General features: G+C 41.8%; 2 protein-coding genes, 2 long non-coding RNA genes, 2 other non-coding genes and 1 pseudogene across 20 annotated transcripts; 3 read left to right on the top strand and 4 right to left on the bottom strand.

Moving 5' to 3' along the window:
• Positions 1-907: 907 nt before the first annotated feature.
• Positions 908-979, bottom strand: TRNAC-GCA (transfer RNA cysteine (anticodon GCA)). The gene has a single exon. It is a non-coding gene; the product is annotated as a tRNA-Cys (tRNA).
• A 2,019-nt stretch (positions 980-2,998) lies between these two features.
• On the bottom strand, positions 2,999-3,070 carry TRNAC-GCA (transfer RNA cysteine (anticodon GCA)). The gene has a single exon. It is a non-coding gene; the product is annotated as a tRNA-Cys (tRNA).
• Positions 3,071-58,585: 55,515 nt separating this feature from the next.
• Positions 58,586-117,463, top strand: ACP3 (acid phosphatase 3). The gene is made up of 11 exons (XM_002722062.6): positions 58,586-58,755; positions 71,851-71,946; positions 74,915-75,001; positions 75,771-75,923; positions 80,492-80,590; positions 84,428-84,520; positions 86,982-87,114; positions 91,687-91,769; positions 95,431-95,534; positions 102,495-102,664; positions 113,427-117,463. The coding sequence occupies exons 1-11, from the start codon at positions 58,636-58,638 to the stop codon at positions 113,543-113,545; spliced, it is 1,257 nt and encodes a 418-aa protein (XP_002722108.4). The 5' UTR covers positions 58,586-58,635; the 3' UTR covers positions 113,546-117,463.
• Positions 61,943-155,350, bottom strand: LOC149127167 (uncharacterized). Of its 6 annotated transcripts, XR_016233297.1 has the most exons (4): positions 155,065-155,224; positions 126,886-126,983; positions 65,856-65,989; positions 61,943-62,279 (listed from the first exon to the last, which is right to left on the bottom strand). It is a non-coding gene; the product is annotated as an uncharacterized LOC149127167 (long non-coding RNA). The 6 variants fall into 6 exon arrangements; XR_016233301.1 differs by lacking the exons at positions 61,943-62,279; positions 65,856-65,989 and adding an exon at positions 101,101-101,423 and having other exon boundaries at positions 155,065-155,204; XR_016233300.1 differs by lacking the exons at positions 61,943-62,279; positions 65,856-65,989; positions 126,886-126,983 and adding exons at positions 133,709-134,188; positions 137,009-137,166 and having other exon boundaries at positions 155,065-155,225.
• Positions 155,351-155,479: 129 nt separating this feature from the next.
• Positions 155,480-291,476, top strand: DNAJC13 (DnaJ heat shock protein family (Hsp40) member C13). 9 transcript variants are annotated; one of them, XR_016233295.1, is made up of 57 exons: positions 155,480-155,844; positions 169,666-169,746; positions 188,010-188,085; positions 189,176-189,325; positions 189,727-189,768; positions 192,638-192,838; positions 196,253-196,459; positions 196,549-196,644; positions 196,987-197,078; positions 198,734-198,900; positions 199,006-199,085; positions 199,169-199,338; positions 199,778-199,877; positions 201,584-201,691; positions 202,365-202,520; positions 203,974-204,030; positions 206,620-206,741; positions 209,339-209,414; positions 209,676-209,771; positions 210,514-210,657; positions 214,704-214,786; positions 216,178-216,331; positions 219,786-219,889; positions 219,976-220,135; positions 221,121-221,183; positions 223,336-223,437; positions 225,740-225,844; positions 226,921-227,123; positions 228,149-228,233; positions 231,539-231,693; positions 232,208-232,253; positions 234,352-234,506; positions 237,439-237,640; positions 240,045-240,160; positions 241,126-241,204; positions 242,590-242,725; positions 245,165-245,349; positions 245,716-245,790; positions 248,315-248,434; positions 249,751-249,930; positions 252,371-252,538; positions 254,350-254,463; positions 255,510-255,626; positions 256,739-256,916; positions 259,491-259,582; positions 261,871-261,970; positions 263,555-263,629; positions 264,239-264,351; positions 271,553-271,722; positions 271,881-271,923; positions 272,279-272,452; positions 275,215-275,394; positions 275,660-275,800; positions 277,836-277,979; positions 282,212-282,311; positions 288,046-288,154; positions 288,999-289,134. XR_016233295.1 is itself a non-coding variant. In XM_008249241.5 (56 exons), exons 2-56 carry the CDS (start codon positions 169,679-169,681, stop codon positions 289,103-289,105), a joined length of 6,732 nt encoding a protein of 2,243 aa, XP_008247463.4. In that variant the 5' UTR covers positions 155,480-155,844; positions 169,666-169,678; the 3' UTR covers positions 289,106-291,476. The 9 variants fall into 9 exon arrangements, 8 of the variants coding, with proteins under 8 accessions (XP_008247463.4, XP_089188377.1, XP_008247466.4 ...); XM_008249241.5 differs by lacking the exon at positions 288,046-288,154 and having other exon boundaries at positions 288,999-291,476; XM_008249244.5 differs by lacking the exon at positions 288,046-288,154 and having other exon boundaries at positions 155,501-155,635; positions 288,999-291,476.
• LOC100352719 (ribosome production factor 1 pseudogene) lies at positions 246,779-248,061 on the bottom strand (annotated as a pseudogene). Its single transcript, XR_016233296.1, has one exon. The product of XR_016233296.1 is annotated as a ribosome production factor 1 pseudogene (transcript).
• A 199-nt stretch (positions 291,477-291,675) lies between the features above and the next one.
• LOC149127166 (uncharacterized) lies at positions 291,676-292,622 on the top strand. Its single transcript, XR_016233303.1, has 2 exons — positions 291,676-291,761; positions 292,379-292,622. It is a non-coding gene; the product is annotated as an uncharacterized LOC149127166 (long non-coding RNA).
• The last annotated feature ends 242,585 nt before the right edge of the window (positions 292,623-535,207 follow it).

The following is a 535,207-nucleotide window of genomic DNA, read 5'->3' as shown; positions in this document are numbered from 1 at the left end:
GTACCTTCTTCTGTGTCATGGGCAGTGCAAACTGCAGCCAGATGTCCTCACTCTTGAAGGCACATCCTGACACTGGGCTCCTAAGAGTCTGACAATGCTTGCAGTATTTATCTCCTACCCATGTTATGACACCGCTAAAGGGGATATCATTGTTGTAATAGTTTTCCTGAAAATCCATACACACTACCAGTCTAATAACAAGAAAATGCCAAGCAGATTCTGCAAAAATACTTTCTTAGGACTTCAAAAGTGTCAAGGTTGCAAAAAAGATGAACAAACAAAACCATAAGGAAACACTGAGAAATTGTCATAGTTTGAAGAAGACCGAAGAGACTAGAAAACTAATGTAATGCAGGTTTTGATCTTGGGACAGAAAAAAATGGATATCAATGGGGAAAATTGGTGAAATCTGAATACTGTATGGTTTGGTTGGTAGTGTTGCATCAATGTTTATTTCATGGTTTTGATAAATATACCGTGGTTGTGTAAAATAGTAATTCACATTAGGAGAAGGTGGGGAGGGAAGGTATATGGGACCTCTCTACTATCTTTATAACTCTCTATGAATCTAAAATTTACAGAATTAATAAACTATTCTGTAAAAACTAATTTTTTTAAAAAAGCTTGAAGAAAAGGAGATAGAAAGGGTCTGATTAATAAAATTAAGCATACAGGAAAGGAGAAGCAAAGGTGCCTGCTGTGTGTGCATTTGTATGTGTATATATGTGTGTGTTAGATGAAGGCTGAGCGTATGTGAGTCCTGTAGCTATACTGTGAGGTAAATAATGAGCAAAAGTGCTTGAGTGAACCTCAAAAGAAACATCTCTTTAAATTTTGAGCACTAATCACCTTGCTTGCCTTGCCTTTGTCCTGGATGAAGCTTCTTTCAGGAGAAAAAGTACACTACAGGGGGCACCTGGATTTGAACCAGGGACCTCTTGATCTGCAGTCAAATGCTCTACCACTGAGCTATACCCCCACGCCGATGACATGCTTCACATAAACACTTATTCCATTTTTTATTGCCTACATCATACCTCATAAATCTTTTGTGAGTGAGGTTCCTTATGGTTTAAAATTCACATCCAGGTCCCTTGCGGCTACATCACCTGCTGCCTTTCCCAGAATAACCTCAGTGCTGTATCCTCAATCTGACACTCAGCCTTTAAGATATACCACCAACTGCCCAGAGATGTCTGAGTACAGTGATGAATGCTTCAAGCATTAGGGGCCACCACCAAGTATAGGACATGGAGGACTGTGTATTCACAAATGGACTACAGAGGTTCATGTTCAACTGCGAAATCATGGGCAAATACCATGCATGTGCATGTATTGTACATTGTGTATTTTGCATACTTCCAACATATTTTCAAACAGAACCTCCAACTGTCTCATTTTATAATCAAAAGCAAGAAAACAAACAAAAAAAAAATCGCTGGATATTCCAGAGTCCAATATTCACCTTTGAGCACCTGTGACTCCTATTCCTTGAACTGCAATCTGGGGATAGTAATCCTGTGTATTGCTGCTGTCAGGCCAGGGAGCAAACAGCAGCTGCAGTTCCTGTTTGCACACTCACGGGGGCCTGAGATATCCACTTCCAGCCTTTCCACTCTAATACCAACAGTAACCAGGTTTCAAACTCAGTGTGCCCAAAAGTAAAAGTGTCATCTTCTTGCCCAAGCCCTCATATCCAGCTATTTAGCTTGGTTGTAGTAACAACAGCTCATATGCACTGGGCATGTACAACAGGGCAGGCACAGCATTTAATGCCTACCTAGGGAGAAGAGGCACCACACTGGATGAGAACAAGGCTTGAATCTTTCTGGGTATGAGCCAGAAGAGCAAAAGCCCCTGATCCCTCTCCTTCCCCAGGACCTCTGTGACCTCTGGGCCATGGAAGTCCAACCAGGAGAAGGACCTGGGGAAGACCCCTGACTGCCCTTTCAATCCAGCCATGGATTTTCTGCCTCCCCCATCCCCATACCCTCATCTCATACACACACAGCCCAAGTACAAAAACGAGTCTCTGCCATCACTGAAGGAGAGGGTTTCAGGGAAAGAGAATTTGCCTTCCCCAGCAGCCACCGCCTGGGGCTGATTCTGTCCCCTCTGCGTGAGGACAACAGTTCCACTCCCGTTTTCCTTGTCCCCCTAGAGGAGAGGCCCGAGGCTGGCCAGCCTGGCTGGGGGATGCCCTAGACCTAAGGGGTATCTAGGAAGAACAGCTGAGGATGGGGAAGGGACTGTAGGGGCAACCACGCAAGACCCAGGCCCTCTGCTTCTCCTCCAGGACATGAACAAGCTGATTGGAGGCAGCAAGAGCAGGATTCAGTTGAAGGTGGGCCAGCTGCGGTGGGTAAGGAGTGGACCTGACATGGGAGCTTTACCAATAAGTCCAGGGGGACTGGCCGCATCCAATCCAAAGGCTACAGTCATGCAATCTGGGGCTTCCTACTTGGTTCAGTATGTGGGCTATGTGGAGGTTCTGCAGACAATGCATGTCCTGGACTTCAACATCCAGACACCAGGGAGACCACCCATCTGCTCTAAAGCTGCACCAGGTGCTAAGGGGGCATACATATCCAATGTATGTGAGCACATACATTGGCCAGCTGTGGTCCTGCACACAGTATAAATTGCTGGATTTTTCCTGGCCTCCAAAGGATTCTAAAACATAGCTATGACATTGCTCTCTGGGATTCTGCCCCAAAACTTTCAACACTGGGAGAACAGTCTGGGTGGGCAATGTACTGAAGACTTGACCATGAGTCTATTACCGAACATCTCTGAGTCTCAATCTCCTGATGTCAGATGGGAATGCTGGTAATGTCTTGTGAAATGTTGGTGAGAGATGGAGGTAATTATAAACAGCCTAGGCAGGTGCCTGCCTGCCCGTATTCTAGGAACACAGAGCAATTTGTTATTATCCAATCAACCATGAGTACAGAAGGTCAGAGTAAAATCCATCTAGAGCAAGAAAATAGAAGCACACAGGGGGCACCTGGATTTGAACCAGGGACCTCTTGATCTGCAGTCAAATGCTCTACCCCTGAGCTATACCCCCTTGCTGAAATAAGCTTGTTTTATAGCGTATCTATCTCTCAATGTTCTGGCCCTACAACTCTCCAATGACTCAGGGGAGCTATAATTAGACAGAGGCTGCCTGGAGAGAGTCAGGGCATTACAAGTATTAGAAAAGGTTGATAATCAAAAGAGACAGGACTCTTTTAAAAACTATGTTTGCAGAGCCAAGAAATTCTTGTTCGGCTTGCCAGTATCCCAAGCCTCTTTCCTATCCACCATATTTCACCTAAAGTAGACCTCAGTTCCAGCTGAAGATCATCAAGTTCCCCAAGAATGGCAGCACCGATATGAAGTGGATGATCAGATTCCTGTCATGCCTCCCTTGGCCAAGGTTCCCAGCAATGGAGGCTCACGTTCCTCTTCCTGACTTCCATCAGCTGAGTTCATCACTGGCATTTGATAGATTCATATTGCATTAAACTGACTCTGGGAAAATAAGTATAAATAACAATTGTATGAGACAGCTTTCCTAAGCCATAACTGTGAGATGATTTTCAGTCACACAAAAGCAGATGGTCTTATGTGACTTAGCTTGCCTGAAACTTGGAACACTGTCAACTTTGAAAGGTCATGTGATGATGAGGAACAAGGCTCCAGACAAGAGCCTCTTAATCAACCAAGTAAACTACTTATTCTGGTCCCACCTCCAAAGATTCCTTTTAACTTCTGAACACAACTGTAATTACAGCTGCTCATATTTCTTGACCTCATAAACATCTCCTTTCGCCTGGTAAATTCAGTAGGTGTGTCACTTGCATGTTGGGCCTATTGGGAAATCTCTTTTCTGCCCATTTTCCAGACTGTGCACATTCTTTAGGTATTTCTAAAGGATCCTCAGTCTGGAATGGTCATTTTGTGTCAGGATGGTTGGGAGCATAGGGGAGGGGAGAGACTTCATGCCATTCCTCCACTTCCCTGCTCAGGTTGGAATTGAGAGCTAAAGGGGAAGAGTCACAGTGCATGTTTTTGCTCATTGCTCTGTCTCGCTCTGGACATCAGTGAGGGTAGAGATTTTAGCAGTAATGATATGCTCTGTGTTTCATGTCATTGAATGCCAGTACTGGAAGGGATTTAGAGATTCTCTTTTGCAGACTAAGAAACAGAGATCAGGAGAAGCTGGGCAGCCTTGCTTAAAGTAACAGGAACACGAATGGCAGGATCCCAACCAGGGTCAGAATCTCCCATTGCCTGGAAAGACACAGATGCTTAAAGAAATGTTTGTGAGAGCCAAAAGTTGTGACACAGATGATTAAGCTGCTGCTTGCATCACCTGCGTCCCCATCAGAGTGCTGGTACAAATTGCAGCTACTCTGTTTCTAATCCAGCTTCCTGCTAATGCACCTGGGAGGCAGCAGATGATGGTCTAAGTACTTGGGCCCGTGCCACTCATGTAGGAGACACAGACGGAATTCCAGGCTCCTGGCTCTGGCCTCCCCACCTCACCCCACCCCCCGCCCACTGAGTTATAGCCATCTGGGTAGTGAATCAGCAGCTGAAGATCTCTCTTTCTCTCTCTCTCTCATTCTGCCTTTCAAATAAGCACACCTCTTTTTTTCTAAGAAAAGAAAACTTGTGTAATAAATATCATATTGTGATTATGCAGAGTGTGATAATGGTCTTGGTTTGCTTGAGACTCAGTTTTATTAGTGCATCCCAGAAAGCTCCTCAGAAAACTGGCTTAGTAGCCAGCCCCAATACTGCTTTACTTTTTCACACAGTGTTCCCCACCCCTAACCACCCACTTTACAATTTTGCCATTTCAGACCTCCCATGCTCAGAATACTATTTACTTAAAATTTGTCTTGAAATCAAACCACTATTTTTACTTAGTCTTATCCTAAGCAAAAATATCTTTGAGACCATGCCAGTTGTATTTCTTTCTACTACACATCAAAATAAGTACATAACTATTGAAATGTGTTAAAATTGTATTTAACATAGGCTACACTTACAAAGTGTTGTGCATGTTTGTAAACACTTTACAAATACTCTGCAATACTATTTATTTCATGTTCAACAATCCAATGAAGGAAGAATTATCTCTTTTATTTTACAAATTATGTACCAAGAAGCACAATGAAATTAAATAACTTGCTCAAGGTCACACAGTTGATAAGTCTGTCCCTGTGTCCCAGTGCCATGTCAGGAAACCCTCAGGGATATCTACTATGTTCAACTTGACTGGGCCACCAGGTGCCTAGACATGTGGGTAAACACAATTCTGGGTGAGTCTATGAGGGTTTTCCTGGATGAGACTGACATTTCAGTCAGCAGATGACCCTCCCTCCTGGGGGTACAGCTTATCCAATCAAGTTAAGGCCCAAACAGAACAAATGCTAAGTAGGAGAGAACTCCTGTCTGACTACTCTGAGCTGGACATCAGTCTTTCCTGGCCTCCAAACTTGACAGGAAGCATCCTGGGTCCTGAGCCTGTTCCATCAGACTGGACCTGCCACATCAGTTCTCCCAGGTCCCCTGCTTGTGACTACAGATCCAGTAACCTCTCAGCCCACAGAACCCTAGGAGCCAGCTCCTCACAACAAACATCTCTATACAATCATGGATGCACACATGTAAGTACAGGAGAGGTCTTCAGGCATATTATGAAATACATGTATGAATTGCACAATTTTTTCCACCATTATTCCATTTTCCATAACTTTTTGAAGTATCCTTATATACAAATATGTATGTGAATACATATATAATATGTATATATGCATGTTACATATATATTGTATGAGCATGTATATATCTTTCCTATTGCTTCTGTTCCTTGTAGTACCCTGGCTCACACACACAGCACATTCAATAAAGAACAGTCAGGCCTGCCATACATTTGAGGATTCTGTTTGCTCCATGAGGCCAGGACAGCACCTACAGCAAGAAAGGGGTTCAACTAATCTGCTCGAAATTCCTAACCTTCCACCATCATGAATGAGGTCACCTGGCAGTAGCAAGTTACTCATTATGTTAATGTTGTTGGGAAGAATTCAGCTTTCAAATGGCCTTGATTTACTTCTGCGGAATTAAGTCCAAAGTTTTTATAGATTTGACCAGTCTCCTGTGAGTGAAAAAGTTTCACTTTATAGAAAACTGCAGCTTATAGAACACACCCTTGTCTATCTGGGTTCCTCACCCTCCCTGAGCTAATGAATATCCAGGCCTGGGCCCCCACTTTATATGAGGAGTATGAGACACTAATGTCTGTCTAGCTCTCTTACAAGGAGCAGAGCTGTGTATCTCGTATCACCAATCTTTCTGCCCAGGGACTGCCCCAGAACCAAACCTAGGAGCTAGAGCTCTGCTCTCTATGGATGGTTGGACCAGATACTGGCTGCTTCCCTTCCCAAACCTCTTGGCGCTACCTGTAAGTTAATTTCTTAAGAACAAAGGAGAATAATTCAAGGGAAAATACTAGTGCTCAGAGGGCAGAGTGAAAACCTTGGAAAAAGCACTGGCTACATGTGTCTTGCTGGATTTCAGAACAGCTATGGTCCAGTGGCTGCTATGTACCTCCTGATGTCCCTCTTTTGAAAGGGTGTATCTGTTGCAGTCATCCTGTGCCTGACCTACCATTGTGGGACAGATAATATGTCTCTTAGTTCCCAGGTCTTCAACTGAGAAGGCTGATACAAAAGGATCAATTTCAGTTCACAATTGATCATAATGAAAGGACTAAGAGTCAAAGGGAGCACATAAACAAGTCTAGTATCTGCTAACACCAACCGATAGAATAAATAAAGGGGAGAGTGATCCAACATGGGAAGTGAGATACTCAGCAGACTCATAGAATGGCGGATGTCCTAAATAGCACTCTGGCCTCAGAATCAGCCCTAAAGGCACTCGGATCTGGCTGAAAAGCCCATGAGAGTATTTCTGGCATGGAAAGCCAAGACACTCTGGCAAAAAGATCTCTGTGAGTGAGATCCCAGTGGAAAGAACAGGTCTTCAAAGAGGGAGGTGCCTTTCTCTGAAGGGAGGAGAGAACCTCCACTTTGACTATGACCGTGTCTAAACAAGATAAGAGTCGGAGAACTCAAGGGGCTTCCATAGCCTTGGAAACTCATAACTGGTGCATAGGGAGATTACTGATGCCATAAACAGGAGTGTCAATTGGTAAAGTCAACAACAGGAGTCACTGTGCACTTACTCCTCATGTAGGATCTCTGTCCTTAACGTGCTGTACACTGAGGCTTAATGCTATAACGAGTACTCAAACAGTATATTTCACTTTGTGTTTCTATGGGGGTGCAAACGACTGAAATCTTTACTTAATGTACACTAAACTGATCTTCTGTAAAAAAAAAAAAAAAAAAGAAAGAAAGAAATTATCAATTCCCAACTTGACTCTCACTGGGATTAAACATGACAATAGGTCTGATCTGATTTCATCATCATTTAAAAAAAATCATCTATTATTTTTCACTTTATGTTTCTGTGTGGGAGCAAACTGTTGAAATACTTACTTAAGGTATACTAAGCTGATCTTCTGTATATTAAGATAATCGAAAATGAATCTTGATGTGAATGGAAGGGGAGAGGGAGTGGGAAAGGGGAGGGTTGTGGGTGGGAGGGACGGTATGGGGGGGGAAGCCATTGTAACACATGAGTCGTACTTTGGAAATTTATATTCATTAAATAAAAGATAAAAAAAAAAAAAAAAAAAAAAAAAGGACATGGAGTTGAGGAATCACACTCAAGGAGCCTCGTTTCTACCTGGACTTCAATTCTGAGCCTAATTGCATAATAGAATGAGATTTTTGTAAAACCCTGGGAGGAGTGAATATATTTTGCCTATGGGAACTGGGGTCAGAGGACAAAATGTGTTTTAAAACATGTGCCCTAGTTTCCTTAACACTGCTGTCACTGAAAAGCAATGTCTCCATCCCGTGCACTTGATTCTGGCTAAGTTTTGGACTTTCACACCAGTGGAGTATGGCAGAAGTAATGCTGTCTGACTTCTGAGCCTAGGTCAGAAAGGGAGATGCAGCTTCCACTAGCTTCTCTTGGTTCCCAGCTTGCTCTAAGGAAGCCAAGCTGCCACATGGAAAGGCCATGATTCCTGTGGTATTCAGAATGCCTGAGGCCATAGGTATCAACACATGTGGGAAGTGTTGGGCGCTCTAACACTTCGTGCTTTAGCCAGCCCTGGAAACTGCAATGCTGTGGGTCCCGTCCCTTGTCTGTCTTGCTGACTATCCCTCCCCAACACCACCAAAACATATAAGACTAACATCTAGACTCTATCCCTCCCTTCACCTACTCTGATCGGCAATGATAAACAGCACCGTCTTGTGGAGGACCCCCAAAGAGTATGTATGACCATGACCAGGAGTAAATCACAGTCCAGTACATGATCTGGTGAGCCATGCAGGAGGCTTCAGAAATGGTCACTTGTATTTGCTGGCACCACCTGCCAGCAAGTTGCTCTACACCTGCAGCTTCCTGTTGATCTGGGGTGAGGGCCAGAGGCCAGTGGTTGCCAAGCTTCTGGCAGATCTTCAGTTTCATTTGGTAAGAACTCCAAGCTGGACACTGTGGCTCAGACTCCTCCTCCGTGGGCATGCCAGGATTCCCCATAAGGTGGAGGTGTAGTCAGCAAGGACACCTCCCACCCACCCCAACTTCCTGGTCAGCTCCTGCCACTCTTCCCACACTCAGTCTGGTAGCTCTAAACTAAAGAAATAAGACATTCTCCTTCTCCCCAGATGGCATCCAGCACACAGTTCCTGTGTCTTTATTCTGTGCCTCCTTCTGCCAGCCAATGCTGTCAATCGTCCTCTTACTGAAAAGCTGTGTGTTACCCAGCACTGCAATAGTCCTCAAAGTATCTCCAAGTTGAAGGCCATGGGTCTGCAAGGGCTGTAGGGCCAGATGAAATCCATTGCCTGCCAGCTGACAGCCATGGCAGCCTCCTTTCACTGACTGGAGAGCCTGGCTGTCACACTGTTACCCAGAAAGCTTGGTCCCTGTTCCCAGTGCCACATCAAAGTAACAAAGCTAAGACTTGAGGGTGAAGGAATGATCAAGTTTAATCTGAGGGCAATAGAAGATTAGCAATCTCAGGCACTGTTGTCTAGTTTAGTGTCTCTGCGGTTTGTATTGAAGCTACAGGGAAGGGGGAATTGGTCTCACAGGTGATACAAGAGGAGTAGCACACCTCCGGGGTAGCTGTGATAAAGGCCAAAACTTGTCATCCAGTTGCCATTGCAGCTGAGTCCTTGAGAAGGCCTGCCAGTGGAGAGATTAAGCCTGTCTCAACTGGGGTTGCTCTGGCTACCTGTAAGAGAAATTGGGATAAAATTTAAAGCATTCCCAGGTTAGGAAGGAAGAGAAAGCCAATGATTTAGCCTTGAAGCATAACAGAGTGTTTCAGAACCACTGCCTGAAAAACATCACTGAGCTAGAATTATGGAGAAAAAAGCTGTGCACTGTGGGAACATTTTTTTTCTGTCAAGGACCATTTGGATATTTGTAACATCCCTTGCAGGCCATAAAAAATTATTAACTTAAAAATTAGCATGCTATAGATTGGTTGAATTTAGAGTCCCACTTGTGGTTGCCTTGGCAGGGCCGGATCAAATGATTTTGCTGGCCTTGTAAGACCTGCAGACTGAACATCCCCCACCCCCAGATTATGGCAAGAACCAACTGCTGTGATTTTACGTCACCCTGTTCCCCACTATGCCATCTTACAGTCTGGCAACAGAACCTCTGTGTAGGGCAGTGTGGCAACCAGGCCAGGTGGTGAGTTCAGGGAGAGAAAGCAGAAATGCAGAGAGCTGAGAATGTGTTCTTCAGAGTGACACGTTGGCATTCATATTTTATGTGGAGCTTGGTGAAGGTCAAGTTCTTTGGCCATGGACCAAACCCTTGGCCCATGGAAAATCTTTCATTTTCATCTTCTTTGGTTTCAGTCATGTTTCCTTATTTTCTAGGAACTTAAGAAAAATAGGGTAATAGGGGGCATGGAGAGAGGCAAGTGACAGATCAAAGAGAGTTCAAATCCTAGTTCTGGACTTTTAAGTCCCCAAAATTGTCAGTTGTAAAAAGATGCCCCGTTTTCAGAACTCCTTTTTTGAAAGAGCTTTCAGAATTCAGGGGGCGTGTGGAGATTTACTTTGCCTGAGAAAAGTCTCACTGGCCTCTCCCACATTGCCTCAGGCACCCTCTGTGGCTTTCAGTAGCTCCAATTCTAAGAGAACTGTGTGCTGGCTCTTCCGCCAACACAGTCACAGCTGCCCTGCAGCACCCAGTTGCAATCCGAAACCAAACACAAAGCCAGCTCTTACTGATGTAGGCAGGCAGATAGGATAAAATTCAATTAGGTTTGTAAACTGGAAGACCACGCCTTCACCACACCCCCTGTGTGATCTCATGCCCCTACCTGACCACACCTGTATGCCCACCTGCCAATCAGGCTACATAACCACTCCCCCTTTGCAAGTGGGTAAAAGGCCTATTTTGGACCTCCTTTGCTCTGTTGCCTTTGTTGTCCGGTGCCTTCAGGGCATGTGGCCTTCACTCTTTGCCTTCGAATTGCTGCTAGTGATAAGCTGCTCATAACCAAACACTTGCTGCACATGGCTTTTGGCCTGTTTTCTACTTGGTATGGATTTCAACTTAATTTCAGGACTTTACTTTCATCCCTTAGATAAGGGATGCCCTCATTCCCTTATGCATTTCTCTCACTAAATAAAAAGCTTAAAATTACCACGCTGCCTGGTTTATCTGTGCCAGTATTCAGAATTCTTCTCTGAATTCATGGCAAGAATCCACATGGCTTATTAATACGGAAATATTAATAGGCAAATCAGTATCATTATCAGCTGCCCGACACACTCCCCTTTCCCACCCCCTCTTCTCCCAATCTAATGTCATAATTCAACAGCCAGTATACACAATAGAAAACACACACAACTCCATTTGCTCTGTAATGGCTCAAACAGCCCCAACTTTTCATCAAGATAGAAATAACAGCAGCAGAAATTATGTGAACAAATACTCCAGCCGCAGCAATCTCCTAATGAGACCTTTCCCCGGGGCGGGGCGGCGGGCTCTGGGCCTTGATGGTCACTGGGTCTCCCTGACTTGGCTCGAGCTCTAGGCAGCATTGTTTGGAAATGTAAATATATGCTGCATGTGTCATTTTAAGTTTTCCAGTGGCCACATTCATACAGGAAAAAGAAGCAGGTTAAATTAATTATAATACTACTTTTAACCCAGTATATCTGACATCATCTCAGCATGAAACCGATATGTGAAGAGTGATTAATGAGATACTTTACAATTCCTTCTTCACCCTTAGTCTAGGCTCACTTCAGCTGCTCAGTAGCAACACGTGGCTGGTGGCTACTCTAACAGACCCTACACAGCTGTTCTTCTGTACAGAGAAGCTGTTATTTTTATGGCTAATTTGTTTCTTTTTGAAAAAGTGCCTCTCCTGGGTTATGTAACTGAAATGGGAATCCTTATTCCTAAAAGTAAGCTGCCGGCATAATACACAAGACACCTAGTTAGGCTTGAATTACAAAAAGATAATAAAATTTTTTTAGTATAACAACATACTAGTTTTGCATGAGGCTTACTTATATTATCCAAATTACTCATTGTTTATCTGAAATTCAAATTTGACCAGACTTCCTCTATTTTTGTTTTGTAAATCCAGCAACCCTGCATGATGTCAACTAAACAGAATTGAGCCCTCAGTTGATAGGGAAGAATAGATGGCGAGTAAGTGTGGCCTTCTCCCGCCAGGAATTCAGATGGTGGAGGGAGAGACTCACCAGGTGGCCAAGAGAGTAAGAGTCATGATGTGATCCACCTTGGTCTAGCAGAGACAGCAGTGTATGGGCAACCCCTGCAAAGGGAAGAATCAGGAAACACGAGGGCAAGGAGAAAATATGGGCATGTGCTTGAGGCAACAAAGATGATAGTGCACCAGGAGGCCAGAGGCAGGCCTGCTGGGAGCACCAGGGGGCTCAGCCTTACCGCTGAGCAAGGACAGCCCCTCAGGGAAGGCAACAGGCGGTGCCCACTCCTTGGAGCTGGTGCCTGTCGGCCCTGTTTTCTTTTTCCCAAAGATACCTAAACATCCTCTAAGTGCATGATTTTACAAGACCTCAGACTTTAATGTGATATCTGCAGCTTTACAGTTTGCTGTGTATTTTCTACACTAACATAGTTTTTTTGGTTGTTTTTGTTTTTGTTTTGTTTTTGTTTTTTAGTTTTTGCACTAAGAGCTCTTATAAAGGATGAAGAGAGAGAAGCATTGAGTCTGCGTAATTTACCAGATAGTCCTTTGTGTGCTGCAAGTGTGAGGCGGGGAGGTTTGCCAAAAATCCTCCCTAAAGTTCCTGAAATGCAAAAACAGCAACCTGGTTAGAGCCAAGAGAAAAGGTGTAATAGGGATTACAGAATTTGGGACTAAATGTTTTTTTTTTTTTTTTTCAGATGCCTAAGACTCTGAGGTGAGATCCAGAAAGTCTGATCCAGTGGATCTGAGATAGGGCCCAAGAATCTGCGTTTCTAATCACTTCCTGGGGAAGCTGCTGGTTTAGGGACTACACTTTGAGAAGCACTGCCTTGGATAAGGAAAGCATCTCCACAGGGACATGAGTAGCACCTGTTCCACAGGGAGTCTTCTTGGGTTACAAATGCCAACAGCACATGCTGCATCGCAGCATCTGCAGGTGGGCATGCACAAATGAGTGGTGTGAGTTCTTAGGGTTCTTACAAATTGCTCATTTGCAACTCTGGAGGCTGAGGGGAGAAGTGGCGCAAAGGTGATGCTTTGAGAACAGGTACCCCAAGCTAGAGTCCCCACTCCACCCTCACTGCCTACCCCTGCCAGCTCTGTCCACTGCAGCCTCCATCCACTGTGCTTTCTTCTTCTGCCTCTCCCTCAGACATTTCTAGATGGGATCACAGGAGGGCCACCTCCCCTAGAGAAGCCTCAAGGTTATCATCACCCAAGATGTCCACTTCCTGTCCTCTCATGTCTTTTCCTGACCTGCTTGGTGGCAGTTGGAAAACCTACTTGTCAGCCATGTCTGAAGATTCACTGGCTGACTGGGTGGGACTTTCCTGTCCAGGGGGAGCACTCAGACCTACTGGCCCAAGCCCACGAGAAAGACAGGGCTCTCCCTCAGAGCATTAGCAACAGGGCTAGGTGAATGAGGCTGTTGGCAGTCATTGACGGCACCCCGCCTTCGGCCCCTCCTGGGGTTGCCCTTTCCACGAGGTTACCTTCCAAAAGGTTTCTGGGAACTGCAGCCCCTGAAAGTTTCCCTGTGGTTTCTATTCCCCCACAGGGCCAGACAAGGATTCACAAAAGTAAATAGAGTTAGAGGGATGTCCAAGGCCAAATATAAGGAAGCCCCAAGAGTCCCATGCACCTACATGTCCTCTGTGGCATTTTCTCTGTTCTGTCCCAGACACCCTCTCTGCTCTCAGCAAGCCACACCTGCCATCTGTCTCAGAGGCCCCTTCTTCCAGGAAGATCCATTACTACAGATGCCTTCATTCCGGTCGGAAGGTTCAGCACAGCCCAGTAATGGTAAACTTGGAGGACCCTGTGCTCTCTCTTTGTCTAGGTGGAAATGTTACCAGAGGGAGTAGCAAACAGTCTTTGTAGCTTTCTGCAACAAAGCTGGATTTCCTCCTAGGCTTCTCCTAGAGCTATGGCAAGACAGGTCTTACTTTGTGCCCAACTGATAGATTGTTGATTCACATAGATTACAAATTACATCAATTTGCCTCAGGCAAGCTGTTTGATCTCTCTGAGACTGGCTTGCTTACCCAAGATGTACATGTTACCAACTACCGCCCAGACCTGTGAATAGTGAATATAAATGAGTAGAACTGTAAGTTGCTATTACAGCCAATGTTTACATTTCTTCATGCATTCTTCTTTTGTAAAGATTTTTTTTATTTGTTTGAAAGGCAGAGTTACAGAGAGACAGAAGGAGAGACAGAGATCTTCCATGTGTTGATTTACTTCCCAAATGGCCACAATGACCGGGGCTAGGTAGGCTGAAGCCAGGAACTAGGAGCCTCTTCCAGGTCTTCCATGTGGGCACAGTGATCCCAGGACTTGGGCCATCTTCTGTTGATTTCTCAGGCACATTAGCAGGGAGCTGAATCACAAATGGAGCAGCCAGGACTTGAACTGGCATCCAAATTGGATGTCAGTGCAGCAAGCCATGGCTTAACCCACTGTGCCATAGTGCCAGCCCCTTTGCATGCATGCTAATGGGCTTTGAAAAGAGAGGACAGGTGAACAGCTATGCTCTGTCAGCCATCCTGAACAAGAAGTTTCATTATTTATAATATTACAGACAGGTAAGAAACAATTTCCTGAACCCAAGAAGATTGGCAGTGAGATGGAAGCCTCCTATTTTGGGTTGCCCTGAGATGCAAATTATCACTGGGAATCTTGTGAACCCCTCTATCCCCCAGGATTCATCAGCACTAAAACCTCAGGAAGGGGCTGACCCCAGACACCTTCCTGGAGAAGCAGATTGGGGGGAGATGGAGTGATGGAGAGAGCAAGGGGGCATGAGGGGGATGATGGATGGCTTATCTGCAGGATGTGAGTGGAAAATAGGAAGGCTGGAGGCACCTGGAGAGCCAGCTAAGAGAGATGGTCCACACACCAGCAGGGAGTCAGGACAAGCAGATTACTGCTTCCTGTGTGCATTGGCATTACTGGATCAAATTCTCTGGAGAAACGAGCAGTCCAAGCCATCATCATTGTTGAAGGTAAGCTGGTAAGGCTGAATTAGCCACTGGAATCCAGACCTCATGAACTTTGCAAAATGACTCATTTATTTCATTATTTTTTTAGATTTTATTGGGGCCGGCTCTGTGGCATAGGGAGTAGAGCTGCTGCCTGCAGTGCAGGCATCCCATATGGGTGCCGGTTCGAGTCCCGGCTGCTCCACTTCCTATTCAGCTCTATGCTATGGCCTGGGAAAGCAGTAGAAGATGGCCCAAGTCCTTGAGACCCTGGACCCACATGGGAGACCCGGAGGAGGTTCCTGACTCCTGGCTTCGGATCGATGCAGCTCCAGTCATAGTGGCCATTTGGGGAGTGAACCAGCAGATAGAAGACCTCTCTCTCCTCTCTCTCTTTCTCTCTCTCTCTGCCTCTATGTGTAATTCTGACTTTCAAATAAATAAATAATTTTTAAAAAATAATAACCATTCTGTTCAAAAAAGATTTTATTTATTTATTTGAGAGGTAGAGTTACTGACTGAGAGAAGGAGAGAGAGGTCTTCCACTGCTTCACTCTCAAAACGGCCACAATGGCTGGAGCTTAGCTGATCCAAAGCCAGGAGTCAGGAGCTTCTTCCAGGTCTCCCACACAGGTACAGGTGCCCAAGCCCTTGGGCTATCTTCCACTGCTTTCACAGGCCATAGCAGAGAGCTGTATCAGAAGAGCAGCCATTGGGACATGAACTTGCGCCCATATTGGATGTGGGCATCACAGGTGGAAGCTTAGCCCACTATGCCACAGTGCTGACCCCAATGACTCATTTCTTCAAACTTTATTTTGTTATCCAGGGAATCATTCATTCATTCATTCATGAGCATTGAGAGTACCAACAGCAGCCCTGATCATGTGCTAAACTGTGTCTATGAACCAACATGGAATGTTCATATTTCAGGCTCTACCCAACCCTCTGGCTCCAAAAGTAGGAGCAGGCCCCTCAACTGTCCATCAAAGTCACTGAATAACCAGGCGTCTCACTTTCCTGGGCAGCATGTTTGTAGCCTCCCTTCAAGTTCAGCTCCCAGGGATGACCCATAGATGGCACTAGGTGGCTACAAAAAAAAAAATGAAATTTCTTTTAGAATTTTTTTCAACTTTATGCTACAGAAAATTTCGAACAAATTTTACAGAACTAGAGAAAATATAATGATGAGCCCCCATGTGCCTATCACCCCATGTCAATGATTATCAACAAGTGGTCAATCTTGTCTGTTTTCCTCACCTGCTTATCTCACCCACTGCATAGTTTTGAATGAAATCCCAGACATCACATCATGTCATCTATCAATATAAAAGATAAATGGTGGCCAGCACCGCGGCTCAATAGGCTAATCTTCCACCTTGCGGAGCCGGCACACCAGGTTCTAGTCCTGGTCAGGGCGCCGGATTCTGACCCGGTTGCCCCTCTTCCAGTCCAGCTCTCTGCTGTGGCCCGGGAGTGCAGTGGAGGATGGCCCAAGTACTTGGGCCCTGCACCCTATGGAAGACCAGGATAAGTACCTGGCTCCTGCCATCGGATCAGCGCGGTGCGCTGGCTGCAGTGTGGTGGCTGTGGCAGCCATTGGAGGGTGAACCAACGGCAAAGGAAGACCTTTCTCTCTGTGTCTCTCTCTCTCACGGTCCACTCTGCCTGTCAAAAAAAAAAAAAAAAAAAAAAAGATAAATGGTAACAGCAGGATGAGTACCTTGATCAGGCCTCTTTAAGTCAAGAATTTTATTTAACGGAGATTCCAAGATGGCAGAATAGGGAGAGAGCTTACTACTCTAGTCTAGGAGATGATAGTTAAGAAAGAGTATAGAAAGTGCAATCTTAGGGAAGAATTATAGAGAAAACTGCAGGGGAAACTCCAAGCAAATTAGAGGGACACTGTGGATATACGTGGAGGGTGTGTGCACAACTCAGGATCCCAGCAGCTGAGAGTCTCAGCACCAGCTTTGGAGAATGAGGTGAGACCAGATTGCAGCAGCTGAAGCTGCTGGCCATAAAGCTGCATGAAGAGCCTGGCATGAGTCTGGCTTGGAGTCATGTCGGGGACAGTGTACCTGCCAACCTAGATGAGAAAAAAAGGGGGCATGTTTCTCTCTCTCTGACCCCCTAGCACCAGTGTCCTGTAACGAGCTGAGAGGGTAGGCACCATCTTGGACATATGTAATAGCTGTGCCACCTTGTGTCCACATGCCCAGCAACCAGCTGAGAGGAGACACCTGAGACTGGCTGGGAGAATTGACTGGGGGCTGGGAGCTCATGACTGTGGGAACCTTGTGTACTGGGACTGTGAAAACATTGTGGCTGTGTAGAAGGGTGCAGGGTGTGGCTGGGTCTCTGAGTAGTCACTGTGGGCAGCTCCACAAGCTCAGGGTTCCCTGTTCGCATGGTGAGGGTCATTGCTGAGGGATCCATGCTCACACTGAAATCTCACAGATCCTCTGTGTGGTTCTTATGGCAGGGCTAGCACCCAGGCATTGGTCTCCTTGGAGGAGAGAAGGTAAACATGAGACTATGCTAACAGAACTGATCAAACTCTCCCCTCTGATAAAAAAAAAAAAAAGGTATTTACGATGCCCAACTCGGGTGTCACCTTGGACACATCCCTCAACCTTGAACACTGAACAGAGCTCCCTGACCACACCCAGCACACACTTCTGGATATTCACTGAAAGGGCAGACACTCCACTAAGCCTGAGATGCATAGTCTAAAGATAAAAGCTATCACAGGGAAAAACAAAAACAAGGAAGACAACATAATGCTCCCAAAGAAACAGAACACTTCAATACTATGACGATGAAGAGATTGAAGATGCTAGAAATGGAATTCAAAAAATTGATCATAGGATTACTTAATAATAATCAGAAGCAAATCCATTAATTAAGGAAATCCATACATGACATGAATGAAAATTTTTCCCATGAAATTGAGATTTTAAAGAGAAATCAAAATGAAATATTGGAAATGAAGGAATCAATATAGCAAATAAAAAATGTGGTGAAGAACCTTAACAACAGACTCAGTGAGGCAGAAGAAAGAATATTTGAGTTAGAAGACAAATCTCTGGAAGTTTTATAGCCAGACCAAAAAAAAAAAAAAAGAAGAGGAAATTAAAAAACTAAAAAACACTGTTGGAGATTCTTGAGATACTATCAACCAACATATAGGTCTTAGGAGTTCCTGAAGGCATGGAAAGAGAATAGATTATAAGGCCTTTTTAGGGGGCTGGCACTGTGGCATAGCGGGTTATGCCACTGCCTGCAGTGCTGGAATCCAATAGGGCACCAGTACGAGTACTGGATGCTCCACTTATGATCCAGCTCTCTGCTATGGCTTGGGAAAGCAGTAGAAGATGGCCTAAGTCCTTAGGCCCCTGCACCCAAGTGGGGGACCTTTAAAACTCCAGGTTCCTGGCTGCAGATTAGCCAATCTCCTGCCACTGAAGCCATTTGGAGAGTGACCCAGCAGATGCAAGACCCTCCTCTCTCTCTCTCTCTCTCTCTCTCTCTCTCTCTCTCTCTGCCTCTAACTCTTTGTAACTCTGTTTTTCAAATAAATAAATAAATCTTTTTTAAAAAAACACTTTTTTAGTAAAATAATTACTGAAAACTTCCCTAATTTGGAAAAAGAAAGGGACGAACAAGTACAGGAAGCACATAGAACTCCTGATAGACATAACCAGAAAAGATCATCACCATGATATATTGTAGTCAAACTCTCCACAGTAAAACATTAAAAAAGATTCTAAAATGAGCATGAGAGAAACACCAGAGTACTTTCAGAGGATCTCCAATTAGATTCACAGCTGACTTCTTATCAGAAACCCCACAGGTTAGAAGAAAATGGCATAAGATATTCCAAGTATTAAGAGAAAAAAACTGTCAACAGAATACTGTATGTACCCTGCAAAGTTCTCATTTATGAATGACAGTGAAATAAAGACCTTCCATAACAAGCAGAAATTGAAAGAATTTGTCACCACTCATCCAGCCCTACAAAAGATGCTTAAGGATGTGCTACACACAGAAACATGCTCATCACTATGAAAGAAGGTGAAGGCAGAAAATCTTCCAGTAAAAATACAAAGGAAATCCAAAGTAAATAATATCAATATTTATGGGAAAATGGCAGAGCCAAGTCATTACTTATCAATAGTCACCTTTAGCCGGCGCCGTGGCTCAATAGGCTAATCCTCCACCTTGCGGAGCCGGCACACCGGGTTCTAGTCCCGGTCGGGGCGCCGGATTCTGTCCCGGTTGCCCCTCTTCCAGGCCAGCTCTCTGCTATGGCCAGGGAGTGCAGTGGAGGATGGCCCAGGTGCTTGGGCCCTGCACCCCATGGGAGACCAGGAAAAGCACCTGGATCCTGGCTCCTGCCATCGGATCAGCGTGGTGCGCCGGCTGCAGCGGCGGCCATTGGAGGGTGAACCAACGGCAAAGGAAGACCTTTCTCTCTCTGTCTCTCTCTCTCACTGTCCACTCTGCCTGTCAATAAAAAAAAAAAAAAAAAAAAAGTCACCTTGGACATAAATGGCCTCAACTTTCCAGTTAAAAGATATAGACTGGCTGACTGGATTAAAAAATAAGACCCATCTATTTGCTACCTACAAGAAACGCATCTCACCAACAAAGAAACACACAGACTGAGAGTAAAAGAATGGAAAAAAATACTCTATGTTAACAGAAACCAAAAAAAGAGCTGATGTAGCCATTCTAATATTAGACAAGATAGACTTTAACACAAAAACTTTTAAAAGAGACAAAGAAGGATACCAAGTATACAAAGGGATCAATTCAACAGGAAGATGTGACTATAATAAAATTTCATGCACCAAATTATGGGGCACCTGGCTATTTAAAAGAAATGCTGATGGATCTAAAGGGTGACATAGACTCCAATACAATAGTAATGGGGGATTTCAATACACAATTTTCAGTAATGGGCAGATCAACCAGACAGAAAATCACCAAGGAAATAACAGAGGTAATCAGCACTATAGATCAGAGGGATCTAACAGATATCTACAGAATTTTTCATACTACAAATGCACAATATATATTATTCTCACCAGTACATGAAACTTTCTCTAGGAGAGACCACATGCAACACCATAAAGCAAGTCTCAACAAATTCAAAAGAATCAAAATCATACGACACATCTTCTCAGAACACAATGGAATGAAGTTGGAAATCAACAACTCAAGAATCCCTAGAACATATGCAAACACATGGAGACTGATTAACATACTCCTGAATGAACAGTGAGTCATAGAAGAAATCAAAAGAGAAATTAAAAAATTTCTGGAAATGAATGAAGAGCACAATACACCATATCAAACTTATGGAATATAACAAAAGCAGTGTTAAAGATGAAAATTAAAGTAATTGGTGTCTAGAGCAAGAAATTGGAAAGGCACCGAATAAAGAAGCTATCAATGCATCTCAAGGACCTAGAAAAGCAACAGCAAACCAAACCCAAAATTAGAAGGAGGAAAACATTAATAAAATTAGTGAATAAACGAAATTGAAAAAAAATACAAAATATCAGCAAAATGAAAGGCTGGTTTTTGGAAAAAATAAAATTGACACACCTTTGGCCCAATTAACCAAAAAATAAGAATTGAATTAATGAAATTAGAGATTAAAAAGAAATATAACAACAGATACCACAGAAATAAAAAAATCAGAAATTATTACAAAGAGCTGTATGCCAACAAATCAGGGAACCCGTAAGTAATGGATAGATACATGGACATATACAACCTACATAAATTGAGCCATGAAGGTACAGAAAACCTAAACAGACAATAACTAAGATAGAAATTGAATCAATAGTAAAGACCCTCTCAAAAGAAAAGTCCAGGACTGGATGGCTTCACTGCTGAATTCTACCATTTGAAGAACAACTAACTCCAATTCTTCTCAAGCTATTCAAAACAATTGAAAGGGAAGGAATCCTCCCAAACTCTTTCTATGAAGCCAGCATCACTTTAATTCCTAAACCTGAAAAAGATACAACAGAAAAAGAGAGCTACAGATCAAGTTCCCTGATGAACAAAGATGCAAAAATCCTTAACAAAATACTAGTCAATCGAATGCAACAACACATCAGAAAGATCATTCACCTGGATCAAGTGGGATTTATCCCTGGTATGCAGGGATGGTTCAACATCCACAAATTAATAAATATGATACATCACATTAATAAACTGAAGAACAAAAACCATGTGGTTATCTCAATAGCTGCAGAGAAAGCATTTGATAAAATACAACCTCATTTCATAATGAAAACTCCAAGAAAATCGGGTATAGAAGGAACATTCCTCAACACAATCAAGGCAATTTATGATCAACCCATAGCCAGCATCCTATTGAATGCGAGAAAATTGGAAGCATTCCCACTAAGACCCCAAACAAGACAAGGATGCCCACTCTCACTATTGCCATTCAATATAGTTCTGGAAGTTTTAGTCAGGGCCATTAGGCAAGAAAAAGAAATCAAAGGGGTACAAATGGAAAAGAGAAAGTCAAACTACCCCTATGTATTGGTTACGTGAATATATATATATATATATATTCCAAAAGACTCCACTAAGATACAATTGGAACTCATAAAAGTGTTTGAAAAACTGGCAGGATATAAAATCAACACACAATCAATAACCTTTGTATACACAGACAATGCCATGGCTGAGAAGGAACTTCTAAGATCAATCCCATTCACAATAGCTACAAAAAAATACCTTGGAATAAATTTAGCCAATGACATCAAAGATCTCTATAATGAGAATTATAAAATATTAATGAAAGAAATAGAAAAGAACACAAAAAATGGAAAAATCTATCATGTTCATGGAGTGGAAGAATCAATATTATCAAAATATCCACACTATTAAAAGTGATTTACCAATTAATTGTGATACCAAACAAAATACCAAGAACATTCTTATCAGACATAAAAAAAAATGCTGAAATTCATATGAAACACAGGAGACCTTGAATAGCTAAGCAATCTTATACAACAAAAACATAGCCAGAGGCATCATAATACCAGATTTCAAGACATACTACTGGGCAGTTATAATAAAAACAACCTGGTACTGGCACAAAACCAGATGGATAGACCAATGGAGCAGAATAAAAAATGCCAGAAATCAACCCATGCATCTACAATCAACTTGTCTTTGACAAAGTAGCTAAAACCAATCCTGGAGCAAGGAGAGTCTCTTCAACAAATTGTGCTGGGAAAACTGGATCTCCACATTCAGATGTATGACACAAGATTCCTACCTTACACCTTACACAAAAGTCCACTCAAAATTGGTTAAAGACCTAAATATACAACATGATACCACCAAATTATTGGAGAACTTTGGGGAAACCCTGCAAGACATTGGCATAGGCAAAGAGTTCTTGGAAAAAATCTCAGAGGCACAGGCAATCAAAGCCAAAATTGACATATGGGATTACGTAAAATTGAGAAGCTTCTGTATTGCAAAAGAAACACTCAGGAAAGTGAAGAGGCAACTGACAGAATGGGAGAAATTATTTGCAAACTATGTAACTGATAAAGGATTAATAATCAGAATATATAAAGAGAGCAAGAAATCCAACAACAAAACAAACAACCCAGTTGGGCAAAGGACTTAAATAGGCATTTCTCAAAAGAGGAAACCCAAATGGTCAACAGACACATGAAAAATGCTCAGGATCACTAGTTGTCAGGGAAATGCAAATCAAAACTACAATGAAGTTTTACCTCACACCAATTAGAATGGCTTTTATACAGAAATCAACAAAGAACAAATGCTCATGAGGATATGGGGAAAAAGGTACTGATGGTTGGAATGTAAACTGGTACAACCACTGTGAAAGATAGTATGGAGATACCTCGTACTGGAAGGTGAGATATCTCATACTGTGGAAGATAGGTCACATAGACCTACCATATGACCCAGCTATCCCATTTCTGGGAATTTACCCAAGGGAAATGAAATCAGCATATGAAAGAGTTATCTGTACTTCCATGTTTATTGCAGCTCAATTCATGATAGCTAAGATATGAAGTCAACCCAAATGCCTGTCAACTGAAGACTGGATAAAGAAATTATGGGGTATTTACACAATGGAATACTACACAGCAGTTAAAAAGTGAAATCCTGTCATTTACAACAAAATGGATGAAAGTGAAAAACATCATACTTAGTGAAATAAGCCAGTTCTTTTCTTTTTTAACTTTTATTTAATGAATATAAATTTCCAAAGTACAGCTTATAGATTACAATGGCTTTCCCCCCACAATGACTTCCCTCCTACCCACAACCCTCCCCTTTCCTGCTCTCTCTCCCCTTCCATTCATATCAAGATTCATTTTCAATTCTCTTTATATACAGAAGATCAGTTTAGTATACATTAAGCATGTCCCAAATTGTACATTTCCATTGTTCTTGTTTTCCTCTGACTTCCACTCTTAATATTCTTTTTTTTTTTTTTTTTTTGACAGGCAGAGTGGACAGTGAGAGAGAGAGAGAGGACAGAGAGAAAGGTCTTCCTTTGCCGTTGGTTCACCCTCCAATGGCCACCGCGGCCAGTGCGCTGCGGCCAGCGCACCGCGCTGATCCGAAAGCAGGAGCCAGGTACCTATCCTGGTCTCCCATGGGGTGCAGGGCCCAAGCACTTGGGCCATCCTCCACTGCACTCCCTGGCCACAGCAGAGAGCTGGCCTGGAAGAGGGGCAACCGGGACAGAATCCGGCGCCTCGACCGGGACTAGAACCCGGTGTGCCGGTGCCGCAAGGCGGAGGATTAGCCTGGTGAGCCGCGGCGCCGGCCCCACTCTTAATATTCTAATATAGGCTAGTTGACACTTTTTCAATGATGATTTTCTCTATTAAACCTTTTATCTATTAAGGCAGGACTTCTGGAGGCTTTTCCCTACTGCAGTTTTTTTGAATCACAGAGGTTTGTCATTGGCTAGCTGATTTATTTAGGGTTAAGCCAACAAAGGGATTTCATTTCTTTCTGCATGAAAAAACATATGAGCCCCCAAGAATAGAAGGAACAGACATACACCAAAAACAAATGTTCCTGTAATACAATTAGATTCAACGTTGTTAAACCCTGCCCTTATACCATCTTCCTGTTTTCATCTCTTAAAAGGACAACTTGTGAATCTGATTTTCACAAGTATAATACAAAACATATGTATACATAATTATATATATATGTTATAATATCAAAAATAAGTGTAAAACTAATGTATCACTCTCAAAAAAGATTTGTATTTTTATCTATTTTATTTTAAACCTGTAATGTTTAATTCTCAAGGACGTACTTAACAGTTCATACTACTATCCACCCCAGTGGCCCTTAAATCCGAGCACAGTGATTGCTTTTGCTTTCTCCCCTTCGTGGAACAGTCCCCACTCCCCAGCCCTGGCTTCTCTCATCTCCAACTTTTGCACATCCTTGGGCTCTCCCCGTGAGGGTCCCAAAGTGAAAATGACTCATTTTATTTAGGCAACTTACAGTTTTGTCGATTTTATCAAATCTGTTTAGTATTCCTAAAGAGGGACATTAAGAAGCAAGTCAGTGGAACAATTCTGTTTTCAAATTAAACTAAAGCTATCAGTTTTGTTTATGGAAGATTTTTAGGTGAGTCTTGTGGGTATTTGCACAGTGTTTAAGCCTTTTCTTGGGATACCCACATCCCATATGGAGAGCCTGGAATAGGCACTGCTTCTGATCCAGCTTCCTGCTAATGTGCACCCTGAAAGACATCAGGTGATGGCTCAAATACCTGGGTCCCTGCCATCCACATAGGAGCCCCAGATTGAGTTCCAGGCTCTTGGCTTTGCCGTGACTGCTGTAGATATTTGGGGAGTAAACCAGTAGATGGCAGGTATCTTTCTCTCTCTCTCTCTTCCTCTTTCTCTCACTAGTTTACACATAGTCTCTCTCTCTCTCTCTCTCTCGCTTTTCTCTCTCTCTCTTTCTCAAATACGTGGAAATTTAAAAGTTCAAGTTTGATAATAATAATTTCCCATCCTATGCACTTTGCAAGGTACCCTGCCTAATTAACCCAGTTGTGACTATGTGTCCAGCATGGAGAAGAAGCAGGGACTGAAACAGAGCAGTTTGTGTATGAGCAGAAGCTGAGATCATGTGGATCAGAGCCCTGACTCTGTCACTTATTGCTAGAGGACCTGGGACATGTCACTCAACTACTCTGTGCCTCAGTTTCCTTTTCTGCACTGGGGGATTGACCAGATGTATTGAACCCATTTATCACAATTACAGCAGAGGTGGAGGGAGATAAACACCAAAGGGCATTTCCATTCATAAATTGCTACACACACGCATGAAGTTAGGTGGTTCCAAACAATGGGTCAGGTGTCAGATCTGAGTGCGAATCCTAGCCATGTGTGAGTTGGGTTGATGGCTTTACTGTCCTGAACCTCAGTTCCAACATCAATAAAATCAGGAAAGTTATAAAACCCACTTCCTAGGGCTGCTGTACAGACTGAAAATTGTACCCATGCTGTGTCCCCGGTTGGCCTGATTACAGTCATCTTGGATGTAGCTGCCACTTCACCCCTTAGGTGACCCTAGCAGTCATCCCAAAATCTAGGGAGAACAACAAGTCATTAAAAAGAACGTCTCTTCTCTGAGACCTGGAATGCCAGGAGCTGCCGTGGTCTGTAAGTCCTTTTCTCTGCCTCATGGTTAGGGGTCCTCTTTTCTGTCTTGATGAACTCTTCTGTCTGTGAGTCCCCCTAAAAAAATGCACCCTGTGTAATCCTGGGTGTGTCTGCCTCTGTCTTGGGGCAGGCTTTCATTTCTGGGATTTTCTGAAACACAAGTGAAGTGCTTCAGAGTCCTTAGCATGTTTCTGGGCTGGAGGACTCCAAAGTCCTGGAAACCAAAGGAACCCTGGAGAGCACTTCTGAAGAGAACACCTTAGGGCTCATTCTAGTTCTCATCTTTGTTATGGCGTCAAATTCATCCCAGCACTGGCCCGCCAGTCCTGCGTGGCTTTTCCAGGGCCCAGGCGGCAAGGCCTCACCCATTTGGAGGATGTTCTAGTCAGAACTATGCTTCCAGACCTTAAACAGAAGCTAACAGACTAGGCGAAGGTCGGAGAATTCGTGTCCTTGCCTTGGCCTTCTCATTGTCCCAGGGGCAACAGCAAACAGTGTGTCCAGGTGTGGCTTGGCTTTGCCACTGACAGCCACGAGTTTGGATGCCCCAGTGCAGTGACTCACCTGCTTCTGGCAACACTCACCTGCCTGTTGCTCCACCCACATCCAGGAAGGCTGGAGCTGCCTGGTCGGGGCTTTCCCCAGGCAATTGGCCTCCTTCCTCTGAGGTGGGAGGGATGTGGGTCAGAGCAGCTGCCATGGAGGAAGTCTGGTCTCTTTTCTCACGAATGTGTGGGGGATCAGCAGATGGGAACTAGCATAGATCTGGTCTTACTCTCTCATCTGTCACTTTAAAATCATACAGGTATGAGGCTTTATGCAGTTGATGCTTGTAAACTTAGGACCCTAACAGAGAAAACCTTGCAACAGATGCATGACTACTGCTCAAATCATCCCTGAGGCACTCTGAGAACCGGAAAAGATCTTGTGTTTGTTTGGTGGTGTTTCTAAGAGCAGCGGAATGAAGGCAGGTTTTTTAACAAATCTCCTGTAAACAAAGTTACAGCAATAGGTACAGCCACCTTCTCCTCAGCTGCCAAAACTATTAGCCACAACCAGGACCTTTGCCATTTACGCAAAGCTCACATGTGACAGTCTAAACATTTATGGAATACACAGAGAGGGAAAGAGAGATAACCACTCACCTGTAACACGGAGAGGAGGGATGGAAAGGTAGTCACCTTAGCCGGCACTGCGGCTCACTAGGCTAATCCTCCGCCTTGCGGCGCTGGCACACTGGGTTCTAGTCCCAGTCGGGGCGCCGGATTCTGTCCCGGTTGCCCCTCTTCCAGGCCAGCCCTCTGCTGTGGCCAGGGAGTTCAGTGGAGGATGGCCCAAGTGCTTGGGCCCTGCACCCCATGGGAGACCAGGATAAGTACCTGGCTCCTGCCATCAGATCAGCGCTGTGCGCCGGCCCCAGCACGCTGGCCGTGGCGGCCATTGGAGGGTGAACCAACGGCAAAGGAAGACCTTTCTCTCTGTGTCTCTCTCTCTCACGGTCCACTCTGCCTGTCCAAAAAAAAAAAAAAAAAAAGGTAGTCACCAGGAATGGTGCCTCTTTCCAAGTCTCAGAAGAAACCCCAGTGTCTCCCAAATCACCTGAGCCAATGATTCAGCTAATAAATAAATTATAAAATAAGTGACAAAGACCCAGGAGATTAATACGTTGCTATACAAGAAAAGAGGAACCTCCTTGGTAAAAAATAAATAAATAAATTCTCTGTGTGGCAGAGGCCTCTTTTAATTAGACTTGTTTCTAATTGACATGATTAAAGTTGTGGTAGAGGCCTTCCCAAGGTTAGAAAAAGAGAAAAGGAGGCATCTGTCCTGGGAATGAAATGTGGTTGTTATCTGCTTGCCTGTGTAGTCCCTATCTCGTTATATGTAGCCATTTCAGGTTCTGCTTGTTTGTACAGAGCAATGATGTTAACCCTAGCCAGACAGGTTACAAAAAAATATTCAGTAACTGAATTTGCAATGTGCAGTACTGTATTAATCCATGTAATATTAGAATATCCAATCAAATGTATGTAGGTAACCATATAAGGGAGACAAAGAGGCTAAAACCAGACATAAGGGGAAACTCTTTGTTCAGGGGTGGCTCTCTCCCAATGTGCAGGGATCCCAGTCCTAGAAGCACAATGGAACCCAGTGGGCACAGGAGCTGGTCTCAGGAGCAATGCCCAGTGGAACAGGTAAGAATCTGGGTTCGATTGGTTTGGAGGACCTGCCAGGGATGGCAGAAGGGGAACCTGACCATTTTCCGGAGCTGCCTTAGTAATCTTGTAAGATGCCAGAGCGGAGCTCTGAGACAAAACCGCAACTCTTTTGGGCTGGTGACTTTCTCCAGGGCCCCCAGCTCTGACTGGCAGAGCAGAGCTTGGCAAGCAGACATGTGGATAGCGGGTGGTCTGAGAGCCACAATGTGGCCAGGGGCTTGTGAAGGGCAGGGCATGAGCAGGGCAGGCTCTGTGTATTCATGGGATCTGTAAAGAGAAATCCCACCAGCTGCTTCCATTGAGTGCCCTGATGTCACGGGCATGGTGTGCAGTGGCAGGTTGGAGGGCAGATGCAGAAATCAGGGGGAGGCAGAGTCTTCCCTGCGTGGGGCTTCTTCGGGGTGCCCATCTGTCTTGGTGCTGAGTTTTCACAGGTACTCATTGATTTCATTGATTGTCTTGGCCTCCTGTGTGGAGTCAGGTTGATCTTGCAGAGCTAAAAGCTGGTGCTCAAAGAGCCTTGGTGATGTGGTACTGTTAGTAGAGATGGTGGAATAGGTTCTTGTCTCCATGCAAAAAAGTTCTGAGGTAAGACAGAAAACAGTGGTAAAGGAGAAAAATACCCTGGCAGGCCAGGTAAAATAGGTTCTTGTCTCTGTGAGAAAAGGTGTTCTGATGTCAGACAGAGAACTGTGATAAACGAAGTTACATGGTTTAATGGAAAGAAATACGCTGACAGGCCAGGTAGACAGCCCAAAAGGCTGAGAGCTGAGCACACAATGTATTCAAAATGGGCTTATAAGGGAATGAGGTCCGGTTCTTCCCATTGTTTTTTCTTCCCTTTTCTCTAAGACAAAGAGTTTACTAAGTATAAATTAAGTACAATTACCTATAAAATATTAAAGGGACTATCTTGGCAACTGAGTCTCTGACCTTGAGACTTCCAGTTGGATCCATAAAACTGTCAAATAGTAAACATGGTATAAAATTGACATCATTTTTTTTTCATAACCTAGAAGCCATCATCACATTATAAAACCAAACGTCTGTTGTACTTGTATAAGGGCCTAAAATGTTAAACTCCATTCCCCTCCCCTCTGGCTATAGTTTCTTTGAAAAAAAAAAAAAAAAAAAAGGAAAGAAGCAGAGGAAGTTTAGATTTTTTTTTCTCTCTTTGATTTGTAGTATGTAAACTCCACCCCTGTGCTGAGAGTGCAAGAACAAGGCCATCTGTCTGTCAGCACGGGGCAGTGATACTTGAAAGTCTCCTAATTCAAGTTAACAATCGCCAGTGAGCTTCCCCTCCCCCGCCCCATGACACCCCAGCCCCTGGCCCACAGTCACCCCTGGGACCTGCCTTACAGCTGCCTGAACACATGTTTGTTTCAGGTCCCAAGTATCTGACTGTTGACTAGGGGTCAGCCTAAGGTGTTTGATAGGTGAAAAACTAGGCTCAAATTCAATCTAAAATCGAAAGAAACATACTCGTAACAATCTCACACACAAAAATGTCAGGGTAATGACTCTTGTGCTAATTTGGTTCAGCTGTAACTAGATATTATAAATCTAAAACTGCCTTAAGAAAAGGGGGTGGTGTTTTATAGCAACACCACCTGTCTTCCTGAGACTAAATAAAAAACAGCCATTCAATAGAGCTCATGTTGGTATCACTGATTTCCAGTTAGAGCTGTTTTTTTTTTAAATAAAATTCCATGTAAATGTAATTTTAGCCTTAATTCAGAGAGGTAATATCTGATACTACATGATATCATGTAATATCAGCATCTTAAGTCATCTGTGAATAATTGCTAAATGTAAATTGGATAAAGGTAAATAAGATACTTGTGTCTAACTGTAAATTTAAGTACTTTTAATACTTTATATTCAGTAAAAAGCTTTGGATTTGTTGACAAATATGTTTTCATAAACTGCCTATATATAGAATAATTCAAAACTGCTTAAAATAACTAAGTGGCCGGCGCCGCGGCTCACTAGGCTAATCCTCCACCTTGCGGCGCCGGCACACCAGGTTCTAGTCCTGGTCGGGGCGCCGGATTCTGTCCCCGTTGCCCCTCTTCCAGGCCGGCTCTCTGCTGTGGCCCGGAAAGGCAGTGGAGGATGGCCCAGGTGCTTGGGCCCTGCACCCCATGGGAGACCAGGGTAAGTACCTGGCTCCTGCCATCAGATCAGCGCAGTGCGCCGGCTGCGGCGGCCATTGGAGGGTGAACCAACGGCAAAGGAAGACTTTCTCTCTGTCTCTCTCTCTCACTGTCCACTCTGCCTGTCAAAAAATAAATAAATAAATAAATAAAGTAAGTAACTAAGGTTCTTTTATCTTAAAACTTCTTAATTTAGAGATTTTTAAAGGATCATTTCAATGTAAATCAAGAAAACCAACAGGTAAAAAAGGTCAAAATGATAATGTGTTTCTTAGTTAAAAAAAAAAGTTGAGAGATTTTTAAAAAAATAATAATAAAGACATGCCTCGTAAAAATTACTTTGTCTTAATGGCTACTTTAGACTAAAAAAAAAGATGAAAAGTTTTAAATAAGTTATAAAAAGTGTAAAAAAGTCATAAAAGGTTATAAAAAGATTTTTGGATACAAAAGTTACCAATCTTTTTCTTTGATGTAAAATTAAAATCTGATCCTCTGTTAAAGCAATGAGGTTTTCTAAAATGCATTGATGTTAGTAGATATTTGAAAATAGGTCTTTTTTATCTTCTTAAGATCATCTTTTTATTCTCTGTCTCATAAGATCTAATTATTTAAAAACAGCTTAGTTGGGGCCGGCGCTGTGGTGCGGTGGGTTAATGCCCTGGCCTGAAACACCAGCATTCCATATGGGTACCGGTTCGAGTCCCGGCTGCTCCTCTTCCAATCCAGCTCTCTGCTATGGCCTGGGAAGGCAGTGGAAGATGGCCCAAGTCCTTGGGCCCCCGCACCGGCATGGGAGACCAGGAAGAGGCTCCTGGCTCCTGGCTTTGGATCGGCACGGTGCCATCCATTGCAGTCAATTGGGGAGTGAACCATCAGATGGAAGATCTCTTTCTCTCTCTCTCTCTCTCTCTCTCTCTCTCTGCTTCTCCTCTCTCTGTGTAACTCTGACTTTCAGATAAATAAATAAATCTTTAAAAAAAAGCTTAGTTTAAAAAGACCTAAAATCTGACATATATTATGTCATGATGTTAAGGGATCCTGTTTCAATCAAATATTTTAAGCCTTGACATCCTTTACATTCAAAAACTCAAAGTTCCAAATTCTTTGAATTTTGATATTTTCAGCTGGGCCCCTGGAACTGTCAAAGGATGTATTGCTCATCTTGTAGAGATGAGAGATTATCGCTAATCTAATTAGGCTTTTTAGATTGTATTACGAGCACTGTCAAGATGTAAAATGGTACTAAACTTTAAGCTATGCTAATATAAAATGTACTGATACAAATGTTCAAAGTTACAAAAGTTTAATGATTGTGTTATTTTGTTATCAGTCATAAAGTTTATCTGAATAAAAAGGCCTAAAGGCCTGAAAGAGGTAAATATTTTATAAAATCCTAAAGGTGCCTTCTAAAATACTATGTGGAGTAAACAGATGCCTCTTGTCAATTACATTCTCTTAATAAGAGGTTTCAAGCCACCAAAACAAAACCAGACTGCTCATAAAAGTTAAAGCATTGTTGGTTCTGTGTTTAAATATTTCCTCTTGTAGGTCTCCTCAAAACAAACCAAAACTTTTTTCTATGACTTCTATTGTACTCAGTACTTTGGGACAGATAAAAGCTAAAGTTTAAGAATAAACTACACTTTCCAACTAAACGATATGGTTAATTCAGGTTACTAAAAACCAAAAGTGATTCTAATCAATAAATGGTGATTTTAAAAACAGTTTACAAAAAGTTTACTATAACTGCTTTATTATTGTCTTATAATGTATGTTATATATATTATACATACATTATATACATATGTGTGTACAGATTACATGTATATGTAAAAAATATGAAAGACTGTTTTGATTGGTTTATGGATTTTTTTTTTTTTTTTTTTTTACAGGCAGAGTGGACAGTGAGAGAGAGAGACAGAGAGAAAAGTCTTCCTTTTGCCGTTGGTTCACCCTCCAATGGCAGCCACGGCCGGCGCCCCGCGCTGATCCGATGGCAGGAGCCAGGTGCTTATCCTGGTCTCCCTTGGGGTGCAGGGCCCAAGCACTTGGGCCATCCTCCACTGCATTCCCTGGCCACAGCAGAGAGCTGGCCTGGAAGAGGGGCAACGGGGACAGAATCCGGAGCCCCGAACCGGGACTAGAACCCGGTGTGCCGGCGCCGCAAGGCAGAGGATTAGCCTAGTGAGCCACGGCGCCGGCTGGTTTATGGATTTTTAAAAAGTACTCATAAGACTGCTAAATTAACACAAATTATCTTTTTAGTACACGTGACTTAAATAAATCTGATAAATAATCTATTCTAAATTTGTTGATAGAAAAAAACTGAAAAGTTTTTAAGTCATTGACATGTTTGTGTTTGGGTTTGCTGACCACGCAAGTTGCACTTGTGTTAGGTATTTCCAATCATAAAGGTATAATATTGATCTAAAAATAATATAGGCAAAGTATAATACAGCGCTCATTGCTCACTCTAAAGTCCAATTTAAAGTTATTCTTTGACAAATCAATGACACCAAAATTTGTACAGATTAGGCAAACTGATCATCATGTTCTGATCTTATCTAAAAGACATAAATCTCCTCATGGGCATTGTGTTGTCTCACAAAAAAACTCTGTTGAAACTTGCCTATGACTACAGACTTCTAGCTCAGGCCACCAAAGATTAAGGATAGCACTGAAAACCCCCTTGACTGACATCCTAGCGGATGCCTCTGCAGTCTACTTTAACAGAGAACAAGGGAGGAAGTAAAGGAGCTGAGCTCATTACTGCTTCTAAGTAATTCGTCTCTTGTTGGTTTCCTCAACCTTGACACATTTATGCAAACGCTACATCTAACTCTCTTAACCCTTCATTTGAGTATGCCACCTTTTCCTGGCTGATAGAGCATCTGACCTAAGGAGTTAAGAAAAGACTAACAAAATAAACTCAGAGAAAATAGATGAAAGACAAAATAAAGATGAATGTATATCCAGTGGAGAGGACCAACAAAGACATAAGCTGGCAAACTACTAGCATGATTGATCAAGGAAAAATAAAGCTCTCTCCAATACTGTTAAGAATGAGAAGCACACTGCCAATTACGATATAGAGGTTAACAATACCAAAAGGATAGTACAAATTTATGTTAATAGGTTTGAGAAAGAGATGAAATGGACAAATCTATTTTAAAAGTACACAATTCATTTCCAATTTTAAAATCTCACAAGATACACCTCTATAAATGGGTGCCCTGACACCACCCAGGCTAGAATCAGAAATTTTGAGAGATAAGTATTAAACTGCTGGTAGCTTTGTAATGGTCCTAGTAGGACTATTTTTTTTAATATTTTATTTATTTGTTTGACAGAGTTACAGACAGTGAGAAAGAGAGACAGAGAGAAAGGTCTTCCTTCTGTTGGTTCACTCCCCAAATGGCCACTACGGCCAGAGCTGCATCGATCCGAAGCCAGGAGCCAGGTGCTTCTTCCTGGTCTCCCATGCGGGTGCAGGGGCCCAAGGACTTGGGCCATTTCTACTGCTTTCCCAGGCCACAGCAGAGAGCTAGATTGCAAGAAGAGCAGCCAGGACTAGAACGCGACGCCCATATGGGATGCCAGCGCCACAAGCAGAGGATTAGCCTAATGTACCATGGCACCAACCCCAGGACTATTTTTTTAAGATTTATTTATTCTAAAGTCATAGTTACACAGAGAGAAGGAGAGACAAGGAGAGTGGGAGAGAGGGAGAATGGAAGAGAGAGAGAAAGAGATTGATTCCATCTGCTGATTCACTCTCCAGATGGCCATAACAGCCAGGGCTGGTTCAAGCTGAAGCCAGGAGCTCCATCTGATCTCACATGGGTAGCAGGGTCCCCAGCACTTGGGCCATCTGCTGCTGGTTTTCCAAGGCCATCACCAGGGAGCTAGATAGGAAGTGGAACAGCCAGAACCCAAACCAGCACCCACATGGAATGCCGGCATCATAGCCAGCAGCTTTACCCACAATGCCAAAACACCAGCCCCAATAGTAGGACTATTTACACCACAGAAACCAATGCCCACTATACCATTATTGAATTTGAGTCATTAGTTAGTAGTCCACCAATTAAAAAAAAAAAAAAAAAAAAAAAAAAAAAAAGCCCTCAGGCTCCAAGCATTTAATCAGACTATCAAACATGCATGAAGCAAGTAAATCCAGTCTTAAATAAGCAGAGAATAAACTCCTTGACATTAGCAGAGATTCATTTAATGAGTTTAGCACAACTTTGATGACCAGTCTGATAAAGTATGAATTAGAGAAACCACAGGTTCATCTCACTCAGTACTAGAGAGAAGCAAAATTGCAGAACAGCAAATTAGCAAAGCAAAAACCAGTAATGTGTAGAAAATATAACAGGAGAGAATGGGTTTTCAAAAAAAAAAAAAAAAAAAAAAAAAAAAAAACTAAGGCTGGCTTAACAGCAGAAAATCCTTTAATGTAATCTCGAACCTTGATAAACTGATCTCAATAGACAAAAGGAAACCTTGATGAACCTCAGTAATACTCATAGCATTAAAAAAGAAGAAAGTCCTAACATGTCAGTAATAGAGGGCGTTTCCTTAACCTAATAAAGAGTAACCCCCACCTCCTACCCTCACCACCTGCCCCCAAAAAGAAAGCAAACATGAGGCCACACTGACTGCTTTCCTATAAAGTCAGAAACAACCCAATGGCACTCCATCACTGCACTGCTTCAGTGCAGGTTGCACAGGGGCTTCTTGCTAGCACTTTACACAGACAGCATGGAAAAAAAATAACATGTATGAAATAACAAGGCTTGTTGCAAAATACAGCGTGGGAGAAGGCAGCCGGCGCCATTCTCAGGGGCGTAATTTCCAGCCAGTATCTATCTTAAACAAACCTTGAAGGCAGGAAGACAAAACTTCCAGGGAAAGAGCCAAGAAGCTAGGACAGCAGTTTCCCTCCTTTCTCTTCTGACTCACAGGTGAAGCCACCACCAGCTCCACAATCTTAGGGAGCCCTGGGACCTCCCCAGGTACAGCAGAGTCTGGAGGCACAGAGCAGGAACTCTTATCCCATCAGGTCACTCCAGCTTCCTGCAGCCAGCAGCATAGGATAACATGATTGCTCCTTCTCTCCCTGGTCCCCGAATCCCCATGGGTCACAGCTGCCGACTTCAGATTCCCACATCCTCTGGTGCTGCTCAGAATGTGGTCCAAGGGCTGCCACAGTTCAATTGATTGTTACTGGTCACTATCAAGAAAATTACAGAAATAGGAGCTGGCATTGTGGTATAGCAGGTTAACTGGCATGTGCAATGCTAGCATTCCATATGGTCCCTGGTTTGAGTCCTGGCTGCTCCACTTCCTATCCAGCTCCCTGGTAATATACCTGGAAAAGAAGAAGGTGGTCCAAAGTCCTTGGGCCCTTGCCAACCACATGAGAAACCCAGATGGAGTTCCAGGCTCCTGGCTTTGGCCTGGCCCAGTGCTGGTCATTGTGGCCACTTGGAGAGTGAACCAGCAGATGGAAGATCTCCCGCTCTCTGTGTCTCTCCTCTCTCTGTGACTCTGCCTTTCAAATAAATACATCTTTAAATAAAAAAAGAAGAAACAGGAGTAAGCAAATAAACCTGTCTTGCAACTGACATAGTTATTCCATGTCAGTTGAACCTGAATAATAGTATTTTTTAGAAATTGGGGCTTTTGGGCCGGCGCCGCGGCTCACTAGGCTAATCCTCCGCCTAGCGGCGCCGGCACACCGGGTTCTAGTCCCGGTCGGGGCGCCGGATTCTGTCCCGGTTGCCCCTCTTCCAGGCCAGCCCTCTGCTGTGGCCAGGGAGTGCAGTGGAGGATGGCCCAGGTGCTTGGGCCCTGCACCCCATGGGAGACCAGGAAAAGCACCTGGATCCTGGCTCCTGCCATCGGATCAGCGCGGTGCGCCGGCCGCAGCGCGCCGGCCGCGGCGGCCATTGGAGGGTGAACCAACGGCAAAGGAAGACCTTTCTCTCTGTCTCTCTCTCTCACTGTCCACTCTGCCTGTCAAAAAAAAAAAAAAAAAAAAAAAAAGAAATTGGGGCTTTTGGGGCCATGACTCACTTGGTTAATCCTCCACCTGCAGCGCCGGCATCCCATATGGGCACCGGTTCTAGTCCCGGCTGCTCCTCTTCCAGTCCAGCTCTCTGCTGTGGCCCGGGAGGGCAGTGGAGGATGGCCCAAGTGCTTGGGCTCCTGCACCTGCATGAGAGACCAGGAGGAAGCACCTGGCTCCTGGCTTCGGATCGGCGCAGTTCCAATCATAGTGGTCATTTTGGGGGTGAACCAACAGAAGGAAGACCTTTCTCTCTGTCTCTCTCTCACTGTCTGTAACTATCAAATAAAAAAAAAGAAATTTGGGCTTTTATTTGCATGTCTATTTTTTCTTCAATTTTATTTTTCTACTAATGTATTTTTAAAGGGATTGGAAATTTTAAAGCAAAGCAAACAGAAATATCTGATCCTCTAACCGGGGCACTTTTAGGGATCTCAGTGTCCTGGCCATGCCCAACACAAGCATCTGGTACCTCAGAACCTGCAGGGCAGCTCAAGGCAGTAATATAATTTTTTAAACTCCAGCTGTTTCAGCATGCAAACAAGTTGGAGTCTTGCCCCTCAAAATGTGTCTGTGGATCAGTACCTGGGCACCACCCCCAACCAGACCTACGGAATCATCATTCTCATTTCAAGATGGAGATTGCTGTGTCCGGTCAAATATGAAAAGGACAAATTTAGAGGAATGGTCTGCAGACGTTGGACTATCTATTGAGGTCCCAAGACCACAGAAATCTCTCTGGGGAGGCCAGTTGAGCTGCACTATTATAAGCACTGATGTTGCTACAGGGCCTTCCTGCTTAGCCGGTGTTCTCACCCCCAGCACAGTGACTCCTAAATCCCAAGTGACTACTGCCCTCCAATTGCCAAAGTGAAGCCCAAATTCCTGGTTACGGGTATACTCACCTCCTGTGACCCTGGTTCCCAGCATTTTATCTCCTTCTTGTCTGTCCTCTCCCAACACATACATATCCCCCATGGATACACACCATGAACCATACACACACTCATTCCATGCACACACACACGTATGAGCACTCAGAGTGCATACATACACACACCCTGTACTCACTCAAACACTTCAGATTTAGTCATGCCTCTGCTCATTTCCCACCCTTTGCCTGGAATTCAACACCTTCTCGGGCCCCAGAGAACCCCAGGAGGGAGGAAGCCTGCCTTGAGAACTCCTTTCCATACTTCAAGTCTCAGCTCAAAAATCTTCTCCTGGAAAACCTCCTGGAAGTCAGTCATTTCTTCCTGCACTTCTCACAGCAACTCCAGACAGTTCAAACACACTTGTGACCACAGAGTGAGAATCATTGTTTACATGCTTGTCTTGCCCATGGATTTGTACTCTTAAGGGCAGGGACCATGGTCTCGCTGTCACTGACTACCTCTGGCATCTCACACCCACTCGGTAGCAAAAAGAATCATGAATAATGAACTTTCCCAGGGCCATTGTCCAGGACTCTCACTAGATCCCAATCCCTCCCCACAACTTCATTACTGGCTCATGTTGAAGATGCACATGAATTGCCCCAACCCCACAACCACCTACAGGAAACATTTAGTAAGTGCTTCCTTGGAAGTACAAAGATGAAGACAGATGCACCATGAATGTATCTCTGCAACACTTGACTGCCCACCCTCGCCTCCCTTCCAGCTAGTGAGTTTTTTAACGGAGTCACAATCCAAAGGGAAAGTGGGGTGATCAGCAAATCTTTGGAGAGTAAAGAATCTCAACAGAGGATTGTAAACCACACCAGGGGAGTAGCATTCTAAATACAGACCATTGTCATTACTCACAGTTGTTATGGTTTATAAATTTACTCTGGACTCTGAATTAGCAAATAGTCAACTATTACTCCTGGGGAAATTAGAAGCTTGGGCTGCCACAAGCCTCTGGTCACAATTTTGTCATCACTGGGGAGTTAATAAGTTGCTCTCTGTTAGGTTAAAGGATTTCCCACTGTCTTTGATCTGTTAGGAGTTTTCATGCTTTTTTAAAATTATGAGCATTACTGGGGTACATCAAAGGTTCTGTTTTATCTATAGAGATGGATAGCACTCATTCATTAAAGTGGAGGACTACCCAAAAGTTGGTCTAATGTTAAACCATTCTTACACTTCTGGGAAAAATCCATTATGTTTCTGTTGGATTTTATACACATTACCTAATTTGCTTTGCTTTCTGTTTAGCAATTTTGCTGCTGTAGTAATGAATGACATTGTGGTCTTGTGGTTCTTTTCTTCATACTTTATCAGACTGAACATCAAAGTCATGCTAAATTCATTACAGGAATCTCTCTTTAGCTGAAACAGCTTATTTAGAACTGGAATTTGTTGCGTATGTGTTTGATAGGGCCTGCTGGTTAAATGCTTTGTGTCTTGACCACAGGTGTTGGACAAACCGAATGTTTCTCTACCCTGTACCTGTCCACAAATGACTAGAAAGCTCCAAGAGTATTGATTTGGAGCTTATAATAATATTGTTATTAAGTAATAGTATTCAAAAATGTGGAATCGGAGCTGGCACTGTGGCTCAATGGGTTAAAGCCCCAGCCTGCAGCGCCAGCATCCCATATGGACACCGGTTCTAGTCCTATCCAGCTCTCTGCTAATGGCCTGGGAAAGCAGTAGATGTCCCAAGTCCTTGGGCCCCTGCACCCGCATGGGAGACCTGGAAGAAGCTCTTGGCTCCTGGCTTCAGATTAGCTCAGCTCTGGATGTTGCAGTCATGTGGGGGAGTGAACCAGAGGAATGGAAGATCTCTCTCTCTCTCTCTCTCTCTCTCTCTCTCTCTCTCTGGCACTATCTCTCTCTGTAACTCTGTCTTTCAAATAAATAAAATAATTCTTTTTAAAAATGTGGAATCTGCAACTAATAAGGATTGACAGGCATAGAGCAGAACATTACCAAATAAAAGAGGCCGGCGCCGCGGCTCAATAGGCTAATCCTCCACCTAGCGGCGCCGGCACACCAGGTTCTAGTCCCGGTCGGGGCGCCGGATTCTGTCCCAGTTGCCCCTCTTCCAGTCCAGCTCTCTGCTGTGGCCAGGGAGTGCAGTGGAGGATGGCCCAAGTGCTTGGGCCCTGCACCCGCATGGGAGACCAGGAGAAGCACCTGGCTCCTGCCTTCGGATCAGCGTGAAATGCCAATCATATTATTTAAGGCTGGGAATGGCTGATGCATCAAGCAAGAACACTTTGATTGCTAGGTACTGGGTCATGGGGAGATCCCCAAAGAAGAACTGCACAGCTGGGGTGGCATGGGGACAATAGCTATTTACAGCCTCATTAGGAAAACATTGCAATATCTCATTAATCATTTCAGCCTCACTGGCCCTTCCTGATTCCAAGATAATACCAGACTGGGAAAGCCCAAATTTCTCCCATTACTCATTATTATGTAAGTCTGTTTGACCCACTTACATTGGAAATTTTATTATCCCTTCCCTCGGCAGAAAATTTAATTATGTCTAAAGAAAAGGGGAAGCTTCTGACACTAACCCCATTTTCATAATAATCTGCAAGTTCCTGACTGTGGATTGTGTTTCAAGAGTAATTGCAAGGGTGTTTCAAATGACCACCCCAGTCACGATGGAGAAGGGCACAGCCCAGTCTGCAAGAAACCTTGGTGCTCTCAAAGTTTGCAAAATGTGATCCTCAGAAGTGTCACCCAAGAACACAGGCAAGTGGAACGGAGCTGTCCATCGGCGTGCATCAGTGCAGTGAAGACCCAGATGGGAAGAGTCTGCGACTGCTGCTGACCCAGTGCTTTGCAAGGTAGGAGGTGGTCTGGAGCAGCACTTCACAAATTGTCAGCTCAGTGCAGGATCTTGACTCAGCACGTCTAGGGTAGGGTCTGGGACTCCACGTTTCTAACAGGCTCCCAAGGGCTGCTGCTGCTCCTGCTGGCCCGATAACCACACTGTGTCTGGACTGGATCAGTGATTTTCAGTCATGCTTAGGGGTTCGGAACCATAGAGAGCCTGGTAATGCTATAGACTGCTGCACACCCCACCTGCAGAGTTTCAGGTTCAGTCTCCCTGTTAGGCAAAAAGAATTTGCTTCTTTGACAAGTTCCCAAGTGATGATAATGCTGTGAGTCTGGGATCAAACCATGAGATTACTGGTATAGATGAGCAAATCACACTCAGGGTCTCCTGTCCTCCAGCACACCTGTGGACACAAGAATGCTGGTCTTTTATTATGTTGGCAAGAAGCTTAGATTCCCATTTAAAAAGATAGCTTTAATGATGGCATTTCTAAGAGCCAGGGCTACCTCTCTATTCATTTGATACACTATGAATATAGTAAACGCAATTAACATTATTTAGATCTATGGCAATTAAATCATGAATTTCACTATCTGATGGGAACTTTCACCCTTCTAAGTGCTTTCAGTCTCAGCTGGCACACAGGTAATCAGCAGCTGCCAACTTTTGCTGTCTACTCAGCTTTACCAGATTTTAACTTTCTCTCTTCTGTCTTTCTCTTTTTGCAAAAGAAAATCCCTAGGAAAAAAGCAACTGGGGCCGCGAGTAACAGCTCCTTTACTCTGTAGGAGGGGACTGACTGCAAAAAGTTCACGGACAAATGGAATTAAAAGCTGTTTATTTTGATGCAAAAAGTTTTAAAATTCACACAATTTTTTTTCAGCATATACAATTTTCACAAACATTTTTGAAGACTCCTCGTATCTTCTACTTCAAAACAGGACCTGTCAAAATGTTCAGTGCTCAGTGAATAGTTGAAGAACAAGGGAGGAAGGAAAAGGAAGGAGGAAGAAACATGAGGCCTCAGTGCGATGTGTGGTTTGCTACTGGCATGTTGTCAAAGGGACTAAACTGAAACCTTTCTAGAGGCAAATTTTAACTCACATTTAGTTGGGTCTTTAATCCAAATGAGGTCTTCCTAGTAACAAAAATGTGAATGATTTCTTTTTTTCAAGATTTATTTATTTATTTGAAAGTCAGAGTTACACAGAGAGAGGAGAGGGAGAGAGAGAGGGAGACAGAGAGAGAGAGAAAGTCTTCCATCCGCTGGTTCACTCCCCAGTTGGCTGCAATGGCCGGAGCTGTGCTGATCCGAAGTCAGGAGCCAGGAGCCTCCTCCGGGTCTCCCATGTGGGTCCAGGGTCTCAAGGACTTGGGCCAACTTTTACTGCTTTCCCAGGCCATAGTAGAAAGCTGGATGGGAAGAGGGGCAGCTGGGACTGGAACCAGCACCCATATGGAATGCCAGCACTTCAGGCCAGGGCATTAACCTGCTGCACCACAGCACCAGCCCTGAATAATTTCTTAATAATACTAATGATACCAAAATGTAAAAGCCAGTATGTTACAATATTCTTAGTCTACACAGAGTATTTGGCACCTAGATCTTTGGAGGGTGCATAACTATGGCCCTGTTCATTGAGAAACAAGAATATTATCATTCTTTGGAACAGGCCAATTTATCACAAGATCCATCTCGTCTGTACAAAGACAGGAGCTACCATGCAGAGACAAGCATGCTCTGTTCAGCCATCCAGCCAGCCAATGAAGGCCACAGCAAGCCCATTCAGCTCAGAGGGGTAGTTCCTGGTGATGAGACTCAGGTCAGCAAACATCTGCAGGTGCCTGCTGTGGGGCCAGCAACTTCTGGAAATGGGAGAGATTAAAGGAGACTCAGAAGCAGTCTACCCCTAACATAGGTTACAGTTTACTTAGAGAGATGAGTAGCTAAATAGGGGCTTTATGTTCTAACTGAGGATAGTACAAGGGTGTGGGACAGAGGCAGTAGTAACAGCAAAGTCACTCCTTGGGAGAGGCAGTAAAGACAGTGACATTCACCCTGGCTCTAAAAGAGTGTATAAAGGTGAAGCTAGCATTGGAAGGCAGGACACCGTGCTTTGCAGGCAGAGAAGGGCATGCACAAACCTGTTGTGCTGGGCCATCTGAGAGAAAAACAAACATTGTTAAACCAGAGGAGTATGTGTGCATCTGCCCATGCCAGCTTTGAGCACCTGTCTCCGGGGTCCAGCTGAGCCACATAGCTCTTTATAGCAGTACTCATAGGTATGAGCTGAGGGCTGGAAGACCACAGCAAACACCTCATCGACAAGAGTGGCACCCAAACTTGGCATGAGAACCACATTCACTACACAACTTCAATAGCGCAAGCAACTCCTTCTCTGCCAAGAGGAGAGAGTTCTCAACTTCCCATCACAAAGGAACTGGCCAAAGTCTTCTGCTGCCGGAACCCTGGAACTCCAGATGTCAAAGTTCCTTTCATCATTCAGAATCTGCTGACCTACTTCTCTGAGTTTTATGCCAGTTCATCCCAACACGATCTGCCCTGCTCTCCTGGAACAGAACCTAGACTTTCACAGCCTATTTCAGCACGTGTCCCTGAGGCCATTTCAGAACAGAGACTGTGCCAGTAGTTTTCCATCAAGAGTTCTCTGGCTCGTGGTGTGAATGATGGGCCCACACTGGCTTTTTGGTTTGGTGACAAAACCCTGCAGCTTGCTCACTCTCTCTCACTCTCACTCTCTCTCACTCTTACTCACTCTCACTCTTGCTCTCTTATTTTCTTTCCATACAGCTGCCTGTACAAGAAGGCAGGTGTGGTGTACCCCATTTCTTTAAGTAGAAAGAGTACCTCCCCGAATGGATTTGAGTGAAAATTGGTTCTCCTTTTGGGGTGGAGTTTCCTACTGGAGAAAAAAAAAGTACTGGGCTTCATTTCTGTGAGTCTGGGACACCTGCTGTGAGCCAGGTCCTATCCTAGCTGCTTGGTTATGGTGGTGAGAAGAGCAGACAGACATCCTTGCCTTTCTAGACCCTGTGATGCCCCCTTGGATAGTTTTGGAGGAGTTTACACCTCCACCTTTAAACCACGCCAAGGTGACCACCATGTAGGCTACACAAAGACATGTAGAAATATGAGCAAGATACATTCCAGGAACCGGGGAAAATCATACCTGCTGTTTATGTACTTCTCAAACCTAACATAAGCACCTCATATTTTTTTAAAATTTTATTTAATTTGAGAAGCAGAGAGACAGACAGAGAAAGAACTCCTATCTGCTAGGTCATTTCCCAAATGCCCCCTAGCAGCTAGCCGTGGACTAGGCTGAATCCAGGAGCTGGAAACCCAATGCAGGTTTCTATGTGGTGGCAAGAACCCAGCTATTCCATCCATCACTGCCACCTCCTACACTCTACAGTAGCAGGAAGCTGGAGTTAGCAGTCAAAGCCAGGATCAAATTCAGCCATATGGGATGCAAGCATTCTAACTACTAAGCCAAATCCCTGCTCTGTGGCATTTATTAATTTATTTCATAAATATTTATTGAGCACCTAGTATTTACTCAGCATTTGTGTTCCAGAATAGTTCCTCTGAAACAATGTATTTATCAATCTCTTGGGGATTTTTGTGTAAATGCAGATTCTGATTCATTGCTGGGGCAGCAGGGAGGGAATAGGCTCGGTATTTCTGATAGGCTCCCAGATGACAAATGTTGTCCATGGACCACATTTTGACACAATCAGTTACTTTCTGGTGGAAGACCTGTACGTCAACAATTAGAAAATGGTGAGTTAACATGGAAACCCAGGGTACTGGATGAAGAAAGAGGGCCCAGAGTAGAACTGAAGATGAGAAAAATGTGGTGAGACGGGTCTCATGAACATAGAGCTCTTAGTCCAGAGGGTGTCTAAGCCGCAAGCTACCAACACACCTTATTACTCACATTCACTACTTATGGTGTACCAAGCACTGCCCAAAGGGCCCTCTAGGCTTGTCTCACTGAATTCTCTCAAGAGCTCTATCAAATAAGTACTGGGGGTAGGCAACATGATGCCCCTGAAGACACCCTGAACCCTGTAATCTGAGTATAGCAAAGGGGAATTAAACTCACAGGTGGAATTAAAGCTGCTGACCATCTGGCCTAACATTAGGGAAAGTATACTGGGTGATCCAGATATGCCCAGTGTTAATCACAAGACTGCTTAGAGTGGGAGAGAAAAGCAAAAGAATCAATGTGAGAATGATGCACCTGAGAAAGACTCAGCTCTGCTGCTGGCTTTGAAGATGGATGGGGCCATAAGCCAAGGTATTCAGGCAAGGAAAATGCAGTTTCTTTTAGAATCTCCAGAAGGAAACAAGCCCTACCAACACCTGCTTCAATCTGCTAACCTCCAGAAACCTGCAACAGTAAATTTGCATTGTTCTAAGTCACTAAGTTTGTGCTAATTGTTATAGCAGCTGAGAGGAACTCATCCTTTGAAGATGAGAAAATAGATGCACAAAGTTCTTAGCTTGCTAGGAAGTGCATAGTTTGAGGTCTAAACTCCAGACTCCTATTAATTATACTATTCTAGGTTAAAGAAATAATACTTGAAAGACTTGGTGACTAATATACAAGGACTCAGGGGATGGAGAAATTAGGACAGCACCAGTTTCCAGTCAAAGGCACTGCTGGAGAAGGAATACCAGCAGGTGGGGGATGAGAATACAGAATCAAAGGAATGATTCTGGGAGAGGCCTAAACGTATTTGGATTTAACATGCATATTCAAAGTCAAATTCTGCCAATAACCTATAACAGTTCTGCTGAGGAATAATATCCTCAAGATGACCTTCTCTAACCCCCTCATTCAAGGTCAAGGAATGCAGAGCTGGGATGCTGGGCAGTGGTGGAAAAACAACGTAGTGAGGTCTTGTCTCAGAACAGTCTTTCCATTTCAAACAGGACTTCTCTGTGGTCTCAGAATCATGGTTGGATTGGCACTTCTCACTGCCATGAACTTCCCTCAAGGTCAGTGTATAAAATAGCTGCCTATTCCTCATTCTCTTTTCTTCAATCCACAATGAAGACCTGAGAACTGTTCCTGGAAGAATTTGTTATCTCAGGCCTGATGGGGTGAAACTCCCCACCTAAGGCAGGCAGCATTGGGTACGTGGAGCTCCAGGAATCTGAGTTTCAGCACTGGTTCTGCTGCCGACTGTCTGTATGGTCCTGGGCAAGCTGTTTAACCTCTCTGAGCCCCCTTTCCCATCTGTTGGGGTTATTATGAGGATTAAATGACACACCCACGGAAAGTACCAGGCACTTAACAATTTCTTTAACTTTTCAATAAGTGCAGTAAAAAAAGACAGGGCAAACAGTTTGTTTACACTGCATCCTCACCTATTGTGAGAAGCGACCATCAGACAAGATGTTTTCACCTCTGAGACGTGGATTGGTCTGGCAGCTACTCACCCAGTACAAAGGGGATCTCTGACATCCACCATCTCACTCAACCGATTCCCCACCCCAGTCACACTCTGAGCTCTCAAGCTCCACGTGGGCTGCTTCAGTGGCAACTCCACTTACACAGGAGAGCAGGGATCCATTTCCACCACTCTCCTAGGGTCATCAACAAGCAGAACATCTGTGAGGTCCTGTCTCACACCACCCTGTACCCAATGAAAATATGCTATGGAAGATCAAATCCTTTCCTCTTTCCTAGATCATCTTCCCTCCCCTACCACTCAGGAGCTGAATGCCTCTCAGAAGGCCATGTGTTCCACTCTGCTGCTTTAAGCCAGGATCACGTGTTCAGAGGGCTCCCTGATGTCTTCAGCCAGGGCACCTCCTGTTCTTTCTCCTATCTTCTTAGAGTTTCCTCATGGAACTTATTATTATCTGAAACTATGTGGTGACTTCTGTTTATTTGAACAGTGTCTGTTTCTTCCACTCTCACATAAGCTGCCCTGTTCTGTTATGATTGTTAATTATCTTAATTCACTGCTGTAGACCTAGCATTAAAAACTGGTCTGGGCACATCACAGATGCTAAAGACATCTTTTTCCTTAAATGAATGTCAAAAAGTCTGTTTTCTAGGACTACAATACGTATTATCTATATAATTTTTGAGTTGAGTACCTCAAAATGCTATGAATCAAGCACTATTATCATCATCCCCACTCTGTGAGGAAGCTAAGTGCTCACAGCTCAGCCACTCGCCCTGAGACACACAAGCTGCCTGTGGTGAGATCTCAAAGCAAACCTGCACCTGTGCCCTCAATCCATATACTACATCCCTCTGGGGAGAGCTGAGGGGATACGTGATCAGATCAAAGGAACTTTGAGGTCATTTACAAATCTATGGTGTCATTAATTGCTATTAAAGCTCTCTGCTCAAACAAGCTTAAAAGTAGAACATCTTAGCTCTTAGGAAGTCAGTTTGTCAGCCTCTTGCTGAGCTACAGAAGTAGATGCAATTTAAGCAAGGGGTGAAGAGCAAACCCATTCTGAATGTTTTGAACTTGACCATTGCAGCCCATGTAGACTGACCTTGGAAGCGTCCATCTGGGAACCCCAGAAACATCATGCACTCCAAACAACTGTCCAAAAACCACACAGTGGATAACTGTTTGGAAAAGTGAGCTCATATGAAGAGTAGACAACGTTTATTTGAAGGTAAGAAGCAAGGGGCTGGGAGTGCACAGAGGCTCCTGGTCATGTGAGGAAGGTCACCTCAAGTCCTGGGACAGTCTGTTCAGAAGTGACACAGGTTTTCAGAAAATAAGGGAAGAATGTCGATGAAGTTCATGGCTAGACATAAACACAGAGCCACTTCACTTGCACCTACCACAGTGCTTAGTATATTCCATGTTTCAATAAATACTTGTTAATAAGTGCATGTTGGGAACCAGGTTATTTTTTATCATTTAAATACCAAAATATTTTTAAAATTATCATTATTTAAACTTGTAACCCACACATGCTTTTTAGCAGAGTTGTGGAAGAATGGTTACAAAATACCAGCTTAATATTCAGAAAATCCTAGGTCTAAGCCTGGCCCATAACATGCAGTGGGAATTTGACTTCCCTCACCTGTACACTGGAGATAACCCTTTGCGTTCCATGAGGCTGTGTGAAGCCTTGTCATGATGTCTGACTACAGATGTCAGGAAACTGGCGAAGTTTTAGCCAGGTGGCTGCATGGCCCAGCTACCTGAGCCAGGCTCCACCCCCATCCTAATGGGATTCGCTGCTCCTGCTTCCCTGCCCACCCTCAGGCAAAGTTTTAAAAGGGCCTGTTCCTGAATACATGCCCTCTTGGCCCTTCTCTCCTGCGCTCTCTCGGTTCCTCTCTCTAGCCTCCTCCTCTGGTCTCTTGACTCTTCTCTCTTGGTTCTGCTCTCTAGTCTCCTCCTCTCGTCTCTCTTCTACCTCCTCTCTGTCTCTCTCTCTTATAGTCTCCTTCTCTTTTTCCTTCGCCACCCCTTCACTCCGGTCTGTTGGGTGTTCCCCAATAAACCCTTTCCCTTACTCCGGTGTCTGGTGTGTTTTGCAACGGCTAACGTTAATATATAACAACAGAGAGCTTTCAATAACTTCTACTTATCTCTTCAGAAAATGATTTCACCTAGTAGTCTTAGTTTAACCTCTTCCATTAAGCCTTATTGGGGTTCTATTCAATAACTGACTTGTCAATGTCCAAAGTTAAACATGTTGAAATCAAAAACTAAAAAACTCAGATAGAAGGGTGAGCATTGTGGTACAGTGAGTTGAGCTGCAGCTTGGCATCCACATCCCATTCTCGAGTGCCTGGTTCAAGCCACAGTTATTTCACTTCTGACCATCTTCCTGCTAATGCACATCCTGAGAAGCAGCAGGTGATGGCTCAAGTACTTGAGTCTCTGCCACTCATGTGGGAGACCTGGATGGAGTTTGGGGCTCTTGACTTTGGGCTGACTCAACCCCAGCTGTTTCAAGCACTTGGGGATTGAACCAGTGGATGGAAGAGCTCTCTCTCTCTGTTTCTGTCTCTCTCTCTCTCTAACTCTCTGTTGCTCTGCCTTTCAGATAGACAAAAACAAACAAACATTTTATAATTTTTTTTTATTATACAGATAGAGTTACAGACAGTGAGAGAGAGAGAGAGAGAAAGGTCTTCCTTCCGTTGGTTCACTTCCCAAATGGCCACCACGGCCAGTGCTGTGCTGATCCGAAGCCAGGAGCCAGGTGCTTCTTCCTGGTCTCCCATGTGGGTGCAGGGGCCCAAGCACTTGGGCCATCCTCCACTGCCTTCCTGGGCCACAGCAGAGAGCTGGACTGGAAGAGGAGCAGCCGGGACTAGAACCCGGTGCCCATATGGGATGCCGGAGCTGCAGGCGGAGGATTAGCCATGTGAGCCACGGTGCCAGCCCCACAAATAAACATTTTAAAAATAGATATTATGATGATGGATGAATTTAATACTTTAGGATGTCAAGAGTACTATCAACAAAATTGAAATGAATACCAAACTAAGAAAAGTACTTGCAATAAATAAAATAAAGACTTAATATTTAGAGAGGTCAGTCAATATGTAAGTTATCAAAACTCTTTTTAAAATGGTAAATAATATTAGTAGAGAATTCACCAAAGAAGGAATTTAAATGGCTGAGGAAAACAGAAATTCAAAATGAGGCTTTCATATTTGTCAAATTTTGTCAATATTTGACAAATACCTAATGAAACAATGACCATTTTTTGTATAACAAATTAACAAGAGAAGGAGAGAAGAAAAAGAAGAAAGAAGAAGGATAAGAGAAAGAAAAAATTAGTGTAGAAAATATATACTTTTAATTTGGGTTTTCTATATGGCCAATAGGAGCACAATTGAAAGAATTTTCCTAAGAAATAATTTGGCAATATTATGAAGAGCATTTTAAAAAATTAAACCATTGATTCAGTAGCTATACTATAGAATCTATCCTAGGGAAAAAATGCAGGATTACATAAAATTTATGTAAAATTATGTCCATTTCAAGTTCAAAATAGGAAAAAGACAAAAAACCACAAATGTTAAATTATTACTCTGTAAGAAATTCTGTTACTACACATGCTTTTAAAAATACATGAACATTTGGCATAATGGTTAACACGCCTCTTGGAAGAGTACATGAGTTTGAGTCCTAGTTCCACTTGCAATTTCATTTTCCTGTTAATGCAGACCCAGGAAGGCAGCAGAGATGGCTCAAGTACTTAGGTCCCCACATTCATATGGGAGACCTATATTAAGTTCTGGACTACTGGCTTTGGCCTGGCCCAACCAGATATTTTGGGGAGTGAACTTGTGGATTAGAAACTCTCTCTCATTCTCTCTCTCTCTCTCTACCTTCGAATAAGTAAAATAAGTAAAAGTTCTAAAAATACACATAATATCATTGGAAATTATTTAAGCTAATTTTCAGAAAAATAGTAGGAATACAAAACAATTGTGTTTTTGGAATCTGAGATGTTTTCATGGAATTTTGTTCTGAAATTGAGTTGTGGTGATGAATGCCCAACTCTAAGTTTGCTAAAAAAAAAATCATTGCATTGTACACTTAACATTGGTGAATTTTATCATATGTAAATTATTTTAAAATAACTCAGAAAATAAAAAGAAATAAGAACAGAGCCCTATGGCACTCTAGTATTTAGGATTCAAACAGAGGAGGACAGGTAAGGAGGACATGGAAAGGAAGCAGGTGAGTGGAATATTTTGGAAGCTGAGTGGAGTGAGTATGTGAAGGAGGAGTTGGTCCTCTGTTGTGAAAGCTCTGGGCGTTTTCAAGAGAAAGATGAAGACAGAGCAGGGACCCTGGATCTAGCAATATGAGGTCATGTGGACTTGGATGAAGTAGTGCAGACAGGGTGAAATCAGAACTAACTGGAAAAGAGTGGGAGTTGAGACTGTAGAAGCATCAACCAGCAAGAACTTAGGAAAAACTTGGTCATGAGAGAGCTGAATGTGGGGAAGTTGATAGAGGAGATGTGAAACTGTGTGCTAAACAGTGATGCAATTAAGAGCCCAAAGGAAGTCCTTGGATGGGGCGATAGAATGGGACCCAGAACATGGGGACGAGTTGGCCTTGGAAAGGAAATAAACGAGGCATACTCATTAATAGGAAGGAAAGCAGAGGTATGGAGGAGCATCAGGTACTATTCAGAGAACATTTGTTTTCTTAAAAAAAAAATAAACAAAAAAGAAACAGTGTCATTTGGAAAATGGAAGACAGGAGGGTAGAGAATGTTTTAACAGTTCTAGGATGGAGGAGTTAGGACAGTGGGGACATGAACTTGCAATGGAAATAAACGCTATTCCCAGGTCCAACCAAGGGCACACTGAGGACTCAGCTGCCACATGGCAGGATCCCTCTGTGCAGTTGCTTTATCTGCTCACCTTTTACCCAGCACAAGATGGTTAGGAGTACAATTTCCACATTATACATCTTATTTCTCTGCTTTAACTGTATCCATCCTTAAATCATGGTTATGATCCAGGGACATTTTTAGTCCATTTATGACTTTAAGAAAATATTGCCAGTGTCTGATTGTGAAGGGTAGTACTTATTCAACACACACATGCAGATACAGGCATATTCACACTCACACATGCTTAGAATTAAAAACATCCCTGTATTCCTGCTTCAGTAAGGGGTCTTAGAAAACTTAAAAAGTACGGTGAGTAAGTATTGCAAGTTTTACAAATTCCTTTTTCATCTCTATGGCAATAATTGCATGTTTTTGCTCCTTTTATATTTTAATAGTATGTTGAATTTTAAATTTCTTCAATGAATCCCTCTTGATCATGTTGTATTTTTCTTCTAATACATTAGTAGGTTCTGTTTTTATCATTTTATTTTGGATTTTAAATGGTATTCCTAAAATATTTGTCTTTAGTTTTCTGTGTTTTTGTTTTCAGATTTTGATATCAAAGTAATGCTGAGTCTGTTTGAATGTCCTTTGTCTTCATGTTTTTGGACTATTTTAATGGTGTTTTGGGGAGTTATGAGCCAGGAATCACAGACAAAAACTTTACACACATACCTCATGTCATAGAGTATCAGAATTGAATTGAATTGAATGAATTGAAGGGCAATTGTAGGACACTTAGCTGATGTTCACCTGGAAATATGTTGTTGGTGGGAGAGATGCCTACACATTGTGGTAGCCATGGGTGAAGTATTCTGTATTATGCCAAGTGTGCAAAGTAAGGAAAACAGTTTGGTTTTTCCTATCTCTTAGAGTTTGAAGGTTTGTTTCACGGACAAAATCAGCCACATAAAAGAAGACATTCTCCTTGTTGTGCATCTGTCTGCAAAGCCACTCTATGGCCATGAGGCCATAATGGAAGTGATCTAGAGGAGAAAGAGAAGCTGAAACACACAGCTGGAGTTCTTGGTGACAACACTGAGCCCTAGAGTAACTGACCTTCTAATGTTCCAGTCCTGGGCTACTCATTGTATGGAAATTGAGGTGGTTCTCCAACTTCTCATGGCCGGAAGCCACTTGACTCAGGACCTCAGAAACAGCACAGCCATTCCTGTGAGTCCTCACCTGGCAGGGCTCCTCCATTCTTCCTCCCCCTCACATCTCATCTGCATGCCACTCAGCTCCTTCTCCCAGTCGCAGGCTTTTCTATCCATCCACTTCCGTCTGCCCGGGCTATGGTATCATCTCTGTCTCCTGGGCCATAGCAACAGCCTCCTGGCTGTTCTTGACCACGCTTTTGCTGCTCCATAATCCACTCTCCACAAGGAGCTACATACCGCTCCCCTGACCAAAATCCACATGTCACTTCCTATTTCACTTAGAATCAACACAAACTCTTTGCCACAGCAAATATGACACTGCGATTTGGAACCTGCCTGGCTCTCTGAGCTCCTCTCCCTCACTCTTCCCCATGTTCACAACTCCCTGCCACACAAACCTCCTTTTCTTGCCTCTGCCATAACAACCCTGCTCAGTCTCAGGTCTTTTCACTTGTTGTTCGCTCCAGTGTGGGACACAGGCATCTTAACCATCAGGCTAAATACCACCTCTCCTGTGCTCCTGTGCCATTTTTGTTCCAAGTCCCCAGTAATCTTTCCCTTCCATTTGTTCAGCTGCGTGAGGAAAAAAAAAAATTCTCTTCCTTGCCTAAGATGAATCAGTCACTTACCATCAAAAGAATCCTGAATACAGTGGGTAACAGGCTTCAAAGGAAGTTCCAGATATTCAGAATGGGAAACTGGAGCTGTAGTATAGTAGGGTAAGCCCCAGCCTGTGGCACTGGCATCCCAGCTGCTCCTCTTCCGATCCAGCTCTCTGCTAATAGCCTGGGAAAAGCAATAGGAGATGGCCCAAGTGCTTGGGCCCCTCACCCATGTGGGAGACCTGGAAGAAGCTGCTGGCTTCTGGCTTTGGATCAGCTCAACTCCAGTCATTGTGGCCATTTGGGGAGTGAACCAGTGGATGGAAGACCTTTCTGTCTATCTCTCCCTCTCTCTGTCTGCAACCCCACCTTTCAAAGAAATAAAATCTTAAAAAAATAGAATGGGGGACCCTGATCAGGAGTCAGTCACCTGGATTGAGACTCCATCACTCCTCCTACCAATGCCAATTGTATAGGAAACTCCCTCTGTTCTCTGGAAACAGCAGTAGCAGTTGTGGAGGTGTGATGCTCAGTTTGCCTTCAAAAAACAAACTTGCCCAAAAATCCCAAGGAAAGCAGTTAGCCCACAACCTCTAGCTGTGTGCCCTTGAGATCATAGCAGCCACTGAACCAGGGCTACAGTCTTCTACAGCAGCCCCAGACAAGCACTGAGTCCGGCAGGAGTGCTGGGCCTGGGCATTTCTGCCCAGATCAGGGTTCTCTGTTGCACTGGAGCCCCTGTTTGGCAGGTTGACTTTTTCAGGCTTGCACCACAATCTCAGGCTCTTCCCGTGCAACTTTTCCTTCCACCTCTTTTTCCCCAGGTATTAGACACAAGCACAGTCTGAAGACAGTGTGATGGCAACAGCATGTGATGCTATATAGTGATATGATTGTGGGGAGCAACTCGGACTAGACTGTTACTGGAATTAAGACTTATTCTATGCATCTGCTCTCCCACAATATGGCACTGAGAAGGGAGAAACAGCTTCTACACAGCTGCCTCCAGTTCGACCAGTAACCTGCAGGAGCTGATCCTGATTGGAGGAGAGCAGCGTACCCGGCGTGTGGGTAGCAGAGTTGGGATTGGTGGAAGAGGACTATAAAGGAGGAGAGAGACAACATGCACCAGGAACATCTATCTGAAGGAACACCTGAGCAGCTCCCGAGAGAGCCGGCCAGCGGTGTGCTGCTCCCCCGCAGAAGTGGGGAAAGTGGCAGGGGGAACCGCCCTTCCACGGAGGTGGAAGGGACGGTAGCCAACCTGGGAAGAACCAGCAGCAAACCCGGGGAGGGCCGAGCAGACAAAAGAACAGCGCAGGGTCCTCTGTCGTCCGTTCCTCCGCGAAGAGGGGGAGCGACATATGATCATCTCTTATCAATTCTATGTAAAGTGACAGCATGTCAGGCAACAGCTTGACAGCAACTATGGTGAGAATATTTCAACATGGACATTGACAAATACTACAAGCCAGAACTTTTTTTTCTTCCAGCATAGCCAGTTGTTAAACATTTACAACAGAACGTTCAATGGTTCCTTTTGAATATGCTCCACTAACAATAACAGAAGTTGCCAAAGTAGCTAAAGATAGCTAAACAGAATTTTATTCAAGTTATTCACACGGAAGATATTCCAGTTGAACTGCTTGCAGTTGCTTAGATGACACCATGTTCTCCCATTCCTTCATATCTTTTCCATTGATCTAAATTCTACATTAATAAGTAGTTACACGCAGGTTCCTCTTCTGGACAAACGTTATATTCTGTGCTTGTTTCAAGACATTGAGGCTGTTTCTCTTTCCCCACAAGATAGTTCCTTGAGGCTGGGACTTTGTCTCTCAAATTTAGTGTTCCTGAGCACTGCTCCTGGTAGAAAATCAATGCATTTTTGTGTTGAAAGAATGAAATAACTTAATGATTTACATCATTATCTTACCTTCAGCAATAGTTCTCAAATATTTGGCTTCAGAAGCTCTTTACATTGTTAAAAATTATTGCATATCCTTAAGAGCTTTTGCTTATGCAGGCTATATCTATTGATATCTACTGAATTCAAAATTAAAACTGAAGGAACAGGCATTTGGCTTAGTGGTTGTGTCCCATATCAGAGTGCCTGGGTTCTGTTCCTAGCTCTGGCTCTTGATTCCAGCTTCCTGTATACATACATATACCCTGTATAAATACAGACCTGGGAGATAGTAGGTAATGGTCTGAGTGACTGGGTTCCTGCAACCCAACTAGGAGATCTGGTCTGTGATCCTGGCTCCTGGCTCTAGTCCTGGCCATTGTAGGCATTTGGGGAATGAACCAGAAGATGGGAGCTCTTAGGGTCTTGTGGCTAAGAGATTTTGTGCTCCTGCTAGCATTATGAAAAAGTAAAGTAAAATATTATGGAAAAGTAACATCTGTGTGTCTATCTGTCTCTCTCTGCCTCTCAAATAAAAATAATTTTAATAAAAAAAAACACTAAGATGGAGAAAATTTTAAAACACAAGAATACATAAGCACATGTTCAACTTGCCAAGAGGGCAATGATGCATCTCACATCATGTGTCCTCTAGAAAACTCCAGTGAACACTCATGAGAGAATGAGAATGAAAAGCAAAATAATGTTTCAGTATTGTTATGAAAATAGCCGTAATCCTATAGACTCTCTGAATATAATTCAGGAATCTCCTAAAAGAGTCTAAGGGACCCTCTGAAGGGTCTTGGGGACCCCAAGCCACACTTGGGGAATCTCTGCCTTACAGAAATTCTTCATTCAAAAGACTGACCCATGGCCGGCACCGCGGCTCAATAAGCTAATCCTCCGCCTTGCGGCGCCGGCACAACGGGTTCTAGTCCCAGTCGGGGCACCGGATTCTGTCCCGGTTGCTCCTCTTCCAGGCCAGCTCTCTGCTGTGGCCCAGGAGTGCAGTGGAGGATGGCCCAGGTGCTTGGGCCCTGCACCTGCATGGGAGACCAGGAGAAGCACCTGGCTCCCAGCTTCGGATCAGCGCGGTGTGCCGGCCACAGTGCGCTGGCCGCGGAGACCATTGGAGGGTGAACCAACGGTAAAGGAAGACCTTTCTCTCTTTCTCTCTCTCCCACTGTCCACTCTGCCTGTCAAAAAAAAAAAAAAAAAAAAAAAAAAAAAAAAAAAAAAAAAGACTGACCCAGAAAAATTGCCCTGACCTGGGTTAGATAGTGAGTTTATCGTAAGGGATGACAATTTAGGATTGAGCATAACAATTTGGTTCCAGTTGCTGCTTGAAACACTTGCATGCTATACTGGAATGTGTGCCTTCAAATTCTGGTTTTACTTCCAATTTCAGTTTCACACTAATGTGCACACTGGGAAGCAACAAGTGATGGCTTCAGTAGTTGGGTCTCTGCACCTATGGGAGAGACTTAGACTGAGTTCCAGGCTTCTGTCTTCAGTCTGGCCCATCCCTGGCTTTTACCAGTATTTGGGAAATGAACCAGCAAAGAGAAAATCAATTCTCTTTCTGTGTGTCTTTCAAATAAAAAAATAAATAAATAAAATTTTAAGATTTCCTTGAAAGTGGAAAAAAAACTATTTCTGTTCATAGTCAAATAATATTCCACTTTAAAATAATACATTGTAAAATAAAATTCTACAATAAAGCATTTTTTTTCTACTTTAGGTAAAAGAAAAAAGAAAGTCCTAATACCTTCTTTTCACTTTGAAAGCGTTAGCCCATTTCATGAGTCTCCTGGAGTATATACCTTCCTTTGTTAACATCCCAGTGATAGCTCTTGGCTACATGAGAAAATATTTGTCTAAATATTAAACAATAAAATGGTTATTCCATACCAAGGGAAAAATGCCATACAAAATAATGGATTGATGGGGCCAGCACTGTGGTGCAGCAGACTATGCTGTTGCCTGTGATATCAGCATCCCATTTGAGTACCAGTTCAATTCCTGGCTGCTCCAGTTCTGATCCAGCTCCCTGCTGATGTGCCTGGGAGAGCAGCAGCAGATGGCCTAAGTGCTTGGGCCCATGAACTTACGTAGGAGATCTGGATGAAGCTCCTGACTCCTGGCTCTTGGTTTCTGCCCAGCACCAGCTATTGTTATTTAGGGAGTGAACCAGTGGGTGGAAGACCTCTCTCTCTGTACCTCTCTCTCTCTCTTTCTTTATATATATATATGTATATATATACATATATATATAAATCTGCCTTTCAGATAAATAAATAAATAAATCTTTTAAAAATAAATGATGGGTTGAGGGGGAGAACTTTTATTCTAAACCCATGTTATATTAAATTTTGTGTCAAAGCAGCTCACAAGTGACAAGGTTCTGATGCAGTAATTTGCCTTTGTATTGGCAGTTGATCAGCCAATATTATTGAGTACCCAGTAGGCCACACAGCACTGAGAGCCAATTAATATAATTGTGAAGGCCACAGGAAGCCAAACAGATTAAAAACAGCCTTCCTACCTGGCCAACAGCTTCATATCCAATTGGTCAATCTCAGCTCTAACCCAGACTCTCATCATCAGAGGTACATGTAATGCTCTCATAGCTCTAGACCTATTAAGGATCATGATTTTTCCCCCATAAATATGTATTCATTGTCATGGATATAAGACCCCTTGTGAACTGAAGGATTAATTCCCCCAGCTCTTAGAAACGTGCTATTTGAAGAATTAGTGCTGTGGTGTAGCGGGTAAAGCTGCTGCCTGCATTGCCAGTATCCCACATGGGTGCCGGTTCGAGTCCTGGCTGCTCCACTTCTGATCCAGCCTGCTATGGCCTGGGAAAGCAGTGGAAGATGGCGCAAGTGCTTGGGGCCCTATTCCTGCATGGGAGACCTGGATAAAGCTCCTGGTTCTGGCTCCTGGCTTCGGATCAGTGCAGCTCCGGCCATTGCAGCCATTTGGGGAGTGAACCAGTGGATGGAAGACCTCTCTCTCTCTCTCTTTCTCTCTCTCTGTCTCTCTGTAACTCTGCCATTTCAAATGGATAAATAACTCTTTAAAAAAAAAAAAAGAAAAAAATGTGCTATTTGAGATCACTCAGCTGGCATCCCGAGTTAGAGAGCCACTGTCAATGTCAGGAAGGTCTAAGGTGAGGCCAGCGCCGTGGCTCAGTAGGCTAATCCTCTGCTTTGCGGCGCCGGCACACTGGGTTCTCGTCCCGGTCCCGGTTGCCCCTCTTCCAGGCCAGCTCTCTGCTGTGGCCAGGGAGTGCAGTGGAGGATGGCCCAAGTGCTTGGGCCCTGCACCCTATGGAAGACCAGGAGAAGCACCTGGCTCCTGGCTTCGGATCAGTGTGATGCGCCGGCCGCCGCACGCCGCACGCCAGCTGCGGCGGCCATTGGAGGGTGAGCCAACAGCAAGGGAAGACCTTTCTCTCTGTCTCTCTCTCTCACTGTCCACTCTGCCTGTCAAAAAAAAAAATAATAATAAAAAAATTTAAAAAAAGGAAAAAAGAAAAAGGAAGGTCTAAGGCGAAAGCTAAAACAGTCCCAGGCATCAACCCAACGTGAAACAAGGAAAGACACAGGTAGCCTGATGCACACAGCAAGGGTCAGTGTGACAAGTTCGTGTCTATCCTGGACCAGACAGCTTCTCAGTCTTCATTCTCTGTCTCTTGCAACCATCTCCTCAAAATCTTACCTACTACAACAAATGAGCATTGAGGACTTACAGGTAAAGGTGATGGCAAAAAGAAGGTCACAGTCCCTCTAAATGTCTAATCCTAACCACACAGGTATCAGGACTTTGCTCACACTTCCCCATACCAGAGGAAGCAGGAGCTCTCCCACAGGGCACATTCCACACCTGGTGATGACAACCTTCCTGCCACTGGGGAGTGCAACATATCAGAGAACAAGCTGTAGGAATCCCATTGTTCTCCTGCCACTGCCAGGAAAGCATCACAGGCAGCTCAGCCCCAAGTCTTGCAAAATCTCCATATGCAGTGTGAGTCTGCATTGTTTCAGGCTATGATGGGACCCACAGGATGGGGAAAATAGAAAGCTGAGGTCCATGGATCTGGACATCTTCTGCAGCATCCCCAGTGAGATCCCCAGTGAAGCAGCAAGGGTGTGATTCACCCAGAACGGAAACCTATGGTCAGAGTTGATGACTGACACTGTAGAGTTGTTGGTTCATTTATTTTTTTACTATGTCATCTTTGGAAAGTGACTCTAATCCTAATATTGAGATGTCACAGGTTCTTAGTTTTCTTCAACTCGTTCTTAGTTTTCTTCAGTTCCAAAACACCTCTGTAATTTACATGACAGTGTAAGAGAAGGACGCCACCTTTGTCCCGGGAAAGGCCCATGGAGCTCCTTCTGTGTCTCCCAACAATTCTGGATTCCCAAAAGATTCCCTACAGTGGATCCCTTTCAGACAGCGACAGCCATAGAGCCAGTGCGGAAATACCCCTGTCCCCCCATCTAAAGGAAAGATGCAGGTGAACTTACAACAGAAAAGAAACATGCTCTGTGGTCTTGAGCAAGAGCCCTCCTACCTCTGGGCCTCCTCAGGCTAAGGAGCTGGCGATCTAACGCCCAGCTCCAAAATTACATACCAAACCCCGCCCAAACTTCCTGGAAATTTTACTATTTATGAGGGTGGCTCCTCCCTCCCACTCAATCCCTTGATTAAATAGCTTCCCCTCTTAAAGCCTTTGAAGTGGAAGCAGCACCTCCGGATCTTCAGCTGGACACCCTGTTCCCAGCATGAAAGCCACGACGCTTCTAGGGGCCGGGGCAGCGAGCCCCCACCTGGGATTCTCGCTCCTGCTTTCCTTCTGGCTAGCCCGCGGCGTGCTGGCCAAGGAGTTGAAGTTTGTGGCGCTGGTGAGTAGATTTATCTCCCTGCTTTTCTCTTTCTTTTTTTTTTTTTTGTTTTCCTTAAAACTGTGTTACCATCAGGGTCTGAAAGCCGAGTTTCAGGTTTCATTTTAGCCTTGTGTTGACCAGGCTCTGTTCAAACTCAGAAAGTGAATAATCAAGTTTTACAAGTTCCTCCTAATGAAAACCTAACGTGTCCTGACAAAAAGGATTGGTATCCATCTATCTCTCTCTATTTATTTATTTAGGCTTGGCTGATGCTATTAATTTATTGACTGACTTTATAGCTGCCTTGAATTTAGATTCCTTTTTGTGTGCCACATCAGCTCCAGCTGGGTGCTGTTTACATACCTGGAGCCAACCTGGCTTCATTCAATTTCATGATCATTCGTTTGCAAACCAAAGAGAAAAGAAGGAAAACTCGGTTGTTTTCTTAATGAAGTAGTGCCTTTCCAGTTTGTTTATCAGGGAGCAGGAACATTAATAGCAGCCTTTGAAGCATAAAAGTGAAACTAAAACTCCGAATTTTAGGTTGATTTCCTGATTTATAGGCGAGTTGTTTTCCCCACCTGTGGTGTATTTGACAGGTTCTGGAAAAGGGGGATGGGAAGCTAATGCATGATATCAGGGTAAGAAAATACACTACTGGCATTATTTAAAAACAGATCCAGAAAGGGTTTACAAAGTCAGTGGGGTTTACCAGGTACCTAAGAGTCTTTGACCTCTGTCTCTGGGACTCTGTTTCTGTTTTTTTTCTGTATTTCACTCTATTTCTCTCTGCCTCTAAGTCTCCTTGAATTTCACGGTCTTTCTCCTTCTCTCTCTTCCCTGTACCTTTTAATTGAGGAAGTGAATGTGGGCTGATAAATAAGTAAATATTCTTTTCATAAGAATTTTAAGTTGTTTTATGATTTGGAGGAAGAGTATCATCTTGTACTTAAAGATTAAATTTCCTACAGAAAATCTGATAACCATGTGTTTCCATAAAGAATAATTCTTTGTCCAGTACATTTTTACTAGGTCATGGATCATTGATGATAGAAAACAAGAGAGACATGTCATCGGTTTATTTACAAATGGTTTGCCAGCTGTCAGACTAATGTGCTGACATGATTGTGTACCTTGTATAAGGAAATGCATGCAAGCAAGACTTGTCTGTATTCAGTGTGCATTAGATAAGTGCCAGGTGTCTAGAAATTGTATTGCATTCTTCTGTCCCTGGTACACTGCAAATCTGGGACCAGGCAGCTGGTTGAGTACAATCTTCATTGAGATGTGTAATGAACTCCTAACTGCCAGCAGGTAGGAGAGTCACCCTGCCCTTTCTTACCCACAGCCCAGGCTAACTTCTCTGTGTGGGCTTCCTCTCCACTTCTCCACCTTGAGTAATGCACATCCAGGGGTCATAAGTTAATTCTTCCTCTAAAGAAAACCACAATATGAAAGTAAAAATTCACAAACATCATACAAGGCTAACGTTAACTACATTTCCTGCATGTCTTTTTCTAATTAATGATAGATGACAATCAACTTAATACATCTTTCTTGAGCTTCATAGAATAACTCTAAGGACTTAAACCAAAAGATATCAGTGTCTTCTTTATATTCATTGTAGAAAATATGACTAGAAGTGATTAAATCATATACTTAAGGCAATCTTTGGAAAATTATTAGAAGGACCAGAATAAAGAAAGGTGCTAATATTAATGATGATGATGACCAGTAGTGAATTGAGTGCCTATTAGATACCAGGCATGGTTCTGAGACTTCAGTCTGGATCATGTCACATATTCTATCACCACCGCATGAGGTAGAGTTATCAGATAAAACACAGAGGAGCAGTGGAATTTGAATTTCACATAAACAATAATTGTTTAGTATAAGTATGTCCTATGTAATATTTGGGCATCCTATATTTTATTTGCTAAATTTGACAAGCATTCTATGGAGGTGTGTAAAACTTATTTTCCCTATTTTATGGATGAAGAAACTGAGGCACAAGGTGGCTCAGCAGCTTGCCCATGATCAAACACCTGGAGTGGTGGATAGAATTCCAGAGGCTGTGCCTTTCATCTCTGGATGTGGTCTGCTCCTTCTGTGTGCATGGATCTATCACATGGGACCTGAGATCCCACTGTCAGGGCTGCTGTGGTAGCTTCATTCTGAATCAGCAGGCAGTTTCCTTGCTTTTCCTTGTCCAAGAAAAATAAATCTTCCCGCTTCTGAAAAGGTGTTCTTGGCAGAAAGATCAGGAAACTGTCCTTGGTTCCTGTTCTGGCCCTCCCCGCCAGGAACAGAATCACAACACAATCTTTTGAAACAGATTTCGCCACAGTGTGTCCCATGAAATGCTGATTTGATGACTTGTTAACAGATATTGCATGAGGAAAAATGGGTTTGGAATGTCAAGTCAGCTTTGGGAAGAAAATGTGGGTTAAACCATGTTAAAAGATCTCTTTAGTGCAGGGCTCCTCAGAATCTTTAATTTGTGGCTTTCCAGGAAAGGAGTCAGTGACGTTGTTCCCTAAAGTGGCGATAGCATCCACCAGCACTGATTCACCTCTTTTCCCCCAGAATGTCCTTAAAGAATTGGTATTTTTAGCAAAATATATATGAGTAAGTATGATGAGTTCCACTGTGCCCATCAGCAAGCTTCAGTAATTATCACTTATGGTGAATCTTGCTCATTACTATACCTACTAATGTCCCCCACACCCACTTGGCTTTTTTTGAAGTAATCTCATGCATCATATTGTTCCATCCAGAATTAGGGAAATGCCATTTCAAAGCATTCTCTCTCCTCAGAGCTGGGGAAAACCACAGTGCAGGTGATCTCAGCCAGAACAATGCCGTCTCATTCCACTGAGGTTTTACAAAGAAAAGGGATGAGTCACAAGGTGCACACTCTCATGGTGCTTTCATGGTTGACTTCTTGTAGATTCTTATTCAAGTCATAGGCTTTACTTGATGGGACTCCCCTCCAAATCTTAACTAAGCTCATCAGCTGCACATGGGGGTGGCTAACTTCTGTCCTGTGATTGCACAACTTAGCATGATTCCATCTCTGTTCCTCATGATCACAGAAAAGTTTTCCTCACTCCTACTCCAGGCTTGTAGTCCAATCCTGTTATTAATTCCCTAATGTTCTTTTCTGGAAGACAAGTTGAAAGCCCCACCTAGGAAAATGTTGAACTTTCTTTTGTTTTTAAGATTTATTTTATTTATTTGAAAGAGTTACAGAGAGAGGTAGAGATAGAGAGAGAGGTCTTCTATCCACTGGTTCACTCCCCAGTTGGCTGCAACAGCCAGAGCTGTACCGATCCGAAGCCAGGAGCCAGAAACTTCCTCTGGGTCTCCCACATGGGTGCAGGGGCCCAAGGACTTGGGCCATCTTCTGCTTTCCCAGGCCATAGCAGAGAGCTGGACTGGAAGAGGAGCAGCCAGGACTAGAACCTGCGTCCATATGGGATGCCAGTGCTTCAGGCCAGGGCTTTAACCTGCTGCGCCACAGCGGCAGCCACTGAACTTTCCTGAAATCAAATTAAATCACAACATCATCGATGAGGTTTGGGATCATTGACAGGTCACTTGATCCATCTTCAAATTCCCCAAACTTAATGTTTAGGATAATGATCACAGTGATCCTCCTACATCACAGAGTTGTCTTTAGGATCAAAGAATATGACACTCAGAGGAAAATGTGAACCATGATACAAATGTAAGGTGCTGCTGGGAGCCATTCATCTAAAATGGACGTGTTCCAATCTTTTGGATAAAATCTAAATGACACTTAATTGTTGTTTTCTTTAATTGTGGTGAAACGTGCATAACATAAAATTCATCATCTTAACCATTTTTAAGTGTGCAGTTCCATGGTGTTAAGTGCTTTCACATAATTGGGCAACACCTCCCAACTATTTGCATCTTGCAAAACTGAAACTCCTCATCCATTGAACAATAGCTCCCCATTCTCTCACAGTCTCTCCCCACTCCCCCGGACTATAGCCCCTGTCAATAACCATTCTGCTTCTGTCTCTGAACTTGACTACTCTAGGACTTCATGTAAGTGGAATGATGTGGTCCTTCTGTGGCTGGCTTCTTTCACTTGGTTACCCCTTCACTATTCTTGAGCTTTTGAATTGATTATGGGCATGTGTGCAATTTGAAGGAGCAAAGAAAAAAGAAGTATTACATAGCTATCACCTCTATTAAAACCCAAGACTAAGTACTCAGCTTGTGTGTCCTTAAGTCTCCCCTACCAGTGAATTCTAACTTGCTCTGCCTTGGGGGAAACACACAATGTGTGTTAAGTCTGGCTGGAGGGGGGAGTGGCTGGAGGTGAGAACGGAGGAGGGGCTCCTACCACACTTAAGGCAAAGCATCATGATGTCCTGTGTTGGATCCAAAAGCAGTAGAGTAAGAAAACAAAGGGTGCTTCAAAAAAATGTGAAGGCAACCTCTATATTCCTAAAGCTGTACCTATGAAATTTGTATTTATTAAATAAAAGCTTTCTTAAAATAAATGTGAAGGTAGAACCCCATATTAAAGAAGAGAGAGAAACCAAAATGATCCTGAGTTTTCTCACTGGATTCCTGGGAAGACAATGATGCCATGGTGATAAGACACATAAGAGGCCTTGAAACCCTTGAAAAGGAGCATGAGGTATAAACATCAAGGAAGTGACATGGCACAGGCTCAAGAGTCAGATGGCCTGAGTTTGCATGCCAGCTCAGCCCCTTCCTAGCTGTGTGATTTTGGAGGAATGCCTGCATTTCCTTATCAGTAAAGTGGCAGTAATAGTGCATTCTGGGGTTGCTGTGATGCTTAATTGAGTTCCTATATAGAAAGCACAGTCATACATACTGTAATGACGGGGCCGTGCTCTGAGAAATGCATCATTAGGCAACCTCACCACTGTGTGAACACTGGATGGTAACTCCTGGCAATGCAGGTGCTCTGACATTGCTAGGTGACATCGTTGCAAGGGAGTGTGGTGGGCTGTGTGGTCGGTTGTACAGACCATGACTATACTTCTAGGCCTGGCTGGCAAATGCCCTGAATACCGTAACTATTATTAACATACAAATGCTACCCTAAGTTCCCCATGCGTGTGTTTTACAGCAGTCACAGAACCAGTTAATTAAAATGTCTGGTGTTTTTATTCTCACAAAGATGCAGCACTTACACATCTCTTAAGTTGGATCAGCTTTCTTCCCCGTGCTGGGGGCCCATGAAAACTGGAGAAATATAACTTGAATATTGTGACTCCAAGTTAAACAGATCTTATGCACTGACACACTGGGCTTCTCCTCTTGGCTGGAATAGACCACTGACACCACCCTCTAATTTGTTCTTGAACTTCTCAGGACCTATAAGCCTTTTTTACTTTGATTAAAGATTTATAATTGTAGCTACTAGATAACGAACACCTACCAGGTGCCAAGCTCTCTGTGTATTTCAAATGTCCCAAATCACCCATAAGGCATTAATACTATCTTAGTATTACGTAAGAGTAATAAAAAGGGAGTTGGTGCTTATCTCTGGTGTAGTAGGTCCTGGGGACTCAAGATATAACTGTTCAGGGAGGGTGGGGGAGGGCAGAGGCAGGATTTGACACAGTGGCTAAGACGCTCCTTGGTATGCCTGCATCCCATGTCAGAGTGCCTGGGTTTGAGTCCCCGTTCCAGCTTCCTGCTAATGTACACTGGAAGGCAGCAGGCAATCGTTCAAGTATTTGGTCCCCGCCACTCATGGGGGAGACAGGGATGGAGTTCTCTACTCCTGGCTTTGGTCTTGCCCAGCTCTCTCATCCTCTCTCTGACTTTCAAGTAAACAAATAATGTTTTAAAAGCAGGAACTGCTCTGGTGGCACTTCTAGAGTTTATGAAACAACGTGCCAGCTAAAACTCTCTGCTAGAAAACAAAAGCTAGGTCTCCTGCCTCAGTTCACCAACAGCTCTACAATTGCTCTCCTTCCCTCTGTGGCTCCCTAATCCCCGAGTCAAGAGCAGCCAAGCAGCCCCTGGAGTCCTGCAGGTTCTTCAGCGTCAGTTGTGGGAAGACCACTGTGCAGCCAGTGCTGGTCCTGGGCCAGGTAGGAGGGCAGTTTGGTTTGCTGACAGAGACTGTTGCCCAGTTTTATGGGCGTGCATCTTGCAAAACTTGCAGGGTGGGGAACTGATCAGGGAAATTGCATTTGGCAACCCAGCAGGTGGCTGCTCTGGGTGCTTGGAGATTTCAAGGTGTCCTAAATGCAAAGGGATAATGAAGTATTCCTCTCGGTCAGGGAGATGGGAGCAGAAGAGAGATGAAGGGAGTGAGTGAGGTGTTTCTGGCAAGAGAGGGTGTGTTTCCCTTTGTTCAGCAGGTAGTGCTCATTTGCTGTGTGTGCTGCAAACTATTGCCTTAGGAAAGGACTAAATTTGAGGGTATTTCAGAAAGCTCATGGAAACTGGAATAGAAAGATGTTCATTTGGGTGGAAAAAATTTTGAAATTCATAGAGTTTTTGTACAACATGCATTTTTCATGAATTTTCAAAAATCCCTGGAGGCTTGGGTTCCAAAAATTTTTTTGCACTAAAATAAATTTATCTTTTAATTCTACTCTTCACAAACATTTTGTAGTACCTTTGTACATAGGGTAGCTAAGTTATATGTCCAAATAATACAACATCAACATCAAAAATAATTATAGCAAACATAATAAATCGTGTATACAGAATGCATCCTGTGGACTCAGCATTATGGTGATAAGGCAGTTTGAGCCCAGGACTAAGCGACTAGAAAGCCAGAGCTTTCCTGATGGATCACACAATGTAATGCACAGTTTGTTCCACTTCCCTTTCCTGCAGGCCTCCCTCTTCTTCCTGGGCCCTGGATGAAGTTTTGTTAGTCTTGTCCTGCCATCCCCTGGCGAGTTTAGTGTGAATACTCCCACCAATTCCTCCTATGGTCAGGCAGCTTTCCTTCATCCCTCTGAAGTGCCATTCATGTAAAAGGCCTTCATTTCCACCCAAACTGTTTTACTTTTTAATTCTCTTTGCCAGTGGATTTCTGTCTCAGTTCCTAAAAGAAGAGAAGGAAATCGACTTTTATTCCTGGTCACCTTTGTACATCCAGAGTATCCTGACTCGGAGCACTCCTTCAGAAAACAGGGAGAAGAGCCAGTGTCCAGAGCCAAGGTCCCGTCAGGAGTCCAAGAATCATCCCAAAGGTTCTGATGTGTCTTGAATTCCAAACCTGAAAGGAGAATGCGCTGTTTTATGAGGCTCCAGTCTGATCCAGAAGCTCAGAACTTTGTTCTAAGCTCTCTGTTCTAATAGCAAAGATACACAGGAAGCAGACAGATGGGCAAGATGAGGGAATGAAAGAAAGGAGAAAAAAGGGGCACCATCATCTCATTTTCTGATATATGGGTGTGAAAATCCAAAGCCCCTGTGAAATTGGAAACTGGAAAGGAAGCCATACTGTGTCTGGAGGAACTATATGCAATCCAGTTTGACTCATTCATCTCAATGTCCTGTCTCCTTATGCCCCAGGCACCATTTGAGAGTATACCAGGGCCCATGACAGCAGGAATTCTGCAGTCCAGGGCTTTATGGAGAGAGGAAGACCCAGATTTTTTTTTAAATGTTTTTAAGAAATAATAAGAAAATGTCCGTGATAAACAATAAAGCAATGAGATGTGACAGAGATTGCAGGATTCACTGTATGACAGATAGTCAAGGGAGGCCCTTCTGTGGAGGTCACGTTTCTCAGAACAGACATGGACTGAGTGGATGGGTGTGAGGAGATGCAGCAGAAGTAGGACACTCCAAGCAGATAGAACCTCAAAGGCAAAGGCCCTGAGGCTGGAGGCACAGGAAGGCCCATGTAGCTAGGCATGTTTAGCAAGGATGTAAGGTTCATACAGTGTGGTGGGGAGGGTTTGGTGGGCCCTTGGAAGAACTCTTAATTTTCAGTAAAGAGCAGTGGAACATGGTGTAGTATCTGACAGTGAAGAGGGTACCCATGAAACAAGACCAGCTACACAAAAGTTGATAGTTGTCTCATCCAGTAGTGGGCTCACAGGGTCTCATTATAAAAAAAGCTCTGCTTTTGCATTTCTTTAACATTTTCTGCAAATGTTGCAATACAATGGGAGGGCATTAGAGGTTCCTAAGCAAGCAAGTGATGTATTCTGATTGACATTTTGTAAAGGAGCACATCAAAGGGGCCGGTGCTAGCAGTGCAGGCATCCCAGTGGGCACCCGTTTGGGTCCTGACGGTTCCACTTCTGATCTGGCACTCTGCTATGGTCTGGGAGGGCAATGGAGGATGGCCCAATTCCTTGGGCCCCTGCACCTGTGTGGGAGGCCCAGGGGAGGATCCTGGTTCCAGGCTTCAAATTGGCCTGGCTCTAGCCATTGCAGCCATTTGGGGAGTGAGCCAGTGGATGGAGGATCTCTCTCTCTCTTTCTCTCTCTTTCTCTCTCTTTCTCCAGCTCTGCCTTTCAAATAAATAAATAAAATCTTGAAAGAAAAAGTAAGAGAGAGCACATCACTGTTGTGTGTAGAAAGACGGGACGTGTCCTCAAGTCTATGCACCAGGGTGTCTACATCCAAAGCCTTGTGCCAATCTATTTAGCAGACTTGATGGAACAGGGTTCCTTACAGGGGCACCATGCCATGGTTCTTAAAAAAAGAGTGGCCTGCCGTGTGATTCCAAGGGTGAAGTAAATGCAATAGGGCAGGGATTAGCAAGTGGTGAGTTAGCAGTTATGAGAATTCGGAGATCCGCTCGGCTTCCTCGGTCTCTTGGAGCTTCAGTTTTCCCACTGGCTCGGTGAAGCAGTAGTGCCGACCTGTCCTTGTGGCAGGGTTGAAGGGATAGCAGGAGAAAGGATTCTGCAGACCATGGAGGATTGTGCAAACCAAAGGGGTTGCAGTTATCTCCAGTACTGCCAATAATCCTAACTGCTAATAATGCACTTTTAGGTTTCCAAAAGATTCCATAGAGTGTGATTGCTGGACTGAGAACAGAGGTAATGACTTTGATAGAGCAGCAGTTAAGAAAATTGTCCTACCACAGATTTTAAAATGTGCCCAGGCATACTCCAAAGCTCCAGCTGAACTGAGAAACTCCAGTAACCCAAGGAGAGCACCCTTGAAGTACATACACACAAACAGACTCAGACACACATGCACACGGTGATACCCATATATGCATGTACATACACACACTGAACTCCATCCCTTGAGGCAGGGGATGGTTACTGAGTATTTCTGTGGGCATCCCTTCCAAACACTCCATAGCATGCTTGAACCACAGCCTCAGAGATACTGAAAATCCACTGGAACACAGGGGAATACAATTATTTCTGAATATGAGGGGTCTTCAGAAGTTAAGAAAAATGCATGGTATTAAAAAAAAAGTATGCATGGATTTTCTGAACATTATTTCACCAAAATAAACTGAACTCCATTTTCCACAAGCTTTTTCAAGTGCCTTGTGTGGGTCAGAGTGAGAAGTACCAAGTCTCATGATCATGTCCAGTGCTCTGCTCTTTTTTTTTTTTAATTTATGTATTTATTTGAAAAGCAGAGATATAGAGAGAAGGAGAGACAGAGAGATTTCCATCTGCTTATTCACTCCCCAAATGGCCACAATGGTCTGGGCTGGGCCACACTGAAGCCAGAAGCCAGGAGCTTTCTTCACAGTCTCCCATGTGGGTACAGCGGCCTAGGTCCTTGAGTCATCTGCTGCTTTCCCAGGTGTATTAGCAGGGAGCTGGATTGGAAGTGGAATAGATAGGACTTGAACTGACACCCACATGGGATGCCAACACTGCAGGCAGAAGTGTAATCTACTGTACCACAATGCCAACCCCTAGTGCTCTGCTCCTTAGAACACATCCCACCAAGTTCATTGCACTTGTCTTCTCCTTGGGCCATTTTGTCCACTAGTTGCATAACATCAGTTTTATTTTTTAAATGATGCACATGATTCATTGTGCTTTGGGGATTACTTTTCTATTAAGGTTTTGGTTTCTTCTGATGCAACACACGTATATACACATTTCTTCCAATTGCAGAGGAAACAAGTACTTCGGGTCATGGTTATAAAGAAGCCCAGGTGCCAGATCATGTAGACTTAGCTGGCATACTGGGAGAGTGTGTATGGAGAAATACCCCTCTCCTGGGTATGCTGGCATCAGGGACACTATCTTGGATATCTGGGAAGACTGATATTGGGGACACACAGCTGTGGTGACAATCCCAGCCCTACCACTTACCTGCTGTGTGAGTTTGGGCAAATCACTTAGCTAATGTCATATTCCTCTGTGTGGAATGAAAATAGTTATAGTAACTGTAGAACTGAAGAGAGGATTAAATATGTGAGAAGCAGTTCCTAGGACAAAGGAAGATTTATTGTTGTGGTTATATGGTGAGAAAAAGCATTGTAAATTATTTTACCACAATGTCCCTGATCTGACTTCTCTGACTCAGCAGCACTCAACTGGGGGTGATTTTTCCCTCTAGGGGACATTTGGCTCTTTCAGTTATCAGGACTGGGAAATGCTACTGACATTGAGTGGGAAGGGGTCAGGATTGCCGCTGTGCATCCCATAATGTGCACAATGGCCCTCACAGCAGAGGATTATCCAGCCCCAAATGTCAAAACCTGAGATTGAGAAACTCTGGAAACTAAGCAATGTGAAGTTTGTAATCTATTGAAACCAGATTATACCTTCAGTTATTCAGGTTTGGAAAAGTATTTTGCACAATAACTTGGTGCTAAGAAGCCCAATAAATGTTTCAATTCTGGAAAGAGAGGCATGAATGGTTAAATTTGACAATTTCTAAACATGACCAAGTCACCCCTAGAGACAATAACTGCAGGTATGCGAGAGAAAGCACAGCTATTCTTATAGCCAGGAGGAACCATGCACGACAGCAGTTCCTTACCTGACCAAAACTATCTCTGAATTCCTACTGCACTGTCATCCCTCTGTCTTCTGCTGCCTTTTCTACTGAGGTTTTCATTTCTTATGGGTGGGGAACTGAAGGATTGGATTTCTTCAGACACTGAAGACACACCCCAAGTCGTAGGAGCCTGCTATACCCACTTACCTGGAATCCCTTTTCAGAGAGCTGAAGCTGGAGATTGATCCTTATTCAGTCTGTTGACTGCTTTATAAGATTTCAAATGAGTAGCCCCTTTGGCCCTCTTTTCAAAGGAACATATTAGTCAGGTAGTATATATGGCAGATATAGGTAATCTCAGATAAAGCACGGTGTTATACAGCCTTTCTCTGTATTAAAAAAGTTGCTGAGTATCCAGCATTGTGGCATGGCAGGTAAAGCCAACCCCTGCAAAGCCAACATCCATTAAGGATGCCAGTATGTGTACTAGCTGCTCCACTTCCAATCCAGGAACCTGCTAATGCACCTAGGGAGACAGCAGAAGATGGCCCCAGTGCTTGGTCTCCTGAATCCACGTGGGAGACATGGATAAAGCTCCTGGCTCAGCCTTGGTCATTGCAGCCAATTAAAAAGCAAACCAGAGGATGGAAGATTTCTGTCTCTCTTCCTCTCTCACTGTAACTCTGACTTTAAAAAAAATAAACCTTCAAAAAAAGTTACTGATATCAATGTCAAGTTCACGTCATACTCAGAGATGTGAGTATGTTATTCTTTCCTTATTTTTTGCTTACATTATAGTTTTGGCAGAAAGCATATTAGGATCAAAGTACCAAGGTTTCCAAAGTCCTGATTACTCTCTCCAATGAAAAATGTGTAATCAAAATAGCACTGAATGCTTACAGATCCAGAATCGTGTTCTTAAAGTATTCAGATTAGCTTTCCTAATCTCCCTGCCCATGATTCCTTCCCCAAAGTCCTAAACACAAATAAATCACTGGCTCAGAATGGTCACAAATTGAAGGTGGCATTTAAAAACCACCATTTTTATTATAGGTAAAATGTTTAATGCCATTATTACTGAAATTGTAATCAAAGGAGTAATCCTTCTCTTAGAAGTATCAGAGTCCATCTGCAATAAAAGTGACATGGTAAGCTTTCTGTTCCTTCCTGCCCTTATACATGAACCCATCACCATGCATGTGTCTGCTGCCTTCTGAAGGCTGACCACCTGGATTCCTACATTACCTGAGACCAGCGAAAGTGCTAGTGGGCATGAATAGCGCTCCTTTACCTGAAACTTCTCTAGAGATTTTTTTTAAAGGTTTATTTATTTTTATTTGAAAGTCAGAGTTACATAGAGAGGAGAGCCAGAGAGAGAGAGAGGTCATCCATCCGATGGTTCACTCCCCAATTGGCCTCAACAGCCAGAGCTGCACCGATCCGAAGCCAGGAGCCAGGAGCCTCTTCCGGGTCTCCCACATGGGTGCAGGGGCCCAAGGACTTGGGCCATCTTCTGCTGCTTTCCCAGGCCACAGCAGAGAGCTGGATCAGAAGAGGAGCAACTGGGACTAGAGCCGGTGCCCATATAGGATGTGGCACTTCAGGCCAGGGCGTTAACCCGCTGTGCCACAGTGCTGGCCCCTAGGGAGATTTTTTAAATCTTCATGTCCTAGTTGCACCCCAGACTCATTTAAAAAAAGAATCAGTAGGAGTGGGACTCAGTCCTCAGAATTTTTTTTTTTTTTTTTTTTTTATTTGACAGGTAGAGTTATAGACAGTGAGAGAGAGAGAGAAAGGTCTTGCTTCTGTTGGTTCACTCCCCTAATGGCCACTATGGCCAGTGCTGGGCTGATCTGAAGCCAGGAGCCAGGTGCTTCCTCCCGGTCTCCCATGTAGGTATAGGGACCCAAGCATCTGGGCCATCCTCCGCTGCCCTCCCGGGCCATAGTAGAGAGCTGGACTGGAAGAGGAGCAACCGGGACTAGAATCTGGGGTGCCAGCACCGCAGGCGGAGGATTAGCCAAGTGAGCCATGGTGCTGGCCCAGTCCTCAGAATTTTTTTTAAGACTCCCAAAATTATTTCAGTGGGCAGTCAAGGTTGAAAACCAGCTGTTGTTTAGAAGAAAATTATTATGCTAGAGAGAACCAAAACACAACTGAAATATGTAACACTACCATCTCTTCTCCACTTTCAGGTATTTCGGCATGGAGATCGAAGCCCCATTGAAACCTTTCCCAATGACCCCATCAAGGAATCTTCATGGCCACAAGGATTTGGCCAACTCACTCAGGTTGGCTGGATTTACAGTTAGAAATTGTTGATGAGTCTTGAGGGGAAATGGATATAGAACCATCTGCTGGGATTTTTTTTTTTACCTTGTTGGCTTTGAATATGTATAAGAGATGTGTGTGGGCAACAGAAGAATATAGAGAAACTTAGAAATGCTGAAAAGAGCCAAGAAGTAAACTTAAAATCCAGCCCTTGAGTTTCTTAGGCTGAACCATGGAAAGCCAAAACATAGTTTTGTATTCAATAAGCTGAGTTGGAAAAACATGACTCTGAAAGTGCGTATGCCAGGATTGTACTTTTCAGCTGGGCATATTGGGATTGAGACTCCCTTGTAAGGGGTTAAACACAGGGAACACTGCTTTCAAAAGGACACCTGTAGAAAAGGTACACTGAGGAGCAGTGGCATTCATAGTTGCTTTTCCGGAACCCCATTCCCACTCACTATAAAGAGTGGCTGTTTCTTCTCTTTGGAGTCCCCCAAGCCCAGGTGCATTGCTCTTGTCCTGACCAAAGCACTATTTAAATATATTGTGAAATGTCACAGAACGTTTAGAATGGAATGCTCCCAAAACTAATAGGCGGAATGTGGCTTGAGCACTGGAATTTTTAGAAGCTCCTTAATTGACCAGCTTAATATGCAACCGGAGTTGAAACACTGCTCTGACTAAACTATGTTTCATGGAGGAGAAATTTCAGAAAGACTATTTGAGGCCATTTTCTTTTGGGTCCCAAGTCAGAGCTCTTCCAACCTTCTTAGGATTAGAGAAGATTCACAAAATTTCAGGTTTGCTTCTTAATACCTATGGCTCTGTAGAGACTTAGGTCCCTTACTATGCTTTTTTAGTAAGACCACGGGTTCTTCTGGGAGTCCCTTCCATCAGATAGACTCTCCCGGAGCAATGTTGCTGTGGTTCCTTGTGCAAATGAACCATTTGAGGATCTTTTTAAAATGCAGATTTAAATTCAGCAGCCCTGAGGTTCTGCATAGCTAATGTGCTCCCAGGTGATTCCAATTGTACGTACATGAGCCACTGTTGAAGAACCAAGTTCTGGAGTGCCAATGCCTGCCTCTGGGCCAGGCACTTCTTATCAGCATGATGCGGAGGCATGAGCTTTCCAAATCAGCAGCTTTCAGCTGCTGGTCCACCCCTGGACGCAAGACATTACCGTCAGCTGTGTTCTCATCAGAAATGTAAATTCTGTGGCCTCACCCTATGCCCATGAACCAGAAACTCTGAAAGTAAAGCCTAGACATCAGCACCGCGCTGATCCGATGGCAGGAGCCAGGTGCTTCTCCTGGTCTTCCATGGGGTGCAGGGCCCAAGGACTTGGGCCATCCTCCACTGCACTCCCTGGCCACAGCAGAGAGCTGGCCTGGAAGAGGGGCAACCGGGACAGAATCCGGCGCCCGACTGGGACTAGAACCCGGTGTGCTGGCACCGCAAGGTGGAGGATTAGCCTAGTGAGCTGCGGCACCAGCCTTAGACATCTGTGTTTTAATGACTGTTCGCGGTCCTTCTGTGCACTCTACAGATTGAAAACAACTGTTCTATATATAGATGCCCATTTCTTCAAAGTCAGCTGTAAGTTAAAACACAGACCCAAAGCACCTGCTTCTTTAACTCCCCAGGGCATTGCTCCTTTTCCCACTTCATCCCTATCGTAGGTGGGACATGATGACAGTGGTGGCCAAGACCGACAAGCAAACCAGCAAGTGAGATCAAGAAGTGGTCAAGGTGACTGCATCCTTTCTAACTCCTTGAGCTCTCACAAGGCTCTGGATTAAAGTTAAACTGGAATATAATGTTTCTCAAATCATGGTGATCTACTACCTGCATCTGAATCATTGGGGAGGGGAGAAGTACTTGCTAAAATGCAATTTCTGGGATCCCACTCAGGAACTGATGAGCCAGAGTCTCTGGGAGAGAGGCCAAGGAATCCGCATTTCAAGAAGCACCTCAGGGGCCGGCACTGTGGCTCACTGGGTTAAAGCCCTGGCCTGAAGCACCGGCATCCCATATGGACACCAGTTCTAGTCCTGGCTGCTCCTCTTCCAATCCAGCTCTCTGTTATGGCCTGGGATAGCAGTGGAGGATGGCCCAGGCCCCTGCACACCCGTGGGAGGCCCGGAAGAAGTTCCTAGCTCCTGGCTTCAGATTGGTGCAGCTCCAGCCGTTGCTACCATCTGGGGAGTGAACCAGCAGATGGAAGACTTCTCTCTGTCTGTACCTCTCTCTGTTACTCTTTCAAATAAATTTAAAAAAAAAATTAAAAATCTTTAAAAAAAAGAAGCACCTCAAATAATTTACTACTGAGCCAATGCAGTCTCTGACTTACTGCCCATCAGGAGCTTATAAACAACAGATTCCTGAGCACCACCCTTAAAGATTCTGGTTCAACAAGTCACAGGTAAAACCCAAGAATTTGCTTTCTAACATGCTCTCAAGTGATGCCAATACTGCCAATCCACAGACCACACTCTAAGTAACAGGTGCTAACTTTTTATGGACCAGGCAAAAACCAACTGTGAAGATTATTGTACCCTGAAGTTAAAAGAGACCTCCAAATTCATCTAGCCCCACCTCATTAGATTGTTGAACTTCTGCTACAAAATCCCCAGCAAGTGGTCATCCCATCCTTTTGAATGTTCTTACAGACAGGATCCCATTGTTACCCATAGAGGTGAACAATTTACTTAAATGAGAGCAGTATCATTGGTATCAACTAGGCACCTTTTGTGTGCAAGGCTAAATATTAAGTGCTAATAAAAATGAACAAGTTTCCTTAAGGAATAGTGGCTCAAAATAACACCTCTCTTCTTGTTTCCATTTAAGTATGTGTTAGTATTATGGAATTATTAAGCACACTGTTCACCCTACACATATAACGAGGAGAGAGGAGACAGCTTTTTATGATTCTGTTTCATAAAAGTTGCTTTCAGTAACTTTTGTTTCTATTTCTTCCTATAGCTTGGTATGGAGCAGCATTATGAACTTGGAGAGCATATAAGGAAAAGATATGGAAGATTCTTGAATGAGTCCTATAATCACGAACAGGCAAGTAGTGAAACCTTGACCGTGAGAAAACAAAAACAATTCTGCATATATAAAAGCACTTATTTTACTTTCTTTGTTTTTTTTTTTAAAGATTTATTTATTTGAAAGGCAGAAAGAAAGAGATAGAGAGAGAAATATATCTTCCATCTGCTGCTTCACTCCCCAAATGGCCTCCACAGCCATAGCTGAAACGATCCAAAGCCAGGAGCCAGGAGCTTCTTCTGGATCTCCCACATGGGTGCAGGGGCCCAAGGACTTGGGCCATCTTCTACTGCTTTCCCAGGCCATAGCAGAGAGCTAGATTGGAAGAGCAGCAGCCAGAACTTAAACCGGCACCCATATGGAATGTTGGCACTGCAGGTGGCAGCTTTACCTACTATGCCACAGTGTCAGCCCTTTGCTTATTTTCTAAGGAACTTACACAAGTCAGAGATCTTATTTACAAATGTACCTCTCTTTATACAATTATACTGTTCCTAAAATGTTATGAATATGAACCAGTTCAAAGATACCTATGTAACTACTTTGGCTTGGCAAGTAGCCTACACTTAACGGTCTCATTCGTCAGTGCAACCATTGCCTGCTGGGTTACTTTGTACCATGATATACTCATAATATTGTTCATTTCATAAAGAGTATTATTATGATATTACCACATATGTGCTAATATTTTAGTGTGGGTGTCTGCTTTTTTCTCTAATACCCTGACAGCTCCACAGGAAAGCAAATTTCCTTTAAGTTGGCTTCTGTTTTGGTTTTCCCACTCTAGGTTTATGTTCGTAGCACAGACGTTGACCGGACTTTGATGAGTGCTATGACAAATCTTGCAGCCCTGTTTCCCCCAGAGGGCCCCAGAATCTGGAATCCCAGCCTACTCTGGCAACCCATCCCAGTGCACACAGTCCCCCTGTCTGAAGATCGGGTCAGTATACTGAGAGACTAATTCTTTCTTTTAAAAAGATGCAAAAGACAATGTAAAACAAGGAGAGCCCTAGTCAAGAGCAAGTAGAAACTGAATTTCTCCTCAGATCATCATACACTTTGGTCAGCTACTCTGTCGACTTTTGGCAAAATCCGCCAGTGTAGACCCAATAACTATTTAACCCATAATCCTGAAAGATCCCAATTTAGTTACACAGGAAAGAGAATACAGGTGCTATTAGAAGAGGAAGAGAGAAACAGAACAAGGGAGAGAGAAAGAGAAGCAAGCAAGATTATCTACCTATGGCTTCCAACTACCTACTCACTAAGGTGGAAAAATCCTCTGTGAACTCAATTAAGAATAACTAGATCAGTCAGTACCAGATTACTTCCAGAGCTATGCTGAACTGCTGAATGTTGTAGAGAAATACAGGCACTGTGAGGCCAAGTTTCTTCTCTAATTTGTAGTCTGTCTGAAGAAAGATTTGCATATGTGAGACTTGTGGAACACAGCACTAAAGAGCGGACAATGATTTCAAATGCAAACCATATGTGCTGGAGGAATTGAGAGAGCAAGACCCACATGGATATGGAGCTTCAAGAGGGCAATGATTTTTTTAAAAAAAATTTATTTATTTATTTATTTGAAGGTTAGAGTTACACAGAGAGAGAAGGAGAGGGAGATAGAGAGGTCCCCCATCTGGTAGTTCACAGCAGCTGGAGCTGCGCCGATCCGAAGCCAGGAGCCAAGAACTTCTGGTTATCCCATTCGGGTGCAGAGCCCAAGGACTTGGGCCATCTTCTACTGCCTTCTTTTAATGGAGAGCTGGATCAGAAGTGGAGCAGCTGGGACACAAACCGGTGGCCATATGGGATGCCTGCATTGCAGGCAGCGGCTTTTACCTGCTACATCACAGCACCAGCCCCCAGAAGGAAATCTTGAGACTGAAAGAAGGCCAGTGTGATGTTAGAAGATGGGCTGATTTTAAGCTGGAGGACCTAGGTCTGAGCCAACTAGCAGTTTGAGACGCACCCAGATAACCTTGAGTAACCTCCCCACCTTTCCCTCAGCTTCCTTTTCTGCTAAATGGCAACAGCAGACCCCACAGATCCTCCCTGGGATCTGTGAAAGCCAAGTTAGTTGAAGGATGGAAAAGATGTTGTAAACAGCAAAACTCTGGACAGATATTTAGGTTATTGTTTGTGTGTGTGTGTGTGTGTGTGTGTGTTTTTAGATTTTTTCACTTACTTATTTGGGAGGCAGAATTACAGACAGAGGAAGGGAGAGACAGAGAGAGAGGTCTTCCATCTGCTGTTCACTCCTCAACTGGCCACAATGGCCAGAGCTGGGCTGATCTGAAGCCAGGAACCAGGAGCTTCTTCCAGGTCTCCCACGTGGGTGCAGAGGCCCAAGGAATTGGGCCATTTTCTGCTCCCTTCCCAGGCCACCAGCAGGGAGCTGGATCGAAAGTGGAACAGCTGGGACACAAACCGGTGCCCATAGGTGATGCTGACGCTGCAGGCTGAGGCTTAACCTACTATAGCACAGCTCCAGCCCCCTAGGTTATTATTCTTTTGATTTGCAACCTGATTCAGTTTGTGGGTGGGTGGGAAAACACAGTTTGAAAGGTTAAGTCACTACATAGAAGCACAGCCTTTTAATGAACAGCCATCTGCTTATTCCCTCAACAATATAATTTCTCCTGGGGAAAAACCTGAAAGCAATGCAGGGAAATTTGGACTGAAGGCAGTGCACATGAGTGGACCCTTCATGAATGTCTGTGTTCTTCAGCATCACACACACCAGGGAGTGGTGCTTTGAGGCATCTGCCAGACAATGGCTTAGCAGGAAGACATGCTGGGGCCTCAGAGAGTAACTGTTTACACAGTTCAGGAATGAGGAAAAGAAGCCTGAAATTCCATGGTCAAAGGTATTAGAGGAAGGAATGCAAGGTGACACCCCAAATCAGAAATGAGGATGGACATTGTGGTACAGTGGGTTAAGCCGTGTCTGGATTCAAGTCCTGCCTCTGCTTCTGATCCAGCTTCCTGCTGATGCATACTCTGGGAGACAGAAGAAGGCAGCTTAAGTACTTTGGTCCCTGACACCCATGTGGGAGACCCAAGTGGAGTTCTTGGCTTCTGGCTTCTGGCTTCTGGCTTCAGCCCAGCCCTGGGTATTGTAGGGTCTTTGGGGAGTGAGCCAGTGAATAGAAGATTCTCTCTCCTCTCCTCCTTCTCCTCCCCCTCGTCTTCCTTCTCCTCACTCTGCCTTTCAAATAAATTAAATAAGCAAACTTTAAACAAAAATCTGAAGTGACAAGAAGGAACTTTAAAAAAATCAATCTTTTCTGAGTACCTACTAATAAGCCTAGTCCTGTTCTAGGTGTTAATGAGACAGCAGATGAGCAATATAGCATCCTGGCTCTCATTGACTTTATTTTTATGGGGAATGGATAATAAAGAGATAAATAAATAAAGTGATTTTAGAGGATGTTGACTTCCTTGAAGGAAATAAATCAAGTTAATATGATAGTGACAGGCATGATGGCTGAAGAGCAGGTCTGGGGGTTAGTGGTGGGGGTACTCCAGGCTGGGGCCCTGAAAATCGTGTGTAAGGGGCAGAGAACAAGAATGCCCTCAGTGCTGCTGGGGAGGGTTGGGTGCAGGTTCGATGGCAGGAGAAGACACCAAGATTTCTCAGGGTCACATCATGTAAGCTGTGGAACCTCTCAGAGGCCACACTAGTGAGTTTAGATTTTACTCCAAGAAAAATGGAAAAACAATGATGATTGTGAACCACCAACTGACATGTTCTTATTGATGCTTTAAAAAAGGTTAGTGTTTAAAAAATAAAGATGGGGGACCAGCACTGTGGTATAGTGGGTAGGCTGCCACCTGCAGTGCCAACATCCCTTATGGGCACCAGTACGAGTCCCAGCTGCTCCATTTCCTGTCTGGCTCTGTGCTAATGTGCCTGGGAAAGCAGCAAAAGATGGCCCAAGTGCCTGGGGCCCTGCAGCCATGGGGGAAATCCAGAAGAAGCTCCTGGCTCCTGGCTTTGGATCAGCCCAGCTCCAGCAATTACAGTCATTTGGGGAGTGGACCCGTAGATGGAAGAGCTCTCTGCCTCTGCCTTTCTGTGACTCTGCCTTTAAATAAATAAATAAACAAAAAAACTTTAAATAAATAAAAAATAGAAAAGATTAGTGTAGCTGCTGTGTGGAGAATGAGTTGTGAAGGCAGAAAGAGTAGACCAAGATTGAACAGATAGGCGCTCTGACAGTAGTTGACACAGAGGTTATGATGGCTTGGCAGGGAGGGGACAAGCAGGATGAAGAATATCTGGATACTTAGAAAGCAAACAAAAGAAAGTGATTGCCCTAGTTAGCAGGTTGATAAATTTAGCCACTGGCGAAAGTAGAGAATTGGTTAAAAATGAAGAAGTTGAGTTCAGCTGTGTAAATGTTACATTTGAGGAAGAAAAGAAACTTCCAAATAGTGATGTCCACCAAGGACTGGAAATGCAGCACAGATAGAAATTAAGAGCAGCAAAATAAGCTTGGGATCACAGTAAAACTTCAAGAGATGGTCAAATTTAAACTTGTTTTACGGTGATCACTTTGTCTTCATATTAAGTTGTAGGCTTGTTTCCCATTTTTTTATGTATTTATTATTTTATATTTGAAAGGCAGAGAGATAGAAAGAGATCTTTCATTTGCTAGTTCACTCTCCAGAGAGAAACAATGGCTGGAGCTAGGTCAGGAACCAGGAATTCACTGGATTCTCCCACATGGGTGGCAAGCCCCAGCTGATTGAGTCATTACCTTTGCCTCCCAGGGCTGCAGACCAAAGCCAGGAGCCAGGAACTCCATCTGGGTTTCCCATGTGGCGGCAGGGCCCAAATACTTGAGCCATCATACACTGCCTCCTGGGGCGCTCATTAGCAGGAAGCTGGATTGGAAGCAGAGGTGGAACTCAATCCCAGACAGTGCCATATGGAATATAGGTATCTCCAGCAGCATCTCAACCATGTGCCAAATGCCTGCCTCTCGTATTAATTAAGGGTATTTTTCAGCACTGTTAATATGTACCCCTTTTTTAACAGTCAGCAAACTTGTCATCACTGAAACAATGAGGGGTCAATGGATCTCCTAAGATTCCTTCTGGAGCCTCCTACATATTTCTCCATAGTCAGGGGGCTGGGGGTGGGGCTGAATGTGTGCACAGCTGCACACTTAGTGCTAGAAATGAAAGGAGTTGGGGACAGGCAAGAAAAGTTATCCACCTGGAAAACCAGGAAGTGTGAGCATTCACCAACAGCACAGCCCTGTGCACACGAGTTCGAGAGAGGGGAAAAAAAAATAATAAAAGATTTCAGTTCTGCACACCATTTGTCTCTCCCCAGCCCCTCCTCCCCTAATTGTAGAATTTTCATTCAGTTCAAAACCCATTTTAATCTTTTGTTAAGGCCACTTTGGACCTAATGAGGCCTCACATTTCACTGCAGCTTATTTAGCCAAGTGCTGCTGACTAACAAAGCTTTTACGGTTTTCCTGTCATCCTCAGTTGCTGTACCTGCCTTTCAGAAACTGCCCTCGTTTTCAAGAACTTCAAAGCGAGACTTTGCAATCGGAGGAATTCCAGAAGAGGCTGCAACCTTACAAGGTTGGTGATGTAAAGAGCATGAGGGCCAAGACCAGGACTAAGGCTTTCATTTATTAAAAAGCGTGGGATGAGTATGACTGGTTATAGCAATGTGCTAGAACCTTTCATGAGAGATCACCACTGATCCATATCCTTATACAGGGCTACAGACCAATAGAGAAACCAATCCTTTGCAAACACTGAACTCCCTGGCAGGAGCCACACATAAATAATTGGCTGGATAAAAATAAATGCAAGTCTGAAATCACCTGCCTTATTGAGGCTGAGAGCTGGGACTATGGACTTCGTATACTAAAGATAATGTTTTTTGTTTCTATGTTTCTTTGTGAAATAGCCCTTTTCAAGACTGTATATAAGATAGAATGTGCATTAAAAATAATCTTTTGAATCAGTAATACATTTCTACAGTCTAACCATTGAAAAATATCAAAGGAAATATAATGGAAAGTCTCTCCATGACCCCACACATCCCCCCTGGCATGATTTTCTTGGATAGTCTTCCAGTTTCTTTATGTCTATTCAGACAAGCACAATGCATGATGATAGTTTCCCTTTGTGTCACACAGAGGTGTGTCACACAGAGTTGGGCACGTTGTGTTTTTCATATAGTAAAATATTTTTAAGTATTTCTATAACTATGCATAAAAGAATTCCTCATTCATTCTTTTCTTTCTTCTTTTTTTTTTTTTTTTTTTTTACAAATTATAGCACAATTTATTTAACCAGCCCCTATTGATGGAGATGTGATTTCCAATCTTTTGTTTCTTGACACAAGTCTATGCGAACCCCTGTGCATCTAAATAATTTCACAAGGAAGTCTTTGGGATAACATCCAAGAAATAAAAATTCTAGGTCCATCTGAAATATTACCAAATTACCCTCCAAAGAGGTTAGACCAATTTCCACTTCTAGCAGGCCTAAACAAGGGTGCCTACTAGTCTACAGTCCTGCCAGCAGTGCATGGATAACTTTGGGCTCTTTGCCACTCTGCTAAGTGAAAAACATCACCACAGGTGTCCCCTCTGAAACAAGGAATCAGACAAGAAGACCACTGCTGTACTATAGAACTTTATGAGTCAGCTTGAGTACCTTCACCTACTTAAATGCCATTGCATTTCCTAGACTGTTTTTCTTTTGGATTCTTGGTTTTCTTTTTCCTATAAATTTTTATTTAAAGTTTAGTTATTATTTTTTTAATTTATTTGAAAGAACAAGAAGGTGAGATCTTCCATCTTCTGGCTCACTCCCCAAATGCCTGCAACAGCAGAGGCTGTGCCAGGCTGAAGCCAGGAACTGGAAATTACATCTGGGTCTCCTACATGGGTGGCAGGGGATCAAGTACTTGAGCCATCATCTGCTGCCTTCCAGGGTGCATATTAGCAGGAAGCTGGATCAGAAGCAGAAGCAGGACTCGATCCCAGGCATTCGGATATGAGATGCAGGTATCCTGAGCAATGTTTTAACCACTGCACCAAAAGCTCACCCCTGGACTTTTTATTCTATATTTAATTGTTCTTATTATTTCAAACCATAGTTTTTATTACCAAGACTTCGTATCATGCTTTACTATCTAAAGGACTAGCAATACCTCAGTGCTCTATTTTTTCTGAGTTTTCATTTCTATACTTTAGATTTGTAAGTAAGCTCATCTAACTCCAAAAGTACTTTTTAAAATTTTTAGTACTTTCATTGGCATTTTAACTTTATAAAATCATCCTGGAAGAATTTACAGCTTTTCAATGTTGTGTCTTTCTTTCCAAGAATATATTATGTTTCCCTACTTGTTCTTGACTCAAAGAGTATTTAGGGTTTTCTTCTTAAATGTCTTTATATTTTTATTGTTTGTTCCAGGTTTACAATATCTGCAAATAATAATGGTTCATCTCTAGTTTTCCAATTTCTGATTTCTTTCTTGGTTGGTTGGCATTGATTATTACACATAGTACACTGTTATACTTGGCTTCCTTCTCTCATTCCTCATTTCAGACATTTTTCTTTATTAAGCATGCTGGCATTTAAACCCAAAGAAATACATTTTCATTGAATTCTTTAATAGGATGTCTAATTCTCTTTTGTTTGTTTCTTTTAAAAAAATTCATTTATTTGAAAGAGTTGCAGAGTGAGAGGGAGAGACAAAGAGGAAGAGAGAGATATCTTCCATCAGCTGGTTCACTCCCTAAATCGCTACAACTGCCAGTACTGGGTCAAGAGCTTGGAACTCCATCCAGGTTACACATGGGTGCAGGGTTCCAAGTCCCTGGGCCATCTTCCACTGCTTTCCCAGGCACATTAACAGGGCACTAGATCAAAAGTAAAGCAGCTGGGACTCCAACCAGTACACATGTGGGATGCTAGCAATGCAGGTGGCAGCTAACCAACTGTGCCACAATGCTGCTCTTGAGTGTTTCTTTAAATCAATATGGGTTGTTAAAATATTAAAAAAGAACTTTTAAAAGATTAAATATTCTAGTTATTTCTTTCCTTGGGCCAATTACTATTACTAATTATCTTCATAGATTTGCTAACATTGAATCATTATATTTCTCAAATCAAGCTCCTCATTTTTAAAGATTTATTCATTTATTCGAAAGAGTTACAGAGAGAGGAAGAGAGAGAGAGAGAGAGAGAGATCTTTCACCAACTGGTTCACTCCCCAGATGGTCGCAATGGCAGCACTGGGCCTGGTCAAAGCCAGGAGCCCGGAGCCTCTTCTAGGTCTCCCACAAGGGTAGCAGGGGTTCCAGTACTTGGGCCATCTTCTGCCCTTCCCAGGCCATCAGCAGAGAGCTGGGCCAGAAGTGGAGCAGCTGGGACACAAACTGGTAGCCTAATAGGATGCTGGCATCTAAAGTGGTTACCTTACCTGCTACGCCACAACGCTGGCCCCTCAAGCTCCCAATTTTGAAATAACTTTATTTTTCACTTATTTGGGAGGCAGAGAGACATACAGACATAGAGCTCTCATCCACTGATTCACTTCCTGAATGTCCACAATAGTCGGAACTGAGCCAGGTCAAAGCCAGAAGCCAGGAACTCAGTCCAGGTTTCCCACATGGGTGGCAAGAACCTAACTACTTGGACCATCACCTACTGCCTCCAGGGTGTGCATTGCAGTCAGAGAACCCTGAGTGTCACTATCCTGATGGTCAAGAATAAGAGAACATAGTGAGAGGCCTGGCACTGTGACATAGCGGGTAAAGCCGCCACCTGCAGTGCTGGCATCCCATGTGGATGCCGGTTTGAGTCCTGGCCGCTCCACTTCTGATCCAGCTCTCTGCTATGGCCTGGGAAAGCAGTAGAAGGTGGCCCAAGTCCTTAGGCTCCTGTACCCACGTGAGAGACTTGAAAGAAGCTCCTGGCTCCTGACTTCAGATCAGCCAGCTCCAGCTGTTGCAGCCATTTGGGCACTGAACCACTTCAGTTACAGCTCACCTACTTCTAGGACTGCCCTTCAGAATGATTTCAGCACAAACCAGGAACATGTGGTACTAAGCAGCAGTTATCTGCATTTTAATGTAATCAAGGGAGATGATCATGTAGTGTGTGTGGCATTGTCTGGTTGGCATCAATATCACTGATGCACTTTTCCCTGAGGAACACAGGTTCTCAACAGGGCTGGCTGGGCCTCCCAAAGAGCATTTAGCGAAGACTGGGCCATCACAACTGTGAGAATAGGAGTGCTGCTAACATCTGTCAGAGGAGGCCAAAAGACAGATAAACACCCTGCAATGCACAGGGCAGCCAAAGACAAAGAATTACCTAGCCCAAAACGTCAAGAGTGCCCAACCTGAGAAGCCTTGAAGTAGAAAGTTTTTTTTTTTTCTGTTTGTATTTCAGGATTTTATAGAAACTTTGCCAACACTTTCAGGATTTCATGGCCAAGACCTTTTTGGAATATGGAGTAGAGTCTATGACCCTCTATTTTGTGAGGTAAGTAGGAAAAAATTTTAAAGATTTTATGAATGATTCTAACAGATGAATGCTTTTCCTTTTGCTTTTTTACAGATGTTAAACTTTCTTAGACATTGAAACATAGTTCAAGGCTTCCTTATATAAACTTGAAAATCCTGACTTCTTCTCTTTCCATTATTTTTATTTTCATCCTTTAGAAAATTGTGAGCAAAGTAGTTTTTCTTCTATATAGGGCCACTCATTTATTTTGCAGTCACTCAGGAATGCTGAACTCATGTCATGGATTTTAATGGAAAAGTCAATGTAATTACACAGAAAATTAACTGATTTCTGGATATAGAAATATTCAATCCAACTGCAGACAGGCTGTTGCAATTGATTGCATGATGCTTCTAAGTACCCTTGGTAGAAGAATTCGATAGAATTACTACTGTGGTTGCTTTTTAGCCACCCTGCTCCACCTTCTGGGTAAAAGAACTTTTCTCTACCCGAATTTTCCAAAGCACTTCACTGGTGCTGGGGCAAAATTCTGGCCCCACACCTCTGACTGTGTCTACTTCTGATTCCAAGATCATCACTAGTGTCAGGGGAAGCAGGTACCTTAGTTGCTATTTCTTTCTCAATTGCCACGGGAGAGGTAATTGTCCAAACCACACAGCATCCTCCCAGCATTTTCCCTTTATCATCAGCCTCTGCTTCAGTAAAGATTTGCAAGCCTTGTTAGGGCCACTGAGTGGCAACAAGTGCCCACATTTTAGTTCTCCCTTTGGTATTTTTTCTTCATTCCTACACTTTGGTCTGAGCTACTCCATAATATGACAACCTTTCCATGTCTCTCCCTTATTTCCTCTGTAAGTCATTTCCTTTTTTTTTTTTTTTTTTTTTAAACAGGCAGAGTGGACAGTGAGAGAGAGACACAGAGAGAAAGGTCTTCCTTTACTGTTGGTTCACCCTCCAATGGCCGCCGCGGCCGGCATGCTGCGGCCGGTGCACCGCGCTGATCCAAAGCCAGGAGCCAGGTGCTTCTCCTGGTCTCCCATGGGGTGCAGGGCCCAAGCACTTGGGCCATCCTCCACTGCACTCCTGGGCCACAGCAGAGAGCTGGCCTGGAAGAGGGGCAACCGGGACAGGATCCAGTGCCCCGACTGGGACTAGAACCCGGTGTGCCGGCGCCGCTAGGCAGAGGATTAGCTTATTGAGCTGTGGCGCCGGCGTAAGTCATTTCACTGTGGTTCTTTCCCTCTTCTTCTCTCCCACTGCCTCCATAACAGGGAAAAAATATTGGCAGGTCTCTAGCTGCCCTGCTGGTAATTTATTCAACTATTTAATAAATGTTTACCAAGTACTTACTGGGTGCACGGTGCAGCCATTCCCAGAAGTCAGTGAGCTAGAAGGTGAGGGGGTGGGTGTATATTATTAAATGCCCCAGAAATGCACTGCCTGTCCTAACTGGCCTCCCATGTGGCTCACCCAGCTTTTGATGAAATATCTTTTTTTAAAAAAAAATATGTATTTAATTTTGAAAGGCAGAGTGACATAGAAATCTTCCATCCACTAGTTTACTCCCCAGGTGATTATAACAGCCAGGATTGGGCCAGGCTAAAGTCAGGAGCCTGGAACTCCATCCAGGTCTCATACGAAGGTGGCAGGGGCCCAAGTACTTGGGCCATCTCCTGCTGCTTTCCCAGGTGCATTAGCAGAGAGCTAGATCAGAAATGGAGCAGCCAGGATTTGAACCAGTACTCTGATATGGGAGGCCATCTTTGCCAACATCTTCTTAACCTGCGGCACCACAACGCTGGCTGAGAAAGTATCTCCTAGCCCTGTCAACCTTCAGCTTCTCCACAGGCACAGGGAGAGATTTCTAAAGCTTTCATGAAAGAAGGAGGTACATCCTTGCCCTACTGTATCCTTGCTCTGCAAAATATAATCACTCACTGACCTGGAGTTCAGCCAAAAACTACAGACTTGGTGGGAAAGGGCAATTCATTTTTGTAATTTTTTCTTCTGAAAATCAACAACACAATAGAAAGCATTCCCTTTTTAAAAATGGTATGTCTTTATTTATTTGAGAGACCAGTCTTTCATTTGCCAATTAATTCCCCAAATTTCTGTTGTAACTAAGAGTAGGCCAGCCCAAAGCCAGGGGCTGGGAATTCTATCTGAGTCTCCCACATGAAAGGCAGGGACCCAAGTACTTGAGCCACCACTACTGCCACAGTGTGCATTAGCAAGATGCTGGAATTGAAAGCCAGGCCAGGGCTTTAACTCAGGTACTCTAATATGCTGTGGGAATATCCAATGCAGCATCTTAACCCTGCACCAAATGCCCAACCCACAGTAAGGAGTTTTCTTGGACAGCTATGGCAGAACAAGAAAGACTGTCCCTAGTAGCTCTTATGAGGTGAAAGAGGATTTCAAAAGTCAACAGAGAGAACAGCCTTGAATAAAAATGCATGTGTTTTTCCTTCTTTACTAGAGTGTTCACAATTTCACTTTACCTTCCTGGGCCACGAAGGAGACCATGACCAAGTTGAGAGAATTATCTGAATTGTCCCTGCTGTCCCTCTATGGAATTCACAAACAGAAGGAGAAATCTAGGCTCCAGGGTGGTAAGTACCAAAGAGATGTGAGGAACTTTCTGGACTTGTGGTTGGCTGATCTGGGGCTGAGTCCTGGTCCTGTACCTCAGCCATGTGACCTCAGACAGGCCATTTAATGACTCTGCAGCAGTTTTCATTCTACAAAACAGGAGTGAGGATAATGCCTACTTCATAGACAGAAAGAGGTACAGTGCCTCCGTGTATTCAAAAGGCGCCAAACAAGCAGCACCTGGGACAAAATACAAGCACTTGGGCCTCATTTTTACCTACTCTGAGCCTTAGTTTTCCATTCTGGAAAAAGGAAAGCTGTGGAACAAAGCTAAGTGATCCTTCCCATACTTTTTAGATAAAAAATGTTAAGCATTGTTGTTCAAGCCCCATGAAAACCAGCTGTGTCTTGTGGCCTACAGGATGAATGTATCAAGTAGGAGGTATGACAGAAATGGCCCATTTCCCTAAAACCCTGAGTAGTGGCCACTGTTCAAGTTGATAAAATATAGGGTAATTATGCATTGTAAATTGATATATGTTGAAAATGACAAATTTATGAAAAGGTTTGAATTTTCCTGTTGGAATTGTAAAAGGGCTGAGATTTATTTCCCAGTGAGGTCTCTTCCTTGAAAATGGCCTCTTGTACCATAGGACACCCTGCAATAATGAAGACAGAATCAGGCAAGGGGATGCTGGATGCTTGTACTCAGGAGAGGTGAGTGGAGGAAAGAAGCCAGGACCTGACAGAATAGGGACAGATGGTGGAGCCTGCGAGGGTAGTTGGGTGGGCACTGCATCTAGGGATGGGGTGTCAGCACAGAGGATGAAGAGCAGAGGAGGGTCTACTATGTCAGATTGACATAATTATGAAAGTTCAAACCACAGGAGACATTTCAGGTCAGATGGATTCATATATTCTAGACGTTTTAAGAAGGCTAGAACAATTGCATCAGGAATTGAGCCTTTCCCAGATGCTGCTTACTCCAAGACCAGGACAAGTCCATCAGAACCCCAAGAGAATAGACAGGCAAAGTATTCTGGGACCTAGACCAGTTTTCTTTCTTTTTTAAATTTACCTGTTTGTGAGGCAAATAGACAGAGATGTTCACTCAGGGCTGCATAAAGAGTTCAAATCATCAAATCATCAACCAAAAGAGAAATCAGTTCTAGTTGGAAAAGCAGGGTGGCACATCAGGCATAAGATTGAGGCAGGTTGTAACCAAGAGAGCCACTCATGAGGTATAAAACCAAGATGCTCAGGAGCAAATTCATGTGAGATGAGCAGATTCGGCTGGGGCTGACAGTTAAGGAGAGTGGTCAGTAGTGGACGTGAGGATGTTGCACCTGCTGTGCAGAAGTCCTGCTTGCACAGCACAGAGGCAGCCCCGATTGAAACACCCAAGTCCATACTCCACATTAGGGCATGAGCAGCAAGACTCAGCTTCTCAGAAAGGAAGTACATCTGGAGAGCAGTCTTAGACAGAACCTAGTGTGTTGGAGGAACTACCAGAATGGATCCAAACTATATATACAGCAGTACCCAGGGAAGAAGTTCAGTCTTAGGTGCTTAAATGCAAAGTATGCCAAGGGTGTTGTGTTGGCGACATAAGTCACAAGCCTCATTCTTGCCCACCAAGCCAGCAGCATGCCCCAGTCCCAAGCTGGGTGAGACTCTTGATTTCTTTTCCAGCCCCTCACTACTCAAAATACAGCCCATTGCCCAGCAACATCAGCATCACCTAGCAACTGGCTGGAAATGAAAAAAAAAAAAAATCCTCAAGCAATGCAAAAAAAAATCCTTGTTTGGTTTAATGGGTTAAGAAAGCAGTTGGGAGTCTGACATTCATATCAAAGTGCCTGGGTTCAAATCTTCATTCTAACTTCTGAAACCAATTTCCTGCTAATGGGCACCTTGGGAAGCAGTGGTGATGACTGGCTCAAATTTGGGAACCTGACACATACAAAGGAGACCTGGATTGAGTTCCCTGCTCCTGGCCTCAGACTGCGCTCACCCACAGCTGATGAGAGCATTTGGAAGTGAACCAGTAAATGGGAGATATCTCTTTCTCTCTCTCTCCCTCTCAAATAGATTAATTAATAATAATAATAATAATAACAACAATAATAATCAAAGAAATATCAGGCCCTGCCAACCTGCATCATACTAGAATTCCAATATGCTCCATACCAATCAGTAATTGACCATAATCTAATATTAGATGCAGGGTGTTTACACATGAATAAGAAACATGTTTTATCCTAGAAGTTTGTTCTTATTTCCCCTCCTAGCCCCTTTACTACTAGAAGATTCCTTATGGGGGAAGCTGAGTCTCAGTTTGCTCTCAGATGAGGGTAGTAAGCTAGATTCTGTCTACAGGAGCCCTTTCCTGAGACATTCCAGGCTGGCAACCGTGTGGACTTACCTCCACTGCTTTTTGGAGGAAGTTCAGTGCCTCTAATGAGCCAGTTGATTGCTTCTTGCACGGTTCTGCCAAAACACAAGCTCAGTCCATTGTTCAGTTCTGGCTAGGCAAGGGAGCTGTGTCAGCTACATGCTTGTTAAATGATGAAACATCTGCACATGATCCTGCCCAGAAACATGCTTTGTCCGGGTGACAGAGTAACATGGGAACAGCAGGACTGTGGCCAGCATTTTCCAACCTTTGGCAGAACTTTTATTCCTTCTTTAGTGTCAAGAGTGGCACTATTCTGAAAGATACACACACTAAAAATAATATCCCTGAGGCCAATTTAGGGATAAAGGGCCAGTCATGTCAGTTAATGAAGACTTCTTGCTCCAGACCAGGGTTGGCAAACTACTGCTTGTAGACTCAATCCAGCCCATGGTCTGGTTTTGTAAATAAAGTTTTATTGAAACACAGCCACACTCATTCATTTACAGATGTCTACAGATTCTTTCATGCTGTCATAAAACATGGAGCTGAGTGGTGGCAGCAGATCCTGGTCCACAAAGCCTAACTCTTTAGGCTCTGGCCTTTCACGCCTAACACTTTAGGCTCTGGCCTTTCACGGAAAAACTTGGCCAACCTTTGCTAGGGTCCAGCTGTGAAGGAATGATGTTTACATCTCCATATCAGTGGTTTTGTCTGAGTGGTACATATCAATAAAAGATTCAGCAGGGAACTTAGACACTCTCTGCTACAATGGGGTCTAATGATTATGAACAAAGGCTTGAAGTTCAATGTGCTGGGTTCAAAACCCGATTCTGCTTACAAGTTGTATAATCTTGGACTTATTGCTAGCCTTCCTGAGCCTTAGTTCCCCCACCTATAAAACAATATTGATATACCTGAACCTGGGGATAATCGTCACCCCCTGGTTACTTCAGAAACAAGAACACATATATTCATTAGTGCAGCTGACCATCCAGAAACAAGAACACATTTTCACTAGTAACCCTGCAGCTGACCAAAAAGCACCTGTTGACCATAGGCAGGTTGCTGATTGCAGATAGCTATTATAACTCCCAGAAACTTGGCCACAGAGTTTAGTTCCAATGTTGGCTGAAGATCAAGTCAAATTCCCTAAAAAGCTTTCCAGGACAGAGAGATTTAAACTTGTTAGAGATGCAACATCCAGCTCTTTCCATTCACAGCCAAGGAAATGCCTGATCTAAAGAATAGACCACCTACATCTCTAATCAACCCTTTGCTGTACTAGTTATTGATGTATAGACCTATCTTTTGTCACTATTTTATGAGCTTGGGGGGAGGGGCATTCAGATGTTGCACCTATGTACCTATCACAGTAACTCGGTGCTATGATGCTCTGAGCCCACCATAGCTGCATGGACCATAGTATCTGGGATTATGGTCAGTCTCTTAACATCAATGCTCATCACCAAAAACAAACATAGCCAAACCACTGGCCATTCCCATGCCAGGAGAGCTCACGTATAGTAAAACACATAGCCTTCAGTGCCCACAGATAGAAGGGAGACTGTGAGTTGTGCATTTGCCTTTCACCACTCAGCGGCAACAAGTTAGGCCTTCACATATGAAGGGCAAAAGTGTTCCTCCATCAGAGACAAGCAGATACCTCAGGTGAAAGCTGTTGATGCTGGCTACCCCCAAACAGTGATACCTGGTTGGGATCCCCTGGAGACCTGGCCTACACAAAACAGCCCATGGCCTGCACAGGTCTGACTGTCAGAGAGCAGAAGCAAGGGAAGGAATAGAGAAGCCACCTGCTGTTCTGCTATTTCCAGTCATCTCTGGACAAGATCACTGGCTAACACTTGTCTTTTATGATATAAAATTCATTCCAAATTGGCCACCCTCATACCTCAAGCCATAACAAAATCTGACATGGTATGGCATGGGTAGGGTACAGGCACACAGCCTGGCTCTCCTTACCGGGCTGTGAGTCACTGAATGCCTCTAGCCTTCAGCTTTCCTTAGCTAGGCATGGACTTGAGAATCAGTGAAAAATAATGTATGTTCACCATGCTGCCTAACACATAGCAGATGCCTTCTTGAGTCAGGGTGGGGATAGTCTCCAGCTTTACTCACAAACTAAAGTGTAAGCCCAGATTTGGTTCAGCTCCATTGTTGATCTGTCTCCTTTAAGGTGTCCTGGTCAGTGAAATCCTCAATCACATGAAGAGTGTCACCCATTCACCGAGCTACAGAAAACTTATCATATATTCTGCAGTAAGTATCTCTGTCTTCATTGAACATCCGCTTGTTCAAATGTGTGATCTCTGGAGGATGGAGCCTCCTCTTCATCTTCATTCCCCACTGCCCAGTAAGTGATAGACCCTTGCACAAAACTCTTAGAATTAAACCCAGCCTTCCAGCCCTTGAGGAATTGATGTAGAAATATATAAACAGTGTGTAAAGCATTATGGGAATTCCATACAAGCAAGTGCTTTGGTGCCTCAGAAGAAGCAGTCATTCCCTCTGCCCCAGGAGGGTGGGAATGAGGAACAGGAAGGCCTCCTGGACTAGGTGACACATCATGCAGGTCCAGCATGTGGTTTCTCACCAGTGTGTAGGGCACATGAAGGGAGTGATTTGGATAGCAGTAGAAGGCCAGGAACATTATGTGGAGGAGTTAGTACCCAGTTAGTAGAGGTTAATTGTGCTGCCCAGTAAGTAACCCAATGGCTGCATGCAACTATTGTGATTTAAATAAATTATAATGAAAGAGAATGAAAACCTAAGCGACTCATTTGCACTAACCACATTTCAAGGCCCAAGAGCCACAGATGGCAGTGGTTACTGAGTTGGCCAGGCAGATATGGAACGTCTCTATCATTATAAACGGTCCTACCACAGGCTCAGGATGTCTGAGTGGGAAGGCGGCTTAAAGGCCCTCATGTCTGATGTGCTTCCTGATATGAGAGTAGCAAAGCAAAGAATGACTTGAAGGTGTTTGTGTAGGGAAGGTGGGCAGGAGTGACAGGACAGGAACCGTATTTCCAAAATTAACCCTCTTGTAGAATGAAAACAGAATATAGTGCTCAAAGCTTTTCTAATAGTCTAGAAAAATGGGGATGAGGTCTAAAACTAGGTGAGGAACAAAAGAGGGGAAAAATAACTAGGTTGCTGGGAAGACTGAGTGTACGTATCTCAGTGATGAACTGGAATGTGAGTGGAGGGTGGTGGTGTGGTAGGTGAAGCCACAGATGAAGGCAGGTGGTCAGGTCTCAATGTTGGGAAGAAGGGAGGAGTCATAAGGGAAGTGGTCTGGGGCCAGGTGAAAGCACTGCTTCCATAATGGGTCTGGGAAGCCACAGGGGTGTTCCTACCAAGAACTCCAGAGAGTAAAGAGGCTGAAAGAGAAAGAGAACTGAAACTCAAAGTTGGAGCTACATTTCGGGGTAGAAAGAAAACAGAAACCTGGAGAAGACTTACATCCGAGGGCAGAGTCAGGGGAAGACACTGCTGGGGGAGAATCTGAGAATGTGATATGTATTAAAAGAGCCCCCACGGGTGCAAACTGTTGAAAGCTTTACTTAATGTATACTAAACTGATCTTCTGTAAAAAAAAAAAAAAGAAGAAGAAATTATCAATTCCCAACTTGACTCTCACTGGGATTAAACATGACAATAGGTCTGATCTGATTTCATCATCATTTAAAAAATCATCTATTATTTTTCACTTTATGTTTCTGTGTGGGAGCAAACTGTTGAAATCTTTACTTAATGTATGCTAAACTGATCTTCTGTAGATAAAGAGAATCGAAAATGAATCTTGATGTGAATGGAAGGGGAGAGGGAGTGGGAGAGGGGAGGGTTGCGGGTGGGAGGGACGTTATGGGGGGGAAGCCATTGTAATCCATAAGCCGTACTTTGGAAATTTATATTCATTAAATAAAAGTTAAAAAAAAAAAAAAAGAAGAAGTAGCTAAGCTTCAGAGAGGTGAATGGTGTAGGTAGGCATCAGGTAACCACAACTAGGGACTTCAATGTCCCTAGTTTACATTACATTTACATTACATTACATTTACAGCAATGTCTCTTTGCTGTAAATCCTGCCGGACGATACCTCCTGACTTACACTGTACAGGCTCTTCCAGCAGAAAAGGCAAATGACTCTTTCAGATCCCAGCTCAGAATTTCTGTCGCAGAATCTGTACAACCACAGACCAACTCAGCTGATTCCCAGTGGCACAACACACAGAGCAGGCATCTGGAGGTGAGGAAGGAACACAGGTGTCTGTGTGCTCCGTGCAGTATCCTTGTCCCACCAGCCCAGTGCTGATTTCATCACTTCACAAGCCTCCAAGAGAAGGCCTCGTTCAATGGTTTTCAAACATGGCTGCACATTAAGAGCATCGGAGGAGCCCTTCACAAATGTGATTCCTGTACTCCACTACGGACCAATTAAACCAGGATCCCAGGGCATGACGCCTGAATCAGGGTCTTCTAAATGCTGCCAGATGATATAACTCTGAAGCCAGTGCTGTGAACCACTGGGCAGGATGAAAAATTTAAATTTAATGGAAGGAAAACAAGAAAACCACCATTGTAAGTCCAGTTTAAGAAAAGGTAGTCTATGCAGAAGCCCTAAGTGAACTTAGACATTTGTATTTAGTTATAATTTTTTCCAATAGCTGATTCCCAAGAAATTAAAGTATATTTTGTCTGGAAAAAAAAAAAAGCCCCTACGGAGTATGGAATGGGCAAGGAAACAGACCCCTGCACGCTGACCCTTCTCCCCTCACTGTCTCATGGCAAAGGCTTTCTCAGCAGTAGTTATTCTGGAGAAAAGTCATATGGGTACAAGGGCCCAAAGACTTGGGCCATCCTCTACTGCTTTCCCAAGCACATTAGCAGGGAGCTGAATCAGAAGTGGAGCTGCCAATACTCAAACCGGCACACATATGGGATATCAGCCCTACAAGCTGGGCCTTACACCTACTGCATCACTGCACCGGCCCCAGAATGCCTATTTTTGAATATGGAAGTCAGATGATTCAAATTATATAATCAGTGGTAAGACTGGAGCTGAAAACAATTCTACATATACCTTCTAGCCACTCTGAGGCAAACATTTAACTTTACAATTATTTATATGCTATACTCTCTACTTCTTTACATTTTATCCTTCTTGAATATAACTTCATGTGCCCCCCACAACTTTAAGATCACAGATGATACTCTTTTATAGGAAAATATAATCTAGCATTAATATATTCCAAAATATTTTAAAATTTGATGAAAATCAATGAAACAAACTGAAAAGATGCTATAATGAGAAAAGCCACAGTATTTAAAATCATAAGATTGATTCAAATTCATGTTCTTCCATTTGAGATTTATATGACAACAAGAACATTACTTAATATCTCTGGGTATCAAGGCAGGGGTGGGGGTGAGAGAGAATCTCCCATCCACTGGTCATACCTCTAATGCCCATAACATTCAGGGCTGGGTGAAGCTGAAGCCAAAACCTCCTAACTCCACCCAAGTCTCCCACGTAGATGGCAGGGACCCAAGTACTTGGCCATCATCTGGTGTCTCCCAGGCACATTAACAGGAAGCTGGTTGGAAAATAGAATAACCAGGACTCATACTAGCACTCTGATATGGGATGTGGGCATCCTAAGTGGTAGTGTTAACTGCTGCACCACAGTGCCTGCCCCCTTCATCTTTTAAATGTGAAAAATGATGTGCATGTAACTCTCGTTGCCTAGCACACAGCAGATGCTTAACCAAAATTAGTTCTTTCACTCTCTACTCATGAACTCACTGAGTGTATGGGAAAATTAATTGAGTCAGAAGCTGCTTTACAAGTGCTTAATATTTGTTGAATGGGAAGCTGAACCAGAGGTAAAAGATAATAATTTGCTTCAAATCTCTGCAGCATGACACTACTGTGAGTGGCCTACAGATGGCGCTAGATGTCTACAATGGCCGACTTCCTCCCTATGCTTCTTGCCACTTCATGGAGCTACACCTTGATAATGGGTACGTGTCTGAGAAATGCTTTTCCAAATCTGCATCCCTGGACCTTGCGTTATGAGTTACTGTTGTTATCTTGGCTTAAGGGCTGGGGTGACTGTTTGGTTTTCTTATCAGAGGGAAGATGGTGGTAGCAGCATCTTAGCTAGTCAAGGCTCTTTTTCCTTTGTTGTCCCGAGGACTCTTATTAGGAAACAGTGTACTTGAGAGTATACAAAGTGACAGCAATTACACTGCTTAGAAACACCATGGATTCTGGGAAGTATGCAGACATTTTATTGTTCTTTGGAAAACACAGTTTGATAGAAGTCACCAAGAGAAAAACAAATTATCTTGATGGTAGCCTCATAACCATATTCTTCCAATTAAAGACTTCTAACATATCTCTGTAGCTCTGGTGATCCATATCCACCAGTGAAGATTCTTAAAGCACAATTTCTGACCCATGTTTGCCTCTCTGCCACCTGATGTCAGCCTCCTGGCTGACCAGGGCTTAGGTAGACCTGACTGAAACATTAAAATCCATTCATAGTTTTCTCATAAAATGCATTTCTCACTAATTTTTTGAAGGCCCATTGTATGCATGAATTTCAACACGTTTGGCACAAAAATGAACTTATCTTTTCATTCCAAATTCTGTGAACTTTTTAAAGTGCTCTGGTCTTTTGCTTTCCACTCCAGGTGTTCACAGCAGCTGTGAACAGGACCAGCCTGATGGGGCCATCAAACTGGGCCTGATGCTCAAAGTAGCTCAGGCTTGTTTTAAAGATCCATTGCCACCATTTTCAATTTCTAAATACTTTTTTATCAAGGGGCCCTGTACTTCATTTTGCACATCTTGTAGTCCTGAATGTAAGTTTCTGGTCCCTGAGTTTGTTGAGACCTCATTGATTATAAGGAGAGGGAGTCATGTATAGTTATAGAAGGGTAGAGATTTCTTGAGCCTCTCATGGGATGCCAGGCATAGTGAAGTAGAATAAAAATTTCGCCCTGGCTCACCTTGCTGTTAGGTAGCTACAGGTGGGAGAGTCAGCACCCACAAAATGGAGACCAGCCAACATGGCAGAAAATGGGGATGAGACACAAAATCCTCCCCAAATAACAAGCCCTGCACAAGTCTGCCCTTTGGAAGGCCAGCTCTGGGTGCACAGTTGGCAAATCCAGCCTGAATCCCAAAGGCAAGAGAATCCCCTGACAATTTGGACCTCTCTCCTGTCTGGTGTCTGTACCCTAGTGGTCCTGAATAGACTGCATCTTCTCCCACTTTATCACCTTCTCTGACTGCCTTGAGTAAAGCCATGTCATGAATCAAGTGTAAGGTATCTTGTTCAACCAAGTGATGTTGACATGCAGAAAAAATTTAACCAAGGGTCATGCACAGGTCCAGCTTGCTGTGGTACTAGGAATTTTTAATTGGCACTCCAGAGAAATATCAAAGGTTAAAGTTTATTGCTTTTACATTAGGAACAAGAAGGAAGCAAGTTAATAAATACTGTGTATGTCTGCTTATTAGGTCACCTTGACATTTAAAGTGATCTCGAATTTTCCTTATGAGAAAATAAGGAGAGGGAGAGAAATTTTAGATTTTCAACTATCTCAAATATATAAACTAATAAGACTGCAGATACAGCAACTCAATATGTTTAAAAGATTTAAGCTTTAGCCAAGTATAGAAATTTAGAATCATATTCTACATAAAATAATTCAATAAGGTGAAAGAGCTTTTTTACTATTTTTACATTTTATTAAACTATTTTTCTAAACTCTTGGTATGCATCTTTAACTTGTGTCTTCACTATGGGATCTAGTCTTGAGTTCTGTAAAACTAATAAGGAAATGATAAGGGAAAATTTGGTTTCTGGACAAACAAATCTTAAATTCTCAGAGGTTTAACCCAATAGAACTTAATTTATCACTTGTCTAAGAATCCAGTGCAGCATTTCCAGTAACATTCAGGGCAGCATTCCTGAGCAACAGGCAGTGCGGTGTTCCTGGGCTGTAGTCAGTGCAAGTGTCCCATGGTGCGGTGGTTCAGGGCACCTCGGGTTCCCTGTCTTAGAGTTACAGTTTCATGACTGCTGTGCTCACCTGCAGCAGCTTATAGAATGGAATGAGAGGGTGGAGAAAACAACTGCTCATTAACCACCTCAACCCAAAAGGGCCAGATGTCATCTCTGTACTTAGCAGGGATGGGGACCATCTAGTCCATGGCCGATATAAGATCTGCAGAATCATTTGTCTGGCCCTACCAAGGCAACCACAGATGGGACTTGAAATTCAGTAAGTCTATAGCAGGCCGATTTTTAAGTTGATAATTGTGTGTGGCCTGTGAATGATGTTATAAATATTCAAATGGCCCTTGGTAAATAGAAAAGGTCCCCCACCCCTGCATGGGCTGAAATTAGTCCCTTGGTCTTACTCAGGTGCAAGGGTGTTTGAGAAATGTAGTCACTTCTGAGCCATAATTCTATTCTATGGAAAGAGAATCCTGAGTTTTGATGGATTACTGTCATTTAGGTTCTATCATCTTGAGATAAAAGATACTGCCACTAGTAAAGTTATCCCAAGATATAAATACTCATCTATATAGTATCAGGGAAGTTCTTAAAAGCGTATCTTTTTTAAAAAAAATTTTTATTTATTTATTTGAGAGGTAGAGTTACAGACAGTGAGAGGGAGAAACAGAGAAAGGTCTTCCATCTGTCGGTTCACTCCCCAAATGGCTACAACAGCTGATCCGAAGCCAGGAGCCAGGTGCCTCCTCCCAGTCTCCCACGTGGGTGCAGGGACCCAAGCAACTGGGCCATCTTCTACTGCTTTCCCAGGCCACAGCAGAGAGCTGGATTGGAAAAGGAGCAGCTGGGACTAGAACCAGGGCCCACATGGGATGCTGGCGCAGCAGGTGGAGGATTAACCTACTGTGCCACAGTGCCGTCCCCAGAAGCATATCTTATAAGTGAGCATATGCAGTTACTATGCTTATATGTATTTTTAAAGTGAAGTTTTAAAAGGCTTGTTTAGATTCAGGACATGGGAGTGGGCAAGCATTTTTTGCATCAGACCCCCAAAGCATAGAAAACAAAAGCAAAAATGGGATTTCATCAAATTTTTTTTTTCATTTTCAATTCTCTTTATATACAGAAGATCAGTTTAGCATACATTAAGTAAAGATTTCAACAGTTTGCTCCCACACAGAAACATAAAGTGAAAAATAATAGATGATTTTTTAAATGATGATGAAATCAGATCAGATCAGACCTATTGTCATGTTTAATCCCAGTGAGAGTCAAGTTGGGAATTGATAATTTCTTCGTCTTCTTCTTCTTCTTTTTTTTTTTTTACAGAAGATCAGTTTAGTATACATTAAGTAAAGCTTTCAACAGTTTGCACCCCCATAGAAACACAAAGTGAAATATACTGTTTGAGTACTCGTTATAGCATTAAGTCTCAATGTACAGCACATTAAGGACAGAGATCCTACATGAGGAGTAAGTGCACAGTGACTCCTGTTGTTGACTTTACAAATTGACACTCCTGTCTATGGCCTCAGTAATCTCCCCATGCTCCAGTCATGAGTTTCCAAGGCTATGGAAGCCCCTTGAGTTCTCCGACTCTTATCTTGTTTAGACAAGGTCATAGTCAAAGTGGAGGTTCTCTCCTCCCTTCAGAGAAAGGTACCTCCTTCTTTGAAGACCTGTTCTTTCCACTGGGATCTCGCTCACAGAGATCTTTCATTTAGATGTTTGTTTGTTTGTTTGTTTTGCCAGAGTGTCTTGGCTTTCCATGCCTGAAATACTCTCAGGATTTCATCAAATTAAAGAGCTTCTGCACAGCTCAGGAAACAAGCAACAGGGTAAAGAAGCAACCTAAAGAACTGGAGAAAATATTTAGAAACTAAATATCTGATAAGGGATTAATATCCAGAACATATAAGAAACTCAAACAGCTAATTAACAACAAAAATCCAATTAAAAATGGGCAGTAGATGTAAACAGATATTTCTCAAAGGAAGACACATAAATGCCCAACAGGTACATGAAAAAAATGATCAACATACTGTCAGGGAAATACAAATCCAAACCATAATGGGATATCACCCCTCTCCAGTTAGAAGGTTATTATCAAGAGACAAATACTGAGGCCCTCACCGTGGTGTAGTGGGTAAAGCCACTGCCTGCAGTGTTGGCATCCCAAATGGGCATTGGTTCCAGTCCTGGCTGCTCCACTTCCAATCTGGCTCCCTGCTGATGTGCCAGGAATGGACCAGCCCAGCTCCGGCCATTGTGGTCATTTGGGGAGTGAACCAGCAGGTAGAAGATTCTCTCTCTCTTTGTCTTCTCTCTCTCTCTCTCTCTCTCTCTCTCTCTCTCTCTCTCTGCCTCTCTGTAATTCTGCCTTTCAAATATACAAGTAAATCTTTAAAAAAAAAAAAAAGACAAAAGATAACAAAGGCTAGCGAGGATGTGGAAAAAAGGGAACCCTTTCACACTTTTGTAAGACAAGATTAGTATAGCCATTGCAGAAAACTGTATGGTGGTGCCTCAAAAAATGTATGACTCCCATATGATGCAGCAGTCCCACTACTTGATATATATATAAAATCAGTAGAAATGAAGTCAGTCCATTGAAGAGACATCCTCAATGTTTATTGCAGCAGTATTCATAGTAGCCAAAAAATGAACAACCTAAGTGTCCATCCATTGATGAATGGATTTTTAAAAATGTGGTACATATACAAAATGGAATACTACTCAGCCATAAAAGGAACAAAATCTTGTCATTCAAAACAACATGGATGGAACTAGAGGTGATTAGGTTACGTGAAATAAACCATGCACAGAAAGACAAGTATTGTGTAATCTATACGTGTGTGGAAACAAACAAAAAAAAAGGTGGTATCATGGGAGTTAAAAATATAATGGTAGTTACCAGAGGCTAGGGAGGGAGAGGGGAAGAACAGATGGAGAAAGATTGATTAACAGGTACTAAGAGTAAATTAGGGGCCAGCGCTGTGGCCCAGTGGGTTAATGCCCTGGACTGAGGCACTGGCATCCCATATGGGCGCTGGTTCTAGTCCTGGCTGCTCTACTTCCCGTCCAGCTTTCTGCTATGGCCTGGGAAAACAGTGCAGGATGGCCCAAGTCCTTGGGATCCTGCACCAGCGTAGGAGACCTGGAAGAAGCTCCTGGCTCCTGGCTTCGGATCAGCACATCTCCAACCGTTGTTGCCAGTTGGGGAGTGAACCAGCAGATGGAAGACCTCTCTCTCTCTGCCTCTCCTCTCTCTGTGTAACTCTGACTTTCAAATAAATAAATAAATCTTAAAAAAAGAGTAGATTACAGTTAGAAAAGATTAAGAAGTTCTGGATTCTGTGGTACAGTAGAATATCTACAGATAATGATAGTGAACTGTATATTTCTCTATTTAAAAAAGCAGAAATATATGGTTTTAGATGTTTTCAACATACATAAATGTTAAATGTTTGAGGAGGTAAATAATATTTACTATGATTGGCTATTACACATGTACACATGTAATGAAATATTGCATAGTACCCCATAACTATGTACAATTTTTATTTGTTAAAATGATTTTTTAATATTTATTTATTTACTCGGAAGACAGAATTAGAGAGAAGGGGTGGGGTATAGGGTGTCAGAGAGATATTCCATCTGCTAGTTCACTCTCCAAATGGCTGCAACAACCAGGGCTGGTCCAGAACTCCATCCAGATCTCTTCTGTGGGTGGTAGGGGCCCTGGACTTGGGCTGTCTTCCACTGCTTTCCCAGGCTTATTAGCAGGCAGCAAGATCAGAAGCAGAGCGGCCAGGATTCAAACTGAACCAGTGCTCATATGTGATGCCAGCTTCACAGGCAGTCGCTTAACTTGCTGGCCCTGTTAAAACAATTTTTAAATAAAATTGAAAAAAAAGTTAAAGGTGTATTTATAATATCCAAAAGTTGCAATTGTGAGATTACTACCCTAAGCTGGATCACTAAATCCTACTTAAATTTCTCTTCCTTAAAAAAAAAAGTTATTTGAAAGGCAGAGTTAGAGAGAGAGAGAGAGATCCTCCATCTGCCAGTTCACTTCCCAATGGCTGCAAAGTATAGAGCTGGGCTGGTCTGAAGTCAGGAGCCAGGAGCTTCCTACAGGTCTCCCACATGGGTAGCAGGGGCCCAAGCACTTGAGCCATCTACCACTGACCTCCCAGGCTACTAGCAGAGAGCTGGACTGCAAGGGGAGCTGCCAGGAAAACCGGTACCCATATGGGATGCCAGCATTGCAGGCAGCAGCCTAACCCACTATGCTACAATACTGGCCCAAAATTTCTCTCTTGCCTATTTGATTTGCAACTAACATCCATAAGCCACTCATACTACCGAGTTTGGTTTAAGCCGTTGGACCTTCTCCAAATATTACTTTTTTTTTTTTTAAATAAAGTATTGGGAAAGCCCTCCTTAATATTGTTGCCACCCCTTCCTTCCAAGAGATAATTTTTATAAAGCCTTGCATATATTCAAGCACACATGCTATACATTTTTTAATTCTATGGTTATGCCCTAGTTGAGGAGGGAGGGATACATTAGGGGAAAGACTGAAAGAGAATGGAAGAGAAGGAAGGAGAGGGCAATGAGGCACATGGAAGGGAGACAATAAGCTGAGGAAACCTACACTTTGTTTATCAGAGTCATGTCCAGAGTCCTATCCTGCTTCTTGCCTCCTCCTCTGATTAACATCCTAATCCCCACCTCATATGGCCCAGTTCATCAACATTTCCACCCTCCAGACTGCCCTGCTTGCCCACCTCTGATTCCCACACATAAACTGGCTAAAACCTCATCATCCCCAGATGTTCTTCCACTAGTCCTTCAACTGACATATTGCTGTTCAGGTGAAAAGCGATCCTTCAGAGTTCCACAACCCAGAACTCATGGAGCCCTCTCCTCTGCTTTCCCCTGCCAGGGAGTACCTGGTGGAGATGTACTATCGGAACGAGACACAGCACGAGCCTCATCCCCTCACGCTGCCAGGCTGTACTACAAGCTGCCCCCTGGAGAAATTTGCTGAGCTGGTTGCCCCTGTGATCCCTCAAGACTGGTCCGCGGAGTGTATGGTCACAAGCAGCCACCAAGGTACTGAGGACCTTTCGGATTAGTCTGCACACAGAGCTCTAGAGAAAGGGCACAGCATCTCATGCAGATGCTCGGGAATGCACTTTAGCCATTGCCTCCAGCTTAGAAGGAAATGGGTTTTAGGTGACAATTGTATGTTTCAAGAACCCCCAACCTCAGGCAACTACTACCTCTCCACCTGACCCTGCCTCCCACTTGCCATAAACCTTACTCAATTTTGGGATTTAGGTTATTTTTTTTTCAGTGTTCATGGAAAAGATCATCAGTGCCAAAATATAATGCAAAATTAAACTTAGGTCAAAGTTCATGGGGGCTATCAAGAGCTGTGATTGGTCCCACAGGACTTCTTGCTTAAGGATCTCCATATTTTACTTGAGCAAGATTAGATGAGGCTGTTCTTTAAAGGTCTGCAGTGGACCAGATTGCAAACAAAACCCACAATCTAGGGTAGGAGCAAGGGAAAAACTTTAAGCCTAGGCTAAAGGACAAAGGACGAACTCATTCATTATCTCCAGCCTTCTCTCAAGGTTGAGGTACAAAGGAGATTTGTGGAAAAGCTTTCTATGCTGGGAACCTGGTACTACCTGTTACTGTGTTTATTTTAAAACATATGAATATTGGGCATCACAGCTGAAAGAGAAAAGCCTCTTTGTATCCTTTGACCTGCAACATTCATATTCCCTTAAAGACACTAAAATCAAGCTTTTAGAAAGCTTTGATGTGTGTGATTTGGTCAGTTACCCTTGAAGACTACACATCATGGCAAATAAATAATCTGATTAGAGCAATATGTTCAGGCATAGCCCAGCAGAGAGGAGAGTCCTGCATGTTGGAATTTCTCTTAAAGCTCTGCTGGTAGGAGATGTTGAACCTGAAGTTGATTTCAGGGAGGAAGTACGATGTTGTATATTGAACCAGAAAAAAATTAGAAATATAAGAAGATTTTCTGTGCTTCCAAGTTCAAGACTCATTGAAATGTTGGGAATGTGGTTGTGAAAATCTGTTCAGAGGATAAAGAGAATCTAGGGAAGGCTTCAATGCTGGCATCTTCTGAGAACACTAGCTAACCCACAGGCCTGCTGCAGTGCTCACTGTCCAAGCAGAAATCATGCTCAAATGATACCCCTCAGAGTCCTGTAGGTTTTCAGGTGCAACACGTCTGAGAACACTGTGCTAACTCACCATCGTGGAAAAGAGATGTTTTCTAGAGATGCTGTCTCCTGGTTGCCAGAATCTAGAGCAAATCCATTGCCTCTTCGGGTTGCTTGCAGCATGACTGACCCAAGACATCAACTGATTTGCCTCTTTGTGTCCTTTCTTTCCCAAGTAAATGTTTGTCCTCAAGGTCCTTTTCTATGTGTGTAACCTTCTTCAACTGTCACATAGAGAATTAAAGCGTTACTAGGAAGTCCAAAATCATTATTTTTCACAACAAACTTTGAAAAGCGTGTGTGTGTGTTTAATTAGAATAAAAATCCTGCAGGCAGATTTCGGGGGCCCTGTTTTTGTTTTGTTTTTCTTTTAAAATAGTAATACAAAGGAAAATAATTGGGTTGGCTTCAACAGACATTCCTACATGAAAATGCAGTTTGGACTTGACTATTTCTGCTAAAAGACCAACTGTAGATGTGTCTGTCTGGTCTATTTAAAGATAGAACTTGGAAGCTCACAGTGTACTAGGGAAGTAAATGATATCTATTGCACAGAATGACAGGGGTTATGTCTGACCATGCCATGGTTTGCTGTGGGAGCAAAGGTTACTCTGATTGGAGATCAGGAAGATCAGGGGAGGTTTTCTGCAGGTTGACAATCCATTTGATTGGAGCTCTTGAGTTAATACCACAGGAACTAGAATGGCATCTGTCAGAAGCTTGAAGCCATTCATTAGAAAATTCAGGATCCAAAGACTTTGCCACAGTTTCATTCAAGGGGCCATTTCTAATTGGATAAAACGTCAGCTCCACAAGAGCAAGAATTATGTCTGTTTTGTTCTCTCTACTACCTGTCCTCAATTCCTGGGCTTCCTGTGCCAGGCCGGCATTGGTACTCCATCAATATTTGCTCGATTACTGCACATATTAATCACCTCTCCTCCCTGAACATTCTGCTCTATCTTCATTAGCACTAAAGTCCACTAACCCAGACTCTGTGTATCACCCCAGCTCTCCTTCATTCCCCACCATCAGCCACACCACCTCTTGTCAAATCTATCTGTAGTGTCTTAGCAGAATTCTTGTCCTCAAAACTCTATTATCAACAACTCAATATCCAAGTACAAGGGAAGTCTATGTAATCACCAAAATATGTAGGTAAGAAGAAAACGTAGACTTGATGCGCTGCAGCCACTCACATAGATCTCATAGTGGGAATTCAGCAACTTCACCTTGGAGTGTGACATTGGCAGGAGTCTTTTCACTATGGAAATCAGCAAATGCTACAGATCAGATCTTTTTTGATTCAGGTTTCCAGCACACTGCCCCTTTTAGCTCATGCAAAGTTTGTTAGGAGGGTAAAACACGTGGTAGCTTCCAACAAGGTGAGTTCAATATTTGAACTTCTTTAAGGAAAAGAAAACCTTCTAGAGTTGATCAGTGTTGTCCTAAAGAGTGATACCAGGGGCAACGGTGAAGTTTTCAGAATGCAGATTGTTGTTCAGCATTGAGAACGTGCTGAGACACAGAACGCCCTTTGGCCGGTCAGCTTCCTCCCTTAGCAGAGAGACTGCAGAGCAGACAGAGCTGGTGCCTTATAGGGGCCACCAAATTTCACAAACAAAAGGAAAGGATGTCCAGATAAATTTTACAAATAGCTCTTACGGCTGAATTTTTATATATAAGATATGCCCCATATGTACAGGATGCCTGGCAACCCTACTCGTTAGGGTATTTCCACCCATGAAATTCTATCCAAACCTATAAGCAATATTTTCAGTGAGTCTAGCAGACCCAGTAAGCCAGATCCAATCAATTAAATTAAACAGCCTTTGCAAGAAAATTCATGGTAAGTCTAAGTTCCAGGCTATACTACCTGAAAATAATAAAACTATTTTTTTAAATGTTTCTTTAATTCCAACACTTTACTAATAATCAGTTTCTTCACTAGTGCTTCCCGCTCTGCCTCAATGTTCACCTCCAGTTATTTTACAGGAAGCAAATTTAGTTGTGCAAAGCTCCAGCTTCCCACATTATATTGGTAAAGCTGAGAATCTATAGTACATATACATGTGATTCAAGATCCAACTATGAGTTCTTTAAAGGCAGGATTTATGCCTTTTTCGTCTTTGAATTTTTCAGCCAGTAGACAGTACCAAGAACCTGATGCTTTCAGTTAGTACTTGCTAATTGAATAAATGTTCAGCCCTCCATATCTAGCCTGACTTCCTCATGGCTTTGCCCAGATGTCAGAAGCCTGAATATCAGTTGGTCCATAAATGGGAGAGAAAAGCAATAAAGGAGCCTGAAAAGTGACTACATGGTGAAGATCAGTCACTGGCTGTGTACACATGCAAATCAAGCATGCCTGTGTTGTTTGGGCTCTGTTTTCTGTGTAGTAACCTGGACATTCTCTTGTTCCTTCTTGCTGTGAAGTGCCTGTTTGATAGTGTCTCTTCCATTATCCCTTCTCCCTCAGAGATGAGGCCATCTGTTTGATAAACTTTTTTTTTATCCTATTGCCATTATCTTTAGTTTCCTAAGTGCTAAATCCTTATTCATTAAAGACACTGGGGACTTGCTTTGTAATGTACCATGTCACTTCTCACTCCCATTCCTGTCCTCAACCTAGGCATTTCTGATCATCATAATGATGCCCTATCCCTTACCCTGCCCACCACACCAATAATCAACCCTCAATCAAATCAGTCATTTGCATTTTCCATTCTGATCTGCCAAGCAGAGCAGCAGATAACAGAAGTCCAAGCCTGTCATCTTCATTTCGAACTACAAATGTTAGAATTTCTATTCCAGCCCCAGCTATGGCTTTCAGCACAGCTTGTTAAAGGTATTTACCACTACTAAACTCTTTTCCTACTCTCCCTTGGAAGGCCATTTTATTTTTTCCCAAACTTCTGTTTCCATTTTGTCTTTTTATTCTTTTAGGCAAAATAATCATTGATAGCTCTTAGACACTGCCTCAAAATATTCTAGTAGCTTGAACCTTCCTTTGCTGCTGTTTCTCAGGAAATCGTGTCCCTCTTAAGTAGACTGATTCTTCTCACTGCACATGGGGTCCCATCCCCACTACTGCCTCAGAACTCCAGTAGATCTCATTAGCTTCCCTTTCTTCCTCTGCATCAACTCCTTCTTTCCTGTGAAAATACCTGAATATTCTCTCATCAAAAGACTTGCACATGCTTGTTCCATTTCACCCTCTTCAATCCTAATTTTCCACTAATGAGTTATACTCTATTTCCTCATCTCCTTCTCATCCCCTAACTATTCTATGAAATTACACCCACTTTTCCCTCATTTCTTTTGTTGCTCTTCCCTTTTGAAAATGATCAATTCAGTGGCCTCTTTTCCTTTCCTTGTGAAGCATTCCCCATTTTACAGGAAAGAAAACTAGAGCTCAGAGAACAATGTGCCACAAGTAACAGGGTCAGAATTCAAACTCTTCCAATAACACATTTCTACCATATCATAGACCCTTTCCATCCCACATTGACTTGTGAACCATTCCAGTAGGGCAAATCCAAAAGTACAATTGATGGCGCCAAGTTTGTGCATATTTAGTAAACACTGAATATTTATTGAGTGCCTGTTGTGTACTTAATGTGTGCCTCTGTAGCAGCCGCCAAATCTGCTGAAGAAACAGCAACAGACAAGATTGTCCCCAGCATCTTGTAGACATTGGGACAAGAAGGACAGAACAACCAATGAAGACAGGAGATAAACAATTAAACCCTGCCAGTAAACTATGCAGAGTACTATGTTGAAGGACACACAGATAATAAGAGGCATTAGCCTAAGTGAAGGAATCAGAGAAGGCTTTTTAGAAGAGGAATGTTAAAAACAAAACCTGAAAGAGAAAAAAAATGAGCTTGGTGAATAGGGATGAATGGAGAGGAGAATGTTATGGATGAAAAATATAAGTATAAATATATACTTATAAATATAATTATAAATATATAAATATATATTTATATATAAATGTAAGTATAAAGGCCAGGAGGCTAGAAATAGCCTGGAATAGCCTAGAGCATTTTAGAAATGGGAAAGTTCAGTGAGCATATGGAGGGCTGAGCCTGTGGGGAGGCATTGAATCTTCTGTTGACCAAGTTGAGTAGTTCTAGTCATTGAAAGATTTAGGCAGAGGATTGACACTGTCACTGGCTAGTTGTCTTAGGAAGTTCTTTCAGTTTCTTTTTTTTTTTAAGATTTATTTATTTATTTGAAAGTGAGAGTTACACAGAGAGAGGAGAGGCAGAGAGAGAGAGAAGTCTTCCATCCAATGCCTGGGGCCATCTTCCACTCCAGGCCATAGCAGAGAGCTGGATTGGAAGTGGAGCAGCCGGGTCTTGAACCTGCACCCATATGGAATGCCGGCACTTCAGGCCAGGACGTTAACCCACTGCGCCACCGCACCAGCCCCAGTCCTTCAGTTTCAATGGGGAGAATGGAATGGAGAGGAATGAGACTGAAGATAGGGAAAATAGGAGGCTGTGGCAAAAATCTAAGGATCAGGGTGAGGGAAAGAGAAAGCAAACTTATTCAAAAGGTAAAAGAAAGTAAGGTAGCTTTGGACTTGAGGGTTAATGACAAAAAGAATAGGCTTTTGGTACCTATCACCAGCATGGTTTTCAAAAAAGTAGCAACTTCTGTGTTCCCACATAGTGGAGCATCTTTGTACTCATTCCTTGCAGTAGACCTAAACTCAGTAAAATAGAATTGACCACTCTTGCTCAGCTTTTAGGTCACTATTCTATCTTTTGTAGTACCAGGAAGCATATAATTTAAAAATGGAGAGAGAGCATATATGCTCTAAGTCTTATTTGTTCCAGGTCTCCTTGGCCAGTTTCTCTTGGATGAATCCCTTCTACTAGCCCATAAATGATCATTCCCAGGGCCCTGTCCTTGGTTTCCTCCTTCCACACTCATCAGGAGTCAGGATACCAAGCCTCTGTCTTCTTCTGCAATCTCTCTTTCCACCTCTTAGTGTAGAATTCTAGACTTGATTTCTCCAGTTTCCTACTGATCATCTCTATCAGGATAAAAACTCATCTCAACCTCACATTTGAAACAAAATTTGTTCTCTCTTCTACTCCAAACTTGTCTTCTTTGTGTCTGAGTGTCAATTGTCTTCTCAGCCATTCAGTCAAGAACTGATAGGGTTGCCTGGACTGTAGCTCTCCTTTGCCAGCATATTTAGTCTGTCACAGAACCTCTCCATATCATGGCAGGAGTCTCTTGAATTCCCTCTCCTGCATTCCCAGGACAATAATTCTAGTTTTGATCCCTCCATAGATTATCCATGATATCTCAGTAGTTCTCTATCAGACCTATTATTATGCCACCATCCTATTTTTTCTAGTTAGTCTTTGTAAACTCAGATTAAGCATTGTCACTTCTGTGTTTAATAATTGTGATAATTTCTAGAAATCCAGAAACCTAAAAACCATGTCCCAGTTTCAGCATCTGTTCTCCCCTGCCTGAGTCTATGCACCAGGAAACATATTATTTCTCCTTATTTCCCAAACATGCCTTTGTGGACTCCTTCAGTCTCATGGCAAAATCCTACTCACCTCACGGCCAGCTCTAATCTCAGAAGATTTTCTGAACTCATTCCATTCCAAATAGAATGCATTCTGTTGACTGAAACTTTCACTCTGTTCTGACAGTATCTCTTTTATGCCTTCCTTAGGTATTTATCATATCATTGCATAATTTTCTGTCTGATTCTCCTATACTATACTTGGAGCTCCTCAAAAGCAGAGATCACAGAACCTCAGCAGTTAGCACAGCCTGCCTGGCACTGACATGTGCCCAGTGCATGTCTAGGAAGGAAAGCAGGAAGGGAAAGGTGGGAAGCAAATTCCATGGGACTAGAAGACAACATAGCCAATATAAACAACTGAAAATATGTTTATAAATGCAGAAAGCCAACCATGAAAGTAAGGGTTGGATAATCACTAGTATCTGCCTTCCTTGCTGATTCCCTTTTAGTCCTTGATTTCCTTCTTCACTCTGATTTAATTGATATTAACTCCATCTGCTATTCTAATGGCACTATCCAGGAAGGTCTAACTTTATTAGTATTCATCTTCTTGTGAATCAAAGAAGCATTCTGGCATCATGAGATAAAACATTAAACAAAGAATTGGGAACCTATGGTTTCTGAGTCATTATTTTTTTCTACAAATATTTATTAGTACTTGCTATGTGCCAGGTACTGTTTTGAGTGCCTGGAATACATTTATGAACAAAAGAAATAAGAGTTCCTGCCTTTATGAAGCTTACATTCTATTAGCAGTCAGGTAATAAATACGTGGTTTGGAAGATGAAGTCACAAAGGTTGGGTTGGGGTAGAAGGGAGGGGGTATGCAAGTTGTGTTTTTAAATGATGAGGATTCACTGCAAAGATGAGGTTTAAGCAAAGACAGGAAGGAAGGGACCTAATCCAGGGATCTAAGGGAAGACTATTCATGAAATGGCAATAGCCATAACAGCAAAAACACTAAAGGGAAGTATGCTGGTGCATTTGAAAAACAGCAGAAAGGACTTAAGGCCAGAGAGTAGGTGAAGAGAGAGTAGCCAGAGAGGAAATCCAAGTGGTGAATGGAGGCCAGATTATATGGAGTCTCATAAACTGTCATTATTAGGACTCCAGTGATTATTCTGATTGAGATGAGTATCTATTCTAGACTTTGCTTTAAGTGAAGGGATGGCATAATTTGACTTAAAATTATTTGGTTGCTGTGTTGAAAACAGATGGCAATGTAGAAAGGCTAGACATTTGTCTTGAACAAGGCAGAAGGCCATTGTCATGATCCTGGTTCACAGAAGGGTGGTGGCAGAGAAAAGAAGTCATTATTGTCTGGATATATTTTTGGTAGAACAAGCAGGAATTCCTTACAGAGCAGGTATAGGATGTCAAAGAAATAGTGAGTCAAGCAAGACTACAAGTTTTGTTTTGAGCTAGCAGAAAAAGGGAGTTTTCATTAACCGAGATGAGGAAGGCTGTGGGAAAAGCAAATATGGTGTGGGGAAGGAGGAAGGAGTGATAGAGACACCAGGTTTGGACTAGTTGAGTTGGAAATGTTCATTAGGTGTCGAGGGGAATACAGGAGTCCCCCCTTTTCTATGGAGGATATGATGGATGCCTAAAATCATGGATGTATTGAACTATATGTGTGTGTGTGTGTGTGTGTGTGTGTATACACATATATGTCTATACACACACTATGTTTTTCCTAATGCATACATACCAATTATAAAGTTTAATTTATAAAAGGGTACAGTAAAAGACAAACAACAATAACCAATAATAAAATAAAATAAAAAATTATGTGAATGGACTCTCCCCTGCTCTGTCTCAAAATCCTATTGTGCTTTCACCATTTTTACATAAAAGAACCAATTTATGAATTCTCTTTGCCATATCTAAATTGCTAGTGTCACTATTCTCATGCTTTGGAGCCATTATTAAATAAAACAAAGATTCCTTGAGCACAAACATATACCACAGCAATCAATCTGATAACCTAGATAATTACTAAATGAATAATGGGCATGTAGCATGTACAGCATGGATATGCTAAATGAAGTGATAATTAATATCCCAGATGGGATGGGAATGGGATGGCTCAAGATTTTACCATGCTATTCAGAGCAATTTAAAACTTATGAATTATTACTGGAAATTTCCATTTAATACTTTCAGGCAACAGTTGACCACAAATAACTAACTAAAACTATAGAAAATGAAACCAGAGATAAGAGAGGACCACCTTCTGTCAAGTACATAGATGGATATAAGAATTGTAAGCTTAGGAGAGAGTTAAGGGCTGAAAAATTAAATTTGGAAGTCATTAGTTAAAATATGGCTTTTAAAATCATAATATCCCAACTATCCAAGTCCATTACTATTGCTTTTCCTTAACTGCATTATCTGATCTCTTAGCTTCTTATTTTCCTCATGTCTACAATAAGATCAGACTACATCAGTGATTTCCAGCTGTGTTCTGTGGAGCACTAAGTTTCCATAGAAAGACCTGATGGGATTAGAATTGTTTGCTTTTTCATTTCTTAAGCCAAAAAGTAACCCCATATTTGTATGATGAGGAGACATATATTTAGAGATGGTATAAACACTTTGTGTATACTATAAGTTGTCTAGGGTGTGTGCATGTTGAGAGTAACTTTCCAAATGAAATAATGAATTAGTGTTTCAAACTAAATGACCACCAAGTTAGGATTCATCAAAAATTCATGGAAAATATGTACTATGATAAAACTATGAATGGATTTCAAAAATTTTTTTCTGCTTCAAAACAAACATCTTTTTTTAAGGATCTTTTTTTTTATTTATTTGAGAGGAAGAGTTACAGACAGAAAGAGGGAGAGACACAGAGAGAGGTCTTTCTTCTGCTGATTCATTCCCCAAATGGCTGCCAAAGCTGGAGCTGGGCAGATCCAAAGCCTGGAGTCAAGAGCTTCCTCCTGTGTGCTGGCGCCGCTAGGCGGAGGATTAGCCTGTTGAGCCGCGGTGCCGGCACACCAGGTTCTAGTCCCGGTCAGGGTGCCAGATTCTGTCCCGGTTGCCCCTCTTCCAGGCCAGCTCTCTGCTGTGGCCTGGGAAGGCAGTGGAGGATGGCCCAAGTGCTTGGGCCCTGCACCCGCATTGGGAGACCAGGATAAGTACCTGGCTCCTGCCATCGGATCAGCACGGTGTGCTGGCCGCAGCGCGCCAGCCACGGTGGCCATTGGAGGGTGAACCAACGGCAAAGGAAGACCTTTCTCTCTGTCTCTCTCACTGTCCACTCTGCCTGTCAAAAAAAAAAAAAAAAAAAGAAAAAGAAAAAGAAAAAAGGAAGAGCTTCTTCCTGGTCTCGCATGTGGGTATAGAGGTCCAAGCACTTGGGCCATTTTCTACTGCCTTCCCAGGCTATTAGCAGAGAGCTGGATTAGAAGAGGAGCAGCCAGGGCATGAACCAGTGCCCATATGGGTTGCTGGTGCCTCAGGAGGAGGCTTAGCCTACTACACCACAGCACCAGCCACAATAAACATCTTTTAATTCCATTTTTCTATAAATTTTTTGAAGTGCCCTTGTATCATCTTTTTATCTCACCAAGCATCAAGGATATGTGTAAATAAACATATATGTGTTCAAGATTTTCACTCTGAAACATATTCAGCTGAAAATCAAATTCAAAAGTACAAAGATTCCATTGCTTTTACATCCGGTTGATTACAGTTCAATATTCAGAATTTCCTTTGACCTGTGGGCATGGACAATTGGTAATTTAGCTATAGAAGAATGCATAAAGTTAGGGCTAGAAGAGGTCCTTAGAAATATTTCACTCAGTTATTTTCCCTTTATAGTGGGAGCTGAGGAAAAGGTTGAAAGGCACTTGGAACTGGAATCTAGATCATCTCCTCACTCCTAATCCTGAGTCCTTTTCACAGCCCTGTGCTGATTTCAAGGCTCCTTCAGAAATGCCTTTTATGTTTACAATGAAGGCAGAAGTCAACACTGATATGATATGAAATTCATATTTTCCTAATGCATTCATTTTACATTAATACATTTTCTGTTTTCCCACAGTTCTAAAGGTCATCCTTGCTGTTGCCTTTTGCGTGGTGTCTGGTATCCTAGTGGTGCTGCTGTTTATCCTCATCCGCCATGGGCCCTGCTGGCAGAGAGACTCCTATCGCAACATCTGAACAGAATGCCAAACAAGAGGGAAACCGGGTCAGTGCCCTGTGATACAGCCTTTCTCAGTGATGCAACTTTCAAAGGACAGTCTATTGCCATGTGGGCACCACCCTGCTCACACCCTTCCTTTTGGACCCTCCAATAGCAAGGTCTGAAATCAGCCACCCTGGGACAGTTGCTGGACTGACAGGTTACTTGAGTCCTCCCATCACTGAGTGGTGGTGCAGGCTTCTCATTTGGCCAGAAAGAAGCTCTTCTGCAAAGGACAGTTGTATTCTCTGGCACAGGTGACTGGAGAGAAATGAGAAGCCAAATTTCAATCATCCTTTTGCTTGCAAAGAGCAAAGGGTAAGAAGGTAGGAAAATACACAGATTAAACAAGACTGGATAAATGATAAAGTTGGACTAGAAGTAGTGTTATACTTATTTCTTATTAAGAAGTGAGACCCAATCAGAAATGATAAACTTTATCTTTAGCTATTAGGTAGGTTTAATACACACACACACACACACACACACACACACGCACACACCTGAGAAGCAATACCTATGCAGTTTTTGATGACTAACAGACTCCTATGGGTGTGCCTAACACTCACACATACATATATCTATATTTAAGATGCCTTCAAAGGCCGGCGCCGCGGCTCACTAGGCTAATCCTCCGCCTTGTGGCGCCAGCACACCGGGTTCTAGTCCCAGTTGGGGCGCCAGATTCTGTCCCGGTTGCCCCTCTTCCAGGCCAGCTCTCTGCTGTGGCCAGGGAGTGCAGTGGAGGATGGCCCAAGTGCTTGGGCCCTGCACCCCATGGGAGACCAGGATAAGCACCTGGCTCCTGCCATTGAATCAGCGTGGTGTACCAACTGCAGCGCGCCAGCCACGGCGGCCATTGGAGGGTGAACCAATGGCAAAGGAAGACCTTTCTCTCTGTCTCTCTCTCTCACTGTCCACTCTGCCTGTCAAAAAATAAAAAAAAAATTAAAAAAAGATGCCTTCAAAGAGCTTTGAATTCTCAGTAACTGTAATGTCAGCAGGTTTAGGTGCAGCTCAGGTCATCTTCCCCCAGTTTCTATAATGAAGAGTACTGGAAATCCATGGAGCCATGATTCCTTTTTGATGGTGGATTTTTATACAATCTAGTGTTTTTTTATTTTTTTAACTTTTTTATTTCATTTTAAAATTATAAGATTTTATTCTGATAGGTGAAATGTATGGCCATGATGAAATAATAATGTATTTTAACTTCCAAAAATATATCTGTGTTTTGTAAATGATGAGATAGAAAAGTGAACTGATGACCCACTGCCCCAGCTCCGCACTGGCTGTGATTCAACCACTCAGAACAAGTTTTTTTCTATCCTAAGCCTTGGTGTCCTAAGCTGAAAAAGAGGAGTCTGAACCAGATTAACATGGAAGTCACATCTAGTTCTTGTATTTTTTTATTTTTTTCATTTTATGCTATGGATGGGTCATTGCCCAAGCAAGTACTTTCATGAATGATGCCATTGCACTACAATGAAGTTTGCTCTGAAGAAATTTTATTCTGCTCTGAACTGTGAAACCATCTAGTTGGTGAGAAATTCATCTCACTTATTGGTAAGGTTCTCCGCTTCCTCAGGTTTTACTAAAGGTCCCATAAGGTACTTGGTGGGAGAATTCAGCCAAGTGCCCTACAGGTCTTTGTCCACACTGATCTCTAGTGAGCTCACTGTCCATGCTCATGTTGTCTTTTGAAGATAGGCAGAGGCCATGTCTGCCATATTCCTCAGTCCCTGCCTGAGGTGATGCTCACATGCAGTGTTGGGATCTGTGCCCAGCAAAATCTCCCTACCATCCAAACCCCACCCCATCTCTCAGTCTCAGGAATCTTCTTCTGCCTTTGAGTGTCACAGCTAACACCTGTTCAACTCCAAGCTCTTACCTCCTTTACTCTTACTTCCTGCAAAATTCTCACTGAGCCTTACCAATTGCAAACAAGTCACAAAGGACTTATTTTCTGCAGTCTGGTAACTTCTGCTTCTTGCTGCAGCACAAAAGCCATGTAGACAACAAAAAACAAAGCAAAACAGGAAAAACAAACAAACAAAAAAAACAACCTGCAAGCAGTGGCCACATTTTTGGCTTGGGAAAGGAAAGATCATCCATAGTGATCTATAGTGGCAAGAACAAAAGACAAAGGGCTGTCTTGATAAAATAGCCATAACACTTACACCACAGCATCTTATGCTAATAAATGATGTGGCTTTCAAATAGAAATATAGGTCATGAATTTTCTCATTTATTCAACAAACATTGATAGAGGATTTACTACTAGCTAATTACTGGTCCAGATGTTAAATTGTCTGTCCTTAATGTGATGATTAAGGTGTTTGGCTCTAACAATGGCCAAACACCTTAATCATTGGTAAAATATAAAAGTAGAAGCTTTCACAACCTTGTCCCAATACGACCTTTTGAAACTCTCAGTGACTAAAAGAACCTCTACTTTTTACTGATTCTGAGGGATTTTTTTACATTCCCATTCTTTTTCCTTCTGTCATCTATTCTGATTATTATAAAGAGAGTCTTCAGTCCCAACTTAGCTATTTCCTCTGCCTTCCACAGAGCTACTCTGTTGACAAATGCTATAATTGCTTTTCATACTTTGTGGCAGAATGAATAATCACAAGCAACAAATGATCTTTAGTGATAAGGGAGAAAGCACAAATGTACTATGTTTCCCAGGGAATAAGCTAATCACCCAACTTCAACAAGAGAATGTGTAACTTCTCTCTGCTAATAAAAGTGACTTTTTCATATGGATCAGTTAGGATCAGCCTGGTTGCTGTGATCATAAATATTATCTGAAAGATAACTTGGAGAGCTGAAATCACCTCTGCTCTGAAATGTATTCCTTGCATGTGAACCATCATGGAGACTCTTAAATGGGATTAGAATAAAGCAGTAATTATCACGTCAGTGGAGGGGCATTCCCTCATATAACAAATCAGCAATATTTATTCAGGGAAAACCAGCTAGGAGTTGCCAGTGGGATATACCTTGCTCAAAATGACATTGTATAAAGAATGTATTAAAACAATCTGTACAAAAAATAGTTCGTGCTTTAGAAGAGCGCAAACACTAAAAAATATTTTACTAGAAATCATTCAACCAGCAATTTCTTAATGTTGGACCTGGCATTTCTGCTCCCTGAATTCAGTGCTGTTCCCTATCCTCCCAACTTCCTTTTCTTACTGTGTTGCTCTAATGCTTTGAGGTGATTCTTTCTGCACAGCCAAGGAGGTTCTGGGTAAGTACAAGCCAAGTGTGAACCCTCTTTGAACAATGCCAGAAGAGTATGGCGTTTTGGTGCTCTAAAACAGGGCTGTCTAACAGAAACAAAACGTGAACGACAGATGGAAGCCATATGTGAAATCATCAAAGTGGTCATGGAAAATACATGTTGAAAATACTGTGTGTGCATTGCAAAGTTTTTTTGAACTAAAGTAAACTTCTCTTTTCACTCATTTTTCCATGAGCCTTTTCAAATCCCTTTGTATGTGATTTTAAAATTCTAACAGTCACATTTTTAAAAAGTAAATACATGAAATGAATTGTAATGAAAATTAACTAGCTTAATGCATCCAAAATATTGCTTCAATGTTTATTTCTTATTTAAAAATTGTTCGTGGGGTGTATCATGGGCTTTTTAATACTAAATATTTAAAATCTGATTGGCTTTTTACCCTAACAATACATCTCAATCACGGTGAGCCACACATTTGCAGTTTCCATAGTCATATATAGCTAGTGGCTACAATGTCCAACAGTTTGGCTTTAGACCAATAGACCTAGCAACCTTTCTGAAACAGAAAATGTATTTTTATTATAATTTGTAATGTCTGCTTTCAGATTGTTGTGAAGAAATAAAAATCATTGTTATTATATGCCTATATTATTATTTTTTGTGTAGCTGAATTGATACAAGATTTTCCTGAAATGTTTTATTTGTAAACCATCTTTTTTTTTTTTTTTTTTTTTAGATTTATTATTTTGAAAGGCAGAGAGAGAGAGAGAGAGAGATCTTCCATCCTCTGGTTCACTTCCCAAAAGGCTGTAATGGCTGGGGCTGGGCTGATCTGAAGCAAAGTAGGCACTAGTGGATAATGGCCCAAGTGCTTAGATTTCTGCCACCCGCATTGGAGACCTGGATGGAGTTTCTGGCTCATAGCTTTGATTTGGCCCAGCCCTGGTTGTTGCTATCATTTGGGGAATAAACCAGAGGATGGAATATCTCTGTTTTTCTGTCATTCTGCTTTTCAAATAAATAAATAAATCTTCCAAAAACTTTTAAAAAGAATGTAAACTTTAAATCAAAAGGTTTTTCTACCTACTTTCAATCACCTCAGATAATCTTGTTGACAATATCTGGTTTTAAATCTTCAAGTGAGCAGCATTAATTTTATGAGACATACTTAGGCTTTTATTTGATGATTTTTTCACATTGTTCTCTGCTCTCCCCCATAGTATCCTCTTTCTTATATATTGTTTTCATTTTTTCAACTAATTTCTTCAGAGGGCACGAGAATAGTAAGCTTTCTGATTCTGACACATCAAAATGTGTCTATACTTTGATATCCCACTTATCTCTCTTGAGTAAATTCAGGTTGGAAACAATTTTCCCCAAAAACTTTGAAGGCAATATTATGTTGTCTTCACACCTACAAAATTTCTGATGAGAAAATTTTGATATTGATGTAAGTAATTGTTCTTGCTTGGTTTTGCCTGTATCTTTGAAGATATTTTGTTTATACTTGGCATTCCAAAATTTTTTCCAAGATATATTTAGGCATGGGTACTTATTTGTTTTGTTTTGTTTTTCTGTCTAATCCTGCATGGCTTAACAATTTTTTTTTCTCCAAACTAAAAACACTTGTCTTTCTTTCAATTCAGAGAAATTGCATTCTGAAACTTGAATTTCCAGCATCTATTATTCTGCCTCAACTTTTCTCTCATGTTTTCTACTTTTTTATTTTACTACATGCTAGGAAATTTCGCCAACTTGGTCTCCAGCAAATTCATTATTTTTTTTTAATTTCCAAGAATTCTTTCTTACTCACAGTTTCTTTTTATAATGACCTATTATTATTTTATAATTACAGTCTTCTCATGAATATCCTGAAGGATTCTAAGAATTTTTTTAAGGTTTATTTTTACTTATTTAAAACACAGAGTTACAGAGAGAGGGAGAGACACAGAGATATCTTCCATCCACTGGTTCACTCCCCAAATGGCCACAACAATCAGGGATAGGCCAGGCCAAAGCCAAGAGGCTGGAACTCTATGCAGGTCTCTCATGTGGGTAGCAGGGCCCCAAGTATTCGACCTATCTTCTGCTGCTTTCCCAGGTGCATTAGCAGGAAGTTGGATCAGAAATGGAGCAGCTGGAACTCTAGTTGTCAATCACAGGGGATGCCCACATCACAGGTGTCAACTGGACCCACTTCACCACAGCTGAACCCTCTAAGAATTTTTCAAGTTTTTCCATGCTCCATATATCATCCCTGTTTTATCTGAGTTCATTAACCTTGGACCTTCTCTATTATGCTCTAGCTTTTTCTCAAATCTCTATGAGTTGTAATCCACAAGGATCTTTGAGGATTAGTAGAGATTGTTGGTTTTGGCTTCCCTTTTAGTCTGTATGTCTGTTTCCCCAACAGATGTCTTGTTGAATAGATGCTTTAAAAATCTTGTGTGCTAATTGCAACATCTTAGTCATTTGAGGACCAGTCTTCATCAATTGTCTTTTTTCCTGAACATAGATTATATTTTCTTGTTTTTTTTTCTTTTTTTGTGGAGTAAGTTTAGATTGTATCTTAGATATTGTGAATGATATCTTTTAGAAACTCTGGATTCTATTATGTTTCTCCAGAAAGCTAGTGTTTTACTTGTCTGTTTGCTTGATTGTTTTAAGCAGTCAGTTAATTTGGATAAAAACCTGAAAGTTGTCTCCCCTGCCATGGGAACAGCTCAAATTTCAGCTCAGTTTTTTCAGCCTACCTGTGGTGCCTGTGAATAATTAATTCAAGGTATGGGGGGTCAGCCACAGAGTCTGGGCAGAGTTTATAGACAGAGTTTGGAGTTCCCTGTCTCTGGCTTTAAATTGGGTAGAGGTCTTTTTCATTTCTCAGATGCCCTCAAACATTGTAATTTGTACTACAAGGCATTAAGACTATGGATTTTTTAAAAATCTGAGATGTAGTATCCACACCTTCCCTCTGCCCCTGCACACACAGACATGAGCCTCTCCTTATGCTAAAAGCCATAACGTGGCTAGAATTGTGGTGCAGCAAGTTAAGCCATTGCTGGCAACACCAGCATTCCATATCAGAACAAAAGTTTGTGTTCCAGATGCTCTGCTTCCAATTCATCTTCCTGCTAATAATGTGCCTGGGAAAGGAGAGAAAGATGGTCCAAGTATGTGGGCCCCTGCCATCTATGTGGGAGATCTGGATGGTGTTCTGGGCTCTTGGCTTCAGCTGAGCCTTTGCTGACATTTAGGGAATGAACCAATAAGATTTTCTCTCTCTCTCTCTCTCTCTCTCTCTCTCTCTCTCTGTCTCTTTCATCCTAGCTTTCAAATAAATAAACCTTTTTAAAATATTTTTTAAAGATTTATTTATTTACTTGAAAGAGTTACAAACACAAGAGAGGGAGAGTCAAAGAGAAAGGTCTTCCAACAGCTGGTTCACTGCCCAATTGGCTGCAATGGCCAAAGCTGCGCTGATGCAAAGCCAGGAGCCAGGAGCCCCCTCTGTGTCTTCTCATGTGGGTGCAGGGGTCCAAGGACTTGAGCCCTCTTTCACTGCTTTCCTAGGCCATAGCAGAGAGCTGGATTAGAAGTGGAGCAGCCAAGACTCATACTGGTGTCCATATGGGATGCAGACACTGTAGGCTGTAGCTTTACCTGCTACACCACAGTGCCAGCATCAGTAAATGGTTTTTAAAAATCTTTTAAAAATGGGGCCAGCTCTGTGGCCTCTGCCTGCAGTGCCAACATCCCATATGGGTGCCTGTTCAAGTCCCAACCTCACCACTTCTGTTCCAGCTCTCTGCTTATGGCCTGGGAAAGCAGTGGAGGATGGTCCAAGTGCTTGGGCCTCTGCACCCATTTGGGAGACCTGGAAGAAGCTCTTGGCTCCTTGCTTCGGATCAGCCAAGCTCCAGCCATTGCGGTCAATTGGGGAATGAATCAGCAGATGGAAGACCTCTCTCTCTGTCTCTTCCTCTCTGTTTGTAACTCTACCTCTCAAGTAAATAAAGAAAATCTTTTTTTTTTAAATCTATTCCCTTTTTTCAAGTATTGAATCCCTCTAATTGTCGCTCCCCGTCTTCGTGGAGGAACGACACAGGACCCTGCGCTGTTCTTTCATCTGCTCGGCCCTCCCCGGGTTTGCTGCTGGTTCTTCCCGGGTTGGCTACCATCCCTTCCACCTCCGTGGAAGGGCGGTTCCCCCTGCCACATTCCCCACTTCCGCAGGGGAGCGGCACACCGCCGGCCGGCTCTCTCGGGGCCTGCACAGGTGTTCCTTCAGATGTTCCCCTTAGATGTTCCTGGTGCATGCCGTCTCTCTCCTCCTTTATAGTCCTCCTCCGCCAATCCTAACTCGGCTGCCCACACACCGAGTACGCTGCTCTCCTCCAATCAGGAGCAGGATCAGCTCCTGGAGGTCATCACTCAAGTTGGCAAGAGGCAGCTGCGTAGAAGCTGTTTTCTCCTCTCGCAGTGCCATATTGTGGGAGAGCAGATGCATAGAATAAGTCTTAATTCCAGTAACTCAGTCCAGTCCGGGTTGCTCCCCACATCTAATATCTGCTTTCAGTTACTTCCAAGCACTTTTAATTAGTGATATTTTTGTATATTTCCAAACATTTATGGTTGTTACCCATGAAAGTACTAGTCCAAAGGAGATACAAACTCATCAGCTGAAGAGGATACTCACACTTAAAGGGGAAGGGCTGACTGGAGCTTCTGTATAAGGGTGGGAGGTGTGGCAGCAGGTGCCCAGTAGTGACCAGGGGCAGAAAAGTGGTATGTCATCTGGGTCACATCCAAATGGTCAAGGAATTGACTTGTGATTGGGCTGGATGGTTCTCTGTGCATGCCTCTTTCATGTTTATGATGTTCTTCTCTATCTACTTGGTTTCTCCCACAAGGTGCCACAGCCACACTCCCAAAAGAGCACCCCCATTCCACAGAGAGTGTGCCTCCAGATTTTGTCCTGTAGGCAGGAGTTGAGTGACCAGTGGACAGGGAACTCAGCTGTAATTACCCTGACAATGACTTCTTTGGGCTCCCCTAAGAAGAACGTCATTCATCTCTGGTAGGTTTGCCAAAAGTTCCTGTTTTGACTTTTTCATTGGTGCAGTCATCTCTGCTTCTCTTTGAAGAATTTCTCCAAGCATCTGACCTCCTGACACTACTCTCTCTAGCACTGTTGGGATTTCATTGTTATTTTTTACATATTTTCTATTTCAGTAAAATATTGGGAGGAAGGGAAATTAGGTGCAATGGGTCTTTATTTCTTAAAAGAAACCAATAGGTTCACTTTTTCTAGCAAAGGGTTCTATAATTATGTCTGTCAAAGGTAAGGAAAGTAGGGGCTGGCGTTTTGGTATAGTAAGCTAAGCCTCTGCCTATGATGCTGGCATCCCATATATGTAATGGTATGAGGCCCAGCTGCTCCACTTCTGATCCAGCTCCCTGCTAATGCACCTGGGAAAGCAGTGGAAGATAGCCAAATTCCTTGGGCCCCAGCACCCAGGTGGGAGACATTGATGAAGCTTTGGGCTCTTAGCTTTGATCTGGCCCAGCCCTGGCCATTGTGGCCATTTGGGAGAATAAACCAGCAGATGGAAGATCTGTCTCTCCTCTCTCTCTAATTCTGCCTTTCAAGTAAATAAAAAATAAATCTTAAGAAAAAAAGGTAAACAAAGTAGCCAAGCCACTCAATGAAGGGAAAAAACAGACACAACACTACGTAAACAATTCAACTTAATCTCACAAACAGGAAGTACTTGCTTCTAGCCTTCAGTAGAAAGAAACCACACCTTCCATCATATTTTTCAAAGAGAATCTTAAATCCAAAAAGGGCTAATATTTGGCATAAGGAGTGTAGCACTGAATTATCTTAGCCCCAGCCTTTATGAGTATCACAGCTAAATAATGTCTTTTAAAAATTATTTATTAGAGAGGAAGAGACAGAGATCTTTCGATCACTGGTTCACTCCCCCAAATGGCTCAACAGCTGGGGCTGGGCCAGACTGAAGGCAGGAGCCTGGAACTCTATCTGGGTCTCCAAGCACTTGGGCCATCTTCACTGCCTTCCCAACGCATTAGCAGGAAGCTGGATCAGAAGCAGAGCTCTGATATGGGTTGCCTGTGTTGCAAGTGGCAACTTCATCAACTGTGTCACAGCACTTGCCCCTAAATAATGTAACTAATGTTTTCATTTTTCACTAATTTACATTATTTTTATGTCAGGATGCTTCAAGAATTTGGCCCTTTCTCTCCACAGTTACCACCACGTTTTGTTCCTCAGTATACTTCTGTTTTTAAACTACGTGATCTCCCCTCCTTCTAGTTAATTTGGCTGAATATTAAGACTCATTTATGGTCTTTATTTATTTATTTTTTTTGATAGGCAGAGTGGACAGTGAAAGAGAGAGACAGAGAGAAAGGTCTTCCTTTACTTTTGGTTCATCCTCCAATGGCCGCTGCGGCTGGCGTACTGTGGCCGGCGTACCGTGCTGATCCGAAGCCAGGAGCCAGGTGCTTCTCCTGGTCTCCCATGTGAGTGCAGGGCCCAAGCACTTGGGCCATCCTCCACTGCACTCCCGGGCCACAGCAGAGAGCTGGACTGAAAGAGGGGCAACCGGGACAGAATCCGGTGCCCTGACCGGGACTAGAACCCTGGGGTGCCAGCGCTGCAGGCGGAGGATTAGCCTATTGAGCCATGGCGCAGGCCTATGGTCTTTATTGAAGAATACACTTGGGCTGAGTCAGATTAGGCTCTCCACAGGTACCTGTTGATTGACCTAAATTATATCACCCTGGTGCTAACCATACCAGCTCCATCATTCTAAAGCTGTAGTGTTTTCTTCATGAATCCCCACTTTAAACTCATGGGTTACAGAGATGCTGTGAGAAATCAAACTAAAGCAGTAGTCCTCAAACTTGAACATGCATAAGAATAGCCTGGGGTACTTCAAAAAGCTTCAGATTCCAGGGTCTCAAGCCCAGATATCCCGATTCGTTAAACAAGGCCCAGGGATATTTTTTAAACTTTATTTTCTTTCTTTAAAAATTTTAATTTATTTAATTGATACATTTGAAAGAGTTAAACAGAGAGAGAGATATCTTCCATCTGCTGGTTCACTCCCCAAATGGTTGCAATAGGTGGGATTCTGCCAGGCATAAGCCAGGAGCCAGAAGCTTCTCCCAGATCTCGCACATGGGTGGCAAGGACCCAAGTACTTCGATCATCTTCTGCTACTTTTCCCAGGCCATTAGCAGGGAGCTGGATCAGAATCAGAACAACAGGGACACACATCAGCTTTACCCATTACACCACAATGCTGGCCCCTATTTATTTTTATTTGAAAGGCCAAATGACAGATATTTTCCATCTACTGGTTGACTCCCCAAGTCCCCACAATAGCCAGGGCTGGGCCAGACCAAAGCCAGGAGCCTGGAACTCCATCCTGATCTCCCAGGATGGCAGGGACCCAGGTACTTGGGCTATCCTTGACTCACATCCCAGGAGCATTAGCAAGGAGCTGGATTGGAAGCAGAGCAGCGGGGATTCCAATTAGCATGATGCAAGCGGTGGCTTAGCTTGTTGCACCACTATGTCCGTCCAACATGTGCCTTTTTAGACACAACCCCTCTTGATCCTGTTGCAGGCATTTCCTGACTTTGCTTTGAGAAACTCTCCTATAATGATGCAATAGCCCCTCTGGTGAATAGAATATGCAGCTTTGTACACTTCCTTAAGGGTCTGTAAAACAAGTACAAGTTCTAAAGCCATCTCAATTATGTGGCATTAGCAATAAAAACTAGAAACTGATAACATGAAAAGCTTTGGAAACTATATAAATTATGTAGGCAATAGGATTTTTTGCTTAAATGAATCATAGGAGAGGTTGAGAGTGGAGCTCAGATTTTAAAATTGAATGCTTGACCAGAGGCACAGAGGGACTGCAAGGACTACCGGTGGCTGGGAGAAAAGTGAGGGCGTCTCAGCACCATTGAGTCTGGATCCTCACTCACTCACTTCATTATGAAATGAATGGAAGGACAGTCACTGCTGTCCTATTTTTCCAAGCCCAAATAACAAAAAGAATGAACTTATTGTGCAATAAAATATTTGAAACAATAACTGCCCTAAACATTCTAGGACAAACTGTAAATTCTGGTATCCACAGTTTAAAATCAAACAGGAGCATGCCACCCTTTGTTGTTACAGCTCTAATTGGCATGGCCACCTCTTCCTTCCTAGAATAGTCTACAAGTAGATCATGTTTGAAATCAACAAAATGGGTGGGGGCGGGAATAAAACTTGTGGGCCTGGTGTTTTGGCATAGAGGGTTAACCTGATTTGAGTCCCAGCTGCTCCACTTCCAATCCAACTCCCTGCTAATGCACTTGGAAAAGCAGTGAAAGATGGCCCAAGTACTCAGGCCCCTGCACCGATGTGGGAGACCCAAATGAATCTCCTGGCTCCTGGGTTCAGCCTGGCCCAGTCCCAGCTGTTGCAGCCATTTGGGGAATGAACCAGTGGATGGAAGATTGATCTCTCTCTCTCTCTCAACTCTGACTTCCAAATGAGTGAATGAATGAATGAATGAATAAATAAATAAATAAATATCTAAAAAAGTGACTATTAGTGAAGTGAGCAATGGGGAATTTTACTCAACATCATTACCCTTATGTTTGGGTTGTTAACCATTATGATACATAGAGAATTGAATAGGTAATGGAACAAACATGCTTGGGTTCAGTTCCCAACTCTGCTGCTTACAAGCCTGCAATCTTACGGCAAGTTATTTAACTTCTCTATGCCTCAGTTTCCTCACTTGGAAAATATGGATAGTAGTACCTACTTTGGTGGATTGTTCTAAGGAATAAATAAGCTAATAAAGTGCCATATTAAATAGTGTATATGTTTGTTAAATAAAATGTTGAATGATAAAAAAGACTGGATTTTATCACTTAAGCCAAAAACACTACTATTCTGAATGTACTGAAGTTAAAAGAAACAAACACGAGATGTCATTTTTCATTAGCTCTCTGCATAGTTTTGGAGATGTGGTTGTAATCCAATCTTCTTATGCCACATCTTGAGATGACAACTCTTATTAAAATGATGGAAGTTTAATTTGGTGGAAGAACCGGAGAACTTGAGACCTTATTAAAACTTGCTTTGATCAAGGATTTCTTTCTGAGAACCCAACATTCTCAATATAACCCAAAAGAAACAGCAACTTGATTTCAGACCAAGGTCAACTGTAATAGGATGCTTACAAAATAAACATTAAAATTTGAAGATAAATTCTACAGTGGAGCCAACTTAATTTAGTACCAATTTAATAAGAAGTTAAGTGTTGCAGAAAGAAAAAGAAACAGGCCAAGTGTTAATCTTACAAAAGTTTTTTGTTTTGTAAGTGATAAAATAGAATAATTTCAAGTAGTATAATATTGAGTGTGGGAGGTAGATATCTCCAACTTTATTTAGTATCTTGCTATAGCCCCATTTCTTTCCTATAATTAGAGAAGTAAAATACCACTCCTTTGTCCCTGACTCATTGATCTCACTGAGTCTAACCCAGGGGCCCACCTGGAAAAGCAGCAGATGCCCTAGGTTCTTGGGTCCTTGCCACTCACAAGGGAGATCCAGATGGAGTTCTTGGCTCCTGGCTTCAGCCTAGCCCAGCCCCAACCATCACAGCCATTTGGGACAGAACCAGAAGATGGGTGATCTCTCTTTTTGTTTCTCCCTCTCTCTGTCACTCTGCCTCTCACATAAATAAAAGAATCCTTTGAAAATTGAGGCTGACATGGCAATGGTTCCAGAACTGAACTGTCGGCAAATCATCAAGTGTCCTTCAGTAACTGGGTGATTTCAAGCAGGGTCTGGCCATCCCCGTGAAGTCCAGCTGTGAAGCAGGCTTTCCAGAGTAGGAAACATGTGTTTTCCCTCCCAGAAGCCAACAGAAAAGCATTAAGAGATCTTTCTAAAAGCACACAAATCCTTGGTACAGTAGGTTAGACAATTTTCTAAGTCTGTAAAACAGTCACTTTGTTCACCTCCTTTCTGCTTCCTATGCAGATTCTCTTCCTGATCTCTGGAGGATGACATTTGGTCCAGGTCATTCATCTTGCACACAATTATCTCCCTTTGTCTTCTGAAAGACAGAGATTGAGATAAGAAAGGAGTTTACAATGCTTCTGATGCAGTGCAGTTTCAAAGCAAAGAAGTATTAAAAACTACTTTAAAAACTATTAGTTTCTTTTTTAAAGATTTATTTATTTATTTTAAAGGCAGAGTTACAGTGGCATGGGCAGAGAGAGAGAGAGAGAGAGAGAGGTCTTTCACCCACTGGTTCACTCCCCAAATGGCTGCTATGGGTGGAGCTAGGCAGATCCAAAGCCAGGAGCCTAGAGTTTCTTCCAGATTGCTCACATGGGTGCAGGGGCCCAAGGACTTGGGCCATCTCCCACTGCTTTCTCAGGCACACTAGCAGAGAGCTGGATTGAAAGTGGAACAGCCAGGACTTGAACTGATGCCCATATGGGATGCCAGTGCTGTAGGCCGGGACTTTAACTCACTATACCAAAGCATTGGCCCTTATTACTTTCATAATATAAATGTTGCCTATAGATAATACCTAAGTCATTCTCCATTAAAATCTGAAAAAGTACCCACAGGGGTGGTAATTTGTGAACTTGGAATACCCGTATTTCAGAAAACATCCTGTGACCCACAAGTAAACTTTGCTTCTTTTGCTCGTTTACAGGCCTTTATATAGCACTGAGTAGTACTAATCCTGTGAGCCAGGAACTTAGAGTAACATCTGCTGGTTTTACAGATGCCAGGACTGAGGCTAACATAATTTACCTGTTGTCTCAGAGCTGGAAGGTAGAAGTATGGGATCCAACTCAAGCTTCTAGAGGTTGTAGTTTTCTTTTATTAAAGATTTATTTATTTATTTGGAAGAGTTACATAGAGAGAGGAGAGGCAGAGAGAAAGAGGTTGTACTTTTAAACCAATGAACCACTCTGCCTTCTTTTGAGGAAGAGCCTGATAAGATTCTCACAGAAAATTATACCTCATTCTTATTTCATTTTTTAAAAAATTTATTTATCTGTTTGAAACACAGAGTGACAGAGTGAGAATGAAAGACAGAGGGAGAGATAGAGATCTTCCATTCTCTGGTTCACTCCCCAAATGGCTACAATAACCAGGGCTGGGCCAGGTTGCGGCCAGGATCCTAGAGCTCCACCTAGGTCCCCCTTGAGTGGCAGGGGCCCGTGTACTCGGGCCATATTCCTTTGTTTTCCTGGGTGCATTCTCAGGGACCTGGATCAGAAACAGAGCAGCCAGGGCTCGAGCCAGCACTCTAATCAGTACTCTGTTGTGGGATGCCAGTATCAGAAGTTGCAGGTTGACTTGGGGCCCCTTTATTTTCTTTTGTCGTAATTTTTTCGCACTTTTGCAATGTTAGTGCCTTGAAAAAAAAATGACTTCTAAGATGAGTGAGTGCAATCCAAGTATAATATCATTGTATTTTGATGATATCAGGAGTGATGTTTCTTATTGAAAGTGAATCCTTTTTCTGTACTTTATTCAGGTAAACAGTATTCCTGTTTGGCCAAGTGTCTGGCACCTGGATGCTCCTTGGCTGCCTTTACTTTCCACATGGTGTTTCACAGTCCAGGGCCCTTCACATGGCTTGTTCTTTTCACAGAGCCATGGCATCAGGGTAATTGTCCTTTGTATGTGCTGTCTTGTTTCTATGAGGAAAGAAGCAGAGGCTGACAGATGAGGCAAGGGCCATCCTCAGAACCAGGGCAGTAACACATCCAGCACATTTTGCTGGTCACAGCCCGGCTAACTCAAGGGGTGGAGAGACAGACTTCCCCTCTCTAGGCTGGAGTGTCAGGGCCTTGAAGTGAAAGTGCATGTGGGGATGATGCCTCCGTCTTCAGAAGCCACAATCTGCCACCCCTTAAATTGCTCCCACCCCATGTCAGGGATACGGGTAAATTCAGGAGATGTAAGAACTCAGAAGGAAAAAAACTATTTTCATTTTCCCTAATCTCTAACTGAACTTTAGCATGTCTGATATAAATGTAGATGAAAACTATAGGAGTTTTAGCAACACTAGTGACTGTGCTACTCACAAATAACAGATACTGTCACAGCACATTGTGCTGCTATCTGTAACTTGAGATACACTCATCACAGCTTTGAAAGCAGAGAGGCTATCAACCCTCCACTGGATCTTGTTAAATAAAATGATAATAAAGAAGCAACATATTACTCCATCACAATTTTGGTACTTTTTAAAAAATTGGGGACTATTTCAATTTAATTGACTTTTTATAATCCTATAGATTTTATTTTCAACATTTTTAAACATTATTGTGGAAAGAGGTCTATACGCTGCATCAGAAAGCCCAGAGGGTTCCATGGCCCAAAAGAATTCTTGCTTTGGATGAAGATGAAAACATTAAACATACAAACTCATAAAACAACTAGGAAACTGTACATAATGGTGTAATCCAATTCTGAGTGCTAGACCACAGGTGTTAAGCCCTACAGAATTGCTTCCTAAATGTACAATTCAATTCACATGCCATATTTTTTAAAAATATTTATTTACTTGACAAGCAGAGAGAGAGAGAGAGAGAGAGGTCTTCCATCAGCTGGTTCACTCCCCAAATGGCCACAGTTGTCTTGGGCTGGGCCAAGCTAAACCAGGAACCTAGAATTCCATCTGAGTTTCTCACATGGTTGGCAGGGGTCCAAGTACTCAGCCCATCTTCCACAACTTTCCCAGATGTATTAGCAGGGAGCTGGAGGGGAAGTGGAATAGCCAAGACTTGAATGGGAACTCCTATGGGATGCCTGTGGTGGCTTAACCTGCTGGGTGCCACAATGCCAGACCCTCAACATGCTACACTTTTTATGACTTTTGATAGTTGTATACACTCATGTAACCATTACCAAAAGAGAAAATATGAAAAAATATAGACCAAAATAGTGAAAAATTCTCAACAAACTTCAGAACTGTTTGGGTGCGAATACCATCCTAAAAGATTCCAGAGCAGGGAAACTATGTCCCACAAAGGAGAAAGGATGTAATTTCTTGTTAGAATCCCTGGATGCCCTAACTTCAGCTTTCTGAGACAGTCATTAACCTAACATTCTATACTCAATAAAAAAGTGTCAATCAACAGAGAAGGAAACTACAGCCACTTTCAGACACGTGAAAATTCAGAAAGCTTATTTCTCATTCACTCTTTCAAGAAAATTACTTGAATATGTTCCCCAGTCAAAATAAGATTAAAATCCAAAACAGCCAGGACCAGGTTGAGAGGAACCCAGAATGACAAGCTGGCACCCAGCCCGGAGTGCAGCTGGTCCAGGTTGCAGTTGGAAAGACGTTTCTGAGAAATACATCTTTCATAACCACATCCTTACCACAGATGGGATATATTTAAAGAAGATAATGAGTTAATGAGGGCATATGACAAAAAAATACAAAATCATGGAATAGTGAACAATGTTAGCACAATTACAATAATGGAAATATTATGTGTTGATATATTTTATTATTTTATTTTATTTTGTGTATCAGAGAGAAAGAGAGAGAGGGAGGGAGTGCCCATTCACTGGATCACTCCCCAAATGCCCAAAAAGCTGGGACTAAATCCAGGTCTCCCACATGAGTGCCACAACTACCTACCCAGTTACTTGAGCCATCGCTGCTGCCTCTCAGAGTCCACATTAGCAGGGACACTACAACCAGAAGCCAGAGCCATATGTTGGGTCCAGACACTCTGATATAGGATGAGGGTATCTTAACTGGCATCTTAACCAGCAGGTTAAATGCCTGCCCCCATATCCTCAATTCTAAATTCAAATAATGTCCAAAGTATAAGGGGATTAATTGTAGTTATAGAGATGATAAAAGCTGACCAAAGGCTGTGAGCTGGGGAGACAGTGCAGATAGAAAAGAGGTAGAGGGAAGACAAGTGCTGGGCTTGGGTTGGGTTTGAGAGAGCCCAGAAGGTTCATGTGCTGGAAGCTTTGTCCCGAGTGTGGCCGCGCTGAGAGTTGGTGCATCCTTAAGAGGTGGAGCCTAGCAGAAGGTAATTAGCTCAGGGGCACCACCTTTGGAAAGGAGTGAGATAGTTAATTCAGAACCAGTTTCATTCTTGTGAGAGAGGATTGTTATAAACCAGACCACCTGCCTTGGTTCCTGCTGCTTCTTTGCCACATTGTGACGCAGCCCATGGGCTCTCAACAGATGCCAGCATCATGTGTTTGCACTTTCCAGCCACCAGAATCGTAAGTCAAAACAATCTTCTCTTTGTATGCTACTCAGTGTCAGGTAGTCTGTCAAAGGAAGACAAAGTGGATGAAGATGAAAGGAGCTCTAATTTAATTATCTTTTTAATAATAACTAACACCGGGCCGGCGCTGCGGCTCACTAGGCTAATCCTCTGCCTTGTGGCGCCGGCACACTGGGTTCTAGTCCTGGTCGGGGCGCCGGATTCTGTCCTGGTTGCCCCTCTTCCAGGCCAGCTCTCTGCTGTGGCCAGGGAGTGCAGTGGAGGATGGCCCAAATACTTGGGCCCTGCACCCCATGGGAGACCAGGATAAGTCCCTGGCTCCTGCCATCGGACCAGCGCGGTGCGCCGGCCGCAGCGCTCCGGCTGCGGTGGCCATTGGAGGGTGAACCAAAGGCAAAGGAAGACCTTTCTCTCTGTGTCTCTCTCTCACGGTCCACTCTGCCTGTCAAAAAAAATAATAAAAATAACTAACACTGAATACTTACCAGGAACTTATTCTAAGGGTTGAAAATGAATTAATTCATCTCTTTCCCCAAAATGGAGAAACTGAGGCAAGGGAAGTAACTAAGTTTTTATGACATGTTGTGTCATTTATGGAAACTTAAAAGAATACAAAAGATGTGCTACGATGGATCAAGAAAATAAGAGATTTATGTTTTTATTTCTGAAAATAATTATGTGTCTACCAAAGGCATAATGGTCTAAAAACAGTATGTATATTACACTGGTGATTTTTGTAAGTCCATGGGAATTATATGAGTTTTTTTTCAGGTCCAGGAATAAACAAACCAATGAAGGGAGAAGAATATAAATTTCAGAAATATACTTAAATGCGTTTATAAGACATATAGTAGTGAATATAGTATGTAATAAAGGTAGTATTTCAGTGAAGAAAAGACCAGGTTAAGGAACTAGCCAGTGATTTAGAAAGATTATCTCTATCTCTACCACAAAATAATTTTTTATATATTATACCAAGAAAATAGATAAGACAAATGACAAAGAAAAAATGGCAACATAAAGGAAAGGGCTTTTTTGCTTTCATTCACAGATAAGGAGCTACTGTAAATTAATTAGAAAAAGGTCAGCCATCCAATAGGAAGCCTGGAAAGGATACTCCACAGCAAAGAAAATATAAGATGGAACCCTTACTGAAAGTTCTGAAATGCAGCAGAGCCATCCAAGAAATGAAGGACTTTTGTGTGATTTAGGTTTGGGAGTTGGACCAACATCAGCAACCCTCCACAAAGCACTTTGAATGATTTGGAAGGATTAAGCAAGAATCAGTGTAGGGGCCAGCGCTATGGCGTAGCGGGTAAAGCTGCCACCTGCAGTGTCGCCATCCCATATGGGTGCCAGTTCAAGTCCGGCCGCTCCACTTCCGATCCAACTCTCTGCTATGGCCTGGGAAAGCAGTGGAAGATGGCCTAAGTCCTTGGACCCCTGCACCTGTGTGGGAGACCTGGAAGAAGCTCCTGGTTCCTGGCTTCGGATCGGTGCAGTTCCAGCCATTGCACCCAATTGGGGAGTGAACCAGCGGATGGAAGACCTCTTTCTCTCTCTGCCTCTCCTTCTCTCTTTGTGTAACTCTGACTTTCAAATAAATAAACAAATAAATCTTAAAAAAAGAGAAAGAATCAGTGTAATGACAAGCTAATGGAGCCTAAGAGTGTAAAAATAATTTCAGAGAAAGAAAGGGAGGGGACTGGACAGGACTAGATTCACTGGGTTTGGAGAATAAGCAGCTAACTCAAGAAAGACTCCAAGATAGAGCAAGGCAAGGCTGTTACTCAGAAGATCAGGTGATGAACTGTGAATGTCAAGCCAGCCAGGGTAAAAAGAGATGGGAGCACTGTGAAGCTGACACAAAAGGAAAAAATGGAAACGCAGAGGCAATCAGAAATTGTGCGAGATTAAATGGGATTGGGGCATGAATGAGCTAGAAGAATGGAATGTTGGATCTGTAACTGGAAGTTTAGACTTTGATTTCCAAGATACATCAAACTTCCAGCGGTAAAGTGTGTCCTAGTCAATGGGTAACTGGATAGGGGTGAAAATTTAGTCATTGATGGATTCTCTACAAGATCATTAAACATTTACAGGATAATGGCAGAAACTGGGCAGCATAGGAGACCGAAAACATCACTGCTGTTATCAGAGAGGCCAACAGATGATGCAGGAAAGCAGTTGTCAGCAAGTCAGGCTTCCTGGAAGCAAAGCAAGGGTGAGGACCTTGGGCTGTGCAATGTGCTGGCCAGGATGTCCAAGCTGGAACTGAACTGCAGAATTCCAAGTTTCTGGTAGTAGTGAACAGATCTACTCGTGACAGTTAATTCATAAGATTGTTGTGTCAATTCAGTGAGATGACATATACAAACCTAGTGCAGAGGTAGCTAGTATTGTAACTAGTATAATTCTCCTGGAGCAGAGAGGAAATAAATGCAATTAATCACAGTCCACACTGCCTTTTAGGGAACGTGAAGAAGGAATCTGCTGGGTCGTCCACCATTCAGTGTTAGGAGGTCTGGAGTCTAAAACTGGTTCCTTATTTTCCAACACTGAATTTATTTTTCATTTTGAACAATACAGATTGCATTTTAAAAGGAAAAAGAATCTCCCTAAATACATAATAACAAATAGAAATCTGCTTTCAGACATATGTGGGCAACAGAAAATCTCATATTCCCAAATACAATGAATAAAACAAAGTGAGTCCTTGAGGCTGGCGCCGCGGCTCAATAGGCTAATCCTCCACCTGCAGCGCCGGCACACAGGGTTCTAGTCCCGGTCGGGGTGCCGGATTCTGTCCGGGTTGCTCATCTTCCAGTCCAGCTCTCTGCTGTGGCCCGGGAGTGCAGTGGAGGATGCCCCAAGTGCTTGGGCCCTGCACCCCATGGGAGACCAGGAGAAGCACCTGGCTCCTGGCTTCAGATCAGCGCGGTGCGCCTGCTGCAGCGGCCATTGGAGGGTGAACCAATGGAAAAGGAGGACCTTTCTCTCTGTCTCTCTCTCTCACTGTCCACTCTGCCTGTCAAAAAAAAATTAAAAAAAAAAAGTGAGTCCTCGAGTAATTTTGTAGTAATATAGTGTACTACTATAAGACAGGAAGATACAACTCAAAATTATTATACTGGTTGATTTTATCATTTTGACACACACACACACACACACACACACAAAACTGGTGGAAGTTTAAAAAGAGGATGCCTTTTGAATTTTAATGTATTTCAGTGAAATTTGGTTACAGAATAGATAAATGGGCTAGTAAAATACACTCTATTTACTCATTACTGTATGTTCATTAATTAAACTGTCATTATTAAATAGCTACTTATTTTAGATTAATTGAAATTACATTTTTTCATTTTCATGAGACAAACCTAGTTTTGAGAACCAATTGTATATGACAGAAATGAATACCAACTCATTGTTCAACAACCGTCCTTTATTTTTTAAGGTATGATGCTGTATTGCCTAATTATATGCCTGTGGAAGATTTTTTAAAAAGATTTATTTAATTTGTTTGAAAGGCAGAATTACAGAGAGAGAGGTCTTTCATCTACTGGTTCACTCCCCAGATGACTGCAACTACCAGAGCTGTGCTGATCTGAAGAAGCCAGCAAATTCTTCCGGATCTCCCACGGTGGTTCAGAGGCCTAACGACGTGGGCCACATTCCACTGCTTTCCAAGACACATTAGCAGGGAGCAAGATCAGAAGTGGAACAGCCGGCACCCATAGGAGATGCCTGCACTGCAGGCAGCAGCTTTCCCCATTGCACCACAGTGCTAGTTCCGGAAGCCTTTTTTTTTTTTTTTTTCTTTGAGATTCACTTGATGGCTATCTTTTCGTTGGAATAAGGCAGAGAGCTGAGTGAAAGTTAATGGTCCTTTATTTAAAAAAAAAAAAAAAAAAAAACCAGCAGATGGAAGATACTGTATTTTCTCTCTCTCTCCCCCACTGTAACTCTGACTTTCAAATAAATATAAAATAAATCTTAAAAATTCAGGACGATTTTTGAAAGTGGGTACATGTGGCGGGGGAGAGGGGTGTTCCTTTAAGTCTAGAGTACTTTCTGGAGTGAAGGAACTGGTGCATTTACCTCTGTAGTAAGAATAGGCAGTAAAATCTTCAAAAAAAAAAAAAAAAAAGAGGGGGTGTGGTAAAAATCCTCAAAAAGTACCCTCCATTTTTGGGGTGGTTGTGGTGGTGTAGTGGTTAAGCTACTGCTTGGGATGCCTGCAATCCACATTGCAGTGTCTGGGTTTGGGTCCTGCCTCAATTTCCACCCAGCTTTCTGCTAATGCATTTACTGGTAGGTGGCAGGTGATGGCCCAAGTACCTGGGTCTCTGCCACCCACATGAGTGACATGGGTGGGGTTTCTAGCTCTTGGTTTCAACCTGGCCCAGGCCTGGCTATTATGGATATTTGGGGAGTGAATCAGCAGATGGAAGATCTCTCTCCTTCTCTCTTTTTTTTATCTCTTTGCCTTTCAAATAAATACAAATAAATAAAACTTTATATATATTTTTATAAATGGCATGACTTGGTGACATCAGTCATCTACCAGCCTAAAGATTCAGGCTAGTTTCCTTAGAATGACATCAAATTATCTTTTTTGGAAAATTATATTTTAATAAATCACACTATCTGATTTTAAGACCCAATATAAAGATACAGTAATCAAGAAAGTGTGCAGTGGGGCTGGCACTGTGGTTAGAGGGTTAGGCCTCCACCTGCAATGCCAGCATTCCATGTGGGTACTGGTTCAGGTCCCAGATGCTCTACTTCCAATCCAGCTCTCTGCAGATGCCCCTGGGAGAACAGCAGAGGATGGTCCATGTGCTTGGGCCCCTGCACCCACATGGGAGACTCCTTGGCTCCTGGCTTCGGCTTGGTCCAGCCCTGGCCATTGCAGCCATTTGAGGAGTGATCCAGTGGATCTCTCTCATCTCTCTGTACTTCTGAAAGATTTCCAGGGCTGGTGCTGTGGCATAACAGGTAAAGCTGCCGCCTACAGTGCCGGCATCCCATATGTGCACCTGTTTGAGTCCTGGCTGATCCACTTCTAATCCAGCTCTCTGCTAAGGCCTGGGAAGGCAGTAGAAGATGGCCCAAGTCCTTGGACCCCTGTACCCATGTGGAAAACCTTCCATCCACTGGTTCACTCCCCTAATGGCTGCAATGGCCAGGGCTGGGCCAGGCCAAAGCCAGGAGCCAGGAGATTTATCCAGGTGGGTGCAGGGGACCAAGCACTTGGGCCATCTTCTGCTGATTTCCCAGGCACATTAGCAGGAATCTGGATTGGAAGTAGAGCAACCAGGACTCGAACTGGCACTCATATGGGATACTAGCATTGCAGGAAGTGGCCTTATCTGCTAGGCTACAGCACTGGCCCTTCAAAAGTCTTAATCACAGACAAGTGTCAGTGGCTATAAGAACCACATAGGGTAATTTTCATCAAATGAGACTGAGTCTGGGGTATTTTAGTCACTAAAATAATATTTCACAGGACCCAGAACTTCAATGACCTGTTTTTGAGAGGCGGTGACTTCAGTCATTCCTTGGTATCCTCACCTCATGGATGCTCAAATCCCTTATATGAAGTAGCATAGTTTTTGCATATAACCTACACAGCCTTCCCCTGTACTTTAAATAGCAATGTAAATGATATGTAAATAGTTGATGAATGATATTGTTTAAGGAGTAATGACTAGAGGGAAAAGTCTGTTTCATGAGGCCCCAGTTATTTCCTCCTGAACATTTTCCATCCATGGCTGACTAATACCTGGCAATCAGGGTCTGACTGCATATCCAAACTTCCAACTGTTCCAAAAATTGCAAATACCTTTGTGGTGCTCTTCAGCAGGTCTAATCACTGTGGTGCAAGAACTTGGAGCCCATTTCTTTTCCCCAAATTCATGAGGTTTTACAGAGAGGTTGCCCACTAGTTGTGGGTGTGGTCTGCCATCTGTTGTCCACAAATAGTCTTTGCATGCAAGCTCTCTGCCGGTTTAAAAACATGATTCAGAATGTAAATATGCCCCGTTTCTTATGACTCGGTAGGACAGCAAATCTGGGTTTCTTTATCCCAGTCCCATGATCAACACCTTCTAAACATTATATCTGGTTAACATTCACTGAATCCTGAGCCAGAATGTGGACTTGTGCTGATCCACAGGAAAAAAAAAAAATGGGTTATGTCAGACTAACTCAAGAGAAATGGGTTATGTCAGACTAACTCAAGGGAGCTTACTACCTATGTACAGTTTGAACTTCGATTAAGGTCCCCAACTGCTGCAGGGAGAAATTTTCCTCACCTCGATTTAAACTCTGTGGTCAGAATTCAGAAGGGATGGTAGGAAGAGAGTAAACCAAGCCTTTGCATTTTTATTTCTGCTTTCCTAGAAACTTCTGCCTGCCGTCCTTTCCCCCACCATCCCAGAATTCTCTCATCAATATTCATGTATCAGTGTAAATGTCACCTCTGAGAGAGGCTTTTCCCAACCACCTGGGTAAAGTAACCATTCTGCCCTTCACTTTATAGCCCATTACCCTGCATGTTTACTTTCTCAAGAGACTGACAGAGAACTCCCATCCTCTGGGTCACTCCCCCAGATGTTCACAAGAGCAACAGAGAACATTATCCAGGTCTCCCACATGGGTGGCAGTGAGCCCAGTGCCCATAGGCCATCACCACTATCTCCTAAAGTCTGCATTAGCAGGAAGTTGGGAGTCAGGAACTGGAGCCAGATCTGATAAGGCACGAAGGAATCTTCACTTGTGATTTAACTGCTAGGCCAAACCCTTACCCTACCATTATCCTGTTTTATTTTCTTTCTTTTTAGAAGATTTTTATGTTTATTTATCTGATAGGCAGAGTGAAAGAGAGGCAGGAAGAAGGAAGGATGGGTGAAAGGAGGGATATAGAGGGGGCAAAGCAAGTGAGGGAGAGAGAGAGATCTCCCATCCTCCCAAAATGTACACAACAACAAAGCATAGGCCAGGCTGAAGCCAGGAGCCAGGAACTCCATCAGGGTCTCCCATGTGGGTGATAGGGACCCAAGTACTCGGACCATATGTCACCCCCAATCTTCTGATACAGGATGGTGTGGCTTTACCTGCCCTGTTTTTGTTTATTGGTAGCACTTGCCATTAACTGGAACTATCTCATTCATTTGTGCATGTGTTTATCATCTCCCTTCTTTGTCCCCTCATCCACTAAAGATAAGGGCCCTTTTCTTGCTCACTGATTCACCCGGAGTACCTACAGCAGGTCCATATTCACACAAAAAAACACTTTAAAAAGGTTTCTTGGGAAAGCGAATAGGTAAGGGACTTTGTTTCATTGCTTAAGGAAAATACTTATGTAAGTGTGTTGGATTAACAATGAATTTGAGACTCTGTGATCTGATAAGAACATTGATGTGATAGAAATGAGGACTCTGATCCCCAGACATAAGGGGAGCTCTAGCAATAATTATGCCCAGAGTTCCAGCTGCAGGTAAGACAGGATAAGCACACTGCATACTTTCTCTCCACTGAGCACACCCACAAATCCTGGGCAGAATGCAAGAACAGCCATGGCAAGACCCTGAAAAGTAAATAATAGCAAACAGATTGGAGAAGAACACCAGAATCTGAAGTAGTACCAATCTTTTTTTAACTAATTTATTTGAGGGCCAGAAAGAGATAGATAGAGAGAGACAAAGAGTTCCCCTCTGCTGCTCCACTCTCCAAATGCTGGGAGTCAGATCTCAGTCCAGGTTTCCCACGTGGGTGGCAGGAACACAGCTACTGGAGCCATCACCATTTCCTCCCAGGGTCCACATTATTAGGAAGCTGGAATCAGAAACTAGAAGCAGGAATTGAACCTGGCACTCTGATGTGGGATGTAGGAGTCTTACCACTAGGCTAAACACTTGCTCTGGAGTTGCATCAATCTAAATCAATCACAGAATTAATGTAACTTATTTGAAAACAAATTTTAAAATAAGAATTGTCCCGAAATTTACAGTTATATAGATTATATATAGTTTTTATATGTCAGTTGAACCTCAATAAAGCCCCTGATTAACTCACTCTTTAAAATGTCTTTTAAGATTACAAAATACCACCTTAAAATGTGAAGAGCACAACACCATCCCTTAAACTTGGTAGATGTTCAACAGATATTTGATGGATGCATGCTTTGATGAATGACGTGATACTTGTTTGATATGAAATATAGGTTTACTCTCCTAGGATTTGTATACTCTGGAAACATTAAGTAGGCGATGCTCCAGTCCATTGGAGGATAACAGGAAAGACTTTCAGAGCACTCACCCTCTGTCAGATACTGAGCTAAGTGCTTGACAAATATTAACTGGCTTAGTCTTAACAAACATGAAAAAAAAAAACAGCTTTATTTTTCCAATGAGGAAACTAAGACACAGAGTTTTAATCACTGCCTAAATCCAGCCTTTTTAAAAAAACTAGTAAATCAAACAGAAATGAGATGCAAATCTTTGAAGTCTGATTCCAGACTTTGCTCTCTGAGCTGCTACTGTGTTGTGCCCCAGTGCTTCTCAAGCCAAGTGCATTGGAATTGCCCGAGAAGCTTGTTAAAAGCACATGGCTGGGCCCCACCACAGAAACCAGCTTGGGGTGAGGTCCGGAGCTCCAGGAGGCTTCCAGGTGATGCTGATGGCTTTTGTCTGAGGTGTGAACATATGTTTGAAATGAAACACATTGCACCTGTGGTCATCGCTCTTCTGTACTGGCAGAACAGGGAGGCTCCTGATCCTGACTGGTTGTTGGGCAAACTTCTGCTGCAAACTTTGAGATGTGAGAGCCGGTGGGCTGGTGGTAAATGAAATCAGAATTCAGCATTCCTTCTCCCTACTCTTAAATCCTACAAAATGTTTTCCACTTTTCAATGATAACAAAGTCATGCTTAGATTCTTGTCCTTACCCCCAACCGAAATGGTACTGTCAGCTGATGACTCAGAACTTTCCATTTATTTCTTCCACCCTCTAATTTTGCCTGAGCAAAATTAACGGAGCAGAAACACTAGAAAGTGAGCAAGAAAAGGGCCCTTATCTTTAGTGGATGAGGGGACAAAGAAGGGAGATGATAAACACATGCACAAATGAATGAGATAATTCCAGTTGGTGGCAAGTGCTATCAAGAAATAACTAGAAACACTAGAAAATTAACTGAGCAAAAACACTAGAAAGTGACATTTCTGAAAACTATTTCTTGCTGTTTTATTTTATCAAGATCAAAACGTTTGAAAATATAGAAAATCTTAATGAAATTAAGAAAAAATTTCTTGTAATACTACCACCACCAAATATTAACCGAATGGTAAAGATTTCTAAAGTACTTCCTTCTAGTCATTTTCCATTCATGACTCGGACTATTAAAGTTCTCAGGAGGGGCTGGCGCTGTGGTGCAGCGGGTTAATGCCCTGGCCTGAAGCGCCAGCATCCCATATGGGCGCCAGTTGGAGACCTGGATGCTCCACTTCCGATCCAGCTCTCTGCTATGGCCTGGGGAAGCAGTGGAAGATGGCCCAACTCCTTGGACCCCTACACCTGCGTGGGAGACCCGGAAGAAGCTCCTGGCTCCTGGCTTCGGATCAGCACAGCTCTGGCATTTGCAGCCAATTGGGGAGTGAACCACTGGATGGAAGACCTCTCTCTCTTTCTGCCTCTCCTCTCTCTGTGTAACTCCGACTTTCAAATAAATAAATAAATCTTAAAAAAAAATTCTCAGGAGATTGTGCTTAAAAAGACTCACTGGAGATCAGAGTGAGCTGGCCCAAAGCTGCATGTGCCAGACTCAAATTCTTTTACAAATTTTCTCATTCAGTGTATGTGTGTGCAAACAGGCATATTTCCAGAAGATACTGAGTGCCTCTTCAGAAAAGTCCAGGCTTCCTTAATGTGACTTTATGAATTTGCTGCTTGTTAACAAGGTAAGAATTATGCTGATTATATTTACTTAGGCTTTTAGCCACAAAGACTTTCTACCATCCTCTGTGCTCAGATTACGCCACTAAACTAATGGGGGAAAAAACAAACAAACAAGGCACTTTAAATGGAGACATTCAGGTTCCTACTGAGATGTGTCTGATACCTAGGTTATTTTATTAATAGAAACACCCACGGGCCAGTGCTCTGGCGCAGCGGGTTAATGACCTGGCCTGAAGCACCGGCATCCCATATGGGAGCCAGTTCTAGTCCCAGCTGCTCCTCTTCCAATCCAGCTCTCTGCTATGGCCTGGGAAGGCAGTAGAAGATGGCCCAAGTCCTTGGGCCCCTGCACCCGCATGGGAGACCAGGAAGAAGCTCCTGGCTCCTGGCTTCAGATCGGCTCAGCTCCGGCCATTGCGGCCATCTGGGGAGTGAACCAGCGGAAGGAAGACCTCTCTCTCTGTCTCTACCTCTCTCTGTAACTCTTTCAAATAAATAAAAAAAAATAAATCTTTAAAAAAAATAGAAGCACCCAGACTGGGGTCTTGCTTTATCTGATTCAGCTGTCCATAGTGATTTAACTTAATCACCAACATGCAATTATGTGCTTAAACAAGTAGAAAGTATGAATTTTTCTGATTTGCTGACCAAGAACCTCATCCTTAAAGCTTTCTCACTGTTCTTGGTGTAGTTAATAAGAGTTATTTACTAGTTGTCAAAGCTTGGACAATCTCTAATCCCAGTTCTGTCATCTATAAAATGGGGATGAGAGTATTATCTATTACATAGAATTTTTTCAAGATTCAATGAGTTAATGCATGAAAAAGCCCCCATCACAGTGCTTGGCACATGGCAAATACTCTTAGGTAGTAACTAATATTCATCATTAACAATATGAATTACATAATAGAATTATAATGCAGTCTATGATTCTATGATTCTAGAATAAGACACATGCTACATGAGAGGCTTTCAAAAAGTCTGTGGAAATGTGTATTATGGAAAACCATGCATGGATTTTAAATTTTTTTGTACAAAAATAAACATGTTTTAATTCTATTTTTCCATAAACTTTTTTTGGAAGAGATATCTCCCATCATCTGGTTCACTTCCCGACAGCCCGCAATAGCAGGGGTGAGGCCAGGAACTCTGTCTAGGTCTCCCACGTGGGTGGCAGGGACATAATTGTTGGAGTGTCACTGCTGCATCCCAGGGTGCACATTATCAAGAAGCTAGAATGGGGAGCAGAACTGGGACTCAAACCCAGACATTCTGACATGGGATGTGGGTTTCCCAAGTGGTGTCTTAACCAAATGCCTGCCCTTCCTTGAACTGTTTGAAGTACCCTTGTATTACCATTTACCTAACTGGTAACAAGATTAAGTGCCTTTTCTCTTTGGATCTCATGAATTTTGAAAAACTTCCTAATTTCCCTTTTCAATTAAGTCTAAGGAAACTTCCAAAAGGGCAGCAGAGGTTCCAAATAGAGGACCTGCAGACAACAGCAATAACAGGAGCAGCTGAAGACACAGAAAAAGATGGCAAAAGGCATGATAACTCCACTCACAGGCAATGGGGAAAAATAATCTCTCCCAACCAAACTGTTTTATATTGCTCTTTAAATTTAGTCAAAGTTGGTTCAGAAAAGGCACAATTCTGAAAATGATAAAACTGGTAACAGAGATCTGGTGTCTTTTTTGGAAGATTGTCAAAACCTTTAAACCCCAAGAGAGCAAATTGGCAGCTCCTTATTCACTAGAGCCAATCTCTTGCCTGTACCTGGTAACACAAAGGTCCTTTGTGTCCAAAGGACCTCTGTCCTTTGATTTTGGCGACTAACTCTTTCCTAAAAACACCTGGGCCTACAGAACATGTAGCAGTAATACTTTACCAAAGCACAAGCAAGAAAACAGTAGGCTGTGTTGTGAGAGGTCCATGGGATATGCTCATGAGAGGCTCTGCACTGCAAACCCCAACCTTGCTATGGCAGAGCAGAGGTTACAGAGGGCTCAATCTTTCTCCTCCCTACACAGACCAGTTACAAAAAGAATAATTGTACTGAGCAGATACCAATGTGGAGCAGAGTGGGAAAAGAGGAGCCTGGAGAACTGGGCGGGAAGTGGCGGTCTGTGGGAAAGACTTACCTATTTGTTTATTTTTAAGGACTTTGGTGTTCCACCTTTGCTATTAGATAGGAACAGTTCTCAATGCAGTTGCTCAAGACTCCCTGTTGCTAGAAAAGGGTTGAAGAGAGAGAAAATGCCTCCTTTTCCTGATTGGAAACAGAAATGTCAGCAAAACGTACGTGTGTGTGTGTGTGTGCACATGCCAGGAGACTGCTGTTGTTTGCTGGCCTAACCAAAGTGAAGTGAAGGCCTCCGCTGAACAGTGTTCTGTTCTCCTGCCAAACGCTGACTCGACAGCCCCGCTTCTGCAACAGCTGCTGTAAAGATGCTGGGCAGTTTCCCTTCGGGTGTGCTGGGTCACGATGAGGAGAGAAAACAAGGCAGGAAGAGACTGAAGCTCCATCAGTGCTTTGGAGGGTAAATGGGCTGATCTTGATCAGTTCAAGGAGGCAGAAATGGAACTTCTTATTCTATATGCTCTGTAGTTGTTTCATATGCTATAGTAAAAAAAAATAATGTTTTGTAAAATCTCCACCCTTCTCATTCAGCAGAGTGCATTCAACTATTCTCAACAAATCCTTCTGTAATCTTCATAAGTTCTCTGCAAATTTTGACTTACTAATTCTTAAAACTGGTGCCCTCACCTGACCAGTGCTGTAAAGGTTTTTTTTTTTTTAAGATTTATTTATTTATTTATTTGAAAGTCAGAGTTACAGAGAGGCAGAGGCAGAGAGAAAGAATGAGAGAGAGAAATAGACCTTCCATCCGCTGGTTCACTCTCTAAATGGCTGCAACAGCCAGAGCTGGGTAGATCCGGAGCCAGGATTCAGGAGCTTCTTCTGGTCTCCCACATGGGTGCAGGGGCCCAAGGACTTGGGCCTTCTTCTACTGCTTTCCCAGGACACAGCAGAAAGCTAGATCAGAAGTGGAGCAGCTGGAACTTGAACCAGCACCCATTTGGGATGTCAGCACTGCAGGTGGTAGCTTTACCTGCTATGCCACTGCACCAGCCCCCGGTAAAGGTGTTAATTGCACTCTAGAGGCTTGGTAGGGTCTAGGGTGCTAATGGTTCCCTCTGACTCCCAATGGCAAAACTGAAGTTTAGCCTTCTTGATCCAAGTTGCTGAGACTTGACTGAATTCCAGGATTTGATTGAAGCAGTGAAAATCTTATATGAGTGTCATCTCCTGAGCTGGCCAGAGGTGAAACCTCCCATCTGGTTTGTAGCAAGGGTTCGCCACCTTCCAGGAAAATTGCAGTGGGACAGATGTTGAAGAGCATAATCTCAGAGGGTCAGCAGCAGAGCAGCAGGAATGGCTGCTTGCCTTTCTCAGTGAAGACCATTCTAATCATACGAAATCATGTAATCAGAACGCCACTGAAGCCAGAATATTAAGAACAACAACAATCAGGGTACTTTGTAATAAATGCCACCTGAGTGATGGGCTATCTAGGAGGCCTCTTTTTAAGATTTATTTACATATTTTTTGAAAAGTGGAATCACTTAGAGAGAGATAGAGAAAGTGAATGAGAGAGAGAGAGAGAGAGAGATCAAAAATGTTCTATCTACTGGTTCACTCCCTAAATGACTGCAACAGCTGGGGCTGGGCTAGGCCCAAGCCAGGAGACAGGAACTCTATCCAGGTCTCCCACATGGATAGAAGGGACTCAAGTAATTGAGCCATCATCTGCTGCTTCCCAGGCACGTTATCTGGGAACTGGATCAAAAGTGCAGAGAAGCCAGGACTCCAGCTAGTATGCTGATATGAGGTAACCCCATGTGTCTCTATGAGACCTCTAATTCTGGTGATGGCTGAAAGCCTTTCCTCATTTTCTATATAAGACCCCTTAGTGAGGTTGGTAGGGGGATAAAAGTAAGGCAAAAAAAGTATAAAGCTGGAAAGAGAAATCAATTTCACATTTTTTTTTATATAAAACTAGCAATTCTTGCCTAAATTTTGTATAGGTCACCACTACTATTAACTGTCATGTAGTAATGTATTCATCTATCCCCTTCTTAAAATACTAGAAGACTGTTCCCAGTATTGGACTAGATTTCCCCCTTTCCTTAAAGTATTTTTTAAAGTTTTTTTAAAATACAGAGGGGGATGGGCAGAAAGATATCTTCCCTCTGCTGGTTCACTCCCCAGATGGCCGCAACAGCCAGAGCTAGGCTAGGCTAAAGCCAGGAACCAGGAGCTTCATCTGGGTATGCCACAGGGGTGGTAGGGCTTCAAGCACTTGGGCCACCTTCCACTGTTTTTCCCAGGCCATTAGCAGGGAGCTGGATTGGAAGTGGAGCAGCTGGAACTTGAACTGGTGCCCACATGGGATGCCGGAATTGTAGGCAGTGTCTTTACCTGCTGTGCCATAATACTGGCCTCCTTAACACATCTCCTTTTTTTTTTTTTTTTTTTTTTTTTAAAGATTTTATTTGTTTATTTGTGAGGCAAAGTTATAGAAAGAGAGAGGGAGAGACAAATTTCTTCCAACTACAGGTTCACTCCCCAGATGGCTGCAATGGCTGGAGCTGAGCTGATCTGAAGCCAGGAGCCAGGAGCTTCTTCCAGGTTTCCCATGCAGGTACAGGGTCCAAGCACTTGGACCAACTTCCACTGCTTTCCCAGGCCATAGCAGAGAGCTGGATCAGAAGAGGAGCAGTCAGGACATGAACCAGCAACCATATGGTACGCTGGCACTGCAGGCAGAGGCTTAGCCTAGTATGCTACAGCGCTGGCCCCTCCTTAAGACATCTTTAACTAAATGGAAAAAAGAGGTGATTGAGTTGAAGGGTGGTGCTAAGGGAAACACAGAAGAGGGTCAGAAGCTTCCAGGACTTGATTTCTTAATCTATTTGATGCCACATAGACTTGGATTCTGAGTTCAAGTGGACTCATAATAAATTAACTCAAACAATAAGACACAACCCCTTCAAAAAAAAAAAAAAAGAGAGAAAATTCCTGTGTCAACCCATCAACTTCAACCCTATCTTCAACCCTATGCACTTTAATATCAGTTGATATTAGATTTTTCTACAGTTTCACTTCTCCCTTAGCATGTTTGATTTCAATAGTAACAGATTATTTACTTTTCATTTGTTTACTAATTTAGGCTGCAGATTGATAGGAACTGAGGAAGACTGAAAATGAGCATAAGTCTTGATTTTTTTTTTTAGAACAAAACAGGTATATTCCTGTTGGACTACTTGATACAGAAGATAGTGTGGTATGATTGATGGTATGAATAACAAAAAATACAAATATTTTTTATTTGAACTAAACAAAATGCTTACATTTCCAAGTGGGCCACTTGGAAACAAACTCTTGCTTGACTCTATTACTGAGTAAAAACAACACTGAAGCTCAAACCCCCCCCCCCTTTTTTTTTTTTTTACATTTGGAGACAGGTAGGAAGACACTATTTGGTTTCTTAAAAAACTGATCTTTCCTTAAGGCCTGGTCATAGAAATGTAAACAATGTAAATGAATCAACCATTTTTCTCTTGTCATATCATACCTAAGTCACCTGTGTATTCTGAAATCACACATATACCTGCCAATATATCCGGGAAGGGTTCCTAGATCATAGTTAACATTTGTGTTCTTGGCAAGCAGGACTGAGGAAAAGTAATTTGAAACAAGCATTATAACCTGTTTAGAAGAAATCACTACTATTCCCTTAAATAACAGGTACAATAGAAAGATATTCCCTGGAAGTTATCCTTTTCACTTTGGTTCATTTTCCATATTTGTGAACTACATAGTTGATTCATTTGCTTATAGTGTAATTCTGCCACAAAATATTAAAGCACAAGATAACTATTATGTCTTCAACATCTGCATTTTTCTAGTTTTATACTCTATTATATCCACAGTAGGTAAGCAGTTCTTGAATTAAAAAAATGGATAAAACTGTTTTTAAAATGCAGATGTCTATAACTACAATGGGACTAGGACTAGCTGGAAATGAGACAATGAGGGAAGGGAAAAAAGAAGAAACAAGTTCATGTGCAGGGAATGTGGTTCAAGTTTTGGGGTTTAAAAACAAGTCTCCCAGAGAAGCTGACTATAATGGAATTTCCAGAAAACCTCCTTTGCCCCTCCAAAAGGATCTGAAAAGTCCCAATTCACACTTGCAAGCTACCATTATGAGATGCTATAAATGATCAAAGCAGTCAGAAGGAGAGGAATGAATGTGTCTTCCCTTTAACTAGTTTGTAGCATAGCCTCTTTAGCTGTGGTGGATCAGTGAAAACCACTGAAGTACCAGAAGTGATCTGAAGGACAGGGGTAAAAAGTACTGAACACATTATCTGTCTAAGTCGGTAACAAGGCTTCATAGCTAAGAAAATTTTCTAAACAGTAAAATCACTTCAGGATAGATTTCCCTCTCCAATATTAAATGTAAGGGTCAAAAGATTTAGAAGTAGATATAATGATAACAGAAAATCACAAGGCAGAGAACACAAAAGAAATTAAGCTGCTATAGGTTCAACAGTACTTCAAAACCTGTTAACATTGAAAGTCCTAGCAAAATACCACTCTTGTTTATAAACCACTCATTTATCATATGATGACATATTGAATCCTTTTCGTTCCACATACTGAATAATCTACAGTCAGGCTTGAACCATTCTGCATTTCTTTGCCAATCTTGTAGCTGAGTTATCTTGTTTCAGTTGATTTTGGTGCTGGTAACTGGAAGTTCCCAGCACAAGGCCTTGAATGTGGTGTCTGACATGGTTTGGTAGTTTTCACTAATTGCTGTCTGATACCATTTTCTGCATTCTCTGTGATTTTAATAAACTCCTCAGTTTGTACTTCATTTGACACAGTTACGAGTCTTGTATATCTTTATGACCAACCAACAGAACATTGCCATTTTCATAATAGTGAACCTGAATCTTAAGCACTCCAAACACTTGGGCTGTAGGTGGTGTAATGTTGAATTTCCACTCTGATCTCCAATGACCAATCCAGAAGCTTTTAGGCTTTTAGTTTTAGCATACACAGTACAGAAGCAATGATCTTTCCCATAGGCTCTCTCTCTTTTTTTTTTTTTTTTTTTTTTTTTGACAGGTAGAGTTATAGACAGTGAGAGAGAGAGAGAGAGAGAGAGAGAGAGAGAGAGAATCTTTCTTCCGTTGGTTCACTCCCAAAATGGCCGCAACAGCCGAAACTACACTGATCCGAAGCCAGGAGCCAGATTCTTCTCCCTGGTCTCCCATACAGGTGCAGTGGCCCAAGCATTTGGGCCCTCCTCCACTGCCCTCCCGGGCCACAGCAGAGACCTGGACTGGAAAAGGAGCAACCGGGACTAGAACCAGTGTCCATATGGGATGGCAGCGCCACAGGCGAAGGATTAACCAAGTGAGCCACGGTGCTGGCCCCTCTCCCTGGTCCTGCGCGTGCGCAACTGCTAGACTGAGCCAGGCCAAAGCCACATGGGTGGCAGAGGCCCAAGCACTTGAATCACCATTCACTTCCTCTCAGGATGTACCAGTAGGAAACTGGATCTGAAGAGGAGATGCTAAGACTCAAAACAAAAGACCATTTTTTACTTCAAGTTTATGGTAGGTTGTCATGGCAGCCAAGTAGACTGAGATATATTTTTCCAGTAATCAATATTTATACACTGGCACACAAGCTAAATAAACCCGTGTGAAAGAAAATACATATCTTCTAAGATTATAAATAACAGAAAGGATAAAGTGGCCATTAAATTTAGTGATCTGGTGAAATTTTTAGAGCTCCTTAATATAAGCTACACATACATTTTTGAAAGATTCTGTTATCAGGCCATTAATGGGAAGCTGATACAACTAAGCAAGCCTTAAGAAATACAACTACACATTGGAAAATCTTTCTAATGGAAATACTAATGACCTTCAGGGAAAAAGTAAGTACAAAACTTCCATGTAGCTATTCAAATGCATCTTTTCTCACTCATGGAAATTCTGTCCATCATTTGTAGTTCCCCTACGATCATCTATGACCTCTAGATCTGTTTTACCTCCATCCACTGATAGTCACAGTGGTCACTACACAGTTTATGGCAGAAAATCACACCGTTTTCAGTTGAAAGACCAGAAGGATATCAAAGTCCATTTATTCCATTTATTCACAGTACCACGTCACTTACAACAAAAAATAACTGATTACTCTTGGAGAATCCTGGGCATGGAAACAAGGCAGATCTGAGTTCAAATTCTCACTCTGTCATGTACAAGGAGTCTTCAGAAAGTCTGTATTATGAAAAAACTATGTGTAAATTTCAAAATGTTTTCAATCAACATAAATTTATCTTTTAATTCCATTTCCCATGAACTTTTCTCAAATTTAACTGGGAGGCATTGGGAAAATCCTGAGTCCTCTGAGCCTTGGCACATGTCTCCATCTGCACAGATGGGTTAGTACCAGCTGACAGCAGGTTGTTCTAACAGGGTGGGATGCACAGTAGACTGCACACATAGTAACACCCACTAACAACTCTCCTTTCATCTCAGGCCTGTCTTCAAGTCCCATTGTCAGCAGAATTACATAATGCAATCTCTTCCATGAACACACATTCAGATATATTTAAAATCTCCCCAATTCAGAGCCAGATTTAGATCACTAGTGGTCCTCAATATAGACTCATGAAATAAGTGAAGAAAGTGCAACAAAGTTCTGATTTTTCCCATCATTTTTATTTTGATGCTTCTTTTAATAAGACATTAACTAGCAAATCCTTCTCAAGTTTCCTTCATCTTGGGGGCCCTTGCTTTCTTGGTGTTCTAAGCATTTGCTTAAACTACCTACTGTGTGGAGCAGGTGTTTAGCCTAGAAATTAAGACACTGGGTTAAGGCCTCTACTACCCACATCAGAGTGCCTGGGTTTGATTCCAAGTTCTGGCTCCTGATTCCAGCTTCCTGCTAATATAAACCCTGGGAGAGAGTGTGAAGGCTCAAGTAACTGAGTTCCTGCCACCCCTGAGAAAGAGATCAAGTCCCTTCTCCTGGCTCCTGCTCCAGTTCAGTCGAGGCCATTGTAGGCTTTTGGGGGAGTGAACCAGGGGACAGGAGTGTTCTCTGTGTCTCTCAAATAAATAAAGAAAACCCTATTGTGTAATACAGTACTGCCCCCATCATCTGCTTTTAGATAGAGAACAAAAGGTATACAGGAAGGTAGAAAGTTCAGACTTAAGGAAAATGAGTGGTACTACTTTCCTTCTCTCCTTTATTGTTCCTAAAATTTAGAAAGTATTAATCTACTCCCTATTGGGAAGGATGATTTGGCACATTTAAATTATCTCCCTATCCCTTATTCTATTTTTGAGAGTTTAATTGTATTATATATTTATAATATTAAATAACATTAATTAGTACCAATTTATCTTTATTATTTAATCCTCAAAGTAACTGAGTTGATATGTACTAGGGAGTCTTCAAAGTTGATGGAAAAAACTACACATGGATCTCAAAAAATTTTTCAACAAAATTATTATTATTATTTTTTAAGGATTTACTTGAAAGGCAGAGTTATAGAGAGAGAAGGGGGGAAGAGAGAGAGAATCTTTTATCTACTGGTTCACACCAAAATGGTTGCAACAGCTTAGGCTGTGCCAGGCCAAAGCCAGGAGCCAGGAGCTTCTCCTGGGTTCTTCTGGTCTCACATGTGGGTGGCAGAGGCTGAAGTACTTATGCCATCTTCTGCTGCTTTTCTAGGAGCAGTAGCAGGGAACTGGATTGGAAATGGAGCAGGCAGAATTTGAAGAGCCCTCATATGGGATGCCAGTATTGCACGCAGCAGCTTAACCTGCTGCACCATAGCACCAGCCCCAAATTTATCCTTTAATTCCATATTCCATTAACTTTTTGAAGTCCCCTCATATTACTACCTTCATTTCACTGATAAGGAAATTGAGGTTTAAAGGTTAAGTAGGTAGAACTGGAATTTGAACATTTACAAGATAAAGATTACAGAAAAAAATATGCCTCCAAGTAAGTGCATTGTCAGTAGTTACAACAAAGGAAAAAATATTATTTTATCTGGTATAAGTAAACCTTTTCTTTGTAGTATACTGTTTTTAACTCTCAAAGGTTGTCTAATATGTAGATCTGTAATAGTTCTAAAGTACCCATAACATTTTAAAAAATTCGGTAGTAGCAATGAGTATTACAGTACATGTTTCTTTTATATTAGTAAGATTTTGGAGGTCTTTATTTGGGTTTATATTGACTATTTCTTTTTTTCACAAAATCCACAGTATGAATTTTAGAACCAGTAACTATAAACTGACCTTGAAATACTATTTTCTTCAGTAGATTTTTAGTTCTCACCTCATTTACTAATGCACAAAAGAAAAACATTTCGATTTACCTTTGTAAAATGTTGATACCCTCACTATATGCTCAAAGCCAGTAAGAATTTGTATAATGAAGTTTTGTTCTCAGAAGGAACATGACTATTCTTATCCGAGATCAGTATATAGACATCCTTTCCCTCTAGCTGTGATGAACTTCAACAAAACACATGAGGAAAAAGTTTCTGCTGCACCCAGTTAACTCACCTTAATTTAGGTGTAAATGGGCCACTGGCACTCTAAGAACTTCTTCATGGTCAAGTCTGGGTTCAACATTTCTCAAATATTATATTATGACAGAACTATATTTTTGGGTCTTTATTGTATTATTCATAAATGAACTTAGCAATTCAACTTTCCATGTTCTCTAATCAGAAATAAAATGATGAGATGGTGAGGAACTTTTTTTTATTTTTCACAAGTATTTAGATACGGTTATCAAAGAATGTATATGTGAACTCCATACCTTTTGTTAATAACACAGTTAAGAACCACAACAAAGAAAACTCAAGCACAAGGATGATGCAAATAAGCTGGGTACCCTGTTATAACTAATGTGAGGAAATTAAGTTATTGAGTGCTTAGTAACCATGTGTTCTACAAGTTATTTAACTCTTTCCAATGTTTCTCAAGGTAGGTATCAACAGCCCAAGTTTAGAGAAAAGGAAACTTCCTGTGATGTTTTTAGCACATTATGGCTTCAAAAAGTTTGCAAAAAATGAAATTCAAGATTAATGTGCATTTTCCACTAACTTCCTGAAGACCTTCTCCATTTCCTTCAAGTGCTGATGACTAGCAAGTCTTAATTTCATAGCACCCTGGAAACTGTTCACTTGAAAACCCTTTATGTAAAAAAAAAAAAATAAGGCCTTAGATTTGTCTTCAATTTGGTAATTACTGTTAAGTGTTTGAATTAACTAGTAAGAATTAGAAAATCCTCAGCAATGAATACTGCAAAAGGGAATTTGGAGCTAATTTTAATAAGAGAAAATAACATAGATCTTTTTCTTAAACAGTTAAAACTTTAATAATGTTTTAAAACTGCCAAAACACAGAACAGGTATTTTACTTTTCTTCTTGATCAACCTCTGAAAATATGATTAGATCTAGCCAATTTCCTACAATTGAATGAAAACTTGTTTTTGCTAATACAACATATTGTAAGTTCAAAATCCTTTACATATGAGCATCATTCTTTTATTGGAAAAGATATTGTCTTTCACAGTTATAGTAAAATTATAGTTCCTGAGGCAGGATTAAAAGGGGGAAACCAGGCCATGATTTACCAAAAGGAAAAAAAAAGTAGAAACTATATATGCAAGACATATAGATTTATGTCAAGAAATCTTCATGCCTTTACTTGTCAGCCATTTCGAGACCTAAACCTTGAGAAAACCTACTAGTGGCAAACAAGAAACAGTTTTTGTGGGAGTTTAAAACTCATCAACTCAACCCAAGTGTTTTCTGACCCTGGATCTAGTAACAGCACTGTCCAAGAGGAATATAATGGGAGCGACATATGTAAATTCACCTTTTCTAGTAGTTACATTAAAAAAATAGAAACAAGTGAAATTAAGTTTAATGTCAAATTTTATTTAACCAAATATATATCCATTATTATTTCAACATGTGACAGAGATTCTTTGCTTGACTAAACCTTATGCTTCTGAACCTCTCTTAGGCCCTGATACTTGCTTCCAAAATCCAGTTTTAACAAAAGAACTCTGCAAAGTCAGTTTAGCCAGATGATATCTGATCATCCTGATATCTGATCAGATTACTCATCCTCTACCATCCCCTCACCCCCACAAGGTGCTATTTGTAAGATTCCTGTGAGGTGGGTTTAGCCAGACTCTCCCTTATCCCTGATGTTTCTTTTAGCAATTTTCTACTCCTTGACCTCACACTTTGCTCACTGGCTATAAATCCCCACTTAGGCTGTATCTGAACTTCAGCCCAATCTGTTCCCCACTGCAAAGGGGATGTACAGAATTCAACAGATTTCCTACCCCCTGATTCCTAGCATTTTAAGAAGGATACTGACAAACTTGTTCAAATCCAACTATGACCAACCAGGGAAGTGGTTAAAAAAGAAAGAAAAAGAGAGAGAGAGGTGGGGGGAGGGCAGGCAGGTTTGAAATCACATCTTGTGAATAGCAGTTGAAACACCAGGAATCTCTCTTCCTAAAATGGGAATCTGTGGCTTCCGTAGTCAGAGGGAAAAGTAGGGACAGAATGATTAACTGTATCAGTAAATAAGAATGTAACACAGAAGAGGAAAGGGGCAAAAAATCAGTCTCATGGGAGAGGACTAGTTGGCTGTATACAAGGAAAGTGATTTCCAAAAATGCAATGGAAAAAGATGTCTTGGGTGGCAGGGACTCTTCTGTAGGGGCAGTTCAGGAAGCCTAATGCTCTTTCCAACCCTGAGAACTGATATTACTAGTCTCAAATATTGAACAGAGAGGCAGTATGGAGGTGTAATATAGCTCTTTGGCCTTCGTGCTAGAAGTCCGGTGGCCAAATTTTGGCTCAACCTTTAGGAGTTAGGTCACCTTGAGACAGTCTCTGAGGTTCTTTGGGTCTACTTCCTCTGTACAAAAGTATAATAACAGAAACATGCCTCACATCTACTTGTGGCATTACTAGAAGGCTTTGTAACCAATAAAATGTCACATAATCACAAGTGTCTGTTTCTATGGGATAAACTAAAAAGGTCCCTTAACTCTGCTTTCCTGTTCCTTTTTTGTTTTCCCTCCTTCCTACTGTTATTCAGGTCTTGTCGTCACATACCCAGCTGTTTCTGATACCTCCCCTTTACATGCCTTATCCTATAGGTGCAGTACAAAAAGTTAGTCTAGGGATAAAGGTAAATATCCTTTTTTCTGCCCCAAGGTAGGACAAAGGGTCACTGGAATAAAGATTCAGTCTGTTGGACCCATCTTTCATATTTTTCACCCAGCAATCACTAGCTATAAAATGCACCAGCTGCTGAAGGGGACCCCCCCCCCCCCCGTCCACACCAAGAAAATCACAATTTCGGGACTGCTACGCAACTGACTATGAAATTCTTATCACAGCTCTTTAACCCTCATAAAATAATACATATATACACACAAGTTGCTCTACACGGCCTGTTTGGCGTTTGCAGCAGAATCATCACTTTTAAAACACTAATATTTAAAGTTGTATCTCCACAGTTCCAGTCTGGGAGTGATCACTGGCCCTCCTTAAACAAACCAGAGGCCCCAGATAACATCTGAACGTCCGCATAACACTACGAAGTCCCAACATTCCCTTTTCGCCACCCTGTCACTCCTCGCACGACTCCGGGACCCGACAGGATCACGGAGACGCCATCCAGAGAGCACAGGTTCTGGAATCACATTGCCGGTTGTGCAGCTGGGTAATTCCCCCTCCGAGTTGATAAGTTACTCCTAGAAGAGCTGTCAGCAGCATCTTCCCAGAACTCACACGAACTAAGCCTGAGGCATCTCCGAGGTGTTCCCGCCACTTCCCAGACCACCGCTCAGCCGTCCCGGGAGTCTCGATAGCAAGCGAAACCGCAGGATCCCAACGCAGTTAAGCTAGAGACAAGGCCGGGTTTAGGTCAGGAGATGCTTTATAACAGGACTTCCGGGCATAGAAATCGCACATCCGGGCCACACTCCTGCCACCGGATGTGCGCTGAGGGGCGTAGCCCTTCCCGTGCGTGCCGGGGGTGTGTCCGCCCCCAACACTGCCGGAGGGGCGGGGGGCGTGCCCTTTTCAGCACCGCCGCGCTGCGTGAACTCGATTCTTCCGCCGCCTTATCATTCTACGCACGTGTTCCTGCCGGGAACCGGGAACCGGCGGGGTGGGGGAACGCCGGCTTTCAGGGACCGGGGACAAATGGGACAGGGAGGGCAGGAGACGTAGGCAAAGGGGCGGGGCGGAAGGCGGAAGAGTAGGTCAGCTGACCATGTCTCGGGACTTCATGAGCAGAGGCGACGCAGGCGCGTTGAGTGAGGTCGGTCAAAGCCCAGTGAAGATGGCTGCCTCCAGAGTGAGTCTCTGAGAGGCGGAGGGAGGAGGCGGAGGGGCGGGGAGGCCGCACCCGGCGGCACCGAGAACCCGCGGTAGCGGAGCCACAGGGCCCCGGCGGGAAAGGGGAAGTGGTGAGAGGAGGAGGCCAGAGGGTGCCTCGTCGCACTGTGGACGCAGAGCCGGCGGCGGGAGGAGCTCGGGCCGGAGCCTCTCCAGCCTCCCGCGAAGGTAAAGCTGACCCTGGTACAGGACTAGGGCTCTGCCCTAAGCATTCTTCCGCTGAGCGTACTTTGCACTGGGCCTCGAACTTGCAGCTGCTGAAGGAATCGGGTTACCCTCCTCTCAGCTGCCTGTCTGGTTTCTTCCGCCAGAATCTCTACCCCTATTATGAGTGATACTTGCCTGGGGCACTGCCCTGTGTAGCCCACCCCTTTTGCCAAGTTCTTTCGATTTCTCTCCCACGCCCCTCCCACGCCCTTTAGCACATCTTTACCCCATACCCCTCTTCCCTGAGGGCTCCGTCTTGGGGATCCTCTCGGCCTTCTCGTCCTGGCACCATTAACGCTGGGCACCGGACACTCTTGGGATTCTCTGCTCAGTGGCCCATCAAGTGTCCCGCATTGACTCGGGTTTTGCCTAGTTTCGTTTTGTTGTGTTAGGAATTGAGCAGACCAGGCGTCTTACAGTCCCTCCCTTTCCCAGAAATCGAGTTTTCTCCCAAGGTTCTTTACTTTTTGCAAGGCAGCTTATTCACAATAGCTTTTCCTTTGCTACGCCGTGATGTTTTACCTCTCAATATGGGCTCGGAGTGGGTAAAGTAGGGCTTAGTCCCTGGGAAAAGTGTTTTTTAACGGATGTTTGAGACTACTACACTTTAAGAAGAGCCCCTTCCTTTAAATTGTCTCCTTTTTAAGAGTGTTGGCGTTAACCGCTTTGTCTTGAGATTGTTTCCTTTATCGTTGCTTAGGGATGGGGACGAGCAGTCATCTGCCCCGTAATACAGCGGTGATCTCCCAAAGTACTGATTTCTTGCTTCCCATCGAAGAGCAGGGCCTCCACTTGATGCTGTTGCATCCTCTGTGGAGCGCCTTGTGCTGTAGAGTTATTTTATGCCGTTTGGAGTTTTAGTGTTTTGGAAGAAAAGTAATATTCCAGAATTTTTCTTCAGGGCCTATCCCTAGTAATTTTTTTCTTGCTGATATGGTTTGAAAGTACTGCATGCAGAATTTGGGGAAATTACTCAAAGTGGTCAGGTTTTGTAGTATACCAGTTGGTCTATAAGATTATAAAACAGAACTTGCCTTTAAAGGCCAAAAAAGATAAAAAACGTTTTACAGAAACTATTTGTGAGAAATAACAGTATCCTGAATAGATTTCACAGTTCTTTGATTTCCAGAAAGCTCTTTATTATTTGACTTAATTTGGTATGTAACATAAAACTTTGTTAACATTAAGTGTAAATGTGAAACTGCTTAAGTGGCTACATCTCAAACTTGGACTGTGCTGTTAGTGTTACAGTGCTTTCAGGAAACATAAGTCCTTGTTCAGAAAATATTACATTATATTCATTTGAAAACAGGAAGTAGACCATTTTAAGGGAGGAAAAGAGGAGTCAGGGTTACTCAGAAAGCCAGAGTACAGTTCATGGAAAACAGCAGCATTTGTATTCCTCTGAGAGGCAATCTTTTTCTCAAGTAGCTGGAATAAGTAATGTAAGATATGTGAATGTCTTGCAGTGTTAACAAGCTTACTTGCAAACAAGCTAAGCTAAAAATTCAATAAAATTATGAATGTCAACAGTGGAAGAATTTATGGAATCAGGGAAAGCATGGCTTATTTATAATAATTTAGCTTTATTGACAAATTGAAGCTGGTTACCCAGGTCTACTGTAACAGTTCTTGCTTTACTAATAATTTGTAAAAAAGCTTGATAGTGGAGTCTGCTTCTTAGTAGACACCCTTTTAATTTCAACCCCAATTAAGTATCTTTTGATTACTTTGGTTCTAGTCATCAATCAGTTTTATTTATACAGGTAAATTTGAGGTTTCTGTTGCACATACCTTTCTCCTGTTTCTCTGATTAAGGATACTTAGTAGTCTTTAAAATTAGTGAAGTAGAAAACAAGGCTATGCAGTTAAACTGCAGCACAAATTTGATTGCTGCTAATAGATTTTGGCCTGAATGTTCCCTGTGATGTTTGGCAGTGGTTAAAGGTGAGTTGTTTTTGAGAGACTGAATCAGTGTTTCTCAGCTTTGTCAGACCCAATAAAAGATCCTGTTTATACCAAATAACTTATAACCCCTCCTTTACTATCCTGAATTAGTTTACAAATAATGTACCAACACCTGGCTTTGGCCTTGGTACTAAAAACGGCTTTCTCACCTTTACTAGAAAAAAAGAATTAGACTAACTTCAAATTTATGCCTTTTTGGAAGCTTATTAAAGAGTTGAGGCTGCAGAGCCAACTATTGGGCTACAATTGAAGGAGATAAAATGCTTACCGAGAGGGTATTCATGTATTCGCGTTTTCCTGGTCATGGGTAAAAGAGTTCAGCTAGAATAGCTGACAAGTTGATGAAGGTTGTAAGTACACCATCTTGATGCTCTTTATCCACAAACCACATTGGGAATTTTCCTAGAAAGAGTGGAAAGAGCATGTGGAGTTGTCTGTTCTGTAGACCTAGAGCAACAGAACTTTGAGGAGTATGAAGACACTCTTATTCTCCTCTGTGGAACAGAAGCTTTAATCTGGTCAGAAGAGCACCTTGGCTGGCCCTGTTGATGAACATTCATTGAGTCGGGAGAAGAGAGGAAGAATCTTATGCATAAGGGAGAGGCACTGAACTCAAAACTGCAGCCAGGGGAGGATGGGAGAACCAAGGAGGCCATAACCCTGAGATCAGGGACATAGTGCGTGACTTAGCATGTACCTTAATGAGAACGTTAGAGACTGCAAACCCCACCCCATGCCAGCAAGGGAAAAAGCTTTGAATAACTTACAATGGCAGAATACTAAGAGAGACATAAGATTATGCAAGGAGGCACAGCACAGATGATCAAATAGTCTGGTAAGTTACAGCAACAACTGTTCTGAAAATAGGTGAAGGCTATGGGATACTCTAGTAACATCATAATGCCATCTTGACCCATAACTAGATTTGCACAAACACTGCACTGAAACCCTTACAGGGGCCGGTGCTAGACTAAAACCTCCACCTGTGGCGCCGGCATCCCATATGGATGTCAGTTAGTCTCCTGGCTGCTTCCCTTCCAATCCAGCTCTCTGCTTATGGCCTGGGAAAGCAGTGGAAGATGTTCCAAGTGCTTGGGCCCTTGCACCCCCGTGGGAGACTCGGAGGAAGTTCCTGGCTTCGGATCGGCCATCTCCTGCCGTTGTGGCTATTTGGGAACTGAACCAGCAGATGGAAGATTCTCTCTCTCTCCCTCTCAAATATAATAATAATAATAATAATACCAAAGTAAGTGTATTTTCATTTCCAGTCATAAAACTTATTCATGTTTCTGATGTCCTGTACAACATGACCAGGTTTCAGTGAAAATTTACAAGACTCATGAAAAGATCAGAAGCAAACAGAAACCAAAACCCTAAAATTCTCAAGAGAAAGAGGTTATCAGAACTACATTCAGATTCATTGGAAGGACTATAATATGTTGAATGCTGTAATAGGAGTATGATAGTATGACGATCACATGGGTAATTTCAACAGAGAAGCTAAGAATCAAAAGGAAATTAAAGAAATGAAAAACAGTAAAGAGATGTAGAATGGCTTTGTTCTCAGTACATTTGACACAGCTGAGTAAAGCATCAGTGAACTTGTAGGTATGTCAGGAATTATGCAATTGCAACAAGTAATATTTTAAAAGAAGAGCTTGGTAGGTATTAACCATTTAAATATATGCATAACTAGAATCCTAGAAGAAGAGAGAATAGAGCAGAAGAAATATTTGTGGAAGTACTAGAGAATTTTCCAAAATTACTGTCCAATATCAAACCATAGATCCAAGAGAACATCAAGCAGATTAAATATCCCACCCTTGACTGTGCAGAAAACATATCATAAATTAAATCAAGACAAGGAGAAGATCTTGAAGGTAGCCAAAGAAAAGAGAAATGTTACAGAAGAGGGAATAAAGATGATAGGTAGCAGAGAACCCAAGTGTGCAAGAAGAAAATTGAGTGACAGCTTTAAAGTAGTGAAAGGAAAAACCTGTCAACCCAGAAATTTATGTACTGCAAAAGTCTTTCAAAATTGAAAGTGAAATAGACACCCTAAAGTAAAAGCCAAGCTTACTGCCAAATCTACTTTACAAGAAATATTAGTTCTTCATACAGACTGAAACTTGGATATACACAAATAAATGAGGAGTGCTGGAAATGAAAACAAAATAGAGCTCGTTATTTTCTTAGTTTTAATTGCTCTAAAAGACCATGGAAAAATAGCAGTAAATTGTGTATCATGTAAAGGTAGAAAGAAGGCATTAATACAAAGGCTAGGATGGAGATAGTGGTAATATACTGTTTTATTAGGTCTTTACACATAAAAGGGTATGTTATTTGAAGTAGACTCGTTAAATAAGGTAGGTATTGTCACTCTAAGATAAAAACAAAAAATATATAAAATAATATAGCTATAAAACTGTTAGACAATAGGAGAAAATCTGACTTTTGGTTTTTAAATATGATACCAAAAATAGGACCTAAAGAAAAAAGATTGATTTGGCAATCAAAATAAGTGATGTAGTCACTGTATACACTAGATTTTCAAAACCCATACCCCTCTTCCTACAAATAAAATTGAAAGAAATTTATGATAAAATACATCTGATGCTGCTGTAACATGGGACACTCGTTTTTAAAAACTGCTGTGCTATGCAAAATTGAAAAAACTAAAAACTAGGACTTACTGGAGAAATTGGTTAGGAGCATAGAATACAAAAACTAAATCATTGACACATTTTAAAAATATAGGAACCTAAAATTAGCACTATTTTGTTCATGTTAAATGTTTAATACTTTAATTCTGACTTTTAGTCTTGAAAACGTTTGTGGAAGTGAACATTGGAAGGAATCAGTTTGTGAGTAGGTACAGGAAGGAGGAAAGTTATGTGAGATCTAATGGAAAATTATAATGGTATACATATGTGAATGTGTGGTTCACTGTCCTTTTTTAAAAAAATATTTATTTATTTGAAAGAATTAGAGAAGGAGAGGCAGAGAGAGAGAGGGAGAGAGAGAGAGAGGTATCTTTCATCCACTGGTTCACTCCCTAGTTGGCTGCAACAGCTGGAGCTGTGCCAATCTGAAGCTAGAAGCAAGGAGCTTCCTCTGGGTTTTTCATGCAGGTGCTGGGGCCAAAGGACTTGGACCATCTTCCATTGGTTTCTCAGGCCATAGCAGAGAGCTGGATTGGAAGTGGAGCAGCTGGGATGCTGGCACTGCAGGTGCTGGCGTTACCCATTCTGCCATAGTGTCCTTATATGTGTGTGTGGGTGGGTGGGTGGGGGAGTGTTTTATAGATTCCCAAATTTCTGTGTGGCCTAGTTCAGCAGGGTACAGTTTTCTGCATTCATCTTAGTGTTTCTTGGTGATGAAATCACACATAATAAAATATGAAAATTTCTTCATGCTCAGATTGTTCAGTAATATGTCAGTCTTGTTGGGATAAATTCACATAAATAGCATTATAATAGAACTGACTGTATTGTAATGTGTATACTTGAGTATGATTATGCTAAAATATACAGTTAAATTGTCAGAGACTTGCTCTTGTACATAGAATCAGTTTGATTTTAACAGAAATGTTAAGGGGCTTAGATTTGTCATATTGGTGACTCATCACACAGGTGAGGTTATCATTAGCATTGTTTTCTTTCATGAATAAGGTAAATTAAGCATAATCTTTCAGATTGCATGATAGTTGCACCACTGGAAAATCTATATATTAAGCTCTGCAAAATGTACTTTGTACTTTGTGTTTTATATTTGAAGTAGAATTAGACCATCAGATTACTTAATTGTAAATAGATTTTTTTTAAAGATTTATTTGTTTATTTGAAAGAGTTACAGAGGGAGAGACAGAGAGATAGATCTTCCATCCTCTGGTTCACTGTCCATATCCCATATAGGGTAACCCATTTAGCCATGGTGCTGGCCCTGGAATTTTTTTTTTTTTTTTTTTAAGGTGATTTGGAAGTGTTTTGTAAATTGTATAGCACTGTGGGAGTGGTAGGAATAATAGGGATAGTTCAGAAAGAACCAAACTAGAAATCTGTATTGTATTGGGTAAAGGGGAAATTGTAACAACTTGTGGTTTGTTAATATAAAGAGAAAAGTTTGGGTGTTCAAGCGCCTAATGTATAAGTTTCTTCAAGTTGTATTAGTTACAGTTCTAGGAAGTTACCTCCCCATTATCCATTTCCTATGTGGAAAACAGCACCAAGTTAAGACAAGGCTGCTGAAAATCTCTTTTGCCCATATTTTACTATGTTTACTATGTTTGCCCATGTTTACTATATTATAGAGATATTGTTAACCACCTGTTTGTAATCTGGAGAATAGTTTATTCAACTAGTACACTTTGTTCTTACTAGGTCAAGTTATACTTGAAAGACAAAATGAAATAGAAATTAGGTTTAGAAAGTTTTAAGGATGTACAAACTAAATAGAATATATAAATGACCAATGATAATGATTTTTTTAAAAGCTGCTTAAGTGAGTGCATTTGTGAAAAAACTTTTCAGGTGAATATTTCAAGGAATTTTTAAGTATTGGTGAAGGAAGAGTCGCAAGAATCACAATATGTCTTTTATGGAAAAATGCTTTTTTTTTTTTTTAAACAGATATATATCTGTTTTGCCAGGAGTAAAACTAGTTCCTCAGATGAAGTACATATGAATAGGTAGGCCTATTTTGGTATTTATATTGCTGAATGGAAAAGGCCAGTGAAGTTAACTGCTATAGTGTTTGTAGCTTGCCCTCTCCTTCCAATAAGATAATACTGAAATTGTTTCTTTAATTTTAGGAGTTACTTTTGAATTTCTCTTACATTTTTATTTCCTGAGTATGCATATACAGACAGGTTTTAATTGAAAAGGAATCAATTTCTTTCCTTTTTTTCTTTTTTTTTTTTGACAGGCAGAGTGGACAGTGAGAGAGAGAGACAGAGAGAAAGGTCTTCCTTTGCCGTTGGTTCACCCTCCAATGGCCGTCACGGCCGGTGTGCTGCGGCCGGCATACCGCGCTGATCCGATGGCAGGAGCCAGGTGCTTCTCCTGGTCTCCCATGGGGTGCAGGGCCCAAGCACTTGGGCCATCCTCCACTGTACTCCCTGGCCACAGCAGAGAGCTGGCCTGGAAGAGGGGCAACCGGGACAGAATCCGGCGCCCCGACCGGGACTAGAACCCGGTGTGCCGGTGCCGCAGGCGGGGGATTAGCTTAGTGAGCCGCGGTGCCGGCCTCCTTTTTATTTTTTAAAGAATAGAAGAGAGCTCAGACTGTTTCACTTACCTTGAGATAGATAGTGGGAACATTTAAAGTGAATTTTGGGGTAGACTTGTGGTGCTCTGGGTTAAGCCATTTCTTGGGTTGCCCAAATCTCATATTGAAGTGTGGGTTTAAGTTCCAACTACTCTGCTTCCAACCCAGCTCCCTGCTAACGTGCTTGGGAGGCAGCAAGCAGGTGATGACTGTAGTACTTGAGTTCCTGTCCCCATGTGGGAAATCCAGCTGGAGCTCCTAGTTTTGGCCTGGTCCAGACCTGGCTGTTAAAGCCATTTGGAAAGTGAACCAGCAGATGGAAGATCTGTCTCCCCACAACCTCCCCCTGCCTGTCTCTCTGCCTTTCAAATACAAAAATATTTAAAAATAACTAAATGAAAGCTAATTTTGAGATGGCTGACAATGCAGATGCTTCAGTGTTATAACTTCTAGACAATTATTTGGTGATATGGTTGTCAGCTGAAGTTTATTAATACCACTGGCTTTCTTGTTCTCTAACAGCATTTATTTCTGGAGAAATTGGCTTCTTCAATAAATTAAAGAGCCTAAGATGGCATGCACTCTAAAACCTGAAATTTTGTGATCTATTTATGGCTGTCTTAAGATTCCTGTAGGTATTATACACATTTCACATACTGATTTGTTGTTCATTTGGATGAAGGATATGCTTTCACCTGTGCTTGAGTCATAATTTAAAACTAAAATTAAAAAAAAAGGTTAATGTTCATTTACCAGTTTCCTCCATACACAGCACATTCTAAGATGGTCTAGTAATGGCTTTTTAATATGGATAAAAATTAATGTTCTGTTAGCCATTTACATTTTGTACCTTTTATTTGAAACCATATTAGAGATGTGATTTACTCAGAGTTTGAATCTAGTTATGAGCAAAATTAGATGTTTGAGAAGCCAATATGGGAGATTGTCTTTACGTTAGTCTTTACCTTAGTAATGATACTCCTTCCCCTACATTTTTAATCAGATCTAGCTGTATAAGGATGTATTACTCTTATAAATTAGTTTTTTATGTCATGAATGTCTACCATATGTAGGTGTGGTTTTATAGTGTAGCAGGTAAACAGTATTTTCATTGTAGAAGATTTTGATCAGAAAGGCAAGGGAAACTAGGAAATTTCCACCAACATATTATAAAAACTTTAAAGCCAGGTTGGAAGAACTTTACTTTAGATACCCACATATTCACTTCCATTTTTTTCAGCAACATTTTACTGGGTTGGCTTTATCAGAGGTCTGTCCATCTTGTTGTCCAAACATTGATCCATCTTGCTTTTTTGATGCAATTCAAGACAAACTCTGTGATTTTAATACATTACTGGAGAGCAGAATAAATTAGCATCTTACCTACTGTCTTCAGGTTGTCATATTGTGTAAAAATTACTTCCAGTTGGTTTTGTGTAGTGTATGTTTTAAATAGGCAAATAGCCTTAACACTACTTCCTTCATTCACTAAGTGTATTATTTTTCAGAGTGTACTCATTCATCCCTGGCTAAATGAGTGCTCTGAGTTTCTGCTAAACACAAGACATGAATATGTACTTCATTTTGCCATGTGTACAAAATCTTTTGCTTATAGCTTGGCTATAATCTGCTTGGGTGCCTGTGGTATCCAGTCCCTTCATCCTGCTTTTGTTCTTACTGTCATTTTGATGTGGGCTTCTGCTGTGGACTCCTAAATCCTGTGATTTTGTGTTGAAATCATGTATATTTAAAAAAATCGTTCCTGCTTTGTCCATAAAAGATCTTTAAATGAATTACCAGCATTACTGCCAGTAATAAATTAGAGAATGCAAGAACATTGTGTTACTTGAAAGCATGGATCAGTGGAATTTATTGAAAAAGCTGAAACTAGCCAAAATGCCTGTCCTGAATTTGACATTTTAATCCTTGGTACAGTTCTATCAAAAGAACCAACTGAATTTGCAAAAAAGCTTTGGTGGTAATGCAAATCATAATACAGAATGAAAACAAATGAAGACTCGAAAAATTGGAGATCTTTTCAATGCAGCTTATTTGGAAAGAATATGTAAACTTGAATTTTTCATCATCATGAAGAGTGTTGGTCTTTGAAAATTTGAAATGGGATACTACTGCAGGAATGAAGGAGATGAAGTACAAACGATGACTGAACAGATAAGTTATTGCTAATTTGAGTAGCCTTGTAACTGGCAGAATGGCAAATGCTGATGATACAGCTGCTATGAAGACACCATTGAAAATTTACACATTTTTTTAGTTGAATAGTTTTTTATGACATGTGAATATAAAAGTTATTACCTGCTTAATTTATTAAGTGCTTGTGCCCGAGCTGTCATCCACTGGTTCGCTACACAGATATTCACAACAGCCAAGAGTGAGCCAAGAGCTTAATCCAGATCCTTCATGTCTGTGGTAGGAACCCAAATACTTGAGGTGTCATCTGCTGCCTCCTAGATTCTGCAGTAGTGGGAAGCTGGAATCAGAGTCAGGACTCAAACATAGGCACTCCACTGTGGGACACAGTCATTTTAACATTTTTTTTTTTTTCACAGGCAGAGTTAGAGAGAGAGACAGAGAGAAAGGTCTTCCTTCTGTTGATTCACCCCCCAAATGGCTGCCACAGCCGGCGCACTGCGCAGATCCAAAGCCAGGAGCCAGGTGCCTCCTCCTGGTCTCCCATGCGGGTGCAGGGCCCAAGCATTTGGGCCATCCTCCACTGCCTTCCTGGGCCACAGCAGAGAGCTGGACTGGAAGAGGAGCAATTGGGAAAGAACTGGTGCCCCACTGGGACTAGAACCCGGAGTACGGGCGCCGCAGGTGGAGGATTAACCTAGTGAGCTGCTGTGCTGGCCCATTTTAACATGTTTTTAACATGTGTTAACGTGGCCAAACACCCACTACTCCTTACCCTATTTTTATGCATTTTTCTAAGGTGAATCAACATTACTCTTTCATCCACTGGCTCACTCTCCAAATGGCCACAACAATTGGGGCTGGACCAGGCCAAAGCCAGGAGCTGGAACTCCATCCATTCTCCTACATGGATAGCAGGGCCCCAAGTACGAGGGCCATCTTCCACCGTTGGAGCTGGATCAGAAGCAGAGCAGCTGGGACTAGAACTGGAGCCCCAAAATGGGATTCTAGCATTGCAGGTGGCTGCTTAACCAACTACACCACAACACTCCTGACATTACTCTCTTTAATGAGTTTTTTTGTGTGTCTAGGAATATCCTCATGGTTTGAAAGAATGAAGTTTCCAGATCAGTTGTCATTTATTGGGTGAAGTTAGTCTGTCAAAGATTAGAAGTTTTCCTGAGACTATAGAATTTTGGTGAGGTTAATATTACACTACTGTTAATAGGTTTCAGCCTTAGATCTCACTAATGTTATTATTTTAAAACTCAGAAGTTAAAGTAATGTTTTTCTGGTGATGATCACTCTTTTTAAAGACTATCCATAAATCATATATTGGTAACAAATTTATGTTATGTTTGTTCTGAACACTTTGTTTAAAAGAAATTAAAGCCTATCCATGGATGGAAATATTAATAAGTTTACTTATAAACGGCATAGTAGTTCAACTTTGGAGTGGAGACCATTTTTTACGTCCTATGTTGAGTGTGGTCATTTGTTTCATGCCTAACGTGAGTTTACAAGTTTATAAGTTATTTCTAAGTTCTGAAGTTCTGAATTTATGTGCTGTCAAATGATGACTCTGTATTAAAGATGTTACAGATTAGGTTAAATACAAGGCATATGGAGTTAAGCTGATTGGTTCAAAGCCTAATCCAACCACTTAACTAGCTTGTGATCTTGGACAAGTGTTTTAATTTCTCTGACCACTCACTTTTCTTGTCAGTATCATGAGTCATCTTACCTGTCCCACAATGTTGTTACGGGCACAATATGACATACCATGCATGGCAAATGTCTAGCCCAGTAGCTGATACCTGATGACTATTCAATTAAAGTTATTGCATAATTTCAGGACATGTCATAACTTTTTAGATTAGGGTTATCTATTTCTATTAGGCCGTCACAAAACACACCAAACACTGGAGTAAGGGAAAGGGTTTATTGGGAAAACGCAGCAGATGGAGGGGAGGGACAAAGAAGGATAAGAGAGAAAGAGAGTATAAGGTTTTTTATTGGCATAATGAAATTGTTCTAAAAGTATTTGTGACGATTGCAGTACTTTGTGAATATACTGAAAATGACTGAATTGTATCATTTTATTTATTTTTTTAGATTTGTTTACTTATTTGAAAGGCAGATTAACAGGGAGGGAGGGATAGGATCTTCCACCTGCTGGTTCATTCTCCAGATGCCACCAACAGCCAGGTCTGGGCTAGGCCAAAGCCCAGAGGCAAGAACTCCATCCTGGTTCTCTATATGGGTGATAGGGGTTTGGGTATTTAGGTCATCATCTGCTGCCTTCCCAGGTACCTTAACAGGGAGCTGGGTCAGAATCAAGGTGCCCAGGGATAATGGTGTAAGTGGTACAAGTGGTGGTTCAACTCACTGCACCACAACACTGGCCCTGTACACATTTAAAAGAGTGAAGTTATGGTGTGTGAATCATATCTCAAAAAACTGTTAAAAAATGTTCTTGAATGGAATATGGCTGTATTCTAATTGTGAAAAGCATATTTGATGATAAAAATTACTAATATTTAAAGTTATACATAGCTGCTGAAGTGAATAGTTTCATTCATTCCATTTGAATTATTGGTGTTTGTATCCTACAAGACTTTTTAGAATGCATTTCTAATTTTTTAAAGATTTATTTATTTGAAAGAGTTACAGAGAGAGAAAAGTGCCTTCCATCTGCTGGTTCCTTCTCCAAATGGCTGTAATGGACATGTCTGAGCCTGGCCAAAACTAGGAGCTTCATCTGGGCCTCCCACTTAGGTGGAAGGGGCCCAGGCACTTGGGCCATCTTCTGCTTCTTTTCCTAGGCCATTAGCGGGGAGCTGGATAGGAAGTGGAGCAGCCAGGATTTGAACCAGTAACCAGTATGGTAGTCTGCCATTGCAGGTGACGACTTTACCCATTATGCTACAAAGCAGGCCATGTGCATCTAATTATTAAGGCTGGGAAGAAATAACCAAGTCACAAAAGAAGAAATAAATTACTATGTTCAGTTTTAATTTATTCAAATGAAGTAACTGCTATATTTTCAAATTTATCATCAGCCTTTCATTAGTACCTGTATGGGATGCTGGTGCCACAGGTGGCATCTTTACCCTCTATGTTACAACACTAGCCTCAACTTTGTTTTAAAAACAGCACTTTTCTAAATCTAAGAAGGGAGGCTGGGGGCTGGCATTGTGCAGCAGGTTAAGCTGTGTCTTGTGGCATCAACATCCCATATTGAAGTGCTGGTTTGAAGCCTCACTGCTCTGCTTCCCACCCAGCTCCCTGCTGATGCACCTAGGAAGGCAGCAGAAGATGGCCCAAGTGTTTCAGTCTTTGCCAGATGGAGCTCCAGACTATGGCTTTGTCCTGGCCCAGACCTGGCTGTTGCAGCCATTTGGGGAGGGGACATGTATCTCTCACTCTGTCTCTTCTTCTCTTTGTCCACTCTGTCTTTCAAATAAATCTTAAGAAAAAGGAGACTAGAACACTTTAGATTTCTTTCCATTGGCATGCATTATTTTTTAATGAGAAACTTGTTGTTTACAAAAGATCCCCTTTAAAGTTATAGTGCTTGGTGCTTAACTCAATAAAAGCTTTTTGGAATTGATTTGACACTTTACATTTTTAGGTGCCCATGATGTGCCAGGGCATTGTTTGGCAATATGAAATATAAATTTATTTTTAATTCTATTCCATAAACTCAGGATATTGATAGAGAGTGGCTCTTGTCCAGAATGGGGAGAGAAAGACAGTTGAGCAGACAGTCAAAACATGGTACTAAAAGCTATGGCAGAAAGCTGAGCAGACTGTTCCTTAGAAACTGCAATATTTAAACTATTCTGAATTGAGTGCTAAAAAAAAAAAAAATTATAGGGGCCAACATTGTGGTGCATTCACTTGAGACTCTGGGATTCCGTGAGCACTGATTCGAGTTCCAGCTGCTCAATTTCCCATCCAGCTCCTTGCTAATGGGCCTGGGAGAAAAGGGCTAGTGGAAGCTGACCCAAGTGCTTGGGCCCCTGTCACCCTCATGGGAGATTCTGATGGAATTCCAGGCTCCTGGCTACAGCCTTTTCCCAGCCCCAGTTGTTGTGGCCATTGAGGAATGAGCTAGTGGATGAAGAGATATCTCCCTGTTTTGTCTTTCTCTCTCTCCTCCTCACTCCCCTTCCCCTCCCCTGATCCTACTGTCTTTCTCCCTCCTTCTGTAACTCTGCATTTTAAATAAATAAAATATATCTTTAAAAAAATTATGGTCTTGTAGAGGACATATGGCAGATTATGAAAATGAGAGATCATACTTTGGGTGTGAGAAATTCAGGCTATGTAACACTGTACTAGAGTTATATAACACTATACTAAGTGTACCTATTTTTTTCTTATAATCTTCAGGTTTCAGCACAAAATGAACATAATTAGGGAAAATAAGGATTTGGCGTGCTTCTATACAACAAAGCATTCATGGAGGGGAAAGTAAGTATTCTTGGTGGTTTTACTTTTCTATCCTGCCTCTACAAAGTATCATTGTAAGCATTGCTCAGTTTCAGTATCTTGACTAATACAGAACAACTCCATAGTGCTGTTCAGTCCTTGTCTGAAACATATGTGAGTGTTTTAAATGGAAGTGCTACATTTAGAATAAATTATTGTTCTTTTTTCTTTTGACATTTCTGGTTTTCTATATCTGTCTGGAGAAGTTTGGTAAGAAATAAAAGTAACAGTTAAAGGGAAAGTAAAGGGGCTGGTGCTGTGGCATTGTCATTAAGCTTCTGCCTGCAGTGCTTGCATACCACATGGGTGCCAGTTCGAGTCCCTGTTGTTCCAGGTTCTATCCAACTCCCTGCTGATGTGCCTAGGAAAGCAGTGGGAGATGGCCTAAGTGCATGAGCCCCTGTGCCCACGTGGGAGACTTGGAGGAAGCTCCCAGCTCCTGGCTTCAGATCCGCCCATCTCTGGCAGTTTTGACCATTTGGGGAGTGAACCAGTGGATAGAAGACCTCTTTCTCTCTCTCTCTCTCTCTCTCTCTCTCTGCCTCTGCCTCTACCTCTACCTCTACCTCTCTGTAACTCTGCCTTTCAAATAAATAAGTAAAACTTAAGAAAAAAAAAAAAAAGGAAAGTAAACCAGTTACTGTCTTGGATGCTATCAGTATGAGGATTATGCAGTAGTAGTGTTAAATTTTCTTATTTAGAGTCTATTTTGTGTGTAGTCAGTGCATTTCGTATCTGTTTGTCAGAGGAAATATGCCATTAGTTCTAGTGAAGTTTGTGACCTTTTTTTAGGTCTGTAATGAAATCTAAAAATTGGATTTGATTTTTTTTTCTTCCCTTGGGATAGGATGATGTCATTTTTTCTGTTTTTGGGTAGCTTTCCCTAGCAGTCCAAGGTGTAAGTGCTTCTGTTTCCTCTAGGTAAGAAGGTGTGTTGTAATGATTAAATGAAGATTGTAAAATTAATGCTTTGAATACATCGGATATTCAGTAAATGGCTCCTGCTGACCATTACAAAAGGAGTTTGGTTCTTTAATTAGTAATGAGTAAAATGAGTATGCTACACTGACAAATAGGTCCTCATATTCTTCTAAATTATTATTCTAAAGGAGTACACAATATAAAGCATGACACATGCTCAAAGTCAGTGTTTTTTCATTTTTTGTCAGTAGACAGTGTGGTAACTTCTTAGGATGTTGCATCATTTGCACTTTTAGCATTTCTGGTTGCATTAACAAGCTGTCTATAAATTTGAAACATTTGACTTTGATTCTGTGTCTTTTTTTTTTTTTTAAGATTTATTTATTTATTTGAAAGAGTTACACAGAGAGAGGAGAGGTGGAGAGAAAGAGAGGTCTTGCATCCAATGGTTCACTCTCCAGTTGGCTGTAATGGCTGGAGCTCCGCTGATCCGAAGCTGGGAGCCAGGAGCTTCTCTGGGTCTCCCACGTGGGTATAGGGGCCCAAGGACTTGGGCCATCCTCTACCACCTTCCCAGGCCACAGCAGAGAGCTGGATAGGAAGAGGAGCAGCCTGGATTAGAACCGGCTCCCATATGGGATGCCGGTGCTTCAGGCCAGGGCGTTAACCCGCTGAGCCACAGCGCTGACCCCTCTGTTGTCTTTCAGTACCTGAATTTTATGAACTCCTAAGTTTGCATAATTATCCCTCTTGTAGAATATTTGTGTCTAATTTTTTTTCCCTATTTAGCTTCACTAAGCAAAGTTAGAGGGAAAATTAGCATTTCCAGGGTAGTTTGAAGGTTTTATTTTTTCTTTTTAGTTCTTTGAATCAGCCTTAAAGAAAATTGTATATTTAAATGATTTTACTTTTCCCTCAAGTGGTAGATTGCTCTGGTCATCATAATTTAACTTCTGTTTTTAATACAGTTATAGCATACTCATGCATTAATTCTAAAGAACAGACTTACTGTAATACTTTTTGCTTAGTGAACTTGTCCATAATTGAGATCATCTGCAAACTTTTTAATGTTCTTAGAGAATGGTGACTAATTTTTTTCTTTTTTTCTTTTTTTTTTTTTTTTTGACAGGCAGAGTGGACAGTGAGAGAGACAGATAGAAAGGTCTTCCTTTGCCGTTGGTTCACCCTCCAATGGCCGCAGTGGCCAGTGCGCTGCGGCCGGCGCACCGCGCTGATCCAATGGCAGGAGCCAGGTGCTTCTCCTGGTCTCCCATGGGGTGCAGGGCCCAAGGACTTGGGCCATCCTTCACTGCCTTCCCTGGCCACAGCAGAGAGCTGGCCTGGAAGAGGGCCGACCGGGACAGAATCCGGCGCCCCGACTGGGACTAGAACCTGGCGTGCCGGCGCCGCAAGGTGGAGGATTAGCCTATTGAGCCATGGCGCTGGCTTCTCTTTTTTAAAAGTTTGTAATAGAACTGTTCCTGTGCTCTCAGTACAGTTTTTACCTTCCATTTACATTTTAAAACCTTTTTGTTTTTATTGTAGCTTTAAGATATATTTTATTAAATATATGTCATATGATATTAAAATATGCTGATATATTTTGATATGATTTACATATCCTAAAATTTATCCTATAAGGCATATACTTTTGTTTAAGATTTATTTGTGTATTTGAAGGGTAGAGATACAGAGAGGCAGGGAGGGAGGGAGGGAGAGAGAGAAAGAGAATATCTATCTTCCATCTGCTGGTTTATTCCCCATATGGCTGCAGCAGCCAGGGCTGCTAAGGCAGGCCGAAGCCAGGAGTTACTTCCTGGTTTCTCCCATGTGGGTGCAGGAGCCCAAGTTCTTGGGCCATCTTCTGCTGTTTTCCCATTAGCAGGGAGCTGGATTGGCAGTGGAGCGGCTGGGTCTCAAACCAGTGTCCAAATGGGATGCTGGCACTGCAGGTGGTGGCTTTACCCCCCCCCCCCCCTTTTTTTTTTTTTTTTTTGGACAGGCAGAGTGGACAGTGAGAGAGAGAGACAGAGAGAAAGGTCTTCCTTTTGCCGTTGGTTCACCCTCCAATGGCCGCCGTGGCCGGCGTACCGCGCTGATCCAATGGCAGGAGCCAGGGACTTATCCTGGTCTCCCATGGGGTGCAGGGCCCAACCACTTGGGCCATCCTCCACTGCACTCCCTGGCCACAGCAGAGAGCTGGCCTGGAAGAGGGCCGACCGGGACAGAATCCGGCGCCCCGACCGGGACTAGAACCTGGTGTGCCGGCGCTGCAAGGCGGAGGATTAGCCTAGTGAGGTGTGGCACCGGCCGGTGGCTTTACCCTTTATGCCATAGCGCTGGTCCCTAAGGTAAACAATTTAGTGTGTTTTTGTTTGTTTTTTTGGTATATTCATAGATATGTGAGCCATCAGCAATATTGTTAGAACACATTCAAGATTCCTCTTAAAATACTTTCTCTAGAATCTGTTAAAACAACTTGATAACTCTTCTTCCTAGCATCTGGCAGGCAGTAATCTGTTTTTTGGACTTGCCTATTTGGAATATCAGAGATAAATATAATGCTAGAAAATGCAGTCTTTGTGGCTGACTGTGGGGAGCAACTCAGACTAGACTGTTACTCGAATTAAGATTTATTCTATGCATCTGCTCTCTCACAATATGGCGCTGGGAGAGGAGGAAACAGCTTCTACACAGCTGCCTCCAGTTCAACCAATAAACAGCAGGACCTGCTCCTGATTGGAGGAGAGCAGCGTGCTCAGCGTGTGGGTAGCAGAGTTGGGATTGGTGGAAGAGGACTATATAGGAGGAGAGAGACAACATGCACCAGGAACATCTATCTGAAGGAACACCTGAGCAGCCCCCGAGAGAGCCGGCCGGCGGTGTGCTGCTCCCCCGCGGAAGTGGGGAAAGTGGCAGGGGGAACCGCCCTTCCACGGAGGTGGAAGGGATGGTAGCCAACCCGGGAAGAACCAGCAGCAAACCCGGGAAGGGCCGAGCAGACGAAAGAACAAAGCAGGGTCCTGTGTCGTTCCTCCACGGAGAGGGGGAGCGACAGCTGACTTCTTTTACTTAACATACAATCAAGGTGTATCCTTGTTGTGTCATATCAGTACTTCATTTCTTTTTGTTATCAGATAACTTATTGTGTGGCTGTATTATATTTTGTCAGTCCCCTCATCAACTGATAGACACTTGTGTTGTTTCCACTTTTTTTTTTAAAGATTTATTTATTTGAAAGAGTTATACAGAGAGAGGAGAGGCAGAGAGAGAGAGAGAGAGAGGTCTTTCATCTGATGGTTCACTCCCCAGATGGTCGCAATGGATGGAGCTGCACTGATCTGAAGCCAGGAGATAGGGGCTTCTTCCGGGTCTCCCACATGGTTGCAGGGGCGCCCAACGACTTGGGCCACCTTGTACTGCTTTCTCAGGCCATAGCAGAGAGCTGGATTGGAAGTGGAGCAGCTGGGACTAGAACTGGCACCCATATGGGATGCCGACGCTCAGGTCAGGGTGTTAACCCACTGTGCAACAGCGATGGTACCTCCACTTTTCTTATTATGAATAATACCAGTCCTTTTTTCTTTTTTCCCTTTATTTTAGGTATGCTTCTGTGGTTTTGATTTTTGGTTCCCTAATGATGTTGAATGTTTTTCTATGTGTTTGTTGGCCATTAGTGTATATTCTTTAATGAAATGGCTTTTCAGGTATCTTAGCACTTTTTTAAAAAAAAGACTTTTTTTTTTCTTTAATTCTGTTTATTTGACAGGTAGAGTTACAGAGAGAGAGAGAGAGAGAGAGAGAGAGAGAGAGGGAGAGAGAAAGAGAGAAAGAGAGAAAGAAAGGTCTTCCTTCCATTGGTTCACTCCCCAAATGGCTGCCACGGCTGGAGCTACTCTGATCTGAAGCCAGGAGCCAGGAGCTTCTTTCCGGGTCTCCCATGTGGGTGCAGGGGCCCAAGCACTTGGGCCATCCTCCACTGCCCTCCTGGGCCACAGCAGAGAGTTGCACTGGAAAAGGAGCAACCAGGACTAGAACTGGCGCCCATATGGGATGCCGGTGCTGCAGGAGGAGGATTAACCTAGTGCGCATCACGCCGGCCCCGAGCACTTTTAAATTACTTGTCCTTTTATTGTTGAGTTGTTAAGTTTCTTTATATGTTCTGAATACAAGTTCTTTATCAAATACATGATTTGCAGATATTTTCTCCAGTTCTGAGTGTTGTCCTTTTTATTTTTTTGATAGTATTCTTTGAAACACAAAATTTTTTTGTTTTTGTTTTTTAGCTTAAGAACAAGGATTTAAACTTTATTAATTCAAAGTACAGTCATACCACACTCAAGTTTGTATGATTATTTGACAAATAAGGAATTAGTGCCCAAAAGGAGAATTGTCCCATTTGCTACCATGGAAAAGAGCCCAGCATTTAAAAACAACAACAACAACAAGCAACTCTCACACAAAGTCCAAGCCCATCTCAAGCACTGGCTCACAGATGCAGGGCAAGTCAGAGATGGGCCAACAATCACAGATCTGCCCCTTTGGTAAACACGAGGACTCCTTGCTTGTACACAAAAAGTTCTCTTGTAGAATTTTTTTTTTTTTTTATAAAAAATAGATTGTTGATGTAGAAGCACTGTGCACACAGTATGGGCCAAGAATTTCCTGTGCCATTAGCTCTCAGTCCTTAGAGGAAGTGGGTAATAGGATGTTGCTTTTTGACAGCTGGGAAGAACAGGTCGCAGAAGCCAAGTGACTAATTCCATCTTTCAGAGGTGGTGAACAGTAGTTATGACCTGGAGGCAGGGCTCCTATCTTGATAGGAAGCTGCCATTCAAGGGAGGTCATGTCAGAATCAATGCATGCCAGTAGGATTATCATTAGCAAACAGGGTTTGAAATACTAGCTTTTTAAAGATCTTCACTAGATCCTATATAGTAAATATTTCTTAACTTCACTTTCCTAATGGAACAGAGCATCCTAAGATCAAGAAAGAGGCAGAAGTTATTTAAACTTAAATCATAACCACCTTGACCTTAACAGAATACATTTTATAATTTCCACAAATGTCTTGCCCTTTAATAATTAATTACACAGCAATCATAAACTGGGTGATTCTGACTCCACACTAACGAGCCGCTTTACTGCACTTCATATAATTTTACTGATGCCTACAATTCTGTTTTATAATATTAACACTCTCCTTAAGAAAGCAGAGTGAAACACAAAATTTTTAATTTCTATGAAAACCACTCTTTTTTTCTTTTGCTACTTGTTTTTTTGATGTCATATCTAAGAAGCTAGTACCTAATCTCAGAGTCACAAAGATTTACTTGTGTTTTCTTTCAAGAGTTTAGAACCTTAGTTTTTTATATTACATGAAATGGAGATCCAGAGTCATTCCTTTGTATGAGGATATGCAGTTGTCCCATAATCATTTCTTGAAAAGATTTTTCTTTCCCCCATTGAATTGTTTGGATAGCATTGTCAAAAAATCAGTTGACCATAATTGTAAGGATTTATTAATTCTGTTCCATTGATCCTATTTGCCTATACTTATTATTCTAGGACCATGCTGTCTCATTGACTGTACTTTATAAACTGAAAAGCCTGAGTCACCAAGTTTCTTTTTCAAAATTATTTTGGATATTCCTGGTCTCTTTCGTATGAAACAATAGGAAATTTTTAATGTTGGCCATTTTGTTGTTCTATTAATACTGCTAAAGAGTACTTTAAACCTCACTTAGAATTGGCCATATAAAATAGATTAGAATAATAAAGGTTTATTTGCCACATGATAGTACATGAAACACAGTGTAATAACTATCATTTCCTGGAAAATGTAGAGACTTTTAGGGGGAAGTTAAAGGATTTGAGGTACGTATACTGAAAAGCAAAACACTGTTGAAAGGAATTTTAAAAGATCCCAATAAATGGAAATATCCCCAATTTGTGAGTTAAAAGACATAATCTTATTAAAACAGCCATAATCCCTAACTGGTTTACAGAGTTCATGCAAGCTCTATGAGAATCCCAGCTGTCCTTCTCCCCTTTTGTAAAATTGACAGCTAACCATACGTTTAGGATGCTGATTGCCTGTAATGTTATGTTTTTAGTTCCTGAATAAAAAGCAAGTGCAGTAGTTAAAATTAACACTGAATATTAAAATCTTCATTGGAAGAGAAAGATACTTTTCATCTTTTCTCATGTGGATCATCTGTCATACATTTCTTACATACTGTGTTTTCTTGTTTTTCTTTTGTAATTTAATTTTACTGGCTGTGTTTTTCTATTAACAATGCTAGCAACTGGTAATTTAGAGTTTCAAAGATACAGAAGACATGCCTCCCTGAATCCATATAATTTTTGTCTATTCTTTATGACTTAGGACACTGGTGAGTCACTAAAAGATGAAAAAAAGTCTTTTAGTTGCAAGTGTTATGATTAACATTCCTCACTTGTGAGACAGTTCTGATTTTTATCTCTAAATGTGTTATTCAAAAGAACTTTGTAGGTAATCTTGGACAGGTTAGGGCTGCTTATGTCGTAAATGACCTAGAACTACAACTTCAGAATGTTTGTGGAAAAGTTAAAAAATAAAATTCAAAAAGTGTTAACTTTATTTTTCAACATAAGGTCCAGCTAGGTCAAGACACCTTTATAATTGATAAAACCAGCCATTTAATCCATTGCTAAAGAACTTAGGGTCCTTTGGGGCTGGCGCTGTGGCGCAGCGGGTTAAAGCCCTGGCCTGAAGCGCTGGCATCCCATATGGGTGCCGGTTCTAGTCCTGGCTGCTCCTCTTTCAATCCAGCTCTCTGCTATGGCCTGGGAAGGTGGTAGCAGATGGCCCAAGTCGTTGGGCCTCTGCACCCATGTAGGAGACACGGAAGAAGCCCCTGTCTCCTGGCTTCTAGCCATTGTGGCTATCTGGGGAGCGAACCATTGGATGGAAGATCTCTCTCTCTCTCTCTCTACCTCTCTCTACCTCTCTCTGTAACTCTGTCTTTCAAATAAATAAAATAAATCTTTAAAAGAAAAAAAGAAAAGAACTTAGGGTCCTGGAAGTCACTGCAGTCTTTATTTATATTAGTAACTGAAGAAAAATGGGTACGCTTTAAAGATTTTTTTAAGATTAGGAAACAAAAGTTAGAAGAAGCCAAATTAGGACTATAAGACAGATGCCTAATGATTTCCGATCAAATCTCTGAGAAAATTGCCCTTGTTTGATGAGGGGGATGAGCAGAAACATGGTGTGATGGAGAAGGCCTCTGGTAAAGCTTTCCTGGGTGTTTCCTGAATAAAGCTTTGACTGACTTTCTCAAAACCCTCTTCTGATGAGCAAGCTATTGTCACTGCCTTTCACTCTTGAAAGTAAACAAGCAAAATTTCTTGAGCATCCCAAAGCATTATTGCCATGACCTTTGTTCTTGACTTGTCCACTTTTGCTTATTTATTTATCTGGGAGGCAGAGAGATAGAGATGTGCTCCCATCCATTGATTCACTCCCCAAATGCCTTTCAGTGACCAGAACCAGACCAGGCTGAAGCCAGGAGCCAGAAACTCAAGTTAGTCCTCCCACGTGGAATCCAACTGCTTGAGTTTTCACTGCTGCCTCTTTTTAGCAGGAAGCTAGGATTGGGTGTGGAGCTAGGACTTGAATTCAGGCACTACAGTACAGGATGCAGGCATTCTGGCATTCTTTTTATTTTTATTTAACAGATGATTTTATTGTTTTGAAAGGCAGAGTGACATAGATAAGGACAGAGAGATTTTCCATCCACTGATTGATTTTTGAAATGGCTGCAACAGCTATGGCTGGGCCAGACTGAAGCCAGGAGCTGGGAGCTGCTTCTGGGTCTTCCACTTGATTGCAAGGGCCCAAGCACTTGGACTGTCTCCTACTGCCTTCCCAGGTGCATTAGCAGGGAGCTGGATTGGAGGTGGAGCCAGCACCCATATGGGATGCCACGTCGCAGGTGACAGCTTTACTTGCAATGCCGGCCCCTCCAAGTGATGTCTTAACTGCTAGGCCAAACACCCACCCCGTTTTTGCTTTGACCACTTTCATCTCTTAGTATCTGATGTTTTGATTGTGCTTTGTCTTCAGTATTGGTTTATCATGTTTTATCTCCTTTTAAAATTATTGGAAGAAATGCTTCAGGATCTTTATTTCACTTGTTTAAAGTTGCTGTTTTAAGCTCTGCTCCTTTCTGCAACTCATTGGGAGCATAACCATTTTTACACCCATGAGCAAGAAGTTTGCCTCGCTTTAATTTTTCATTCAGAATTGTGTAAGCTGAACCAGTTGAGATATCTATGGTGTTGACTATTGTTTCTTCTGTAACGCATCAGTCCTCTTCAATGAAAGCATAAACAAGATTAATCCAAGCTTTTGAGCCATCATCTACTGCTCCCCAGGTGCATTAGAAGGGACTTGAACCTAGACAGTCTAGTATGGGATGCAGGTGTCACAAGTGGCAACTTAACTCTCTGCCCCACAATGCCTGCTCCTAAAACTCATGCTTTTTCCTCTCAGAATAAAGTAGGGATCTGTGTTTTGGAACAATGGCCATCCGAGATGCCAGCCTCTCATATTCGAGTGCCAGTTCCATTCCCAGCTGCTCCACTTTCTATCCAGCTCCCTGCTAAATGCACCTGGGAAAGTGGCAGAAGATGGCCCATGTGTTTGGGCCTCTGCCACCCATTCTGAAGACTCAGATGGAGTTCGAGGCTCCTGGCTTCAGCCTGACCCAACCCTGGCCATTGTGGGAAATGAAACAGCAGATCTTGATCTCTATCCCTGTATCTCCCACCCATGTCTTTCCATCTGTCTGTCACTCTGCCTTTCATAAAATAAAGTCTTTAAAAAGCAAATGATGTTGAGTATTTTCTCACATATATTTCACATATTTGTTGGCCATTTTTGTTTCTTCTTTTGAGAACTGTTTATTAAAGTTCTTTGCCCATTTCTCAACTGGATTTGTTGGCTTTTTGTTGTTGAGTTTTTTGTTTCTATTTGGGATGTTAATTCTTTGTCAGGTGGTCTATGAGTGTTTTTTCCCATTCTGTTGGATGTCTCTTTACTCTGTTGATCATTTCCTTCCCTGTGCAGAATCTTCTGAGTTTGATATAGTTTTGCTTTTGTGGCCTGAGCTTTGGGTGTCTTGTCCAAGAAGTTGTACCCTACACCAGTGTCTTAGAGTGCTTCCCCTTTTTGAGAATATAAACACAATAAATCTCTAGCCAGATAAATGAAGAAAAAAAGAGAAAAAACACAAAATTAGATGAAAAAGGAGACATTACAACCCACACCACTGAAATAAAAAGGATTTTGGTGTGTTTCTTCTAGCAACTTCATAGTCTCAGGTCTTAAATTTAAGTCATTGGTTCATCTTGAATTGATTGTAGAATATGGTGAGAGGTATGGATCTAATTTCATTAATATATATCCAGTTTTGCCAGTACCATATGTTGAAGAAATTAGTTTTATTCTACTGTATAGTCTTAGCACTTTTATCAAAAATCAGTTGACTGTGTATAGATGAGTTAATTTCTGGGCTCTATTCTGTTCCATTGATCTAAGTATTGGTATATTCCAGTACCAAGCTGTTTTAATTACTGTAGCTTTGTAGTGTGCTTTGAGATTAGGTATTGTGGTATCTCTAGTTTGGTTGTTCTTGCTCAAGATTGCTTTGGCTGTTGAGGTATTTTGTTGATTCCACATGAATTTTAGGATTGTTTTTCCTAACTTTGTGAAGAATGCCATTGGTATTTTCATAGGGAATGAATTGACTCTGAAAATTGCCTTAGGTACTATAAACATGTTAATGACATTGATTCTTCCGATCCATCAGCAAGGAGTACCTTTCTGTTTTTTGTGTCCTTGATTTCTTTCATCAATTTTTTAAAAAGGTTTATTTATTTGAAAGTCAGAGTTACACAGAGAAAGAAGGAGAGGCAGGGCCGAGGGGTCTTCCATTTGGTGGTTCACTCCCCAGTTGGCTGCAATGGCCAAAGCTGTGCTAATCCTAAGCCAAGAGCCAGAAGCTTCTTCTAGTTCTCCCACACGGATGCAGGGGCCCGAGGACTTGGGCCATCCTCCACTGCACTCCCTGGCCACAGCAGAGAGCTGGCCTGGAAGAGGGGCAACCAGGACAGAATTTGGCGCCCTGACAGGGACTAGAACCCGGTGTGCAGGTGCTGCAAGGTGGAGGATTAGCCTAGTGAGCCGCGGCGCCGGCCAGGTTTATCAATTCTTAACAGCTTTTTGGTGGAATGTTTAGGTTTTTCCATGTACAACATCATATCATTTGCAAACTTAGATAATTTGATTTCCTTTTTTTTTGAATTTTGATGCCCTTTTTTTCTTTCTCCTCCCTAATTGCTGTCACTAAAACTTCCAGTACTGTATTGAATAAGAGTGGTGAAAGTGGACATCCTTGTCCTGTTTCAGATCTGAGGGGAAATGCTTTCAGCTTTTCCCCATTCAATATGATATTGGATGTTGGTTTGTGATACATAGCCTTTATCATTGGGAGGAATATTTCTTCTGTACCTGATTTATGGAAGATTTTTATTATGAAAGGGTTTTGAATCTTATCTAGTGCTTTCTCTGCATGTATTGAGATGGCTATATGGCTTTTGTTCTTTATTCTATTGATATGAATTATGGTATTTATTAATTTGTGAATGTTGAACCACTTTTGCATTTCTGTGATAAATCCCACTTGATTGTGATGTATGATCTTTTTTATATGATTTTGGATTTGATTTGCTAGTATTTTGTTGATAACCTTTGTATGTTCATTAAGGATATAGGTCTGTAGTTTTCATTTTTTAAAAAATATTTATTTATTTATTTGAATGAGTTGCACAGAGAAAGGAGAGGCGGGGCAGGGGGAGGGCGGCTTCCATCCTCTGGTTCACTCTTCAGAAGGCTGCAATGGCAAGAGCTGCGCAGATTCAAAGCCAAGGGCCAGGAGCTTCCTCCGGGTCTCCCACATGGGTGCAGGGGCCCAAGGACTTGGGTAATATTCTACTGCTTTTCCAGAGAGCTGGATTGGAAATGGAGCAGCCAGGACTCGAACATGGCACCCATATGGGATGCTGGCACTGCAGGCAGCGGCTTTTACCCCTTATGCCACAGCGCCAGCCCTGTAGTTTTCTTTTTGTGTCATGTCTTTGATTTTGGTATCAAAGTAACGCTGCTGGCTGCATAAAAAGTTTGGCAGAATTCCATCCTATTTGATATTTTGGAATAGTTTGAAGAGTATTAGAGTTACTTCCTCCTGTTTTGTAGAATTCAGTAGTAAAGCCATCTAGTTCCAGACTTTTTGTTGATGAAAGACTTTTGATTACTGCTTTAATCTCATTGCTAGTTATGGGTTTGTTTAGATTGTCTATATCTTCTTGATTTATTCTTGGTAGTTTAATATGTATTGAGGAATTTATCCATTCTGTTGTGGTTTTCCAGTTTTTCAGCCTGTAGTTCTTCATAATAGTTTCTTATGATCCTTCGTATTTCAGTGGTGTGGGTTATAATGTCTCCTATTTCCATCTCTAATTTTAGTTATTTGAATTTTTCTCTTTTCTGTTAGTCTGACTAGATTTGATTTATGTTCTCAAAAAAAACCATTTTTTTTTTTAGTTTCAATTTCATTTATTTCCTCTCTGATCCTTAGTATTTCTTGCTTCCTATAAATGTCTGTTAGGTCCATTTGCTGGATGGTATGTTTTAACTCTGATGTATATTTATTGACTTTTCTCTCTGGATGACCTGTCCATTAATGAGAGTGGGGTGTTGAGGTTACCCACTATTTTTGTATTGGAGTCTATTTCTCCCTTTAGGCCTAATAATATTTTCTGTATGTATCTGGATGGTCTTGTGTTGGGTGCATGTATATATATGTTTCTTATATTTTCTTGCTGCACTGAACCTTTTATGCAAATGCAGTGTCCTTTATCTCTTTTTATAGTTTTCGATTCAGTCTGTTTTATTTGATATCAGGATAGCTATGCCTGTGTGCTTTTGATTCCATTTGCCTGGTGTATCTTTTTCCAACCCTTCACTTCTCAGTCTTTGTGTATCTTTGTGAAGTGATTTCCTTGAAGGCTGCATATAGTAGGATTGTATACTCCTTCCCCCCACTCTTTCTCCCCCTTAGGCAAACTAACTTTAGTCTTCTGGTTGAATAATTTAATCCATTTACATTCAAGGTTAGTATTGATAGATAAGAATTAAGGCTTGCAATTTTTGTTTGGATTGCAAATGTTGTTTGGATAATAATTCTACTTATTCTGTTAGTGAATTTGGTGGGATCATGTGTTTTCATGATGTTTACTTCTAATGCAAGATGCCCTTCAGAATTTCTTGTAAGATTAATCTGGAGGTGGTGTTTTTACTTTTTACTTGTCTGGAAAATAATTTATTTCTCCTTCACTTTTTTTTTTGGACAGGCAGAGTGGACAGTGAGAGAGACAGAGAGAAGGGTCTTCCTTTGCCGTTGGTTCACCCTCCAATGGCTGCCGCGGCCGGCGCACTGTGGCCAGCGTACCGTGCTGATCCAAAGCCAGGAGCCAGGTGCTTCTCCTGGTCTCCCATGGGGTGCAGGGCCCAAGTACTTAGGCCATCCTCCACTGCACTCCCTGGCCACAGCAGAGAGCTGGCCTGGAAGAGGGGCAACTGGGACAGAATCCAGCGCCCCGACCGGGACTAGAACCCGGTGTGCAGGCGCCGCAAGGTGGAGGACTAGCCTAGTGAGCCACGGCGCCGGCTGTCCTTCACTTTTAAAGGATGGCTTTGCTAGATATAATCTTGGTTGGAAGTTTTTTTCTTTTAAGATCTTGAATATATCATCCCATTCTCTTCTGACCTGTAGGGTTTCCTCTAAGAAGTCTGATGTTAATCTAATTGGTTTTTCTTTATATATAATAACTTGCAAGTTTTCTGTTATTAGCTGTAGGATTCTCTCCTTGTCTTTAACTTTTGACAATTTGATGACCATATGCCTTGGAGAAGACCTGTTTTGATTGAGTCTGCTTGTGGTTCTTTGCGCTTGTATCAAGATGTCCATGTCTTGTTCAAGACCTGGTGACTTCAACTGTTGTTTCACTTCGCAGGTTCTCAATGCCTTTTTCCTTTTCTTCTCTTTCCGAGACACCTATGATATGAATATTTCATCATTTAATGGTATCCAGTATTTCCTATAGCCTTTCCTCATTTGTTTTCTTTTTGTCTGATTGGGTTATTTCAAAATTCTTGTCCTCAAAGTCAGAAATTCTTTCCTCCTCTAGGGTTCTGCTGTAAAGCTCTCAATTTCATTTTATTTCACTGATTGATCATCTCAAATTCTGTTTTGCTTTTTTTAATGTAAGAGTTTATGGTTTAGCTGATATGCATGGTATCACTTGGCTTGTTGCTTTGGCTTTGGTTCTAGGTGAACCCAAGAGTATAGTATCAGTAATTTCTTTTGTGTTAATCATTGTCAGCTGTTGTCTGTAAGTGACACAGTAGTCTAGTTTGTTGCAGTTTGTAGGACTAGAAGAAGTTGGCTGTGAGAAGAGTAAGGGTTTCCTTGGAGGTGTATCTTTGGTCCACAGAGAGTTCAGTGTCAGTCTCTCTGGTTAATGTGATAACAAAAGCCTTGTTGTTGATGCTCACCAAGACAGGGGTGGCTGCCCCCCTCATTCTGCTGGTAAGCCTGAGTGATGCTGGAGCTTGTGGCACCAATTGCTGTGGCTCTAGGACTGTGTGATACAGATGAACCTTCCTCAGGTCAAGCTAGGAGAGTCTAACTGGGTGCTGTGGATTATTATACCAGTAGCCCTAGTCCTAGAATTAGGACTGTTCTAGTCCTACTAGATGACTACAAGGTATACAGGAGATTTTACTCTGGAGGATATGATTCCAGAAAGGTGGAATGCAGTAGGTTCTTCCCTATGTCCACCAGGTAGATTCCAGTGGCACCAAAAAAAATTAGAACAAATTGTTAAAGTCCTTGCATTGCAGAATGTAGTGGGGTCATTACCAAGATCTTGCAGGGTGGGGACAAATTTGTTTTTTATGGGCTGCTTTTGTAGCTCCTGGAAGCTAAGGTGAATCTTTCCTTGCTCATGTAGCTCTGGGGTTAATGCCCCAAAACTCCCTTAGTTGCAGGATGCAGGGGATCTATCCTGTCCTCCACAGGTTGCCCTGACTCTATGATGATGGTAGGAGGACAGAGGAGCACTGTAGGACTTTTTGCTGCTGAAGAGTGGTGCTTTGCAGGAATGGGGGAGGGGAAGGAATCAAGGTGGCTTCACTGCTCCAAGCCTGGCAGTTGATTAGACCCCAGTTAGCTCTCCAGACTGAAGTAAAAATCAGTGGGTGATTGTGGAATTTCCTCTCAGCTAAAAATGTGAGTGCTGGCATGTGTGGAGATTTCTTCCTACCTTGGTGTGGTAAGATGGCAGCTCACAGCTAGGAACTGGCTGTGCCATGCAACAGACTGCAGAGGTGTGTCTGTTTTCTCTCCTTTTGTCCCACAGAGACTTAGTTTATTTTGGCTTGTTTGTTTTCTCACTTTGCTGAAAATTTCCATCAGTCAGATCCCTGGAAACATAGTCCTTCCTCTGTTCTTTTCATATTCCAGAGCAGCTTAAGTTAGTGAGCTTAAGTTAGGGAGATCCATCTTGGATCTCCCTCATGCATGTACTTCAGAAATGAATAAAATTTATCATTTTATTTTTACCCAAATAGAAATAACTTTGTCACTTTTATTATAAAATGTATGATTGGAAAAAAATGGACAGTAGAAAACTGAAAATGTGAAAGGTCTTTTTTAATCTTAATGTGTTAAACTTTAGTCCAGTGGCTATTTATTTATGGTAATACCTGTCTTTTTAGTGTCTTAGTGATTCAAAGTGGAAAACATGATCTTCTCCATTGATGGCAAAAGGCAGTGGATTCAATTTAACAACTATTTTTGATAATGAAATCTCATACTAAAATACAACTATATATTTTTCAGTAACTATAATCAATTATATTAATAAATTTCTAATATTGTAGTCTACTTTCTCTTTTTTTTTTAACTTTTATTTAATGAATATAAATTTCCAAAGTACGGCTTATGGATTACAATGGCTTCCCTCCCACAACGTCCCTCCCACCCGCAACCCTCCCCTTTCCCACTCCCTCTCCCCTTCCATTCACATGAGGATTCATTTTCGATTCTCTTTATCTACAGAAGATCAGTTTAGCATACATTAAGTAAAGATTTCAACAGTTTGCTGCCACACAGAAACATAAAGTGAAAAATAATAGATGATTTTTTAAATGATGATGAAATCAGATCAGACCTATTGTCATGTTTAATCCCAGTGAGAGTCAAGTTGGGAATTGATAATTTCTTCTTCTTTTTTTTTTTTTTTTAACAGAAGATCAGTTTAATATACATTAAGTAAAGATTTCAACAGTTTGCACCCCCATAGAAACACAAAGTGAAATATACTGTTTGAGTACTCGTTATAGCATTAAGTCTCAATGTACAGCACATTAAGGACAGAGATCCTACATGAGGAGTAAGCGCACAGTGACTCCTGTTGTTGACTTTACAAATTGACACTCCTGTTTATGGCATCAGTAATCTCCCTATGCTCCAGTCATGAGTTTCCAAGGCTATGGAAGCCCCTTGAGTTCTCTGACTCTTATCTTGTTTAGACAAGGTCATAGTCAAAGTGGAGGTTCTCTCCTCCCTTCAGAGAAAGGTACCTCCTTCTTTGAAGACCTGTTCTTTCCACTGGGATCTCACTCACAGAGATCTTTCATTTAGGTGTTTGTTGTTGTTGTTGTTTGTATTTTTTTTTTTTTTTTTTTTTTTTTTTTTTGCCAGAGTGTCTTGACTTTCCATGCCTGAAATACTCTCATGGGCTTTTCAGCCAGATTGGAATGCCTTTAGGGCTGATTCTGAGGCCAGAGTGCTGTTTAGGACATCCGCCATTCTATGAGTCTGCTGAGTATCTCGCTTCCCATGTTGGATCACTCTCCCCTTTATTTATTCTATCTGTTAGTATTAGCAGGTACTAGACTTGTTTATGTGCTCCCTTTGACTCTTAGAACTTTCATTATGATCAATTGTGAACTGAAATTGATCACTTGGACTAGTGAGATGGCATTGGTACATGCCACCTTGATAGGATTAAATTGGAGTCCCCTGGTATGTTTGTAACTCTACCATTTGGGGCATTGTAGTCTACTTTCTTAAAATGGTCTGTTACTATTTTAATCTGCTTTTTAGTAGCTTTTAAATGGAAGGTTTTTTTAAGCTATTATCACATTTTAGTATCAGAAAAATTGTGTATCTATGTTGTCTAGAACAGTTTAAGAAGCATGGGGGTTACTTGGTTCTCTGAGGTTTCTTCTTGGAAACTGCTTGATATTAGTGCTTTTGGAGAGTGTAATTCTTCCCAGTTTCTTAAATTTTTATATAAAGGGGCTGGCAATCTTTATTTTCAAATTTATTAGCATAGGGTTTATGTAGCATTTTTTATTTATTTTGTGTCTAGAATTATGAATTCTTTTTGTTCTCAATTTTGTTTTTGTGTTTTCTTATAGTAGCTAATATTTTATCTGTTTTAATTTTTATATCCAAAGACCTAATTCTTCAGTTTTCAGCGTTTTTCTAATTGAATTTCCACTCTTATCATGAATTCCTCTCTCAAAAGATTACTAATAGTAAAGTTTTTTTTTTTTTTCATTTCTTCACATGTTACTTTGAGTAAAGGAAATAAAGTGAGAAGTGAAAATTGCTTATTTGTGATGTAGGCTTCCTATTTCTATAAAATTGCAACACTCAAATGTAATAGGTATTTGCTTAAGTGGAGATTATTAACATTTCAGGATATGGCTGTGACTGACTAATTGCAGGCCATAGCTTTTCCTTCCTTTCTATTGTGGTTTTGTTGAAAGAAGATTTTGAAAGAATTAGTGTGGAGTATCTTTTTCTTAAGTAAGGTTTTACTTTTTAGAATCTTTCAGCATCCTCAGATGGTGTTCTGTCAGCTTAAACTGAACTAGCATCCCAAACTTGCTTGTGTAAGTCATACTGTTCTACTTAGGAATCTCTATGGTTCACAGTAAAATGTTTGTAGATTTTGACACTAAATGCATTTTACAATGTTTAAAAGCAGGAGAATATAAAACTAAGCCATATTTAGTAAACATTAATCAACTAACATACTTCTATTTACCAAAAATTTTTTTTGGTTGACATCATATACATTTTCTTAAAACGGTCCCTTTTTTAAAAAAACTAAATTTAACCCTCTGTCTTCCTTTGTAGGTATAAGCGTGTCTTTTCAGTTGGGACCCATGCGATTACTACATATAATCCCAATACCTTAGAAGTAACAAATCAGGTAATCGTGAGAAATTGAATTGTTAGGTATTTGTATGAACTACCTTTGAATTAATTAAAAGCCAGGATGTGACCCATTATCCCCTGTCCTGATGTCAGTATTTTAGGATAGAAATGTCAAATCTGATAAGAGGTAATGTGCTTATAAATTGCTTAGTGCTCAGGTCCAAAACTAATAGGAAATGGAGGAGAATGTTCTGCTTTTCAGGCTCTCAAGGGCATAACTTTTTGTATGTTACTATTGATTATAGCCATCTCTCATATATATTTGTAATTAGCTCTTTATAGTTTTGTTTTTTTTTTTTTAATTTGACAGATAGAGTTAGACAGTGAGAGAGAGAGATAGAGAGAAAGGTGTTCCTTCTGTTGGTTCACTTCCCAAATGGATGTTACGGTCGGCCTTGCACCAATCCGAAGCCAGGAGCCAGGGGCTTCTTCCTGGTCTCCCATGCGGGGACAGGGGCCCAAGCACTTGAGCCGTCCTCCACTGCCCTCCCAGACCACAGCAGAGAGCTGGACTGGAAGAGGAGCGACCAGGACCAGAACCGGCACCTATTTGGGAAGCCGGCGCCATAGGTGGAGGATTAGCCAAGTGAGCCACAGCGCCGGCCCCAGCTGTTTATAGTTTTAAATATAGTTACTGAAACACAGGTTTACACATGTTAAGTCACAAAGCAGTTGATATAAAATACTTGCCAGGGAAGTAGGTCTGTAAAGGCAAGAATATCATGACCACAGAAAAGGGCACACATTTAAAGCTTATTTTTGACTTACATGAGGTATGAGGCATGTTTATAAATAATCACAAAATTTTATTCCCCAATTTTTTGTACTTTTATTATTATAGTAGCTTCAATGTCGTTAAACATTAAAATTGGAATACCAATAGGATTTTTGTTGTTTTCTCTGGTGCCTCAAAACCTTTAAAAGAATTTGTGTTATTAAATTTCCACAGCATCTAACTTCTTCTAGACCTCTATTTTGTAAGATTTTGCCCGTTTTAATCAGTGGGTATAAAATTAAAACAATGAAAATAAATTTTGGCATTTTTCTGTATTATAGTGTCAGTTGAATTCTTTTCTGTTTGTTAGTGGCCTTATGGAGACATTTGCAGCATTAGCCCTGTTGGAAAAGGGCAAGGAACAGAGTTCAACCTCACATTTCGTAAAGGCAGTGGGAAAAAGTCAGAAACTTTAAAATTTTCTACAGAGCACAGAACAGAACTTCTAACAGAAGCACTGGTAAGAAAAATTCAGTGTTCATAAACTAAGTATCTTTTAAGAATGAAAGTTTAGATTTAAGTAGATATTAATGTTCTCAGCCCCTGTATTCACTATGGCTATTTTTTTCTTATTAACCTTTAACTTGACAATGGGAAACTCACTTTTCTGTAATAGAGAGCTTATTAGTCTTTAAAATGCAAATAGAGGACAAAACATTTCATGTTAGTTCATCTATCTTGTTGTTCAGTAAAGTTCTGCAGTCTTCTTATTGACTATCCTTAATCTGTAACTTAAATGATGGTTTTTTTAGTTTCAAAGTTACCAAGTTGGGATTTTAACTTGTTTTAGGTAGAAGGATTGAACTATGTGTCTTCCTAACAATCTGTTGCCGTAAACTGTGGTTTTGTTTTCTCTTTCAGAGATTTAGAACTGATTTTTCAGAGGGGAAAATCACAGGAAGGGTAAATATTTAACATTTATTAAAGTGTATTTTATTTGTTCAAATGTTGCTCTTTATTGTAGAAATCATTCTATATCTGTGTATTCTTTTGTGGAAGACAGAGTGTATATGTGTGGTGGATGAATATACCTTAACTGGAAACTCAAATATGAAGAATTAGATTTAAGACTTTTAATACTGGTAGATGGGAAAAAAGTCATCAGGGAAAAAAAACAAAGACAACTGTTTTTATCATTCAAAACAATTCTGTAGCCACTCAGATAGTATTGAGTATTCTAAATAATAACGTAGTAAGTATCATATTGATAATAATGTTTGTGGGAACACACAATACTTGGCGAGTGGAGGAGTTTCTTGTTTCTGAAGTATTAAAGTTTTAAAAAGCTTAGGACATATGGAAACTGTCTTGGCTGAATCTTGGTGTAGTGTGGTACACTGACAGCTTTGGGGAAAGTCATCTTATTAAAATCTTGACATCCCCAGGCCCTCTTGTTATGCTACAGCAGCATTCACACTAAATCAGAAATTTCTGGAGAGAGTGGGAGTTTGTGCTTTTTTCACTCTCATAAAGTACTGTATTTCTTTCCATGGGCAAAACAGTGTCTTTTGACAAAAGGCAGGAACTGAATTCTGGCATCAGCTCTCCCCTCCATTTTTTAAGTCCTCATCCTTTCTATGGATATCCTACTGCTTATTTGATCATCCAGAGGCCTCTTTGATCTTAGTGCTGGTAATTTACTGCTTACCCAGAATCCATATGAAATAGTTTAATGGCAATTGGCGACTTGCTTGTTTCTTGTTCCTGATGAGCTGCAGATTTCTAGGAGTCACTACTTGATGTACTTATTTTACTTAGATGTTAGCAGGCAAAATTTCCCTCTATCTTATTAGTTTGGAAAATAACTGCTTCCAAAAGTATATCTAGGTATTTTGTTTATAAACTCCCTTTTACATCAGCTGACTTTTCAAACCTTCTGTGATAAAAGCAGTATCTCTAGGAGATGGCTTGAAATATAATTCATCTAATATTATGAGTAAGGGACTCAAAGTGACACCCTGGCCTCCCTAAGAAAAGTTTAGATTCTATTCCAAATGCTGTGCTAGCTAAACAGTACTCTTGGATAAGTTGAATTTGGCCCTAACCTAAGCCCTTCAGTTGCCTTAAATATAATCTAAGTTGGGGTCTCCTGAAGTCCTTGCCTGACCCCTGCCATCCTAAGAAATGATGATTTGTTCCCGTTAGCACTGCCCATTGATGGTGGTTGAATATCAGCTGAGAGGAATGGAGACTATCCAGTAGAGTGAGTTTGAGATATGTAAATAGGCATAGTTGGGAAAGCAACAACATTTTTTTTGGTGGCCTCCCTGCCACCCTGTTCATGAAGGAGAGGCATGGCATTGATCCATCCTTCACTTCAGAATCAAGGCTTTAACTATATTCTTAGGTTTATCTAGGCCCTTTTTTTCTTTTCTGCAGAATATTTTTTATGGAACTCTACTGTGCAGGACACATCAGTAATGCTGAGGGGACTTGATGTGATGTGATCTGATGAACATCATTGCTGAGTTTAGCGTTGGGATGTTAGTGGAGCTGTTCGTTACTTATTGCCTTACTCTCTTCTGAACACTACATGAGAAATTTTTTTTTTCCTTGTAGTACTCTTGAGCAGCTGGTTTATTTTTACAGGAAGAATTGTGTTATTGATCATGTATTCTTCATATTGATGGCTGAAGGCATTGTGGCATTTGAGTGAGGGAGGGGATATTGTTTCACATTTGTTCTTATTTTCTCTGCCTCATTTTTATTTATTTTAAATTCAGTTTCTTCTATATCACTCCATTTTGCTCATCAGCCTAGATTGTTTTTTTAAAGAATAAACTTAGATAATAAGTGGATGTTGACCATTGTAATAATTTCTGATTGTCAGGTGCCTTAATCTGCAAAGGAATGCTGTTGTCTAAGTGGAATTTCACTTGCTAATGAAATCAAAACTCTAAAAGATAACTTTCCAATAGTGTAGTTAGAAACACCTAATGTCAGATATAAACTTCGGCATTTTTTGTTTATACATAAATAAAATGTACATTAATATACCAAGCTGGGTTATTTAAATTGAATATTATGTTTCCTGAAATGTGACTTAGTTCTTTTTGGTATATGTATTTAACTTGAATTAACAGTCCATCAACACAAAATTGAAATCTTTTTCCCTAAAAAGAACTCTTTCAGAATACATTTCTATTTAGGATTTCCTTGTAAATTTACATAAGAGTGGCTTAAAATTGTTTCACAAAGTATAATAACTAAATCTTTGTTAATTAAGAAAGAACTTGTGTCATCATGTGGCACAGTGAGTTAAGCCACCTCGTTCAACTGTGGCATCCTATATGGGCGCTGGTTCAAGACTGCTGCTTTACTTCTGATCCAGCTCCCTGCTAATGCACCTGGGAAAGCAGCGGAAGATGGCCCCAATTCTTGGCCCCTGCACCTCTGTGGGAGGCCCAGAAGAAGCTCTAGGCTCCTGGCTTTGGCCTGGCACAGACCTAGTAGCCATTGTGACCATTTGGGGAGTGAACCAGCAGGTGGAAGATCTCTCTTGTTATCTCTGTCCCTCCTTCTGTAACTCTGCTTTTTGAATAAATAAAAACAAATCTTAAAGAAAAGAACTTTCTTCTGTTAGAATGAACATTCTTAAATAAGTGCATACCCTCCAATAACTAAAAGTAATATTTTTAACAGTTTGGGTAGTAGCTTTAAATATTTATAATGTTTAGAGTTTTGGTTGTTTCAGTACTTACTGATACATTAAATGTACTTTATTTAATGGTAAACTTAATGAATGTAAAAGTAATACTGTTTGTTTCTCTAGAGATATAACTGCTATAAACATCACTGGAGTGACACAAGAAAACCTGTAATTTTGGAAGTAACTTCTGGAGGCTTTGACCAAATTAATCCTGCAACCAACAGAGTACTCTGTTCCTATGACTACAGAAATATTGAAGGCTTTGTAGATCTATCTGATTATCAAGGAGGATTTTGCATTCTTTATGGTGGATTTAGTAGATTGGTAAGTACCATTTTTAAAGACATTGACCATTTGAGGCAAAGTGTGCTTTTTATACTTCATTTTCATTTTAAAATGTAATGTGAGTCATCTGAAAAGATGTATTAAGAGTGAAGACTTTGGTTTCAGAAGCACATGAGGTTTAATCCCAATTTGCTACTCTCTCAAATAATATGTAATAACATAGTTTTTTTTTTTAAATGAGAATTGGATGTTTTTTGTAAAATGCTTTGTATGGTAGATGAGTTAGTGTTCAATAAAGTTGATTACAGTTGGTTTTTTTCCTCTTAAAAAATACATACTTACTCATTAGAGAGGCAAACACACAGTGTGCTCCCCTGTAGTAGTTTATTCCTCAAATGCCTTCAATGGCTATGGACTGGGCCTGCAGGGATCCAAGTTCTTGAGCCATCACCTGCCTTCCAGGGTCTGCGTTAGTAGGAAGCTGTAATTGGAACAAATACAGGACTTAAACACAGACAATATGATATGGGATGCACACATCCCAAGCTGCATCTTAACCACTAAGCCAAATGCCCACCCTGGTTATTTTCATTGCTATTAATGGAATACATGAAAGTTTCTAAGTTTTCTTTTAAAAATTAATTTGAAATCTGATAGTCCTAGCTTTTCATAATCTGAAATCTGAGTATTCATTGCAACTTCAAATTTAGAATCCACTTCATGGTGGTTTTTTTTTTTTTTTTTTTTTTTTTGACAGGCAGAGTTAGACAGTGAGAGAGAGAGAGAGACAGAGAGAAAGGTCTTCCTTTTTCCTTTGGTTTACCCTCCAAGTGGCCGCTACGGCCAGTGCGTTGCGGCCGCCACGCTGCGCCGATCTGAAGCCGGGAGACAGGTGCTTCCTCCTAGTCTCCCATGCAGGTGCAGGGCTCAAAGACCTGGGCCATCCTCCACTGCACTCCCAGGCCACAGCAGAGAGCTGGACTGGAAGAGGAGCAACCGGGACATAATCCGGCCCCCCAACTGGGACTAGAACCCGGGGTGCTGGCGCCACAGGTGAAGGATTAGCCTAGTGAGCCGCGGCACCAGCCCATGTTTTTGTTTTAAAATTCTAAATTATTTATAAGTAAGTTATGGGAGCTAGAAGTAGTGACTTAAGTTTCTGGGGCATGTTAATCATTAATAAAAGCTGAACTATACATGGTGACCTTTTTAATCTTTAAAAATAATCCTGCCTTCCTTAATAAAATTTAACCTGTAGATCTCAAAGGTGAGCTACGAACGGTCTCCAGATGGAGAGGCACAGTTGAACCTCCATAATTAAGATTGTTTTCTCTTGAGTTTAATGTCTGTAGCTACTGTAGTGACCTGAGAATACTAATACAAGGTTTCGTGTTTTGTGGTTGAGGTATCCTTCCTTGAATAGCAGAGCCAAGGCAATCCTGGAACTTTGAGAGATGGTAGCAGATAAACAGAATAATGGGAAACTGGGTAATGTGAGTTACAAAATAAGTTACTTTTAAGAGTTTTAAGGCCTTTTTCCATCCTAGATTTCACTATTTCCCCATTTAGGGATACCATTGTTAGTCTCACCTGGGAACACACAATGAGATACTTTTTTGGCTATGAGTGTTTGTAAATAATGAAGGTCTGGCCCAAAGGAAAAATTGTGTTTTCTATCCCACCGTACTGCAGCCTATAGTCTGCTGTTGCAGTGCTGCCCAAAGGCCAACTGTCTTCTAGGCAATGGAAGTTTGAATTTTTAACTCCTTGATGGAAAACATGGTCAGTTACAGGAACATGGCCTTTTAGTTCAACTAAGCAATACAATGGAACAGTAAGGTGAATATTAGAGGAGAATTGTTTGATGCCCTTATTGCCAGCATTTCTTACTGCTTGAAGGCAGCAAGAAGGTTTATATGAGAGATTTGAACAAATGTTGATACTTGCAGAGGATTCTGGAACAAATTCCGCACAGATACTGGGGGACAACTGTATAGTCTTTGCCTTTTAAAAGACAATGGTTAGGGGCTGGTCTTTGATACAGTGGTTAAGATAGTGCTTGGGACATACACATTCGGAGTTTCTGCATTTGTGTTCTGGCTGTGCTTCTGATTCCAGCTTTCTGCTAATGTGTACCCTGGGAGGTGGCCTGATGACTCATTTGACTGGGTCCATGCCTCCCTTGTGGAAGACACAGATTGAGTCCAGGCTCATGACTTGAGTCTGGTATAGGCTGTTGCAGGCATTTAGAGAGTGAACCAGTGGATGGAAGACCTTTTTCTTTCTCTCCGTTTCACTGTCTATAACTCTACTTCTCACATAAATAAATAAAATCTTTTTTAAAAAAAAGTAAATAAAATTTTAAAAAAGAGGCACTTAAAAATAGGTTAATTAAATTTAGAGAGAGAGAGAAAAAAAAACTCAGTAGTTAAAATAAATCAGTTTACTACAAATAAGAACCACTACAGATTTATTCAGCCAGACTTTATCTCATACCTCCTGATATATGGTGACTTAATTTTCCAGAATTTTTTTTTTTTAGATTAGTTTTTTGAAAGGCCGAGTTACAGAAGGAGGGAGAGATGAAAAGAAATCTTCCGTACAGTGGTCCACTCTTCAAATGGCTGCGGTAACCAGGGCTGGCCCAGCTGAAGCCAGGAGCTTTGTTTGGATCTCCCACTTGGGCCAGCTTCCACTGCTTTTCCCAGGCACCTTAGCAGAAAACTGGATTGGAACTGGAGCAGCTAGCTGTGTGACTGGAAGCAGCCATAGAGGATGTTGGTGTCACAGGCTGCACTTAACTGCAGTTTAACTCACTGCGCCACAACCATTGGCCCCAAAATCAGGTTTTTAACATGGTCTGATCCAGTGTTTCTCAGCAGGAGCTATGGACATTCTGGCCAGGACACATCTTTTTGTGTGGGACACTTGTGTACTACACTTCCCAAGATATTAGCATTTCTGGTCTGTGGGCACTAAAGGCAAATAGCAACTCCTGCCTTATCCTTACCTTTCTAAATACAGCCATGGAAGTTGGTTTATAACATCAGTAGTTCAACCGCTGGTAAACATTTAAACATTCTTTAATACAATCTTGCAAGGAAACCCACAAGGTAAAATAGATTAAATCAAAGCTGCCTTGATTGAGTTGGGATAATTTTGCTCATGCAGTACCCACCCCTCTGTGCCTTGTCTGAGGTTCTGTGGGGTTCAAAATTAATAAGGTAGGTTCCATTAACTGAATTAGTTGCAAGGCTCTGTGTCCCAGACTTTGTGATTTTAATTTAGTAATAGTTTTTCAACTACAGCATTACTGCTTATTTACCTTTGGTAAATTCTCTTTCCTCTTTTTTTCTAGAATTGCTACTTTAATCTCTTTCCTATGAATTGATTTAATATGGTTGTATTTTAATTGTTTCAACCCTGACTTTTTTAATTTCAAAATTTGTGCAGCATTTATTTGCATCAGAGCAAAGAGAAGAGATAATCAAAAGTGCAATAGACCATGCTGGCAACTACATAGGTATTTCATTGCGGATTAGGAAAGAACCTTTAGAATTTGAGCAATTTTTGAATCTTCGCTTTGGAAAATACAGTACTGATGAATCCATCACATCTTTGGCAGAGTTTGTGGTCCAAAAAATATCACCTAGACATTCGGTAAGAGCCATATGTTCCAATGAAAATCTTCACCTGACTTGTTTTTGTTTAGTAATTTTTTGATAATGTCTCAATTTTGTTGTTTGAAGGAACCTGTAAAAAGAGTTCTAGCACTTACAGAAACATGTTTAGTAGAACGAGATCCAGCTACCTACAATATTGCAACGTTGAAGCCTTTAGGAGAAGTAAGTTTCAGCATTATTAGTTTAAATAAAATTTCTTCCTATTGATGAATTGATGTAATTTTCTGTACTAATATTTACTTATGCCTAAAGAATGGGGCGCAGGGAAAATGTTTATTAAATTTTTAATATTTGTATTTATTGGTATTAAAGAATGACAAAGTTTATTTTTTGAGTATGTAAAAAAAGGAACTTTTTATCAGTAATTGTAAAATTTGAGGCTTTAAGACACCTCTTAACTGATGTTATAAGCAAGTTACTTTATTTTTTGAAGTCAGTTTTTAAAAATGTATGTACAGTTTTTATAGTGAAACACCATGAAAGTAAACTTCTTGTTTTTATTAGGTATTTGCATTGGTTTGTGACTCAGAAAATCCACAGCTTTTTACCATTGAGTTCATAAAAGGGCAAGTTCGGAAATACTCTTCAACAGAAAGGTATTTTTAAAAAATTTTCCAACCTTTTGAGATCCTAGCCTGTGGAAGGTGAGGTGCTTGATCATAGAGGATAAACAAAGATTTTAAATTTAGATCTTCAAATTATTTAACTTGAGAAAAGATTTCATTGTACATTTAAAATGACTTCATTATTTTTCACATTTCTGAAGACAATGAAAATGTTGATTTCATTTAAAATGAAATTATGAAAATAAAGTATTTATGTAACTTTTTTTTTTAATTTATGTGAGAGACACATAAACCACCCATTGGTTTACTCCTAGTTGCCCACACTGGCCCCTGATTTGGGTCCATGCTGGGAGCTGGAAACTCCTCTGTGGGCAGAAGAGACCCAGTTACTTGCATTGTCATCATTACATCCCAGGGTCTGCATTAGCAGGAACTTGGAATCTAGGTATTGAATTCGGGCACTCAAGTATGAGACATGGATGTAATGTTTGTCTTCACCACCGTGCCAGATATCCACTACTATTTTATAATATTTCAAAATAGTACCTGTTACTGCTGTTGTTTCAGATAATAGCAGCAAGCTACTTTTCTATAACTACACTTGGAGTTAGATATTTATATAGTAATATTGTAAGCTAGTTACCAGTTTTCTAGTGGCATATGCTGGCACATTTTTATATTCCTGTCACCTGACTTTTCTTATGAGCTGCCACAACTCATATGTTGCTGTAAAATAGACTTGGTTGTAATGCTGTTCGGCTGTGAATGACTGGATTTCTCTTTATGTACTAAGCTTTTCTGATGAGATTGGTATTTGTTACATTCCAGGTAGTTCTTTCATGCTGTTATAAATAGATTAAGATTGAATCTGCTTTTTAAATTACTCCAAACAGTTCTGGTATATTTTGCCACTGTATACAATACAACTTTATTGAATTTTTTTTTGACATCCCATAGTATGACGCATAACTGTTTTCTTACTTTGGAAAGTTTTCTAAGATCAACAAGACTGAAATTTTAAACAAAAGAGTATTTTCTTTTTCTGTCACTAATTAAAGGGAACAAAATGATGTATCCATATATATGGGGATATCAGTAGATGGACACAATGTTGGAAATCATTGTAGTACCATTAAGCAACAGAAAGAGCTGAACTAATCACTGCATCAACTCGAACTTCAGAGCATATGACCAGTTAAAACAGGACACATAAGATACCTATTATATAATTAGGTTTTTACAGAATTTAATACTATTGAGACAGCAGATCAGTGGTTGCTGAGGGTTGGGGAACTTTTTGCAATTGGGCAAAAGGAAACTCTTGGTGGTTATGGAATTGTATCAGAACTGGATTGTGATAGTGATTGAACAGCTGTATAAATTTACTAAAAATTAGCATACTGTACGTTTCAATTGTGTGAATTTAATGATTTGAAAATTAGACCTGGATAAGGCTGTTAAAAATAGTCTTTGAAAAAGCAAAATAAACATAGTTACAATGCTTTTCTATCCCCAAGGTGAAGAGCTGGGACAAGCATTAGAGCTGTAGACTCTCTCTCTCTCTCTCTGTGATCCCATTATATCCACATTGTGTCCCTGTGCAAGCTATAGGCCTGTGTTACTTCTGAATCAAAATCCCCTTTAATTGTCAATCCCAAAACCTTCTTTCTTTTAACCTTGTGTAGAGATTCCTTATTAGCAAGTTTGCTGGATGGAGTACGAGCATCTGGTAACCGAGATGTTTGTGTAAAAATGACACCTACTCATAAAGGTCAGCGGTGGGGATTGTTCAGCATGCCTGTTGATGAGGAAGTAGAGAGCCTTCATCTCAGGTTCCTAGCCACACCTCCAAGTAAGTATTTCATTATTGCATGTCAGCCCATCTACTTATCGATAATTATAAATTAGGAATGCAAACTTCTGAATCTTCTTTTTGCACCTTTTTATTTTCTTACAGATGGCAACTTTGCAGATGCTGTATTCAGATTCAATGCTAACATTTCATACAGTGGAGTTCTACATGCAGTAACACAGGATGTAAGATAAATAGTGTCACAATTTGTTTATTGTTGTTAACTTTGGGTATGAGAACTTTTTTGAAGTGTTCTTTCTTCACCTAGGGTCTCTTCTCAGAAAACAAAGAAAAACTGATTAATAATGCCATTACAGCGTTGTTGTCCCAAGAAGGGGATGTTGTTGCTTCAAATGCAGAACTGGAGAGTCAGTTCCAGGCAGTGAGGAGGCTTGTAGCTTCCAAAGCTGGTTTTCTAGCCTTCACTCAGCTTCCCAAGTAAGTTGTCTTTTGAAACTTCACTTAGAGATTCTGAGCAATTCCAAGTTTTAAAGAGCAGTTTTCCTCTTTGACCAACCCTAGTACTTTTCATATGGTGATGAAAGTTTTTGATTTTGTTACAAAAAGTAGGAAAAGGAGATATGTGGAAGTGAGGGAATATGTTGGCCCCACACTCCAGTCATATTGCTGGCTTTTGTTTCACTGAGTTTGAATGGGAAATTATATGCCTTTTGGTTTGAGTTAGCCTTAAAAAATCTTCCCTTCTCAAAAGACACTTAAGAAAACTAGTAAGCTTCAGAGGTAGAATTCAGAATAACATAATTGCTACAGTAATATGCAGTAGAAACTTAGGATTACTGATTATGTTACATTTTAATAGTAAAATATTTAAGAAGTTCTGATGCTTTTTTTATGTGTTTGTTTTTTGTTCCAAAAGATTCCGGGAGCGTCTTGGAGTGAAGGTAGTGAAAGCACTCAAGAGGAGCAACAATGGAGTAGTCCATGCAGCAGTTGATATGCTTTGTGCCCTGATGTGTGTAAGTAAAATTTTTCTGAAGAAAACTTATTTTACTTAATTTGTCTGGTTATTTTATTTTCCACAAACCCCACTCTTCCTTTTACCAGTTAAGTCCCTATTTCTGTGTGTCCTAAGTTGTTCTCGTAGACATTTATTTATTCAGATACCATTTACTTAGCACAGGCTACATACCAGGCAGTGTTCTGTGTGGTAGAAATAAAAATGATTTAAAGCAAAGTTTTCTTTCCTTCAAATTTCTGACAGTAAAGTAAGACATATGAATGCAGTATAAAGTAGTAGGGGCCATGGGATACCTGAAAAGAAGCACTTTATTTTTGTTTGGTGGGAAGTGAGGAAGGTCAAAAATTCTGAGCTAGTCTTTCTGGAAGATGTTATATCGGATGAGGTAGGTATCTTCTCAGCTTTGGGAAGACTTTCCAGGAAGAGGAAACAACATACAAAAGCATGTTTAGGAAGCAACAAATAAGTAAAGTATGGTTGAAGTGCAAATTATACATTTGGGGGGGGGATGGTAATTAGAAGTTGGAGCTATAGTCACAAAAAACTTCCTGTATCAGACAGAGGAGTAGATTTTTAACCTTTTGTAAGGAATAATTGGAGTTTTTTTCATTAAGGGAGCAGTCACATGATTAGGTTTGATATTACACTTGATCTTAGCCAGAAGACCAAGAAACAATTGATTAAGTTTGATTTTAGAAGATCTTCTCTGGTGGTATGTGGAGAATAGTTGAGAGGTAAGGTTAGAGGCAGATAAAGCAAATAATGTAACATATGAGATGCTGAGCTTGGCCCATACAGAGACTGAAGAAGAGGCAGATTTAAAAGTTGTCTTGAGTGGGAAAAAATCTAATTTGATGACAGCTTTTATAGAGTGAGAGACTATTGTTTATTATAAGCTTGAAGGTTCTGATTTCTCTCAGTTTGTGTGCGTACTGTCTTGGGACTCTGCCTTAAAGTATTTTAAGCGAGCTTAGTGCAATAGAACAAATAGAGGTAACCACTTGTACTCATATAAAACTTTGCATTTATTCCCAGAAAGTGCATTACAGTTTACCTATTTTATTATCTTTATTGTCTCAAATAATTCAGTGAAAAGATTTAAATAGCTAGAACATAAAATAATAGTGTGAACAAGCATATTGAGTCTTTATTACATTTTCGATATACTGTGTATTTTATATGAGCTATCTCATTTAAACGTCATAATAATCCTATAAGTACTGTTAATCATATGTTATAGCTGAGGAAAATGTGGCCTAGAAAGGTAAAGTAATTTACCTTGCCTAAGACCTCCCAATCATAGTAATACACAGTTACTCCAACGGTCAAGAGAATTACTTTTAAACTAGGAGGGATTTGTTGCTAATTTTAGTGCTTGCTTCTAAATGTTCAGTTTTCTCATTGCAAATCTGACATATAAAATTAAGTGGTGAATTGTTTTTTAATAAGGAGGTCTGTGACTTTTGAGAGAGTATCTCATTTATTAGAATATTCAGCTTTTTGTTGAGCAAATTATCTGTGAAGTCTGATCAAACTGAAGGAAAATGCCATTTCTGCCTACTTGCCTTGAGTTTTCTTTCTGCCTTGTGCTTCAGAGGCTATGGTTTTAATGTTTCCAGTGTGTAACAGATATTCTATAAATGACTTGTGTGTGATGCTAGCACAAGGGACTACTTTTGAATTATTGCTGTTTTTAATCAATAGCCCATGCATGATGACTATGACTTAAGACAAGAACAGCTAAACAAAGCTTCTCTTCTCTCTTCAAAGAAGTTTCTGGAAAACTTACTGGAGAAATTTAATTCCCATGTGGTAAGTTATAATTGACTTGCCTTTGTGAGAAGTACTGTACCATTATTGGAAGAAATTCTTGAAGTACAACATGGGTTGTTCAATTGCAGGCTCCACATTTGGTCAGTATTGTTGGTTGCAGTTTAGTTTGATCACTAATAGTAAAATAATCTTTGAACTACATCTATTTATCCAAGAAGAATACATTGAAAAGCCTTTATATTTAATCAGTGATATTCCAGATTTTTGTTTTTTCTCATTCTTTAACAAATTTTTTATGTGAGACACTGCTCTAAAAAAATTAAGGCTTAGTAGTCTTCAGTCACTGGTAACCATTTTGGAGATGGTCATTATTATAACATCTAGAAGGAGCATGAACAAATTGCCAGTTTTGCATAGATTGTCAAAAGTTATTTGTACAGATACCTATTAACCTTAGTTATACACATTTGGAGAGTTTTAGTTACTGTCCTAATATTTGACTGAATTTTGATTATATTCCTTTTAAGGATGATGGACGGTTTATATTAGCAAAGCAAGTACTATTTATGAGTCATCAAACTTTGAACTTCATGTTGAGAAATTAAAGTCAGTTTTTGTGTCTGGCATACAGAATAGGAGAAAGGACCACTGCTAAATTTTACTGAAGAATCTTATCTCTGTGTCTTTAAGGCAATTTATTGCTTTGTTTTAGGATCATGGAACTGGTGCCCTAGTTATTAGTTCACTCTTGGACTTCCTTACGTTTGCCCTGTGTGCTCCATATAGTGAGACAAGTGAAGGGCAACAATTTGATATGCTCTTAGAGATGGTAGCATCCAATGGAAGAACCCTCTTTAAACTCTTTCAGGTGAGAGCTCGTATTTTTATCAGAGAAGAATTAATTTAAAATAACTGCTTTTTGAAACACAGTGTTTTTAAAAAATATTATATGCATGCTTCTATATTAATGACAACTGTGGCCTAATACCTTATCTTAGAACATTTTAGCCCACATATTCTGTCTGTGTGTGTGTGTGTGTGTGTGTGTGTCTGTGTGTGTTTACTCTCATTTATTTGAAAGGTAGAAAGAGAGCTTTCATTTACTGTTTCATTCCTCAAATGCCCACAACAGCCAAGGCTAGGGAAGATCAATGCTAGGAGCCAGGAGCTCATTCTGGGTTTCCACATGGGTAGCAGGGACCCAAGTGCTTGAGCCATCACCTGCTGCCTTCCGGGGTGTGCATTATTATCAGGAAGCTGGAACTCAGAACACAGCTAGGACTCAAACCAAGGCACTCTGATGTAGTGTCTTAACCATTAGGCCAAATGCCTACCCATCTTGGTGTTTCATCTAGAGCTGTATTGATGGCTAATGGCCACTGTTTTGAATGAATGCTTTTCCATCTCAGAAGTAGTGAAAAACCCAGTTTTTTTCTGAGGTAGGACCTTTTCTAGATTCCCAAATAAGATGGGCTTTAGCGGACTGTTAATAAATACTGGAAAACATTTATATACATATGTGTTTATACAAAGGAGATTCTAAAAGTTCATAGAAAAATGAAATTTAGGCCGGCACCGCGGCTCAATAGGCTAATCCTCCGCCTGCGGCGCCAGCACACCGGGTTCTAGTCCTGGTCGGGGCGCCGGATTCTGTCCTGGTGGTCCCTCTTCCAGGCCAGCTCTCTGCTGTGGCCCAGGAAGGCAGTGGAGGATGGCCCAAGTGCTTGGGCCCTGCACCCCATGGGAGACCAGGAGAAGCACCTGGCTCCTGGCTTCGGATCAGCGCAGTGTGCCGGCCGCAGCGTGCCATTGGAGGGTGAACCAACGACAAAAGGAAGACCTTTCTCTCTGTCTGTCTCTCTCTCTCACTGTCCACTCTGCCTGTCAAAAAAAAAAAAAAAAGAAAAAAATTAAAAAAAAAAAAAAAAGAAAAATGAGATTTAAAGATAATGTACATTTTCTGTGAATTTCTTAAAACGCTCATATATATTTATATTTTTACTTAATGTCCTTGTTTGATATGTATTATTTTAATTGTTATATGTATTATGCTCATTTATTTAAATACCAGCTGTTTCCTACTAATATAAACTCTTCATGTTTGCACATCTGTATCTATAAAGCTGTATTGTAAGAATACATAAAATAACTAACCAAATTGTGATTGACTTTAAGATATTTCCTTTAGTTATTTTATGGCTTATACCTTGCATGAACTGTGTATTTTCTTTAAGAGCAACAGCTAAATGTGTTGGAACAAAATTCTTTTTTATTCAGTGATATTTTCTCTCCCCCATTCTCTATCCCCCGCCATTTTAAAGCATCCTTCCATGGCAATTGTAAAGGGAGCTGGATTGGTTATGAAGGCAATAATAGAGGTGAGAGAACAATTTTGAAATTTTGAAACTTACTTGAATGTTGATTGGCTGTTTACTTGAATCTAAGAAATTACCTTTCAGTTTTTTATGGGAAAAATGGAATTAACTGGTTAAGAAAAATAATTTTTAATCTTTAATTGGGAATTAGTTTTAAACTTACTGCAGAAATAATCATCCACAGTAAAACAGGAGTTTGAAGTTTTTGAATAAGTGAAATTATTGAACAGATATTTTTCTGCATTATTATTTACCTACACTAATTAAAAGCATTCTTTCTTTCTTTGGGGGATGATGGTGATAGTATTGAGATCTTGAAAGACTGTGATTACACCAAAACCTATTGGAGTTATAGAGCATTTCTTATGTTAAGCTATATTTGTAATTGAGTTGTAGAGGTAAGAGCATCTTGTCGTAGTTGGAAGATACTGGTTCTCCAAGGTAGATGCTTTAGCCTTTTGTGTTTGTATTCTTTTTATTTTATTTTATTTTATTTTTTATTTATTTATTTTTTTGACAGGCAGAGTGGACAGTGAGAGAGAGAGACAGAGAAAAAGGTCTTCCTTTTGCCGTTGGTTCACCCTCCAATGGCCGCCGCAGCCAGTGCGCTGCGACCGTCGCACCGCGCTGATCCGATGGCAGGAGCCAGGTGCTTCTCCTGGTGTCCCATGGGGTGCAGGGCCCAACCACTTGGGCCATCCTCCACTGCACTCCCTGGCCACAGCAGAGAGCTGGCCTGGAAGGGGGCAACCGGGACAGAATCCAGCGCCCCGACCGGGACTAGAACCTGGTGTGCCGGCGCCGCAAGGCGGAGGATTAGCCTAGTGAGCTGCGGCGCCGGCTGTTTTCTTTTTAAAGATTTATTTATTTATTTATTTAAAAGGCAGAGGGAGGACTTTGATCCACTGGTTCACTCCTCAAATGCACCCAGTAGCATTCCTGGCTTAAGCCAAGAGCCAGGAACTCCAGTTGGGTTTCTTTCACAGGTGGTGGTAGGAGCTTAGATTCTCAGGCCATCATCTGATGCCTCCCAGGTACAGCAGTAGGAAACTGGATTGGAAGTAGCCAAGCGCTCCAGTGTGGGATGTGGGCATCCCAAGCAGTGACTGTGACTTCACATCCAGCACCATGACACCTGGCCTCCTTCCATGTTTTTTCAAAGATCATGGCTGTGAATGTCAGCCACATTCTGTGATGTTCCAGTGACATCATACTGAAATGTTTTTTGAAGTCTTGTATTCTGTTGTCACAGAAATGGTTTAGATGAAACTTAAGAGTATTCCTTTTACCAAAAACAAAAATCCTTATTTATTGTGGCACATCAGTAGAGCATACAACTAAGTAATAAGCACAAAGTTAGTATACTTTTAGCTAACTTTTTAATTTTATATATATCTCCGTCGAACTGATAGGAACACCAATATTTGCATTTTTACTATGTATATGTAACCAAAGGCTGATTTCCCCACACTTTGCCTAAGGGGTTCTATACTCAATTTTAGCTTCCAAAGCAAGCGCAACATCTTTGACTTTTACATAGTTTGCAATAACCAAGGAGGACCATGAGGCCATATAAAAGTATACATTTGACCTTGATCCACCAATATTTTATTGTTTATGTAATATATATCACTTATATGTTATATACAGAAATGGTCCTTGAGTGCCAGATAAAACCAAAATGCTAACTTTTAGCTTCAGGTACAAGCCATGCATGTCAGATGCATAGCCAGTTACTAGAACTGCCATCTATTTATTTACATTTAAATCGTGGCAAGTATCTTGCTTGAGTTATTCTTTTGAGATTGTAAAAACAATTTATGGTCTTTGAAGAAATATTGAGATATACAGGAAAAAAACAATTAAAAACAAATGTCATCCATAAATAACTTATATTAGCATTTTAATTATTTACCATACAGACTGTACACCATTCAAAATGATATGTATGTATATGTACTGTGTTTATATTTGTATACACATTAGATATTCATGTTATAATTGTACTATATACTTTTTTCATTAATATTGTGAGGATTTTTACTTTTTGATAAGATTATTAAAAATTACACTACTTATAATTTGTAGTTCTGTAATCTTTGATTACTAGGCCTGTTTATATCTTGCCCATTGCCAAAATGAGTTCATATAAATAAAGTAAAATCAGAATAAAAAAAACACACTTATATCACATCATCCTTTAAAAAATAAAGAACTATGTTCACTTTCAAAATGAATGTCTCATTAATAAGAGCAACCAGGTTTTCAGGTGCCTTTGGGAGGAGTTGCTAGGTCTCTTGAGACACCTGTCCCCTTTGCTGGCTGACATACACATCTAATTTTTCATATTAAATCTAGCAAAACATAATTTGTATGGTAAATTTATCTGGAAATATTTAAACTTCATGCCAAAGACAACTAATATCCTAAAATTTAACTGTACTATTTCTCATCTATGATAATTTGGATAATTGGAAGTTATGTTTTTAATTTTTTATTCTAATTATTTAAAGATGTAAAATTAGTTTTTTAAAATTGAGTTAGCTTGTTCTAGATTGCTGCTTTAGGGATCATCTTACCCTTTTTCCAAAGGAAGGTGACAAAGAAATTGCTACAAAAATGCAGGAGCTTGCCCTAAGTGAAGGTGCCTTACCTCGACACTTGCATACTGCGATGTTTACAATAAGCTCAGATCAAAGGATGCTTACAAATAGGTAGGTCATTTAATTTGCTATAAATTAACTTGCTGATTAGAGAATGAATTCAGATAAAACAAACTGAATAAATGTTTGGATTACATAAATGTTTCATTTTATTATGATCCATGCAGTTCTTTTCCTGTCCTTGTAGAAAATGGTGCCCAAGTGATCATTGTCTTCGCCCATGGATAGCTTGAAGGGAAAAAAACTGCTTGCTTTTTTTTCCTGTTATCTTTTGATCAGACTTTGAAACCACAGTTGTGGACTACAAAATGGAGTATAGTAACTGGAAACTTGTGGAGCTGCAGCCATATGCCAAGTTTTTCTCTGTTTCCTGTGACCATTAGACGTGCACATGATCCCATATAAAAACTTGGCATATTTGATTTTCAGATATCTTCAGTCAGTTGGGTACTCTGCTTAAAAAGAAAAGAAAACCTTAAACATATATCTGGCCTAACCTCAGCTTATCTTAAATCTCTTGAGGTTAAACAATTGCCTATTTGATGAATCTTCTTCCTTCTTCTAATAATCATTCCGATAGAAAAACACATAAATCTAGTCATTTATTGCAGGATACATGAATTCTAGCCCTTTCAGTTTTTCTTTATGGTTTCTAGCATGTAACCCTTTCAGCTATCCTAAGCATACTATATTATGACATTAATAAAATCCATGTGTATCATATAAATGTGCTTAATTATAATTTTGACTTCCTAAATAATTGGATATACTGCTGACTTATGCTTACTTTGTTATAATACTGTAAATTTCCTTTCTTCGTCATTTTTGTCCAGTGATTATATGTTGCAGTATGCTACCTTGCTATTAAGTTTCTACTATGTAAGAAGCTGTCTGCATCCCTTACTTGTAAACGTTAACCAGAAAAGTAGTGTTGCATGAGAATAGTTTCATGTAAAAGAAGTTATTTCTCATATTACTGTCTCATTACCATTGCTGGATGCTTTCATTAAAATAGAAACTATCTTAGGTCTTATTCTATAAATCATGCATGTTAGATATATGCTTATAAGACAAGCAAATTAAAATTAATCAGTTAAAATTCCCTACTGTGATCAATGAGCATATTTATCCAGGAAACATTTTATTTTGGAGAAAATTGCAAAATGTTAGTAGTATTCAAATTACAGTATTAAAATGCTATCAATTTGTTAATAGAAACACAAGTTCATTTGCACTTCTTTTATGAATTACATTATAAAATATTATCTCTTATCCCTGACTGTAGGCTTTTTGTGAACTACTGGTATGATGCTTGCCAAATATCAGTGAAAAATTACAAGCGCAATTACTTTAATATCTCACAGGGATGAACAGTTATAGTAGTGTTCACTTTCTGAAGACAAAGTACAATTTGAATTTTGCTATTTAACTGTTTTTCTGGGAATATAACATGTATAAGTGTGTGTGTGTATGTGTGTGTGTATATATATATATATACATACACACATTCATATGTATTTTATATATATATATGTGTGTGTGTGTGTGTGTGTGTGTGTGTGTGTCTCCCTGGGGAGTTATTTGGTCATTTTCCTCATACGGTTTCATGTCCAGTCTTATGGTAAATGGTAATTGAATCCCTACCAAAGCATAGTAGATGAATAAAATAGGATTCCTGCCCATGGGGCACATCCAGGTTAGAAGACAGATGTTATGGGCATTAAGATTAATAAATAATTAAACATGGATTCAACATTCTTCTTGGTTTTTCACTTTGAACCAAAATGTGCTTTTAAAGAATTTTTTTAAACTTGTTTATTTGAAAGATACACAGACAGGCAGATGAGTCTCCCATCTGCTGATTGACTCAACAAATGCCTTCAGCAGCTGAGACTGGGCCAGCCTGTCGCCAGGATCCAGGAATTCAGCCTGGGTCACCCATGTGGGTAGCATGGAACCAAGTACTTAAGTCATTCCTGCTGCCTTCCAGAGTGCATATTGGCAGAAAGCTGGAATCTGGTACAGAACTGTGACTGAAACCTAGAACACTCTGAAGTGGGATGCTGTTGCATTGTAACTGCTGTACCAAATGTCTGTCTCCTTCCTGCAAAAATATGCTTTTTAGCTTTTAGGTGGGGGGTGAGTAGAATAATTTGCGCTAAGTACTTTAGGTCTTTATCCAAACCCCCAAACTGAAAATATTATCTGTCTCTGACTATGGCAAAAAGGTTGTATTATAGAAAATAGTAATTGACTTTTGGTTGTGTTCAGCATCCCAGAGAATGTTGTCACTGTGTCAGGACTTGTTATACAAACTAATTGTATCATCAAGTCAAAAGAATTTTTTTCCCTTTCTTTAAGTGGGGTAAGAACTTCTTCATGTTCAGGTTCTTTGGAAATTAGTATTTGAATCATGGAAGCATTTTAACTTGGAGAAAATTCCAAAATGTTATCAATATTTGGATTACTACCTCAAACCCCTTTCCATATTTAAATACTAATTTTAATAATTATTTTTAAAATCAGAATGATTATTTTTATTACAGCTGTTTATTTCTTATAATTATATGATATTTTGTTCTTAAAAATTCCTTTCTGTTCTAGCTGAGATAAAGCAGCAAACCTTTCTCAACGTCTCCTTTTTTCAGACAGCTAAGTAGACATTTAGTTGGACTCTGGACTGCTGATAACACAACTGCAACAAACTTGTTGAAACGCATTTTGGTAAGTTAGTGGAGAAACTGGAAAGATTTGTATATTCTTGCCCAGTAGCATTTCATTGAATCTGTTAATTTATGCTGTTAAATTTGTTTTTGCTGGTTTAAATTGAAAATATGTTTATCATAGGAATTATCGTATAGTAAGAGTTACCCTAAGTAGAAAAAGCATAGCATTAGTTTATTTTGGTTTTTAAGGCTGAATTTTTTTTTTGTGCAGTTGTGTTTGAAATGGATTTTGTGTTTTGTTTTTGTTTGCTGTTTTTAGCCACCAGGCTTGCTGGCGTATTTGGACAGCTCAGATCAAGTTCCTGAGAAGGATGCTGATCGAATGCATGTTAGAGATAATGTGAAAATAGCAATGGTAAATATGGTTGTCCTATGTAATTTTTTCAGGATTCAGAGTGCTGCTACTTGACTCTTCTCTGAAACACACTAATAATTTTAGAAATAAACTAAGAATACACGCATTGAGTAGTAATACTCTTTTTATTGTTAATAACTTTCTTGAGATAAAATTTACATATCATTAATTCACCTGTTTTTAGTGTTTAATACATTAATTTTTAATATATTTTATCACGATCTAATTTTATGAATAGTGCTAATTTGGTTGTATATTTTGTTTCTCTAACTCAACTTGCTGAAGCATTCAGGATTCCTAAAGCAATTTCAAATGTATAGTAGTATTTTACACATAATATGAAATTAATAAATTGATGAGGAAACAAACACTGAAGACTACTTAGAACTTTTTCCTTACAAAATTTTATTAGTTATTAGAGTTTATTATTAGACTTGAGGTATCCCTGAGAAAATTACATAAAACATCTTTCATGTTCTGCACTTGTAATAATTGAGTAGGTGCATTCTTTTTCTGTCCTCATTCCTCCTCTCCTTCTGTGCTTGTCTCCCATTTGGATCTTGCCATCTCGCGAAAAGAATCATCTTGAAACCTAAGTACAAAAATAAGTTTCATGAAAAAATATACACCAAACCCTAACATCCAATATTGTAGAATGTAAAATAGTGTGTCTCAGTTTAATATAGAATTTCTAAATAAGCTTGCCAACAGCTATGTAATGGACTTTATTGTTATTTTATAGGATCAGTATGGAAAATTTAATAAAGTTCCAGAGTGGCAAAGACTAGCTGGAAAAGCTGCTAAAGAAGTTGAAAAATTTGCCAAAGACAAAGTGGACCTTGTATTGATGCACTGGAGGGATCGGATGGGTATTGCTCAGAAAGAGGTAAACAATATGACCTGCCTTCAGACTTCCAGTACCTCCAGGTTCTAGGTCTGCTGTGGTAAATTCTGTTCTCAGAAGTGGTATTTAGAAATTTCTTACTGACTATTTGGGCTTACAAATTAATTCTGATTTCTATTTCATATACATTTCCTTAATTTATAGTTTTGTGAATTAATAGGAGTTTTAGTTAGGTATTTTAGTATAGAATTCCACTTTTAATTTCTCTTGCATATGTCCCAGTTTTCATACTTTTTATTCCTATATATCTTTTTCTTTACCTTCTCTGGACTTTGTTTTGTACCTGTAGAAGTAAAGACACTCATCTTGTTCAGTGTTTCTATTCAGAGCTAGTCAGATCAATGTTTTGGATTAAGACTCACATTTTAAAATTAAAGCTACTGTGTGTACTTAAATTTTATGACATTAGTTCCTCAAATCAAGGTCAGATGTAGAACTGTTTTTTTTCCCATTCTTCATCATGTAGTGTGTACTATAGAACGTAATTCAGTGATGAACACTTTTCCATGATGGATTATGCAGTTGTTAAGAATGGAGTGAGGTGGCCTTGAGAGGCTTACTTGATCTCACGGTTCTTGTTGACTATACTTTTTTTTTTTAAGATCTATTTTTATTTGGGGCCTGCGCTGTGGCTCAGTGGGCTAACGTCTTGGCCTTAGGCACTGGCATCCCATATGGCGCTGGTTCAAGTCCCAGCTGCTCCACTTCCTATCCAGCTCTCTGCTATGGCCTGGGAAAGCAGTGGAAGATGGCCCAAGTCCTTGGGCCCCTGCACCCACGTGGGAGACCAGGAAGAAGCTCCTGGCTCCTGGCTTCTGATTGGCGCAGCTCTGGTCGTTGGCGGCCAATTGGAGAGTGAACCATTGGATGGAAGACCTCCCTCTCTCTGCTTCTCTTCTCTGTGTGTCACTTTGACTTTCAAATAAATAATAAATAAATAAAAAATGTATTATTTATTTGAAATATTTTTTTGAAAGAGTTAGAGAGATAGAGACAGAGAGAGAGGTCTTCCATCCGCTTTCCCAGGTCATAGCATAGAGCAGTGGGATGCCAGTGCTTCAGGCCAGGACTTGAACCCACTGTGCCACAGCGCTGGCCCCTTGTTGACTATACTTTTATTTTAACTTCTTAGCCATCTTTTTGTTTATGGTAGCTGTTTCTTTATTCAACAAAAATAATTTTAAATCTTGCTAAAACAAATGGGTTTTTTTATGGAATACCAGAATATCAAACAAAAATGACTATCAATGTCTGTGTGTATGTCTGAAATTGGGATCAGTCTTCAGTTCTTTAGAACTGACAGACAGATGAATGCCAATTTGTGTAAATGATAAATGTAGTATAAAGAATCGTAAGATAGACTTTTAGGTGATTGTCTGGGATAATCAAGAGAACATTGAACTTTGAATTGGTTAAATCTGCTTCTGAGCCTGGTTCCATCACTAATTAACTTAAATTATGGGTTCTCATTACTCTACTTTCCTCTGTCTTAAAATTGGAATAATACCAATGTTCTCTAACTTGCAGAGTTTCTTTGATGTGTAAGCAAGATAGTAATAGAAGTATTATATACATATCTGGTCATGATAATATTGCTGTAGCATTTGAGCAGTTGAAAAATTTACTACATATAATTTTTTTTTTTTTTTTTTTTGACAAGCAGAGTGGACAGTGAGAGAGAGAGAGACAGAGAGAAAGGTCTTCCTTTTTGCTGTTGGTTCACCCTCCAATGGCCGTCGCGGCCGGCGCACCGCGCTGACCCGATGGCAGGAGCCAGGTGCTTCTCCTGGTCTCCCATGGGGTGCAGGGCCCAAGCACTTGGCCCATCCTCCACTGCACTCCCTGGCCACAGCAGAGAGCTGGCCTGGAAGAGGGGCATCCGGGATAGAATCCGGTGCCCCGACCGGGACTAGAACCTGGTGTGCCGGCGCCGCAAGGCGGAGGATTAGCCTATTGAGCCATGGCGCCAGCCTATTACGTATAATTTTAATAGTTACTAAGAATTAATAAGCTTCTGGCATTATAACTAAAACTGTTTCTAAAATAATCATTGTTTCAAGCTGTTGACTATAATTATCATACTCAAATATGTTTTGGCATCATATTTCATATGTAACATTTGTCTAGCATAAGGTTGAACAATAAGTATATTTTCTGGAAATATAGATAACATTTAAAGACAACAATTCAAAGGGAAAAAATGGATTCTTAGTACCAGAAATGTTGTACTGGTTTGTTGGTATCATTTACATGTATTATTATCTAATGTTTTGAGCAAATAATGATGCTCGATAAGAATGCTGGTCAGGAAAGTATCTTGGTAGTGTCAGCTGATCATCATTTCTGCCTGGGTAGTATTTTTCATATTAACTTCTCTAGGGAACTGAATACTCTCTGTGACTATTCTATTTATAGGAACACTAACACCAAACTATAGAATGACTTGTTTTTTGGTTAAATTCTGGAAACCAACAACATTGTTAGGATTAGCTGGTTGTCTTGAAATGAGCTGCAGTTCTTAAATAATCAGAATGTTTATGAAGTTGGTTCCATTTTTAGCTCAATCTTTGTTGAATTTCTGAAAACCTTTGGTTAATATATAAAACGTCTTTTAAAAAATTTATGTTGCTTTCACTTTAGGGATTTATCTAGCTAATTAGGGAGGGCTCTTTACCTAATGCTTTAATTCAGTCTATGGAGTTGTTCTTTATATAGGATTCACATTTTCATTACTGTAGATTGGCAGTCTTCTTTCCTGAGGGGGTGGGGCCTTAACAGAATTCTTAATTAGAAGTGGTAAGGAAAGCTTTCTAATTATAACTAAATATTGAATATCTGTATACTCCATCCACCTTGTATTATTTTATGTGATGGTACACAGAATTAAAAACTGTGGAAGTCATTTTTTTATACGACCAGTTAGTTTTGTATTTCAAATAGCATTGACTTTTAAAATTTATTACTCAATTAACATTAATTTTTTCTTGTCATCTATTATTTTCTTGCTTTATTTCATTTGACACTTCCTTAATGAAGTTTCAGGCCTTATGTTTATACCACTTTATATTTCCAATTCTATCAAATTGATGACTAACATTTTCATATCTGAAATAACTACAGGCTTCTCTTGGAGCAGAGATTCTCAACCTGCATTCCATTTCCATACTTCAGAGATTCCTTAAAATCTCTTCCAGTAGCAAACTTGACATATATGCCTATTCCTTGAGCAGGAGCAATTGATTGATTTAAATTCTGAAATGGTTTAAGACTACCTAAAATTTTGGTCATGGAATTAGAGAAGCAGGTAGGACTTTGCTGTCCTAGAGTGAAGGTAATTTATATTGGTGACATCTTCATGGGATTAAATAATAGATACAGCATAGCAGATCTAGGTTTGTATTTCTTTTTAATTTTTAATTTTTTCCCTTTTAAAATTAAATTCAGGATAGAAACAGTATGGTTAATTTAAGTCTGCCACATGTGTGAAATATGAAATATGGTTAATTTCCTGGCATGAGGAGTCATTTTTGTTCTTTTTTTTTTTTTAAAGAGTTCTCTTTTTTAATAAAAGGCTCACTTCACATGTATCTGATTGTAGTTACTTAATTCTGTAGCTATTTCAATTTGTACTTGCTACTGTTGGCTTTGGTAGCAGTTTAATAACCTGTAATGTTTTACATTTATTATATTCCCATTTTTGTATTAACTGCATGCATGTAAATGTTTGAAACAAATCACTTGTTCCTGATTGTTGAACATTTTATTCATCATCACTGAACTTTAAGAAAATTTGATGTTGAAACAATAATGTTAGGCTATATATAGCAAATATTTGAGCTATACTGTAGAACTACATGCTGGCAAATTATCTGATATAATTTAATGTCATGTTAATATTTTAAAGATTTTGTTTCCTTAATTTTGTTTCTCTCACAATTTTAAGAAAGAAATCATTCTCATAAAGTCGTGATGTTCTGACTGAGCCTATTTGGTAGCCTCAATCACATGAAGTTTTTTTTCTTTTCCAGAATATAAATCAAAAACCAGTAGTTCTTCGTAAAAGAAGACAAAGAATAAAAATAGAAGCAAATTGGGATCTCTTCTATTATAGGTAAACATTAGGCCTCTTTTCAGCAGATTAAATTTTGTATTGCTTCTAGAGGAGTTTATAACAGTTTCTCATCCCTGGAATTGTGCCTACAGTTCAAGAGCTGTTAACTGTTTAAGATTGATATGATTGGAGATACTTCCATAAAATCAATGATTTTCATAGAATGCTGATAGTCTGAGGAACTAAAATTACCCTAAGAATTTTATTAAGGCTTAGAGATTACTACTTCAAAACACGTTATTACAGCTTAGAAATAATTGCATACTTTCATTAAGCCTTTTTGGAAATAGTCCTAAAGGGGTGAATGATGAAATCATAAGGACACTTGTGGTGAGTATCTAAGTCAGTTTTCAGTCTTTCAAGTACGATAATCTCCTTCCTCTCCCTATCTCCAATTCCTTTTCTCCTGTGCCTTACCATACAGGAAATTAAACATTTGGGGCGTTTGCAAAGTTTCTTTAAGATATCTCACAATACTCAGTCTGGAAGCCGACATATTGATTATTATTTGGCTAATAAAGAAAAGTCTTTAAAAAGTACACGGATATGCATATTATAAAAGCAAAAAAACTATGGATTTTAATTTTTTGCATAAAAATATGCTTATCTTTTTAATGTCATTTTCCATGGACTTTTTGAAGTACCCTTGTATATTCTTTGAGAACTTCCCCACTACTTATAAAGTATATAGTGTGTATATAGTATATCCTTAAGTATATGCCTTGGGTTTCTTCCTCAGGAATCCCTCAATTGTGTTGTTCCCCCTAGAACTTCCTTCGAACTCTGAAATGACTTTGTAGGAGGATTGCAGACTGAAAGTAAGCAGATATCCCAGTTCAGACTTTTGCCTGCATTTGTTACAATAGTTAAGTTATTCCAGGAGTACCAGGAAGATATATTGAAAATGCTCAGTGATAGCTTTGGCAGTTTGGCAGTATACTTTCTTAGGTAGTCTGTAAAGGTTCTTGTACTTCACACTCACAAGTCCAGGTATTCTTATATTCAACAGTAAATTTGATATCTGACAATAGAATTATTTTCTAACTGGAAATTGTATTAGCAGGAAATACAGAAATTAAAAAAATCAGTTCTTTTTTTTGTAATTCACCCAGATTGGTTTCATAGTTTAGGTTCATTTTTCCCAGTATTTTATTATGAAAGCTTTCAAACATACAGAAAAATGAAAGAATTTTACAGTGAGTATCTGTATATTTAGCCCCAAGATTCTACCATTAACATTTTACTATACTTGATTTACACTGATTTTACTATCTTTATTCTTGATAAAGTTTGTTAATTCTGTTCTCATTTTAAGATGTAGTAAGGGATATTTGTAGGTTTTTTTTAAAAAGAATATTTATTGTTTCCTACTGTTTTCTGATCCTATCTAGATTTGGTCAAGACCATGCTAGGTCAAACCTTATTTGGAATTTCAAGACACGAGAAGAACTGAAAGATACTTTGGAATCTGAAATGAGAACATTTAATATTGATAGAGAGCTTGGTAGTGCTAATGTGATCTCTTGGAACCACCATGAATTTGAGGTAAAGTTTAATTTTTATAATATATTAATCTTAAAATGCAATTACTATTTCCAGAATAATTTTTATGTTGAGTCTTACATTAAGTATATTTTTATGAGTCTTACATAAATTTATAACTTGTGTCTTTACCTTTATAACTTGTGTCATTACCGCTTAATGGTATAGAGAAAATACTGAAAATATTTAATCTTTGCTTGAGACAAAAATTAAAAATTAATTCACTATTTAACTTGCCTTTGTACCTGAGATTCAATGGAGTTTTAGTAAATTCGATCTTAGGCATTCCAAATCTGTTCTTTTCATTTCTGGAAGCTTTAGATTCTTTCTCCATTGAAACAACCTTTCCTAGTTCCATAAAATTTAATTTTTTTAAGGTAAATTGACTCTAAATGTGGCCATATTTTGTCAGTCTTTTAAAATATTGATGTAAGTGAGGAACAAAGGAAACAAGAACAACAAATGTGGTAGAAAAATCTTTTATTTTTGTATGTAATATATGTATATATGATCTAAGTATATATTTTTATATGTCATAGGTACATACACATATCATATATACATACAGTCTTGTGTTGCAGAATGTTTCTGTCAGTGATAGACCAATTAGATGATAGTGATCCCATAAGATTATATCACAAACTAACATCATAGCCATCTTAGTTTGGTTAAGTGCGTGTTCACACAATGACAAAATTGCTTAGGGATACATTTCTCAGAACATTACCCCATTATGTGATGCATGATTGTATATAATTTAAGCTATTACAACAGCTGTAAATTTGAACATGCCAATGACTCTGTAGGCTTTATCTTTAACCAGGCTGCATTTCTAAAACATGTTTAATTTATGTGTTCATTCCCTTCGAGAGAAATTTTCTTTCCTTTGGTTTTGGGAATCTGTATTCTTCTGCATGTCTTGCTGCTTCTCTGTTGTCCAGCGTTCAATCTTTTTTACTCATTTCTTCCTGCCTCCCTGGCCACCAAGTTTCGACTAGTCACAAAGTGTCAGTCCTTAGACCCCTTTCATTTATCCTCATTGCCTTAATATTCTCATCTTATCTCATGGGTTTGTTTTTTTTATTTGCTGATGCCTTCCAGATTTTTCTCTTGCTTAGACTTCCTTTCCAAGAAGACTTCATTTGCATCCTATAATTGGATATCTAATAAGCATCTAGACCTTTTCTCCAAAGTTGTGATCTTGTTCTTCCCCTAAATCTACTTCTCTTGCTGTCTTTCTGATCCTAGATAATTCTTTTCTAGTCAAAATCCTTGAAATCATTTTTTCTCTTATACCCCAAATCCAGTTTGTCTGCAAATCCTGTTAAGTGCTCCTTCAAAGTATATCTGGAATCTGAGCATTCTTGCCTCTTTTTGTATTGTTGTAGTATCACTGCTTCTACCCTTTCCGCCTATACTCTATTAGCGGCATAGCAATGGGGTTATCTTGTTAGAATGTGAGCACAGTGTTATCATTCCTTCACTAAAACGTTGGCACTCCTTTGGCTTCCCGTTTCACTTAAGGTGGAAGTCTGAGTTCTTGAAATATTGTGGAAGGCAGAGTCTGTATATTTCCGTACCCTAAACATCATCTTCTACTCATCTGCTGTCTCTCTCTCTGACCCTCTTCTAGCCACGTTGGATTCCCTGAAAACACCAAATTCATGTTCTTGCCTCATTGTTTTTCTACTTGCTATTTCCTTTGCCTAGGTTAGTCTTTTCCCCATACAGCCTCCTAATTTGATTTCTCATCTTCAGATCTTTCCTTGGTTATCATCAATTAAGTGGGACTTCCCTTGCTACCCCATTTAAAAATGCACCCTTGCTACCCCATTTAAAAATGCAGCCCCCTCTATCTAGACACATTAAATGTATGCTCATTCTCCCTCCCTATTCCTTTTTCCTGCTTTGTTGTACTTATTCACACTATCACCTAACCATCATACGTTTCTCTTGTCATCTGCTCTGCCAGTGAGGGCTGAAATTTTTATGTTAGTTCACTATATTATCTCCAGTCCCTAGAACAATGAATGACACACAGGCTGCCTGACACAATGCATGACACACAGGCATACACTTAATAAAATTGGATCAATTAAATATGTAGAATTTATAGAAGGGAAGTGAAATTAAAGTTATACATATATATTTGATTTTACATTGATTATATTTTTATGAATCAGTTATTTTAGGCTTTAGAAAAAGGATTTGATAGTCAGACTAGGGAATTCCTTTTCATAGTTGCTGAAGTGTTTCCTTGAAACAAGAAATCTGGGTACAAGGGTCATGGTTTTGCTCCAAATACTGGAACTTTGCACGTGTGTTTTACCTCTATTTATTAGCCTACCATAATTTGATATTCAGAGTACTGTACAACATATAAACTATAGATGAAGTGTTGGTTTTAAGTCTTAGCACCTCGGCAAGGAGTATAAAGCTGGGATGAGCAAATACCTGAAGCATCCTTTAGGGCAAAATATGCTGCAGAACCAGCTACTCTGAGGTTGGTCATGGCAAACCCACAAGGGAATGAAGCAGATTAACTTTCTCTTCCCCCTGAGCCTTCATTGACAATAGTGCAGTTAAGTTTTTATCAGCAAGTTTCACATTCATAAAATTGGTGTATAATTTCAGCTGAACTTTTTTTTAAAAAATTATTTTATTTGAAAGGCAGAGTTACAGAGAGAGGGAGAGACAGAAAGAGAGAGATCTTCCATCCACTGGTCCATTCCTCAAATGGCCAGAATGGCTGGGGCTGTACCAGGCTGAAGCCAGGAGCCAGGAGCTTCATCTGCTGGGGCTCAAGCACTTGGGCCATCTTCCGCTGCTTTCCCAGACATATTAGCAGGGAGCTGGATTGGAAATGAAACAGCTGGGACTTGAACCATTGTCCCTATGGGATGCCAGCGTCATAGAATGGCCTAACCTGCTAGGCTACAACACCGGCTCCCTAGCTGAAATAATTGGAAGAGTAAGTCAGGTACATAATAACAGATTATCAGAAGCTGTCACTGTGGAGTAGCAGGTAAAGTCGCTGCCTGCAGTGCTGGCATCCCATGTGGGCTTGCACAGATTCAAAACCCGGCTGTTCCACTTCCGATCCAGCTCTCTGCTGATGGCCTGGGAAAGCAGTGGAAGATGCCCCAAGAGCTTGGGCCCCTGCGCCCATGTGGGAGACCTGGAAGAACCTCTTGGCTTCTGGATTCTGATGGGTTCAGCTCCAGCTATTGTGGCCATTTGGGGAGTGAACCAGTGGATGGAAGACCTTTCTCTTCCTCTGCCTCTCTGTAACTCTGCCTTTCAAATAAATGAATTTATCTTTAAAAAAGATAACAAATTACCAGGTATTTTATGAAATGATAAACCCTGAGCAGAAAGAATAGTAATAAATGATTATGAAGAAATTACCAAAAGTCTGTTTTAAGCTAAAATAATGTGATTTGTTTTTATTAATAAGGTTAAATACGAGTGCCTGGCAGAGGAAATCAAAATAGGAGACTATTACCTGAGATTACTATTAGAGGAAGATGAAAATGAAGAAAGTGGATCAATTAAGAAATCGTGAGCTATTTTTCATATCCTTTTATATTTACTTTTCACTGTTGTTTCATGTTTTTTCTATTGTTAACTCTTTTTTTTAAATTTAGGTATGAATTTTTTAATGAGCTCTATCATCGCTTTCTACTCACTCCAAAAGTAAACATGAAGTGTTTGTGTTTGCAAGCCCTTGCTATTGTTTACGGCAGATGTCATGAAGAAATAGGACCTTTTACAGACACAAGATATATCATTGGAATGCTAGAGAGGGTAAGGTTATGACTTAAGGAAGCTGTTCTTTGATAATGACAATAGGTTATATGTTAAAGTTTCACAACTAAATTTAAATTCTGTTTGATCATATTATTACTGTAACTTTACTGCATGAATTTTTTCTGTGATTTATATTCTCTTAAAAATCTAAGTTGAATAGGAAAATGACTATTGAGTTTGTATTTTTCCATGTCAATTTATTTTTTAAGTTGCTGCTTTTGAACAATAACAATAACCTGTTTGCCAATCTTTATGGGTGAACTGGACAGGTGTTTAAATGAAATAGTGGCTTCTAGAGTTCTATGTTCCTTTGGTTTTCAATTGTGGAAAAGTCTAAAATGATGCTATAACATACTAAATTTAAAAGTGGAAAGGTAGCAAAACTTTTTAGAACTAAAGCAATAACCAAAAAAAGGAACTTTGAATTAGCACTTTCTGTAGCTCATTGAAGTGTTATTTTATGCTTGTGACTCATGCCTTGTGGATTAAAAAATTAATTTTGAATAAGGTCACAAAAGGTAGCTAATAATACAACTAGCACAAAAATCCCTATTGTTTGCTGTTAAACCAGATGGTATTGTTGAATTCTAATCCACTATTATTCCATTGAACCTACAGTACTTGTGCTATACCATTTGTATTGTAAGCAGATACATGTTTTCCTTTGTCGTGTTCATTGTAATATAATTTGTGTGAGGTATTATTTATTTAGAATTTTTACTTAATTCAAGGTACACTTGGACCAGTTCTTTCATTTGTTTCAATTTTTACGTATCTTCTTAGAGCTATATGTTAATATATGCAATAGGCTTAAACTATCTAACTTTCTAGGGATATTAGATAAATTACATAAATTAGAATAAGACATTGAGAAGTTGTGATAATCGAGATGACATTTCTTGTGGGCTGTTGATTTTGTGAAGTGATGGTAGTAAGTTGTGTTTCTATTTACTTTTGACTTAATTCTTATTTATTTCTATAGTGCACAGATAAACTTGAAAGAGATAGGTTGATCCTCTTCCTTAACAAGTTGATTCTTAATAAGGTACAGTATTTTTGTATAAACATGCTATTTCCAAATCAAATGAGTATGTAAATATAAACTGTCAGTTTGAGTTAATATCTAGAGATGGTTCTTTTTCTTTTTTTTTTTTTTTAAAGATTTTATTTACTTATTTGAGAGATAGAGTTACAGAGAGAGGGAGAGACAGAGAGAATGGTCTTCCATCCGCTGGTTCACTCCCCAGATGGCCATGACTGAAACTGAGCCGATCTGAAGCCAGGAGCCAGGGCCCCAAGTGCTCAGGCCATCTTCAACTGCTTTCTCAAGCCATAGCAGAGAACTGAATAGGAAGAGGAATAGCCAAGAATTGAACTGGCGCCCATATGGGATTCTGGCGCCACAGGCAGAGGCCTAGCCCACTGAGCCACAGCACTGGCCCCGGTTCTTTTCTTTTTAGATCAAAAAAACTGTGTGTGCTTTAAATTTCCCTGTATCCTCTGCCTTAATCTTATAGGTGTTAAATATGCTAATAGTAGATTTGTAATGAATAATGAGGGATGACTTCATTAATCGATTTCTCTTGAGGAATGAATGCTTAGGAGCAAATTTTAAGGAAAATGAGTGTTTAAAATGAAATGGAAGGTTTTTAACTTACCAGATGTATTTTGATGATGGAAATAAATCCAAAATAAAATCAAGAACCACTTACTCTTTGTATGTTGTTTTTTAAGACATTTTTAAATAGTTTTTTGCTGGTTTCTAATAAGAATTCAGAATTATAATATGTAACATTAATTTGCTTTTGAAGGATGTTGAAATTTCTTAACATTTTTCAGGGCCAGCCTGTGGTACAGTGGGTTAAGCGACCAGGATGGTGGTTCTGGCTCCCAGCTTTGTCCTGGTCCAGACCTTATCATTATAGCCAGGGACTGAACAGGAGATGAAAGATCTCTCTGTTGTTTGCCTTTCAAATAAATAAATCTTTAAAAAAAATTTTTTAATGCTAATACCCACTGGCCTACTTTTATTCTCACTTTTAGTAACTACTAAAGATGCTTTAAAAAAAGTTTTAAAAGTATAATTTGTGAATCTTAGGAAATTATAGTTTAAATTATACACGTAGAACTTTATATGTATTTATAAATTGTACACTGGAATATTATATATTTAGAATAATCCTTACTAACAGAATGGCATTGGAAGAATAATTGTGAAAGCACAGAGTTCATCATTGCATTCTTTAGTTTATTTTTATTTTCATTCGTGTTATTGGTTGGTGTCTTTTATTTTGTTGTTTTGCTCAGAATGTATATAAGTAGGAGTGAGCATTGGCTTAACAGTTAGGATACTGCTTGTGAATCCTGCATTCCATTTTAGTGGATGCCTGGGTTCAGGTTCTGGCTCCACTCCCAATTCCAGCTTCCTGCTAATGCACACCTGGAAGGCAGCAGGTGATAGCTTAAATCCTGCTTTCAGTCTTTCCCAGCCCCAGTTATTGCAGGCATTTGAGGAGTGATCTAGTGGATGAGAAAAGTAACTATCACCTCTCCCTCTCCCCCTCCTCCCTGTTTCTCTCTCTTTCTCTTTCCCTTCCTCCCTCCCTTCCTCTGTCTTTCAAAGTAAATTAAATAATGAATTAAAAATGCATTTAAATAAGAAATCAATTTAAGTTTACTTATTTTTATTTATTTGAAAGGCAAGGAAAAAACTAACTGTTGATTGATTCCCCCAGTGCCCATGACAGCCAAAGATGGACATGATTGAAACCAGGAGCCTGGAACCTCATCCAGGTCTCCCAGGTCTCCCATATGTGTGGCAGGGATTCAGATACTTGAGCTATTAATGGCTGCTTTCCAGGGTGTGCATTATCAGGAAACTGAGTCAGAAGCAGAAGTGGGACTTACTCCCTGGCACTCTAATAGAGGGTATAACATCCCAAGAAACAGCTTAATAGCTCCCTCTGCACCACAGTGCCTGCCCCTTGATAAAAATTCTTCCGTAATCTGTAATTCATTCCTGCTTATTGATCTGTATAAATTTATGTTCCTTGTACAGGAAATCTTGAACACACCAAGTAATACCTGTTGAGTCAATTATTTCCAAAGAGAGTCCAAATATTCTCTTAGAGAATCTTTTGATAGTAATACATATAGGGAAAAAAGATTTCAGATTCTGTAAAAATTTCTTTTTCCAGAAAAATGTGAAGGATCTCATGGATTCAAATGGAATTAGAATCCTTGTGGACTTGCTAACTCTTGCACATCTCCACGTAAGCCGAGCTACAGTACCACTGCAAGTATGTATGCTTGTCTGGATTTTACAAACTAATGTTCTTTCACTGCAGTTTTAGGATGAAAAGAATCCTAGAAATCTGGATTTTTCTATGGTCAAGAAATTATTTCTTTTTTTTTTTTTCTTTTTATTTTTTTAAAACTTGCTTGACAGTTACAGACAGTGAGAGAGAGAGACAGAGAGAAAGGTCTTCCTTCCGTTGGTTCACTCCCCAAATGGCCGCCTCGGCTGTTGCTGCACTGATCCGAAGCCAGGAGCCAGGTGCTTCCTCCTGGTCTCCCACATGGGTGCAGGGGCCCAAGCACTTGGGTCATCCTCCACTGCCCTCCCGGGCCACAGCAGAGAGCAGGACTAGAAGAGGAACAGCCGGGACTAGAACTGGGCACCCATATGGGATGCAGGCGCCACAGGCAGAGGATTATCCAAGTGAGCCATGGCACCGGCCCCGAGAAATTATTTCTGTAGTAATTAGAATAGTACTAATCCATGGGAGTTTAATTCACACAAAAAAAGTGAAAGCACCATAAGAATAATCTGAAATGGATAGTAATGATCCAGCTTTACTTCTGCTGTATCTCTTTTGTCTTTTAAAATAGCTATATCTCTAGCGAAGTTTATTCTGAGGTAATATGACCTTTGGGACATAAACTGAATTCATCCAACATATAACTAGAACTTCTAGTGTTGACAGGCTCTGAAAATATGCTTTGTTTTGAGAACTCTGCGGGTGTTAATGGAACCACTAAGGGCACAAAGCCACAAGTCTTCTGAATGACTTTTGTGATGCCCAGTTTGTAAAAAGGATTTCTATGTAGCTCATTTGAATTTTGGGGTGTTAGCTTTGTTTTTGTTTGATGTCCTGGTGCAAGGAAAGTTGTCATGGTAGATTTTATGTGAATTGGAACCAACAGTACTATTTAACTATTTAGAACATGACGTTTTCTATTATCAGGTATGAATGATAGTAATCATAATTACCACTGCACTGTGCCATGTCCTGTTCTGGTACATATATTAAAAACTTTAAATTCCCCAATAGTCCTATGAGATGGTTATTATCATTATTCTTGTTTTCCTCATGAGGAAACTGGAACAGAGAGGCTACTTAAATGCATTGCCTATGTGCTCCCAGAAGTATCAGAGCTAGAGTTGGAACCAGTAGTTTACGTTCATAACCATTTTGCTATTCATTACATGTGAGTCTAAGAGTCAAGAGTTTATGGGGCAGGCATATATTCTGGTGATTCAGATGCCAGTTAAGATGTGTGCATCCCACATTAGAGTACCTGCATTTGATGATATGGTGAGTGAACCAGCAGATGCAGCTTGCTTTGTCTGTGACTCTCACAAAAAAAAAGCTGTAATAAAATATACTCACTATATAAAAATTCTACCCTGGGTTTCTCATCAAACATTAATAGGAAAATTTAAAGAATTATCTATAGTATAAAAGAAAAAATTACAAAAAATATAATATTGCAGATCTTCATTGGCTTTAATTGAAATTCTAGAATAGGGCCACAATCTTTTCTTTAGAATGCAGCAACTCAACACATGAGCAAGTTATATATTTACAGCCAGAGAAAAGGAAGTGATAAACATAAAATAAAAGGGAAGTATAGAAACAGCATAATTGATGGCAGCTTGCATCTGTCTTATCTGAATATGGTTTGAACACTTGTCAGGCTGGCTGTGGTTGACTGAAGGTTGGCTGCTAGGATTGCCTGAGACTGGGCTACTAGTTAGAAAAGCAAGATACAGTCTATTCACATAAGTTGGGTCACAGTTCACTATGTGTGGAAGCAGCTTTGGGCCAGACTTAATTCATATTAACATGTTTGAAATCCTAAAGTCTTTCCTAATAACATTTTAACTGTTTGATCTCAAATACTTATTGAAACTCTTAAGTTGTAGTACGTTAATTCTTCCTCAAAACACTTTTATAGTTCTTAGCATTGTGGTTCAAAGTTATTGATAAATGTTTAGTTATGTAACCATTTGCATATTTTTTGCTACTGAAATTTTAGTGTCCTGAGAACTTACTGATGACCATAAGGAATATAAATGACTTCTAATTTAGCTAACATTGCTCAGTGAATTTAGGATACTATTTACTTCAAATACATATTTAAAAGAAAATAACTTTTGACTATTGGGTTAGGCATCTAATCCTTAACTCTTAAGGAATTCCTAAAGGGGCAAAAGGAATATAAGCTCCCAAATTAGTGCTGTATATCTTTGTTTTATAACACCCTCTTTCGTAAACTTCCTCCATGGAAAATAACTAAAATCTTCTTCAAACTTAGAGCAATGTAATTGAAGCTGCTCCAGATATGAAGAGAGAGAGTGAAAAGGAATGGTATTTTGGCAATGCAGACAAAGAACGGAGTGGCCCATATGGTTTTCATGAGGTATGTGTCTTGGAGAAGCTTTTTGCAAAGGCCTGCACTTTTTCTATGGCCTCACAGAGAGATGTAGAATATTTTAAAACTGATTTTAATTACTTGCATCAACTCTGAGGGCCCTGCAACTCCATTTCTGCACTAGGGATTAGACAACTTGCACTATTAACGAACCACCCATATGTAGCAGATCATGTCTTCTAGCTTTAAAAAGCAATTTATTGTTAATGGAGGTAGCATTCAGGATTGTAACATTTTATTTAATAACAATTGCTATATTAATTATTATGTCAAACTATAATACTTCCATGTGGTATGATCAAGTAAGCTTTAATTTGTTGTCTGAATTTTTTTGTAAATTACCTATTTAGTTTCTATCTTCATCTTTAAATATACAATCCTGACCCTGTCTCCCTGCTTCATCCGACCCCATCCTTTGCCTCCCAGGCTCAGTCAAAATTTGGCCAAAATATAGGTTTTCTTTCTTTTTTTCTTTTCTTTTTTTTTTTTGACAGGCAGAGTTAGACAGTGAGAGAGAGAGACAGAGAGAAAAGTCTTCCTTCCCCTGGTTCACTCCCCCAACTGGCTGCTACAGCCGGCGTGCTGTGCCGATCTGAAGCCAGAAGCCAAGTGCTTCCTCCTGGTCTTCCACGCCAGTACAGGGCCCAAGCACTTGGGCCATTCTCCACTGCCTTCCGCCACAGCAGAGAGCTGGACTGGAAGAGGAGCAACAGGGACAGAACCAGTGCCCGAACCGGGACTAGAACCCAGAGTACCGGTGCCGCAGGCAGAGAATCAGCCTAGGGAGCCATGGCGCCGGCTTTTTTACAGCTTTGAAGAGCCTTCTGCTCTTATTTAATTTGGTGATGTTACACTCTACCCTTCATTTTTACTCTATGAATATTATTTATGCTCTGTATTATCCAAATTTGTTTTCTGGAAGGCCTGTTAACAAAACTTTTGTTTTTTTAATAATGAACTTGCATGCTTGTGTCATAGTTTAGTATGTATTTACTATAAAATAAAAAACATGGGTAAAATTTTTATTTGCCTATTTGTAATAATGATGTCATCCATCCATTAAGATGCAAGAATTGTGGACCAAAGGAATGTTAAATGCAAAAACCAGATGCTGGGCTCAAGGCATGGATGGATGGCGACCACTTCAGGCAATACCCCAGCTTAAGTGGTATCTGTTAGCCAGTGGGCAAGCTGTGCTGAATGAGAGTGACCTTGCTACCCTTATATTGAACATGTTGATCACCATGTGTGGATATTTTCCAAGCAGGTAAGATGTAATTTAATATTCCCATGGCTAACAGGGGACTCTAAAATATCTTCATCTCCTCATTGGTATGAATGCTTCCTCAGTAACATGGGATTATTCTGATGATTTAAAACAAAGGTGTCCTGTCTCTGATCTTGGGGAAGTTCTGCTTTGGCTTTAGAAACAGAACTCTTTGAAACAAAAAATTTGCAAATTATATTGATAAAGTGGCTGAAAAGCAATATTCTCTGGAACAATTTCAAGTAATATTTCAAAATTGAGGCTTACTAACTGCACTGTAACAACAGTAGCAGTTAGAGCATTCTTGTGAATCAGGTTGAGTGTTCTGAAGTAAGCATAAGGCAACCTGCAGAGAGGGGGGAGTGCTAACTGATTCTGTCAGAGTAGCGACCCATAGACAGAAGGTGAATCTGGGTTCGCATCTCACCCCACTGGTGAAGGTGGGAATTTGTTTTCTGCTGACCTTGCGTGGAACTTTACAATTTTTTATAATATATTTTCATAGACAACATTTTTTCTGGTTATTAAGTTATCTTGTAGTGGAAACTACTAGAAACTCGCATATTTTATGAAAGGTTTTCATGATTCCAGTTCTCTTTAAAATAGAACTAACTAAAATCCACACACTTAGTATTTAGAAGTGACAGAAATTAAGACTAGGAAAATACTGAGCAGAGTTAAATTAAGGTTTATGTGATATAGTTTGTTATGCCCTTTGGGGGGAAATTCCACTAACAGTGTGTTGGACAACACCAAGTTTAATCAATTAAATAATAAATAAGAGTCTTTGGCTCTTCTAGGGCACTGTTTTTCAAGGAAATCTTTTGGAAGGAAATGAAGTCATATTAAACAGCCATATAGATTTAAACCAAAATACCTAATCATGTTCCCAGCTGTATGAGAGCTTAGTCTTCATTAACAAAAAAGTAAGGTAACCTGCTTCATGCCTAGTAGAATGCCATATGCTCTAAAGATACAAATTTTTATAAGTACATTAAGTATTGACCTTCGAAAATGTTTTCTAGGGATCAGGACAATGCCATCATTCGGCCTTTACCCAGAGTGAAAAGATTGCTGTCAGACAGCACTTGCCTTCCCCATATTATTCAGGTGAGTTACTATCATGTTATCAAACTAGTGCCAGTATTTCAAGAATCATATTCTCTTAATAATTTTTTTATGAATTCCAGTTATGGTTTTAGTCTGTTCCATTTCCTAAAAGCTTGAACCCTGAATTATATTTTTTTCACTCATAATTAGTAGATGTTTTGGATATCCTGTGGAAGTCCGTATATCCAGAATTGTAAACAGGGAGTCTGCGGATTGCAAATCTGTTCTAAAAGCATTTTGTAGTACTATCCATTCTTTTTTAAAGATTTATTTATTTATTTGAAATTCAGAGTTAGACAGAAGGAGAGGCAGAGAGAGAGAGAGGTCTTCCATCTGCTGGTTCACTCCCAAGTTGGCTGCAGCAGCCGGAGCTGTGCCGATCCAAAGCCAGGAGCCAGGATCCCCTTCCAGGTCTCCCATGTGGGTGCAGGGGCCCAAGGACTTGGGCCATCCTCCACTACTTTCCCAGGCCATAGCAGAGAGCTGGATTTTTTTTTTTTTTTTTTTTTTTTTTTTAAGATTTATTTATTTGAAAGAGTTACCGAAAGAGAGAGGTCTTCCATCCACTGATTCACTCCCCAGGTGGCCACAACGGCCAGAGCTGTGCTGATCTGAAGCCAGCAGCCAGGAGCCGCCTCTGTGTTTCCCATGTGGGTACAGGTGCCCAAGGACTTGGGCCATTCTCTGATACTTTACCAGGCCATAGCAGAGAGCTGAATTGGAAGTGGAGCAGCCAGGACTCAATCCGGTGTCCATATGGGATGCTGGCACTGCAGGCAGCGGCTTTACCCACTACACCACTGTGCCGGTCCCACTATCCATTCTTAAAGGCACACCATTTAGCATTAAAAGGTGGTATACTGTACTTTGTGGTATAGGCTGATGTTGGTCAGGTGACTGGGAGGCATAGAAGTGGGCCACCTTGTGGAGATGGTTTATGTGTCTTAACAGATGATCACTGCTATCTCACTAGTTTATGTCTCAGATTTTAACTGCTCTTAGTCACATGTTTTTATACATAGTAACCGATTGAAAGCATCTAGTTGGAATTATGTAGGCTATACCAAAATAGTTTTTCTTTCTTTGCATCAGTCTGTTTTACAAGGAATTAAGGTATTTAAACTCCAGATTAGCGTTAAGCTCAAATAAGCCCTGTACTGAGATTTCATATAAATGTTTTCCTCCTGTCTGTTGATTTGTTGTCAGATATAATTTTTTTTTGCATTAATTATAGATGGCTTAACTCTGTGATGTTTATAAGGAAGTTGTACCTTTATTATACCTTCATTTATATATTTATGTGGACAGGGAAAGGAAAGTTACTCAGTTTATATATTTTACACTCACTACTTAAGTGCTTATGTAAGTTGCTAATAATGAAAAAACCTTCTGAGTATGATAATACAGTATCATTTGTTTTCCTAACTTACTTAAGCATACAGCATTTTAAAATCTGTGTGCTTTTGTGTTGTGGACATTTCTGTTCAGGCTTTTAAATGAAAGAGCACTGCAGTTACTGTTTCTTCTAAGCTACTACCACCATTTGCTGCAAATGTGACCATGTGACTGCAAATGTGAGGCAGTGCAGAGGGACTGTTTGCTATGTTGGACCCTCTCAGCATCTAGATAAAATATTTTGTCCAGAAAATCAGCTGCTCCCAAATGTTTTTCCAAGCCATATGAAAGTGAAAGGAAAAGAATAATTTAAAGTGGTATTAAACTTCAGACTAGGAAAGGGTAATTGAAAAACTTTTAAGAGATGTATTCAGTGTAACATGAAGCTTCAGAGAGGGTTGGGTACTAATTAACCAGGTTTTTTTTTTAATATTTTCTAAATAAACAAAATGATTTAGAAGAAATATATTGTAGATGTAGATAGCCTAAGATATTGTGAGATTCCTTGTACACTAACAACTTAAAATACTGTGTGTGGTTAGTTTTTTGGACTGTTTATTCTCTTAGTGAAAAGTCTTTAATTTTAGTTGCTATTAACAGTAGGGGAAACCCTTGTGCAATTTTCTGTTTTTCCTTTGTAGCAAACATAGTATGAAATTCTTAATCTAGGGACTTTGTTGAACAGAAACCAAAAACACAGACAAATGTAAATTATTTACTTGAAAGACATGTGTGATAGCTGTCTATTCTTCCATCTGAGTCTAGACCTTTGATAATATGAGTTTATGCTTTTATTGGTGGCTTTTAACCCCAAATTGGGAAATATTTGGAAGTATTTGTAGTAAATTGTTTCATGGATAACATTTAATAAATTGATTTATCAGATACTTATTCATAGCAATTTTTTATGATTTTATTAGTTCAGATTCATTACCGTGGTCCAGATTTTCCATCCAGTATTTCTGCTGCTTTTATCTAGAAATCACATCTTTTGGTATTTTCTGGTAGTAGAATTACTACCTGGCAGCTGATACTTATGCGCTTTCCCTTTGACCTGCAGTTCTAGATTTACTTGTTAGTGTAGTCTCACTGATAGCTGTTCTCTGCCCTGCTATGCCCCCCCCCCCCAGATACGTTTTATTTAAGGAATACAAACTATATCTTTCATAATTAGAACTTTAGGAAACTTGAAAACCCCTCTTTCTACCCTCCTTCCCCATGTAGCTTTCAGGAGATTCTTCATGTCAACTGAATGGAAATTAACACAAAACATACCTAGATCTTTTTCTTTTTAATGATTTATTTATTTACTTATTTTTCTGAAAGGCAGAGTAACAGGGAGAGGGAGAAGGAAAGAGAAATAGACATCTTCCATCCACTGGGTCACTCCCAAAGTGGCCATAGCGGATGAGGGTGTACCAGGCCAAAGCCAAGCCAGGAAGTCCATGCATGTCTCCCCTGTGGATGGCAGGTGCTCAGATACTTTGGCTGTCATCCACTGCTTTCCCAGGCATGTTAGTGGGGAGCTGGATTGGAGGCACAGCAGCCAGCACTTGAACTGGCAGTCTGTTACAGGTTTCCAGCCATTGCAAGCAGCAGTGTAACCCACTGTGTCATAGTGCCAACCCCAGTTGTTTTTCTTTTGTCATTAACAGAGAAATCTACTTAGATTCTCTAAAGTAATTTTACCTAATGCATCATGAAACTAGCATCAGGCATATTTGGGTTTTTTTCTGAATAAGTTTTGGTCAATTCTCAATTGATATTTTACTATCTTTGTATTGAACACTGTGAGCAGACAGACTAGCTTTTACTGAATCCACAGATTTTTATTTTATAATTTAAAGAAGAAACTGTAACTTCAGAATATGAAATATACATAAACCTAAAAAGAGATTTTCTTTTCTCAGCTACTACTGACCTTTGACCCTATCCTTGTTGAGAAAGTGGCTATTTTGTTATACCATATCATGCAGGATAACCCACAGTTACCTCGTCTCTATTTGAGTGGAGTATTTTTCTTCATCATGATGTACACAGGTTCCAATGTGCTTCCTGTTGCTCGGTGAGAATTTTAAGGGTAATCTCTTTGCAATTATTAATTGAATTGTACTTAGGAAGGGTTATTTGAATTTTTTGTGACTACATCATTGCTTTTTAAATGTTTCATTATAAAAGCTGTTTTTGTGTGTAAAAATTTGGAAAGTATAAGAATGGGGAAGAAATTACTCAGAATTGATCACTTTATCATATCTGACATAAAACTTTTATAACCATGTAGTTAGTATTGTAACATATTTAATAAAAATATATTCATATTGTACATGCAATTTTGCCTTTTGCTTTTCCTTAAAATTGAATAATTTTCATTTTATTACATAACCTTAATATAGTCATACTCAAAAATCATTATAGTTCATATAACTTTTTTCCATAATTGGAAATAAAATAATTTTGGAATATGGATTTACAAGTTGCCTTGTTGCTTTTATTTATATTAGATCTGGTGTTTAGAATAATGGTTTTGCTAAAACTAAATCAGTCCCCATATCTGACAGACAATTTATTTTTCTTGGCAGGTTTTTAAAATACACACACACCAAACAGGCTTTCAAGTCAGAAGAGGTAAGTCAGCTCAATCCTCTGAATATTTAACACTAGGTAAGCTGATTTGGCCCTGTAAGGTCTTCTGAGCTGTATATGTTTGCTAATTTATAATTACTTGAAGTAGGTTTTGTTTTATTTATTTTTTTTGTGTTCTTAGTACCATATACTTAGAAAATCTAAGCTAAATTTTTAAAATGAAAACAAATGTTGCCCATTAGATGTATATTGAAATCATAGCTATAAATTATTATTTGTTACCTCTGTGAATGTAAATTGTTCTCTTTGTATTAGATTTAAATAAATGGAAGAGGTATTTAGCTTAGTGTTTAAGATGCCTGTGTCCCACTTCCGAATGCCTGGATTCTGTTCCCACCTCCAGACCCAAGAAGACAATGTTGATGACTCAAGCAGTTGAGTCCCTGCCACCTATGTGGGATACTCAGACTGAGTTCTCAGCTTTGACTTGGTCCAGTCCTGGCCATTGCAGCATTTGGGGAGTGGACTAGCGAATTGGAGCTCATTCGTTGTCTGTCTTTCTCTTTGTATCTCTGCTTTTCAAATAAAAAAAATTTTTTTTAATTAGATATTTTTGTAATTCATTCATTAGATATCTGAGTGTCATATAGTCAGCTAAGATTTAAAAAGACTTTAGCTACCTTTTTGTTCAGATCCAAAGGTGGCAGAAGTGCCACACTTCTCTTTTGAAGCTACTCAATTTTTTATATTCTCTCTAATGTTCTTGACATTTTACCAAGGAGGAAAATTAGGCATTCAAAAGAAAGGTGAGACTTTTCCAGGTGGCTTTGATGATCTAAACCTTTATGCCTACATTCTACAAAGAGATATTGTCAAAATATAAATGAAGGGTATTTCAAAATTTGTTGGACTTTTCATGGAGCAGTGATTTTTTGGGGGACATTTTTTCAAGAGTAGAACAGTAAAATGAAATACTGATCAAGAAACTAATTAAGGAATGTTACTGTCTTTGGCAGTAGACACTAGATCAAATCACATGTTTGATAGAGCCATCAGTTAGGCCCTGGAAAATCTATTTGATAATATTAAAGATGAGGTCTGCTATAGCATAATTCCCACAGCATTATATAAATGGAAATGAGAGTATACAAGAAATTATAAAAAATCTCTATTGATACTCTCTTAATGTGGAATTAATCATTTTGGGTATTTAGTTTTCTTTCTTTATTGCTGTGCAATTATACATATGTAGTTTATATTCAAATTTTTAGAAATTACATCACCTAACAATGTTTTGGATAATTACAACAAAGCAGTGTTTATAGCCAAATTCTAGATGCAGGAATTACCAAATAATAGAATTCTAAAGACAGAACAATCAATTCTTTACCCAAAAGTTTAACCAATCATGAATTTATGCTTTTGTTGGCAAAAACCTAAAAATATTCATCTTCTGCTTTGTCTTTGCATCAAGTGGTAAAGCCATATTTGAGTTTTTACCCTCCTGTCTCTTTGTCCTTTCCTAGGGAAGTAAAACATCTTAAATTTGCCTGGAAGGAAGTAAGAAAAGTATTTATAGTTTTTAGGATTTTATTTCCATCAGGTAAATAAATGAGTTAAAAAACTTACAGTGATAAAGTATGACATTTGGCTGACTCCATTATACCAGCCAAAGGATATGGACTTCTAATGTAGCTGATTATATTGATTATCATTTCCTTGTGTAGAATTCTCCATCCAAATCCTAGCCACAGTTCCTTCTTAAGACAAAGATCTCCAAGATTTGCTTTTGAGAATAGGAGATATGGATAGGAACTGTAAACAACAATGTAATGTAGTAAATTTTCACAGGTTCTTCCTTGTGATGTCTGTTACTGTTACACATGATGAAGGCTGTCCTAAATAACACCAGCAGCACTTAATGCTTGAGAAGCCTAAGACTGCTGTAGGGCTGAAGGCTGTTTGTTTTGCCTTGGAGCTCATTCTGGGGTGCTTTGTACCAGAACTTTTGACTTTAGTTTTGCTGTATTATCATCTAAATTACCAGTGGTGCTCTTTCTTCAAATGTTTTCTAACCATAATTCACTAATCAGAAAATTGAAAAGTAACTTTAGTGTCTCTATTTTGTTTTGTTTTAAAGACAAAGGGACAAGATATTTTTCAGAGAAGTATACTTGGGCACATCCTACCTGAAGCAATGGTTTGTTACTTAGAAAATTATGAACCTGAAAAGTTTTCTGAGATTTTTCTAGGAGAATTTGATACTCCAGAAGCAATCTGGAGCAGTGAAATGAGGTAAATAACCGTTTATTGTTTATATTTTAAACTCATAATCCTTGCTCCTTGCCATCTTATTTGACTCTGTTAAATGTTTTCACTAGTGTCAGTCTAAGCAGAATAGTCACTGGTGCTAATTCAAGTGATAGGTACAAAGCCTTAAGCATTTTTGTCTTCTGACCTGATTTAACAAATTATTATTACCTTAATAGAGCTTTAATTGGACTAGGGCCTACTGTGACTGGTGCTTCTTAAATCAGTTTATAGAGTTGGTTATTTTTTAGGCAATGAATTAATTATATGTCTGAAGGAAATTATATAAGGATAAAATCTAGATGCTCCTAGGCATTAGGAAGTAGGACTGTATTACACTAATTAAAAATTGCCATGCATGGCAGTTTGAGTCTGGACTGCTCTACTTCCAATCCAGCTCCCTGTTATGTGCCTGGAAAAGCAACAGAAGATGGCCCAAGTGCTTGGGCCCTTGCACCCATGTGGGAAACCTGGAAGAAGCTCCTGACTTCTGGCTTCAGATTGGCCTAGCTCCAGCCATTGTGGCCATTTGGGGAGTGAACCAGCAGATGGAAGATCTCACTTTCTCTATCTCTTTCTGTCTCTATTTCTCCCTAACACTGCCTTTCAAATAAATAAATCTTAAGCCACCTACATGGGCCTGGAATTGTGGCATAGTTGACATAGTGGGTAAAGCTGCTTCCTGGAACACCAGCATCCTATACGGGCTCTGGTTCAAGTACCAGCTGCTCCACTTCTAATCCAGCTCCCTGCTAATGCACCTGGGAAAGCAGCAGAAGATGCCCCAAGTGCTTGGGCCTCTGTACTTATATAGGATACCTGGAAGAAGCTCCTGGCGTCAGCCTGTCCCAGCCCAGGCTTAGTGGCTTTTTGGGAATTGAAACAGCAAATGGAAGACTGTCTCTGTCTCTCCTTCTCTGTGTAACACTACCTTTGCTTTTCAAATAAACAAAATGAATCTTTAAACAAAACAAAACAAAAACAACAGCAACAAAAAGTGCTTGCAAAGAATGGACCAGATCAGAGATATCCAGCATCATTTTAAAGTCAGGCTTCCTTAGCCAGCACATTTTGACCTTCACCTTCGTGGTTAGCATTTTAAGAAACATCCTTATTAGCAGAGAAATGCTATCAGAGAAGCCTGTGGAAACCCAGAAGTACATGGCAGTATCCAGCTTGCTTCTAAGACTGAATCCTGCACAGTTCCAGTATCAAGGCTGACTGTTGGTGGACAACACCATTGGTTCACTTAGATGGCTGGTGTTTGGCCTTCCCAGTTATTCACTCTCTTCAGACCAATTTCACATTCTGCATGCCACCTACTGGTTATCATTTTTGTCATGTACTAGTTGCTGATTTGAGTCTTCTCTGGCAGTCTTATTTTCCACAGAGGAAAAAATACTTAGGAATAAAAAGTTAGCAATACAATTGTTCTTGGTAATGTTTTTATCCTGACATTGGCTAATGTGATTCCTTTCTAAAAGATGTATTTCTTTGTATACAGACCTAATCAAATTTCTGCTTAGCTGAGGCTAGATATTATGTTGTAGAAAGTTAATTAAGGCCGGCCCCGCGACTCAATAGACTAATCCTCCGCCTTGTGGCGCCGGCACACCGGGTTCTAGTCCCGGTCGGGGCACCGGATTCTGTCCTGGTTTCCCCTCTTCCAGTCCAGCTCTCTGCTGTGGCCCGGGAGTGCAGTGGAGGATGGCCCAAGTGCTTGGGCCCTGCACCCCATGGGACACCAGGAGAAGCACCTGGCTCCTGCCTTCGGATCAGCACGGTGCGCCGGCCGCAGCGCGCCGGCTGTGGCAGCCATTGGAGGGTGAACCAACGGCAGAGGAAGACCTTTCTCTCTGTCTCTCTCTCTAACTATCCACTCTGCCTGTCAAAAAAAAAAAAAAAAAGAAAAGAAAGTTAATTAAAACAACACTGTATAGTATGCTGTTTTGGGGGTAATAATAAATGTGTTTTTGGCTACACCCTCATGCACGCACACGTCATTCCATTTGACCTTCAAATGGCTCGTTTTTCAATAGGAAGGATTGGGACTGGCGAAGGGGGTTAGGCTGCCATCTGCAGTGCCCGTATTCCATATGGGAGTAGATTCAAGTCCCAGCTGTTCCACTTTGAATCCAGTTCCCTGCTAATGTGCCTGGGGAAGCAGTGGAGGATGGCTCAAGTGCTTGGTACTCCTGCAACTAAGTGGGAGACTCAGATGAATCTCTTGGTCCCTGGCTTCTGGCTTCGGCCTGGCCTAGCCTAGCCTTGGTTATTTAGGCCATATGGACAGTGGATGGAAGATCGCTCTCTTTCTTTTTTTTTTTTTTTTTTTTTTTGGAAGATCGCTCTCTTTCTTTATCTCTCCCTCCCTCTCTGTAATTCTGACTTTGAGAAGCAGAGTTAGAGAGAGGGGCCCTCCATCTGCTGCTGGTTTACTCCCCAAATGGCCACAATGGCCAGAGCTGAGCTGATCTGAAGCTAGGAGCCAGAAGCTTCTTTTGGGTCTTCCACATGGTTTCAGGGTCCCAAGCACTTGGGCCATCTTCCACTGCTTTCCCAGGTCATTAGCAGAGAGCTGGATTGGAAGTGGAGCAGCCAAGATTTGAACTGGTGCCCATATGGCATGCCAGCAATGCAGGCAGAGGCTTAGCCTACTAAGTCACAGTGCTGGCCCCAATAATCTTTAAAAAAATAATAGGAAGGACCAATAATATTAGCCTTTTTCTCTATGATCTTTACAGTAAGTATGATAGATAAGTTCATTTCTGTTGACTGTTTTTTATACTATAGTATTAGAATACCCTGTGTGATATACTTACAAGCTCTTGGTTTAAGTCAATAAATGGAGTTACCTCAATGAGATGCATGTAATTAGATTTCATGATTACCTGTTTTCATCATGCTTGAATTGCAGGCGCCTCATGATAGAGAAAATTGCTGCCCATCTTGCTGATTTCACACCTCGCCTTCAGAGTAATACCAGGGCACTTTATCAGTATTGTCCCATCCCAGTTATCAACTATCCACAACTAGAAAATGAACTATTTTGTAATATTTATTACCTCAAACAACTTTGTGATACACTCCGGTTTCCAGATTGGCCAATTAAAGACCCGGTGAGTAGGCAATTTAATTTGTGCCTTCTTCAACATAAAAACAACCTCTAATCACTTCAGTTATGTTTTTCTCTTGTGATAAGCAGAATAGCTTTCTTAAATTATTCTCTTTTTCAGTGCTATGTAACTCTGAATGTAGCTCATTATATTTGAGTGAATTTCAGAGTGAAAGATTAGCTTTTGAGCTAGTGTTAAGAACTTTATAATCTTCTGCGAGAAAGAAAAACTTTATATAAAAGCATAGTAGCTTGGTAGAAGCTTGCCATTATATCAGATAAAGCTCACATATGTTGGAATTAGGCAGTTTGAAATTGAGTTTCAATTTGGCCATTGTTAGATCTATTTCTGTAACCTTCAGTTTTCATCTCTAAAGTGATGGTAGTTGTTGTAATAATTAACAGCTATCTCTGACTTCTTGTGAAGATTATGTGTTCATTCACATAATCATAATTCCTGGTACACAGTAACACAGGCAGTAGCTGTGATCTCCTCATTTGTTTAGCATTGTGTACTGTCTGCTTATCCACAGTGTCCCTGGGACTCCACCAGCCTGGAGTCCTTGGATACCTTTGGGGAGCCAAGAGTAAAGTAGGCCTGGGTGCCCATGTCTGTTATGGTATGGAAATTATACCATTATCATTGACGTCTAACAGATTTTGGAACAGTAGCCACTTGTACTATGAGTCACTGCTGTGATCAAATAAATTGTAGGGAGTCTGTGATACTTATTCAAGATTCAATGTGAAATATAAAAAATATAGGCTTTTAAGTCAAACCTGAGTTTGAATTCAGTTCCACCACAAAATAACCGGGAAACATATAGCCATATCTCAGAATCTCAGTGTTTTTATGGGTTATTGAAATTTTATATGAGAATTAAATCTATTTAGGGGTTTTTGGTGGAGCAGTTAAGATGCCACTTGGGGAAAGAACAGGTCTTCAAAGAAGGAGGTACCTTTCTCTGAAGGGAGGAGAGAACCTCCACTTTGACTATGACCTTGTCTAAACAAGATAAGAGTTGGAGAACTCAAGGGGCTTCCATAGCCTTGGAAACTCATGACTGGTGCATAGGGTGATTACTGATGCCATAAACAGGAGTGTCAATTTGTAAAGTCAACAACAGGAGTCACTGTGCACTTACTCCTCATGTATGTAGGATCTCTGTCCTTAATGTGCTGTACATTGAGGCTTAATGCTATAACGAGTACTCAAACAGTATATTTCACTTTGTGTTTCTATGGGGGTGCAAACTGTTGAAATCTTTACTTAATGTATACTAAACTGATCTTCTGTTAAAAAAAAAAAAAGAAGAAATTATCAATTCCCAACTTGACTCTCGCTGGGATTAAACATGACAATAGGTCTGATCTGATTTCATCATCATTTAAAAAATCATCTATTATTTTTCACTTTATGTTTCTGTGTGGGAGCAAACTGTTGAAATCTTTACTTAATGTATGCTAAACTGATCTTCTGTATATAAAGAGAATTGAAAATGAATCCTCATGTGAATGGAAGGGGAGAGGGAATGGGAAAGGGGAGGGTTGCGGGTGGGAGGGACGTTATGGGGGGGAAGCCATTGTAATCCATAAGCTGTACTTTGGAAATTTATATTCATTAAATAAAAGTTTAAAAACAAACAAACAAAAAGATGCCACTTGGGATGCATGTGTCCCACATTGGAGCACCTGGGTTTGAGTCCCAGCTTCACTTCAAATTCCAGCCTCTCGCTGATGTGTTCTCTGGGAGACAACAGTGATAGCTCAAATAATTGGGTTCCTACGATCCATGTGGGATTCTCTAGATTGAGTTCCTGCTTCCTAGCTTCAGCCTGGCCTGATTCCTGGCTGCTGTGAGTGTTCGAGGAGTGAACCAGTGTCTCTCTCTCTATTTCTTTCAAGTAGATAAAAACAAATTTTTGAAAAAAAAAAATTTAAATGATAAAGTACACAGTTGCCTGGCATGCAGTAAACATTACTGTCTTCTCACTACCTTGACTTCTCTGTATTCACTACCTTCGCATGTGTTTGAGTACTGACATATCAGTAATTACATTAGCTCATCTGGAGAAGCATGCAGTCTACAGCTTTTGTTCTTATTGCAAGGGGTATCATTTAATAATTTCAAAGATATTTTCTGTATTTTTCTTTAAAAATTAAGGGTGGAGACACAAACTGGCAGAGACTAAAAACTGTCACTCAAAAGAAAATAAAGAAATACAGTCTGGTGATAAATAATACCTGGTTACTTAACTACTCAACAGTGCTATGATTTTGATTACTTATATTATTAGATGTTAATTGGACAACCTAGAAATGTCGGTTTATATATAGCACAAAATTCTACTTAATTATATTTTTAAATAAGCTTTACTTTAATATAAATTTTAATCCTCTGCCTTAAGGTTAAACTTCTAAAGGATACCCTTGAAGCCTGGAAGAAGGAAGTAGAAAAGAAGCCACCTACAATGTCAATAGATGATGCTTATGAAGTGCTTAATCTGCCTCAAGGACAGGGGCTGTGAGTTATTTTCATAATAGAGAAATAAATATCTACCTTAAAGTATTAAAATCAAAGACTAAATTATATTTAAATCAACCATTTTCAAAATATTGCTTATTCTTTGATATACAAGGACACATCAAAAAGTTCATGGAAAATGAAATTGAAATATGTATATTTGGGTTAACAGGCATTTTTGAAATCCTAGCATAACAAGGATGTTGATAAAGTTTGTGGAAAATGTGGGTATTATGAAAAAAAATGTGATTTCAAATTTATTTTGTACTCAGATTTTTTTTTTGATTTCATCTTTCCACATAGTTTTTGGGGTACCCTTGTACACACATATGGGAATAACTATGGCACTCTGTCCATGTAACTTTCACTTATGGTAAATTTCGGTTCTTACTGATATAAGTATTGTTTTCTATTAATTGAAATAACGTAGGCAAAGTATCTGACACTTGCTAGTCACTCACATCTTCCTTTTTCCCTTCTTGCAGATTTACTTTATTAATTATCAGTGAAGTTTTATAGTAGGATACATGTGTTAGAGAAAAATGGTTTAAAAACATTCTCTTAAATATAGACTAAAATTGTACACTTTTCATAAGACTTCTTTAGTAACTTATGTTGACGTTTGAATTGGCAAACTATTTTATAGATTTAGAATTGGTATTTTAAGCATATTGATAAAGTACTGGGTTTTTAAAAAAATATTTCTTGGTCCCAAATATGGTTTTATAATTTCTATCGAATGTCAGTCTAGAATAGGGAAGTATTAAATTTTTTCCTTTACCTAAAAGAGGTAATATTTTAAAAATATTTTATTGTGTCTTACTAGGTTTAATTTGATGCTTAATGTGTGATCACATAAAATTCCTGTGAAGAAGTAAGGTTCTTGAAACATCATTTTAGATGATCTTGTAAATAATTTTTACTTGGTCCTTATTATGTTCATAAAAAATTTTCCTATTTCACAGGCATGATGAGAGCCAGATTAGAAAAGCTTACTTCAGGCTTGCACAAAAGTACCATCCTGATAAGAATCCAGAAGGGAGGGTATGTACTGCCTTTGGATTTGGGACTTTTAGATTAAATTTCTTTTGGTCTAGTTTTCCTTAGAAGGAGAACAGAGAGCACCTTGTGAATCAGTGTCTGCCCTGCCTCATAACCTATGCTGAGTGTCTGTTTAATAAAATTTTAGTCACATGCCCTGGTTTTCTGTGTCAGTGGTCCTCCCTCAATTTACCAGAACAGCTCCCCTGTGACTAGTAACATACAGGTAAATTTATTCTCTGTCCTTACCATGTCTCTTTAAGAATGAACTCTAATGGGCAGTCATAAGAACAATTGAAAGTTAGGCATATTGGTGAATTTAATTCATTTGCAAGTGATGCCACTGATATATGGATTGCTATGGGCAATGTCTATATGTTTTCATAATCATATCCAACCATATTTCACTCTAACTGAAGAAGTAGAAAATTTGGATTTTAAATCATCTGCTGCCAGCATTTCTTTCATGCCTCAGCTGGTAAAGAGTCACAAAAGATGAAATCACACCAGAACGGCTAAGACTAGGACTGATAGTCTTGTTACTAGAAATTTGTAAGTTGTTTTCGTTGGAAACACACAAGGATTCCTGAATGGGAAGACTGGACATTCAAAGGATGCCATTTTGGTGTGTTGAAAACTTTTTTCATCAAAAGGCTGCATTTGGTTCGATGTTTTATTTTGTTTGTTTGTTTGTTTGTTTGGTTTTTTTGAGAATCTTGTAGCAATTCAAATTCATCTGGGAGAAAAAAGGATCAAGATAGGAAGAAATCTTGCAGTCAGTTTTAAATTGCTAGACATCACCTATCAGATACGAAAACATTCCATAAAGCTATAGTAGTAAAACAATATGATACTTAGACAAGAATGAACATCTAGAACAATGGAACAGAATACAGTGAAATACTTTAAAGGCGTGTATTTAAGAGTCACACCTGGATGTTGTAGCTCCACTACCAAATTGATTTTTTATTATTACAGAAGTTACTTACGTCATATAGTTTGTAATATCCCCATGTAAAAAGTCAGGATAAAGTGTTGCACACTTCATGTGACTGTTCAGAGGATTAAATGAGATAATGGCATTCAGCATAGTGTTTGCCAGCAGTGCCTCAGTAAACAGCAGTTCTTACAATTTTTTATATTAACTGAAAAACTCTCTAGTCTGTGTGAATTTATATGTTTCAAGATTGATCTTAAATACTTATTTGAAGAGTTTTTTTTAGTAAACATTGCTGAGATCATTCAATAGCTATTTGGAAAAAAAATAGTTTCACTTTAATAATGTGCCAACTAGATTACTGTTGTGATGAATTCCTTAATGTAAAAAATAAAATAATGACTAAAGATATTGGTAAAATACAGATATAATTATCTTTGGTTACATACAGGACATGTTTGAAAAAGTAAATAAAGCATATGAGTTCTTATGTACCAAGTCAGCAAAAATAGTGGATGGACCAGATCCGGAGAATATAATTTTAATTCTGAAAACACAGAGCATACTTTTCAACCGTCATAAAGAAGGTAAGACAACTGTTATTTTCAAATTCTCATTTATTTTCCAGGTAATCCTACTATATTACTTGTTTCAATAGTGTATTTTAGTAGAATTAGAATTTTTATTGCAAAAGACTCTTGGAACTGTATTTTGAATACAGGAATATTCTAGAGGAAAGTCCGAAATGTTGTTTGTTTTATACTTTCCCTTCTTAACTGTGTTTATTATTTTGCATTTCCAATAGATATTATTATTACTTTTTGAATGACATTTCCATTTTATGAAATTATGTGGTTAGCAGTTTGAAAAACACAAGAATAGATAAAATAGGTGCAATTCAGTGTGCAGCATTCTGCAGCATGTTTGGCCAGGCCTTTTGTACCTTTTTTGGGGTCATAACAGTAGCATCTCAGAAAGGAGTAAGTTAAAAAGCTTTACTGGGGGAGGGTAAGGGAGAAGAGGTTTCTGTGTGGCAGGCATTTGTTGGCTTGAGGACTGAACTTGACTCACAGCGCAAAGTATGAGATTCATTTGCCGTAGGATGGTGCTGTGTGAGAAGGAAAAGAGGACAGGTGGTGGGGGATTTAAGGTAAGTTTGAGGGGTGTTGAGATTGAAAAAAGTGGTGATGTTAGAGTTAAAGTGTAGGGGACAGCCTAAGGATTTAACAGTTGTATCATTAGGGAGAACAGTGATTAACTGATTCACTTCTGCATATGAATTGGACATAACACATTTGTAAATATTTTGGTTATATGACATTTAGCACTCATCAGAATGAGTTTAGAAATCTTTTTTTAGAACTTTTGGTTATTGGCCAGTGGCTGGTAACTATATTAGTCACAAGATAAAGTTGTGACTCACCATTGGTTTGTGTTATAGGGTCATATTACACTTTTCCCACAGGGATTTATACCCAGTGAGTTTCAGAGCAGGAGGCCTGGTTCAACAGGATCTTAAATTACTTTCTTAGCCACATATTTTTGTACATGTCAGTTAGGAAAATCAGGATCTGTAAATGCCAGGATTTCTTCTCTTTTTTTGTCATCTTATTTTAAGGCAGGTTATTAGCCTTGAAAGGCAAAAAGCTTTACACTGATACCAAATGGAATTACGAAGGTATTTATGGAGTCCAAGTCAGTTAGTTTGCATACTCCTGCCTAACAGACCAGTTTTTTTTTTTTTTTAAAGATGAACAGAGTAATTGGGTACCCTGTATATGCCAGCTTTCAGTTTTAGATTTATCAATCCATAGAATGAGCTAAATAGACTTAATAATATTAACTTTCATTTTGTATTTTTTTTTTTTTTTTTTGACTTGCAGAGTGGAAAGTGAGAGAGAGAGAGACAGAGAGAAAGGTTTTCCTTTTGCCGTTGGTTCACCCTCCAATGGCCACCGCGGCCAGCACACCACGCTGATCCGAATGCAGGAGCCAGGTGCTTCTCCTGGTCTCCTATGGGGTGCAGGGCCCAAGGACTTGGGCCATCCTCCACTGCCTTCCTGGGCCACAGCAGAGAGCTGGCCTGGAAGAGGGGCAAACCGGGACAGAATCCGGCGCCCCGACCAGGACTAGAACCCGGTGTGCCAGCGCCACAGGCGGAGGATTAGCCTATTGAGCTGTGGCGCCGGCCCATTTTGTATTTCTGGTATCAGATTATATTCAGTTATTTTCAGATGTTTATTTTAAGTTACCTTAAAATTGCAAAGTACACTTGTTATCCAGAACAATGAATATAAAATATTCACTCTTTTTTTTCAGAATTTTTATTGGTGTGCATCTTTGGCACAGCAGTTAATAGGCCACTTGGGATACTCACACGCTATATAGGCATGCCTAGGTTTAAGCCCCAGCTGTGCTTCCCATCCACCTTCCTGCTGCTGTCTACCCTGGGAGGCAACAGTGATAGTTCCAATAGTTTGGGTTCTTTCTACCCATGTGGGAGACTGGGATTGGTTTCTGGGCTTTTGGCTTCAGCCTGATCTGTCTCTGTCTCTTGCTTTCTGTGCCTTTCAAATAAAAATAAATTAAAAAAAAATTAAAAAATTCTTTTTTCTTTATAAGGAGGTAAGTATCATGAGTGTTAATACTATTTCTGATGTATTTGCCATATCTTGCTCTCTGGGATCAGGTGAAAGATCACATAGACAATGTAGAAAGTAGATGTCCTACAAAGGATCAAAGTAATTACATATCAAGTGCAGTCAGTTTCCCAGGAAATATTTGTTCTCTAGTGGAAACATTTTAGAGAAATCAATGAAAACCTTTGCTGAAAGGAAGAATCCAAGGGATTTTCTTAAAAATAGATTTAACTTTTTTATAAGCTAGAATTAGAGTTTGTTTATGATGTTGAATATTTTACCATTTTTGCTTTTTTAAGACAGTGTAGTTGAATATGGTGTCAAAATTAACTTAAAACCAAAGTTTGTGGTTTTTATTTTCCCAACACTAACCTTTGGTTATTTCAGACTTACAGCCATATAAATATGCAGGATATCCCATGCTAATTCGAACTATAACAATGGAAACTTCAGATGACCTGCTTTTCTCAAAAGAATCACCATTGTTGCCTGCGGCTGCTGAACTGGCTTTCCATACTGTCAACTGTTCGGCCCTCAACGCTGAAGAGCTCAGAAGGGAGAATGGCATAGAGGTGATGTTCTGGTTATCTTTAAGCTAGTTTAGGACAATATAAGACACTTGGGAATAAATAATTCACCAGGCACTACAAATGCAGTTAATGAAATTTTTGCCTATAAATTATTCCAGCAGATAACACAATATGTATTGTAGCACCAAAATTAAATGTGGAAATTGAGCTTTATCTCATAATGTGAGTTGGATTCTATTGGGTTTAAAATTGGTAAAGATAATATTGTTTACCAGTAGTTTACTGCAAACTCTTTAAAGAGAAACCTTTAGGCATCTTTTTTTTTTTTAAACAAATGTTAATTGAGCAAACATTTGGTGCCAAATATCTAACATGAAAAATCTTTAATGTCTGACTCTGTCTCTGCAGGTGTTACAAGAGGCATTTAGTCGCTGTGTGTCTGTCTTGAATCGTTCTAGTAAACCGAGTGACATGTCTGTACAGGTATGGCTAAAGCCAAAGTTACACAAGACTTTAACATATAAGACTTTCACTAGAAGTTGGTTAAAACAAGGATCGCTGAGCTCTACCCTAACCTGAGTTTCTGACTCAGTGACTCTTTCAGGGGCCTAAGAATATACTTTCTGTCAAATCTCCAGTGATATTGATGCTGTTTGTCTGTCTCACATTAAGAATCAGTTGTGAGATTGGCTTTTTTTTTTTTTTTTTTTTGGTCTTTAAAATAATATACTGAGCTCTTTTTTCCCCCTTTTTAAAAAAATTTATTTATTTGAAAGTCAGAGTTACACAGAGAGATCTTCCATCTGCTGGTTCACTCCCCAGATGGCCACAATAGTTGGGCCTGGGCCAGGCTAAAACCAGGAATCAGTAACTTCTTGCAGATCTTCCACATTGATTGCAGGGGCTCGAGCTCTTGGGTCATCCTCTGCTGATTTCCTAGGCACACTAGCAGGGAGCTGGATGAGAAGTGGAGCTGCTGGGACTAAAACTGGCCACCCATATGGATGTCAGTGTTGCAGGTGGCTTTACCCTCTATGCCACAATACTGGCTCCCATACTGAGCCCTTAGTCTTTGTCAGCTAGCTCAGACATTTGTCATTTTGCCATCCTTGTTTCATTTGTCTTCCATTGTTTTCCCTAATTTCCTTCTCTATCTTCCTCCCAAGTTTTGTTAAGGTTATAATAGTTGAAGTCTTGATAGAAAATTCATCAGGAATTCATTAAGATCATTGTAGAGTATATCTTTTTTGTGCAGTCTTTTGCTTATGCTAGCAAATCTAGGAATCAGATCAGTTGTCTCCTTGCTTTTGAGTTTCATCCTGTGTTTTGAAGTACGTTGCCTTGCTGTGTTAACAAGCTGGACAAAAATATTTTTTTTTATTATGAAACAAAAGGTTTATTAAACCTAAATGACTTACATTTACTATATAAACAATGGCAGTCCAGGGTACTTGGTCATTTTTGTCCAGACATGAAAGGGAGTTTTTGAAATCAGTAAATGCCATTTTGAAAAGGGTATTCCATCAGAAATAATTTACCAAGTTCAAGATAGGCCTGTTCAGCAAAATCCAAGTTATCCCCTCAGTACTTTACAAATGAAATTTTCTTCTACTTGTGTCCATTTCCTGGGGCTTATGGACCCATTCATATTCTCCATATTTAGAATCAAAGGTTCCTTTCTGAAGAGATCTTAATTTTTAGGTAAAACGTGGTCAAAGTTCCTGAATTCCTGCTTTCTTTTCACTCTTGAATATCTGTCTGTGAAATCTGAAGAAGATATAATCCCGCTGATTATGGAATGTAGCAGCTTGCCTTCCAATAAACTGAGAATTATGGGGAAAGAGAGAAGCAAACATACGACCAATAGAATGACCTAGCCGTGTTGTAAAATTATTCAGAATCATTTCAGATCTGTGTTCTGTGGGGTCCTTGCCTCTTCTCTTAATTTCTTTACGAAGACTAACACTGCTCATTTAAAAATGAACAGTTGGACCATTTGGCAAATGACTCAAAATCAGTCCATTTGGTGTTTTACGATCTTCATTAATAACAATCAGATCTGTGAAATCTCTTGAAATGCACTGTGGAATAATTTTTTAGAGCCAGTTTGGTATAACTGTGGAGAGCTGTTCACAAAGTTTTACTGCTCTCCCATGAGGTCTATCTGATGTTGTGATGAGAATCTTGGGAGAAGTTTGTCTGTTGAAGTAAGAAGCAAATTCATCTGTAGCTTCATCATAAGCAACCTCTTCATCATTAGGGTCTACTATGGTTTCATCATACATGTGCTGGTTGTCAATGGTCTTAGGTACAGGCTTTGTTGGAACCTTATCTCCAAGAGCCTCTCTCAGTTTTTTAAGTTTTTTCTTAACTGCCAACTTTTCCTTGCACTGCTGCTGCTTCCACCGCGTGAACATTAAGTGTCGCCGCTGTTTGTTCTTAATCTCGGAAATGCTGAAACCTGGGGGAAATGCAGCCGCTTTCAGGGGCTGAACCCCACTTTCTGTCGCCTCATCCCCAGCGACTGTAGCCTCCTGCGGTTCTTCGGTAACGGCTTTCCTTTTCAGATTTTTCTTCCCCCCACTGCCGGTCTTATCCGCGGCTTTCGCCATTTTCTTTGGTTCCCAAAAATATTTTGATTCAGAGGCAAGCAAACTTTTTTGGAAAACATCAGAGAGTTAACATTTGAGACTTTGGGCTTCTTCAGACCCCATTTTACATATTTATTTTGTATAGTCCTGTAAAAACCAATCCCTAGCAGTACAAAAGCAAGCCATTATCATTTTGGCCCATTGGCCAACAGTGGCTGTGATTTGATAACCCCTTCATCTATACGTAATTTTAATGAGAAGGACCGGTGATTCAATAGAAATACTGTGCTTGATTTTGGAGTACCATGTGTATCATCAAGCATTATTTACAAAGCTCTGCTGATTTGATTTGTTATGTCTCAGTTAAGGAATGCACGCATGACTCCCCTTTTTTCTCTGCTCTGTGTTGCCTGTAGGTGTGTGGACACATAAGTAAATGCTATAGTGTGGCTGCGCAGTTTGAAGAATGTCGTGAGAAGATCACAGAAATGCCCAGCATCATCAAGGATCTCTGTCGGGTGCTATATTTTGGCAAGGTAGAATTCATCTTTAATGTTTTCTGGTTACAGTTTGCAATGGATTTTCCTATCAGAAAACCATTCCCCAATTTATAAGGAGGTTGTTTTCTCTAAATTATTTGTTAGTAAATTATTTGAGTTTCTGAAAGCATTTTTCATGGAAACTGCTGTAAATTACAGCTTTGTTCCTAGGCTTGTCACAGAGTAAGTCTAAGAGTGACAGGTCTAAACATTACAAGTGAGGCATTGAGGAAAGGGAAGGCTGAACTCAATAAATTTAATAAAAGTAAAGGATCATGTTAAAACCTGAAACTCAATAGAATTCACTCATGCTTGGTAGGAAAGGCTTCCAGAATCTGAGAGCTTACTGTCTCTTCCCAGTCTAAAACTGCTGAGGGAAGTTCACTGTGGTTAGATTTTGGAGAGAAAAAAGACTTTCTTCCTAGAAAACTGGGCAGAGTGAGAGTTACGTTAAACAGTTTGGAGGTGCTAATGCTGTAGTAAAATACCTAGAAGAAGGAGAATCTAATGAAAATATTTCCTCAACTATATATCTACTTCATGTCCTTAAAAGCAAATAGTAGGAATACAAATTCTGGTATAAAGAAGTAAATCATTATACCTGCATGAAAAAATATCATTGAATATTTAAGAAAACTAACATGCGAATTGCTGTTGAGGCCTTACAATTTATTTTTAAAAATTAAAGATGCGGCCGGCGCCGCGGCTCACTAGGCTATTCCTCCGCCTAGCGGCGCCGGCACACCGGGTTCTAGTCCCGGTTGGGGCGCCGGATTCTGTCCCGGTTGCCCCTCTTCCAGGCCAGCCCTCTGCTGTGGCCAGGGAGTGCAGTGGAGCATGGCCCAGGTGCTTGGGCCCTGCACCCCATGGGAGACCAGGAAAAGCACCTGGCTCCTGGCTCCTGCCATCGGATCAGCGCGGTGCGCCAGCTGCAGCGCGCCAGCCGCAGCGGCCATTGGAGGGTGAACCAACGGCAAAGGAAGACCTTTCTCTCTGTCTCTCTCTCTCACTGTCCACTCTGCCTGTCAAAAAAATAAATAAATAAATAAATAAAGATGCAAGAAATGATATAGGGAAAACCTTATTACAAGTCTTTTAACGCTAGTTTCAAAGTTAGTAGTTGTGGTCTCCCACCAGATGGCACTTTTTATTTTTGACTTTAAAGGATCTGGCAGTCAGACTTAAATTGAGAGTGCAAGTAGAAGGATTAAATACCTTGTAAAAATAAGACTGCATTCACAACCAGTATTCTTTTGAGACTTTTATGTTATTTTAGCTGTGAATATTAACTCTAATATTATTATTCTCTTAAGAGTATTCCACGAGTGGCTGCTCTTGGGGTAGAATGTGTCAGTTCTTTTGCTGTGGATTTCTGGCTACAGACACACCTGTTTCAGGCTGGAATTTTGTGGCATCTGCTTGGTTATCTGTTTAATTATGATTACACACTAGAAGAGAGTGGCATTCAGAAAAGTGAAGAAACAAATCAGCAGGTAACTTTAACATTGTTTTAATTTGAACCATAGACATAATTTGTTGCTAAATTAGTGCAAAGCAAAACTTCAGCTGTTCAGAACCCCCAAGGGATAAAATATGTCTTTCAAGATAACAAAGCTTATTTCTCTTTAAGTATTGTAAGGTTTTATCTGAACTGCTGTGCTTAAAATATTCAGGACAAAGGAATTTTCAATAATGTACATTAGATATAATTTAGTAGTTTTTAATTACTCTGTGTCAGCTTTGTAATTGCAAAATTATTGTATAACAGGGAAATATGATGACACTACCAGGCCATTGGAGCTAGCTTCCCCCAACACTTGTGTACTTGTTTGGTTTTTTAGACATTTTTCCTGTGTCATTTTCATTTATTCTTATTGTTGATCCTGTCAATGTTGCTTCTAGCAAAGTCTACCTACCAAATGTGCAGATTCCAGTTATTTACAAAATGTCACATTGAGCATAAATGAGAACATAGATTATAATGGTATTTCCATCAGAAGGATAAGCTCAAATGTATAAACTTTCTGACATCAGTTCTGGGGACTTGTGCCCTCTTTTTTATTTTTTTTTTATTTTTGATAGGCAGAGTGGACAGTGAGAGAGAGAGACAGAGAGAGAAAGGTCTTCCCTTGCCGTTGGTTCACCCTCCAATGGCCGTCGCGGCCGGCGCACCGTGCTGATCCGATGGCAGGAGCCAGGATCCAGGTGCTTTTTCCTGGTCTCCCATGGGGTGCAGGGCCCAAGCACCTGGGCCATCCTCCACTGCACTCCCTGGCCATAGCAGAGAGCTGGCCTGGAAGAGGGGCAACCGGGACAGAATCCGGCGCCCCGACCGGGACTAGAACCCGGTGTGCCGGCGCCGCAAGGTGGAGGATTAGCCTATTGAGCCACGGCGCCGGCATGCCCTCTTTTTTGATTTGCTTTTTGCAACTGAAACATGTTCTAGTCTGTATTGATTCAATTATACTCTGTATTACCAATGTAAGATAAGGTCTTAATTTTTTTTTTTAATTTTTTAAAGATTTATTTTATTTATTTGAAAGAGTTACAGAGAGAGGTATTCAGTTTTTAACACATTCAATATAATTTAAAATATAATTCTAAGAATATAATGATAATTCTTCCCTCCCTCTCATTCATTCATTCATTTTTGAGATAACATTTTTATTTTTAATCTTGAAACTTTTTGATTAAAAATTTTAAAAGACATGTAAAAGTTATACATTTTTTGTTTGTTTTTATTTATTTTTATTTTATTTTATTTTTTTTTAACTTTTATTTAATGAATATAAATTTCCAAAGTACAGCTTATGGATTACAATGGCTTCCCCCCATAACGTCCCTCCTACCTGCAACCCTCCCCTTTCCCACTCCCTCTCCCCTTCCATTCACATCAAGATTCATTTTCGATTCTCTTTATCTACAGAAGATCAGTTTAGCATACATTAAGTAAAGATTTCAACAGTTTGCTCCCACACAGAAACATAAAGTGAAAAATACTGTTTGAGTACTCGTTATAGCATTACATCTCAATGTACAGCACACTAAGGACAGAGATCCTGCATGAGGAGTAAGTGCACAGTGACTCCTGTTGTTGACTTAACAAATTGACACTCTTGTTTATGGCATCAGTAATCACCCTAGGCTCTTGTCATGAGCTGCCAAGGCTATGGAAGCCCCCTGAGTTCACCGACTCTGATCATATTTAGACAAGGCCATGGTCAAAGTGGAAGTTCTCTCCTCCCTTCAGAGAAAGGTACCTCCTTCTTTGATGACCCGTTCTTTCCACTGGGATCTCATTCGTGGAGATCTTTCATTTAGGTGTTTTTTTTTTCCCCCAGAGTGTCTTGGCTTTCCATGCCTGAAATACTCTCATGGGCTTTTCAGCCAGATCCGCGTGCCTTAAGGGCTGATTCTGAGGCCAGAGTGCTGTTTAGGACATCTGCCATTCTATGGGTCTGCTGTGTATCTCACTTCCCATGTCGGCTCGTTCTCTCCCTTTTTTATTCTATCAGCTAGTATTTGCAGACACTAGTCTTGTTTATGTGATCCCTTTGGTTCTTAGTCCTTTCATTATGATCAATTGTGAACAGAAATTGATCACTGGGACTAGTGAGATGGCATTGGTACATGCCACCTTGATAGGATTGAATTGGAATCCCCTGGTATGTTTCTAACTCTACTGTTTGAGGTAAGTCAGCTTGAGCATGTCCCGAATTGCACATCTCTTCCCTCTCTTATTCTGGTGACTTGATTAGCCCTCGCCCTGACTGTTGATGAACAACTTAATATGTTATCCCTCTTAGTATTTTTTTTGTTTGTTCTACTTAATACTTTTGGTTGAATACTGTAATCAATACACAGTTATTCTTAAGTGCTGAAACTTAACTGAAAAGTGATCGCTGTTAAGTTCTTAATTTTTTTTTATAACAGGAAGTAGCCAACAGTCTTGCCAAACTAAGTGTCCATGCTTTAAGTCGCCTTGGAGGGTATTTGTCTGACGAGCAAGCAACCCCAGAAAATCCAACCATACGGAAAAGTTTAGCTGGCATGCTGACACCCTATATTGCGAGAAAACTTGCAGTGGTTAGTTCTATTGAGGTATGTGCTTCAGAGGTAACCTAGGTTTTAATGAAGAGCACAAGTTCCTTTTAATAGAAAAAGAACACAATAACATAGGTTACTGTAGAAAACTGAAACACTAAAAATATTCACAGGCTTTTTCTCTCAGCTAAGAACTATAGTTTATCGTGCATTGATTCTAAATATCAGCTGTGTAAGTTCATTCTTTGCAAGAGTAAAAATCAGCTTCATGTTTTTTTCCTGTACTTTGTTCTCATCTGTGTGATACATTCTGCTGAATAAAACATCCTCCAGAAATACCAACAAGTTGGTGACAGCCCTTGATTTAAAAAAAAAAAAAAGAGTTTTTTTGTAACACTTCAAAATTAAATTTTGACATGAGTTTGGTGTGGATTTTAAAAAATTTTTTATTTTAAACTTCTAAGTCTCAGAGTTTGATGATTTCCCTAACCATGTATTTTTTTCAGTCATTTACTTAATCTACTAGTTAACTTTTTTGAAAACAGTGATTGATGTTATGTAAGATAGAGGTCATCTCCTCCTATCATAGAGTTCTGTAAGTGTAAAATGCAAAAACATAAACAATCAGGTGTTTAAGGAAGTGTAAAATGTCTACATTTACTGTTAAAATGGAGGAGAGCTGAGTAAAGGGCAAGCACACTGGATAGCTCAGCTGTCATAATCTGTGTGACACAACTCCATATCATCAACCTTGAATCAGGGCAGCCAAGAAAATCTGAACCACTTTTGTCACCATAAATGATTTCCCTTTGGTATAGGCATGTGGTGCATTGTGTTAAACTGCTGCTTTTGGGACACCTGCATCCCATAATGCAGTGTCTGGGGTCGAGTTTCACCTCTGCTTCCAATTCAGCTTATTGCTAATGTGCCTGGAAGGCAGCAAACGATGGTCCATGTTCTTCAGTTCCTGCCACCCATGTGGGAGACTTAAATGGAGTTCCTGGCTCTGGGAATTGACCCAGCCCAGGCTGATGCAGGCATTTTTAAGATTCTCTGTTTCTCTCTGTTTGTCTGCCTTTCAAATAAGTAAAAAAAGAAATTCTTTTCATAGAGGTATGCTTTATAAAAGCTTGGATTTTATTCTCATATATATGTAGGCAGTATCTGTGATTTTTTTTTTTATTTTTTAAAGAACTAGGCTATTGTTTTTTTTTGTTTTAGAGTAATTTATATATTTGAATATTTGAAAGGCAGAGTTTCAGAGAGAGAGAGAGAGAGAGAGAGAGAGAGAGAGGGCTTCCATCTGCTGGTTCACTCCCCAAATGGCCGCAGTGGCCAGAGCTGGGCCAGTTTGAAGCCAAATGGATGTAAGGGACCAAGCACTTGGGCCATCTTCCAGTGCTTTCCCAGGCATATTAACAGGGAGCTGTACTGAAGTGGAGTGGTTGGGATTCGAACTGGTACCCATATGGGATGCCAGCTCCTCAGGTGAAGGTTTTAACACTACGCCACCATGCCAACCCCTGTGACTGTTTTTAAGCTTCTAATTTACTGAGTAAACGTTTATTAAATAGTTGAACAGAAATGTTGAAATTGTTGAAGTCAGACTCAAATTTGAGTCCCAGTTTCACTACTTATTTGTTGTGAGACTGGTGACAAATCAGTTGATCTTTTGTACTCTTGGTTTTTCTCATCCTCAAAATGACTAGTATCAATAAACTTGCTGAAATTATTGAGCTTCTTGTTACTGAGATTCATTATACTTAAGATACCTCTTACAGCACATTGCATATATTAGACATTTTTAATAAATGACAACTTCAAGTTTTTTTCAAAATGTTACAGAACAATAATATTCTGTCTCCTAGATTTTGAAGATGCTTAACAGCAACACAGAGAGCCCCTACTTGATATGGAACAATTCTACAAGAGCAGAACTGCTTGAATTTCTTGAGTACCAACAAGAAAACATGATTAAAAAAGTATGTTATTTTATAATTTCTTGAGTGACTCATAATAATATCTCATTGTTTAGCACTTTAGGTACTTTAACAAGTTATTTTAGTTCAACTTAAATTCCTTGTGATTGAGGCCGGCGCTGTGGTGCAGTGGGTTAATGCCCTGGCCTGAAGCGCTGGCATCCCATTTGGGCAATGGTTGGAGACCCGACTGCTCCACTTCCCATCCAGCTACGGCCTGGGAAAGCAGTAGAAGATGGCCCAAGTCCCTGGGCCTCTGCAACCCTGTGGGAAACCAGGAAGAAGCTCCTGGCTCCTGGCTCCTGGCTCCTGGCTCCTGGCTCCTGGCTCCTGGCTCCAGATTGGCACAGCTCCGGCCGTTGCGGCCATCTGGGGAGTGAAACATTGGATGGAAGACCTCTCTCTCTCTCTGCCTCTCCTCTCTCTGTGTAACTCTGATTTTCAAATAAATAAATAAATCTTAAAAAAAAAAAAAAGGAAATTCCTTGTGATTGCAACCTGGATCTTCATTGGGACTATTTTTCTCCTACTCCTTTTTTTTTCTTTTCCTCAAATACAAATTTACTTGGTATTTCAAACTATGATATATTATCCTGTCTCTTTTTTATTAGAAGTTCTATTTTCTAGTACTTCCATTCAGTTTCTTTTTAAAAACACAATCCAAATGTGTTCATTTTGTAACTCTATTGCCTTATATCATAGTAAGCCAGATAACTTGCATGGTGTGAAAACAGCTAGTGTGATATTTGATTTATGAACTCTTTCTGGGATGCTTTGTTGGTTGGCCTCTAATCTTTTGAAATTTTAAAATGGGTTATCATAGTAATCTTTGGACTAGAAAATTTTGACATAATTCTGCTTATTTCAGAGTTGTATTACTGGTTATAGATATCAACATGGCATTGAGTGCTATAGTATATTCTTCTTCTCTGGACAATGGGTCGAGGTCTTAAGTTATTTATCAAGTAAATTTTTAAACTGAATATGAATAAATTTATAAAACATACATTAATGACATATCTAACCGTCTATTTTCATTTTTAAAAAAGGGTGATTGCGATAAAACATATGGATCAGAATTTGTATACAGTGATCATGCCAAAGAACTTATTGTGGGGGAGATTTTTGTTAGAGTGTACAATGAAGTCCCTACTTTCCAACTAGAGGTAAGCTCCCTACTTTAAATTTTATCTGATATCTTTGATATTTGTTAGCAAATGCATCAAATTTTTTCACACTGGATACATTGACGTAATACCTATTCTTTGTAAAGTGCTTTCCAAATTTAGGTAAGAGAAAGGGTAATCATTTATGGTTTATGAGCCTCTTTATTTTGGTTTCTTTAAGACCCGAGTTCTGTGTTAAGTCATGAATCAGAAGTTATTCCTTGCTAAACTGTTCCTTATACCTTAGTCATAATGCTACCCAACTATATCCTGCACAAATATATAGCACATGTGCCTCTAGCTCCCTGGTTGAAGTATAACATACTCCATTATGTAGAATTCAGACCACCACACAGAAAGCATTGTCTCTCTGCTTATTATAAGAAAATACAGGTTGAGGACAGATTTTTTTTCTCTTTAGAATATGACTGGAATTGTGAGGGTTCCTAATTACATCCAGAAGAAAAAGAAGAGTTTCTTTTCTCATGCTGGGGAAATCATGTAGGAATTCTTTGTTTTTTGGAAGGAGTGGCAAAGATTTGGTGACTGGTTTCTAAGTAAGGGGAAGTGAGGTTAAACCTTAGAGTTTGCTCCAGGAAAAAAGGAAGGTGTTTACTGATCTGTAATAATATGTTCCTTATCACAGAATAACACATGCAGATAACTTAAGCAGAACAAGTTAAGTGATTTGTAAAGTCCTCTTGAACACTATCAATGCTATCCTTAAATTTATATTGTTAATATATTTATATACACATAATTTTTACTTAAAAATATAACCAAATTATAGAAGTTACATATCATACTGTCAGCTTCTTTGATTGGTAATGAGAAAGAGGTACTCTAGTCCCAGAATTATTCCAATGTAGTAATAATGTAAATCAGATCTCTAAAAATTGAGAATTACTTTCTGATGCAGCTAGGTTTTGTTTCTGTCCCTCTCCACAGTGCATAGGCATATTTGTGTGTTTGTATAACTTAATCATGTTTATTTACTTGCACAGCTTGAAGTTTTGATTTTTCTGTGTTTATTTTTGTTTTTCCTATGGAGTCTTTGTTACAGGTTTTTTCTGAGTGCTTATATGTTCTAAAATATTTTCTGCTTGACTTAGGTTCCAAAAGCATTTGCTGCAAGCCTGTTGGATTTTGTAGGTTCCCAGGCCCAGTACCTCCACACATTCATGGCTATCACACATGCTGCAAAAGTGGAGTCAGAGCAACATGGAGACCGATTACCAAGAGTGGAAATGGCTTTGGAGGCTCTGAGAAATGTCATAAAATATAACCCAGGTGTGTGATTGTGCCCTTGTTCAGTAAAATCCATATAATAGAGAAGCCCTTAAAATTCTGATTCTCAATCAGGATAATTATACTTGGTTATATTGTTAGTATGATATAAAGGGGAATTTATATCACAATATTTTTACCTAGGAACAGCAGGCTGGGGAAAGATGTCAAGGTGCCATGTTTAAAAGACATCATATCTTTCTTAAAAATGAATCTAAATGAATCAACAAGCAGAAGAGTTTGACTATAAAATTTCACATTGATGAACTAAGCTGATGTACCAAGTATAAGTACTTTAAAGTAGATTTATTTATTAGGTTATCTAATTTTTGCCTCTTTGACTCCTAACCCAATGCCGTGTGCATTTCATTTCAGCATTCACATTTTTGAGACTGCCTGAAGTTTTTGCTTTATAAAAATTGAAATTGGTTTGGGCATTTGTTATGGTTATGATGCCACTTAGGATGCCCACATACCATATTATAGTGGCTAGGTTTAAATCCCAACTCCACTCTCCAGTCCAACTGTCTGAATAATGCACACTGTGGGAGCAGCAGATGATGACTCATGTAGTTCGGTCCATGCCATCCATGTGGGAGATTCAATTGAGTTCTAGGCCCCTGGTCTAACACCGCCTGTTGGGGTCATTTGGGGAGTTAGCCAGCGATGGGAGATCCGTCCAACTGCCGTAAGACATTTCCAAAAACATCATCACTATAGTCTGAATTCATGGAAAATCTAAAAGCTTATTCCAATTCTAACTTTGATTTCCTTATAAATATGGAATATAAAATCTCAAACAATGTAAGTTCAACCTGAATTACTTAAAAACCTAGATATTGAACATTCTCTTTCAGATACCTTTTTGCTCTGTTAAGCACACATTTAAGTCCTATTAAAATTTTGATTTTGTACTTTTAAAAAGCAATAAAATAAAATAACAGTGATTAAATGTTATCAGAGGGGCCAGTGTTGTGGCACAGCAGGTTAACGCCCTGGCCTGAAGCGCCGGCATCCCATTTGGGCACCAGTTCGAGACCCGGCTGTTCTACTTCCGATCCAGCTCTCTTCTATGGCCTGGAAAAGCAGTAGAAGGTGGCCCAAGTCCTTGGGCCCCTGTTCCCTTGTGGGTGACCTGGAAGAAGCCCTTGGCTCCTTGCTTCGGATCGGCGCAGCTCTGGCCATTGCGGCCAGTTGGGGAGTGAACCATTGGATGGTTCATTCTCTCTTTCTCTGTGTAACTCTGAACCATCTCTCTCTCTGCCTCTCCTCTGTCTGTGTAACTCTGACTTTCAAATAAATAAATAAATCTTAAAAAAATGTTATTAGAAAAAATTATTATTAAAGACAGTGTTACAGAGTCATTTTATTTGTTGAGGTTGGCTTAGTGGAAAGTTACTTGGAAGTATAGGAGGTACAAAGAAATTGAAACAGAGTAGGTTGTTGATTTGGAATTTGTATAACTTGAGTTAGGAGCTTGGGTGTTTAGCCTAGTAGGATGTGTCTGTGTCCCACATTAGAGCAGTTGGGTTCCATATTCAGTTCTGACTCCTGGCTGCAGCTTACTGCTAATGCAGACCCTGAGAGGCAGCAGTGACGGCTCAGATAATTGAATTCCTGCCATCCATGTGCGAGACCTGGATTGGAGTGCCAGGGCTGGCCATAGTGGAAATTTGGGGAGTGAGCTAGCAGATGGGAGCTTTCTCACTCTCTTCTCTCTTGTATATGCTCTCTTTTGCTCTTTCTCGCTGCCTCAAATAATTTTTTTAAATTGAGGAAGGGGCTGCTCAGAAATTTTATTTTGATAGTGTCTCTGAAGTTCATGTATCAGGATTTCAGGCTGTTTTGTAGTTTAAAAACTTGGTTTGTATGTCATTGATGTGTTTCTAACATTTCTCACCAAATAAGTAGTAGTTTGAAATGAATTTGAAGCAACATATTTACAGAATATTTTCACTTTGCAAGTTACATGACTTCAAAAGATTAGACTGTATTTTACTACCATCTAGCAAAAGGAAATATGCATTGAGCAAAACCTTACTGTTTAATGTTTTGTTTTATTAACAATAAAATGGTAGTTAATATAAAAGAGTTTGAAGAGGGTGAGATTGGAAAAACTATTCCATTTTACATGTTTTTCACAAGGAGTCCTTGGTATACACATATCAGTTTATAATATTGTTTTTAGTTGACAACAGTTCTAACCCAATCTTACTTAAAAGCCAAATGATGTCATAGTTTCCCAGAATATAATTAGAGGGAGATAGCCCTAATGCCTAGATATTAAGAGTAAAAGTATCACTTTAATTTGTTATTTTCAAGCTGTGTTTATATTGTTTATTTGATAAAATTCCGTTTTTAGCATGAAGGCTAGAGGTGAGGATAGAAATGAAAACAAAATGAACATAGGAAATTCCAGTATCCTTGCTGCTTAGAGACACTTACTTCATGTCACAAATAGGGTTATCAGATAATAATTGATATTAAATTGATAGTAAATAATCAGTTTTCTGAAGATCCATAACTTAGGACATCTTTTTTACACATTAAAAATAACCATTTTGTTCTTATCTCTAGGCTCTGAAAGTGAATGTATCGGGCATTTTAAGTTAATATTTTCTCTTCTCCGAGTCCATGGAGCTGGTCAAGTGCAGCAGTTGGCTTTAGAGGTAAAAGTGATTTGTGATAAAGCACATCATCTTTACCACCACTTACTGTGTGTCTGGTTTAAGCCCTGATTAATCACCATCTAAAGTTGAATAGAAGTATGCTTATGGTTTTATCATCTTGCCTATTAAACCAAATGTATTTTTAAACTTTGAGTCATTTTGAAGACAGTGTTGCAGGATGTCATTCAAGGTGGTTTTCTTTGTACCCATTGTCATGTATCAGGACAAGAATAGCCTTTACTTGGGAAATCTAGAGGCCACAGGTCAGCAAGAAGAGACGGCATGGTTTCTCCGATATCAGAGTTCCCATGAACAGATTTACTTGTATTGAGGCCCCAGTGCTGTGCTGGCTACACACTGTGAGGTGCATTCCACTGGACTGACCTTACCCCTCCTCCTCGGTTGCTGCCCCTTCTTACAGGGATACAGACAGACACCTGGCTGTCCTACTGTTTATAGGAGTTGTCTAGGAAAACCAGCTGCCCAGGACTTATGGGTCTTAAGAGTTCAACAGAAGTTAGAGGCTCCTTTAGGAGAATGAAATCACTGGTCTCATGGGACAGTATTGAGCTACAGCTTTTTCCACAGAAACAGGAAGTCTCTGGTCATGGGTGGTTCATTATTGAGGCAACCATGAATGAGTTTCCAGGATCATTGATGATCCTGCCTGCTGTAGCACAATTTCTGACAGAGAACACAAAATTCAGCCTCACAGTAACAGGGAAAAGAATAATTTATAAAATGTATTTGTAGAGGGTTGGCATTTGGCACAGCAGTTAAGATGCCAGTTGGGGTGCCTGCCTCCTATATCAAGAGTGCCAGGTTCAAATCTATGCTGCTCCACTTCCAATTCAGCTTCCTGTTTAAGTACATCCTGGTAGGCAGCAGATGAAGGTTAAAGTCCTTGGGTCCCCTGCCACCCTAGTGAGATCCTTATTGAGTTCCAGGCTCTTCACTTCTGCCTGGCCCAGCCCTGGCTGTTGAAACCATTTGGGGGAGTGAACCAGCAGGTCTCTCTCTTAAAAATTAAATGAAAATAACTAAATTAAAAACCATATTTTTGGATTACATTTAGACTTAAGACAGATTTATCATGGAATAATAGAAGTTAAATTGGTTAAAAAACTTAAGTATACTTAATTCAAGTCTTGTAGTTTTTTTTTTTGTTTTTTGTTTTTTTTTTTTTTTTTTGAGGGGGAGTGTTTGTTTTTGTATTTCAGAGAGAAAGAGAGGGCTGCCATTTGCTGGTTCATTCCCCAAATCCGTACAACAGCTGGGGGCTAGGCTAGGTAAAGCCAGGAGCAGGAAACTCAATCTAGGTCTCCCACCTATATAACAAGAACCCAGTCAAACTATCATCACCTATTGCCTCCCAGTGTCTGAATTAGCAAAAATCTGGAGTCAGGAGTCTGAGTTGGAAGTCAAACCCAGGTGCTTTGTTTTATAGAATGTGGACAACCTAACTAATGTCTTAATTGCAAGGCCAAACACCCATCCCATCTTATAAATTTTAAAATAAATATTAAATCTAGGATATGTTGCTCTGAGATGCTAATAACCACAAAAGTTATCCTCTTTGAAAGAAGAACATACCTGTTTCTTTATAATGGAAATATCTGTTTTGGTGAGTACTGAAAACATTTGCTTTTCTCCCTGTGAAAGCAAGAGTCACAGTAGTGAGGGTTAGTATCATCCTAACGACTTGTCATCCCAAATCTGTCATTAAAAAACACAGCAGAGGTGTAGGCATTTGTCCTAGTGGTTAAGACATAGCTTAGTACATCCATATCCTATATTGGAGTATCTGGGTTCAAATCTCGGCCTTACTTCCCATTCCAGCTTCCTGCCAATGTAGGGGGCATTGGGAGGCAGCAGTTATGGCCTCAATAGGTAGATTGCTGCTGTTCATGTGGGAGACCTCAGTTGAGTTCCTGGCTTCTTGATTTGGCCTCGCCAGGTGGCTTTTGCAGGCATTGAGAGAGTGGACCAAAAATGGGAGCTTGCTTTCTGTCTGTCTGCTATTCAAATAAATTTAAGAAGAAAGCATTACAGTATATACCGTAGTTCTAGGGCATGTGCTGGTATAGTATTAAAAGTTTCAAAAACTCCTCAAGATATTATTTTTCAAAAGATCAGTCTTTAAAAATCCGAATAATAAAGAGATAATAAAATTAAACTCTCCTGTAAAAATGAATACTTTGTCCTTTTTTAAAGACTTGTGTGATCCAATTGATTAAGGTTCAGAATTATTTGCAAAACTTCTAAGTATTCTATTGATTACTTTTCAGGTCGTGAATATAGTGACATCTAATCAAGATTGTGTCAACAATATTGCAGAGTCAATGGTTTTGTCCAATTTATTGGCTCTTCTACATTCATTGCCATCAAGTACGTATATTCACAAGTAGAATTTTGGAAACCAAGGCAGAACCAACCCATAGAGGGACTCAGTTACATAGTTGACACAAAAACTCAGATGTCAACCATGTTTGGTTTTTGGAGTATTTAAAGTGGTATTCTTTGCACTAGATGAGTCTTCCTATTTTTTACATAAACTAATAAAATTACCTTGTATTTTCTGTATCAAAAGTTGAAGGTTGAGGGTGAGAGAACTCCAAAGGGAATGTCCTTTAGTTTGCCAGGCAATTGCAGTATTTAACCAGTGTCACCACTTATATCAAAAGAATGCATTGCTTAGTTGATTTTGCTAAATCCTTGGATGTTGTGGTAAACTTTATGTCTGTTAATTTCCTTGAAAGTAGGAACTTGTCCTATCCATTTTCCAAGGACAGTGTTTCTGTAGGTTCAATGAATTAAGTAGAGTTGAATTTTCCTTGATTAATTTTTTTCTTGAGTGGGTGACATACTTGAAATAGCTTTTTAAAATGATAAGCTTCATAGGTCACTTGCAGATTCTTTTTATCATAACTACAACCCTTGTAGGCCTTTTTTCATTTGTTTTGGTTTTCATTAGCTTCATGAGACTTCAGTGTAAAACTAAACTGGGCCAGTATTGTGGTGCAGTAGTTAAGCTGCAACCTGGAATGCCAGAATCCCATATTGGAGCTCTAGTTTGAGCCTTGGTCACTCCCCTTCCAATCCAGCTCCCTGCTATTGTGCCTAGGAATTGAGTAAAGGATGGCCCAAGTATGTGGGTCCCTGCCACTCCTGTGGACCAGCCCCAACCCTTGCAGCCATTTAGAGTGAACCAACGGAAGGAAGATCTCTGTCACCCTGTGAAATAAATGAACTGGCTGATAAAAGAAACATTATTAGAGAAGTCATAGTTTGAAAGAGTCACTTTATACCTAATTTCATATAGTCCTGTCAATAATTTAGTCTTAGAAGAAAAGTGCTGACATCTAGGTATTTCAGCCCACTCTGTTGTCATTGATATTTTAAATTCTTGTAGACTGTTTGCTCAGGGACACTGTTAGTGTCTTTTCAGTCTTAGCTTACGATGTTGCCTGCTCCTTATTAATGCCCACCTGTCGATATTCCCCATTTGATGCTAAGAGTAAAGTCCAGTAGCCCAGCATGTTCGTGTATCTTTTGGCAGTCCAGAAGCAGGCTGTTCTGACTTATAGGGGAGCACTGTATGGAAATTGCTACTTCTTCCTTGTTTCTGCATCAGTAGTACCAAGTAAAAGTCTTGCCTGCTTAGGGTGTCCTCTGGGTGTACTGAATTAAGATTTTGGGTATGCAGTGAATATCATGATTATGACTTTGTTGTCAGATTTAGACACAAAATCCAACTATACTATTCACTAGCAGTGAAACCTTGGGCTGCTTAAAGTGATCCTCAGCTTTCTCATTCCTTACATGGCCATGGTTATAGTTGTCTTGCTGGTTATTTTGAAGATTAATTGTGATGCCCTGTGTAGAACTAGTTAAATGTCTGGCAGAGAGTTGATAACTAGTAATGTAAGCTAATGTGATGATACAGTCTTCGCAATGTCTGTTACTCCACAGGTCGTCAGCTTGTTCTAGAAACTCTTTATGCTTTGGCATCAAGTACAAAAATAATAAAAGAAGCAATGGCAAAAGGTAATGTATAGAAGGCTTTCTCATTTGTGTACTCAGTGGGATAAGGCTTTGTAAAGTCTAATAAACAAGAAAAATGCTTTAGAAAGTTACAGTTTTAAAAAATCAAATTGCGGAGCCATTATTATGGCATAATGGGTAAAGTTGCAATGCCAGCATCCCATGTGGGTGCCGGTTTGAGTTCCAGCTGCTCCACTCCTGATCCAGCTATCTGCTGATGTGCCTGGGAAAGCAGTGGAGAACAGCCTCAAGTCCTTGGGCCCCTGCATCCACTCGGGAGACCCAGAGGAATCTCCTGGCTGGCCCAGCCCTGGCCATTGCAGCCATTTGGGAAGTGGACCAGCAGATGGAAGATCTTGCTCTCTCTGTCTCTTCTTCTTTCTCTCTCTCTTTTTCCTCTCTCTTTCTCCCTTCCTCCCTCCTTACCTCTGTCCCTCCCTCTCCAACTTTCACTCTCTTTCTCACTGTAACTCTACTTTCAAATAAATAAAATCTTTTAAAAAATAATGAAAATCAAACTGCATTGAATTGAAATAAGGTTGAAACTAAATTCTGATTAGAAAAATGTGTATTCTTTATTATATTAACACTAATTCTTTCTTTTCTTCATAGGAGCTTTGATTTATTTATTGGATATGTTCTGCAATTCAACGCATCCACAGGTTCGAGCACAAACAGCAGAACTTTTTGCTAAAATGACAGCAGATAAACTAATAGGTCCAAAGGTAAGCACACAGTAAGTTCCTGGAAGGAAATTAATGGTTAAAGTTCTGTAGTTTGATACTGATTTCATGACATATATCAAAAACTGTGATAATGAGGATAAGATAATGATTTGATATGAAAAATTGAAAGATTTTTATACCTAAAATTGTTTGTATGTATGCAAGGTAAATTTGGAAAATGGAATTAGAAGAGAGAGCACGTTTTCTGTTAACTTTTTTTTTTTTTTTTTTTTTTTTTTTTTTATGGTGGCTTTGCTCTCAGTCTTTGTTTTGTTAGGTAGAGAGACAGAAATACAGAGGGACCAAGATCTCACATCTACTGGCTCACTCCCCAAATATGCACAAAGACACTCAGGTGGGGCTGAAGCTGGAAGGCAGGAACTCAATTCAGGTCTCCCACAGGGGTGTAAATGATTCAGTTACTGGCACCATCACTGTTGGCTCCTGCTGTCTTCATTACCATGAAGCTGGAACCACGTGCAAAACTGGACATGAAACCCAGGCACTGTGGTGTGAGACATGGGCATTGTAACCAGTGGCCTAACCACAAGGCTCAATGCCTGCCCTTTCATGAACCTTTTGAAGATGCCTAGTATTACTATTTGAGAAAAGTAATCACAGAAACCTGCACCAGAATTGAGAGTTCCTGAGAGAGTGTTTGGACTGTGGTGATAAAACTGTTCATCTTCTTGAAGAGAGAAAAAGGTGTATTTAGGTTATGGCAGAAGACAGGTTAGATGTGCATGCCCAAGGACTGGCCTGTAGATGCAGCTGGTGAAGGAGTTGGTGACATCTGGTTTAGGATGTGTCTCCACAGGAAGGATGACATGAGTGTTACAGCACCCCTGCTTCCCTTTCTTCCAGGAAATCTTTTATTCCAAATCTAGAGATAAGTAGGTGACCTTTGGAGCCATTCTTCAGTTTGTAGTACAGGAACCTGTTTAGAGAATATTTTAAATAGGTTTCACTCATATGCAGGTGCGGACAGAATTCTTGTATTGTTATTAAAGCAGTTTTACAATAAATAGTGCTCACGGAAGCATATCTGTGCTGGTCCACCAAGCAGCACCTCACATACATGAGGTGAACCATGAAATGGTTCATGATCCTTGCTTCCAGAGTTCTATATAGGATGTCCAGAGTAGGACCTGGAATCTGTATTGTTTATTTTTTCTTTCTTTCTTTTCTTTTTATTTTTTTTTATTTTTGACAGGCAGAGTAGATAGTGAGAGAGAGAGACAGAGAGAAAGGTCTTCCTTTTGCCGTTGGTTCACCCTCCAATGGCCGCCGCGGCCGGCACACTGCGGCCGGCACATTGCGCTGATCCGAAGGCAGGAGCCAGGTACTTCTCCTGGTCTCCCATGGGGTGCAGGGCCCAAGGACTTGGGCCATCCTCCACTGCACTCCCGGGCCACAGCAGAGAGCTGGCCTGGAAGAGGGGCAACCAGGACAGAATCTGGTGCCCTGACTGGGACTAGAACCTGGTGTGCCGGCGCCGCTAGGCGGAGGATTAACCTATTGAGCCATGGCGCCGGTCTCTTTCTTTTCTTTTTAATAAAGGTTTATTTAATGGGAAAGCAGAGAGAGGGAGAGACAGATAAGGATCATCTTATCCCTACTGTTTCACTCCCAAAATGGTCACAACAGCTGGGCCTGGGCCAGATTGAAGCCAAGAGTGAGGAACTCCGTCCAGGTCTCCCACCTCGGTGGCAGGGGCCAAAGCCCTTGGGTTATCCTCCACTCCCTTCCCAGATTAATTATCAGGGAGCTTGACTGGTAGCAAGATACTCAGGATGTGAAACAGTCAGTGCTCCACTATGAGATGATGGTGCCTCAGCTGCAACAGCTACACCCCTGGAATTTGCTTTTTTAACATACTCCCCACATGATTCTTTTGGATCCTGCCTGAACTCATATTTAGAAATGATTGCTCATGTGTCTACAAAGGTACCTTGGGTAGGGAGAGGTTCTAGGTCCCCATCTCTAATCTAAAGGCAGGGTGACTTGCCTTGTTCATGTTGTACCTACACGTGAAGTTCAGTTTGAAAATGCTAATGGCTGTTAAACATTTTTACATCAGTAAGACAAGTTGAGACCGTCATAGGATATAAAACTGGGAGTAAATAATAGCTTGTCTTGAGCAAGATCAGTGGGGTAAAGCGGATTATTTGCATATATGCAGAAGAGACCATAAAACCGTGAATATTGATATTTAAATGAGTCCTTTCCAAAATCTTTTTTATTGTATTCAAAAGACAGAGGTACACAAGTATCTCTCATCTACCGGTTCACCTCTCAAAATAACAATGGCCAACGCTGGGACAGTCCAAAACTGGAACTCAATCTGGGTCCCCTTTGTTGGCTGTCAGGGACTTAACTACAGGAGCCCTCACTGCTGCCTCCCAGTGTGCATATTAGCAGGAAGCTGGAATTAGGAGTGGAACAAGGATTCGAACCCAGGCCTACCTCCAATAGGGGATTCACTATCACCTCCCCCCATCATACTGAGTTTTCTTGAAGCAAGAATTGGGTGGTATGTAACTAATATCTTAAACGTTTTAGGTATTTTAAGTAAATATGTATTGGAATTGTCTTTGAGCTCTTCATTTGTATTTTTGACCTTTGAAATCTGTGAGGGGCAGATTTTATCAAGGTGAGTGTTTTTACACTTGAATTTTCTGTGTAGGAAAGATACAGATATCAGATAATTAACTAACTGGTTTGGAGCAAGAAATCCTAGAACTGGGATCAGTAAACATTTTTTTCCTTTTCAGTAATAGTTTTATTGAGATATAGTTGACATGCCATGCAATTCTATTTTTAGTATATTCACAGACTGGGCGATATTAATTTATTTTAGAACATTTTCATTAACCCACAAAGAAACCCTATAGCCTTCAGCAGCTTTTCTTTACACCCTCTTCTTCCTTGTACCTGGCTACCACTAATCCACTGTATGTCTATAGATTTGCCTATTTCATATAAATAGAATCTTAGAAGATGTGTTGTTTTGTGGCTGACTTTTGTCACTTTTCAAAATAGATTCATCTATTTTGTAGCAAATATTAGTGCTTCATTCTTTTTAATTGCTAAATAATCCATATTTTGTCCATTTATCTTGATGAACATGTGGATTGTTTCTACCCTTCGGCTATCCAAATGTTACTACATTGAATGTTTTTGTGTGGGCATAGGTTTTTAATTTCATTAAGAGTGGAATTTCTGGGACATACAGTAACACTATGTTTAACCTTTTGAGAAATAGACTGTTTTCCAAAGTAATGTACCATTTTAGCTTCCTGCCAGCAGTGTGTGGGAGGTCTGATTTCTCTTGTTTGCTATTATGTCTTTTATTAGTATAACCATCCCACTAGGTGTGAAGTAATAGATATGTCCTGGTTTTGATGTGCATTTCTCTGGTGACTAGTTATGTTAAATATCTTTTCAAGTGCTAATTAGCCATTTGTACAATCTGTGCAGAAAAATGGTTATTTGTATTCTTTCTTTCTTTTTTTTTTTTTATCTTTTATTTAATGAATATAAATTTCCAAAGTACGACTCATGGGTTACAATGGCTTCCCCCACATACCGTCCCTCCCACCCACAACCCTCCCCTTTCCCACTCCCTCTCCCCTTCCATTCACATCAAGATTCATTTTCGATTATCTTACTATACAGAAGATCAGCTTAGTATACCTTAAGTAAGGATTTCAGCAGTTTGCTCCCACACAGAAACATAAAGTGAAAAATAATAGATGATTTTTTTTAAATGATGATGAAATCAGATCAGACCTATTGTCATGTTTAATCCCAGTGAGAGTCAAGTTGGGAATTGATAATTTCTTTTTCTTTTTTTTTTTTTTTTTACGGAAGATCAGTTTAGTGTACATTAAGTAAAGATTTAAATCGTTTGCACCCCCATAGAAACACAAAGTGAAATATACTGTTTGAGTACTCGTTATAGCATTAAGCCTCAGTGTACAGCACATTAAGGACAGAGATCCTACATGAGGAGTAAGTGCACAGTGACTCCTGTTGTTGACTTTACAAATTGACACTCCTGTTTATGGCATCAGTAATCTCCCTATGTATTCTTTCATTTTTTAAAAAGACTTATTTATTTGAAAGGCAGAATGACAAAGAAGGAAAGATGGAGACAAAGAGATCTTTTTTATCCAGCCGGCTCTGTGGCATAGCAGGTAGAACTGCCACCTGCAATGCCAGCATCCCTGCTGATGTGCCTGGAAAGCAGTGGAAAACAGTTCAAGTGCTTGGGTCCCTGCACTCATGGTGGGAGACCTGGAGGAAGCTCCTGGCTCCTGGCTTCAGATCAGCCCAGCTCCTTCTGTTGTAGCCATTTACGGGATAAACCAGCAGATAGAAGACTGATCTCTTTCCCTGTCTCTGTCTCTCCCTCTCTGTGTATCTGTAATTCTGCTTTTCAGAAAATTAAATAAAAAAATTTTTAAATCTTTTTTATCTACTGGTTCACTTCCCAAATGGCCACAAAAGTTAGGGTTGGAGCCTGGCTGAAGCCTGTCTGGATCACCCATGCGGTGGCAGGAGCCCATGAATTAGGACCATCTTATGTTTTCCCAGGTACATTAGCAGGGAGCTGGTTTGGAAGCAGAGCAGCTAAAACTTGGAACTGGCATCTTGATGTTGGTTACCAGCATTGCAATTGGTGACTTAACCCACTGTGTCACAATGTAGGCCTTTATATTCTTTTAAAATTAGGTTGTAGTTTTGTTACTGAACTGTAATTGTTCCATATGTATTTGGGCTATTAACCTTTTATCAAATGTTATTTGCAGATATTTTCTCCCATTCCATTGATGGCTTTTCCGTTTTCTTGTGTGTCCTTTGAACCCAAGTTTTAAATTTGATGTCATAGATAAGAAACTGTTGCTTAATCCAAGGTTACAAAGATTTATGCCCATGTTTATGCCTTAATAAGGGTTTTAATATTTTAGCTCTTTTACTTTACCTTTGATTCATTTTGAGTTAATTTTTTATACATGGTATGAGACAGGGGTGGGTCCAGAAAAGTTTTCCTGTGAAAGGCTATATAGTAAATATTTTGCCATTTATGGACCATATGATCTCTATCACAAGTGTTTGGCTTGTTTTAACAGGAAAGCAGCCATTGCAGACAGTATTCAAATAGATATGGCTCTGTTCCAATAAGACTTAATGCACAAATATAGCTGACAGGCCAGATTTGGCCCCTCATTTGCAAACTCCTGTTTCAGAATAGCTGAGTAACCAGAACATAACACTGAAGGCTTAATGACAAAACTTATGTAAAGTTTTTACTAAAATGTATAATAGCATATACATCAGTGTGTGATAATGCTTAGTACTTCTTAGCAGTTGAAATGCTTTAAACATCCTGGCTAAGCTTTGCTTGAATGCCACTTTTTACAAAAGAATAGACTTGGATCATTCATTAAATTGATGACCAAGCATGCACTCTCAGAAATCAAAGAGGAAAAGACTTGGTTTTATACAGCTGGTCATTACGTATTATTTTTTTTAAGTATCAGACCATAGTAGATGTAATTAAATTAATTTAGCAATGAGAAGTCTCTGTAGATTGACAGTTAACCTAAGTAAAGTTTTTTTTTTATCAGTTTAATAATATTTATAAATAAAGCTGTTAAACCTAAGGCATTTGAAATTCATCTAACCAATCAATAGATGACTTCTACAATATTGTTTATAAATGCAGCCTAACACAAATGTATAAATAGCTCCTTTCTAGAAAAGTTATTCCTTCAAATTTAATATCCTTGGTATGAAAGCAGTTCCAGTTTCTATTGTAAGCTATGAAATATTTAAAAACAGGAGATTTGTGTTAAGTGTCAAGTAATACGGCCAGGTATAGCAAGATGGGTACATGAAACCGTAAGCAGCTTGCTTTGTGAGTCGCAGACCCGGAGTTACTCACTGTGTAATGATACTGGGTCTCTAAACCCAAGTTTCTTTAGCCCCCTGGTGAGAAAATTAAAATGAATGACCTTATCTAAATCCTGCTTTAACTCTTGGTGCTTTTTTGATCATGTGTTTCTCTGAGCTTTGTTGAAATGTACTCCTAGGGATGGATGGACTGCACACAGGGAGCAAGGGAAACCTGGTTCTTAGGGAGCTCATGATGGAACGCAGTGCTGAACTTCCTCTTTGCCCCTACCTACTTTAGTCCTCTGTGGAGTAGCTTTGTGTTTTGGCAGGATGTTCTCCACAGGCTTAGGGAGTACAGAAGGAAATAAGCCTGTGAAACTCCTTGCTGATTTCATTCACCCTGATGGTATTATTTGATGTAGAACAAATGCCCTCCAAAACTCTTTGGGTGTCTGAGGCAGCTGCATGGTTACACTTTGTGGATGCCGTCATGTAACCATGTTGTTTACTTCAGCTCATTGATTGCCGTGAAGTTCAGAGCTAAATTTGTAATATATCACTAGCAATTATGCACAACTTTGGATATTTCTTTATGTGTTCTGTCCGTATTAGTTCTCAGTTAAGTGAATAAGTATCTGCTGCATGCCAGGTGACTGAGAGCACAATCAATGAGTAGGACAGGTTGGGTTAGGGAAGATTTCCCTGAGTTAAGATTTGATGACCAGAAGGAAAATCCTTACCTTCCCAGGCCTCATTTTCCCTTTGTCTTTATGCCTCACACTAATTTTCAATTTGTATATATGTGAATGCTGAATATATTTTTTAAAGGTACTTTTTGTTAAAAGGCATCATATAGCATAAAACATAGTAGAGCAAATTGAATGTATTAAAAATACTTGTACGATACAGGTAGTATGAAAAAGATTAGTTTGGAATAGGGGACAGTGAAGGAGATCTGGAGGGATAGGCCACACAAGGCATTCTAGGAAGATGGAGCAGTATATGTGAGGCATGACCAGTAAGTGTTCTGGGACCTTTGCACAGCAGTGATGCTGGATTGTAAAAATGGAAGTAAAAATGAAACTTGATGAGCAAGTGGGACCAAGTTGTAGTGATTCTTATTAAAGTTAACTTTGAATGAACCGAAGTTTTTTTCTCCCACTCCAGAATGTCTAGGTAACAGTTAGGGCCCATAACAGCCATAATATAAATTATACTGATATTCTACCCTAGAGAAATGTAAAGCAAACCAAATATTGAGTTGTTTCCAAGAGGTCTTTTTTTCTTTCTCCTCATCTAGGTTCGAATAACATTAATGAAATTTTTACCAAGTGTTTTCATGGATGCAATGAGAGACAACCCTGAAGCTGCTGTACATATTTTTGAAGGAACTCATGAAAATCCTGAGTTAATTTGGAATGATAGTTCCAGAGATAAAGTGTCTACAACAGTTAGAGAAATGATGTTAGAGTAAGTAAAGACAAAAGTGATAACTTAACACTTTCAGATAAAGTCACTAGGAAGGGCAAATCATATCTAATCATATCTCTAAGACACATTCTAAAAGTTAGTGAAAGCCTTGTTTTGTAACTGAATTGTGTCATTCAACTTTCTTTTTTCCTCCCAAGGCACTTTAAAAATCAGCAGGAAAACCCTGATGTAAACTGGAAGGTAAAATGTACTTTTGTTTTACATTTTATTTTTTGTTGATTTTTGTTTAATTCCTACAGAATAGATTTAAGCCAAAATGTAGCCACTCTGTCATTAAAACAGTTGAATATCCTGGAAAAAAAGACTTCAAACATAAAAGTAGGAGTGTTCACTTTTGAAGCAAATAACTAACCAAAGTGCCCTTTCTGAACTTTATTAAGAGGAATATAAAATGTATTGCTTTTACAATTTGATTAAATTAACAGGATGCTTTTGTGCTAGTTAGTTTTGTGAATGTTTAATAGAGTTTGTGTTTCTTGCCTTCATGTACAACTAACAATTACTAAATGACTTGACTGTGGTTTTTTCTATAAAGTTGCCTGAAGATTTTGCTGTGGTGTTTGGAGAAGCAGAGGGTGAACTTGCTGTTGGAGGAGTTTTCTTGAGAATCTTTATTGCACAACCGGCTTGGGTTCTAAGGAAGCCTAGGGAATTTCTTACTGCACTACTAGAAAAATTAACTGAGCTCTTGGAGAAGAACAGTCCTCATGTAAGTTTTATTCATCAACAAAACATTTCCTTGTTGGCTAAATATATATACGCATGATCTTTGTCTTAAAAAAATTTCATCTTCAGTGACCATGCATTAGCAATTGGCAATGTCTTTCTTTCTTTCTTTCTTTTTTTTTTTTTTTAAAGATTTATTTATTTAACTGAAAGAGTTACACAGAGAGAGAAGGAGAGGCAGAGAGAGAGGTCTTCATCCGCTGGTTCACTCACCAAATGACACAACGGCCGGAACTGCACCGATCTGAAGCCAAGAGCTAGGAGCCTCCTCTGGGTCTCCCACGTGGGTGCAGGGGCCCAAGGACTTGGGACATCTTCTACTGCTTTCCAGGCCATAGCAGAGAGCTGGATTGGAAGTGGAGCAGCTGGGAATCAAAAGCGGTGCCCATATGGGATGCTGGCACTGCAGGTGGCAGCTTTACCCATTATTCCACAGCGCTGGCCCCAGCCATGTCTTTCAACATAGCAGCTGTGTTTGAATTCAAATATACCTATCAGTCTTTTTTTTTTTTTTTTTTCCATGTTTAAAAGTAAAGCTCTTTAGTACAATGGTTATTTATAAACCCAGGTGAAATATCTATATTTGAGATGTCATTTATTTTTTTCTTTTTTTTTAAAAGGTTTATTTATTTATCTCAGAGGCAGGGTTACAGAGGGAGAGACAGAGAGAGATCTTTCACCTGCTGGTTCACTCCCCAAATGTCTGCAGTGGCCGGAGCCAGGCTGATTCGAGGCCAGGAGTCAGGAGCTTCTTCTGGGTCTCTCCAATGTGGGTACAGTGGCCCAAATAGTTGGGCCATCTTCTGCTGCTTTCCCAGGTGCATTAGCAGGAAGCTGGATAAGAAGTGGAGCCAGTGTGCTTGTGGGATGCCAGTGCTGTAGGCAGAGGCTTATCCTATTATGCCACAATGCTGGCCCCAAGAAGATGTTATTTCTAATAATTTTAGAACCTCTGAAAGAATTCTTTTGCCACGTCATATCCAATGGTTACATAGTTTTAAGGAAAAACCTTCAGTGTTCCTCTGAAAGTTTTCCTGCTCAGGCATTTTTTTCACTACACTTATGCATATGGCAAGGATGACACCAGTCAAAGAAATTGACAGAAGAATAACTGCATGGGTGATTCTTGTACCTGTGCTTAAAACAGTAGATTATTGGTGTTATTTTGGCAAGTCTTGAAACCCTGGTAATATACCAAAAGACCTCAAAGTTCGTGGAAGGAGGTGCCTAGTGATTAAGACACCGTTCATCCCATATTGGAAGGTCGGAGTTTAGCTGGCTTTTCTTCCTGACTCTAGCTTCCTGCTAATGCAGACCTTGGAGACATCTAGATGGCTACATCCCACATAGGAGACCTAGATTTAGCACCTGACTTTGGCCCTGCCTACCCTGGGCTGTTGGGGGCATTTGTGGGGTGAACTAGTGGATTAGGGAGCTTGTTCTTTTGCCCCCCCCCCCCCGTATCAAATGTTGAATAAAAATTTTAAAAAGAAAATGAAATCCTCAAAAGTGAAACTTGGAAAACAAAGTAAGTTTACTCCTTTGTTTAGGACACTTCCTAGTTTCCATGTTCATTTAAGATGCATTTTGTTTGGTGTAACACTTAAGACACTTCCTAAGACTTCTGCTTCCCATATTGGAGTGCTGGGGTTCAAGTACTGACTTTGTTCAGATTACAGCTTGCTGCTAATGCACACCCTGGGAAGCAGCAGAAATTGGGTCCCTGCTACTCATATAAAGGACGATTGATTTCTGAGCTCCTGGCTTCAGCCTGGCCCTGACCCCTCCGTTTCTTCTGGGTATTTGGGGGAATGAAAGAGGGAGTGAGTTTCTTTCTCTCTTGTTACCTCTTTCTGCCTCTCTGCCTTTTGACTAAAAAATGAAAATCACATTTTGTTATGGATGTACTTGATTGTATATGCATGTATGGTATAAGCTTATATAAGTTTCTGTAACCCATTCTCCACAAAGAAAGTGTATTATGGTATTCAAATATGTTATAATAGGATTTTATTAAAGAACGGAGAGAAACATTTTACTGGCTCTGTTCTTGTGGATTTTAGATGTTCTCAAATGTTGACATATCTGTAACATTTTCAAAAATTTTCTAGTAGTATCTTTTGGGAAATAACCTCTTAAACCTGAAATAGAAATAAGATATTCTTGGTCCACTGAAAAGCTACCTAGATTAAAATAGCACATCCTTAAGTCCTTTGGATTCATGATTTTTCATTAAAGAAAATAGGAAGTTTGTTCTCCTGTGATACGTAAATTCATTTTTTTTTGACAGGCAGAGTGGATAGTGAGAAAGAGAGACAGAGAGTAAGGTCTTCCTTTTGCCGTTGGTTCACCCTCCAATGGCCGCCACGGCTGGCGCGCTGCGTCCGGTGCACTGCGCTGATCCGAAGGCAGGAGCCAGGTGCTTCTCCTGGTGTCCCATGGGGTGCAGGGCCCAAGGACTTGGGCCATCCTCCACTGCCTTCCCGGGCCACAGCAGAGAGCTGGCCCGGAAGAGGGGCAACCGGGAAAGAATCCGGCGCCCTGACCGGGACTAGAACCCGGTGTGCCGGCGCTGCTAGGTGGAGGATTAGCCTATTGAGCTGTGGTGCCGGCCATAAGTCCATTTTCAAGTATCACTTCTCAGAACTTTTGGATCTCTAGTTTTGAACACAAAGTACAGTGTAATTTCAAAAATATTTAGGGATTTGGCGGTATCTTATAGTGTGTTTGTTTTATATATTCCAGGGGGAAACGCTGGAAACTGTGACCATGGCGACAGTTTGCCTTTTCAGTGCACAGCCTCAGCTGGCAGATCAGGTCCCACCACTGGGCCATCTTCCCAAAGTGATCCAGGCAATGAATCACAGGAACAATGCTGTTCCTAAGAGTGCTATCCGTGTTATCCATTCCTTGTCTGAAAATGAGGTATTGATTACTCCATTCAGCAGCTCACACCTCCAGTAGTAGTCTGTGCCCTTTCATGCTGACTAACCTACATGCCAGTATAATTCTCTCTTTTTGCGTATGAACTGCATGGTATTTTATCATTTCTTAAACTAGTTTAAATGATAAAATTAATAAGGCTTAAGAACTACTCGATTCATTACTAAATTTTATCATTATGGTATTTACTATGCTGTATAAAATATTGCTACTGTATAAGTAAGCTTCTCCTCTTCTGGGCCCTTAGTTGTGTGTTCGAGCTATGGCATCTCTGGAGACCATTGGCCCACTGATGAATGGAATGAAAAGACGAGCAGATACTGTTGGTCTGGCCTGTGAAGCAATTAATCGAATGTTTCAAAAGGAGCAGAGTGAGTTAGTTGCACAAGTAAGTGACTTCCTACATTCACTTCATTCAGCACTATTTTCAAAAAGCAACCATACCAAATCACCAGATGTTTACTTAGCACTGATTTGTTTCTCTGACTTAGATTTGGTGAGAAGTACTTAATGAGCCTATATGTGCAGAATTCTATATTCTATATAGACACACATACCATATACATGTATGTAATATGTTACATATATGTAATATTTTCTCATTCAAATACGTACTTTCCCTTTCTTGTGTCTAGAAAAATTTTGCTTATACTTTAAGACCACTTTCCTCTCAGTGGAATTTCCTCTCTCTCGAGGCAAATTCAAGGTCTCTCTACTTTGCACACCTTCAGCATATATATATATATATATATAGAGAGAGAGAGAGAGAGAGAGAGAGAGGGAGGGAGAGAGAAAGGAAGGAAGGAAGGGAGGGAGGGAGGGAGGGAGGGAGGAAGGAAGGAAGGAAGGACAAGCTGCCAAAAGTCTTACCAACTTTAGTTTTAATATTGTTTAAATTTTAAATCTTATGCTTTGCTTGCTTTGTAAAATATCAGAAATATCAGCCTTTTTGGAAAGATTCATTCGTTTGTTTATTCCTTTGTTTCTCAAATTATATTTAAGAAACATGCCAAGATTTTCATTGTCGTTTTTGAAGGGACTGTCTACCTAATGAAAATAGAGCTACATCCAGTGCCTGATGTAGAATAGCAGGCATTGGAGGACCAATAAACACAGTGAACATAAAATGCATTACAAAAGTGCTATTTTAAAAAAATATGAATTAAGACAGATACCTCATGTCTTTGCTGATAAATGGAATCTAAAACAATTGAGTAGTGTGGAGGTGTTAGTGTGATGTTAGTCAAGGGGTGCAAAGTTTCATTTAGGAGTAATAAGATTTTATACAGCACAGTGACTGGTGTTAATGTATGTTTCAAAATTACTAAGAGTAAATTTCAGATATTCTCACCACAAAAAAAAAAAGTATTTGAAGTGATGGATATGCTAATTAGTTTGACATAATCATTCCACATTGTTTTGTATATCACATCAATCTGTATCCCAGATATATATGGAATAAAATTTTCAAAATAATAATGTGATTATGTCACTCTTCATCTTAAAAACCCTTTCCTGGTTTCCCATTAGCTTGTCAAATGACAAAGTGAGCTCTGACATCCTTAGCTTGATCACAAGCCTCCTAATCTCCCAGTCCCAATACCTATCTCACTTTTTTCCTCCCTCAGCCTCTCGTTTAGGCAAACAGAGATATGGGGAACATCTCAAAGAAATACTGGATTCTCTGAGATTCATACTTACCATAGCTCCAGGAGTTTGTTGAACAAAGAACAGGAGCCAGGACTGCCACTTGATGGCTCTGTGAGCTCAGGCATGATATTTAACCTTACAGTGCTGAGAGTCCTTATCTGTAAAATGAAATCACACCTCTCAGGGTTGCTTTGTACATGACAAAGGAGGTTCTTTGAATTTCAGAATGGATGGCGAAATTTGTGTGATACCAGTATATTATTTAGTTTTTACTAGGCTGATATGAAATGTATATGATGACTGCATATATTGGCGTTTTGAGTTATGAAAAGAATGTTTAACAATTTCAGACATTATTACCAACCTGTTAGCATAGCATTGATTAGAGTAGGGATACCTCATATAGTAGCTAAAAGTTCAGTTCTACTGGTTCCAGATACAGATTCCATTAGTGTCTACTGCTTTGGATATGAACAGGTTTTTGCACCCTTCTCTAAAGTGACTATCGTGTGGTGCTGGGAAGGTAAAATAATTGATGTATAATATTTAAAACAGTTGATGACACAGAATAAAATTTTATTTATTTTTATTTATTATTAAATGTTATTATCATTAGTTACCAAAAAAGAAATTATCACGTTGTATCTAGCTTTAAAAATACTATGAAGACTGATTACTCTTCTTCCAGCTATGGTCCTGGAAGGGAAATTATTTCTTCAGTGAATAAGTGGTGTTTTCTCAGTGTGTTTTTAGATGCTTAATGTTTTTTCTAGGCCCTAAAAGCAGATTTGGTCCCATACCTCTTAAAATTACTTGAAGGGATTGGCCTTGAAAATCTGGACAGCCCAGCAGCCACCAAGGCTCAAATTGTTAAAGCTCTCAAGGCAATGACTCGAAGCCTACAGTATGGAGAACAGGTGAGTCTTCACATAGGCAGCTTTAACTTACTGATTACCATCACAAGGTATTCTCAGAGGTTTTGGTCATGGACCTTCAGGGCTCCTGTGCTGTGGTTCCACTTATAGGTATGGTTCACTTGGATGTAATGGAGCATATCCAAAGATCAAAAATGGTTTGGCATATCTGCTGCATAAAAAATACAAACTATACACTTAGTAATCACTTAGGAGGATTCTTCTGCATATGACATGTACATTTCAGACAGAAAAATACTGAAACTCTTTAGCATAAAAGAAGACTCATCATTTAGTGCTAGTTAACTACTGGTTTTTTTTTTTTTTTTTGCTCGCTCATTAAAAACTACATAAACTTATTGGTAAGTCATTTCGCTTTTCTAGGCCCCGATACTAACATCTGCACTTCTGTCCTCACAATATATCTGTTAGTGTATATTCTTCTTTTTTTTACAATATATCTGTTAGTGCATATTCTTTTTTTTTTTTAACTTTTATTTAGTGAATATAGATTTCCAAAATACAGCTTATGGATTACATTGGCTTCCCCCCCTCCCCAATGACTTCCCTCCCACCCGCAACCCTCCCCTTTCCCGCTCTCTCTCCCATTCTTATCAAGATTCATTTTCAATTTTCTTTATATACAGAAGATCAGTTTAGCATACATTAAGTAAAGATTTCAACAGTTTGCACCCACATAGAAACACAAAGTGAAATATACTGTTTGAGTACTCGTTATAGCATTAAATCTCAATGTACAGCACATTAAGGACAGAGATCCTACATGAGGAGTAAGTGCACAGTGACTCCTGTTGTTGATTTTACAAATTGACACTCCTGTTTATGGCATCAGTAATCTCCCTATGCTGCAGTCATGAGTTTCCAAGGCTATGGAAGCCTTTGAGTTCACCGACTCTTATCTTATTTAGACAAGGTCATAGTCAAAGTGGAAGTTCTTTCCTCCCTTCAGAGAAAGGTACCTCCTTCTTTGAAGACCTGTTCTTTCTACTGGGATCTCACTCACAGAGATCTTTCATTTAGGTCCCCCCCCCCCTTTTTTTTTTTTTTTTTTTGCCAGAGTGTCTTGGCTTTCCATGCCTAAAATACTCTCATGGGCTTTTCAGCCGGATCCGAATGCCTTCATTTCATTTTGATTTCTCTTCCTGTTCTCTTCCTGTTCACACTTTCCTGTTCTACTAGTTTCTGCGTTTCATTTTGATTCTTCCTTAAAATTTCATTTTCATGAGAGAGATTTTCAATCCTGTCCAATAAGGATTTCTGTAGTTCAAGGATTTGCTTTTGAAAACTTCTAAATGTTCTTATCATAAATTTTTTGAAATCCGTATCTTGCATTTCTTCTATCTCATCATCTTCATAATCTTGGTTGAGCTGTTTTGTTTATTTGGAGGCGTCATAGTGTCTTCGTTGATCTTGTTCCCTCGATTTTTGTGTTTGTAGCTTGGCATTGTTAATTCTTCTTCCCTCACTGTGAGTTTTTTTTTTTTTTTTTTTTTTATACTGTGTCTGTGTTAAGTGGACTGTCTGCTGTTGGAGGAGCCTTCTAGTGCTAGTTAACTACTAAGAATTACTGAGTTGTAATGATAACCCATTCATTAACCCCTGCATATGAATTTTTAAAACTAGAATGTAATTTTAATTTTCCTCTTCCTCTTTTGTTGGTATTTATAAAGTGATGGTTTTCTTTTTTTGTGGTTGTTGTGACAAAGATGTACATTAAATTTTTTTTTAAAGATTTTGTTTATTTATTTGACAGAGTTACAGACAGAGAGAAAGGTCTGCCTTCCATTGGTTCACTCCCCAAATGGCCGCAATGGCTGGAACTATGCCGATCCAAAGCCAGGAGCTAGGTGCCTCCTCCTGGTCTCCCACATGGGTGCAGGGGCCCAAGCACTTGGGCCGTCCTCCACTGCCTTCCAGGCCACAACAGAGAGCTGGACTAGAAGAGGAGCAGCCGGGACTAGAACCCAGTGCCCATATGGGATGCCGGCGCCATAGGTGGAGGATTAACCTAGTGTGCCATGGCGTTGGCCCCAGATGTACATTAAAGTTTTCATCTGTATGCATATGCTATTAGCTTGTTCATTTTTATTTTTAAGTTTTACTTATTTGAGAGACAGAAAGATAAAGCTCCTAACTGCTGACTCATTCCTCAAGTGCCCACAACAGCCAGATTTGAGCCAGACCAAAGCCGAGAGTCCGGAACTCAATCCAGGTCTTGTAGGTCACCATCATATGCTGCTCTCATGGTCTGTATTGGTATGAAGATGAAGTCAGGACTAGTTTCAGGTATAGGACCCAGATATTCTGATAAGTGGATGCAGGCATCATAGCCAGCATCTTAACCACTAGGCCAAGTACTGTTCCCTCCCTGCAGTAATTTACTTTTCCTCTTTGGTGTAATACTGCTTCTGAGGAGTTCCTCATTCAGTATTACTGTGTAACTATTTACTAGTAGTTGGGGGCTTTTGAGGGTGAACCAAAAGTTGTAGATTCTCTCTTTTTCTGTGTATGTCTTCAATTAAATAAAAATAAATAAGCTTAAAAAACAAAACAGTGTCCTTATCTAGTTCCAAACTGTTTTGATCATTCTTATACCATTTAACCAGTTCTTCATTTCTCTTCTTCTCAACCCCTGACAACTACCAATCCATTTTCTGACTATGGACTGACTTAATCTGGATATTTCCTGTAAATGGAATCATTGTACTTGTCTGACATATGTCATTTAGCATGTTTTCAGTTTATCCTTGTTGTGGTATGTATCAGTTCTTCATTTGTTTTTGTGTCTGAGATTCTGTTGAATATGTGTAAATATATATGTGTATATATAATATATATGATATACAATATATCATATATCACATATATGACATATACATTATATGTTATGTATATTATACACACACATCACAGTTTGTTTATCCTTCCCCCTATTGATGTACATTGGGTTGTTTCCACCTACTAATGTTCTTTTGTAGGTCTAAATTGACTGCAGCTAAGCTAACCTTTAGTGAATCCACTATGTGTATTTGTTTGAGTTAAAGAAATATTTTCACTGCCATTGTTCATTCTATCAATGTCATCATTTAAATGTTTTACACTGATACTAAAGAGGAGACTGTATTGCTGCAGTCATTGGTGTGTTTCTAAAAATATTTTTCAAGTTTTTCTTGTGAGTGTTGAACACCTAACAGAGTCATTCCAGCCTACCATTGTAGACTAGTGTCCATCCCTTTACCTGCCTCGAGATTCCTGGTGGTAAAAATAATAAAATAACTCTGACACTTATTTCCATTCCCAAGGAAGGGAGGAAAGAGAATAGTTTCCAAAACAGAAATTCCCCTACCCTCTTCACAAATAATAGCTTTCACTGTTGTTTCTTTCTAAGGTTTGGACAGGTGTGCATTCCTTTGTACTCATATAGTCCTCATGAACATCTCTCCTTTAATGATTGCCACTGAATTATCTGAAATTATTTCCCCCACTAGACTGAACTGTCAATCTGACTTCAGAGATATAAACTGTTTAAACCGTGTGTCCACTGTGCCTCACACATAAGAGGTGCTCAATGAATATTTGATGTGAACACTGATAGGCACAACTTATTCTATTAAGTAGGTATTTCTATCTGTGTTCTAGAGAAAGAACCATGTCATTCACCTTTGTCCAGTATGCATCCACATGCATATTAATTATTCATATATGTATCTACATGTACTATTCTGATACTTTCTCTAGGAACCTGTTTTATTTTCTCAAGTGTGCATGGTGTTCACAAACCCTCTTCAACCTATATAATGTGAAAGACTGCTTTAAGCTGTGGCTCCAAGTTTTACAGCATCTTTTTCCTAAACTCCTTCCTCAGGAATAGGTCATTTGCCCTGTCAGCATCATCAGCCATCTGTTGCTGTCACAGGAAAACTCTTTGGGAATCTTCCTGCTTAAAATACCTACAGATCCATAAATTGTAGGTTTAAAGATAGAGTCCAGCTTTAGAGGGCTAACTGACTTGAGAATTTCCTTGGATCTGGTTCAATGAGACGTTCCTGGCATATTGCCTAGAATATAGTATTTGATGATGCTCATTCTTGCTCTGTCTTCAGGTCTTTCCTCACTGGCTTTTCTTAGTGTTTTGGATGTCAGCTGTTCTCTAATTCAGTTTTCCAATATCCAGTCCTTAATTTATACTTACAGGACTTGCTTTACTTCCATAGGTGAATGAAATCCTGGCTCGTTCTTCAGTCTGGAGTGCCTTCAAAGATCAAAAACATGATTTGTTCATTTCTGAGTCACAAACAGCAGGATACCTCACTGGTAAGCCATGCCTAACCGGTTGTCCTGAGATACCTGGTAAAAGCCAGTTGGAGCTTCAGTCTGAATAGATTATAAACCAACATTTCTTGAAGGTGCTGGGAGAATGTGGTAGACCTCTGTTCCTAGCCTTTGGCAGCATGTGAACTATTAGGTTGAAATGAATGTGTACTAAATACTTTGCTCAGTTTTGATGCAGTTAATCATTGGTGTCATAGGTTGTATTTAGAAGCTGTCTGAGTTGTCTTAAACATGTAAACACAATCGAGAAGTACCTGCTCAGAAACATCTGTGTACTGCATCATTTTGTCTCTGTCAACATAACAGATTGAGGTTCTAAATATATATCTATAAATCATATGTAGAATATTTTCTTCTTAGTTTCTATCAATTAGTCCGTAGTTTTGCTACATACATAGGTTCATTCTCCCATGGGGAAGAAATAATGTGGGTATCATAAATAAAATTTTAGTACTTAGGATCAAAAGATAAAACATTTGACGCAGCATTTGTCCACTTGACATACCAACTGCATGATAATTTTATAGTATTTTTTCTTTTTAAGATTTATTTTATTTATTTGAAAGACAGTTACAGAGAGAGGTAGAGACAGAGAGAGAGGTTTTCCATCCACTGGATCACTCCCCAGTTGACTACAATGGCCAGGGCTGAGCCGACCTGAAGCCAGGAGCCAGGAGCTTCTTCTGGGTCTCCGATGTGGGTGCAAGGGCCCACCCAAGCACTTGGGCCATCTTATACTGTTTTCTCAGGTCATAGCAAAGAGCTGGACCAGAGCAGTAGAATCGGCGTCCATATGGGATGCCGGCACTTCAGGCCAGGGCTTTAACCTGCTGCGCCACAGCACCGGCCCTTAGAGTAGTCATTTTCATACTGGCTTTTGCTTAAGAAGCAAGTCACCCGGGGGCCAGTGCTGTGGTATAATGGTAAAGCTGCTGCCTGTAGGGCTGGCATCCCATATATGTGCCAGTTCGTATCCCGGCTCCACTTCCAATCCAGCTCTCTGCTATGGCCTGGGAAAGCGGTGGAAGATGGCCCAAGTACTTTGGCCCCTGCACCTGCATGGGAGACCCTGAAGAAGCTCCTGGCTCCTGGCTTTGGATCCGCTTATCTCCAGCCATTGTAGCCATTTGGGGAGTGAACCAGTGAATGGAAGACCTCTCTGTCTGTCCGTCTCTCTCTCTCTCTCTGCCTTTGCCTCTGTAATTCTACCTTTCAAATAAAATAAGTAATTCTTAAAAAAAAAAAAAAAAGGCAGCAAGACATGGTATTCTTTTCCTAAAGGTGAAATACAGTGTTTGGTATAAAAGTTTGCAATTGAAATTAGCCTTAAGAATATGAAGTAGTTTTTGCTGTCTGTTTGACATAGTACTATATATAAAGAGGTCATCCTTACACTGAAACCAGAAATAATGTAGGAAAATTAGGGTGAAAAATTTGCTACCCAGTGTTAAAAATTGTACCAGTGTTAATTAATAATTCAGATTGCTAGTATAGATATTTATGAAGTCATGAAGATTGGATATTTAAAGTAGGGACTTTGAAAGCTTTAATTTTAAACTTATTTATTTACTTGAAAGACAGAGCAGAAGAGAGAGGAGGATACAGAGAGAGAGAAATCTATCCACTGGTTAACTGTTCACATGCCCACAACAGCCAAGGCTGATTACACTGAAGCCAGGATCCAGGAACTCTATCCAGGTTTCCCATGTAGGTGACAGGGGCCCAAGTGCTTGAGCCATTATCTGCTTCCTCCCGGGGTGCAATAATATTAGCAGAAAGCTGGATCATAAATAGAGGTGAGACTCAATCTCAGGTATTCCAGTATGGGGTGCAGACATCCCAAGCAGTGACTTAACCATTGTGCCCCAATGCCTGCCCCTGCTTTTAATTTTAAATGTTACTGTGACACTGCTGTCTTATCCTTCACTGTGACTACTTTAATGTTAATCCACCTCTAGTATTATTTGGAGCAAAGCCCTAAATTTGTGAGCATGAGTATATGTGAAGAGCAGAGAGTCTTAGGTTTCCTAGGTTTTTCCATGCATTGTGGAGAGAAATACCTAGAATATGTCATTACTCTGTACCAGTGTCTATTTCAGATTTGGTATAAAGGGGCAAGCATTTAGTCCTTGGCTTTAAGATGCCCAGATTCCATATCAGAATTCTGGGTTTAGTTCCCTGTTCTAGCTCCTGACTCCAGCTTCCTGCTAACGCAGACCCTGGGAGGGCATGATGGCTCAAGTAGTGAGGTTTCTGCCACCCACATGGGAGATCCAGATGGAGTTCCTGGCTTCTGGCTGTGGCATGTACCAACCCTGACTGTTACTGGCATTTGGAAAGTGAACCAGCAGGAGGAAAATCTTTCTGGGTCTCCCTTGTGAATGGCAGGCACCCAACTGGATTGACTTCTCAGCTTAGCCTGGCTGGCCAAGCCTTAGGGAGTGAACCAGTGAATGGTGGGAGCTCTCACTCTCACCCCAACCCACATCTCTTTCCTTTCTTTGCCTCTTTAAGCTTTTTTTTTTTTTTTTTTTTTTTTTTTTTTTAATTTTTTTGACAGGCAGAGTGGACAGTGAGAGAGAGAGACAGAGAGAGAAAGGTCTTCCTTTGCTGTTGGTTCACCCTCCAATGGCCGCCGCTGAGCCGGCGCACCACGCTGATCCGATGGCAGGAGCCAGGATCCAGGTGCTTTTCCTGGTCTCCCATGGGGTGCAGGGCCCAAGCACTTGGGCCATCCTCCACTGCACTCCCTGACCATAGCAGAGAGCTGGCCTGGAAGAGGGGCAACCGGGACAGAATCCGGCGCCCCGACCGGGACTAGAACCCGGTGTGCCGGCGCCGCAAGGTGGAGGATTAGCCTATTGAGCCACGGCGCCGGCCTGCCTCTTTAAGCTTTTAAAAAAAGGCTTAAAAAACAAATTTGAGATAAAGCTATAGCTTCTAAATAGGAACCTGCACTTAGAAGCATACTAAAAACTTCCATGAACTGTTTGTAAAAGTTCATAAGCCACATTTTCATGTTGTTATACAATAATTGCTTCATTTATGAGAATGGTATGATTGGAAATAGCTGCCTTATTTTCTTAGTTAACAGTAAACTTTTAATTAAGAGTTGGCCCTAAAGAATAATAGTATGTAGATTATAAACTTATCTCTAGGAAGGCCTCTTCTAATTCTTTTGTTTTCATTGACTTGACTTGATGAAATAAACTACAGGTCTCCTTGACTTACTGACAAGCTATGTACCAAAAGGTGTGTGCTGTGCTTAGAATAGAGAAGAAATAGGGGTTTATGCTCAGAGACCTGGACTTCATTTGGTCTTCATGCCCATCCAAATTCCCTAATAACTATAGAAAACAAAAAAGTACAGGGAGCCTAAAACTTGTTTTCTCTGCCTTTTCTTTTACTTGTTGCGGGGGTGGTTATTTCTGTGTAAAGTATGAGAAGTAGTAGCTGTGGTTGGCAAAGAGAAAAGACAGACTGATATTTGCAAGTTTTTTCACTTCTTTGGGACTACTCAAGTGGCAGCAAGTTCTGTACAAAAACCCAGCTATAAGGGAGATGAGAAATCCCAGTCTAGAAGGGGTCTGATGTTACATGTCCTTCTGAAGCCAGTGGGCATGTTCACACAAGACAGTCTGGATTGGCTGTAAGATGAGTTTTTCCTTGAAGTGTCGGAATTCTAGATATATCATTGCTCTGCCATGTTCTTTTGTCAAATTGTTAGTTGGTTGAGAAGATTTTTCCATCAGTTTTAGTCTCTTCTGTTTGAAAGGACTAAATCGGTTTTAGGAGTTAAAGCTTTTGCACTTACTGCCTGTTAAATTGATGTGTGCTCATTGCCAAAAGTTTTTTGTGTGTTTGAGCTTTTTCATTAATGTGTATGTCATGAGTTTACTAAAAGGGGCAAATACTTCTATTTCTGGTAGAATTACAATAGGTGGAACTCCATGGGATATATTCTATTTTGCATTGAATTGAAATTTGATTTAATTAAAATATGCCCCACACTGCTCTCATTGCTGAGAAGATACAGATTGTACCTAGCCCCTACAATCACTTTGCAGATGAAATAAGGTGCTCTGATACCACTAGGTGAGTTTGGCGAGTTAAGAAATAGAATAAGATAAAGTCAGTTACTAGTTCAAAGTAAGAAGAGAGTGACCAAAAATATATTTATGATTTTCTTCTCCTTGACCACTGAGCCAATGTCATTCAGTACATGCTGAAAATTTGGGGTTAAAAATTCGAAAGCCCTCAATTACTTAGCCATTTATTACATTCCAAAACAGCTTGGTGCCAGTGAGTGCAAGGCTTATAAAAATAACTACAGTGGTAAAAAATCCTTGAATTACCTCACACAGAAAACCAGTAGAAAAAGGAAGAACAGCAGGAAAGGAGCAGAGGCCAAGGTGAATTTTAGGAACTAAGAATTGGAGAAGGTATTTTCTTTGTACATAGACTCCATTATGGTAGCCAGTTGTGTTTTGTGGGCTTCACTTTAAGAGTTTCACCTTTTCTCCTTCCTCTGTACCTGATGGCTGTGCACACTTTTGCCATATGCTCTAACAGCCCCTGCTGTCTCCCACCTTTCTCTAGAGGACACAGATACTCTGCCCCACACCCTATTGATGAGGAGTATGATTTGGTCCCAGGGAACCAGACACATCCTCAAAGAGACCAGGACCTGAAAGGGGCGAGCATCTCACTTCATTTGCACAATATCAGGAATTGATTTCCCTTTCCCAGGAAAGCAAATTCGAGGACTGGAATTTGGTTTCTTCCTTCTAAGTCCATCATCTCACAGTTCGGATAGCCGAGAGGTTCCGGCGTTTTTTTCAATGCGTGATGCCCTTAGTGTCTAGGTATATTTTTCATCCATCCCCAGCCAAAAGAAATACCTAATAATCAAACTAACAGAGTACTTATATTCATTCAGCTGGAAAGTACTGATCTGTGTGGTAGACAACATGTTACCGTGTTTCAAATTTAAAATACCAGCAATGCTCCTGTGAAATTGCCCCAGAGTGCCTCAGCGCTAAGTTTGAGAAGTGCAACATTAGTCTGCTTTCTCTACGTAGCATCCATGATTTGGTCTCGTAACCTACTGTTTTGATGTGAACCAAGTTGAGCCCACAATCACAGTTGCCCAGGAACCATATCAGTACTGGGTGTTTTAAGGTTTTACTCTTTAAGAATTGCATCATTGGCAAGATCTGCTTGGTAGTTCTGTAGTAATAGTGTTGCTACCTAGAGTTCATCGAATGATGGGTTGATAGGAAATGATGAACATTGTGGTGCTGTGGCTCTGAAACATCATTAGAGGGTTCTTTGATCTGCTAGTCTTTGCCCTGAGCAGTCTGTGGAAGGCCTGGTGTCCTGATTGGCAGAAAAACAGGATTTGATATATGCAGCCCCCTATAGCACCCTAGAAAGGGGATATCTTTCCATGAGTATTTTGTACAGGACTCAGAGTACTGGTCAGCTTCAGTTACAGTTCCCACAGATCAAGTCATATATAACCATGTGCATGCTGTCCGAACAAGCCATTCCACACACACAGGACAAGTGCTTGTATGGTGAAGAACACGATGAGTTGCATTGTGGCCTTTTGTCCTACATCAGTCCCTGTTACACCTAAGCCTTCTTCAGACTGCTCTGCTGTTTGCACTTCCTCACAACTCCCTTGCTGCTTATATTTCTTTTTTCCCCTCAGGTGTCTCTCCTTCCCTTCTAACTGGCAGCAGCCCCCTTCACCTCAGGAGCGGGCTTTAGATCCGCTCTGCCAGGCAGCTTGCTAACTTCTGTGTAGCTCTCTGAAGCAGGTAGAGAAATATTTTGCTAAATGCATGCTGCTCCCACTGCCTTTCTAGTCCTAACCTTTTGATGTTCCTTAGTTGTTTGCCTTGTTTCCCTCCATGTCAGCTAAAAGTATTGCTCAGTATGCAGTATTGTGCTATAATAGAGTCTCTTGGAAGTGCTTGTATCAGTTTTTTTAGTGCTTCTGAGATATAATCAAGTTTCTGTGCATGTTTAAACTCTAAAGGGCTAAAGCCTTGAGTGTGCTCATAGGACACATCTTGATAAATGCCAGAGTGTGCAGCATTTTCATGCTGTGGAGAATGTCAAGGAAGACAAAGAATTGAAATATTGCTACCTGTTTCCATAGCATTCTTGTTTATACCTATGACAGATGGATGTCCAGAGCCTTTCTTTTCTTAGAGACATTGGCATAGCAACCTTGTTCATTTGGTGTTATTTGTTAGAATAGCATATCTTTGCACCAAATGAAAATAGATGAACTTGAATGTTGTTTATGTTAAGAATTTCATCACAGATGACTTGTGGATGGGCCAAGTGTGGTGTTTTCTTCATCTGCTTGTACATAGCTCTTTCAGTGCCTAGGATCTTTTGAAAGCTTGAGCTTTCCTATATTTCCATATTCATGTTACTGTACAGCATAAATTCTGAAATTATTTTGAGCTTTGTCATATAGTAAAAAGCAAACCATGAAAATATATTCTAACTACTTATTAAGGTTTAAATAATTCGGATAAGGTAGCATATTCTCATGATGGAGCACCTAACCACATTCTGACGTTTTGTAAAAGCCAGTGTTTCCACACGACTGCTTCATAGAAAGTGTGTGTTTCTCATTCTCTCTTGCAGGACCTGGCATTGCTGGCTACCTTACTGCAGGTACATCCTCATCAGTCATGTCTAACCTGCCACCTCCTGTAGACCATGAGGCAGGAGACCTTGGCTATCAAACTTGAAAAGTTTATGAAAGACAATAGACGCTGAAAGGCCAGTGCCCCGTCCACATTCCTCCAGCTGACATGTTGAAGCAAACTCTTACTGCCTTTCTCCTGGTTTCATGACAGTGTTATTCCTTTTTCTATAAATATATTTTTATTTAGGAAAAAAGTCAGTGATTCTAATTGTGTCACATTGAGAAAGCACTCTGTGGATCAACCTAAGTGGGTACACAAGAATTTTTTTTCTTGATGTATGTAAGCACATTTGTTCCTTTTTATCTGTTTACAAGACTGTGAATCAAAAATACAAACTTTCTTCCTAGTTTTTATAATATTTTTTTGAATTAGTGTGACTGTGGGGTTGAACTGCAGTTTGCAGAAACTGGACTGAGTTACTTGTTCCCGAAAAAGGGGCTTTCCCTCTCCTTCATCAAGTCTGCGTGGCTATCCTTCCCCGATTGAGCACTGTTAGTTTTGTCCCTATACCCATTCACTGGTATCCTGTCCTCAATCATTAACCTTCTGAGAGCTCACAGTATACACTGGTATGTATAACTGGCTTTACCAAATTAAATGAAAAGGAGCTTGTGCAAAAACATCTAAAAATTTAAAAATGGATGTCAAAATGTTAAGTAAGAGATTAGTGTAATTGTGAAATGTTCTATACATTATCAAATATATAAAGCTTTCTATATTGAATGTACATTATACAGATCATTCATATATATGTACATAAAATTTTAAAAATAAAGGGAATTGACTGCTTTGTTAATGAGATAATTTGTTCTAGTTTAATTTTGCTTTGAAGACCTCATATATCTTTATATCTAAGGTGAAGCAACAGTAAATGCAGCTTTACCTCACTATCCCAACTGTTCATATAGACAGCTTTGTTTATGTATCTGCTCATTCCTAACTCTGTTTAATAATATTTTAAGCACATGTAAGTTTTCAGAAATAACACCTCATTTATTTCCCATACAGTATTCAAGATTTGTCAGGCTATTAATATGTACTTTATATATGTGATGTTCTGATATTTTTAAGAGGAGAGAATTAAAGCACAAGAGGCTATCTCAAATTTTAGATCTTAGCACATATATCTTCTGATGTGGCCAAAATATATAAATGTGGAAAATACACAAACACTCCTTAAAGAATAGGGAAATACCCAGACCAAGAAGTTGCCTGTCAAAGCAAGAATCAAATCTATTCCACAGTTGATATGTAAGAACAGTTTAAATGGAAACTTTGTCCTATTGTGTAGACACTAACTCAAAACTTTGTATGGTATCTCAAAAATTATGGAGTAATATGAGGATACTTCAAAAAGTTCATGGAAAATAGAATTAAATGATAAGTTTATTTTGTTTTAGTGCAGAAATTTTGAAATCCATGCATCTGGGATCTTTACAAAGTTCCTAGAAAATATGAATCATGCAAATACAATTTATTCCAAAATAGTTTTTGCACCGAACATCTTTTTTTTTTTTTTTTTTTTTTTTTTTTTGACAGGCAGAGTTAGAGAGAAAGACAGAAAGGTCTTCCTTCCGTTGGTTCACCCCCCAAATGGCCGCCATGGCTGGCACTGTGCTGATCCGAAGCCAGGAGCCAGGTGCTTCCTCCCGGTCTCCCATGCGGGTGCAGGGCCCAAGCACTTGGGCCATCCTCCACTGCCTTCCCGGGCCACAGCAGAGAGCTGGACTGGAAGAGGAGCAACCGGGACAGAACCGGCGCCCCAACAGGGACTAGAATCTGGGGTGCCAGTGCTGCAGGCAGAGGATTAGCTTATTGAGCCACGGTGCCACCCAACCAACCAGCATCTTAACTGCTAGAACAAATACCCACTCCAAACTTATCTTTTCATCCAGTTTTCCATAAAATTTTTGAAGTACTCTAATATACTCATATAAATATTTTAATATATAAGTAGACTTTTAGTTTCGAAAATATACTTTGTCATAAAAATATGTTCACTGAAAGATTATAACAGGTGCATTGGAAATAGATATTTAAGAAAGTAGAAACCAGCACAGTAATATTTTTCTTTTATATATACTGCTATAGTTTAATATTTGTCCTCCAAAGTCTAATATTAATGGTACTAAGAAGGTGGGAACCTAATCCCTTTATTTTTGGGAGTGGGGCCTTTGAGAAGCAAATAGATTGGATTGGGTCATTGGGGTGGAGCCCCATGATCAAACCTTAGTGGCTTTATAAGAGATCAAAGAGACAGACACACACTCGCCCTGTTTCTGGCTATGTGATACTCTGCGTCCCCTCAGGACTCTGCCAACAAGAACACCATGCCCAGAGGCCAGGCCAGTGGGGCTGCCCAATCTTGGATTGACTCTTTAGAGTGAGTGAAATAAACATTTTCTGTTATGAAGTTGGCTGCCTCAAGTCTTTTGTTGTTGTAATGAAAAGCTAAGAGAATATACATACTGTGAATCTTTATAAATATTTAAAGGCCCACTTAAATTAATGTACTGTCATTGATGTTTAAATGCCAATAGTAACCAGTCTTTATTGGGTATTTACTGTGTGCTAAGTATTATATAACTTTATTTAATCCTTGGAGCAAAGCTGTAGGCTTGGTTCTGGTGTAATTACAGTCGTCCAGATAAAGAAGATGGGGCTCAGACAAGGAACTTTACCAGAAGTTACACAGCTGGTAAGTAACAGAGTTAAGAACGAAAACTACTTTTACATGGCACTGAAGTCAGTGATTTGACTTCAAGTAAGTGGATGTGACTAGGAAAAAGGAATTTTCATTTTTTGGGGTGGAGGCTTCTTCTGGACTTAAGCATGAAGCAGTTGGTCTTAGTCCTGAGACATGGAAGTGAGGCACCAGGCACCAGGTAACAGGAAAGTAAATCCAGGGAGTATTCTAACTTGGTTGGAATGTAAGTATCCAAAGTGTCCAGCCTGATGCCTAGAAAGAGGCCAGTGGATCAGAACATCAGTGATGGGATTAGCAAGGCAGTATGGAAATGGAGAAGCTTGGGCTGAGTCAGGCAGCATCTCCAGTTCTTAGGTTTCTGAGTTTGGGAATCAATTTCTTCTATAAAATGCCTCTGTTGGTCTGGTCAGGAAATCTTACTTTGATCTGATGAAATGTATTACTATTTTTCAGTTTAAAATAACTTGATAAAAGATATATAAACCCTAAATGCAAAAATGCATAGAAGTTCATATTTTACAATACTTTGAAAGTTTAATCCCACCTCAGTTAAAAAACCCAAAGCTGGGGCTGGCACAGAATGTAGTAGGTTAAGTGTCTGCTTGCAGTACTGACATCGCATATGGGCACCAGTTGGAATCCTGGCTGCTGAACTTCTGACCCAGAAAGCACTGGAAGATGGCCCAAATGAAAGACCTGGAGAAAGCTCCTGGCTCCTGGCTTCGGATCATCCCAGCTCTGGCTGTTGCTGCCATTTGGGGAGTGAACCAGCAGTTGGAAGACCGCTCTGTCTCTCCCTGTTTTTGTCTGTTAAGTCTGCCTCTCAAATAAATGAATAAATCTTTAAAAAAACAAGGTATCTCACTTGTCAGAAATGCTGTGTCCTATATATACTCATAACTGAGTTTATTACACAGAATCCACTACCTCTATTGTAATAGAAATATCCAAGAAATCTATGCTGTTAACCTGTGCTTCCTATTTCTAGTTTTGACTGCATAGACTGTTTAATGTGTTATTTAGCATTTAAAGCAAAAGACTTCTGTATGTATTACGACTGCCCATTAACTTCCAAATTCAGTGAGTAAAGGGTGGAACAGGCTACTTGGGCTCCAGGGCCTATATTCCATGAATACAAGGAACTGGGTGGCCAGTTTAAAACCTTTGTTTTGCCATCAGGCTTACAAAAGGAGATAATGTACATTTCTGTCATTTTTACAAATCCCCAATTTAAGGAAATAATCATGTTAGAGAAAGAAAGGCCCCAGAGCTATTAATAGAAAATCTCTGTCATATACATACACATATACACGCATATCTATATATGTATGTGTTTGTATATATGTGTGTATATGTGTGTATATGTGTGTTATATATGTATATATATACACACACATAAACACTGCAAAGGTGGGTGGTTGAAATAACAAAGTTATGTGGTTATTGTGTGTAAAGAATTAATTGTCCAATGGAAGTCTCTGTAAGATCTAATGTCTGCGAAGAACATTTGCCTGTGTCCCCTGTGCAATCTGTGAACAAAAAAGAACTTCATGCCCTCAGTCTCTTCAGGGAAAAGTTTATGAAGATATGCTTGAGTCACTGAAAGGATGAGCCACTTATCTTCAAAAGGAACACCATATGGAAGTAATTGTACAAAAATTTGATTATGCATAAGTTCAGTAAATTTGCTCCAGTTAGAACGTAAGTCCAAACCCTGGTCTCTAAATGTTTCATATGACTCGAACAGCCCTTTGTTTATATCCATCAGATTTCCCAGCATTTCAAGTTCTGGATTTCAGTAAAGAGTTGGCCCAAGACAGTCTTGTTTAAAATTTGTCAATGTAAGTTCAGAGTAAGCAGCCCTGGAGGTTGGAGCAGGCAGATTTATCACTTAATATAGAGCTGGATGATGGTGATGCATCCTTCCTGTGATAGGGACTTTCGTGAAGTAGTTTTGAATACTGACGTGTATTCCTCCAGGCAAGGGAGTAAAATCATGAAGGAGCCAAAGCAGGAAAATTTTAAAAAGGTGGTGTGAAAAAGATAGTGAGGGAAGAAGAAAACATTGGGGGAAAAAGAGTCATTAATACCTTTTTTTTTTTTTAAAGATTTATTTATTTATTTGAAAGAGTTACACAGAAAAGGAGAGGTGGGGATGGGGTCATTAAGAGAGAAACATTGGATCCACAAAACAACAGTATACCAATTTGAAAATTTATCCAGTCTTAACAATTTTAAGAAGTAATGAAAATTGTAGAACTGAAGATGCTGAAAGAGAAAGTTGAGGAAATCCTGTAAATGCAATAAAAAGACAACATTGAAAAAAACAGAATAAATGTCAAAAAAAAAAAAAAAAAGTCAAAAGCCCCAGTCCCAGGAAACCTGTTACCCACAGAATTTAGGATCATGTGGGAGATCCAGATGGGTGTTCCAGAGTCCTGGCTTCAGTGTGGCTCCATCCTGCAGCCCTATTGTGCAGGCATTTAATAGGGAATGAACAGCATGTGGAAGATTTCCCTGCCATGCACGAAAGAGGCAGAGGACAAAATAACAAATTCAAACACCCAGAAAAGAGTACCCAGCCCAGAGGTTGATAGTAAGCCCTTACAAGTGTCCATCATTATTAAATTTTACAATATGGAAATAAGTCCTGTAAGCTCCGGGGCGTGGCAGGCAAAAGTAAGAACATTTCTTAGGAACAAAAGTCAGGAGTTCTTGTGATGCGGTGGGTCAAGCTGCTGATGTGTATCCCAGGCACCCCATACCGAAGTGCAGATTTGATTCCCAGGTTCACTGCCTCCAGGCTAGCTTTCTGCTGATGCATCTAGAAGAGCAACAGAAGATGGCCCAAGTATTTGAGGCCCTGCCACCCACATAGAGACTGATATAAAGTTCCTGGAACCAAGAAAGTGATTCTCCAAATGTAAAAGAAAATCTTAATAGCTCATAGCTGACATTACAGCCTATATAGGCAAGAGCAAACTTGAAGAAGGTGAGATTGATAGGCAGCTTCTGTGTTTGACTATTTTGAGAGGAAGGGACCTGGAGAAAGTTTTAGAAGAGTTGAGTGTCAAAATAATCAGTACATGTGATATGATAACATTCTAATTGGTACTTAAATCTTTATAATGCCAACATGATTTGTATTGGGAAATTGAAAAGAGGAAATATTTGTGTGAGCTTGGTGGGGGAGAAGATGAAAGATGGCTGAATTCTTATCTTGGTTGTAACTGTGGTGTGATACAGGCCCTGCCAGCAAATGGTTAATAGAGCGGAACACCGATTGGCTGATTGGCTTAAGGAACAAAACCCATCTATTTGCTGCCTACAAGAAGCACATCTTTCCAACAAAGATGCATACAGACTGAAAGTGAAAGGCTGGAAAAAGATATACCATGCCAACAGAAATGAAAAAAGAGCGGGCGTAGCCATCTTAATATCGGACAACATAAACTTTACCACAAAAACTGTTAAGAGAGACAAAGAGAGGACTATATAATGATTAAGGGGTCAATTCAACAGGAAGATATAACAATTATCAATGTATATGTACCTAATTACAGGGCACCGGTCTATTTAAAAGATTTGTTAAGGGACTTAAAGGGAGACTTAGACCACAATACAATAGTACTGGGGGACTTCAATACTCCATTCTCAGAAATAGATCAACAGGACAGAAGATCAACAAGGATACAGTAGATTTCAATGACACTATAGCCCAAATGGATCTAACAGATATATACAGAACTTTCAATCCTACAGCTAAATTTTACATTCTTCTCAGCAGTACATGGCACCTTCTCTAGGATTGACCACATACTAGGCCATAAAGCAAGTCTCAGCAAATTCAAAAGAATTAGGATCATACCATGCAGCTTCTCAGACCATAAAGGAATGAAATTGGAAATTAGCAACTCAGGAATCCCTAGAGCATACGCAAACACATGGAGATTGAACAACATGCTCCTGAATGAACAATGGGTCATAGAAGAAATCAAAAGAGAAATCAAAAACTTTCTGGAAGTAAATGAGGATAACAGCACAACATACCAAAACTTATGGGATGCAGCAAAAGCAGTGTTAAGAGGAAAGTTTATATCAATAGGTGCCTACATCAAGAAATTGGAAAGGCACCAAATAGATGAGCTTTCAACTCATCTCAAGGATCTAGAAAATCTACAGCAAACCAGATGCAAATCTAGTAGGAGAAGAGAAATAATTAAAATCAGAGAAGAAATCAACAGGATTGAATCCAAAAAAAAATTACAAAAAATCAGCCAAACGAGGAGCTGGTTTTTTGAAAAAATAAACAAAATTGACACCCCATTGGCCCAACTAACTAAAAAAAGAAGAGAAAAGACCTAAATCAATGAAATCAGAGATGAAAAAGGAAACGTAAGAACAGACACCACAGAAATAAAAAGAATCATCAGAAATTACTACAAGGACTTGTATGCCAGCAAAAAGGAAACCTATCAGAAATGGATAGACTCCTGGACACATGCAACCTACCTAAATTGAACCATGAAGACACAGAAAACCAAAACCGACCTATAACTGAGACAGAAATTGAATAAGTAATAAAGGCTCTCCCAACAAAGAAAAGCCCAGGACCAGACGGATTCACTGCTGAATTCTACCAGACATTTAAAGAAGCACTGACTCCAATTTTTCTCAATCTATTCAGAACAATCGAAAAAGAGGGAGTCCTCCCAAATTCTTTCTATGAAGCCAGCATCACCTTAATTCCTAAGCCGGAAAAAGATGCAGCATTGAAAGAGAATTACAGACCAATATCCCCGATGAACATAGATGCAAAAATCCTCAATAAAATTCTCGCCAATAGAATGCAACAACACATCAGAAAGATCATCCACCCAGACCAAGTGGGATTTATCCCTGGTATGCAGGGATGGTTCAATGTGCGCAAAACAATCAATGTGATACACCACATTAACAGACTGCAGAAGAAAAACCATATGATTATCTCAATAGACACCGAGAAAGCATTTGATAAAATACAATACCTTTTCATGATGAAAGCTCTAAGCAAACTGGGTATGGAAGGGTCATTCCTCAATCAATCAAAGCAATCTATGAAAAACCCACGGTCAACATCCTATTGAATGGGGAAAAGTTGGAAGCATTTCCACTGAGATCTGGTACCAGACAGGGATGCCCACTCTCACCACTGCTATTCAATATAGTTCTGGAAGTTCTAGCCAGAGCTATTAGGCAAGAAAAAGAAATTAAAGGGATACAAATTGGGAAGGAAGAACTCAAACTATCCCTCTTTGCAGATGATATGATTCTTTATTTAGGGGACCCAAAGAACTCTACTAAGAGATTATTGGAACTCAGAAGATTTTGGCAAAGTAGCAGGGTATGAAATCAATGCACAAAAATCAACAGTCTTTGTATACATAGGCAATGCCATGGCTGAGGAAGAACTTCTAAAATCAATGCCATTCACAATAGCTACAAAAACAAATACCTTGGAATAAATTTAACCAAGGATGTTAAGGATCTCTACGATGAAAATTAGAAAACCTTAAAGAAAGAAATAGAAGAGGATACCAAGAAATGGAAAAATCTTCCATGCTCATGGATTGGAAGAATCAATATCATCAAAATGTCCATTCTCCCAAAAGCAATTTATAGATTCAATGCAATACCAATCAAGATACCAAAGACGTTCTTCTCAGATCTGGAAAAAATGATGCTGAAATTCATATGGAGACACAGGAGACCTCGAATAGCTAAAGCAATCTTGTACAACAAAAACAAAGCCGGAGGCATCACAATACCAGATTTCAGGACATACTACGGGGCAGTTGTAATCAAAAGAGCATGGCACTGGTACAGAAACAGATGGATAGACCAATGGAACAGAATAGAAACACCAGAAATCAATCCAAACATCTACAGCCATCTCATATGTGATCAAGGATCCAAAACCAATCCCTGGAGTAAGGACAGTCTATTCAATAAATGGTGCTGGGTAAATTGGATTTCCACATGCAAAATCATGAAGTAAGACCCCTACCTTTCACCTTACACAAAAATCCACTCAACATGGATTAAAGACTTAAATCTGCAACCTGACACCATCAAATTATTAAAGAGCATTGGAAAAACCCTGCAAGATATAGGTACCGGCAATGACTTTTTGGAAAACACTCCAGAAGCACAGGCAGTCAAAGCCAAAATTAACATTTGGGATTGCATCAAATTGAGAAGTTTCTGTACTGCAAAACAAACAGGCAGGAAAGTGAAGAGGCATCCAATAGAATGGGAAAATATATTTGCAAACTATGCAACTGATAAAGGGTTGATAACCAGAATCTACAAAGAAATCAAGAAACTCCACAACATCAAAACAAACAACCCACTTAAGAGATTGGGCCAAGGACCTCAATAGACATTTTTCAAAAGAGGAAATCCAAATGGCCAACAGACACATGAAAAAATGTTCAAGATCACTAGCAATCAGGGAAATGCAAATCAAAACCACATTGAAGTTTCACCTCACCCCAGTTAGAATGGCTCACATTCAGAAATCTACCAACAATAGATGCTGGAGAGAATGTGGGGAAAAAGGAACACTAACCCATGTTGGTGGGAATGCAAATTGGTTAAGCCACTATGGAAGTCAGTCTGGAGATTCCTCAGAATCCTGAATATAACCCTACCATTCAACCCAGCCATCCCACTCCTTGGAATTTACCCAAAGGAAATGAAATTGGCAAACAAAAAAGCTGTCTGCACTTTAATGTTTATTGCAGCTCAATTCACAATAGCTAAGACCTGGAACCAACCCATATGCCTATCAACAGTAGACTGGATAAAGAAATTATGGGACATGTACTCTATCAAATACTATACAGCAGTCAAAAACAATGAAACCCGGTCATTTGCAACAAGATGGAGGAATTTGGAAAACATCATGCTGAGTGAATTAAGCCAGTGCCAAAGGGACAAATATATGTTCTCCCTGATCGGTGACAACTAACTGAGCACCAAAGGGGAAACTTGTTGAAGTGAAATGGACACTATGAGAAACAGTGATTTGATCAGCTCTTGTCCTGATGGTTGATGTACAATGTAATACCTTATCCATTTTAGTATTTTTTTGTTTTAGTACCATTGGTTGAACTCTGTAATTAACACACAATTTATTCTTAGGTATTTAAATTTTAACTGAAAAGTGATCCCTGTTAGGAATTTGGAAAACATTATGCTGAGTGAAATAAGCCAATCCCAAAGGGACAAATACCATATGTTCTCCCTGATCGGTGACAACTAACTGAGCACCAAAAAGGAAACCTGTTAAAGTGAAATGAACACTATGAGAAACGGTGACTTGATCAGCCCTCACCCTGACTGTTGATGAGCAACTTAATATGTTATCCCTCTTAGTATTTTTTTGTTTGTTCTACTTAATACTTTTGGTTGAACACTGTAATCAATACACAATTATTCTGAAATGCTGAAACTTAACTGAAAAGTGATCACTGTTAAATATGAGTGGGAATAAGAGAGGGAAGAGATGTGCAATTCGGGACATGCTCAAGCTGACTTACCTCAAACAGTAGAGTTAGAAACATACCAGGGGATTCCAATTCAATCCTATCAAGGTGGCATGTACCAATGCCATCTCACTAGTCCCAGTGATCAATTTCTGTTCACAATTGATCGTAATGATACGACTAAGAACCAAAGGGATCACATAAACAAGACTAGTGTCTGCAAATACTAGCTGATAGAATAAAAAAGGGAGAGAACGAGCCAACATGGGAAGTGAGATACACAGCAGACCCATAGAATGGCAGATGTCCTAAACAGCACTCTGGCCTCAGAATCAGCCCTTAAGGCATGTGGATCTGGCTGAAAAGCCCATGAGAGTATTTCAGGCATGGAAAGCCAAGACACTCTCGCAAAAAAAAAAAAAAAGAAAAAAAAAAACCTAAATGAAAGATCTCCGCGAGTGAGATCCCGGTGGAAAGAACATGTCATCAAAGAAGGAGGTACCTTTCTCTGATGGGAGGCGAGAACTTCCACTTTGACCATGGCCTTGTCTAAATATGATCAGAGTTGGTGAACTCAGGGGGCTTCCGTAGCCTTGGCAGCTCATGTCAAGAGCCTCGGGTGATTACTGATGCCATAAACAAGAGTGTCAATTTGTTAAGTCAACAACAGGAGTCACTGTGCACTTACTCCTCATGTAGGATCTTTGTCCTTAGTGTGCTGTACATTGAGATTTAATGCTATAACGAGTACTCAAACAATATTTTTCACTTTATGTTTCTGTGTGGGAGCAAACTGTTGAAATCTTTACTTAATGTATGCCAAACTGATCTTCTGTAGATAAAGAGAATCGAAAATGAATCTTGATGTGAATGGAAGGGGAGAGGGAGTGGGAAAGGGAAGGGTTGTGGGTGGGAGGGACGTTATGGGGGGGAAGCCATTGTAATCCATAAGCTGTACTTTAGAAATTTATATCATGAAAAAAAGTTAAAAAAAATAGACCGGAACACTGTGAAAAACCAAGTGTATGATAAATAGCATGTGATGGTCTTTCCACTAAGTATGTGTGTATATTTGAGAGAGTCGTCAAGTTGCTGGGACAACTGTCTAGCCATTGATGCTATTCTGTTACATCTTCAGTGTCTTTCAGATCTGTGTCCACTGTATCAACTGTCACTCAAGCCTCTCTCATGTCTGTCTTAGGTCAATGCGATAGACTCTTAACTGTCTCTTCTTCCTGTAGTATTTCTCTCTGCTCATAATATTATCATTCTGAAAGTTAGCTTTTCAGTTTCTAGGTCTTGCCCATCCTTCTCCCCTCAGAGCTTCACATCAGCTTGTTCTGCCTGGAGTGTTTTCCTTGTTTTTCAATCTGAGAGCCTTGCATGAGTCGCTGATACACTCCTTCTAGAATGTTTGGTTTCGTCGACCATCTCCCCACAGTCAGTGAGTACAGGGATCATGCCTCTCTTGTTCATCTTAAGATCTCCAGAACTTAGCCTCATACCTGGTACTCACCACATACTTGATGAATGAACTAAGTTTCTTCGTGGTTTAAAAATAAATATTGGTCTAAATTCACATAGTGCAGGAAACAGTAACCTTCAGCAATTGAGTAATAAAGCTGTGGGCTGTATCAGTGTGCTGTGGGCTGGTTTCCAAAAATAACAAATGCCTGCTCCAGGCCAGTCTTCCCTAACTTGGAAATATTTTCAGCAGAGCCACTTTCTCTGCCATTTGGGGCTGAGACTGGAGTTCTCAAAGGAGAAGGAATTGTACCTATTATCTTTTCCTGCTTTGCTTGAAGTTGTTTCTGACTCCTCCTGCACACTGTCCTCACACTTCAGTGGAAATGGGGTCTTATAGTTTCTTTTTCTTTGAAAGAACCAATTTTTGTTTTTCTTCAAGGTTGTGTAGTTGACAAAAACCATACCCTGTGAAGTATGGAGAGTAGGGGTTATTAGGTTAAGAGAGTTGTCAACCTGATGACTCAGCTCCCGAGGACAAGGACCTGGGCACAGGTGCATCCTTCCCCTCCCCTGCATCACTAAGGACTCCTTGAATAGCCCAGGATCGCAGGCATGTTTTCTTTCACTTGCAGTTGTTCTAGTGCAGCGTTCCTTCAACTCCATAGGAGAAGTCAGTTTAAGGAAAGAAACACCTTAAGTCCCTTGGAATCTGTGCTCCACATCTGGCAGCATGTTACATCTTTGAGCAGCTGCAGCTTTTCTTTCAGGTTTTTTGTTGTTTTCTCAAACTTTGCCAGGCAAAACAAAGGTTAAAAAGTAAAAGATGCCACCTGCCTTTTCCAGGCCAGCTCTCCTTCCACGCCAGCTAGGTAATGGAAGTCAACAGGGTGCCTTACCAAGGAGGTTCACACCTCCGTTTTGATGTACCCCATGTGAAGAGAGGTCTGAACCTCATAATTGGCAAGGCCTTAAGCCCACCTGATTATTATCAGGCCCCTTCTGTCAGGTTCTATTTGCTTCTCAATTGGAAGCTTATTCATATTTTAGACAGTAGCTTTCTTAGGTCCTCCAGTAATGACTCTCCTTTGTTCTAGACCATGTCTAGCCCACTCAGAGCCTCATTCCTTTGTAATCATAGCCTTTACTCTAATTTCAGTGGCTCTACTCCTGACTGTGTATTGATGGTCCTCTCCCCCACTAAATGTTTTACGATTGTTCAGGTTTTCTCCACAAACTCCTCTACCCACAAGAAACAAAGCTGTTCTTTCTCCCAGTCTTGGTTGGGATAGGCGTTAAACCACATCCATCAAACAGTCTTCACAAGGGTCCAGGACCCCCCGCCCCCATTTCCTCTCCTCTATGAAATCTTCTCATTACTTGGTTAGTGCTATTCTTAGGATTATTGGTTGTTATTCTCACCCTGTCTTTTATACTACCGTGTCTGTTTAAGTGTTTATAGAAGGTGATAATGGAATGAGCCAAGGCCTTCACTAACCATGTGGTCTACCGAGTGGTCTACCATATACCCGGTTCTCCACCCAGGGGACAATGATTTGAGACATTACCCCATGTTAGCAGCAAGTAGCTCTAAAGACAGATCATCATCCCTCTACCCCTGCTGGACTTTTGGGGCTAATAAATCCCATACAACTCTTGCTTTATATAAAAACAGAAGGGGAGAATATTAGTAAGATGGCGCAACCTTATCTATGGTGCAATCTACACCCTGGCCACCATCCTAGGCTCTATCCTCTGCCACCATGGCTGGAAGCCAGGTAACCCCATGGCCCAACCACTGGTGTCAGCCCCATGTCATCCTAATGGGATTCACTGCTCCTACTTCCCTGCCCACCCCACCCCCAAAGTTTTAAGAGGACCTGTTCCTGAACATGTGGTTCTCCCTCACCCCCACAGCACTCAGCAGTGTAGACCTCACTCCTGCATGGAGAACTTTAGCAGGCCCCTACCTCATGGCTTCATTTCTGATCATGGAGTTTCACTTAACACCTTAGGGGCAGAGTGGCCATTATTATGGTCCAAACTAAATTAAAGGTAGCAAGTAAGGCATTTGGGGAGTTTGTCCTAAAGCCAGATAGCTCATCATGAGCAAAAAGGAGAAAGAATGATTATGGTTTGGATTTTATAAAAAGTGTTTTCCACATTTCCTATGACAAGATCATTAGTAATGTCCATGGAGCAAGGAGGATTCTTTGGCTCCTGAGTCAGCCTGCAATCTTAAGAGAATACATTCATAAACTTCAGCTTTGTGTTGGAGCCAAAAGGGTCTTTTAGAATTTCTATACTACAGGATCTCTGTTAAACTAGAAATGCATAGCAATACCTGGTCATGCAGATGCTTTATTTTTTTCTCTTTTTTAAGGATTGATTTATTTATTTGAAAGAGTTATAGAGAGATTGATCTGCCATCTGCTGGTTCATTCTGATGGACACAATGATCAGTGTTGGGCCAGCCAGGAACTCCTTTCAGGTCTCCCACATAGGTGGCAGGGGCCCAAGCAGTTGGGCCATCTTTCACTGCTTTTACCAGGCCTTTAGCAGGTAGCTGGATAGGATGTGGAGCAGCTGGGACACAAGCCAGCACCTATAGGGGATGCTGGTGTTGCAGGCAGTGGCCTAACCTAATGCACCACAGTGTTGGCCACAGTTTTTTTTTTTTCTCTTAAGCACAAGGGACAAACTGCAGTTTCCTTTTTTCCCTTTGCCAGACAAAAGTACAAGAAATATAAAACCACTGTCTTCCTTCACTTAATTACAGTGCACAAGCATCCATTCTCCATGTCTTCTTAATTGAAATATAATAAATGTACTTTTTTTTAGTTTATTAGGGAAAGAGAGCTCCCATCTGCTGGTTCACTCCATAAATTCTTACAACTGTGGGGGTGGGTGGGAACTGTCAGCCAGGAACTCAGACCAGGTCTCTCCTGTGAGAGGCAGGAACCTGACACAGCTGCCTCCTAGGATCTGCATTAGCAGGAAGCTGTAGTCAGGAGCCGAATCTGATTACAGAATCCATGTGATCTGTGGTGTGTGGGCATCCTAACCTGAGTTGTGACTCCTGGGCCAAATGCTTATCTCAGTTGCTGTACCTATTTATGGAGTACAATATGATGATTCCCTACACATACTTCAGAAAGTGCATGGAAATGTGTATTTCTTTTTTTTCTTTATTTTTTTAGATTCTAGTGATTATTATTTTTTAACTTTTATTTAATAACTATAAATCTCCAAAGTACAACTTTTGGATTATAGAGGCTTTTTCCCCCTTTAACCTCCCTCTCACCCGCAATCATCCCATCTCCCTCTCCCTTTCCCATCCCATTCTTCATCAAGATTCATTTTCAATTATCTTTATATAAAGAAGATAATTTAGTATTTACTAAGTAAAGATTTCAACAGTTTACACCCACACAGAAAAACAAAGAATAAAGTACTTTTTGAGTAGTAGTTTTACCATTAATTCACATAGTACAACACATTAAGGACAGAGATCCTACATGAGAAGTGCACAGTGACTCATGTTGTTGATTTAACATTTGGCACTCTTATTTAAGATGTCATGAGCTGTCAAGGCTATGGAAGCCTCTTGAGTTCACTAACTCTGATCTTATTTAGACAAGGCCATAGTCTAAGTGGAAGTTCTCTCCTCCCTTCGGAGAAAGTTACCTCCTTCTTTGATGGTCCGTTCTTTCCGTTGGGATCACACTCACAGAGATCTTTCATTAAGGTTTTTTTGTTTGTTTGTTTGTTTGTTTGTTTTTTTACAGAGTTTCTTGGCTTTCCATACCTGAAATAATCTCAAGTGCTTTTTAGCCAAACCTGAATGGCTTAAGGGCTGATTCTGAGGCTAGAGTGCTGTTTAGGACATCTGCCATTCTATGATTCCGCTGTGTATCCCACTTTCCATGTTGGATCGTTCTCTCCCTTTTTAATTCTATCAGCTAGTATTAGCAGACACTAATCTTGTTTATGTGATCCCTTTGACTCTTAATCCTATCATTATGATCAAGTATGAACAGAAATTGATCACTGGGACTAGTGAGATGGCATTGGTACATGCCACCTTGATGGGACTGAATTGGAATCTCCTGGCATGTTTCTAACTCTACTATTAGGGGTAAGTATGATTGAACATGTGCCGAACTGTACATCTCCTCCCTCTCTTATTCCCACTCTTACATTCAACAGGGATCACTTTTCAGTTACATTTAAACACCTATCCCTGTTAAACATAAGAGTGGGAATAAGAGAGGGAAGAGATGTATAATTTGGGACATGCTCAAGCTGACTTGCCCCAAATGGTAGAGTTAGAAACATACCAGGGGATTCCAATTCAATCCCATCAAGGTGGCATGTACCAATGCCATCTCACTAGTCCAAGTGATCAATTTCAGTTCACAATTGATCATAATGAAAGGACTAAGAGTCAAAGGGAGCACATAAACAAGTCTAGTACCTGCTAACACTAACCGATGGAATAAATAAAGGGGAGAGTGATCCAACATGGGAAGTGAGATACTCAGCAGACTCATAGAATGGCAGATGTCCTAAATAGCACTCTGGCCTCAGAATCAGCCCTAAAGGCATTCAGATCTGGCTGAAAAGCCCATGAGAGTATTTCAGGCATGGAAAGCCAAGACACTCTGGCAAAAGATCTCTGCGAGTGAGATCCCAGTGGAAAGAACAGGTCTTCAAAGAAGGAGGTACATTTCTCTGAAGGGAGGAGAGAACCTCCACTTTGACTATGACCTTGTCTAAACAAGATAAGAATCAGAGAACTCAGAGGGCTTCCATAGCCTTGGAAACTCATGACTGGAGCATAGGGAGACTACTGATGCCATAGACAGGAGTGTCAATTGGTAAAGTCAACAACAGGAGTCACTGTGCACTTACTCCTCATGTAGGATCTCTGTCCTTAATGTGCTGTGTATTGAGATTTAATGCTATAACGAGTATCAAACAATATATTTTACTTTGTGTTTCTATGGGGGTGCAAAATGTTGAAATCTTTACTTAATGCATACTAAACTGATCCTCTGTAAAAAAAAAAAAAAAAAAAAAGAAAAGAAAAAAAAAAAGAAATTATCAACTCCCAACTTGACTCTCACTGGGATTAAACATGACAAAAGGTCTGATCTGATTTCATCATCATTTAAAAAAAATCATCTATTATTTTTCACTTTATGTGTCTGTGTGGGAGCAAACTGTTGAAATCCTTACTTAATGTATACTAAGCTGATCTTCTGTATATTAAGATAATCGAAAATGAATCTTGATGTGAATGGAAGGGGAGAGGGAGTGGGAAAGGGGAGGGTTGTGGGTGGGAGGGACGGTATGTGGGGGAAGCCATTGTAATCCATAAATCGTACCTTGGAAATTTATATTCATTAAATAAAAGTTAAAAAAAAAGAATAATTGGGTGTTGATTGAAGAGTTCAACCAATGGTATTAAGTAGAACAAAAAAATACTAAAAGGAATAAAATAATAAGTTGTTCCTCGACAGTCAGGACAAGGGCTGATAAAGTCTTTGTTTCTCATAGTGTCCATTTCACTTCAACAGGTTTCCTTTTAGGTGCTCAGTTGTCACAAATCAGGGAGAATATATGATATTTATCCCTTTGGGATTGGCTTAATTCACTCAGCATGATGTTTTCCAGATTCCTCCATTTTGTTGCAAATGACTGGATTTCATGTTTTTTTTTTTTTTTTTTTTACTGCTGTACAATATTCTGTAGAGTACATATCCCATAATTTCTTTATACAGTCTTCTGTTGATGGTCATTTAGGTTGTTTCTATGTCTTAGCTATTGTGAATTGAGCTGCAATAAACATTGAGGTGCAGAAGCTCTTTTATTTGCCAATTAATTGGTAAATTCCAAGGAGTGGGATGGCTGGATTGTATGGTAGGGTTATATTCAGGTTTGTGAGGAATCTCCAGACTGACTTCCATAGTGGCTTTTCCAGTTTGCATTCCCACCAACAGTGGGTTAGTGTCCCTTTTTCCCAATGTCATTACCAGCATCTGTTGTTGGTAGGTTTCTGAATGTAAATCATTCTAACCAGGGTGGGGTGAAACCTCATTGAGATTTTGATTTGCATTTCCCTGATTGCTAGTGATCCTGAACATTTTTTCATGTGTCTGTTGGCCATTTGGATTTCTTCTTTTGAAAAATGTCTATTGAGGTCCTTGGCCCATCTCTTGAGTGGGTTGTATTTTTTGTTGTGGAGTTTCTTGATTTCTTTGTAGATTCTGGTTATTAATCCTTTATCAGTTGCATAGTCTGCAAATATTTTTTCCCATTCTGTTGGTTACCTCTTCACTTTCCTGCCTGTTTGTTTTGCAGTACAGAAATTTCTCAATTTGAAGTAATCCCAGTTGTTAATTTTGGTTTTGACTGCCTGTGCCTCTGGGGTCTTTTCCAAAAAATCTTTGCTTGTGCCTATATCTTGCAGGGTTTCTCCAATATTCTTTAATAATTTCATGGTGTCAGGTTGTAGATTTCGATCTTTAATCCATGTTGAGTGGATTTTTGTGTAAGGTGTAAGGTAGGGGTCATGCTTCATGCTTCTGCATGTGGAAATCCAGTTTTCCTAGCACCATTTGTTGAATAGATTGTCCTTGCTACAGGAATTGGTTTTAGATCCTTTATCGAATATAAATTGGCTGTAGATGTTTGGATTGATTTCTGGTGTTTCTATTCTGTTCCATTGGTCTATCCATCTGTTTCTGTACCAGTGCCATGCTCTTTTGATTACAACTGCCCCGTAGTATGTCCTGAAATCTGGTATTGTGATGCCTCCGGCTTTGTTTTTGTTGTACAAGATTGCTTTAGCTATTCGAGGTCTCCTGTGTCTCCATATGAATTTCAGCATCATTTTTTCCAGATCTGAGAAGAACGTCTTTGGTATCTTGATTGGTATTGCATTGAATCTATAAATTGCTTTTGGGAGAATGGACATTTTGATGATATTGATTCTTCCAATCCATGAGCATGGAAGATTTTTCCATTTCTTGGTATCCTCTTCTATTTCTTTCTTTAAGGTTTTCTAATTTTCATCGTAGAGATCCTTAACATCCTTGGTTAAATTTATTCCAAGGTATTTGTTTTTGTAGCTATTGTGAATGGCATTGATTTTAGAAGTTCTTCCTCAGCCATGGCATTGCCTATGTATACAAAGACTGTTGATTTTTGTGCATTGATTTCATACCCTGCTACTTTGCCAAAATCTTCTGAGTTCCAATAATCTCTTAGTAGAGTTCTTTGGGTCCCCTAAATAAAGAATCATATCATCTGCAAAGAGGGATAGTTTGAGTTCTTCCTTCCCAATTTGTATCCCTTTAATTTCTTTTTCTTGCCTAATAGCTCTAGCTAAAACTTCCAGTACTATATTGAATAGCAGTGGTGAGAGTGGGCATCCCTGTCTGGTACCAGATCTCAGTGGAAATGCTTCCAACTTTTCCTCATTCAATAGAATGCTCGCCATGTGTTTTTTATAAATTGCTTTGATTGTATTGTGGAACTTTCCTTGTATACCCAATTTGCATCATGAAAGTGTGTTGTATTTTATCAAATGCTTTCTCGGTGTCTATTGAGATAATCATATGGTTTTTCTTCTGCAGTCTGTTAATGTGGTGTATCACATTGATTGTTTTGTGCACATTGAACCATCCCTGCATACCAGGGATAAATCCCACTTGGTCTGGGTGGATGATCTTTCTGATGTGTTGTTGCATTCTATTGGCGAGAATTTTATTGAGGATTTTTGCATCTATGTTCATCGGGGATATTGGTCTGTAATTCTCTTTCAATGCTGCATCTTTTTCCGGCTTAGGAATTAAGGTGATGCTGGCTTCATAGAAAGAATTTGGGAGGACTCCCTCTTTTTCGATTGTTCTGAATAGATTGAGAAAAATTGGAGTCAGTGCTTCTTTAAATGTCTGGTAGAATTCAGCAGTGAATCCGTCTGGTCCTGGGCTTTTCTTTGTTGGGAGGGCCTTTATTACTTATCCAATTTCTGTCTCAGTTATAGGTCAGTTTTGGTTTTCTGTGTCTTCATGGTTCAATTTAGGTAGGTTGCATGTGTCCAAGAATCTATCCATTACTGATTTCCCTGTTTGCTGGCATACAACTCTTTGTAGTAATTTCTTATGACTCTTTTATTTCTGTGGTGTCTCTGATTTTATTGATTTGGGTCTTTTCTATTTTTAGTTAGTTGAGCCAATGGTGTGTCAATGTTTTTATTTTTTCAAAAAACCAGCTCTTTGTTTTGCTGATCTTTTGCAATTTTTTTGGATTCAATTCTGTTGATTTCTTCTCTAATTTTAATTATTTCTCCTACTGGTTTTGGCTCAGGTTTGCTGCTGTTTTTCTAGGTCCTTGAGATGCATTGATAGCTCATTTACTTGTTGCCTTTCCAATTTCTTGATGTAGGTACCTATTGCTATAAACTTTCCTCTTAACACTGATTTTGCTGTATCCCATAAATTTTGATATGTTGTGTTGTTATTCTCATTTACTTCCATAAAGTTTTTTCTCTTTTGATTTCTTCTATGACCCATTGTTCATTCAGGAGCATGTTGTTCAATCTCCATGTGTTTGTATATTCTCTAGGGATTCCTGAGTTGCTAATTTCCAGCTTTATTCCACTGTGGTCTGAAAAGATGCGTGGTATGGTTTCAATTCTTTTGATTTTGCTGAGACTTGCTTTATGGCCTAGTATGTGGTCAATGCTACAGTAGGTTCCATGTAATGCTGAGAAAAATGTATTCTTCAAGTGTAGGAGGAAAAGTTCTGTAGAGATCTGTTAGATCCATTTCATCTATAGTGTCAATTACATATGCTGTTTCCTTGTTGATCTTCTGTCTAGTTTATCTGTCTATTTCTGAAAGTGGAGTATTGAAGTCACCCAATACTATTGTTTTGGAGTCTAAGTCTGCCTTTAAGTTCCTTAACATATCTTTTAAATAAACTGGTGCCCTGTAATTAGGTGTGTATATGTTTATAATAGTTACATCTTCCTGTTGAATTGACCCTTTAATCATTACATAGTCCTCTCTTTGTCTCTCTTAACAGTTTTTGTGATAAAGTTTATTTTGTCTGATTTTATGGTGGCCACACCAGCTCTTTTTTGGTTTCTGTTGGCATGGAATATCTTTTTACAACCTTTCACTTTCAGTCTGCATGCATCTTTGTTGGAAAGATGTGTTTCTTGTAAGCAGCAAATAGATGGGTTTTGTGTTTTAATCCATTCCACCAGTCTGTGCCTTTTAACTGGAGAGTTGAGGGTATTTATATTCAATGTGACTATTGATATGTAGTGACTTTACCCTGCATGTTTCCAAAGATATTTCTAATATATGCTTGGAACTTCCTGTGATCTTTTACTGGGAGATTTTCTTCCTTTACCTTCTTTCATATTGATGGCCATGTTTCTGTGTTTCTGTGTGTAACACATCTTTAAGCATGTTTTGCAGGGCTGGATGAGTGGTGACAAATTTACTCAATTTCTGTTTGCTATGAAAGGTCTTTATTTCACCTTCATTCACAAATGAGAGCTTTGCAGGATATAATATTCTGCGATGGCATGTTTTCTCTCTCAGTACTTGGGCTATATTTCGCCATTCCCTCCTAGCCTGTAGGGTTTCTGATGAGAAGTCTGCTGTGAGTCTAATGGGAGATCCTCTGAGAGTAATCTGACATTTTTCTCTTGCACATTTTAGAATCTTTTCTTTATATTTCACTGTGGTGAGTTTGATTACAACGTGTTGTGGTGAGGATCTCTTTTGGTCATGTTTAGTAGGGTTTCTATGTGCTCCCTGTACTTGGATGTCTCTTTCCTTCTCCAAACCCGGGAAGTTTTCTGCTCGTATCTCACTAAAAAGGTCTTCAAATCCTCTCTCTCTCTCTCCATGCCTTCAGGAACTCCTAGAACCCAAATGTTTGGTTTTTTAATAGTATCCTGTAGATTCCCAACAATATTTTTTAGATTTCTAATTTCCTCTTCTTTTCTTTAGTTTAACTGTATACTTTCCTGTGCTCTGTCTTCTAAGTCTGATATTCTCTCTTCTTTCTCACTGATTCTGTTTTTAAGGCTCTCAAATGTCTTTGTCATTTGTTCTATTGAATTCTTTATTTCATTTTGATTTTTCTTCAGTATCCCAATTTCATGTTTTACTAAATTCCTCATTTCATTTTGATTCCTCCTTAAGATTTCATTTTCAGAAGAGATTTTCTGTCCTGTCCTGTGTGGATTTCTGTAGTTCATGCATTTGTTTTTGAAAACTTCTAAATGTTCTTATGATAATTTTTTTGAAATCTGTAGCTTGCATTTCTTCTATCTCATCATCTTCATAATCTTGTATTTGAGTATCATGTTCATTTGGGAGAGTCATGATGTCTTCCTTGTTCTTGTTTCCTTGGTTTCTGCATTTGTTGTTTGGCATTGTGGAGATATTTTTTGGTTGTTTCTCCTTCTCCTCCTCCTCCTTCTCCTTTTTCTCCTCCTCCTCCTCCTCCTCCTTCCTCCTTTCTTCTTTCTTCTTCCTCCTCCTCCTCCTTCTCCTTCTCCTTCTTTTCTTCACTGTAGTGGCTTTTCTTGTTATACTATGACTCCAGATTAAGTGGACTGTCTGCTTTTGGTGAATCTCTAGTGGCTTGTGGTGGGTGTGGCCAGAGAGCTCTGTTCAGTTCTTCAGGGTTAAGGGTGTGCCAAAGGTGACACACCCAGGTTTGGCTCTCTCTCTTTTTATTCAGAAGGGAAGTAATTCCACTCAGCTGAGCTCTTCTCCTTGATGGCAATCAGTGCCTGAGCACTAGCCCCAGTGAGTATAATATTTGTCTGCTCAGTCCCAAGGACCACACAAAGGATCTGTGAAGTCCTTAGTGTAAGCTCAGATTCCCCTGCAATGTCCCTCACCGGGTACCCAAAGCTGCCCAAATTTTTGGTGTCTCTCCCACCGAGACTACTCAGGTCTCAGCCACACCATGAGTTCTCCCACACACCCTCAGTTTTTTTTTTTTTCCACAGTCCTGGTTCATAAGCTCCACACATTCACTAGGTCTTCGTCTCCTGTTATTTCTCCACACCAGAGTCAGGTTTTTCTGCTTGGCTGAGGGTGGGCACAGCCCTGAGCTGGCACAGCTGTTACGTATGTCCAAAATAGTGCCTGCTCTATTGTCTTACTCACCTTTGTAAGGTGAGTGGAGAGAGAGAATCATGTCCATACTGTACCCTTTTATTTTATTTTTTTCTCTCCTCTAGTTAGGCTGGTATCCCTCATGGGGCTTCAAGCCCTATTCCCTCTAGGCTCTTCCTGCTGCTTTTCCACCAGTGTCTCAGGCTACTGTGGTTTTGCCTCACCTCCCTTTCCAGCACTGGTGTGTAGACTCGGCAGCTGGGGTCCTGAGCCATGGATGCCCATGCCCTCCACGTAGGTCCACCATGTCCCTCTGGTTCCAGAAGAGTTTCCTCTGCATTTTTTCCCTAACTCTTTTCTGAGACTACGGTATCTCCACTTTTATTAAACTACATTTTCCTGGATTATCAGTGAGCTCCCTCCCTATTCCACCATTTTGAAGCCCTCTTGATGTACATTTCATTTCAAGCTCTTCACAAATACCATAACTCCTCTTCCTCCGTAAGCTACTATTTCAAGATGGTAAGTTTCAGTAAGTTCACTGAGGATAGAGAGGCAACATGCCACATTCTTCCATTCAGTTAGCAAATAAGTATTGGGAAGCTAATTATGGATTAGGCACATGAAGAGCCATTGGATGTGGAAGAAAGAACAAAACAGACAGGACATAATCTGTTTGCCATGACCATAGCCAAATACCCAAGGCTGGATAGAGATTTATTTAGCTTACAGTTTAGGAGGCTGAAAGTCCTAGATTGGGGCCCCTACCCTCAGTTTGGCCTCTGGAAAGGCCCCCTTGGCTGTGTTACAACATGGAATATGACATCATGGTAAGGGTATATGCAAGGGAGCCATCACATAGTGAGACAGGAAGCAAGTAGCAGGGAAGTGTCAATCTTGCTGTTGTATAACAACCTGCTCCTGAGGGCTAACCACAGTCTGTTGAGAACTATATTAGTTATTTTGGAAGGCAGCACCCCAATAACCCAATCACCTATCTAGGCTCTGCTTCTTAAAAGTACACCTCCTCAGTACCCCCACATTGAGGGCTAAGGCTCCAACACATGAACCATGGCAGATAAACTTAAACCATGGCATGCTCCCATTAGCTCTCATTTTCAGAGGGAAAGTAGACATTAAATAAAAGAGGATAGATTCTGTAAAGAAAAGAAAAAAGCTCTCATGAAATATCTAAGGGAGGTGGGGCAAGGCATGTGTGTGTGGGTAGAACACGTGATTTAGAATTAGTAGGGGCTTGATTCTCGTAAATGCCTTCCACAGATCAGATGGTTTTATGTTGTGTGGTCTCATGTGGCCTGTGTCTCCATCTACCAGGTAAGTGGATATGGCTGGATGTACAACAGATTCGCATTCTGAGAGGTCTAGAGCTGGACTGGCAAAATCAAATAGGGACCTGGAAAAGATCAAATGCTCTCAGGAAAAATTTTCAAAGGCCATAGGTATATTGTAGTGCTAGTCAGTGTTGTTGCTTGAGTGATATGAATGTTTTTAGTAAATAACGATTTGAACTTTACTCACAGAGTGAGGTTTCTTTTTAAAATTGAACTTAAAGATTAGATTCATTTTTTGATTAATGTGTAAATATTTATGTGTTTATTGGTTACAGCATATTTCAATACATCTATACACTGTACACATCAAATTAGGTAAAGAGTATTTACATTGCCTTATCTTTCCTTTATGCTCTTCCTCTATTCTATTACTTCATCAAATATACAATAGGCTGTTGTGAACTAGAGTTGCCCTGCTGTGCTATGCAATATGAACTTGTTCTTCCTGTCTGTCTTTGTTTTGGTGCCTGTTATCCAACCTACCGCTCAGCCCCTCATTCAGCCATCCCAGCCTCCAGCAATCATGGTTCTAATCCTAGGCAAAGTTTTGAAACTTGCACACATAAGAGAAGAATAAGTATTTATCTTTCTGTGTCTGGCTTGTTTTACTTAACACAATAAACTCCAGATCTATCCATTTTTTCTACAACTGACAGGATTTTACTCTTTTTTATGATCACATCATATTCCATACTGTATGTATATATCATTTTCTTTATTCATTCACCCACTGATGAGCACTTAGGTTGATTCCACACTGTGGTTGTTCTGAGTAGCACTGCCATGGGCATGCAGTGAACATGGAAGTGTGGGTATCTCTATGGTACACTGATTCCATTTCCTTGAGATGTAGTCCCAGAAGTGGGATAGTTGGATCAGATAGTAGATCTATGTTTAGTTTTGTAAGGAACCTCCATATGTTCTACATAATGGCTGTGCTAATTTACATTCCTACCAAAAGTATATTAGGGTTCCCTTTTCTCCACATTCTCACCAGGTAGTTTCTTAACAAAATACTACTTAAATGTGAGGAAACTCTTTCTAAACAGGCACCTTCTATCCACCCAAAAATGATGAAGATATCAGTGAATATTTTCTGTTCTGGTTGCTATGTGTTCAATTTTGAATTTTAAGACTCCGAACTTTGGATGTGAGAAAGGTAATGCAATACCTTTAGTTTATGACGGTAGCATGAATTCAACATTTCCCTCATCTCTCTCAAATGAAATCTCATTGAGTTAAGAAAAAATCTTGTTAGAAAATTGAATAAATTGGTTAAAGCAGGAAAACAGGAGAGGGATACACAGAGAACAAAGTATTTGAGAACAGTTTGGAAATTAGATTTGGAAACCAGAACAGATCATAACCAAGAATAAACTGTGACAAAGGAAGCCACATCACTAAAGAATTTTGAAACAAAAAATGGCAGTGACCTGAGAGGTAATCGTTTACACAGTGCAATCTCTGTGACTGGCTGGTGTGGACAGCAAGGATGAGAGGAGGAAGAGAAATTGGGACATCGGGCTCTGACACCCTAAAATGAAGCCTTGCTGTTTGGGTGCTCAGCTTTCAACCCACATGCAGAAGGCAGGCCAGCATTGGCACAGGAAACCTAGCAGGTTTGTTGTTTCACTCATAGATGTTAAAAGCCTTTCAGGGGAAATTGCAGAATTTTATTTGAAACAGAAACAGAGAGAAGTCTTCCACCTACTGGTTCACTCCCCAAATGCCTACAATCACTAGGTCTGGGCCAGGCTGAAGCCAGGATCCTGGAACCCAATCTGGGCCTTCATATGCATAGCAGGGACAATTGTTTGAGCAATCACCTGCAGGGACAATTGTTTGAGCAATCACCTGCTATCTCCCAGGGTCCACATTAGCAGAAATTGAGGCTGGAACTTGATCCCAGGTACTCCAATATGGGATGTGGGGATCCTAAGCAGTGTCTTAACCACTATGCCAAGCACCCACCCAACTTACTTTCTTTTTTATATTTATTTATTTGAAAGGCTGAGTGATGGGGGAGGAAAAGGGGAAAAAGAGAGAGAGAAGAGGAGGGGGTAACCAGGAACTCATTCAGATCTCTCATGTGGATGGCAGGAACCCAAGTACTTGAGCCTTCATCTACTGCCTCCCAGGCACATTAGCCAGAAGCTTGATCAGAAGTGTAGAGTAGCTAGTATTTGAACCAGGCACTCCAACATGGGATGAAGCTTAGCCTGCTGTGCCAAAACATCTACCCCTTACCCTAATTCTTGCAAGATAATTTTATTTTCTTAGCAATTATTTTATTCCTCTAGTTTTTTGCTGTTGTTGTTGTTGTTGTTTGTTTCATTTGTTGCTGCAGGAAGTTAGTTTGGTATCTTAGTTTATTATCAAAAATCTTTATTCTCCACCCCACCCCATTCTCCTTGTAAGAATTTTTTCTTTCTCCTTGATGTTCTGCACTTTACTGTACTCTGGCTTTATTGCACATCCTGAATTTGCAGATTGGTACCTTTTTTTATCAGTTTTATAGCAGTGGCCCCCAGTATTGCCTCTCTTCTCCTTCTGGTCAGCTAGGGCTCTAGTCAGAACCACTCTTACTTCCCTTCTTTTGAATGTATGTACTTTATCCTGGGTAAATTCTTCACCTTTTTCTTCCAGTTGATTGTTATTTTTTCACTGTAGCTAATCTACCTTTTCAACAATCCCCAAAACAGTGATTCTCAAATCTCAGCAGTGTCCCAGTTGCCTAGAGAGCTGCTCAAGAACACAGAAGCTGGTCTCATTGGAGTGGGTAAGTCCTGTGTTCTCACCAAGTGGTGCTGATGCCCACCAAGGCATGAGAACCACTGCCATGGATGTTTTTTGAGTTTAATTACAATGGTTTTCTTTTCTTCAAGTTGCATTCAGTTGATTTTCAAATTTGCATCATTCTTTTTTTATATGGAAAACTATTTTTGGGGGGCCAGCACTGTGGCACAGTGGGTTAAAGCCCTGGCCTGAAGTGCCAGCATCCCATTGCTGCTCCACTTCCAATCCAGCTCTCTGCTGTGGCCTGGTAAATCAGTGGAAGATAGCCCAAGTCCTTGGGCCCCTGCACCCATGTGGAGACCCGGAGGAGGCTCCTGGCTCCTGGCTTCGGATCAGCGCAGCTCCAGCCATTGTGGCCAACTGGGGAGTGAACCATTGGATGGAAGACCTCTCTCTCTCTGCTTCTCTCTCTGTGTAACTCTGACTTTCAAATATATAATAAATACATCTTTAAAAAAAGAAAACTATTTTTATTCAACTTAACCAGACAGACATGTTATATTCAGGAATTCAACAGGGCAAAATCTGAAATAAAAATTTCATTTTACATAATCTACAGCTTTTATACTGATAATTTGCCTTGTGAGAAAGCTGATGATCAATTCCTTTCTGGGGACAGTTTCACTTAAATCAAATTTCTATATTAAGATGAGAGTGCCAAGAGAAATGTTGAGGAAATCAAACTTTCAGTTCACTGTTGCAAACTGCAATTTAGAAGCAGATCTGTCAAAAATGGGTAGAGGAGTCAACCTTCTTGTGGTATACCTGTTACCAAAAGCTCAATCCCTGCCTAGCCCTGGTGCCAAATCACAGTAACAAGGATAATGTCTGAGGGTGAAAGAAACAGAAAGCTTAATCTACCAACAGATGAAGAGGTAGCAGACTTCCATCTTAAGAGCTGCTATCCTGCTGAATAAGGGTGCTGTGAAGTTTTTAAGGAGGCTACAAGGAAGGAGGAGTCAGGAATAAGAGGAGCAAAGGATAGGGACAACTGCATGTTGGCTGCCAGCTGAACAATGCAGAGCTGATTGGAATCACAGTCATTTGGTCTGGTTACCTGTTCAGCTCATGTCCAAGCTCCTGGATTGTCTGCAATTCTGTATACATCAGGGAATTTTTAGGATAGCTTTGTGGGCTTCAGTCAGCCTGGGGGCTACAAATTTACATCATTCTTCATCATACTTTTCATTCCTTGCTCAATTGTTAAAAATCTATTGAATTCAAATATGTTATGTTCTATATCTTACTGTTAGTCCATAGTCTTGGGGCAGTTTGACTGTTTTGTGGAGGCAAGGTTTCTTGGATGACTGGTAACTTCACATCTGCACTCTTTGTTCTTTGGAAAGGAGAGCATTACTGAGGGCTTTTTGAAAAAGCCCTCTACCAGGTGCTTGCAGGCCCTGCTGGGAACATTGTGATCTTAATTTGTGGCCTGATGTTTTAGGGCCCCAGAGCTTTGCAAATTCAGATCCCGGACATGGGTGAAATTTTATGTTAGGCTTGAAAATTCTCATTTTTCCATTTCACCCTGAACTAAGACTATGAGTGTGTATCCTCCTGGTATAGCTCTGAGGGGGTGGGTGTTTTGGTTTTGTTTTAGTCAGATTAATTGCTACTTAAAAAATATTCCTCCTTAATATATTATTGGCTATTTTATTGCTTATCAGATTCAAGATTTCTGTGAAGAAAGAGGAAGAATAAAGTTCATGTTTTGTTAAAAACACTTAAGAAAATGAACACTAGAGTCATCCTCCAGATTGCAACTTTCAAGATAACCTTCATGATAAACACAGTCGTGTTAAATTATGGGCTCTCAATCTTTGCTCAGAGAAAGCAGTTCTTCTCTGTGCCTTTTCCCCATGGGCCCTCTTCATTTTGCTGCACTCCCTCAAGCAAGCCTAAGAATGTGTTTCTGAAAATGTACCAACATTGGCACACATTTTTGAAAATATTTGTATTATCTATTCTATAAGAATGTTTGAGATTCTTTGAAAGACAAAAATGATTTGAGATTTCTTTCCTAAGGACAAGAAGGGTGATATTTAGGCTAAAGAAAAGCAAAATCATGGAGCCAGTGCTGTGGTGTAGCGGGTTAATGCCCTGGCCTGAAGCACCAGCATCCCATATGGGTGCTGATTCTAGTCCCAGCTGCTCCTCTTCAAATGCAGCTCTCTGCTATGGCCTGAGAAAGCAGCAAAAGATGATCCAAGTCCTTGGGCCCCTGCACCTATGTGGGAGACCCAGAAGAAGCTCCTGGCTCCTGGCTTTGGATCGGCGTAGCTCCAGCCATTATAGCCATCTGGGGAGTGAACCATCGGACGGAAGACTTCTCTCTCTCTGCTCTCCTTTCTCTGTGTAACTCTGACTTTCAAATAAACAACTAAATCTCAAAAAAGGAAGAAAGAAAGAAAGAAAAGTAAAAGCAAACTCAGCCCATGGGGGTAAAGCAGCTGCTGGCTGTCCTGGCTGCTCCATTTCCGATCCAGCTCTCTGCTATAGCCTGAGAAAGCAGTACAAGATGGTCCAGGTCCTTGGGCTCCTGCACCCGCATGGGAGACTGGGAAGAAGCTCCTGTTTCCTGGCTTTGGATCAGCTCAGCTCTGGTCATTGTTGCCACCTGGGGAGTGAACATGGGGAGCAGATGGAAGACTCTCTCTCTGTCTCTGTCCCTGCCACAACATGAACTTTATTCTTCCTCTTTCTTCACAGAAATCTTGAATCTGATAAGCAATAAAATAGCCAATAATATATTAAGGAAGAGTATTTTTTTAAGTAGCAATTAATCTGACTAAAAATCTCAGTATATAAGAGTAGGATTAGAAATGATTTGCAATAATATTCCTTCTGGCAGACACGCAGAAACACATTTTTCTAAGAACAAAATCATCAGCATTTGAAGAAAAAAATGGCATAGCAAAGTCTGTTTTCTCAATACAAAGTTTTACAGACATGTAGCAGAGTTTAAAATAATACTTTCTTACTGTATTCAGATTTTCATTTTAAGGTTAAAGTGTAGAGTACTTTAACTCTTTTTGGACTTGCATACATTTAAGTTTTATGGATAAAAGATCCCCCTCTATAAGTAAATGTAAAAAGTCTCTGGGCCTTAAAATACTATCCTATATCCAAGATAGGAAAAAAAAGAAAGAAAAGAAAGAACTGACCTGTTTCAGTGGACAGAGAGGAACATCCAGTGCAGAGTAAGATCCAGTGACTTCCCCAACTCTGGCTACTTTTGTTCTGGCTTCACATCCACCTTGATCTTTCTTCCTGGAGAACCTTCCTGCAATTTAATCCTGTGAAAACTTGATCCTTTTTTAAAGTGAAATCATCCTGTGAAATCACATCCAAGTTCTTCAGTAGGCTAGGACACATATTTGGTTTCTAAAACTACAGACCTTTCAAAGTTTCTACTTGGTGAGGAGAAGAGGAAAGAGATCCTCTCTGAAGCTGTTTCCTCCCAGACAGGAAACCAAGACTGTGTTAACCCAGAAGATAAAGCTATCAAAAACTGAATTCTGAGAAAGCATTAGTAGAGATTAATAATTTTATGCAACAAGGTTTAATGTTCACTTAGACTATGAGACTCCTGGCTTCACTGTCCACTTTGTCCCTGACTTGGTATGTGCCTTTACCTGGGCTTGAAACTCTCTTGCCTTCCTGTGAACAAATGAAATGCAGCAAAAGGAGAGAAAGGCATGCAGACTTGGCCATCAAGGTGTGTTTGGACTGGATTCTCCCCCTCAGTTGCATAGAAGTTGCCTTATTTATTTTCTCATGCAAAGCCAGCCTCCTTTCCACCTGCACACGTTATTTCAGACCCAGGTCTTTTTTTATTTCTTCCAACCAATTAGTCTCCCTTCTTGTTTGTTCCCAGGTAGGCAGCTAAGTAGGTTTTCCATCTTTCTCATTGTTCCTCAGTGTATCTGCTCTCCATTATCTGCCACCCCCCCCTTTTAAAAGATTTATTTATTTGAAAAGCTGAGTGAGATAGAAGAGAGAGAGAGGTGTCTTCCATCTGATACTTTGCTCCTCAAAGACCTACAACAGTTGGGGCTGGGCCAGGCTGAAGTTGGAACTCCATCTGGGTGTCCCACATGGGTGGCAGGGACGCAGGTACTTGGGCCATCTCTTGCTGCTTATCAAGCACATCAGCAGGGAGCTGGATTGGAAGCAGAGCAGCTGAGACTTGAGCCAGCATTACAAAATGGGATGTGGCTGTCACAAGTGGCAGCTTAAGCTGCTGTGCCACCGTGACCACTTGCCTGCTCCCTCCACCACATAGCTGTGTGTGGCTATGCCAGCTCACCAATAGAAAAAGTGCTTAGATTTGTGCTATTTGCATTTCCTGCACAGATTTACCCCCTCCACAGATGTATAAACTTGGCAGTGTAGCCGGATCTTGAATTCAGATCTTCATTCTTCAACTATTCCCATTTTGTTAAGCTGTCTCTTGAACATCCTTATTATCCTGTGCTGCCACATCTTTTGGAATCTGGTTACTGCCATGTGAGTATTTGAAAGTATCCCTTTTCCAACAGGAGTCACTGTGCACTTGCTCCCTATGTGGAATCTCTACCCTTAATGTGTTGTACTATGAGAGTTAACGGTGAAACTAGTCTTCAAACAGCACTTTATACTTTGTGTGTCTGTGTGGTGTAATCTGTTGAAATCTGTACTTAGTATATACTAAGTTGATCTTCTGTGTATAAAGATAATTAAAAATGAATCTTAATGAAGAATGGGATGGGAGAGGGAGTTGTTGTAAATGTTGAACTATTTTTCATCCATTTTCTGTTATTTATTTATTTTTTTTGATGTGTGAGTTTTATAATGGCAACCCAGGAATAAACCTTCATGTGGATATATTCAGGGACTTTGGGAGGATATTTTTCCAACTAAAAATAACACATGCTCCAAGAGAATACATGGGTTGTTTTTCCCTTAACTGTGGGATTGTATGATAAACATTTTTAACAGAAAATAATTTATTGTAAAATGGTAATTATAATGTTTTTATTCCACTTTGAGTTGTAATATTTTCCAAAGATTTATTTATTTATTTTAAAGGCAGACTGACAGAGGGAAAGACAGACATACACTCACACACACACACACACACACACAAAGAGAGAGAGAGAAAGAAAAGAAAAGAAAACTTCAATCTGCTGATTCACTTTCCAAATGGCCAGAGCAGCAAGAGCTGGTCCAGGCCAGAACCAGGTACAAAGAATTCCATTTGGGCCTCTTACCTGGGTATCAGGAAACCAAGTACTTTAGCCATCATCCACTGCCTTCCCAAGCACATTGGCAAGAAGCTGGATTGGAAGCATATTAGCTATGATTTGAACTGGCACTCTGATAGGGGATACAAGCATCCCAAACAGTGTTTTTTTTTTTTTTTTAAGAATTATTTATTTATTTAAAGAGTTACAGACAGAGAGAGGGAGAGATAGAAATATCTCATCCACTGGTTCACTCCCACCCCCATGGCTGTAATTGCTGGAACTGGGCCAATCTGAAGCCAGGATCCAGAAGATTCCTCCAGATCTTCTACACAAGTGCAGGGGCCCAAGTACTTGGGCCATCTTCTGCTGCTTTCCCGGGCCATAAGCAGAGATCTGGATCAGAAGAGGAGTTGCTGGGACATGAACCAGTGCTTATATGGGATGCTGGCACCAAAGGCAGAGACTTAGCCTAGTTTACCACAGAAATGGCTCCCTCAAAATGTTCTTGATAGCCAGGATGGAAAGTAGAGAAAGGAAATATCTCTAATGAAAATGATCCCCAAGTCATGTCATTATGTCCTAATGTGATTTTTAGAAGTATGCCCGCTATGGAGGCCAGGCATTATACAGGGCAGGAAACTTCTTCCCTTTAGTCTGTAGGCCAGTGGGCACTGCATGAGACTTCCTGCAACTAAAACCTCAAAGACAGCCCCAAGCAGAATCTCTAACTAAGAATCACAACATGATTGTATATTACTGTACAGTCAAGGCCAATCAAGGTTGAAAAAAATTACCCCAGCTAAATATCTTCAGATAAGGAATTTTAGCTAAGATTCACAATGAAATGAAAATACAGGTTGAGTATCCCTTATCCAAAATGCTGGAATGTTTCAGGTTTCAGAATTTGAGATATTTGAATAGATATTATTGGTGGAAAATCCCTAATCCACACATCTGAAATCCAAAATGCCAACAGGCACAAAAATTTTGCATTTTGGCACATGTTGGATTTTGGGCTTTGGGATTAGAGACACTCGACTTGTATTATCATTTGCCATTAAATCATCCTCCTATTCATTGTGTTGCTCCTCAGGTAAATAGGATTCATTTTTTGTCTTAACTCATTCAGAATGCTATAACTCAATACTATAAATTGGATGGCTTATTGAAGCAATCAACAGAAATTTATTTTTCACAGTTTGGCAAGTTCAAGATTGAGGGGCCAGGAGATTCAGAGTCTGGTGAGAGCCCATTTACCAGTTCACCCTAGGTTGTGTACTCTGTGGTGAAAAGGGCAACTGAGCTCTCTCAGGTCTCTTTATAAGGGCATTCACCCCATTCTAATTACCTAATCACCTCCTTTGGGACATAATCATCTGCCAAAGGCCCCACCTCCAAATAGTTTCACCTTGGGGATTAGGATTTCAATATTGTAGTGAATTCCAGCAGGACACAAACATTATCTGGTAACTCCCATAAAATCAGAAAAGTGGATGAAGTGTTGTGGTGCAGTGGGTTAAGGTGCTGTTTGGGGTGCCTATGTCTTACATCTGAGTGCCTGGGTTCAAATCTCACTTCCACTTTTGATCCAGCTTCCTGCCAATGCCCACTCTGGGAGGCAGCAGGTGATGGCTCAAGTACTTGGGTTCCTGCCACCCATATGGGAGACCTAGATGGAGTTCTGGGCCCCTGGCTTTAGCCTGGCCCAGCCTCAGCTGTAGCAGGCGTTTGTGGAGTAAGTCAACAAATAGAAGACTCTCTCTCTCTTGCTCTCCTCTCTCCTCTCTCCCTCTCCTACACCCTCTCCCCCATTCAAATAAATAAAAGCAAACATTATTAAAAATCAGAAGGGCACAAACTAGTAAATACAAACCATAAGGATATTTTTCAATAAATTAAGATAGTCCAGTATATATACCATGAACAGTATGATAGCTGAGATTTTACAACTTAGCTTTGAAATATGTGAATGAGGAGACTTTTCTGATTAGTGTAAATGAGACTGGTCCTTTTTTAACTGATTAAAAAATAGACTCCATTAAATTTGAAGGAAACCAAATTACAAACAATGATTATAAGACAATTGATTTTAACTTACTTTTATTTTATGTGTGTAACATAATACAAAACAACCATGTTGACTGGAATTTTAGGCTCATATTGTTTTTTTAAACTTTAGAGCTTCCATAATTTCTAATTCTGCTTCTTACATATTTTGGTCATATTTTGACATGAGCATTGCATTCATATTTGGTCATATTTTGACCTTGCATTGCATTCATCAAATTTCAACTGACACATTAATGTATTTTCATGAATACAAATATACACATGTATTCCAATACACAAAACAGTCACAATGGGTAAGAGAAAACCCAAGTTTTGGCAAAATTTTAAAGGGAGCAATTTTTTTAGAAAACTTTTATTTAATAAATATAAATTTTGAAAGTACAACTTTTGAATTATACCTTCCCACCTGCAAACCATCCCATCTCTACTCCCTCTCCCATCCCATTCTTCATTAAGATTCATTTTTAATTATCCTTATATACAGAAGTTCCACTTAGTATATCTTAGTATATACTAAGTAAAGATTTCAATAGATTGAACCCACATAGGCACACGAAGTATAAAGTACTGTTTGAATACTAGTTTTACTATTAATTCACATAGTACAACACAATAAGGACAGAGATCCTACATGGGGAGCAAGTGCACAGTGACTCCTGTTGTTAACAATTGACATTCTTATTTATGACATCAGTAATCACCCGAAGCTCTTGTCATAAGCCTCTAAGGCTATTGAAGCCTCTTGAGTTCACAAACTCCGATCTTATTTAGACAAGGCCATAATCAAAGTGGAATTCTCTCCTCCTTCAGAGAAGGGTACCTCCTTCTTTGATGGCCTGTTCTTTCCGCTGGGATCTCATTCACAGAGATCTTCCATTTAGGTCATTTTTTGCAACAGTGTTTTGGCTTTCCATGCCTGCAAAGCTCTCTTGGGCTTTTTAGCCAGATCCAAATACTTTAAGGGCTGACTCTGAGGCCAGAGTGCTGTTTAGGGCATTTGCCATTCTATGAGTCCGCTGTGTACCCTGCTTCCCATGTTGAGTCATCAAAGTGAACACTTTAGGGAAGTTGCACATTCAGCATGACGGAGTTAGCACATAAGATCAACCTTTCCACAGATCACAACTAAAAATAGCTACCTGAATTCTCCATGGGTGAACAAAGGCAAAGTGATTTTGCAGGGGTGTCAAAATTTAGAGGAAGATATAGGTACCAGGTAAGTTTTCCATCTGTATGCTTTAGCTTCAGCACATTGTGTGGGCTGGGAAAGCAGAGCTTCTCTGGAAAATTCCTGTCCCAGCCCTGAGAAGCCAGAGCACAAGCCTGGGGCTGGAAACTGGTGGTGTTGGGATGGCGGTGGGGATGTGGTTGGGGGTGATTGGTATTCCTAGAAAGAACAAAGCTAAAAAGGACAGCTCCACCTGATGCCTGAATTTAAGCCATGCACAGAGCAGATCCAAAGCAACTGGCAGCTAACCAGCAAGAACCAAGTTGAAATTTAATCTCCTATTCCTCAGAAACCTGAATATAGCCCTACCACTTGACCCAGCCATCCCACTCCTTGGAATTTACCCAAAGGAAATTAAATTGGCAAATGAAAGAGCTGTCTGCACCTCAGTGTTTATTGCAGAATACTATATAGCAGTAAGATAATGAAATCCAATCATTTGCAACAAAATGGAGGAATCTGGAAAACACCATGGTGAGAGAAATAAGCCATTCCCAAAAGGGATAAATATCATATGTTCTCCCTGATCTGTGGCAACTGAGCACCTAAAAGGAAACCTGTTGAAGTGAAATGGACGCTATGAGAAACAGACTTGATCAGCCCTTGTCCTGACTGTCGAGGAACAACTTACTATTTTATTCCTTTTAGTTGCCTTAAGACAACTGATGGATTCCAGCTGGGGCTACATCTCGATGTTTCCAAGTCTCTTGGCTGGGCACCAGATACCAAAAGCTGGAATGATGTTGGGCCAGGAAATGCACTTTCCTAGAGGGAGCAAATCCCCTTCCCTTTTGGAGTCCTCAGGAGCAGTAAAGCCAGAGGCTCCACTCTTCATACTTCCTGTGTCAGCTCTGGGAATGTTGACTGTCCAATTCAGCTTATTTTCACAGGGATTGGCCTGACACATGGGACTGGGAGAAAGGGCTGGAGTAATCTTGAAATTCAGGCCAGGGCCACTCTTTGGAATTTTTCATCGACTCCCTGCTGGACACCAATCCCAACGGCCCATTAGGGAGTCAGCCAAAAACTGCATTCTGTTTTTCCTTCCTCAGAAATTAATCTGTTGGTGAAACTGGGTGCAGCCTGGAGTGAGGCCATGAACTCTGGACTCCGTGCCTCAATGGGTTTTTCCTGATCTCCATCTCTCTCTGTTCCTCTAAATGCTTTTCATATCTTGCCAGGACTAAGTTCCTACAAACTTGAATTCCTGGTCCCATTAGCAGGTATTTTTAGATAATTCATTTGTTAGTTTTGTTAAAGTTTAATTATCCCATTTACAGAAAGGTAGCTTTTCAATCTAGACTCCCATTAAGTTCCCATGTGACCTGAACTTGTGTAGACAAATCTCAGCATGTTTCCAGTATCCCCTATCTTCCTTCTTAAGTTCCCTAAGTTTTTATTTGTGATTCTTAGGATGACCAAAGAGACAGATTTTGTGTTCTGTTGAAGTAATCTGTTGTGTTCTCTTAATGTCTCTGCTAAGTTCTAATTGCTTAAAAATAGCTGAGTTTTTTTTTATTAAGAGTCATGGTTTGTTTGAATATATACTCATTCTAAAGCATTTGAGTAGTCACTTTGTAACAATGATCAAATCTGGTCTATATTATGTCATGATGCTAAGAGATTTTATTTCATCTAGATAGTTTAAGCCTTCTTGGCACCCTTGACAGGCATTCAAAAAAATTGGAGTTGCAAATTCTTCAGACTTTGATATTTCCAGTTGGGTGCCTGAAGATACAAGATCTCTCATCTTGTAAGAGGCACCAACTAATAAAGCTATTTGGATTATTTTAAAGGTACCGTCAAGATATGAAATGGTTCTAAATTTTGTAATGATAATGTAAAATGCTACTAATATAAATGTCCAAAACTAATAAGTCTAATAATCTTGTGTTGTTATCAGACATGATAGTTATCTCAATGAGAATGGCCCAGAGGCATAAAAGGGTTAATTGTATTATAAAATCCTATAGGTGCTTTCAAAATACTATGTGGAATAAGCAAGTGACTCTTCTTGTTGGTTAATGAGTTTATCATTTTAAACATTGCTATTTGAAGCCTTTATCATCCACAGTTTTGTATCCTCCAAACCCTAAAAATAAGAGTTACTGCTCATGAAGTTAAAACATTGTTGGTTCTGTGTTTAAATGCACCCTCTTTAGGTTCCAAAGTACTTCTTTTCCTCTGACCTCAATTGTAGTCAATACTATGGGACAGTTCTGTAAGCATATAAAGCCAATAATGTACAACAGGTTTCAACTTAGATTAATATGGATTACTAACAGCAGGAAGCAATTTTAATGACAAAAATCATCTTGGTCAGTGTTAACTTTAGAATTTGAACCATAAAACTCCAATTTGTAGTGTTTTTGTATATCATAATGGATATTATGTCAAAACTATTGTTGTTCTGAGTCAGAATAAAAAATGAAGGAAAGGAATAAGGAAAACCACATTCAGAACCACGAAAAAGGTAAGGAATTGCTGATAAACTGGAAAATTGGCTGATGCACACAAAGTAATAAAACAAACCTTGAATCCCAGAAAGTCATATGGCTATGCCCTGATTTCAAAAGACCATTCATCCAGTTCCCTGAATTCTGTTTTCCAGCATGAAAACATATTGTAATAGCATAAAATTTCATTTATTTATTTATTTATTTTAACTTTTATTTAATGAATATAAATTTCCAAAGTACGACTTATGGATTACAATGGCTCCCCCCCCATAACTTCCCTCCCACCCACAACCCTCCCCTTTCCCTTTCCCTCCCCCTTCCATTCACATCAAGATTCATTTTCAATTCTCTTTATATACAGAAGATCAGTTTAGCATATATTAAGTAAAGATTTAAACAGTTTGCACCCACATAGAAACACAAAGTGAAAAATACTGTTTGAGTACTAGTTATAGCATTAAATCACAATGTACAGCACATTAAGGACAGAGATCCTACATGAGGAGTAAGTGCACAGTGACCACTGTTGTTGACTTAACAAATTGACACTCTTGTTTATGGCATCAGTAATCACCCTAGGCTCTTGACATGAGCTGCCAAGGCTATGGAAGCCTTTTGAGTTCACCAACTCTGATCATATTTAGACAAGGTCATAGTCAAAGTGGAAGTTCTCTCCTCCATTCAGAGAAAGGTACCTCCTTCTTTGATGACCTGTTGTCTTCACAGGATCTCACTCATGGAGATCTTTCATTTAGGTGGTTTTTTTTTTTTTTTTTTTTTTTTTTTTTTTTTTTTTTTTTACCAGAGTGTTTTGACTTTCCATGCCTGAAATACTCTCATGGGCTTTTCAGCCAAATCCACATGCCTTAAGGGCTGATTCTGAGGCCAGAGTGCTGTTTAGGACATCTGCCATTCTATGGGTCTGCTGTGTATCTCACTTCCCATGTTGGCTCGTTCTCTCCCTTTTTTATTCTATCAGCTAGTATTTGCAGACACTAGTCTTGTTTATGTGATCCCTTTGGTTCTTAGTCATATCATTATGATCAATTGTGAACAGAAATTGATCACTGGGACTAGTGAGATGGCATTGGTACATGCCACCTTGATGGGATTGAATTGGAATCCCCTGGTATGTTTCTAACTCTACCGTTTGAGGTAAGTCAGCTTGAGCATGTCCTGAATTGCGCATCTCTTCCCTCTCTTATTCCCACTCTTATATTTAACAGCGATCACTTTTCAGTTAAGTTTCAACACTTGAGAATAATTGTGTATTGATTACAGTATTCAACCAAAAGTATTAAGTAGAACAAAAAACAAAAAATACTAAGAGGGATAACGTATTAAGTTTTTCATCAACAGTCAGGGCAAGGGCTGATCAAGTCACCGTTTCTCATAGTGTTCATTTCACTTTAACAGGTTTCCTTTTTGGTGCTTAGTTAGTTGTCACTGATCAGGGAGAACATATGGTATTTTTCCCTTTGGGGCTGGCTTATTTCACTCAGCATAATGTTTTCCAAATTCCCAAAGGGATCACTTTTCAGTTAAAATTTAAACACCTAAGAATAATTGTGTGTTAATGACTGAGTTCAACCAATAGTACTAGAAAAAAAATACTAAAATGGATAAAGTATTACATTGTACATCAACAGTCAGGACTGTTGGATTTCTTTGGCTTTCTTCACATTTTCCTTATTTAACATGGTTTGCAATGAAATTTCTGATGTGAGCTTTGATTTTGAGGCTGGCATATGGAGTTCAGGGCACGGGAGGAATGGTCTTTTTCAATCAGGGTGGAGCTGTTGGCTTACTCCATTTCTGGCTTGCTGTCATTGTTTTGGGTGCCTCAGCTGATTTTTGGTATCTTGAGGGGCAATTTCCTAAATGTTTCCTGGGTCTGAGTTGGTTTTGCCTTCTTCGTTCCCAAATTTTGTATTCTGACACAAACCAACAAGAGTTCAGACAGAGTAGTCATTATGAAATAAAAAAAAGCAAACTGGTGTTTCATGCTTAGAAATCTACAGGCAGCACGACCAAGATGAGTTTTTGTGTTTTGGAAAATGAAATGAAACCCTATTGCTGAGGGGGCAGATTTTAATTCCCTCATAATCTAGTGTGAGTGTGATTATCTGATTTATTCAATGGGAATTCCACATGCAGGCAGCTGTGAGGGGTGGAGGAATCCGGAAACAGCTGGTTTCCTTGTGACTAAATCAACCCCAATATCGCTAAGGACCCTTGGATTTCTTTGGCTTTTTTCACATTTTCCTTAATTATCATAGTTCGTAATGAATTTTCTGATGTGAGCATAAGTTTTGAGACTGGCATTGGAGTTCACGGCATGGGAGGAATGGTCTTTTTGAATGAGGGTACAGCTGTTGGCTTGCTCCAATTCTGGCTTGCTGTCATTGTTTTGGATGCCTCAGCTGACTTTTGGTTTCTTGAGCGGCAATTTCCTAAATGTTTTTTGGGTCTGAGTTGGTTTTGCCTTCTTTATTCCCAAATTTTGTATTCTGATGCAAAACAAACAAGAGTTTAGACAGAGGATCCATTATGAAATAAAAAACACAACAAATTGACATTTCACACTTAAAAATCTATAGCAACATGACCAAGATGAGTTTTTGTGTTTTGGAAAATGAAATGGAACCCTTTTGCTGAGGGGGCAGATATTAATTCCCTCCATATTGAGTGTGAGTGCAATTTTCTGATTTATTCAATGGGAATTCCACAGCCAGTCAGCTGGGAGAGGTGGCGGATTCTGGAAACAGCTGGTTTCCTTGTGACTATATCAAGCCCAATATCACAAAGGACTCTTGCATTTCTTTGGTTTTTTCACATTTTCCTCATTTATCTTGGTTTCTAATGAATTTTCTGATGTGAATTTTGGTTTTGAGGCTGGCATGTGGAGTTCAGGGCATGGGAAATGGACTTTTTGAATGAGGGTACAGTTGTTGGCTTGCTCCATTTTTGGCTTCTTGTCATTGTTTTGGGTGCCTCAGCTGTTTTGGTTTGCTGAGCGACAATTTCCTAAATGCTTTAGAGGTCTGATTTTGTTTTACCTTCTTCTTTCCCAAATTTTGTATTCTGACGCTATACAAAGAAGAATTAAGACACAGTAGCCATTATGAAATAAAACACAAAACGGATTGGTGTTTCATGCTTAGAAGTCTACAGGCAACATGACCAAGATGAGTTTTTGTGTTTTGGAAAATGAAATGGAACCCTTTTGCTGAGGGGACAGATATTAATTCCCTCCATATCGGGTGTGAGTGTGATTTTCAGGAGAATTCAATGAGTTTTCCACAGCCAGTCAGCTGGGTAGGGTGGCTGAATCCAGAAGCAGCCGGTTTCCTTGTGACAAATTCAAGCCCAATATCACTAAGTACTGTTGGATTTCTCTGGCTTTTTTAACATTTTTCTTATTTATCATGGTTTGTAATGAATTTTCTGATGTGAGCTTTGGTTTAGAGGCTGGCATATGGAGTTCAGGGCATGGGAGGAATGGTCTTTTTCAATCAGGGCGGAGCTGTTGGCTTACTCCATTTCTGGCTTGCTGTCATTGTTTTGGGTGCCTCAGCTGATTTTTGGTATCTTGAGGGGGCAATTTCCTAAATGTTTCCTGGGTCTGAGTTGGTTTTGCCTTCTTCGTTCCCAAATTTTGTATTCTGACACAAACCAACAAGAGTTCAGACAGAGTAGTCATTATGAAATAAAAAAAAGCAAAACTGGTGTTTCATGCTTAGAAATCTACAGGCAGCATGACCAAGATGAGTTTTTGTGTTTTGGAAAATGGCATTGAACACTTTTGCTGAGGGTACAGATATTAATTCCCTCCAAATCTAGTGTGAGTGTGATTTTCTGATTTATTCAATGGGAATTCCACATGCAGGCAGCTGTGAGGGTGGAGGAATCCGGAAACAGCTGGTTTCCTTGTGACTAAATCAACCCCAATATCACTAAGGACCCTTGGATTTCTTTGGATTTTTCCACATTTTCCTTATTTATCATGGTTTGTAATGAATTTTCTGATGTGAGCGTAAGTTTTGAGGCTGGCATGTAGAGTTCACGGCATGGGAAGAATGGTCTTTTTCAATCAGGGCACAGCTGTTGGCTTGATCCAATTCTGGCCTGCTGTCATTGTTTTGGGTGCCTCAGCCGAGTTTTGGTTTCTTGAGCGGCAATTTCCTAAATGTTTTCTGGGTCTGAGTTGGTTTTGCCTTCTTCTCTCCCAAATTTTGGATTCTGACACAATACAAACAAGAGTTTAGTCAGAGTAGCCATCATGAAATAAAACCCACAACAAATTGGCGTTTCTTGCTTATAAATCTACAGGCAACAGGACCAAGATGAGTTTTTGTGTTTTGGAAAATGAAATGCAACCATTTTGCTGAGCGAAGTGATATTTATTCCCTCCAAATCGAGTGTGAGTGCGATTTTCAGGTGAATTCAATCAGAATCCCACAGCCAGTCAGCTGGGAGCGGTGGCTGAATCCGGAAACATCGGTCTCCTTGTGACTAAATCAAGCCCAATATCACAAAGACTCTTGGATTTCTTTGGCTTTTTCCACAGTTTCCTTATTTATCATGGATTGTAATGAATTTTCTGATGTGAGCTTTGGTTTTGAGGCTGGCATATGTTGCTCAGGGCATAGGAGTAATGAACTTTTTCAATCAGGGCACAGCTGTTGGCTAACTCCAGATCGGGCTTGCTGTCATTGTTTTGGGTGCCTCAGCCAATTTTCGGTTTCTTGAGTGGCAACATCCTAAATGTTTCCTAGGGCTGAGTTAGTTTTGACTTCTTCCTTACCAAATTTTGTATTCTGATGCAATACAAACAAGAGTTTAGACAGATAGCCATTATGAAATAAAAAACACAACAAATTGGTGTTTCTTGCTTAGAAACCTACTGGCAGCACAACCAGGATGAGTTTTTGGGTTTGGAAAATGAAATGGAACCCTTTTGCTAAGGGACATATTTATTCCCTTCAAATCGAGTGTGAGTGCGATTTTCAGGTGAATTCAATCAGATTTCCACAGCCAGTCAGCTGAGAGGAGTGGATGAATCCGGAAACAGCCGGTTTCCTATTGACTAAATCAAGCCCAATATCACTAAGGACTCTTGGATTTCGTTGGCTTTTTTCATATTTTTCTTATTTATCATGGTTTGTAATGAATTTTCTGATTTGAGCTTTGGTTTTGAGGCAGGCATATGGAGTACAAGACACGGAAGGAATGGTGTTTATCAATCAGGGCACAGCTGTTGGCTTGCTCCATTTTTGGCTTGCTGTCATTGTTTTGGGTGCCTCAGTTGATTTTTGGTTTCTTGAGCAGCAATTTCTAAATGTTTCTCGGTCTTAGTTGGTTTTGCCTGCTTCCTTCACAAATTTTTTATTCTGACGCAATAAAAACAAGAGTTTAGACAAAGGATACATTATGAAATAAAAAACACAACCAATTGGCATTTCATGCTTAGAAATCTACAGGCAGCATGACCAAGATGAGCTTTTGTGTTTTGGAAAAAGAAATGGAACCCTTTTGCAGAGGGGACCGATAAGGAATTCCCCTCCAATCAAGTGTGATGGCTATTTTCAGGTGAATTCAGTTAGTTTTCCAAAGCCTGTCAGCTGGGAGGGGTGGAAGAATCCGGAAACAGCCAGTTTCCTGGTGACTAAATGAAGCCCAATATCACAAAAGACTCTTGTATTTCTTTGGCTTTTTTCACATTTTTTTATTTATCATGGTTTGTAATGAATTTGCTGATGTGAGCTTTGACTTTCAGGCTGGAATATGGAGTTCAAGACACGGAAGGAATGGTCCTTTTCAATCAGGGCACAGCTGTTGGCCTCTCCAATTCTGGCTTTCTGTCATTGTTTTGGGTGCCTCCATTGACTTTTGGTTTCTTGAGCGGCAATTTCCTCAATGGTTTCTGGGTCTGAGTTGGTTTTGCCTTCTTCCCTCCCAAATTTTGGATTCTGACGCAATAAAAACAAGACTTTAGACAGAGGATCCATTATGAAATAAAAAACACAACCAATTAGCGGGTCATGCTTAGAAATCTCCAGGCAGCACGACCAAGATGAGATTTTGTGTTTTGGAAAAAGAAATTGAACCCTTTTGCAGAGGGGACCGATAATTAATTCCCCTTCAATCAAGTTTGACGGAGATTTTCAGGTGAATTCAATTAGTTTCCAAAGCCAGTCAGCTGGGAGGGGTGGATGAATCCGGAAACAGCCGGTTTCCTTGTGACTAAATCAAGCCCAATATCACAAAGGACTCTTGCATTTCTTTGGCTTTTTTCACATTTTTCTTATTCATCATGTTTTTTTTTTACTTTTATTTAATGAATATAAATTTCCAACTACGATTTATGGATTACAATGGCTTCCCCCCATACCGTCCCTCCCACCCACAACCCTCCCCTTTCCCACTCCCTCTCCCCTTCCATTCACATCAAGATTCATTTTTGATTATCTTAATATACAGAAGATCAGCTTACTATTCATTAAGCAAGGATATCAACAGTTTGCTCCCACACAGAAACATAAAGTGAAAAATAATAAATGCTTTTTTTCATTATCCTATTTTTTTATTTTTTTTATATTTTATTTAATGAATATAAATTTCCAAAGTACGACTTATGGATTACAATGGCTTCCCCCCCAATACCGTCCCTCCCACCCACAACCCTCCACTTTCCCACTCCCTCTCCCCTTCCATTCACATCAAGATTCATTTTCGATTATCTTAATATACAGAAGATCAGCTTAGTATACATTAAATAAGGATTTCAACAGTTTGCTCCCACACAGACACATAAAGTGAAAAATAATAGATGATTTTTTTTAAATGATGATGAAATCAGATCAGACCTATTGTCATGTTTAATCCCAGTGAGAGTCAAGTTGGGAGTTGATAATTTCTTTCTTTTTTTTTTTTTTTTTACAGAGGATCAGTTTAGTATGCATTAAGTAAAGATTTCAACAGTTTGCACCCCCATAGAAACGCAAAGTGAAATATATTGTTTGAGTACTCGTTATAGCATTAAATCTCAATGCACAGCACATTAAGGACAGAGATCCTACATGAGGAGTAAGTGCACAGTGACTCCTGTTGTTGACTTTACCAATTGACACTCCTGTCTATGGCATCAGTAGTCTCCCTATGCTCCAGTCATGAGTTTCCAAGGCTATGGAAGCCCTCTGAGTTCTCCGATTCTTATCTTGTTTAGACAAGGTCATAGTCAAAGTGGAGGTTCTCTCCTCCCTTCAGAGAAATGTACCTCCTTCTTTGAAGACCTGTTCTTTCCACTGGGATCTTACTCGCAGAGATCTTTTGCCAGAGTGTCTTGGCTTTCCATGCCTGAAATACTCTCATGGGCTTTTCAGCCAGATCTGAATGCCTTTAGGGCTGATTCTGAGGCCAGAGTGCTATTTAGGACATCTGCCATTCTATGAGTCTGCTGAGTATCTCACTTCCCATGTTGGATCACTCTCCCCTTTATTTATTCCATCAGTTAGTGTTAGCAGGTACTAGACTTGTTTATGTGCTCCCTTTGACTCTTAGTCCTTTCATTATGATCAATTGTGAACTGAAATTGATCACTTGGACTAGTGAGATGGCATTGGTACATGCCACCTTGATGGGATTGAATTGGAATCCCCTGGTATGTTTCTAACTCTACCATTTGGGGCAAGTCAGCTTGAGCATGTCCCAAATTATACATCTCTTCCCTCTCTTATTCCCAGTCTTATGTTTAACAGGGATCACATTTCAGTTAAATTTCAACACTTAAGAATAACTGTGTATTAATTACAGAATTAAACCAGTCATATTAAGTAGAACAGACAAAAAAACTACTAAGAGGGATAATGTATTAAGTTGTTCATTAACAGTCAGGGCTATGCTGATCAAGTCACCATTTCCCATAGTGTCCATTTCACTTCAACAGGTTTCCTTTTTGGTGTTCAGTCAGTTGTCACCGATCAGGGAGAACATCTGGTATTTGTCCCTTTGGGACTGGCTTATTTCACTCAGCATGATGTGTTCCAGATTCCTCCATTTTGTTGCAGATGACTGGATTTCGTTGTTTCTTAGTGCGGTATAGTATTCTAAAGAGTACATATCCCATAATTTCTTTACCCAGTCTACCGTTGATGGGCATTTAGATTTGTTCCTGTGGGGAGCAACTCGGACTAGACTGTTACTGAAATTAAGACTTATTCTATGCATCTGCTCTCCCACAATATGGTGCTGGGAAAGGAGGAAATAGCTTCTACACAGCTGCCTTAGAAATCTCCAGGCAGCACGACCAAGATGAGCTTTTGTGTTTTGGAAAAAGAAATGGAACCCTTTTGCAGAGGGGACCGATAATTAATTCCCCTCCAATCAAGTTTGATGGAGATTTTCAGGTGAATTCAATTCGTTTCCAAAGCCAGTCAGCTGGGAGGGGTGGATGACTCCGGAAACAGCCAGTTTCCTTGTGACTAAATCAAGCCCAATATCACAAAGGACTCTTGCATTTCTTTGGCTTTGTTCACTTTTTTCTGATTTATCATGGTTTGTAATGAATTTTCTGATGTGAGCTTTGACTTTGAGGCTGGCATATGGAGTTCAAGACACAGAAAGAATGGTCCTTTTCCATCAGGGCACAGCTGTTGGCCTCTCCAATTCTGGCTTTCTGTCATTGTTTTGGGTGCCTCCATTGACTTTTGGTTTCTTGAGTGGCAATTTCCTCAATGGTTTCTGGGTCTGAGTTGGTTTTGCCTTCTTCCCTCCCAAATTTTGGATTCTGACGCAATACAAATGAGAGTTTAGACAGAGGATCCATTATGAAATAAAAAACACAAGGAATTGGCGTGTCATACTTAGAAATCTCCAGGCAGCACGACCAAGATGAGCTTTTGTGTTTTGGAAAAAGAAATTGAACCCTTTTGCAGAGGGGGCCGATAATTAATTCCCCTCACATCAAGTTTGACGGAGATTTTCAGGTGAATTCAATTAGTTTCCAAAGCCAGTCAGCTGGGAGGGGTGGATGAATCCGGAAACAGCCGGTTTCCTTGTGACTAAATCAAGCCCAATATCACAAAGAACTCTTGCATTTCTTTGGCTTTTTTCCCATTTTTCTTATTTCTCATGGTTTGTAATGAATTTTCTGATGTGAGCTTTGACTTTGAGGCTGGAATATGGAGTTCAAGACACGGAAGGAATGGTCCTTTTCCATCAGGGCACAGCTGTTGGCTTGCTCCAAAATCTCCAGGCAGCACGACCAAGATGAGCTTTTGTGTTTTGGAAAAAGAAATGGAACCCTTTTGCAGAGGGGACCGATAATTAGTTCCCCTCAAATCAAGTTTGACAGAGATTTTCAGGTGAATTCAATTAGTTTCCAAAGCCAGTCAGCTGGGAGGGGTGGATGACTCCAGAAACAGCCAGTTTCCTTGTGACTAAATCAAGGCCAAAATCACAAAGGACTCTTGCATTTCTTTGGCTTTTTTCACATTTTTCTTATTCATCATGGTTTGTAATGAATTTTCTGATGTGAATGGGAGGGGAGAGGGAGTGGATAAGGGGAGGGTTGTCGAATTCAATAAATGAAAAATTTATCCACTCCACTATTACCTCACTCCTACCTGTTTCTTCTCTAAAATAGGAATCATGCTTAATGGCTCTACTGTCTAGCTAAACATCCAAACCAGAAATCTAACCTCATTCAGCACATTAAGCCATTTGCATGATCATCCTTAATTAATGCAAATCTCATCATAATTTTCACAAAGATCAAACTGCCACCTCCATCCCAGCAGAATGGATTGTCCTCTCTGATATTGCCCCTAGTGCTCTAGAGAGCTTTCTGTCATGCAGAAATAGCATAACCCTTAGTGGTAAGAAGATACATTATCTGGAATCAGACCATTAGGATTTGAACCCTGCCTGGCTCTACCACTTACCAGGAGCAAGTTATATCAAACCTCTATGCTTCAGTTTTTCTATGAAATAGGACTAAAAAATATTACATCTGAAGGTTAATGGGAGAAGTAAACAATAGAAAACATATCAGCACTTAGGGCATGCCCACACATGGTAAATACTCATAATGTGTATATTATTATCATCATTGTTATTATTGAAAATTTGTGAAATTCACTGCACTAACTTGTTTATATTTTTCTTTACTAAGCTTTGAGTTCCTGGCATCTAAATTATTTTGCAACCCAGGACTCAGCACTAACCTGAAAAGCAGCAGACACTTCATAAACATTTTTTGATTGAATGATCCTATTACTACCTGGCTCATAACCCTTCATTGGCTCCTGATTGCCTGTAAAATAAAATCCATGCTCTTTAACATGATTTATAAACCCTCTGAAATCTGGCTGCTACACATTTATTCAGCTTCATCTCCCTACACTCCTATTAAGCAGTATCACTTGTGGGTCCCAAAGCAGACATTTCCTTCAGCAGGAATATATTTCCAGGACCTTTCCCCAGATCTGGTTGAGCATCTTTTGATAATCAAGACCCAAATCAAATATTTTTCCTTTAGTCTTTCCTGAAGCATTGATAAGTAGTCACCAATTCTAGGAAACGTAAGAAAATGAACAACTTGTTGGTATTGTGCTACAACACAGGATGAAATAATCATCTACATTTCTAGGATTCACTCTGGCTAAAACTGACCCCTCCCTCCTTCATTCCTTTTGCCTCTTTTGTGAACCACTGAATACCTGGGACAGAACACAGCTCACAGATGTCCTTACTCATCATTGCACCTCAACCACTCAACCCAGTGATTGATACAGATACCTAACAAATACTTTTTGAACCAATAAAATGTCAACAAATGATTATCATTGTTGTGGAAGGCAAGAAAAACTGCCCCCCCACTTAGTCATCAATAGTAAATATCCCTATTATACAAATCCCCCTACATTTTCTCCCTTCTGTTCTGGGTGGTGATGCAGAATGCTAAGCCTGTGCCACACTCATACTGCATTTGTTACATTTAGCTGTCTTTCACAGTTAACACATGTCTTCTCTCAATATACACTTCCATTTTTTAAAAAAGAAAGTGATCTACTGTGATACATCAACATTGTCTGATGCCTTTAAGAAGAAAGATATTGATAGAGAATAAAATGCATAATATTTTTTCAAAATTGTTGATACATTGAAGTATGAATGCACATATTAATAAGAGCCCATTAAAACTGTATAAAAGTGATTATCTAAACTCACTAGGTAAAGTGTATTGCTGTTAAGGATTTGTTCTGGCTGATGGAGTTCATGTATGTTGTTGCATCAGATCACATGGCATTTTCTACTTACCAACTTGTGCACACACACACACACACACCTGCAGCAGGTTTCCTCTGGTTCAGTCAGTCTTTGATAAGGACAACTGTAAATTCTCCTGGCTGCATGTACATTGGTGCATTCAGATCATATGCATTTTCTACCAACAAACTAGTGCACACACACTGACCTGCAGGAAATTTCCTCTGGCTTGGCCTTTGATTGGTAAATTCCAAGTCCAGTCTCCTCTCAGCAAACTCTCCAATGAAATAGTATTCCCTCAAGATGACATTCAGCCAGAATAATAAATGTTCAACACCACAGTTTCACAACTTAGTCTGTGAAACTGAAGACAGCCTCTGGCTGGTGATGATAACTACACTGGCAGATACATGTTTTACAGCATAGCACTGACTGGTCTAATGAGGGAACCATGTAGAGGCCCTCTCTGCTTTAATAATGACCCATTGACTTGGGAAACCTCTCCATGTATGAGAATAAGCCCTGGAGCAGCTCATAATTTGGTGGTCACTATGACAACTCAAGCTTTCAGAGACCCTGTAGGTCTGCAAGAGGTTATATATTGGACCTGCCTTTGAGAGTACACTGCAGGGGAGAGCTAATACCTCCAACCCTCACTGGGATCTAAAGTAAAACTATTGCCATGACTCTGTTTACCATTAAGCCCAGCTATACAAGGCATCTTGCAACATGAGCCATAACAAACACTGATTCATGGAACAACAGCATCCAAAACTAGGAGAGCCAGGTTGGCATTTGAAACCTATCGGAAGAGGGTGTTAAATGATGCAGGGGGTTTTGAAAACAACACTTCCAAAATGGGTTACTCAGTAACCAGGTATTATTACACATTCTTGTAGGAGCCAAACTCTGATTGGCCTTTGCATTGTCTAGGGATACAGAAAGGGCTATGTTTTGACCACATATTTATATTTGTTAAATGCTTTGGAATCATCTGTACAGTAGCATGGGTGCATGGTGTGAGGTCTGAAAATCTCCCAAAGAGAATTCAGATAGTTCTGACAAACCCCTGAAATTACATACAAAATATTATGTAGCTGAGAGTCAAAATGATTTAATTGTATCCCACTTACTATAATGTGTCTTTATGTAGTAACATGGAATTAATAAAAATTTTCATTAACAGACTGTATTTTTTTAACTTTTATTTAGTAGATGTAAATTTCCAAAGTACAGTTTGTGGATTATAATGGCTTCCCCCCCCCATAATTTCCCTCCCACCAACAACCCTCCCATCTCCCGCTCCCTCTCCCATTCCATTCACATCAAGATTCATTTTCAATTATCTTTATATACAGAAGATCGATTTAGTATACATTAAGTAAAGATTTGATCAGTTTGCCCCCAGACAGCACACAAAGTGCCAAATACTGTTTGAACACTAGTCATATCATTAATTCACATTGAACTACACATTAAGGACAGAGATCCTACATAGGGAGTAAGTGCACAGTGACTCCTGTTGACTTAACAAACTGCCACTCTTGTTTATGGTGTCAGCAGTCTTCTCAGGCTCTAGTCATGAGTTGCCAAAGCCATGGAAGTCCCCTGAGCTTACCGTCTTAGATCTTATTTCAACAAGGCCATAGTCAAAGTGGAAGTTCTCTCCTCCTTTCAGGGAAAGGTACCTCCTTCTCTGATGGCCCATTCTTTAGACTGGGATACCACTCACAGAGACCTTTCATTTAGGTCCTCTTTTTTTCCCAGAGTGTCTTGGTTTTCCATGCCTAAAATACTCTCATGGGCTCTTCAGCCAGGGCTGATTCCAAGGCCAGAGTGCTTTTTAGGACAACTGCCATTATATGAGTCTGCTGTGTATCCCACTTCCCACTTGTCAGGAGTTCTGTGGCCTGAGAGTAGAGAGAGACATTTTACGAGATTTTTGTAGCCTGGGCCTAAGGGACACTGTTTATGGGCATTCAGTAGCCTGGGTGTAGAGACACAGTTTACCTGAGATCTATAGCCTGGTTGTAGAGAAGCAGATTACTGGAGTTCCTTAGCCTAAGAGTAGGCATACGCAGCATACAGGATTTCTGTAGCCTGGGTGTAGAGAGACGCAGTGTACGAGAGTTCTGTACCCTCAGTGTTGGAGACAAGCTTACAGGAGTTCTGTGACCTGGGTGTAGAGAGACACAGTTTATGGGAGATCTGTAGCCCAGGAGTAGGGTGACGCAGCGTACGGGAGTTTTGTACCCTGAATGTTGGAGACACGGATTACTAGAGTTTTGCAAACTGGGTGCAGAGAGACTCAGTGTATGGGAGTTCTGTAGCTTGAGCGTAGTAGATGCAGTTTAGTGGAGTTCTGTAACTTGGGAATAGGAGAAGCAGTATACAGGAGATTTGTAACCTGGGTGTAGAGCGACGCAGTTTAAGGGAGATTTCTAGCCTGGGAGTAGAGACTCAGTTTATGGGAGTTCTGTACCCTGAGTGTTCAAGATGCAGCTTCTGGGAGTTTTGTAACCTGGTTGTAGAGAGACGCAGTGTACAGGAGTTCTGTAGCCTGAGTGTAGTAGACGCACTTTATAAGAGTTCTGTAGCTTGGGAATATAAGATGCAGTATATGAGAGTTCTGTACCCTGGGAGTAGATTGACGCAGTGTATGCGACATCTGTAGCTTGAATGTAGAGATTGGCAGTGTTAAGGAGTTCTGTAGCCTGAGTGTAGAGAGACACAGTTTACGGGATTTCTGTAGCCTGCGCCTAAGGGACACTGCTTATGGGTGTTCTGTAACCTGGATGTAGAGACACAGTTTACCTGAAAACTATAGCCTGGGTATAGAGAGAAGCAGTTTACTGGAGTTCCTTAGCCTGGAGTAGGCATACACAGCACATGGAATGTCTGCAGCCTGGGTATAGACAGAGTGTGTGGGATTTCAGTAGCCTGGCAGTGGTTTTACAGTTTATGGGATTTCTGTAGCCTGATTCTAGGAGTCGCAGTGTACGGGGTTTCTGTAGCCTGGTTGTAGAGACACAGTGTACATGAAATTTGTAGCCTTGGTGTAGAGAGAAGCAATTTACTGCATAAACAGAGAATACAGGATTTCTGTAGCCTGGGTGTAGTGAGACGCAGTGTACAGGAGTTCTGTAGTCTGAGTGTAGTAGACGCAGTTTGGAGGAGTTCTGTGGCTTGGAAATAGGAGACAGTATACTACTGGAGTTTTGTAACCTGGGTGTAGAGAGATGCAGTTTACGGGAGATCTCTAGCCTAGGAGTAGAGACACATTTTATGGAAGTTCTGTAGCCTGGTCGTAGGAGTCACAGTTTACAGGGGTTCTGTAGCCTGGGTGTAGAGACACAGTTTCCTGAGATCTGTAGCCTGGATGTAGAGAGAAGCAGTTTACTGGAGTTCCTTAGCCTGGGAGTAGGCATACGCAGCATACAGGATGTATGTAGTATGCGTTTAGAGAGACGCAGTGTATGGAATTTCTGTATCCTGGCAGTGGATATATGCAGTTTATGGGAGTTCTGTAGCCTGGGCCTAGGAGACACAGTTTGCAGGGGTTCTCTAGCCTGGGTGTGGAGTCAGTTTACTTGAGATCTATAGCCAAGGTGTAGAGAGAAGCAGTTTACCAGAGTTCCTTAGCTTTGGAGTAGGCATAAACAGCATATGGGATTTTTGTAGCCTGGGTGTAGACACTTCATTTACAGCAGTTCTGTACCCTGAGTGTTGGAGATGCAGTTTATGGGAGTTCTTTGAATTAGGTGTAGAGAGACGTAGTTTATGGGAGATCTGTAGCCTGGGAGTAGGGAGATGCAGTATACGGGAATTCTGTGACCTGAGTGTAGAGAGACTGTTTGCAGCAGATCTTATCCTCGGAAAAGGGGATGCAGTATACTGGAGTTCTGTGACCTGGGTGTAGTGAGAAGCAGTTTATGGGAGATCTGTAGCCTGGGAGTAGGGAGACATAGTATACAGGAGTTCTGTAGCCTGATAATTGGGAGACACAGTATACGGGAGTTTTGCAATCTGGGTGTAGAGAGATGCAGTTTATAGGAGATCTGTAGGCTGCTTTTAGATACACAGTTTACCTGAGATCTGTAGCCTCATTGTAGAAAGAAGCAGTTTTCTGAGTTCCTTAGCCTGGGAGTAGGCATACGCAACATACGGGATTTCTGTAGCCTGGGTTTAGAAAGACACAGTGTATGGTATTCTCTAGCCTGGCAGTAGATATATGTAGTTTACAGAGATCTGCAGCCTGGGATGAGGGAGATGCAGTATACAGTTCTGTGACCGGGGTGTAGGGAGACTCTGTTCACAGGAGATCTGTAGCATGGGAGTAGGGAGACGCAGTGTATGGGAGTTTTGTAACCTGTTTGTTGGAGATGCAGCTTACTGGAGTTTTGTAAACTGGGTGCAGAGATATGCATATATGGGGGTTCTATAGTTTGGGTATAGAGACACAAACTTTTCCTAAGACCTGTAGCCTGTGCATAGACAGAAGTAGTTTACTGGAGTTCGTTATCCTGGGAGTAGGCATACGCACCATACAGGATTTATGTAGGCAGGGTTTAGAGAGACACACAGTATGGAATTTCTGTAGCCTTGGAAGTAAATATACAAATTTTATTAGAGTTCTGTAGCCTGAGCCTCGGAGACTCAGTTTACAGGGGTTCAGTAGCCTGAGTGTAAAGACACAGTTTACCTGAGATCTGTAGCCAAGGTGTAGAGAGAAGCAGTTTTCTAGAGTTCCTTAGCCTTAGAGTAGGCATACTCATAACACAGGATTTCAGTAGCCTGGGTGTAGAGAGACCCAGTTTACACGTGTTCTGTAACTGAGTGTTAGAGATGCAGCTTACGGGAGTTCTGTGACCTGGGTGTAGAGAATCACAGTTCACAGGAGATCTGTAGCCTAGGAGTAGGGAAATGCAGTACACAGGAGTTCTGTGACCTGGGTGTAGAGAGAATCAGTTCACAGGAGATCTGTAAACTGGGAGGAGGGAGACACAGTATATGGGAGTTCTGTGACCTGGGTGAAGAGAGATTCTTTATGGGAGATCTGTAGCCTGGGAGCAGGGAGACGTAGTATACATGAGTTCTGTAGCCTGATAATTGGGAGACACGGTATGCAGCAGTTTTGCAATCTGGGTGTAGAGAGACGCAGTTTACGGGAGATCTGTAGGCTGGGTTAGAGCTATAGTTTACCTGAGATTTGTACCCTGGGTTTAGAGAGAAGCAGTTTACTGGAGTTCCTTAGCCTGGGAGTAGCCATATGCAGCATACGGGATTTCTGCAACCTGGGTGTAGAGAGATGCCTGGGAGTAGGGAGATGCAGTGTACAGGAGTTTTGTACCCTGAGTGTTGGAGATGCAGCTTACTGGAGTTTTCTTAACTGGGTACAGAGAGACACTGTGTTGTGAGTTCTGTAGCTTGAGTGTAGTAGATGCAGTTTAGTGGAGTTCTATAGCTTGGGATTAGGAGACACAGTATACAGGAGATTTGTAACTTAGGTGTAGAGAGATGCAGTTTAAGGGAGAGCTCTAGCCTGGGAGTAGAGACTCAGTTTATGGGAGTTCTGTACCCTGAGTGTTCAAGATGCAGCTTCTGGGAGTTTTGTAACCTGGTTGTAGAGAGACGCAGTGTATGGGAGTTCTGTAAACCTGAGTGTAGTAGATGCAGTTTAGCGGAGTTCTATAGCATGGGAATAGGAGACACAATATACAGGAGTTTGTAACCTGGGTGCAGAGATACGCAGTTTAAGGGAGAGCTCTAACCTGGATATAGAGATGCATTTTATGGGAGTTGTGTAGGCCCAAGAGATGCAGCTTGTGGGGGTTCTGTAGCCTGGGTGTTGAAGGCGTTGTTTACAGGAGTTCTGTAGCTTAGGAATAGAAGCTGCAGTGTATGGGAGTCCTGTGACCTGGGTGTAGGGAGACATGGTTTATGGAAGGTCTGTAGCCTGGGAGTAGGGAGACCCAGTATACGGGAGTTCTGTAACCTGGGTGTAGAGAGACCCGGTATATGGGAGATCTGTACCTAGAGTGTAGAGTTGCAGTTTACAGGGGTTCTGTAGACTGAGTGTAGAGAGATGCAGTTTATGGGATTTCTGTAGCCTGGGCCTAAGGGACACTGTTTAAGGGCGTTCTGTAGCCTGAGTTAGAGACACAGTTTACGTGAGATCTATATAGCCTGGTTGTAGAGAGAAGCAGATTACAGCAGTTCCTTAGCCTGAGAGTAGGCATACGCAGAATACAGGATTTCTGTGCAGAGAGATGCAGTGTATGGGAGTTCTGCAACCTGAGTGTAGTAGACATAGTTTACAGGAATTCTGTAGCTTGGGAATATAATATGCAGTGTACGGAAGTTCTGCAACCTTGGTGTAGAGAGACGGAGTTTATGGGAGAACTGTAGCCTGGGAGTAGGGAGACGCAGTATACAGGAGTTCTGTGACCTGGGTATAGAGAGACACAGTTTAAAAGGAAGATCTGTGGCCTGGGAGTAGGGAGATGCAATTTACAGGAGCTCTGTAACCTGGGTGTAGAGAGACACAGTTTACTGGAGAACTATAGCCCGGGAGTAGGGAGACACAGCATACGGGCATTCTGTAGCCTGGGTGTAGACAAACTGTTTACGTGAGATCTATAGCTTGGATGTAGACAGATGCAGATTGCTGGAGTTCCCTAGCCTGAGAGTAGGCATATGTGTATATGTAGGCATATAGCGTTTCTGTAGCCTAGGTGTAGAGTGACACAATGTATGGGAGTTCTGTATTTCAGTGTACTAGACGCAGATTATCAGAGTTCTGTAGCTTGGGAATAGAAGACGCAGTATACAGGAGTTTTGTAACCTGGGTGTAGAGAGAAGCAGGTTATGGGAGAACTGCAGGATGGGTGTAGAGACGCATTTTATGGTATTTCTGTAGCCTGGGCCTAATAGATGCAGTTTACGGGGTTCTTAGCCTGGGTGTAGAGACAGTTTACCTGAGTTCTGTAGCCTGGATGTAGAGAGAAGCAATTTACTGAAGTTATTTTGCCTAGGTGAGGTCATACACAGCATACAGGATTTCTGGAGCCTTGGTGTAGAGAGACACAGTGTTGGAAGTTCTGTACCCTGAGTGTTGGAAATGCAGCTTTTTTTAATGGCAATTTTATAAACTGGGTTCAGAGAGATGCAGTGTATGGGAGTTCTGTAGCCAGAGTGTAGTACATGCAGTTTAGCGGATTTCTGTAGCTTGGGAATAGCAGACACAGGATACAGGTGTTTTGCAACCTGGGTGCAGAGATTGGCAATTTAAGGGAGATCTCAAGCCTTGGAGTAGAGACACATTTTATGGGAGTTCTGTAGCCTGGGCATAGGAGATGCAGTTTATGGGGGTTCTGTAGCCTGGGTGTAGAGACAGTTTACCTGAGATCTGTAGCCTGGTTGTAGAGAGAAGCAGTTTACTGAGTTCCTTACCCTGGGAGAAGGCATATGCAGCATATAGGATTTCTGTAGCCTGGGTTTAGAGAGATGCACTGTATGGAATTTCTGTAGCCTAGCAGTAGATTTACGCAGTTTATGGGAGTTCTGTAGCCTGGGCATAGGAGACGCAGCTTACGGGGGTTTTGTGGGCTGGATGTGGAGACACAGTTTACCTGATATCTGTAACCAAGGTGCAGAGAGAGGCAGTTTAATGGAGTTCCTTAGCATTAGAATAGACACATGCAGCTCACCAGATTTCTGTAGCCTGGGTTTAGAGAGACCCAGTTTACAGGAGTTCTGTACCCTGAGTGTTTGAGATGCAGCTTATGGGAGTTTTGTTACCAGGGTGCAAAGAGACACAGTGTATGGAGTTCTGTAGCCTGGGTGTAGAGACACTGTTTACATGAGATCTATAGCCTGATTGTAGAGAGAAGCAGATTACCGGTGTTCCTTAGCCTGAGAGTAGACATACGCAACATATGGGATTTCTGTAGCCTGGGTGTAGAGAGACACAGTGTATGAGAGTTCTGTACCCTGAGTGTTGGAGATGCAGCTTAGGCGAGTTTTGTAAACTGGGTGCAGACAGACGCAGTGCAGGAGAGTTCTGTAGCCTGAGTGTAGTGGGTGCAGTTTAGCGGATTTCTGTAGCTTCGGAATAGGATACACCGTATACAGGAGTTTTGTAACCTGGGTGTAGAGAGATGCAATTTATGGGAGAGCTGTAGCCTGGGTGTAGAGACCCATTTTATGGGAGTTCTGCAGCACAGGCCTAATAGACGCCTGAGATCCATAGCCAATGTGTAGAGAGAAGCAGTTTACTAGAGTTCCTTAGCCGTGGAGTAGGCATACACAGCATAGGGGATTTCTGTAGTCTGGGTGTAGAGAGACCCAGTTTACAGGAGTTCTGTACCCTGAGTGTTGGAGATGCAGCTTACGGGAGTTCTGCGACCTGGGTGTAGAGAGACGCAATTTACGGGAGATCTGTAGCCTGGGAGTAGGGAGATGTTGTATATGGGAGTTCTTTAACCTGGGGGTAGGGAGACACAGTATACAGTAGTTATGCAATCTGCATGTGGAAAGACATAGTGTACAAGAGATCTGAAGGCTCAGTGTAGAGACACAGTTTACCTGAGATCTGTAGCCTGGGCATAGAGAGAAGCAGTATACAGGAGTTCCTTAGCCTGGGAGTAGGCATACACAGCATACGGGATTTCTATATCCTGGTTGTAGAATGACCCAGTTTATAGGAGTTCTGTACCCTGAGTGTTGGAGATGCAGCTTACGGGAGTTCTGTGACCTGGGTGTAGAGAGACGCAATTTACAGAACATCTGTAGCCTGGAAGTAGGGGACGTGGTATACAGGAGTTTTGTATCCTGGGTGTAGAGAGACTCTGTTTACAGTAGTTCTGTAGCCTGAGTGTAGTAGATGCAGTTTAGTGGAGTTCTGTAGCTTGGGAATATAAGACACAGTATATGGGAGTTCTGCAACCTGGGTGTAGAGAGACGCAGTTTACGGGAGATCTGTAGGCTGGGTTAGAGCTATAGTTTACCTGAGATTTGTACCCTGGGTTTAGAGAGAAGCAGTTTACTGGAGTTCCTTAGCCTGGGAGTAGCCATATGCAGCATACGGGATTTCTGCAACCTGGGTGTAGAGAGATGCCTGGGAGTAGGGAGATGCAGTGTACAGGAGTTTTGTACCCTGAGTGTTGGAGATGCAGCTTACTGGAGTTTTCTTAACTGGGTACAGAGAGACACTGTGTTGTGAGTTCTGTAGCTTGAGTGTAGTAGATGCAGTTTAGTGGAGTTCTATAGCTTGGGATTAGGAGACACAGTATACAGGAGATTTGTAACTTAGGTGTAGAGAGATGCAGTTTAAGGGAGAGCTCTAGCCTGGGAGTAGAGACTCAGTTTATGGGAGTTCTGTACCCTGAGTGTTCAAGATGCAGCTTCTGGGAGTTTTGTAACCTGGTTGTAGAGAGACGCAGTGTATGGGAGTTCTGTAAACCTGAGTGTAGTAGATGCAGTTTAGCGGAGTTCTATAGCATGGGAATAGGAGACACAATATACAGGAGTTTGTAACCTGGGTGCAGAGATACGCAGTTTAAGGGAGAGCTCTAACCTGGATATAGAGATGCATTTTATGGGAGTTGTGTAGGCCCAAGAGATGCAGCTTGTGGGGGTTCTGTAGCCTGGGTGTTGAAGGCGTTGTTTACAGGAGTTCTGTAGCTTAGGAATAGAAGCTGCAGTGTATGGGAGTCCTGTGACCTGGGTGTAGGGAGACATGGTTTATGGAAGGTCTGTAGCCTGGGAGTAGGGAGACCCAGTATACGGGAGTTCTGTAACCTGGGTGTAGAGAGACCCGGTATATGGGAGATCTGTACCTAGAGTGTAGAGTTGCAGTTTACAGGGGTTCTGTAGACTGAGTGTAGAGAGATGCAGTTTATGGGATTTCTGTAGCCTGGGCCTAAGGGACACTGTTTAAGGGCGTTCTGTAGCCTGAGTTAGAGACACAGTTTACGTGAGATCTATATAGCCTGGTTGTAGAGAGAAGCAGATTACAGCAGTTCCTTAGCCTGAGAGTAGGCATACGCAGAATACAGGATTTCTGTGCAGAGAGATGCAGTGTATGGGAGTTCTGCAACCTGAGTGTAGTAGACATAGTTTACAGGAATTCTGTAGCTTGGGAATATAATATGCAGTGTACGGAAGTTCTGCAACCTTGGTGTAGAGAGACGGAGTTTATGGGAGAACTGTAGCCTGGGAGTAGGGAGACGCAGTATACAGGAGTTCTGTGACCTGGGTATAGAGAGACACAGTTTAAAAGGAAGATCTGTGGCCTGGGAGTAGGGAGATGCAATTTACAGGAGCTCTGTAACCTGGGTGTAGAGAGACACAGTTTACTGGAGAACTATAGCCCGGGAGTAGGGAGACACAGCATACGGGCATTCTGTAGCCTGGGTGTAGACAAACTGTTTACGTGAGATCTATAGCTTGGATGTAGACAGATGCAGATTGCTGGAGTTCCCTAGCCTGAGAGTAGGCATATGTGTATATGTAGGCATATAGCGTTTCTGTAGCCTAGGTGTAGAGTGACACAATGTATGGGAGTTCTGTATTTCAGTGTACTAGACGCAGATTATCAGAGTTCTGTAGCTTGGGAATAGAAGACGCAGTATACAGGAGTTTTGTAACCTGGGTGTAGAGAGAAGCAGGTTATGGGAGAACTGCAGGATGGGTGTAGAGACGCATTTTATGGTATTTCTGTAGCCTGGGCCTAATAGATGCAGTTTACGGGGTTCTTAGCCTGGGTGTAGAGACAGTTTACCTGAGTTCTGTAGCCTGGATGTAGAGAGAAGCAATTTACTGAAGTTATTTTGCCTAGGTGAGGTCATACACAGCATACAGGATTTCTGGAGCCTTGGTGTAGAGAGACACAGTGTTGGAAGTTCTGTACCCTGAGTGTTGGAAATGCAGCTTTTTTTAATGGCAATTTTATAAACTGGGTTCAGAGAGATGCAGTGTATGGGAGTTCTGTAGCCAGAGTGTAGTACATGCAGTTTAGCGGATTTCTGTAGCTTGGGAATAGCAGACACAGGATACAGGTGTTTTGCAACCTGGGTGCAGAGATTGGCAATTTAAGGGAGATCTCAAGCCTTGGAGTAGAGACACATTTTATGGGAGTTCTGTAGCCTGGGCATAGGAGATGCAGTTTATGGGGGTTCTGTAGCCTGGGTGTAGAGACAGTTTACCTGAGATCTGTAGCCTGGTTGTAGAGAGAAGCAGTTTACTGAGTTCCTTACCCTGGGAGAAGGCATATGCAGCATATAGGATTTCTGTAGCCTGGGTTTAGAGAGATGCACTGTATGGAATTTCTGTAGCCTAGCAGTAGATTTACGCAGTTTATGGGAGTTCTGTAGCCTGGGCATAGGAGACGCAGCTTACGGGGGTTTTGTGGGCTGGATGTGGAGACACAGTTTACCTGATATCTGTAACCAAGGTGCAGAGAGAGGCAGTTTAATGGAGTTCCTTAGCATTAGAATAGACACATGCAGCTCACCAGATTTCTGTAGCCTGGGTTTAGAGAGACCCAGTTTACAGGAGTTCTGTACCCTGAGTGTTTGAGATGCAGCTTATGGGAGTTTTGTTACCAGGGTGCAAAGAGACACAGTGTATGGAGTTCTGTAGCCTGGGTGTAGAGACACTGTTTACATGAGATCTATAGCCTGATTGTAGAGAGAAGCAGATTACCGGTGTTCCTTAGCCTGAGAGTAGACATACGCAACATATGGGATTTCTGTAGCCTGGGTGTAGAGAGACACAGTGTATGAGAGTTCTGTACCCTGAGTGTTGGAGATGCAGCTTAGGCGAGTTTTGTAAACTGGGTGCAGACAGACGCAGTGCAGGAGAGTTCTGTAGCCTGAGTGTAGTGGGTGCAGTTTAGCGGATTTCTGTAGCTTCGGAATAGGATACACCGTATACAGGAGTTTTGTAACCTGGGTGTAGAGAGATGCAATTTATGGGAGAGCTGTAGCCTGGGTGTAGAGACCCATTTTATGGGAGTTCTGCAGCACAGGCCTAATAGACGCCTGAGATCCATAGCCAATGTGTAGAGAGAAGCAGTTTACTAGAGTTCCTTAGCCGTGGAGTAGGCATACACAGCATAGGGGATTTCTGTAGTCTGGGTGTAGAGAGACCCAGTTTACAGGAGTTCTGTACCCTGAGTGTTGGAGATGCAGCTTACGGGAGTTCTGCGACCTGGGTGTAGAGAGACGCAATTTACGGGAGATCTGTAGCCTGGGAGTAGGGAGATGTTGTATATGGGAGTTCTTTAACCTGGGGGTAGGGAGACACAGTATACAGTAGTTATGCAATCTGCATGTGGAAAGACATAGTGTACAAGAGATCTGAAGGCTCAGTGTAGAGACACAGTTTACCTGAGATCTGTAGCCTGGGCATAGAGAGAAGCAGTATACAGGAGTTCCTTAGCCTGGGAGTAGGCATACACAGCATACGGGATTTCTATATCCTGGTTGTAGAATGACCCAGTTTATAGGAGTTCTGTACCCTGAGTGTTGGAGATGCAGCTTACGGGAGTTCTGTGACCTGGGTGTAGAGAGACGCAATTTACAGAACATCTGTAGCCTGGAAGTAGGGGACGTGGTATACAGGAGTTTTGTATCCTGGGTGTAGAGAGACTCTGTTTACAGTAGTTCTGTAGCCTGAGTGTAGTAGATGCAGTTTAGTGGAGTTCTGTAGCTTGGGAATATAAGACACAGTATATGGGAGTTCTGCAACCTGGGTGTAGAGAGACGCAGTTTACGGGAGATCTGTAGGCTGGGTTAGAGCTATAGTTTACCTGAGATTTGTACCCTGGGTTTAGAGAGAAGCAGTTTACTGGAGTTCCTTAGCCTGGGAGTAGCCATATGCAGCATACGGGATTTCTGCAACCTGGGTGTAGAGAGATGCCTGGGAGTAGGGAGATGCAGTGTACAGGAGTTTTGTACCCTGAGTGTTGGAGATGCAGCTTACTGGAGTTTTCTTAACTGGGTACAGAGAGACACTGTGTTGTGAGTTCTGTAGCTTGAGTGTAGTAGATGCAGTTTAGTGGAGTTCTATAGCTTGGGATTAGGAGACACAGTATACAGGAGATTTGTAACTTAGGTGTAGAGAGATGCAGTTTAAGGGAGAGCTCTAGCCTGGGAGTAGAGACTCAGTTTATGGGAGTTCTGTACCCTGAGTGTTCAAGATGCAGCTTCTGGGAGTTTTGTAACCTGGTTGTAGAGAGACGCAGTGTATGGGAGTTCTGTAAACCTGAGTGTAGTAGATGCAGTTTAGCGGAGTTCTATAGCATGGGAATAGGAGACACAATATACAGGAGTTTGTAACCTGGGTGCAGAGATACGCAGTTTAAGGGAGAGCTCTAACCTGGATATAGAGATGCATTTTATGGGAGTTGTGTAGGCCCAAGAGATGCAGCTTGTGGGGGTTCTGTAGCCTGGGTGTTGAAGGCGTTGTTTACAGGAGTTCTGTAGCTTAGGAATAGAAGCTGCAGTGTATGGGAGTCCTGTGACCTGGGTGTAGGGAGACATGGTTTATGGAAGGTCTGTAGCCTGGGAGTAGGGAGACCCAGTATACGGGAGTTCTGTAACCTGGGTGTAGAGAGACCCGGTATATGGGAGATCTGTACCTAGAGTGTAGAGTTGCAGTTTACAGGGGTTCTGTAGACTGAGTGTAGAGAGATGCAGTTTATGGGATTTCTGTAGCCTGGGCCTAAGGGACACTGTTTAAGGGCGTTCTGTAGCCTGAGTTAGAGACACAGTTTACGTGAGATCTATATAGCCTGGTTGTAGAGAGAAGCAGATTACAGCAGTTCCTTAGCCTGAGAGTAGGCATACGCAGAATACAGGATTTCTGTGCAGAGAGATGCAGTGTATGGGAGTTCTGCAACCTGAGTGTAGTAGACATAGTTTACAGGAATTCTGTAGCTTGGGAATATAATATGCAGTGTACGGAAGTTCTGCAACCTTGGTGTAGAGAGACGGAGTTTATGGGAGAACTGTAGCCTGGGAGTAGGGAGACGCAGTATACAGGAGTTCTGTGACCTGGGTATAGAGAGACACAGTTTAAAAGGAAGATCTGTGGCCTGGGAGTAGGGAGATGCAATTTACAGGAGCTCTGTAACCTGGGTGTAGAGAGACACAGTTTACTGGAGAACTATAGCCCGGGAGTAGGGAGACACAGCATACGGGCATTCTGTAGCCTGGGTGTAGACAAACTGTTTACGTGAGATCTATAGCTTGGATGTAGACAGATGCAGATTGCTGGAGTTCCCTAGCCTGAGAGTAGGCATATGTGTATATGTAGGCATATAGCGTTTCTGTAGCCTAGGTGTAGAGTGACACAATGTATGGGAGTTCTGTATTTCAGTGTACTAGACGCAGATTATCAGAGTTCTGTAGCTTGGGAATAGAAGACGCAGTATACAGGAGTTTTGTAACCTGGGTGTAGAGAGAAGCAGGTTATGGGAGAACTGCAGGATGGGTGTAGAGACGCATTTTATGGTATTTCTGTAGCCTGGGCCTAATAGATGCAGTTTACGGGGTTCTTAGCCTGGGTGTAGAGACAGTTTACCTGAGTTCTGTAGCCTGGATGTAGAGAGAAGCAATTTACTGAAGTTATTTTGCCTAGGTGAGGTCATACACAGCATACAGGATTTCTGGAGCCTTGGTGTAGAGAGACACAGTGTTGGAAGTTCTGTACCCTGAGTGTTGGAAATGCAGCTTTTTTTAATGGCAATTTTATAAACTGGGTTCAGAGAGATGCAGTGTATGGGAGTTCTGTAGCCAGAGTGTAGTACATGCAGTTTAGCGGATTTCTGTAGCTTGGGAATAGCAGACACAGGATACAGGTGTTTTGCAACCTGGGTGCAGAGATTGGCAATTTAAGGGAGATCTCAAGCCTTGGAGTAGAGACACATTTTATGGGAGTTCTGTAGCCTGGGCATAGGAGATGCAGTTTATGGGGGTTCTGTAGCCTGGGTGTAGAGACAGTTTACCTGAGATCTGTAGCCTGGTTGTAGAGAGAAGCAGTTTACTGAGTTCCTTACCCTGGGAGAAGGCATATGCAGCATATAGGATTTCTGTAGCCTGGGTTTAGAGAGATGCACTGTATGGAATTTCTGTAGCCTAGCAGTAGATTTACGCAGTTTATGGGAGTTCTGTAGCCTGGGCATAGGAGACGCAGCTTACGGGGGTTTTGTGGGCTGGATGTGGAGACACAGTTTACCTGATATCTGTAACCAAGGTGCAGAGAGAGGCAGTTTAATGGAGTTCCTTAGCATTAGAATAGACACATGCAGCTCACCAGATTTCTGTAGCCTGGGTTTAGAGAGACCCAGTTTACAGGAGTTCTGTACCCTGAGTGTTTGAGATGCAGCTTATGGGAGTTTTGTTACCAGGGTGCAAAGAGACACAGTGTATGGAGTTCTGTAGCCTGGGTGTAGAGACACTGTTTACATGAGATCTATAGCCTGATTGTAGAGAGAAGCAGATTACCGGTGTTCCTTAGCCTGAGAGTAGACATACGCAACATATGGGATTTCTGTAGCCTGGGTGTAGAGAGACACAGTGTATGAGAGTTCTGTACCCTGAGTGTTGGAGATGCAGCTTAGGCGAGTTTTGTAAACTGGGTGCAGACAGACGCAGTGCAGGAGAGTTCTGTAGCCTGAGTGTAGTGGGTGCAGTTTAGCGGATTTCTGTAGCTTCGGAATAGGATACACCGTATACAGGAGTTTTGTAACCTGGGTGTAGAGAGATGCAATTTATGGGAGAGCTGTAGCCTGGGTGTAGAGACCCATTTTATGGGAGTTCTGCAGCACAGGCCTAATAGACGCCTGAGATCCATAGCCAATGTGTAGAGAGAAGCAGTTTACTAGAGTTCCTTAGCCGTGGAGTAGGCATACACAGCATAGGGGATTTCTGTAGTCTGGGTGTAGAGAGACCCAGTTTACAGGAGTTCTGTACCCTGAGTGTTGGAGATGCAGCTTACGGGAGTTCTGCGACCTGGGTGTAGAGAGACGCAATTTACGGGAGATCTGTAGCCTGGGAGTAGGGAGATGTTGTATATGGGAGTTCTTTAACCTGGGGGTAGGGAGACACAGTATACAGTAGTTATGCAATCTGCATGTGGAAAGACATAGTGTACAAGAGATCTGAAGGCTCAGTGTAGAGACACAGTTTACCTGAGATCTGTAGCCTGGGCATAGAGAGAAGCAGTATACAGGAGTTCCTTAGCCTGGGAGTAGGCATACACAGCATACGGGATTTCTATATCCTGGTTGTAGAATGACCCAGTTTATAGGAGTTCTGTACCCTGAGTGTTGGAGATGCAGCTTACGGGAGTTCTGTGACCTGGGTGTAGAGAGACGCAATTTACAGAACATCTGTAGCCTGGAAGTAGGGGACGTGGTATACAGGAGTTTTGTATCCTGGGTGTAGAGAGACTCTGTTTACAGTAGTTCTGTAGCCTGAGTGTAGTAGATGCAGTTTAGTGGAGTTCTGTAGCTTGGGAATATAAGACACAGTATATGGGAGTTCTGCAACCTGGGTGTAGAGAGACGCAGTTTACGGGAGATCTGTAGGCTGGGTTAGAGCTATAGTTTACCTGAGATTTGTACCCTGGGTTTAGAGAGAAGCAGTTTACTGGAGTTCCTTAGCCTGGGAGTAGCCATATGCAGCATACGGGATTTCTGCAACCTGGGTGTAGAGAGATGCCTGGGAGTAGGGAGATGCAGTGTACAGGAGTTTTGTACCCTGAGTGTTGGAGATGCAGCTTACTGGAGTTTTCTTAACTGGGTACAGAGAGACACTGTGTTGTGAGTTCTGTAGCTTGAGTGTAGTAGATGCAGTTTAGTGGAGTTCTATAGCTTGGGATTAGGAGACACAGTATACAGGAGATTTGTAACTTAGGTGTAGAGAGATGCAGTTTAAGGGAGAGCTCTAGCCTGGGAGTAGAGACTCAGTTTATGGGAGTTCTGTACCCTGAGTGTTCAAGATGCAGCTTCTGGGAGTTTTGTAACCTGGTTGTAGAGAGACGCAGTGTATGGGAGTTCTGTAAACCTGAGTGTAGTAGATGCAGTTTAGCGGAGTTCTATAGCATGGGAATAGGAGACACAATATACAGGAGTTTGTAACCTGGGTGCAGAGATACGCAGTTTAAGGGAGAGCTCTAACCTGGATATAGAGATGCATTTTATGGGAGTTGTGTAGGCCCAAGAGATGCAGCTTGTGGGGGTTCTGTAGCCTGGGTGTTGAAGGCGTTGTTTACAGGAGTTCTGTAGCTTAGGAATAGAAGCTGCAGTGTATGGGAGTCCTGTGACCTGGGTGTAGGGAGACATGGTTTATGGAAGGTCTGTAGCCTGGGAGTAGGGAGACCCAGTATACGGGAGTTCTGTAACCTGGGTGTAGAGAGACCCGGTATATGGGAGATCTGTACCTAGAGTGTAGAGTTGCAGTTTACAGGGGTTCTGTAGACTGAGTGTAGAGAGATGCAGTTTATGGGATTTCTGTAGCCTGGGCCTAAGGGACACTGTTTAAGGGCGTTCTGTAGCCTGAGTTAGAGACACAGTTTACGTGAGATCTATATAGCCTGGTTGTAGAGAGAAGCAGATTACAGCAGTTCCTTAGCCTGAGAGTAGGCATACGCAGAATACAGGATTTCTGTGCAGAGAGATGCAGTGTATGGGAGTTCTGCAACCTGAGTGTAGTAGACATAGTTTACAGGAATTCTGTAGCTTGGGAATATAATATGCAGTGTACGGAAGTTCTGCAACCTTGGTGTAGAGAGACGGAGTTTATGGGAGAACTGTAGCCTGGGAGTAGGGAGACGCAGTATACAGGAGTTCTGTGACCTGGGTATAGAGAGACACAGTTTAAAAGGAAGATCTGTGGCCTGGGAGTAGGGAGATGCAATTTACAGGAGCTCTGTAACCTGGGTGTAGAGAGACACAGTTTACTGGAGAACTATAGCCCGGGAGTAGGGAGACACAGCATACGGGCATTCTGTAGCCTGGGTGTAGACAAACTGTTTACGTGAGATCTATAGCTTGGATGTAGACAGATGCAGATTGCTGGAGTTCCCTAGCCTGAGAGTAGGCATATGTGTATATGTAGGCATATAGCGTTTCTGTAGCCTAGGTGTAGAGTGACACAATGTATGGGAGTTCTGTATTTCAGTGTACTAGACGCAGATTATCAGAGTTCTGTAGCTTGGGAATAGAAGACGCAGTATACAGGAGTTTTGTAACCTGGGTGTAGAGAGAAGCAGGTTATGGGAGAACTGCAGGATGGGTGTAGAGACGCATTTTATGGTATTTCTGTAGCCTGGGCCTAATAGATGCAGTTTACGGGGTTCTTAGCCTGGGTGTAGAGACAGTTTACCTGAGTTCTGTAGCCTGGATGTAGAGAGAAGCAATTTACTGAAGTTATTTTGCCTAGGTGAGGTCATACACAGCATACAGGATTTCTGGAGCCTTGGTGTAGAGAGACACAGTGTTGGAAGTTCTGTACCCTGAGTGTTGGAAATGCAGCTTTTTTTAATGGCAATTTTATAAACTGGGTTCAGAGAGATGCAGTGTATGGGAGTTCTGTAGCCAGAGTGTAGTACATGCAGTTTAGCGGATTTCTGTAGCTTGGGAATAGCAGACACAGGATACAGGTGTTTTGCAACCTGGGTGCAGAGATTGGCAATTTAAGGGAGATCTCAAGCCTTGGAGTAGAGACACATTTTATGGGAGTTCTGTAGCCTGGGCATAGGAGATGCAGTTTATGGGGGTTCTGTAGCCTGGGTGTAGAGACAGTTTACCTGAGATCTGTAGCCTGGTTGTAGAGAGAAGCAGTTTACTGAGTTCCTTACCCTGGGAGAAGGCATATGCAGCATATAGGATTTCTGTAGCCTGGGTTTAGAGAGATGCACTGTATGGAATTTCTGTAGCCTAGCAGTAGATTTACGCAGTTTATGGGAGTTCTGTAGCCTGGGCATAGGAGACGCAGCTTACGGGGGTTTTGTGGGCTGGATGTGGAGACACAGTTTACCTGATATCTGTAACCAAGGTGCAGAGAGAGGCAGTTTAATGGAGTTCCTTAGCATTAGAATAGACACATGCAGCTCACCAGATTTCTGTAGCCTGGGTTTAGAGAGACCCAGTTTACAGGAGTTCTGTACCCTGAGTGTTTGAGATGCAGCTTATGGGAGTTTTGTTACCAGGGTGCAAAGAGACACAGTGTATGGAGTTCTGTAGCCTGGGTGTAGAGACACTGTTTACATGAGATCTATAGCCTGATTGTAGAGAGAAGCAGATTACCGGTGTTCCTTAGCCTGAGAGTAGACATACGCAACATATGGGATTTCTGTAGCCTGGGTGTAGAGAGACACAGTGTATGAGAGTTCTGTACCCTGAGTGTTGGAGATGCAGCTTAGGCGAGTTTTGTAAACTGGGTGCAGACAGACGCAGTGCAGGAGAGTTCTGTAGCCTGAGTGTAGTGGGTGCAGTTTAGCGGATTTCTGTAGCTTCGGAATAGGATACACCGTATACAGGAGTTTTGTAACCTGGGTGTAGAGAGATGCAATTTATGGGAGAGCTGTAGCCTGGGTGTAGAGACCCATTTTATGGGAGTTCTGCAGCACAGGCCTAATAGACGCCTGAGATCCATAGCCAATGTGTAGAGAGAAGCAGTTTACTAGAGTTCCTTAGCCGTGGAGTAGGCATACACAGCATAGGGGATTTCTGTAGTCTGGGTGTAGAGAGACCCAGTTTACAGGAGTTCTGTACCCTGAGTGTTGGAGATGCAGCTTACGGGAGTTCTGCGACCTGGGTGTAGAGAGACGCAATTTACGGGAGATCTGTAGCCTGGGAGTAGGGAGATGTTGTATATGGGAGTTCTTTAACCTGGGGGTAGGGAGACACAGTATACAGTAGTTATGCAATCTGCATGTGGAAAGACATAGTGTACAAGAGATCTGAAGGCTCAGTGTAGAGACACAGTTTACCTGAGATCTGTAGCCTGGGCATAGAGAGAAGCAGTATACAGGAGTTCCTTAGCCTGGGAGTAGGCATACACAGCATACGGGATTTCTATATCCTGGTTGTAGAATGACCCAGTTTATAGGAGTTCTGTACCCTGAGTGTTGGAGATGCAGCTTACGGGAGTTCTGTGACCTGGGTGTAGAGAGACGCAATTTACAGAACATCTGTAGCCTGGAAGTAGGGGACGTGGTATACAGGAGTTTTGTATCCTGGGTGTAGAGAGACTCTGTTTACAGTAGTTCTGTAGCCTGAGTGTAGTAGATGCAGTTTAGTGGAGTTCTGTAGCTTGGGAATATAAGACACAGTATATGGGAGTTCTGCAACCTGGGTGTAGAGAGACGCAGTTTACGGGAGATCTGTAGGCTGGGTTAGAGCTATAGTTTACCTGAGATTTGTACCCTGGGTTTAGAGAGAAGCAGTTTACTGGAGTTCCTTAGCCTGGGAGTAGCCATATGCAGCATACGGGATTTCTGCAACCTGGGTGTAGAGAGATGCCTGGGAGTAGGGAGATGCAGTGTACAGGAGTTTTGTACCCTGAGTGTTGGAGATGCAGCTTACTGGAGTTTTCTTAACTGGGTACAGAGAGACACTGTGTTGTGAGTTCTGTAGCTTGAGTGTAGTAGATGCAGTTTAGTGGAGTTCTATAGCTTGGGATTAGGAGACACAGTATACAGGAGATTTGTAACTTAGGTGTAGAGAGATGCAGTTTAAGGGAGAGCTCTAGCCTGGGAGTAGAGACTCAGTTTATGGGAGTTCTGTACCCTGAGTGTTCAAGATGCAGCTTCTGGGAGTTTTGTAACCTGGTTGTAGAGAGACGCAGTGTATGGGAGTTCTGTAAACCTGAGTGTAGTAGATGCAGTTTAGCGGAGTTCTATAGCATGGGAATAGGAGACACAATATACAGGAGTTTGTAACCTGGGTGCAGAGATACGCAGTTTAAGGGAGAGCTCTAACCTGGATATAGAGATGCATTTTATGGGAGTTGTGTAGGCCCAAGAGATGCAGCTTGTGGGGGTTCTGTAGCCTGGGTGTTGAAGGCGTTGTTTACAGGAGTTCTGTAGCTTAGGAATAGAAGCTGCAGTGTATGGGAGTCCTGTGACCTGGGTGTAGGGAGACATGGTTTATGGAAGGTCTGTAGCCTGGGAGTAGGGAGACCCAGTATACGGGAGTTCTGTAACCTGGGTGTAGAGAGACCCGGTATATGGGAGATCTGTACCTAGAGTGTAGAGTTGCAGTTTACAGGGGTTCTGTAGACTGAGTGTAGAGAGATGCAGTTTATGGGATTTCTGTAGCCTGGGCCTAAGGGACACTGTTTAAGGGCGTTCTGTAGCCTGAGTTAGAGACACAGTTTACGTGAGATCTATATAGCCTGGTTGTAGAGAGAAGCAGATTACAGCAGTTCCTTAGCCTGAGAGTAGGCATACGCAGAATACAGGATTTCTGTGCAGAGAGATGCAGTGTATGGGAGTTCTGCAACCTGAGTGTAGTAGACATAGTTTACAGGAATTCTGTAGCTTGGGAATATAATATGCAGTGTACGGAAGTTCTGCAACCTTGGTGTAGAGAGACGGAGTTTATGGGAGAACTGTAGCCTGGGAGTAGGGAGACGCAGTATACAGGAGTTCTGTGACCTGGGTATAGAGAGACACAGTTTAAAAGGAAGATCTGTGGCCTGGGAGTAGGGAGATGCAATTTACAGGAGCTCTGTAACCTGGGTGTAGAGAGACACAGTTTACTGGAGAACTATAGCCCGGGAGTAGGGAGACACAGCATACGGGCATTCTGTAGCCTGGGTGTAGACAAACTGTTTACGTGAGATCTATAGCTTGGATGTAGACAGATGCAGATTGCTGGAGTTCCCTAGCCTGAGAGTAGGCATATGTGTATATGTAGGCATATAGCGTTTCTGTAGCCTAGGTGTAGAGTGACACAATGTATGGGAGTTCTGTATTTCAGTGTACTAGACGCAGATTATCAGAGTTCTGTAGCTTGGGAATAGAAGACGCAGTATACAGGAGTTTTGTAACCTGGGTGTAGAGAGAAGCAGGTTATGGGAGAACTGCAGGATGGGTGTAGAGACGCATTTTATGGTATTTCTGTAGCCTGGGCCTAATAGATGCAGTTTACGGGGTTCTTAGCCTGGGTGTAGAGACAGTTTACCTGAGTTCTGTAGCCTGGATGTAGAGAGAAGCAATTTACTGAAGTTATTTTGCCTAGGTGAGGTCATACACAGCATACAGGATTTCTGGAGCCTTGGTGTAGAGAGACACAGTGTTGGAAGTTCTGTACCCTGAGTGTTGGAAATGCAGCTTTTTTTAATGGCAATTTTATAAACTGGGTTCAGAGAGATGCAGTGTATGGGAGTTCTGTAGCCAGAGTGTAGTACATGCAGTTTAGCGGATTTCTGTAGCTTGGGAATAGCAGACACAGGATACAGGTGTTTTGCAACCTGGGTGCAGAGATTGGCAATTTAAGGGAGATCTCAAGCCTTGGAGTAGAGACACATTTTATGGGAGTTCTGTAGCCTGGGCATAGGAGATGCAGTTTATGGGGGTTCTGTAGCCTGGGTGTAGAGACAGTTTACCTGAGATCTGTAGCCTGGTTGTAGAGAGAAGCAGTTTACTGAGTTCCTTACCCTGGGAGAAGGCATATGCAGCATATAGGATTTCTGTAGCCTGGGTTTAGAGAGATGCACTGTATGGAATTTCTGTAGCCTAGCAGTAGATTTACGCAGTTTATGGGAGTTCTGTAGCCTGGGCATAGGAGACGCAGCTTACGGGGGTTTTGTGGGCTGGATGTGGAGACACAGTTTACCTGATATCTGTAACCAAGGTGCAGAGAGAGGCAGTTTAATGGAGTTCCTTAGCATTAGAATAGACACATGCAGCTCACCAGATTTCTGTAGCCTGGGTTTAGAGAGACCCAGTTTACAGGAGTTCTGTACCCTGAGTGTTTGAGATGCAGCTTATGGGAGTTTTGTTACCAGGGTGCAAAGAGACACAGTGTATGGAGTTCTGTAGCCTGGGTGTAGAGACACTGTTTACATGAGATCTATAGCCTGATTGTAGAGAGAAGCAGATTACCGGTGTTCCTTAGCCTGAGAGTAGACATACGCAACATATGGGATTTCTGTAGCCTGGGTGTAGAGAGACACAGTGTATGAGAGTTCTGTACCCTGAGTGTTGGAGATGCAGCTTAGGCGAGTTTTGTAAACTGGGTGCAGACAGACGCAGTGCAGGAGAGTTCTGTAGCCTGAGTGTAGTGGGTGCAGTTTAGCGGATTTCTGTAGCTTCGGAATAGGATACACCGTATACAGGAGTTTTGTAACCTGGGTGTAGAGAGATGCAATTTATGGGAGAGCTGTAGCCTGGGTGTAGAGACCCATTTTATGGGAGTTCTGCAGCACAGGCCTAATAGACGCCTGAGATCCATAGCCAATGTGTAGAGAGAAGCAGTTTACTAGAGTTCCTTAGCCGTGGAGTAGGCATACACAGCATAGGGGATTTCTGTAGTCTGGGTGTAGAGAGACCCAGTTTACAGGAGTTCTGTACCCTGAGTGTTGGAGATGCAGCTTACGGGAGTTCTGCGACCTGGGTGTAGAGAGACGCAATTTACGGGAGATCTGTAGCCTGGGAGTAGGGAGATGTTGTATATGGGAGTTCTTTAACCTGGGGGTAGGGAGACACAGTATACAGTAGTTATGCAATCTGCATGTGGAAAGACATAGTGTACAAGAGATCTGAAGGCTCAGTGTAGAGACACAGTTTACCTGAGATCTGTAGCCTGGGCATAGAGAGAAGCAGTATACAGGAGTTCCTTAGCCTGGGAGTAGGCATACACAGCATACGGGATTTCTATATCCTGGTTGTAGAACGACCCAGTTTATAGGAGTTCTGTACCCTGAGTGTTGGAGATGCAGCTTACGGGAGTTCTGTGACCTGGGTGTAGAGAGACGCAATTTACAGAACATCTGTAGCCTGGAAGTAGGGGACGTGGTATACAGGAGTTTTGTATCCTGGGTGTAGAGAGACTCTGTTTACAGTAGTTCTGTAGCCTGAGTGTAGTAGATGCAGTTTAGTGGAGTTCTGTAGCTTGGGAATATAAGACACAGTATATGGGAGTTCTGCAACCTGGGTGTAGAGAGACGCAGTTTACGGGAGATCTGTAGGCTGGGTTAGAGCTATAGTTTACCTGAGATTTGTACCCTGGGTTTAGAGAGAAGCAGTTTACTGGAGTTCCTTAGCCTGGGAGTAGCCATATGCAGCATACGGGATTTCTGCAACCTGGGTGTAGAGAGATGCCTGGGAGTAGGGAGATGCAGTGTACAGGAGTTTTGTACCCTGAGTGTTGGAGATGCAGCTTACTGGAGTTTTCTTAACTGGGTACAGAGAGACACTGTGTTGTGAGTTCTGTAGCTTGAGTGTAGTAGATGCAGTTTAGTGGAGTTCTATAGCTTGGGATTAGGAGACACAGTATACAGGAGATTTGTAACTTAGGTGTAGAGAGATGCAGTTTAAGGGAGAGCTCTAGCCTGGGAGTAGAGACTCAGTTTATGGGAGTTCTGTACCCTGAGTGTTCAAGATGCAGCTTCTGGGAGTTTTGTAACCTGGTTGTAGAGAGACGCAGTGTATGGGAGTTCTGTAAACCTGAGTGTAGTAGATGCAGTTTAGCGGAGTTCTATAGCATGGGAATAGGAGACACAATATACAGGAGTTTGTAACCTGGGTGCAGAGATACGCAGTTTAAGGGAGAGCTCTAACCTGGATATAGAGATGCATTTTATGGGAGTTGTGTAGGCCCAAGAGATGCAGCTTGTGGGGGTTCTGTAGCCTGGGTGTTGAAGGCGTTGTTTACAGGAGTTCTGTAGCTTAGGAATAGAAGCTGCAGTGTATGGGAGTCCTGTGACCTGGGTGTAGGGAGACATGGTTTATGGAAGGTCTGTAGCCTGGGAGTAGGGAGACCCAGTATACGGGAGTTCTGTAACCTGGGTGTAGAGAGACCCGGTATATGGGAGATCTGTACCTAGAGTGTAGAGTTGCAGTTTACAGGGGTTCTGTAGACTGAGTGTAGAGAGATGCAGTTTATGGGATTTCTGTAGCCTGGGCCTAAGGGACACTGTTTAAGGGCGTTCTGTAGCCTGAGTTAGAGACACAGTTTACGTGAGATCTATATAGCCTGGTTGTAGAGAGAAGCAGATTACAGCAGTTCCTTAGCCTGAGAGTAGGCATACGCAGAATACAGGATTTCTGTGCAGAGAGATGCAGTGTATGGGAGTTCTGCAACCTGAGTGTAGTAGACATAGTTTACAGGAATTCTGTAGCTTGGGAATATAATATGCAGTGTACGGAAGTTCTGCAACCTTGGTGTAGAGAGACGGAGTTTATGGGAGAACTGTAGCCTGGGAGTAGGGAGACGCAGTATACAGGAGTTCTGTGACCTGGGTATAGAGAGACACAGTTTAAAAGGAAGATCTGTGGCCTGGGAGTAGGGAGATGCAATTTACAGGAGCTCTGTAACCTGGGTGTAGAGAGACACAGTTTACTGGAGAACTATAGCCCGGGAGTAGGGAGACACAGCATACGGGCATTCTGTAGCCTGGGTGTAGACAAACTGTTTACGTGAGATCTATAGCTTGGATGTAGACAGATGCAGATTGCTGGAGTTCCCTAGCCTGAGAGTAGGCATATGTGTATATGTAGGCATATAGCGTTTCTGTAGCCTAGGTGTAGAGTGACACAATGTATGGGAGTTCTGTATTTCAGTGTACTAGACGCAGATTATCAGAGTTCTGTAGCTTGGGAATAGAAGACGCAGTATACAGGAGTTTTGTAACCTGGGTGTAGAGAGAAGCAGGTTATGGGAGAACTGCAGGATGGGTGTAGAGACGCATTTTATGGTATTTCTGTAGCCTGGGCCTAATAGATGCAGTTTACGGGGTTCTTAGCCTGGGTGTAGAGACAGTTTACCTGAGTTCTGTAGCCTGGATGTAGAGAGAAGCAATTTACTGAAGTTATTTTGCCTAGGTGAGGTCATACACAGCATACAGGATTTCTGGAGCCTTGGTGTAGAGAGACACAGTGTTGGAAGTTCTGTACCCTGAGTGTTGGAAATGCAGCTTTTTTTAATGGCAATTTTATAAACTGGGTTCAGAGAGATGCAGTGTATGGGAGTTCTGTAGCCAGAGTGTAGTACATGCAGTTTAGCGGATTTCTGTAGCTTGGGAATAGCAGACACAGGATACAGGTGTTTTGCAACCTGGGTGCAGAGATTGGCAATTTAAGGGAGATCTCAAGCCTTGGAGTAGAGACACATTTTATGGGAGTTCTGTAGCCTGGGCATAGGAGATGCAGTTTATGGGGGTTCTGTAGCCTGGGTGTAGAGACAGTTTACCTGAGATCTGTAGCCTGGTTGTAGAGAGAAGCAGTTTACTGAGTTCCTTACCCTGGGAGAAGGCATATGCAGCATATAGGATTTCTGTAGCCTGGGTTTAGAGAGATGCACTGTATGGAATTTCTGTAGCCTAGCAGTAGATTTACGCAGTTTATGGGAGTTCTGTAGCCTGGGCATAGGAGACGCAGCTTACGGGGGTTTTGTGGGCTGGATGTGGAGACACAGTTTACCTGATATCTGTAACCAAGGTGCAGAGAGAGGCAGTTTAATGGAGTTCCTTAGCATTAGAATAGACACATGCAGCTCACCAGATTTCTGTAGCCTGGGTTTAGAGAGACCCAGTTTACAGGAGTTCTGTACCCTGAGTGTTTGAGATGCAGCTTATGGGAGTTTTGTTACCAGGGTGCAAAGAGACACAGTGTATGGAGTTCTGTAGCCTGGGTGTAGAGACACTGTTTACATGAGATCTATAGCCTGATTGTAGAGAGAAGCAGATTACCGGTGTTCCTTAGCCTGAGAGTAGACATACGCAACATATGGGATTTCTGTAGCCTGGGTGTAGAGAGACACAGTGTATGAGAGTTCTGTACCCTGAGTGTTGGAGATGCAGCTTAGGCGAGTTTTGTAAACTGGGTGCAGACAGACGCAGTGCAGGAGAGTTCTGTAGCCTGAGTGTAGTGGGTGCAGTTTAGCGGATTTCTGTAGCTTCGGAATAGGATACACCGTATACAGGAGTTTTGTAACCTGGGTGTAGAGAGATGCAATTTATGGGAGAGCTGTAGCCTGGGTGTAGAGACCCATTTTATGGGAGTTCTGCAGCACAGGCCTAATAGACGCCTGAGATCCATAGCCAATGTGTAGAGAGAAGCAGTTTACTAGAGTTCCTTAGCCGTGGAGTAGGCATACACAGCATAGGGGATTTCTGTAGTCTGGGTGTAGAGAGACCCAGTTTACAGGAGTTCTGTACCCTGAGTGTTGGAGATGCAGCTTACGGGAGTTCTGCGACCTGGGTGTAGAGAGACGCAATTTACGGGAGATCTGTAGCCTGGGAGTAGGGAGATGTTGTATATGGGAGTTCTTTAACCTGGGGGTAGGGAGACACAGTATACAGTAGTTATGCAATCTGCATGTGGAAAGACATAGTGTACAAGAGATCTGAAGGCTCAGTGTAGAGACACAGTTTACCTGAGATCTGTAGCCTGGGCATAGAGAGAAGCAGTATACAGGAGTTCCTTAGCCTGGGAGTAGGCATACACAGCATACGGGATTTCTATATCCTGGTTGTAGAACGACCCAGTTTATAGGAGTTCTGTACCCTGAGTGTTGGAGATGCAGCTTACGGGAGTTCTGTGACCTGGGTGTAGAGAGACGCAATTTACAGAACATCTGTAGCCTGGAAGTAGGGGACGTGGTATACAGGAGTTTTGTATCCTGGGTGTAGAGAGACTCTGTTTACAGTAGTTCTGTAGCCTGAGTGTAGTAGATGCAGTTTAGTGGAGTTCTGTAGCTTGGGAATATAAGACACAGTATATGGGAGTTCTGCAACCTGGGTGTAGAGAGACGCAGTTTACGGGAGATCTGTAGGCTGGGTTAGAGCTATAGTTTACCTGAGATTTGTACCCTGGGTTTAGAGAGAAGCAGTTTACTGGAGTTCCTTAGCCTGGGAGTAGCCATATGCAGCATACGGGATTTCTGCAACCTGGGTGTAGAGAGATGCCTGGGAGTAGGGAGATGCAGTGTACAGGAGTTTTGTACCCTGAGTGTTGGAGATGCAGCTTACTGGAGTTTTCTTAACTGGGTACAGAGAGACACTGTGTTGTGAGTTCTGTAGCTTGAGTGTAGTAGATGCAGTTTAGTGGAGTTCTATAGCTTGGGATTAGGAGACACAGTATACAGGAGATTTGTAACTTAGGTGTAGAGAGATGCAGTTTAAGGGAGAGCTCTAGCCTGGGAGTAGAGACTCAGTTTATGGGAGTTCTGTACCCTGAGTGTTCAAGATGCAGCTTCTGGGAGTTTTGTAACCTGGTTGTAGAGAGACGCAGTGTATGGGAGTTCTGTAAACCTGAGTGTAGTAGATGCAGTTTAGCGGAGTTCTATAGCATGGGAATAGGAGACACAATATACAGGAGTTTGTAACCTGGGTGCAGAGATACGCAGTTTAAGGGAGAGCTCTAACCTGGATATAGAGATGCATTTTATGGGAGTTGTGTAGGCCCAAGAGATGCAGCTTGTGGGGGTTCTGTAGCCTGGGTGTTGAAGGCGTTGTTTACAGGAGTTCTGTAGCTTAGGAATAGAAGCTGCAGTGTATGGGAGTCCTGTGACCTGGGTGTAGGGAGACATGGTTTATGGAAGGTCTGTAGCCTGGGAGTAGGGAGACCCAGTATACGGGAGTTCTGTAACCTGGGTGTAGAGAGACCCGGTATATGGGAGATCTGTACCTAGAGTGTAGAGTTGCAGTTTACAGGGGTTCTGTAGACTGAGTGTAGAGAGATGCAGTTTATGGGATTTCTGTAGCCTGGGCCTAAGGGACACTGTTTAAGGGCGTTCTGTAGCCTGAGTTAGAGACACAGTTTACGTGAGATCTATATAGCCTGGTTGTAGAGAGAAGCAGATTACAGCAGTTCCTTAGCCTGAGAGTAGGCATACGCAGAATACAGGATTTCTGTGCAGAGAGATGCAGTGTATGGGAGTTCTGCAACCTGAGTGTAGTAGACATAGTTTACAGGAATTCTGTAGCTTGGGAATATAATATGCAGTGTACGGAAGTTCTGCAACCTTGGTGTAGAGAGACGGAGTTTATGGGAGAACTGTAGCCTGGGAGTAGGGAGACGCAGTATACAGGAGTTCTGTGACCTGGGTATAGAGAGACACAGTTTAAAAGGAAGATCTGTGGCCTGGGAGTAGGGAGATGCAATTTACAGGAGCTCTGTAACCTGGGTGTAGAGAGACACAGTTTACTGGAGAACTATAGCCCGGGAGTAGGGAGACACAGCATACGGGCATTCTGTAGCCTGGGTGTAGACAAACTGTTTACGTGAGATCTATAGCTTGGATGTAGACAGATGCAGATTGCTGGAGTTCCCTAGCCTGAGAGTAGGCATATGTGTATATGTAGGCATATAGCGTTTCTGTAGCCTAGGTGTAGAGTGACACAATGTATGGGAGTTCTGTATTTCAGTGTACTAGACGCAGATTATCAGAGTTCTGTAGCTTGGGAATAGAAGACGCAGTATACAGGAGTTTTGTAACCTGGGTGTAGAGAGAAGCAGGTTATGGGAGAACTGCAGGATGGGTGTAGAGACGCATTTTATGGTATTTCTGTAGCCTGGGCCTAATAGATGCAGTTTACGGGGTTCTTAGCCTGGGTGTAGAGACAGTTTACCTGAGTTCTGTAGCCTGGATGTAGAGAGAAGCAATTTACTGAAGTTATTTTGCCTAGGTGAGGTCATACACAGCATACAGGATTTCTGGAGCCTTGGTGTAGAGAGACACAGTGTTGGAAGTTCTGTACCCTGAGTGTTGGAAATGCAGCTTTTTTTAATGGCAATTTTATAAACTGGGTTCAGAGAGATGCAGTGTATGGGAGTTCTGTAGCCAGAGTGTAGTACATGCAGTTTAGCGGATTTCTGTAGCTTGGGAATAGCAGACACAGGATACAGGTGTTTTGCAACCTGGGTGCAGAGATTGGCAATTTAAGGGAGATCTCAAGCCTTGGAGTAGAGACACATTTTATGGGAGTTCTGTAGCCTGGGCATAGGAGATGCAGTTTATGGGGGTTCTGTAGCCTGGGTGTAGAGACAGTTTACCTGAGATCTGTAGCCTGGTTGTAGAGAGAAGCAGTTTACTGAGTTCCTTACCCTGGGAGAAGGCATATGCAGCATATAGGATTTCTGTAGCCTGGGTTTAGAGAGATGCACTGTATGGAATTTCTGTAGCCTAGCAGTAGATTTACGCAGTTTATGGGAGTTCTGTAGCCTGGGCATAGGAGACGCAGCTTACGGGGGTTTTGTGGGCTGGATGTGGAGACACAGTTTACCTGATATCTGTAACCAAGGTGCAGAGAGAGGCAGTTTAATGGAGTTCCTTAGCATTAGAATAGACACATGCAGCTCACCAGATTTCTGTAGCCTGGGTTTAGAGAGACCCAGTTTACAGGAGTTCTGTACCCTGAGTGTTTGAGATGCAGCTTATGGGAGTTTTGTTACCAGGGTGCAAAGAGACACAGTGTATGGAGTTCTGTAGCCTGGGTGTAGAGACACTGTTTACATGAGATCTATAGCCTGATTGTAGAGAGAAGCAGATTACCGGTGTTCCTTAGCCTGAGAGTAGACATACGCAACATATGGGATTTCTGTAGCCTGGGTGTAGAGAGACACAGTGTATGAGAGTTCTGTACCCTGAGTGTTGGAGATGCAGCTTAGGCGAGTTTTGTAAACTGGGTGCAGACAGACGCAGTGCAGGAGAGTTCTGTAGCCTGAGTGTAGTGGGTGCAGTTTAGCGGATTTCTGTAGCTTCGGAATAGGATACACCGTATACAGGAGTTTTGTAACCTGGGTGTAGAGAGATGCAATTTATGGGAGAGCTGTAGCCTGGGTGTAGAGACCCATTTTATGGGAGTTCTGCAGCACAGGCCTAATAGACGCCTGAGATCCATAGCCAATGTGTAGAGAGAAGCAGTTTACTAGAGTTCCTTAGCCGTGGAGTAGGCATACACAGCATAGGGGATTTCTGTAGTCTGGGTGTAGAGAGACCCAGTTTACAGGAGTTCTGTACCCTGAGTGTTGGAGATGCAGCTTACGGGAGTTCTGCGACCTGGGTGTAGAGAGACGCAATTTACGGGAGATCTGTAGCCTGGGAGTAGGGAGATGTTGTATATGGGAGTTCTTTAACCTGGGGGTAGGGAGACACAGTATACAGTAGTTATGCAATCTGCATGTGGAAAGACATAGTGTACAAGAGATCTGAAGGCTCAGTGTAGAGACACAGTTTACCTGAGATCTGTAGCCTGGGCATAGAGAGAAGCAGTATACAGGAGTTCCTTAGCCTGGGAGTAGGCATACACAGCATACGGGATTTCTATATCCTGGTTGTAGAATGACCCAGTTTATAGGAGTTCTGTACCCTGAGTGTTGGAGATGCAGCTTACGGGAGTTCTGTGACCTGGGTGTAGAGAGACGCAATTTACAGAACATCTGTAGCCTGGAAGTAGGGGACGTGGTATACAGGAGTTTTGTATCCTGGGTGTAGAGAGACTCTGTTTACAGTAGTTCTGTAGCCTGAGTGTAGTAGATGCAGTTTAGTGGAGTTCTGTAGCTTGGGAATATAAGACACAGTATATGGGAGTTCTGCAACCTGGGTGTAGAGAGACGCAGTTTACGGGAGATCTGTAGGCTGGGTTAGAGCTATAGTTTACCTGAGATTTGTACCCTGGGTTTAGAGAGAAGCAGTTTACTGGAGTTCCTTAGCCTGGGAGTAGCCATATGCAGCATACGGGATTTCTGCAACCTGGGTGTAGAGAGATGCCTGGGAGTAGGGAGATGCAGTGTACAGGAGTTTTGTACCCTGAGTGTTGGAGATGCAGCTTACTGGAGTTTTCTTAACTGGGTACAGAGAGACACTGTGTTGTGAGTTCTGTAGCTTGAGTGTAGTAGATGCAGTTTAGTGGAGTTCTATAGCTTGGGATTAGGAGACACAGTATACAGGAGATTTGTAACTTAGGTGTAGAGAGATGCAGTTTAAGGGAGAGCTCTAGCCTGGGAGTAGAGACTCAGTTTATGGGAGTTCTGTACCCTGAGTGTTCAAGATGCAGCTTCTGGGAGTTTTGTAACCTGGTTGTAGAGAGACGCAGTGTATGGGAGTTCTGTAAACCTGAGTGTAGTAGATGCAGTTTAGCGGAGTTCTATAGCATGGGAATAGGAGACACAATATACAGGAGTTTGTAACCTGGGTGCAGAGATACGCAGTTTAAGGGAGAGCTCTAACCTGGATATAGAGATGCATTTTATGGGAGTTGTGTAGGCCCAAGAGATGCAGCTTGTGGGGGTTCTGTAGCCTGGGTGTTGAAGGCGTTGTTTACAGGAGTTCTGTAGCTTAGGAATAGAAGCTGCAGTGTATGGGAGTCCTGTGACCTGGGTGTAGGGAGACATGGTTTATGGAAGGTCTGTAGCCTGGGAGTAGGGAGACCCAGTATACGGGAGTTCTGTAACCTGGGTGTAGAGAGACCCGGTATATGGGAGATCTGTACCTAGAGTGTAGAGTTGCAGTTTACAGGGGTTCTGTAGACTGAGTGTAGAGAGATGCAGTTTATGGGATTTCTGTAGCCTGGGCCTAAGGGACACTGTTTAAGGGCGTTCTGTAGCCTGAGTTAGAGACACAGTTTACGTGAGATCTATATAGCCTGGTTGTAGAGAGAAGCAGATTACAGCAGTTCCTTAGCCTGAGAGTAGGCATACGCAGAATACAGGATTTCTGTGCAGAGAGATGCAGTGTATGGGAGTTCTGCAACCTGAGTGTAGTAGACATAGTTTACAGGAATTCTGTAGCTTGGGAATATAATATGCAGTGTACGGAAGTTCTGCAACCTTGGTGTAGAGAGACGGAGTTTATGGGAGAACTGTAGCCTGGGAGTAGGGAGACGCAGTATACAGGAGTTCTGTGACCTGGGTATAGAGAGACACAGTTTAAAAGGAAGATCTGTGGCCTGGGAGTAGGGAGATGCAATTTACAGGAGCTCTGTAACCTGGGTGTAGAGAGACACAGTTTACTGGAGAACTATAGCCCGGGAGTAGGGAGACACAGCATACGGGCATTCTGTAGCCTGGGTGTAGACAAACTGTTTACGTGAGATCTATAGCTTGGATGTAGACAGATGCAGATTGCTGGAGTTCCCTAGCCTGAGAGTAGGCATATGTGTATATGTAGGCATATAGCGTTTCTGTAGCCTAGGTGTAGAGTGACACAATGTATGGGAGTTCTGTATTTCAGTGTACTAGACGCAGATTATCAGAGTTCTGTAGCTTGGGAATAGAAGACGCAGTATACAGGAGTTTTGTAACCTGGGTGTAGAGAGAAGCAGGTTATGGGAGAACTGCAGGATGGGTGTAGAGACGCATTTTATGGTATTTCTGTAGCCTGGGCCTAATAGATGCAGTTTACGGGGTTCTTAGCCTGGGTGTAGAGACAGTTTACCTGAGTTCTGTAGCCTGGATGTAGAGAGAAGCAATTTACTGAAGTTATTTTGCCTAGGTGAGGTCATACACAGCATACAGGATTTCTGGAGCCTTGGTGTAGAGAGACACAGTGTTGGAAGTTCTGTACCCTGAGTGTTGGAAATGCAGCTTTTTTTAATGGCAATTTTATAAACTGGGTTCAGAGAGATGCAGTGTATGGGAGTTCTGTAGCCAGAGTGTAGTACATGCAGTTTAGCGGATTTCTGTAGCTTGGGAATAGCAGACACAGGATACAGGTGTTTTGCAACCTGGGTGCAGAGATTGGCAATTTAAGGGAGATCTCAAGCCTTGGAGTAGAGACACATTTTATGGGAGTTCTGTAGCCTGGGCATAGGAGATGCAGTTTATGGGGGTTCTGTAGCCTGGGTGTAGAGACAGTTTACCTGAGATCTGTAGCCTGGTTGTAGAGAGAAGCAGTTTACTGAGTTCCTTACCCTGGGAGAAGGCATATGCAGCATATAGGATTTCTGTAGCCTGGGTTTAGAGAGATGCACTGTATGGAATTTCTGTAGCCTAGCAGTAGATTTACGCAGTTTATGGGAGTTCTGTAGCCTGGGCATAGGAGACGCAGCTTACGGGGGTTTTGTGGGCTGGATGTGGAGACACAGTTTACCTGATATCTGTAACCAAGGTGCAGAGAGAGGCAGTTTAATGGAGTTCCTTAGCATTAGAATAGACACATGCAGCTCACCAGATTTCTGTAGCCTGGGTTTAGAGAGACCCAGTTTACAGGAGTTCTGTACCCTGAGTGTTTGAGATGCAGCTTATGGGAGTTTTGTTACCAGGGTGCAAAGAGACACAGTGTATGGAGTTCTGTAGCCTGGGTGTAGAGACACTGTTTACATGAGATCTATAGCCTGATTGTAGAGAGAAGCAGATTACCGGTGTTCCTTAGCCTGAGAGTAGACATACGCAACATATGGGATTTCTGTAGCCTGGGTGTAGAGAGACACAGTGTATGAGAGTTCTGTACCCTGAGTGTTGGAGATGCAGCTTAGGCGAGTTTTGTAAACTGGGTGCAGACAGACGCAGTGCAGGAGAGTTCTGTAGCCTGAGTGTAGTGGGTGCAGTTTAGCGGATTTCTGTAGCTTCGGAATAGGATACACCGTATACAGGAGTTTTGTAACCTGGGTGTAGAGAGATGCAATTTATGGGAGAGCTGTAGCCTGGGTGTAGAGACCCATTTTATGGGAGTTCTGCAGCACAGGCCTAATAGACGCCTGAGATCCATAGCCAATGTGTAGAGAGAAGCAGTTTACTAGAGTTCCTTAGCCGTGGAGTAGGCATACACAGCATAGGGGATTTCTGTAGTCTGGGTGTAGAGAGACCCAGTTTACAGGAGTTCTGTACCCTGAGTGTTGGAGATGCAGCTTACGGGAGTTCTGCGACCTGGGTGTAGAGAGACGCAATTTACGGGAGATCTGTAGCCTGGGAGTAGGGAGATGTTGTATATGGGAGTTCTTTAACCTGGGGGTAGGGAGACACAGTATACAGTAGTTATGCAATCTGCATGTGGAAAGACATAGTGTACAAGAGATCTGAAGGCTCAGTGTAGAGACACAGTTTACCTGAGATCTGTAGCCTGGGCATAGAGAGAAGCAGTATACAGGAGTTCCTTAGCCTGGGAGTAGGCATACACAGCATACGGGATTTCTATATCCTGGTTGTAGAACGACCCAGTTTATAGGAGTTCTGTACCCTGAGTGTTGGAGATGCAGCTTACGGGAGTTCTGTGACCTGGGTGTAGAGAGACGCAATTTACAGAACATCTGTAGCCTGGAAGTAGGGGACGTGGTATACAGGAGTTTTGTATCCTGGGTGTAGAGAGACTCTGTTTACAGTAGTTCTGTAGCCTGAGTGTAGTAGATGCAGTTTAGTGGAGTTCTGTAGCTTGGGAATATAAGACACAGTATATGGGAGTTCTGCAACCTGGGTGTAGAGAGACGCAGTTTACGGGAGATCTGTAGGCTGGGTTAGAGCTATAGTTTACCTGAGATTTGTACCCTGGGTTTAGAGAGAAGCAGTTTACTGGAGTTCCTTAGCCTGGGAGTAGCCATATGCAGCATACGGGATTTCTGCAACCTGGGTGTAGAGAGATGCCTGGGAGTAGGGAGATGCAGTGTACAGGAGTTTTGTACCCTGAGTGTTGGAGATGCAGCTTACTGGAGTTTTCTTAACTGGGTACAGAGAGACACTGTGTTGTGAGTTCTGTAGCTTGAGTGTAGTAGATGCAGTTTAGTGGAGTTCTATAGCTTGGGATTAGGAGACACAGTATACAGGAGATTTGTAACTTAGGTGTAGAGAGATGCAGTTTAAGGGAGAGCTCTAGCCTGGGAGTAGAGACTCAGTTTATGGGAGTTCTGTACCCTGAGTGTTCAAGATGCAGCTTCTGGGAGTTTTGTAACCTGGTTGTAGAGAGACGCAGTGTATGGGAGTTCTGTAAACCTGAGTGTAGTAGATGCAGTTTAGCGGAGTTCTATAGCATGGGAATAGGAGACACAATATACAGGAGTTTGTAACCTGGGTGCAGAGATACGCAGTTTAAGGGAGAGCTCTAACCTGGATATAGAGATGCATTTTATGGGAGTTGTGTAGGCCCAAGAGATGCAGCTTGTGGGGGTTCTGTAGCCTGGGTGTTGAAGGCGTTGTTTACAGGAGTTCTGTAGCTTAGGAATAGAAGCTGCAGTGTATGGGAGTCCTGTGACCTGGGTGTAGGGAGACATGGTTTATGGAAGGTCTGTAGCCTGGGAGTAGGGAGACCCAGTATACGGGAGTTCTGTAACCTGGGTGTAGAGAGACCCGGTATATGGGAGATCTGTACCTAGAGTGTAGAGTTGCAGTTTACAGGGGTTCTGTAGACTGAGTGTAGAGAGATGCAGTTTATGGGATTTCTGTAGCCTGGGCCTAAGGGACACTGTTTAAGGGCGTTCTGTAGCCTGAGTTAGAGACACAGTTTACGTGAGATCTATATAGCCTGGTTGTAGAGAGAAGCAGATTACAGCAGTTCCTTAGCCTGAGAGTAGGCATACGCAGAATACAGGATTTCTGTGCAGAGAGATGCAGTGTATGGGAGTTCTGCAACCTGAGTGTAGTAGACATAGTTTACAGGAATTCTGTAGCTTGGGAATATAATATGCAGTGTACGGAAGTTCTGCAACCTTGGTGTAGAGAGACGGAGTTTATGGGAGAACTGTAGCCTGGGAGTAGGGAGACGCAGTATACAGGAGTTCTGTGACCTGGGTATAGAGAGACACAGTTTAAAAGGAAGATCTGTGGCCTGGGAGTAGGGAGATGCAATTTACAGGAGCTCTGTAACCTGGGTGTAGAGAGACACAGTTTACTGGAGAACTATAGCCCGGGAGTAGGGAGACACAGCATACGGGCATTCTGTAGCCTGGGTGTAGACAAACTGTTTACGTGAGATCTATAGCTTGGATGTAGACAGATGCAGATTGCTGGAGTTCCCTAGCCTGAGAGTAGGCATATGTGTATATGTAGGCATATAGCGTTTCTGTAGCCTAGGTGTAGAGTGACACAATGTATGGGAGTTCTGTATTTCAGTGTACTAGACGCAGATTATCAGAGTTCTGTAGCTTGGGAATAGAAGACGCAGTATACAGGAGTTTTGTAACCTGGGTGTAGAGAGAAGCAGGTTATGGGAGAACTGCAGGATGGGTGTAGAGACGCATTTTATGGTATTTCTGTAGCCTGGGCCTAATAGATGCAGTTTACGGGGTTCTTAGCCTGGGTGTAGAGACAGTTTACCTGAGTTCTGTAGCCTGGATGTAGAGAGAAGCAATTTACTGAAGTTATTTTGCCTAGGTGAGGTCATACACAGCATACAGGATTTCTGGAGCCTTGGTGTAGAGAGACACAGTGTTGGAAGTTCTGTACCCTGAGTGTTGGAAATGCAGCTTTTTTTAATGGCAATTTTATAAACTGGGTTCAGAGAGATGCAGTGTATGGGAGTTCTGTAGCCAGAGTGTAGTACATGCAGTTTAGCGGATTTCTGTAGCTTGGGAATAGCAGACACAGGATACAGGTGTTTTGCAACCTGGGTGCAGAGATTGGCAATTTAAGGGAGATCTCAAGCCTTGGAGTAGAGACACATTTTATGGGAGTTCTGTAGCCTGGGCATAGGAGATGCAGTTTATGGGGGTTCTGTAGCCTGGGTGTAGAGACAGTTTACCTGAGATCTGTAGCCTGGTTGTAGAGAGAAGCAGTTTACTGAGTTCCTTACCCTGGGAGAAGGCATATGCAGCATATAGGATTTCTGTAGCCTGGGTTTAGAGAGATGCACTGTATGGAATTTCTGTAGCCTAGCAGTAGATTTACGCAGTTTATGGGAGTTCTGTAGCCTGGGCATAGGAGACGCAGCTTACGGGGGTTTTGTGGGCTGGATGTGGAGACACAGTTTACCTGATATCTGTAACCAAGGTGCAGAGAGAGGCAGTTTAATGGAGTTCCTTAGCATTAGAATAGACACATGCAGCTCACCAGATTTCTGTAGCCTGGGTTTAGAGAGACCCAGTTTACAGGAGTTCTGTACCCTGAGTGTTTGAGATGCAGCTTATGGGAGTTTTGTTACCAGGGTGCAAAGAGACACAGTGTATGGAGTTCTGTAGCCTGGGTGTAGAGACACTGTTTACATGAGATCTATAGCCTGATTGTAGAGAGAAGCAGATTACCGGTGTTCCTTAGCCTGAGAGTAGACATACGCAACATATGGGATTTCTGTAGCCTGGGTGTAGAGAGACACAGTGTATGAGAGTTCTGTACCCTGAGTGTTGGAGATGCAGCTTAGGCGAGTTTTGTAAACTGGGTGCAGACAGACGCAGTGCAGGAGAGTTCTGTAGCCTGAGTGTAGTGGGTGCAGTTTAGCGGATTTCTGTAGCTTCGGAATAGGATACACCGTATACAGGAGTTTTGTAACCTGGGTGTAGAGAGATGCAATTTATGGGAGAGCTGTAGCCTGGGTGTAGAGACCCATTTTATGGGAGTTCTGCAGCACAGGCCTAATAGACGCCTGAGATCCATAGCCAATGTGTAGAGAGAAGCAGTTTACTAGAGTTCCTTAGCCGTGGAGTAGGCATACACAGCATAGGGGATTTCTGTAGTCTGGGTGTAGAGAGACCCAGTTTACAGGAGTTCTGTACCCTGAGTGTTGGAGATGCAGCTTACGGGAGTTCTGCGACCTGGGTGTAGAGAGACGCAATTTACGGGAGATCTGTAGCCTGGGAGTAGGGAGATGTTGTATATGGGAGTTCTTTAACCTGGGGGTAGGGAGACACAGTATACAGTAGTTATGCAATCTGCATGTGGAAAGACATAGTGTACAAGAGATCTGAAGGCTCAGTGTAGAGACACAGTTTACCTGAGATCTGTAGCCTGGGCATAGAGAGAAGCAGTATACAGGAGTTCCTTAGCCTGGGAGTAGGCATACACAGCATACGGGATTTCTATATCCTGGTTGTAGAACGACCCAGTTTATAGGAGTTCTGTACCCTGAGTGTTGGAGATGCAGCTTACGGGAGTTCTGTGACCTGGGTGTAGAGAGACGCAATTTACAGAACATCTGTAGCCTGGAAGTAGGGGACGTGGTATACAGGAGTTTTGTATCCTGGGTGTAGAGAGACTCTGTTTACAGTAGTTCTGTAGCCTGAGTGTAGTAGATGCAGTTTAGTGGAGTTCTGTAGCTTGGGAATATAAGACACAGTATATGGGAGTTCTGCAACCTGGGTGTAGAGAGACGCAGTTTACGGGAGATCTGTAGGCTGGGTTAGAGCTATAGTTTACCTGAGATTTGTACCCTGGGTTTAGAGAGAAGCAGTTTACTGGAGTTCCTTAGCCTGGGAGTAGCCATATGCAGCATACGGGATTTCTGCAACCTGGGTGTAGAGAGATGCCTGGGAGTAGGGAGATGCAGTGTACAGGAGTTTTGTACCCTGAGTGTTGGAGATGCAGCTTACTGGAGTTTTCTTAACTGGGTACAGAGAGACACTGTGTTGTGAGTTCTGTAGCTTGAGTGTAGTAGATGCAGTTTAGTGGAGTTCTATAGCTTGGGATTAGGAGACACAGTATACAGGAGATTTGTAACTTAGGTGTAGAGAGATGCAGTTTAAGGGAGAGCTCTAGCCTGGGAGTAGAGACTCAGTTTATGGGAGTTCTGTACCCTGAGTGTTCAAGATGCAGCTTCTGGGAGTTTTGTAACCTGGTTGTAGAGAGACGCAGTGTATGGGAGTTCTGTAAACCTGAGTGTAGTAGATGCAGTTTAGCGGAGTTCTATAGCATGGGAATAGGAGACACAATATACAGGAGTTTGTAACCTGGGTGCAGAGATACGCAGTTTAAGGGAGAGCTCTAACCTGGATATAGAGATGCATTTTATGGGAGTTGTGTAGGCCCAAGAGATGCAGCTTGTGGGGGTTCTGTAGCCTGGGTGTTGAAGGCGTTGTTTACAGGAGTTCTGTAGCTTAGGAATAGAAGCTGCAGTGTATGGGAGTCCTGTGACCTGGGTGTAGGGAGACATGGTTTATGGAAGGTCTGTAGCCTGGGAGTAGGGAGACCCAGTATACGGGAGTTCTGTAACCTGGGTGTAGAGAGACCCGGTATATGGGAGATCTGTACCTAGAGTGTAGAGTTGCAGTTTACAGGGGTTCTGTAGACTGAGTGTAGAGAGATGCAGTTTATGGGATTTCTGTAGCCTGGGCCTAAGGGACACTGTTTAAGGGCGTTCTGTAGCCTGAGTTAGAGACACAGTTTACGTGAGATCTATATAGCCTGGTTGTAGAGAGAAGCAGATTACAGCAGTTCCTTAGCCTGAGAGTAGGCATACGCAGAATACAGGATTTCTGTGCAGAGAGATGCAGTGTATGGGAGTTCTGCAACCTGAGTGTAGTAGACATAGTTTACAGGAATTCTGTAGCTTGGGAATATAATATGCAGTGTACGGAAGTTCTGCAACCTTGGTGTAGAGAGACGGAGTTTATGGGAGAACTGTAGCCTGGGAGTAGGGAGACGCAGTATACAGGAGTTCTGTGACCTGGGTATAGAGAGACACAGTTTAAAAGGAAGATCTGTGGCCTGGGAGTAGGGAGATGCAATTTACAGGAGCTCTGTAACCTGGGTGTAGAGAGACACAGTTTACTGGAGAACTATAGCCCGGGAGTAGGGAGACACAGCATACGGGCATTCTGTAGCCTGGGTGTAGACAAACTGTTTACGTGAGATCTATAGCTTGGATGTAGACAGATGCAGATTGCTGGAGTTCCCTAGCCTGAGAGTAGGCATATGTGTATATGTAGGCATATAGCGTTTCTGTAGCCTAGGTGTAGAGTGACACAATGTATGGGAGTTCTGTATTTCAGTGTACTAGACGCAGATTATCAGAGTTCTGTAGCTTGGGAATAGAAGACGCAGTATACAGGAGTTTTGTAACCTGGGTGTAGAGAGAAGCAGGTTATGGGAGAACTGCAGGATGGGTGTAGAGACGCATTTTATGGTATTTCTGTAGCCTGGGCCTAATAGATGCAGTTTACGGGGTTCTTAGCCTGGGTGTAGAGACAGTTTACCTGAGTTCTGTAGCCTGGATGTAGAGAGAAGCAATTTACTGAAGTTATTTTGCCTAGGTGAGGTCATACACAGCATACAGGATTTCTGGAGCCTTGGTGTAGAGAGACACAGTGTTGGAAGTTCTGTACCCTGAGTGTTGGAAATGCAGCTTTTTTTAATGGCAATTTTATAAACTGGGTTCAGAGAGATGCAGTGTATGGGAGTTCTGTAGCCAGAGTGTAGTACATGCAGTTTAGCGGATTTCTGTAGCTTGGGAATAGCAGACACAGGATACAGGTGTTTTGCAACCTGGGTGCAGAGATTGGCAATTTAAGGGAGATCTCAAGCCTTGGAGTAGAGACACATTTTATGGGAGTTCTGTAGCCTGGGCATAGGAGATGCAGTTTATGGGGGTTCTGTAGCCTGGGTGTAGAGACAGTTTACCTGAGATCTGTAGCCTGGTTGTAGAGAGAAGCAGTTTACTGAGTTCCTTACCCTGGGAGAAGGCATATGCAGCATATAGGATTTCTGTAGCCTGGGTTTAGAGAGATGCACTGTATGGAATTTCTGTAGCCTAGCAGTAGATTTACGCAGTTTATGGGAGTTCTGTAGCCTGGGCATAGGAGACGCAGCTTACGGGGGTTTTGTGGGCTGGATGTGGAGACACAGTTTACCTGATATCTGTAACCAAGGTGCAGAGAGAGGCAGTTTAATGGAGTTCCTTAGCATTAGAATAGACACATGCAGCTCACCAGATTTCTGTAGCCTGGGTTTAGAGAGACCCAGTTTACAGGAGTTCTGTACCCTGAGTGTTTGAGATGCAGCTTATGGGAGTTTTGTTACCAGGGTGCAAAGAGACACAGTGTATGGAGTTCTGTAGCCTGGGTGTAGAGACACTGTTTACATGAGATCTATAGCCTGATTGTAGAGAGAAGCAGATTACCGGTGTTCCTTAGCCTGAGAGTAGACATACGCAACATATGGGATTTCTGTAGCCTGGGTGTAGAGAGACACAGTGTATGAGAGTTCTGTACCCTGAGTGTTGGAGATGCAGCTTAGGCGAGTTTTGTAAACTGGGTGCAGACAGACGCAGTGCAGGAGAGTTCTGTAGCCTGAGTGTAGTGGGTGCAGTTTAGCGGATTTCTGTAGCTTCGGAATAGGATACACCGTATACAGGAGTTTTGTAACCTGGGTGTAGAGAGATGCAATTTATGGGAGAGCTGTAGCCTGGGTGTAGAGACCCATTTTATGGGAGTTCTGCAGCACAGGCCTAATAGACGCCTGAGATCCATAGCCAATGTGTAGAGAGAAGCAGTTTACTAGAGTTCCTTAGCCGTGGAGTAGGCATACACAGCATAGGGGATTTCTGTAGTCTGGGTGTAGAGAGACCCAGTTTACAGGAGTTCTGTACCCTGAGTGTTGGAGATGCAGCTTACGGGAGTTCTGCGACCTGGGTGTAGAGAGACGCAATTTACGGGAGATCTGTAGCCTGGGAGTAGGGAGATGTTGTATATGGGAGTTCTTTAACCTGGGGGTAGGGAGACACAGTATACAGTAGTTATGCAATCTGCATGTGGAAAGACATAGTGTACAAGAGATCTGAAGGCTCAGTGTAGAGACACAGTTTACCTGAGATCTGTAGCCTGGGCATAGAGAGAAGCAGTATACAGGAGTTCCTTAGCCTGGGAGTAGGCATACACAGCATACGGGATTTCTATATCCTGGTTGTAGAATGACCCAGTTTATAGGAGTTCTGTACCCTGAGTGTTGGAGATGCAGCTTACGGGAGTTCTGTGACCTGGGTGTAGAGAGACGCAATTTACAGAACATCTGTAGCCTGGAAGTAGGGGACGTGGTATACAGGAGTTTTGTATCCTGGGTGTAGAGAGACTCTGTTTACAGTAGTTCTGTAGCCTGAGTGTAGTAGATGCAGTTTAGTGGAGTTCTGTAGCTTGGGAATATAAGACACAGTATATGGGAGTTCTGCAACCTGGGTGTAGAGAGACGCAGTTTACGGGAGATCTGTAGGCTGGGTTAGAGCTATAGTTTACCTGAGATTTGTACCCTGGGTTTAGAGAGAAGCAGTTTACTGGAGTTCCTTAGCCTGGGAGTAGCCATATGCAGCATACGGGATTTCTGCAACCTGGGTGTAGAGAGATGCCTGGGAGTAGGGAGATGCAGTGTACAGGAGTTTTGTACCCTGAGTGTTGGAGATGCAGCTTACTGGAGTTTTCTTAACTGGGTACAGAGAGACACTGTGTTGTGAGTTCTGTAGCTTGAGTGTAGTAGATGCAGTTTAGTGGAGTTCTATAGCTTGGGATTAGGAGACACAGTATACAGGAGATTTGTAACTTAGGTGTAGAGAGATGCAGTTTAAGGGAGAGCTCTAGCCTGGGAGTAGAGACTCAGTTTATGGGAGTTCTGTACCCTGAGTGTTCAAGATGCAGCTTCTGGGAGTTTTGTAACCTGGTTGTAGAGAGACGCAGTGTATGGGAGTTCTGTAAACCTGAGTGTAGTAGATGCAGTTTAGCGGAGTTCTATAGCATGGGAATAGGAGACACAATATACAGGAGTTTGTAACCTGGGTGCAGAGATACGCAGTTTAAGGGAGAGCTCTAACCTGGATATAGAGATGCATTTTATGGGAGTTGTGTAGGCCCAAGAGATGCAGCTTGTGGGGGTTCTGTAGCCTGGGTGTTGAAGGCGTTGTTTACAGGAGTTCTGTAGCTTAGGAATAGAAGCTGCAGTGTATGGGAGTCCTGTGACCTGGGTGTAGGGAGACATGGTTTATGGAAGGTCTGTAGCCTGGGAGTAGGGAGACCCAGTATACGGGAGTTCTGTAACCTGGGTGTAGAGAGACCCGGTATATGGGAGATCTGTACCTAGAGTGTAGAGTTGCAGTTTACAGGGGTTCTGTAGACTGAGTGTAGAGAGATGCAGTTTATGGGATTTCTGTAGCCTGGGCCTAAGGGACACTGTTTAAGGGCGTTCTGTAGCCTGAGTTAGAGACACAGTTTACGTGAGATCTATATAGCCTGGTTGTAGAGAGAAGCAGATTACAGCAGTTCCTTAGCCTGAGAGTAGGCATACGCAGAATACAGGATTTCTGTGCAGAGAGATGCAGTGTATGGGAGTTCTGCAACCTGAGTGTAGTAGACATAGTTTACAGGAATTCTGTAGCTTGGGAATATAATATGCAGTGTACGGAAGTTCTGCAACCTTGGTGTAGAGAGACGGAGTTTATGGGAGAACTGTAGCCTGGGAGTAGGGAGACGCAGTATACAGGAGTTCTGTGACCTGGGTATAGAGAGACACAGTTTAAAAGGAAGATCTGTGGCCTGGGAGTAGGGAGATGCAATTTACAGGAGCTCTGTAACCTGGGTGTAGAGAGACACAGTTTACTGGAGAACTATAGCCCGGGAGTAGGGAGACACAGCATACGGGCATTCTGTAGCCTGGGTGTAGACAAACTGTTTACGTGAGATCTATAGCTTGGATGTAGACAGATGCAGATTGCTGGAGTTCCCTAGCCTGAGAGTAGGCATATGTGTATATGTAGGCATATAGCGTTTCTGTAGCCTAGGTGTAGAGTGACACAATGTATGGGAGTTCTGTATTTCAGTGTACTAGACGCAGATTATCAGAGTTCTGTAGCTTGGGAATAGAAGACGCAGTATACAGGAGTTTTGTAACCTGGGTGTAGAGAGAAGCAGGTTATGGGAGAACTGCAGGATGGGTGTAGAGACGCATTTTATGGTATTTCTGTAGCCTGGGCCTAATAGATGCAGTTTACGGGGTTCTTAGCCTGGGTGTAGAGACAGTTTACCTGAGTTCTGTAGCCTGGATGTAGAGAGAAGCAATTTACTGAAGTTATTTTGCCTAGGTGAGGTCATACACAGCATACAGGATTTCTGGAGCCTTGGTGTAGAGAGACACAGTGTTGGAAGTTCTGTACCCTGAGTGTTGGAAATGCAGCTTTTTTTAATGGCAATTTTATAAACTGGGTTCAGAGAGATGCAGTGTATGGGAGTTCTGTAGCCAGAGTGTAGTACATGCAGTTTAGCGGATTTCTGTAGCTTGGGAATAGCAGACACAGGATACAGGTGTTTTGCAACCTGGGTGCAGAGATTGGCAATTTAAGGGAGATCTCAAGCCTTGGAGTAGAGACACATTTTATGGGAGTTCTGTAGCCTGGGCATAGGAGATGCAGTTTATGGGGGTTCTGTAGCCTGGGTGTAGAGACAGTTTACCTGAGATCTGTAGCCTGGTTGTAGAGAGAAGCAGTTTACTGAGTTCCTTACCCTGGGAGAAGGCATATGCAGCATATAGGATTTCTGTAGCCTGGGTTTAGAGAGATGCACTGTATGGAATTTCTGTAGCCTAGCAGTAGATTTACGCAGTTTATGGGAGTTCTGTAGCCTGGGCATAGGAGACGCAGCTTACGGGGGTTTTGTGGGCTGGATGTGGAGACACAGTTTACCTGATATCTGTAACCAAGGTGCAGAGAGAGGCAGTTTAATGGAGTTCCTTAGCATTAGAATAGACACATGCAGCTCACCAGATTTCTGTAGCCTGGGTTTAGAGAGACCCAGTTTACAGGAGTTCTGTACCCTGAGTGTTTGAGATGCAGCTTATGGGAGTTTTGTTACCAGGGTGCAAAGAGACACAGTGTATGGAGTTCTGTAGCCTGGGTGTAGAGACACTGTTTACATGAGATCTATAGCCTGATTGTAGAGAGAAGCAGATTACCGGTGTTCCTTAGCCTGAGAGTAGACATACGCAACATATGGGATTTCTGTAGCCTGGGTGTAGAGAGACACAGTGTATGAGAGTTCTGTACCCTGAGTGTTGGAGATGCAGCTTAGGCGAGTTTTGTAAACTGGGTGCAGACAGACGCAGTGCAGGAGAGTTCTGTAGCCTGAGTGTAGTGGGTGCAGTTTAGCGGATTTCTGTAGCTTCGGAATAGGATACACCGTATACAGGAGTTTTGTAACCTGGGTGTAGAGAGATGCAATTTATGGGAGAGCTGTAGCCTGGGTGTAGAGACCCATTTTATGGGAGTTCTGCAGCACAGGCCTAATAGACGCCTGAGATCCATAGCCAATGTGTAGAGAGAAGCAGTTTACTAGAGTTCCTTAGCCGTGGAGTAGGCATACACAGCATAGGGGATTTCTGTAGTCTGGGTGTAGAGAGACCCAGTTTACAGGAGTTCTGTACCCTGAGTGTTGGAGATGCAGCTTACGGGAGTTCTGCGACCTGGGTGTAGAGAGACGCAATTTACGGGAGATCTGTAGCCTGGGAGTAGGGAGATGTTGTATATGGGAGTTCTTTAACCTGGGGGTAGGGAGACACAGTATACAGTAGTTATGCAATCTGCATGTGGAAAGACATAGTGTACAAGAGATCTGAAGGCTCAGTGTAGAGACACAGTTTACCTGAGATCTGTAGCCTGGGCATAGAGAGAAGCAGTATACAGGAGTTCCTTAGCCTGGGAGTAGGCATACACAGCATACGGGATTTCTATATCCTGGTTGTAGAATGACCCAGTTTATAGGAGTTCTGTACCCTGAGTGTTGGAGATGCAGCTTACGGGAGTTCTGTGACCTGGGTGTAGAGAGACGCAATTTACAGAACATCTGTAGCCTGGAAGTAGGGGACGTGGTATACAGGAGTTTTGTATCCTGGGTGTAGAGAGACTCTGTTTACAGTAGTTCTGTAGCCTGAGTGTAGTAGATGCAGTTTAGTGGAGTTCTGTAGCTTGGGAATATAAGACACAGTATATGGGAGTTCTGCAACCTGGGTGTAGAGAGACGCAGTTTACGGGAGATCTGTAGGCTGGGTTAGAGCTATAGTTTACCTGAGATTTGTACCCTGGGTTTAGAGAGAAGCAGTTTACTGGAGTTCCTTAGCCTGGGAGTAGCCATATGCAGCATACGGGATTTCTGCAACCTGGGTGTAGAGAGATGCCTGGGAGTAGGGAGATGCAGTGTACAGGAGTTTTGTACCCTGAGTGTTGGAGATGCAGCTTACTGGAGTTTTCTTAACTGGGTACAGAGAGACACTGTGTTGTGAGTTCTGTAGCTTGAGTGTAGTAGATGCAGTTTAGTGGAGTTCTATAGCTTGGGATTAGGAGACACAGTATACAGGAGATTTGTAACTTAGGTGTAGAGAGATGCAGTTTAAGGGAGAGCTCTAGCCTGGGAGTAGAGACTCAGTTTATGGGAGTTCTGTACCCTGAGTGTTCAAGATGCAGCTTCTGGGAGTTTTGTAACCTGGTTGTAGAGAGACGCAGTGTATGGGAGTTCTGTAAACCTGAGTGTAGTAGATGCAGTTTAGCGGAGTTCTATAGCATGGGAATAGGAGACACAATATACAGGAGTTTGTAACCTGGGTGCAGAGATACGCAGTTTAAGGGAGAGCTCTAACCTGGATATAGAGATGCATTTTATGGGAGTTGTGTAGGCCCAAGAGATGCAGCTTGTGGGGGTTCTGTAGCCTGGGTGTTGAAGGCGTTGTTTACAGGAGTTCTGTAGCTTAGGAATAGAAGCTGCAGTGTATGGGAGTCCTGTGACCTGGGTGTAGGGAGACATGGTTTATGGAAGGTCTGTAGCCTGGGAGTAGGGAGACCCAGTATACGGGAGTTCTGTAACCTGGGTGTAGAGAGACCCGGTATATGGGAGATCTGTACCTAGAGTGTAGAGTTGCAGTTTACAGGGGTTCTGTAGACTGAGTGTAGAGAGATGCAGTTTATGGGATTTCTGTAGCCTGGGCCTAAGGGACACTGTTTAAGGGCGTTCTGTAGCCTGAGTTAGAGACACAGTTTACGTGAGATCTATATAGCCTGGTTGTAGAGAGAAGCAGATTACAGCAGTTCCTTAGCCTGAGAGTAGGCATACGCAGAATACAGGATTTCTGTGCAGAGAGATGCAGTGTATGGGAGTTCTGCAACCTGAGTGTAGTAGACATAGTTTACAGGAATTCTGTAGCTTGGGAATATAATATGCAGTGTACGGAAGTTCTGCAACCTTGGTGTAGAGAGACGGAGTTTATGGGAGAACTGTAGCCTGGGAGTAGGGAGACGCAGTATACAGGAGTTCTGTGACCTGGGTATAGAGAGACACAGTTTAAAAGGAAGATCTGTGGCCTGGGAGTAGGGAGATGCAATTTACAGGAGCTCTGTAACCTGGGTGTAGAGAGACACAGTTTACTGGAGAACTATAGCCCGGGAGTAGGGAGACACAGCATACGGGCATTCTGTAGCCTGGGTGTAGACAAACTGTTTACGTGAGATCTATAGCTTGGATGTAGACAGATGCAGATTGCTGGAGTTCCCTAGCCTGAGAGTAGGCATATGTGTATATGTAGGCATATAGCGTTTCTGTAGCCTAGGTGTAGAGTGACACAATGTATGGGAGTTCTGTATTTCAGTGTACTAGACGCAGATTATCAGAGTTCTGTAGCTTGGGAATAGAAGACGCAGTATACAGGAGTTTTGTAACCTGGGTGTAGAGAGAAGCAGGTTATGGGAGAACTGCAGGATGGGTGTAGAGACGCATTTTATGGTATTTCTGTAGCCTGGGCCTAATAGATGCAGTTTTCAAGAGGTCTGTATCCTGAGCATAAGCATATGTAATATATGTGATTGCTGTAGCCTGAGTGTAGAGGACACATTTTAACAGATTTCTGTAATGTAAGTGTGGACAGACACAGTTCACAAGAGTTCTGTAGGCATTCACAATATGCAGGATATCTGCAGTCTGAGTGTAGCAAATGCAGCAGTGTTCTGTAGCGTGGGAGTAGCAATACGCAATATGCGGGTTATCTATAACCTGAGTGTGGGAGACGCAGCTAATGGGCATTCTGTAAAATGCATGAAGGCAAATGCAGTTGACAAGAGTTCTGTAGCTTGGGTGTAGAGAGAAGCCGTTTACAGACTTCTGTAGCCTGGGAGAATGCATTCACAATATGAAGGAAACCTGTAATCTGAGCGTAGCAGACGTAGCTTACAGTATTTCTCTATCCCTGGTCTAGAGAGAAGCAGTTTACAAGAGTTCTGTAGGCTGGGTGTAGAGCGAAGCACTTTAGAGATTTCTGTACAGTGGGAGTAACAACACACAATATGCGTGTTTTCTAAAACCTGAGTTTGGGAGAAGCAGCTAAGGGGCGTTCTGTAAGCTGGATGAAGGCAAATGCAGTTTAGGGAAGTTCTATGTTCTGTGTGCGGAGAGAAGCACTTTACAAGAGTTGTGTAGCCTGGGAGTAGATAATCGCAATATTTGGGATATCTGTAGCCTGAGTGTAGCAGACGCAGCCTACAGGATTTCTCTATCCTTGGTCTAGAGGGAAGCAGTTCTGTAGCATGGCAGTAGCAATATGCAACACGAGGGATATCCAGAACCCGAGTGTGGGAGTCGCAGCTTACGGGCGATCTGTTGCATGGGTGAAGGGAAATGCATTTCCCGGGAGTTGTGTAACTTGTGTGTAGAGAGAAGCAGTTTACAAGAGTTCTGTAGCCTGGGAGTAGGCATTCACAATATACAGGATTTCAGTCACCAGGTTGTAGAGGGAAGCACTTCACAGAGTGTCTGTATCCTGGGTGTCGAGAGAAGCAATTTACAGAGTTCTGCAACTTGGGAGTAGAAATGCGCCATTGCGGTTGTCTGTATCTTCACTGTAGGACACGCAGCTTTCGGGAGTTCTGTAAGCTGGGTGTGGAGAAATGCAGTTTCCGGGAGCTGTGTATCCCGTGTGCAGAGAGAAGCAGTTTACAAGAGTTCTGTAGCCTGGGAGTAGGCATTCACATTATACAGGATTTCAGTCACCAGGTTGTAAAGGGAAGCACTTCACAGAGTATCTGTATCCTCGGTGTCGAGAGAAGCAATTTACAGAGTTCTGCAGCATGGCAGTAGAAATGCGTAATTGCGGGTTGTCTGCATCTTCACTGTAGGACACGCAGCTTTCGGGAGTTCTGTAAGTTGGGTGTGGAGAAATGCAGTTTCCGGGAGCTGTGTATCCCGTGTGCAGAGAGAAGCAGTTTACAAGAGTTCTGTAGCCTGAGTGTAGAACTAAGCAGTATACAGAGTTCTGTAGCATGGCAGTAGCAATATGCAACACGAGGGATATCCAGAACCCGAGTGTGGGAGTCGCAGCTTACGGGCGATCTGTTGCATGGGTGAAGGGAAATGCATTTCCCGGGAGTTGTGTAACTTGTGTGTAGAGAGAAGCAGTTTATAAGAGTTCTGTAGCCTGGGAGTAGGCATTCACAATATACAGGATTTCAGTCACCAGGTTGTAGAGGGAAGCACTTCAGAGTGTCTGTATCCTGGGTGTCAAGAGAAGCAATTTACAGAGTTCTGCAACTTGGGAGTAGAAATGCGCCATTGCGGTTGTCTGTATCTTCACTGTAGGACACGCAGCTTTCGGGAGTTCTGTAAGCCGGGTGTGGAGAAATGCAGTTTCCGGGAGCTGTGTATCCCGTGTGCAGAGAGAAGCAGTTTACAAGAGTTCTGTAGCCTGGGTGTAGAATGAAGCAGGTTACAGAATTCTGTAGCATGGAAGTTGAAATGCACAATTATGGGTTGTCTGTATCTTCACTGTAGGACACGCAGCTTCGGGAGTTCTGTAAGCTGGGTGTGGTGAAATGCAGTTTCCGGGAACTGTGTATCCAGTGTGCAGAGAGAAGCAGTTTACAAGAGTTCTGTAGCCTGGGAGTAGGCATTCACATTATACAGGACTTCAGTAACTAGGTTGTAGAGGGAAGCACTTCATAGAGTGTCTGTATCCTGGGTGTCGAGAGAAGCAATTTACAGAGTTCTGCAACTTGGGAGTAGAAATGCGCCTTTGCGGGTTGTCTGCATCTTCACTGTAGGACACGCAGCTTTCGGGAGTTCTGTAAGCCGGGTGTGGAGAAATGCAGTTTCCGGGAGCTGTGTATCCCGTGTGCAGAGAGAAGCAATTTACAAGAGTTCTGTAGCCTGGGTGTAGAATGAAGCAGTTTACAGAGTTCTGTAGTGTGGGAGTAGCAATACGCAATATGCGGGTTTTTTTATAACCTGAGTGTGGGAGACGCAGCTTTTTGGCATTCTGTAAGCTGGGTGAAGGGAAATGCAATTTACAGCAGTTCTGTAGCCTGAGAGTAGAGGCATGCAGTTTACAGAGTTCTTTACTGTGGGAGTGGCAATACACCTGGTTTCTGGAACCCTTAGTGTGGAAGATGCAGCTTACAGATGCTCTGTAATCTCGGTCAAGGGAAATGCAGTTTCGACGAACTGTGTATCTTGTGTGTACAGAGAAGCAGTTTACACGAGTTCTTTAGCCTGGGAGTGGACATTTGCAATATGCAGGATTTCTGTAGCCTGAGTGCGGGAGATGCAGCTTACGTGACTTTTGTAACGTGGGGGTATAGAGATGCAGTTTAGCGGAGTTCTGCATCCTGGGAGTAGGGGGAAGCAGTTTTCAAGAGGTCTGTATCCTGAGCATAAGCATATGTAATATATGTGATTGCTGTAGCCTGAGTGTAGAGGACACATTTTAACAGATTTCTGTAATGTAAGTGTGGACAGACACAGTTCACAAGAGTTCTGTAGGCATTCACAATATGCAGGATATCTGCAGTCTGAGTGTAGCAAATGCAGCAGTGTTCTGTAGCGTGGGAGTAGCAATACGCAATATGCGGGTTATCTATAACCTGAGTGTGGGAGACGCAGCTAATGGGCATTCTGTAAAATGCATGAAGGCAAATGCAGTTGACAAGAGTTCTGTAGCTTGGGTGTAGAGAGAAGCCGTTTACAGACTTCTGTAGCCTGGGAGAATGCATTCACAATATGAAGGAAACCTGTAATCTGAGCGTAGCAGACGTAGCTTACAGTATTTCTCTATCCCTGGTCTAGAGAGAAGCAGTTTACAAGAGTTCTGTAGGCTGGGTGTAGAGCGAAGCACTTTAGAGATTTCTGTAGAGTGGGAGTAACAACACACAATATGCGTGTTTTCTAAAACCTGAGTTTGGGAGAAGCAGCTAAGGGGCGTTCTGTAAGCTGGATGAAGGCAAATGCAGTTTAGGGAAGTTCTATGTTCTGTGTGCGGAGAGAAGCACTTTACAAGAGTTGTGTAGCCTGGGAGTAGATAATCGCAATATTTGGGATATCTGTAGCCTGAGTGTAGCAGACGCAGCCTACAGGATTTCTCTATCCTTGGTCTAGAGGGAAGCAGTTCTGTAGCATGGCAGTAGCAATATGCAACACGAGGGATATCCAGAACCCGAGTGTGGGAGTCGCAGCTTACGGGCGATCTGTTGCATGGGTGAAGGGAAATGCATTTCCCGGGAGTTGTGTAACTTGTGTGTAGAGAGAAGCAGTTTACAAGAGTTCTGTAGCCTGGGAGTAGGCATTCACAATATACAGGATTTCAGTCACCAGGTTGTAGAGGGAAGCACTTCACAGAGTGTCTGTATCCTGGGTGTCGAGAGAAGCAATTTACAGAGTTCTGCAACTTGGGAGTAGAAATGCGCCATTGCGGTTGTCTGTATCTTCACTGTAGGACACGCAGCTTTCGGGAGTTCTGTAAGCTGGGTGTGGAGAAATGCAGTTTCCGGGAGCTGTGTATCCCGTGTGCAGAGAGAAGCAGTTTACAAGAGTTCTGTAGCCTGGGAGTAGGCATTCACATTATACAGGATTTCAGTCACCAGGTTGTAAAGGGAAGCACTTCACAGAGTATCTGTATCCTCGGTGTCGAGAGAAGCAATTTACAGAGTTCTGCAGCATGGCAGTAGAAATGCGTAATTGCGGGTTGTCTGCATCTTCACTGTAGGACACGCAGCTTTCGGGAGTTCTGTAAGTTGGGTGTGGAGAAATGCAGTTTCCGGGAGCTGTGTATCCCGTGTGCAGAGAGAAGCAGTTTACAAGAGTTCTGTAGCCTGAGTGTAGAACTAAGCAGTATACAGAGTTCTGTAGCATGGCAGTAGCAATATGCAACACGAGGGATATCCAGAACCCGAGTGTGGGAGTCGCAGCTTATGAGCGATCTGTTGCATGGGTGAAGGGAAATGCATTTCCCGGGAGTTGTGTAACTTGTGTGTAGAGAGAAGCAGTTTATAAGAGTTCTGTAGCCTGGGAGTAGGCATTCACAATATACAGGATTTCAGTCACCAGGTTGTAGAGGGAAGCACTTCACAGAGTGTCTGTATCCTGGGTGTCAAGAGAAGCAATTTACAGAGTTCTGCAACTTGGGAGTAGAAATGCGCCATTGCGGTTGTCTGTATCTTCACTGTAGGACACGCAGCTTTCGGGAGTTCTGTAAGCCGGGTGTGGAGAAATGCAGTTTCCGGGAGCTGTGTATCCCGTGTGCAGAGAGAAGCAGTTTACAAGAGTTCTGTAGCCTGGGTGTAGAATGAAGCAGGTTACAGAATTCTGTAGCATGGAAGTTGAAATGCACAATTATGGGTTGTCTGTATCTTCACTGTAGGACACGCAGCTTCGGGAGTTCTGTAAGCTGGGTGTGGTGAAATGCAGTTTCCGGGAACTGTGTATCCAGTGTGCAGAGAGAAGCAGTTTACAAGAGTTCTGTAGCCTGGGAGTAGGCATTCACATTATACAGGACTTCAGTAACTAGGTTGTAGAGGGAAGCACTTCATAGAGTGTCTGTATCCTGGGTGTCGAGAGAAGCAATTTACAGAGTTCTGCAACTTGGGAGTAGAAATGCGCCTTTGCGGGTTGTCTGCATCTTCACTGTAGGACACGCAGCTTTCGGGAGTTCTGTAAGCCGGGTGTGGAGAAATGCAGTTTCCGGGAGCTGTGTATCCCGTGTGCAGAGAGAAGCAATTTACAAGAGTTCTGTAGCCTGGGTGTAGAATGAAGCAGTTTACAGAGTTCTGTAGTGTGGGAGTAGCAATACGCAATATGCGGGTTTTTTTATAACCTGAGTGTGGGAGACGCAGCTTTTTGGCATTCTGTAAGCTGGGTGAAGGGAAATGCAATTTACAGCAGTTCTGTAGCCTGAGAGTAGAGGCATGCAGTTTACAGAGTTCTTTACTGTGGGAGTGGCAATACACCTGGTTTCTGGAACCCTTAGTGTGGAAGATGCAGCTTACAGATGCTCTGTAATCTCGGTCAAGGGAAATGCAGTTTCGACGAACTGTGTATCTTGTGTGTACAGAGAAGCAGTTTACACGAGTTCTTTAGCCTGGGAGTGGACATTTGCAATATGCAGGATTTCTGTAGCCTGAGTGCGGGAGATGCAGCTTACGTGACTTTTGTAACGTGGGGGTATAGAGATGCAGTTTAGCGGAGTTCTGCATCCTGGGAGTAGGGGGAAGCAGTTTTCAAGAGGTCTGTATCCTGAGCATAAGCATATGTAATATATGTGATTGCTGTAGCCTGAGTGTAGAGGACACATTTTAACAGATTTCTGTAATGTAAGTGTGGACAGACACAGTTCACAAGAGTTCTGTAGGCATTCACAATATGCAGGATATCTGCAGTCTGAGTGTAGCAAATGCAGCAGTGTTCTGTAGCGTGGGAGTAGCAATACGCAATATGCGGGTTATCTATAACCTGAGTGTGGGAGACGCAGCTAATGGGCATTCTGTAAAATGCATGAAGGCAAATGCAGTTGACAAGAGTTCTGTAGCTTGGGTGTAGAGAGAAGCCGTTTACAGACTTCTGTAGCCTGGGAGAATGCATTCACAATATGAAGGAAACCTGTAATCTGAGCGTAGCAGACGTAGCTTACAGTATTTCTCTATCCCTGGTCTAGAGAGAAGCAGTTTACAAGAGTTCTGTAGGCTGGGTGTAGAGCGAAGCACTTTAGAGATTTCTGTAGAGTGGGAGTAACAACACACAATATGCGTGTTTTCTAAAACCTGAGTTTGGGAGAAGCAGCTAAGGGGCGTTCTGTAAGCTGGATGAAGGCAAATGCAGTTTAGGGAAGTTCTATGTTCTGTGTGCGGAGAGAAGCACTTTACAAGAGTTGTGTAGCCTGGGAGTAGATAATCGCAATATTTGGGATATCTGTAGCCTGAGTGTAGCAGACGCAGCCTACAGGATTTCTCTATCCTTGGTCTAGAGGGAAGCAGTTCTGTAGCATGGCAGTAGCAATATGCAACACGAGGGATATCCAGAACCCGAGTGTGGGAGTCGCAGCTTACGGGCGATCTGTTGCATGGGTGAAGGGAAATGCATTTCCCGGGAGTTGTGTAACTTGTGTGTAGAGAGAAGCAGTTTACAAGAGTTCTGTAGCCTGGGAGTAGGCATTCACAATATACAGGATTTCAGTCACCAGGTTGTAGAGGGAAGCACTTCACAGAGTGTCTGTATCCTGGGTGTCGAGAGAAGCAATTTACAGAGTTCTGCAACTTGGGAGTAGAAATGCGCCATTGCGGTTGTCTGTATCTTCACTGTAGGACACGCAGCTTTCGGGAGTTCTGTAAGCTGGGTGTGGAGAAATGCAGTTTCCGGGAGCTGTGTATCCCGTGTGCAGAGAGAAGCAGTTTACAAGAGTTCTGTAGCCTGGGAGTAGGCATTCACATTATACAGGATTTCAGTCACCAGGTTGTAAAGGGAAGCACTTCACAGAGTATCTGTATCCTCGGTGTCGAGAGAAGCAATTTACAGAGTTCTGCAGCATGGCAGTAGAAATGCGTAATTGCGGGTTGTCTGCATCTTCACTGTAGGACACGCAGCTTTCGGGAGTTCTGTAAGTTGGGTGTGGAGAAATGCAGTTTCCGGGAGCTGTGTATCCCGTGTGCAGAGAGAAGCAGTTTACAAGAGTTCTGTAGCCTGAGTGTAGAACTAAGCAGTATACAGAGTTCTGTAGCATGGCAGTAGCAATATGCAACACGAGGGATATCCAGAACCCGAGTGTGGGAGTCGCAGCTTATGAGCGATCTGTTGCATGGGTGAAGGGAAATGCATTTCCCGGGAGTTGTGTAACTTGTGTGTAGAGAGAAGCAGTTTATAAGAGTTCTGTAGCCTGGGAGTAGGCATTCACAATATACAGGATTTCAGTCACCAGGTTGTAGAGGGAAGCACTTCAGAGTGTCTGTATCCTGGGTGTCAAGAGAAGCAATTTACAGAGTTCTGCAACTTGGGAGTAGAAATGCGCCATTGCGGTTGTCTGTATCTTCACTGTAGGACACGCAGCTTTCGGGAGTTCTGTAAGCCGGGTGTGGAGAAATGCAGTTTCCGGGAGCTGTGTATCCCGTGTGCAGAGAGAAGCAGTTTACAAGAGTTCTGTAGCCTGGGTGTAGAATGAAGCAGGTTACAGAATTCTGTAGCATGGAAGTTGAAATGCACAATTATGGGTTGTCTGTATCTTCACTGTAGGACACGCAGCTTCGGGAGTTCTGTAAGCTGGGTGTGGTGAAATGCAGTTTCCGGGAACTGTGTATCCAGTGTGCAGAGAGAAGCAGTTTACAAGAGTTCTGTAGCCTGGGAGTAGGCATTCACATTATACAGGACTTCAGTAACTAGGTTGTAGAGGGAAGCACTTCACAGAGTGTCTGTATCCTGGGTGTCGAGAGAAGCAATTTACAGAGTTCTGCAACTTGGGAGTAGAAATGCGTAATTGGGGGTTGTCTGCATCTTCACTGTAGGACACGCAGCTTTCGGGAGTTCTGTAAGCCGGGTGTGGAGAAATGCAGTTTCCGGGAGCTGTGTATCCCGTGTGCAGAGAGAAGCAATTTACAAGAGTTCTGTAGCCTGGGTGTAGAATGAAGCAGTTTACAGAGTTCTGTAGTGTGGGAGTAGCAATACGCAATATGCGGGTTTTTTTATAACCTGAGTGTGGGAGACGCAGCTTTTTGGCATTCTGTAAGCTGGGTGAAGGGAAATGCAATTTACAGCAGTTCTGTAGCCTGAGAGTAGAGGCATGCAGTTTACAGAGTTCTTTACTGTGGGAGTGGCAATACACCTGGTTTCTGGAACCCTTAGTGTGGAAGATGCAGCTTACAGATGCTCTGTAATCTCGGTCAAGGGAAATGCAGTTTCGACGAACTGTGTATCTTGTGTGTACAGAGAAGCAGTTTACACGAGTTCTTTAGCCTGGGAGTGGACATTTGCAATATGCAGGATTTCTGTAGCCTGAGTGCGGGAGATGCAGCTTACGTGACTTTTGTAACGTGGGGGTATAGAGATGCAGTTTAGCGGAGTTCTGCATCCTGGGAGTAGGGGGAAGCAGTTTTCAAGAGGTCTGTATCCTGAGCATAAGCATATGTAATATATGTGATTGCTGTAGCCTGAGTGTAGAGGACACATTTTAACAGATTTCTGTAATGTAAGTGTGGACAGACACAGTTCACAAGAGTTCTGTAGGCATTCACAATATGCAGGATATCTGCAGTCTGAGTGTAGCAAATGCAGCAGTGTTCTGTAGCGTGGGAGTAGCAATACGCAATATGCGGGTTATCTATAACCTGAGTGTGGGAGACGCAGCTAATGGGCATTCTGTAAAATGCATGAAGGCAAATGCAGTTGACAAGAGTTCTGTAGCTTGGGTGTAGAGAGAAGCCGTTTACAGACTTCTGTAGCCTGGGAGAATGCATTCACAATATGAAGGAAACCTGTAATCTGAGCGTAGCAGACGTAGCTTACAGTATTTCTCTATCCCTGGTCTAGAGAGAAGCAGTTTACAAGAGTTCTGTAGGCTGGGTGTAGAGCGAAGCACTTTAGAGATTTCTGTAGAGTGGGAGTAACAACACACAATATGCGTGTTTTCTAAAACCTGAGTTTGGGAGAAGCAGCTAAGGGGCGTTCTGTAAGCTGGATGAAGGCAAATGCAGTTTAGGGAAGTTCTATGTTCTGTGTGCGGAGAGAAGCACTTTACAAGAGTTGTGTAGCCTGGGAGTAGATAATCGCAATATTTGGGATATCTGTAGCCTGAGTGTAGCAGACGCAGCCTACAGGATTTCTCTATCCTTGGTCTAGAGGGAAGCAGTTCTGTAGCATGGCAGTAGCAATATGCGACACGAGGGATATCCAGAACCCGAGTGTGGGAGTCGCAGCTTACGGGCGATCTGTTGCATGGGTGAAGGGAAATGCATTTCCCGGGAGTTGTGTAACTTGTGTGTAGAGAGAAGCAGTTTACAAGAGTTCTGTAGCCTGGGAGTAGGCATTCACAATATACAGGATTTCAGTCACCAGGTTGTAGAGGGAAGCACTTCACAGAGTGTCTGTATCCTGGGTGTCGAGAGAAGCAATTTACAGAGTTCTGCAACTTGGGAGTAGAAATGCGCCATTGCGGTTGTCTGTATCTTCACTGTAGGACACGCAGCTTTCGGGAGTTCTGTAAGCTGGGTGTGGAGAAATGCAGTTTCCGGGAGCTGTGTATCCCGTGTGCAGAGAGAAGCAGTTTACAAGAGTTCTGTAGCCTGGGAGTAGGCATTCACATTATACAGGATTTCAGTCACCAGGTTGTAAAGGGAAGCACTTCACAGAGTATCTGTATCCTCGGTGTCGAGAGAAGCAATTTACAGAGTTCTGCAGCATGGCAGTAGAAATGCGTAATTGCGGGTTGTCTGCATCTTCACTGTAGGACACGCAGCTTTCGGGAGTTCTGTAAGTTGGGTGTGGAGAAATGCAGTTTCCGGGAGCTGTGTATCCCGTGTGCAGAGAGAAGCAATTTACAAGAGTTCTGTAGCCTGGGTGTAGAATGAAGCAGTTTACAGAGTTCTGTAGTGTGGGAGTAGCAATACGCAATATGCGGGTTTTTTTATAACCTGAGTGTGGGAGACGCAGCTTTTTGGCATTCTGTAAGCTGGGTGAAGGGAAATGCAATTTACAGCAGTTCTGTAGCCTGAGAGTAGAGGCATGCAGTTTACAGAGTTCTTTACTGTGGGAGTGGCAATACACCTGGTTTCTGGAACCCTTAGTGTGGAAGATGCAGCTTACAGATGCTCTGTAATCTCGGTCAAGGGAAATGCAGTTTCGACGAACTGTGTATCTTGTGTGTACAGAGAAGCAGTTTACACGAGTTCTTTAGCCTGGGAGTGGACATTTGCAATATGCAGGATTTCTGTAGCCTGAGTGCGGGAGATGCAGCTTACGTGACTTTTGTAACGTGGGGGTATAGAGATGCAGTTTAGCGGAGTTCTGCATCCTGGGAGTAGGGGGAAGCAGTTTTCAAGAGGTCTGTATCCTGAGCATAAGCATATGTAATATATGTGATTGCTGTAGCCTGAGTGTAGAGGACACATTTTAACAGATTTCTGTAATGTAAGTGTGGACAGACACAGTTCACAAGAGTTCTGTAGGCATTCACAATATGCAGGATATCTGCAGTCTGAGTGTAGCAAATGCAGCAGTGTTCTGTAGCGTGGGAGTAGCAATACGCAATATGCGGGTTATCTATAACCTGAGTGTGGGAGACGCAGCTAATGGGCATTCTGTAAAATGCATGAAGGCAAATGCAGTTGACAAGAGTTCTGTAGCTTGGGTGTAGAGAGAAGCCGTTTACAGACTTCTGTAGCCTGGGAGAATGCATTCACAATATGAAGGAAACCTGTAATCTGAGCGTAGCAGACGTAGCTTACAGTATTTCTCTATCCCTGGTCTAGAGAGAAGCAGTTTACAAGAGTTCTGTAGGCTGGGTGTAGAGCGAAGCACTTTAGAGATTTCTGTAGAGTGGGAGTAACAACACACAATATGCGTGTTTTCTAAAACCTGAGTTTGGGAGAAGCAGCTAAGGGGCGTTCTGTAAGCTGGATGAAGGCAAATGCAGTTTAGGGAAGTTCTATGTTCTGTGTGCGGAGAGAAGCACTTTACAAGAGTTGTGTAGCCTGGGAGTAGATAATCGCAATATTTGGGATATCTGTAGCCTGAGTGTAGCAGACGCAGCCTACAGGATCTCTCTATCCTTGGTCTAGAGGGAAGCAGTTCTGTAGCATGGCAGTAGCAATATGCGACACGAGGGATATCCAGAACCCGAGTGTGGGAGTCGCAGCTTACGGGCGATCTGTTGCATGGGTGAAGGGAAATGCATTTCCCGGGAGTTGTGTAACTTGTGTGTAGAGAGAAGCAGTTTACAAGAGTTCTGTAGCCTGGGAGTAGGCATTCACAATATACAGGATTTCAGTCACCAGGTTGTAGAGGGAAGCACTTCACAGAGTGTCTGTATCCTGGGTGTCGAGAGAAGCAATTTACAGAGTTCTGCAACTTGGGAGTAGAAATGCGCCATTGCGGTTGTCTGTATCTTCACTGTAGGACACGCAGCTTTCGGGAGTTCTGTAAGCTGGGTGTGGAGAAATGCAGTTTCCGGGAGCTGTGTATCCCGTGTGCAGAGAGAAGCAGTTTACAAGAGTTCTGTAGCCTGGGAGTAGGCATTCACATTATACAGGATTTCAGTCACCAGGTTGTAAAGGGAAGCACTTCACAGAGTATCTGTATCCTCGGTGTCGAGAGAAGCAATTTACAGAGTTCTGCAGCATGGCAGTAGAAATGCGTAATTGCGGGTTGTCTGCATCTTCACTGTAGGACACGCAGCTTTCGGGAGTTCTGTAAGTTGGGTGTGGAGAAATGCAGTTTCCGGGAGCTGTGTATCCCGTGTGCAGAGAGAAGCAGTTTACAAGAGTTCTGTAGCCTGAGTGTAGAACTAAGCAGTATACAGAGTTCTGTAGCATGGCAGTAGCAATATGCAACACGAGGGATATCCAGAACCCGAGTGTGGGAGTCGCAGCTTATGAGCGATCTGTTGCATGGGTGAAGGGAAATGCATTTCCCGGGAGTTGTGTAACTTGTGTGTAGAGAGAAGCAGTTTATAAGAGTTCTGTAGCCTGGGAGTAGGCATTCACAATATACAGGATTTCAGTCACCAGGTTGTAGAGGGAAGCACTTCAGAGTGTCTGTATCCTGGGTGTCAAGAGAAGCAATTTACAGAGTTCTGCAACTTGGGAGTAGAAATGCGCCATTGCGGTTGTCTGTATCTTCACTGTAGGACACGCAGCTTTCGGGAGTTCTGTAAGCCGGGTGTGGAGAAATGCAGTTTCCGGGAGCTGTGTATCCCGTGTGCAGAGAGAAGCAGTTTACAAGAGTTCTGTAGCCTGGGTGTAGAATGAAGCAGGTTACAGAATTCTGTAGCATGGAAGTTGAAATGCACAATTATGGGTTGTCTGTATCTTCACTGTAGGACACGCAGCTTCGGGAGTTCTGTAAGCTGGGTGTGGTGAAATGCAGTTTCCGGGAACTGTGTATCCAGTGTGCAGAGAGAAGCAGTTTACAAGAGTTCTGTAGCCTGGGAGTAGGCATTCACATTATACAGGACTTCAGTAACTAGGTTGTAGAGGGAAGCACTTCACAGAGTGTCTGTATCCTGGGTGTCGAGAGAAGCAATTTACAGAGTTCTGCAACTTGGGAGTAGAAATGCGTAATTGGGGGTTGTCTGCATCTTCACTGTAGGACACGCAGCTTTCGGGAGTTCTGTAAGCCGGGTGTGGAGAAATGCAGTTTCCGGGAGCTGTGTATCCCGTGTGCAGAGAGAAGCAATTTACAAGAGTTCTGTAGCCTGGGTGTAGAATGAAGCAGTTTACAGAGTTCTGTAGTGTGGGAGTAGCAATACGCAATATGCGGGTTTTTTTATAACCTGAGTGTGGGAGACGCAGCTTTTTGGCATTCTGTAAGCTGGGTGAAGGGAAATGCAATTTACAGCAGTTCTGTAGCCTGAGAGTAGAGGCATGCAGTTTACAGAGTTCTTTACTGTGGGAGTGGCAATACACCTGGTTTCTGGAACCCTTAGTGTGGAAGATGCAGCTTACAGATGCTCTGTAATCTCGGTCAAGGGAAATGCAGTTTCGACGAACTGTGTATCTTGTGTGTACAGAGAAGCAGTTTACACGAGTTCTTTAGCCTGGGAGTGGACATTTGCAATATGCAGGATTTCTGTAGCCTGAGTGCGGGAGATGCAGCTTACGTGACTTTTGTAACGTGGGGGTATAGAGATGCAGTTTAGCGGAGTTCTGCATCCTGGGAGTAGGGGGAAGCAGTTTTCAAGAGGTCTGTATCCTGAGCATAAGCATATGTAATATATGTGATTGCTGTAGCCTGAGTGTAGAGGACACATTTTAACAGATTTCTGTAATGTAAGTGTGGACAGACACAGTTCACAAGAGTTCTGTAGGCATTCACAATATGCAGGATATCTGCAGTCTGAGTGTAGCAAATGCAGCAGTGTTCTGTAGCGTGGGAGTAGCAATACGCAATATGCGGGTTATCTATAACCTGAGTGTGGGAGACGCAGCTAATGGGCATTCTGTAAAATGCATGAAGGCAAATGCAGTTGACAAGAGTTCTGTAGCTTGGGTGTAGAGAGAAGCCGTTTACAGACTTCTGTAGCCTGGGAGAATGCATTCACAATATGAAGGAAACCTGTAATCTGAGCGTAGCAGACGTAGCTTACAGTATTTCTCTATCCCTGGTCTAGAGAGAAGCAGTTTACAAGAGTTCTGTAGGCTGGGTGTAGAGCGAAGCACTTTAGAGATTTCTGTAGAGTGGGAGTAACAACACACAATATGCGTGTTTTCTAAAACCTGAGTTTGGGAGAAGCAGCTAAGGGGCGTTCTGTAAGCTGGATGAAGGCAAATGCAGTTTAGGGAAGTTCTATGTTCTGTGTGCGGAGAGAAGCACTTTACAAGAGTTGTGTAGCCTGGGAGTAGATAATCGCAATATTTGGGATATCTGTAGCCTGAGTGTAGCAGACGCAGCCTACAGGATTTCTCTATCCTTGGTCTAGAGGGAAGCAGTTCTGTAGCATGGCAGTAGCAATATGCGACACGAGGGATATCCAGAACCCGAGTGTGGGAGTCGCAGCTTACGGGCGATCTGTTGCATGGGTGAAGGGAAATGCATTTCCCGGGAGTTGTGTAACTTGTGTGTAGAGAGAAGCAGTTTACAAGAGTTCTGTAGCCTGGGAGTAGGCATTCACAATATACAGGATTTCAGTCACCAGGTTGTAGAGGGAAGCACTTCACAGAGTGTCTGTATCCTGGGTGTCGAGAGAAGCAATTTACAGAGTTCTGCAACTTGGGAGTAGAAATGCGCCATTGCGGTTGTCTGTATCTTCACTGTAGGACACGCAGCTTTCGGGAGTTCTGTAAGCTGGGTGTGGAGAAATGCAGTTTCCGGGAGCTGTGTATCCCGTGTGCAGAGAGAAGCAGTTTACAAGAGTTCTGTAGCCTGGGAGTAGGCATTCACATTATACAGGATTTCAGTCACCAGGTTGTAAAGGGAAGCACTTCACAGAGTATCTGTATCCTCGGTGTCGAGAGAAGCAATTTACAGAGTTCTGCAGCATGGCAGTAGAAATGCGTAATTGCGGGTTGTCTGCATCTTCACTGTAGGACACGCAGCTTTCGGGAGTTCTGTAAGTTGGGTGTGGAGAAATGCAGTTTCCGGGAGCTGTGTATCCCGTGTGCAGAGAGAAGCAGTTTACAAGAGTTCTGTAGCCTGAGTGTAGAACTAAGCAGTATACAGAGTTCTGTAGCATGGCAGTAGCAATATGCAACACGAGGGATATCCAGAACCCGAGTGTGGGAGTCACAGCTTATGAGCGATCTGTTGCATGGGTGAAGGGAAATGCATTTCCCGGGAGTTGTGTAACTTGTGTGTAGAGAGAAGCAGTTTATAAGAGTTCTGTAGCCTGGGAGTAGGCATTCACAATATACAGGATTTCAGTCACCAGGTTGTAGAGGGAAGCACTTCAGAGTGTCTGTATCCTGGGTGTCAAGAGAAGCAATTTACAGAGTTCTGCAACTTGGGAGTAGAAATGCGCCATTGCGGTTGTCTGTATCTTCACTGTAGGACACGCAGCTTTCGGGAGTTCTGTAAGCCGGGTGTGGAGAAATGCAGTTTCCGGGAGCTGTGTATCCCGTGTGCAGAGAGAAGCAGTTTACAAGAGTTCTGTAGCCTGGGTGTAGAATGAAGCAGGTTACAGAATTCCGTAGCATGGAAGTTGAAATGCACAATTATGGGTTGTCTGTATCTTCACTGTAGGACACGCAGCTTCGGGAGTTCTGTAAGCTGGGTGTGGTGAAATGCAGTTTCCGGGAACTGTGTATCCAGTGTGCAGAGAGAAGCAGTTTACAAGAGTTCTGTAGCCTGGGAGTAGGCATTCACATTATACAGGACTTCAGTAACTAGGTTGTAGAGGGAAGCACTTCACAGAGTGTCTGTATCCTGGGTGTCGAGAGAAGCAATTTACAGAGTTCTGCAACTTGGGAGTAGAAATGCGCCTTTGCGGGTTGTCTGCATCTTCACTGTAGGACACGCAGCTTTCGGGAGTTCTGTAAGCCGGGTGTGGAGAAATGCAGTTTCCGGGAGCTGTGTATCCCGTGTGCAGAGAGAAGCAATTTACAAGAGTTCTGTAGCCTGGGTGTAGAATGAAGCAGTTTACAGAGTTCTGTAGTGTGGGAGTAGCAATACGCAATATGCGGGTTTTTTTATAACCTGAGTGTGGGAGACGCAGCTTTTTGGCATTCTGTAAGCTGGGTGAAGGGAAATGCAATTTACAGCAGTTCTGTAGCCTGAGAGTAGAGGCATGCAGTTTACAGAGTTCTTTACTGTGGGAGTGGCAATACACCTGGTTTCTGGAACCCTTAGTGTGGAAGATGCAGCTTACAGATGCTCTGTAATCTCGGTCAAGGGAAATGCAGTTTCGACGAACTGTGTATCTTGTGTGTACAGAGAAGCAGTTTACACGAGTTCTTTAGCCTGGGAGTGGACATTTGCAATATGCAGGATTTCTGTAGCCTGAGTGCGGGAGATGCAGCTTACGTGACTTTTGTAACGTGGGGGTATAGAGATGCAGTTTAGCGGAGTTCTGCATCCTGGGAGTAGGGGGAAGCAGTTTTCAAGAGGTCTGTATCCTGAGCATAAGCATATGTAATATATGTGATTGCTGTAGCCTGAGTGTAGAGGACACATTTTAACAGATTTCTGTAATGTAAGTGTGGACAGACACAGTTCACAAGAGTTCTGTAGGCATTCACAATATGCAGGATATCTGCAGTCTGAGTGTAGCAAATGCAGCAGTGTTCTGTAGCGTGGGAGTAGCAATACGCAATATGCGGGTTATCTATAACCTGAGTGTGGGAGACGCAGCTAATGGGCATTCTGTAAAATGCATGAAGGCAAATGCAGTTGACAAGAGTTCTGTAGCTTGGGTGTAGAGAGAAGCCGTTTACAGACTTCTGTAGCCTGGGAGAATGCATTCACAATATGAAGGAAACTTGTAATCTGAGCGTAGCAGACGTAGCTTACAGTATTTCTCTATCCCTGGTCTAGAGAGAAGCAGTTTACAAGAGTTCTGTAGGCTGGGTGTAGAGCGAAGCACTTTAGAGATTTCTGTACAGTGGGAGTAACAACACACAATATGCGTGTTTTCTAAAACCTGAGTTTGGGAGAAGCAGCTAAGGGGCGTTCTGTAAGCTGGATGAAGGCAAATGCAGTTTAGGGAAGTTCTATGTTCTGTGTGCGGAGAGAAGCACTTTACAAGAGTTGTGTAGCCTGGGAGTAGATAATCGCAATATTTGGGATATCTGTAGCCTGAGTGTAGCAGACGCAGCCTACAGGATTTCTCTATCCTTGGTCTAGAGGGAAGCAGTTCTGTAGCATGGCAGTAGCAATATGCGACACGAGGGATATCCAGAACCCGAGTGTGGGAGTCGCAGCTTACGGGCGATCTGTTGGGTGAAGGGAAATGCATTTCCTGGGAGTTGTGTAACTTGTGTGTAGAGAGAAGCAGTTTACAAGAGTTCTGTAGCCTGGGAGTAGGCATTCACATTATACAGGATTTCAGTCACCACGTTGTAAAGGGAAGCACTTCACACAGTATCTGTATCCTCGGTGTCGAGAGAAGCAATTTACAGAGTTCTGCAGCATGGCAGTAGAAATGCGTAATTGCGGGTTGTCTGCATCTTCACTGTAGGACACGCAGCTTTCGGGAGTTCTGTAAGTTGGGTGTGGAGAAATGCAGTTTCCGGGAGCTGTGTATCCCGTGTGCAGAGAGAAGCAGTTTACAAGAGTTCTGTAGCCTGAGTGTAGAACTAAGCAGTATACAGAGTTCTGTAGCATGGCAGTAGCAATATGCAACACGAGGGATATCCAGAACCCGAGTGTGGGAGTCGCAGCTTATGAGCGATCTGTTGCATGGGTGAAGGGAAATGCATTTCCCGGGAGTTGTGTAACTTGTGTGTAGAGAGAAGCAGTTTATAAGAGTTCTGTAGCCTGGGAGTAGGCATTCACAATATACAGGATTTCAGTCACCAGGTTGTAGAGGGAAGCACTTCAGAGTGTCTGTATCCTGGGTGTCAAGAGAAGCAATTTACAGAGTTCTGCAACTTGGGAGTAGAAATGCGCCATTGCGGTTGTCTGTATCTTCACTGTAGGACACGCAGCTTTCGGGAGTTCTGTAAGCCGGGTGTGGAGAAATGCAGTTTCCGGGAGCTGTGTATCCCGTGTGCAGAGAGAAGCAGTTTACAAGAGTTCTGTAGCCTGGGTGTAGAATGAAGCAGGTTACAGAATTCTGTAGCATGGAAGTTGAAATGCACAATTATGGGTTGTCTGTATCTTCACTGTAGGACACGCAGCTTCGGGAGTTCTGTAAGCTGGGTGTGGTGAAATGCAGTTTCCGGGAACTGTGTATCCAGTGTGCAGAGAGAAGCAGTTTACAAGAGTTCTGTAGCCTGGGAGTAGGCATTCACATTATACAGGACTTCAGTAACTAGGTTGTAGAGGGAAGCACTTCACAGAGTGTCTGTATCCTGGGTGTCGAGAGAAGCAATTTACAGAGTTCTGCAACTTGGGAGTAGAAATGCGCCTTTGCAGGTTGTCTGCATCTTCACTGTAGGACACGCAGCTTTCGGGAGTTCTGTAAGCCGGGTGTGGAGAAATGCAGTTTCCGGGAGCTGTGTATCCCGTGTGCAGAGAGAAGCAATTTACAAGAGTTCTGTAGCCTGGGTGTAGAATGAAGCAGTTTACAGAGTTCTGTAGTGTGGGAGTAGCAATACGCAATATGCGGGTTTTTTTATAACCTGAGTGTGGGAGACGCAGCTTTTTGGCATTCTGTAAGCTGGGTGAAGGGAAATGCAATTTACAGCAGTTCTGTAGCCTGAGAGTAGAGGCATGCAGTTTACAGAGTTCTTTACTGTGGGAGTGGCAATACACCTGGTTTCTGGAACCCTTAGTGTGGAAGATGCAGCTTACAGATGCTCTGTAATCTCGGTCAAGGGAAATGCAGTTTCGACGAACTGTGTATCTTGTGTGTACAGAGAAGCAGTTTACACGAGTTCTTTAGCCTGGGAGTGGACATTTGCAATATGCAGGATTTCTGTAGCCTGAGTGCGGGAGATGCAGCTTACGTGACTTTTGTAACGTGGGGGTATAGAGATGCAGTTTAGCGGAGTTCTGCATCCTGGGAGTAGGGGGAAGCAGTTTTCAAGAGGTCTGTATCCTGAGCATAAGCATATGTAATATATGTGATTGCTGTAGCCTGAGTGTAGAGGACACATTTTAACAGATTTCTGTAATGTAAGTGTGGACAGACACAGTTCACAAGAGTTCTGTAGGCATTCACAATATGCAGGATATCTGCAGTCTGAGTGTAGCAAATGCAGCAGTGTTCTGTAGCGTGGGAGTAGCAATACGCAATATGCGGGTTATCTATAACCTGAGTGTGGGAGACGCAGCTAATGGGCATTCTGTAAAATGCATGAAGGCAAATGCAGTTGACAAGAGTTCTGTAGCTTGGGTGTAGAGAGAAGCCGTTTACAGACTTCTGTAGCCTGGGAGAATGCATTCACAATATGAAGGAAACCTGTAATCTGAGCGTAGCAGACGTAGCTTACAGTATTTCTCTATCCCTGGTCTAGAGAGAAGCAGTTTACAAGAGTTCTGTAGGCTGGGTGTAGAGCGAAGCACTTTAGAGATTTCTGTACAGTGGGAGTAACAACACACAATATGCGTGTTTTCTAAAACCTGAGTTTGGGAGAAGCAGCTAAGGGGCGTTCTGTAAGCTGGATGAAGGCAAATGCAGTTTAGGGAAGTTCTATGTTCTGTGTGCGGAGAGAAGCACTTTACAAGAGTTGTGTAGCCTGGGAGTAGATAATCGCAATATTTGGGATATCTGTAGCCTGAGTGTAGCAGACGCAGCCTACAGGATTTCTCTATCCTTGGTCTAGAGGGAAGCAGTTCTGTAGCATGGCAGTAGCAATATGCGACACGAGGGATATCCAGAACCCGAGTGTGGGAGTCGCAGCTTATGAGCGATCTGTTGCATGGGTGAAGGGAAATGCATTTCCCGGGAGTTGTGTAACTTGTGTGTAGAGAGAAGCAGTTTACAAGAGTTCTGTAGCCTGGGAGTAGGCATTCACAATATACAGGATTTCAGTCACCAGGTTGTAGAGGGAAGCACTTCACAGAGTGTCTGTATCCTGGGTGTCGAGAGAAGCAATTTACAGAGTTCTGCAACTTGGGAGTAGAAATGCGCCATTGCGGTTGTCTGTATCTTCACTGTAGGACACGCAGCTTTCGGGAGTTCTGTAAGCTGGGTGTGGAGAAATGCAGTTTCCGGGAGCTGTGTATCCCGTGTGCAGAGAGAAGCAGTTTACAAGAGTTCTGTAGCCTGGGAGTAGGCATTCACATTATACAGGATTTCAGTCACCAGGTTGTAAAGGGAAGCACTTCACAGAGTATCTGTATCCTCGGTGTCGAGAGAAGCAATTTACAGAGTTCTGCAGCATGGCAGTAGAAATGCGTAATTGCGGGTTGTCTGCATCTTCACTGTAGGACACGCAGCTTTCGGGAGTTCTGTAAGTTGGGTGTGGAGAAATGCAGTTTCCGGGAGCTGTGTATCCCGTGTGCAGAGAGAAGCAGTTTACAAGAGTTCTGTAGCCTGAGTGTAGAACTAAGCAGTATACAGAGTTCTGTAGCATGGCAGTAGCAATATGCAACACGAGGGATATCCAGAACCCGAGTGTGGGAGTCGCAGCTTACGGGCGATCTGTTGCATGGGTGAAGGGAAATGCATTTCCCGGGAGTTGTGTAACTTGTGTGTAGAGAGAAGCAGTTTACAAGAGTTCTGTAGCCTGGGAGTAGGCATTCACAATATACAGGATTTCAGTCACCAGGTTGTAGAGGGAAGCACTTCACAGAGTGTCTGTATCCTGGGTGTCGAGAGAAGCAATTTACAGAGTTCTGCAACTTGGGAGTAGAAATGCGCCATTGCGGTTGTCTGTATCTTCACTGTAGGACACGCAGCTTTCGGGAGTTCTGTAAGCTGGGTGTGGAGAAATGCAGTTTCCGGGAGCTGTGTATCCCGTGTGCAGAGAGAAGCAGTTTACAAGAGTTCTGTAGCCTGGGAGTAGGCATTCACATTATACAGGATTTCAGTCACCAGGTTGTAAAGGGAAGCACTTCACAGAGTATCTGTATCCTCGGTGTCGAGAGAAGCAATTTACAGAGTTCTGCAGCATGGCAGTAGAAATGCGTAATTGCGGGTTGTCTGCATCTTCACTGTAGGACACGCAGCTTTCGGGAGTTCTGTAAGTTGGGTGTGGAGAAATGCAGTTTCCGGGAGCTGTGTATCCCGTGTGCAGAGAGAAGCAGTTTACAAGAGTTCTGTAGCCTGAGTGTAGAACTAAGCAGTATACAGAGTTCTGTAGCATGGCAGTAGCAATATGCAACACGAGGGATATCCAGAACCCGAGTGTGGGAGTCGCAGCTTATGAGCGATCTGTTGCATGGGTGAAGGGAAATGCATTTCCCGGGAGTTGTGTAACTTGTGTGTAGAGAGAAGCAGTTTACAAGATTTCTGTAGCCTGGGAGTAGGCATTCACATTATACAGGATTTCAGTCACCAGGTTGTAGAGGGAAGCACTTCAGAGTGTCTGTATCCTGGGTGTCGAGAGAAGCAATTTACAGAGTTCTGCAACTTGGGAGTAGAAATGCGCCATTGCGGTTGTCTGTATCTTCACTGTAGGACACGCAGCTTTCGGGAGTTCTGTAAGCCGGGTGTGGAGAAATGCAGTTTCCGGGAGCTGTGTATCCCGTGTGCAGAGAGAAGCAGTTTACAAGAGTTCTGTAGCCTGGGTGTAGAATGAAGCAGGTTACAGAATTCCGTAGCATGGAAGTTGAAATGCACAATTATGGGTTGTCTGTATCTTCACTGTAGGACACGCAGCTTCGGGAGTTCTGTAAGCTGGGTGTGGTGAAATGCAGTTTCCGGGAACTGTGTATCCAGTGTGCAGAGAGAAGCAGTTTACAAGAGTTCTGTAGCCTGGGAGTAGGCATTCACATTATACAGGACTTCAGTAACTAGGTTGTAGAGGGAAGCACTTCACAGAGTGTCTGTATCCTGGGTGTCGAGAGAAGCAATTTACAGAGTTCTGCAACTTGGGAGTAGAAATGCGCCTTTGCAGGTTGTCTGCATCTTCACTGTAGGACACGCAGCTTTCGGGAGTTCTGTAAGCCGGGTGTGGAGAAATGCAGTTTCCGGGAGCTGTGTATCCCGTGTGCAGAGAGAAGCAATTTACAAGAGTTCTGTAGCCTGGGTGTAGAATGAAGCAGTTTACAGAGTTCTGTAGTGTGGGAGTAGCAATACGCAATATGCGGGTTTTTTTATAACCTGAGTGTGGGAGACGCAGCTTTTTGGCATTCTGTAAGCTGGGTGAAGGGAAATGCAATTTACAGCAGTTCTGTAGCCTGAGAGTAGAGGCATGCAGTTTACAGAGTTCTTTACTGTGGGAGTGGCAATACACCTGGTTTCTGGAACCCTTAGTGTGGAAGATGCAGCTTACAGATGCTCTGTAATCTCGGTCAAGGGAAATGCAGTTTCGACGAACTGTGTATCTTGTGTGTACAGAGAAGCAGTTTACACGAGTTCTTTAGCCTGGGAGTGGACATTTGCAATATGCAGGATTTCTGTAGCCTGAGTGCGGGAGATGCAGCTTACGTGACTTTTGTAACGTGGGGGTATAGAGATGCAGTTTAGCGGAGTTCTGCATCCTGGGAGTAGGGGGAAGCAGTTTTCAAGAGGTCTGTATCCTGAGCATAAGCATATGTAATATATGTGATTGCTGTAGCCTGAGTGTAGAGGACACATTTTAACAGATTTCTGTAATGTAAGTGTGGACAGACACAGTTCACAAGAGTTCTGTAGGCATTCACAATATGCAGGATATCTGCAGTCTGAGTGTAGCAAATGCAGCAGTGTTCTGTAGCGTGGGAGTAGCAATACGCAATATGCGGGTTATCTATAACCTGAGTGTGGGAGACGCAGCTAATGGGCATTCTGTAAAATGCATGAAGGCAAATGCAGTTGACAAGAGTTCTGTAGCTTGGGTGTAGAGAGAAGCCGTTTACAGACTTCTGTAGCCTGGGAGAATGCATTCACAATATGAAGGAAACCTGTAATCTGAGCGTAGCAGACGTAGCTTACAGTATTTCTCTATCCCTGGTCTAGAGAGAAGCAGTTTACAAGAGTTCTGTAGGCTGGGTGTAGAGCGAAGCACTTTAGAGATTTCTGTACAGTGGGAGTAACAACACACAATATGCGTGTTTTCTAAAACCTGAGTTTGGGAGAAGCAGCTAAGGGGCGTTCTGTAAGCTGGATGAAGGCAAATGCAGTTTAGGGAAGTTCTATGTTCTGTGTGCGGAGAGAAGCACTTTACAAGAGTTGTGTAGCCTGGGAGTAGATAATCGCAATATTTGGGATATCTGTAGCCTGAGTGTAGCAGACGCAGCCTACAGGATTTCTCTATCCTTGGTCTAGAGGGAAGCAGTTCTGTAGCATGGCAGTAGCAATATGCAACACGAGGGATATCCAGAACCCGAGTGTGGGAGTCGCAGCTTACGGGCGATCTGTTGCATGGGTGAAGGGAAATGCATTTCCCGGGAGTTGTGTAACTTGTGTGTAGAGAGAAGCAGTTTACAAGAGTTCTGTAGCCTGGGAGTAGGCATTCACAATATACAGGATTTCAGTCACCAGGTTGTAGAGGGAAGCACTTCACAGAGTGTCTGTATCCTGGGTGTCGAGAGAAGCAATTTACAGAGTTCTGCAACTTGGGAGTAGAAATGCGCCATTGCGGTTGTCTGTATCTTCACTGTAGGACACGCAGCTTTCGGGAGTTCTGTAAGCTGGGTGTGGAGAAATGCAGTTTCCGGGAGCTGTGTATCCCGTGTGCAGAGAGAAGCAGTTTACAAGAGTTCTGTAGCCTGGGAGTAGGCATTCACATTATACAGGATTTCAGTCACCAGGTTGTAAAGGGAAGCACTTCACAGAGTATCTGTATCCTCGGTGTCGAGAGAAGCAATTTACAGAGTTCTGCAGCATGGCAGTAGAAATGCGTAATTGCGGGTTGTCTGCATCTTCACTGTAGGACACGCAGCTTTCGGGAGTTCTGTAAGTTGGGTGTGGAGAAATGCAGTTTCCGGGAGCTGTGTATCCCGTGTGCAGAGAGAAGCAGTTTACAAGAGTTCTGTAGCCTGAGTGTAGAACTAAGCAGTATACAGAGTTCTGTAGCATGGCAGTAGCAATATGCAACACGAGGGATATCCAGAACCCGAGTGTGGGAGTCGCAGCTTACGGGCGATCTGTTGCATGGGTGAAGGGAAATGCATTTCCCGGGAGTTGTGTAACTTGTGTGTAGAGAGAAGCAGTTTACAAGAGTTCTGTAGCCTGGGAGTAGGCATTCACAATATACAGGATTTCAGTCACCAGGTTGTAGAGGGAAGCACTTCACAGAGTGTCTGTATCCTGGGTGTCGAGAGAAGCAATTTACAGAGTTCTGCAACTTGGGAGTAGAAATGCGCCATTGCGGTTGTCTGTATCTTCACTGTAGGACACGCAGCTTTCGGGAGTTCTGTAAGCTGGGTGTGGAGAAATGCAGTTTCCGGGAGCTGTGTATCCCGTGTGCAGAGAGAAGCAGTTTACAAGAGTTCTGTAGCCTGGGAGTAGGCATTCACATTATACAGGATTTCAGTCACCAGGTTGTAAAGGGAAGCACTTCACAGAGTATCTGTATCCTCGGTGTCGAGAGAAGCAATTTACAGAGTTCTGCAGCATGGCAGTAGAAATGCGTAATTGCGGGTTGTCTGCATCTTCACTGTAGGACACGCAGCTTTCGGGAGTTCTGTAAGTTGGGTGTGGAGAAATGCAGTTTCCGGGAGCTGTGTATCCCGTGTGCAGAGAGAAGCAGTTTACAAGAGTTCTGTAGCCTGAGTGTAGAACTAAGCAGTATACAGAGTTCTGTAGCATGGCAGTAGCAATATGCAACACGAGGGATATCCAGAACCCGAGTGTGGGAGTCGCAGCTTATGAGCGATCTGTTGCATGGGTGAAGGGAAATGCATTTCCCGGGAGTTGTGTAACTTGTGTGTAGAGAGAAGCAGTTTACAAGAGTTCTGTAGCCTGGGAGTAGGCATTCACATTATACAGGATTTCAGTCACCAGGTTGTAGAGGGAAGCACTTCAGAGTGTCTGTTTCCTGGGTGTCGAGAGAAGCAATTTACAGAGTTCTGCAACTTGGGAGTAGAAATGCGCCATTGCGGTTGTCTGTATCTTCACTGTAGGACACGCAGCTTTCGGGAGTTCTGTAAGCCGGGTGTGGAGAAATGCAGTTTCCGGGAGCTGTGTATCCCGTGTGCAGAGAGAAGCAGTTTACAAGAGTTCTGTAGCCTGGGTGTAGAATGAAGCAGGTTACAGAATTCCGTAGCATGGAAGTTGAAATGCACAATTATGGGTTGTCTGTATCTTCACTGTAGGACACGCAGCTTCGGGAGTTCTGTAAGCTGGGTGTGGTGAAATGCAGTTTCCGGGAACTGTGTATCCAGTGTGCAGAGAGAAGCAGTTTACAAGAGTTCTGTAGCCTGGGAGTAGGCATTCACATTATACAGGACTTCAGTAACTAGGTTGTAGAGGGAAGCACTTCATAGAGTGTCTGTATCCTGGGTGTCGAGAGAAGCAATTTACAGAGTTCTGCAACTTGGGAGTAGAAATGCGCCTTTGCGGGTTGTCTGCATCTTCACTGTAGGACACGCAGCTTTCGGGAGTTCTGTAAGCCGGGTGTGGAGAAATGCAGTTTCCGGGAGCTGTGTATCCCGTGTGCAGAGAGAAGCAATTTACAAGAGTTCTGTAGCCTGGGTGTAGAATGAAGCAGTTTACAGAGTTCTGTAGTGTGGGAGTAGCAATACGCAATATGCGGGTTTTTTTATAACCTGAGTGTGGGAGACGCAGCTTTTTGGCATTCTGTAAGCTGGGTGAAGGGAAATGCAATTTACAGCAGTTCTGTAGCCTGAGAGTAGAGGCATGCAGTTTACAGAGTTCTTTACTGTGGGAGTGGCAATACACCTGGTTTCTGGAACCCTTAGTGTGGAAGATGCAGCTTACAGATGCTCTGTAATCTCGGTCAAGGGAAATGCAGTTTCGACGAACTGTGTATCTTGTGTGTACAGAGAAGCAGTTTACACGAGTTCTTTAGCCTGGGAGTGGACATTTGCAATATGCAGGATTTCTGTAGCCTGAGTGCGGGAGATGCAGCTTACGTGACTTTTGTAACGTGGGGGTATAGAGATGCAGTTTAGCGGAGTTCTGCATCCTGGGAGTAGGGGGAAGCAGTTTTCAAGAGGTCTGTATCCTGAGCATAAGCATATGTAATATATGTGATTGCTGTAGCCTGAGTGTAGAGGACACATTTTAACAGATTTCTGTAATGTAAGTGTGGACAGACACAGTTCACAAGAGTTCTGTAGGCATTCACAATATGCAGGATATCTGCAGTCTGAGTGTAGCAAATGCAGCAGTGTTCTGTAGCGTGGGAGTAGCAATACGCAATATGCGGGTTATCTATAACCTGAGTGTGGGAGACGCAGCTAATGGGCATTCTGTAAAATGCATGAAGGCAAATGCAGTTGACAAGAGTTCTGTAGCTTGGGTGTAGAGAGAAGCCGTTTACAGACTTCTGTAGCCTGGGAGAATGCATTCACAATATGAAGGAAACCTGTAATCTGAGCGTAGCAGACGTAGCTTACAGTATTTCTCTATCCCTGGTCTAGAGAGAAGCAGTTTACAAGAGTTCTGTAGGCTGGGTGTAGAGCGAAGCACTTTAGAGATTTCTGTACAGTGGGAGTAACAACACACAATATGCGTGTTTTCTAAAACCTGAGTTTGGGAGAAGCAGCTAAGGGGCGTTCTGTAAGCTGGATGAAGGCAAATGCAGTTTAGGGAAGTTCTATGTTCTGTGTGCGGAGAGAAGCACTTTACAAGAGTTGTGTAGCCTGGGAGTAGATAATCGCAATATTTGGGATATCTGTAGCCTGAGTGTAGCAGACGCAGCCTACAGGATTTCTCTATCCTTGGTCTAGAGGGAAGCAGTTCTGTAGCATGGCAGTAGCAATATGCAACACGAGGGATATCCAGAACCCGAGTGTGGGAGTCGCAGCTTACGGGCGATCTGTTGCATGGGTGAAGGGAAATGCATTTCCCGGGAGTTGTGTAACTTGTGTGTAGAGAGAAGCAGTTTACAAGAGTTCTGTAGCCTGGGAGTAGGCATTCACAATATACAGGATTTCAGTCACCAGGTTGTAGAGGGAAGCACTTCACAGAGTGTCTGTATCCTGGGTGTCGAGAGAAGCAATTTACAGAGTTCTGCAACTTGGGAGTAGAAATGCGCCATTGCGGTTGTCTGTATCTTCACTGTAGGACACGCAGCTTTCGGGAGTTCTGTAAGCTGGGTGTGGAGAAATGCAGTTTCCGGGAGCTGTGTATCCCGTGTGCAGAGAGAAGCAGTTTACAAGAGTTCTGTAGCCTGGGAGTAGGCATTCACATTATACAGGATTTCAGTCACCAGGTTGTAAAGGGAAGCACTTCACAGAGTATCTGTATCCTCGGTGTCGAGAGAAGTAATTTACAGAGTTCTGCAGCATGGCAGTAGAAATGTGTAATTGCGGGTTGTCTGCATCTTCACTGTAGGACACGCAGCTTTCGGGAGTTCTGTAAGTTGGGTGTGGAGAAATGCAGTTTCCGGGAGCTGTGTATCCCGTGTGCAGAGAGAAGCAGTTTACAAGAGTTCTGTAGCCTGAGTGTAGAACTAAGCAGTATACAGAGTTCTGTAGCATGGCAGTAGCAATATGCAACACGAGGGATATCCAGAACCCGAGTGTGGGAGTCGCAGCTTACGGGCGATCTGTTGCATGGGTGAAGGGAAATGCATTTCCCGGGAGTTGTGTAACTTGTGTGTAGAGAGAAGCAGTTTACAAGAGTTCTGTAGCCTGGGAGTAGGCATTCACAATATACAGGATTTCAGTCACCAGGTTGTAGAGGGAAGCACTTCACAGAGTGTCTGTATCCTGGGTGTCGAGAGAAGCAATTTACAGAGTTCTGCAACTTGGGAGTAGAAATGCGCCATTGCGGTTGTCTGTATCTTCACTGTAGGACACGCAGCTTTCGGGAGTTCTGTAAGCTGGGTGTGGAGAAATGCAGTTTCCGGGAGCTGTGTATCCCGTGTGCAGAGAGAAGCAGTTTACAAGAGTTCTGTAGCCTGGGAGTAGGCATTCACATTATACAGGATTTCAGTCACCAGGTTGTAAAGGGAAGCACTTCACAGAGTATCTGTATCCTCGGTGTCGAGAGAAGCAATTTACAGAGTTCTGCAGCATGGCAGTAGAAATGCGTAATTGCGGGTTGTCTGCATCTTCACTGTAGGACACGCAGCTTTCGGGAGTTCTGTAAGTTGGGTGTGGAGAAATGCAGTTTCCGGGAGCTGTGTATCCCGTGTGCAGAGAGAAGCAGTTTACAAGAGTTCTGTAGCCTGAGTGTAGAACTAAGCAGTATACAGAGTTCTGTAGCATGGCAGTAGCAATATGCAACACGAGGGATATCCAGAACCCGAGTGTGGGAGTCGCAGCTTATGAGCGATCTGTTGCATGGGTGAAGGGAAATGCATTTCCCGGGAGTTGTGTAACTTGTGTGTAGAGAGAAGCAGTTTACAAGAGTTCTGTAGCCTGGGAGTAGGCATTCACATTATACAGGATTTCAGTCACCAGGTTGTAGAGGGAAGCACTTCAGAGTGTCTGTATCCTGGGTGTCGAGAGAAGCAATTTACAGAGTTCTGCAACTTGGGAGTAGAAATGCGCCATTGCGGTTGTCTGTATCTTCACTGTAGGACACGCAGCTTTCGGGAGTTCTGTAAGCCGGGTGTGGAGAAATGCAGTTTCCGGGAGCTGTGTATCCCGTGTGCAGAGAGAAGCAATTTACAAGAGTTCTGTAGCCTGGGTGTAGAATGAAGCAGGTTACAGAATTCCGTAGCATGGAAGTTGAAATGCACAATTATGGGTTGTCTGTATCTTCACTGTAGGACACGCAGCTTCGGGAGTTCTGTAAGCTGGGTGTGGTGAAATGCAGTTTCCGGGAACTGTGTATCCAGTGTGCAGAGAGAAGCAGTTTACAAGAGTTCTGTAGCCTGGGAGTAGGCATTCACATTATACAGGACTTCAGTAACTAGGTTGTAGAGGGAAGCACTTCATAGAGTGTCTGTATCCTGGGTGTCGAGAGAAGCAATTTACAGAGTTCTGCAACTTGGGAGTAGAAATGCGCCTTTGCGGGTTGTCTGCATCTTCACTGTAGGACACGCAGCTTTCGGGAGTTCTGTAAGCCGGGTGTGGAGAAATGCAGTTTCCGGGAGCTGTGTATCCCGTGTGCAGAGAGAAGCAATTTACAAGAGTTCTGTAGCCTGGGTGTAGAATGAAGCAGTTTACAGAGTTCTGTAGTGTGGGAGTAGCAATACGCAATATGCGGGTTTTTTTATAACCTGAGTGTGGGAGACGCAGCTTTTTGGCATTCTGTAAGCTGGGTGAAGGGAAATGCAATTTACAGCAGTTCTGTAGCCTGAGAGTAGAGGCATGCAGTTTACAGAGTTCTTTACTGTGGGAGTGGCAATACACCTGGTTTCTGGAACCCTTAGTGTGGAAGATGCAGCTTACAGATGCTCTGTAATCTCGGTCAAGGGAAATGCAGTTTCGACGAACTGTGTATCTTGTGTGTACAGAGAAGCAGTTTACACGAGTTCTTTAGCCTGGGAGTGGACATTTGCAATATGCAGGATTTCTGTAGCCTGAGTGCGGGAGATGCAGCTTACGTGACTTTTGTAACGTGGGGGTATAGAGATGCAGTTTAGCGGAGTTCTGCATCCTGGGAGTAGGGGGAAGCAGTTTTCAAGAGGTCTGTATCCTGAGCATAAGCATATGTAATATATGTGATTGCTGTAGCCTGAGTGTAGAGGACACATTTTAACAGATTTCTGTAATGTAAGTGTGGACAGACACAGTTCACAAGAGTTCTGTAGGCATTCACAATATGCAGGATATCTGCAGTCTGAGTGTAGCAAATGCAGCAGTGTTCTGTAGCGTGGGAGTAGCAATACGCAATATGCGGGTTATCTATAACCTGAGTGTGGGAGACGCAGCTAATGGGCATTCTGTAAAATGCATGAAGGCAAATGCAGTTGACAAGAGTTCTGTAGCTTGGGTGTAGAGAGAAGCCGTTTACAGACTTCTGTAGCCTGGGAGAATGCATTCACAATATGAAGGAAACCTGTAATCTGAGCGTAGCAGACGTAGCTTACAGTATTTCTCTATCCCTGGTCTAGAGAGAAGCAGTTTACAAGAGTTCTGTAGGCTGGGTGTAGAGCGAAGCACTTTAGAGATTTCTGTACAGTGGGAGTAACAACACACAATATGCGTGTTTTCTAAAACCTGAGTTTGGGAGAAGCAGCTAAGGGGCGTTCTGTAAGCTGGATGAAGGCAAATGCAGTTTAGGGAAGTTCTATGTTCTGTGTGCGGAGAGAAGCACTTTACAAGAGTTGTGTAGCCTGGGAGTAGATAATCGCAATATTTGGGATATCTGTAGCCTGAGTGTAGCAGACGCAGCCTACAGGATTTCTCTATCCTTGGTCTAGAGGGAAGCAGTTCTGTAGCATGGCAGTAGCAATATGCAACACGAGGGATATCCAGAACCCGAGTGTGGGAGTCGCAGCTTACGGGCGATCTGTTGCATGGGTGAAGGGAAATGCATTTCCCGGGAGTTGTGTAACTTGTGTGTAGAGAGAAGCAGTTTACAAGAGTTCTGTAGCCTGGGAGTAGGCATTCACAATATACAGGATTTCAGTCACCAGGTTGTAGAGGGAAGCACTTCACAGAGTGTCTGTATCCTGGGTGTCGAGAGAAGCAATTTACAGAGTTCTGCAACTTGGGAGTAGAAATGCGCCATTGCGGTTGTCTGTATCTTCACTGTAGGACACGCAGCTTTCGGGAGTTCTGTAAGCTGGGTGTGGAGAAATGCAGTTTCCGGGAGCTGTGTATCCCGTGTGCAGAGAGAAGCAGTTTACAAGAGTTCTGTAGCCTGGGAGTAGGCATTCACATTATACAGGATTTCAGTCACCAGGTTGTAAAGGGAAGCACTTCACAGAGTATCTGTATCCTCGGTGTCGAGAGAAGCAATTTACAGAGTTCTGCAGCATGGCAGTAGAAATGCGTAATTGCGGGTTGTCTGCATCTTCACTGTAGGACACGCAGCTTTCGGGAGTTCTGTAAGTTGGGTGTGGAGAAATGCAGTTTCCGGGAGCTGTGTATCCCGTGTGCAGAGAGAAGCAGTTTACAAGAGTTCTGTAGCCTGAGTGTAGAACTAAGCAGTATACAGAGTTCTGTAGCATGGCAGTAGCAATATGCAACACGAGGGATATCCAGAACCCGAGTGTGGGAGTCGCAGCTTATGAGCGATCTGTTGCATGGGTGAAGGGAAATGCATTTCCCGGGAGTTGTGTAACTTGTGTGTAGAGAGAAGCAGTTTACAAGAGTTCTGTAGCCTGGGAGTAGGCATTCACATTATACAGGATTTCAGTCACCAGGTTGTAAAGGGAAGCACTTCACAGAGTATCTGTATCCTGGGTGTCGAGAGAAGCAATTTACAGAGTTCTGCAGCATGGCAGTAGAAATGCGTAATTGCGGGTTGTCTGCATCTTCACTGTAGGACACGCAGCTTTCGGGAGTTCTGTAAGTTGGGTGTGGAGAAATGCAGTTTCCGGGAGCTGTGTATCCCGTGTGCAGAGAGAAGCAGTTTACAAGAGTTCTGTAGCCTGGGTGTAGAATGAAGCAGGTTACAGAATTCCGTAGCATGGAAGTTGAAATGCACAATTATGGGTTGTCTGTATCTTCACTGTAGGACACGCAGCTTCGGGAGTTCTGTAAGCTGGGTGTGGTGAAATGCAGTTTCCGGGAACTGTGTATCCAGTGTGCAGAGAGAAGCAGTTTACAAGAGTTCTGTAGCCTGGGAGTAGGCATTCACATTATACAGGACTTCAGTAACTAGGTTGTAGAGGGAAGCACTTCATAGAGTGTCTGTATCCTGGGTGTCGAGAGAAGCAATTTACAGAGTTCTGCAACTTGGGAGTAGAAATGCGCCTTTGCGGGTTGTCTGCATCTTCACTGTAGGACACGCAGCTTTCGGGAGTTCTGTAAGCCGGGTGTGGAGAAATGCAGTTTCCGGGAGCTGTGTATCCCGTGTGCAGAGAGAAGCAATTTACAAGAGTTCTGTAGCCTGGGTGTAGAATGAAGCAGTTTACAGAGTTCTGTAGTGTGGGAGTAGCAATACGCAATATGCGGGTTTTTTTATAACCTGAGTGTGGGAGACGCAGCTTTTTGGCATTCTGTAAGCTGGGTGAAGGGAAATGCAATTTACAGCAGTTCTGTAGCCTGAGAGTAGAGGCATGCAGTTTACAGAGTTCTTTACTGTGGGAGTGGCAATACACCTGGTTTCTGGAACCCTTAGTGTGGAAGATGCAGCTTACAGATGCTCTGTAATCTCGGTCAAGGGAAATGCAGTTTCGACGAACTGTGTATCTTGTGTGTACAGAGAAGCAGTTTACACGAGTTCTTTAGCCTGGGAGTGGACATTTGCAATATGCAGGATTTCTGTAGCCTGAGTGCGGGAGATGCAGCTTACGTGACTTTTGTAACGTGGGGGTATAGAGATGCAGTTTAGCGGAGTTCTGCATCCTGGGAGTAGGGGGAAGCAGTTTTCAAGAGGTCTGTATCCTGAGCATAAGCATATGTAATATATGTGATTGCTGTAGCCTGAGTGTAGAGGACACATTTTAACAGATTTCTGTAATGTAAGTGTGGACAGACACAGTTCACAAGAGTTCTGTAGGCATTCACAATATGCAGGATATCTGCAGTCTGAGTGTAGCAAATGCAGCAGTGTTCTGTAGCGTGGGAGTAGCAATACGCAATATGCGGGTTATCTATAACCTGAGTGTGGGAGACGCAGCTAATGGGCATTCTGTAAAATGCATGAAGGCAAATGCAGTTGACAAGAGTTCTGTAGCTTGGGTGTAGAGAGAAGCCGTTTACAGACTTCTGTAGCCTGGGAGAATGCATTCACAATATGAAGGAAACCTGTAATCTGAGCGTAGCAGACGTAGCTTACAGTATTTCTCTATCCCTGGTCTAGAGAGAAGCAGTTTACAAGAGTTCTGTAGGCTGGGTGTAGAGCGAAGCACTTTAGAGATTTCTGTACAGTGGGAGTAACAACACACAATATGCGTGTTTTCTAAAACCTGAGTTTGGGAGAAGCAGCTAAGGGGCGTTCTGTAAGCTGGATGAAGGCAAATGCAGTTTAGGGAAGTTCTATGTTCTGTGTGCGGAGAGAAGCACTTTACAAGAGTTGTGTAGCCTGGGAGTAGATAATCGCAATATTTGGGATATCTGTAGCCTGAGTGTAGCAGACGCAGCCTACAGGATTTCTCTATCCTTGGTCTAGAGGGAAGCAGTTCTGTAGCATGGCAGTAGCAATATGCAACACGAGGGATATCCAGAACCCGAGTGTGGGAGTCGCAGCTTACGGGCGATCTGTTGCATGGGTGAAGGGAAATGCATTTCCCGGGAGTTGTGTAACTTGTGTGTAGAGAGAAGCAGTTTACAAGAGTTCTGTAGCCTGGGAGTAGGCATTCACAATATACAGGATTTCAGTCACCAGGTTGTAGAGGGAAGCACTTCACAGAGTGTCTGTATCCTGGGTGTCGAGAGAAGCAATTTACAGAGTTCTGCAACTTGGGAGTAGAAATGCGCCATTGCGGTTGTCTGTATCTTCACTGTAGGACACGCAGCTTTCGGGAGTTCTGTAAGCTGGGTGTGGAGAAATGCAGTTTCCGGGAGCTGTGTATCCCGTGTGCAGAGAGAAGCAGTTTACAAGAGTTCTGTAGCCTGGGAGTAGGCATTCACATTATACAGGATTTCAGTCACCAGGTTGTAAAGGGAAGCACTTCACAGAGTATCTGTATCCTCGGTGTCGAGAGAAGCAATTTACAGAGTTCTGCAGCATGGCAGTAGAAATGCGTAATTGCGGGTTGTCTGCATCTTCACTGTAGGACACGCAGCTTTCGGGAGTTCTGTAAGTTGGGTGTGGAGAAATGCAGTTTCCGGGAGCTGTGTATCCCGTGTGCAGAGAGAAGCAGTTTACAAGAGTTCTGTAGCCTGAGTGTAGAACTAAGCAGTATACAGAGTTCTGTAGCATGGCAGTAGCAATATGCAACACGAGGGATATCCAGAACCCGAGTGTGGGAGTCGCAGCTTATGAGCGATCTGTTGCATGGGTGAAGGGAAATGCATTTCCCGGGAGTTGTGTAACTTGTGTGTAGAGAGAAGCAGTTTACAAGAGTTCTGTAGCCTGGGAGTAGGCATTCACATTATACAGGATTTCAGTCACCAGGTTGTAAAGGGAAGCACTTCACAGAGTATCTGTATCCTGGGTGTCGAGAGAAGCAATTTACAGAGTTCTGCAGCATGGCAGTAGAAATGCGTAATTGCGGGTTGTCTGCATCTTCACTGTAGGACACGCAGCTTTCGGGAGTTCTGTAAGTTGGGTGTGGAGAAATGCAGTTTCCGGGAGCTGTGTATCCCGTGTGCAGAGAGAAGCAGTTTACAAGAGTTCTGTAGCCTGGGTGTAGAATGAAGCAGGTTACAGAATTCCGTAGCATGGAAGTTGAAATGCACAATTATGGGTTGTCTGTATCTTCACTGTAGGACACGCAGCTTCGGGAGTTCTGTAAGCTGGGTGTGGTGAAATGCAGTTTCCGGGAACTGTGTATCCAGTGTGCAGAGAGAAGCAGTTTACAAGAGTTCTGTAGCCTGGGAGTAGGCATTCACATTATACAGGACTTCAGTAACTAGGTTGTAGAGGGAAGCACTTCACAGAGTGTCTGTATCCTGGGTGTCGAGAGAAGCAATTTACAGAGTTCTGCAACTTGGGAGTAGAAATGCGCCTTTGCAGGTTGTCTGCATCTTCACTGTAGGACACGCAGCTTTCGGGAGTTCTGTAAGCCGGGTGTGGAGAAATGCAGTTTCCGGGAGCTGTGTATCCCGTGTGCAGAGAGAAGCAATTTACAAGAGTTCTGTAGCCTGGGTGTAGAATGAAGCAGTTTACAGAGTTCTGTAGTGTGGGAGTAGCAATACGCAATATGCGGGTTTTTTTATAACCTGAGTGTGGGAGACGCAGCTTTTTGGCATTCTGTAAGCTGGGTGAAGGGAAATGCAATTTACAGCAGTTCTGTAGCCTGAGAGTAGAGGCATGCAGTTTACAGAGTTCTTTACTGTGGGAGTGGCAATACACCTGGTTTCTGGAACCCTTAGTGTGGAAGATGCAGCTTACAGATGCTCTGTAATCTCGGTCAAGGGAAATGCAGTTTCGACGAACTGTGTATCTTGTGTGTACAGAGAAGCAGTTTACACGAGTTCTTTAGCCTGGGAGTGGACATTTGCAATATGCAGGATTTCTGTAGCCTGAGTGCGGGAGATGCAGCTTACGTGACTTTTGTAACGTGGGGGTATAGAGATGCAGTTTAGCGGAGTTCTGCATCCTGGGAGTAGGGGGAAGCAGTTTTCAAGAGGTCTGTATCCTGAGCATAAGCATATGTAATATATGTGATTGCTGTAGCCTGAGTGTAGAGGACACATTTTAACAGATTTCTGTAATGTAAGTGTGGACAGACACAGTTCACAAGAGTTCTGTAGGCATTCACAATATGCAGGATATCTGCAGTCTGAGTGTAGCAAATGCAGCAGTGTTCTGTAGCGTGGGAGTAGCAATACGCAATATGCGGGTTATCTATAACCTGAGTGTGGGAGACGCAGCTAATGGGCATTCTGTAAAATGCATGAAGGCAAATGCAGTTGACAAGAGTTCTGTAGCTTGGGTGTAGAGAGAAGCCGTTTACAGACTTCTGTAGCCTGGGAGAATGCATTCACAATATGAAGGAAACCTGTAATCTGAGCGTAGCAGACGTAGCTTACAGTATTTCTCTATCCCTGGTCTAGAGAGAAGCAGTTTACAAGAGTTCTGTAGGCTGGGTGTAGAGCGAAGCACTTTAGAGATTTCTGTACAGTGGGAGTAACAACACACAATATGCGTGTTTTCTAAAACCTGAGTTTGGGAGAAGCAGCTAAGGGGCGTTCTGTAAGCTGGATGAAGGCAAATGCAGTTTAGGGAAGTTCTATGTTCTGTGTGCGGAGAGAAGCACTTTACAAGAGTTGTGTAGCCTGGGAGTAGATAATCGCAATATTTGGGATATCTGTAGCCTGAGTGTAGCAGACGCAGCCTACAGGATTTCTCTATCCTTGGTCTAGAGGGAAGCAGTTCTGTAGCATGGCAGTAGCAATATGCAACACGAGGGATATCCAGAACCCGAGTGTGGGAGTCGCAGCTTACGGGCGATCTGTTGCATGGGTGAAGGGAAATGCATTTCCCGGGAGTTGTGTAACTTGTGTGTAGAGAGAAGCAGTTTACAAGAGTTCTGTAGCCTGGGAGTAGGCATTCACAATATACAGGATTTCAGTCACCAGGTTGTAGAGGGAAGCACTTCACAGAGTGTCTGTATCCTGGGTGTCGAGAGAAGCAATTTACAGAGTTCTGCAACTTGGGAGTAGAAATGCGCCATTGCGGTTGTCTGTATCTTCACTGTAGGACACGCAGCTTTCGGGAGTTCTGTAAGCTGGGTGTGGAGAAATGCAGTTTCCGGGAGCTGTGTATCCCGTGTGCAGAGAGAAGCAGTTTACAAGAGTTCTGTAGCCTGGGAGTAGGCATTCACATTATACAGGATTTCAGTCACCAGGTTGTAAAGGGAAGCACTTCACAGAGTATCTGTATCCTCGGTGTCGAGAGAAGCAATTTACAGAGTTCTGCAGCATGGCAGTAGAAATGTGTAATTGCGGGTTGTCTGCATCTTCACTGTAGGACACGCAGCTTTCGGGAGTTCTGTAAGTTGGGTGTGGAGAAATGCAGTTTCCGGGAGCTGTGTATCCCGTGTGCAGAGAGAAGCAGTTTACAAGAGTTCTGTAGCCTGAGTGTAGAACTAAGCAGTATACAGAGTTCTGTAGCATGGCAGTAGCAATATGCAACACGAGGGATATCCAGAACCCGAGTGTGGGAGTCGCAGCTTACGGGCGATCTGTTGCATGGGTGAAGGGAAATGCATTTCCCGGGAGTTGTGTAACTTGTGTGTAGAGAGAAGCAGTTTACAAGAGTTCTGTAGCCTGGGAGTAGGCATTCACAATATACAGGATTTCAGTCACCAGGTTGTAGAGGGAAGCACTTCACAGAGTGTCTGTATCCTGGGTGTCGAGAGAAGCAATTTACAGAGTTCTGCAACTTGGGAGTAGAAATGCGCCATTGCGGTTGTCTGTATCTTCACTGTAGGACACGCAGCTTTCGGGAGTTCTGTAAGCTGGGTGTGGAGAAATGCAGTTTCCGGGAGCTGTGTATCCCGTGTGCAGAGAGAAGCAGTTTACAAGAGTTCTGTAGCCTGGGAGTAGGCATTCACATTATACAGGATTTCAGTCACCAGGTTGTAAAGGGAAGCACTTCACAGAGTATCTGTATCCTCGGTGTCGAGAGAAGCAATTTACAGAGTTCTGCAGCATGGCAGTAGAAATGCGTAATTGCGGGTTGTCTGCATCTTCACTGTAGGACACGCAGCTTTCGGGAGTTCTGTAAGTTGGGTGTGGAGAAATGCAGTTTCCGGGAGCTGTGTATCCCGTGTGCAGAGAGAAGCAGTTTACAAGAGTTCTGTAGCCTGAGTGTAGAACTAAGCAGTATACAGAGTTCTGTAGCATGGCAGTAGCAATATGCAACACGAGGGATATCCAGAACCCGAGTGTGGGAGTCGCAGCTTATGAGCGATCTGTTGCATGGGTGAAGGGAAATGCATTTCCCGGGAGTTGTGTAACTTGTGTGTAGAGAGAAGCAGTTTACAAGAGTTCTGTAGCCTGGGAGTAGGCATTCACATTATACAGGATTTCAGTCACCAGGTTGTAGAGGGAAGCACTTCAGAGTGTCTGTATCCTGGGTGTCGAGAGAAGCAATTTACAGAGTTCTGCAACTTGGGAGTAGAAATGCGCCATTGCGGTTGTCTGTATCTTCACTGTAGGACACGCAGCTTTCGGGAGTTCTGTAAGCCGGGTGTGGAGAAATGCAGTTTCCGGGAGCTGTGTATCCCGTGTGCAGAGAGAAGCAGTTTACAAGAGTTCTGTAGCCTGGGTGTAGAATGAAGCAGGTTACAGAATTCCGTAGCATGGAAGTTGAAATGCACAATTATGGGTTGTCTGTATCTTCACTGTAGGACACGCAGCTTCGGGAGTTCTGTAAGCTGGGTGTGGTGAAATGCAGTTTCCGGGAACTGTGTATCCAGTGTGCAGAGAGAAGCAGTTTACAAGAGTTCTGTAGCCTGGGAGTAGGCATTCACATTATACAGGACTTCAGTAACTAGGTTGTAGAGGGAAGCACTTCATAGAGTGTCTGTATCCTGGGTGTCGAGAGAAGCAATTTACAGAGTTCTGCAACTTGGGAGTAGAAATGCGCCTTTGCGGGTTGTCTGCATCTTCACTGTAGGACACGCAGCTTTCGGGAGTTCTGTAAGCCGGGTGTGGAGAAATGCAGTTTCCGGGAGCTGTGTATCCCGTGTGCAGAGAGAAGCAATTTACAAGAGTTCTGTAGCCTGGGTGTAGAATGAAGCAGTTTACAGAGTTCTGTAGTGTGGGAGTAGCAATACGCAATATGCGGGTTTTTTTATAACCTGAGTGTGGGAGACGCAGCTTTTTGGCATTCTGTAAGCTGGGTGAAGGGAAATGCAATTTACAGCAGTTCTGTAGCCTGAGAGTAGAGGCATGCAGTTTACAGAGTTCTTTACTGTGGGAGTGGCAATACACCTGGTTTCTGGAACCCTTAGTGTGGAAGATGCAGCTTACAGATGCTCTGTAATCTCGGTCAAGGGAAATGCAGTTTCGACGAACTGTGTATCTTGTGTGTACAGAGAAGCAGTTTACACGAGTTCTTTAGCCTGGGAGTGGACATTTGCAATATGCAGGATTTCTGTAGCCTGAGTGCGGGAGATGCAGCTTACGTGACTTTTGTAACGTGGGGGTATAGAGATGCAGTTTAGCGGAGTTCTGCATCCTGGGAGTAGGGGGAAGCAGTTTTCAAGAGGTCTGTATCCTGAGCATAAGCATATGTAATATATGTGATTGCTGTAGCCTGAGTGTAGAGGACACATTTTAACAGATTTCTGTAATGTAAGTGTGGACAGACACAGTTCACAAGAGTTCTGTAGGCATTCACAATATGCAGGATATCTGCAGTCTGAGTGTAGCAAATGCAGCAGTGTTCTGTAGCGTGGGAGTAGCAATACGCAATATGCGGGTTATCTATAACCTGAGTGTGGGAGACGCAGCTAATGGGCATTCTGTAAAATGCATGAAGGCAAATGCAGTTGACAAGAGTTCTGTAGCTTGGGTGTAGAGAGAAGCCGTTTACAGACTTCTGTAGCCTGGGAGAATGCATTCACAATATGAAGGAAACCTGTAATCTGAGCGTAGCAGACGTAGCTTACAGTATTTCTCTATCCCTGGTCTAGAGAGAAGCAGTTTACAAGAGTTCTGTAGGCTGGGTGTAGAGCGAAGCACTTTAGAGATTTCTGTACAGTGGGAGTAACAACACACAATATGCGTGTTTTCTAAAACCTGAGTTTGGGAGAAGCAGCTAAGGGGCGTTCTGTAAGCTGGATGAAGGCAAATGCAGTTTAGGGAAGTTCTATGTTCTGTGTGCGGAGAGAAGCACTTTACAAGAGTTGTGTAGCCTGGGAGTAGATAATCGCAATATTTGGGATATCTGTAGCCTGAGTGTAGCAGACGCAGCCTACAGGATTTCTCTATCCTTGGTCTAGAGGGAAGCAGTTCTGTAGCATGGCAGTAGCAATATGCAACACGAGGGATATCCAGAACCCGAGTGTGGGAGTCGCAGCTTACGGGCGATCTGTTGCATGGGTGAAGGGAAATGCATTTCCCGGGAGTTGTGTAACTTGTGTGTAGAGAGAAGCAGTTTACAAGAGTTCTGTAGCCTGGGAGTAGGCATTCACAATATACAGGATTTCAGTCACCAGGTTGTAGAGGGAAGCACTTCACAGAGTGTCTGTATCCTGGGTGTCGAGAGAAGCAATTTACAGAGTTCTGCAACTTGGGAGTAGAAATGCGCCATTGCGGTTGTCTGTATCTTCACTGTAGGACACGCAGCTTTCGGGAGTTCTGTAAGCTGGGTGTGGAGAAATGCAGTTTCCGGGAGCTGTGTATCCCGTGTGCAGAGAGAAGCAGTTTACAAGAGTTCTGTAGCCTGGGAGTAGGCATTCACATTATACAGGATTTCAGTCACCAGGTTGTAAAGGGAAGCACTTCACAGAGTATCTGTATCCTCGGTGTCGAGAGAAGCAATTTACAGAGTTCTGCAGCATGGCAGTAGAAATGCGTAATTGCGGGTTGTCTGCATCTTCACTGTAGGACACGCAGCTTTCGGGAGTTCTGTAAGTTGGGTGTGGAGAAATGCAGTTTCCGGGAGCTGTGTATCCCGTGTGCAGAGAGAAGCAGTTTACAAGAGTTCTGTAGCCTGAGTGTAGAACTAAGCAGTATACAGAGTTCTGTAGCATGGCAGTAGCAATATGCAACACGAGGGATATCCAGAACCCGAGTGTGGGAGTCGCAGCTTATGAGCGATCTGTTGCATGGGTGAAGGGAAATGCATTTCCCGGGAGTTGTGTAACTTGTGTGTAGAGAGAAGCAGTTTACAAGAGTTCTGTAGCCTGGGAGTAGGCATTCACATTATACAGGATTTCAGTCACCAGGTTGTAAAGGGAAGCACTTCACAGAGTATCTGTATCCTCGGTGTCGAGAGAAGCAATTTACAGAGTTCTGCAGCATGGCAGTAGAAATGCGTAATTGCGGGTTGTCTGCATCTTCACTGTAGGACACGCAGCTTTCGGGAGTTCTGTAAGTTGGGTGTGGAGAAATGCAGTTTCCGGGAGCTGTGTATCCCGTGTGCAGAGAGAAGCAGTTTACAAGAGTTCTGTAGCCTGAGTGTAGAACTAAGCAGTATACAGAGTTCTGTAGCATGGCAGTAGCAATATGCAACACGAGGGATATCCTGAACCCGAGTGTGGGAGTCGCAGCTTATGAGCGATCTGTTGCATGGGTGAAGGGAAATGCATTTCCCGGGAGTTGTGTAACTTGTGTGTAGAGAGAAGCAGTTTACAAGAGTTCTGTAGCCTGGGAGTAGGCATTCACATTATACAGGATTTCAGTCACCAGGTTGTAGAGGGAAGCACTTCAGAGTGTCTGTATCCTGGGTGTCAAGAGAAGCAATTTACAGAGTTCTGCAACTTGGGAGTAGAAATGCGCCATTGCGGTTGTCTGTATCTTCACTGTAGGACACGCAGCTTTCGGGAGTTCTGTAAGCCGGGTGTGGAGAAATGCAGTTTCCGGGAGCTGTGTATCCCGTGTGCAGAGAGAAGCAGTTTACAAGAGTTCTGTAGCCTGGGTGTAGAATGAAGCAGGTTACAGAATTCCGTAGCATGGAAGTTGAAATGCACAATTATGGGTTGTCTGTATCTTCACTGTAGGACACGCAGCTTCGGGAGTTCTGTAAGCTGGGTGTGGTGAAATGCAGTTTCCGGGAACTGTGTATCCAGTGTGCAGAGAGAAGCAGTTTACAAGAGTTCTGTAGCCTGGGAGTAGGCATTCACATTATACAGGACTTCAGTAACTAGGTTGTAGAGGGAAGCACTTCATAGAGTGTCTGTATCCTGGGTGTCGAGAGAAGCAATTTACAGAGTTCTGCAACTTGGGAGTAGAAATGCGCCTTTGCGGGTTGTCTGCATCTTCACTGTAGGACACGCAGCTTTCGGGAGTTCTGTAAGCCGGGTGTGGAGAAATGCAGTTTCCGGGAGCTGTGTATCCCGTGTGCAGAGAGAAGCAATTTACAAGAGTTCTGTAGCCTGGGTGTAGAATGAAGCAGTTTACAGAGTTCTGTAGTGTGGGAGTAGCAATACGCAATATGCGGGTTTTTTTATAACCTGAGTGTGGGAGACGCAGCTTTTTGGCATTCTGTAAGCTGGGTGAAGGGAAATGCAATTTACAGCAGTTCTGTAGCCTGAGAGTAGAGGCATGCAGTTTACAGAGTTCTTTACTGTGGGAGTGGCAATACACCTGGTTTCTGGAACCCTTAGTGTGGAAGATGCAGCTTACAGATGCTCTGTAATCTCGGTCAAGGGAAATGCAGTTTCGACGAACTGTGTATCTTGTGTGTACAGAGAAGCAGTTTACACGAGTTCTTTAGCCTGGGAGTGGACATTTGCAATATGCAGGATTTCTGTAGCCTGAGTGCGGGAGATGCAGCTTACGTGACTTTTGTAACGTGGGGGTATAGAGATGCAGTTTAGCGGAGTTCTGCATCCTGGGAGTAGGGGGAAGCAGTTTTCAAGAGGTCTGTATCCTGAGCATAAGCATATGTAATATATGTGATTGCTGTAGCCTGAGTGTAGAGGACACATTTTAATAGATTTCTGTAATGTAAGTGTGGACAGACACAGTTCACAAGAGTTCTGTAGACATTCACAATATGCAGGATATCTGCAGTCTGAGTGTAGCAAATGCAGCAGTGTTCTGTAGCATGGGAGTAGCAATACGCAATATGCGGGTTATCTATAACCTGAGTGTGGGAGACGCAGCTAATGGGCATTCTGTAAAATGCATGAAGGCAAATGCAGTTGACAAGAGTTCTGTAGCTTGGGTGTAGAGAGAAGCCGTTTACAGACTTCTGTAGCCTGGGAGAATGCATTCACAATATGAAGGAAACCTGTAATCTGAGCGTAGCAGACGTAGCTTACAGTATTTCTCTATCCCTGGTCTAGAGAGAAGCAGTTTACAAGAGTTCTGTAGGCTGGGTGTAGAGCGAAGCACTTTAGAGATTTCTGTACAGTGGGAGTAACAACACACAATATGCGTGTTTTCTAAAACCTGAGTTTGGGAGAAGCAGCTAAGGGGCGTTCTGTAAGCTGGATGAAGGCAAATGCAGTTTAGGGAAGTTCTATGTTCTGTGTGCGGAGAGAAGCACTTTACAAGAGTTGTGTAGCCTGGGAGTAGACAATCGCAATATTTGGGATATCTGTAGCCTGAGTGTAGCAGACGCAGCCTACAGGATTTCTCTATCCTTGGTCTAGAGGGAAGCAGTTTACAAGAGTTCTGTAGCCTGAGTGTAGAAATAAGCAGTATACAGAGTTCTGTAGCATGGCAGTAGCAATATGCAACACGAGGGATATCTAGAACCCGTGTGTGGGAGTCGCAGCTTAAGGGCGATCTGTTACATGGATGAAGGGAAATGCATTTCCAGGGAGTTGCGTAACTTGTGTGTGGAGAGAAGGAATTTACAGAGTTCTGCAGCATGGCAGTAGAAATGCGTAATTGCGGGTTGTCTGCATCTTCACTGTAGGACACGCAGCTTTCGGGAGTTCTGTAAGTTGGGTGTGGAGAAATGCAGTTTCCGGGAGCTGTGTATCCCGTGTGCAGAGAGAAGCAGTTTACAAGAGTTCTGTAGCCTGGGAGTAAGCATTCACATTATACAGGATTTCAGTCACCAGGTTGTAAAGGGAAGCACTTCACAGAGTATCTGTATCCTTGGTGTCGAGAGAAGCAATTTACAGAGTTCTGCAGCATGGGAGTAGAAATGCGTAATTGCGGGTTGTCTGCATCTTCACTGTAGGACACGCAGCTTTCGGGAGTTCTGTAAGCCGGGTGTGGAGAAATGCAGTTTCCGGGAGCTGTGTATCCAGTGTGCAGAGAGAAGCAATTTACAAGAGTTCTGTAGCCTGGGTGTAGAATGAAGCAGTTTACAGAGTTCTGTAGTGTGGGAGTAGCAATACACAATATGCGGGTTTTTTTATAACCTGAGTGTGGGAGACGCAGCTTTTTGGCATTCTGTAAGCTGGGTGAAGGGAAAGCGAAATGCAATTTACAGCAGTTCTGTAGCCTGAGACTCAGTAGAGGCAAGCAGTTTACAGAGTTCTTTACCGTGGTGGTGGCAATACATAATATGCGTGTTTTCTGGAACCCTTAGTGTGGAAGATGCAGCTTACAGATGTTCTGTAATCTCGGTCAAGGGAAATGCAGTTTCGACGAACTGTGTATCTTGTGTGTACAGAGAAGCAGTTTACACGAGTTCTTTAGCCTGGGAGTGGACATTTGCAATATGCAGGATTTCTGTAGCCTGAGTGCGGGAGATGCAGCTTACGTGACTTTTGTAACGTGGGGGTATAGAGATGCAGTTTAGCGGAGTTCTGCATCCTGGGAGTAGGGGGAAGCAGTTTTCAAGAGGTCTGTATCCTGAGCATAAGCATATGTAATATATGTGATTGCTGTAGCCTGAGTGTAGAGGACACATTTTAACAGATTTCTGTAATGTAAGTGTGGACAGACACAGTTCACAAGAGTTCTGTAGGCATTCACAATATGCAGGATATCTGCAGTCTGAGTGTAGCAAATGCAGCAGTGTTCTGTAGCGTGGGAGTAGCAATACGCAATATGCGGGTTATCTATAACCTGAGTGTGGGAGACGCAGCTAATGGGCATTCTGTAAAATGCATGAAGGCAAATGCAGTTGACAAGAGTTCTGTAGCTTGGGTGTAGAGAGAAGCCGTTTACAGACTTCTGTAGCCTGGGAGAATGCATTCACAATATGAAGGAAACCTGTAATCTGAGCGTAGCAGACGTAGCTTACAGTATTTCTCTATCCCTGGTCTAGAGAGAAGCAGTTTACAAGAGTTCTGTAGGCTGGGTGTAGAGCGAAGCACTTTAGAGATTTCTGTACAGTGGGAGTAACAACACACAATATGCGTGTTTTCTAAAACCTGAGTTTGGGAGAAGCAGCTAAGGGGCGTTCTGTAAGCTGGATGAAGGCAAATGCAGTTTAGGGAAGTTCTATGTTCTGTGTGCGGAGAGAAGCACTTTACAAGAGTTGTGTAGCCTGGGAGTAGATAATCGCAATATTTGGGATATCTGTAGCCTGAGTGTAGCAGACGCAGCCTACAGGATTTCTCTATCCTTGGTCTAGAGGGAAGCAGTTCTGTAGCATGGCAGTAGCAATATGCAACACGAGGGATATCCAGAACCCGAGTGTGGGAGTCGCAGCTTACGGGCGATCTGTTGCATGGGTGAAGGGAAATGCATTTCCCGGGAGTTGTGTAACTTGTGTGTAGAGAGAAGCAGTTTACAAGAGTTCTGTAGCCTGGGAGTAGGCATTCACAATATACAGGATTTCAGTCACCAGGTTGTAGAGGGAAGCACTTCACAGAGTGTCTGTATCCTGGGTGTCGAGAGAAGCAATTTACAGAGTTCTGCAACTTGGGAGTAGAAATGCGCCATTGCGGTTGTCTGTATCTTCACTGTAGGACACGCAGCTTTCGGGAGTTCTGTAAGCTGGGTGTGGAGAAATGCAGTTTCCGGGAGCTGTGTATCCCGTGTGCAGAGAGAAGCAGTTTACAAGAGTTCTGTAGCCTGGGAGTAGGCATTCACATTATACAGGATTTCAGTCACCAGGTTGTAAAGGGAAGCACTTCACAGAGTATCTGTATCCTCGGTGTCGAGAGAAGCAATTTACAGAGTTCTGCAGCATGGCAGTAGAAATGCGTAATTGCGGGTTGTCTGCATCTTCACTGTAGGACACGCAGCTTTCGGGAGTTCTGTAAGTTGGGTGTGGAGAAATGCAGTTTCCGGGAGCTGTGTATCCCGTGTGCAGAGAGAAGCAGTTTACAAGAGTTCTGTAGCCTGAGTGTAGAACTAAGCAGTATACAGAGTTCTGTAGCATGGCAGTAGCAATATGCAACACGAGGGATATCCAGAACCCGAGTGTGGGAGTCGCAGCTTATGAGCGATCTGTTGCATGGGTGAAGGGAAATGCATTTCCCGGGAGTTGTGTAACTTGTGTGTAGAGAGAAGCAGTTTACAAGAGTTCTGTAGCCTGGGAGTAGGCATTCACATTATACAGGATTTCAGTCACCAGGTTGTAAAGGGAAGCACTTCACAGAGTATCTGTATCCTCGGTGTCGAGAGAAGCAATTTACAGAGTTCTGCAGCATGGCAGTAGAAATGCGTAATTGCGGGTTGTCTGCATCTTCACTGTAGGACACGCAGCTTTCGGGAGTTCTGTAAGTTGGGTGTGGAGAAATGCAGTTTCCGGGAGCTGTGTATCCCGTGTGCAGAGAGAAGCAGTTTACAAGAGTTCTGTAGCCTGAGTGTAGAACTAAGCAGTATACAGAGTTCTGTAGCATGGCAGTAGCAATATGCAACACGAGGGATATCCTGAACCCGAGTGTGGGAGTCGCAGCTTATGAGCGATCTGTTGCATGGGTGAAGGGAAATGCATTTCCCGGGAGTTGTGTAACTTGTGTGTAGAGAGAAGCAGTTTACAAGAGTTCTGTAGCCTGGGAGTAGGCATTCACATTATACAGGATTTCAGTCACCAGGTTGTAGAGGGAAGCACTTCAGAGTGTCTGTATCCTGGGTGTCAAGAGAAGCAATTTACAGAGTTCTGCAACTTGGGAGTAGAAATGCGCCATTGCGGTTGTCTGTATCTTCACTGTAGGACACGCAGCTTTCGGGAGTTCTGTAAGCCGGGTGTGGAGAAATGCAGTTTCCGGGAGCTGTGTATCCCGTGTGCAGAGAGAAGCAGTTTACAAGAGTTCTGTAGCCTGGGTGTAGAATGAAGCAGGTTACAGAATTCCGTAGCATGGAAGTTGAAATGCACAATTATGGGTTGTCTGTATCTTCACTGTAGGACACGCAGCTTCGGGAGTTCTGTAAGCTGGGTGTGGTGAAATGCAGTTTCCGGGAACTGTGTATCCAGTGTGCAGAGAGAAGCAGTTTACAAGAGTTCTGTAGCCTGGGAGTAGGCATTCACATTATACAGGACTTCAGTAACTAGGTTGTAGAGGGAAGCACTTCATAGAGTGTCTGTATCCTGGGTGTCGAGAGAAGCAATTTACAGAGTTCTGCAACTTGGGAGTAGAAATGCGCCTTTGCGGGTTGTCTGCATCTTCACTGTAGGACACGCAGCTTTCGGGAGTTCTGTAAGCCGGGTGTGGAGAAATGCAGTTTCCGGGAGCTGTGTATCCCGTGTGCAGAGAGAAGCAATTTACAAGAGTTCTGTAGCCTGGGTGTAGAATGAAGCAGTTTACAGAGTTCTGTAGTGTGGGAGTAGCAATACGCAATATGCGGGTTTTTTTATAACCTGAGTGTGGGAGACGCAGCTTTTTGGCATTCTGTAAGCTGGGTGAAGGGAAATGCAATTTACAGCAGTTCTGTAGCCTGAGAGTAGAGGCATGCAGTTTACAGAGTTCTTTACTGTGGGAGTGGCAATACACCTGGTTTCTGGAACCCTTAGTGTGGAAGATGCAGCTTACAGATGCTCTGTAATCTCGGTCAAGGGAAATGCAGTTTCGACGAACTGTGTATCTTGTGTGTACAGAGAAGCAGTTTACACGAGTTCTTTAGCCTGGGAGTGGACATTTGCAATATGCAGGATTTCTGTAGCCTGAGTGCGGGAGATGCAGCTTACGTGACTTTTGTAACGTGGGGGTATAGAGATGCAGTTTAGCGGAGTTCTGCATCCTGGGAGTAGGGGGAAGCAGTTTTCAAGAGGTCTGTATCCTGAGCATAAGCATATGTAATATATGTGATTGCTGTAGCCTGAGTGTAGAGGACACATTTTAATAGATTTCTGTAATGTAAGTGTGGACAGACACAGTTCACAAGAGTTCTGTAGACATTCACAATATGCAGGATATCTGCAGTCTGAGTGTAGCAAATGCAGCAGTGTTCTGTAGCATGGGAGTAGCAATACGCAATATGCGGGTTATCTATAACCTGAGTGTGGGAGACGCAGCTAATGGGCATTCTGTAAAATGCATGAAGGCAAATGCAGTTGACAAGAGTTCTGTAGCTTGGGTGTAGAGAGAAGCCGTTTACAGACTTCTGTAGCCTGGGAGAATGCATTCACAATATGAAGGAAACCTGTAATCTGAGCGTAGCAGACGTAGCTTACAGTATTTCTCTATCCCTGGTCTAGAGAGAAGCAGTTTACAAGAGTTCTGTAGGCTGGGTGTAGAGCGAAGCACTTTAGAGATTTCTGTACAGTGGGAGTAACAACACACAATATGCGTGTTTTCTAAAACCTGAGTTTGGGAGAAGCAGCTAAGGGGCGTTCTGTAAGCTGGATGAAGGCAAATGCAGTTTAGGGAAGTTCTATGTTCTGTGTGCGGAGAGAAGCACTTTACAAGAGTTGTGTAGCCTGGGAGTAGACAATCGCAATATTCGGGATATCTGTAGCCTGAGTGTAGCAGACGCAGCCTACAGGATTTCTCTATCCTTGGTCTAGAGGGAAGCAGTTCTGTAGCATGGCAGTAGCAATATGCAACACGAGGGATATCCAGAACCCGAGTGTGGGAGTCGCAGCTTATGAGCGATCTGTTGCATGGGTGAAGGGAAATGCATTTCCCGGGAGTTGTGTAACTTGTGTGTAGAGAGAAGCAGTTTATAAGAGTTCTGTAGCCTGGGAGTAGGCATTCACAATATACAGGATTTCAGTCACCAGGTTGTAGAGGGAAGCACTTCAGAGTGTCTGTATCCTGGGTGTCAAGAGAAGCAATTTACAGAGTTCTGCAACTTGGGAGTAGAAATGCGCCATTGCGGTTGTCTGTATCTTCACTGTAGGACACGCAGCTTTCGGGAGTTCTGTAAGCCGGGTGTGGAGAAATGCAGTTTCCGGGAGCTGTGTATCCCGTGTGCAGAGAGAAGCAGTTTACAAGAGTTCTGTAGCCTGGGTGTAGAATGAAGCAGGTTACAGAATTCTGTAGCATGGAAGTTGAAATGCACAATTATGGGTTGTCTGTATCTTCACTGTAGGACACGCAGCTTCGGGAGTTCTGTAAGCTGGGTGTGGTGAAATGCAGTTTCCGGGAACTGTGTATCCAGTGTGCAGAGAGAAGCAGTTTACAAGAGTTCTGTAGCCTGGGAGTAGGCATTCACATTATACAGGACTTCAGTAACTAGGTTGTAGAGGGAAGCACTTCATAGAGTGTCTGTATCCTGGGTGTCGAGAGAAGCAATTTACAGAGTTCTGCAACTTGGGAGTAGAAATGCGCCTTTGCGGGTTGTCTGCATCTTCACTGTAGGACACGCAGCTTTCGGGAGTTCTGTAAGCCGGGTGTGGAGAAATGCAGTTTCCGGGAGCTGTGTATCCCGTGTGCAGAGAGAAGCAATTTACAAGAGTTCTGTAGCCTGGGTGTAGAATGAAGCAGTTTACAGAGTTCTGTAGTGTGGGAGTAGCAATACGCAATATGCGGGTTTTTTTATAACCTGAGTGTGGGAGACGCAGCTTTTTGGCATTCTGTAAGCTGGGTGAAGGGAAATGCAATTTACAGCAGTTCTGTAGCCTGAGAGTAGAGGCATGCAGTTTACAGAGTTCTTTACTGTGGGAGTGGCAATACACCTGGTTTCTGGAACCCTTAGTGTGGAAGATGCAGCTTACAGATGCTCTGTAATCTCGGTCAAGGGAAATGCAGTTTCGACGAACTGTGTATCTTGTGTGTACAGAGAAGCAGTTTACACGAGTTCTTTAGCCTGGGAGTGGACATTTGCAATATGCAGGATTTCTGTAGCCTGAGTGCGGGAGATGCAGCTTACGTGACTTTTGTAACGTGGGGGTATAGAGATGCAGTTTAGCGGAGTTCTGCATCCTGGGAGTAGGGGGAAGCAGTTTTCAAGAGGTCTGTATCCTGAGCATAAGCATATGTAATATATGTGATTGCTGTAGCCTGAGTGTAGAGGACACATTTTAATAGATTTCTGTAATGTAAGTGTGGACAGACACAGTTCACAAGAGTTCTGTAGACATTCACAATATGCAGGATATCTGCAGTCTGAGTGTAGCAAATGCAGCAGTGTTCTGTAGCATGGGAGTAGCAATACGCAATATGCGGGTTATCTATAACCTGAGTGTGGGAGACGCAGCTAATGGGCATTCTGTAAAATGCATGAAGGCAAATGCAGTTGACAAGAGTTCTGTAGCTTGGGTGTAGAGAGAAGCCGTTTACAGACTTCTGTAGCCTGGGAGAATGCATTCACAATATGAAGGAAACCTGTAATCTGAGCGTAGCAGACGTAGCTTACAGTATTTCTCTATCCCTGGTCTAGAGAGAAGCAGTTTACAAGAGTTCTGTAGGCTGGGTGTAGAGCGAAGCACTTTAGAGATTTCTGTACAGTGGGAGTAACAACACACAATATGCGTGTTTTCTAAAACCTGAGTTTGGGAGAAGCAGCTAAGGGGCGTTCTGTAAGCTGGATGAAGGCAAATGCAGTTTAGGGAAGTTCTATGTTCTGTGTGCGGAGAGAAGCACTTTACAAGAGTTGTGTAGCCTGGGAGTAGACAATCGCAATATTCGGGATATCTGTAGCCTGAGTGTAGCAGACGCAGCCTACAGGATTTCTCTATCCTTGGTCTAGAGGGAAGCAGTTTACAAGAGTTCTGTAGCCTGAGTGTAGAAATAAGCAGTATACAGAGTTCTGTAGCATGGCAGTAGCAATATGCAACACGAGGGATATCTAGAACCCGTGTGTGGGAGTCGCAGCTTAAGGGCGATCTGTTACATGGATGAAGGGAAATGCATTTCCAGGGAGTTGCGTAACTTGTGTGTGGAGAGAAGGAATTTACAGAGTTCTGCAGCATGGCAGTAGAAATGCGTAATTGCGGGTTGTCTGCATCTTCACTGTAGGACACGCAGCTTTCGGGAGTTCTGTAAGTTGGGTGTGGAGAAATGCAGTTTCCGGGAGCTGTGTATCCCGTGTGCAGAGAGAAGCAGTTTACAAGAGTTCTGTAGCCTGGGAGTAAGCATTCACATTATACAGGATTTCAGTCACCAGGTTGTAAAGGGAAGCACTTCACAGAGTATCTGTATCCTTGGTGTCGAGAGAAGCAATTTACAGAGTTCTGCAGCATGGGAGTAGAAATGCGTAATTGCGGGTTGTCTGCATCTTCACTGTAGGACACGCAGCTTTCGGGAGTTCTGTAAGCCGGGTGTGGAGAAATGCAGTTTCCGGGAGCTGTGTATCCAGTGTGCAGAGAGAAGCAATTTACAAGAGTTCTGTAGCCTGGGTGTAGAATGAAGCAGTTTACAGAGTTCTGTAGTGTGGGAGTAGCAATACACAATATGCGGGTTTTTTTATAACCTGAGTGTGGGAGACGCAGCTTTTTGGCATTCTGTAAGCTGGGTGAAGGGAAAGGGAAATGCAATTTACAGCAGTTCTGTAGCCTGAGACTCAGTAGAGGCAAGCAGTTTACAGAGTTCTTTACCGTGGTGGTGGCAATACATAATATGCGTGTTTTCTGGAACCCTTAGTGTGGAAGATGCAGCTTACAGATGTTCTGTAATCTCGGTCAAGGGAAATGCAGTTTCGACGAACTGTGTATCTTGTGTGTACAGAGAAGCAGTTTACACGAGTTCTTTAGCCTGGGAGTGGACATTTGCAATATGCAGGATTTCTGTAGCCTGAGTGCGGGAGATGCAGCTTACGTGACTTTTGTAACGTGGGGGTATAGAGATGCAGTTTAGCGGAGTTCTGCATCCTGGGAGTAGGGGGAAGCAGTTTTCAAGAGGTCTGTATCCTGAGCATAAGCATATGTAATATATGTGATTGCTGTAGCCTGAGTGTAGAGGACACATTTTAACAGATTTCTGTAATGTAAGTGTGGACAGACACAGTTCACAAGAGTTCTGTAGGCATTCACAATATGCAGGATATCTGCAGTCTGAGTGTAGCAAATGCAGCAGTGTTCTGTAGCGTGGGAGTAGCAATACGCAATATGCGGGTTATCTATAACCTGAGTGTGGGAGACGCAGCTAATGGGCATTCTGTAAAATGCATGAAGGCAAATGCAGTTGACAAGAGTTCTGTAGCTTGGGTGTAGAGAGAAGCCGTTTACAGACTTCTGTAGCCTGGGAGAATGCATTCACAATATGAAGGAAACCTGTAATTTGAGCGTAGCAGACAAGAGTTGTGTAGCCTGGGAGTAGATAATCGCAATATTTGGGATATCTGTAGCCTGAGTGTAGCAGACGCAGCCTACAGGATTTCTCTATCCTTGGTCTAGAGGGAAGCAGTTCTGTAGCATGGCAGTAGCAATATGCAACACGAGGGATATCCAGAACCCGAGTGTGGGAGTCGCAGCTTACGGGCGATCTGTTGCATGGGTGAAGGGAAATGCATTTCCCGGGAGTTGTGTAACTTGTGTGTAGAGAGAAGCAGTTTACAAGAGTTCTGTAGCCTGGGAGTAGGCATTCACAATATACAGGATTTCAGTCACCAGGTTGTAAAGGGAAGCACTTCACAGAGTGTCTGTATCCTGGGTGTCGAGAGAAGCAATTTACAGAGTTCTGCAACTTGGGAGTAGAAATGCGCCATTGCGGTTGTCTGTATCTTCACTGTAGGACACGCAGCTTTCGGGAGTTCTGTAAGCTGGGTGTGGAGAAATGCAGTTTCCGGGAGCTGTGTATCCCGTGTGCAGAGAGAAGCAGTTTACAAGAGTTCTGTAGCCTGGGAGTAGGCATTCACAATATACAGGATTTCAGTCACCAGGTTGTAAAGGGAAGCACTTCACAGAGTGTCTGTATCCTGGGTGTCGAGAGAAGCAATTTACAGAGTTCTGCAACTTGGGAGTAGAAATGCGCCATTGCGGTTGTCTGTATCTTCACTGTAGGACACGCAGCTTTCGGGAGTTCTGTAAGCTGGGTGTGGAGAAATGCAGTTTCCGGGAGCTGTGTATCCCGTGTGCAGAGAGAAGCAGTTTACAAGAGTTCTGTAGCCTGAGTGTAGAACTAAGCAGTATACAGAGTTCTGTAGCATGGCAGTAGCAATATGCAACACGAGGGATATCCAGAACCCGAGTGTGGGAGTCGCAGCTTATGAGCGATCTGTTGCATGGGTGAAGGGAAATGCATTTCCCGGGAGTTGTGTAACTTGTGTGTAGAGAGAAGCAGTTTATAAGAGTTCTGTAGCCTGGGAGTAGGCATTCACATTATACAGGATTTCAGTCACCAGGTTGTAGAGGGAAGCACTTCAGAGTGTCTGTATCCTGGGTGTCAAGAGAAGCAATTTACAGAGTTCTGCAACTTGGGAGTAGAAATGCGCCATTGCGGTTGTCTGTATCTTCACTGTAGGACACGCAGCTTTCGGGAGTTCTGTAAGCCGGGTGTGGAGAAATGCAGTTTCCGGGAGCTGTGTATCCCGTGTGCAGAGAGAAGCAGTTTACAAGAGTTCTGTAGCCTGGGTGTAGAATGAAGCAGGTTACAGAATTCTGTAGCATGGAAGTTGAAATGCACAATTATGGGTTGTCTGTATCTTCACTGTAGGACACGCAGCTTCGGGAGTTCTGTAAGCTGGGTGTGGTGAAATGCAGTTTCCGGGAACTGTGTATCCAGTGTGCAGAGAGAAGCAGTTTACAAGAGTTCTGTAGCCTGGGAGTAGGCATTCACATTATACAGGACTTCAGTAACTAGGTTGTAGAGGGAAGCACTTCACAGAGTGTCTGTATCCTGGGTGTCGAGAGAAGCAATTTACAGAGTTCTGCAACTTGGGAGTAGAAATGCGTAATTGGGGGTTGTCTGCATCTTCACTGTAGGACACGCAGCTTTCGGGAGTTCTGTAAGCCGGGTGTGGAGAAATGCAGTTTCCGGGAGCTGTGTATCCCGTGTGCAGAGAGAAGCAATTTACAAGAGTTCTGTAGCCTGGGTGTAGAATGAAGCAGTTTACAGAGTTCTGTAGTGTGGGAGTAGCAATACGCAATATGCGGGTTTTTTTATAACCTGAGTGTGGGAGACGCAGCTTTTTGGCATTCTGTAAGCTGGGTGAAGGGAAATGCAATTTACAGCAGTTCTGTAGCCTGAGAGTAGAGGCATGCAGTTTACAGAGTTCTTTACTGTGGGAGTGGCAATACACCTGGTTTCTGGAACCCTTAGTGTGGAAGATGCAGCTTACAGATGCTCTGTAATCTCGGTCAAGGGAAATGCAGTTTCGACGAACTGTGTATCTTGTGTGTACAGAGAAGCAGTTTACACGAGTTCTTTAGCCTGGGAGTGGACATTTGCAATATGCAGGATTTCTGTAGCCTGAGTGCGGGAGATGCAGCTTACGTGACTTTTGTAACGTGGGGGTATAGAGATGCAGTTTAGCGGAGTTCTGCATCCTGGGAGTAGGGGGAAGCAGTTTTCAAGAGGTCTGTATCCTGAGCATAAGCATATGTAATATATGTGATTGCTGTAGCCTGAGTGTAGAGGACACATTTTAACAGATTTCTGTAATGTAAGTGTGGACAGACACAGTTCACAAGAGTTCTGTAGGCATTCACAATATGCAGGATATCTGCAGTCTGAGTGTAGCAAATGCAGCAGTGTTCTGTAGCGTGGGAGTAGCAATACGCAATATGCGGGTTATCTATAACCTGAGTGTGGGAGACGCAGCTAATGGGCATTCTGTAAAATGCATGAAGGCAAATGCAGTTGACAAGAGTTCTGTAGCTTGGGTGTAGAGAGAAGCCGTTTACAGACTTCTGTAGCCTGGGAGAATGCATTCACAATATGAAGGAAACCTGTAATCTGAGCGTAGCAGACGTAGCTTACAGTATTTCTCTATCCCTGGTCTAGAGAGAAGCAGTTTACAAGAGTTCTGTAGGCTGGGTGTAGAGCGAAGCACTTTAGAGATTTCTGTAGAGTGGGAGTAACAACACACAATATGCGTGTTTTCTAAAACCTGAGTTTGGGAGAAGCAGCTAAGGGGCGTTCTGTAAGCTGGATGAAGGCAAATGCAGTTTAGGGAAGTTCTATGTTCTGTGTGCGGAGAGAAGCACTTTACAAGAGTTGTGTAGCCTGGGAGTAGATAATCGCAATATTTGGGATATCTGTAGCCTGAGTGTAGCAGACGCAGCCTACAGGATTTCTCTATCCTTGGTCTAGAGGGAAGCAGTTCTGTAGCATGGCAGTAGCAATATGCAACACGAGGGATATCCAGAACCCGAGTGTGGGAGTCGCAGCTTACGGGCGATCTGTTGCATGGGTGAAGGGAAATGCATTTCCCGGGAGTTGTGTAACTTGTGTGTAGAGAGAAGCAGTTTACAAGAGTTCTGTAGCCTGGGAGTAGGCATTCACAATATACAGGATTTCAGTCACCAGGTTGTAGAGGGAAGCACTTCACAGAGTGTCTGTATCCTGGGTGTCGAGAGAAGCAATTTACAGAGTTCTGCAACTTGGGAGTAGAAATGCGCCATTGCGGTTGTCTGTATCTTCACTGTAGGACACGCAGCTTTCGGGAGTTCTGTAAGCTGGGTGTGGAGAAATGCAGTTTCCGGGAGCTGTGTATCCCGTGTGCAGAGAGAAGCAGTTTACAAGAGTTCTGTAGCCTGGGAGTAGGCATTCACATTATACAGGATTTCAGTCACCAGGTTGTAAAGGGAAGCACTTCACAGAGTATCTGTATCCTCGGTGTCGAGAGAAGCAATTTACAGAGTTCTGCAGCATGGCAGTAGAAATGCGTAATTGCGGGTTGTCTGCATCTTCACTGTAGGACACGCAGCTTTCGGGAGTTCTGTAAGTTGGGTGTGGAGAAATGCAGTTTCCGGGAGCTGTGTATCCCGTGTGCAGAGAGAAGCAGTTTACAAGAGTTCTGTAGCCTGAGTGTAGAACTAAGCAGTATACAGAGTTCTGTAGCATGGCAGTAGCAATATGCAACACGAGGGATATCCAGAACCCGAGTGTGGGAGTCGCAGCTTATGAGCGATCTGTTGCATGGGTGAAGGGAAATGCATTTCCCGGGAGTTGTGTAACTTGTGTGTAGAGAGAAGCAGTTTATAAGAGTTCTGTAGCCTGGGAGTAGGCATTCACAATATACAGGATTTCAGTCACCAGGTTGTAGAGGGAAGCACTTCAGAGTGTCTGTATCCTGGGTGTCAAGAGAAGCAATTTACAGAGTTCTGCAACTTGGGAGTAGAAATGCGCCATTGCGGTTGTCTGTATCTTCACTGTAGGACACGCAGCTTTCGGGAGTTCTGTAAGCCGGGTGTGGAGAAATGCAGTTTCCGGGAGCTGTGTATCCCGTGTGCAGAGAGAAGCAGTTTACAAGAGTTCTGTAGCCTGGGTGTAGAATGAAGCAGGTTACAGAATTCTGTAGCATGGAAGTTGAAATGCACAATTATGGGTTGTCTGTATCTTCACTGTAGGACACGCAGCTTCGGGAGTTCTGTAAGCTGGGTGTGGTGAAATGCAGTTTCCGGGAACTGTGTATCCAGTGTGCAGAGAGAAGCAGTTTACAAGAGTTCTGTAGCCTGGGAGTAGGCATTCACATTATACAGGACTTCAGTAACTAGGTTGTAGAGGGAAGCACTTCACAGAGTGTCTGTATCCTGGGTGTCGAGAGAAGCAATTTACAGAGTTCTGCAACTTGGGAGTAGAAATGCGTAATTGGGGGTTGTCTGCATCTTCACTGTAGGACACGCAGCTTTCGGGAGTTCTGTAAGCCGGGTGTGGAGAAATGCAGTTTCCGGGAGCTGTGTATCCCGTGTGCAGAGAGAAGCAATTTACAAGAGTTCTGTAGCCTGGGTGTAGAATGAAGCAGTTTACAGAGTTCTGTAGTGTGGGAGTAGCAATACGCAATATGCGGGTTTTTTTATAACCTGAGTGTGGGAGACGCAGCTTTTTGGCATTCTGTAAGCTGGGTGAAGGGAAATGCAATTTACAGCAGTTCTGTAGCCTGAGAGTAGAGGCATGCAGTTTACAGAGTTCTTTACTGTGGGAGTGGCAATACACCTGGTTTCTGGAACCCTTAGTGTGGAAGATGCAGCTTACAGATGCTCTGTAATCTCGGTCAAGGGAAATGCAGTTTCGACGAACTGTGTATCTTGTGTGTACAGAGAAGCAGTTTACACGAGTTCTTTAGCCTGGGAGTGGACATTTGCAATATGCAGGATTTCTGTAGCCTGAGTGCGGGAGATGCAGCTTACGTGACTTTTGTAACGTGGGGGTATAGAGATGCAGTTTAGCGGAGTTCTGCATCCTGGGAGTAGGGGGAAGCAGTTTTCAAGAGGTCTGTATCCTGAGCATAAGCATATGTAATATATGTGATTGCTGTAGCCTGAGTGTAGAGGACACATTTTAACAGATTTCTGTAATGTAAGTGTGGACAGACACAGTTCACAAGAGTTCTGTAGGCATTCACAATATGCAGGATATCTGCAGTCTGAGTGTAGCAAATGCAGCAGTGTTCTGTAGCGTGGGAGTAGCAATACGCAATATGCGGGTTATCTATAACCTGAGTGTGGGAGACGCAGCTAATGGGCATTCTGTAAAATGCATGAAGGCAAATGCAGTTGACAAGAGTTCTGTAGCTTGGGTGTAGAGAGAAGCCGTTTACAGACTTCTGTAGCCTGGGAGAATGCATTCACAATATGAAGGAAACCTGTAATCTGAGCGTAGCAGACGTAGCTTACAGTATTTCTCTATCCCTGGTCTAGAGAGAAGCAGTTTACAAGAGTTCTGTAGGCTGGGTGTAGAGCGAAGCACTTTAGAGATTTCTGTACAGTGGGAGTAACAACACACAATATGCGTGTTTTCTAAAACCTGAGTTTGGGAGAAGCAGCTAAGGGGCGTTCTGTAAGCTGGATGAAGGCAAATGCAGTTTAGGGAAGTTCTATGTTCTGTGTGCGGAGAGAAGCACTTTACAAGAGTTGTGTAGCCTGGGAGTAGATAATCGCAATATTCGGGATATCTGTAGCCTGAGTGTAGCAGACGCAGCCTACAGGATTTCTCTATCCTTGGTCTAGAGGGAAGCAGTTTACAAGAGTTCTGTAGCCTGAGTGTAGAAATAAGCAGTATACAGAGTTCTGTAGCATGGCAGTAGCAATATGCAACACGAGGGATATCTAGAACCCGAGTGTGGGAGTCGCAGCTTAAGGGCGATCTGTTACATGGATGAAGGGAAATGCATTTCCAGGGAGTTGTGTAACTTGTGTGTGGAGAGAAGCAATTTACTGAGTTCTGCAACTTGGGAGTAGAAATGCGCCATTGCAGGTTGTCTGTATCTTCACTGTAGGACACGCAGCTTTCGGGAGTTCTGTAAGTTGGGTGTGGAGAAATGCAGTTTCCGGGAGCTGTGTATCCCGTGTGCAGAGAGAAGCAGTTTACAAGAGTTCTGTAGCCTGAGTGTAGAACTAAGCAGTATACAGAGTTCTGTAGCATGGCAGTAGCAATATGCAACACGAGGGATATCCAGAACCCGAGTGTGGGAGTCGCAGCTTATGAGCGATCTGTTACATAGGTGAAGGGAAATGCATTTCCCGGGAGTTGTGTAACTTGTGTGTAGAGAGAAGCAGTTTACAAGAGTTCTGTAGCCTGGGTGTAGAATGATGCAATTTACAGAGTTCTGTAGCATGGAAGTTGAAATGCACAATTATGGGTTGTCTGTATCTTCACTGTAGGACACGCAGCTTTCGGGAGTTCTGTAAGCTGGGTGTGGAGAAATGCAGTTTCCGGGAACTGTGTATCCAGTGTGCAGAGAGAAGCAGTTTACAAGAGTTCTGTAGCCTGGGTGTAGAATGAAGCAGTTTACAGAGTTCTGTAGTGTGGGAGTAGCAATACGCAATATGCGGGTTTTTTACAACCTGAGTGTGGGAGACGCAGCTTATTGGCATTCTGTAAGCTTGGTGAAGGGAAATGCAATTTACAGCAGTTCTGTAGCCTGAGAGTAGAGGCATGCAGTTTACAGAGTTCTCTACTGTGGGAGTGGCAATACACGTGTTTTCTGGAACCCGAGTGTAGAAGATGCAGCTTACAGATGTTCTGTAATCTCGGTCAAGGGAAATGCAGTTTCGGCGAACTGTGTATCTTGTGTGTACAGAGAAGCAGTTTACACGAGTTCTTTAGCCTGGGAGTGGACATTTGCAATATGCAGGATTTCTGTAGCCTGAGTGCGGGAGATGCAGCTTACGTGACTTTTGTAACGTGGGGCTATAGAGATGCAGTTTAGAGGAGTTCTGCATGCTGGGTGTAGGGGAAGCAGTTTTTTTTTTTTTGCCAGCTTCTCCTAAACATTTATTTTTTTTAAAGATATGTTTTTATTTATTTCAAAGAGTTACAGAGAGGTATAGACAGAGAGAAATCTTCCATCAGCTGGTTCACTCCCCAGCTTTCTTAAAAGAAGTCTCTGGTGCAATTGACAGTGGAGAAGAAGAAGAAGAATCCTAAGAGTAATGCCATAGAAAGCATCTCTCTTTAGAGTGTCAATTAAAGGCTCCGAAATTCAGTTGTCATTTTTGTTGCATGAGAAAGAGTTCAACTCCTTTTCTGGGATTATAGTTATGACATAAATGATCAAATTACCTTTTCCTCCTGCTGGTTCTAGCTGAGATGTTGATGGGATAGCTTTAAATTGCTTATCATGTTTTTGACTAAAGATGTTGTTTAATTAAAGTAACTAAGAGCATGAGATAATTCTAATTGACTAATGTTTTTAAAAGAAGAGGGAAAAGTTTTTTTTTAAAGCTGTTCCGGTGGGCTGGCACTATGGTGTAGAGGGGAAATAGCCACTGAATTTCAGAGCCTTTAATTGATGCTCTAATAGAGAAACACTTTCTTTTTTTTAACTTTTATTTAATGAATATAAATTTCCAAAGTACGACTTATGGATTACAGTGGCTTCCCCCCCACACCTCCCTCCCACCCACAACCCTCCCCTTTCCCACTCCCTCTCCCCTTCCATTCACATCAAGATCACTTGCAATAGTGAGATAGCATTGGTACATGCCACCTTGATGGGATTGAATTGGAATCCCCTGGTATGTTTCTAACTCTACCATTTGGGGCAAGTCAGCTTGAGCATGTCCCAAATTATATATCTCTTCCCTCTCTTATTCCCACTCTTATGTTTAACAGGGATCACATTTCAGTGAATTTTCAACACTTAAGAATAACTGTGTATTAATTACAGAATTCAACCAGTCATATTAAGTAGAACAGATAAAAGAACTAGAGGGATAATGTATTAAGTTGTTCATTAACAGTCAGGGCTATGCTGATCAAGTCACCGTTTCCCATAGTGTCCATTCCACTTCAACAGGTTTCCTTTTTGGTGTTCAGTCAGTTGTCACCGATCAGGGAGAACATATGGTATTTGTCCCTTTGGGACTGGCTTATTTCACTCAGCATGATGTGTTCCAGATTCCTCCATTTTGTTGCAGATGACTGGATTTCGTTGTTTCTTACTGCGGTATAGTATTCTAAAGAGTACATATCCCATAATTTCTTTATCCAGTCTACCGTTGATGGGCATTTAGGTTGGTTCCAGGTCTTAGCTATTGTGAATTGTGCTGCAATAAACATTAGGGTGCAGACCGCTTTTTTGTTTGCAAATTTAAATTCCTTTGGGTAAATTCCAAGGAGTGGGATGGCTGGGTTGAATGGTAGGGTTATCTTCAGGTTTCTGAGGAATCTCCAGACTGACTTCCATAGTGGCTTGACCAGTTTGCATTCCCACCAACAGTGGGTTAGTGTCCCTTTTCCCCCACATCCTCGCCAGCATCTGTTGTTGGTAGATTTCTGCATGTGAGCCATTCTAACCGGGCTGAGGTGGAACCTCATTGTGGTTTTGATTTGCATTTCCCTGATTGCTAATGACCTTGAACATTTTTTCTTGTCCTGTTGGCCATTTGGATTTCCTCTTTTGAAAAATGTCTATTGAGGTCCTTGGACCATCTCTTAAGTGGGTTGTTGGTTTTGTTTTTGTGGAGTTTCTTGATCTCTTTGTAGATTCTGGTTATTAACCCTTTATCTGTTGCATAGTTTGCAAATATTTTTTCCCATTCTGTCGGTTGTCTTCTCACTCTCCTGACTGTTTCTTTTGCAGTACAGAAACTTCTCAATTTGATGCAATCCCAATAGTTGATTTTGGCTTTGACTGCCTGTGCCTCCCGGGTCTTTTCCAGAAATTCTTTGCCTGTGCCAATATCTTGGCACATTGGTTTCTCCAATGTTCTCTAGTAACTTGATGGTGTCAGGTCGTAGATTTAGGTCTTTAATCCATGTTGAGTGGATTTTTGTGTAAGGTGTAAGGTAGGGGTCTTGCTTCATGATTCTGCACGTGGAAATCCAATTTTCCCAGCACCATTTATTGAATAGACTGTCCTTGCTCCAGGAATTAGTTTTAGATCCTTGATCAAATATAAGTTGGCTGTAGATGTTTGGGTTGATTTCTGGTGTTTCTATTCTGTTCCATTGGTCTATCCATCTGTTTCTGTACCAGTACCATGCTGTTTTAATTACAACTGCCCTGTAGTATGTCCTGAAATCTGGTATTGTGATGCCTCCGGCTTTGTTTTTGTTGTAGAAGCTAGCTTTAGCTATTCGAGGTCTCTTGTGCCTCCATATAAATTTCAGCACCATTTTTTCCAGATCTGAGAAGAAGGTCTTCGGTATCTTGATTGGTATTGCATTGAATTTATAAATTGCTTTTGGGAGAATGGACATTTTGATGATATTGATTCTTCCAATCCATGAGCATGGAAGATTTTTCCATTTCTTGGTATCCTCTTCTATTTCTTTCTTTAAGGTTTTGTAATTTTCATCGTAGAGATCTTTAACGTCTTTAGTTAAGTTTATTCCAAGGTATTTGATTGTTTTTGTAGCTATTGTGAATGGGATTGATCTTAGAAGTTCTTCCTCAGCCATGGCATTGTCTGTGTATACAAAGGCTGTTGATTTTTGTGCATTGATTTTATACCCTGCTACTTTGCCAAACTCTTCTATGAGTTCCAATAGTCTCTTAGTAGAGTTCTTTGGGTCCTCTAAATAAAGAATCATGTCATCTGCAAAGAGGGATAGTTTGAGCTCTTCCTTCCCAATTTGTATCCCTTTAATTTCTTTTTCTTGCATAATAGCTCTGGCTAGAACCTCCAGAACTATATTGAATAGCAGTGGTGAGAGTGGGCATCCCTGTCTGGTTCCAGATCTCAGTGGAAATGCTTCCAACTTTTCCCCATTCAATAGGATGTTGGCTGTGGGTTTTTCATAGATTGCTTTGATTGTATTGAGGAATGTTCCTTCCAAACCCAGTTTGCTTAGAGTTTTCATCATGAACGGGTGTTGTATTTTATCAAATGCTTTCTCGGCATCTATTGAGAGAATCATATGGTTTTTCTTCTGCAGTCTATTAATGTGGTGTATCACATTGATTGTCTTGCGCACATTAAACCATCCCTGCATACCAGGGATGAATCCCACTTGGTCTGGGTGGATGATCTTTCTGATGTGTTGTTGCATTCTATTGGTGAGAATTTTATTGAGGATTTTTGCATCTATGTTCATCAGAGATATTGGTCTGTAATTCTCTTTCAGTGCTGCATCTTTTTCCGGCTTAGGAATTAAGGTGATGCTGGCTTCATAGAAAGAATTTGGGAGGACTCCCTCTTCTTCGATTGTTCTGAATAGTTTGAGAAGAATTGGAGTTAGTTCTTCTTTAAACGTCTGGTAGAATTCAGCAGTGAATCCATCTGGTCCTGGGCTTTTCTTTGTTGGGAGGGCCTTTATTACTGTTTCAATTTCTGTCTCAGTTATGGGTCTGTTTAGGTTTTCGATGTCTTCCTGGTTCAATTTAGGTAGGTTGCATGTGTCCAGGAATCTATCCATTTCTGATAGGTTTCCCTGTTTGCTGGCATACAAGTCCTTGTAGTAATTTCTGATGATTCTTTTTATTTCTGTGGTGTCTGTTGTTACATTTCCTTTTTCATCTCTGATTTTATTGATTTGGGTCTTTTCTCTTCTTTTTTTAGTTAGTTGGGCCAATGGGGTGTCAATTTTGTTTATTTTTTCAAAAAACCAGCTCTTCGTTTGGCTGATTTTTTGTAATGTTTTTCTTGATTCAATCCTGTTGATTTCTTCTCTGATTTTAATTATTTCTCTTCTCCTACTAGATTTGGGTCTGATTTGCTGTAGGTTTTCTAGATCCTTGAGGTGAATTGAAAGCTCATCTATTTGGTGTCTTTCCAATTTCTTGATGTAGGCACCTATTGATATAAACTTTCCTCTTAACACTGCTTTTGCTGTGTCCCATAAGTTTTGGTATGTTGTGCTGTTATCCTCATTTACTTCCAGAAAGTTTTTGATTTCTCTTTTGATTTCTTCTATGACCCATTGTTGATTCAGGAGCATGTTGTTCAATCTCCATGTGTTTGCGTATGCTCTAGGGATTCCTGAGTTGGTAATTTCCAACTTCATTCCTTTATGGTCTGAGAAGCTGCATGGTATGATTCTAATTCTTTTGAATTTGCTGAGACTCACTTTATGGCCTAGTATGTGGTCAATCCTAGAGAAGCTTCCATGTACTGCTGAGAAGAATGTGAAATCTTTAGCTGTAGGATTGAAAGTTCTGTATATATCTGTTAGATCCATTTGGGCTATAGTGTCGTTTAAATCTACTGTATCCTTGTTGATCTTCTGACCGGATGATCTGTCTATTTCTGAGAGTGGAGTATTGAAGTCCCCCAGTACTACTGTATTGGGGTCTAAGTCTCCCTTTAAGTCCGTTAATAAATCCTTTAGATAAACTGGTGCCCTGTAGTTAGGTGCATATACATTGATAATTGTTATATCTTCCTGTTGAATTGATCCCTTAATCATGATATAGTGTCCCTCTTTGTCTCTCTTAACAGTTTTTGTGGTAAAGTTTATGGTGTCTGATATTAAGATGGCTACGCCCGCTCTTTTTTCATTTCTGTTGGCATGGTATATCTTTTTCCAGCCTTTCACTTTCAGTCTGTATGGATCTTTGTTGGAAAGATGTGTTTCTTGTAAGCAGCAAATAGATGGGTTTTGTTCCTTAACCCAATCAGCCAATCGGTGTCTTTTAACTGGACAGTTCAGGCCATTCACGTTCAATGTGACTAATGAAAAGTGGTAACTTTGCCCTGCCATTTGCCAAAGATAAGTTCTAATATATGCTTTGAATTCCCTGTGATCTTTTGCTGTGAGGTTTCCTTCCTTGGTTTCCTTCCTTTACCTTCTTTCATATTGATGACTGTGTTTCTGTGTTTCTGTGTGTAACACATCTTTAAGCATCTTTTGCAGGGCTGGACGAGTGGCAACAAATTCTTTCAATTTCTGTTTGCAATGAAAAGTCTTTATTTCACCTTCATTCACAAATGATAGCTTTGCAGGATATAATATTCTGGGCTGGCAGTTGTTCTCTCTTAGTACCTGGGCTATATCTCGCCATTCCCTCCTAGCTTGTAGAGTTTCTGATGAGAAGTCAGCTGTGAGTCTGATTGGAGATCCTCTGAGAGTAATCTGACGTTTCTCTCTTGCACATTTTAGGATCTTTTCTTTATGTTTCACTGTGGAGAGTTTAATTACAACGTGTCGTGGTGAGGATCTCTTTTGGTCGTGTTTATTAGGGGTTCTGTGAGCTTCCTGTACTAGGATTTCTCTGTCCTTCTCCAAACCTGGGAAATTTTCTGCTAATATCTCACTAAAAAGGCCTTCTAATCCTTTCTCCCTCTCCATGCCTTCAGGAACTCCTAGAACCCGAATGTTGGGTTTTTTAATAGTATCCTGAAGATTCCCGACAATATGTTTCAGATTTCTAATTTCCTCTTCTTTTCTTTGCTCTGAGTGTATCCTTTCCTGTTCTCTGTCTTCTAAGTCCGATATTCTCTCTTCTGCTTCACCCATTCTGTTTGTAAGGCTCTCTATTGTGTTTTTCATTTGATCTATTGAATTCTTCACTTCAGTCACTATCACAGTTTCCTGTTGTACTAGTTGTTTTGTTTCATTTTGATTCCTCCTTAATATTTCATTTTCACGAGAGAGATTTTCTATCTTGTCCATTAAGGATTTCTGTAGTTCAAGAATTTGTTTTTGAGAACTTCTTAATGTTCTTATCAATTTTTTGAGATCTGCTTCTTGCATTTCTTCTATGTCAATCTTGAATTGGGGTGTCTTTTTCATTTGAGGGCGTCATGGTGACTTCCTTGTTTTTATTACCTCGGTTTTTGCGTTTGTTATTTGGCATATTGGAGATATTTGGTTTCTTCACTGTGGTGCTTTTTCTTGTTATACTATGACTCTAGATTAAGTGGACTATCTGTTTTTGATGGAGCCTTAGGGCTTGAGATGGGTGTGGCCTGAGAGCTCTGTTTGGTGTGCCAAAGGTGACACTCCCAGGTTAGGCGTGGTAAATCTCTCTCTCTCTCTTTTTTTTTTTTTGATTCAAAAGGGAAGTAATTCCGCACAGCTGAACGAAGTTGAAGGTAGTTAGCAGGCAAATGATATACCCACAGGAGCCAGAGATCGGAAGCTCTTTCCCAAGATCCCCACAGGGAATCTGTTCGGCCCTCAGAGTGGGCTCAAATTCTCCTTCAGCCTCCCACTGGGTTGCCAAAGTTATGGAATTGTAGCGTCTCTGGAGAGTGCTCACGTGAATTCCGTGAGTTCTCTCCCCCACAGTCTCTTTTTTCACAGTCTCAGTTCAGTAGCACCACAAATTTACTAGCTCCTAATCTCCTGTTAATTCGCCCCGCCCAGAGTCAGGTTTTTCTGCTAGGCTCAGGGCCGGTGCAGACCTGAGGTCGCTCTGCTTATGACGTATGTCCAAGATGGCGCCTGCTCTTTGTCTTGCTCGCTCTTGAGAGGTGAGCGGAGAGAGAGAAACCCGTGTCCGTACTAGTCACCCTTTTTTCTCTTTCTCTCTCTCTTCCAGTTAGCCTTGTGAACTTCCCCCCCCGGGGGTCGTTCCCTCTAGTCTCCTCTCTCCGCTTGCCTGCCGGTGTCTCGGGCTATTGAGGTTCGGCTCACCTCGCGTTCCAGCGCTGGTGTGTTGAGTCTGCCGCTGATGTCCCGAACTGTGGGCTCCCACGCTCTCCACGCAGGTCCGCTGTGAGTCACGCGTTCCGGAAGAGTTTCTTCGGCTGTTTCCTCCCCTACTCTTCCTTGAACCTGCAGTATCTCCACTTTTATTAAACTATCTCTCCCCAGACTATCAGTGTGCTCCCTTCCTATTCCGCCATCTTGCCGGAATCTCCCTGTTCTTATCAATTTTTTGAGATCTGCTTCTTGCATTTCTTCTATGTCATCATCCTCATAATCTTGAATTGGGGTGTCTTTTTCATTTGAGGGTGTCATGGTGACTTCCTTGTTTTTATTACCTCGGTTTTTGCGTTTGTTATTTGGCATATTGGAGATATTTGGTTTCTTCACTGTGGTGCTTTTTCTTGTTATACTATGACTCTAGATTAAGTGGACTATCTGTTTTTGATGGAGCCTTAGGGTTTGAGATGGGTGTGGCCTGAGAGCTCTGTTTGGTGTGCCAAAGGTGACACTCCCAGGTTAGGCGTGGTAAACCTCTCTCTCTCTCTCTCTCTTTTTTTTTTGATTCGAAAGGGAAGTAATTCTGCACAGCTGAACGAAGTTGGAGGTAGTTAGCAGGCAAATGATATATCCACAGGAGCCAGAGATCGGAAGCTCTTTCCTAAGGACCACACAGGGAATCTGTTCGGCCCTCAGAGTGGGCTCAAATTCTCCTTCAGCCTCCCACTGGGTTGCCAAAGTTATGGAATTGTAGCGTCTCTGGAGAGTGCTCACGTGAATTCCGTGAGTTCTCTCCCCCACCGACTCTTTTTTCACAGTCTCAGTTCAGTAGCACCACAAATTTACTAGGTTCTAATCTCCTGTTAATTCGCCCCACCCAGAATCAGGTTTTCTGCTAGGCTCAGGGCCGGTGCAGACCTGAGGTCGCTCTGCTTATGACGTATGTCCAAGATGGCGCCTGCTCTTTGTCTTGCTCGCCCTTGAGAGTTGAGCGGAGAGAGAGAAACCCGTGTCCGTACCAGTCACCTTTTTTTTTTCTCTCTCTCTCTCTTCCAGTTAGCCTTGTGAACTTCCCCCCCCGGGGGTCGTTCCCTCTAGTCTCCTCTCTCCGCTTGCCTGCCGGTGTCTCGGGCTATTGAGGTTCAGCTCACCTCACGTTCCAGCGCTGGTGTGATGAGTCTGCCGCTGGTGTCCTGAACTGTGGGCTCCCACGCACTCCATGCAGGTCCGCTGTGAATCAAGCATTCCGGAAGAGATTCTTCTGCTGTTTCCTCCCCTACTCTTCCTTGAACCTGCAGCATCTCCATTTTATTAAACTATCTCTCCCCGGACTATCAGTGTGCTCCCTTCTAATTCCGCCATCTTGACTCCTCCCCCTTGCTGCCTGTAGATTTCTAAGCATGACACGGCAATTGGTTGTGTTTTTTATTTCATAATGGATCCTCTGTCTAAACGCTTCTTTGTATCGCGTCAGAATAGAAAATTTGGGAGGGAAGAAGGAAAACCAATCAGAATCAGAAACCATTTAGGAAATTGCCGTTCAAGAAACCAAAAGTCGGCTGAAGCACCCAAAAGAATGACAGAAAGCCAGAATTGGAGCAAGCCAACAACTGTGTCCTGATTGAAAGGACCATTCCTTCCGTATCTTGAACTCCATAGTCCAGCCTCAAAGTCCAAGCTCACATCAGAAAATTCATGACAAACCATGAGAAATCAGAAAAATGTGAACAAAGCCAAAGAAATGCAAGAGTACTTTGTGATACTGGGATGGATTGAGTCACAAGGGAACCGGCTGTTTCCGGATTCATCCACCCCTCCCAGCTGACTGGCTTTGGAAACTAATTGAATTCACCTGAAAATCTCCATCAAACTTGATTGGAGGGGAATTAATTATCGGTCCCCTCTGCAAAAGGGTTCCATTTCTTTTTCCAAAACACAAAAACTCATCTTGGTCCTGCTGCCTGGAGATTTCTAAGCATGACACTCAATTGGTTGTGTTTTCTATTTCATAATGGAACCTCTGTCTAAACGCTTGTTTGTAGTGCGTCAGAATACAAACTTTGGGAGGGAAGAAGGCAAAACCAACTCAGACCCAGAAACCATTGAGGAAATTGCCGCTCAAGAAACCAAAAATCGGCTGAAGCACCCAAAACAATGACAGAAAGCCAGAATTGGAGCAAGCCAACAGCTGTGCCCGGATTGAAAATCACCATTCCTTCCGTGTCTTGAATTCCATAGTCCAGCCTCAAAGTCAAAGCTCACATCAGGAAATTCATTACAAAGCATGAGAAATCAGAAAAATGTGAACAAAGCCAAAGAAATGCAAGAGTCCTTTGTGATATTGGGCTGGATTTAGTCACAAGGAAACTGGCTGTTTCCGGATTCATCCACCCCTCCCTGCTGACTGGCTTTGGAACTAATTGAATTCACCTGAAAATCTCCATCAAACTTGATTGGAGGGGAATTAATTATCGGTCCCCTCTGCAAAAGGGTTCCATTTCTTTTTCCAAAACACAAAAGCTCATCTTGGTCGTGCAGCCTGGAGATTTCTTAGCATGACACGCCAACTGGTTGTGTTTTTTTATTTCATAATGGATCAATGTCTAAACTCTCATTTGCATTGTGTCAGAATACAAAGTTTGGGAGGGAAGAAGGCAAAACCAACTCAGACCCAGAAACCATTTAGGAAATTGCCGCTCAAGAAACCAAAAGTCAGCTGAAGCACCCAAGACAATGAGAGAAAGCCCGAATGGGAGCAAGCCAACAGCTGTGCCCTGATGGAAAAGGAGCATTCCTTCCGTGTCTTGAACTCCATATTCCAGCCTCAAAGTCCAAGCTCACATCAGAAAATTCATTACAAACCATGACAAGTAAGAAAAATGTGAAAAAAGCCAAAGAAATGCAGGATCCTTTGTGATATTGGGCTGGATTTAGTCACAAGGAAACCAGCTGTTTCCAGAATCATCCACCCGTCCCAGGTGTCTGGCTTTGGAAACTAATTGAATTCACCTGAAAATCTGTCAAACTTGATTGGAGTGGAATTAATTATCGGTACCCTCTGCAAAAGGGTTCCATTTCTTTTTCCAAAACACAAAAACTCATCTTGGTCGTGCTGCCTGGATTTCTAAGCATGACATGCCAATTGGTTGTGTTTTTATTTCATAATGGATCCTCTGTCTAAACTGTTGTTTGTATTGCGTCAGAAGACAAAATTTGGCGGGAAGAAGGCAAAACCAACTCAGACCCAGAAACCATTCATGAAATTGCCGCTCAAGAAAACAAAAGTCGGCTGAAGCACCCAAAGCAATGAGAGAAAGCCAGAATTGGAGCAAGCCAACAGCTGTGCCCTGATTGTAAAAGCCCATTCCTTCCGTGTCTTGAACTCCATATTCCAGCCTCAAAGTCAAAGCTCACATCAGAAAATCCATTACAAACCATGAGAAATCAGAAAATTGTGAAAAAAGCCAAAACATGCAAGAGTCCTCTGTGCTATTGGGCTTGATTTAGTCACAAGGAAAGCGGCTGTTTCAGGATTCATCCACCTCTCCCAGCTTTCTGGCTTTGGAAATTAATTGAATACACCTGATAATCTCCATCAAACTTGATTGGAGTGGAATTAATTATCGGTCACCTCTGCAAAAGGTTTCCATTTCTTTTTCCAAAACACAAAAACTCATCTTGGTCGTGCTGCCTGGAGATTTCTAAGCATGACACGCCAATTGGTTGTGTTTTTTCTTTCATAAGGGATCCTCTGTCTAAACTCTTGTTTGTATTGCATCAGAATACAAACTTTGGGAGGGAAAAGGCAAAACCAACTCAGACCCAGAAACCATTTAGGAAATTGCCACTCAAGAAACCAAAAGTCGGCTGAAGCACCCAAAACAAGGACAGAAAGCCAGAATTGGAGCAAGCCAACAGCTGTGCCCTGATTGTAAAAGCCCATTCCTTCCGTGTCTTGAACTTCATAGTCCAGCCTCAAAGTCAAAGCTCACATCAGAAAATGCATTACAAACCATGATAAATCAGAAAAATGTGAACAAAGCCAAAGAAATGCAAGAGACCTCTGTGCTATTTTGCTTGATTTAATCACCTTGAAACCGGCTGTTTCCAGATTCATCTACCCCTCCCAGCTGACTGGCTTTGGAAACTAATTGAATTCACCTGAAAATCTCCATCAAACTTGATGGGAGGGGAATTAATTATCGGTCTCCTCTGCAAAAGGGTTCCATTTCTTTTTCCAAAACACAAAAACTCATCTTGGTCGTGCTGCCTGGAGATTTCTAAGCATGACACGCCAATTGGTTGTGTTTATTATTTCATAAAGGATCCTCTGTCTAAACTCTTGTTTGTATTGCATCAGAATACAAAATTTAAAGGGAAGAAGGCAAAATCAACTCAGACCCAGAAACCATTTAGGAAATTGCCACTCAAGAAACCAAAAGTCGGCTGAAGCACCCAAAGCAATGAGAGAAAGCCAGAATTGGAGCAAGCCAACAGCTGTGCCCTGATTGTAAAAGCCCATTCCTTCCGTGTCTTGAACTCCATAATCCAGCCTCAAAGTCAAAGCTCACATCAGAAAATTCATTACAAACCATGATAAATCAGAAAAACGTGCAAAAAGCCAAAGAAATGCAAGAAACCTTTCAGGAAATTCCTGCTCAAGAAACCAAAAGTCAGCTGAAGCACCCAAAACAATGAGAGAAAGCCAGAATTGGAGCAAGCCAACAGCTGTGCCCAGATTGAGAAAGCCCATTCCTTCCGTGTCTTGAACTGCATATTCCAGCCTCAAAGTCAAAGCTCACATCAGAAAATTCATTACAAACCATCCTAAATCAGAAAATTGTGAAAAAAGCCAAAGATATGCAAGAGTCCTCTGTGCTATTGGGCTTGATTTAGTCACAAAGAAACCTGCTGTTTCCGGATTCATCCACCCCTGCCAGCTGACTGGCTTTGGAAACTAATTGAATTCACCTGACAATCTCCGTCAAACTTGATTGTAGGAAATTTAATTATCGGTCCCCTCTGCAAAAGGGTTCCATTTCTTTTTCCAAAACAGAAACACTCATCTTGGTCGTGCTGCCTGGAGATTTCTAAGCATGACACGGCAATTGGTTGTGTTTTTTCTTTCATAAGGGATCCTCTGTCTAAACTCTTATTTGTATTGCGTCAGAATACAAAATTTGGGAGGGAAGAAGGCAAAACCAACTCAGACCCAGAAACCATTTAGGAAATTGCCACTCAAGAAACCAAAAGTCGGCTGAAGCACCCAAAACAAGGACAGAAAGCCAGAATTGGAGCAAGCCAACAGCTTGGCCCTGATTGTAAAAGCCCATTCCTTCCGTGTCTTGAACTCCATAGTCCAGCCTCAAAGTCAAAGCTCACATCAGAAAATTCATTACAAACCATGATAAATAAGAAAAATGTGACAAAAGCCAAAGAAATGCAAGAAACCATTCAGGAATTTGCTGCTCAAGAAACCAAAAGTTGGCTGAAGTACCCAAAACAATGAGAGAAAGCCAGAATTGGAGCAAGCCAACAGCTGTGCCCTGATTGAAAAAGCCCATTCCTGCCGTGTCTTGAACTCCATAGTCCAGCCTCAAAGTCAAAGCTCACATCATTACATGAGGCTTAATGCTATAATGAGTACTCAAACAGTATATTTCACTTTGTGTTTCTATGGGGGTGCAAACGATTTAAATCTTTACTTAATTTACACTAAACTGATCTTCTGTAAAAAAAAAAAAGAAATTATCAATTCCCAACTTGACTCTCACTGGGATTAAACATGACAATAGGTCTGATCTGATTTCATCATCATTTAAAAAAAATCATTTATTATTTTTCACCTTATGTTTCTGTGTGGGAGCAAACTGTTGAAATCCTTACTTAAGGTATACTAAGCTGATCTTCTGTATATTAAGATAATCGAAAATGAATCTTGATGTGAATGGAAGGGGAGAGGGAGTGGGCAAGGGGATGGTTGTCGGTGGGAGGGACGGTATGGGGGGGAAGCCATTGTAACCCATGAGTCGTACTTTGGAAATTTATATTCATTAAATAAAAGATAAAAAAAAAGATTTAACACACACAAAAAAATAAAAAAAATAAAAAAAATAAAAAAGCCTTTAAAAAAAAAAAAGAAAATTCATTACAAACCATGATGAATAAGAAAAATGTGAAAAAAGCCAAAGAAATGCAAGAGTCCTTTGTGATATTGGGCTTGATTTAGTCACAAGGAAACCGGTTGTTTCCGGATTCATCCACCCCTCCCAGCTGACTGGCTTTGGAAACTAATTGAATTCACCTGAAAATCTCCATAAAGCTTGATGGGAGGGGAATTAAGTATCGGACCCCTCAGCAAGAGGGTTCCATTTCTTTTTCCAAAACACAAAAACTCATCTTGGTCATGCTGCCTGGAGATTTCTAAGCATGACACGCCAAATGGCTGTGTTTTTTATTTCATAATGGATCCTCTGTCTAAACTCTTTGTATTGCGTCAGAATACAAACGTTGGGTGGGAAGAAGACAAAACAAATTCAGACCCAGAAACCAATGAGGAAATTTCCCATAAAGAAACCAAAAGTCGGCTGAAACACCCAAAACAAGGACAGAAAGCCAGAATTGGAGCAAGCCTACAGTTGTGCCCTGATTGAAAAGGCCCATTCCTTCCGTGTCTTGAACTCCATATTCCAGCCTCAAAGTCAAAGCTCACATCAAAAAATTCATTACAAAGCATGAGAAATCAGAAAAATGGGAAAAAAGCCAAAGAAATGTAGGAGTCCTTTGTGATATTGGGCTGGATTTAGTCACAAGGAAACCGTCACTTTCCGGATTCATGCACCCCTCCCAGCTGACTGGCTTTGGAAACTAATTGAATTCACCTGAAAATCTCCATCAAACTTGATTGGAGGGGAATTAATTATCGGTCCCTTCTGCAAAAGGGTTGGCTTTTTTTTTTCCAAAACACAAAAACTCACCTTGGTCGTGCTGCCTGGAGATTTCTAAGCATGACACTCAATTGGTTGTGTTTTTTATTTCATAATGGATCCTAGTCTAAACACTTGTTTGAATCAAGTCAGAATAGAAAATTTGGGAGGGAAGAAGCAAAACCAATCAGAATCAGAAACCATTTAGGAAATTGCCACTCAAGAAACCAAAAGTCGGCTGAAGCACCCAAAACAAGGACAGAAATCCAGAATGGGAGCAAGCCAACAGCTGTGCCCTGATTGAAAGGACCATTCCTTCTGTGTCTTGAACTCCATAGTCCAGCCTCAAAGTCCAAGCTCACATCAGAAAATTCATTACAAGCCATGAGAAATCAGAAAAATGTGAACAAAGCCAAAGAAATGCAAGAGTCCTTTGTGATACTGGGCTGGATTTATTCACAAGGTAACTGGCTGTTTCCAGATTCATCCACCCCTCTCACCTGACTGTCTTTGGAAACTAATTGAATTCACCTGAAAATCTCCGTCAAACTTGATTGGAGGGGATTAATTATTGGTCCCCTCTGCAAAAGGGTTCCATTTCTTTTTCCAAAACACAAAAGCTCATCTTGGTCGTGCTGCCTGGAGATTTCTAAGCATGACACGCCAATTGGTTGTGTTATTTATTTCATAATGGATCCTCTGTCTAAACTCTTCTTTGTATTGCATCAGAATACAAACTTTGGGAGGGAAGAGGCAAAACCAACTCAGACCCAGAAGCCATTTCTTAAATTGCCACTCAAGAAACCAATGTCCGCTGAAGCACCCAAAGCAATGAGAGAAAGCCAGAATTGGAGCAAGCCAACAGCTGTGCCCTGATTGTAAAAGCCCATTCCTTCCGTGTCTTGAACTCCATAATCCAGCCTCAAAGTCAAAGCTCACATCAGAAAATTCATTACAAACCATGATAAATCAGAAAAACGTGCAAAAAGCCAAAGAAATGCAAGAAACCTTTCAGGAAATTCCTGCTCAAGAAACCAAAAGTCAGCTGAAGCACCCAAAACAATGAGAGAAAGCCAGAATTGGAGCAAGCCAACAGCTGTGCCCAGATTGAAAAAGCCCATTCCTTCCGTGTCTTGAACTCCATATTCCAGCCTCAAAGTCAAAGCTCACATCAGAAAATGCATTACAAACCATGATAAATCAGAAAAATGTGAACAAAGCCAAAGAAATGCAAGAGTCCTCTGTGCTATTTTGCTTGATTTAATCACCTTGAAACCGGCTGTTTCCAGATTCATCTACCCCTCCCAGCTGACTGGCTTTGGAAACTAATTGAATTCACCTGAAAATCTCCATCAAACTTGATGGGAGGGGAATTAATTATCGGTCTCCTCTGCAAAAGGGTTCCATTTCTTTTTCCAAAACACAAAAACTCATCTTGGTCGTGCTGCCTGGAGATTTCTAAGCATGACACGCCAATTGGTTGTGTTTATTATTTCATAAAGGATCCTCTGTCTAAACTCTTGTTTGTATTGCATCAGAATACAAAATTTAAAGGGAAGAAGGCAAAACCAACTCAGACCCAGAAACCATTTAGGAAATTGCCACTCAAGAAACCAAAAGTCGGCTGAAGCACCCAAAACAAGGACAGAAAGCCAGAATTGGAGCAAGCCAACAGCTGTGCCCAGATTGAAAAAGCCCATTCCTTCCGTGTCTTGAACTCCATAATCCAGCCTCAAAGTCAAAGCTCACATCAGAAAATTCATTACAAACCATGATAAATCAGAAAAACGTGCAAAAAGCCAAAGAAATGCAAGAAACCTTTCAGGAAATTCCTGCTCAAGAAACCAAAAGTCAGCTGAAGCACCCAAAACAATGAGAGAAAGCCAGAATTGGAGCAAGCCAACAGCTGTGCCCAGATTGAGAAAGCCCATTCCTTCCGTGTCTTGAACTGCATATTCCAGCCTCAAAGTCAAAGCTCACATCAGAAAATTCATTACAAACCATCCTAAATCAGAAAATTGTGAAAAAAGCCAAAGATATGCAAGAGTCCTCTGTGCTATTGGGCTTGATTTAGTCACAAAGAAACCTGCTGTTTCCGGATTCATCCACCCCTGCCAGCTGACTGGCTTTGGAAACTAATTGAATTCACCTGACAATCTCCGTCAAACTTGATTGTAGGAAATTTAATTATCGGTCCCCTCTGCAAAAGGGTTCCATTTCTTTTTCCAAAACAGAAACACTCATCTTGGTCGTGCTGCCTGGAGATTTCTAAGCATGACACGGCAATTGGTTGTGTTTTTTCTTTCATAAGGGATCCTCTGTCTAAACTCTTATTTGTATTGCGTCAGAATACAAAATTTGGGAGGGAAGAAGGCAAAACCAACTCAGACCCAGAAACCATTTAGGAAATTGCCACTCAAGAAACCAAAAGTCGGCTGAAGCACCCAAAACAAGGACAGAAAGCCAGAATTGGAGCAAGCCAACAGCTTGGCCCTGATTGTAAAAGCCCATTCCTTCCGTGTCTTGAACTCCATAGTCCAGCCTCAAAGTCAAAGCTCACATCAGAAAATTCATTACAAACCATGATAAATAAGAAAAATGTGACAAAAGCCAAAGAAATGCAAGAAACCATTCAGGAATTTGCTGCTCAAGAAACCAAAAGTTGGCTGAAGTACCCAAAACAATGAGAGAAAGCCAGAATTGGAGCAAGCCAACAGCTGTGCCCTGATTGAAAAAGCCCATTCCTGCCGTGTCTTGAACTCCATAGTCCAGCCTCAAAGTCAAAGCTCACATCATTACATGAGGCTTAATGCTATAATGAGTACTCAAACAGTATATTTCACTTTGTGTTTCTATGGGGGTGCAAACGATTTAAATCTTTACTTAATTTACACTAAACTGATCTTCTGTAAAAAAAAAAAGAAATTATCAATTCCCAACTTGACTCTCACTGGGATTAAACATGACAATAGGTCTGATCTGATTTCATCATCATTTAAAAAAAATCATTTATTATTTTTCACCTTATGTTTCTGTGTGGGAGCAAACTGTTGAAATCCTTACTTAAGGTATACTAAGCTGATCTTCTGTATATTAAGATAATCGAAAATGAATCTTGATGTGAATGGAAGGGGAGAGGGAGTGGGCAAGGGGATGGTTGTCGGTGGGAGGGACGGTATGGGGGGGAAGCCATTGTAACCCATGAGTCGTACTTTGGAAATTTATATTCATTAAATAAAAGATAAAAAAAAGATTTAACACACACAAAAAAATAAAAAAAAATAAAAAAAAAATTAAAAAAGCCTTTAAAAAAAAAAAAAAGAAAATTCATTACAAACCATGATGAATAAGAAAAATGTGAAAAAAGCCAAAGAAATGCAAGAGTCCTTTGTGATATTGGGCTTGATTTAGTCACAAGGAAACCGGTTGTTTCCGGATTCATCCACCCCTCCCAGCTGACTGGCTTTGGAAACTAATTGAATTCACCTGAAAATCTCCATAAAGCTTGATGGGAGGGGAATTAAGTATCGGACCCCTCAGCAAGAGGGTTCCATTTCTTTTTCCAAAACACAAAAACTCATCTTGGTCATGCTGCCTGGAGATTTCTAAGCATGACACGCCAAATGGCTGTGTTTTTTATTTCATAATGGATCCTCTGTCTAAACTCTTTGTATTGCGTCAGAATACAAACGTTGGGTGGGAAGAAGACAAAACAAATTCAGACCCAGAAACCAATGAGGAAATTTCCCATAAAGAAACCAAAAGTCGGCTGAAACACCCAAAACAATGAGAGAAAGCCAGAATTGGAGCAAGCCTACAGTTGTGCCCTGATTGAAAAAGCCCATTCCTTCCGTGTCTTGAACTCCATATTCCAGCCTCAAAGTCAAAGCTCACATCAAAAAATTCATTACAAAGCATGAGAAATCAGAAAAATGGGAAAAAAGCCAAAGAAATGTAGGAGTCCTTTGTGATATTGGGCTGGATTTAGTCACAAGGAAACCGTCACTTTCCGGATTCATGCACCCCTCCCAGCTGACTGGCTTTGGAAACTAATTGAATTCACCTGAAAATCTCCATCAAACTTGATTGGAGGGGAATTAATTATCGGTCCCTTCTGCAAAAGGGTTGGCTTTTTTTTTTCCAAAACACAAAAACTCACCTTGGTCGTGCTGCCTGGAGATTTCTAAGCATGACACTCAATTGGTTGTGTTTTTTATTTCATAATGGATCCTAGTCTAAACGCTTGTTTGAATCGTGTCAGAATAGAAAATTTGGGAGGGAAGAAGCAAAACCAATCAGAATCAGAAACCATTTAGGAAATTGCCACTCAAGAAACCAAAAGTCGGCTGAAGCACCCAAAAGAATGACAGAAATCCAGAATGGGAGCAAGCCAACAGCTGTGCCCTGATTGAAAGGACCATTCCTTCTGTGTCTTGAACTCCATAGTCCAGCCTCAAAGTCCAAGCTCACATCAGAAAATTCATTACAAACCATGACGAGTAAGAAAAATGTGAAAAAAGCCAAAGAAATGCAAGAGTCCTTTGTGATATTGTGGTGGATTTAGTCACAAGGAAACCGGCTGTTTCCAGAATCATCCACCCGTCTCAGGTGTCTGGCTTTGGAAACTAATTGAATAAATATGAAAATCTCCGTTAAACCTGATTTCAGGGGAATTAATTATCAGTCCCCTCTGCAAAAGGGTTCCCTTTCTTTTTCCAAAACACAAAAACTCATTTTGGTCGTGCTGCCTGGAGATTTCTAAGCATGACACACCAATTGGTTGTGTTTTTATTTCATAATGGATCCTCTGTCTAAACTCTTGTTTGTATTGCATCAGAATACAAACTTTGGGAGGGAAGAAGGCAAAACCAACTCAGACCCAGAAACCATTCAGAAAATTGCCGCTCAAGAAACCAAAAGTCGGCTGAAGCACCCAAAAGAATGACAGAAATCCAGAATGGGAGCAAGCCAACAGCTGTGCCCGGATTGAAAGGACCATTCCTTCCGTGTCTTGAACTCCACAGTCCAGCCTCAAAGTCAAAGCTCACATCAGAAAATTCATGACAAACCATGGTAATTAAGAAAAATGGGAAAAAAGCCAAAGAAATGCAAGAGTCCTTTGTGATATTGGGCTTGATTTAGTCACAAGGAAACCGGTTGTTTCCGGATTCATCCACCCCTCCCAGCTGACTGGCTTTGGAAACTAATTGAATTCACCTGAAAATCTCCATAAAGCTTGATGGGAGGGGAATTAAGTATCGGACCCCTCAGCAAGAGGGTTCCATTTCTTTTTCCAAAACACAAAAACTCATCTTGGTCATGCTGCCTGGAGATTTCTAAGCATGACACGCCAAATGGCTGTGTTTTTTATTTCATAATGGATCCTCTGTCTAAACTCTTTGTATTGCGTCAGAATACAAACGTTGGGTGGGAAGAAGACAAAACAAATTCAGACCCAGAAACCAATGAGGAAATTTCCCATAAAGAAACCAAAAGTCGGCTGAAACACCCAAAACAATGAGAGAAAGCCAGAATTGGAGCAAGCCTACAGTTGTGCCCTGATTGAAAAAGCCCATTCCTTCCGTGTCTTGAACTCCATATTCCAGCCTCAAAGTCAAAGCTCACATCAAAAAATTCATTACAAAGCATGAGAAATCAGAAAAATGGGAAAAAAGCCAAAGAAATGTAGGAGTCCTTTGTGATATTGGGCTGGATTTAGTCACAAGGAAACCGTCACTTTCCGGATTCATGCACCCCTCCCAGCTGACTGGCTTTGGAAACTAATTGAATTCACCTGAAAATCTCCATCAAACTTGATTGGAGGGGAATTAATTATCGGTCCCTTCTGCAAAAGGGTTGGCTTTTTTTTTTCCAAAACACAAAAACTCACCTTGGTCGTGCTGCCTGGAGATTTCTAAGCATGACACTCAATTGGTTGTGTTTTTTATTTCATAATGGATCCTAGTCTAAACGCTTGTTTGAATCGTGTCAGAATAGAAAATTTGGGAGGGAAGAAGCAAAACCAATCAGAATCAGAAACCATTTAGGAAATTGCCACTCAAGAAACCAAAAGTCGGCTGAAGCACCCAAAAGAATGACAGAAATCCAGAATGGGAGCAAGCCAACAGCTGTGCCCTGATTGAAAGGACCATTCCTTCTGTGTCTTGAACTCCATAGTCCAGCCTCAAAGTCCAAGCTCACATCAGAAAATTCATTACAAACCATGATGAGTAAGAAAAATGTGAAAAAAGCCAAAGAAATGCAAGAGTCCTTTGTGATATTGTGGTGGATTTAGTCACAAGGAAACCGGCTGTTTCCAGAATCATCCACCCGTCTCAGGTGTCTGGCTTTGGAAACTAATTGAATAAATATGAAAATCTCCGTTAAACCTGATTTCAGGGGAATTAATTATCAGTCCCCTCTGCAAAAGGGTTCCCTTTCTTTTTCCAAAACACAAAAACTCATTTTGGTCATGCTGCCTGGAGATTTCTAAGCATGACACACCAATTGGTTGTGTTTTTATTTCATAATGGATCCTCTGTCTAAACTCTTGTTTGTATTGCATCAGAATACAAACTTTGGGAGGGAAGAAGGCAAAACCAACTCAGACCCAGAAACCATTCAGAAAATTGCCGCTCAAGAAACCAAAAGTCGGCTGAAGCACCCAAAAGAATGACAGAAAGCCAGCATTGGATCAAGCCAACAGCTGTGCCCGGATTGAAAGGACCATTCCTTCCGTGTCTTGAACTCCACAGTCCAGCCTCAAAGTCAAAGCTCACATCAGAAAATTCATGACAAACCATGGTAATTAAGAAAAATGGGAAAAAAGCCAAAGAAATGAAAGAGTCCTTTGTGATATTTGGCTTGATTAGGTCACAAGGAAACTGGCTGTTTCCGGATTCATCCACCCCTCCCAGGTGACTGGCTTTGGAAACTAATTGAATTCACCTGAAAATCTCCATCAAACTTGATTGGAGGGGAATTAATTATCGGTCCCTTCTGCAAAAGGGTTCCCTTTTTTTTTCTAAAACACAAAAACTCATCTTGGTCGTGCTGCCTGGAGATTTCTAAGCATGACACGCCAATTGGTTCTGTTTGTTATTTCATAATGGGTCCTCTGTGTAAACTCTTGTTTGTATTGCGTCAGAATACAAAATGTGGGAGGGAAGAAGGCAAAACCAACTGAGACACAGAAACCATTTAGGAAATTGCCGCTGAAGAGTCCAAAAGTCGGCTGAAGCACCCAAAACAATGAGAGAAAGCCAGAATGGGAGCAAGCCAACAGCTGTGCCCCGATGGAAAAAGACCATTCCTTCCGTGTCTTGAACTCCATAGTCCAGCCTCAAAGTCCAAGCTCACATCAGAAAATTCATTACAAACCATGACGAGTAAGAAAAATGTGAAAAAAGCCAAAGAAATGCAAGAGTCCTTTGTGATATTGGGCTGGATTTAGTCACAAGGAAACCGGCTGTTTCCAGAATCATCCACCCGTCTCAGGTGTCTGGCTTTGGAAACTAATTGAATAAATATGAAAATCTCCGTTAAACCTGATTTCAGGGGAATTAATTATCAGTCCCCTCTGCAAAAGGGTTCCCTTTCTTTTTCCAAAACACAAAAACTCATTTTGGTCGTGCTGCCTGGAGATTTCTAAGCATGACACACCAATTGGTTGTGTTTTTATTTCATAATGGATCCTCTGTCTAAACTCTTGTTTGTATTGCATCAGAATACAAACTTTGGGAGGGAAGAAGGCAAAACCAACTCAGACCCAGAAACCATTCAGAAAATTGCCGCTCAAGAAACCAAAAGTCGGCTGAAGCACCCAAAAGAATGACAGAAAGCCAGCATTGGATCAAGCCAACAGCTGTGCCCGGATTGAAAGGACCATTCCTTCCGTGTCTTGAACTCCACAGTCCAGCCTCAAAGTCAAAGCTCACATCAGAAAATTCATGACAAACCATGGTAATTAAGAAAAATGGGAAAAAAGCCAAAGAAATGAAAGAGTCCTTTGTGATATTTGGCTTGATTAGGTCACAAGGAAACTGGCTGTTTCCGGATTCATCCACCCCTCCCAGCTGACTGGCTTTGGAAACTAATTGAATTCACCTGAAAATCTCCATCAAACTTGATTGGAGGGGAATTAATTAGCGGTCCCCTCTGTAAAAGGGTTCCATTTCTTTTTCCAAAACACAAAAGCTCATCTTGGTCATGCTGCCTGGAGATTTTTCAGCATTATACGCAATTGGTTGTGTTTTTTTATTTTATAATGGATCCTCTGTCTAAACTCTTGTTTGTAGTGCGTCAGAATACAAACTTTGGGAGGGAAGAAGGCAAAAGCAACTCAGACCCAGAAGCCATTTCTTAAATTGCCACTCAAGAAACCAAAAGTCGGCTGAAGCACCCAAAACAAGGACAGAAATCCAGAATGGGAGCAAGCCAACAGCTGTGCCCTGATTGAAAAGGACCATTCCTTCCGTGTCTTGAACTCCATAGTCCAGCCTCAAAGTCAAAGCTCACATCAGAAAATTGATGACAAACCATGGTAAATGAGAAAAACGTGAACAAAGCCAAAGAAATGCAAGAGTTCTTTGTGCTATTGGGCTGTATTTAGTCACAAGGAAACCGGCTGTTTCCGGATTCATCCACCCCTCCCAGCTGACTGGCTTTGGAAACTAATTGAATTCACCTGAAAATCTCCGTCAAACTTGATTGGAGGAAAATTAATTATCGGTCCCCTCTGCAAAAGGGGTCCCTTTCTTTTTCCAAAACACAAAAACTCATCTTGGTCTTTCTGCCTGGAGATTTGTAAGCAAGACACTCAATTGGTTGTGTTTTTTATTTCATAATGGATCCTCTGTCTAAACTCCTGTTTGTATTGCGTCAGAATACAAACTTAGCGAGGGAAGAAGGCCAAACCAACTCAGACCCAGAAGCCATTTCTTAAATTGCCACTCAAGAAACCAATATCCGCTGAAGCACCCAAAGCAATGACAAAAAGCCAGAATTGGGGCAAGCCAACAGCTGTGCCCTGATTGAAAAAGCCCATTCCTTCCGTGTCTTGAACTCCATATTTCAGGCTCAAAGTCAAAGCTCACATCAGAAAATTCATTACAAACCATGATAAATCAGAAAAATGTGAACAAAGCCAAAGAAATGCAAGAGTTCTTTGTGATATTGGGCTGGATTTAATCAGAAGGAAACCGGCTGTTTCCGGGTTCATCCACCCCTCCCAGCTGACTGGCTTTGGAAACTAATTGAATTCATCTGAAAATCTCCGTCAAACTTGATTGGAGGGAATTACTTATCGGTCCCCTCTGCTAAAGGGTTCCATTTCTTTTGCCAAAACACAAAAGCTCATCTTGGTCGTGCTGCCTGGAGATTTCTAAGCATGACACGGCAATTGGTTGTGTTTTTTATTTCATAATGGATACTCTGTCTAAACTCTTGTTTGTATTGCGTCAGAATAGAAACTTTGCGAGGGAAGAAGGCAAAACCAACTCAGACCCAGAAACCATTCAGAAAATTGCCGCTCAAGAAACCAAAAGTCGGCTGAAGCACCCAAAGCAATGACAGAAAGCCAGAATTGGAGCAAGCTAACAGCTGTGCCCTGATTGAAAAAGCCCATTCCTTCCGTGTCTTGAACTCCATATTCCAGCCTCAAAGTCAAAGCTCACATCAGAAAATTCATTACAAACCATGAGAAATCAGAAAAATGTGACAAAAGCCAAAGAAATGCAAGAAACCATTCAGGAAATTGCCGCTCAAGAAACCAAAAGTCGGCTGAAGTACCCAAAACAATGAGAGAAAGCCAGAATTAGAGCAAGCCAACAGCTGTGCCCTGATTGAAAAGGACCATACCTTCCGTGTCTTGAACTCCATATTCCAGCCTCAAAGTCAAAGCTCACATCAGAAAATTCATGACAAACCATGAGAAATCAGAAAAACGTGAACAAAGCCAAAGAAATGCAAGAGTTCTTTGTGATATTGGACTGGATTTAGTCACAAGGAAACCGGCTGTTTCTGGATTCATCCACCCCTCCCTGCTGACTGGCTTTGGAGACTAATTGAATTCACCTGAAAATCTCCGTCAAACTTGATTGTAGGAAAAATAATTATCTGTCCCCTCTGCAAAAGGGTTCCCTTTCTTTTTCCAAAACACAAAAACTCATCTTGTTCGTGCTGCCTGGAGATTTCTAAGTATGACACGCCAATTGGTTGTGTTTTTTATTTCATAATGGAACCTCTGTCTAAAGTCTTGTTTGTATTGCATCAGAATACAAAATTTAGGAGGGAAGAAGGTAAAACCAACTCAGACCCAGAAACCATTTAGGAAATTGCCACTCAAGAAACCAAAAGTCGGCTGAAGCACCCAAAACAAGGACAGAAATCCAGAATGGGAGCAAGCCAACAGCTGTGCCCTGATTGAAAAGGAGCATTCCTTCCGTGTCTTGAACTCCATAGTCCAGCCTCAAAGTCAAAGCTCACATCAGAAAATTCATGACAAACCATGAAAAATTAGAAAAATGTGAACAAAGCCAAAGAAATGCAAGAGTCATTTGTGATATTGGGCTGGATTTAGTCACAAGGAAACCAGCTGTTTCCGGGTTCATCCACCCCTCCCAGCTGACTGGCTTTGGAAACTAATTGAATTCACCTGAAAATCTCCGTCAAACTTGATTGGAGGGGAATTAATTAGCGGTCCCCTCTGCAAAAGGGTTCCATTTCTTTTGCCAAAACACAAAAGCTCATCTTGATCGTGCTGTCTGGAGATTTTTCAGCATGACACGCCTATTGGTTGTGTTTTTTTATTTCATAATGGATCCTCTGTCTAAACTCTTGTTTGTAGTGCGTCAGAATACAAACTTTGGGAGGGAAGAAGGCAAAACCAACTGAGACCCAGAAACCATTTAGGAAATTGCCACTCAAGAAACCAAAGGTTGGCTGAAGCACCCAAAACAAGGACAGAAAGCCAGCATTGGAGCACGCCAACAGCTGTGCGCTGATTGAAAAGGACCATTCCTTCCATGTCTTGAACTCCATATTCCAGCCTCAAAGTCCAAGCTCACATCAGAAAATTCCTTACAAACCATGATAAATCAGAAAAATCGGAAAAAAGCCAAAGAAATGCAAGAGTCCTTTGTGATATTTGGCTTGATTAGGTCACAAGGCAACTGGCTGTTTCCAGAATCATCCACCCCTCTCAGCTGACTGGCTTTGGAAACTAATTGAATTCACCTGAAATTATCCGTCAAACTTGATTGTAGGAAAATTAATTATCGGTCCCCTCTGCAAAAGGGTTCCCTTTCTTTTTCCAAAACACAAAAACTCATCTTGGTCATGCTGCCTGGAGATTTCTAAGCATGACACTCAATTGGTTTTGTTTTTTATTTCATAATGGATCCTCTGTCTAAACTCTTGTTTGTATTGCATCAGAATACAAACTTTGGGAGGGAAGAAGGCAAAACCAACTCAGACCCAGAAACCATTTAGGAAATTGCCACTCAAGAAACCAAAAGTCGGCTGAAGCACCCAAAACAAGGACAGAAATCCAGAATGGGAGCAAGCCAACAACTGTGCCCTGATTGAAAAGGAGCATTCCTTCCGTGTCTTGAACTCCATAGTCCAGCCTCAAAGTCAAAGCTCACATCAGAAAATTCATGACAAACCATGGTAAATGAGAAAAACGTGAACAAAGCCAAAGAAATGCAAGAGTTCTTTGTGCTATTGGGCTGTATTTAGTCACAAGGAAACCGGCTGTTTCCGGATTCATCCACCCCTCCCAGCTGACTGGCTTTGGAGACTAATTGAATTCACCTGAAAATCTCCGTCAAACTTGATTGGAGGAAAATTAATTATCGGTCCCCTCTGCAAAAGGGGTCCCTTTCTTTTTCCAAAACACAAAAACTCATCTTGGTCATTCTGCCTGGAGATTTGTAAGCAAGACACTCAATTGGCTGTGTTTTTTATTTCATAATGGATCCTCTGTCTAAACTCTTGTTTGTATTGCATCAGAATACAAACTATGGGAGGGAAGAAGGCAAAACCAACTCAGACCCAGAAGCCATTTCTTAAATTGCCACTCAAGAAACCAATGTCTGCTGAAGCACCCAAACAATGACAGAAAGCCAGAATTGGGGCAAGCCAACAGCTGTGCCCTGATTGAAAAAGCCCATTCCTTCCGTGTCTTGAACTCCATATTTCAGGCTCAAAGTCAAAGCTCACATCAGAAAATTCATTACAAACCATGAGAAATCAGAAAAATGTGAACAAAGCCAAAGAAATGCAAGAGTTCTTTGTGATATTGGGCTGGATTTAATCAGAAGGAAACCGGCTGTTTCCGGGTTCATCCACCCCTCCCAGCTGACTGGCTTTGGAAACTAATTGAATTCATCTGAAAATCTCCGTCAAACTTGATTGGAGGGAATTACTTATCGGTCCCCTCTGCTAAAGGGTTCCATTTCTTTTGCCAAAACACAAAAGCTCATCTTGGTCGTGCTGCCTGGAGATTTCTAAGCATGACACGGCAATTGGTTGTGTTTTTTATTTCATAATGGATACTCTGTCTAAACTCTTGTTTGTATTGCGTCAGAATAGAAACTTTGCGAGGGAAGAAGGCAAAACCAACTCAGACCCAGAAACCATTCAGAAAATTGCCGCTCAAGAAACCAAAAGTCGGCTGAAGCACCCAAAGCAATGACAGAAAGCCAGAATTGGAGCAAGCTAACAGCTGTGCCCTGATTGAAAAAGCCCATTCCTTCCGTGTCTTGAACTCCATATTCCAGCCTCAAAGTCAAAGCTCACATCAGAAAATTCATTACAAACCATGAGAAATCAGAAAAATGTGACAAAAGCCAAAGAAATGCAAGAAACCATTCAGGAAATTGCCGCTCAAGAAACCAAAAGTCGGCTGAAGTACCCAAAACAATGAGAGAAAGCCAGAATTAGAGCAAGCCAACAGCTGTGCCCTGATTGAAAAGGACCATACCTTCCGTGTCTTGAACTCCATATTCCAGCCTCAAAGTCAAAGCTCACATCAGAAAATTCATGACAAACCATGAGAAATCAGAAAAACGTGAACAAAGCCAAAGAAATGCAAGAGTTCTTTGTGATATTGGACTGGATTTAGTCACAAGGAAACCGGCTGTTTCTGGATTCATCCACCCCTCCCTGCTGACTGGCTTTGGAGACTAATTGAATTCACCTGAAAATCTCCGTCAAACTTGATTGTAGGAAAAATAATTATCTGTCCCCTCTGCAAAAGGGTTCCCTTTCTTTTTCCAAAACACAAAAACTCATCTTGTTCGTGCTGCCTGGAGATTTCTAAGTATGACACGCCAATTGGTTGTGTTTTTTATTTCATAATGGAACCTCTGTCTAAAGTCTTGTTTGTATTGCATCAGAATACAAAATTTAGGAGGGAAGAAGGTAAAACCAACTCAGACCCAGAAACCATTTAGGAAATTGCCACTCAAGAAACCAAAAGTCGGCTGAAGCACCCAAAACAAGGACAGAAATCCAGAATGGGAGCAAGCCAACAGCTGTGCCCTGCTTGAAAAGGAGCATTCCTTCCGTGTCTTGAACTCCATAGTCCAGCCTCAAAGTCAAAGCTCACATCAGAAAATTCATGACAAACCATGAAAAATTAGAAAAATGTGAACAAAGCCAAAGAAATGCAAGAGTCATTTGTGATATTGGGCTGGATTTAGTCACAAGGAAACCAGCTGTTTCCGGGTTCATCCACCCCTCCCAGCTGACTGGCTTTGGAAACTAATTGAATTCACCTGAAAATCTCCGTCAAACTTGATTGGAGGGGAATTAATTAGCGGTCCCCTCTGCAAAAGGGTTCCATTTCTTTTGCCAAAACACAAAAGCTCATCTTGATCGTGCTGTCTGGAGATTTTTCAGCATGACACGCCTATTGGTTGTGTTTTTTTATTTCATAATGGATCCTCTGTCTAAACTCTTGTTTGTAGTGCGTCAGAATACAAACTTTGGGAGGGAAGAAGGCAAAACCAACTGAGACCCAGAAACCATTTAGGAAATTGCCACTCAAGAAACCAAAGGTTGGCTGAAGCACCCAAAACAAGGACAGAAAGCCAGCATTGGAGCACGCCAACAGCTGTGCGCTGATTGAAAAGGACCATTCCTTCCATGTCTTGAACTCCATATTCCAGCCTCAAAGTCCAAGCTCACATCAGAAAATTCCTTACAAACCATGATAAATCAGAAAAATCGGAAAAAAGCCAAAGAAATGCAAGAGTCCTTTGTGATATTTGGCTTGATTAGGTCACAAGGCAACTGGCTGTTTCCAGAATCATCCACCCCTCTCAGCTGACTGGCTTTGGAAACTAATTGAATTCACCTGAAATTATCCGTCAAACTTGATTGTAGGAAAATTAATTATCGGTCCCCTCTGCAAAAGGGTTCCCTTTCTTTTTCCAAAACACAAAAACTCATCTTGGTCATGCTGCCTGGAGATTTCTAAGCATGACACTCAATTGGTTTTGTTTTTTATTTCATAATGGATCCTCTGTCTAAACTCTTGTTTGTATTGCATCAGAATACAAACTTTGGGAGGGAAGAAGGCAAAACCAACTCAGACCCAGAAACCATTTAGGAAATTGCCACTCAAGAAACCAAAAGTCGGCTGAAGCACCCAAAACAAGGACAGAAATCCAGAATGGGAGCAAGCCAACAACTGTGCCCTGATTGAAAAGGAGCATTCCTTCCGTGTCTTGAACTCCATAGTCCAGCCTCAAAGTCAAAGCTCACATCAGAAAATTCATGACAAACCATGGTAAATGAGAAAAACGTGAACAAAGCCAAAGAAATGCAAGAGTTCTTTGTGCTATTGGGCTGTATTTAGTCACAAGGAAACCGGCTGTTTCCGGATTCATCCACCCCTCCCAGCTGACTGGCTTTGGAGACTAATTGAATTCACCTGAAAATCTCCGTCAAACTTGATTGGAGGAAAATTAATTATCGGTCCCCTCTGCAAAAGGGGTCCCTTTCTTTTTCCAAAACACAAAAACTCATCTTGGTCATTCTGCCTGGAGATTTGTAAGCAAGACACTCAATTGGCTGTGTTTTTTATTTCATAATGGATCCTCTGTCTAAACTCTTGTTTGTATTGCATCAGAATACAAACTATGGGAGGGAAGAAGGCAAAACCAACTCAGACCCAGAAGCCATTTCTTAAATTGCCACTCAAGAAACCAATGTCTGCTGAAGCACCCAAACAATGACAGAAAGCCAGAATTGGGGCAAGCCAACAGCTGTGCCCTGATTGAAAAAGCCCATTCCTTCCGTGTCTTGAACTCCATATTTCAGGCTCAAAGTCAAAGCTCACATCAGAAAATTCATTACAAACCATGAGAAATCAGAAAAATGTGAACAAAGCCAAAGAAATGCAAGAGTTCTTTGTGATATTGGGCTGGATTTAATCAGAAGGAAACCGGCTGTTTCCGGGTTCATCCACCCCTCCCAGCTGACTGGCTTTGGAAACTAATTGAATTCATCTGAAAATCTCCGTCAAACTTGATTGGAGGGAATTACTTATCGGTCCCCTCTGCTAAAGGGTTCCATTTCTTTTGCCAAAACACAAAAGCTCATCTTGGTCGTGCTGCCTGGAGATTTCTAAGCATGACACGGCAATTGGTTGTGTTTTTTATTTCATAATGGATACTCTGTCTAAACTCTTGTTTGTATTGCGTCAGAATAGAAACTTTGCGAGGGAAGAAGGCAAAACCAACTCAGACCCAGAAACCATTCAGAAAATTGCCGCTCAAGAAACCAAAAGTCGGCTGAAGCACCCAAAGCAATGACAGAAAGCCAGAATTGGAGCAAGCTAACAGCTGTGCCCTGATTGAAAAAGCCCATTCCTTCCGTGTCTTGAACTCCATATTCCAGCCTCAAAGTCAAAGCTCACATCAGAAAATTCATTACAAACCATGAGAAATCAGAAAAATGGGAAAAAAGCCAAAGAAATGCAAGAGTCTTTTCTGCTAATGGGCTTGATTTAGTCACAAGGAAACCGGCTGTTTCCGGATTCATCCACCCCTCCCAGCTGACTGGGTTTGGAGACTGATTGATTTACCTGAAAATCTCCATCAAACTTGATTGTAGGAAAATTAATTATCGGTCCCCCCTGCAAAAGTGTTCCCTTTCTTTTTCCAAAACACAAAAACTCATCTTGATCGTGCTGCCTGGAGATTTCTAAGCATGACACTCAATTGGTTGTGTTTTTTATTTCATAATGGATCTTCTGTCTAAACTCTTGTTTGTATTGCATCAGAATACAAACTTTGCGAGGGAAGAAGGCAAAACTAACTCAGACCCAGAAACCATTCATGAAATTGTCGCTCAAGAAACTAAAAGTAGGCTGAAGCACCCAAAACAATGAGAGAACGCCAGAATTGGAGCAAGCCAACAGCTGTGCCCTGATTGAAAAAACCCATTCCTTCCGTGTCTTGAACTCCATATTCCAGCCTGAATGTCAAAGCCCACATCACAAAATTCATTACAAACCATGAGAAATCAGAAAAACGTGAACAAAGCCAAAGAAATGCAAGAGTTCTTTGTGATATTGGACTGGATTTAGTCACAAGGAAACCGGCTGTTTCCGGATTCATCCACCCCTCCCAGCTGACTGGCTTTGGAGACTAATTGAATTCACCTGAAAATCTCCGTCAAACTTGATTGTAGGAAAAATAATTATCTGTCCCCTCTGCAAAAGGGTTCCCTTTCTTATTCGAAAACACAAAAACTCATCTTGTTCGTGCTGCCTGGAGATTTCTAAGTATGACACGCCAATTGGTTGTGTTTTTTATTTCATAATGGAACCTCTGTCTAAAGTCTTGTTTGTATTGCATCAGAATACAAAATTTAGGAGGGAAGAAGGTAAAACCAACTCAGACCCAGAAACCATTTAGGAAATTGCCACTCAAGAAACCAAAAGTCGGCTGAAGCACCCAAAACAAGGACAGAAATCCAGAATGGGAGCAAGCCAACAGCTGTGCCCTGATTGAAAAGGAGCATTCCTTCCGTGTCTTGAACTCCATAGTCCAGCCTCAAAGTCAAAGCTCACATCAGAAAATTCATGACAAACCATGAAAAATTAGAAAAATGTGAACAAAGCCAAAGAAATGCAAGAGTCATTTGTGATATTGGGCTGGATTTAGTCACAAGGAAACCAGCTGTTTCCGGGTTCATCCACCCCTCCCAGCTGACTGGCTTTGGAAACTAATTGAATTCACCTGAAAATCTCCGTCAAACTTGATTGGAGGGGAATTAATTAGCGGTCCCCTCTGCAAAAGGGTTCCATTTCTTTTGCCAAAACACAAAAGCTCATCTTGATCGTGCTGTCTGGAGATTTTTCAGCATGACACGCCTATTGGTTGTGTTTTTTTATTTCATAATGGATCCTCTGTCTAAACTCTTGTTTGTAGTGCGTCAGAATACAAACTTTGGGAGGGAAGAAGGCAAAACCAACTGAGACCCAGAAACCATTTAGGAAATTGCCACTCAAGAAACCAAAGGTTGGCTGAAGCACCCAAAACAAGGACAGAAAGCCAGCATTGGAGCACGCCAACAGCTGTGCGCTGATTGAAAAGGACCATTCCTTCCATGTCTTGAACTCCATATTCCAGCCTCAAAGTCCAAGCTCACATCAGAAAATTCCTTACAAACCATGATAAATCAGAAAAATCGGAAAAAAGCCAAAGAAATGCAAGAGTCCTTTGTGATATTTGGCTTGATTAGGTCACAAGGCAACTGGCTGTTTCCAGAATCATCCACCCCTCTCAGCTGACTGGCTTTGGAAACTAATTGAATTCACCTGAAATTATCCGTCAAACTTGATTGTAGGAAAATTAATTATCGGTCCCCTCTGCAAAAGGGTTCCCTTTCTTTTTCCAAAACACAAAAACTCATCTTGGTCATGCTGCCTGGAGATTTCTAAGCATGACACTCAATTGGTTTTGTTTTTTATTTCATAATGGATCCTCTGTCTAAACTCTTGTTTGTATTGCATCAGAATACAAACTTTGGGAGGGAAGAAGGCAAAACCAACTCAGACCCAGAAACCATTTAGGAAATTGCCACTCAAGAAACCAAAAGTCGGCTGAAGCACCCAAAACAAGGACAGAAATCCAGAATGGGAGCAAGCCAACAACTGTGCCCTGATTGAAAAGGAGCATTCCTTCCGTGTCTTGAACTCCATAGTCCAGCCTCAAAGTCAAAGCTCACATCAGAAAATTCATGACAAACCATGGTAAATGAGAAAAACGTGAACAAAGCCAAAGAAATGCAAGAGTTCTTTGTGCTATTGGGCTGTATTTAGTCACAAGGAAACCGGCTGTTTCCGGATTCATCCACCCCTCCCAGCTGACTGGCTTTGGAGACTAATTGAATTCACCTGAAAATCTCCGTCAAACTTGATTGGAGGAAAATTAATTATCGGTCCCCTCTGCAAAAGGGGTCCCTTTCTTTTTCCAAAACACAAAAACTCATCTTGGTCATTCTGCCTGGAGATTTGTAAGCAAGACACTCAATTGGCTCTGTTTTTTATTTCATAATGGATCCTCTGTCTAAACTCTTGTTTGTATTGCATCAGAATACAAACTATGGGAGGGAAGAAGGCAAAACCAACTCAGACCCAGAAGCCATTTCTTAAATTGCCACTCAAGAAACCAATGTCTGCTGAAGCACCCAAACAATGACAGAAAGCCAGAATTGGGGCAAGCCAACAGCTGTGCCCTGATTGAAAAAGCCCATTCCTTCCGTGTCTTGAACTCCATATTTCAGGCTCAAAGTCAAAGCTCACATCAGAAAATTCATTACAAACCATGAGAAATCAGAAAAATGTGAACAAAGCCAAAGAAATGCAAGAGTTCTTTGTGATATTGGGCTGGATTTAATCAGAAGGAAACCGGCTGTTTCCGGGTTCATCCACCCCTCCCAGCTGACTGGCTTTGGAAACTAATTGAATTCATCTGAAAATCTCCGTCAAACTTGATTGGAGGGAATTACTTATCGGTCCCCTCTGCTAAAGGGTTCCATTTCTTTTGCCAAAACACAAAAGCTCATCTTGGTCGTGCTGCCTGGAGATTTCTAAGCATGACACGGCAATTGGTTGTGTTTTTTATTTCATAATGGATACTCTGTCTAAACTCTTGTTTGTATTGCGTCAGAATAGAAACTTTGCGAGGGAAGAAGGCAAAACCAACTCAGACCCAGAAACCATTCAGAAAATTGCCGCTCAAGAAACCAAAAGTCGGCTGAAGCACCCAAAGCAATGACAGAAAGCCAGAATTGGAGCAAGCTAACAGCTGTGCCCTGATTGAAAAAGCCCATTCCTTCCGTGTCTTGAACTCCATATTCCAGCCTCAAAGTCAAAGCTCACATCAGAAAATTCATTACAAACCATGAGAAATCAGAAAAATGGGAAAAAAGCCAAAGAAATGCAAGAGTCTTTTCTGCTAATGGGCTTGATTTAGTCACAAGGAAACCGGCTGTTTCCGGATTCATCCACCCCTCCCAGCTGACTGGGTTTGGAGACTGATTGATTTACCTGAAAATCTCCATCAAACTTGATTGTAGGAAAATTAATTATCGGTCCCCCCTGCAAAAGTGTTCCCTTTCTTTTTCCAAAACACAAAAACTCATCTTGATCGTGCTGCCTGGAGATTTCTAAGCATGACACTCAATTGGTTGTGTTTTTTATTTCATAATGGATCTTCTGTCTAAACTCTTGTTTGTATTGCATCAGAATACAAACTTTGCGAGGGAAGAAGGCAAAACTAACTCAGACCCAGAAACCATTCATGAAATTGTCGCTCAAGAAACTAAAAGTAGGCTGAAGCACCCAAAACAATGAGAGAACGCCAGAATTGGAGCAAGCCAACAGCTGTGCCCTGATTGAAAAAACCCATTCCTTCCGTGTCTTGAACTCCATATTCCAGCCTGAATGTCAAAGCCCACATCACAAAATTCATTACAAACCATGAGAAATCAGAAAAACGTGAACAAAGCCAAAGAAATGCAAGAGTTCTTTGTGATATTGGACTGGATTTAGTCACAAGGAAACCGGCTGTTTCCGGATTCATCCACCCCTCCCAGCTGACTGGCTTTGGAGACTAATTGAATTCACCTGAAAATCTCCGTCAAACTTGATTGTAGGAAAAATAATTATCTGTCCCCTCTGCAAAAGGGTTCCCTTTCTTATTCGAAAACACAAAAACTCATCTTGTTCGTGCTGCCTGGAGATTTCTAAGTATGACACGCCAATTGGTTGTGTTTTTTATTTCATAATGGAACCTCTGTCTAAAGTCTTGTTTGTATTGCATCAGAATACAAAATTTAGGAGGGAAGAAGGTAAAACCAACTCAGACCCAGAAACCATTTAGGAAATTGCCACTCAAGAAACCAAAAGTCGGCTGAAGCACCCAAAACAAGGACAGAAATCCAGAATGGGAGCAAGCCAACAGCTGTGCCCTGATTGAAAAGGAGCATTCCTTCCGTGTCTTGAACTCCATAGTCCAGCCTCAAAGTCAAAGCTCACATCAGAAAATTCATGACAAACCATGAAAAATTAGAAAAATGTGAACAAAGCCAAAGAAATGCAAGAGTCATTTGTGATATTGGGCTGGATTTAGTCACAAGGAAACCAGCTGTTTCCGGGTTCATCCACCCCTCCCAGCTGACTGGCTTTGGAAACTAATTGAATTCACCTGAAAATCTCCGTCAAACTTGATTGGAGGGGAATTAATTAGCGGTCCCCTCTGCAAAAGGGTTCCATTTCTTTTGCCAAAACACAAAAGCTCATCTTGATCGTGCTGCCTGGAGATTTTTCAGCATGACACGCCTATTGGTTGTGTTTTTTTATTTCATAATGGATCCTCTGTCTAAACTCTTGTTTGTAGTGCGTCAGAATACAAACTTTGGGAGGGAAGAAGGCAAAACCAACTGAGACCCAGAAACCATTTAGGAAATTGCCACTCAAGAAACCAAAGGTTGGCTGAAGCACCCAAAACAAGGACAGAAAGCCAGCATTGGAGCACGCCAACAGCTGTGCGCTGATTGAAAAGGACCATTCCTTCCATGTCTTGAACTCCATATTCCAGCCTCAAAGTCCAAGCTCACATCAGAAAATTCCTTACAAACCATGATAAATCAGAAAAATCGGAAAAAAGCCAAAGAAATGCAAGAGTCCTTTGTGATATTTGGCTTGATTAGGTCACAAGGCAACTGGCTGTTTCCAGAATCATCCACCCCTCTCAGCTGACTGGCTTTGGAAACTAATTGAATTCACCTGAAATTATCCGTCAAACTTGATTGTAGGAAAATTAATTATCGGTCCCCTCTGCAAAAGGGTTCCCTTTCTTTTTCCAAAACACAAAAACTCATCTTGGTCATGCTGCCTGGAGATTTCTAAGCATGACACTCAATTGGTTTTGTTTTTTATTTCATAATGGATCCTCTGTCTAAACTCTTGTTTGTATTGCATCAGAATACAAACTTTGGGAGGGAAGAAGGCAAAACCAACTCAGACCCAGAAACCATTTAGGAAATTGCCACTCAAGAAACCAAAAGTCGGCTGAAGCACCCAAAACAAGGACAGAAATCCAGAATGGGAGCAAGCCAACAACTGTGCCCTGATTGAAAAGGAGCATTCCTTCCGTGTCTTGAACTCCATAGTCCAGCCTCAAAGTCAAAGCTCACATCAGAAAATTCATGACAAACCATGGTAAATGAGAAAAACGTGAACAAAGCCAAAGAAATGCAAGAGTTCTTTGTGCTATTGGGCTGTATTTAGTCACAAGGAAACCGGCTGTTTCCAGATTCATCTACCCCTCCCAGCTGACTGGCTTTGGAGACTAATTGAATTCACCTGAAAATCTCCGTCAAACTTGATTGGAGGAAAATTAATTATCGGTCCCCTCTGCAAAAGGGGTCCCTTTCTTTTTCCAAAACACAAAAACTCATCTTGGTCGTTCTGCCTGGAGATTTGTAAGCAAGACACTCAATTGGCTGTGTTTTTTATTTCATAATGGATCCTCTGTCTAAACTCTTGTTTGTATTGCATCAGAATACAAACTATGGGAGGGAAGAAGGCAAAACCAACTCAGACCCAGAAGCCATTTCTTAAATTGCCACTCAAGAAACCAATGTCTGCTGAAGCACCCAAACAATGACAGAAAGCCAGAATTGGGGCAAGCCAACAGCTGTGCCCTGATTGAAAAAGCCCATTCCTTCCGTGTCTTGAACTCCATATTTCAGGCTCAAAGTCAAAGCTCACATCAGAAAATTCATTACAAACCATGAGAAATCAGAAAAATGTGAACAAAGCCAAAGAAATGCAAGAGTTCTTTGTGATATTGGGCTGGATTTAATCAGAAGGAAACCGGCTGTTTCCGGGTTCATCCACCCCTCCCAGCTGACTGGCTTTGGAAACTAATTGAATTCATCTGAAAATCTCCGTCAAACTTGATTGGAGGGAATTACTTATCGGTCCCCTCTGCTAAAGGGTTCCATTTCTTTTGCCAAAACACAAAAGCTCATCTTGGTCGTGCTGCCTGGAGATTTCTAAGCATGACACGGCAATTGGTTGTGTTTTTTATTTCATAATGGATACTCTGTCTAAACTCTTGTTTGTATTGCGTCAGAATAGAAACTTTGCGAGGGAAGAAGGCAAAACCAACTCAGACCCAGAAACCATTCAGAAAATTGCCGCTCAAGAAACCAAAAGTCGGCTGAAGCACCCAAAGCAATGACAGAAAGCCAGAATTGGAGCAAGCTAACAGCTGTGCCCTGATTGAAAAAGCCCATTCCTTCCGTGTCTTGAACTCCATATTCCAGCCTCAAAATCAAAGCTCACATCAGAAAATTCATTACAAACCATGAGAAATCAGAAAAATGGGAAAAAAGCCAAAGAAATGCAAGAGTCTTTTCTGCTAATGGGCTTGATTTAGTCACAAGGAAACCGGCTGTTTCCGGATTCATCCACCCCTCCCAGCTGACTGGGTTTGGAGACTGATTGATTTACCTGAAAATCTCCATCAAACTTGATTGTAGGAAAATTAATTATCGGTCCCCCCTGCAAAAGTGTTCCCTTTCTTTTTCCAAAACACAAAAACTCATCTTGATCGTGCTGCCTGGAGATTTCTAAGCATGACACTCAATTGGTTGTGTTTTTTATTTCATAATGGATCTTCTGTCTAAACTCTTGTTTGTATTGCATCAGAATACAAACTTTGCGAGGGAAGAAGGCAAAACTAACTCAGACCCAGAAACCATTCATGAAATTGTCGCTCAAGAAACTAAAAGTAGGCTGAAGCACCCAAAACAATGAGAGAACGCCAGAATTGGAGCAAGCCAACAGCTGTGCCCTGATTGAAAAAACCCATTCCTTCCGTGTCTTGAACTCCATATTCCAGCCTGAATGTCAAAGCCCACATCAGAAAATTCATTACAAACCATGAGAAATCAGAAAAATGTGACAAAAGCCAAAGAAATGCAAGAAACCATTCAGGAAATTGCCGCTCAAGAAACCAAAAGTCGGCTGAAGTACCCAAAACAATGAGAGAAAGCCAGAATTAGAGCAAGCCAACAGCTGTGCCCTGATTGAAAAGGACCATACCTTCCGTGTCTTGAACTCCATATTCCAGCCTCAAAGTCAAAGCTCACATCAGAAAATTCATGACAAACCATGAGAAATCAGAAAAACGTGAACAAAGCCAAAGAAATGCAAGAGTTCTTTGTGATATTGGACTGGATTTAGTCACAAGGAAACCGGCTGTTTCCAGAATCATCCACCCCTCCCAGCTGACTGGCTTTGGAGACTAATTGAATTCACCTGAAAATCTCCGTCAAACTTGATTGTAGGAAAAATAATTATCTGTCCCCTCTGCAAAAGGGTTCCCTTTCTTTTTCGAAAACACAAAAACTCATCTTGTTCGTGCTGCCTGGAGATTTCTAAGTATGACACGCCAATTGGTTGTGTTTTTTATTTCATAATGGAACCTCTGTCTAAAGTCTTGTTTGTATTGCATCAGAATACAAAATTTAGGAGGGAAGAAGGTAAAACCAACTCAGACCCAGAAACCATTTAGGAAATTGCCACTCAAGAAACCAAAAGTCGGCTGAAGCACCCAAAACAAGGACAGAAATCCAGAATGGGAGCAAGCCAACAGCTGTGCCCTGATTGAAAAGGAGCATTCCTTCCGTGTCTTGAACTCCATAGTCCAGCCTCAAAGTCAAAGCTCACATCAGAAAATTCATTACAAACCATGAAAAATTAGAAAAATGTGAACAAAGCCAAAGAAATGCAAGAGTCCTTTGTGATATTGGGCTGGATTTAGTCACAAGGAAACCGGCTGTTTCCGGGTTCATCCACCCCTCCCAGCTGACTGGCTTTGGAAACTAATTGAATTCACCTGAAAAACTCCATCAAACTTGATTGGAGGGGAATTAATTAGCGGTCCCCTCTGCAAAAGGGTTCCATTTCTTTTTCCAAAACACAAAAGCTCATCTTGGTCGTGCTGCCTGGAGATTTTTCAGCATGACACGCCTATTGGTTGTGTTTTTTTATTTCATAATGGATCCTCTGTCTAAACTCTTCTTTGTAGTGCGTCAGAATACAAACTTTGGGAGGGAAGACGGCAAAACCAACTGAGACCCAGAAACCATTTAGGAAATTGCCACTCAAGAAACCAAAGGTTGGCTGAAGCACCCAAAACAAGGACAGAAAGCCAGCATTGGAGCACGCCAACAGCTGTGCGCTGATTGAAAAGGACCATTCCTTCCATGTCTTGAACTCCATATTCCAGCCTCAAAGTCCAAGCTCACATCAGAAAATTCCTTACAAACCATGAGAAATCAGAAAAATGTGAACAAAGCCAAAGAAATGCAAGAGTCCTTTGTGATATTTGGCTTGATTAGGTCACAAGGCAACTGGCTGTTTCCAGAATCATCCACCCCTCTCAGCTGACTGGCTTTAGAAACTAATTGAATTCACCTGAAATTATCCGTCAAACTTGATTGTAGGAAAATTAATTATCGGTCCCCTCTGCAAAAGGGTTCCCTTTCTTTTTCCAAAACACAAAAACTCATCTTGGTCATGCTGCCTGGAGATTTCTAAGCATGACACTCAATTGGTTTTGTTTTTTATTTCATAATGGATCCTCTGTCTAAACTCTTGTTTGTATTGCATCAGAATACAAACTTTGGGAGGGAAGAAGGCAAAACCAACTCAGACCCAGAAACCATTTAGGAAATTGCCACTCAAGAAACCAAAAGTCGGCTGAAGCACCCAAAACAAGGACAGAAATCCAGAATGGGAGCAAGCCAACAGCTGTGCCCTGATTGAAAAGGAGCATTCCTTCCGTGTCTTGAACTCCATAGTCCAGCCTCAAAGTCAAAGCTCACATCAGAAAATTCATGACAAACCATGGTAAATGAGAAAAACGTGAACAAAGCCAAAGAAATGCAAGAGTTCTTTGTGCTATTGGGCTGTATTTAGTCACAAGGAAACCGGCTGTTTCCGGATTCATCCACCCCTCCCAGCTGACTGGCTTTGGAGACTAATTGAATTCACCTGAAAATCTCCGTCAAACTTGATTGGAGGAAAATTAATTATCGGTCCCCTCTGCAAAAGGGGTCCCTTTCTTTTTCCAAAACACAAAAACTCATCTTGGTCGTTCTGCCTGGAGATTTGTAAGCAAGACACTCAATTGGTTGTGTTTTTTATTTCATAATGGATCCTCTGTCTAAACTCTTGTTTGTATTGCATCAGAATACAAACTTTGGGAGGGAAGAAGGCCAAACCAACTCAGACCCAGAAGCCATTTCTTAAATTGCCACTCAAGAAACCAATGTCCGCTGAAGCACCCAAAGCAATGACAGAAAGCCAGAATTGGGGCAAGCCAACAGCTGTGCCCTGATTGAAAAAGCCCATTCCTTCCGTGTCTTGAACTCCATATTTCAGGCTCAAAGTCAAAGCTCACATCAGAAAATTCATTACAAACCATGAGAAATCAGAAAAATGTGAACAAAGCCAAAGAAATGCAAGAGTTCTTTGTGATATTGGGCTGGATTTAATCAGAAAGAAACCAGCTGTTTCCGGGTTCATCCACCCCTCCCAGCTGACTGGCTTTGGAAACTAATTGAATTCATCTGAAAATCTCCGTCAAACTTGATTGGAGGGGAATTAATTATCGGTCCCCTCTGCAAAAGGGTTCCCTTTCTTTTTCCAAAACACAAAAACTCATCTTGGTCGTGCTGCCTGGAGATTTCTAAGCATGACACACCAATTGGTTGTGTTTTTAATTTCATAATGGAACCTCTGTCTAAACTCTTGTTTGTATTGCGTCAGAATACAAAATTTGGGAGGGAAGAAGGCAAAACCAACTCAGACCCAGAAACCATTTAGGAAATTGCCGCTCATGAAACCACAGGTTCGCTAAAGCACCCAAAACAATGATAGAAAGCCAGAATTGGAGCAAGCCAACAGCTGTGCCCTGATTGAAAAGGACCATTCCTTCCGTGTCTTGAACTCCATATTCCAGCCTCAAAGTCAAAACTCACATCAGAAAATTCATTACAAACCATGATAAATCAGAAAAATGGGAAAAAGCCAAAGAAATGCAAGAGTTCTTTGTGATATTGGGCTGGATTTAGTCACAAGAAAACCGGCTGTTTCCAGATTCATCCACCTCTACCAGCTGACTGGCTTTGGAAACTAATTGAATTCACCTGAAAATGTCCGTCAAACTTGATTGGAGGGCAATTAATTATCGGTCCCCTGTACAAAAGGGTTCCCTTCTTTTTGCCAAAACACAAAAACTCATCTTGGTCGTGCTGCCTGGAGATTTCTAAGCATGACACGCCAATTGGTTGTGTTTTTTATTGCATAATGGATCCTAGAGTAAACGCATGTTTGTATCACGTCCGAATACAAAATTTGCGAGGGAAGAAGGCAAAACCAACCCAGACCCAGAAACCACTGATGAAATACAGCTCAAGAAACCAAAAGTCGGCTGAAGCTCCCAAAACAATGAGAGAAAGCCAGAATTGGACCAAACCAACAGCTGTGTCCTGACTGAAAAGGTCCATTCCTTCCATGTCTTGAACTCCATATTCCAGCCTCAAAGTCAAAGCTCACATCAGAAAATTCATTACAAACCATGATAAATCAGAAGAATGTGAAAAAAGCCAAAGAAATGCAAGAGTCCTTTGTGATATTGGGCTGCATTTAGTCACAAGGAAACCGGCTGTTTCCATATTCATCCACCCCTCCCAGCTGACTGGCTTTGGAAACTAATTGAATTCACCTGAAAATCTCCATCAAACTTGATTGGAGGGGAATTAATTATCAGTCCCCTCGGCAAAAGGTTTCCATTTCTTTTTAAAAAACACAAAAACTTGTGGTATATCAAAGATGGTGGAATAGTGAGGGCGCGCACCAATAGTCCTGGAAAATTTAGTTTAATAAAAGGGGAGTTACGGTAGCCTCAGAAAAAAGAACCAGGAAAATATTGCAGAGGAAACTCTTCTGGATCCAGTGGTCGTGAATCGGAGGACCTACTGGGAGAACAAGGTCGCCCACTGCGCGGAAGCCGAGCCGCGGGACCGAGCCGCGGGACCGAGCCACGGAAGCCGAGCAGCGGGACCGAGCTGCGCAAGCTGGAGGGTCTGCGCGCAAGTGCTCGAAGGGGAGTGTGTGCCACACAGACAACCGCGGGGAGACTTGGGACATCCAGGGCTCCGAGTCCACACATTGGCGCTGGAAGGGGAGCGGACCTGCGTGGAGAGCGTGGGAGCCCACAGTTCGGGACACCAGCGGCAGACTCCACACACCAGCGCTGGAACGCGAGGTGAGTCGAACCTCAATAACCCGAGACACTGGCAGGCAAGCGGAGAGAGGAGACTAGAGGGAACAACCCCCGGGGGGGGGGACTTCACCAAGCTAACTGGAAGAGAGAGAGGAAAAAAAAGGTGACTGGTACGGACACGGGTTTCTCTCTCTCCGCTCACCTCTCAAGGGCGAGCAAGACAAAGAGCAGGCACCATCTTGGACATACGTCATAAGCAGAGCGACCTCAGGTCTGCACCGGCCCTGAGCCTAGCAGAAAAACCTGACTCTGGGTGGGGCGAATTAACAGGAGATTAGGACCTAGTAAATTTGTGGTGCTACTGAACTGAGACTGTGAAAAAAGAGACTGTGGGGGAGAGAACTCACGGAATTCACGTGAGCACTCTCCAGAGACGCTACAATTCCATAACTTTGGCAACCCAGTGGGAGACTGAAGGAGAATTTGAGCCCACTCTGAGGGCCGAACAGATTCCCTGTGTGGTCCTTGGGAAAGAGCTTCCGATCTCTGGCTCCTGCGGGTATATCATTTGCCTGCTAACTACCTCCAACTTCGTTCAGCTGTGCAGAATAACTTCCCTTTTGAATCAAAAAAAAAAAGAGAGAGAGAGAGAGAGAGGTTTACCACGCCTAACCTGGGAGTGTCACCTTTGGCACACCAAACAGAGCTCTCAGGCCACACCCATCTCAAACCCTAAGGCTCCATCAAAAACAGATAGTCCACTTAATCTAGAGTCATAGTATAACAAGAAAAAGCACCACAGTGAAGAAACCAAATATCTCCAATATGCCAAATAACAAACGCAAAAACCGAGGTAATAAAAACAAGGAAGTCACCATGACACCCTCAAATGAAAAAGACACCCCAATTCAAGATTATGAGGATGATGACATAGAAGAAATGCAAGAAGCAGATCTCAAAAAATTGATAAGAACATTAAGAAGTTCTCAAAAACAAATTCTTGAACTACAGAAATCCTTAATGGACAAGATAGAAAATCTCTCTCATGAAAATGAAATATTAAGGAGGAATCAAAATGAAACGAAACAACTAGTACAACAGGAAACTGGGATAGTGACTGAAGTGAAGAATTCAATAGATCAAATGAAAAACACAATAGAGAGCCTTACAAACAGAATGGGAGAAGCAGAAGAGAGAATATCAGACTTAGAAGACAGAGAACAGGAAAGGATACAGTCAAACCAAAGAAAAGACGAGGAAATTAGAAATCTAAAACATATAGTCGGGAATCTTCAGGATACTATTAAAAAACCCAACATTCGGGTTCTAGGAGTTCCTGAAGGCATGGAGAGGGAGAAAGGATTAGAAGGCCTTTTTAGTGAGATATTAGCAGAAAATTTCCCAGGTTTGGAGAAGGACAGAGAAATCCTAGTACAGGAAGCTCACAGAACCCCTAATAAACACGACCAAAAGAGATCCTCACCACGACACATTGTAATTAAACTCTCCACAGTGAAACATAAAGAAAAGATCCTAAAATGTGCAAGAGAGAAACGTCAGATTACTCTCAGAGGATCTCCAATCAGACTCACAGCTGACTTCTCATCAGAAACTCTACAAGCTAGGAGGGAATGGCGAGATATAGCCCAGGTACTAAGAGAGAACAACTGCCAGCCCAGAATATTATATCCTGCAAAGCTATCATTTGTGAATGAAGGTGAAATAAAGACTTTTCATAGCAAACAGAAATTGAAAGAATTTGTTGCCACTCATCCAGCCCTGCAAAAGATGCTTAAAGATGTGTTACACACAGAAACAAAGAAACACGGTCATCAATATGAAAGAAGGTAAAGGAAGGAAACCAAGGAAGGAAAGCTCACAGCAAAAGATCACAGGGAATTCAAAGCATATATTAGAACTTATCTTTGGCAAATGGCAGGGCAAAGTTACCACTTATCATTAGTCACATTGAACGTGAATGGCCTGAACTGTCCAGTTAAAAGACACCGATTGGCTGATTGGGTTAAGGAACAAAACCCATCTATTTGCTGCTTACAAGAAACACATCTTTCCAACAAAGATCCATACAGACTGAAAGTGAAAGGCTGGAAAAAGATATACCATGCCAACAGAAATGAAAAAAGAGCGGGCGTAGCCATCTTAATATCAGACACCATAAACTTTACCACAAAAACTGTTAAGAGAGACAAAGAGGGACACTACATAATGATTAAGGGATCAATTCAACAGGAAGATATAACAATTATCAATGTATATGCACCTAACTACAGGGCACCGGTTTATCTAAAAGATTTGTTAACGGACTTAAAGGGAGACTTAGACCCCAATACAATAGTACTGGGGGACTTCAATACTCCACTCTCAGAAATAGACAGATCAATAGGACAGAAGATCAACAAGGATACAGTAGATTTAAATGACACTATAGCCCAAATGGATCTAACAGATATATACAGAACTTTCAATCCTACAGCTAAAGATTTTACATTCTTCTCAGCAGTACATGGAACCTTGTCTAGGATTGACCACATACTAGGCCCTAAAGCAAGTCTCAGCAAATTCAAAAGAATTAGAATCATACCATGCAGCTTCTCAGACCATAAAGGAATGAAGTTGGAAATTAGCAACTCAGGAATCCCTAGAGCATACGCAAACACATGGAGATTGAACAACATGCTCCTGAATGAACAATGGGTCATAGAAGAAATCAAAAGAGAAATCAAAAACTTTCTGGAAGTAAATGAGGATAACAGCACAGCATACCAAAACATATGGGACACAGCAAAAGCAGTGTTAAGAGGGAAGTTTATATCAATAGGTGCCTACATCAAGAAATTGGAAAGGCACCAAATAGATGAGCTTTCAAATCACCTCAAGGATGTAGAAAACCTACAGCAAACCAGACCCAAATCTAGTAGGAGAAGAGAAATAATTAAAATCAGAGAAGAAATCAACAGGATTGAATCAAGAAAAACATTACAAAAAATCAGCCAAACCAGGAGCTGGTTTTTTGAAAAAATAAACAAAATTGACACCCCATTGGCCCAACTAACTAAAAAAAGAAGAGAAAAGACCCAAATCAATAAAATCAGAGATGAAAAAGGAAACGTAACAACAGACACCACAGAAATAAAAAGAATCATCAGAAATTACTACAAGGACTTGTATGCCAGCAAACAGGGAAACCTATCAGAAATGGATAGATTCCTGGACACATGCCACCTACCTAAATTGAACCAGGAAGACATCGAAAACCTAAACAGACCCATAACTGAGACAGAAATTGAAGCAGTAATAAAGGCCCTCCCAACAAAGAAAAGCCCAGGACCAGATGGATTCACTGCTGAAGTCTACCAGACATTTAAAGAAGAACTAACTCCAATTCTTCTCAAACTATTCAGAACAATCGAAGAAGAGGGAATCCTCCCAAATTCTTTCTATGAAGCCAGCATCACCTTAATTCCTAAGCCGGAAAAAGATGCAGCACTGAAAGAGAATTACAGACCAATATCCCTGATGAACATAGATGCAAAAATCCTCAATAAAATTCTCGCCAATAGAATGCAACAACACATCAGAAAGATCATCCACCCAGACCAAGTGGGATTTATCCCTGGTATGCAGGGATGGTTTAATGTGTGTAAGACAATCAATGTGATACACCACATTAACAGACTGCAGAAGAAAAACCATATGATTCTCTCAATAGATGCCGAGAAAGCATTTGATAAAATACAACACCCGTTCATGATGAAAACTCTAAGCAAACTGGGTTTGGAAGGAACATTCCTCTATACAATCAAAGCAATCTATGAAAAACCCACAGCCAACATCCTATTGAATGGGGAACAGTTGGAAGCATTTCCACTGAGATCTGGGACCAGACAGGAATGTCCACTCTCACCACTGCTATTCAATATAGTTCTGGAGGTTCTAGCCAGAGCTATTAGGCAAGAAAAAGAAATTAAAGGGATACAAATTGGGAAGGAAGAACTCAAACTATCCCTCTTTGCAGATGACATGATTCTTTATTTAGGGGACTCAAAGAACTCTACTAAGAGACTATTGGAACTCATAGAAGAGTTTGGCAAATGGCAAAGTAGCAGGGTATAAAATCAATGCACAAAAATCAACAGCCTTTGTATAGACAGACAATGCCATGGCTGAGGAAGAACTTCTAAGATCAATCCCATTCACAATAGCTACAAAAACAATCAAATACCTTGGAATAAACTTAACCAAGGACATTAAGGATCTCTACGATGAAAATTACAAAACCTTAAAGAAAGAAATAGAAGAGGATACCAAGAAATGGAAAAATCTTCCATGCTCATGGATTGGAAGAATCAATATCATCAAAATGTCCATTCTCCCAAAAGTAATTTATACATTCAATGCAATACTAATCAAGATACCGAAGACCTTCTTCTCAGATCTGGAAAAAATGATGCTGAAATTTATATGGAGGCACAAGAGTCCTCGAATAGCTGAAGCTGGCTTCTACAACAAAAACAAAGCCGGAGGCATCACAATACCAGATTTCAGGACATACTACAGGGCAGTTGTAATCAAAACAGCATGGTACTGGTACAGAAACAGATGGATAGACCAATGGAACAGAATGGAAACACCAGAAATCAATCCAAACATCTACAACCAACTTATATTTGATCAAGGATCTAAAACTAATTCCTGGAGCAAGGACAGTCTATTCAATAAATGGTGCTGGGAAAATTGGATTTCCATGTTTCTGGAAAAGACCTGGGAGGCACAGGCAGTGAAAGCCAAAATTAACTATTGGGATTGCATCAAATTGAGAAGTTTCTGTACTGCAAAAGAAACAGTCAGGAGAGTGAAGGGACAACCGACAGAATGGGAAAAATATTTGCAAACTATGCAACAGATAAAGGGTTAATAACCAGAATCTACAAAGAGATCAAGAAACTCCACAAAAACAAAACCAACAACCCAATTAAGAGATGGGCCAAGGGGCCGGCACCGCGGCTCACTAGGCTAATCCTCCGCCTTGCGGTGCCGGCACACCGGGTTCTAGTCCCGGTCGGGGCGCCGGATTCTGTCCCGGTTGCCCCTCTTCCAGGCCAGCCCTCTGCTGTGGCCAGGGAGTGCAGTGGAGGATGGCCCAGGTGCTTGGGCCCTGCACCCCATGGGAGACCAGGAAAAGCACCTGGCTCCTGGCTCCTGCCATCAGATCAGCGCGGTGCGCTGGCCGCAGCGCGCCGGCCGCGGCGGCCATTGGAGGGTGAACCAACGGCAAAGGAAGACCTTTCTCTCTGTCTCTCTCTCTCACTGTCCACTCTGCCTGTCAAAAAAAAAAAAAAAAAAGAGATGGGCCAAGGACCTCAATAGACATTTTTCAAAAGAGGAAATCCAAATGGCCAACAGGACAAGAAAAAATGTTCAAGGTCATTAGCAATCAGGGAAATGCAAATCAAAACCACAATGAGGTTCCACCTCACCCCGGTTAGAATGGCTCACATTCAGAAATCTACCAACAACAGATGCTGGCGAGGATGTGGGGGAAAAGGGACACTAACCCACTGTTGGTGGGAATGCAAACTGGTCAAGCCACTATGGAAGTCAGTCTGGAGATCCCTCAGAAACCTGAAGATAACCCTACCGTTCGACCCAGCCATCCCACTCCTTGGAATTTACCCAAAGGAATTTAAATTGGCAAACAAAAAAGCGGTCTGCAGCCTAATGTTTATTGCAGCTCAATTCACAATATAAGACCTGGAACCAACCTAAATGCCCATCAACGGTAGACTGGATAAAGAAATTATGGGATATGTACTCTTTAGAATACTATACCGCAGTAAGAAACAACGAAATCCAGTCATCTGCAACAAAATGGAGGAATCTGGAACACATCATGCTGAGTGAAATAAGCCAGTCCCAAAGGGACAAATACCAGATGTTCGCCCTGATCGGTGACAACTGACTGAACACCAAAAAGGAAACCTGTTGAAGTGGAATGGACACTATGGGAAACGGTGACTTGATCAGCATAGCCCTGACTGTTGATGAACAACTTAATACATTATCCCTCTTAGTAGTTTTTTTGTCTGTTCTACTTAATATGACTGGTTTAATTCTGTAATTAATACACAGTTATTCTTAAGTGTTGAAAATTAACTGAAATGTGATCCCTGTTGAACATGAGAGTAGGAATAAGAGAGGGAAGAGATATATAATTTGGGACATGCTCAAGCTGACTTGCCCCAAATGGTAGAGTTAGAAACATACCAGGGGACTCCAATTTAATCCCATCAAGGTGGCATGTACCAATGCCATCTCACTATTCCAAGTGATCAATTTCAGTTCACAATTGATCATAATGAAAGGACTAAGAGTCAAAGGGAGCACATAAACAAGTCTAGTACCTGCTAACACTAACCGATAGAATAAATAAAGGGGAGAGTGATCCAACATGGGAAGTGAGATACTCAGCAGACTCATAGAATGGCAGGTGTCCTAAATAGCACTCTGGCCTCAGAATCAGCCCTAAAGGCATTCGGATCTGGCTGAAAGCCCATGAGAGTATTTCAGGCATGGAAAGCCAAGACACTCTGGCAAAAGATCTCAGTGAGTGAGATCTCAGTGGAAAGAACGGGTCTTCAAAGAAGGAGGTACCTTTCTCTGAAGGGAGGAGAGAACCTCCACTTTGACTATGACCTTGTCTAAACAAGATAAGAATCGGAGAACTCAGAGGGCGTCCATAGCCTTGGAAACTCATGACTGGAGCATAGGGAGATTACTGATGCCATAGACAGGAGTGTCAATTGGTAAAGTCAACAACAGGAGTCACTGTGCACTTACTCCTCATGTAGGATCTCTGTCCTTAATGTGCTGTGCATTGAGATTTAATGCTATAACGAGTACTCAAACAATATATTTCACTTTGTGTTTCTATGGGGGTGCAAAATGTTGAAATCTTTACTTAATGCATACTAAACTGATCCTCTGTAAAAAAAAAAAAAAAAGAAACTATCAACTCCCAACTTGACTCTCACTGGGATTAAACATGACAATAGGTTTGATCTGATTTCATCATCATTTAAAAAAAATCATCTATTATTTTTCACTTTATGTTTCTGTGTGGGAGCAAACTGTTGAAATCCTTACTTAATATATAGTAAGCTGATCTTCTGTATATTAAGATAATCAAAAATGAATCTTGATGTGAATGGAAGGGGAGAGGGAGTGGGAAAGGGGAGGGTTGTGGGTGGGAGGGACGGTATGGGGGGAAGCCATTGTAATCCATAAATCGTACTTTCGAAATTTATATTCATTAAATAAAAGTTAAAAAAAAGAATAAACAGTTCTCTAGAAATAAAAAAAAAAGAAAAAAACACAAAAACTCATCTTGGTCGTGCTGCCTGGAGATTTCTAAACATGACACGCCAATTGGTTGTGTTTTTTATTTCATAATGGATCCTCTGTCTAAACTCTTGTTTGTATTGCGTCAGAATACAACCTTTGGGAGGGAAGAAGGCAAAACCAACTCAAACCCAGAAGCCATTTATTAAATAGCCACTCGAGAAACTAATGTCGGCTGAAGCACCCAAAGCAATGACAGAAAGGCAGAATTGGAGAAAGCCAACAGCTGTGCCCTGCTTGAAAAGGGACCATTCCTTCCGTGTCTTGAACTCCATAGTCCAGCCTCAAAGTCAAAGCTCACATCAGAAAATTCATGACAAACCACGATAAATCAGAAAAATGGGAAAAAAGCCAAAGAAATGCAAGAGTCCTTTGTGATATTGGGCTGGATTTAGTCACAAGGAAACCGGCTGTTTCCAGATTCATCCACCCCTCCCAGCTGACTGGCTTTGGAAACTAATTGAATTCACCTGATAATCTCCATCAAACTTGATTGGAGGGGAATTAATTATCGGTACCCTCTGCAAAAGGGTTCCATTTCTTTTTCCAAAACACAAAAACTCATCTTAGTCGTGCTGCCTGGAGATTTCTAAGCATGACACGCTAATTGGTTGTGTTTTTTATTTCATAATGGATCCTCTGTCTAAAGTCTTGTTTGTATAGCGTCAGAATACAAAATTTGGGAGGGAAGAAGGCAAAAACAACTCAGACCCAGAAGCCATTTAGGAAATTGCCACTCAAGAAACCAAAAGTCGGCTGAAGCACCCACAACAAGGACAGAAAGCCACAATGGGAGCAAGCCAACAGCTGTACCCTGATAAAAAAGGACCATTCCTTCCGTGTCTTGAACTCCATATTCCAGCCTCAAAGTCAAAGCTCCCATCAGAAAATTCATTACAAACCATGAGAAATCAGAAAAATGTGAAAAAAGCCAAAGAAATGCAAGAGTCCTTTGTGATATTGGGCTGGATTTAGTCACAAGGAAACCGGCTGTTTCCAGAATCATCCACCCCTCCCAGCTTACTGGCTTTGGAAACTAATTGAATTCACCTGAAAATCTCCGTCAAACTTGATGGGAGGGGAATTCATTATCGGTCCCCTCTGCAAAAGGGTTCCCTTGCTTTTTCCAAAACACAAAAGCTCATCCTGGTCGTGCTGCCTGGAGATTTCTAAGCATGACACGCCAATTGGTTGTGTTTTTTTATTGTATAATGGATCCTAGTCTAAATGCATGTTTGTATCCCTCCGAATACAAAATTTGCGAGGGAAGAAGGCAAAACCAACTCAGACCCAGAAACTATTTAGGAAATTGCCACTCAAGAAACGAAAAGTCGGCTGAAGCACCGAAAACAAGGACAGAAAGCAAGAATGGGTGCAAGCGAACAGCTGTACCCTGATTGGAAACGACCATTCCTTCGTGTCTTGAACTCCATATTCCAGCCTCAATGTCAAAGCTCACATCACAAAATTCATTACCAACCATGATAAATCAGAAAAATGTAAAAAAAGCCAAAGAAATCCAACAGTACTCTGTGATATTGGGCTTGATTTAGTCACAAGGAAACCGGCTGTTTCCAGAATCATCCACCCCTCTCAGCTGACTGGCTTTGGAAACTAATTGAATTCACCTGAAATTCTCCGTCAAACTTGATTGGAGGGTAATTAATTATTGGTACCCTCTGCAAAAGGGTTCCCTTTCTTTTCCCAAAACACAAAAGCTCATCTTGGTTGTGCTGCCTGGAGATTTCTTAGCATGACACGCCAATTGGTTGTGTTTTTTATTTCATAACAGAACCTCTGCTAAACTATTCTGTGCATTGCGTCAGAATACAAAATTTGGGAGGGAAGAAGGCAAAACCAACTGAGACCCAGAAACCATTTAGGAAATTGCCGCTCAAGAAACCAAAAGTCGGCTGAAGCACCCACAACAAGGACAGAAAGCCAGAATTGGAGCAAGCCAACAGGTGTGCCCTGATTCAAAAGGACCATTCCTTCCACGTCTTGAACTCCATATTCCAGCCTCAAAGTGAAAGCTCACATCAGAAAATTCATTACAAACCATGATCAACAAAGAAAATGGAAAAAAAGCCAAAGAAATGCAAGAGTAATTGTGATATTGCGCTTGATTTAGTCACAAGGAAACCGACAGTTTCTGGATTGATCCACCCCTCCCAGTTGACTGGCTATGGAAGCTAATTGAATTCACCTGAAAATCTCTGTCAAACTTGATTGCAGGGGAATTAATTATGGGTCCCCTCTAAAAAAGGGTTCCCTTTCTTTTTCCAAAACACAAAAACTGATCTTGGTCATGCTGCCTGGTGATTTCTAAGCATGACAAGCCAATTGGTTTTGTTTATTATTTCATAAAGGTTCCTCTGTCTAAACTCTTGTTTGTATTTCGTCAGAATACAAACTTTGGGAGGGAAGAAGGCAAAACCAACTCAGACCCAGAAAGCATTTAGGAAATTGCCACTCAAGAAATCAAAAGTCGGCTGAAGCACCCAAAACAAGGACAGAAAGCCAGAATGGGAGCAAGCCAACAGCTGTGTCATGGTTGAAATGGACCATTCCTTCCGTGTATTGAACTCCATAGTCCAGCCTCAAAGTCAAAGCTCACATCAGAAAATTCATTACAAACCACGATAAATCAGAAAAACGTGAAAAAAGCCAAAGAAATGCAAGAGTTCTTTGTGATATTGGGCTGGATTTAATCACAAGGAAACCGGCTGTTTCCAGATTCATCCACCCCTCCCAGCTGACTGGCTTTGGAAACTAATTGAATTCACCTGAAAATCTCTGTCAAACTTGATTGGAGGGGAATTAATTATCGGTCTCCTCAGCAAGAGCGTTCCATTTCTTTTTCCAAAACACAAAAGCTCATCTTGGTCATGCTGCCTGGAGATTTCTAAGCATGACACGCCAATTGGTTGTGTTTTTTATGTCATAATGGATGCTAGTCTAAACGCTTCTTTGTATTGCGTCAGAATACAAAATTTGGGAGGGAAGAAGGCAAAACCAACTCAGACCCAGAAACCATTGAGGAAATTGCCACTCAAGAAACCAAAAGTCTGCTGAAGCACCCAAAACAAGGACAGAAAGCCAGAATTGGAGCAAGCTAACAGCTGTGCCCTGATTGTAAAAGCGCATTCCTTCCGTGTCTTGAACTCCATATACCAGCCTCAAAGTCAAAGCTCACATCAGAAAATTCATTACAAACCATGATAAATCAGAAAAATGTGGAAAAAGGCCAAAAAAAGCAAGAGTCCTTTGTGATATTGCACCTGATGTAGTCACAAGGAAACGGGCTGTTTCCGGATTCATCCACCCCTCCCAGCTGACTGTCTTTGGAAACTAATTGAATTCACCTGAAAATCTCCATCAAACTTGATGGGAGGGGAATTAATTATCGGTCCACTCTGCAAAAGGGTTCCATTCCTTTTTCCAAAACACAAAAGCTCATCTTGGTCGTGCTGCCTGGAGATTTCTTAGCATGACACGCCAATTGGTTGTGTTTTTTATTTCATAATGGGTCCTCTGTCTAAACTCTTGTTTGTAGTGCGTCAGAATACAAACTTTGGGAGGGAAGAAGGCAAAACCAACTCAGACCCAGAAACCATTTTCGAAACTGCTACTCAAGAACCAAAAGTCGGCTGAAGCATCCAAAAGAATGACAGAAAGCCAGAATTGGAGCAAGCCAACAGCTGTGCCCTGATTGAAAAGGACCATTCCTTCCGTGTCTTGAACTCCATAGTCCAGCCTCAAAGTCCAAGCTCACTTCAGAAAATTCATTACAAACCATGATACATCAGAAAAATGGGAAAAAAGCCAAAAAATGCAAGAGTCCTTTGTGATATTGGGCTGGATTTAGTCACAAGGAAACCAGCTGTTTCTGGATTCATCCACCCCTCCCAGCTGACTGGCTTTGGAAACTAATTGAATTCACCTGAAAATCTCCGTCAAACCTGATTGGGAGTGAGTTAATTATCGGTCCCCTCTGCAAAAGGAGTCCATTTCTTTTTCCAAAACACAAAAACTTATCTTGGTCATGCTGCCTGGAAATTTCTAAGTATGACGTGCCAATTGGTTGTGTTTTTTATGTCATAATGGATCCTCTGTCTAAACTCTTGTTTGTAATGTATCAGAATACAAAATTTGGGAGGGAAGAAAGCAAAACCAACTCAGACCCAGAAATCATTGAGGAAATTGCCGCTGAAGAAACCAAAGGTCAGCTGAAGCACCCAAAAGAATAACAGAAAGCCAAAATTGGAGCAAACCAACAGCTGTGACCTGATTCAAAAGGACCATTCCTTCCATGTCTTCAACTGCATATTCCAGCCTCAAAGTCAAAGCTCACATCAGAAAATTCATTACAAACCATGTTAAATCAGAAAAACATGAAAAAAGCCAAAGAAATGCAAGAGTCCTTTCTGATATTGCACCTGATGTAGTCGCAAGGAAACCGGCTGTTTTCGCATTCATCCACCCCTCCCAGCTGTCTGGCTTTGGAAAACGAATTGAATTCACCTGAAAATCTCCGTCCAACTTGATTGGAGGGGAATTAATTATCGGACCCTTCTGCAAAAGGGTCCCTTGCTTTTTCTAAAACATAAAAACTCATCCTGGTCGTGCTGCCTGGACATTTCTAAGCATGACACGCCAATTGGTTGTGTTTTTTATGTCATAATGGATCCTCTGTCTAAACTCTTGTTTGTATTGCGTCGGAATGCAAAATTTGGGAGGGAAGAAGGCAAAACCAACTCAGACCCAGAAACCATTGAGGAAATTGCCACTCAAGAAACTAAAAGTCGGCTGAAGCACCCAAAACAAGGAAAGAAAGCCAGAATTGAAGCAAGACAACAGCTATGCACTGATTGAAAAATCCCATTCCTTCCGTGTCTTGAACTCCATATTCCAGCCTCAAAGTCAAAGCTCACATCAGAAAATTCATTACAAACCATGAGAAATCAGAAAAATGGGAAAAACGCCAAAGAAATGAAAGAGTCCTTTGTGATATTGCACCTGATGTAGTCACAAGGAAATCGTCTGTTTCCGGATTCATCCACCACTCCCAGCTGACTGGCTTTGGAAACTAATTGAATTCTCCTGAAAATCTCCGTAAAACTTGATTGGAGGGGAATTAATTATCGGTCCCCTCTGCAAAAGGGTTCCCTTGCTTTTTCCAAAACACAAAAACTCATCTTGGTCGTGCTGCCTGGAGATTTCTAAGCATGACACGCCAATTGGTTGTGTTTTTTATTTCATAATGCATCCTCTGTCTATACTCTTGTGTGTATTGCGTCAGAATACAAAATTTAGGGAGGGAAGAAGGCAAAACCAACTCAGACCCAGAAACCATTGAGGAAATTGCCGCTCAAGAAACCAAAAGTCAGCTGAAGCACCCACAACAAGGACAGAAATCCAGAATTGGAGCAAGCCAACAGCTGTGCCCTGATTGAAAAGGACCAATTCTTCCTTGTCTTGAACTCCATATTCCAGCCTCAAAGTCAAAGCTCACATCAGAAAATTCATTACAAACCCTGATCAATAAGGAAAATGGAAAAAAAGCCAAAGAAATGCAAGAGTAATTGTGATATTGGCCTTGATTTAGTCACAAGGAAACCGGTAGTTTCCGGACTGATCCACCCCTCCCAGCTGACTGGCTTTGGAAACTAATTGAATTCACCTGAGAATCTCCGTCAAACTTGATGTGAGGGGAATTAATTATCGGTCCCCTCTGCAAAAGGGTTCCCATGCTTTTCCAAAACATAAAAACTCATCTTGGTCGTGCTGCCTGGAGGTTTTTAAGCATGACACGCCAATTGGTTGTGTTTTTTATTTCATAATGGATTCTCTGTCTAAACTCTTGTTTGTATTGCGTCAGAATACAAAATTTGGGAGGGAAGAAGGCAAAACCAACTCAGACCCAGAAACCATTCAGAAAATTGCCGCTCTAGAAACCAAAAGTCAGATGAAGCACCCAAAAGAATGACAGAAAGACAATTGGAGCAAGCCAACAGCTGTGCCCTGATTGAAAAGGAGCATTCCTTCCACGTCTTGAACTCCATAGTCCAGCCTCAAAGTCAAAGCTCACATCAGAAAATTCATCACAAACCATGATAAATCAGAAAAATGTGGAAAAAGCCAAAGAAATGCAAGAGTCCTTTGTGATATTGGGCTGGATTTACTCACAAGGAAACCGGCTGTTTCTGGATTCATCCACCCCTCCCAGCTGACTGGCTTTGGAAACTAATTGAATTCACCTGAAAATCTCCGTCAAACTTGATGTGAGGGTATTAATTATCGGTCCCCTCTGCAAAACGGTTCCCTTGCTTTTCCAAAACACAAAAACTCATCTTGGTCATGCTCCCTGGAGATTTCTAAGCATGACATGCCAATTGGTTGTGTTTTTTATTTCATAATGATCCTCTGTCTGAACTCTTGTTTGTATTGCATCAGAATATAAAATTTGGGAGGGATGAAGGCAAACCAATTCAGACCCAGAAGCCATTTAGGAAATTGCTGTGCAAGAGACCAAAGGTTGGCTGAAGCACCCAAAACAAGGACAGAAATCCAGAATTGGAGCAAGCCAACAGCTGTGCCCTGATTGAAAAGGACCATTCCTTCCGTGTCTTGAAGTCCATATTCCAGCTTCAAAGTCAAAGCTCATATCAGAAAATTCATTACAAACCACGATAAATCAGAAAAACGTGAACAAAGCCAAAAAATGCAAGAGTCCTTTGTGAATTGGGCTGGATTTAGTCACAAGGAAACCGGCTGTTTCCGGATTCATCCACCCCTCCCAGGTACTGGCTTTGGAGACTAATTGAATTCACCTGAAAATCTTCGACAAACTTGATTGGCGGAGAATTAATTATCGGTCCCCTCTGCAAAAGGGTTCCATTTCTTTTACCAAAACAGAAACACTCATCTTGGTCGTGCTGCCTGGAGATTTCTAAGCATGACACGCCAATCGGTTGTGTTTTTATTTCATAATGGATCCTCTGTCTAAACTCTTGTTTGTATTGCATCAGAATACAAAATTTAGGGAGGGAAGAAGGCAAAACCAACTCAGACCCAGAAACCATTTAGGAAATTGCCGCTCAAGTAACCAAAAGTCAGCTGAAGCACCCAAAACAAAAACAGAAAGTCAGAATGGGAGCAAGACAACAGCTGTGCCATGATTGAAAGGGACCATTCCTTCCATGTCTTCAACTGCATATTCCAGCCTCAAAGTCAAAGCTCACATCAGAAAATTCATTACAAACCACGATAAATCAGAAAAACGTGAAAAAAGCCAAAGAAAAGCAAGAGTCCTTTGTGAATTGGGCTGGATTTAGTCACATGGAAACCGGCTGTTTCCGGATTCATCCACCCCTCCCAGCTGACTGGCTTTGGAAACTATTTGAATTCACCTGACAATCTTCGACAAACTTGAATGGAGGAGAATTAATTATCGGTCCCCTCTGCAAAAGGGTTCCATTTCTTTTACCAAAACAGAAACACTCATCTTGGTCGTGCTGCCTGGAGATTTCTAAGCATTACACGCCAATCGGTGCGTTTTTTATTTCATAATGGATCCTCTGTCTAAACTCTTGTTTGTATTGCGTCAGAATAGAAACTTTGGGAGGGAAGAAGGCAAAACCAACTCAGACCCAGAAGCCATTTAGGAAATTTCTGCTCAAGAAACCAAAAGTCATCTGAAGCACCCAAAACAATGAGAGAAACCAGAATGGGAGCAAGCCAACAGCTGTACCCTGATTGAAAAAGCCCATTCCTTCCGTGTCTTGAACTCCATATTTCAGCCTCAAAGTCAAAGCTCACATCAGAGAATTCATTACAAACCACGATAAATCAGAAAAATGTGAAAAAAGCCAAAGAAATGCAATAGTCCTCTGTGCTATTGGGCTTGATTTAGTCACAAGGAAACTGGGTGTTTCCGGATTTATCCACCCCTCCCAGCTGACTGGCTTTGGAAACTAATTGAATTCACCTGAAAATCACAGTCACAATTGATTGAAGGGGAATTAATTACCGGTCCACGCTGCAAAAGGGTTCCATTTCTTTTTCCAAAACACAAAAACTCATCTTGTTCATGCTGCCTGGGGATTTCTAAGCATGACACGCCAATTGGTTGTGTTATTTATTTCATAATGGATCCTCTGTCTAAACTCTTGTTTGTCTTGCTTCAGAATGCAAAATTTGGGAGGGAAGAAGGCAAAACCAACTCAGACCCAGAAACCATTTAGGAAATTGCCGCTCTAGAAACCAAAAGTCCGCTGAAGCACCCGAAACCAAAAGTCGGCTGAAGCACCCAAAACAAGGACAGAAAGCCAGAATTGGAGCAAGCCAACAGCTGTGCCCTGATGGAAAAAGCCCATTCCTTCCGTGTCTTGAACTCCATATTCCAGCTTCAAAGTCAAAGTTCACATCAGAAAATTCATTACAAAACATGATAAATCAGAAAAATGAAAAAAGCCAAAGAAAAGCAAGAGTCCTTTGTGAATTGGGCTGGATTTAGTCACATGGAAACCGGCTGTTTCCGGATTCATCCACCCCTCCCAGCTGACTGGCTTTGGAAACTAATTGAATTCACCTGACAATCTTCGACAAACTTGAATGGAGGAGAATTAATTATCGGTCCCCTCTGCAAAAGGGTTCCATTTCTTTTACCAAAACAGAAACACTCATCTTGGTCGTGCTGCCTGGAGATTTCTAAGTTTACACGCCAATCGGTTGCGTTTTTTATTTCATAATGGATCCTCTGTCTAAACTCTTGTTTGTATTGCATCAGAATACAAAATTTAGGGAGGGAAGAAGGCAAAACCAACTCAGAACCAGAAACCATTTAGGAAATTGCTGCTCAAGAAACCAAAAGTCATCTGAAGCACCCACAACAATGAGAGAAATGCAGAATTGGAACAATCCAACAGCTGTACCCTGATTGAAAAAGCCCATTCCTTCCGTGTCTTGAACTCCATATTTCAGGCTCAAAGTCAAAGCTCACATCAGAGAATTCATTACAAACCACGATAAATCAGAAAAATGTGAAAAAAGCCAAAGAAATGCAATAGTCCTCTGTGCTATTGGGCTTGATTTAGTCACAAGGAAACTGGGTGTTTCCGGATTTATCCACCCCTCCCAGCTGATTGGCTTTGGAAACTAATTGAATTCACCTGAAAATCACAGTCACAATTGATTGAAGGGGAATTAATTACCGGTCCACGCTGCAAAAGGGTTCCATTTCTTTTTCCAAAACACAAAAACTCATCTTGTTCATGCTGCCTGGGGATTTCTAAGCATGACACGCCAATTGGTTGTGTTTTTTATTTCATAATGGATCCTCTGTCTAAACTCTTGTTTGTCTTGCTTCAGAATGCAAAATTTGGGAGGGAAGAAGGCAAAACCAACTCAGACCCAGAAACCATTTAGGAAATTGCCGCTCTAGAAACCAAAAGTCCGCTGAAGCACCCGAAACCAAAAGTCGGCTGAAGCACCCAAAACAAGGACAGAAAGCCAGAATTGGAGCAAGCCAACAGCTGTGCCCTGATGGAAAAAGCCCATTCCTTCCGTGTCTTGAACTCCATATTCCAGCTTCAAAGTCAAAGTTCACATCAGAAAATTCATTACAAACCATGATAAATCAGAAAAATGTGAAAAAAGCCAAAGAAATGCAAGAGTCCTTTGTGATATTGGGCTGGATTTAGTCACAAGGAAACCGGCTGTTTCCGGATTCATCCACCCCTCCCAGCTGACTGGCTTTGGAAACTAATTGAATTCACCTGAAAATCTCCATTAAACTTGATTGGAGGGGAATTAATTATCGGTCCCCTCTGCAAACGGGTTCCCTTTTTTTCCAAAACAGAAAAACTCATCTTGGTCGTGCTGCCTGGGGATTTCTAAGCATGACACGCCAATTGGTTGTGTTTTTTATTTCATAATGGAACCTCTGTATAAACTCTTGTTTGTATTGCGTCAGAATAGAAACTTTGGAAGGGAAGAAGGCAAAACCAACTCAGACCCAGAAACCATTTAGGAAATTGCCGCTCAAGAAACCAAAAGTCGGCTGAAGCACCCAAAACAATGATAGAAAGCCAGAATTGGAGCAAGCCAACAGCTGTGCCCTGATTGAAAAAGCCCATTCCTTCCGTGTCTTGAACTGCATATTCCAGCCTCAAAGTCAAAGCTCACATCATTACATGAGGCTTAATGCTATAACGAACACTCAAGCAGTATATTTCAGTTTGTGTTTCTATGGGGGTGCAAACGATTTAAATCTTTACTTAATGTACACTAAATTGATCTTCTGTAAAAAAAAAAGAAAGAAAGAAATTATCAATTCCCTACTTGACTCTCACTGGGATTAAACATGACAATAGTTCTGATCTGATTTCATCATCATTTAAAAAAATCATCTATGATTTTTCACTTTATGTTTCTGTGTGGGAGCAAACTGTTGAAATCCTTACTTAAGGTATACTAAGCTGATCTTCTGTATATTAAGATAATCGAAAATGAATCTTGATGTGAATGGAAGGGGAGAGGGAGTGTTAAAGGGGAGGGTTGTGGGTGGGAGGGACGGTATGGGGGGGAAGCCATTGTAACCCATGAGTCATACTTTGGAAAATTATTCATTAAATAAAAGTTAAAAAAAAAAGATTTAACACACACAAAAAAATTAAAAAAAATAAAAAAATAAAAAAATAAGAAAAAATAAATAAGCCTTTAAAAAAAAAAAAGAAAATTCATTACAAACCATGATAAATCAGAAAAATGTGAACAAAACCAAAGAAATGCAAGAGTCCTCTGTGCTATTTGGCTTGATTTAGTCACAAGGAAACCGGCTGTTTCCGGATTCATCCACCCCTCCCAGCTGACTGGCTTTGGAGACTAATTGAATTCACCTGAAAATCTCCGTCACGCTTGATGGGAGGGGAATTAAGTATCGGTCCCCTCTGCAAAAGGGTTACATTTCTTTTTCCAAAACACAAAAGCTCACCTTGGAAGTGCTTCCTGGAGATTTCTAAGCATGACAAGCCAATTGGTTGTGTTTTTTATTTCATAATGGATCCTCTGTCCAAACGCTTGTTTGTATTGCATCAGAAAAAAAATTTAGGAGGGAAGAAGGTAAAACCAACTCAGACCCAGAAACCATTTAGGAAATTGCCACTCAAGAAACCAAAAGTCGGCTGCAGCACCCAAAACAAGGACAGAAATCCAGAATGGGAGCAAGCCAACAGCTGTGCCCTGATTGAAAAGGACCATTCCTTCCGTGTCTTGAACTCCATAGTCCAGCCTCAAAGTCAAAGCTCACATCAGAAAATTCATTACAAACCATGATGAATAAGAAAAATGTGAACAAAGCAAAAGAAATGCAAGAGTTCTTTGTGATATTAGGCCTGATTTAGTCACAAGGAAACCAGCTGTTTCCGGATTCATCCACCCCTCCCAGCTGACTGGCTTTGGAAACTAATTGAATTCACCTGAAAATCTCCGTCAAACTTGATTGGAGGAAAATTAATTACCGGTCCCCTCTGCAAAAGAGTTCCATTGCTTTTTCCAAAACAGAAACACTCATCTTGGTCGTACTGCCTGGAGATTTCTAAGCATGACACGCCAATGGGTTGTGTTTTTTCTTTCGTAACGGATCCTCTGTCTAAACTCTTGTTTGTATTGCGTCAGAATACAAACTTTGGGAGGGAAGAAGGCAAAACCAACTCAGACCCAGAAAGCATTTAGGAAATTGCCGCTCAAGAAACCAAAAGTCGGCTGAAGCACCCAAAACAAGGACAGAAAGCCAGAATTGGAGCAAGCAAACAGCTGGGCCATGATTGAAAAAGCCCATTCCTTCCGTGTCTTCAACACCATAGTCCAGCCTCAAAGTCAAAGCTCACATCAGAAAATTCATTACAAACCATGAAGAATAAGAAAAATGTGAAAAAAGCCAAAAAATGCAAGTGTCTTCTGTGCTATTGGGCTTGATTTAATCACAAGGAAACCGGCTGTTTCCAGATTCATCCACCCCTCCCAGCTGACTGGCTTTGGAAACTAATTGAATTCACCTGAAAATATCTGTTAAACTTGATTGGAGGGGAATGAATTATCAGTACCCTCTGCAAAAGGGTTCCCTTTCTTATTCCAAAACACAAAAACTCATCTTGGTCGTGCTGCCTGGATTTCTCAGCATGACACGCCAATTGGTTGTGTATTTATTTAATAATGGATCCTCTGTCTAAACTATTCTTTGTATTGCGTCAGAATACAAAATTTGGAGGGACGAAGGCAAAACCAACCCAGACCCAGAAACCATTCATGAAATTCCTGCTCAAGAAACCAAAAGTCGGCGGAAGCACCCAAAGCAATGACAGAAAGCCAGAATTGGAGCAAGCCAACAGCTGTGCCCTGATTGAAAAAGCCCATTCCTTCCGTGTCTTGAACTCCATAGTCCAGCCTCAAAGTCAAAGCTCACATCAGAAAATTCATTACAAACCATGATAAATCAGAAAAAAGGGGAAAAAGCCAAAAAATGCAAGAGCCCTCTGTGCTATTGGACTTGATTTAGTCACAAGGAAACCGGCTGTTTCCGGATTCATCCACCTCTCCCAGGTGACTGGCTTTGGAAATTAATTGAATTCACCTAATCATCTCCATCAAACTTGATTGGAGTGGAATTAATTATCGGTCCCATCTGCAAAAGGGTTCCATTTCTTTTTCCAAAATACAAAATCTCATCTTGGTCGTGCTGCCTGGAGATTTCTCAGCATGACACGCCAATTGGTTGTGTTTTTTATTTCATAAGGGATCCTCTGTCTAAACTCTTGTTTGTATTGCATCAGAATACAAACTTTGGGAGGGAAGAAGGCAAAACCAACTCAGACCCAGAAACCATTTAGGAAATTGCCACTCAAGAAACCAAAAGTCGGCTGAAGTACCCAAAACAATGAGAGAAAGCCAGAATTGGAGCAAGCCAACAGCTGTGCCCTGATTGAAAAAGCCCATTCCTTCCGTGTCTTGAACTCCATATTCCAACCTCAAAGTCAAAGCTCACATCAGAAAATTCATTACAAACCATGATAAATCAGAAAAATGTGCAAAAAGCCAAAAAAATGCAAGAAACCATTCAGGAAATTACCGCTCAAGAAACTAAAAGTCGGCTGAAGCACCCAAAACAAGGACAGAAAGCCAGAATTGGAGCAAGGCAACAGCTGTGCCCTGATTGAAAGGACCATTCCTTCCGTGTCTTGAACTCCATAGTCCAGCCTCAAAGTCCAAGCTCACATCAGAAAATTCATGACAAACCATGATAAATCAGAAAAATGTAACAAAAGCCAAAGAAATGCAAGAGTCCTCTGTGCTATTGGGCTTGATTTAGTCACAAGGAAACCGGCTGTTTCTGGTTCAACCACCACTCCCAGCTGACTGGCTTTGGAGACTAATTGAATTCACCTGAAAATCTCCGTCAAACATGATGTGAGGGGAATTACTTATCGGTCCCCTCTGCAAAAGGGTTCCATTTCTTTTTCCAAAACACAAAAGCTCATCTTGGTCGTGCTGCCTGGAGATTTCTCAGCATGACTCGCCAATTGGTTGTGTTTTTCATTTCATAATGGATCCTCTGCCTAAAGTCTTGTTTGTATTGCATCAGAATACAAACTTTGCGAGGGAAGAAGGCCAAACCAACTCAGACCCAGAAACCATTCATGAAATTGCCACTCAAGAAACCAAAAGTCGGCTGAAGCACCCAAAGCAATGAGAGAAATCCAGAATTGGAGCAAGGCAACAGCTGTGCCCTGATTGAAAAAGCCCATTCCTTCCGTGTCTTGAACTCCATATTCCAGCCTCAAAGTCAAAGCTCACATCATAAAATTCATCATAAACCATGATAAATCAGAAAAATGTGAAAAAAGCCAAAAAATGAAAGAGTCCTCTGTGCTATTGGGCTTGATTTAGTCACAAGGAAACCGGCTGTTTCCGGATTCATCCACCTCTCCCAGCTGACTGGCTTTGGAAATTAATTGAATTCACCTGATAATCTCCATCAAACTTGATTGGAGTGGAATTAATTATCGGTCCCCTCTGCAAAAGGGTTCCATTTCTTTTTCCAAAACACAAAATCTCATCTTGGTCGTGCTGCCAGTAGATTTCTAAGCATGACACACCAATTGGTTGTGTTTTTTATTTCATAAGGGATCCTCTGTCTAAACTCTTGTTTGTATTGCGTCAGAATACAAACTTTGGGAGGGAAGAAGGCAAAACCAACTCAGACCCAGAAACCATTGAGGAAATTGCCACTCAAGAAATCAAATGTCCGCTGAAGTACCCAAAACAATGAGAGAAAGCCAGAATTGGAGCAAGCCAACAGCTGTGCCCTGATTGAAAAAGCCCATTCCTTCCGTGTCTTGAACTCCATAGTCCAGCCTCAAAGTCAAAGCTCACATCAGAAAATTCATTACAAACCATGATAAATCAGAAAAATGTGAAAAAAGCCAAAAAATGCAAGAGTCCTCTTTGCTATTGGGCTTGATTTAGTCACAAGGAAACCGGGTGTTTCCAGATTCATCCACCTCTCCCAGCTGACTGGCTTTGGAAATTAATTAAATTCACCTGATAATCTCCATCAAACTTGATTGGAGTGGAATTAATTATCAGTCCCATCTGCAAAAGGGTTCCATTTCTTTTTCCAAAACACAAAATCTCATCTTGGTCGTGCTGCCTGGAGATTTCTCAGCATGACACGCCAATTGGTTGTGTTTTTTATTTCATAAGGGATCCTCTGTCTAAAGTCTTGTTTGTATTGTGTCAGAATACAAAATTTGGGAGGGAAGAAGGTAAAACCAACTCAGACCCAGAAACCATTTAGGAAATTGCCACTCAAGAAATCAAAAGTCGGCTGAAGCACCCAAAACAAGGACAGAAATCCAGAATGGGAGCAAGCCAACAGCTGTGCCCTGCTTGAAAAGGACCATTCCTTCCGTGTCTTCAACTCCATAGTCCAGCCTCAAAGTCAAAGCTCACATCAGAAAATTCATTACAAACCATGGTAAATAAGAAAAACGTGAACAAAGCCAAAGAAATGCAAGAGTTCTTTGTGATATTGGGCTGGATTTAGTCACAAGGAAACCGGCTGTTTCCGGATTTATCCACCCCTCCCAGCTGACTGGCTTTGGAGACTAATTGAATTCACCTGAAAATCTCCGTCAAACTTGATTGGAGGAAAATTCATTATCGGTCCCCTCTGCAAAAGGGTTCCCTTTCTTTTTCCAAAACACAAAAACTCATCTTGGTCGTGCTGCCTGGAGATTTCTAAGCATGACATTCAATTGGTTGTGTTTTTTATTTCATAATGGATCCTCTGTCTAAACTCTTGTTTGTATTGCATCAGAATACAAACTTTGGGAGGGAAGAAGGTAAAACCAATTTAGACCCAGAAACGATTTAGGAAATTGCCACTCAAGAAACCAAAAGTCGGCTGAAGCACCCAAAACAAGGACAGAAATCCAGAATGGGAGCAAGCCAACAGCTGTGCCCTGATTGAAAAGGACCATTCCTTCCGTGTCTTGAACACCATAGTCCAGCCTCAAAGTCAAAGCTCACATCAGAAAATTCATTACAAACCATGATAAATCAGAAAAATGTGAACAAAGCCAAAGAAATGCAAGAGTTCTTTGTGATATTGGGCTGGATTTAATCAGAAGGAAACCGGCTGTTTCCGGGTTCATCCACCCCTCCCAGCTGACTGGCTTTGGAAACTAATTGAATTCATCTGAAAATCTCCATCAAACTTGATTGGAGGGAATTACTTATCGGTCCCCTCTGCTAAAGGGTTCCATTTCTTTTTCCAAAACACAAAAGCTCATCTTGGTCGTGCTGCCTGGAGATTTCTAAGCATGACACGGCAATTAGTTGTGTTTTTTATTTCATAATGGATACTCTGTCTAAACTCTTGTTTGTATTGCGTCAGAATAGAAACTTTGCGAGGGAAGAAGGCAAAACCAACTCAGACCCAGAAACCATTCAGAAAATTGCCGCTCAAGAAACCAAAAGTCGGCTGAAGCACCCAAAGCAATGACAGAAAGCCAGAATTGCAGCTGGCTAACAGCTGTGCCCTGATTGAAAAAGCCCATTCCTTCCGTGTCTTGAACTCCATATTCCAGCCTCAAAGTCAAAGCTCACATCAGAAAATTCATTACAAACCATGAGAAATCAGAAAAATGGGAAAAAAGCTAAAGAAATGCAAGAGTCTTTTCTGCTAATGGGCTTGATTTAGTCACAAGGAAACCGGCTGTTTCCGGATTCATCCACCCCTCCCAGCTGACTGGGTTTGGAGACTGATTGATTTACCCGAAAATCTCCATCAAACTTGATTGTAGGAAAATTAATTATCGGTCCCCCCTGCAAAAGTGTTCCCTTTCTTTTTCCAAAACACAAAAACTCATCTTGATCGTGCTGCCTGGAGATTTCTAAGCATGACACTCAATTGGTTGTGTTTTTTATTTCATAATGGATCTTCTGTCTAAACTCTTGTTTGTATTGCATCAGAATACAAACGTTGCGAGGGAAGAAGGCAAAACTAACTCAGACCCAGAAACCATTCATGAAATTGTCGCTCAAGAAACTAAAAGTAGGCTGAAGCACCCAAAACAATGAGAGAACGCCAGAATTGGAGCAAGCCAACAGCTGTGCCCTGATTGAAAAAACCCATTCCTTCCGTGTCTTGAACTCCATATTCCAGCCTGAATGTCAAAGCCCACATCAGAAAATTCATTACAAACCATGATAAATAAGAAAAATGTGACAAAAGCCAAAGAATGCAAGAAACCATTCAGGAAATTGCCGCTCAAGAAACCAAAAGTCGGCTGAAGTACCCAAAACAAAGAGAGAAAGCCAGAATTAGAGCAAGCCAACAGCTGTGACCTGATTGAAAAGGACCATTCCTTCCGTGTCTTGAACTCCATAGTCCAGCCTCAAAGTCAAAGCTCACATCAGAAAATTCATGACAAACCATGAGAAATCAGAAAAACGTGAAAAAAGCCAAAGAAATTCAAGAGTCCTTTGTGATATTGGGCTGGATTTAGTCACAAGGAAACCGGCTGTTTCTGGATTCATCCACCCCTCCCAGCTGACTGGCTTTGGAGACTTATTGAATTCACCTGAAAATCTCCGTCAAACTTGATTGGAGGAAAATTAATTATCGGTCCCCTCTGCAAAAGGGTTCCCTTTCTTTTTCCAAAACACAAAAACTCATCTTGGTCGTGCTGCCTGGAGATTTCTAAGCATGACACACCAATTGGTTGTGTTTTTTATTTCATAATGGAACCTCTGTCTAAACTCTTGTTTGTATTGCGTCAGAATACAAAATTTGGGAGGGAAGAAGGCAAAACCAACTCAGACCCAGAAACCATTTAGGAAATTGCTGCTCATGAAACCACAGGGTCGCTAAAGCACCCAAAACAATGATAGAAAGCCAGAATTGGAGCAAGCCCACAGCTGTGCCCTGATTGAAAAGGACCATTCCTTCCGTGTCTTGAACTCCATATTCCAGCCTCAAAGTCAAAGCTCACATCAGAAAATTCATTACAAACCATGATAAATCAGAAAAATGGGAAAAATCCAAAGAAATGCAAGACTCCTTTGTGGTATTGGGCTGGATTTAGTCACAAGAAAACTGGCTGTTTCCAGATTCATCCACCTCTGCCAGCTGACTGGCTTTGGAAACTAATTGAATTCACCTGAAAATGTCCGTCAAACTTGATTGGAGGGCAATTAATTATCGGTCCCCTGTACAAAAGGGTTCCCTTCTTTTTGCCAAAACACAAAAACTCATCTTGGTCGTGCTGCCTGGAGATTTCTAAGCATGACACGCCAATTGGTTGTGTTTTTTATTGCATAATGGATCCTAGAGTAAACGCATGTTTGTATCGCGTCCGAATACAAAATTTGCGAGGGAAGAAGGCAAAACCAACCCAGACCCAGAAACCACTGATGAAATACAGCTCAAGAAACCAAAAGTCGGCTGAAGCACCCAAAACAATGAGAGAAAGCCAGAATTGGAGCAAGCCAACAGCTGTGTCCTGACTGAAAAGGACCATTCCTTCCATGTCTTGAACTCCATATTCCAGCCTCAAAGTCAAAGCTCACATCAGAAAATTCATTACAAACCATGATAAATCAGAAGAATGTGAAAAAAGCCAAAGAAATGCAAGAGTCCTTTGTGATATTGGGCTGCATTTAGTCACAAGGAAACCGGCTGTTTCCATATTCATCCACCCCTCCCAGCTGACTGGCTTTGGAAACTAATTGAATTCACCTGAAAATCTCCATCAAACTTGATTGGAGGGGAATTAATTATCAGTCCCCTCGGCAAAAGGTTTCCATTTCTTTTTAAAAAACACAAAAACTTGTGGTATATCAAAGATGGTGGAATAGTGAGGGCGCGCACCAATAGTCCTGGAAAATTTAGTTTAATAAAAGGGGAGTTACGGTAGCCTCAGAAAAAACAACCAGGAAAATATTGCAGAGGAAACTCTTCTGGATCCAGTGGTCGTGAATCGGAGGACCTACTGGGAGAACAAGGTCGCCCACTGCGCGGAAGCCGAGCCGCGGGACCGAGCCGCGGGACCGAGCCACGGAAGCCGAGCAGCGGGACCGAGCTGCGCAAGCTGGAGGGTCTGCGCGCAAGTGCTCGAAGGGGAGTGCGTGCCACACAGACAACCGCGGGGAGACTTGGGACATCCAGGGCTCCGAGTCCACACATTGGCGCTGGAAGGGGAGCGGACCTGCGTGGAGAGCGTGGGAGCCCACAGTTCGGGACACCAGCGGCAGACTCCACACACCAGCGCTGGAACGCGAGGTGAGTCGAACCTCAATAACCCGAGACACTGGCAGGCAAGCGGAGAGAGGAGACTAGAGGGAACAACCCCCGGGGGGGGGGACTTCACCAAGCTAACTGGAAGAGAGAGAGGAAAAAAAAGGTGACTGGTACGGACACGGGTTTCTCTCTCTCCGCTCACCTCTCAAGGGCGAGCAAGACAAAGAGCAGGCACCATCTTGGACATACGTCATAAGCAGAGCGACCTCAGGTCTGCACTGGCCCTGAGCCTAGCAGAAAAACCTGACTCTGGGTGGGGCGAATTAACAGGAGATTAGGACCTAGTAAATTTGTGGTGCTACTGAACTGAGACTGTGAAAAAAGAGACTGTGGGGGAGAGAACTCACGGAATTCACGTGAGCACTCTCCAGAGACGCTACAATTCCATAACTTTGGCAACCCAGTGGGAGACTGAAGGAGAATTTGAGCCCACTCTGAGGGCCGAACAGATTCCCTGTGTGGTCCTTGGGAAAGAGCTTCCGATCTCTGGCTCCTGCGGGTATATCATTTGCCTGCTAACTACCTCCAACTTCGTTCAGCTGTGCAGAATAACTTCCCTTTTGAATCAAAAAAAAAAGAGAGAGAGAGAGAGAGGTTTACCACGCCTAACCTGGGAGTGTCACCTTTGGCACACCAAACAGAGCTCTCAGGCCACACCCATCTCAAACCCTAAGGCTCCATCAAAAACAGATAGTCCACTTAATCTAGAGTCATAGTATAACAAGAAAAAGCACCACAGTGAAGAAACCAAATATCTCCAATATGCCAAATAACAAACGCAAAAACCGAGGTAATAAAAACAAGGAAGTCACCATGACACCCTCAAATGAAAAAGACACCCCAATTCAAGATTATGAGGATGATGACATAGAAGAAATGCAAGAAGCAGATCTCAAAAAATTGATAAGAACATTAAGAAGTTCTCAAAAACAAATTCTTGAACTACAGAAATCCTTAATGGACAAGATAGAAAATCTCTCTCATGAAAATGAAATATTAAGGAGGAATCAAAATGAAACGAAACAACTAGTACAACAGGAAACTGGGATAGTGACTGAAGTGAAGAATTCAATAGATCAAATGAAAAACACAATAGAGAGCCTTACAAACAGAATGGGAGAAGCAGAAGAGAGAATATCGGACTTAGAAGACAGAGAACAGGAAAGGATACAGTCAAACCAAAGAAAAGACGAGGAAATTAGAAATCTAAAACATATAGTCGGGAATCTTCAGGATACTATTAAAAAACCCAACATTCGGGTTCTAGGAGTTCCTGAAGGCATGGAGAGGGAGAAAGGATTAGAAGGCCTTTTTAGTGAGATATTAGCAGAAAATTTCCCAGGTTTGGAGAAGGACAGAGAAATCCTAGTACAGGAAGCTCACAGAACCCCTAATAAACACGACCAAAAGAGATCCTCACCACGACACGTTGTAATTAAACTCTCCACAGTGAAACATAAAGAAAAGATCCTAAAATGTGCAAGAGAGAAACGTCAGATTACTCTCAGAGGATCTCCAATCAGACTCACAGCTGACTTCTCATCAGAAACTCTACAAGCTAGGAGGGAATGGCGAGATATAGCCCAGGTACTAAGAGAGAACAACTGCCAGCCCAGAATATTATATCCTGCAAAGCTATCATTTGTGAATGAAGGTGAAATAAAGACTTTTCATAGCAAACAGAAATTGAAAGAATTTGTTGCCACTCATCCAGCCCTGCAAAAGATGCTTAAAGATGTGTTACACACAGAAACAAAGAAACACGGTCATCAATATGAAAGAAGGTAAAGGAAGGAAACCAAGGAAGGAAAGCTCACAGCAAAAGATCACAGGGAATTCAAAGCATATATTAGAACTTATCTTTGGCAAATGGCAGGGCAAAGTTACCACTTATCATTAGTCACATTGAACGTGAATGGCCTGAACTGTCCAGTTAAAAGACACCGATTGGCTGATTGGGTTAAGGAACAAAACCCATCTATTTGCTGCTTACAAGAAACACATCTTTCCAACAAAGATCCATACAGACTGAAAGTGAAAGGCTGGAAAAAGATATACCATGCCAACAGAAATGAAAAAAGAGCGGGCGTAGCCATCTTAATATCAGACACCATAAACTTTACCACAAAAACTGTTAAGAGAGACAAAGAGGGACACTACATAATGATTAAGGGATCAATTCAACAGGAAGATATAACAATTATCAATGTATATGCACCTAACTACAGGGCACCGGTTTATCTAAAAGATTTGTTAACGGACTTAAAGGGAGACTTAGACCCCAATACAATAGTACTGGGGGACTTCAATACTCCACTCTCAGAAATAGACAGATCAATAGGACAGAAGATCAACAAGGATACAGTAGATTTAAATGACACTATAGCCCAAATGGATCTAACAGATATATACAGAACTTTCAATCCTACAGCTAAAGATTTTACATTCTTCTCAGCAGTACATGGAACCTTGTCTAGGATTGACCACATACTAGGCCCTAAAGCAAGTCTCAGCAAATTCAAAAGAATTAGAATCATACCATGCAGCTTCTCAGACCATAAAGGAATGAAGTTGGAAATTAGCAACTCAGGAATCCCTAGAGCATACGCAAACACATGGAGATTGAACAACATGCTCCTGAATGAACAATGGGTCATAGAAGAAATCAAAAGAGAAATCAAAAACTTTCTGGAAGTAAATGAGGATAACAGCACAGCATACCAAAACATATGGGACACAGCAAAAGCAGTGTTAAGAGGGAAGTTTATATCAATAGGTGCCTACATCAAGAAATTGGAAAGGCACCAAATAGATGAGCTTTCAAATCACCTCAAGGATGTAGAAAACCTACAGCAAACCAGACCCAAATCTAGTAGGAGAAGAGAAATAATTAAAATCAGAGAAGAAATCAACAGGATTGAATCAAGAAAAACATTACAAAAATCAGCCAAACGAGGAGCTGGTTTTTTGAAAAAATAAACAAAATTGACACCCCATTGGCCCAACTAACTAAAAAAAGAAGAGAAAAGACCCAAATCAATAAAATCAGAGATGAAAAAGGAAACGTAACAACAGACACCACAGAAATAAAAAGAATCATCAGAAATTACTACAAGGACTTGTATGCCAGCAAACAGGGAAACCTATCAGAAATGGATAGATTCCTGGACACATGCCACCTACCTAAATTGAACCAGGAAGACATCGAAAACCTAAACAGACCCATAACTGAGACAGAAATTGAAGCAGTAATAAAGGCCCTCCCAACAAAGAAAAGCCCAGGACCAGATGGATTCACTGCTGAAGTCTACCAGACATTTAAAGAAGAACTAACTCCAATTCTTCTCAAACTATTCAGAACAATCGAAGAAGAGGGAATCCTCCCAAATTCTTTCTATGAAGCCAGCATCACCTTAATTCCTAAGCCGGAAAAAGATGCAGCACTGAAAGAGAATTACAGACCAATATCCCTGATGAACATAGATGCAAAAATCCTCAATAAAATTCTCGCCAATAGAATGCAACAACACATCAGAAAGATCATCCACCCAGACCAAGTGGGATTTATCCCTGGTATGCAGGGATGGTTTAATGTGTGTAAGACAATCAATGTGATACACCACATTAACAGACTGCAGAAGAAAAACCATATGATTCTCTCAATAGATGCCGAGAAAGCATTTGATAAAATACAACACCCGTTCATGATGAAAACTCTAAGCAAACTGGGTTTGGAAGGAACATTCCTCTATACAATCAAAGCAATCTATGAAAAACCCACAGCCAACATCCTATTGAATGGGGAACAGTTGGAAGCATTTCCACTGAGATCTGGGACCAGACAGGAATGTCCACTCTCACCACTGCTATTCAATATAGTTCTGGAGGTTCTAGCCAGAGCTATTAGGCAAGAAAAAGAAATTAAAGGGATACAAATTGGGAAGGAAGAACTCAAACTATCCCTCTTTGCAGATGACATGATTCTTTATTTAGGGGACTCAAAGAACTCTACTAAGAGACTATTGGAACTCATAGAAGAGTTTGGCAAATGGCAAAGTAGCAGGGTATAAAATCAATGCACAAAAATCAACAGCCTTTGTATAGACAGACAATGCCATGGCTGAGGAAGAACTTCTAAGATCAATCCCATTCACAATAGCTACAAAAACAATCAAATACCTTGGAATAAACTTAACCAAGGACATTAAGGATCTCTACGATGAAAATTACAAAACCTTAAAGAAAGAAATAGAAGAGGATACCAAAAAATGGAAAAATCTTCCATGCTCATGGATTGGAAGAATCAATATCATCAAAATGTCCATTCTCCCAAAAGTAATTTATACATTCAATGCAATACTAATCAAGATACCGAAGACCTTCTTCTCAGATCTGGAAAAAATGATGCTGAAATTTATATGGAGGCACAAGAGTCCTCGAATAGCTGAAGCTGGCTTCTACAACAAAAACAAAGCCGGAGGCATCACAATACCAGATTTCAGGACATACTACAGGGCAGTTGTAATCAAAACAGCATGGTACTGGTACAGAAACAGATGGATAGACCAATGGAACAGAATGGAAACACCAGAAATCAATCCAAACATCTACAACCAACTTATATTTGATCAAGGATCTAAAACTAATTCCTGGAGCAAGGACAGTCTATTCAATAAATGGTGCTGGGAAAATTGGATTTCCATGTTTCTGGAAAAGACCCAGGAGGCACAGGCAGTGAAAGCCAAAATTAACTATTGGGATTGCATCAAATTGAGAAGTTTCTGTACTGCAAAAGAAACAGTCAGGAGAGTGAAGGGACAACCGACAGAATGGGAAAAAATATTTGCAAACTATGCAACAGATAAAGGGTTAATAACCAGAATCTACAAAGAGATCAAGAAACTCCACAAAAACAAAACCAACAACCCAATTAAGAGATGGGCCAAGGGGCCGGCGCCGCGGCTCACTAGGCTAATCCTCCGCCTTGCGGTGCCGGCACACCGGGTTCTAGTCCCGGTCGGGGCGCCGGATTCTGTCCCGGTTGCCCCTCTTCCAGGCCAGCCCTCTGCTGTGGCCAGGGAGTGCAGTGGAGGATGGCCCAGGAGCTTGGGCCCTGCACCCCATGGGAGACCAGGAAAAGCACCTGGCTCCTGGCTCCTGCCATCGGATCAGCGCGGTGCGCTGGCCGCAGCGCGCCGGCCGCGGCGGCCATTGGAGGGTGAACCAACGGCAAAGGAAGACCTTTCTCTCTGTCTCTCTCTCTCACTGTCCACTCTGCCTGTCAAAAAAAAAAAAAAAAAAAAAGAGATGGGCCAAGGACCTCAATAGACATTTTTCAAAAGAGGAAATCCAAATGGCCAACAGGACAAGAAAAAATGTTCAAGGTCATTAGCAATCAGGGAAATGCAAATCAAAACCACAATGAGGTTCCACCTCACCCCGGTTAGAATGGCTCACATTCAGAAATCTACCAACAACAGATGCTGGCGAGGATGTGGGGGAAAAGGGACACTAACCCACTGTTGGTGGGAATGCAAACTGGTCAAGCCACTATGGAAGTCAGTCTGGAGATCCCTCAGAAACCTGAAGATAACCCTACCGTTCGACCCAGCCATCCCACTCCTTGGAATTTACCCAAAGGAATTTAAATTGGCAAACAAAAAAGCGGTCTGCAGCCTAATGTTTATTGCAGCTCAATTCACAATATAAGACCTGGAACCAACCTAAATGCCCATCAACGGTAGACTGGATAAAGAAATTATGGGATATGTACTCTTTAGAATACTATACCGCAGTAAGAAACAACGAAATCCAGTCATCTGCAACAAAATGGAGGAATCTGGAACACATCATGCTGAGTGAAATAAGCCAGTCCCAAAGGGACAAATACCAGATGTTCGCCCTGATCGGTGACAACTGACTGAACACCAAAAAGGAAACCTGTTGAAGTGGAATGGACACTATGGGAAACGGTGACTTGATCAGCATAGCCCTGACTGTTGATGAACAACTTAATACATTATCCCTCTTAGTAGTTTTTTTGTCTGTTCTACTTAATATGACTGGTTTAATTCTGTAATTAATACACAGTTATTCTTAAGTGTTGAAAATTAACTGAAATGTGATCCCTGTTGAACATGAGAGTAGGAATAAGAGAGGGAAGAGATATATAATTTGGGACATGCTCAAGCTGACTTGCCCCAAATGGTAGAGTTAGAAACATACCAGGGGACTCCAATTTAATCCCATCAAGGTGGCATGTACCAATGCCATCTCACTATTCCAAGTGATCAATTTCAGTTCACAATTGATCATAATGAAAGGACTAAGAGTCAAAGGGAGCACATAAACAAGTCTAGTACCTGCTAACACTAACCGATAGAATAAATAAAGGGGAGAGTGATCCAACATGGGAAGTGAGATACTCAGCAGACTCATAGAATGGCAGGTGTCCTAAATAGCACTCTGGCCTCAGAATCAGCCCTAAAGGCATTCGGATCTGGCTGAAAGCCCATGAGAGTATTTCAGGCATGGAAAGCCAAGACACTCTGGCAAAAGATCTCAGTGAGTGAGATCTCAGTGGAAAGAACGGGTCTTCAAAGAAGGAGGTACCTTTCTCTGAAGGGAGGAGAGAACCTCCACTTTGACTATGACCTTGTCTAAACAAGATAAGAATCGGAGAACTCAGAGGGCGTCCATAGCCTTGGAAACTCATGACTGGAGCATAGGGAGATTACTGATGCCATAGACAGGAGTGTCAATTGGTAAAGTCAACAACAGGAGTCACTGTGCACTTACTCCTCATGTAGGATCTCTGTCCTTAATGTGCTGTGCATTGAGATTTAATGCTATAACGAGTACTCAAACAATATATTTCACTTTGTGTTTCTATGGGGGTGCAAAATGTTGAAATCTTTACTTAATGCATACTAAACTGATCCTCTGTAAAAAAAAAAAAAAAAAGAAACTATCAACTCCCAACTTGACTCTCACTGGGATTAAACATGACAATAGGTTTGATCTGATTTCATCATCATTTAAAAAAAATCATCTATTATTTTTCACTTTATGTTTCTGTGTGGGAGCAAACTGTTGAAATCCTTACTTAATATATAGTAAGCTGATCTTCTGTATATTAAGATAATCAAAAATGAATCTTGATGTGAATGGAAGGGGAGAGGGAGTGGGAAAGGGGAGGGTTGTGGGTGGGAGGGACGGTATGGGGGGAAGCCATTGTAATCCATAAATCGTACTTTCGAAATTTATATTCATTAAATAAAAGTTAAAAAAAAAGAATAAACAGTTCTCTAGAAATAAAAAAAAAAAGAAAAAAACACAAAAACTCATCTTGGTCGTGCTACCTGGAGATTTCTAAACATGACACGCCAATTGGTTGTGTTTTTTATTTCATAATGGATCCTCTGTCTAAACTCTTGTTTGTATTGCGTCAGAATACAAACTTTGGGAGGGAAGAAGGCAAAACCAACTCAAACCCAGAAGCCATTTATTAAATAGCCACTCGAGAAACTAATGTCGGCTGAAGCACCCAAAGCAATGACAGAAAGGCAGAATTGGAGAAAGCCAACAGCTGTGCCCTGATAAAAAAGGACCATTCCTTCCGTGTCTTGAACTCCATAGTCCAGCCTCAAAGTCAAAGCTCACATCAGAAAATTCATGACAAACCACGATAAATCAGAAAAATGGGAAAAAAGCCAAAGAAATGCAAGAGTCCTTTGTGATATTGGGCTGGATTTAGTCACAAGGAAACCGGCTGTTTCCAGATTCATCCACCCCTCTCACCTGACTGGCTTTGGAAACTAATTGAATTCACCTGATAATCTCCATCAAACTTGATTGGAGGGGAATTAATTATCGGTACCCTCTGCAAAAGGGTTCCATTTCTTTTTCCAAAACACAAAAACTCATCTTAGTCGTGCTGCCTGGAGATTTCTAAGCATGACACGCTAATTGGTTGTGTTTTTTATTTCATAATGGATCCTCTGTCTAAAGTCTTGTTTGTATAGCGTCAGAATACAAAATTTGGGAGGGAAGAAGGCAAAACCAACTCAGACCCAGAAGCCATTGAGGAAATTGCCACTCAAGAAACCAAAAGTCGGCTGAAGCACCCACAACAAGGACAGAAAGCCACAATGGGAGCAAGCCAACAGCTGTACCCTGATAAAAAAGGACCATTCCTTCCGTGTCTTGAACTTCGTATTCCAGCCTCAAAGTCAAAGCTCCCATCAGAAAATTCATTACAAACCATGAGAAATCAGAAAAATGTGAAAAAAGCCAAAGAAATGCAAGAGTCCTTTGTGATATTGGGCTGGATTTAGTCACAAGGAAACCGGCTGTTTCCAGAATCATCCACCCCTCCCAGCTTACTGGCTTTGGAAACTAATTGAATTCACCTGAAAATCTCCGTCAAACTTGATGGGAGGGGAATTCATTATCGGTCCCCTCTGCAAAAGGGTTCCCTTGCTTTTTCCAAAACACAAAAGCTCATCCTGGTCGTGCTGCCTGGAGATTTCTAAGCATGACACGCCAATTGGTTGTGTTTTTTTATTGCATAATGGATCCTAGTCTAAATGCATGTTTGTATCCCTCCGAATACAAAATTTGCGAGGGAAGAAGGCAAAACCAACTCAGACCCAGAAACTATTTAGGAAATTGCCACTCAAGAAACGAAAAGTCGGCTGAAGCACCGAAAACAAGGACAGAAAGCAAGAATGGGAGCAAGCGAACAGCTGTACCCTGATTGGAAACGACCATTCCTTCGTGTCTTGAACTCCATATTCCAGCCTCAATGTCAAAGCTCACATCACAAAATTCATTACCAACCATGATAAATCTGAAAAATGTGAAAAAAGCCAAAGAAATCCAACAGTCCTCTGTGATATTGGGCTTGATTTAGTCACAAGGAAACCGGCTGTTTCCAGAATCATCCACCCCTCTCAGCTGACTGGCTTTGGAAACTAATTGAATTCACCTGAAAATCTCCGTCAAACTTGATTGGAGGGTAATTAATTATTGGTCCGCTCTGCAAAAGGGTTCCCTTTCTTTTCCCAAAACACAAAAGCTCATCTTGGTTGTGCTGCCTGGAGATTTCTTAGCATGACACGCCAATTGGTTGTGTTTTTTATTTCATAACAGAACCTCTGCTAAACTATTCTGTGCATTGCGTCAGAATACAAAATTTGGGAGGGAAGAAGGCAAAACCAACTGAGACCCAGAAGCCATTTAGGAAATTGCCGCTCAAGAAACCAAAAGTCGGCTGAAGCACCCACAACAAGGACAGAAAGCCAGAATTGGAGCAAGCCAACAGGTGTGCCCTGATTCAAAAGGACCATTCCTTCCACGTCTTGAACTCCATATTCCAGCCTCAAAGTGAAAGCTCACATCAGAAAATTCATTACAAACCATGATCAACAAGGAAAATGGAAAAAAAGCCAAAGAAATGCAAGAGTAATTGTGATATTGCGCTTGATTTAGTCACAAGGAAACCGACAGTTTCTGGATTGATCCACCCCTCCCAGTTGACTGGCTATGGAAGCTAATTGAATTCACCTGAAAATCTCTGTCAAACTTGATTGCAGGGGAATTAATTATGGGTCCCCTCTAAAAAAGGGTTCCCTTTCTTTTTCCAAAACACAAAAACTGATCTTGGTCATGCTGCCTGGAGATTTCTAAGCATGACAAGCCAATTGGTTTTGTTTATTATTTCATAAAGGTTCCTCTGTCTAAACTCTTGTTTGTATTTCGTCAGAATACAAACTTTGGGAGGGAAGAAGGCAAAACCAACTCAGACCCAGAAACCATTTAGGAAATTGCCACTCAAGAAACCAAAAGTCGGCTGAAGCACCCAAAACAAGGACAGAAAGCCAGAATTGGAGCAAGCCAACAGCTGTGTCATGGTTGAAATGGACCATTCCTTCCGTGTCTTGAACACCATATTCCAGCCTCAAAGTCAAAGCTCACATCAGAAAATTCATTACAAACCACGATAAATCAGAAAAATGTGAAAAAAGCCAAAGAAATGCAAGAGTTCTTTGTGATATTGGGCTGGATTTAATCACAAGGAAACCGGCTGTTTCCAGATTCATCCACCCCTCCCAGCTGACTGGCTTTGGAAACTAATTGAATTCACCTGAAAATCTCTGTCAAACTTGATTGGAGGGGAATTAATTATCGGTCTCCTCAGCAAGAGCGTTCCTTTTCTTTTTCCAAAACACAAAAGCTCATCTTGGTCATGCTGCCTGGAGATTTCTAAGCATGACACGCCAATTGGTTGTGTTTTTTATGTCATAATGGATGCTAGTCTAAACGCTTCTTTGTATTGCGTCAGAATACAAAATTTGGGAGGGAAGAAGGCAAAACCAACTCAGACCCAGAAACCATTGAGGAAATAGCCACTCAAGAAACCAAAAGTCTGCTGAAGCACCCAAAACAAGGACAGAAAGCCAGAATTGGAGCAAGCTAACAGCTGTGCCCTGATTGTAAAAGCGCATTACTTCCGTGTCTTGAACTCCATATACCAGCCTCAAAGTCAAAGCTCACATCAGAAAATTCATTACAAACCACGATAAATCAGAAAAACGTGAAAAAAGCCAAACAAATGCAAGAGTCCTTTGTGATATTGGGCTGGATTTAGTCACAAGGAAACCGGCTGTTTCTGGATTCATCCACCCCTCCCAGCTGACTGGCTTTGGAAACTAATTGAATTCACCTGAAAATCTCCGTCAAACCTGATTGGGAGTGAGTTAATTATCGGTCCCCTCTGCAAAAGGAGTCCATTTCTTTTTCCAAAACACAAAAACTTATCTTGGTCATGCTGCCTGGAGATTTCTAAGTATGACGCGCCAATTGGTTGTGTTTTTTATGTCATAATGGATCCTCTGTCTAAACTCTTGTTTGTAATGTATCAGAATACAAAATTTGGGAGGGAAGAAAGCAAAACCAACTCAGACCCAGAAATCATTGAGGAAATTGCCGCTCAAGAAACCAAGGGTCAGCTGAAGCACCCAAAACAATGACAGAAATCCAAAATTGGAGCAAGCCAACAGCTGTGACCTGATTCAAAAGGACCATTCCTTCCATGTCTTCAACTGCATATTCCAGCCTCAAAGTCAAAGCTCACATCAGAAAATTCATTACAAACCATGTTAAATCAGAAAAACATGAAAAAAGCCAAAGAAATGCAAGAGTCCTTTCTGATATTGCACCTGATGTAGTCGCAAGGAAACCGGCTGTTTTCGCATTCATCCACCCCTCCCAGCTGTCTGGCTTTGGAAAACTAATTGAATTCACCTGAAAATCTCCGTCCAACTTGATTGGAGGGGAATTAATTATCGGACCCTTCTGCAAAAGGGTCCCTTGCTTTTTCTAAAACATAAAAACTCATCCTGATCGTGCTGCCTGGACATTTCTAAGCATGACACGCTAATTGGTTGTGTTTTTTATGTCATAATGGATCCTCTGTCTAAACTCTTGTTTGTATTGCGTCGGAATGCAAAATTTGGGATGGAAGAAGGCAAAACCAACTCAGACCCAGAAACCATTGAGGAAATTGCCACTCAAGAAACTAAAAGTCGGCTGAAGCACCCAAAACAAGGAAAGAAAGCCAGAATTGAAGCAAGACAACAGCTATGCTCTGATTGAAAAATCCCATTCCTTCCGTTTCTTGAACTCCATATTCCATCCTCAAAGTCAAAGCTCACATCAGAAAATTCATTACAAACCATGAGAAATCAGAAAAACATGAAAAAAGCCAAAGAAATGCAAGAGTCCTTTGTGATATTGCACCTGATGTAGTCACAAGGAAATCGTCTGTTTCCGGATTCATCCACCCCTCCCAGCTGACTGGCTTTGGAAACTAATTGAATTCACCTGAAAATCTCCATCAAACTTGATGGGAGGGGAATTAATTATCGGTCCCCTCTGCAAAAGGGTTCCCTTGCTTTTTCCAAAACACAAAAACTCATCTTGGTCGTGCTGCCTGGAGATTTCTAAGCATGACACGCCAATTGGTTGTGTTTTATATTTCATAATGGATCCTCTGTCTGAACTCTTGTTTGTATTCCGTCAGAATACAAACTTTGGGAGGGAAGAAGGAAAAACCATCTCAGTCCCAGAAACCATTTAGGAATTTGCTGCTCAAGAAACCAAAAGTCGGCTGAAGCACCGAAAACAAGGACAGAAATCCAGAATTGGAGCAAGCCAACAGCTGTGCCCTGATAAAAAAGGACCATTCCTTCCATGTCTTCAACTGCATATTCCAGCCTCAAAGTCAAAGCTCACATCAGAAAATTCATTACAAACCATGATAAATCAGAAAAATGGGAAGAAAGCCAAAGAAATGCAAGAGTCCTTTGTGATATTGGGCTGGATTTACTCACAAGGAAACCGGCTGTTTCCGGATTCATCCACCCCTCCCAGCTGACTGGCTTTGGAAACTAATTGAATTCACCTGAAAATCTTCGTCAAACTTGATTGGAGGGGAATTAATTATCGGTCCCCTCTGCAAAAGGGTTCCATTTCTTTTTCCAAAACAGAAAAACTCATCTTGGTCGTGCTGCCTGGAGATTTTAAACCGTGAAACGCCAATTGGTTGTGTTATTTATTTCATAATGGATCCTCTGTCTAAACTCTTGTTTCTATTGCATCAGAATGCAAAATTTGGGAGGGAAGAAGGCAAAACCAACTCAGACCCAGAAACCACTTAGGAAATTGCCGCTCAAGAAACCAAAAGGTGGCTGAAGCATCCAAAACAATGACAGAAAGCCAGAATTGGAGCAAGCCAACAGCTGTGTCCTGACTGAAAGGACCATTCCTTCCGTGTCTTGAACTCCATATTCCAGCCTCAATGTCAAAGCTCACATCAGAAAATTCATTACAAACCATGAGAAATCAGAAAAACTTGAAAAAAGCCAAAGAAATGCAAGAGTACTTTGTGATATTGGGCTGGATTTAGTCACAAGGAAACCGGCTGTTTTCGGATTCATGCACCTCTCCCAGCTGACTGGCTTTGGGAACTAATTGAATTCACCTGAAAATCTCCGTCCAACTTGATTGGAGGGGAATTAATTATCGGTCCCCTCTGCAAAAGGGTTCCCTTGATTTTTCTAAAATATAAAAACTCATCTTGGTCGTGCTGCCTGGAGATTTCTAAGCATGACACGCCAATTGGTTGTGTTTTTTATTTCATAATGGATCCTCTGTCTAAACTCTTGTTTGTATTGCGTTGGAATGCAAAATTTGGGAGGGAAGAAGGCAAAACCAACTCAGACCCAGAAACCATTTATTAAATTGCCACTCAAGAAACCAAAAGTCAGCTGAAGCACCCTCAACAATGAGAGAAATCCAGAATTGGAGCAAGCCAACAGCTGTGCCTTGATTGAAAAGGACCATTTCTTCCAAGTCTTCAACTCCATATTTCAGCCTCAAAGTCAAAGCTCACATCAGAAAATTCATTACAAACCATGATAAATTATTAAAATAGGAAAAAAGCCAAAGAAATGTAGGAGTCATTTGTGATATTGGGCTGGATTTAGTCACAAGGAAACCGGCACTTTCTGGATTCATGCAACCCTCCCAGCTGACTCGCTGGAAACTAATTGAATTCACCTGAAAATCTCTGTCAAACTTGATTGGAGGGGAAATGATTATCGGTCCCTTCTGCAAAAGGGTTCCCTTGTTTTTTTCTAAAACAGATAAACTCATCTTGGTCGTGCTGCCTGGAGATTTCTAAGCATGACACGCCAATTGGTTGTGTTTTTTATGTCATAATGGATGCTAGTCTAAACGCTTGTTTGTATCGCATCAGAATAGAAAATTTGGTAGGGAAGAAGCAAAACCAATCAGAATCAGAAACCATTTAGGAAATTGCCGCTCAAGAAACCAAAAGTCGGCTGAAGCACCGAAAAGAATGACAGAAATCCAGAATTGGAGCAAGCCAACCGCTGTGCCCTGATTGAAAAGGACCATTCCTTCCGTGTCTTGAACTCCATAGTCCAGCCTCAAAGTCAAAGCTCACCAGAAAATTCATTACAAACCATGATAAATCAGAAAAATGTGAACAAAGCCAAAGAAATGCAAGAGTCCTCTGTGATACTGGGCTGGATTTAGTCACAAGGGAACCGGCTCTTTTCAGAATCATCCACCCCTCTCAGCTGACTGGCTTTGGAAACTAATTAAATTCACCTGAAAATCTCCGTCAAACTTGATTGGAGGTTAATTAATTATCGGTCCCCTCTGCAAAAGGGTTCCATTTCTTTTCCCAAAACACAAAAGCTCATCTTGGTCGTGCTGCCTGAATATTTCTAAACATGACACGCCAATTGGTTGTGTTTTTTATGTCATAATGGATGCTAGTCTAAACGCTTCTTTGTATTGCGTCAGAATACAAAATTTGGGAGGGAAGAAGGCAAAACCAACTCAGACCCAGAAACCATTGAGGAAATTGCCGCTCAAGAAACCAAAAGTCAGCTGAAGCACCCACAACAAGGACAGAAATCCAGAATTGGAGCAAGCCAACAGCTGTGCCCTGATTGAAAAGGACCATTCCTTCCTTGTCTTGAACTCCATAGTCCAGCCTCAAAGTCAAAGCTCACATCAGAAAATTCATTACAAACCCTGATCAATAAGGAAAATGGAAAAAAAAGCCAAAGAAATGCAAGAGTAATTGTGATATTGGGCTGGATTTAGTCACAAGGAAACCGGCAGTTTCCAGACTGATCCACCCCTCCCAGCTGACTGGCTTTGGAAACTAATTGAATTCACCTGAAAATCTCTGTCAAACTTGATTGGAGGCGAATTAATTATCGGTCCCCTCTTCAAAAGGGTTCCCTTTCTTTTCCCAAAACGGAAAAACTCATCTTGGTCGTGCTGCCAGGAGATTTCAAACCGTGAAACGCCAATTGGTTGTGTTTTTTATTTCATAATGGATCCTCTGTCTAAACTCTTGTTTGTATTGCATCAGAATACAAACTTTGGGAGGGAAGAAGGTAAAACCACCTCAGACCCAGAAACCATTCAGGAAATTGCCGCTCAAGAAACCAAAATTCGGCTGAAGCACCCAAAACAAGGACAGAAAGCCAGAATTGGAGCAAGCCAACAGCTGTGCCCTGATTGAAAAAGCCCATTCCTTCCACGTCTTGAACTCCATAGTCCAGCCTCAAAGTCAAAGCTCACATCAGAAAATTCATCACAAACCATGATAAATCAGAAAAATGTGGAAAAAGCCAAAGAAATGCAAGAGTCCTTTGTGATATTGGGCTGGATTTACTCACAAGGAAACCGGCTGTTTCTGGATTCATCCACCCCTCACAGCTGACTGGCTTTGGAAACTAATTGAATTCACCTGAAAATCTCCGTCAAACTTGATGTGAGGGTATTAATTATCAGTCCCCTCTGCAAAACGGTTCCCTTGCTTTTCCAAAACACAAAAACTCATCTTGGTCATGCTCCCTGGAGATTTCTAAGCATGACATACCAATAGGTTGTGTTTTTTATTTCATAATGATCCTCTGTCTGAACTCTTGTTTGTATTGCATCAGAATATAAAATTTGGGAGGGATGAAGGCAAAACCAACTCAGACCCAGAAACCATTTAGGAAATTGCTGTGCAAGAGACCAAAGGTTGGCTGAAGCACCCAAAAGAATGACAGAAAGCCAGAATTGGAGCAAGCCAACAGCTGTGCCCTGATTGAAAAGGACCATTCCTTCCGTGTCTTGAAGTCCATATTCCAGCTTCAAAGTCAAAGCTCACATCAGAAAATTCATTACAAACCACGATAAATCAGAAAAACGTGAACAAAGCCAAATAAATGCAAGAGTCCTTTGTGAATTGGGCTGGATTTAGTCACAAGGAAACCGGCTGTTTCCGGATTCATCCACCCCTCCCAGCTACTGGCTTTGGAGACTAATTGAATTCACCTGAAAATCTTCGACAAACTTGATTGGAGGAGAATTAATTATCGGTCCCCTCTGCAAAAGGGTTCCATTTCTTTTACCAAAACAGAAACACTCATCTTGGTCGTGCTGCCTGGAGATTTCTAAGCATGACACGCCAATCGGTTGTGTTTTTATTTCATAATGGATCCTCTGTCTAAACTCTTGTTTGTATTGCATCAGAATACAAAATTTAGGGAGGGAAGAAGGCAAAACCAACTCAGACCCAGAAACCATTTAGGAAATTGCCGCTCAAGTAACCAAAAGTCAGCTGAAGCACCCAAAACAAAAACAGAAAGTCAGAATGGGAGCAAGACAACAGCTGTGCCATGATTGAAAAGGACCATTCCTTCCATGTCTTCAACTGCATATTCCAGCCTCAAAGTCAAAGCTCACATCAGAAAATTCATTACAAACCACGAAAAATCAGAAAAACGTGAAAAAAGCCAAACAAATGCAAGAGTCCTTTGTGAATTGGGCTGGATTTAGTCACAAGGAAACCGGCTGTTTCCGGATTCATGCACCCCTCCCAGCTGACTGGCTTTGGAAACTTATTGAATTCACCTGACAATCTTCGACAAACTTGAATGGAGGAGAATTAATTATCGGTCCCCTCTGCAAAAGGGTTCCATTTCTTTTACCTAAACAGAAACACTCATCTTGGTCGTGCTGCCTGGAGATTTCTAAGCATTACACGCCAATCGGTGCGTTTTTTATTTCATAATGGATCCTCTGTCTAAACTCTTGTTTGTATTTCATCAGAATACAAAATTTAGGGAGGGAAGAAGGCAAAACCAACTCAGACCCAGAAGCCATTTAGGAAATTGCTGCTCAAGAAACCAAAAGTCATCTGAAGCACCCAAAACAATGAGAGAAAGCCAGAATGGGAGCAAGCGAACAGCTGTACCCTGATTGAAAAAGCCCATTCCTTCCGTGTCTTGAACTCCATATTTCAGCCTCAAAGTCAAAGCTCACATCAGAGAATTCATTACAAACCACGATAAATCAGAAAAATGTGAAAAAAGCCAAAGAAATGCAATAGTCCTCTGTGCTATTGGGCTTGATTTAGTCACAAGGAAACTGGGTGTTTCCGGATTTATCCACCCCTCCCAGCTGACTGGCTTTGGAAACTAATTGAATTCACCTGAAAATCACAGTCACAATTGATTGAAGGGGAATTAATTACCGGTCCACGCTGCAAAAGGATTCCATTTCTTTTTCCAAAACACAAAAACTCATCTTGTTCATGCTGCCTGGGGATTTCTAAGCATGACACGCCAATTGGTTGTGTTTTTTATTTCATAATGGATCCTCTGTCTAAACTCTTGTTTGTCTTGCTTCAGAATGCAAAATTTGGGAAGGAAGAAGGCAAAACCAACTCAGACCCAGAAACCATTTAGGAAATTGCCGCTCTAGAAACCAAAAGTCCGCTGAAGCACCCGAAACCAAAAGTCGGCTGAAGCACCCAAAACAAGGACAGAAAGCCAGAATTGGAGCAAGCCAACAGCTGTGCCCTGATGGAAAAAGCCCATTCCTTCCGTGTCTTGAACTCCATATTCCAGCTTCAAAGTCAAAGTTCACATCAGAAAATTCATTACAAAACATGATAAATCAGAAAAATGAAAAAAGCCAAAGAAAAGCAAGAGTCCTTTGTGAATTGGGCGGGATTTAGTCACATGGAAACCGGCTGTTTCCGGATTCATCCACCCCTCCCAGCTGACTGGCTTTGGAAACTAATTGAATTCACCTGACAATCTTCGACAAACTTGAATGGAGGAGAATTAATTATCGGTCCCCTCTGCAAAAGGGTTCCATTTCTTTTACCAAAACAGAAACACTCATCTTGGTTGTGCTGCCTGGAGATTTCTAAGCATGACACGCCAATCGGTTGCGTTTTTTATTTCATAATGGATCCGCTGTCTAAACTCTTGTTTGTATTGCATCAGAATACAAAATTTAGGGAGGGAAGAAGGCAAAACCAACTCAGACCCAGAAACCATTTAGGAAATTGCTGCTCAAGAAACCAAAAGTCATCTGAAGCACCCACAACAATGAGAGAAATGCAGAATTGGAACAATCCAACAGCTGTACCCTGATTGAAAAAGCCCATTCCTTCCGTGTCTTGAACTCCATATTTCAGCCTCAAAGTCAAAGCTCACATCAGAGAATTCATTACAAACCACTATAAATCAGAAAAATGTGAAAAAAGCCAAAGAAATGCAATAGTCCTCTGTGCTATTGGGCTTGATTTAGTCACAAGGAAACTGGGTGTTTCCGGATTTATCCACCCCTCCCAGCTGACTGGCTTTGGAAACTAATTGAATTCACCTGAAAATCACAGTCACAATTGATTGAAGGGGAATTAATTACCGGTCCACGCTGCAAAAGGGTTCCATTTCTTTTTCCAAAACACAAAAACTCATCTTGTTCATGCTGCCTGGGGATTTCTAAGCATGACACGCCAATTGGTTGTGTTTTTTATTTCATAATGGATCCTCTGTCTAAACTCTTGTTTGTCTTGCTTCAGAATGCAAAATTTGGGAGGGAAGAAGGCAAAACCAACTCAGACCCAGAAACCATTTAGGAAATTGCCGCTCTAGAAACCAAAAGTCCGCTGAAGCACCCGAAACCAAAAGTCGGCTGAAGCACCCAAAACAAGGACAGAAAGCCAGAATTGGAGCAAGCCAACAGCTGTGCCCTGATGGAAAAAGCCCATTCCTTCCGTGTCTTGAACTCCATATTCCAGCTTCAAAGTCAAAGTTCACATCAGAAAATTCATTACAAAACATGATAAATCAGAAAAATGAAAAAAGCCAAAGAAAAGCAAGAGTCCTTTGTGAATTGGGCTGGATTTAGTCACATGGAAACCGGCTGTTTCCGGATTCATCCATCCCTCCCAGCTGACTGGCTTTGGAAACTAATTGAATTCACCTGACAATCTTCGACAAACTTGAATGGAGGAGAATTAATTATCGGTCCCCTCTGCAAAAGGGTTCCATTTCTTTTACCAAAACAGAAACACTCATCTTGGTTGTGCTGCCTGGAGATTTCTAAGCATGACACGCCAATCGGTTGCGTTTTTTATTTCATAATGGATCCGCTGTCTAAACTCTTGTTTGTATTGCATCAGAATACAAAATTTAGGGAGGGAAGAAGGCAAAACCAACTCAGACCCAGAAACCATTTAGGAAATTGCTGCTCAAGAAACCAAAAGTCATCTGAAGCACCCAAAACAATGAGAGAAAGCCAGAATGGGAGCAAGCGAACAGCTGTACCCTGATTGAAAAAGCCCATTCCTTCCGTGTCTTGAACTCCATATTTCAGCCTCAAAGTCAAAGCTCACATCAGAGAATTCATTACAAACCACGATAAATCAGAAAAATGTGAAAAAAGCCAAAGAAATGCAATAGTCCTCTGTGCTATTGGGCTTGATTTAGTCACAAGGAAACTGGGTGTTTCCGGATTTATCCACCCCTCCCAGCTGACTGGCTTTGGAAACTAATTGAATTCACCTGAAAATCACAGTCACAATTGATTGAAGGGGAATTAATTACCGGTCCACGCTGCAAAAGGGTTCCATTTCTTTTTCCAAAACACAAAAACTCATCTTGTTCATGCTGCCTGGGGATTTCTAAGCATGACACGCCAATTGGTTGTGTTTTTTATTTCATAATGGATCCTCTGTCTAAACTCTTGTTTGTCTTGCTTCAGAATGCAAAATTTGGGAGGGAAGAAGGCAAAACCAACTCAGACCCAGAAACCATTTAGGAAATTGCCGCTCTAGAAACCAAAAGTCCGCTGAAGCACCCGAAACCAAAAGTCGGCTGAAGCACCCAAAACAAGGACAGAAAGCCAGAATTGGAGCAAGCCAACAGCTGTGGCCTGATGGAAAAAGCCCATTCCTTCCGTGTCTTGAACTCCATATTCCAGCTTCAAAGTCAAAGTTCACATCAGAAAATTCATTACAAAACATGATAAATCAGAAAAATGAAAAAAGCCAAAGAAAAGCAAGAGTCCTTTGTGAATTGGGCTGGATTTAGTCACATGGAAACCGGCTGTTTCAGGATTCATCCACCCCTCCCAGCTGACTGGCTTTGGAAACTAATTGAATTCACCTGAAAATCTCCGTCAAGCTTGATTGGAGGGGAATTAATTATCAGTCCCATCTGCAAAAGGTTTCCATTTCTTTTTCCAAAACACAAAATCTCATCTTGGTCGTGCTGCCTGGAGGTTTTTAAGCATGACACGCCAATTGGTTGTGTTTTTTATTTCATAAGGGATCCTCTGTCTAAACTCTTGTTTGTATTACGTCAGAATACAAACTTTGGGAGGGAAGAAGGCAATACCAACTCAGACCCAGAAACCATTGAGGAAATTGCCACTCAAGAAACCAAAAGTCAGCTGAAGCACCCAAAACAAGGATAGAAAGTCAGAATTGGAGCAAGACAACAGCTGTGCCATGATTGAAAAGGACCATTCCTTCCATGTCTTCAATGCATAGTCCAGCCTCAAAGTCAAAGTTCACATCAGAAAATTCATTACAAACCATGATCAATAAGGAAAATGGAAAAAAAGCCAAAGAAATGCAAAGGTAATTGTGATATTGGGCTTGAGTTAGTCACAAGGAAACCGGCAGTTTCCGGATTGATCCACCCCTCCCAGTTGACAAGCTTTGGAAACTAATTGAATTCACCTGAAAATACCGTCAAACTTGATTGGAGGGGAATTAATTATCGGTCCCCTCTGCAAAAGGGTTCCATTTCTTTTTCCAAAACACAAAAACTCATCTTGGTCGTGCTGCTTGGAGATTTCTAAGCATGACACGCCAATTGGTTGTGTTTTTTCTTTCATAAGGGATCCTCTGTCTAAACTCTTGTTTGTATTGCGTCAGAATACAAACTTTGGGAGGGAAGAAGCAAAACCAATCAGAATCAGAAACCATTTAGGAAATTGCCACTCAAGAAACCAAAAGTCGGCTGAAGCACCCAAAAGAATGACAGAAAGCCAGAATTGGAGCAAGCCAACAGCTGTGTCCTGATTGAAAAGGACCATTCCTTCCGTGTCTTGAACTCCATAGTCCAGCCTCAAAGTCAAAGCTCACATCAGAAAATTCATTACAAACCATGATACATCAGAAAAATGTGAACAAAGCCAAAGAAATGCAAGAGTCCTTTGTGATATTGGGCTGGATTTAGTCACAAGGAAACCAGCTGTTTCCGGATTCATCCACCCCTCCCAGCTGACTGGCTTTGGAGACTAATTGAATTCACCTGAAAATCTCCATCAAACTTGATGGGAGGGGAATTAATTATCGGTCCCCTCTGCAAAACGGTTCCCTTTCTTTTTCCAAAACACAAAAACTCATCTTGGTCGTGCTGCCTGGAGATTTCAAACCATGACATG

This window comes from Oryctolagus cuniculus, chromosome 4 (assembly GCF_051225735.1).
Source record: "Oryctolagus cuniculus isolate XC-2025 breed Fujian yellow rabbit chromosome 4, ASM5122573v1, whole genome shotgun sequence".
Taxonomy (NCBI): Eukaryota; Metazoa; Chordata; class Mammalia; order Lagomorpha; family Leporidae; genus Oryctolagus; species Oryctolagus cuniculus.
The sequence above is the reverse complement of the archived record's forward strand: the minus strand, read 5'-3'. Positions and strand labels throughout refer to the sequence as shown.

Coding starts and splice junctions, on each gene's coding strand:
- ACP3 (XM_002722062.6), top strand. CDS start 58,636: ATGAAAGCCACGACGCTTCTAGGGGCCGGGGCAGCGAGCCCCCACCTG. Junction 58,756..71,850: donor AGTTGAAGTTTGTGGCGCTG/GTGAGTAGATTT, acceptor CTCCACTTTCAG/GTATTTCGGCATGGAGATCG. Junction 75,002..75,770: donor AGTCCTATAATCACGAACAG/GCAAGTAGTGAA, acceptor TTCCCACTCTAG/GTTTATGTTCGTAGCACAGA.
- DNAJC13 (XM_008249241.5), top strand. CDS start 169,679: ATGAACATAATTAGGGAAAATAAGGATTTGGCGTGCTTCTATACAACA. Junction 198,901..199,005: donor GTTCCTAGCCACACCTCCAA/GTAAGTATTTCA, acceptor ATTTTCTTACAG/ATGGCAACTTTGCAGATGCT. Junction 199,878..201,583: donor TGCTTTGTGCCCTGATGTGT/GTAAGTAAAATT, acceptor TTTAATCAATAG/CCCATGCATGATGACTATGA.